This window comes from Lithobates pipiens, unplaced genomic scaffold, assembly GCF_037356315.1.
Source record: "Lithobates pipiens isolate NorthernLeopardFrog02 unplaced genomic scaffold, aLitPip1_a1.2 Scaffold_1, whole genome shotgun sequence".
NCBI classification, from domain to species: domain Eukaryota; kingdom Metazoa; phylum Chordata; class Amphibia; order Anura; family Ranidae; genus Lithobates; species Lithobates pipiens.
Window position 1 is genome coordinate 4,649,015 of NW_027507685.1, and position 576,716 is coordinate 5,225,730.

The 576,716-nt window shown below is 41.8% G+C and overlaps 4 protein-coding genes, 1 long non-coding RNA gene and 1 pseudogene across 5 annotated transcripts in view; 2 read left to right on the forward strand and 4 right to left on the reverse strand.

Moving 5' to 3' along the window:
* The window catches only part of LOC143973664 (uncharacterized), an 80,626-nt gene extending 78,709 nt beyond the window's left edge, over window positions 1–1,917 (reverse strand). Inside the window, exon 1 of the mRNA XM_077474663.1 lies at window positions 1,719–1,917. Within this exon, the coding sequence (XP_077330789.1) occupies window positions 1,719–1,830 (112 nt within the window). The 5' untranslated portion in view covers window positions 1,831–1,917. The remainder of the gene's footprint in view (window positions 1–1,718) is intronic.
* Window positions 1,918–31,886: 29,969 nt separating this feature from the next.
* LOC143973859 (cysteine-rich hydrophobic domain-containing protein 2-like) lies at window positions 31,887–66,848 on the reverse strand. The gene is made up of 6 exons (XM_077474766.1): window positions 66,671–66,848; window positions 57,472–57,526; window positions 53,557–53,712; window positions 49,046–49,102; window positions 48,900–48,959; window positions 31,887–33,096 (listed from the first exon to the last, which is right to left on the reverse strand). The coding sequence occupies exons 1-6, from the start codon at window positions 66,844–66,846 to the stop codon at window positions 33,046–33,048; spliced, it is 555 nt and encodes a 184-aa protein (XP_077330892.1). The 5' UTR covers window positions 66,847–66,848; the 3' UTR covers window positions 31,887–33,045.
* A 7,895-nt stretch (window positions 66,849–74,743) lies between these two features.
* Window positions 74,744–75,185, forward strand: LOC143987990 (uncharacterized). Its single transcript, XR_013276731.1, has 2 exons — window positions 74,744–74,802; window positions 74,998–75,185. It is a non-coding gene; the product is annotated as an uncharacterized LOC143987990 (long non-coding RNA).
* An 8,035-nt stretch (window positions 75,186–83,220) lies between these two features.
* Window positions 83,221–98,409, reverse strand: LOC143987998 (homeobox protein CHOX-CAD-like). Its single transcript, XM_077487218.1, has 3 exons — window positions 97,980–98,409; window positions 87,305–87,450; window positions 83,221–83,758 (listed from the first exon to the last, which is right to left on the reverse strand). The coding sequence occupies exons 1-3, from the start codon at window positions 98,407–98,409 to the stop codon at window positions 83,528–83,530; spliced, it is 807 nt and encodes a 268-aa protein (XP_077343344.1). The 3' UTR covers window positions 83,221–83,527.
* Window positions 98,410–185,982: 87,573 nt separating this feature from the next.
* Window positions 185,983–471,289, reverse strand: LOC143973940 (vascular endothelial growth factor receptor kdr-like). The gene is made up of 30 exons (XM_077474881.1): window positions 470,708–471,289; window positions 379,776–379,869; window positions 372,704–372,933; window positions 366,314–366,441; window positions 348,468–348,627; window positions 334,561–334,697; window positions 329,691–329,850; window positions 322,643–322,757; window positions 318,650–318,825; window positions 294,144–294,294; window positions 288,773–288,884; window positions 287,301–287,412; window positions 271,055–271,345; window positions 269,419–269,565; window positions 268,122–268,250; window positions 265,394–265,500; window positions 258,527–258,662; window positions 248,589–248,693; window positions 244,889–245,002; window positions 240,409–240,497; window positions 231,152–231,311; window positions 221,577–221,674; window positions 216,560–216,682; window positions 211,760–211,871; window positions 209,121–209,220; window positions 207,041–207,146; window positions 204,591–204,715; window positions 201,457–201,535; window positions 198,716–198,816; window positions 185,983–187,883 (listed from the first exon to the last, which is right to left on the reverse strand). Exons 1-30 carry the CDS (start codon window positions 470,826–470,828, stop codon window positions 187,673–187,675), a joined length of 4,029 nt encoding a protein of 1,342 aa, XP_077331007.1. The 5' UTR covers window positions 470,829–471,289; the 3' UTR covers window positions 185,983–187,672.
* LOC143988006 (small ribosomal subunit protein eS21 pseudogene) lies at window positions 397,309–397,647 on the forward strand (annotated as a pseudogene).
* Window positions 471,290–576,716: the final 105,427 nt, after the last annotated feature.

The following is a 576,716-nucleotide window of genomic DNA, read 5'->3' on the forward strand; positions in this document are numbered from 1 at the left end:
CAAGTATAATATTCTTTCTATATTTGGAAGAAAGAATATTATACGTGTACAAGCCTATTACCGTACCACTGATACCAGTCCTGAAAAGAACCTTTGTGGAACTAATAGTAACAGCAAGTCTTTAAAATTATCCTCACTGCCTGACACACTGCTTCCTGCCTGTCCCTATACAAATTGGCAAAAAAGAGTAGGCTGGAACGATTAGCTGGAACAGCTCTTTTGTGGACCTGATAGTAACAGCTAATGATGATGATGATGATGATGATGAAGAAAGACTAATCTGGCTGAGCTGTCCCTAAAATAGCAGCATACAGCGCTCTGTCCCTTTATCTAAACTGACAAAAGAAACTCAGGCTGCTGACCTAACACCTATACCAGTCCTGAAAAGAACTTTTGTGTACCAAATAGCTAGCGTTTTCTCTGTCCCTACTCCACACAGGATCCTTTCCCTACAGTGACAGAAGAAAGAATGTAAAATGGCCACCGGATCGGGTGTATTTATAGGTTAGGGGGAATGTCCAAGTGTCCATGAGCTGTCATGTCTCAATTGGTTGTCCTGTAACACATGATAAACGTGTCACGAAAGGTTAAAGTTCTTGTATACATTAAACACGTAAGTCCGCCGGGGCGAACGACGGAAAAAGGCGTTCGAACCCGCGGACGGCGAAAGTCGGAAATTCGCCGCGAAACGACCGCCGGGCGAACCGTTCGGCCATCACTATCTAGGAATATATAATAATAATATTTATATATATATATATATATATATATATATATATATCACACTTTTTTTTATATATATATATATATATATATATATATATATATATATATATATATATATATATATATATATATATATATATATATATATATATATACAGGATTTATATAGTGCCGACAGTTTATGCAGAGCTCTACAACGTTAGGGCAGGCAGTACAATTATAATACAATTCAATACAGGGGGGAATCGGAAGGCCCTGCTTGTTAGAGTTTAGAATCTAGGAATAATATATATATATATTTTTTTTTTTTTTTATTATTATTATTATTTTTTAATTTTTCTTTTTCTCTCTCTAAAAATGTGAAAGTTCTGCATTTTTTTTATTATTTTTTTTTGTATATATATATATACACACATTTATATAAAAAAAATTATATTATTATCTTTCCCCAATGCAAACCACATTGACAGTCAGAATTGAATTAATTTGAGACAATATTTCCATCCTGTCCTCAGAATTTTATAATTTCAGTTAAAAACAAACATCCATCTGAAACTATTAACTAGAAAATTGGACAATTTTTTCCCCCTACTTCTCCTGGTATAAGGTCAGCTGAAGGCTGTTTTGGGGGGCACTGCCCTTCCTATACACTTCATGTGGCTTCCCTAAAATAATCCATCAATGGGAGCCAACAGGAGGGAGAGATCGGGAGGTGTATGGCAGTGCTGGCCGACTGATCACATCCCTCCAAATGGGGGGGGGTTCCCACTTTTTCACACTTGAATCAGATGAGTTCCCATTTTCTATGAAGTCCAGACACATTGCCGGGCAGACCTTCCCCAGCTCCTTCCAGTGCTGCCCGCCCCAGGGATGGGACCTTCCCCAGCTCCTTCCAGTGCTGCCCGCCCCAGGGATGGAGGTGTTGATGGGAGCCGACATCCTCCATGCAGATCACACACCTGCTCTAATCCGCCCAGTCCAGCGCCACTTACCTCCGTACAGCCACAGTTCCTCCTCCAGGCTCTCAGTGGCCATTGGTAATGCGGTGTCCGGGGCCACAGGAAGGGTGGGGGCCCCTCCGGCTGCGTCTGATGGCTCCTCCATGGACAGGTGTGCGGGGCGATGTCAGGCTGGAGACACAGAGCTGATCTCCAGGTGCTTCCATCTCCAGGGGCCCCTCCACCTGGATCATCGCAGTCCTAGTGCCGCCGGTTACATCCCGGCTAGACAGATCCATCCTCCTCACCTGGGGGTCCCTTCTCCACCCATCACCCCTAAATCCCAGTCACCCACACAATGGGGCACATCAGAAGTCTACAAAGTGTCCACAGGAATTGTGTGACTTGATTTATTTATTTCTAATGGCGCTTACAAGAGGTGCCCACATTTGTCGGTAATATGTAAAGCCTGCAATATGTCAGCAATACTATATATATATATATAATAAAGTGCCAGAATTAAATAGGGGAGAATTAAATAGAATAGAGAAGAAGTAAATAATATAGGGTAGAATTAAATAGAATATGGAAGAAGTAAATAGAATAGGGAAGAATTAAATAGAATAGGAAAGAAGTAAATAGAATAGGGAAGAAGTAAATAATATAGGGTAGAATTAAATAGAATATGGAAGAAGTAAATAGAATAGGGATGAACTAAATACAACAGGGAAGAAGTAAATAATATAGGGTATAATTAAATATAATATGGAAGAAGTAAATAGAATAGGGAAGAAGTAAATAGAATAGGGGAGAATTAAATAGAATAGGAAAGAAGTAAATACAATAGGGAAGAAGTAAATAATATAGGGTATAATTAAATAGAATATGGAAGAAGTAAATAGAATAGGGAAGAAGTAAATAATATAGGGTAGAATTAAATAGAATAGGGAAGAATTAAATAGAATAGGAAAGAAGTAAGTAGAATAGGGAAGAATTAAATAGAATAGGAAAGAAGTAAGTAGAATAGGGAAGAATTAAATAGAATAGGGATGAATTAAATGCAATAGGGAAGAAGTAAATAATATAGGGTATAATTAAATAGAATATGGAAGAAGTAAATAGAATAGGGAAGAAGTAAATAGAATAGGGAAGAAGTAAATAGAATAGGGAAAAAGTAAATAATATAGGGTAGAATTAAATAGAATAGGGAAGAAGTAAATAGAATAGGGAAGAATTAAATAGAATAGGGATGAATTAAAGCTGAACTCCAGCTATGGATTTTATTGCTGAGTTGCATTGGTTGACCCCTTTCACACCGAGGGCGTTTTGCAAGCGCTATAGCGTTAGAAATAGCGCCTGCAATCCGCCCTCAAACTGCTGCTCCTTTGTCTCCAGTGTGAAAGCCCCGAGGGCTTTCACACCGGAGCGGTGCGCTGGCAGGACGTCAGGGAAAAGTCCTGCCAGCAGCTTCTTGGAGCGGTGAAGGAGCGGTGTGTGTTTACCGCTCCTCCACCGCTGCTCCCCATTGAAATCAATGGGGCAGCTTGTATTACCGCCGGCAAAACGCCGCTGTTTCAGCGTATTGCGGGCGGTTTTAACCCTTTCTCGGCCGCTAGCGGGGGTAAAAACGCCCCGCTAGCAGCCGAAATGCGCTGCAAATCCAATGGTAAAACGCATTTTACCACCGACGCTATAGGCTCGGCGGTGTGAAAGGGGTCTAAGTCTACAGTGATCAGCCATAACTTTATGACCACAACTGACAGGTAAAGTGAAATACATCGATTATCTCTTACAATGGCATGTGAAAGTCGATATATTAGGCAGCAAGTGAACATGTTGTACATGAAGTTGATGTGCTGAAAGCATAAAAAATGGAATCACAGTTTGTTTGGTATGGGGATACGTAGCCGCAGACCAGTGATGGGCTCGGGCGCGTTTGGATCGAGCTCGCCAGGAAGCCGGCACTGCACAATGCCAATCATAGCCAGTTAGGTATTTTGTGACCGGCAGCTGCACATACACACGCTGCTTATGATTGGTGGCGTGCAGTGACGGCTTCCTGGTGGGCTCGATCCGAACACGCCCGAACCCACATCGCTCGGCTTCCTGGTGGACTGGATCCGAACACGCCCGAACCCACATCGCTCGGCTTCCTGGTGGACTGGATCCGAACACGCCCGAGCCCACATCACTACAGCAGACCAGTCAGGGTGCCCACACTGACCCGTGCCCACAGCCAAAAGTGCCTACAATGGGCACATGTGAATCAGAACTGGATCACGGAGCAATGGAAGGTTGGGCTGGTCTGATGAATCATGTTTTCTTTCATATCATGTGGATGACCTGCTTACCCAGGGAAGACATGGCACCGGCATTGCAGTGTGGGAGGAGGGCAAGCCAGCAGAGGCAGTGTGATGCTTTTGGTCAATGTTCTTCTGGGAAATCTTGGGTCCCGTCATTCATGAGTTAGCCCTGGTTCACATTGGAGCGATTTGGCATGTCAAATCGCATGCAAATCCATGGCAATTGCAGGAAATGGCACAGTCCGAATTGGTGAGATGCCGCTCCAATTCCCAAAAGTAGTTTCTGTACTACTTTTGGTGACTTCGGAGTGCGATTTCCATAGACATCTGTGCGGCAGCCCACGTGGATGTCTCTGAAATCCCCTCCCCAAAGTTGGGACTGACATGCGGGGATGATTTTTGCGCAAAGTCATTCCCGCTTTCAGTGTGAACCAAGGCTTACTTTGACAGGTACCACCTACTTAGACATTGTTGCTGACCAAGTACTGTTGATGGAAGTGGTATTCCCTGAAGGCAGTGGCCTCTTCAGCAGGATAATGCGCCCAGCCACACTGTACAAATGGTTCTAGAATGTAGAGGTGCCAGGGTCGTCTTTAAGGCAGGACAAAAGGGGCAGCTGCCCTGGGCCCTGTCATTGTTGTGGGGCCCAAAATCAGCTGCCTCATACTTGCCAACTATCAAAGTTTAAATTCCCTTGTCCCTTGAGGTTTTAGTCCTGTGCTGTGTCCCAATATCTCAGTGTGAAGTGCTGGTACTAATGCTGCCCAGCTCTGCCCTATTGTGTACAGGTGACTCACCTGTAGACCCTGTGTTTACATGTAAATAACCGGCATTCATATGTAAATAGCAGCAGCATTAGTAAATAAATAGCTGCGGTCAGTGCCATTGATATGTAAATAAATGCAGCATTCATATGTATATCATACTCCCCTGCAGTGAGGTGATGATGTGCCATAACCTCTAGCAACCAATCAGTGAGCCGTAATGTGTGCTGTAACCTCCAGCAACAGTCAGTAAGCAGTAATGATATGCTGTAACTGCTGGCAACCAATCGCAATTTCTGCCTGATCTGATACAGTAAACTGATTTTAAGTCTAGCTGCTATTTATTGTATGTCTCAGACGCAGGTGGAGAGTGAAATTGCATGGGGGGAGGGGGGGGGCCCAAGAAAATTTTTGCCCAGGGCCCAATCAATATTAAAGACGGCCCTGAGAGGTGCACTGAATGGAAATTTTGGTGCCAAAACCAAAAATGAGCGTTTAAAAAATAAATAAATAAATAAAAATATATATATATATACTGTATATATATTTCTATATATAATTGTAATATATTGGACTTTTTAATTTCATGAATGTAATGAATATGATTTTATTGTCGGCCATTATCAGCACCTTTAGTGCACAGAAAGCTAAAGAAAAACGCATCTCTTTAAATTCTTGTTCAATATTTTTATTGAAAATTTTTCATCAATATAACAAAACGATGGAGTAATAAATATCCTTCTCTTTAAATTCTATGTCTTCACGCTGGTCCATTGCACTTCCGTTGTGGTGTTAAAAATCTTGCTGGCTGCATTTTTGGTCAGTTCCCACCTCCCTGTTGAAATGCATTGAAAACGCATCAATAACGCACCTGTTTTATGTTTTTGATGCGATTTAGGTCGCATGAACCATGAAAAACACCATAAGCGCAGTAAAGTCGGGGAAAAATCTCATGTGTTTCCGGTACATCTCTACTAGAATGATTTGAGGAACAGAAGTTAGAGGTGTTATATTGGCCCCCCCAAATTCTCCAGATCTCAATCGAGCATCTGTGGGATATGCTGGAAAAAAAAAAAAAAGAGTCCAATCCATGGAGGACCCATCTCACAACTTAAGGCTGGGTTCATACCATTGCGAATTGGATGTGGGATATCCGCATCCAACTCGCAATAGCAGGAGATTTTGACTGGCTCTCTATGGAGCTGGTTCACAGATCTCAGCAGCAGGTCCGGTGCGTCTTGCACAAAAAACGCTGTGAGCCATTTGGTCAGTTTCAGACCAAAATTCTGTCTGAAATTGGACCTGAAACGGTGAACCAGGACGCACCGGACCCCGGCTGGGAGGCGCATGCATCTCCGAAAAGGAATTTCTACTGATGGCTCGATGCCAGGTTTCACAGCATACCCTCAGAGGTTTAGTGGCCTCATTGGTTCGGAGCTGTTTTGGCATTCGAAAGGGAAGCCCACACAATATTAGGTGGGTGGTCATTAAGGAAGACCCCTTTCACACCACACCGCGCATAGCGTTGGCGGTAAAAGCTGCTATTTTTAGCGGCGTTTTACTGCCGGATTTGCGGCGCATTTCGGCCGCTAGCGGGGAGCGCTTTTACCGAGAAAGGGTTAAAACCGCCGGCAATACGCCGCAATAGGGGCGTTTTGCCGGCAGTATTACAGTGCTGCCCCATTGATTTCAATGGGGAGCAGCGGTGGAGGAGCGGTAAACACACACCGCTCCTTCACCGCTCCAAAGAAGTTGCAGGCAGGACTTTTCCCTGACGTCCTGCCAGCGCACCGCTCCAGTGTGAAAGCCCTCGGGGCTTTCACACTACAGACAATGGAGCAGCAGTTTTAGGGCGGATTACAGGTGCTATTTCTAACGCTATAGCGCCTGCAAAACGCCCTGGTGTGAAAGGGGTCTTAGGGCTGACCGTTGTATATATCCATACCTGTGGGACTGCTGGGGGAGCGGAGAATCGCTGTAGTATTCACCACTACTGCAGTCATTGCCACTGTCATCCCGTGCTGAGCGACTGCAATTCTGTATAGAGAACACCAAGAGTTGCTCACTTGGCACAAGTACCATTCACAGTACGCTTGAATTTTCATCAATTATTGCAAGGCATTCTCCACTTGAACAAAATAGATGATGTTACAATCTCCATCTTGTCCAATTAGAGAACGCTGTGTTGGTAAAAATTCCAGGTGTTCAGTGAATGGCACCCGTGCCAAGCGAGAAACCTTGTGTTCACTATGCAGCAGTGCAGCCACTTGGCACAAGACAGCGGCTATCACGGTAGTAGCAGTGACTACTACAGTGATGCTCTGCTTCCTCAGCAGTATCACAGGTATGGCATATGCACATTGATCCAAGCTTATATTGATCTCAACTGGACCAATGTACTGTAATCATGCAATAAGACGCAGAGTTAAACTTCAGCTTTCAAATCAGTCAGGTTTTAGGCTGGGTTCACACTGCAGCGATGCGGGAATGCCGCGAATCCGCAGCGGGTTCCCGCATCGCATTCCTCCCAGCGGAAGTTCACACGGCCCTATGCGAACTGCTGGGAGTGTCAGTGAAATGTTAATGACACCCCCAGATCTGTTCGCATATCGCAGTGCGATCTGCAAACTCGGACAGGAATCGGATCGCATGGTGTGAACCCCCATGCGATCCGATTCTGCTGCGGACCAAAAAAAGGGTCCTGTGCGAGTTTGGGGCGGGTGCGATGTGAATTCAGCCATACTATCTGTACTGAACTCGCATCGCACAGAGATCGGATGTGATTTGCACTGCAGTGCAGTGCGAATCACATCAGTTTCTCGTAGCCGCAGCAGTGTGAACCCAGCCTTAGTCTGGGTTCAAACTTCCGGCGAATTGGATTCACACATCCCAGGGCAACCGCGGAACGCACAGCAGAAGGGTCCATTGTGTCTTTGGCTCAGTTTCAGGTCTGAATTCAGGCAAAAATTTTAGCCTTAGGCTGGGTTCACACTGCTGCGGCTACGAGAAACGGATGTGATTCGCACCACACTGCAGTGCAAATCACATCCGATCTCTGTGCGCATCGCATCCGGCCCAAACTCGCACAGGACCCTTTTTTTGGTCCGCAGCAGAATCGGATCGCATGGGGGTTCACACCATGCGATCCGATTCCTGTCCGAGTTTGCAGATCGCACTGCGATATGCGAACAGATCTGGGGTGTGTCATTAACATTTCACTGAAACTCCCAGCAGTTCGCATAGGGCAGTGTGAACTGCCGCCGGGAGGCATGCGATGCGGGAACCCGCCACGGATTCGTGGCATTCCCGCATCGCTGCAGTGTGAACCCAGCCTTAGGCTCGATTCACATCTATGCATGTTGCTTTTGAGAGTTTTTGCAGTGCTTTTTGCGGTGCTTGTCGCGTTTTTGGACATGTGTTTTTACCGCGATTTTGCCTCGTTTTTTTTTTTTTTTTTTACACTGTGGTTACTTAGCAACCAGATATATACAGTGAAAAAAAAATGGAAAAAGAAAAACGCAAAATGCAAATCGCGGTAAAAAAGCGGTACTTGCGTTTTTGATGCAGGTCCATTGAGGCTGGGTTCACATTGCTGCGGTGATGAGATCGGATGTGATTCGCACCGCACTGCAGTGCAAATCACATCCGATCTCTTGTTTAAATATTATTTATTTCGTTTTCCACATTTACAAAAAACAGTAAAAAATATTTCTTATACATACTATTACAAATCACTTTGTTTAACATCCGTTCCAATATTTTCAACATTCATATAAAAACAGACAGTAAAAAAATACACATTGGGTACCCGACCGGATCGATCCTTAATATACCCAAGAGAAAAAAAAAAGGGGAGAGGGGGGGGGGCTGACCCTCCTCACCTCATTGGTTCAAAATTATCCTCTTGTGATCTTATCTTACCCTTATTATTGCCTCTCCCACGTGGTTCCGATCTCTTGTGTGATGCGAGTTCAGCCATACAGATAGTATGGCTAAATTTACATCGTATCCAGCCCAAACTCACACAGGACCCTTTTTTTGGGTCCGCAGCAGAATCGGATCGCATGGGTGTTCACACCATGCGATCCGATTCCTGTCCGAGTTTGCAGATCGCACTGCGATATGCGAACTGATTTGGAGGTGTCATTAACTTTTCACTGACACTCCCAGCCGTTCGCATAGGGCAGTGTGAACTGCCGCCGGGAGGCATGCGATGCGGGAACCCGCAGTAGATTTGCAGCGTTCCCGCATCGCAGCAGTGTGAACCCAGCCTGACTTCTACTACATGAAAAACGCTGCATTTTGCATGAAAAAAAGTCCCCGACCCTTTCCAAAAACGCAGAGGCACAAAAATGCATTGATGTGAACATGTTCCATAGGAACCCATGTTAAAAAAATTTCCCTGCATTTCTGCAAAATGCATCAAAAAACACGTTAGTGTCAATCAAGCCTAAAACGGTGAGCGCACCAGACCCCCTGCTGTGCCCCGCGCCGCACATAGTGTGAACCCAGCCTCAATCTCTGCCCATGACCCCACTTCAGAGATTGTCCGTAACTTACTATGCCTACCACCCCAAGAAAAGAAATGAGGGGAGCCGTCATCACTGGAACAGGAAGTTATGGTTAGAAATAAAGACATTGGTTTTAATTTTAACCCTTTAACTACTCAACTAAAAACGTCTGTCCCTCTTTTTTTCCCCAGTGGGGACGCAGCCAGTATTAACAAATTAAAGCGGTAGTAAACTGCTAAAAAAAAAAGGTCCCCCTGTAGGTTTAACCACTTAAGGACTGGAAGGAGTTACCCCTTTAGGCCAGGTTCACACCGGAGCGATGCGGGAACGCCGCAAATCCGCGGCGTTTTCCTGCATCGCATGCCTCCCGCCGGCAGTTCACACTGCCCTATGCGAACTGCTGGGAGTGTCAGTGAAATCTTAATGACACCCCCAGATCAGTCCGCATATCGCAGTGCGATCTGCAAACTCGGATCGCATGGTGTGAATACCCATGCGATCCGATTCTGCTGCGGACCAAAAAAAGGGTCCTGTGCGAGTTTGCGGCGGGTGCGATGCGAATTCAGCCATACTATCTGTATGGCTGAACTCGCATCGCTACAGAGATCGGATGTGATTTGCACTACAGTGCGGTGCGAATCACATCCGGGTCTCCCACCCGCAGCGGTGTGAACCCAGCCTTACTGACAAGGCCATTTTTTGTGATACGGCACTGCGTCGCTTTAATTGACAATTGCGCAGTCGTGCGATGCTGTACCCAAACAAAATTTGTGCTTTTTTCCCCCCACAAATAGAGCTTTCTTTTGGTGGTATTTGATCACCTCTGCAGGTTTTTATTTTTTGCGCTATAAACAAAAAGTCTGTCAATTTTGAAACAAGAAAACTATGGCGGTTATTTACTAAAGGCAAATCCACTTTGCACTACAAGTACACTGCAAGTGCAGTCGTTGTGGATCCGAGGAGGACTTGCAAGGAAAATATAAAACAGCATTTTAGCTTGCACATAATCGAATGATAAAATCAGCAGAGCTTCCCCTCATTTCAGATCTACCCCTCAGATTTAAAGCGACTGCACTTCCAAGTCTTCCAGGTGCAAAGCGGATTTGCCTTTTTCGTAAATAACCCCCTATATTTTTTACTTTTTGCTATAATAAAGATCCAAAAAAAAAACAAAGTAAAAAAAATAAAAATTTCTTCAGCAGTTTAGTATTCTACTACATATTTTTGGTAAAATATAATAAAAATAAATCACAATAAGCATATATTGATTGGTTTGCACAAAAGTTATAGCGTCTACCAAATAAGGAATATTTTTATGGCATTTTTATTATTATTATTTTTTTACTAGTAATGGTTGTGATCAGCGATTTTTAGCAGGACTGCGACATTATGGCAGACAGATTGGACACTTTTTGGTACCATTGACATTTATACAGCAATCAGTGCTAAAAGAAAATGCACTGATCACTGGTAGGAAAATGGTTAACACTTGGGAGCGATCAAGGGGTTAAATGTGTTCCCTGGGAGGTGTTTCTAACTGTGAGGAGGATGGGACTGACTGGAGGAGAGATCACTGTTCCTAATCACTAGGAACAGCAGATCTGTCTCTCCTCCCCTGTCACAAAAGGGATCTGTCTGTTTACATTGACAGATCCCCATTCTGGCTCTCTGTGGAGCGATCACGGGTGGCCACAGCGGCCGCTGGCCATGCGCATCAGCTCCAGCGTCGCACATGCGCCTCCAGTAGCTCTTAAAGCAGCCAATATACAATGACGGTGGTTTGCGCAGCCGTGCGAGCCGTGCCGCAGTACAGCAGGTCGGCAATTTGCTAAGCTATAATGTATGCGCTGTATACTAACACATATGTCAGACTTACCTAATATATATATATATATAAAAAAAAAGGATCCCTCCAATGGCATGCTGTTGCAGCTGACAGGAATTCCATCTTCACCCAGTCTTCTTTCCAGCTGGGTTCACACCTATGCAAATTGAATGCAGGTTTCTCCACATCCAATTTGCACAGCAGGAGAATAAGACTGGCTCTCTATGGAGCCGGTTCACATGTCTGCGGAGTGCACTTTGCCTGAATTTGTCCCTGAAACGGAGGCAAAGACGCAAAGATTCTGCCCTGATTCGTCCCTGAAACGGAAAACAGGGACGGACAGCGTTGCTGTGCGATCCGCGGCCGGTTTAGGTGTGAACCGAGCCTCCAGGTTAACGGTGCCTGCTGTTTGAATGGCTGAGATGTGATGACATCACTCTGATGCACATGACTGAGCCACAGTGGATGGCATATTCAAGTGTGCTGTCCATTGAGAGCACACTGCGCATGCGCCGGAGACATCACCGGCTGCTACACATTGGAATATCTCCTAAATGGTGTACGCTGAGGAGATATTTACAGTACCTACAGGCAAGCACCATTCAGAGCACAGTGTGCATGTGCCAGGGGGCACTCAGCAAGGGGAAGGAGCCAAGAGCGCTGGCAGGGGACCTGAGAAGAGGAGAATTGAGGCTGCTCTGTGCAAAACCATTGCACAGAGCAGGTATTACCTTCCTTTTTTTTAACAAAAATTGGAACCTTTAGTATCACTTTAAACATTAATAAAAAATAAAAAAAAAAGTAAATTAAGGAGAAGTAGGGCCAAAGCTATTTAAGCCCTACTTCTGCTGGGGATTTACAGGAGTGCATTTTGCTCAGTGGGCTAAAGTCTGCTGTCAGATGACATCACTCAGCCGGTCCAAACTCAGACGAGATCCTGACTTTAATGTTGGGATTTACCCAAATACCTGGACTGGCAGCAGGTTCAGCCTCACAGCAAGCCACTGAGAGCCTGAGCCAGCCACCCCAGCCCCTTCCACAGACCGGGGGCTCCAGTGAGTGCAGGGGGGTGCAGAACAGAGAGCTGGTGACTGACAGTTACTCTCTCTATGATCACTGAAGACCGAGAACTGGGCGATCAGTGGTCTTTGATCTCTCATTTCACATTGTAGAAGTAGTGGGGTACCGATGCTGCATCCACCTACACGAGTATGTTTTTTTTTTTTTTTTTATTCCCGCACTTCTCTTTTAACCACTTCCCACCCGGCCAATGCATATATACGGCCGGGTGGGAGCCGTCTACTCCTGATAGGACGTTCAGGAACGTCATTCAGGAGTAGCGGGATCGCGCGCGCGCGTGCCCGCGCAGCGGCGCGATCCCGATGTGCTCGTGTCACCCGGACACGGCACATCTCAGATCGGCAGGAGGGCTCTGTGATTGGCCCTCCTGATCACATGACGGCCGTGTCCAATCACGGCCGTCATGTGACGTAAACAAACAGCCGGTTGCTAGGCAATCGGCTCTCCTCTCCTCACACGGAAGTCACCGCTGAGGAGAGGAGAGCAGATCGCTGCAGCAGGCTGATGATCAGTGAGTATGGGCTGCTTTTTACAGCTTTTTACTCACTGATCATCAGTGTAGTGTCAACACACCACACAGTACAAACACAGTCCCCACATATGTCCCCAAAACACACATGTCCCCAAAACATACATGTCCCCAAATAATAAAAACACATGTCCCTAATAATAAAAACATGTCCCCCACATATGTCCCACTAAAATCACATGTCCCAATGATTATCTGCACACATATGTACGTGATCACCTGCACACATATGTACATGATCATTTGCGTACATATGTCCGTGATCACACAAACCAATTATTATACACTTAACGGAATTTTTTTTACCAAAAACATGTAGCAGAATACATTTTGGCTTAAATTTATGACAAAATTTGATTTTATTGGATTTCTTTTCAAATAGAAAAAAGAAAATATTGTTTTTTTTCCAAATTTCCGCTTTTTTTGCGCTTATATCGCAAAAAAAAAAAAAACGGAGTCGTGAATAAATAACACCAAAATAAAGCTCTATTTGTGCGAACAAAATGATAACAATTTCATTTGGGTACAGTGTAGCATGACTGCGCAATTGTCACTGAAAGCGCTAGAGCGATGAAAGCTGAAAATTGGGCTGGGAAGGAAGGGGGTGAAAGTGCCCGGTATTGTAGTGGTTAAATACAAATTGAATTAAAAATTTTACAATAACAAATGAATGTGTTTAACAAAAGATGTGTAAATAGTGAATTCCTTCTCTTGAACAATTAGGCTGCATTCACACCTGAGCGTTTCATTCACACGTTTTTACTGCGATTTTGTACAGGTCACCAATGTAAAAAGCAGAAAAAATGCCTTTAATCTGCCCCAAAGATGTTCTTTTTTGAGTTTAAAGTGGAGCTCCACCCTAAAGTGGAGTTTCCGCTCATTGGAACCCCCCACCCCCCCGGCGCCACAATTGGCACCTTTCAGGGGGGAGGGGGGGGTGCAGGTACCTGTACAGTACAGGTATCTGCACCCACTTCCGACATAGATATCCTCAGAATCTACGCCCCTTACCGCAGGTCCCCCGCTGCCTGCTGGGAAACACACGGATCCCAGAGACAGCGGGGACCGTCCTCATTGCCCAGCGCGACTCGTGCATGCACAGTAGGGAACCGGGCAAAGAAGCCGAAAGGCTCCACTTCCTGATTCCCATACCCAAGATGGCGGCGGCAGCACCCGAGAGACGATCGAGAGATCGGCTTCGGGTGCCGACATCGCGGGCGCGCTGGGCAGGTAAGTGTCACTATTTTAAAAGTCAGCAGCTGCAGTATTTGTAGCTGCTGGCTTTAAAAAAAAAACGGCGGACTCCCGCTTTAAGGCGTTTTTCAGGCGTTTTGCTTCAGGTGACAAAACGCTCAGATGTGAACAGGTGCCATTGAAATGAATTGGACTTTGTTTGTTGGGCGTTTTATAAGCCTTAAGGCCTGGGTCACACCTATGCAGGGTGCATTTTGCATTTTTCAATAAACGTTTTTGATCCATTGAAGTCTATGGAACCAAAAAATAGAAAAAAAAAAATAGTCCCTGATGCCACACTTGAAAATTTCAACGGCGCTCCATGTGAATTTGCTGCTCACTGGCTAAGACCAAGACCTAACTAAATTCAGGTCAGATTGCACTCAAAGAATTCCCTTTAGGCCCGGTTCACACTGCTGCGGGGGGAGATCCGGATGTGATTCGCACCGCAAATCACATCCGATCTCCGTAGCGATGCGAGTACAGCCATACAGATAGTATGGCTGAATTCGCATCGCTCCTGCAGCAAACTCGCACGGGACCCTTTTTTTGGTCTGCAACAGAATCGGATCGCATGGGGGTTCACACCATGCGATCCGATTCCTGTGTGAGTCGGCAGATCGCACTGCGATATGCGGACGGATCTGGGGGTGTCATTAACATATCATTGACACTCCCAGCCGTCCGCATAGGGCAGTGTGAACTGCCGGCGGGAGTAATGCGATGCGGGAAAACGCCGCGGATTCGCGGCATTCCCGCATCGCAGCGGTGTGAACCCGGCCTTATGGTGAGGCTGGACTTCCTTCTCAGGTCCGTAGTGAGCAGGTATCTCTCGGTACACATAGGGCTGGTATTATGGCTCAAAGTTAAACATAAAGAATGCTCATAGCGTGATCCTGCTTAATGATGACCCTTTTATAGCCAAAAAACTTACATAAATACACTTGTTAAAATACAGTAGTAGATCAAACATGTAAACCACAGCTTCTCGCCACCTCTTTTCAGGTTTTCGCCAAAACTGAAAGTGACATCACCCAGCTCCTTCCAACGCGTTGCGTCACTCAACATGTCTTCCGGGAAGACAAACACTTACTATTCAAAACATCTTTTTTGCTAATCGGCATATGACAAAAAGCATGCTTTGGGCACATTGCAGAATGGAAAATCTTTTTATATGTTCACCATCAGCTTAAGCTTTTAATTTTGACAAACTAGTTTGTGGGGTTTTTAGGCTCCATTTAGTATGGGCCCTAAGGTCTGATTCACACCTTTTAGTGCTTTTTGCAGATTTGAACTACAGTCCATTTAACATGGTTTTCTATGGAAGATGTTACGTAGTGCAAATTTGCAAAAATGCACACAGCACCAAAAATGCATTAGGTGTGAATCGGGTCCCTTGCAATTAACTGCGGGAAATCCAGCAGAGGTTCCCTGCTATTAGCTGCAGGCAGGAAGCCCAATTGAAATCAATGGGAAGATGACAGCTCAGCTGATTACCTGACAGTGCTCTTCCCTGGACGCAGCTAATCACATCTGCAAGTAATCATTTGACGAGCAATTAATAGCTTGCTGCTCCTTTTCACTCCCACATCTCTATTGGCCTGGCTGCCTCACGGACAAATACCGGTAAGTGCTGAAGCTCCCCTTTAATATATTGCAGCTTACCATTTTTAGGTGTAATGGCTGCATTTGTTTTCTTTTTTAGGGATTTTTCCCTATGTTTTCACTTGCCGATCTGTCTAGTAACACCTCCTGTATTGGAGTGCCACCATTCCAGATGAAGGAACACAGGGGCACCTTTGGACAGTAGCATTGTCAGTCTAGGAGACAGGGGAGTGTTATATGTACTTGCAGATTTAAATACACTAAACAAATTGAAGCCAAACTCCAGGCCACCCTTGTTACAGCAGTTACAGGGACAGTTTTTTCCTTTGTGAATAAAGGTTTTAAATAAAAGCTGACCATTGTCAGCACCCCTGTAAGTTTAAAAATGTTTGTTTCATCCCTCTAACTCAGTGGTCATCAACCCTGCCCTCAGGGCCATAAAGTGAAATACATCACAGGTGATAGCATTTGCTGCTCAGTGATTGCAGTATTCTAGTCTGCATCTTACCAAAGTAATACATAAAACCTGGCCTGTAATGCCCCGTACACACGTTCCGATTATCGTAAGACCGATCGTTCACATTTTGTTGTATACAACTAAGATTGAATACAACAGTGCAAAATGTGTGTAAGACTTTTGTCGTACGATTCTGGAAAAATCTTCCGTCGTGCGTAGCTACGTATTTTAAATGATGTCAAAAACGTGTGACCCGTGTGTCCTTCTGGTTTATTTTCATGTTTCCGATCATGCGCGGTGTTTGTCTAATGACTTTTATCGGACGCATACTGTACTGACTACACGACTGTCGTACGATGGGCTGTCATCCGACCAAAGTTTTCCTGTTTGTTCCTTCGGATTTAGTTGGACGGACTGTCGTGATCGGCTGTCGAAAGCTGCGTACTAACAATCAGATTATCGAACGATCTGTCCGAAAGCGACTTTTGTGGTCCGATAATCGGAACGTGTGTACGGGGCATTAGTGTGCCCTGAGGACAGGGTTGATGACCACTGCTCTAACTGCTACAGCTGCAGGACCGCCTGTTCTGTTAAAAATCAATATTTACTGGCTGGATCACCAGGTGAAATTAAAAGAAGGCCTTAAAAAAAAAAAAAAAAAACAAATGCAGCCATCACATCTAAAGCCTCGTACACACGATCGGATTTTTGGCAGGGAACTGTGTGATGACAGACTGTTGGTTTAAAATCCGACCATTAGTACGCTCCATCAGACAATTGTCCAACTTTCCACAGACAAATGTTGGATGGCAGGCTAGGAAATTTTCAGATAACTGTCTGTTGTCAGATTTTCATATCGCGTGTGTACACAAGTCCGTCCCACAAAAGTCCAAACACGCATGCTCAGTATCAGTGCTCACCAAACACATTAGCAGAACGTGCCCAAAGGGCAACGCTCAAGAGCTGAAATTCTACGTAGTACATCACACTATGTGCATGTTTGTTGGCCGACAATTGTGTACCGTTTGTATACAACACAAGTTCCTGGCACATGCCCTTTGAACAAAAGTCTGACACTTCGTTGGTCAACAATCCGATCGTGTGTACGAGGCTTAAGAACTGGTAAGTTATTGGTTCATATAGCATGGAAAGTACTTGCCCAAAAAAATTGACATTCTCTAGCCGTCCAATGACTGTGGAGTGAAAAAAAACAAAGTTAACATTGTGGGTTATTTACTAAAGGCAAATCAGGTGCACTTGGAAGTGCAGTCGCTGTAGCGCTAAGGGGGACATGCATAAAAAAAAAAAAAAAAAAAAACCCCCACAGGAGTTTTGCTTGTACACGATTGGATGATAGAAATCATCAGATTCCCCTCAGATCTACTTGCAGTTAATTTGTAGTGCAGAGTGCCTTTAGTAAATCAACCCCATTGTTATCTCCCTAGAAAAGCTCATACCAGGAGAGAAAGTGTACCCAAAAATTTGATGGATTATAGAACCCCTGGCTGGCAGTGCCTGGTTTGGCCCCATTCCACCCGACTTCAGGCAGACTACTGTCCGTTTGAGTTTGGAGGCACTAAATGCACTTAAATTCTAGATCTTACTTCTTCGAAGAGGTCTCATTGTAACACAAGTCATATGTTATTGATCAGTACTCTGGTCTATTTGTGCAAGTTTGGCTAGGCTTATGTTATTAGCTAGCTACAGACTCATGTTCAAACAGTGCACCTTCTTTATTTGGAACATACAAGTAAAATCGATACTTAACCGGTTCCCGACCAGCGCACGCCGATGTACGTCGGCAGAATGGCACGGCTAGGCAAATGGGCGTACCTGTACGTCCCTTTAAATTTGCCGCCCTGCCATCGGGAGCGCGCTGCCGCCGGCACACTCGCGTGCTGTTCGGGACCCCCGTGAGTCCCGCAGACTCGATCGTCTCACGGGACGGCTGAACGAGGAAATGCCGTTGTAAACAGCATTTCCTCATTCTGCCTAGCAACTAGCAACGCCGATCTCTGCTCCATGTGATTGGAGCAGAGATCAGTGTTCACTAAATGAAAGCCCAACCCCCCCCACAGTTAGTAACACACCCCTAGGAACACTTAACCCCTACACTGCCACCCACTGGTTAACCTCTTCACTGCCAGTGTCATTTACACAGGAATCACTGCATTTATATAGCAGTTATGGCTGTATAAATGACAATGGTCCCAAAAATGTGTCAAAAATGTCCGATGTGTCCACCATAATGTAGCAGTCACAATAAAAAAATAAAAAATAAAAAACACGCTGATCGCCGCCATTACTAATAAAAAAAAATGCCATAAAACTATCCCCCATTTTGTAAACGCTATAACTTTTACGCAAACCAATCAATCGCTTATTGCGATTTTTTTTACCAAAAATATGTAGAAGAATACGTATCGGCCTAAACTGAGGGAAAAAAATGTTTTTTTTATATATTTTTGGGGGATATTTATTATAACAAAAAGTAAAGCATTTTTTTCAAAATTGTTGCTCTATTTTTGTTTATAGCGCAAAAAATAAAAACCGCCGGGGTGATCAAATACCACCAAAAGAAAGCTCTAATTTGTGGGAAGAAAAAAAAAAAAAAAAAGACGTCAATTTTGTTTGGGAGCCACATCGCACGGCCGCGCAATTGTCAGTTAAAGCGACGCAGTGCCGAATCGCAAAAAGAGGTCTGGTCTTTGACCAGCAAAATGGTCCGGGGCTGAAGTGGTTAATGTTGCGTTCTCTACCTCGCTACCAAAGGAGCCAATGTCTGTTAAATATGGGTGTCTGTATGCTTACAGAAATTTCTTAAAGCTTTGTTTGGATTGCTTGAATGGTCACTGTATGTCTGACTACCTTCTTAGTCTGTGACGTGCCACAGCTGATTTTCAAACCTAAATTATAAAAAAATAATAATTATAAAAAAAAATTAAATAAAAATCGGATTTAGAAAGAAAAAAAAAAAAAATAAAATAATAATTTAGTATGGGTTTTAAGTTGGCCATACAGTGAGTTTATTTTTTCCCTCCAGTCTGCAGATGGTTATAAAAACATGAATGGATAAAAATCTGCTACAAAAACAAAACTGCATGAAGGTAGACTCTTGCCAAGTACATCCATTATGCTCACAAATCGCTCAATGAAAAACGCCAGAAAACAAATTCAATGATTGACTTTTTATTCCATCAGTTGAAATGCGGTTATTTGACCAATGACTCCACAGTGACAATTCCCACATTGAGTTCCACTTTGTAGAACAGTCTGCATTATATTTGGCACATTCTTGTTACATCTTCCATTTGTTTATCCCATGGCTGACAAAGAGGCTCAGTTATTGGCGCTGTGTGGACTTTCAATAATGGTGGCAATTCCTTGAGCAGACCAGATGTGAGTCACTCAGACTATAAAATTCTCTCGTCTTCATTGCCAACACTGATAACTATGTAGTTGTGTAGTCCTTGTAATAGCAATAGCTTCTGCTGCTTTGTTATATACACAATCCAGATGGGGGGGGCAACAAAAAGAAATCCATTTCAAATGGAAAAAATAAATGCGCATCTTATTTTCCTACAGGATAAAAACTATACAGAAAAGTAAAACAGAGCAGTAGATAATTATTTAGTGAATTTGCTGGAACAGGCATTTTTATTTCACAACAATTGTTAGCTGCAATAAATAAAAAGTAGGCAAAAAAAATAAAAAACGTACAGAACCAAAATGTGATTCAACTGTGTTCCAATACGGCATAAACACATTTACTTTGAATATGTTTTTATTAGTGTCTAAGCTCCTTTTCCACCACACATTGTAGGTATCCTGACACTATGATTTTAAAAAAGGACACAAAAAAAACAAAACCAAATAAAAAAACAAAAAACAAAAAAAACAAATAAAAAACAAAAAAAAACAAAAATGAATCATCCCACACTACAAAAAATAAAATAAAAAAATTTAATTAAAAAGAAGAGGATCCTTGAGAGCACATCCATTATAGATGGGCCTTAGTGTCATATTCTGCTGTGATGTAAGTGAAGAACTCCCAATATCAATCTTTATTTGTACAGTATGACAGGGTGCGCCCCACAGACGTGGTCTCCTGCTATTCATATTGATGAAGATCTTAGAACCTTTGCCGTCTCTATGCCTCCATGGAGAATAGTAGCCTCACATTTGTCACACCAACTCCACTCCATCCGCCTTGTAGTAATGAGTGATGGAACCTGAATGCATACTAAGCATCTGTGTGCAGAAAATCTTTAGATTTTTTTTTTTTAATAATCAAAGCTAGTAAACTACATTTTTAACTGTCTTCAGCAAAAATTTAAATTAGGCCAGCTTCATAACCGTATTGAGTTAACACACATTATTACCATAATGCCTAATATACCTACTATGGTGCCATGCCAGTCATATAGAGCAGCACCACACTGTAGCACTACATCTCCATAAATGTGGAGACATGCGATTTGGTTGGTTGTGGGTGTTGGCAGCCAATTCAAACACGTTAACATGCACGAGTGTCAATGTGGCCTAATGTTAATATAAGGAAATGTATATATAAAAAAATAAAATTTGAAAAAAAATTAGACCAGTATGTTACAAGTCTTAGTCTTAAAATGGTTGTAAACCCTCCCCCACAACTTTGTCCCATGTAAATCAGCATAAAAAACCCCAATGAACACTGCTTGTAGATATTTCCTTACTTGCTTAGTATTGTTGTAATCCTTGTTGTTCTGTAGAATGAAGTCACTGAGCATGCCCAGATCTCCCCTGATTTACGGCACACTCTCTATGTCTTATCTATCTGTTATCAGGACTTCCTACGGCACAGCACTGAAATCTGCTAATCACTCAGAGCTTCCTCCTACACACCATGTGACCTCACATACAGTCTAAACCTGGCCAATACTGCAGTCTTATCAGCTGAAGCTGATAAGTCTGACAAAGGGAAACATTAGACATCGGCACAAGTAAATACTATGAAATAAAACAAGTCAGCTATGAACAGGGAAGCAGGGTTGCCATAGAAACGTTGGATTGAGAAGGAGGCTTGGTTAACAGTACAGGAAGTGCTCAATGTAAGGGCGGAAATACACTCCACTGTGGACTCAGAAAACAATACTTAAGATGGCGCTGCCTAACCCCTGGAAACAAGTTTTCTAAAGTTTCTTTAAACAGTAAATATGTGATTTGGGCTGGATTACAGTGGCTATAGTCTGATAATTACTTATTATAATGGACTAAATGAAAAGAAGCATCAGAGTGGGAGAGTTTACTTCTTCTTTAAGCCGGTCATTCATGGATAAAAATTCAGCCAGTTCAGCAGGGGTCAGACTAATTTCAATTAATGTATGGGCTAACTGGTTAAACACAAGTTGACCTATAGAGCTGCGGTGTATGGTCTAAACCAGGGGTCTCCAAACTTTTCAAACAAAAGGGCCAGTTTATTGTCCTTCAGACTTTAGGAGGGCCAGATTGTGGCAAACAGGGGCAGAAAACGTCACAGACTCGGCCTGAGAATAAATTTGGCCTCAGGGTTGGGGGTCAATAGGAGTAGTAGTGCCCCTATTAGTAGAAGGAATGGTATCCCATCATTGGCGTCGGTGGAAGAAATAGTGCCTCACTGTTGGTATCAGTGGGGGGGAAATAGTGCCCCAAGGGCCAGATAATGGCTAGCAAAGGGCCACATCTGGCCCTCGGGCCGCAGTTTGGAGACCCCTGGTCTAAACAAAAGCAGCCAAAATAATTCAGCAAATATCTGGCAATAGAGAAGGAAAAAAAATAAAAAAAAAACACTGTGGCTGGAATTCTACTTTACTATAATTAGGTGTGGCTACTTTTATAGTGCTGTTGATGGTTGGCAAAGGTAAAGTGCTGCCCATCAGCATTATGTGAAGATTCCATTAAAAAAAGGAAAAAGTGAATATAATCTGAAAATATGGGACGCAAAAATTGCCAACTTATTACAAGCTTTGTTCTGACACCCTAATCCTTCCTTCACTAATGCAGCGTTTCTCAACTCCAGTCCTCAAGGCACCCCAACAGGTCAGATTTTCATACTTTCCATTAATGTTCCCACAGGAGATTTGATCAGTTTCACTGCCTTAGTAATTTCCACAGCTGTTTCACCTAAGGGCCAGTTCACACCACATGCAGTCCAGTGCGTTTTTTTTCTGAATCAAAAACGGATGGAAAGTAGGTTATATGGTTTTTCAATGGCATAGTTCACAACAGTGAGGTCGGTTACAGAAAAAAAAAAAAAAAAAGAATAAAAAAAAAAAAAAAAGTAGAACATGCTGCATTTTTTTCTGTACTGGAACGCTGTAAAACACATCAAAACGCACCGAAATGCGCCAAAAACGCACTGCAACACTTGTCATTTAAGAAAAAAAAAAATAAAAAAAAAAATAAAAGAAGAAGAAGAGGGAGGAGCACTGGAATGCACATGCACAAAGGCACCTGGAACGCATCCGGACTGCGTTTCTATGGTGTGAACTGGCCCTAAAGGGTACTGCTTGGACTTTGAAGGGGACACACCCCGAAAGCTTGTCCTGAAAAATTGTATGTTAGTGCAAATAAAAAAAAGTTTCAGGGACAGTACTCATTTCTCTCTGTCACAATTGAAGTAATACGGCTACAATCACCTCATCTAAAAAGGGAAATCTTGAAAACATGACCTGTTGAGGAGCCTTGATGACTGGAGAAACATTGCACTAATGTACAGGTCAGGACCCAGACCATGCATACAGCCAGCAATATTGAAGTGACATTATGTACATAAATTGTTCTGGGGTAATGGCTCAAAACTAGTAAGGGCAATTATAACTGCCATAAAAACTTGCATCACCATATCAAGCCAGCAATGGTATCTCCCATACTGACAGGTCCCTTTCAACTTCACTAAGATTACTTACACACTGAGGCACTTGTAAACTGCCAGTAAAACACTAGGCGCTTTTGCAGAGCTTTTCAGAGAATGGCGAGAGGCATTTTTGAGGCGCTTTTTTTAGCGATCCAAAGAAGCTACTTGCAGGAGTTTTCACTTTCCCAGTGTGAAATCATTTGATTTTAATGGAATTAGGCTTTCGTGAGCTTTCAGGCACTTTTTCTTTAGCACAAAAAAAGCAGCTGAAAAGTGCCTCAGTGTGAAAGGGGTCTTAGAAATTTTTAAAGGTCAAGTTCACCTTTAACATGGTATCATATTTAGGGTGTAACAGTCAGCATGAACCTCTCAACCCCCCCCCCCCCCGACAGCAGGCGAGGAAATCCTCCCCTCCACCGTCATGATTTGACAACAGCACGGCTGTGCAGTGTGCTGCCCACTCGGGTGCATCATTCATTTACTGTTTACATTTCCTGTGAATGAACACACTCGTAGCCCATTGATCATCCTGCTCTCAAATAACTGCCTGTCCATTACGAAGATCTGGACAGAGCTATACTGAAAGTCTGCAGAAGCCTGGCATTGCACCCAGTCTGCTGATCGCAGGTGCAATAATCAGCAGGCTCCTTAGGAAAAATTATATAAAAAAATATAAATAAATAAGTACTAAAATGCATTTTTTTACCTGCAAAACAATGTGCATTTTTTTTTTTTTTTTTTTAAACGGTGAACTTATCCTTTAATAATTACATGAAATGTGGTGCACCTTCTGTAGCATTTCTTAGTTGTACTAAACAATGGAAGTGCAAAGTTTAGCATACTTCATGCAACTTAAAATGTTATATCAATGCTTCCTTTCCAACTTTGCCTATCCCATGGGTGACGATACAGTATATCATTTACCACCCAACTAGTAAATCACGTATGGGGAAATAAAATGATCTGCCAATGAAGAAATGCTGAACACTACACTATATTAAACTTAATTTGTGGTACAAGAAGTCAGACCAATACAAAGATTCATTATAAATGTTTACTATTGGTAACCAGTTATAACTCATCTTTAATTGTTCTGGATGCCCTAAAATGATGCAGTTATATCGGTTGCTTTTAGTTACTACACTGAACCCATTATTGCGGTTTCTGCTGCCTTATGCCGGCCATACACTGTTCGTATGAAAATTCTTAGATACAATTTTCGAAATTCGAATTTCGCACCATTAGTGGGGCTGCAGCAACAGCCGATTTTCGTGCGGAAATTAAATTTGAGAAATCTGACATGTTGGAAATTTTTTGAAAGACGAACGATTTTCTAATCAATGATGGGAGAATCGTGCGAGAAATGTAATAAGAAAATACAATTTACGGAGAGAAAAGAAGATTCCCGGCCACGAAAAAATTATTTTCTGTAGCAACATGAGGTGAAATGGAAGGCTTGGTCGGCCGAATTTCGAAAATCAATGGTGGCATCATCGGATCACAAAAAAACAACGAATTTTCTGATTTTGAAAAGAAAATTTGTTAGAAATTCGACCATATATGGCCTGCATTAAAGGGGTAGTAAAGTGGTCTTATTTATTTTTTATTTCTTTACTATGCGCCCAACTTTCCCTGTTCTCAAAAAAGTATTTCTGAATACTACGAACATTTTCAAAAGTGTGTCACACTGTACCCTGTTGGTACCACAGATAATTGGTCTTATACATCATTTGTCATCGTAACAAAGCGAGAGAAAATCCAAGGAATCCTAGAGGCAAGACAGAGAAGTGCACAGAGTACCTGCGAAAAGCAGGGGTAAGGATTTTTTTTTTTCCCTCTACCATGTTACTTTTCTTTTAGCCTAGGTTCGGACTGCTGCGATGAGATGTACTGCGAATTTGATCAGTTTTTTTTGTCCTGTGTGAGGTCCCTGCGTTTTGGAGGTAGACAGGTGCGAATTTACCATGAATTTCAGGAGGCAGACAGTGAACAATTCAGAGAGATGTGAACTGTGTGCTGCAAGTTCAATTGAAGCCTACGAAGATAAAATTCGCACTGCACCATAGGAATTTGCATCGCACCAAAACATGCACAGGACCCTTTTTTTTTCCTCGCAACACAGATGTGAACCAAAGCCATGGAATACTATGCATGGCTTGCGAATTTGTGTGTTCCTAGACGCATCAAACCCGATATAAATTCACATCAGTGTGAACCCAGGCTTAAAACAAAAGATAAAAAGGCATCTGTTGTGTGACATCCAGTTTGGAAATATAAGCCAAAAAAAAAAAATCTCAATGTAGAGTAATACATTTACATAAAGTTTTATTTATTTTAAATATGCATGTCTATTTTAGGCTTTAAACAGCTATTGTATAGAAAGTATTGTTTTCTATTTATATATCTTTCCCTCAATACTGCACTTTTATGAACGTTTTCTGATTAAAAAAAATTCTTAAGCTGGATACACACTATTCAATATTCTTTAGATTTTTTTTCTTTTAGATTTACCAATACCATATAATGTGAGGTCAAACCTTAATGTCGCGTACACACGATCGGAATTCTGGCCAGCAAAAGACCGATGAGAGATTTTCATCAGAAAATGCGACCGTGTGTATGCGCCAACAGAATTTAGCTGGCCGAATTCCTGGCAGCAAAAATTTGAGAGCATGTTCTCAATTTTTCAGACGGAAATTCCAATCGTGTCTATGCAATTCCGACACGCAAAAACTCACGCATGCTCAGATTCAACTAGGAGATGGAAGCTATTGGCTACTGGGTATTGAACGTCTTTTTTTTCTAGTCCCGTTGTACATCACCGCGTTCTTGACGGTCGGAATTTGGTGTGACCGTGTGTATGCAAGACAGCTTGAGTGAAATCCCGTCAGAATTCCGTTGGGAAAACAATCAGAGCTTTTTCTGACCAAAATTCTGAACGTGTGTACAGGGCATAAGGTTTTCAATTTGTATGCAATCAGGGAGGCCCTTGCACTACATGGTTTTGGTAAAGCTGAGCCCTTGTACACACGGTCTGAGATTCCGACAGAATGCGTCCTATAGGACCGTTTTGTCGGATAATCCAACTGTGTGTGGTCACCATCGGACTGTTTCCATCAGAGTATCCGACAGACCAAGTTTTCCAACTTGTCCGTAAAATTTTCCGACAAAATTCTCCGATCGGACATACTCCGATCATGTGTAGCCTACTCCGACGGACAAAGTGCCACGCATGCTCAGATCAAATTCCTAGGCCAAAGCTATTGGCTACTAGTCTGAACGTAGTCCCGTCGTAAAGAAAGAACGTCATCACGTTATGTACAATCGGATTTTCCGACAACTTTGTCCGACCGTGTGTATGCAACAGTTTCGGACAAAATCCAACGGATTTGGTTGTCAGAATGTCCGACCGTGTGTACAAGGGCTAAAAGGAAATCAAACAAAAGTTGTATCGTATGTATCCAGCTTAACTGACAGACGAACATGTTAAAGTAAACTACTCTGGTATATCAAAAGTGTTTTGTGTAAAAGAACTGCCAAGTACAAGGAAGGTACCTCTGGGAATTGTATTTTTGTGCAATCCTGGATTCCAGGTGTACACACTATACACAGGATTTCGGTTTTAAACCATAAAGGCCGGTTCACACTGGTGCACTGCCTTAATGGCAGCACTATGTACATGGGTTATTGTTTAAGCCCAATATTGTGATTGGGCCGCAACACACCTATAATGGCGCACGCCATGCGCTGCAAATCACGTATCTTTCACATCTGTGCATTGGAGCGCTATTTAAAGTGATTGTAAGACTACAATTTATGTATTAAAATAATAATGGATGTCATTCTTATCAACTCTGTGTAATAGATTTGCACAGAGCAGCCCCACTCCTGTTCTCCTGGGGTCCCTCGCTTGCACTTCTGGCTCCTCTTCGGCAAGTGCTCACCATAGAAAGCAACTTTTTATGGGCCCACTTGTGTGGGCTTGCTCCCGAGCAGTGCTGCCTGTGTCTAGAAACACACAGTACGGCTTAGCCCCCGTCCCTTGTCACAGAATTTGATTGACAGCAGCGGGTGCTCCCGCTGCTGTCAATCTACCCAGTGAGGAGGGATAGAGCCACTGCTAATGTGCAAAACACTGGATTGAAATCAGGTTCAGGCAAGTATAAAAAGGGGTTAATTGGGGGAGATACCAGGCACAGAAGGCTTTTTACTTTAATGCATTAAAAGGTAAAATAAAATAAAAAATAAAAAAAAAAGAAGAGAAAAGCCCTTAAGGCTTTAGAATCACTTTAAAATTAATGGCACTGCAACACACCACACACTGCCATGTGCTTGCATTTAAAAGTATGTCAGCCAGAAATCTAGGCCTCTTGAGATGCATAAAAATCCATCACATGATTATCAAGGGGTATTTTTTTTTTACGAAAGGCAAATCCCCTTTGCACTACAAGTGCATTCGCTGTAGATCTGAAATTAGGGGAAGCTCTGCTGATTTCATCATCCAATCATGTACAAGCTAAAATGCTATTTTTCTTGCATGTCCCCCTCAGATCAGTAAATAATACCCCCTTAGTGTCTGCATTTTGGTAGCACCAGTAGCATACGATAGGCTGACAGGTTCCCTTTAGAAAGGGGAACCTGGGAAATTTTATATATATATATATATATATATATATATATATATATATATATATATATATATATATATATATATATATATATATATATATATATATATATATATATATATATATAATATAATATAATATAATATATATATATATTTTATTAATACTATAGAATATACAGGTATTCCTTAAGTATGAGGTACTTTTGCCCATCCCTCTAAAATCTATGGAGGCAATTACAGCAATGTTTGAAAATCAACTAAATGATGGCACTGTGCAAATAAGAACAAGTCGGGTGGTCAAAATAAATCTATGCAAAGACACAAAAGATGTGTAAAAATAATGCCCCTTATCTATTGGACTATTTAATTCCTCCGTTAAGCTTATGGTACTACCATAAGATACCCTACTTGGCAACAGATAAAGTTAGACATTAAAAAAATGTCATGTTAAATATTAAATCCAAAGTAATTGTATAAGACTGGCTACACTTTTAGGATCATCAAATCAAAAAAAAAAAAATAATTCCCTCTGTCTAATATACATTTCAGTCAAAAATGTGATCTTACCATAGGTAATTTAAAATACCTTTTCCATGGCTTTTAGCTAGAGGCATACATAAAAGTACACACGTTGTGAAGATAAAAAAAAATAAAGAGAAGAAAATAGTAAGTTAAAGAGGGATTCCACCTATAAAAAAAAATATTAAAAGCCAGCAGCTATAAATACTACAGCTGCTGACTTTTAATAAATGGACACTCACCTGTCCCGGGTTCCAGCGATGCCGGCAGCCGAGGCCGATCGTTCGCTCGGCTCTCGGCTGCTGCCGCCACCATTCTAGGTGAGGGAATCAGGAAGTGAAGCGAATCGGCTTCACTTCCTGGTTCCCTACTGCGCGAATGCGCGAGTCGCGCAGCGCAATAGGAATTGTCCGCGCTGTCACTGGGACCCGTGTGTGTCCCAGCAGACAGCGCGGCAGGACAGGAAGAGGCATAGATTCCCACGGGAGTCTATGCCCGGAAGTGGGTGTAAATACCTGTCTTTGACAGGTATCTCCACCCCCCTCCCCCCTGATAGGTGCCAATTGTGACACCGGAGGGGGGGGGGGTTCCGATCAGCAGAAGTTCCACTTTAGGGTGGAACCCCGCTTTAAACCAGAACTCTCTGCACATATTTAAAACGATGACAAGTATTCTAATTGCAAGCAGCAGCAATTACTTCAGCTTGCCTTGATATCAGCCTTCTGTAATACCTGGTACAGTTGGTGCATATGGAGGCTCTGCTGTGAACAAGCTGATAGGAGGAAGAACAAAGTCAGCAGAGAGATTACCCTATCATTGTCCAATCAGCATGTTCTAGTGCTGGCTGTGCTACTACTACAGTGAACATCAATCTGCTTGCATCTTCTGGAGGAGTTGTCCAGATAAGAATGGCTGAACGACAAACTTTTGGCAGGTGAAAGCATTTTAACTTTCAGTATTTCAGTGGCTCCATTGAGTTCAGCTTTAACCAAGCATAAATTTTGCTGTTTACCTTACAAAATTGTAAAATGTGTATACTATGTGTTCTACACAAAGTCTTAAAGCGTTTGTTCCCCCCCCCCACAAAAAAATAAAAACCTGATCCTGTTCCTTTAAAGCATGTTATACAGCACAGTGCTTGTGCTGTATCATCATTTGGCCCCCTGTGTAACCTAAAGAACCTGTCTGATCCTGCCTGGCTATACCACACTGCAAGCAGACCACAATAATCATGGCTGCTGAGCCACTGACATCGTGGTTTATTTGCGCGATTCCGTCAGCCGCAGCTCCCCCTGTGTCTGTGTCCTCCATCTCCCCCCCCCCCCCCTCCACTCCCTGCTCATAACTGCGCCCGCCCCTTCTCTGCTCCTCTCATATCCGATAATAAATCTTCTTATCCCCTCTGAAGCATTAGAACACCTGTCGCTACGTAATGTAAAAACTCAGCCAATCTGTACCTGTATCAACGGCTCCAGCCGCTCAGCCGATTGTCGGCTCTCTCCCCCCCCCCTCCCCCACCGGCTGACGTCAGCAGGCCGGCTCGGCCCCGTCCACTTCATCTCTGAGCTGGAGAAACAAGGGAGCCGACATGTCAGCTGAACGCTCAGAGTGCAGCTTATACAGGTACAAATCGGCAGGTTTTTTTTTTTACATTACACAGACATAGGGACAAATGTTATGATACAGAAGGGGGGTAAGACTATGTTAGTACAGTGGGTTAACAACCACTTTAACCACTAGTCGACCAGCGCATGATGATGTACGTTGGCACAATGGCACGGCTGGCCAAATGAGCATATAGGTATGACCTTCTTTAAATCACGGTATTGTGGGCGCACACGCCTGCCGCTTACTCCATGTCCACCGAGGGCCTGCGATCGTGTCACGGAGCGGAAATGCCTTTGTAAAATAGGCATTTCCCCCGTTCTGCCTAGTGACATGACAGATCACTGCTCCCTTTCATCAGCGCAGTGATCCCTGTCATGTCAGTGGTAGCCCATCCTCCCAGTTAGAATCACTCCCTAGGACACACTAAACCCCTTGATCTACCTCTAGTGTTTAACCTCTTCCCCGCCAGTGTCATTAACACAGTAAATTGGTGCATTTTTATAGCACTGATCACTGTTTAAATGACAATGTTAAAACAAAAGAAATTACAAAAAATAAAAATAAATTGCAGATGGTCGCCATTACAAATAATAAAAAATAAAATAAAAAAAAGCCATAAATCTATTCTTTTGGGGATATTTATTATAGCAAAAAATATTGCTTTTCAAAACTGGTCGCTCTTTTTTGTTTATAGCGCAAAAAATAAAAGCGCAGAGGTGATCAAATACCACCAAAAGAAAGCTCTATTTGTGGGGGAAAAAAAAAGGACATAAATTTTGTTTGGGTGCAACGCCACATGACCGCGCAATTGTCAGTTAAAGTGAGGCAGTGCCAAAAGTGCTCTGATCAGGAAGGGAATCCTTCCGGGGCTGAAACACAATCTGTGGGCTCCTCAGCTGACACAATCACCATTTCAGGAACAGTTTACAATCCTGTTTTGGTAAATATTGCAATTTATCTTCAACGTAACTAATCTTATTATCAGGATTACATATTAGAAACCTAGCAAAAATACACTGAAGCATTAGAAGACGGCAAGCAGACTTTTGCTTGGAGCCCACAACACTTAAAGTGGTTGTAAACCCTTACAACACACTTTGACCTACAGGTAAGCCTAGATTAAGGCTTACCTGTAGGTCCAAGAAATATCTCCTAAACCTACACGGTTTAGGAGATATTTGCCCGAAGACAGGCATGCGGCGTAGACAGTGGCGCGCAGGCACACTAAGCGCGGCATTTCCAACAACGGAGCTGCCGCGTGTGTCGGCTCCCGTGCGCATGCGCGGGAGTGACGTCATCGCGGCTTTGCCAAATCACAGCGGCGGAGCTGCGAGACCCCACCGAGAAGATGGATGCGCCGGACTACAGGGGACAGCGGTGACTTCGCTGGCTCCTGTGTCAGGTAAGTGACACATAATGGACTATTATGCGATGCATAGTAGTCCATTATGCTTTACCTTTGCAGGGAATCAAAGAGGAAGTAAACCCATCAGGTTTAAAAAAAAAACAAAAAAAAAAAACAAAAAAAAATAAAAACACACACACACACACACACACACACACACACACACACACCTGTTTACAGCACACCATTTCCCTACTAGTCTACTACCATCTGGTGTATTAACCCATTGCTGTTATATGGAAAGGGGCGACGGGTTGAAATGTAAAAACACCCTGAGGCATCTTTCTTGCGCACATGTATGTGGCCTACATCTAGTATATCCCCACTGCATGTCACTAGTGCATCATGACAAAAAGATTCACTGCTCTGTATGGTGATTGGGGGGGGGGGGGGGGGGACTTTTCATTTCCAAGTTGAAATTTATTTAAGAGACGTCAAGGTTTTCAAGCTGAATTTCAGACCTAGAAGAGTTAGAATCTCTGCCAGGTTTTTACTGCTGCATATGTTTGTGCTGGGGACAATTCACTTTTCCTCACAGAAGCCAACTAGTGAGAGTAAACCTGCCCAAAGTGGGGACATTTGTCAAACGTGTGTCTACTGGGAGAGACTTACCCCCACCTACCGAGAGATTTACCCCCACCTACCTATACATTTACAGCTTTCATCCACTGGATTTAACCTCACTTTTTACACCAACTGTCAGGGCGAGTTCTCCAAATGACTTGTGAGGTTTTCAATTCTCTTCCTAGCCGAGTTACTGACAGAGGTTCTAGCCCTTCTTCCTTTAACCACACCAAAAGCCGGAAATGCATTTCAAGTGGAATTCTTAGTGGTGATCAGAGCACTGCATTATTGGAGCCAATGACTAACCAAACTTGAAAAGCCTAAAATCCCTTATATTAAAACTAATCACATAAATTCTGTAGTACATAATAAATACAATACTGGGGTTCTCAATGTGGGTTTTTAAACACTTGCACAGCGAGAAGATGGCCTGCTCCTAACACAAAAACACATACTCGTAAAGTGCAAGTTGGCCGTTCACTTACATATATCACCAGCTTATGGCTTAAAAACATAAACAAACCTCCGCTGGTAGGCCAACAGCACAAAGAAATGCAGACTAGTCTCATGTAACTGCAAAAGAGTAAAATGGTTCATACAATCAAATGAAGCCTACATGTACGTTTATAAATTTCCAACCAGAATTGGCAATACTGTAACAGCTATATTACATTCTGTAAACATAAGTATAACACTTGCAGGTCTGAAAAGACAATATTTACAGTTTTTGGTTAAATAATCTATTTCAGCTTTCATTATATTCTTATTCTGAGGTGCTAAAATACCACAGATTTCTAATAACCACAACACTGATACATTGTATTTGTAGTACGGTCTCACAATAAAGAGACATCGCACTTTACAACAGACCAGGCAATGTGTGAACTTCTTACGTTTTCTGAACTTCAAAGCTCAGCATGGCCGGCCTGAACAGTAGTGATTTAACCAAGCTGCTTATCCTCTGCCTTTAGGGCTCAAGTGTATATATAAGCAGATTTCAGTTTTGTATTAGTGTTAAAAAAAAAAAAAAAAAAAAAATGAAATAAGATACAATAGTAGGAGAGACATAGGTACAATAAGGCAATAAGCTAGAGTTAAAGCAGCATTGATGCATGTCCCTAACTGCAAACTATATACATTAATGAGTGTATATAGAATATTAATCCCATCAGTGTGAAGTGCTTACAGCAAAATGAGCTGCATAACACTCACACTATATGGGCAAAATGAAGTGCAACACAGAAAGCTTCCCTTAACATAAAAAATAAGTGTGCAAATCTTGATTTTCTTTATACATGTAAAAAATACAGAAGCTAGTAGGACACTGTACTGCTATACAAAAAAAAGACACCCATTTTGTGTTTTTAAAACACAGTAGTATACCTTTTCTTTCCACAAACCATCTAAAAAAGGCACTAAGGGTAGGAATGACCAGTAACAAATTATTATGAAATGAAGCAGAAGCAAATCATCTTCAGTCCGGTCGAAATATCGGGTACTTTGGTAAGAATTCTATTAGTATAACCTGCAAAAAATAAATAAAATAGGAGTTAAGGTTCAGTACATACATGGAAAAAAAAAAACCTGAAACACTTAACCACTTTCCACCCAGCCTATCGACAAATGACAGCTAGGCGGTGGCTTTTCCATCCCAACTGGTTGTCATACGACGTCCTGTCAGGAAGCATAAACCGAGGGGCCGTGCAGCGCTGCTGTGACTGATGACAGAGTACCGGTGTCCTGGCATATAGCCTCCGTCCATCGGATAGTGTCTGTCCCATACTGCGCAGGCGCAGCGCTTGCGCAGTACGGAGCAGAAGGATATTCGGAAAATCTCTGAAGATGAACGGCGCCTGCGCCGTGAGTGGAGGTGCTAGCCCCACCATCCAAGCGGACATAGGGCTGCAAATATTAGAGGACCCCTCCCGGGCTCGCTTCGCTCGCCACGCTTTGCTCTTTTTATTCCAACTCTATGTCCACTTGGATGGTGGGGCTAGAACCTGGACTCATGGCACAGGCGCCGTTCATCTTCGGAATCTGTGTGTCCTGTGTACTGCCCATGCACAGTACACAGCGGACACTATCTGATGGGGGACACAATGTGATAGGACACCGGCTCGCTGACGGTACCATGTGACCACCGTGACGAATCACAGCAGGTCACATGACCACTGTACCCAATGGATAGCTTCCTTTCATGCCATCCATTGTGTACAATTGTGTTGCCATCTGTGATTGGTCAATTTGATCACATGGTACAGACAGGGCCAATCACAGCCCATCTGTACCATGTGATTAGATTTGACCAATCACAGCTAATCAAAACAGACAGAATGATTAAGTAAAATGCTTGCTTAAAGCAATGTAATTCACTGCTATAAACAATGTATTAAAATAAATAAATAAATGTAACTTTTTTTCCCCATACTGCCACCAGTCAGTGTCCCTGATCATCGCCACACCAGTTATATAGTGACGCTGTACTGTATTGGTGACAGTAAGTAAAAAATACATAAATATTGTGAAGACATTTTTTTGGGAGGAAAAATTAAGACTTCAAAAAAAACCAGCATATCCCTTACTAAATACCTTGGATTGTCTACTTTCCCAAAAAATAAAACGTAATTTGGGGGCATTTCTACTGTCTATTTTAGGGCCTCAAGAACAGATTTGGTTATTTTCACCAAAGAAATAGAGCAGAATATATTTTGGGCTAAATTTTATGAATAACCAGAGGCGCCTAGAGGCGATTCAGTTCGCATTGTGCGCTATACAAGTATTTCATTCATTCACTTGTAACATTTTATAACAGAAAAGAAAAACACGTTTCTTTTCAAAATGGTATTTTTTGTTTATTTAGCAAAAAATAAACCCAGTGGTGATTAAATACCACCAAAAAAAAAAGCTATAATTGTGTGAACAAATGATAAAAATGTAGTTTGGGTACAGTGTTACATGACCACGTAATTGTCAAAGTGCAACACTGAAAGCTGAAAATTGGCCTGGGCAGGAAGGTGGTAAAAGTGCCCAGTATTGAAGTGGTTAATCATTGTGAAAATGTATATATTCTATCTCAAACACACACGCAGTTGCTTCACATGACCCCCTACAAACTAACAAAACCCAAAAGGCAACCATTGGGAGCTCATCTTCAGGAATGTGGCACAGGGCCTAGGAAAATAGTCTGCCAGAAAGCGGAATAAAATAAATAAAACCTCTAAATGTTGCAATATGGCATTTGAGCACAAAATGCACTCTACTAGGCAGATTATTAACCGCTTGCCGCCCACGTAACATCATATGACGTAACCGACTTTGAGCAGTGATATCTGAATGATGCCTGCAGCTACAGCCCCCCCCCATCCGGTGCTTCTCCCTGCTTGGCCCTGCCATCAGCGAAATAGAGAAGGAACCAACCGGCCCCAGATGCTGACCATAGAGATTTCCGATGGGCCAGAAGGTCCGCGGTGTCTCTATGATCGTTTGGAGGCTGGGTGCGATGGTAGGATGTCACACCCAGCCTCTGCATTCGAAAAAAAATGCTGCTGCCTCGGCCGGGAATCTGACTTTTTTTTTATTAATTTTTTATTTCAGGCTTCCCAGCCTAGAGGTGAGATCTGGGGACTTATTGATCCCAGATCTTGCTGTAAAGAGGACCTGTTATTACAAGGGATGTTTACATTCATTGCAATAGGAATAAAAGTGATTCGAAAAACAAAAAAAAGAAAAAAGGATTTTTCTTACAGCTTACATGTAAAATACTTTTCTTGGAGTACATCACAGGACACAGCAGCTATAGTAATTACTAGCTGGGTTATACGCCACCTAAAGGTGAATGGACAATGGCACACCAAAAAGACAGGAAGTCCCTCCTCTACATAACACACCCCCCCTCCCATACAGGAAGTACCTCAGTTTTGTAGCAAGCAATTCCTAAAAAGAGGGGAGGGACCTCTGTGTCCCATGATGTACTCCAAGAAAAGGATTTTACAAGTAAGCTGTAAGAAAAATCCTATTTTCTTTATCGTACATCACAGGACACAAAGCAGCTGTAGTAATTACTATCTGGGATGTTCCAAAGCAATGCCCCTGAGGGGAGGGAGACACCATCAAAGGAGGACCTACTCTGCTATTTGTAATACACTGAGGCCAAAGACAGTATCTTCTACGTGATCGACATCGACCTGGTAAAAATCTTGTAGATGTATAAGCAAAAGACCAAATAATGGTCTTGTACACCTGGGCCACTGACACCCAATGGTGGATGGCCCAAGATACTCCCACACCTGGTAGAGAATCTCTCCCACTGCTAAATATTCAAACTGCGTGCCACCTGCCCTTCCTGGGCTCTTCTGGCAGCACAAACCAGGATTCCTGACTTGTGCCGACAACTCAAATAGACCCCGAGTATCTGAATTACCTCTAGAGTAGGTAGCGATCTTTTGCCTGCCGACTGTAGATTAGGAGAAAAACACAAGGCAAGACACTGTCCCGATTCAAGTGAAAACTAGAAACCACTTTAGGCAATAAAAATGGATGAGGATGCAAAATCACCTTATGATGAGAGACCAAGAATGGCTCCTTGCATGAGAGAGCCGCCAACTCTGACACTCTACTGATGTGATAGCAAACAAGGAAGCCACCTTCTGAGATAAAAAGGACCAACAGAATCACCTGATTGGTTCAAAAAGTGGCCTCTGCAAGGACAGTCAAGATCAATTCAAGTTCCAAGGACACAAAAATGGCCTAACAGGCAGGACTGTCCACGTTACATGCTGTATGAGGTATGAAACAAGGAGTGAGAAAACAGCCCCTGGAAAAAAAAAAATGGATAGGGACAAACTCTGACATTTAACGGTGCCGAAGGCCAAACTCCTTTCCTCTACCGATTGGAGAAAGAAAATGAAAATCTCCCACTCACATGTTTCTGTGGGTGCCACTGCCTGGCTTCACCCCAGGCAAAAAAAAGACTTAGTTCGGCTTACCGGTGACGGTGTTTCTAAGAGCCTTTCAGGACAACCCTGGAGAGAGCGCAGCTCCACCCCTTTTTTCAGGAAACACTTGCAGACCTTTAAATCCCTCCTCTTCCACCATGGCTTCAGTTATTGTAGCCTCTGGCATACTGGAAAACAAAGCACAGAAAAACCACAAACAACCATGATAGATACTTATACCAATTCTAAGCTAGAAAAAGGGAGGGAAACTAGGGGTTGTCCTGAAAGGCTCTTAGAAATACCACCACCGGTAAGTCTAACTAAGTCTTTCTCAAATCGCCTTTCAGGACAACCCTGGAGAGGATAACCGAGAAGCTTACCCTAGGGTGGGACTACTGCCTGTAGCATCTTCCTGCCGAAGGCCTGATCCGCAGCTGACAACAAGTCCAACCTGTAGTATCGAAGAAAGGTTGAATAGCTTGATCACGTGGCCGCCTTGCCAATCTGATCAGGCGTAGCACTGGCCCTTTCGGCCCAGGACACTGCCGTTGCTCTCATGTAATGAGCTGTGATCCCTGAGGAGGTATTTCACCTTTAGCTCTGTAGGCCTCTGTAATTGCCCCTCTGAGCCACCTACCCAGAGTGCTTTTAGAAGCTTTTTCTCCCTTACGACGGCCTAAAAATATTATAAAGAGGGCGTTTGATTTTCTGAATTCCTTAGTGACTGACAAGAATTGAAGAAGGCACCTCCTTACGTCCAAGGTATGGAAAGCTTCCTCACCTGCATTAGCAGGAGCCGAGGAGAACGTAGGCAACACTCTTTAAAACTACATTTTTCAAACAAGCTTCTTGTAAGGGTTCAAACGGGGACCCCATGAGACCCTGGAAAACAATAGATAAATCCCAACTGGGAAAGCTTTTGAGGGACACTGGCCTATTTCGTGCCAATGCCGTAAAAAAATCTTGAAATTGGAGTTTCTCTAGATATGGTCTTTTCGAAGTAAACTGAAAGAGCCGCTACCTGAGTCTTTAAGGTGCTGGCTGCCAAACCTTTCTTCATTCCGTCATGGAGAAATTCGAGGACTGAAATTACACTTTTTACCTGGAAGCCCTTGGAGGTACAATAGGAATTAAACCTCTTCCATACCTGCTGGTATATGGCCCTAGTCACATCTTTTCTGCTGGAAAGTAGGGTTTTTACTAGCTTGTCGGAAAAAGCTTAAGCCTTTAGAAGATCTTCCTCAGAAGCCAAGCAGTTAGGTGTAGACCGTCTGACTCTGGATGAACCACTGATCCCTGTATTAGAAGGTCCTCCCTGAATGGTAGTCTCCATGGAGGCTCTGCGGCCAGGTTTAGTAGTGTTGCAAACCAAAGCTTTTTTGGCCAGAAGGGCGCGATTAGGCTCATATTGGTCCTTTCCTCCCTGAATTTTCTTAAGACCATCGGAATTAGAGGGAAGGGTGGAAAGGCATAACACAGGTGGTAGTGCCATGGATGCGCTAGAGCATCTATGCCTAAGGCCTGGTCTTTTCGGTGAAGAGAAAAGAACCTGTGGACCTGGGAGTTCTATTGACTGGCAAATAGGTCTACCCGAGGGAACTTCCACTTTTTGGTAATCATCAGAAAAGCCTCCCGATTCAAGCACCACTCTGCTTCTATCAGTCTTCTTCTGCTAAGCAGATCGGCTAACAGATTTTGGGAGCCCTTTAGGTGAATTGCCGACAGGGAGGCTACATTCTGCTCTGCCCAACAGAAAAGTTGATTGGCTAGATCCATAAGACCCTTGCTCCCGGTTCCCCCCTGCTTTCGGGCATATGCTACCGCAGCCATATTGTCCGAAAGGATCTGGACATGATGCCTCTTCACTGTATGGTGAAAAGCTAGGAGGGCTAGGGAAATGGCCCGAGTTCTCGCCAGTTTGATGACCTCCAGGACTCCGCCTTAAACAAAGTCCCCTGGGCCGTTAGTCCATCCAGATGGGCTCCCCAACCCCAGGCACTTGCATCCATTGTTAGACGTTTTTTCTAGTGGAAAAACCCAAGGGAGGCCTCTCGTTAGATTGGCTGAATCCCTCCACCACCACAGAGCTCGTCTCACCTTTGAGGTAAGCTTGATCTTTTTCTCCAGTGAAACCTGATGAGACCAAGTCTGTAAGAGGCACAACTGAAGTGGTCTGGAGTGGAACCTGGCCCACTGGGATCGATGCCTTGAGAAGCCCTAATACTGCCATGGCTGAGCGGACTGACACTGAATAATTTGTTTGAATTTGCTTTACTGCCATTTGGACTTTCCAACTTTGCCTGCGGTAAGAAGACCTTCTGGAGGACAGAATTGATTATATAGCCCAGAAAGGTCACTTCCTGACCTGGATCTAGGTTCGACTTCTCCAAGTTGAGGAGCCATCCTAAGTCTCTGAGGTGTACCTGTGCTACCTGCATATTTGTTAACAGCCGCTCCCTGGAGTCCGCAAAAAACAGAAGGTCCAGATATGGAATTACAGGAATCCCTCTCAACCTTAGTGGCTCCAGGGCTTCCGCCATGATCTTTGTAAAGATCCTGGGGGGGAAGACGAGAGCCCGAAAGGCAGGGCCCTGAACTGAAGGTGCCAGATTGATGTCCCCAGGTTGACTGCCAACCGAAGGAAACGTTGGGAGGCCTGGGCAATCGGGACATATAGATAGGCATCCCTCAGGTCTAGGGATGCCATCAAGCAGTTTGGGGCCAACAGCTTTGTTATTGAATGGATCATGTCCATGCGAAAATGTTTGTAGCAGATTGACCTATTCAAGAGTTTTAGATTTAGAATCAACTGATATTTTCCTGAGGTTTTTTTTCACCAGGAAGAGTAAAAACCTTGCCCTTCCTGATGTTTCGGGACCTGAACAATTACCTCCTGCAACAGGTTCGTCATTGCAGAGGCTTTGTCCTAGTCCTTTGGAAGGGTCACAACGTAAAACCTGTTTGGTAGGGGCTCCAGAAACTCCAAACTGTAAACCTGAGCAATAATATTCCTCAAAAATTGGCTCGATGTTTCGCTCCACTGCAGGAGGAAGGCAGACAACCTCCCTCCCACTGGAACTGGACTGTCACTTGCTTTATTGGTGGCGGATCAGAGGGGGATCCAAAGAGAACCCCTCCTCTACCCTTACCCTTTTGGGGGGCCCCCCCAACGACTTTTGCTGTCCTCCCTACCCTTTCAGGACTGCTGAACAGCACAGAAATAAGTTTTTAGACAGACAGCCCACCTAGCAGAATTTACTAGGGCCGAAGACATGGCTGTCATCTTAATAGATTCGGCTGATGCGTCGGCCATGTACTTTACAGCCTTCAAGATCAAGGGAAAAGACTCCACAAGATCCTTCCGGGATATTCCTGCCTCAGCGCGACTCTTTAGTTTTTCCACCCAGCATTCAAGATTTCTTGCCACCACTGTGGACGCCATAGCTGGTTTGAGGCTAGCTGACGCAGAATCCCACGCCTTTTTCAAGAGGGATTCTGCCCTTTTGTCCATTGCATCCTTGAGAACCCCCCCCCCCCCATGTCCTCAAAGGCTAAATCTGTACGGTGTGACACCTGTGAAAAAGCGGCATCGACCTGTGGCTTTTTGTTCCAAACTTCTGATTCTTTGTCGTCAAAGGGAAACCGTCTTTTCAAGGTCTTGGAAAGGACCTCTTTCCGGATCCTTCCACTCCCTCCTGACTGTATCCGACAGTACCCTATGGACTGGAAAGACCCTAGACTTGGTGTCGTCCGGACCCTGGTACATTTTATCATGAATTGACAACTGGACCTTCTCTTCTTGAATATCCAACGTTGTGTAAATTGCTTTCAGAAGGTCTACTTCCTCCAAGGACAACTTATGCTTGGAACCATGGCTGTCATCTTCCTCTTAAACCTCATTACATGAATCCCTGAGGGAAGGAAGAGTGCTTGCCCCCTTGTCCTCCGAGTCCAAACCCTCTGCATATTTGGAGGTAGACGCCCTGGGACTTAGTGGTGGTTGCCAACTACTGCCCGGACCTGCTGGGTTCTGGACCAGCAGTGTCTTAACGGAGCTCAGGGAACTTGTAAGCTCCCAAACTGAGGAAAAAATGGAATTACGTACGGTAATGTCCTTTTCCAGGAGTCTTTCAGGACAGCCACCTTTGAGAGACACTGGCTCCTCCCCTTTTAGGAAACACCGCCTTCATTTTCATGATTTAAGCCTCCTCCTCCCTTCGTTCCTCAGTTCTTCCAGAGTACCTCCGGCCAACTGGGGAGAAACAAGAACACGTCAAATAAACAAACTTTTAAGTCTTACCTGACGGCCTCATGTAATGAGTTCCCGATGATCTGCAAAAAACTTGGGTGGGAACCGGTGCTGTCCTGAAAGACTCCTGGAAAAGGACATTACCGTACGTAATTCCATTTTTCCCCAATCGTCTTTCAGGACAGCCACCTTTGAGAGGATAAGCGAGTACCCTGTCTTAGGGTGGGACCTACTGCTTGCAGCACCTTGTGACCAAAGGGCTTGGTCTTTGGCTGAGAGAAGATCCAATCTATAGCGCTTCACGAACGTAGAAAACTTGAACCACGTTGCGGCTCTACAGATCTGTTCAGGAGACACACCAGCCCACATTGTCTGCGGAGTTGCCGCTGTCCTGGCTGAGTGTGCTTTAATTCTAACTGGAGGCTTTAATACCCCAACCGCGCAAGTCTGCCCAATGGCTGACCTTAATCATCTGGTTAGCGTACGTCTAAAGGCTTTGGAACCCTTCCTAGCCCCTGGAAGTAACACTAAAAGTAAATCAGACTTCCTGAACTGGCTTTGTGTAACCAAAATAATGAAGGACACATCTTCTAACGTCCAATAAGATGTGTTCCTGTTCGCTCACTGGTTTTGAACGAAAAATAGGCAGCATAATCTCTCGGACTCTCTGAGGATTAGAGACTACCATTAGGTAAAAAGGCCAGAATGGTCTTAAAAACTGAATGGTCTGGAAAGGGAGTGCCTTAACAGAAAGGGTTTCGAGTTTACTCACTTTCCTTGCTGCAGTGATCGCCACAAAAAACACAGTTTTGAGAGTGATCAACCATAACCAGCCAGATTCCAATTGCTGAAAAAGGTTCCTTTGTGAGAACCTGTAAAACTAATGAGTGACCCCGACTGGAAAGGGGGCGACCAAAGGCTTGGTCTTTGCCTACTTAAGGCTCTAAGAACCTTACTATACCAAGGTCTGATGTTAGATGCCCTTCCAGGAATACGCTAAAAGCGAAAACCTGACTCTTCAATGTTTATGGGGCTAAACCTTTATCTGCCCCTGACTGCAGGAACTCTAGAACGGCTACGAGGCTGTGCACATTGAAGGAGTTCTCTGAGCATCAGCTGTTGAACCGTCTCCATACCTTCAAGAAAATGGTCTGAGTTTCCATTTACCTGCAATTCAGAAGAGTGGCTATTAAACAGTCTGAGACCTCTTTGCCCTTCAGCAATTCCTTCTCAGTAGCCAAGCTGCAAGAATCCACCTGGGGACCGCAGACTGGACCCTGGGAAAAGGGACACTCCTAGACCGGGAAAACCCGGGGGGGGGGGGTTCCACTGACAGGCCCTTCAGAATGGAGAACCACGGCCTCCTGGGCCCAAGAGGTGTGATTAGAAAACAGGTAGTAATCTCCACCTGAAAACTTCCCTGACCCTGCAGAAATCAGAACGGGAGGGGAGAAAGCATAGCACTTAGAGAAACCCTAACTCTGTGCTTTAGTGTGTCTGCTCCCGACCTCCCCTGTTCATGGAACAGGAGATTGCTTCCTTTGCGTTTTCCCTTGAGAAAAAGAGAGGTCTATCCAAGGAATCCCCCAACTCTGGGTGATCCATTCGAAGAACCTCCTGCTTGAGAACCTGGTTGCTCTGAGGAAATCTAATATCAGGATTTGCTCTCCTTCAAAACAGATCACTGAAAGGACAGGATTTTAATATTCGGCCCATCTGAGGATGGCCTTCGCTAGGACCCATAAGGATCCGCTCCAGGAGTCCCCGTCCTGTCGACGTAAGCCACTGCCAAGGGACTGTTTCCATGACTCTTACATGAAGTCTCCAGAGAACTCTGAAAGGTCCTGAGAACCAGATCTACTGTTCTCAACTCCCTCCAATTTGAGGATCTCTTAGATTCCTTCCTCTCCCAGGTACCCTGTACCAAACAGGAGTCTAGGTGTGTCCCCAACCTAAGCCGTTCGTATCGGTTGTAACCACCCTGGATACTGGGAAACTCCATTCTAGGTCTTGTAACAAACGTGCTCCCTTTCCCCAAGGGGACCTCTTTACCTGAGTTGGAACCGAAACCAAAGAGTCCCAAGACCCCTGACTGTGGTCCCAAACCTTCAAGATGAATAGTTTACAGAGGACGGTAACATGACCCTGTCCACTGAACTGCTAGGAGCGTGGCTGTCAGTAAACTCAACCTGCCTAACTGAGTTTTTGACGGTTGCCCTGGAGAAACAACAGTGCTCTGTCTATCTTCTGGACCTTCTCCAAGGAGGGAAGACCTTTTGTTCTGTTGAGCCCAGCACCTACCCCAGGAAGGTGACCCCCTGGTAAGGAATTTAAGTTGGGTTTCTCTAGGTTCAGAGGCCAACCCAGGCTCACTAACAGGTCTTTTGTTACCTGTTAATCCCAAATCGACTGCGTCAGAGAAGGTACAAACCGGAGAAGATCGTCAAGACACACGATCACCGAGACTCCCCTGAGACGCAGGAATGCCAGAACTTCTACCATCACTTTGGTGAAGATAGGAGGAGGAAAGGGATAGCCCAAAAGGGAAGTGCTTTGAACTGAAGGTGTAGCACCCCTACAGAAGTTATCACTGCCAGCCTAAGGAAACGCTGGTGGTTCTCTGCAATGGGAATATGCAGGTATGCATCCTTACTATCCATGCCCTGAAACAGTTTTGGTGGAAGAGGTGCCCTCACCCAGTGACCAAAACCAACGAAAGCCATCTGTAGGTGACTAAGACACACAGACGTTTCAGGTTCAGGATGAGCCTGAACTTTTTTCCCAAAGGCTTGTGAACCACAAAAATGTGAGAATAGGAGCTCTTCCTATATATCCTGCTGGGACCTGTATTACCACTTCCTGTTCCTCTAACTCCTGAAGAGGAAAGAAGGGCACATTTTGGCAGCTCAGTGACAAGGAGTCTCAAACAGGGGGGAGTTCTGAAAACTCCAAACTGTAACCCCCTATGATGATCCTCATCACAAACTAATTGGAGGTGCTCATCTCCCACTGGGGGAGGAAGGCCCCCCCCCCCTTTTTTTTTTTTTTTTTTTTATATTTCCTCTTAAGGGAAACGGCCTTTTACTTATCAGCCGTGCGATCTCGCACTGCTTAAAGACCTGGCAAAAACAGCAGGTTTCCTGTAAAAAAGGATTACACAGAGCTTTTGCCTTGGACGCCTTGACCCCCTGCCATGTCTTCAGCCTTGAGGCCCTCCAGGCTGAGTTGGTCAGAGCCGAAGATCTTGCATACATTCGCCTGGATTGAATCGAAGCAGCGTATGCCAACACCTTAAGCAGCATGGGAAAGGAGGATAGAAAGTCTCCTCTGCCGTCATTGCTTCATGCATTAATCTGGCTAAGCCGACACTTCATATTATGAGCCACCACTGTGGCCGCTATGGCAGGCTTAGATATTTTCTTAAGAGAAAAAGCCCATGCATCCTTCAGAAGTGAGTCCATCATTTCAAACATAGGGTCTGAAAGTATTCCCATGTCCCCGAGGACAGGTCAGTATGCCTGGACATCTGAAGAAAGGTAGTCTCTAACCTGGGAGATTCTATTCCAGACAAGAGCTTCCTCTTCCGCCCAAGAAAAAACCTTTGCTTTAATGCACCAGAAAAGAAAGGTTTTCCTTTGGGACCCCGCCATTCCTGATGGCATCGATCAAGACATCATGAACCGGGAACACCCGCTTCCCCCAGGTCCTAGTACATCTGATCGTGGGGTGACAATGCCTTCTTCCTAAAGTGGTATGAATAGCTCTCAAGAGCTTATCCACTTCATCCAGGGGGAAGTTTACATCGAGGGGTTCTTTTGGGTTCCCCACCCAAGCCCTCACCTTTATCAGATTCCCTTGGGAGTCTGAGACGGCACTGTCAACTTCTTCCTCAACTTCCTCTCTGGAACCCTCTAGACTCTCCCTTAACCTGCAGGAGGAACATCCATCGGGTTAGGTGGAACACTCTGCTGTGCTGGTGAAAGAGTGCTCTGGAGCTGAGGCCACTGGAACCTTCACAGAAGCCGCCAGATATGCACCGTGTTCTGCTGCCTGTTTCCTGATGGCGCTCAAACAGGGACCTGAACCCTCTGAGGCCACTGGAACCTTAGGTTAAAGGTCTGACTGAGCTATCCGGTGCTTCAATACACTCTTTACCAAGTGCCTTTGAACCAGGGATTCCCCCAAAGAGGCTCTATATGAAGGACGCTCCCTCCTAGAACCAAGGGGAGACTTGCTCATGTCCTTCAGAGACCTAGAGATAAAAGAGCAGCAAAAAATCCTAAAAAAAGAAGAAACACCAGCACTACTTAAGAGGACCACAGGGAGTGCCCTCCCCTAGGATCAATCTCCATCTGGATCCCAGACGCACTGCCCTTCCCCCCCGACCACCTAGGGGGAAAAAACACCAGTGGAGCTACTGGTTGTAAGGTAAGGGAACCCCTCGCCAGGGCTTTTACCTTTGAGTGGCTGGTGCCGTTACTCCTGGAGCTCCTGAAGCCACTGCTTTGGACATTCTCCTGTTGAGGAAGAGTGGTACGAACGTGCCTCCAACAGCTACCTGTGCAACTGCAGAAAGAGAGGCTGCACCAGCCGAACGCTAGGTTCCCCTCCACGTGCCGCGTCCGGAACCGGAAGACGCGGATCCAACGAAGAGGTCCGCCCCCACCGGAATTGACGTCGCCCGCCAACCGGTCCGGCCTCTGGCTCCCAGCCGACTGGATACACAGGGGGGCCTTGGACGTCCTCGTTGCAGCGCCCCACTGGGCGAAACGCAGGGATGAACCTCCCCAAAAACTTCCTGCTTTCCCCAAGCGAAGATTGGAGTGCGTATAGAGAAAAAGGTCAGTCAAAAGTTCAGCTTCCCCAGCCGACCGGACTGCCTGTTCCGTTAAAACACCCGCGGGTGAACGGACGGACGACCCTGTAAAACTTCCTGCTTTCCCCAAGCGAAGTTTAGGGTGTATAGACAGTACGAACGCTTCAGCTCCCCGCTGATCAGACTGTCGGGTAACCGAGTGGGGCCGGGGCTCCGCTCGGATAGCTTCAGTCTCACCGACCGAATTCAGCTAAGGTTCCTTAGCGATGTCTCCCCACCGGAGGAAACACCATAACTGAGGAACGAAGGGAGGAGGCTTAAATCATGAAAATGAAGGCGGTGTTTCCTAAGAGGGGAGGAGCCAGTGTCTCTCAAAAGGTGGCTGTCCTGAAAGACGATTGGGGAAAAAGATCCCTGTACTGTTGGGAGGATTCCTCCTCAACCAGATCTTTAATACATGATCTACACAAGGCTTTTTGCCAAGATTCTCGCAGTGGATTTTTGCATGAGGGGCATTTCTTCTGGCCTGGCGGGTTTGAACGTTTCGGTTTTCTCGAGATAGTTTCCTAAAAGACAGATGGACCATGTCTTACTGCTACTGCAACGACCGATCAACGCCATCAATGGTGCTCCCCGCAACCACCACCAGACAGAAGAAACCAGACCCTCAGAGTTACCAGTGGCACCACCAATAGTCTACAGGTCCAAGAGAAGTTACCTCAAACTGTAGCGGCAGGCTCCCTTAAAGAGGAAGTAAACCCTCATGGGTTTACTTCCTTTGTCTCCCTGCAAAGGTAAAAGATAATGGACTACTATGCATCGCATAGTAGCCCATTATGTGTCACTTACCTGACACAGGAGCCAGCGATGTCACCGCTGTCCCAAGTAGTCCAGAGCATCCATCTTCTTCCAGGTATCGCTGCTCCGGCCACTCACAGCGCCGGAGCAGCGATGACGTCACTCCCGCGCTTGCGCACAGGAGCCTCCACTAACGGCATATTGCCGTTAGCGGCGGCATGCTGCTAACGGCGATCGTGTGCATGCGCCGTAGACAGCTGTGACTGTCTTTTAGTAAAAATATCTGCTAAACCAGTGTAGACGGCGTATAACCCGGATAATAATTACTATAGCTGCTCTGTGTCCCGTGATGTACGATAAAAGTAAAAAATTAAAAATTGTAAAGCGACCCTGTCCCTGCGTGCTCGCGCCCACATATTTAAACGCCATTAAAACCACACGTGAGGTATCACCACAAATGTTAGAGCGAGAGCAATAATGCTAGCACTAGACTTCCAACTCAAAACATGTAACCTATGGGGATTTTTAAGTACCGAAGTTTGGCACCAGTATCAGTCTACGAGCGTCTGCTCGTAGAAGATGATTTTTACATGTAGGAGAGAAATGTCAGAATTGGCCTGGGTGGCAAGTAGGGTTGTCACCTCATCCCTTTAAAACCGAACACATATGAATTACACGGGTTCTGTGGCTGATTAAGGTGGTAAATGAAACTCACTTGGTGACTTATCTGCATTAAATTAGCCTCAGAACCTGTGTACTTAATATGTGTTTGGGTTTAAACTGGTGAGGTGGCAACCCTAGTGGCAAGTGGTTAATTTATTCTGCCCACTGGGATAGAATTACGTTCGGGTTCATGCACATAAATCACATATGAGCGCCTGTAGAAGCGCCTATTTTTTTTTTTTTTTTTAAGCTCCACGTGGATGAGGCCTTACACTTGCCAAAACCATAGTTTGCCCTCAGGTTTTTACAAATCCAAATCAAATGCGAGAAGCATTACATTTCCTTTCACAATATAAACTCAGTCCTTGAATAGTTTATAATTGGAAAACGTTTCTAAATTCAGTGCCTTCATAGCAATTTTGGCTTCAAAACCTTGTGAGTCCTACACCCAAAACCATCTAAAAATCTGTCCTGCCTATTGGTCCCCAATTCCAGAAACATTTAGCTCTCTAAATAAACGTTAAACAATTTTGGTCTCAATTTTTGTAGCTGGGAGGTCTGTAAATAAGTCTGTTTTAGAATATGCAAGCCCCTGGACTATTGTCTTTATCCTTCCTTCAATTCTGTGGAAATTCAGAGGCAAGAACAATTAATGCATCAGGACAAGCAAAATGCTTTTTCCTGGTCAGAGACTCATTAGGGGCCAATTCCACCACAATGTATAGTGCTGTGCTGAGCAACCTTGCCCAACACACCCCACTTCATACACAAGGCAATTTGACTTGTGTCCTGTGTGCGCAGTTCACACCACTGCATTGTAGTGGTGTTCACTGAAAAAAAAAAAAAAAAAAAAAAAAAACACAACATGCACCATTTTTTCACTGCAGAGTATTGGCACACACTACCTTGCAACATTTAAAAGGAGAATAAAAATAAAATAAAGGAAGGTAAACCTTACCAGCAGACCTGTTAGAACGTGGTTGCTGATGTGAACAGGCAAATACTTTTTAATCTGCAGTCTAAATAGAAGTATTACAAAATGTATGCCACGTTAAGATTGTTATTACTGTAGTAATTACACATTCATTTAGGCCCAGAAGCATAGCAAGAGCATTTAGAAGTGCTGCTCTCATACACAGAAACCAGTTTGCTCACCTCTCTCCCCCTACCGATTCACAGAATGTTTCTGCAGCAGCTTTCAGCTTCTCAGACTTTTACAGGCTGCTGGCAGTAGATTTAGGTAGTGCACTTGTGCCTTCCACCCAAAAATGCCATTGTCTCGGGCACAGGGGCTAAACATCTAGTAGTGGGCATGAGGAACAAGGTTTCAAAATAATTAATTTTTCTAACACAGAAGATTATGAAATTACCCACCCTGGGGTAATGAGTGACCAGCACAAAGTTTACACCAATAGGTTTTTTAAAGGAGTAAAGCCAAAGCTTGTTTGGCTGCACTTCTCCTATAGATCACAAGAGTGCAGTCTGTACTGCATTCCTGTGACCCGTCTTCAGCAGACAGCGGGCTGATATCACACAGCCGATTCAGGCAAGATCGCAACCACGTGCCAGGACCAGCACCCGGTTCCCACCCCCTCCACAGCCCTTTGCCCCAGAGAGCGTGGGGCGCCGGGGGGGGGGGAGAGAATGGACAACAGAGCAGACAGCAATGACTAACAGTCACCAGCTCTCTAGAGGCTAAGGGAGCCGAGAACGGAGTGATAGGCGGTGGTCGATTGTTTGGGTCTTAGTCTTCGAGCCAGCAGGGGACAGATGCATTATTCCCCCTAGGTAACCATGATTAAAAAATAAATAAAAAATGGTCCCAAACTTCTTCTCCATTTCTCTGTGTATGAAAAACACATACTCACATATTCCATCATATTGTTTGATTCACATTTCCTTCTGCTCAGTTTCCAGTGCAAGCCAAGCTAAGGAACAATTAATACGTTAATAAAAAGCTATTTTTATATTTGTGCCAGCTAAGTCACCATTTTCTAAAGACCATTTAATTTACCTTGTGATATAATCTGTTATTCTCCCAGTCCAAGAGTTTGTGAATAGATCTCCTTGTCTAACAAAACAAAAGAAAAAAAGAAATGTGGTCATGATTTGATTGAACATAGTCATATATTTTAGTATAGCAGTCAGTATGTATAGTATTGTTAAACAACATAATACAGTATCTTGAAGCCCAACTCAGCATTCTAAAAAGGAGCTATATTAGCAGAAACCAAAGAATGCCAACAGCTTTTTAAATAAGGCTCTGATTTATATAGAACTTAGGCTCGATTCACATCTATGTATGTTGCTTTTGAGCATTTCTTCAGTGCTTGCTGTGTTGTGTTTTTTTTTTTTCGTTTGCACTGCATATAGCTGGTTGCCAAGGAGAGGGCCGGGAAGCGTCCTAAACAACGTGGGATCCCCCCCAGGTCCAGTATGGATTCAAAGGGGACCCCCACCCCAAAAAAATTTTGAATAAGTCTGTTCCAGAATATGCAAGCCCCTGGACTACTGTCTGTATGCATGTGATTCGCACCGCGTTCCTGTGCACATCAAATGTGATGTTTGTGCGGTGCATATTGAGCCATACATTTTGTATGGCTCAAATAGCATCACATCCGCACCAAAATGGTGCAGGACCCTTCTCATCCCCGAACCTGAATCGCATCACATGGGTGCTCATACCCATGCGATTTTGCAATCTGTTTCGCTGGTGTCGGTAATCTAACACTGACACCTGCAGCAGATTGCATGGACCCAATGCAACTGCCAAGCATTGCAATGTGGGGAAATGCAGTGAATCTTGTGCCCTGAACCAGGGCTCAGTGAAATTTTTTTGTAGTTTAAAAAGCACAAAGACATACACACACCATATAAAAAAAAAAAAAAAAAATAAAAAAAAAAAAAAAAAACACATTTCTACAAAAATGCAGGGCATGTTTTATTTCTCCCACAACAAACAGATGGCCCCTGCCCCCACCTATACCTGGCCATCACAGCAACGAGCACATGGAAGGGCAACGCATTTAAGACAAAAGCAGAGGAAATTCCCAGCTCAACTCACCAACCAGTCTGCTTACCAACCGAATAAACCCGTCCAACAGTATGCGTTAAAAACAGGGGTTTAGTTTACAAATGTGTGCTAACTAGAGGTCGACCGATATATCGGCCGATATTTGCCGTTTTTTAAATAATCGGCATCGGCCGATTTAGAACTACAGCGGGACTTTTCTATTACAGAAGTCATTTCAGTCAGTGTAAGTTGCCTGAGTCGTCATAGCAACCCTTTCCTCCTCTCTGGGCAGGCTGCCAAGAAAAGAACAGAATGATACAATGTTTACACTTCAATGAATGAAGTCATCTCTGTGTGTAGAAGTTCTCAGTTTAACCATTTAAAGACTAAGGCCTCATGCACACGAGACGCAGTTAAACGCGCGTTCAGATGCAGTTGGACAGTTTTTTCAACTGCACCTGAACTCATTCAATGTTATCCTATGTGTCCATGCACACAGTCTAGTTTTTTTCCGTTTATATGCAGTTGCGTTTAATCTCGTTTTTCCAGAAGCAAAAATTTCTGCGTTTCAGACGCAAAACGCGGCTAAACGCGGCACCCGCGTTTAGCCGCGTTTGCGTTTATATGCGTTTTTAAAGGTGACCTTTTTTTTTACATTAAAAATCTCAAAAATGATTGCAAATGATGAAAAAACCATTAGAAAAATATTTATAACAATTGCAATTGCAAGTGGACAATCCACAACTTGTGGCAAGTGACATGGCAGGTGGCAAGTGATGTGGCAAGTGGACAATCCACAACTTGTGGCAAGTGACGTGGAAAGTGGACAATCCACAACTTGTGGCAGGTGACGTGGCAAGTGACCTGGCAGGTGACGCGGCAAGTGACTTGGCAGGTGACGTGGCAAGTGGAAAATCAACAACTTGTGGCAGGTGACTGGCATGTGACGTGGCAAGTGGACAATCCATAACTTGTGGCAGGTGACGTGGCAAGTGACGTGGCAAGTGGACAATCCACTTGTGGCAGGGGACGTGGCAAGTGACGTGGCAAGTGGACAATCCACTTGTGGCAGGTGATGTGGCAAGTGACGTGGCGAGTGGACAATCCACAACTTGTGTCAGGTGACGTGGCAAGTGGACAATCCACAACTTGTGGCAGGTGATGGGGCAAGTGATGTGGGAAGTGGACAATTCACTTGTGGCAGGGGATGTGGCAAGTGACGTGGCAAGTGGACAATCCACAACTTGTGGCAGGTGATGTGGCAAGTGATGTGGCAAGTGGACAATCCACTTGTGGCAGGTGACGTGGCAAGGGACGTGGCAAGGGACGTGGCAAGGGACGTGGCAAGTGGACAATCCACAACTTGTGGCAGGTGATGTGGCTGGTGACGTGGTAAGTGGACAATCCACAACTTGTGGCAGATGGCATGGCAGGTGACGTGGAAAGTGGACAATCCACATCTTGTGGCAAGTGACGTGGCAGGTGATGTGGCAAGTGACGTGGCAAGTGGACAATCCACAACTTGTGGCAGGTGACGTGGCAGGTGATGTGGCAAGTGATGTGGCAAGTGATGTGGCAGGTGATGTGACAAGTGGACAATCCACATCTTGTGGCAAGTGACGTGGCAGCTGACGTGGCAAGTGACGTGGCAGGTGACGTGGCAAGTGACGTGGCAAGTGGACAATCAACATCTCGTGGCAAGTGACGTGGCAGGTGATGTGGCAAGTCACATGGCAAGTGGACAATCCACAACTTGTGGCAGGTGATGTGGCTGGTGACGTGGCAAGTGGACAATCCACAGCTGGTGGCAGGTGGCATGGCAGATGACGTGGAAAGTGGACAATCCACATCTCGTGGCAAGTGACGTGGCAGGTGATGTGGCAAGTGACGTGGCAAGTGGACAATCCATAATTTGTGGCAGGTGACGTGGCAGGTGATGTGGCAAGTGGACAATCCCCAACTTGTGGCAAGTGACGTGGCAAGTGGACAATCCACAACTTGTGGCAGGTGCCGTGGCAAGTGACACGGCAAATGCAAGTGTACAACTGCTCTCTATGCTGCTGCTGCTCACTCTGATCAAAATAGCAGAAATAGTTAAAAAAAATGCTTTGAGAGCTTGGGGAGGGTCTACATGATGTTATCTTTATAAACGCGTTTAAACGCAAACGCATCTAAACGCGGCATGCAAACGCGGCAAAACGCGCGTTTCAGCTTTTTTTTTAACAGAGGTTTCATCTGCGTCTCGTGTGCATGAGGCCTAAATCTTTTCTGACACTTGTTGCTTACAAGTAAAAATCCTGTATTTTCTGCCAGAAAATCACTTAGACCCCCCCAAAAATTATATATAGTTTTTTTAGCAGAGATCCTAGGGAATAAAATAGCGGTTGTTGCAATATTTTATGTCACACGGCATTTGCACAGAGGTCTTTCAAATGCATTTTTTTTTAGGAAAAAAATACACTATTTAAAAAATAAAAATAAAATAAAAACAGTAAAGTTAGCCCATTTTTTTTTTTTTTTCGTACAAAAGTTTTGACTACCTGTTTTTATTTAATATATAGGTTTTTTTTTTTTTATCTAAATCATACATACAAGTAAACTGATTGGAGGTTTGTTTTGTTTAATAAATGTTTAAATGTAAGAAATTTTCTGTATCACTTATGAAGGCCGCTTTCACACTGGAGCGGGCAGGCGTTGATGGTAAAACGCAAGTTTTAGCGGCTCTTTACCATCATTTTAGCGGTGCTATTTGGCTGCTAGTGGGGCACATATAACCCAGCTAGCGGCCAAGGAAGAGCTTAAATGCGCCCATGAAGCACTGCTGCCAAATCGCATTGCATGCGCTTCAGCAGTGGTGCCCATTCATATCAATGGGCAGGAGTGGTGGAGGAGCGGTATACACCACTCCAAACGTGCTGCTTGCAGGACTTTTTTTTTTAAGATCCTGCCAGCGCATGAAAGTTTCACACAGACTGCAGGGGAGCCATTTTACAGGCGCTATTTTTAGCCCAAAAGCGCCTGAAAAACGCCCCAGTGGGAAAGGTGTGTTAGATCAAGGGGGATTAAAAAATAAAAAAAAGGAAAAAAATAAATAAATAAAATCGGCCTAACATATCGGCCCAAAAAAAAAAAAATCGGCATCATATATCGGCTATCGGCCGCCATGATTTCTAAATATCGGCATCGGCCAGAGAAAAACCCATATCGGTCGACCTCTAGTGCTAACCCATGAGCAAGTTGCAAGGCCCCTTCGCAGCACCCTGTATTAGGACCCTGCAGTCCTAACCCTTATAAAATGTAGAAAGTCTCCTAAATTTATATTTGGAAATGTGTGTTAACTAAACCCCTGTTTTTAAACGCACACTGTTGGACGGGTTAAATTGGTTGGTAAGCAGACTGGTTGGCGAGTTGAGCAGGGAATTTTATCTGGTTTTGTCTTTCATGTTTTATTTCTCTCTGTACAGAGGTAAACCCCCATTGTTTCACACTAGTAAAATTATAAGATTACTAACCCTTTTATTCAGGCATATAACAGGCCACAAACTGAAGCCTAATGTACAACAGCAGCAGATACAGCCACATAGCAGCCATTTCACATTGAGGGGGAGATTCTTTCTCAAACAGGTATTTACACGACCAATACTGATTTTAAACTCCTCTGGAGCAACCTGGAAGGATAAAAACATAACATTTTTAAGACATAGCTAAAAGTGTCACCAACTTACCTAATTCATTACACACAAAAAAAAAAAATGACATGGCTATAATCTACTTGCAAAAATATGAATAGAAAAAACGGCCAACATACACTACAGAACAGCTTCCGAGTATTAAATCTCTAATTTTTATTTTCTACTTTAACAGATTCCTCCATCCACGTTACACAGTGCAGATAAATGAATCTCCCGCTGTGGCTCTTGTATTTTAAGAAACGGCCCCACCAGCTGTTAAAAATATTCAGTGACTGCATATGACTAGTTGCAACCGCCGCCTTACGAAAATTTTTCCAGCAGGCTCCTTCAACAAAAGTCAATAGAATGATTGACTTCTATTAAAGAAAGTGAGACCTACCAACCTACCTGGGGCTACCAACTGAGAGAATTTTGGCCCGTTCCTCAGGAACCATCTGAAATTCACACAGTGTATGGTCAGCTTCAAAATTTACATAAAGCTGCACAATAATTTCTTACTCAAAACCAGCTCTTTCCCAACCACTGCTAGATGCAGGCTGCCTTTTCAAAAATTAGGCATTTCTAGTCCACTGAAACTGACATATGGTGTGATTTACAACAATCTCCATTCTTCGGAGCAACGGCTGGACAGAGCCTTTAACCACTTAAGGACCGCCTCACACCGATGTACGTCTGCAGAATGGCGCGGCTGGGCACAAGCACGTATCTGTACGTTGCTCTTTAAGTGCCCAGCCGTGGGTCCGGAGCCCGTCGCGCTCCCGACCCGGTCCTGAGCTCCGTGACCGTGGTCGCAGGACCCGATCGCCGCTGGTGTCCCGCGATTGGGTCACAGAGCTGAAGAACGAGAAGTCTGTGTAAACAAACCTCTCCCCCGTGCTTTCTACTGTGGCTGTCACTGATCGTCTGTTCCCTGATATAAGAAAAGACGATCCGTGACGTCACATACCAGGCCACGCCCTCTACAATAAAAAAAACACACAACGTCATACATAACACCTACACTGCCCCCTAGTGGTTAACTCCTTCACTGCCAGTGTCATTTACACAGGAGTCAGTGCATTTAAATAGCACCGATTGCTGTATAAATGACAATGGTCCCAAAAATGTGTCAAAAATGTCTGATGTGTCAGCCATAATGTCGCAGTCACAATAAATAAATAAAAATCGCTGATTGCCACCATTACTAGGAAAAATAAATAAATAAATATGCTATGAAACTATCCCCTATTTTGTAAACGCTATAACTTAGATGAGAGCTTCTGTTGAGATATTAGGGAATTCAGTAGATAAAAGAAAATACCCCCTTTGGTAGTGGGCTGTGTACCGTACATTCCTAAAAGCATACAATTTCCGCAGCTAGGGTATTGTCCGACCAAGGAAGGTTGTTTAAGGAATGCCTTATTCAGAGGTTTTTAAACAAATCGTTGTTCGGGATATTATAGTTTTTGGTTTTCAAATAGGTCCCTTATGGAAGCTAGTCTATCTATGCACAAACCAATCAATAATAGCCAATTGCATTTTTTTTTACCCAAAATATGTAGAAGAATACGTATCCGCCTAAACTGAGGGAAAAATTTTATTTTTTTTTATATATTTTTTGGGGATATTTATTATAGCAAAAAGTAAAAAATATTGCATTTTTTTCAAAATTGTCGCTCTATTTTTGTTTATAGCCCAAAAAATAAAAACTGCAGAGGTGATCAAATACCACCAAAAGAAAGCTCTATTTGTGGGGAGGAAAAAAAAATGGATGTCAATTTTGTTTGGGAGCCATGTCGCACGACCGCGCAATTGTCAGTTAAAGCGACGCAGTGCTGAATCGCAAAAAGGGGCCTGGTCCTTTGGCTGCAAATTGGTCCGGGGCTTAAGTGGTTAAAGATCTCAGATCACAGTCATGTAATGGCACTCAAGCTTACAGGGATTGGTTAAATTTTGTATGCAAATATATATGTAATATATAGAAAACTAATAATGTCTAAACGGTCTGTTTAGAGTCTACTTTCTCACCCTTTTTTTTTTTCCTATAAAAAACAGATAAGGCCTTAATATGTGTTGTGCTTTACTACAATGTGAAGACATTATTTCCCTTAGGCATCTGCTTTTCTTTCAAACACTAAAAAGGATCATAATATTTTACGACAGGATGCAATAAGGGCAACAAACAGAAAAACTAAGCAAAGCCCAGCAGGCAAGATCTGGATTGTTAAAAAGTCAAACAAAACCACTACCACCCCATCAATCACCTTTCATCTCCACTAACAATACTAGAGAAATTTTACGACTTACACCTCTGAACTGTAGGCTTATCTCACTATAGAACATCTATTGGGCGAGTGCAGTTGGCAGGAAACTATGGTGTCTTCCCTAGAGGTTTATCTACTCACTTTCAGTCACTTGGATCATGTTAGGGCAGTTTGATTATAAATCTTCAGGTAGCCCAATTATGTTGAATACATATTAAAAAAAAAAAAAAAATTATTCCTCAGTGCAAATAAAAAAGGAGGAGTTTTCCTGTTCGGACCAATGGCATCAACTGTACATACAAGGTAGAAATGTTATCACTTATGATGACATATGGGAAAGAAAGAAAGAAAGAAAGAAAGAAAGAAAGAAAGAAAGAAAAAGAAAGAAAGAAAGAAAGAAAGAAAGAAAAAGAAAGAAAGAAAGAGAAAGAAAAAGAAAAAGAAAGAAAGAAAGAAAGAGAAAGAAAAAGAAAGAAAGAAAGAGAAAGAAAAAGAAAGAAAGAAAGAGAAAGAAAAAGAAAGAAAGAAAAAGAAAGAAAAAGAAAGAAAGAAAGAAAAAGAAAGAAAGAAAGAAAAAGAAAGAAAGAAAGAAAAAGAAAGAAAGAAAGAAAAAGAAAGAAAGAAAGAAAGAAAAAGAAAGAAAGAAAAAGAAGAAAGAAAGAAAAAGAAAGAAAGAAAGAAAGAAAGAAAGAAAGAAAGAAAGAAAGAAAGAAAGAAAGAAAGAAAGAAAGAAAGAAAGAAAGAAAGAAAGAAAGAAAGAAAGAAAGAAAGAAAGAAAGAAAGAAAAAGAAAAAGAAAAAGAAAAAGAAAAAGAAAAAGAAAAAGAAAAAGAAAAAGAAAAAGAAAAAGAAAGAAAAAGAAAGAAGAGACTCAAATCAAATTAAAAAAATGACTGAAAACCCAATGTAACAATTTGCCACCATCACACACTTCATAGCTTGAAATCCAGTAAAAGCAGACTAGTTTTGTATTTCAGTGACACTTTACTGTACTCATAAGTTTCTCATGCAGGAAGTAAAAGATGCCTCTTGTCAGCGTGGGGGGAGGGGGCATCACACTTGCACAACATGCCATCATTCACGTAAAAACGTTTTTTACCCAAGCACATTTTAATTATCAATTGGCTTGCCTAGGGCTAATAATAAGCAAATCCAGTTTTAGAAAGACAAGTAAGAGCAGACATCTTGGGACGCCTATTGTAAATAAAGTGTGCTTATTTTAATAGTAATGCTCATGACCACGAGGGATTGGCTTATATGTTGGGGATCCCACCAGGAAGCAGACACTGCACACTCCTAATCACAGGCAGTGAGACATTTCCCCGATCTGTAGCTGCACAGATGCTGAAATGTCTCACTGCCGGTTATCAGCGGTGTGCAGTGTCAGCTTGCTGGCAGGATCGGGCAGTTGGGCTCCTGAACACGCCCGAGTCCATCTCTAGTAACCACCCCCCTTCATGCTTTCACAAAGTTTTCTGAAAAAAAATTCTTACCTTTCCGGTCAAAACCGAAGGGAATTCTGCATCGAATTTGTTGCTTAGACCAAACCTGAAAGAAGGAAAAATACATATTAAGTTTAAATGAAACATTAAAAACAACAACTTATTAATATGCTATATGAGACCAGTCCAGCCACATGATCCGGCTCCCCTGTGTCAGCCAATGCAGCTTCAGGGGAGAGGATGGAGCACCAACAGATGGGCCATGGAAGCCTATGGGTGGTGTCACAGCTCAAAACGTGTGAACAGAGGATCAGGTGACATCACTCCAAACCTGGAATACAAATGCTTTATGCTGAACAGCCTAGGGGACCCCAAGAGCCCTGGTGAAATTGGTCTGGATGTAAAACGGGTATCTTCCTTAAAGGCACAGGCCCTAAATATGAGCTGTCTGATCTACCTGATAATGGTGGAGTGGTAAGCAGGGTGTCCTCTATTAGGACCTCCAGGTAGAACAAAAAGGGACACGGTCTTGCAAAAGGAGGCCATGGTGGCCAAGTAGACGGACAGCTGTAGCCACATCCAAAAGGCAATTTCTTTGTCCTGTTTTTGGAGCAGCACAAAAGGGAAGTAAGGACAATATCCTCATTATAGTGGAAAGAGGAGACCACATTAGGTACAATAGGAGGAGGACCCTTTTATTCCCCATCTTTCACAGTAGTCAAGAGGAACTTCACCAGAGGGAAGGCATAGACCAGCTGGAATTGAACCCAAGGAATAATCCGAGCATTTACTGCGAAGGCTAGAGGATCCCAGGTCAGGGTCAGCTTTAAGGGCCTGTCCACACTATGCGCAGTTACTTGCATTTTTTTTCTCATGGATAAATGCATGTAACTGCAATGGCACACAGAAAACAAATCACTTCCAATGTGTCATGTTCACACCAGAAAGCGGCATTTCTCTGTGTTAAAGATGTGCGATATTACACAACATACATCAATCAATACACATCTCACTGGGTGGCACTGAACAGCAAGTACAATGCACCGAAGGTTCTGCGGTGACATAAAGGAAGTGTCATTTTCTGCACTTCACAAAGTTTACAAAAGACAAAAAAATAAAAATAAAAAGGGGGGGCCATAACACTCTGCCCTGGTTCAAATCAATGAAGCCCAAAACGGACCGCTGCCTGCACATTAGAACGCTCCAGTTTAGTGTGCAGGCGAGTGCAAACAGGCCCTAAACGTTACAAAGTGCACAAACTGCTGGCGTCCAACGCTGGCAGACACGGCCCTGTCTGTGTTAACATATCACCCTGTAATCACTGCGGACACATCCAATGTGAGCAGAACAATGCTGCCCATACTATAGAAGTGCTGGGATAGAAATGATCTACTAAAATGATCATTAGATCCATCCTGTATTATGTAATATCTTGTCTAAAACACAGGCAGATATTTATTTGATCTTTCAGACGAGATGAACAAAATTCTGCCACAGCCACCCGATTTGTCAGTGTCTAAATCAATTGAAAGTCCATCAAATGCGAGGGGGGGGGGGGGGTCGGTGCTTCAGGATCCTTATATCATATGGCCACATTTCAACATCAGGTTTCCCCTCAATTCTTGTGCTGGTGACAACTATAACATTTAGAATTTCCCATCACTTTCTGTCCCCGTGACAACGTCCCCAGACAAAATGAAGATGGGGACTCTTTTCTGCAGGAAAACAGCATAAAACACCACAACAAAAAGAAGACTTTAAAGCGAAGCTCCACCCTAAAGTGGAGCTTCCGCTCATTGGAACCCTCCCCCCCTCTGGCGCCACAATTGGCACCTTTCAGGGGGGTGCAGGTACCTGTAAAGTACAGGTATCTGCACCCACTTCCGGCGTAGATTCTGCAGAAGGTACGCCCCTTTCCGAAGGTCCCCCGCTGCCTGCTGGGAAACATACGGATCCCAGAGACAGCGGGGACCATCCTTATTGTGCAGCGCGACTCGCGCATGCGCAGTAGGGAACCGGGAAATTAAGCCGAAAGGCTCCACTTCCTGATTCCCATACCCAAGATGGCGGCGGCAGCACCCGAGAGACGATCGAGATCAGGCGTGCTGGACAGGCAAGTGTCATTATTTTAAAAGTCAGCAGCTGCAGTATTTGTAGCTGCTGGCTTTAAAAAAAATAAAAAATAAAAAGAACGGTGGACTCCCACTTTTAATGGACAGAGAACACCCTGGGGGGAAATTTACCAAGACTGGAGCAGCTGTGCATTGCATCAACTTGCATGTTTAAGCTTGACCTCTGAAAGATTTACCCCCCCCCCCCCCCCCACCCCAACTTCCTGACCAGGCCTTTTTTTGCGATACGGCACTGCGTTACTTTAAAGCGGTGTTCTGTCTGGGGGGAAAAAATAAAAATACTGTTAGCTGCTGACTTTAATATTTGGACACTTACCAATCACAGAGCCCATGATGTCAGCACCCCTGCCAATTTTTGGATCGGCTGTTGGGTGCTGCCGTTTGTCGTAAGGGAAACCAGCAGTGAAGCCTTTTAGCTTCACTGCTGTTTCCCTACTGCACTTGTGTGAAGCACGTTGCACTTCCTAACTGGCCCGGCGGCAGAGGAAGGATATGGGGGGGGGGGGGGGGGGGGTGAACTTCCAAAGGGACAAAGATGTCTCCCGGAAGTGGGGAAGGGTAACTGTCCCCCCCCAAAGATGCCAAACATGGCACGGGGGGGGGGGGGGTATGGGAGTAGATAAAAGGTAGGTTCCACTTTTGGGTGAAACACCACTTTAACTGAGAATTGTGCGGTCGTGTGACGCTGTATTAAAAATAAAATGTATGTCTCCACAATTACGGCTTTGTTTTGGTGGTATTTGATTACTGCTTCGGTTTTTATTTTTTGCACTATAAAACAAATAAAAATTAAAAAAAAAGACCATAAATTTCGGGAAAAAAATAAAAATAAAATTTTACTTTCTGCTATAAAACATATAAAAAAAAGTCTTCATCAATTTGGGCCAATACGTATTGTTCTACACGTTTTTGGAAGAAAAAAAAAAAAAAAATCCAGATAGGCGTATATTGATTGGTTTGCACAAATGTTACAGTGTCTACAAACTATGGGATATTTTTTTTTTTACTAGTAGCGGTGGTGATCAGCAACTTTGCAGTGAACATTCTAACACTTTTGGTGGATCAGTGACACAAATACAGTGAATAGTGCTAAAAATATGCACTGTACTGACACTGGCTGGGAAGGGATTAAACATCTAGGCCAGTGATGGTGAACCTTGGCACCCCAGATGTTTTGGAACTACATTTCCCATGATGCTCAACTACACTGCAGAGTGCATAAGCATTATGGGAAATGTAGTTCCAAAACATCTGGGGTGCCAAGTTTTCCCATCACTGATCTAGGGTGATCAAAAGGTTACCCGTTTTCCTAGCCAGTGTTTTAGTGTACCGTATGGGAGGTGCTTTTACTACAGGAAGACATGAATCCTAGTCCCTGCTTTGTGGAGACACAAACTCCATCCCTTCCCTCCCGTCAGACTTCTGTTCTGCCTCCGTGCTGGGTGATCGGCAGGTGCACATTGAGTCCGCGGTAGCCGTAGATCAGCTCCCACTGTGTATGATCACAGCAGGAGCAGCCTGCCGGCAGTGCGCTTGCATGCCCCCTACCCGGAAGTGTTAGATTATGTACTAAGTATGTGATCCTGTGCGCAGCAGTGCCACCTTGCCGCAGTATATGCAAGTTATATGGTCGGCAAATGGTTAAAGTGGAATTTTAAATCAGAAAATTTAAGTCCCGATTGTTCACTTCAGGATGGCCCCTTTTGCAGTTATAGCTGTAAACATTAAAAAAGTGCCTATACTTCCATTAAGGCCCCTTTCACACTGGGGCGGCGTGTGCCCCGGCGGTAAAGTGCTGCCATTTTTAGCGGCACTTTACAGTCAATTTTGCGGCACTATTTGGCCGCTAGCAGGGCACTTTTACCCCTGAGAAAGAGTTAAAACCACTGCAAAGCCACGCTGCCCCATTGATTTCAATGGGCAGGAGCGGTGTATACACCGGTCCAAAGATGCTGCTAGCAGGACTTTTTTTTTAGTGTCCTGCCAGCACACCGCTCCAGTGTCAAAGCCCTCTGGGCTTTCACATTGGATGCACACAGACGGCTCTTACAGGGCGCTTTGCAGGTGCTATTTTTAGCACTGTAGTGCCTGCAAAGCACCCCAGTGTGAAAGGGGTCTAATACAATCTCTCACCCTTCTCTGCACATGCCCTATTTTTAGGCAGTGCCAAGTTTGTAGAGGCTGATCTGAGGACAGCCTTAAAGCAGTTTTAAACTCGCCTATACTTTACAGCCAAGGAAGCAGCTTCTGTTTGATCTACAACTGCCATGATGCTGCACATATGATCAGTTATGACACCAGCCATCTGATGCTTTGACAGTTTGGCTGAGGACACATTTGACAGTCAGCTATTTCAGCAATGTACGGCCCCTTTCACACATGCGGACGGTATGTCCGTATTTCATCCATCCGTTTGCGGATGAAATATGGACATACATGCATCCCTATGGGATAGCGGGTGTCTGCGGATGAACATCCGCAGACACCCGATATTGTCTACCTCCACTATTGTCCGATTCTGCAGACAGAGGAAAATCCTATTTTTCTATCCGTCTGCAGAGCGGATCGGATGAACGCGGACAGACAGTCCGTGTTCATCCGATCCCCCATAGAGAAGAGCAGAGAGCTGACAGGGCGGTCCCTGCACAGTGTGCAGAGACCACCCTGTCCGCCGCTGGCTCAGCGGGGACAACAGAGCGATCCCCGCTGAGCAAGCGGATCATCACGGGGCGGATCATTACTGATCCGTCCCGTGTGAAAGGGGCCTAACAGTTTTTTTTTTAAACCATCAAAACGATGTTAGCTCTGCTTTATGATTTACTGCTGTTCAGTGGCTCTGGGCTTCAGTAAAATGGCAGCCTCCAGCAAAAAAGAAACAGGAACACTGCTGGATTTTACAGCACACATGAATGTATGAAATTACACCACCAAAATGTATGTAGAATATGTATGTTCCTTGCTACAGAACATTATTTTTTATGAAGTTATGACTAAAGTTCCACTTTAAAGGCTTAGGGTCCTTTCACACGGGACGGATCAGTTCTGATCCGCCCCGTGGATATCCGTTTGCTCAGCGGGGATCACTCCGTCGATCCCCGCTGAGCAGGGAGATGACCGGTCCGTCTCTGCACACTGCGCAGGGACGGATCTGTCACAGCGCCGCTCTCCCCTATGGGAGATCGGATGACGACGGACCGCAGTGCCCGTCGTCACCCGATCCGCAGACGGATGGAAAAATAGCTTTTTCCTCCGTTACACTTTTTCGGATCGGAGCGGGTCGGATGTCAGCGGACATGTCACCGCTGACATCCGACGCTCCATAGACCTCTATGGAGCACCCGTTCAGGTCCGCCTGAAAAACTGACAGGCGGGCCTGAACGGGACGTCAGTGTGAAAGAGGCCCAAGTTTGCCTTTACCAAAAACTGCCTATACAAGTAAGGGGCTTTTGTAGATAAAAAAAAACAAACAGCAATTCCGACTTAAGTTGGATAATGCCCTTGCTCTAGGTGTAGGCCATTTGCATACCTTATGAAGCCTGACTGAAATGCTCCCAGAATGTTGCTAAGTGAGGCCTAATCATTACTGTTCACCTCACCTTTTTCTTTGATTCAGACCCCCCCCCCCCCTCATGCCTTCTCTCTCTCCCATCTGATGCAGTAGCCCTGAGCTAAACATCTGAGAGCTTACATCCGTGATGGTGGAGGTGAGCCGTAAGGACTAGACCTCTCCTAGCAATGTCCTGGGAGTATTCCACAGGCAGGCTTCAAGAAAATACATAAACGGCCTACACCTAAAGAATGTTTTTATTTACAGCACCCCCCCTCATCTATAAAGTGGAAGTAAACTCTCCTAGGTCCTGCAGGATCTATTTAACTAACACAAGCAATTTGCCCCTTACACAGTTTCATAGTTAGTAAGGTTAAAGACACCAGTCCATCCAGTTCAACCTGAGTGAGTGTCTACAATTGTCCCTATCCCTGTACATTGCACTCTCACATCGGTCCCTACCCTCAAGGAGCCCACAATCCAAGGTCCCCATTCATATACTAGGGCCAATTTTGGACAGAAGCCAATTAACCTACCTGCATGTCTTTGGAGTGTGGGAGGAAACCGGAGTACCCGGAGGAAACCCACGCAGGCACAGGGAGAACATGCAAACTCCAGGCAGACAGCGTCATGGTTGGGATTTGAACCAGCGACCCTTCTTACTGCTAGATTAGAGTGCTAACCACTACACCACTGTGCCACCCTCAACAATACATTGGCTCTTTTGAGAATTGCACCCCCATCGTATGAGCTCTGCCCATCATGTGGCCTCTTCTGTATGCATCCGAATCTTGCAGAGCTGCATGGGCATCGGGAGCGGGGCGGCACAACGTAGTCTTAATTGCGCAGCGCCGTGTAAAAGCTGATCAACAGCTGTTCATGCTCGGAGATTTTCGGCGGCTCCTTTGTCCTCCGTACTGCACAAGCGCTGCGACCTGCACAGTACAGGGCGGACATTATCCGTCGGGGGACTTTTCTCGTCAGAACACCAGCATGTGCCAGAAATCTAACGTTTCTAAATCTACGGGTTTATGCTTTAAACGGGGGTCTTTATGCTGGGAGGGGCGTGGTAAAGACTTCCAAATCATGTGACCACTAGCTGTCACATGACTGAGAGCCCATCCTGCTCATAAGCAGAGTCCAGGAGCCGCCTGTGACTAATGCTATCACTGTGCCCGGAGCGTGCTCTTGGAAAACACAAACCTTGCGCACCATACACACATGCAGTGTGCAGGGGGGGGGGGTTAAAGAGCACCCCCTCATGAAACGTAAAATACTGTTGGAGTACCAGGGCCCACCCCCATACAATAACAAAGGACCATTGCTACTTTGTTTTAAATCTCAGGAAATATTTTTAGGGCCAGTTCACATCACATGCAGTCCAGTGTGTGTTTTTTCTGCATCAAAAAATGCATGGAAAGTAGGTCATGTGGTTTTCAATAGCATTGTTCACACCAGTGCTTGCAGTTCCAGAAAATAAAAGTACTGCACTTGAACACTGCAAAAAGCATAAAAAACACACTGGAAAAAAAAAATCCAAAAATGGAACTTCTGCTTTACGGGTAGGTGACCCCCTGACATTTGGCGTGTTATTTTTTTTGGGGGGGGATACCCTCTTTTTTGAGGGTTCCAACTCCCACTTCCTCCCAGCACACCGGAAGGGAGATCACCTCCCCCCCCCCTCCCAGCAATCATCTGGGACACGTCAGTGCGTGCCCAGCTGTGAAGCCACAGCCGGGCGCCCCACAGTGACTATGCCAGCGCTGCAGAGAGGAGGGGGAGATGAGCGGGGCTTCGTTCCCCCGCATCGCTGGACCCTGGGACAGATAAGTGTCCAATTATTATTAAAAGTCAGCAATTGCAGTATTGGTAGCTGCTGACTTTATTTATTTATTTATTTTTTAAGCGGCACTCCGCTTTAAGGGCCAGTTCACACCATAGAAATGCAGTCCGGATATGTTCCAGGTGCTTTCCTGCATGTGCATTTTGATGGGTTCCAGTGCGGTTTCGATGTGTTTTTGGTTGCATTTTTGATGCATTTTTTTTCGTAACCTTAAATAACACGCATGTTCCAGTGCGTTTTACAGCGTTCCAGTACAGTCCAGGAAAAAAATGCAACATCTTCTACTCTTTTTTTTTCTGGAACTGGAATGCCCTGCAACGTCAAGCACTGGTGTGAACTATGCCATTGGAAACGATACAACCTACTTTCCATGCGTTTTTGATGCAGAAAAAAAAAAAAAAAAAACGCACTGGACTGCATGTGGTGTGAACTGGACCTTAAAGTGGTTGTAAACCCTTACAAACCACTTTGACCTACAGGTAAGCCTAGATTAAGGCTTACCCGTAGGTCCAAAAAATATCTCCTAAACCTATTAGAGGAGATATTTACAAAAAGACAGCCACACATGCGCACTGGGCAGGCCGCGGCGATATGCCGCTCCCGTGCGCATGCGTGGTAGTGACGTCATTGCGGCTCTGGCGAATCACAGCGCCGGAGCAGCGAGACCCGGAAGTCACTCCAGGATACATGGCAGCGGTGAAGAAGAAGACGGAGGATCGCTTCGGGGGCTTCGTTCTCAGGTAAGTTATTCATAATGAGCTAGTATGCTATGCATACTAGCTCATTATGCCTTTGCCTTGCAGGTTGCATTTTTTTTTTTTTTTTAAGTGCCTTTACTTCCTCTTTAAAGCGGTTGTAAACCCTTACAAACCACTTTGACCTACAGGTAAGCCTAGATTAAGGCTTACCTGTAGGTCCAAGAAATATCTCCTAAACCTACACGGTTTAGGAGATAGTTACCCGAAGACTGCCACCGCTGTCTACGGTGCATGCGCCGTAGACAGGGGCGTGCAGGCCGCAGATCGCGGCGATATGCCAAGAGTGTTGGCTCCCATGCGCGGGAGTGACGTCATCGCGGCTCCGGCGAATCACAGCGGCGGAGCAGCGAGACCCACCAAGAAGATGGATGCTCCGGACTACAGGGGACAGCGGTGACTTCGCTGGCTCCTGTCTCAGGTAAGTGACACATAATGGACTACTATACGATGCATAGTAGTCCATTATGCTTTACCTTTGCAGGGAATCAAAGAGGAAGTAAACTCATCAGGGTTTACTTCCTCTTTAAGGTTAAGGGAAAAAAAATGCACTGGACTGCATCAAAATCGCACATGCAGAAAGGCATCGGGACTGCGTGTCCATGGCGTGAACGGGGTCCTCGGCACATTGTAAAGATGCATCAGGCGGTGGCGGGTCACATTGGAGCGCACAGAACCCTGCAGTCCAGTGGCAACATGACAACACTTCCCATGTGTCAGAAATGGGGGGGGCGTTGTCACCTCATCACAGGAGGGGTGCAGGTTCTGGTGATGTGGTGGGGGGGTGCACTCTGGAACGATGAAACATTTGGTTGGTTGGGGGGAAGGGAAGCCCACAGAGGAGCCAATGAAGCTCCCAAGAGGGGATCGGAGCAGCATTGTGTGGACAGCCAGTGTAGGGAGGCCGGCTCAGGACATATACCCCATCCGAGGCCTGCTCCCCCCCACACTCCGGACTCCCCTCGTCTCTTACACGGTAATATGTCCGGCTCCCCTCACTACCACCGGGTCCGGAGCGTATCGGAGTAAATGTTCCTCGGCCACCACCCGGCCAGAGCCCGTTTCCCGGTCCTCTCCGTCCTCCTCTTCCTCCTCATCCAACTCGTATATGGTATCAAAGTCCGCCATGTTTGGTAGCAAGACGCTCATGACGTCACCTGAGGACGGAGCCGGGAATTGCGGTGACCTCACGTGACTCTCAGTGGGCGGGGGGGGGGCCTGTGACGCGGTGTGTGTGAGGGCGGGAAATATGGCGCAGGTTTGCGCTGTGAGGGATGGTGGTGGGCGCTGAGCGGTGGTGTGAGAGAGAATACTCTACTCTCCTCTCCTCTGTTCTGTACGGGGGAGAGAACCATGTTATATTGGCTGTTCGTCTGCTACCTGTGTCCTTAAAGAGGAAGTAAAGGCTATGTAAAAAAAAAAAACAACCTGAAAGGCAAAGGCATAATGAGCTAGTATGTACTAGCTCATTATGAATAACTTACCTGAGAACAAAGCCCCCGAAGCGATCCTCCTTCATCTTCACCGCTGCCATGTATTCGGAGTGACTTCCGGGTCTCGCTGCTCCGGCGCTGTGATTCGTCTGAGCCGTGATGACGTCACTCCCGTGCATGCGCACGGGAGCCGACACGAGTGGCATATCGCCGCAATCTGCGGCCTGCCCAGTGCGCATGCGCTCTGCTGTCTATGGTGCATGCGCCATAGACAGCGGTGCCTGTCTTTTTGTAAATATATCCTAAACCATGTAGGTTTAGGAGATATTTCTTGGACCTACAGGTAAGACTTAATCTAGGCTCACCTGTAGGTCAAAGTTGGTTTGTAAGAGTTTACAACCACTTTAACATGCGCCCTTCATTTCTCCCGGAGGCTAGACAGTGAGGGGAATCTCATGTGGTGGCCATCTACTCTACTGTACAAACGTTTTAGCGTAGATCCCAATTGTCCCTGATTTGGAGCAATGTCCCACAGGCCTCCTCATTTGTCCCTCATTTTGGTCTGATCTCTATAGTTAAAGTGGTGTTGCCACCAAAAAAATAAAAAATAGTTTCAAATTCATAAAAAATAATCGGAATTTATTTTTTTTACTCACCTCTAAATGCCTGTTGCTAGGGGGTCCCTCGTATTCTGCCTTCTTCATTGCCCGGGCTGGTGACATCGCTTCCCCTCGCGCCACACAGTCATCTGGTGACCTGTCACGTGTCCCAGATGACTGTGCGGCGTATCACGGCGCCCTGCGCCGCTCACGCATGCGCAGTGGGTGTCCCCGGCTGTGAAGCCACAGCAGGATGTCCACAGTAAGAATGATGGCGGGGCGGGGAAGGAGGGGGGGCTTCGTTCCCCCACATCGCTGGACTCTGGGACAGGTAAGTGTCCGATTATTAAAAGTCAGCAGCTGCAGTATTTGTAGCTGCTGACTTTTCATTTTTTTTTTTTTTTTTTTTAGGGGGCACCCCACATTAAGTGTTCTTGCATAGCAAGACCACTTAATGTTATCTCACATATGTAGCGGCCATAACCCTTGGCAGGGCGTTCTTAATTTTTGGGCTTACCGGTTACCTCCGCTTGGCTTGTTCTTCCACGGCTAGGGGTTCCCAGGGTTACTACCCAACAGCTTGGACGCTGACACCATAAAAGTCCTTTAGAAAAGGTTTTTATTTGCAGGGGTAACATCCAACAAACACAGCCTCATATGGGAACAGAGGACAAGGGTGAAGAAACTTAGGCACCTTGAACTCCTAATATCAGAAAGTCTCTAATGCAGCCCAGAGAGTAGCCACTCGCAGCTGGGCGCTTCAAAGCTGAACAAATCTCTAGCCAAAGATTATGGCAGTCAGCACTTTGATCCAGAGTCGGCCCAATCCAGCAACGAGACATCCCCATCCAGCAAAAGAGACATCCCTTCCAGCAAAGAAAGAGCCCAATCCAACAGAGATATTCCCTCCAGCAAAGAGCCAGCCCAATCTAACAAAGAGACAGCCAATCAAGCAAGGAGACAGCCCCTTCAGCAAAAGACAGTCCAAAATAGCAAAGAGACATCCCCTCCCACAAAGAGACAGCCCAATCCAGCAAAGAGACTTCCCCTCCCACAAAGAGACAGCCCAATCCAGCAAAGAGACATCCCCTCCCACAAAGAGACAGCCCAATCCAGCAAAGAGACTTCCCCTCCCACAAAGAGACAGCCCAATCCAGCAAAGAAACATCCCCTCCCACAAAGAGACAGCCCAATCCAGCAAATAGAGCCCAATTCAGCAAAGAGACATCCCCTCCAGGAAAGAGACAGCCAAAAACATCAGCTCAGCTCAGAGGTATGGGAAGTGTGCAGCAGCAATGTACCACCTACACATTCAATGGGCATGTGGGTTTACGAACGCTCCCCCTTCCTCTTCACCACCACCATCCAACCAAGCTCTGATCCCGATACAGGATGCAGCCCTTCCCTCAGTTTAACTGAACTGTGCACTGGTCACATCACCCCTGAAGCCACGCCCACCCACTGTCACTGGCCAAACAAAGGAAGCTATAGTGGAGCGGGCAGCTTGGGATGGCTGGGACGCCTGGCCCCCCTAAGTTTGTATCGGCTGTACCCCCTAATGTGCGGCCCTAATTAAAACCAGAAATCACTGTTGCATATTTAACACATATTTGATCCCATAGGCCCCTGGTTCCAAAACTGCAGCCTGGGGGCCACTCTGCTGCTCTTTGGCGCTTTTTCTGCAGCCCTTGAGGCCCCTGCAGGCACTAATCTTTGTTTCCCTATTGCCCTGTTATAGTAGTAAATTTTAGCAGTCTCATAGTATGTCACTAGTCAATGTCTGTCTACTGAAGCATGTACCTGGCCTCCAACAACTCCTATAGGTGGTGTGGTTAGTGTCTGAGATGAACGAGGAACAGAGGGATGGAGGGACAGCAGGGACAGATCCTACACAACAATAGAAATATGTATATTCTAGAAAGTTTAACAATCAGCAGATAAAGATATTTCAAACACCCGGTGTTAGCACTTCAATCATTCCGGCACCATGGTTGTTATGGTGTCAGGATGATTGAAGCGCATTATTTCTATTATAACATTGTAATATAAAATTAAATCATTAAACTCACCATAATGCAGAATCAGTGGGAGCCCTGAGCGTGTCAATAGCCATGTCACCTGCCACCAGATGCCATCAGGTGTCTCCAGCTGAGTCCCTCCTTACATGCAGCCTGTGTCCCACCAAATGCAGCCTGTGTCACCATCAATTGCGTCAGTATGTGTCATCACAAAATTGCAGCAGTATGTGTCATCACCAAATTGCAGCAGCATGTGTCCCCATCAAATTGCAGCAGCATGTGTAGCCATTAAATTGCAGCAGCATGTGTCACCAAGTTGCAGCAGCATGTGTCCCACCAAGTTGCAGCAGCATGTGTCCCACCAAGTTGCAGCAGCATGTGTCCCACCAAGTTGCAGCAGCAAGTATCACCAAGTTGCAGCAGCATGTTTCCCACCAAGTTGCAGCAGCATGTTTCCCACCAAGTTGCAGCAGCATGTTTCCCACCAAGTTGCAGCAGCAAGTATCACCAAGTTGCAGCAGCATGTTTCCCACCAAGTTGCAGCAGCATGTTTCCCACCAAGTTGCAGCAGCATGTTTCCCACCAAGTTGCAGCAGAATGTGTCAGCAAGTTGCAGCAGCACGTGTCACCAAGTTGCAGCAGAATGTGTCACCAAGTTGCAGCAGAATGTGTCACCAAGTTAGAGCAGCATGTGTTACCAAGTTGCAGCAGAATGTGTCACCAAGTTAGAGCAGCATGTGTCACCAAGTTAGAGCAGCATGTGTCACCAAGTTGCAGCAGAATGTGTCACCAAGTTAGAGCAGCATGTTTCCCACCAAGTTGCAGCAGAATGTGTCACCAAGTTGCAGCAGCACGTGTCACCAAGTTGCAGCAGCACGTGTCACCAAGTCGCAGCAGCATGAGTCGCCAAGTTGCAGCAGAATGTGTCACCTAGTTAGAGCAGCATGTGTCACCAAGTTGCAGCAGAATGTGTCACCAAGTTGCAGCAGAATGTGTCACCAAGTTGCAGCAGAATGTGTCACCAAATTAGAGAAGCGTGTGTCACCAAGTAGCAGCAGAATTTGTCACCAAGTTGCAGCAGAATGTGTCTCCTAGTTGCAGCAGCCTTACATCAAACCCCCCCTTACTTACCTTGCAGTGTGTTGTCCTCTCCAGCGAGGCCTCCTCATACTTACTGGTTCCTTTCTCCTGGGCGCAATTGGAGAGAGAAAACAGGAAGTGACATCATCTCAGATGTCAATCAAACCGCCTGGCCGTAGTAATATATACTACGAATAGGCGGAAGCTACTCGTGCTTCACAAAGAGCTACAAGGCGGGCTAAACGCCCGCAAATGAAGCCCCACGTGTGCAATCTCATGATTGCATAGATGTGGCGCTTCCCATAGGTGCAATGTGTCCGGCGTCGGGCTGTGTCCTGCGTCTAAACACAGTGCACTTAAGTTTTTTTTTTTTTTTTTTTTTTTTTAAAGGGCCAGCTTTTAAGAATAGTAATGCAAATAAAACAAGGGAAAAAAGAAGACGAAGAAGGGGAAGACACAAAAAAACTCAAAAAAATTGTTGGTAATGCAGTACATGCACCACATGTCAGCAGTATGTAAACAAGCATTCTCCCCGTTCTTCCTCTCCGTGAGGGGCTTTGGTAAAATAACAGGGTTCTATGTTTTGGTGGGTTATAGAAAGTTAGCGTGAACGGCTACTCCAATACCCCCACACCAAAATTTCATTCATAACAGGGTTCTAAACAGACCCTTGATGTTTCACTTTTGAGATAGAGAAAGAAATTGAGGACATATATTCCTTAGTTCCCTTTTCTGCAGCCTCAGCTGCACTGGACAGTGAATGAACAGAAAGCACTCTGTACAGATCCTCCTTATCAATCACAAACTGAATCACAGTAAACACAGTTTACTATGCTTCAATGAACACAGGTAGGGATAAGAGCACACAAGAGGGATTAGAGCAGTGTGAGCTGGAGTTAATCAGAGTGGCTGGGTGCAGAAACTGGAACCTAGTCAAAAAAAATTAGTCAAAACATTATGGGATTTTAAAGGTGTTGGTTCTGTTTCAGCAACTGCACACTTTGCACCCCATGAAACTCCCGAGGAAGCCTATAGTGCGAAACATGACGTTTCTGACATGACTTCCAGTTTGGGACCGGATGTGGTCCTCTACCTGGAAGCAGCGTCATTTTCTGTGTCTAATGTTTGTGCTGCAAGCCTCATTTTGAGACACACACTAGTGCGGACGTTAGCAGTTGTCACCTCTCATTGTGGGTTACTGATCGGTCCCCCTTTGGAGACTGACACTCTTCCTATTTGTGTTATCTGTGTTTTGGGATTGGATGTGCATTACTCTATATGATTATATATGATTGTTTGCCACCTATATTCCTGTTCTCTATTGGGTATTTGTTTTACCCTTGATCTTTGGGGCCCGTTTTTCGCAGGCTTTTGCGCCAATGTATGTAGGTATTTTGGGGGTTTGTTAATATCTTGACATTTTATTGGCTATTGATGGGGTGATGTGACACTATTCATCGTGTGACCTCCATCCTCCCATCAGATAATTTAGCCACCAATTATTGATGGAGAATTGTGATTGGTGTATATTTTTAGAATTTATCTATTTATATATGAGCAATATGGGGGAGCTGTTAGATGCCCCGGTAGAAGTCCACTTCGGACGAAACGCGCAGGGCCCAGTTTCTCCACTCCCCATATTGCTTTTTAAATTTCGTGATCACTTTTATTTTGTTTTGTACATTTTTTTCTGCTTTTATGGAAATAAATAGCCATTTTTGCCTTTTGATCTACACCATTGGGAGCTTGTGTTTTTTGTTTTACATATCACCTGCTCCAAGTGTTTGCTGACCACCTTTGGGTGGCATACTTTCTGCTGGCACTCTTTTCCCTTCCTGGATTCCATTGTGTAATGGTCTCCTGGTGACATCACTGACTGGCCCGTATTGACGGAGGATCATCCATGACTCAGCATATCGTCTCTGCACCATTGGGGTCTTACATGCCTTTATGATCTGGTGTTGCTGACATGCAGGTCCACCAACTCTGGTAAGAGCATCCATCTATACTACCCTTCCAATGTTACCACCTTAAGAGGTTTATCCAACTGTTGGCTTTTTTCCTCTATAAGGTGGTGGGCTTTTTGGCGGATCCATCTAGTATCTTGATGGACACTTTATGGACTTGTTTAAATTTATACATGTATTTAGTCACTAGTGTATTTTGGCATATGGTCACCTTACTATGTGTTACAAACATATGGTATTTTGACACTAGCGCTACATTTTTATTCCTTTTTTCACCAGTTTAGAGTTACAGAGGAGTTCTAAGGCTAGAATTATTGTTCTTGCTCTAATGATCGCGGCAATACCTCATATGTGTGGTCATCCCCTCCTGCTGCTTGTAATAACAATCAAGCGGTTGCTTAGCCGCATCGGTTGTTATTACAAGAAAGCCGACTGTTGTCTCTAAAAAATAGTATCGGTGTGATGCCTGCAGCAACCACTTGATAGCAGAATGATGTTCAGGTATGTGATTTTGTGGCAACTGGTTAAGAAAACTATATACAATTGGACATGATGCTAAACATACTGTACTGAAAAATAGAATTTGGGTTTAAATCACTTTACACAGTCAATCAACCCAAAACGTGGATTACAGTTTTTGGCAGATGCTGGAGTGTTACATCACTTAGATCCCTTTCACACGGGCGTTTTTCAGGCATTTTTCATGCGCTTTAGCGTTAAAAAAAGCGCCTGAAAGAAGCCGCAACTGCAATCCCAATGTAAAAGCCCGAGTGCTTTCACACAGAGATCCCTTTCAAACTGGGGCGTTTTTCAGGCGCTTTAGCGTTAAAAAAAGCGCTTGAAAGAAGCTGCAACTGCAATCCCAATGTAAAAGCCCGAGTGCTTTCACACTGAGGCGCCGCGCTGGCAGAGCGTCAAAAAAAGTCCTGAAAAGTACTGAAATCAATGGGAAGCGCCTGAAAAACGCCTGAAAAACGCTATTGGCAGCAGCGTTTTGTGGGCACTACTAGCAGGGATTAAAAGCGCCCCAATAACGCTCGAAAAACGCTGGTAAATCGCTGCTAGTTTAAGCGGCGCTTTACGAGCGTTTTTCGGGCGCTGACATTGTGAAAGGGCTCTTAAAGCACTTGGGCTTTCACATTGGGACTGCAGATGAGGCTTCTTTCAAGCGCTTTTCAGGCGCTTTTTTTAACGCTAAAGCGCTTGAAAAACGCCTGAAAAATGCCCCAGTGGGAAAGGGGTCTTAAAAGGGCATCTTTGCTTTTCTATAAAAAAAGATGTTAATAATATTAAATAATAAATCTATACGGTTAGTAAGTTTTATTCTCAGATAAAAACTTCTATATTGATCCTTCTGCTAGGATTCTTATATTTTGTACTTGCTAACCCCCTATTCTTTTATACATTGTAGACACCCTAGAAGCAAGCTGGATAGCTTGTGGGTGCACTATTCCTTGCAGTCCAACCTACTCCTATTGGGCTTTATGATATCCCTAATGGTTTAGCACTAATAGAGGACTATAGGAAAGAATCTCCATTCTTTTATTGAGCATGTAAGTTGGCAGAGTATAATTTCTCTTCTTATAAATTAATATGACCATATAATTAATATGTATCTCTGATAAGATAAATTCATAAGTAGCGCCAATATGTTGACTTTTTAATGCAATTTAAAAATAAAAGGCTCATTATTAATTAGTATTATTATAATGAATAAATTGGTAGATATTTCTCTCTTTCCTCTATTATATACATCTATACTGCTATAGATATAAAAATGGAATTAGGCTAGGTTAAGTATAGAACCCATTAGTATATAAAGAAAAGTTGAAAATGAACAATGAAAAAACTTGTTTTCCACAAAATAAACTTCTCTTTTTAATCTGTCCTGACTAGCCATCGTCTGTGCCCTCCTTGCTGTATTATTTGGCTGCTGGGCCTGCTGCCCTTGCATCTTTTATTATACCTGGATGACTTTTTCTGCAGGAGATGGGTTGGTGAAGTGGGGGTAAGCACACCTTTCTATTTAAAGCCCTGTTCATACCTTTTTGATAGTATGTATGTATATATATATATATATATATATATATATATATATATATATATATATATATATATATATATAAATTTATACAAATTGTCCTTAAATGTGTTTTTGTAATTAAACTTGTTGTTTTATGTGATTTTGTTATTATTTTGGTAGTTTGTATATCCTCTGATGAAGCAATAAGCGAAACATGTCGGGATAAGCAAATTACAACTACCCCAACTGAATCACTACCTGGACCGCAAGTTATATATAACACCCTTGTATGACTATAAGGCTGTTTTTTCTGTTTGTTTTTATGGGATTGTTGTTATAATAAAATATTTAAAAACTTTTTATACATATATCTTTTTCTTTTTGAATATTGCACCCTTAATGTCCCATCTCTTCGCTTTGGGCTTTGCCTTTCCAAAACTCTTGATAATGTTAATAATATGTTAATAGGTTGATAAAATAGATTGTTAAGTCCAATCTGTGGCCAACTATCATTTTCTAAGCCCTTGCACACACGGACGGACATTCCGACAACCAAATCTGTTGGATTTTGTCCGACGGATTTTGGCCGAAACTGTTGCATACACACGGTCGGACAAAGTTGTCGGAATGTCCGATCGTGTGTACAAGGGCTAAGTCTGGCAAACATGGCTTCCTTGTGTATGTGTACTCTTTGTGTATGGAACCGACGAAATATATGTTATTCCCTGCTGATGAGATTGGCTTCCTGCAGAGGAGCAGGGGGATCTCCCATGCAGCACTCAGGAAGTAGGAAGTGACTGCCGGAAGTGCAGAGTGTATGACCCCTTTCACAATGAAGGCAGTTTTAAGGCATTTTAGCGCTAGAAAGAGCGTTTGTAAAGCGCCTGAAAACTGCCTCCCATGCCGCCCGAATGTGAAAGCTTGAGTGCTTTCACACTGGGGCGGGGTGCTTGCAGAACGTTACAAAAAGTCCTGCAAGCAGCATCTTTGGGGCGATTTGGGAGCACATGTATACAGCGCTCCTAAACCACCCCTGCCCAGTGGAATGAATGGGTAGCGCTTCTGAAGCGCCACAACTTTGGTGGTTTTAACCCTTTCTTTGGCCGCTACCGGGTGTTAAAAGTGCCCTGCTAGTGGCCGAAAAGTGTTGCTAAAACAACGGTAAGGTGCCACTAAAACGAGTGGCGCTTTACAGCCAATGTAACCGTGGTCTCAGTGTGATGGTAGCCTAAAAACTATGTGTTAGCTGTCTCTGAAGGTTCTAGATTATCCAGGCCATTGTATAGCTAGTACTATTCTAGTCTCATTCATTTAGACTTTTTTCCTAATGTTGAACATATTTGCTTTCCCAAACAGCTTCCATTGCAAGAAAACATTGTCAACATTACAGAACAAACACCCCACACTCCAAAGAATTGCTGGGAGTTAATTGGCTCCTGTTTAAATTGGCCCTAGTATGTGTATGTATACAAGTTAGGGACAGTGGTGGCTGGTGTTAAAACGTTTTGAAGGGGGGGGGGGGGGGGGGCGCAAACAAACCAAAAAAATCAGCGAATCCAAGCTCAATGTGGGCCCACTACCAGCAGTAGCCTTATCAGTATCAGCCCTACAGCGGTACTATCAGTATGAGCCAAGCAATCGAGGTAATCACTCACGCAACCACCCGATCACTGCCGAATCTGCAAGCAGGGTCGATCTGGTCCAAGCTCCCCCATCCTCTCCTCATTCGAACACCCTGTAAAGGGGTACTGCGGCAAAGACAAGACTGAACCTTCCTTCACCTCGAGACACCTCGCCGGGAAAGAGATGTATCGAGAACGATCCAATCACGAGACCAAAAACACAAAAAGGACATTCATTTTCTGAAATCTGCTCTGTGCCCCAAGGACAATGAAAAACAAGCCAATTAGAGCTCAGCTTCAAATCACATGTCTTTCAAAAGTTTGCTGACCTAATAGACACCCATTAGTCCAGAACCCTGCCGCACACACATATGAATGAATATGCACAGTTTTTTTTTTTTTTTAATAAATGATAATATATGATTGACTAACAGTTTTTAACACATTAAAACTTTGGGGGGGGGGCAGTGCCCCCTATTGACAGGCCGCCACTGGTTAGGGATCTTAGATTGTAAGCTCCTTGTGGGTAGGGACTCACCTAACAAGTTCACCTTTGGGAACATGTTACATGTTCCACCCATTTTTAGGGTGGAACATGTAACATGTTCCCAGTGCTGCAAATGTCGTCCGCTGCCCCCTCCCCCCCTTCCTGTGGCAGCAGTGCAGGAAGAATTTCCCATACTAGCTGTCACTTTTTAAAATCTCCTCACACTGCCGAGTCATTCAGTCACACAGTTCTGTGTGTGAATGAACTACAACCCCCGAAATCCATTGCAATTGTCGGCATCTAAAACAAATCAATATTTGGTGCGACTACTCTTTGCCAGCATAGCTGCCAAGCCAGCATAAATTCTTGCACTTGCACACTTTGTACACTAGCACAAAATCGGGGATTGTTCGATTAAGTGATAGATGGATTGAATCTTAGCTGGTTCCTGCTGAACCGGTTCAATTCGATCTATCTATGAGAAGGTGGCTTGTACCCAAATTGATCAATCGATTGAACGGAGTACAACCAGCATGTCAGATTTTTAGCATGCAGTTATAGCCAGTGGCTATAGCTGCTAGCAGTAGTCACTGCATTCTCCCCAGAGGGATAGCTCCCAGCAACGGGAGATCATAATAGCCTCTTGGAAGGGATTTCCCCTTCAACACTTACTAAGTGAATTTCTTCCCATAGTTGCAGGAAAGAAAATCGCATAATCTATGTGCTGCATTAGAGCCAGGTGTATTGTTAACCAATTATGCCAAGCAGGTGCTAATGATCATCAATCCCATATGTAGTTTAAAACAGTCATTAGTTGAAACAGAAACAGCTGTGCAGGAGGCTTAAAACTGGGTGAGGAACAGCCAAACTCTGCTAATAAGGTGAGGCTTTGGAAGACAGTTTTATGTCACAGGTCATACACTATGGCAAGACCAAGCGCAGCAACAAGACACAATATATTTCTACTGCATCAGCAAGGTCTCTCCCAGGTAAAGATTTCAAAGCAGTCTGGGGTTTGAAGACGCACAAATAAATTGGCAACTTTGAGGATCGTAGACGCAGTGGTCGCCAAGGAAACTTAATGCACCACATGAAAGACACATCATGCTTACTTCCCTTCAACATAAAAAGATATCCAGCAGTGCCATCAGCACAGAACCGGTGCAAAGAAGTCTGGAGAAGTCTTGCTAGAAGTGGTCTTCATGGAAGAATTGTGGCCAAAATAATCCATACCTCTGATGTGGAAACAATGCTAAGCAACTCAACTATGCATGTAAACATAATAACTGGGGTGCAAAAAAACGGATGCAGGTGTTAATGAGTCAAAATTTTTAATATTTGGCTGTAGCGGGAGGCAGTTCACCGAAGGAGAGCGGTATAATGATGAGTGTGCAGGCAACAGTGAAGCATGATGGAGGTTCCTTACACGTTTGGGACTGCATTTCCTCAAATAGGGTTGGAGATTTGGTCAGGATCAATGGTGTTCTCAATGCTGAGAAATACAGGCAGATGCTTATCCATTATCCCATACCATCATGTGATTGGCCCCTAATGTATTCTGCAGCAGGACAACAACCCAAAACATAAAGCTAATGTCATGAAGAACTATTTTCAGCGTAAAGAAGAACAAGGAGTCCTGGAAGTAATGTTCGGACCCCCACAGAGCACTGATCTCAACATCTTTAAGTCTGGGATTTCCTTCAAAACTGTGTGCAATTGTACCTAGAAGAATTGATGATGTTGTGACGGCAAAGGGTGGTCACACCAAATATCGATCTCATTTGGATTTATGTTCCGTCCATTTATATTCCATTTTGTTAAGTGATTAAAAAAAAAAAAAAAAAAAAGCTATTAAACACTTTTATTTATAAAAGTATTCTTAATTTACAACATTTTTTCACACTGCCTTAAACTTTTGCACAGTAGTACACAATATCTGATAAATAGTTTATTTTGTGGTGATCCACAGTTGTTATAAAATGTGATTATATATCACCACATTTGTTGAAAACTTCAGGAAGAGGACTATATTTATTTGAGTCCCCAGATCTGTTGAGGCCATTTCAAGAGGTCCAACTCCCAATGTTAGATCTTCAGTTTAAATGACATTAAAGTGGTTGTATAGTCAATTTTGGGACTTTTACCTACAGGAAAGCTTATAAGGCTTACCTGTAGGTAAAAAAAAATATCTCTTAAACATGTACGGTTAAGGAGATATTCCCCTCGCAATGCGCCGCTGACTGTAGCGGCGCATGCGCACAGGGGATTCTCGGCTGAAAGTCTGGCAGACGGCCGGACCCTGCCGGGAAGAAATCTCCCGCGTGCATGCGCGGAAGTGAGGATATCGCAGCTCATGCATACAAAGAAACAAAAACAAATAAGTTCAGAGTAAACAAATTAAGTTGTGTAGTAAAATGGAATGACATAAGGACAAAGTATTGAACACATGAAGAAAGGGAGGTGCAAAAAAGGCATGGAAAGCCAAGACACCAGCTGAAATCTATCAGTAGGATCAACCCTGCCCCTTCTCAGTGCAAAGTAATATCAGCTGGTTCAGTCTCAACTGATGGCCTATAAAAAGATGTCTCATTACCAAGGTGTCACACAAGAAACATCTCATGATGGATAAAAGCAAAGAGCTCATAAGACCTTCACAGCCCTACCCCACAAAAAACACACTGATGGCATTGGTTACAGAAGGATTTCTAAACTTCTGCATGTTCCAGTGAGCACTGTTGGGGCCATAATCCAGAAGTGGGAAAAAACATAATTTCAGCATAAACCGGCCGTGACCAGGTACTCCTCCCAAGATTTCCAACAGAAGAGTGAAAAGAATTATCAGAAGAGTTGTCCAAGAGCCAAGGACCACTTGTGGAGAGCTTCAGAAAGACCTTGAATTGGCAGGTACAATTGTTTTCTTTGAAATAATAAGTAATGCACTCAACCACCATGGCCTGTATGCACGCTCACCACGCAAGACTCCACTGCTGAAGAAAAAGTATGTTGAAGCTTGTTTAACCACTTCATCCCCGGAAGATTTGGCTGCTCAATGACCGGGCCATTTTTTGCAATTTTAACTGACAATTGCGCGGTCGTGCGACGCTGTACCCAAACAAAATTGACATCCTTTTTTCCCACAAAAAGAGCTTTCTTTTGGTGGTATTTGATAACCTCTGCGTTTTTTATTTTTTGCGCTATAAAACAAAAAGTGCGAACATTTTGAAAAAAAAAACACAATATTTTGTACTTTTTGCTATGATAAATATACCCATTTTTTTTTTTGTAGAAAAGCTAATTTTTTCCTCAGTTTAGGCCAATATGTATTCATCTATATATTTTTGGTAGTAAAAATTGCAGTAAGCGTATATTGATTGGTTTGGGCAAACGTTATAGCAGCTACAAAATAGGGGATAGATTTATGGCATTTTTCTAAAAAAATAAACCTAGTAATGGCGGTGATCTGTGATTTTTATCGGAACTGCAACATTATGGCAGACACATCAGACAATTTTGACACATTTTTGAAACCACTGACAATTATACAGCGATCAGTGCTTAAAAAAAAAATGCACTGATTACTGTGTAAATGTCACTGCCAGGGAAAGGGTTAACACTAGGGGGTGATCAAGGGGTTAACTGTGTTCCCTGAATGTGTATTCTAACTGTAGGGGGAGGGGACTGACTATAGGAGAGGACACATCGTGGTTCCTAGCTATTAGGAACTAACAATCTGCATCTCCTCTCCTCACAGAACAGGGACGTGTGTGTCTACACACACATCCCTGTTCTGCCTCTCGCGCCCCGCGACCGCCGGCCATGAGCATTGGCACCCCCACAATGCAGCGGGCGCGCCTGTTATCCCGCTTAAAGTTGCCGACGTACAGCTATGACGGTTCGCAGGATCGTGACGACCTGCCACAGTATAAGTTTCATAATGCACACAATGTTTGGAGGTCAAATGGCACTGCACGTCACCAAAAAACACCATCCCAACAGTATAGTTTGGAGGTGGGAACATCATACCAACAGTGAAGTTTGGAACATTATGGTATGGGGCTGTTTTTCAGCATACAGAACTGGCAAACTTCATGTCATTGGAAGGAAGGAAGGATGAATGGAGAAATGTACCAAGACATTCTTGATAAAAATCTGCTGCCCTCTACCAGCATGATAACAATGAAACGAGGGTGGGCATATGAGCAATACATTGATCTCAAAGAACTAAAGATCATAGTTCACAGAAGAGGCCCCACAGAACCTTCAATATTTGAAGACTGTGGAAGAATGGGGCAAAATCTTACCAGAGCAAAGCATGCAATTCATTTCTCTATACAGTACAGAAGGCGTCTTGAAGCTGTCATTACCAACAAAGAATTTTGTACGAAGAATAAAATACAGTACATTTCAATGAGCGTGCTCAATACTTTTTCCCTATGTCATTCCATTTGATTATAAATACCTTAATTTCTGAACTTATTTGTTTTGGTTTCTTTGTATGTGTTGATTGCATGGGTTGTTACCGACATGTGGTGACAATTTCATGTCACTAGCACCTTTAAAAATATATTTACCTAGAAAAATGGTGACATGCTCAATGCTTTTTATGTATAATATATATATATATATATATATATATATATATATATATATATATATATATATATGTAATCTCTCTTCACAGGTGGGGTAGACAGCACACGGTATACGTCCTAGTGCCAACAATCAAGCCTTCCCAAAGGCCATAGATAAAGAAAAAAATATGTATATGTAATTTTTATGATATATATCCACATACACACACCCCAGATATATAGTATATGTAACAGCTATATTGTATATATATATAGTTACATAGTTTGTAAGGTTGAATAAAGACACCAGTCCATCCAGTTCAACCTGAGTGAGTGTCTACAATTGTCCCTGTACATTGCACACTCACACTGGTCCCTACCCTCAAGGAGCCCACAATCTAAGGTCTCCATTCATATACTAGGGCCAATTTTGGACAGAAGCCAATTAACCAACCTGCATGTCTTTTGAGCATGGGAGGAAACCCATGCAGGCACAGGGAGAACATGCAAGCTCCAGGCAGGTGGTGGTGTGGTGGGGATTTGAACCAGTGACTCCTTCTTAGCCCCCGTACACACAGTCGGACATTCTGCCGGATTTTGTCCGTCGGATCTTGTCCGAAACTGTTGCATACACACGGTCGGACAAAGTTGTCGAAAAATCCGATCTTTCAGAACGTGATGACGTAATTTCGTTACGATGGGACTACGTTCAGGCTAGTAGCCAATAGCTTTGATGTAGGAATTTGATCTGAGCATGCGTGGCACTTTGTCCGATCGGAATTCTCTACACATGATCGGAGTATGTCCGATCGGACCAGTTTGTCGGAAAATATTTCCAACAAGTTGGAAAATTTGGTCCGACGGAAACAGTCCGATGCAGACCACACACAGTCGGATTATCCAACAACGCGGTCCGATAGGACACATTCCGACGGATTCTCCGACCGTGTGTACAAGGGCTTACTGCTAGGTGAGAGTGCTAACCACTACACCACTGTGCCACCTGATATATAAATGTATAAAGAATATTAAGTCTTCCCTAAACGTATCAAAAATGTAAAAAAAAAACAAAAAAGAAAACAAAAAGCACCCAAACAATTTAACTGGAGTTAAGTTTTTAAAAGAAATTATAGCGTTCTTTTTGAACTTGTTATATTGCTGTCAATGAAAGCCTTATGTATATTTAAATTGGCAGTGAAGCTAAAATCTTTTTGACAAATTTTTTTATTTTATTGGTGAGAGTGAATTGAAACATGTTATTATTACACACAGCTCTCTTAGTTGCATGAACAGAATAAAAGGTAGATCTGTATATATATATATATATATATATATATATATATATATATATATATATATATATATATTTAGTATATGTCAGTAATTAATTTAAGTAAACTTGCTTTTGTCAGATGCTCTAATCTTTTATTCTGTTCACATGAATGTACAAAATCAAACTGTTTTGATCCTTTCCCTTAAGGCAATAATTTGCGAATGGACAGATGATAATCTTAAACTGTACAGGATATAATGGATGTGCACATCATTTGAATGGATGTATATTGGGTTAAAGATTTTGCAGTCACAGTATTATTTCTCAGTAATATTTCAGTTCAAACATTTGTACAGAGAAAATGTTAACATTAAACCACAATATTCGGTACACACTTAAGACAAATAATCATAAGGCATGTGTAAGAGTAGGTTTTATGCAACATTTAAAAGGATGTACAAATTACTTCTTAGTTCACCAAAGTAAACCAATCATTTGACTTTGGAACTCCTTGGTAGGTTATAAAAAGTGTAACATTGTCTTCTTCCTTCAGTTTATGCTGAAGAATTGTAACAATTTTGTTAGCATCTTCTTGCATGACAGGTACTTTAAGACATTTTTATGCATAGTTGCTATTTTTGCTAAATTCTACCTCTGTTAAAGAGGGTAACAGTTTTCAGTCTTAAAGGCAAGGAAGGAAATCCTTAATGTCTTATAGTTAGTCCTGCTTGTAATTGGCTGTGCTTAAGCTTCCCATTTACACAACAACATGCTGTATGATGTCTTCGGGATGCAGGCTATTGAGTGCAAGTTGTCGTTGTTGATATAAAGAGCTTGTCATTTCCCCTTGTACCATAGAGTCAGAGTGTGGGTTGGGACTGGCTGAACTGGAATCACTCTGCAAAGAGCCGGATCCCTCGAACTGATTCATTTTCTTTTTGAAAAGCTTTCTCTCCTTCGCTCTTCGGTTCTGGAACCAAATTTTAACCTATAAGGTCAAATAACGAGAAAGATTTTGAAACAAAAGTGGGTAAAGTGTATGTTACTCCAACATTTAATATTCCTGATGTGCGTCTGTTGTACCATGTACTTGTGTTAATAAGTATTCTGATTTCTTTGCATTTCTTCCTTTGTGTGAAATACTGGGTGATCCTGCCAGGCACCCTGCTTTAGGCCCCTTTCACACTGGGGCAGTTTTCAGGCACCTGTGTAGAGCCTGAAAAAACAGCCCCTTTCACTCCAGTGTGAAAGCCTGGTGCGCTAGCAGGGCGGTGAAAAAAGTCCTGCTAGCCGCATCTTTGGAGCGGTGAAAGGAGCAGGTGTATTCACCACTCCTTAACCGCTCCTACCCATTGAAATCAATTGGACGGCGCGGCTAAACGGCGCTTTGCCGGTGGTTATAACCCTTTTTTTCGGCCGCTAGCAGGGGTTAAAACCACCCCGCTAGCAGCCGCAGACCGCCGCTAAAATGACGGTAAAGCGCCGCTAAAAATAGCGACGCTTTACCGCCGACGCCCCAGTGTGAAAGGGGCTTTATTATTTTTATTATTTCAAACTACCATGCTAGGCATGGTAGCACATATATCCTCATGTGGCAGGTTTTCTAACCTTGCTGGGAGCACAGCCGGGCTGTCCTCCAATGGCAAGACTTGCATTGACATGCCCCTCTGCAAAACTAAATACTGGAAATATTTGTGTACTGCTATTTCTCAGCCTCCTTTTGACCCTGCAGTCTCCACCTCCACCTCTATAAGCCCCGTATGCAGCTGAGAACAAATGAGATCACTTAAGTGATCACTTATAAAAAAAATTTTAATTGTATTTATCATTTTTGTTTTGTATATACACAAATATTTTGCCTTGCTTTTCTATTTTTAACTGAATGGATTGTTTTACAAGGTAAAGCCAGCCACAGGGAGATCAACAGGAAGCAGCCAGGCTGGTTGTACTGAGGTTGATCTATCGACTTCTATACAACCAGCCTGCTGGCTATTTTTCATGTGATCACTGCTGGCGGCAGTGACCATTGTATTCTTTAAAGTGGAAGTAAACCCTCCTATCGTTTTCAGCCAATGAAGCTGCCATCTTGGCCTCTGTTCATGACACCAGCCATTGGATGATTTGATAGTTTGGTTGAGAGCACAGTCAAATGTGACAGCTAGCATGCCGGGAATGTTAGCAGTTCTTTTGAAACTATCAAATTGATGGGTTTTACTTCCGCTTTAAGCAGGAAAACCTCCCTCTGTCAGAATTAAGGTTGCACTGATACCGATATTAGTATTGGTGCCGATACCGACCATTTGCATCACAGACCGACATACACATTGGCCGAATGTCAGCCGGTTTTTTTTTTCCGGCACATTCGGCCTGTGTGTACGGGGCTTAAGAGTTCACATATAATTAACTTTTTACACATTATTTGGCTTATCAAAGGTTTAAAGCACAACCTTCCAACAATTCTTTGTAGATCTGCTGCTCATGAAAGGGATCTTTTTATAAAGTATTTACTTTGCAAATATATTAGCTTTCGTGCAAATGTTAGGAATGATTCTCATAATGTATGTTAAGTTAGTGAACTTTTCACCAATAGAGAAAATAGCTTAACATTATAGGCTAAAACTGTTTAACTAAAAGAGGAAGTGTATGGAGATTCCTGTGCTCACCACTTACAGAGGGAACTACTATACGGAATTGACAGGGGGGGGGGGATTTACTAAAACTAGAGCGTGCAAAATCTAGTGCAGCTCTGCATAGTAACCAATCAGCTTCCAGGTTTTATTGTCAAAACTTCATTGAACAAGCTGAAGTTAGAAGCTGATTGGCTACCATGCACAACTTCACCAGATTCTGAGTGCTCCAGTTTTAGTAAATCTCCCCCAGAGTGTTGCAGAGATAGAACTCTGTTGTTTGAAGAGTTTACTGAAACCCTTCACAGATGGGCAACAGATCCCTCTGTATAGCAGTTCACTTTTTGTAGTAGCCTATTTATTACATCATTAGTGAGAAGCACAGAAATCTCCATACACTTTGTACAGAGTGCAGAGTCCTCCCTCATATTATTTTCTCTTCTTTCCAATTCTTCATAGCCTATAGTTAGGCTATTTTCGCTATTGGTCAAAAGTTCATTAACTCTTTTAGATGAAGGTTAAGGCCTTTTTTTCCCTAATGCCGCGTACACACGATCGGAATTCTGGCCAGAAAAAGACCGATGAGAGCTTTTCATCGGAAAATGCAACCGTGTGTATGCTCCATCGGAATTTAGCTGTCCGAATTTCCGCCAGCCAAAAATTGATAGGATGTTCTCAATTTTCCTGACGGAAAAACTTTCTATCGGTAATTCCGATCGTGTGTATGCAATTCCGACACGCCAAAAATCACGCATGCTCAGATTCGACTACGAGACAGAAGCTATTGGCTACTGGCTATTGAACTTCCTTTTTCTAGTCACGTCGTACGTGTTGTACGTCACCGCGTTATAAATGATCGGAATTTGATGTGACCGTGTGTAGGCAAGACAGCTTGAGCTGAATTCCATCGGGAAAACCATCAGAGTTTTTTCAGACGAGAATTCTGATCGTGTGTACGCGGCATTAGAATCTAATGTTGAGAAATGTTACATTCACCTAACAAAAGGCAACTAACAGAAGCTGCCATGTCACACAATATTACAAACACTATGGGTATTGTTTGTGATTTTTTTCACAAATGAACAGACAGTTCCTTAGCAATTTTTTTGTTGTACTGTGCCAAATTATAAACGTAATATAGACACACTTTGCATAGGCAACAAAATGTATGATTTAAAGGGAGCAATATAAGATTAGTTGACTGCCTAGACAAAGTGTTTGGTGTCCATTCTCGCAGTCTTGTGATTTTTTTCTTAGTGCTAATTACAGTATTGCTTTATTGGGGCCAGTGGGCCATTAAGCCACTAAGCCCTTGTACACACGGTCGGACATTTCGACAACCAAATCCGTCGGATTTTGTCCGAAACTGTTGCATACACACGGTCGGACAAAGTTGTCGAAAAATCCGATCTTTCAGAACGTGATGACGTAATTTCGTTACGACGGGACTACGTTCAGGCTAGTAGCCAATAGCTTTGGTGTAGGGATTTGATCTGAGCATGCGTGGCACTTTGTCCGATCGGAATTCTCTACACATGATCGGAGTATGTCCTATCGGACCAGTTTGTCGGAAAATATTTGCAGCACGTTTGAAAATTTGGTCCGACGGATATTCCGACGGAAACAGTCCGAAGCAGACCACACACAGTCAGAATATCCGACAACACGGTCCGATAGGACACATTCCGACGGATTCTCCGACCGTGTGTACAAGGGCTAAGAGTAGTTGTATCATGCCAATACTGCCACTCAGATAGTAATCAGGCACGTATTAGTAACCCGCTCTTATTTGCAAAAATCATCATCCTTTGTTTTTATGAAAAAACATTTATAGGTTTTTATCTAAATTTTGCAAATATAAAAAGGAGCTGACCGACATTTTGGGGTAATAACTGTTTAGAACTTACCTGTCTCTCAGAAAGGCTTAAACTAGCAGCAAGTTCACTTTTTCTTCTTATAGTAATATATCTACTGTAATGAAATTCTTTTTCAAGCTCCAGTCTCTGATGGTCGGTGTAAACAACCCGATATTTCTCCTTTGTCCTGGTCTTACCTAGAAAATCAGAACTGCAGTTGTAAATGTAATCCTGCAATATTGAAATCATTTTGCATGTGAATACTAAAATTCCTTTATAATATCCCTTTAGTTATTGTGATTATTTAATTCTGAATGACATTAACAATATTTAAATACAGCCTAACAAGCAATAAGTTCCATTGGTGGATAACAAGGCATGTTGAGACCTGTAGTTCCTGTACAACTGGAGGGTTTCAGGCTGACCAGGTTAATTTATGAGAATTTTATGCGGTGGCAATTTATTATCAGTTGATATTTTCAAAGGTAAAGAAACCTGTAAGACAACTTGCTCCTCTTTTGTAGACAACATATTTGTGGCCATGTTTTCATAATGTATTGGTTACTACCATAAACTGTACGGAAGCAGTAACACTTGGGGTCATTAAGAGTCTTGCCTCCAGGTATCTCGGTGGTCTGCTGAGACAGGATGTGACCAACTCAAAGGGGGAAAAAAAGCAAAGAAACAAAGCAAAACACAACTGTGAAGATAACAAACAAATACAACACTACCTACGTGTGCTGATGCCTTTGATCCTTCCTTATTCTCTTTGATGTAAGTTTGGAATCATACAGAGGAACAAAGATGCCCAAATTGGTTCTTTAAGTTCTATTGAGGTGCTAATTTCAAACTGATAGTAGACAAAGAAGCTACAAGGTGATCTTATCAATGAACGTCTTTGACAAGGAAAAGACGGAAAGTGTTGCTCAGACTCCCTTTCATGTTAGGGAAAGTACTGTAGGATTGTCATTCAAGAAATTGGGATAAAATGTTTTTCATACCAAGGTTTGTCTGAATTGTTCAGAGAAAAAAGGTTTGGTTCTTATTCAAAGTTCAACTTGCTGGGGTTGATTTACTAAAGGCAAATAGGCAGTTTTTTTGCAAGCGAATTTGAATTTTGCATGCCAGTTTTCCATTAGCTTAGTGAATGTGGTGAAAATGCACCCATAGGAAACCATGTTAAATGTGTGTTTCTGCAAAACTGAAAATGCACTAAAAAAAAAAAAAAAAAAAATGCATACCAGGCCTTAGCTAAGGAAAAATTATTTTGCAAAGTTACATTTTCCTTAAAGTGAACAGTCCATTTGCCTTAAGTAATTCAACCGCTAGTGGACATTGTAAAAAAATTATTCCTATTATACAGGATTTATAGAATGCCAACAGTTTGAGCAGCACTTTAAAAAATAAAAGGAGAGAGTACGGTTACAATACAATTCAAGACAAGAGGGTTAATAATGAGATAATATGTTATTGTCTTCTATAGCTTTGTATTGTAAGAAAATGCTTTGTCCTATGTAAAAATTATTTTGGAGGCGTTGGTTTATGAAAAGCAGTTGCATAAAGTAAATCTGAAGCTAACATTGCCAACAAACATGCGACTTCAGGTTTGTACCCAGCCTGCTGGGTTGCATCTGCTGTACATGCATGTCTGTGCCTATAGAAGAAGAAGGAGAGGCCACTACAGGTGCCAGCCTGTCTCAGAGGAAACAATAGTGATTGGTCAGGAAAATCCAACCCAGCTGATCAACTTTCCCCATGGCAGGTTTGGCCAAGTTGTGTTGGCCAGGGTCATAGAGCAGCTTATGTCTTAATGTAGCTTAAAGGGGTTGTAAAGGTAATTTTTTTATTTTCTACATAGTTTCCTTTAAGCTAGTGCATTGTTGGTTCACTTACCTTTTCCTTTGATTTCCCTTCTAAATGTTTTTTTGCTTTGTCTGAATATCTCACTTCCTATTTCTCCTCAGTAAACTTCTCACCATCATCCGAGCTGGTGGTTAGTCAGCCAGAACAGCTTACTGAACAGCTTACTGAGGAGGAACAGGAAGTGAGAAATTCAGACAAAGAAAACAAAGAAAAAAAAACATTTAGAAGGGAAATCGAAGGAAAAGATAAGTGAACCAACAATGCACTAGCTTAAAGGAACCTATGTAGAAAATAAAAAATTTACCTTTACAACCCCTTTAAAGGTACCAATACATATGATACATAATCAAAATGGTCTTATGGAGAGCCCCTGTCCCTTGCCTCAGATTTGCTGCCATTGCTGGGATTAGAAGACTTGCTCCATTTGATGTTGTTTATAATTGTTGTTGTTTACCATTTGATGTTGTTTATGATTGTTGTTGTTTACCATTTGATGTTGCTTGAGTGTATTTCGAAGTAGTGCTGGCAGCATCCATCTGACAACATCATTCATTGATCAGTATAGATTTCATGAATTTGTTGTTAAGTTTTATACCTGGAGATTTTGCAAGCAGAGATATTTCCTGCTGGGGGCTGACAATATAAAGTCACTACCTCTTAAAGCGGGAGTCCACCGGGACTCCGCGTTTTTTTTTTTTTTTTTTTAAAAGCCAGCAGCTACAAATACTGCAGCTGCTGACTTTTAAATAGTGACACTTACCTGTCCAGCGCGCCCGCGATGTCGGCACCCGAAGCCGATCGCTCGCTCGGCTGCCGGGTCCCGCCGCCATCTTGGGTATGGGAATCAGGAAATGGAGCCTTTCGGCTTCATTTCCCGGTGCCCTACTGCGCATGCGCGAGTCGCGCGGCGCAATCCGGACGGTCCCCGCTGCCTCTGGGAGCTGTGTGTTTCCCAGCAGGCAGCGGGGCACTTGCTGAAGGGGGTGGGCGCTTGCGGAACGGGGCGTAACGTATGCCCCGTTCCGCAGAGAGCTAGCCCGGAAGTGGGTGCAGTTACCTGGATTATCCAGGTAACTGCACCCCCCTCCCCCCTGAAAGGTGCCGATTGTGGCGCTGGAGGGGGGGGGGATTCCGATGAGCGGAGGTCCATTTTAGGGTGGACCTCCGCTTTAATTAGCAGCAGTGTTATCAGCCTGTTGTATCAGCTTCTTTAGTCATCAGTTGGGCTGCCCGTCTTCAGGCGGCATGCACAGACCTGATAGGTACCCCCCATGGCCAACGGAAAGGAGTTTGCATGGCAGGCTGACAACGCTGCTGCTAAATGAGAGGCAATAACTTAGCATTGTCAGCCTGCAGCAGAAAGTACTGGTACTTCTAAGTAAGAAACTTTGCAACAGGTTGGGTTTACCCTAACAGCTCTTGGCCAGTAAACATCTGGTTGTACAAATTACATTAGTTGCCCATTCTGGTTGAAAAACAACTGGATAAGCCAATCATCATCTCATAACTGTGAGCCTGAGGTTATGCAAGGCCAAATATATTGCCCTAAATTAATCGGACATTTTCTAAACATTTTTCCTGTTTTCTCAAAAGGTCACCTGCTATTTACAGGTACGATGTTTAGAGACTCCCACTGTGTAAGCAGGATGATATAATTTAGGCCAGAGTAATCAGAATGTTATGGTATTATTGACTTTATCTTTGTACCAAGTCCTTTAATACTGAAGTTACACTCCTGATTCTACAGATGTAAACAAGCAGTCAGACATGAAATCATGATCTAAATGTAGTCAAGAAAAAATACTTTCCAAAGGGACATAAACCTGCATGCCCAGCCTGATTAACCTCACAGCTTTGCTCCATGGTTATGAGAAGGTGGTAAAGCGGGAAGGGAACTTTCCCTGGCTTAGTGGGGGGGGGGGGGGGGGGGGCAGTGACTGGTACGGGCTTCCAGCTTGTCTGATTGAGTATTTCTTCTGGTTGGCAGTAGTGATGGGGTTCACATAGACATAAGGTCATCCCCTGATCTATCCACAAATAGCCAGGTCAGGCAAATCTCATGTACATGAATAGCTTAACTTGTAACTTAATTACAGGAAACCTGCAAAAAGAGAAATGTTGGACTAACATTACTGATGCCGATTGCCTGTCTGTCATGCTGAGCCCATGGCTTTAGTATTTTTGAAGTCACTGACTTCCACACTAACCTGGAACAATTATGGGTCAGGAGTTCCGACATTGACTGAGTTCACTTGCTGCAGACTTGAATACTGAACAGCCAGGTAAATAGCATTTCCAGGAGTTCAGCAATGGCCACCCCCATATTTCCTTTACTACAGATATATTTATTTAGGTTTAAACATGGATTTTCTAATGAAGGACAGGCATTTAGGTGCTACATGAGTAATTTGTATCAAATAAATCATACAACTATACATGACTTGTTTGTGCCAAAATATGCTAATCTCATGGTTATTACCTCCTCTTCCTTTCTAGATAGTGAGCTCTCACAACCATGACTTTTCTAAACACCTGGTACACAAGGGCCAAATATTGGTTGGCACATTTAGCCCATGTGTACAGCAGCCTGTCCGACAGAAGACGAGTAAACGTCTGACCAGCAGCCAGTTGGTATAAATCAGCACTCAAAGCCATTGGCTGCGATTTCTGACTGGTGTGTTCTGGCCGAGGGGGGGGGGGGGGGGGTTGCAGTCCGAACACAATAGCTCAGTGGGGAGATTGCTGTACTAAGATCACAGTTAGTACAGCAAGCTCTGCAGTTTCTGGGTTGAATGAAAAAAAAAATATACTGTCAGTGTGTACTAATACTAATATTTATTAGTATTGTAACTGTATTTTCTCCATTGCCACTATACAAATCCTAAATAATAATAATAAAAGTAAGCTCCAACAAGCAGGGCCCTGATTTCTCTTGTACCAGATTGTATTGTAACTGTAATGTCTGCCTTCATTTTGTAAAGTGCTGAGCAAACTGTTGACGTTGTATAAATCCTGAATTATAATAATAATAATAATAATAATAATAAAAAGTCTTTCCTAAGAAATGCCCCATCAGTGTGCCTTCTTACTATATGTGTAGAAAGTAATATATCTGTCTAATTATATTCTTGAACAAATTTGTGGTGTTCTTTATTCTGTAGATGTTCTTCCTAAAACGGTTTGCAAAAATGACTTCTGCCCTGTGGGAAATATCCTTTTAGAGGGGTCAATTGCTTAGTGTTTGTTTATTGCACCTTCCCAATGATGTTGGTAGTTAGATTCCTTTTGTATCATTCCAAAAAACCTGTTGTGCTTTTGTAATACTCTTTGTATAGTAGTGTCCATTGTAGAGTAAGAACCAATGTGTTTTGGGTCAATAGTTCCCATGCTCATCCCCCAACTTTATGACTTTGCCAGATGTGCGTCTGTAAATTTTGTAAATTGGGGCATGTAAATACAACATTTTTTTTTTGTATTTAAATTTAAAGCTTTTTTGATTAATATATAATAAATATATATTATATTATAAAGTGGCGAACATTCTTCAAATTTGCTTACCGATCTAAATATACCCATGATTTGCTAGGAGGAAAGCCATACATCATTAAAGACATGATGATCATAAAAGTCTTCCAAGTGCAATAAAAGCCCATGGTTTCTTTTATATGTTGTGAAAATCGGCACCCTTTCCGGCTGTATAACCCCAGGAGAAAAGGGACTATGGGAATACAAAGCTGCATATCAAAGCGAAAGCAATAGAGGTGTGAATAAAGGCCTTGCTACCTTTAACATGACCGAAAGGGCCTAAGGAAACCTGCTTTCAATGTCATACGTCTATGTAAAAGTTATCCAAAAATGATGTGGGATTCACTTTTATCGTACCATATGGTGAAGTCATAAAAAAACAAAAAAACAAAAAAATAACCCAAGAGATATTGAATGCTTATTACTGGTCCATTGAAATTAATAATTATTTTTGGCATGTATACAAGCATTTAATAACAAATATAAATATACCATGGAAAATTTCAGTCTTTAACGTTCCTTCCGCACTTTATAAATGCAAACACCTAAAAAGGTGTCCCATGTACAGAAAGTGAAATAATATTTTCATTAAAATATTTTATTTCATTTGTCATCATTAAATAAAATACTATATATTTTTCAAAATATACTATGCTTTTATACGCGACACCTTAAAAATTCTATATACTTACTATACTATATTCTATATAATAACTATAATTGGATGTATAATATTGGGATGTGGTGTTAGCCCTTGTACACACGATCGGAGATTCCAACGGAATGTGTCCGATCGGAGCGTTTTGTCGGATATTCCGACTGTGTGTGGTCTACATCGGACTGTTTCCGTTGGAATATCCGTCGGACCAAATTTTCCAACTTGCCAGAAATATTTTCCGACAAAATGCTCCGATCAGACATACTCCGATCATGTGTAGAGAATTCCGATCGGACAAAGTGCCACGCATGCTCAGATCAAATTCCTACACCAAAGCCATTGGCTACTAGTGTGAACGTAGTCCCGTCGTAACGAAATTACGTCATCACGTTCTGAAAGATCAGATTTTCCGACAACTTTGTCCGACCGTGTGTATGCAACAGTTTCGGACAAAATCCGACGGATTTGGTTGTCGGGATTTCCGACTGTGTGTACAAGGGCTTAGAAAGAGGGCTCACTGCTACCGATAGTAAAAATGCATGCAGAATAAATTCATGTGTCATTCTATGTGCCTAGATCTCTAGTACACAGCCTAAACAGACGGATCAAATGCATCTTCTCAGGCTGTGCCACTTTTGTATTTGGATGTAAGAATACACCAGCTGTAATAAAGAAGGGACATGGCCGTTGAGCATATTTCATCATTCTCAGTATTTAGGTCACATATATCGTGGATGATATGTCCCGTCACCCCATGTGCTTTACAACCCTCCCCCAATTTAAGCTGGCCACACATTATGCAATTTTTGTTTTCAATTTTCTTTAGATTTACCTTTAACCATGTAGTGCAAGGGCCTGCCTGATTGCACACAAATTGAAAGTGTTTAGATTTGACCTCATATTATATGGTTTTGGTAAATCTAAAGGAAAATTGTACAATAAAATCGTATAATGTATGGCCAGCCTTCGTCTGTACAGATCAGAGGTAATGGGGCAATTGCAAAGAAACATCTATTTAGCAATGGTTCTGTGGAGCAATATAGTATTTTAACTGCAGAGCACCTACTTGCAGCTGTGGAAAGAATTTTTAGTGTCACCGGTGGACTAAATTCAAATCAGCAAAATTATGTTGCAGTATCTAATGGAACAAGATAAAAAAAATTTTTGGTCTAAAATTAGTTAATTATTTATCCAATAAAAATGCCAATAAAATGAGTTAATTATTTATCCAATAAAAATTTCTGATTGCATTGTTCCATGTTACATAGTTACATAGTAGGTGAGAAGTCCATCAAGTCCAACCTATGTGTGTGATTATATGTCAGTATTACATTGTATATCCCTGTATGTTGCGGTCGTTCAGGTGCTTATCTAATAGTTTTTTTTTAAACTATCGATGCCCCCCTGCTGAGACCACCGCCTGTGGAAGGGAATTCCACATCCTTGCCGCTCTTACAGTAAAGAGTCCTCTACGCAGTTTAAGGTTAAACCTCTTTTCTTCTAATTTTAATGAGCGGCCACGAGTCTTGTTAAACTCCCTTCCACGAAAAAGTTTTATCCCTATTGTGGGGTCACCAGTACGGTATTTATAAATTGAAATCATATCCCCTCTCAAGCGTCTCTTCTCCAGAGAGAATAAGTTCAGTGATCACAACCTTTATTCATAACTAATATCCTCCAGGCCCTTTATTAGCTTTGTTGCCCTTCTTTCTACTCACTCCATTTCCAGTACATCCTTCCTGAGGACTGGTGCCCAGAACTGCACAGCATACTCTAGGTGCGGCCGGACCAGAGTCTTGTAGAGCGGGAGAATTATTGTTTTACCTCTGGATAATGTACTTGATGAGATACTAGAAACACAGATGCATTGCAATAGACACTGTGGAGGTTATTTACGAAAGGAAAATCCACTTTGCACTGCAAGTGCACTTGGAAGTGCAGTCGCTGTAAATCTGAGGGGGTAGATCTGAAATGAGGGGAAGCTCTGATGATTTGATCATCCAATCACGTGCAAGCTAAAATCCTGTTTTTTATTTTCCTTGCATGTCCCCCCTCGGATCTACAGCGACTTTATTCCAAGTGCACTTGCAGTACAAAGTGGAATTTCCTTTCGTAAATAACCCCCTTTGTAATTTGCATGTTTATACGAGATTGGCATTCACAGACTACTAGACTGGAGTAAAATCCAAGTGTTTGTGGTTTACAATCCTCCAATAATTTGTTAAATAGTGCTGCCATACTGGCCATAAGGCAGGCATGTTCTTACTAACCCTTTCAGTACCATTAAAGGTCCTTAGATCAGCTGGTGCCTGTCCTCAGCCAGTCAAGATGATTAAATACTCATATGCCTGATCAACCTATTGCAAGAGTATACTTCAGTACTTCTTCTGCCAAAAAAAAAGTCCTGACTTTAAACCATTGAGGCCAAACAAGAATATCAGTAAGACCTCATCTGGAATATGCAGTTCAGTTTTGGGCACCAGCTCTCAAAAAGGATATCGGGGAAATGGAGAAAATGCAGAGAAGGGCAACCAAACTGATAAGAGGCATGGAGAAACTCAGCTATGAGGAAAGATTAGAGGAACTGAATTTATTCACTCTTGAGAAGAGGAGATTAAGGGGGGGATATGATCAACATGTACAAATATATAAGGGGTCCATATAGGGAACTTGGTGTCGAGTTATTCACTTTACAGTCAACAAAGAGGACAAGGGGGCACTCTTTACATCTAGAGGAAAAGAGATTTCATCTCCAAATACGGAAAGGTTTATTCACAGTAAGAGCTGTGAAAATGTGCAATAGACTCCCTGCAGAGGTGGTTCTGGCCAACTCAGTGGATTGCTTTAAGAAAGGCCTGGATTATTTCCTAAGTGTACATAATATAACTGGGTACTAACATTTATAGGTAAGGTTGATCCAGGGAAAATCCGATTGCCTCTCGGGGGATCAGGAAGGAATTTTTTGCCCTGCTTTAGCAAATTGGATCATGCTCTGCTGTTTTTTTTTTTTGCCTTCCTCTGGATCAACTGTGGGTATAGAATTGGGTATATGGGCTGGTATGATATTTATTATATATTTTTTTTTTGTGGTTGAACTGGATGGTCTTTTTTCAACCTGACTAACTATGTAACTATGTAAGTTGCAGATTCCGTATCCAGAAAATAATTCTAAAAAACAAAACATAAATAAATAAATAAATAAAAAGCAGAAGGAGGGCGGGCACAAATTGTACCTATGATTGCTGTTTTTCATTTTTTTATTCCTCCTGCAATTATTGTGGGAAGCATTAATGAATAATTCAGATGGTTGGAATGCTAGCACAAAAAAAGGGGATAAGGGCTGATTTTCATGATTTTAAAGCATATGACTTTATGTTACAAACAAAAATACTTTCCTACTCTCAATTGCTAAATGTTACTGTTCATATACCCTATAAATGATTGCAGTTAATGTTTTTGTTAATCTCCCTGTAAATAAGATGGTTTGATTTAGAGAATCGTTACCAACCTCATATTAGTTTGACAGCTTTTATAGATCTATTAAACCTGTTACACCCTGCAATAAACAAGGCACTTTACTACAGTATGTTACTGCTGTTAATTAGTTTTTGTACAATAATTGTACAGCACATGTGAACAACATGCCGCTACTGTTTGATTCACAGTGCAAGACAGTACAGCTTTTCTATATCCTACTACGTTCAACTGTTAGTTACCTGCATGCTGGCTTATACATGACTGATCCTTCTTAATCTTAGTGCAATAAATGGGGAGTTGTTAATGCAATGCGATAAGTTTGGCCTCGATTTGTGGACAGTTTAAACCACCTGCAAGTTAAAATGTCAGATTTTGAAAGATGTGTATGTGTAAATCTCAGACACATGTAGACATTTAAAAAAAAAAAAACTTTTAAAGAAAAGCATAAAATATAGGACTTTTATATTGTGAATACACATTTAATAATAAGTCCAATAAACATTTTCCTCAATGGCATCACATTTATTTGGTAAGAAAGTAGAACTTGAGTAAGTATTAAATCTTCTTTTTTTTTTTTTTGGGGTTTAAACACTTAAACAGATCTTTGATGACAACACAGAAAGCTGAGCCACTGGCGTATTTTATTATTCATTTATTTTCCTAGAAAAGATAGATGTATATTTATATTGAGTTGATTATCTGTGACCCCCGTGTGCTTTACTGGGCTTGGGTTTTTGCAAAAAAGAAAAACAAAAAAAAAAAATCGGATCTGTAATTTTTTCGAGAATCACTATTCAATTGCACAAACTGTATATGAACATCATCAATGAATGAATATGCCATGTGTCAAAGATTAGTGAATTTTGCTATTTGAAAACGACATTTTCTAACTATGATAGACGCAGGTGTTTTGAAGTCCGCTTTCTAAAAAAGGTAAAACATTTTTATGTCATTATTAATGCTCTATGAAACTTGCTCTATTAGTAATTAATGCATTATTAATGCTCTATGAAACTATTAATGCTCTATGAAACTTAATGCTCTATGAATATGCTGTCCCATTCTGACTACCACGCAAATCATTTAAAAATTGTCAATTTCTATTCTTTATGACAGTAAACCAAAATTTTAATTGTGTAGACAGAGAAAGAATATTTTCAAAGAGTATTGATATAATCTATTAATGTTAATTCTTTCACATACCTGTAGATGTAGATTGTGCTGTTTTTCTCATCCATTTATAAGAGTTTTGACTTTGACCGCTGGGTGAGTGTACAGCTGTATGATTTCCTTCAGCTGTATGCATAATCCCAAGTCCGGAAGGATGTGGAGAATTATAGCCAGGAGAATTGTAAGGAAATTGGCTGGGTGATAAGTCAGAGGTCTGTATGGTATTTGCACTGGATGGTGAAGCAGAGTAAGTACTCCAGTCTTCCCGAGGTGATCCATACTGTGATCCCCAGACTCCACAGGACTGCACTTGGTTATCCATGGTTGGTACGTGATGATAAGCCACATAGTTAAAGTATGGCTGGCTGGACACATAATTCTGCCCTCCATGGTTGTTATTTGTTGGCCTTACAGAAAGTGGGTACATGTTACCGGATTTACTCCCAGGATATGCGACGTTCATAGCTGTACCAGTTCCTACGTGGTCATCATTAGCTGTATAGTCTTCTTAAAATGACCCTTGCTTCTTTCACTCCTTCAATCTATCCATAAATGACCCCTGCTAGCTGTGGAGTCTCATTGCTACTAATGACTAACAATGGTGTGACCAGGTGCTGGCAGTAACAGTTTACTAAGGCCCTGTCTGATGTCAGAGATAACTGCCTGGCCCCCAAACGCATTTGCATTCAAATGAAAGGCTGGACATCCCAGTATCATCACCTTGTTGCTACTTCCAGTGCTTCCTTTTCAATTTATATGAAGTTTTCAGCATTCTTCAAACAACTGCTGATGTCATAATTGATAACCTTATGTAAACCTCTGCTCAAAATGTGGGCCATATCCACCGAATACAACCTAATGGGGTTTCCTAAAACTGCAAAATGCTAAATCTGATGCAGCTCTGCATAGAAATCAATCAGCTTCCAAGTTTTAACCTAGGGTCACACTGACTGCGGGAATGAAACTCACACAATTTAATTTCCCCATGTCAGTCCCGACTTTGGGGGCAATTTCAGAGACACCTGTGCTGGTTTCTGTGCCAATGTAATTGGAAGTCGCACTCCTAAATCGCCAAAAGTAGTACAGAAGCTACTTCTGGGAATCAGTGAGGTACCGATTCGGACACTGCCATTGCCAGCAATTGCTGCTGATTTGGCATGCGATTTGAAATGTCAAATTGCATGCCAAATTGCATAAATGTGAAACAGGGCTTATTGTAAAAACTTAATTGAACAAGCTGAAGTTAGAAGCTGATTGGTTACCATGCATAGCTGCACCTGATTTTGCACTCTCCAGGTTTAGTAAATAGCAGTTCATATCAACATATTTACGTGACTTAAGCCCCATGGCGGTATTCCCGATTCTGGCTCGGGGTGGAAGTTTTATACCAAAAGGAGTAACCCCGAGCCAGACTTGGGACCGCATCGCTGAATGCGGGAGGAGGTTTACTTACCTTCTCCCTTGGATCCAGCGATGTCTCCCTGCTGTACGAGCGGCTCGTCCTCCGCTCGATTCATCACGGAGCCAATCTCCATTCCCTGAGAGAGCGTTGCGATGCACGGGGACGGAGATTGGCGCCAAATTCAAAAAGTAAAACACACACATTACATACAGTATAATGTAATCTTAGCCCCTGTACACACGGTCAGAGATTTCCACAACCAAATCCGTCGGATTTTGCCTGTCGGATTTTGCCCGTCGGATCTTGTCCGAAACTGTTGCATACACACGGTCGGGCCAAGTTGGCAAAAAATGAGATCTTTCAGAACGTGATGACATAATTTCGTTACGATGGGACTACTTCAGGCTAGTAGCCAATAGCTTTGATGTAGGAATTTGATCTGAGCATGCGTGCCACTTGGTCCGATGAAAATGCTCTACATATGATCGGATTAGGTCCGTCCGGCCCAGTTGGTCGGGAAATATTTCCAACATGTTGGAAAATTGGGTCGGACGGAGATTCGGACGGAATCAGTCCAATGCATACCACACACAGTCGGATTATCCGACGACACGGTCCGATAATACGCAATCCGACAGATTATCCGACCGTGTATACAAGGGCTTACAGATTACATTGCTGTATGTCATAATTTCACATCCCCTTTGTCCCTAGTGGTCTGCCCAGTACCCTGCATGTAGTTTTATAATATAAAAACTGTTCTTTCTGTCTGGAAACTGAAGATTGTCCATAGCAAACAAAACTGTCCCTTTACATCAAAAATGATTTTAGACCAGCTAGAAAACAGCGATAATAAATTAGAATCACTCGCAGAATTGAGGGATAGCAATTTGTGGGGAGATCCGTCATCAAATACTGAAAAGTAATGACAGCGACAATTCTGTAACTGAGCAAATTTAAGTGTTTTTGATTTGATTACATTAAGGAATAATTGTTATTATTGTTATATTATTATTTGGTATAATTATTTATAGTTATTTATTATATCATAATTTATGATTTCATTTTTCAAACTTTATCATACCCGGGATGTCTGCTAGACTCTGGTTTGGACAGATTTAAGAGAGTTATTCCTAAGAATTACAGGACTACAATATAAAACGCCAAATTTTCATGCAAAATAATTGTACCGCTTTTAGCACCTAAAATCTGAAATAATCATACCGCCAGGGAGGTTAAAATTTGGAAAACATATAACCTCAGGAAATCAGTACTGCATTTGTATCAAAATGTTTCCCGTGGTGTGCAAAAATGAAATGTGCCTTCTAATGCAGAACATCTTCAAATTAGCCATGTAGGTGATAAACATTTTAGTGAGTACATATAACCAGGCTTTCTTACCACTGGTTGTTCCTAGTGGGACATCTGCCTATGCTTAGACAATGCATAGAGAACTTGAGGTTCCATGTCTGACCACCAAGTGTTAAGTTTTATTGACAAACAAAAATCATGGAGCGCAGTATTTATGGCAATCATAAAATGTATTGTTTGGACTAACTTCAGCTTCTATATATGGGTTCTAAAATACTGCTAACAGGTTTGCCTTAGGCCCCTTTCACACATGCTGATGGTATGTCCGTATTTCATCCATCCGTTTGCGGATGAAATACGGACATCCATTCATCCCTATGGGATAGCGGGTGTCTGCGGATGAGCATCCGCAGACACCCGCTATTGTCCGCCTCCGCAAATGTCCGATTCTGCAGACGGAGGAAAATCCTATTTTTCTGTCCGTTTGCAGAGCGGATCGGATGAACAGGGACAGACGGTCCGTGCTTGTCCGATCCCCATAGAGGAGAGCGGAGAGCTGACAGGGCGGTCCCTGCACAGTGTGCGGAGACCGCCCTGTCCGCAGCCGGCTCAGCGGGGACAACGGAGCGATCCCCGCTGAGCGAGCGGATCATCACGGGGCGGATCTTTACTGATCCGCCCCGTGTGAAAGAGGCCTTAAAGTATATGTAAGCCATAAATTAATTATGTTTATTTTGCTGAAGCATTATCATAGTAAACAAAAAAACTGCACTCAAAGTATCATAAACAATTGCAGTGTGCCCTTAAATAGCATAAGTGCCTTGAAAATATATTTATACCCCTTGAAATGTTCCACATTTAGTCATGTTACAACCAAAAGTGTAAATGTATTTTATTGCAATTTTATTTTTTTTGATAGACCAACACAAGGGGGGTTATTTACTAAAGGCAAATCCATTTTGCACTACAAGTGCAAAGTGCACTTGAAAATGCACTGAAAGTGTACTTGGAAGTGCAGTCACTGTAAATCCGAGGGGGACATGCAAGGAAAATAAAAAACAGCATTTTAACTTGCACATGATTGGATAATAAAATCAGCAGAGCTTCCCCTCATTTCAGATCTACCCCTAATGCCGCGTACACACGATCGAATTGTCCGGCGTACTTAGTCCGGCAAACAATCCGACGGATAGTCCGGCGGACTTTCTACCGAACGGACTTGGCAACACACGGACACACAGAAAGTCCGGCGTTTGCTAGCGCGATAACGTACAGCACGTACGACGGGACTAGAAAAAGTAAGTTTAATAGCCAGTAGCCAATAGCTTCCTTTTCATACTTGGTTCTGAGCATGCGGCATTCTTAGTCCGCCGGACTAGCATACTGACAAACGTATTGTCCGCTGAAAGTCATGGAAAGATTGGACTGCAAAAATAAGTCCGCCGGACTTTACCCTGAGAAAGTCTGCTGAAGCCCACACACAATCGGATTGTCCGGTGAAATGCGTTCTGGCGGACTAAGTACGCCGGACAATTTGATCGTGTGTACGCGGCATTAGATTTACAGCTACTGCACTTCCAAGTGTACTTTCAGTGCAATTTCAAGTGCACTTTGCACTTGTAGTTTGTGCTCGTAGTGCAAAGTGGATTTGCTTTTTCGTAAATAACCCACAAAGTGACACATAATTGTGAAGTGGAAGGAAAAGGATAAATGGATTTCAAATGTTTTTACAAATATCTGAAAAGTGTGGCGTGCATTTGTATTCAGCCACCTTTACTCTAATACACCTAGCTAAATTCTAGGGGAACCAATTTCCTTTAGAAGTCACCTAATTAGTAAATAGAGTATACCTGTTATCTCAATCCAGCTGTTCTATGAAGCCCTCAGAGGTTTGTTAGAGAACCTTAATCAACAAACATCATCATGAAGGCCAAGGAACACATCAGACAGGTCGGGGATAAAGTTGTGGAGAAGTGTACAGCAGGGTTAGGTTATATAAAAAAAAAGTATCCCAAGCTTTGAACATCTCACAAGCATTGTTCAATCCATCATCTGAAAATAGAAAGAGTATGGCCCAACTGCAAAGCTACCAAGAAATGTCCGTTTACCTAAACTGACAGGCCGGGCAAGGAGAGCATTAATCACAGAAGCAGCCAAGAGGCCCATGATAACTATGAAGGAGCTGCAGAGATCCCCAGCTCAGATAGGAGAATCTGTCCACAGGACAACTATTAGTTGTGCACTCTTTATAAGAAAGGGTGGCAAAAAGCAAGCCATTGTTGAAAGAAAGCCATAAGAAATCCCATTTGCAGTTTGCGAGAAGCCATGTGGAGAACAAAGCAAACATGTGAAAGAAAGTGCTCTGGTCAGATGAGATCAAAATTAAATTTTTTCGCCTAAAAGCAAAACACTATGTGTGGCGGAAAACTAACGCTGCACATCACTCTGAACACAACATTCCCACCGTGAAACATGGTGGTGGCAGAATCATGTTGTGGGGGTGCTTTTCTTCAGCAGGGGCAGGGAAGTAGGTCAGAGTTGATGGGGAGGTGGATGGAGCCAAATACAGGGCAATCTTAGAAGAAAACCTGTAATGCCGCATACGCACGACCGGTTTTCCTGTCGAGATAAACTCCAAATGTTTCTCTGACGGAGTTCCGCTGAAACTGTCGTGTATACACAGGATCACACCAAAGTTTGATCGTTAAGAATGCAGTGACGTACAGCACGTACGATGGGACTAGAAAAAGGAAGCTCAATAGCCAGTAGCCAATAGCTCCCATCTCGTACTTGCTTCAGAGCATGCACCATTTTGGTCTGTCGAAAACAGCATACAGACGAGAGGTTTTCCCGATAGGAATTGGTTCCTCGGAAAATTTTTAAAACATGTTCTATTTCTAGGTCCGTCAGAATTTTTTGGGAAAAAAAAGTCAGATGAGGCATACACATGATTGGAATATATGATGAAAAGCTTCCATCCAGGGGTGGACTGACAACTCATGGGGCCCCCGGACAATAGGAGATTATGGGGCCTCCAGGCAATCCGAGTTTATGGGGCCACACAGTATACACACACACACACACAGTATACAATCACACAGTATACACAGACATGTTTCTATTTCCTGAGAAGGTACTGGAGAGGTGGGGCAGCTATAATCTTGGGATTTTTAGACTAAAAGGATGTCGGGCCGGCGAACCGTTAAGAATTTTTTAGCCACATTCACAAATGTATATGTTTTTAGAATTGTTTGTCCATATATTTGCTATAAATAAAAATATTTTTTGTAATATTGTTTTCAAGCATACTTAGAAAGTTCATTCTTTCCAAACCTCTTAATTCCTGCAATAGCCTGGTAAAGTTGCATTATTCTGGCACAGACTGAGAACAGATAAATAAACGATGAACTACTGGGTGGTAGTGTGGACATTCGCTAATCCCAATAATAGAATTGTGCCACCTCCCAAAATGTTCTATATAGATAGCTAGAAGGGATAGTTGTGAAAAAATAATTAAACTGAATATATAAACTAGCGCTAAATGGTGTAAAAAAGTAAATAAGTAAAATAAAAATGCAGCTATAAATCCGAACATATGAAAAGATCATTCATGGAATGCACGCCACGAACAATCTTTTCATATGTTCGGATTTATATTTGAAGCCTGTTCGATCGTATTTTTTTGTAAGTACCCACTCCCCAGTACAAATAAATTCGTTTTAATGGTACTTCACTATTAGTTCAATTTTTTCTTCACTTTTGGATACCTGTTTTGTTCTGCTGAGAAACGTCTTAAAGAAACTTTGAATTTAAAGATCTGATACCACATCCATCATTCCTGGACACCATTATAAAGCTCTAAGTGGCCCACCAGACCCGAAAAGCTGGGGGTCGCCTCAATCCGGTGAGTGGGGACACATGAGGGGGTGTTGCACACCTGAATATTTCTGAAGCCTTTTGCATTACTTACCTTCAGATTGGAGCACTTTTTGTTTGGACATTATTTGGTTTTATATACATTGGGGTATTTATTCATTGTGTTTGCAAGCACTATATTTAATTTTTTATATTTGAAGGGATAGTTGAACAGTTCATGGACTTTATAGGCACAACCAATCACCTTGTACAATTAAAATATAAAAACTTTATTAATTGCGCAAAAAAGGCTTAAAATCAAAGTAGCATTCTTCACCCTTAAAGTATAAGCCCTTGTGCACACGGTCGGAGAATCCGTCGGAATGTATCCTATCGGACCGTGTCGTCGGATAATCAGACTGTGCGTGGTATGCATCGGACTGATTCCGTCGGAATATCCGTCGGACCCAATTTTCCAACATGTTGGAAATATTTCCCGACCAACTGGGCCGATCGGACATACTCCGATCATGTGTAGAGAATTTTGATCGGACCAAGTGCCACGCATGCTCAGATCAAATTCCTACATCAAAGCTATTGGCTACTAGCCTGAACGTAGTCGCATCGTAACAAAATTACGTCATCACGTTCTGAAAGATCAGATTTTTTCGCCAACTTTGTCCGACTGTGTGTATGCAACAGTTTCGGACAAGATCCGACGGGCAAAATCCGACGGATTTGGTTGTGGAAATCTCCGACCGTGTGTACAAGGGCTAACATATGAAATTACAGATTGAAAATTCAAATAATGTAAATAGTAGAGGGTTCCATGACTCCTTTACAAGAGGCTTAAGGAGTGGTGCTATTTACATTATTTGGATTTTAAATCTGTAATTTCACGTCCGGTGATCAGAAGTGGGCCACCACCCTTTATACTTTAAGAGTGCAGAATGCTACTTTATTTTTAGATGTTTTTAAGTCTTTTTTGTGCATTAATAAAGTTTTGTATTTTAATTGTAATGTAATCTGGTTGTGCCTATAAAGTCCATAAACTATCCCTTCTAGCTATTTATTCTGGTACAAAACTTTCTGCACTGAAAAAAGACATTTGGGGGTTATTTACGAAAGGCAAATCCACTTTGTGCTTACTACAAGTGCAAAGTGCACTTGAAATTGCACTTGGAAGTGCAGTCGCTGTAAATCTAATGCTGCGTACACACGACCGGACTTTCTGACAGCAAAGGTCCGACTGAACGAGTCCGTCGGACAATTAGATCGTGTGTGGGCTCCATCGGACCTTTGCTTGCCAAAAATCCGGCGGACTTTAGAAACAGGACATGTTTTAAATTTTTCCCCCGGAACTCTGCCAGACCGAGAAATACGTTCGTGTGTATACTAGTCCGATGGACAAAAACCGACGCTAGGGCAGCTATTGGCTATGAACTTCCTTATTGTAGTCCGGTCGTACGTCATCACGTTCAAATCCGTCGGACTTTGGTGTGATTGGGTGTGGTCAAGTCCGTTCATTCGGAAAGTCCGCCAAAAGTCAGTCGGAAAGACCGTCGGACCGAGTCCCTCGATAAGTCCGGTCGTGTGTACGTGGCATAAGGGGTAGATCTGAAATGAGTGGAAGCTCTGCTGATTTTTCATCCAATCATGTACAAGCTAAAAGGCTGTTTTTTTATTTCCCTTGCATGTCCCCCTCGGATCTACAGCAACTGCACTTCCAAGTGCACTTTCACTGCAATTTCAAGTGTTCACTTTGTACTTGTAGTTTGCACTTTTAGTGCAAAGTAGATTTGCCTTTAGTAAATGACAACAACTAATGAATTATGATAATAATGAAGGAAGAGACATGGAAATCACCATTCCAAGAAATGTCAGATTTTGCAGGATCTTCAGTTAGCAGTTGACTTTTAATACTGCAGAGATCAGTGGTAGGTGAGGTGAGTATAGAGCCAATCGCTTGCATGTGTTAGCAGCATGAACGATTACATTGTGAATGGGTGCGATTAGCTGTGAGAGTCGTCAGCCTCCCATTGCTATCAAGGGGGCTGCCTACTCTCAGCTAATCACGGGAACCCCCGCTGGGGTTCTCGCATGTAATCGCCGGCAGGGTGCATTCACACTTGTCGAGGCTCCCATACACAGTAGATCTCAGCCTCCAGACCTGGCCATTTTTCCTACAGGTGATCTCAGCTGAGGCTTATCTGATCACTTGCTTTCCTCCTGATAAGCAGGCACCAGAGGTGTCTATAGTAGACTTCTTCCACCATTTTCTATAGACTCAAACATGAACGGTCATTTGAGAAAGTGCTGACTGGCACAAATGCCTGAAAGCAATTGAAGGAAATCTATGGTCACAGCTTACACTTTCATTTTATAACATCAGTATTGTAATAACAACATTTATTTTTGACAATTTAATGTAAACTTACTTGAAAAATCTCCCATGATCTGGGAATATTCTTGTGTTTTTAGATTCTCCTATCCAGGCCTAGGTGAGACACTCTTGGGAGACAAAGCAATCATTTGGGTTGGCTTTTTCTTATTTTCATAAAATTAATGAACAGGTACAGCTTTTCACAATATATAGAAGGGTGGTGGTGCAACCCATCAGGCATCCATTAAGATTGCCTGGCACTAGGTCTTGCAACCTGCCTCCTCATTGGCAGGGAGAAAACTTTAGTATGAAAATAATGAAAAATAATTTACTATCGTCACACAACTGGGTGTGCTCTGTGCCCCGAGCCCACCCTTTTTTGAAGCCTATTAGAGCCTCTGGCTCTAAACACGTGTGTTAACAAAACACTCCCCCCATTGGAATTCACAGTCCGGTGCCCTGATATGTACATCAAGGGGCCGGACGCGTGGATGGGGGGGGCGGGGGGTGGGGTGGTGCCAGTGCACCCTGTATGGACAGGCTGCCACTGGCCCAAAGTCTTCTCCGATGTTGACTGTCCCTAGTCCCAATAGACTTAAATGGGACCATAATCCTACACTAGAGCCCCTATTCAAGTAAAACGTAGATGGGCAATTACTAACCCAACCGGTGCCAGCTTATCTTGTGACTAAACACTTAATTCTACAGCACTAAAGATAAACTAAAAAAAAAAATACAAAAAAAACCACATCAGTAATAAAAGTTTTTATAAGCACTTCAAATATTTATAACAAAATACTTGTAAAAGTAAACAAAACAATATCATATATGAAGTGTCCATCCACCATAATAAGTTTCCATCAGTAAAGTCTCATTGTCAAAACTCCAATGTGCAGGATGTGAAACAATTACAAACTCTTGCGCAAATAAAGTTGTATAATCTAAAAGTAGGCAAACTAACTGTAATCCAAAGCCCTCTTATAATAACACTATACTGAGGTGGAAAAAGCATAGCCTTGTCCAGAACGTGGCACCACTATGCTTTCTACACCTTAATGCTGGGCTGTTTCTGTGATTTTTCTAATTTAAAGTGGTTGTAAACCCTTATGACTACCCAGTGAAGGAACTATCTTCAGGTGATACACAGATTAAACAAATCCTCCTTCATATGTTGTATCTGTCTATCTGCAGTCTTCTTTTCTCGACATCCGTCTGGATTGTCTGAGAGTTCAGAAAACAAGAGTGTGGAGAGCTGAAGTTACACTCTGCAGAGCTCAGTGCCAAGAGGTCTCAAAGCTGATTGGAGGGTGCTTCACACAGCACACAGGAACAGAACTGAGGCTGTCAATCAGCTGGAGATGCCTCCCCTGTCACTTTTTTTTCTCTTGGTGTCAGAAAAACATGACAGAAGTGAATCATGCTGATAGCAGAGGAATGAAGCAGCAGACATTAACCTCCCTGGCAGTATGATTATTTCAGATTTTAGGTGCTGAAAGCGGTACCATTATTTTGCATGGGAATTTGGCGTTTTATATTGTAGGCCTGTAATTCTTAGAAATAATTCACTTAAATCTGTCCAAACAAGAGTCTAATAGACATGCCGGGTATGATAAAATTTGAAATATGAAATCATAAATTATAATATATATATATATATATATATATATATATACATATATATATATATATATATATATATATATATATATATATATATAAATAATTATAACAAATAATAATAATAAAAATGATTCAATAATGTAATCAAATCAAAAACACTGAAATATGCTAAGTGGCACAATTGTCGCTGTCATTACTTTTAGTGTTTGATGATGAATTTCCCCACAAATTACTATCGCTCAATTCTGCAAGTGATTCTAATTTATTATCGCTGTTTTCTAGCTGGTCTATAACCACTTTTGATGTAAACGGCCACTTTTTGGTTGCTATGGACAATCTCCAGTTTCCTGGCATAAAGAACAGTATTTATAATATAAAACTGTATGCAGGACACTGGACAGACCACTAGGGACAAAGGGGATGTGTAATTATTTGATACAGTACTGTAATCTGTAAGATTACAGAATACTGTATCTATACTGTGTATTTAACTTTTTGAATTTGATGCCGAACTCCGTCCCCGTGCGTTGCAACGCTCGCAGGGAACGGAGCCCGGCGATGTGACAGATCGCGGAGGACGGCTCGCTGATCACAGCGGGGAAACATCGGGATCCAGGGGACAAGGTAAGTAACCCCCTCCATGGATCCAGCAATGCGATCCCGAGTCTGGCTCGGGAATACCGCTTATGGTATTTAACCTCCCTGGCGGTATGATTAGTTCTGGTTTTAGGTGCTGAAAGCGGTACAATTATTTTGCATGGAAATTTGGGGTTTTATATTGTAGTCCTGTAATTCTTAGGAATAACTCACTTAAATCTGTCCAAACCAGAGTCTAGTAGATATCCCGGGTATGATAAAGTTTATAATATAATAAATAATAGTACAAATTATTCAATAATGTAATCAAATCCTAAAAGGGAATCCTGAAAAAGGGACACTTTTTGGTTGCTATGGACAATCTCCAAATTTCAGGCAGAAAAAACAGTATTTATAATATAAAAGTGCATGCAGGACACTGGACAGACCACTAGGGACAAAGGGGGTGTGTATTTTTTTTATACAGTACTGTAATCTGTAAGATTACAGTGCTGTGTGTGTTTTGTGTCTTTTTACTTTTTTGAATTTGCCGCCGATCTCCGCTCCCGTGCGCCGCAACGTTGCAGGGAACGGAGCTCGGCGGCACTCGGGCTCTGTGTGAATTGAGCGGAGGACAGCTCGATCACACAGCGCGGAGGACATCGCTGGATCCAGGGGACAAGGTAAGTAACTCTCCCTGTGTCCTCCCTGTATCCAGCGATGCGATCCCGAGTCTGGCTCGGGAATACCGCTCGTGGTGCTGAAATCCCAACCCGAGCCAGACTCGGGATCACCGCTAGGGAGGTTAAATCTCACCCCGAGCCAGACTCGGGAATACCGCCAGGGAGGTTAATGACACTTAGGGGTTGATTTACTAAAACTGGAGAGTGCAAAACCTGGTGCTGCTCTGCATAGAAACCAGCTTCCAGTTTTTTTTTTTTTTTTTGTCAAAGCTTAATTGAACAAGCTGAAGTTAGAAGCTGATTGGCCACCATGCACAGCTGCACCAGATTTCGCACTCTCTAGTTTTAGTAAATCAGCCCCTTAGTGCTTTTCGTGGAGACAAGTACACACTATATGGGATATGCTTTTTTCATATTTCATGTTTGAGGGTTACAAGCACTTAAATGATAATTTAATGAAAGTCTATATGTTTTCATGCTTCTTTTTTATGCCTATATATGATTGTTAATGATTGGGAATGATCAGAAAGCACTACTGCCTCTGTATAATTAGATATAATACAGCAGGCGCTGTAAGCCCTTGTACACACGGTCGGAGATTTCGACGGAATGTGTCCGATCGGACCGTTTTGTCGGATATTCCGACTGTGTGTGGTCTCCATCGGACTGTTTCCGTCGGAGTATCCGACGGACCAAGTTTTCCAACTTGTTGGTAAAATTTTCCAACAAAATGCTCCGATCGGACATACTCCGATCATGTGTAGAGAATTCCGATCGGACAAAGTGCCACGCATGCTCAGATCAAATTCCTACACCAAAGCTATTGGCTACTAGCCTGAACATAGTCCCGTCGTAACGAAATAACGTCATCACGTCGGATTTTCCGACAACTTTGTCTGACCGTGTGTATGCAATAGTTTCGGACAAGATCCGTCGGATTTGGTTGTCGGAATCTCCAACCGTGTGTACAAGGGCTTAGACCTTCTTAATATTATAAGGTGTCATTTGATCAGGTTAAATTTGCCTAGTTTTAGGGTACACACCATAGATTTGGAGAGAAACGCTTTTTTTCACAACGGTGCACAAGTTTTACATCCTGCACATTGGGATTATTACAATGAGAATTTGCTGATTGACACTTATGAGAAGTCGGAGACTTCATATGTGTTATTGTTGGGTTTATTCTACAAGCACTTTGTTAAAATGTATTGATGTGGTTATAAGCACTTTGGTGTATTTGTTATTGTTTTTTTTTTTTATCTGGATATTTATTGTATTTTACTGTATCTGCTAATATTCATACAGAATTTTATTGGGGGTTATTTATTTATTACATTTTTAGATTAGGCAAGTGCAGACCTTAACCACTTCAGCCCCAGAAGGTCTTACCCCCTTCCTGGCCAGGCCATTTTTTTGCGATACGGCACTGTGTTGCTTTAACTGACAATTGCGTGACCATGCAACACTGTACCCAAATAAAATTGATGTCCTTCCCCCCCCCCCCCCCACAAATAAAGCTTTTATATGGTGGTATTTGATCACCTCTGCGTTTTTATTTTTTTGCGCTATAAACAAAAAATAACTGACAATTTTGAAAAAAAAAAAAATGTTTTACTTTCTGCTATAAAACATATCCAATAAAAAAAAAATGTCAAAAATTGAATTTCTTCATCAGTTTAGGCCAATTTGTATTCTGCTACATATTTTTGGTAAAAAAAAAAAATCCAAAAAAGCGTATATTGATAGCCGCTCTGCCTCTCTACGAATGATTGCGGGTTCCTGGCAGCGATTGAGGCCGCCTGACCCGCTGATTGACCCCCAATAACAGTGAGAGCGTAGCTCTGGTGGTACAGTTACATGATTTTGCACTTAAGGGCAGCCCTACCGCAATGGGGCGGTCCTTAAAGTGGTTGTAAACCCTTACAAACCACTTTGACCTACAGGTAAGCCTAGTTTAAGGCTTACCTGTAGGTCCAAGAAATATCTCCTAAACCTACACGGTTTAGGAGATATTTGCCGAAAGACAGGCACCACTGTCTACGGCACATGCGCCATAGACAGCGGTGCGCAGGCGCACTGAGCGCGCCACAGTTAACAGCGATATGCCGCGAGTGGCGTCTCCCGTGCGCATGCGCGGGAGTGGCTCCGACGAATGACAGCGCCGGAGCAGCGAGACCCACCAAGAAGATGGAGGCTCCGGACTACAGGGGACAGCGGTGACATTGCTGGCTCCTGTGTCAGGTAAGTGACACATAATGGACTACTATGCGATGCATAGTAGCCCATTATGCTTTACCTTTTCAGGGAATCAAAGAGGAAGTAAACTCATCAGGGTTTACTTCCTCTTTAAGTGGTTAATTCAGATGTGGAGCATATGGGGCTATATACGTATATATATATATATATATATATATATATATATATATATATATATATTTTTTTTTCTTAATTTTGGATAGAGTGGGGGTTGTTACTGCTATCCAAAGCTCCATTAGAAAGCTTTCCCTAAAACCCCTTTCACACTGGGGCGCTTTGCAAGCGCTACAGTGCTAAGAATAGCGCCCTGAAACAGCCGCTGCTTTGTCTCCACACTGGAGCGGTGCGCTAGTAGGACAGTAAAAAAAGTCCTGCTAGCAGCATCTTTGGAGCGGTGAAGGAGCAGTGTGTATACACCGCTCCTCCACTGCTCCTGCCCATTGAAATCAATGGGGCAGCGCGGCTATACCGATGGCAAAGCGCCTCTTTTAACCCTTTCTCAGCCGCTAGCGGGGGCGTAAAACAACCCGAATATCGCCGCAAATCTGACGGTAAAGCGTCGCTAAAATAGAGCCGCTTTACTGCCGACGCGCCTCCCCCCCCAGTGTGAAAGGGGTCTTACTTTCTGTGCTGCTGACAACATTTGACCAGATAGGAAGTGAGGGTAATTCTCCGACAGCAACACTCCAACCTGAATGTTTCCTTTAGTAGATTGAGAAAAGTCTAAAACCCGTGTTAGATTTTTATTTCTGTCTATGTTTCTGATTTTCCCTTAATCCCTCCTTGGTGAAATCCTTTTTTTAACATGGCAGAAAGCGAGGAAAAATGTCTCCAAGGAAGCCAAGATAGGAATAAAAACCCCACAGGAGTTCTAATTGATTTTTTTTTTTTCACTTTGAAATATACTTTAAGAAATGTAATTAAAAAATGATTTTAATGTTGTTTAAAAAGATTATAGTTTCTAAAAAAAAATCTCAACATAGCACAAGTCAGAGATTTCCTGTATTGATAAATAGAAGGACCATATCCATTATGTTAACTAAGGGCGCCATCTACTGGTCACAGAAGACAACTGCCAAAATCCAAAAGGAGTCACTCTAACCTTGGACCAACAAACCAATTACAAACACACAGTTTGGTTTAGAGACACTTTAATTTGTTTAAGTTACTTTTTATGTAATTGGTGTTGAAAATACATACATATGACATGCACTAGTTTTAAATGATTCCATTAACAAATGAACCTTTTAAATGTCCTAATATGAGTAGCACAGGGGGTTCAAATCCCAATCAGGACACTACCTGCATGGAGTTTGCATGCTCTCTCTGTGTTTGTGTGGGTTTACTCTGGGCGTTCCAGTTTCTGCCCGCAATCCAAAGACATGATAACTTATTGATCAAATGTCTGAAAGAATAAGAAAGCACAATGAAAGGCACTAACAAGTAAGAAAGAAATCCAAACTGATTACTTGGAACTTTAGGGGTCTATTTATCAGTTCACCCCTTTTTCTACTTGAATCTTATGTGAAATTTAAGTGAATCTTGGATTAAAGTGGTTGTAAACCCTTACAAACCACTTTGACCTACAGGTAAGCCTAGATTAAGGCTTACCTGTAGGTCCAAGAAATATCTCCTAAACCTATACGGTTTAGGAGATATTTACCTGAAGACAGCCACCGCATGTGCCGTAGACAGCGGCGCGCAGTCGCACTGAGCAGGCCGCAGATCACGGCGATATGCCGCTCGTGTCGGCTCCCGTGCCAATGCGCGGGAGTGACGTCATCGCGGCTCCAGTGAATCACAGCGCCGGAGCAGCGAGACCCGGAAGTCACTCTGGGATCCATGGCAGAGGCGAAGTTGAAGACAGAGGACCGTTTCGGGGGCTTCGTTCTCAGGTAAGTTATTCATAATGAGCTAGTATGCTATGCATACTAGCTCATTATGCCTTTGCCTTGCATGTTGCATTTTTTTTTTTTTTAAATAGCCTTTACTTCCTATTTAAAGCTGTGAAAACATTGATAAATAGAGCTAGTGTCAGATCTGCTGTCACTCTTATGCCCTGTACACACGGTCGGACATTCCGACCACAAAATCCGTTGGATTTTTCCTACAGATTTTGGCTGAAACTTGTGTTGCATACACACGGTCGGACAAAGTTGTCGGTAAATCCGATCTTTCGGAACGAGATGACGTTCGTTGCGTATGATGGCACTACGTGGAGGATAGTAGCCAATAGCTTTAAATAATTAAATCTGAGCATGCGTGGCACTTTGTCCGTCGGAAATTTTCTACAAACGATTGGAAAAAGTCAGATCAGATTTTGTTGTTGGAAAATTTTAGATCCAGCTCTCAAACTTTTTCCGTCTGAATTTTCGATGGAAGAAGTCAGATAGAGCCCGCACACGATTGGATTTTCCGTCAACATTATGCGATCGGACCTTTTCCGTCGGAATTTCAGACCGTGTGTAGGGGGGGCGTTAGACGAGGCTTTACTGATGTTCATTGGCAGGATCTTGCTGGCAGAGGCTGACAGAAAGGTTCTAAGTAAAAAAAGCAAGTTTTGTTCTAGGGGCCCCCTTTAATAAGGGGGCCCCCAGATTCTGGCCCCCCCACCCTATGTGAATGAGTATGGGGTACATCATACCCCTACCCATTCACCTGAGGGAAAAAAAGTGTCAATAATAAAAAAAAAACACCGCATGGGTTTTTAAAGTCATTTATTACGCAGCTCCGGGGGTCTTCCTCTGACTTCAGGGGTCTCTTCCGACTTCTCCGCTCTCTTCGGCCTTTTCTCCCGGTGTCCAGTTCTTCTCCCGGTGTCCGGGCTCTTCTCCCTCTCTCCGGCCTCTTCTCCCGTTCTCCGGTTCTTCTGCCGGGCTCCTCCGCTATCTTCTTCCAGCTCTTTTGCTAGCGTTGGCCCGATCTTCTGCGTCGTCTTCTTCCCTCTTCTCTTCCTCTGATGTTGACACAACGCTCTCTCCCGCTGTAATGCCGCGCGAGCGGGCTGCGTGCTCGGATAGGGGTCTGGTATGGATTTTGGGGGGGCCCCCACACAATTTTTTCGTCGTAGGGGGTTCCCCTTAAAATCCATACCAGACCTAAGGGCCTGGTTTGCCACTGGAGGAGAACCCATGCTGGTTTTTATTATTAGAGAGGCGACTTTTCCTATAAAGTCACTTCAATATAGATGGAGATCCGACTTGGAGGCGACTTCCATTGAATTCTATGGGTACAAGTCGCCTAGAAGTCAGATTGAAATAGTACAGGAACCTTTTCTGAAGTCGGAGCGACTGCAGTAGTGTGCATTAAGACGGATCCATTCACTTACATTGATTTTTTCATGTAGCCTGACTTGAGGCGACTAGTGCCGCGTACACACGAGCGGACTGTATGGCGTACTTAGTTCGTCATACAATCCGACGGACAGTCCGTCGTACTTTCCACTGAACGGACTTGACCACACACGGATGCACAAACAGTCCGTCGAAAGCTTGTGCGATGACGTGTACAGCACGTACGACGGGACTAGAAATAGGAAGTCCAAGACACAGCAAAGCACCCTTCCGCCGTGTAAATCCTTTCTGGGCATGCGCCATTCTTAGTCCGTCGAACTAGCATACTGACGACCGTACTGTCCGCTGAAACCAAAGTACGACGGACAGAATTTCGAAAAAACCGAAATTCTTAGTACGCCGGACTGCACGCTGAAAAAGTCCGCTGAAGCCCACACACGAGTGGATTGTCCGCTGAAATGTGTTTCGACGGACTAAGTACGCCATACAGTTTGCTCGTGTGTACGCGGCATAGGGGCAACTTGGGGCGACTTGAAGTCAGATCCAAAGTTGCCCCTGTGTGAATGGACTCTAAGTGGTTACATTGCACCTTACCTAGTAAACAAAAAAAAATAAAAATGAAATCATATCTACTCCCCCCACCTACGCTCCAATTATTATTCATCTTTCATTGCTTTGATTGCTCACAACTGTTGATAGGTTGCTTTAGTTTACTGCACATCACCCCTGATTTTGACTGACATTCGACAATCCCAGAGGACTATACTCATGAGTCTTTGTTATCTTTATGTTGTAGTGCCATCTACTGGAAGTAAGTGGAACTGTCCATTATATAGACTGTACCGTGAGGCTGGGTTCACACCTATGCGAATTGGAAGTGGTTTTCACCACATCCAATTCGCATAGCAGGATATTGGGACCGGCTCTCTATGGAGCCCACATCTCCCCAGCGGCTCCGGAGCGAATTGCACAGGAACCCTGTGCGTCTTTTGGTCCGTTTCAGGTCAGAATGAAATTTAAATTGTAAGTATAATTGTAGCTTTACAAAATGAACATTTATAAAAGTAAATACAAATAAGATATGTATAGTTGATATATTTAGTTATGCACATATACAGTGAATATAAAAAGTCTACACACCCCTGTTAAAATGTCAGTTTCCTGTTATGTCATAAAAAGAGACAAAGATAATTAATTTCAGAACTTTTTCCAACTTTAATGTGACCTATAAACTGTAATACTTAGTTGTACAACAAAGTGAAATCTTTTAGGCGGAGGGAGGAAAAAATAAAAAAATAAAATAATATGGTTGCATAAGTGCGCACACCCTTAAAGCGGGAGTCCGCCGTTTTTTTTTTTTTTTAAAAGCCAGCAGCTACAAATACTGCAACTGCTGACTTTTAAAATAGTGACACTTACCCGCCCAGCGCGCCCGCGATGTCGTCACCCGAAGCCGATCTCTCGATCGTCTCTCGGGTGCTGCCGCTGCCATCTTGGGTATGGGAATCAGGAAGTGGAGCCTTTCGGCTTCATTTCCCAGTTCCCTAATGCGCATGCGCGAGTCGCGCTGCGCAATAAGGTTGTTCCCTGCTGTCTCTGGGATCCGTGTGTTTCCCAGCAGGCAGCGGGGGACTTTCGGAAAGGGGCATAGAATCTGCGGAAAGGGGCGTTCCTTCTGCAGAATCTACGCCGGAAGTGGGTGCAGATACCTGTACTGTACAGGTACCTGCACCCCCCTCCCCCCTGAAAGGTGCCAATTGTGGCGCCGGAGGGGGGGAGGATTCCAATGAGCGGAAGGTCCACTTTAGGGTGGACCTCCGCTTTAAACTGATACTTTGTTGAAGGACCTTCTGATTTTATTACAGCACTCAGTCTCTTTGGGTAGGAGTCTATCAGCATGACACATCTTGACTTGGCAATATTTGCTCACTCTTCTTTGCAAAAACACTCAAAATCTGTCAGATTGTGAGGGCATCTACTGTTCACAGCCCTCTTCAGATCACCCCACAGACTTTCATCGGGTTTCATGTCTGGGCTCTGGCTGGGCCATTCCAAAACTTTAGTCTTCTTCTGATGAAGCCATTCCTTTGTTGATTTGGATGTGTGCTTTGGCTCGTTGTCATGCTAAAAGATGAAGTTCCTCTTCATGTTCAGCTTTCTAACAGAAGCCTGAAGGTTTTTTGCCAATATTGACTGGTATTTGGAAACGGTTCATATTTCCCTCTACCTTGACTAAGGCCCCTGTTCCAGCTGAAGAAAAACTGCCCCAAAGCATTATGCTGCCCCCACAATGCTTCACGGTGGGTATGGTGATCTTTTGGTGATGTACAGTGTTGTTTTTGCACAAAAAATATCTTTTGGAATTATGGCCAAAAAGTTCAACCTTGGGTTCATCAGACCAGAACACATTTTCCCACATGCTGGGCTTGGATGTTTTTCTTGGTAAGAAAAGGCTCCCGTCTTGCCACTCTACCCTATAGTCCAAGAATATGGGAGATTGTTGTCACATGTACCACTGTTCTTGGTAATGCCACTGTTGTGCCATATTTTCTCCACTTGATATATCCAATCTAAGTATATCTAATACCTTGGAAATTCTTTTGAATGATACCTTTTAACAATGAGATCCCTCTGATAAAGCTCTCTGTGGACCATGGCTTTTGCTGTAGGATGCGACTAAGAAAATGTCAGGAAGGACCTACTAGAACAGCTGAACTTTATTTGGGGTTAATCAGAGGCACTTTAAATGATGACAGGTGTGTAATGACTCCTATTTAACATGAGTTTGAATTTGATTGTTTACTTCTGAACACAGTCCCTAGTTATAAGACGGTGTGTACACTTATGCAACCACATTATTATATTTTTCTATTTTTACTTCCTCCCTCTAAAAGATTTCAGTTTATTTTTCAACTGAGTTGTACAGGTCACATGAAAGGTGGAAACAGTTCTGAAATGATTTATCTTTGTCTCATTTTTTTACATCACAGAAACCTGACATTTTCACAGGGGTGTGTAGACTTTTTCTATTCACTGTATATTATACATATAGCACCCTCTAGTGTGGTAGAACGGTATTGTTCATAGTTGTAGCTTCCAGAAGAACGGGAGAAAAGTTAGGAGGAGCTGCCTGGAGTATTGAGGAGGGTACCAGCCAATCCCCGCCCAATTGGGCTGGCAGGGGAAGGTCACCTCTTAAAAAATCGGGGTCATGCCAGCAGGGGGCAGTCGGGTGAAAGCTGGGGATGGAATGCTGATGAGGCTGTCAGTGGCTCTTGAGGGTAGCTCCCTAGTCGGGGGTGGGGGGTGACCTCGGGCCTGGGGCTCGGGTGCTGGAGTCCTGTCCAGGAAGCACGGGAGAAAAGAGTGAGGACAGCAGGCTACCACTTCCAGTAGATCTTCAGGAAAAGACAGCCGTGTGGCTGGTGAGTGTGACAGCCTGAGAGGACTGTGGGCTAGTGAGAGAAGCAGCTGCAGCCAGGCAGGCTGGCAGTCACTAAAGAGGTGGTGCTGGGATCAGTAGCCACAGGAATTTAGCGGGACACTGGACTTTTCTCTACACAACAAAAGGGCCCCCTGGTCCTTGTCTGTAAAGGGTTTTTGCTGCAAAATCTGACCATAGCCTCTTTTGTCAGATTTACTAAATGTGTCCAAGCTGAATCTGTGTACTTTTTTTTTCTGCAAGCAAGTGAGTGCTGGAGGAAAAGAGAAGAGAGTATATAGACTGTACATAGAGAAGTTGTCCCTGAAGAAGTTGATGCCAAGTCAAGTGGGCATCCCATAATTTCCCTATTCTCTACCCCTATTATCCCATTAATAAAGCATAAAAACAATCACTGGGCTGTTTCTTGACTCTGGGATACTGTGAAGATGTGGTGTGCCTGGCTGTGCAGGGTGGGGGATCCCTGTTCACCAGCGGCTCCTACATGGGGTGCGCTACATAAATATTCTGTAAATAACAAATTTTAAGCAAGAAGTTTAGAACCTTTCTAAAGGACCCCAAGGTGTATTACATAGGTTGGGAAGGATATAGACAGCCTGAGTTCATCTGGAGATGTCTCGGTGAAACAACTGCCTTTCTACAGAAAAATGTATTTATTGTATCTTGAATTATCACTCTGTGACTTGGCTGAATGCTTTCTAACACAGTAAATGAACAGTTCAGTTCATCTTTTGCCCAGGTTTTTTTGTTAATGGTAATTTATGCATCCAGCGTATGTGAGCATAACAGGCATTCACCATTCTCTGAGAAAAATTGTTCTGAGAAACTATGGGGGTTATTTACTAAAGGCAAACCCACTTTGCACTACAAGTGCACTTGGAAGTGCAGTCGCTGTAGATCTGAGGGGGACATGCAAGGAAAATAAAAAACAGGATTTTTGCTTGCACATGATTGGATGGTAAAATCAGCAGAGCCTCCCCTCATTTCAGAGCCTGCTCTCAGATCTACAGCGACTGCACTTCCGAGTGCACTTGTAGTGCAAAATGGATTTGCCTTTAGTAAATAAACCCTATGTCCATAATGTATCTTTGAATATACCTGAACTAATAAAACTATATATTGTTTTAGGATCACATTATATTCCTAAAGACTGTTAGAAATTGGATATGTTATAGATCCTTTATGTCATTGATATAAACTGAATCATTGAGATCTCCTGCACATGCTGTGGCACTGTTGAAAAGGTTGAGAAAGGCTGCTCTACACTCTGTTACTGTGACTGTTGGTTCTGACCTTGCTATCTGTCTGTTAGGCTGCTTTTACACTGGGGCGGTATTCAGGCGTTACAGCGCTAAAAATAGCGCCTGTGTAGCGCCTGAAAAAAACCGGCCCCTTTCCCTTCAGTGTGAAAGCCGGAGGGCTTTCACACTGGAGCGATGCGCTGGCAGGACGGTGAAAAAAGTCCTGCTAGCCGCATCTTTGGAGCGGTGAAGGAGCGGTGTATTCACCGCTCCTATACCGCTCCTACCCATTGAAATCAATGGGACACCGCGGCAATACCGCCGGCAAAGCGCCGCTGCAGCGGCGCTTTGCGGGTGGGTTTAACCCTTTTTCGGCCACTAGCGGGGGTTAAAGCCACCCCGCTAGCGCCCGCAGACCGCCGCTAAAACGACGGTAAAGCGCCGCTAAAAATAGCGGCGCTTTACCGCCGACGCCGCTCCCGCCCCAGTGTGAAAGCAGCCTAACTGTGAATAAATCCTGAACTTTGACAGAGTTGGACTGATTTACCAAGGAGTGAAGAATGCAAACACTATAACGTGCAGGGCTGGACTTACCATTGGGCTTGACTGGGCTCGGTACTCGGCTCGGCTCCACTCACAGTTACGCCCAATCCCGCCAATCCTATGATGGACATAACACAGGGTCTGGGCGTGACTGTGAGCCGAGCCTAGTACTACTCTTCTACTATTCTACACTACTCTTGGCTCTGCTCGGGATTGCGGGAGGACCCGAGAGTCCCTGTAACGACATATTTGGTGACCCATCACAGTTTGCTACGGAAGTGACGTTCCGTCGCCACCATCTTGGTACACCCCACACTCGTCCACAGTAAGGATACACTAAGAAGGGGTAAAGCGGACATGTTGTTACACCTACCGGAGTTTTGCATTTTAGATGTATTTATAGCATTAAAGTTAGTATATAGTGAAATACAGTACTTACAACTCCGTCTCACTACTTAGATGTTGAATTTTAAAAGCAGCGAACTTCTGTCAGATTAGCAAACCTGTGAGATGAGCAGGGTTGCTACTGCTTTTAAAATTCAACATCTAAGTAGTCAGACGGAGTTCTAATTCCTATATTTCACTATATAAACTGACTTTACTGTTATAAATACGTGTAAAATGCAAAACTCCGGTGGGTGTAACAACATGTCCCCTTTACTCCTTAGTGTATCCTTACTGTGGACAAGTGTGGGGTGTACCAAGATGGCGGCGACGGAACGTCACTCCCATAGGAAGAGAGGACCCGAGAGCAGCAGAGATACACAGGACTCTGTATCTCGGTGGCGTCATTTTTAAACTTCAAGACTGCAATGCCAAGGCTGCAAATGACAAGGCTACACTGACAAGGCTGCAATGACACTGGACAAGGCTGCAGATTGATGGACAAGGCTGCAGATGGACACTGATAAGGCTGCATTGATGTTCATTTAAATGTAATTTTTTTCCTTAAACTTCCCTCCTAAAAGTTTTTTTCCTTAACCACTTTCAGACCGGACCAATTTGCTGGTCAAAGACCAGACCACTTTTTGCGATTCGGCACTGCATCGCTTTAACTGACAATTGCGCGGTCGTGCGAGGTGGCTCCCAAACAAAATTGACGTCCTTTTTTTTCCCACAAATAGAGCTTTCTTTTGGTGGTATTTGATCACCCCTGCGGTTTTTATTTTTTGCGCTATAAAGAAAAATAGAGCGACAATTTTGAAAAAAAACGCATTATTTTTTACTTTTTGTTATAATAAATATCCCCCAAAAATATATTAAAAAACATTTTTTTCCCTCAGTTTAGGCCGATACGTATTCTTCTACATATTTTTGGTAAAAAAAAATTGCAATAAGCGATTATTGATTGGTTTGCGCAAAAGTTATAGCATTTACAAAATAGGGATAGTTTTTTTTTTACTAGTAATGGCGGCGATCAGCGATTTTTATTGTGACTGCGACATTGTGGGGGACCCATCAGACATTTTTTGACACATTTTTGGGACCATTGTCATTTATACAGTAATCACTACTATATAAATGCAGTGATTCCTGTGTAAATGACACTGGCAGTGAAGGGGTTAACCAGTGGGTGGCAGTGTAGGGGTTAAGTGTTCCTAGGGGTGTGTTACTAACTGTGGGGGGGTTGGGCTTTCATTTATTGAACACTGATCTCTGCTCCAATCACATGGAGCAGAGATCAGCGTCACTAGTTGCTAGGCAGAATGGAGAAATGCTGTTTACTCGGCATTTCCTCCATTCGGCCGCTCCGTGAGACGATCGCGGGGATGCCTGCGGCGATCGAGTCCGCGGGTCCCGCGACCGGACTCACGGGGGTCCCGACCAGCGTGATGGCAGGGCGGCATTGAATATTGGACGTACCTGTACGCCAATATGCCTGCCCGTGCCATTCTGTCGACGTACATCGTCGTGCGCTGGTCGGGAAGTGGTTAAAATTCTCTACAAAACTTGGGGTGCGTGTTATAAGCCGATACATACAGTAATGTATAGAAGGTAGGGCCCGAAACTCAAGCCCAGGGGACCCCACCACCCTAAGTCCTGCCCTGATGACGTGTATGAATATTCACTTCAGTTATCCAATAATGTTTAGATAAAATAAACAGGAATTCTCTTTTTACATGAATGTATAATATAAGGAAATATTCACAAAATGTATTTTGTGAGGTTTCTTAACTCCTTTAGTTAATCAACCTTAGGTAACTGCTTCTAGAGACCCCAGAGTATGTGTTTTGAAGTATCAAGGGAACATAACCTTAAATAATGGAATCACAACCAATATGAAACTTCTGTTGCAGGCTCACAAATTAACAATAATACATTGGAAATCCCTGATCTTCCTCGAACACCAACTTAAAACACCGCTAAGCCTGTAAAAAAAAAAATCTGGTGAAGATGGTTGGATATGGATATGGTTGGATAGGCTGGGATTAAGTTTATGGTAGTTTAGCAGAGACAGAATTAGTTAACACGGCTAGACAAATCCATGTATTTGTAGTACTGGATTGAGCTGTAGAGATAATTACTGCACCATGACATGTGCAGATTTTGGAAATACCAACACTAACTTCTTCTAAGTATGGAAATGCACTGGTCAACGTCAACGTGATACATATTATTTGTTGTATTAAATATAAAGATCTAATTTTGTTGTGATGTCCTGAACTGACTATATACAATAACGCATATTTGTAGCAAAAGTTGTCAACAAAATAAAAAAAAAAAAGTATTTTGTTCATTAAAATGACTAAAATGGGTAGATAAATATTATATACAAGAATTAGTTGATGGTGTGTAATTGATTTCTGTAATGCTTGTCCAATAGCGATGGTCAGAGACTATACAAGTGTAAGTTAACCTATAGCAGTCTTTGTTCCCATAAGGAAAGCATGCCTATCAGTACTTGGCTACCCCACGACTTAATACATAATGCTGTATTTGCTGGCCAAATAGTACAAGAGTGATAGGTGTCCTGGGAGCCACACATCAAGTCAAAGCCTGCTGTGTGATAGTAAATGGCAGTCTCAGCCTGGACTACCCACCAGGCCATGCCCCCAACGACTCATGGGGAGTAAGCTCTGGTGGGCGGAGTGAAATGCGTTGTGGGCGTGGCCTGGTGGGGGTCCAGCCTGAATGCCATTCACTATCACACAGCAGGCCACGGCTTGATGTCCAGCTCCTTGCTTGGAGCATAGACAAGCTCCTTTCTCAGCCAGCATTCACAGTGGTGGGCACAAGACTTTATTCCCATACAGCCTGAGTGGCTCATATACATATCTTGGTTCCAAGTGGTACAAGAGGCGTAGGCAAAGGTTATCTTGGTTCCAAGTGGTACAAGAGGCGTAGGCAAAGGAGTACCTGTGATCTTGGGAAGAGTCAGGAGTGGACTGATGTTTCTGCGGGTGTGTAGGCAGTAGTGAAATCCCGAGAGAGGTAAGGGCAGGCAGAGGTTAGGGCAGGTGGCAGACAGGAAGTGTAATATAAAAACAGATAGCAAGGTCAGAACCAACAGTCACAGGAACAGAGTGTAGAGCAGCCTTTCTCAACCTTTTCAACACAGTGGAACCCTTGAAATAGTTCTCCGGTCTCGGGGAACCCCTGCTAAAAATTAGAAATCTACAACTCATGATACATTAGTGTGATGGCCAGTGGGAAGAATGGTCCTTACACTTGTGGTCATTGGGAAGAATTACCTCCTTACAGATAGCAAAAAATATCAATGGAGTCAGTGGGAACTTATCTGAGAGGCAGAAATTGCTCAATGCAGAAGGAACCCCTAGCAACCTTTGGAGGAACCCTAGTTGAGAATCACTGGTGTAGAGTGTAGCATCAATGTAATAACCAATCACAAGCACCAGGGGCAGATAGCACAAAGGAGATGGAACATTAGCCAGTCTGCTAAACCCATTTGTTTTATGCCGCGTACACACGACAGGACTTAAGTCCGGCAGACTTTCGACGGAGTTCTGACAGAGTTCTGACGGACTTTCCGAATGAACGGACTTGGCCACACACAATCACACCAAAGTCCGACGGATTCGAACGTGATGACGTATGACTGGACTAGAATAAGGAAGTTCATAGCCAGTAGCCAATAGCTGCCCTAGAGTCGGTTTTAGTCCGTCAGACTAGCACACACACGAGCGGATTTCTGGGTCCGGCAGAGTTCTGGCGGAAAAATTTGAAGCATGTTCCATTTCTAAAGTCTGTCAGACTTTTGCGAATCAAAAGTCCGTTGCAGCCCACACACGATCGAATAGTCTGCCGGAATCATTCCGTCAGACTTTGGATGTTGAAAAGTCCGCTCGTGTGTACGGGGCATTACAGTTTGTATCTCCATACCAAGAGGGTTTCTAGAGTGCTGACCCCCTACTATATTCATAGTTATGACTATTTGATAAAAATTAGTACTTTAAGGGGGAGCCTTTTCTCAAGACAAGATCCAAGCGGTAATAGGAATTGGACTGTTATGTTGCTTAACCATTTAGAACTGAGTTATGTAAATTAGGGTGGATGGTTCATCTGCAAAGGGGGCAGATATACTGCTACACCCTGCCTTGGTGAACTGGTCAACATGCTTAGATACAGAACAGTGTGTTTCATAATCACCCCATTTGTTTTATATATATATATTTTTTAAAATAACCCTAATACTTGACATCCTTCACAAAAATTCCTTGGAGGAGTATCCAGTGCTGATGGTAGATTTCCTTTGATGCAATATTTTGTTAAGAGAGTTCAGTAAACTTCAATATTTATATAGATAAAACCAATCATAATATGATACTCTGGGCTGTAATATACATTTTCAGAGATTGTGCAATGATATATAAAATTTGTGCTGGGGAAAATAGAATAGAAGAATAAAATGGAAATTGGAGTGCTTTTTCTAAATAAATCATTAAAAGATTATATGCAAGAAAAACAACCTGAAACATGTAGCAAGGTCCCGGGGGCCCCAGAGACCTAATGTTGACCTCGACGGTTAGGGAGAGATGACATCCTTCCTTGTAGAGTGGGTTACCAGGCATGGTGGGTGTGATGCAAGAAGAAATGATGGGCGCCAGTCACTTTAGGATGCGAACAAGAGATTTATTGTCTCTTAACTGAACTGTAGGAGAGAGGGTTAGGTAGGGCCAGGACACCCTTAAAGTGGTTATAAACCCTTACAAACCACTTTGACCTACAGGTAAACCTAGATTAAGGTTTACCTGTAGGTCCAAGAAATATCTCCTAAACCCACACGGTTTAGGAGATATTTACAAAAAGACAGGCACCGCTGACTACGGCGCATGTGCCGTAGACATCGGCGCGCAGGCGCACTGGGCAGGCCGCAGATCACGGCGATATGCCGCTCGTGACGGCTCCCGTGCGCATGCGTGGGAGTGACGTCATCGCGGCTCCGGCGAATCACAGCGCCGGAGCAGCGAGACCCGGAAGTCACTCCGGGATACATGGCAGTGGCGAAGATGAAGACGGAGGACCGCTTCGGGGGCTTCGTTCTCGGGTAAGTTATTCATAATGAGCTAGTATGCTATGCATACTAGCTCATTATGCCTTTGCCTTGCAGGTTGCATTTTTTTTTTTTAAATAGCCTTTACTTCCTATTTAAGTAGATGCAATTGTAATTGGCAGACTCAGAGACTTCTATAGGTAGACAGCTATACAGTGGAAGGCCTCCAGCCGGATAACACTTTTATATAGGTAGGACTGCTATCTCCTATGGCAACTAATCTTGTAACAGTCACTAATGGTAGTTGTACATCACTCTTGGTAACACAGAACAGGCCTTTACTTATCTCACAGTATCCCACTGTAGATCTTCGCTCGCTGGGCTCCCAGTCTCTCACTAGACTTCCAGATTCCAGTCGTCACTGGATCCCCTAAACTCTTCCACAGCTATCCCGCTATACACTCCTCAGGCGTCACCCCCGCTTTCCTGCTGGGACCCTGGCTTGGCACTTGCTGGTGCTTTTTTTCCCCCTTTTCACCGTCCCCGGCTGGTGAGAAGACTGCTCAGATACTTGCTTCAGCTTAGGCACAGTAGTCTCCAGTAACAAGGTGGATGGTCCCTTAGTGGTGACAGCTTCCCCTCTACCTCCGACCACAACTGGTTCCCTGTCCAGCTGAACTTTCTCAACTCGGTTGGACTCCAATCCTGCAGTCCCAACCCTACGCTGCTTCTCATGCTCCTGGATAGGCCTCAGGCAGCCTTGCAATCAGGTGTCCCCGGGATAGGCCTCAGGCTTCCAGCCTAGCAGCCCGGGGCGACATAACACACGTCCACGCAGACAGCCGTCCAGGTGGCATAAAACACAGATCACCTGACTCCACCCAAATAAATAGGCTCTCCCAGCAGGCCAAGGGACTTAAAGGAACCCTTGCCTATTGGATGAGACACCCCACCCATTCATGATCTGTCCTTGCTATGCCCTTGTTTTATTTAATGTCACCAGCTACAATGCCACCTAGTGACAGAAGAGAGAAGTGCAGCAATTCGGTGGATCTCCCAACAACTAGCCAGGACAACCACCACCTGGCAAACTAAATTTGATAGCAACCCTGTCTTAACACCAGGGTGCTACACATGCAACCAAAATCATAGAGCCACAATAAAAACATAAAAAGGCATGTACTGGTATTGACATTCTGACAGCTTTTAAGTGAGGTGCTGTGGAGCTGAGCAGAGGTAGAATGTGATGCAGAGGTGCTGGGTGGGTGGGAGACGCTTCATACAACAGTAATACATTCGTTGCAGCAGAACAGAAGTTGAATCAAAATAAAGTAGTAGAACATACAATAGGGAAGACAACAAAGGCAAAGAGATTGGGACTTTTAAGGTGCAAGGCACACAAAGAAATATATATAAAATTATTTTATTTTATAAAAGTTAAAATCAGCAAACTATAATCCATAAAATTGAACTTGGATGGATTATATTTTGATTTGAACTTTTATAAAATAAAATTATTTTATATATATTTATTTGTGTGTCTTGCACCTTAAAAAAAAAAAGTCCCAATCTCTTTGCCTTTGTTGTTACTAATATAAAGGGATGTGGTGCAAATGACTTCTAGATGACAGGCAATCAAAATGTTTCTCCATTTTCTAATACAGTTAGTATAATTATGCAGGCAACTACTTTTGCTTAATGTCAGAAATTATCTTTCTTATCTTTTTTTTTTTTACAAGGTCAAAAATATCTGTCATGTGATCATACATCCCTTTTTCTTGATTAGGGGGTGGTGATACGGGACACTGTGCAGCCATACAGTGTGCCTGTATTTCATAGTTTGGTCAGCCTAAAGAAATGTAATGTAAATGTAAGTCCCCTTTAAATTGCAGGCTAGAGGGCAGCCACGTGAGCAGGCCCGTGGGTCCCGCCGGACTCGATGTCCACCGGTGGCCAGCAATCATGACACGGAGAGGCAGAATGGGGAAGTGTAAACGAGGCATTTCCCTGTTCTGCCTAGCTACATGACAGAGATCTACTGCTCCCTGTCATCGGGAGCAGTGCTCTGTCATGTTCTAGTGAGCCCATCCCCCCTACAGGTAGAACACACTGAAGGAACACAGTTAACCCCTTGATCGCCCCCTAGTATTTAACCTGTTCCCTGCCAGTGTCATTTACACAGTAATCAATTTTTATAGCACTGATCGCTGTATAAATGTCACTGGTCCCAAAATAGTGTCAAAAGTGTCCGGCGTGTCTGCCATAATGTCACAGTCACAATAAAAATTGCAGATCGCCACCATTACTAATTTAAAAAATAATAATAATAAAAATGCCATAAATCTATCCCCTATTTTGTAAATGCTATAACCTTTGCACAAACCAATCAATATATGCTTATTGCGATTTTTTTTTACCAAAAATATAATATGTATCGGCCTAAACTAAGGAAGAAATTTTTTTTTATTATATATTTTTGGGGGATATTTATTATAGCAAAAAGTAAAAAAATTGCTTTTTTTTTTTCAAAATGTATGCTTTTTTTGTTTATAGCGCAAAAAATAAAAACCACAGAGGTAATCAAATACCACCAAAAGAAAGCTCTATTTGTGGGAAAAAAGGGACGTCAATTTTGTTTGCAGTTGTCTGATGCCGTATCGCAAAAAATGCTCTGGTCAAGAAGAGGGTAAATCCTTCCGGGGCTGAAGTGGTTAACCACTTCCCGACCAGCGCACGACGATGTACGTCGACAGAATGGCACGGGCAGGCATATTGGCGTACATGTACGTCCAATATTCGATGCCGCCCTGCCATCGGGAGCGCGCCGCCGGCGGCGCGCTCCCGCGCTGGTCGGGACCCCCGTGAGTCCGGTCGCGGGACCCGCGGACTCGATCGCCGCGGGCATCCCCGCGATCGTCTCACGGAGCGGCCGAATGGAGGAAATGCTGTATAAACAACATTTTTCCATTCTGCCTAGCAACTAGTGACGCTGATCTCTGCTCCATGTGATTGGAGCAGAGATCAGTGTACACTAAATGAAAGCCCAACCCCCCACAGTTAGTAACACACCCCTAGGAACACTTAACCCCTACACTGCCACCCACTGGTTAACCCTTTCACTGCCAGTGTCATTTACACAGGAATCACTGCATTTATATAGCAGTGATTACTGTATAAATGACAATGGTCCCAAAAATGTGTCAAAAATGTCCGATGGGTCCCCGACAATGTCGCAGTCACAATAAAAATCGCAGATCGCCGCCATTACTAGTGAAAAAAAAAATAATAAAAAATTATTAATAAAAATGCTATAAAACTATCCCTATTTTGTAAACGCTATAACTTTTGCGCAAACCAATCAATAATCGCTTGTTGCGATTTTTTTTACCAAAAATATGTAGAAGAATACGTATCGGCCTAAATTGAGGGAAAAAAATGTTTTTTTATATATTTTTGGGGGATATTTATTATAACAAAAAGTAAAAAATAATGTGTTTTTTTCAAAATTGTCGCTCTATTTTTGTTGATAGCGCAAAAAATAAAAACCGCAGGGGTGATCAAATACCACCAAAAGAAAGCTCTATTTGTGGGAAAAAAAAGGACGTCAATTTTGTTTGGGAGCCACGTCGCACGACCGCGCAATTGTCAGTTAAAGCGACACAGTGCCGAATCGCAAAAAGTGGTCTGGTCTTTGACCAGCAAATTGGTCCGGTCTGAAAGTGGTTAAACACACCATATGAATATAAAAACAGAATTTAAAAGACAGTACAGTAATTGAGAAAAAACACAGTAGCCAAATATATGTCTCCAAGACAGTCTTCTACGTTACGGGAGTACTGGGGACAACCCCAACTATTGTCTTGTGGGCTAGTGCAAAGTATGAAAATATTTCAAAACAGCTGTAGGCCCGAGGATCCCTGATGGGTTTACTTCCTCTTTCATTCCCTGCAAAGGTAAAGCATAATGGACTACTATGCATCCCGATGCGCTCGTGTCACCTGGACATGGCGCATCTCGGATCGGCAGAAGGGCTCTGTGATTGGCCCTCCTGATCACATGACGGCCGTGTCCAATCACAGCCGTCATGTGATCAAAACAAACAGCCGGTTGCTAGGCAATCGGCTCTCCTCTCCTCATACAGAAGTTGTCGCTGAGGAGAGGAGAGCAGATCGCTGCAGCCGGCTGGTGATCAGCTTTTTACTCACTGATCACTAGTCTAGTGTAATCCTACAGTGTAAACACACATGTCCCCAAAACACACATGTCCCCAAAACACACATGTCCCCAAAACACACATGTCCCCAAATAATAAAAAGACATGTCCCCAAATAAAAAACATATGTCCCACTAAAATCACATATGTCCGTGATCACCTGCACACATCTGTACATGATCATTTGCGTACATATGTCCGTGATCACACAAACCAATTATTATACACTTAACGGAATTTTTTTTACCAAAAACATGTAGCAGAATACATTTTGGCTTAAATTTATGACAAAATTTGATTTCATTGGATTTCTTTTAAAATAGAAAAAAGAAAATATTGTTTTTTTTCAAAATTTCTGCTTTTTTTGCGTTTTGGAGTTTCTTTCTTTGTGGGTGGCAGCAACCTAATGATATAACTAGTATTTGGCCGTAGCCACTGTTATTGCTATCCTTTCCTACTTCCCACCGTTGTCGAGCGCGGTTTTCCTTAATTTTATACTTATTTCTGCTTTTTTTGCGCTTACATCGCAAAAAATAAAAAACGGAATCGTGAATAAATACCACCAAAATAAAGCTCTATTTGTGCGAACAAAATTATAAAAATGTCATTTGGGTACAGTGTAGCATGACCGCGCAATTGTCATTGAAATTGCGAGAGTAATGAAAGCTAAAAATTGGGCTGGGAAGGAAGGGGGCGAAAGTGCCCTGTATTGCAGTGGTTAAGGAGTAGGTAATAGCTAATATATATATATATATATATATATATATATATATATATACAGTATATATATAAAACATTTAAAAAGGCTACAGTTCCTCTTTAAAGAGAATTTCCTGGACGAGTGGAAATCCCCGATCTATTCAGTATCCCTCCTTGAACTCACACAGAGCAGTGATGCACATTTCCTAGGTTTTTCTTGGGACACAGAGCTATAATTATAGCCTGTGCTTTAGGCACTCTTGCTGGCAAAGTTTGGCATTGAATCACTACCTTTAAATATACCGTTTATGTATTACAACATATCTTAGACATATAATAGATTTATTCTGTATTTCCCTGCCAATCTATCCAAATTGCACATGCGCAGGTGGGATGTACTTCTGACCAACAAAATGTTTCCATTAACACTATGTACTGCCACCTTCCTGTCGTAAGAAATAAATGCACTGTAGTCACAGGGAGGTACTGTAGATACACCAAAAGTATATTGCGTGCCAAATCCTAAAGATCAGAACAAAATATTGTATGTAGGAAATTGTATTATAGACTTTTTAGGCACATAAACTCCAACAAATGTGAATAAAATCATATCATTTTTATTACAGTATTCAAAGAATATCTATCATAATCAGACCGATATAATAAGAACTATAAAAACAATGCACCCTACATATTGGAATAGGTATATTCCCCCCAATTGTCTTGATCATTCCTTCACAGAATACTGTAACAATATCAACAAACTTTTTGCTGGAGGGTATAGGGGTCCTTTATTTCACAAATTGTGTCTCTACGTGTTTTGCAACTTAGTCACTTCCTCAGGAGCTTAAAGGTGTATCTAAATAGAATGAAAAGCATACATTAATGTATGTAACGGTCAGTTAAAAAAGTATAAACCTCTAACAAACAACTGATTAGTATGCTCTTACAAAGTGACAAAGATGTATGCACATGTATAATTGAGTAGAAGCACAGGGTTGCATCAGTATGCTGCAGATAGCGACACGAGGGGTCAATTATTACTCGATTATAGTAGTATGTAATTACACTAATGTCTGGAATCACCACCCTTTACACATCAAGGTAAATACACTTACATGTAACCACTATACATGCAGGGAGAACCAATACAGCACAAATAAGATCATCCCACCACGGGTGCTAGTGTACTTAGGAGGGTTAACACAAACTAGGAATATAAATAGAATTACCCCAATACTGTACTTGTAGCGTGAAAGAATATCATAAAGTCAGTAACCATAATTGTAACTCTGTGGTTCACCTTAATTGGTTCAAGTCAATATAACTCAATGGACAATTAAAGTCGGATGAGCTCCAGATGTCGCATATAACTTCATTACCTATGTGTGTTCCAGTGATAAAATTAAAAGGATGTGAATATCTCAAACTGACACAAATTTTTGTTTAGTGGATCTTGTGGAACTGGTAATGGTTGTGCTTGGTTCTTGCTGGTCTTGTTGGAGAGTTAAGTCCTTGAGGGTTTCATACTATATCACTGATGTCTCTTTTTGGTCTCCTTTGTGTTTTCCAGCCACCTGTTTCTGGGCTATCATGAGGATATAAACAAAAAGAGTCATTGGTGCACAAACGAATAATCCCTTCGTTAAGAACGGTTATCCATATGATGAGATACTCGTTATTTGAGATGATGTCCAATAGTTGGTATCAATGTGCAGCCACTGAACCACTTTGGGCTTGGTGGAATAAGACAAAAAATAAACAATAAAATAGCGCAGCAAAAAAACCTGTGATATGGTATGAAAAAACACTGTAAGCTAAAATGACTAGTGCCCATAGCAATAGGTGTCCCAAGTACTTGCAGATATTCTGCTAGCAGTACACCACAAATGGAATTTAGCAGGCAAATTTCCCTACCCCAGTTGCTGAACTGTAAAAATAAATTCGGTCCCAGCCATTCACATGCTGAGCGTCTAAATGCTAGCTTGGCCAAATTTCTAGCACTGCAACTGCTGCCTTTTCAGCTGGTAGACACTGCCCCCTTTTGTGAATTTGTGGAATGTGCTGTACCACAGTGGCAGGCTCCAAGCCGCCATTTCTTTTCACGGAAGGCCATTCTGGCTCTCTACCGACATGTGGAAGGCAATCTTTTGGCCTCGTTGGACAGGACGGTCAGCAGTAAGGTTCATATTACCACTGACTCATGGTCCAGCAGGCATGGGCAGGGACGTTACCTTTCCGTTATGGCGCACTGGGTAACTCTACTGGCAGCTGGGAAGCATGCAGGACAGGGTTCAGTGTTGTTGGAGCTTGTTCTGCCACCACACCTCCAAAAAGCTAGCGGTGATTCTGCCATAGCTCTCTCCTCCACCCCCTCCTCTTCTTCTTCCGCTATGGCCTCTTCTGCAGATTTGTCCCCTGAACCAGCAGTGCTTCATAAGTGTTCAAGGGGCTACGCAAGCAGTCAGGCTAAAAGATGCCATGCGGTGATTGAGTTGGTCTGCCTAGGGGACAGGAGCCACACTGGGGCAGAGATTCTGTCAGGGCTGCAGAGGTGGTTGATGCCACGCCAGCTTCAGCCAGAAATGGTTGTATGCGACAATGGCACCAACCTTCTCTCCACCCTCCAACAGGGACACTTGATCCATGTTTGGCACATGTCCTGAATTTGGTGGTGCAGCGTTTCTTGACCAGGTACCCAGGCTTACAAAATCTCCTGAGGCAGGCATTCCCACCGGTCATACATTGCTAGGGCTTAGCTAGCTGACATTCAAAGGGAATGCAACCTGCCCACCAACCTGCTCACCAGGTGAAACTCAATGTTGGCAATTGTGCTGCAGCTACACACACAGCAGAGGGCCATCAATGAGTACCTGTGCGAGTATGGCATCAGGACAGGGTCTGGGGAGCTTGGCTTCTTTTCGCCACACCAGTGGCTTCTGATCATGGAGGCATGCACTGTCCTGTCATAATTTGAGGAGGCCACAAGGATGGTGAGCAGTGATAATGCATGCATCAGTGACACTGTCCCTCTAGTCTTCGTGGAATCATGGACAGTGCACTTGAGGAAGAACAGCGGGAGAAAGAGGAGGACTTCCTTTCCTCTCAAGGTCCCCTTTAGCCAGATAGCATCCCTGCTGGCCCGTCAAACACACAGGAAAAAGAGGAGGAGGATTGTGTCAGCATGGGTGTAGAGGATAACACTCAGCAGCAGTCTTCAAGGGATGGTTTTCAGTCCCCAGAAACCCAAGGAATTGTACGTGGCTGGGAGGAGGTAGTTACGGATAATGTGATCCTTATGCCGCATACACACGATTGGAATTTCGGCCAGCAAAAGACCGATGAGAGATTTTCATCGGAAAATGGGACCATGCATATGCTCCATCAAAATTTAGCTGGCTGAATTCCTGCCAGCAAAAATTTGAGAGCATGTTCTCAATTTTTCCAACGGAAAAACTTTCAATTGTGTGTATACAATTCCAACGCTCAGAAACTCACGCATGCTCAGATTCAACTACGTGATGGAATCTATTGGCTACTGGGTACTGAACTTCCTTTTTCTAGTCCTGTCGTACATGTTGTATGTCACCGTGTTCTTGACAGTCGGAATTTGGTGTGATCGTGTGTATGCAAGACAACTTGAGCAAAATCCCATCAGAATTCCATTGGGAAAACCATCAGAGCTTTTTCTGACCAAAATGCCAATCGTGTGTACACGGCATTAGTGAGCTAGAGGACTCAGAATCTAGTGCGTTAGCAAACTTACGCTGCATGGATTTGTGGTATCAAGGAGAGGGATCATTACTGCCTGGCAACCCTTCAAGGGTAAAGTTGCAGAACTCATCCTGCCTTCGCAGAGGCAGCAGAGGATGAAACATCTTCAGGAGTCCTTGAAAAAAGGTTTGTGTAACGCATTTCCAGACCCTGGGAGGTTACCATTTCCTGGTGCTGGACAACGTGTTGCTGAGGCTTCATTCAGTCAGAGGAAAAGCGGTGGATAAGGTGGCCGGCTGACCGATGCCTTTAAATAATTTTTCAGTCCTCAGTGCCAAGGTCTGATCGTTTTAAGCAACCATCACCAGCGTCTGCATGAGACGAGGGTATCCCAGCGGCGATCGAGTCCACGGGACCTGCGACCGGACTCACGGGGGTCCCGGAGGCACGCACGCGATGGCAGGGCGGCATATAGAAATGGACGTACCTGTACGCCAATATGCCTGCCCGTGCCATTCTGCTGACGTACATCGTAGTGCGCTGGTCGGGAAGTGGTTAAGAGGTCCTATCATGCTTTATTCTATTTTCTATGGGATGTTTACATTCCATGTAATAGGAATAAAAGTGATGCAATTTTTTTTTAAAAGAACAGTGTAAAAACAAAAAATAAAAGGTAAAATAAATAAGAAAACCTTTTTTTTTTTTTAAATGCGCCCCGTCCCGCCAAGCTCACGTGCATAAGCGAATGCCTACATGAGTAGTGCCCGCATATGAAAACGGTGTTCAAAGCACACATGTGAGATATCGCCACGATCGGTAGAGCAAGAGAAATAATTCTAGCTCCAGATCTCCTCTGTAACTTAAAACATGCAACCTGTAGAATCTTTTAAACGTCGCATATGGAGATTTTTAAGGTATAATAGTTTGTTACCATTCCACGAGCGGGCACAATTTGAAGCGCGACATGTTGGGCATCAATTTACTCTGCATAACATTATCTTTCACAATAAAAAAAAAATTGGGCTAACTTTACTGTTGTTTTATTTTTTTATTCAAAAAAGTGTATTTTTTCCCAAAAAATTTGCTTGTAAGACCGCAGCACAAATACGGTATGACAGAAAGTATTGCAACGACTGCCATTTTATTCTCGGGTGTTCAAAAAAAATATATATATAATGTTTGGGGGTTCTAAGTAATTTTCCAGCAAAAAAAAAAATGTTTTTAATTTATAAACACCAAATCTCAGAAAGAGGCTTGGTCCTTAAGTAGAAAATGTTAAGATTTGCGCAACATTTAATTATATGTTTTTTTTCTTCTGGAGAGTTACAGTAAAAGCAGTGTCTATCAAGTATAGGTGTGTTGGAATAATTTTTTTTGTGTTCTTCCTTATTGGCATGAGCACTGTTACCTGCTGATCTGCACGTCTCACAGGGAGCAGGTGAAGTAATATAATCTCTGAATTTGAGCTTTGAATATGCGTATACTTGCATTATCCATTGATCACCAGCAGAGGTGCCCAAGTCCCACTTTTCTGATTTCTGTTTTTAGTGTGTATGTATACTATTACATTAAACTCTTACAATCTATGAAAACTCTTTTTATAACAGTAGGTAGTTTTCAATATCTGAAAATGAGTAGGTGTATGTAAATGAATAAAAAATGACTTCCGTTAATAAATTTACATTTGCATTGCACTAATGAAGAAGAATTATAATATTTTAAAACAGTGAAGTGAGACTTCCTGCTCAATGAGCGTCTCTGATTTTAAATATTTTGATTTTATAATTTCCAGGTAGCTGAGTACTTTGAGGAGCTATTCCTGCCAGTTGTAATTTTTGTACTATGCTGCCAATGAGCAAAAAAACAAAAAAAAAAAAAAAAAAAACCACGGATAACATTTTGTAAAAAATGTGTAAAGAAAATAAGTAAGGAAACAGCTTCTTTATTTGTCAGTAATCAGTATTACTTTTAATGATTTCATGGGGCATAAATAGAAAAAAAGCTGTCAGGGCATTTATCCATCCCCAAAACGAAAAACAATATAATTTGTCTAAAAATCTAAAAATACACCTTAACCACTTTCAGACCGGACCATTTTGCTGGTCAAAGACCAGACCACTTTTTGCGATTCGGCACTGCGTTGCTTTAACTGACAATTGCGTGGTCGTGCGACGTGGCTCCCAAACAAAATTGACGTCCTTTTTTTCCCACAAATAGAGCTTTCTTTTGGTGGTATTTGATCACCCCTGCGGTTTTTATTTTTTGCGCTATAAACAAAAATAGAGCGACAATTTTGAAAAAAAGGCATTATTTTTTACTTTTTGTTATAATAAATATCCCCCAAAAATATATAAAAAAACATTTTTTCCCTCAGTTTAGGCCAATACGTATTCTTCTCTACATATTTTTGGTAAAAAAATCGCAATAAGCGATTTTTGATTGGTTTGCGCAAAAGTTATAGTGTTTACAAAATAGGGATAGTTTTATAGCATTTTTATTAATAATTTTTTATTATTTATTTTTTTACTAGTAATGGCGGCAATCAGCGATTTTTATTGTGACTGCGACATTGTGGGGGACCCATCGGACATTTTTGACACATTTTTGGGACCATTGTCATTTATACAGTAATCACTGCTATATAAATGCAGTGATTCCTGTGTAAATGACACTGGCAGTGAAGGGGTTAACCAGTGGGTGGCAGTGTAGGGGTTAAGTGTTCCTAGGGGTGTGTTACTAACTGTGGGGGGGTTGGGCTTTCATTTAGTGAACACTGATCTCTGCTTCAATCACATGGAGCAGAGATCAGCGTCACTAGTTGCTAGGCAGAATGGAGAAATGCTGTTTACACGGCATTTCCTCCATTCAGCCGTCCCGTGAGACGATCGCGGGTATGCCCGCAGCGATCGAGTCCGCGGGTCCTGCGACCGGACTCACAAGGGTCCCGACCAGCGCGGGAGCGCACCGCCGGCGGCGCGCTCCCGATGGCAGGGCGGCATTGACGATTGGACGTACATGTATGCCAATATGCCTGCCCGTGCCATTCTGTCGACGTACATCGTCGTGCGCTGGTCGGGAAGTGGTTAAAGTGGAGTACCACACAAAAATGGAACTATTTTTTAAATTGTGATTTTTTTTTTTATTGAAAAAAAAAAAGAATTCCATACAAACAAAAACATGTGTAAGAACAGTCAAGTTTTGTATACAACATATATCATATCTGAAAAAAAATTGTATCAATACAGCCACAATGCTACCAACATAACGAAAATATAGGCTTTAGCTAGGAGACTAATACCGGTATTTTGCTCCCACTTCTGGGCATAGATACCTGTGCCACCCATGCCACTTCCCCCTCCCCCCGCTGTCTTCTGGGAGACACACAGGTCCCAGAACACAGCAGGGACCAGTGGAAACGCGCAGCGCGACACGCGCATTAGGGAACCAGGAAGTGAAGCCACAAGGCTTTGCTTCCTGATTCCCTTACCGAAGATGGCAGCGGCAGCACCCGACAGCCGAGGGATAGATTGGCTTTGGGTGCCGACATCGCGGGCGCCCTGAACAGGTAAGTGTCCATATTTTAAAAGTCAGCAGCTGCAGTATTTGGAGCTGCTGACTTTAAAATAAAAATAAATTGACGGAACTCCGCTTTAAGCACACATTCTGATATACATAAAAATTCCTCAGTTCTAGTCTTATCACTGAGTACAAATTTATTAACTATACTCAGAAAAAGGTAACAGTTCTTCTGGTAGCTTTCAAAAAGTAAAACGATATGCAATCCTGGCACAAAGGTCATGGGGGGAACCCCTAGGGGGTAGCTCTGATGGGCAAAGGGGGCGGGAGGGAGGGAAGGGGGAGGTTGGCGAAATAGGCAATGGGGGGGTGGTTGGGGGGGGGAACGAGTGTGTGATGATATCCATAAGTACACGACCTAACAATCACTATATGGGAGGTAGTTATAAGGGGAAAGCATATGGAGGAGGACACATATTAAAACAGGGGTGGATGTATACTATTGAAGACACGGATAGTTGGCAAAATTTCAATGTTAGCATGTTTATTAGTTGGAGGGTATTCTTATGTTGTATTCCAATCTTTATTGTTCTCCCCCTCCTTTTTTCTTTTTTTTCTTTTCCTGCTCCTATATTGTCTTATGATGAAACACGGTCTTATGGAGATGGCATGCAGGATAAAATAATAAGTATAGTGTCATGGAATGTGCGGGGTCTGGGCTCTCCGGCCAAGAGGGCTCTGGTGATGTCAGCATTGGAGGACAGGGGGCCTGGACTAATGTGCCTCCAAGAGACCCACTTGACTGACGAGACGTTCCCGTTGCTCCGCGGCCGGAGATTCCAGTCCCAATATCATTCTGTATACTCATTATACTCAAGAGGGGTGAGTACTTTGATTGATCGGCAGGTGTCGTTTGCTTGCTATGAGACACGCATAGATAAGTTGGGTCGCTATATTTTCCTATACTGTGCTATTGAGAACAATCCATATTTGATAGCAAATATTTATGTTCCACCCCATTTAAATTAGAGACTCTTTATGTATTAACAGCATTCATGACTGACAAAGCTGGAGTCGCAGTGATAGTGGTAGGCGACTTCAACAAAGTTTTGGACAGGTCCATGGATAGATTCCCATTAGTAAATCGCCCAGTGCTTAGAGAACAGGGCAGATTAGCTTGGTTTATACAGGAGGTGAGGCTATGCGACGCATGGCGCACAAAGCATCCACTGGAGAGCCAGTATTCTTGCTTTTCAAGTTCTTTTTTGACTTTGTCTAGACTTGACATGGCCCTAATAAATCCTGAAGCCCTGACCCTGATAAGTAAAATAGAATATGGAACGAGGGGGATATCAGATCACTCCCCCCGATGGTGACAGTTGTTATTGGGAAAAAGGCTCATGCGAGAGAATGGAGAATTAATCCAGCTTGGCTGGAAATAATTGATAACCTTGAGGAATTGAAGATCAGATTGCAGGAGTTTTTTAAAATTAATGTAGGCACTGCACCGGGTGGAGTGGTTTGGGACTCCTTAAAAGCATTTTTGCGGGGACTTCTTATACAACAAATAGCGAGATCTAAGGGCAAAATGAGGGATAGGGAACGCGAAGCTAGGAGGGAAGCAATGGTATCAGAACAACAGTACATCACCAACCCCACTCAGGTTACAAAGGAAGGGTGGCTAAAAAACAGAATATTTATAAAATGCTTATTAGGAGGAAAAGCAATAATAAACAAATATTTCAGCGGCAAGTTAGTTGTGGGGAAGGCGAAAAAGTGGGCCGGGTGTTGTCCTTACTTGTCAGAGCAAACAATCCCCCCTCGATGGTCCTGGCGGTCAGGACCTCACGGGGAGAGATTTCCTCTGATCCAAGCATTATAATAAATACATTTAGACAATATTATGGCTCACTTTATAGCTCACTGAAGGGATGTGAGAGGGGGGAAACGGAGGCCTTTCTTAAAAATATTAAAACTCCAATTTTGCCACTAGATGACCAGGCTATTATGGAGGCCCCAATTACCTTAGAAGAACTGCGCGAGGCAGTAGCTGAGATGCCAAATTTGAAGTCCCCAGGCCCGGACGGACTTCCAAGTGAAGTATACAAAGATATGGCGCCATGTACTTGCTGTTCGTGAAGCCTGAGCTGAATGACCTGAGGGCCTGGATGCTGAAGCTACAGGGAACTGACTGAGGGGTTAGTCTGGCATCACAGGAGAAAGGTGTCGCTTGGAAGTTGGAAAGAGGCAACCAACTGTCCCTGATCATTTTGTGAGTACGGGCTGCTATGAGAGATCTTGGATACTTTTGGGCTGCTGCCATCCCTCTTTTGCTAGAAGGTTAGCTGTGTGTTTGTCCAAAGAAGACATTGGCTGGTGTCCTAAAGAGCTTAGTCAATCTGATTCTATGTGAAGGGACTTTGCTCTTGTTGCTCTAAAAGGAGAAGTCTTCATTTAATCATTCCCACTACAAAGCCAAGTCCACAGTTTGTTACAAGCAAGGACTTCTGCTTCAGATTTCCAGAAACTAGTTTATTGTCTTCCACCTGTACATAGTTCTTGTTTTGGAGTATACCACTCAATTCCCTCAACCCTATCCCAGATACTCCAAAAATTGAAAACAACAAAATAGAACACCTCTATACTGGTTATTGAAGAAAAGAGTTGATGGGCAGATTAGCCCACTGAGTTCAATGGGGCCGTACTGCAACCTCATGCAATGCACAGGACTTTGAAACGGCAGTGTGGCATTATATGGTTAAATCAGGCAGTGAGGAGGTGACATACCACCTCCTCACTGCCTGTCAAATGCCCTCTGAAAAGTACAGTGACTAGAAGCAGAGATCCTGAGATCAGTACAGCAGGGATTTCTGAAGATTCTGATCTGGAATGAAGAACTGGTGCATGGCTCCAAGAGCTAACAGCATGCAGGCACTAACATAGGAAGAACTTGACTGGGCAGCAGAGTGGTGGGAAAGTATCAGGACATTTTCTAGGCAACGCTTTCCTAGCAGAACCAAAGGCATTCTGACAGTGGAGGTATCAAGGGCTGGATAGACACAGCTAAGGCACCGGATGTTCCCTGGAGCCACAATTTGCTCAGGTTTGCTGTAGGGTAAGGGGACAGATGTGCCTGATATGATTCCCCTTTCAGCCAGAAATATAGGAATGGGTATGCTCAGGACCACTTGGGATTTATGGACAATGTAGGTGCCTTAGGAGCAACAAGAGGTGCCCAAAGATGGCAGTATAGGTAAGGGAGCACCCTGAGTTAATGCAAGCTTTGTCCCTGCCAATACTGGGGCACCCTGGATAGTATGCTAGCATATAAATAGTTGAGGCGAGGACATGCCTCATTCTCTTGGTTATGGAAAACACTGAGGACTGATTCCCAGCAGGGCATAGGCTGTAGGGATCGATCTCTTAGCTCCCCCTCAGGAGGGAAGGGGGGAAGGAAGGAAGGGGGGGCATAGGCAAAAAGAGGAGCAGGACTTTATAGACTATGCACATCACTGGCCTTCAGCCCCAACACATCTTTGAGCAAAAGGTATGAGAACATATAGGAGTTTTGAGGTCCTCAGCCACATGTGGAAGGTAGCGAACACTATTTGTCTCAATTCAGTAATGTGTTCCAGGCATTCTTTTATGACTGGCACATTTATAAAGAAAAAGTCATGTTGGACAGGCCCAGGTTGTCACATGCCATAAACACTGTCACACATGAGGGACTCACGACTGAGGCAGGATAAAAAATACCCAATCCTGTTATGAGTGGTGAGTTATCCATTGCCAACCTACCAAATTAAAATTTACTGGCACAACTAAGTTTTTACTGGCATTTCCAAAAGATAGTCCACAGTTTTAAGTGAGTAAACCTACAAAAAAATACAATATGAAATTAGCAATGTGTTTTACGGTAGATATTAAGGCAAATAACATATTTCCTATTTTATTTTCAATATAGTAAGTAAGTAGCTCAGGGACAGGAGGGCAAAAAATTAGAATGGGTGGACATACACACATAAAATTGACTCTCACGGTGACATCAACAGCAGTGTGCAACAGCCCAGATGAGGATGACATAGCTTCACTCTCCATGCCAGGTGGTCCCTTCAGTCCACTCCAGTCCAAACAGCACTGACAGTCCTGCTCCCAGCTTCCCTTGCTCCTGCCCCTCAGAACCACACTCAAGGCTCCGGCCCCTCCACTCGGCTCCCTTGCACCATAACATCACACAACACGCTCAGGCGCCACCTCCGCCAGACCCACCCCCCCGCCGGTGCCACCCAAACACACTGTAGCAGGCACTCGGATAATCTCAATCGGCTCCGGACTGCAGTTCTGAGCCGATCGTCACAACCATATTTTTTACTGGTAACCCTCTCCTGTCACTGCCACTTCCTGGCAGAAAAAAAGTGCATGTTTTTTACTGTCTGCCATTAAAAATACTGATGGTTGGCAACACTGATCATGCCCCAGGGGGTGGGGGGCATTTTCTAATGTTTTATTCTGTTCTTTGACTATTTTTGTACATTTATTGTAGTGACATTGGACACTTAATACCTCAATGACGACATATGTTTGACTTTGTTGTATGTTTGTCTATTTACGTTAAAAAATTTCATGAATCTGACTTATTCGTTTGCACTGCATGCAACTGAAAAAGTGATTTACTGAACAAAGCATGTATCCATTACATTGACTGATTGGTGTATAAGGTATACTTTTATTCTCACAAAGGCTGCAGAGATACTCATCTATGGTGTTTACTGACACACAGGCAGCGCAGAGAGGCGGGACATAAATGGAACTAATGAAACACTCTCCTCTCTGCACGCTTACCATTGATAAACAACTGAAGGAGGGATCAGCAGAAACACTGCACATGCACATTAGCATATAGTGCGTAATACATTATGGGACATGTATTTTTGCCATCAGAAACAGGGGAGATATTGTAAGCGTGCTTCCCCACCAGGAGTAGGCAGGAAGCACAGGACTAGCAGAGAGCGTGAGCAATTCAGGTTAAGTAAATAATGTATATATATGAACTTTTTAGAATAATTAGTGATTTATTGCTAACATTCAATAAAGCTGCTGCATTTTTTGAATTAATCCATCTTGTTAATGCATAAATTCATAAAGCATTTTTGCTTTTGGTTTTGACAGTGACTCCTGCACCATATTTAGGTAAGTTTAAAAGGCACCAAATTCTAAATAAAATACTAAGGCCCCTTTCACACTGGGGCGCTTGCAGGCTCCCTGAAACAGCCGAAACAGCCGCTGCTGTCTCTCCAATGTGAAAGCCTGAGGGTATTCACACTGGGGCGGTGCGCTTGCAGGGCGGTCAAAAAAGTCCTGCAAGCCGCATCTTTGGAGCACTGAAGGAGCAGTGTTTTTACCGCTCCTAAAGTGCCCCTCCTCATAGAAAATAATGGGGCAGCGCTGCAAACCTACCTGCAAATCGCTGCTGCAGTGGCGCTTTGCACGCAGTTTTAACCCTTTTTCAGCCGCTAGCAGGGGGGTTACAACTGCCCCACTAGCGGCCGCATAACGCCACTAAAACGACAATAAAGCACCGCTAAATATATCGCCCCTTTACCGTCAGCGCCCGCAACGCCCCAGTGTGAAAGTAGCCTAAGCCCTTGTACACACGGTCGGACATTCCGATGAAAAATGTCCGATCGGACCGTGTTGTCGGATAATCCGACCATGTGTGGGCTTCATCTGACTGTCCGACCAACAAAGTTTGAGAGCTAGATATGAAAATTTTCCGACAACATGATCCGATCGGACAAGAGAATTTCGATCAGATCAAATTCCTAGACCAAAGCTATTGGCTACTAGCCTGAAAGTAGTCCTGTCGTAACGATCGGATTTTTCGACAACTTTGTCCGACCGTGTGTATGCAACACCAGTTTCGGACAAAATCCGTCGGACAAAATCTGACGGATTTTGTTGTTGGAATGTCCGACCGTGTGTACAAGGGCTAACAGTTTGCGTCTTTCGAAAGTGGAGCTAATTAAGACCAGAGACTGGTGCAGAGAAATTTTGTGAAAGTGTCTAATGTGCATTTTAAAAATGGCGCAGCACTAGGCAGGTACATACATTTGGCACATGCTGCACAACTTTTGGGTCGCATGGGAGACACTTTTGCAAAATCTGTCAACGCTAGTCTTAATGAATTCCAAGGATTTTGTGTAATTATTTTTTAGAGTTTAATACTACTTTGACGTCTTAGGGAAGGAACACACTCATATTCATCTCTTCTAAACCTGTTAATATTAAAAAAGTAATAACGTTGATTTAAAACTATTATTCTTTCATTTTAATATAACATGACTGTAAATGGGCTCTGAAAATCTAAAATAATTATGGAATGGGAAAGACCGAAAACATAATACTATCTGGCTCATTGAGCAGTGGTGAATGGCCGCCTGCTATTGTCACAGTTACACTCTGCACTCCAAGGAGGAAAGTATTGAGAATCAATGAGACAAACATCTTCAGGCTGTATTTAGGTTACAATGAAGTTTTTTGTGAGGCTTAAATTGAGAGGGTTCAGTGTAGCCTGAAATACTTCTCTAAGATGTTTGTCTCACTTGTTTCTCAGGATTGAACTGCAATGAACTATATTTAAAACCTTACTCTTCCTTCAAGTGCTTTTCACTGCCATTCAGTAGAGCTATGCTGCATCCTTACTGTTTGTTTGGTGTACAAGACCTCTGCAGCATAAACAGTTAAGGTTAGAGTTGTTCCTAGGCTTTGTTTTGAAGAGGCATACCCAGTGATTTCGATTTGAAAAGACACCGAAAAACACATTTAACAAGATATGACACCAAGCTGAAGCATGTCAGGAGCAATTAGAGCTGCTTTTGCAGTTTGCAAGTAATATGCCTTATATTCAAGCACCAGTGTTTCCCAAATTGAAAGTCTACCAACATCTGTAATGTTCTGCAAATTAAAGTAAATTTATGCAAACCAGGTAGCATTCACAGGTCTGGATGAATAATTTTCTATAATGAAAAGATAAATATTTTACATTGTACAATATAATTAAAATAATTGGAGTTAATACCTAGATTTTAGGTTATGCACAGACTGGGCCAAAACGTTCTATTGTGGCAAATTCCCAGGTCTTTTCCCTATCTATTTCCATTATTAGTTGACAGTCTCTGATAGATAAAGTGAACCTGACCCCAATATTTTTAAGGTGACAATGGTGCTGAAATATAAGACCACTGAGCTACCTGTTTTAATTTTTAAACTCAATCCTGTGTCTCAGTGGAGCTCCATGCTCCTTTGGACTCTAGGTACAGACTCTACATGGTACCTCAACTTTGTTTAAGACAGCAATAAATCTACCCCTTCCTTGCAAAAACCCCCCATCATTCAACTCTCAAATACCCAAAACTTTGGCATTTGGTAGGTAAATTAAACAATACAAACAGATGGCCACTGCCCTCACCTATAACTGGCCTTTGCAGCAAGGATCACATGGAAATTCCCAACTCAACTTAACTTGACCAGCCTGCAACCAACCGAATTGTCCTGTCTAAGCCCTTGTACACACGGTCGGACATTCCGACGGAAAATGTCCGATCGGACCGTGTTGTCGGATAATGCGACTGTGTGTGGGCTCCATCGGACTGTTTCCGTCGGAATATCCGACGGACAAAGTTTTAGAGCTGGGCTATAAAACATTCCGACATGATCCGATCGGACTTTGTCCGATTGTGTGTAGAGAATTCCGATCGGACAAAGTGGCACACATGCTCAGATCAAATTCCTAGACCAAAGCTATTGGCTACTAGCCTGAACGTAGTCCCGTCGTAACTAAATAACGTCATCACGTTACATGCGATCGGATTTTCCGACAACTTTGTCCGACCGTGTGTATGCAACACAGGTTTCGGACAAAATCCGTCGGACAAAATCCGACGGATTTTGTTGTTGGAATGTCCGACCATGTGTACAAGGGCTAACAGTATGCGATAAAAAATTTGCAAACATTTGCAAATACATGTGTAAGCTGCAGAGCCCTGTCAAGGCACACCAATATTTTCTGTTGTCCTAACTAAACATTTTTAGAGCCTCCACAGTGGAAGCACATGCATTCTAATTGATAGGCAAAGGGCAGGTGAGCCTGGAGGTAGCCAATCCCTCCATAAAGGCTCAAGAGGACAGTGGAAACCCAGCATATAGCACCATGGCAGCAAGGTGTCCAGGGCGTCCCCTCACCAATATTTCAACAGTACAAACAGATGGCCACTGCCCTCACCTATAACTGATCCTTGCAGCAAGGAACACATGGAAGGGCAACACATGCAAAACAAAACCAAAGAAATTCCCAGCTCAACTTACCGACCAGACTGCAACCGGCATGCGCTTCCACTGTTGAGGCTCACAGAATTTTGAGTTAGGACTACAGAAAATACTGGGGTGCCTTCACTGGGCACTGTAGCTTTCGCATGTATTTGCAAATGTGTGCAAACCAAACCCCTGTTTTTAATGCATACTGTTAGGCAGAGCAATTTGGTTGGTTGCAGGCTGGTTGGTAAGTTGAATAGGAAATTTCTTTGGTTTTGTTTTGCAGGTAAATGAAACAGGCATTATTTAATACTAGGAATTACAGGCGCTAATCTCAACTTAACCAGAAGTAGCTAACACAGGTGCTTGCTTTTTAAAGGACATAAACAAAACATTACAGTTTGTCTTATAGATCATCTAATCTATTGTCAGAAATGTGACGTAAATGTGTGCAAGTTCTATTGCTAATGCCGCGTACACGAATGTCCGACAGAAAAAGTCAGATGGAAGCTTTTCATCGGATATTCCGATCGTGTGTATGCCTTATCGGACTTTTTTTTTTTCGAAAATTCGGACGGACCTAGAAATAGAACATGTTCTAAATATTTCCGACAGAACCAATCCCTATTGTGAAAACTGCTTGTCTGTATGCTGTTCTGACGGACCAAAAATTACGCATGCTCTGAAGCAAGTACGAGACGGAAGCTATTGGCTACTGGCTATTGAACTTCCTTTTTCTAGTCCCGTCGTATGTGCTGTACGTCACTTGTTCTTGATGATCGGACTTTGGTGTGATCTGTGTACACAAGAGAGTTTCAGCAGAATTCCATCGGAACTCTGTCGGGAAAACCTTCAGAGTTCATTCCGACAGGAAAACCAGTCGTGTGTACAGGACATAAGAAGTAATTTCTTACTTGTAATGTAAAAGCTGTGCAGGTTGTGCTGTTTGCATTTTATGCAGAACTACAAATTGGACTGTACAACCAGCCAGTGAAGATCTGTCTCCATGAGAACAAGGGATTGGCAACCCAGATAGCAAGGATAACTTGCCACAAATTTGTGCCAGTGTTGAATTGTAAGTCTAACTTGCTGCATGTTTTCACTGGCAAGTTGTGTGGCAAGTCTCTAGTGAGAGCAAAGTTGCAGTGGTGAGTCTACAACAAGAGCTCTGCAAGTCTACAGCATGAAAATTCAGCCACAGTGACCCCTGTGGGGGGATGACTATTGGACAACTAACCAGAACCAAATAGAGAGGGCTTTCACTGAGTCAACAAATGTGGTGTGGTGGTCCCATCCCTATAATAGAATCACGATAGAAAATCTCCCTTGGATGGGACTTTAAGAGACCACCAACACCAAAGTGCAGCTAAAACATAATTTTATTCGTAATAAACAAAGTAATAAAAAGAGACATATAGACATAACTTGTCTCCAATATAAAAATACAACCAAATGTGGTGTGGTTGTCCCATCCCTATAATAGAATCACAATAGAAAATCCCCCTTGGATGGGACTTTAAGAGACCACCAACACCAAAGTGCAGCTAAAACATAATTTTATTCGTAATAAACAAAGTAATAAAAAGAGACATATAGACATAACTTGTCTCCAATATAAAAATACAACCAAATGTGGTGTGGTTGTCCCATCCCTATAATAGAATCACAATAGAAAATCCCCCTTGGATGGGACTTTAAGAGACCACCAACACCAAAGTGCAGCTAAAACATAATTTTATTTGTAATAAACAAAGTAATAAAAAGAGACATATAGACATAACTTGTCTCCAATATAAAAATACAACCAAAATTGTTACAACAAAACAACATCTATGCAAATACAAATACAATTGGTACTCTCCTAGATATCCCACACCCGACGCGTTTCCAGTTGTTGTTATTACAGAACCTTCATCAGGGGTAGAGAGGAGGAACTGGTAGTATAGTAGTACTTCTATGGCATAGAACCAGAACCAGAACCTGCAGCAGACTAGCAGAATGTTTGCAAAGAAAGTTGATCTGGAGTCATGCAATGGGGACTTGCTGCCATTGTGCAACAAACTTGTGAAGCCTGGCAAGTCTAGCAATAGCTTAGCAAGTAATTTTCAAACTTGCAGCACAATTGCTTGCTATCTGGGAAAGTGATTGCTGTTGCTCCCCAAGATTTCAGAATTGCCTCATTACCATCAATGTTCAAAATCAGGAGCATTTTTACTATTATCAGGTCATTTATGACCACCCTTACAAACAGTCTTATGATGCTTATCAGAAGCCTGGTTAGCTCCCTTCTTTATGTCCTATTGTTATAGGTTGGCAGACAAAGCGGAAATAAAGGTAAAGGGAAACTAAGTAGTACACTGTCAGTTCTTCTAAATACCTAATATATATTTTTTGTTGTCCAAAGGATATTTGTTGATGAATTTTGAAACAAGTATTTCACAAAACATTACTATTCAAAACCACCTGGAACAGAATAAAAGAATAAAAAGCATAAATAAAATGTACATACATTCATGCAGTGACACCGTGTTGAGGTTATCACTTTTATCAAAGTTGAGTGGGAGGTAGACCCGAGTTCTGGCAGTACAGAATATAAAATTTGTCAGCTCTCCCAAAACTGAAATTCTGGCTCTAAGAACTTAAAAATATGAAAGAACTTAAAAAATATGAAGGTACACAAGCTGCAAGTGAATATATTAGGTCAAAAGAATGGAAAAAATAATGAAAACAAAAACAGAGAACAAAGAGGATAGTTTAAACAAGGACAGTCCTGCTGTCTATGACATTAATAAGCCATATGAGAACTCATCAGGTTTATGAAAAGGCCCTCTTTGACATAACCAGCTCTTCAACTCTCATTATACAATGCATTAAACCAACCAAATGAATAAAGGGAATGCTGGGGTGTTCTTTTATTGTTTAATATACCAGACTTTTCTGCAGTCTCAATAAGAAAAATTGTAAATTTTTTCTATAGAGGAGAACGTGTTTGGAAAAAAGATAGCGGGTAATAAAATAACGTTAGGGCAGTTATGAATGAATGATACTGTAATGCCGCGTACACACGATCGGAAATTTTGGTCGGAAAAAGCTCTTATGGTTTTCCCAACAGAATTCAAAGGGATTTCGCTCAAGCTGTCTTGCATACACATGGTCATACCATATTCCGACCGTCAAGAACGGAATTTCCGATAGAAAATTGAGAACATGCTATCAATTTTTTGCTGGCGGAAATTTGGACAGCTAAATTCCGATGGAGCATACACACGGTTGCATTTTCCGATGAAAAGCTCTTATTGGTCTTTTTCTGACCAGAATTCCGATCGTGTGTACTCGGCATAAAGGAGCTGAACATTACTGACATGGCCTCCGTAGCAAATTAAAGGAACCCTCCCCTGAATCAGTTGTGCCTTGGCTGGATTGTTTAGGGACAGAGGCCTTAAAGTGGTTGTAAACCCACTTTGAAAAAAAAAAAAAACAAGAAACACGCAGAATAGTACACAACATGGAGGAGGCATCAGTTAGGAAAAGATTCCTCACCAGCAGTACATACTTTCATTTTGCTCCTCCTTGCCACTCTATCCAGCAGAAATGGGAAGTCCCTGTGTAATATTCAATTTGTGACCTGGAGCTTATACGGGACTGAAGACTCTCTCCACACCCCCATGTGACAGCACTTGGAGTTTGAGCAACCACTCACCAGAGAGCAGCACTGTCACATGGAAGGAAGTGAGTCAAATCATTCGCCCCACCCAGAAGTAGCAAATATTCTTTCTCATTATCAGTGCCTAAAAGATACAGGATAAGCTGTAAGCTAATGGTTGAGATGCCATTAAAATTACCCCGTTTTGCTGCCTTGCATCAGCATAGATTTGCTGAAATTTTTTTATATCATAAAATATGTATGAGTTGGCTTCTGAATGGCATTTTTAATATTGTTAAGAAAAACATTTTATTTGAACTACTTTGGCCTAGTGTATGGGCCTAAAAAGTCCATACCCACTACAATACAGGGCACTTTCAATCTCTTCCTTCCCAGCCCAATTTTCAGCTTTCAGCGTTCTCGCACTTTCAATGACAATTGCGCGGTCATGCTACACTGTACCCAAATTAAATTTTTATAATTTTGTTTGCACAAATAGAGCTTTATTTTGGTGGTATTTATTCACGAATCCGTTTTTTTTTTTTTTTGCGATATAAGCGAAAAAAATTGAGGAAATTTGGAAAAAAAAACAATATTTTCTTCTTTCCATTTTAAAAGAAATCCAATAAAATCGAATTTTGTCATAAATTTAAGCCAAAATGTATTCTGTTACATGTTTTTGGTAAAAAAAAATTCCGTTGAGTGTATAAGTGTATATATTGTTATCACGGACATGTGTACGCAAATTATCATGTACAGATGTGTGCAGGTGATCACGGACATATGTGTGCAGATAATCATTGGGACATGTGATTTTAGTGGGACATGTGTTTTTATTATTTGGGGACATGTGTGCTTATTATTTGGGGACATGTTTAAGCGCTGCGTAAACTGTCAGCGCTATATGAAACCTGTATAATAATAATAATAATAATGTTTGTTTTGGGGACATGTGTGTTTACACTGTGTTTTACACTAGGTTGGTGAGCAATGAGTAAAAAGCTGTAAAAAAAAACAGCTCATACTCATTGATCACCAGCCAGCTCGATCCGCTCTCCTCTCCTCAGCGACGACTTCCGTGTGAGGAGAGGAGAACCGATTGCCTAGCAACCGGCTGTTTGTTTACATCACATGACGGCTGTGATTGGACACGGCCGTCATGTGATCAGGAGGGCCAATCACAGAGCCCTCCTGCCAATCAGAGATCCGCCGTGTCCGGTGACACGAGCGCGTGATCCCCCTCCTTCTGAAGGATGTTCAGGAACATCCAGTCAGAAGGAGAGAGCTCCCACCCGGCCGTATATATACATTGGCCGGGTGGGAAGTAGATACTATACATCTAAATCCCACAATATACCAATACCATGATATACTATAGGTAACTGTCACTGAAACAAGTGTCCATATTGGAAGATTTGCCCTCTATTCCTGTTCTAGTTACAACTCAAAGTTTTTGATTTTTCCTCACTTTTAGATACATTTTCCTAACTGGGACAAATACAACTATAAAAACCTATAAAAACCCTATCTATAACTAAAGAACGTTTTGGGTATTAGATACATTTTAACTCTATCAACGTTGAAGAAGACTACTATGTGACGTGATGTCGGGATGAGTGCAGTATGGACATGACTGGATAGATCATCTAAGTCCTGGGCACTAATTCATTAATATACATCTTGCTTTTTGGATAGACATTCCCCAATATCAGCATTTGTTAAAATGAACCAGTACTCCTAAAAGGTGATATTAGCCAAAGAAAATTTACATACTGAACTAGATGTCATTTTCTACTAAATGGGATTATTATGTCATTTGCAGTACAGACAGTAAATTAAAGGTAAATCCCTGGCAGATATAAAAACAGAAATTAAAACTCTGAAAGATCAACTCCAAGCATACTAAATACCCAATTTTATCTGATCCTGCAACATCATCACAAGGTCTGATCAGCAACCTGATTCTTGCCACCTGATGTAGGCCACACCAGACCACAACAGCTACGGACGGCATCATTACAGCAGCAGAGGTCTGCCCACGTGACATCATGAGCCTCACCCACGCCATGTCTAGGAACTGTTTTGATGGCGGTGTGTGAGATCGTTCCACGTAACACACTTCTGCCTACATGATGCTAGACATCACGGAGCCTGGAGGTTCTGCAGTGTCCATAGGCTGCAATGAAAATGTACAGAAGGTGAAGAAAAATAACATGCCTCATAGACAAAGTATGTAGATGTCACGCTACACAAACATTTTTTAAACAGAGGCTAAAGTTTGACTTCATCTATTTGTTGATAAATCACTAAATGTATTTTAAAAAATGTATCAGCCTTGTTATTACATGTAAATGTTTAAACTCTTGTTACAAATGCTTTGCTTCTGCATGGGTGTACTTGTTCACCCTACTTGACCACATAAAACAACAAAATAATTGCACTGAAATAAAAATGTATCAGCCTCTTGCAAATACATGTTTTTTTTTTCGATTGAAAAAGCCTATGGCGTGCAAAACACACCCAAAAACTTCCACCCGGTGCCAAAAAAAGTGCACACAGATAAAGAGTGAAACACAAAAACGTGCCACGGGTGTCTGCTGTCCTCCACTAGGAAGGACCTTACCCTGATCCCCCGGGGCGTTAGGCTCCAGACAGGGACTGAGGTACCAAATACATGGCCCATCCAGCCTAAGCCAGACGACCGCCTTCCTCCGGAAGGTCTGCCAAAACAGACTCACCCAGGTACTAGGGTAGGTGCCCCCCCCCGAAGGGAGACCCCCCAAAGAGAGGGCAAACCAAGCCAGAAGGCCTATGTCCACCCTCCCACAAGACGTTCAGGGTTGGCCCGAGGACCGACACCCTACTAGTCACACGTGCAAGTGACAACACAAAACGTGACAAACCACACAAATAAAATAAATAAAAAGTGGGGAAGGGATAGTGAAGAAGGAGAGTGAAAAGGTGGTCATTGTGTGAAACAATGACCAGGCCCTCCGGCCAGGAATCGAAAATTCCTCTGGTCCTAGCCAAAAGGCCCGGCCCTAGAGGCAGGTGTAAAAAAGCGTGTTATATAGTGACGTGACCAAGGTGCCAGACTTCAAAGTGATTAAATTACAGTGAGAGAAAGGCACCCTTGAACTGCCACTTCAGGGGTACATCACCCTAGGCTTTCCAACAGAAGCATCTCGAACCCCCCCAGCCCAGACCACAGCAGCCCCCACCCCAGCCAGAAAGGCATAGAGATCCAGGAGCTTAGTGAGAGCCCTTTGCCATCAGGCCTCACCCTCGCTCCCATCACTCCTACCTAATTACATTCGGGAAGTACAAGCCGTTCCCCCAGTGGGAGAAAGGGGAACAAACGTTCGCTCCTGAAAAACTGACTAGAGCTAAAGCTGCCCCAATCCAGGGCAGAAGGCCAGGGTCCCCTCCCCTGGCGCCGACCAGTGGTTCTCCATCCCCATCAGAAGGCTTCCCTTTCGGCTACGAACCGCTCCGGGTCACCTTTACACCAGCAGGTTTTGCATAGCAACCGCCACCCCTGCTCTACCTCGCCGTAGAACAGGGACGGAAGCAAGCGCCCCCTCCTGGTAACTGATCAGAACAGATACTACACTTGATCTTAGCCAAAATGACTGGGAGAGGGAGGAGCACCTTTGGAGACCAAGTGAGAGCAGCAAGATTACCTCCATAGGTCCATAGGCCCATTGCATTAGGGTGTGCACTCCAAGCTCTCACACACGTGAATATATATGTATATATATATATATATATATATATATATGTATATATATATATAGAAAGGCCAGTATGGTGGCCTGAAATTATGGGAGGAGCCCGGTGGAGTATATAACCAGCCCGTTCGCCTGTCTTCCTCGTCGGTTCGCGGTGCGCGATATCTGATACGTCAGACATCAAGGGCCGACTATCCAGACCAGATGCAGTGAGCCTGTTCGTGAGTTCCCGCGTTATTCGTTCCGTCTTGACAACTCGTCTTCCCGTACATCAGCGTCCGTGGGTTTCGCCGTCAGAGTGTCGTCGTACCCATCGAATTTGTCGTTTCACGTTGGGCCGGCTGTCGCAGGTTTGGCTTCGGCACCCCCTTTTCAATTATGTATTTCGATGTACCATCAACATTCCCTGTACTCTCGACCCGCTCGCTTCTTTTAAATCGAATGTTTTACTGTGGCCCTCGTACGCATGTCACTATTTTCTATTTTCGATGTAGTCGTTATCACTTTTCGACACGTTCGATTACGCCACGTCAGGCGATTCATTCGCAGGTACGGCATTCGAAACCATTCGTCTGCACGAGCATTTCTATTAGTATCGGTCGAATCGTTCGACTCACAGCCGACTGCTTGTTACGACAAGGCAAGCAGTCCACACGTTTTGCTTTGTCTGCTCCAGTTCGAATATATGTCTCTTCATTCATGCAGTTATGTTATGTATCTTATTTTATCTCATGTCAAATCATTTCACTCCCAGTCATTTCTACCGTTTCAAATCATTTCTGTCACTAGTCGCGCTCCGGCGCGAATCTTGTCGCACCTCTGGTGCACCGATTCGCTTTGAAGTGCCCCAGGGTTCGGCCTCATTTCTGTACATGCTCCAGAGACTGAATCACTCGCAGGTTCACGCACTGATTCTCGTCTCTGTCATGGCATACCATTTCTGTCACTTATTACGCTCCAAATTCGAATCCTGTCGCATTCCTCTATGCACCGATTCGTCCTGGTGTGCCCAGCGGCTACGCCTCATTTCGGTACATGCTCCAGAGACGGATTCTTTGTAACCTACAGTCCAGTCGTTGAATCCTGTCTCTGTCATGGGACATCATTTCTGTCACTTATTACACTCCAATTCAAATCCTGTCGCATTTTTTATGCACCGATTCGTTCTGGTGTGCCCAGCTGCTACGCCTCATTTCAGTACATGCTCCAGAGACGGGTTCTTTATTGCTACCATCAGTCCAGTCGTTGAATCTTGTCTCTGTCATGGGATATCATTTCTGTCACTTATTACGCTCCGATTCGAATCCTGTTGCGTTTATTTATGCTCCGATTCGTCCCGGTGTGCCCAGCTGCTACGCCTCATTTCAGTACATGCTCCAGAGACGGATTCTTTGTTGTAACCATCAGTCCAGTCGTTGAATCTTGTCTCTGTCATGGCATATCATTTCTGTCACTTATTACGCGCCAATTCGAATCCTGTCGCATTCCTTATGCACCGATTCGTTCTGGTGTGCCCAGCTGCTACGCCTCATTTCAGTACATGCTCCAAAGACAGGATTCGTCTGTTTGGTTCAAAGGCTCGTCCTCTGATTCTTGTCTTTGTCATGGGTTTTTCATTTCATTTCACCTATCACGTTCCGGTACGAATAGTCACATCGGTGTACCAAATTCGTCTCGGCGTGCCCCAGGAATGGCCTCATTTCAGTACATGCTCCAGAATCCGTTTCATGCTCGGTCGCAAGTTGTGGCATGGCGATCCGGATCTCTGTCATGGCAGGTTCTCTCATTTCACTGTCACATACCGCTTCCCGGCTTGGGTCCAGTTGATTCTTCAATGTTTGGATGCCTGCCGGGGGGCCTTGCTCCTCGGCCTCATTTCATTATAGATTGCCTTCAAAAGGGAAACACAGCTTCGTTTAGGCGTGTCTCGCTGTTTTCTCCACATACAAGCGCAGACTTCGTGCAATCGTTGCAAACACACATCCAAGCGTAGACTTCTTGCAATCGTTGCAAGCACGCATCCAGACATAGACTTCTCGCAATCGTTACAAGCACGCATTCGTGCATAGATCTCTCGCACTTATTACTAGCACGCATTCGAGCATAGACCTCTTGCAATCGTTGCAAGCACGCATTCGGGCATAGACCTCTTGCAATCGCTGCAAGCACGCATTCGAGCATAGACCTCTCGCGGTCATTACAAGCACGCATTCGAGCATAGACCTCTTGCTATCGTTGCAAGCACGCAGTCGAGCATAGACCTTTTGCATTCATTACAAGCACGCACTCGGGCATAGACCTCTTGCAATCGCTGCAAGCACGCATTCGAGCATAGACCTCTCGCGGTCATTACAAGCACGCATTCGAGCATAGACCTCTTGCAATCGTTGCAAGCACGCATTCGAGCACAGACCTTTTTGCATTCATTACAAGCACGCATTCGGGCATAGACCTCTTGCAATCGCTGCAAGCACGCATTCGAGCATAGACCTCTCGCGGTCATTACAATTACGCATTCGAGCTTAGACCTCTTACACTCATTACAAGCATGCATTCTAGCATAGACCTCTTGCAATCGTTGCATGCAGGCATTCGAGCATAGACCTCTGGCGATCATTGCAAGCACGCATTCGAGCATAGACCTCTTGCACCCATTACAAGCACGCATTCGAGCATAGTTCTCTTGCAATCATGGCAAGCACGCATTTGAGCATAGACCTCTTGCAATCGTTGCAAGCAGGTGTCCAGGCACAACTTGTTGCAATCATTGCTGGCAGGCACTTCTGGCTTGCTCAATAGATTGCTTTAGGGAAGACCTGGATACCTTCCTAAATGTACGTTGTATTACGGGGTACTTATATTTATAGGTGTAGTTGATCCAGGGAAAAATCCGATTGCCTCTCGAGGGGTCAGGAAGGAATTTTCCCCGGCTGTAGCAAATTGGCCTATGCTCTGTTGGGGGTTTTTTGCCTTCCTCTGGATCAGCTGCGGGCGTAGAATTGGGTGTCGGGTTGTGTGATACCTTATTTATTTTGATTTGGTTGGACCGGATGGACTTCTGTCTTTTCCGGCCTGGCTACCCATGAAGCCTACCATAATTCCTTGCAGTCGTTGCAGGCACAAGTCCTGGCACAACTCCTTGCATTAGTTGCAGGCACGCATCCTAGCATAACATCTTGCAGTCATGGCAAGCACGCATCCTGGGTAACATCTTGCAATCATCGCAAGCACGCATCCAAACATGCGTTCAAGCACAACTCCTGTAGTCTTCGCAGTGCACATGCGGTAACACGAATGGCTCACAGTCACTACGTATACATCTCCAGTGACAAACTCCCGGGCAATTGTCGCAAGCACATGTTTAAACACAACTTAGTCACGCCAAGGCTCATGACTTAGCATAACTTCTTGCAATCATTCATTGGCAAGCACGTTCTCAGTGGCACACAAACTGGCTACACGTCATTTTCAGCAGCACTTAATTGGCCTCTCGTCTCCCGTGGCTTTCTTACAAACCATTCACTGTTGTCTGTCTATCCGTCTCTTCCTTAGGACAGTTGAGTTCAGCTTCCGTCCCGCACCAGGATCATGTTGTCACACGCAACTGGCTTCTTCCTGTAGCACGCCCAGGCTATTTCTAGCCAGCGTTCAACATTTCTTATCCTTACAGTGCACGGAGAGCCATCTGTTGTTACGGCCCATACAGCAAGATCCCCACCTCGGGGCATCCAGAGGCATCAGCCCATAGCCAACGGCAAACGCTCGCCATCACAACTACCATCTTTAGGGGCATATTATATCCTCGCATGTTCTCCAGTCTAGTCGTCCAAAGACACCTACAGTCCCTACACGGCATGTTGAGTTCGCTATGCGCATCATCCCTCAGGGTCGCGCCTTGTGTCACACTTATTGGTTTTACTGTCCCTCTCACAGGATCCAGAGCAAGTCCTCAGCCTGGATCCCGCGGCAATAGCAGTCCTTGCTATGCGGGAGGAATTCCTATCGTCTGGGAATGGCGTCTCCCTGTTCATTCCCTCCGTGTCTTCCCTTTCGCCCCAGGTGATGACCGACGCAGCGGCCTCCACGGGCTTGCGGCTGTTTTTTGGCCACCTCTGGCTCGCAGCTCCCTGGCCTCCCCAGTTACTGGCAATTCCTGGCTGCGCCAAGGCGCCCTCTCTGTTGGTTATGTCCTTCCTACGTCGACTGGTCCAGCTCTTGTTGTTGTTTCAGTTCAACATCCATTCTTCCTTTATCCCCGGTAAAGTCAATCAGGCAGCGGACGCCCTCTCCCGCTTTTAACCTTGTCTCGTTTTCGTTCAGGTACCCGGAGCCGGACTAACATCAGCAGCTATCCCGGACTGGTCTCAACTGACCCTGGATTAGCCCCTCACCTCCTAGCGGCTACCCAACTCATTTGATCACTCCCTTTCCCGCAATACCCTCAAAGCCTATCAATCAGCCTGGAGGGCCTTTAACCAACTTCATCACGTATCACAGTACAGAGACGTCCCGTGTCAAGCAAGTCATAGCCTTCATTGCCTACTGCCACTCGCAGTTGGCGTTATCCTTTAATACGATCCGGCTATACCTGACCGGTGTACAACATTTCACGTCCCTCCAGGACCCTACCGTACCCTTCCTATTTTACCACGCCGTTCGGGCTGTTATGCGCGGTATCCAGAAAGCGCCAGCCGATGGCCGGCACCAAAACGACTGCCTGTCACAGGAGACGTTTAGAAATATGTCAGATTTCCTGGCCACTTCACCTTTTCGGTCTCCACATTAGTGTCATTTACAAGCAGCCATACACCTGGCCTTCTACGGCTTCTTACGGCCAAGCGAGTTTTATTTGTTGTAGCCTCACAGCACGCATGCTGTGCGAGCACCACCTGGTCCGATACGAAGACCATTTCGTCTTACACTTAGCAGTCTCCAAGACGCAGCAGCTTGGCTCGGGTTCGGACATACACCTCTATAAGTCCAACAACCGCTGGTACCCGGTCGCCATTCTCACGCGCCTGTCGGCCCTTTTTGGCTGATCAACCAGGAGTTAGTCCTCTTCTGCCATTTCTCACTAAACCTCTGAACGCTGCCCGGTGGAACGTGTCAGGATACTCCCGGGTATCCTTCACCTCTGTCCTACTCACATTATCAAGAAGTTGGGCAGATGGAGGTCCACCTGTTTCGCCCGCTACATACCCAATCCGCAAGCGGAGATGACCCAGGCCTTTGTCGAGCTCACCCAGTAACAAACTTGGATCAATAAAATGCAACCCCTACCTGAATGTTTTTGCCCCCTTATTTTGGTATACCGTACGTCAGACCAGGGCACACTTTCAGGTCCATTTCAAGTAAGCGAGTTTATGTTAACCTTGTTTGTCATCCTTAACCGTATCGGTCAGAGGGCTCCACACCATAAATAGAAAGGCCAGTATGGTGGCCTGAAATTATGGGAGGAGCCCGGTGGAGTATATAACCAGCCCGTTCGCCTGTCTTCCTCGTCGGTTCCGGTGCGCGATACCCACCCACCCATCCCCTTTTTCAGGGCATTTCTCAAGCATCATACTCCTCATGAGAGTACTCATTTCACTCCATTCATATTCATTTCATTTATCACCCACTTTCTATCTAAGGTATGCCCCCTTATTTTGGTATACCGTACGTCAGACCAGGGCACACTTTCAGGTCCATTTCAAGTAAGCGAGTTTATGTTAACCTTGTTTGTCATCCTTAACCGTATCGGTCAGAGGGCTCCACACCATAAATATATATATATACATATATATATATATATATATATATATATTAGGGCTGTGGAAATTAAAGATGAATTCCTTGATTAATCAGTTAATAGGTTAACAAAGGCTTTAACTAACTGCTGTGGGGACAAATAAACAATTCAATATTCTGATGAAAGCCACACAAAAAGATTTACTATGTGCCTGTGCTTAGTACATATATTTCTACAGTATATATATATATATATATATATATATATATATATATATATATATATATCCGATTTGAACATGTTTTGAAGCCTTAATGGAAAGGTGCATTAGAGTGATTTATAAAAAAAAAAAAGGTTCTTTGTTGCGTGGTTAGTCATATGCTTTTAGTTTTCATCAGTGAACATTTCTTAGGCTTCCTTCCAGTTCCTTTTTCCCAGACTGACGTATGTTCACAAAATTTCTGTAGATTTAGCTTTCAACATTTGATAAGCCTGGACATTCATATATGTGGGAGACATTTAGCATTTCCAGTCTCACTATATGGTGGTCTGAATGTTTTAAATGCTGTGATTGCAAAAAGGTTATACCTTAGGTTTTTAACAGTTTTTTGCTCATTTTGCTTCCTGTTTGAGGTTTCTTATGAAGGGGATATTCAGAAAGGATGCAAATCCCCTGTATGATTAGGACCCCTGCACACAATAACACAGAGGGATCCAAACAGACCCTTAAGGACAACAGCAGAACCACCAAACCTAGATGGCAATTGTATTTTATAGTAATAATGCAGTTGCAGATTTCACAGCTAGCAATCAGCAAATGTATATAAAAAAATTGTGGCCTTAGGAGCTTCTGGGGAGCTCAAGAAGATGAACAAAGATGTGCAGGTGTTCTGTCATATTCAGTCCGGCCATCGGATACTGTCCACCCCGTACTGTCCGCAGCGCTTGTGCAGTACGGAGCAGAAGGATCTTCCGAAAATCTCCGAAGATGAACGGTGCCTGCGCCATGAGTGGAGGTGCTAGCCCCACCATCCAAGTGGACATAGGGCTGTCGATATTAGAGGGCCCCTTGCGGGCTCGCTTCGCTCATCGCACTTCGGGCACGGCCTCGCTGCGCTCGCCTCTTTTATATTCTAACTCTATGTCCACTTGGATGGTGGGGCTAGAACCCGGACTCACGGCGCAGGTGCCGTTCATGTTCGGCTATTTTCGGAATCTGTGTGTGCTGTGTACTGCGCATGCGCAGTACACAGCAGACACTATCTGATGGGGGACACAATATGATAGGGCACCGGCATCCTTTTTGACTTGCTGTGTTATATTGTTGGTAGTGTGATTAAAGATAAAAAGGTACAGCCTTGTAAGGGGAGCCTAGTGCATCTATGGACCAAAGCTACAAAATAGTGGTATTGCATAGCATTGAATCATTTTCAGTAGCAAGACAAGAAATAAAAAAAAATATACAAGAACTGAAATAATATTTTACTCATATCTAAGGTGTATTATTTAATATGAAAATATTTCTTTCATGAACTATAGTAGCAGATATTGTATGTCAGCCTATCTGTTCGTTAAAACTTTCTATTCCGCTAATCTTTTTAACATTATTTTTAACACGTGTACACTATTTGCCAAATTAAAAAGCACTTATCTTATAAATTCTGATCATAAATTGCATATCATTAATATTTGTCTACGCACAGTATATCATCCTTATCTCTTGGCAAGCCTTGTGTAATTATATACCAGGATATCTTTGCCCTCAGAAGATGTGCTGGAAGTGCAGACTGTTCCAATTTTTTATAGCTCGCATTCTAATGTTTCACATTTTAAAAAGATACCGTATATACTCGAGTATAAGCCGAGATTTTCAGCCTCTTTTTTGAGGCTGAAAGTGCCCCCCTCGGCTTATACTCGAGTCACCGCTGTCTGCCCGCTCGATCAGCGTGTCGAGCAGACAGACAGCGGCCATTCTATAATTCAAAAGCCGCGCCTCCGGCTCCGCCTTCGCCTGTGATAGGCGGAACACTGAATTTCCCAGCAGCCTGTGTTCCGCCTATCACGGACATCGTATCATCCTCGTACTACGGACGAGGATGATACGATGTCCGTGATAGGCGGAACACAGGCTGCTGGGAAATTCAGTGTTCCCCCTATCACAGGCGAAGGCGGAGGCGCGGCTTTTGAATTTTACAATGGCCGCCGAGGCGCCGACGAAGAGGGCACGGGACGGAGGCAAGGCAAGGCACGGCACGGGACGGGACGGGACGGAGGCAAGGCAAGGCACGACACGGGACGGAGGCAAGGCACGGCACGGGACGGAGGCAAGGAGGCAAGGCACGGGACGGAGGCTCGGGACAAAGGCTCGGGACACAGGTAGGCTGGACACACACACACACACACACACACACACACACACACACACACACACACACACACGGATGGAGACACACACACACACAGGGATGGATGGATACACACACACACAGGGATGGATGGATGGAGACACACACACACAGGGATGGATGGATGGAGACACACACACACAGGGATGGATGGATGGATGGATGGATGGAGACACACACACACAGGGATGGATGGATGGATGGACACACACACACACAGGGATGGATGGACGGACACACAGGGATGGACGGACACACAGGGATGGACGGACACACAGGGATGGACGGACACACACACAGGGATGGACAGGCATGTCTCACCCTCGGCTTATACACGAGTCAATAAGTTTGCCAGTTTTTTTGGGGGTAAATTGGGGGCCTCGGCTTATATTCGGGTCGGCCTATACTCGAGTATATACGGTACATATAGGTCTGGATTAATGAGTCAGTGATATTTGTTTTGGATAAACTGGTTACTGATAGTGTGGCCTAGTGGTTAGTACTTTTGCCCTGTAGGCCTAGGATCAGTGGCGTAACTAGAACCTTCAGGACCCCGGTGCAAGAAACCATGAAGGACCCCCCTGAACCCCAGCCAGGGCCCTTCCCTCCGAGTCCGGCGGTGGAACTCCAGGGCGTGGTCACAGGTATGACCTTTGTGAGCCCTGTAGTTCCACCACTGGTATCAGTCGTTTTTTTATTTTATTTTTTAAATTTTTAGGTGCCCCATTGGGGGACTGTCCCTAGGCAGGATGGGGTCCCCGTCCCCAGAAAAGATGAGGACTTTTTCTCCAGGGCAGATGAAGTTACTGCCCCCAGGTGAGAAAGGGTCCCTGTCCCCAGGGGAGATGGGGGTCCCTGTCCCCAGGGGGAGATGGAGGGGGTATGTAATAGTGTGTGGGGGATGGGGTCCTCTCACTCACCATGACCAAGCTGTAGGCCGCGCACTCATCCATGTTGGCCTTAGCTCCATCCAGTGTGTTGGACGGGCGATCAGCATATCTCCCAGAAAGACCTTTCATCATCTGTGTATAAAGGGGAGGAGGGGGGCTGGCAGACAAGCCTGCAGTGTCCCCCGGGGGGCTCTCATAGGGCTGTACTGCATCTGTGTGCTTAAAGTTTGTTTGCTCAGGAGAAGTATGTAGTGCAGTGTGGACCGGACTCGGGGGGGGGGGGCGGGACTGTGGCTGGGGAGAACAGACATCGGACTGAGGGGCAATGCATGGAGCAGGAGAGGGGTACTCTGAGGAGCCGGCCGGGGACACAGGTCATGCAGGGAATGCACAACTGAAGAGCAGCCAGTGCGATAGTCGAGCATGGAGCTCTGCTAGTCACCCTCCACCTCCAGCCACCTGTGTGCATGGTGCACTGGTACCCCTAGCTGCCTATGCTGCTGCCGGCCATATGTAGAGGGGGCTGCATAGGCCCCCTGCATCACAGGGCCCGGTTGCGGTCGCGACTGCTGCACCCCCTATAGTTACGCCCCTGCCTAGGATAATCATTTTGAATCTAGGCCAGGATACTGTCTGCATTGAGTTTGCATGTTTTCCCTGTGCTTGCCTAGGTTTCCTTCCACTTTTCAAGGACAAGCAGGGAGGTTAATTGACTCCTGTAATGAGTGTATATTAGACAGGGGCCTAAGATTGTAAGCCCCTTGAGGGCAGAGACTGATCTGTATAAATAGTATGTAAAGTGCTGGGTAAACTGACAACATTATATATATATACGTAAATACCTGTAATAAAATAATAAATAAAATGTAATTAAATAAAATAATAAAATTTTTTGCTTTGGAAGTCTGTATTAATAAATGGATTAGCTATAGGTTTTAAAAAGTCAGTCAACCCAATGGTTTGCAGCATGCAGGCTATCTGTCTGTGCTTGTTGACTTATACAAACTGTTTCAATTTCCTAGTACCTCTCTACATATATATCTATTTTAAGCTGATATATATATAAATATATATATATATATATCTATATATATATAGATATATATATATTCTATTTTATTTATATACCGTATATACTCGAGTATAAGCCGAGATTTTCAGCCTCTTTTTTGAGGCTGAAAGTGCCCCCCTCGGCTTATACTCGAGTCACCGCCGTCTGTCTACCCGATCAGCGTGTCGAGCAGACAGACGGCGGCCATTCAACTATTCAAAAGCCACGCCTCCCTGTCTGTGATAGGCGGAACACTCAATTTCCCAGCAGTCAGTGGTCCGCCTATCACGGACATCCGCTCATCCTCATACTACGGACGAGGATGAGAGGATGTCCGTGATAGGCGGAACACAGACTGCTGGGAAATTGAGTGTTCCGCCTATCACAGACGGAGGCGCGGCTTTTGAACAGTGGAATGGCCGCCGAGGCGCCGACGCCGTCTGTCAGACGAGAAGAGCGGCGATCCTGGCATGGCAGAAGCACACAGGCTCGGGACACAGGTAGGCTGGACACACAAGGCTGCACACACAGGGATGGACGGACACACAGGGATGGACGGACACACAGGGATGGACGGACACACAGGGCTGGACACACAGGGATGGACGGACACACAGGGATGGACGGACACACAGGGATGGACAGGCATGTCTCACCCTCGGCTTATACACGAGTCAATACGTTTTCCCATTTTTTTTTGTGGTAAATTAGGGGCCTCGGCTTATATTCGGATCGACCTATACTCGAGTATATACGGTAATTGCATTCAAGTTCTAGCTATATCAAGCTTATTATTATTGTTCATTTTTCAATGCTTTTTTCAGCATCCCCCCCCTCTATCTACTCTATAGCTGACAATTAGTGGTTCTTAACATTATACGGCACCCTTGACTTGCCTGCACATCAACAGCTTGTGCAGTGAGTATATTATACATTTGTTTTTGTTTTGAATATTTGGTAGTTCTTCGGTAGTTTTCATCTCTTTATTACCTATATAGTAGCTGAACACACAATTAATTGCAGCTCTATTAACTTTTTAGTTTGGTCCACCTGGGCCTCCTCTGGCCGCTCTGTGCATCCTCTGGGGCTGGCTGTCTCGGTCTCATTGTTCACTTGGAGCTTTTGGGAGCTGGATTTGGGTAAGTGTCGATTCAGTTCTGTATGAAGGGCATTGTTTTGATTTACTTATTCTAGATTTGAATTTTATTACTTTTTTGCAACTATTATATCCTAAATGTGTCTTGCTCTACATCTGGTGATGTATACTGTGCTATCAAATATATCCTCTGAGGAAGCCCATGGTGGCGAAACTTGTCGAGATAACCTCAATATCATCACCTTCTAAACAATAAGAGAATCCCACTTTCATGGCAAATTTCAAAACAAGTTGTATTGATACGCATGTTTGTTTTTAACAACACTCTTTTATTATTTTGTATGTATTAATAAAAGCTTTTTTATTCTTAGAGTTGTTCCCAATTTTTTAGCACCTGAAAATTCCTGCAAAAAACCTGTATCCATCAGCCCAAAACTTATGGTTCAGTTTTTGGAGGATGCTGGAGAAATAACTCATTGATATCCTACATTTCTCAGGGCCCCATATATGCCCCCAAAACCCACATTGGTTTATTAATATACATCATATTATGGAAAGCCTTTTGAGAGATTTAGAGAAGTGGGAACACACTATGGTGGGCTAGAAATCCCCAAATTATAACGTGATAACTAGACGCTGCAGCAGGAAAGTATTACTGATGAATAAGGCTGGTCCCGATGTTCGATTCAAATGTAAGTTCGACTCTAACATTGGGTGTTCATTGGTTCAAAAACTAACTGAACATATGGGGCATTTGCGGCAAATGCAAGCGCTGCGGAGCTCCCAATAATGCACTGCGAGAGACTTTTCTCTGCCCACCAACATTTAGGCATGTACTTTTCCACTGACCAATAACAGTTACAGGAGCACTCATAACTGACCACCAATATTAAGGGGACACTTTGCACTCACCACCAAGCAGTGGTGTCCACCCATGTGCAATCTAAGTGTCACATGATCTGTCATTACATGTACACACCTTTTTGAAAGGTCCCAGAGGCGGCAACACCTAAGGAAGAGTCACCACTAACCAAACACTGCCATGAAGACCAAGGAACTCCAAAAAACAAAATGGCACATTTTGAGTTTGCCAAAAGGCATGTGTGAGACTCCCAAAATGTATGGAGGAAGGTGCTCTGGTCTCATGAGACTAAAATTGAACTTTTGGCCAAGAAAACGCTATGTCTGGCGCAAACCCAACACATCACATCACCCAAGGAGCACCATCCACAGTGAAACATGGTGGTGGCAGCATCATGCTGTTGGGATGTTTATTTAGCAATCGGATCTGGAAGACTGGTCAGAGTTGAGGGAAAGATGGATGGTGCTAAATACAGGAATATTCTTGAGCAAAAACTGTACCACTCTGAGTGTGATTTGAGGCTAAGACGGAGGCTCACCTTCCAGCAGGACAATGACCCCAAACACACTGCTAAAGCAACACTTGGTCGGACTTAAAGATTGCTGTTCACAAGCGAAAACCATACAACTTGAGCAGTTTTGCAAGGAGGAATGGGCAAAAATCCCAGTGGTAAGATGTGGCAAGCTCATAGAGACTTATCCAAAGCGACTTAGAGCTGTGATAGCCGCAAAAGATGGCTTTACAAAGTATTGACTTTAGGGGGGTGAATAGTTATGCACATTGACTTTTTCTGTTATTTTGTCCTATTTGTTGTTTGCTTCACAATAAAAAAAAAATCTTCAAAGTTGTGCAAATTAAATGATGCAAATCCTCAAACAGTCCATGTTAATTCCAGGTTGTGAGGCAACAAAACACGGAAAATGGCAAGAGGGATGAATACTTTTGCAAGGCACTGTATAGCTGTGGTAGTAAATGTCCAGATACTAAATGCATTAGATGTTTTGGACCCAGCTCCTGTAACCATGTGATAGGATTGGCTTTGCTTTAGAATAAAAGCCTGGTTGTGACTATCAAACTCCACCTAATATATCTAAGCTTAAAAGGAAAGAAAAGAAAAACTGAAAAGCACGCAAAAGTTCATGCTCTTCATTCAAAAGTACATATTTTTTTTATTTACATCTAATAAGAACCAACATAATAAAGCCTAGAAAGACTTGATAGTCTTAGCCCTTGTACACACGGTCGGACATTCCGACAACCAAATCCGTCGGATTTTGTCTGTCGGATTTTGTCTGACGGATTTTGTCCAAAACTGTTGCATACACACGGTCGGACAAAGTTGTCGGAAAATCCGATCGTTCACGTTATTTCGTTACAACAGGACTACGTTCAGGCTAGTAGCCAATAGCTTTGGTGTAGGAATTTGACCTGAGCATGCGTGGCACTTTGTCCGATCGGAATTCTCTACACATGATCGGAGTATGTCCGATCGGAGCATTTTGTCTGAAAATTTTACCAAGTTGGAAAACTTGGTCCGTCGGATACTCCGATGGAAACAGTCTGATGGAGACCACACACAGTCGGAATATCCGACAAAACGGTCCGATCGGACACATTCCGTCGGAATCTCCGACCGTGTGTACAAGGGCTAACAACTAACAAGTCTTGGCCAAGAATCATGTTAAAATAAACGATTATTTGTTTATTTTAACATAATTCTTGGCCAAAAGCCTTTTAGTCTTTTCAGTTTTTATGTATGTTGGTTCTATTTAGATGTGGATACAATATTTGTACATTTGTATGTAGACCATGAACTTTGGGCTGCTTTTCAGTTTCTTTTACATTTTTTTTTCCAAGCTTAGGCCTACTATGTGGAGTTTGAGAGTTGTAACCAGGCTTTTATTCTTTGTGACTTTAATACTTGAATACTTACTGGAGACAACTACCATGCGTAGCAGGGGGTTAAAATAATGGGGACCTTGAGGATTTTAATAATTTATTCTTGTCATTCTCTGAATTAGCTTGATTTTATAGAAATCAGGGCCGGACTGACAACTCATGGGGCCCCCGGGCAATAGGAAATTATGGGGCCCCCAGGCAATCAGAGATTATGGGGCCACACAGTATACAATCACACAGTATACACATACATGTACACACAGTATACACAGACATGTTTCTAATGGCTGAGAAGGTCCTGGAGAGGTGGGGCAGCTATAATCTCGGGATTTTTAGACCAAAAGGATGTCAGTAAGGGACATTTCAGAAACAGATGTAAAAAAAAAAAAAACACAGATTTTTACATACTGTCCCTGGTTTTATTGAGGCTGGCAACCCTGATGGGGCCCCCTAGTGGCCCGGGGGCCCTCGGGCAGTGCCCGAGTGGGTGAATGGTCAGTCCGCCCCTGATAGAAATGTAATTAATGAAAAAAATAATACATACAGTAGATATAATGTATATAAATGTTTTGCTCTGTAGTAATGCGGTATACATTTTACAGTACAATGTTTTAGCAAGAAGAGTGGAGCTTCTTTCTAAATTGTTTCTTCAATAATAAATGAGTTAACTGACTCATGCTGCTAAATTTGGTCTGGGCATCTAAGCTTCAATGACCTTTGAATGTGGGTTAATCAGCCCATGGTACCACAGTACTAGTTATTGCGGTAAAATGCAGTTAATGTCCTACTTTTTTTTATAAGAACTCATAGAGGCACAAGTTAATTGTCAAATATGAAGAAATAATTACTATGTAAATTTTCGCTGAAGTGTGTAAAGTGTAAAAAGCTTCAAATAAATGAACAACTTAGTTTTTGATTAAAATGGTTCTGTTCTCGTGATCCCTTTTAGATTAAGTCTGTATTCTCTGTAGTTCATAAAATAAGTGCCCTAATCAGATTGCAGCTTCTGGGTTCATGCTGTCAATTTCTTGTTATTGCCGTTTCGGCGGTATCGCTCACATTGATCTCTCAGCAGCCGTACTTATAGTTTTGATTAACTTTTCATATAACTGTTGGCTTCCAGAATGAGTCAATTTCACTAAATCAATACAACAGAAGCAGATAACAGAACAGCAAGAATATTGCACACATTTCTCAGTACATGTACCTAGCTAGAATTAATTATTGCTTGAGAGTTCATTTTTTTCTACACTAAAAAAAAAAAAAACATCCTATTTATAATTGGAAATCTTAGGTAAGGTAAATTAAGGTAAAATGTGCTACACAAGCATTTGTTTAGCCCTATGTATATTTAAAAAAATGTCCAGGAAAACATTTAGACCCTTTTCACATTGAAGCAGTTTTCAGGCATTTTAGCGCTAGAAATAGCACCTGTAATGCACCTGAAAACTGCCTCCCATTCTCTGCAATGGGTGCTTTCACACCCGGGCGGTGCGCTAGCAGGACATCTGGAAAAGTCCTGCAAGCAGTATCTTTGGGGCAGGTTGGGAGCGCTGTATACAATGAATGGGCAGCGCTTCTGAAGCACCTGACAAGCAATTCCAAAGTGCCAGAACTTTTTAACTCCTTCTTTGGGGTTAAAAGCGTCCTGCTAAAAGCCGAAAAGTGGTGCTTAAACAGTGGTAAAGAGCCGCTAAAACAAGCGGTGCTGCCGCAGCCCCAGTGTTAGGCTGCAATCACACCTGAGCGTAGCGTTTTCAAGCGTTTTTTTTGCGGCGTTTTTTTACCGCGATTTGCGACGTTTTTACCGTGATTTGCCGCGAATTTGTGCAGGGCAAAAGGTCACCAATGTTAAAAGAAGAAAAACGCCCAAATCAGCCCCATTCGCGCGACAAAAAAGGGTCCGGAACTTGTTTGAGCTTCAGCCGTAGGGCTTCAGGCGATTTGGAGTGGAGATGTGAACCATCTCCATTGAGAATAATGGATTTTTTTCCCTCCAGCGTTTTGTAGCTTCAGGCGTCAAGCTACAAAACGCTCAGGTGTGAATGGGGTCTTAAAGGGGTCTTACAGTGATTTGATAGAAGACATCACATAAATTACATAGTTATTTAGGCTGGAGAAAGACAAAATGTACACCATGTTTAATGTCTCAAAAATTCCAGCGATTTGGGGCCAGATTTTGTCTGCTGCCTCTGCTCCTCCGCTTTCCCAAATGGTTAGGCATGGCATTAAAGAGGCACAAGACTCCTGAGTCTGATTGTCCATTTTAGGGCACAGCTTAGATGTAGGGTGCTAATTTTTCAATATTTTTTTTACCCCGATAATCTGATTTTGAGGGATCTCAACTTCCCCCCTCATCTTGGTTCCCATCTTAACTTTGTCAAAGTTAACTGTTTTGTCACAAAGCTTGTTGGACTACCTTTACATAATGATTGGTTTGGCCTTGACTATGCTCTCCCTTGTTCCTTGGTATTATATATGCCTACCTGGTTGACCCAGAGTAACTTTTTTCTAGCTCTCTGGTACCAGTTACTTTCTTTATTTCTGTCCTCTGCTTGTTTTGACTGTATTTCAATACTCCTCATTTGTAAGCTTCAAATCTTTAAGAACAGTGGTTCTCAACCACCGGGTTGCAACCAAACAAGGCCACAGCTTTCCTCCATCCGGACCACAGCTTTCTGTCTGCTCTGAGATACTGCTGTCACACCTTTCTCTAACATGCTCATTTTCCTCCCCTAATGCTTCACCTGCCCATAGCCGACATGAAAAATGACACTGAGTAGCCATCTTTGTATTGTCAATGATAGGTAGTGGTACATAGGGGGCTTAGAATTGGTATGGTAAAGCATGGCATGGTGTGGCTTTCTCTTTGCTTTTTGCAGAGTGGCAGCAGGGTAACAGAGTGCTCTCTGCATTCCAATTCCCAGCACTGAAAGAACACCAGAAGAACCGTCAGGCACAGTATTCTCCACCTGACAGTACAAGTATAGTGCCGGCTGAAAGATAGAGAGAATGACAGTGAGCAGCACAGAAGAGTAAGATCAGGTACTGACCAAAAATGCAAGGGGGTGAAGTGGGCTAAGAGCACTGAGTAGCTATTGATGGGGGTAGGGTGGAATGGATTTAACAACACTGACCAGCAAAGCAAGGTGGGTAGAGGGGGGTTAACAGCACTTCCACTGACCGCCAGTGAAGGGGGGTTAATAGTACTGATATCCATTGCTTGGGGCTGTTATTGCATCTACTGACATCAGTTCTGGAGGTTGTCGCAGTCTCTGTATCTACTGATGAGGGCTGAACCTAGATTTTGCATCTGATTGGGTAGTGTTACTGATGCTGGCCGCTTATTGGCTAGCTGGACTGTAGTCACTAGCTGAGATAGAGGGAGTGGATGAATGAGTTTTAGGGCACGGTTGTGTAGTGCAGGAGATGGCTATGCTAGGGCTTAAAGTTACGCTATATAAACAATGTTATCTATGTTAACAACATAAACACTGTTCAGGCTGTGCATTACCATCATAACTATCTCTAGGTCAGCAGTCATAAAAACATCTATGAGATTGCTGGATATAGTGTAATTAACTTAAATTATAGGGGGATTTTCTTCCACTGAATAGTTAAGTATTCACAGACACAAATGATTTGGGGGACTATTCTTCCACCGCCATTCCCATAATTTTATTGTATGAAAATGAACTTTTCCTTCTTTTTCTTTTTTACTGTTGGGGTATGGGATGATTTGGAAGACATTACTTGGCCCTGGTCTCACTAAGGTTTGGAACCACTGATGTAGCGGGAATAGCATTTTATTAGAGTAGAGTCCTGCTTTTTAAGTTGTAGTCACTTTGTTAATATTGTCTATAATTTTGTCAGTTTGCAATTCTGATTATCTGCAGCCAGTTATGATTTTTAAAAATTGCTCCAAAACTCAAATGTTTCTGCTTTGTAACCATAGAAACCATCGTGATACTGTAGACATTCTGAAAGCTGTTTGTATACAGAATTCCCAGAGAAATATTTGCTGTACTTTTTACCGACATTTTTGTGTTGGCACACGGGAAGTAGGAAATGACTCGCATGTATGTGTCAGTTTCAACAAATAGCATAAAGTAAACACTGCATTGAAGCGGCTTAATACAAATAATTTTTTTACTCAGCAAAAGTGACCATCAATGTAAGGGACATGCATCATTGACCATCAATGTAAGGGATTTTCTTTCCAATTACCATCATATAAGAGTAAATTTATCTGCTCACTGATCATCAAAGTAGGAAGTATTGATCCTCCACCAATGTAAAGGCTATTCTTCCTCCCACAGACCACCAATGTAAGGAATATTCTTCCCAATGACCACCAATATAAGTGGGAATTCTTCCTCCGATAGACCACCAATATAAGGGACAATCTTACTGTCACTGACCACCAATGTAAGGGACATTCTTCATTCTATTGGTCATCAGTGTAAGGTGCAGTCTTCATTTAATTGGTCATCAATGTAAGGGGCATTCGTCATCCCATTGACCATCAATGTAAAGGACGTTTTCACCCATTGGCCCTTAATGTAAGGGGCATTCTTCCATCCACTGACTGCCAAGGTAAGGGATATTTTTCTTCCCACTAACCATGAATATAAGAGGCATTTTTTCTCAGATTGACCAACATTGTAAGGAGCACTACAGTTATCACAAGTTTACGTTTTCACTGTTTTCACTGCAATATGAGGAAACACTTTTTTTACCGACCTCTAGTGCCTTGCAAAAGTATTCACCGCCTTGGCTTTTTACCTATTTTATTACATTACAGCCTTTAGTTCAATGTTTTTTTTAATCTGAATTATATGTGATGGATCAAAACACAATAATCTAAGTTGGTGAAGTAAAATTAGAAAAATATATACATAAAACTATTTTTCAGAAATAAAAAAATTTGATAATTGGCATGTGCGTATGTTATGAAGCCTTTGTTATGAAGCCCATAAAAAGCTCTGGTGCAACCAATTACCTTCAGAAGTCACATAATTAGTGCAATGATGTCCAACTGTGTGCAATCTAAGCCCTTGTACACACGATCGGAGATTCCGACAACCAAATCCGTCGGATTTTGTTTGACGGATTTTGGCCGAAACTGTTGCATACACACGCTCGGACGAAGTTGTCAGAAAATCCGATCGTTCAGAACGTGATGACGTTATTTCGTCGGGACTATGTTCAGGCTAGTAGCCAATAGCTTTGATGTAGGAATTTGATCTGAGCATGCGTGGCACTTTGTCCGATCGGAATTCTCTACACATGATCGGAGTATGTCAGATCGGAGCATTTTGTCGGAAAATATTTCCGGCAAGTTGGAAAATTTGGTCCGACGGATATTCCGACGGAAACAGTCCCATGCAGACCACACACAGTCGGAATATCCGACAAAACGCTCCGATCGGACACATTCCATCGGAATCTCCGATCGTGTGTACAAGGGCTTAGTGTCACATGATCTGTCATTACATATACACGCTTTGAAAGGCCCTAGAGGCCGCAACACCTAAGCAAGAGGCACCACTAACCAAACACTACCGTGAGGACCAAGGAACTCTCCAAACAAGTAAGGGACAATGTTGTTGAGAAGTACAAGTCACAGTTAGGATATAAAAACATATCCAAATCTTTGAAGATCCCTAGGAGCACCATCAAATCTATCATAACCAAATGGAAAGAACATGGCACAACAGCAAACCTACCAGGAGATGGCCGCACACCAAAAATCACAGACCGGGCAAGGAGGGCAAGAATCACAGAGGCAGCACAGAGACCTAAGGTAACCCTGGAGGAGCTGCAGAGTTCCACAGCAGAGACTGGAGTATCTGTACATAGAACGACAATAAGCCGTACACTCCCTAGAAGCAGGTTGTAAGGAAACAAAACATGAAATATGCACAGGGGGGTGAATACTTTTGCCGGGCACTGTTAAGGGCACTTCCCCACTAACCATCAATGTGGGGTAAATCTTTACAGATTAGTGGGCTATTAAAAATGTTTCCCTTCTAGGTGTCAAATACACTAGATCAGGCATGTCCAAAGTCCGGCCCACGGGCCAATCACGGCCCGCGGCCTGGTTTTGAACGGCCCGCCTGGTAATCTAAACATATATATCTTTTGTGGCCCCCAACGATCTCCCAGCGCCGGGGGCCACAAAAGATATATAGTCTGGCTGCATTGGAGATAGGAGGCTGTACGAGCGCCGTGCACACAGGAGTATTTCCTATTTACACGGCAGCCTCTGTCATAGGAGGTCCCGTCTCCGCCATTGGACGACTGTTCTGTCCATCAAAGGAGGCAGGACTTTCTCTTAAATAGACCGCTGTGTAAACAGGAGATTCTCCTGTTCTTTGGCGCTCGTCCTGCCCCCTCCATGTCCCCTCCAAGGCTGCACTGATGGCAATGGTAAGTACATTCCTGGCTAATGGTGGGTGCATTCCTGGCTAATAGTGAGTGAAATCCTGGCTAATGGTGGCTGCATTCCTGGCTAATAGTGAGTGAAATCCTGGCTAATGGTGGCTGCATTCCTGGCTAATAGTGAGTGAAATCCTGGCTAATGGTGGCTGCATTCCTGGCAATAGTGAGTGAAATCCTGGCAATGGTGGTTGCATTCCTGGCTAATGGTGGCTGCATTCCTGGCAATAGTGAGTGAAATCCTGGCAATGGTGGCTGCATTCCTGGCTAATGGTGGCTGCATTCCTGGCAATAGTGAGTGAAATCCTGGTAATGGTGGCTGCATTCCTGGCTAATGGTGGCTGCATTCCTGGCTAATGGTGGCTGCATTCCTGGCAATAGTGAGTGAAATCCTGGCTAATGGTGGCTGCATTCCTGGCAATAGTGAGTTAAATCCTGGCAATGGTGGCTGCATTCCTGGCTAATGGTGGCTGCATTCCTGGCTAATGGTGGCTGCATTCCTGGCAATAGTGAGTGAAATCCTGGCAATGGTGGCTGCATTCCTGGCTAATGGTGGCTGCATTCCTGGCAATAGTGAGTGAAATCCTGGCAATGGTGGCTGCATTCCTGGCTAATGGTGGCTGCATTCCTGGCAATAGTGAGTGAAATCCTGGCTAATGGTGGCTGCATTCCTGGCAACAGTGAGTGAAATCCTGGCTGATGGTGGCTGCATTCCTGGCAACAGTGAGTGAAATCCTGGCTAATGGTGGCTGCATTCCTGGCAATAGTGAGTGAAATCCTGGCAATGGTGGCTGCATTAATGGCTAATGGTGGCTGCATTCCTGGCTAATGGTGGCTGCATTCCTGGCAATAGTGAGTGAAATCCTGGCAATGGTGGCTGCATTCCTGGCTAATGGTGGCTGCATTCCCAGCAATGGTGGCCGCACAGATGGGCACTGACCCTTATTTTGCTTCACAGTTTTTTATTTAAATTTTTGGGGTTTTTTCCTGAAACTTCCCTCTTATTCGCCAATAAATACGGTATATCCAAATAACATGCCCGAGCTCATCTCTTCAACACACACAGCCACAAAGGCAAGAGAATTCTTGTTGGGCCGTGTATTAGTGTTCGAACAAACACACTTAGACCGAATTTTAATGGTTCAAAGAATGTCAGGCAAAATGGTCAGCCCTCGTGCATGTTCACTTCATCAAATCTGGCCCTCTTTGAAAAAAGTTTGGACATCCCTGCACTAGATACACCACTGATCTTTACCTTGTATAGATTCATCATTGAAATCCACCCAAATCGATCATTACTTTTACACGAAGGTAGTTTCCCATGCAAAAAAATTCATGAAACCTGTGTACCTTAAAGTCAACCTCCACCTTGACATGTCAGGTTCCTTCACATTCTTGTATTCCGTTTTCGTTTATTATGATTTTGGCGTTATTCTGTGTATAAAATGTCTTTGAATTCAGCAGTAGTGTGGACAAGCTATGCATAAAAAGTCTTCTGATTTCACTGCATTATCAGCTTCTAACCCGAGGATGCTTTGACCTGCACTGTGCATGACAAGAAATTACAGGAAGGTGCATTATGCATCACTGAATATTACAGTCCAACTAGGTTAACTTTTGTGGGCATTTCATGGCCGCTGAATAGGCAAGATGCATGAAAAAAGACAAGGAGAAAAAAAATATATTATAATTATATTATATATAAAAATATTATATCGGTTGTTACTAAAGGATAATTGTGACAAAAAAACAAATATAACGACAATTAAGTTTGTATAAATATATATAAATTTATTTTCTTAAATTTGTTTAGGTTAATACATAAAATACATTTCACGGCTACATATGAAAGCTTACAATATTTCAGTGCATACATTCCTAAATCCTAGAGCTTGTGGAGAAACCAGTATCAAGCCACAAGCCACCATCACAACAGACTCGCATCCAGTCCACAATAATTCATATATTGTCCTTGTTTTTTTTTTTTATATAGATGTACAAATAATATATGCCATGTATACATGTTCATTTATTTTTACACTGAAAAAAAAAATAAAAAATATTCAGTGGAAAGTAGTGTTTCATTGATTACTTAGAAAAAAAACGAATGGCTATAACCGTTATTATAAAATGACAAACAACACATTGTAATGGGTTTACAGCATAAACACTTTAAGAAGTGGGACATTATACATCTGTAAATATTAAGCGGAATATCAATAACAATGTCTTTAGTACTTTCTGCATAAATAAGGTTCATTTCATCGTACAGCTAAAATGCTGACCAAATCTCTGCTTTTAGTTCTGGGGCATAATAAAGCAGGATCTTTTCCCCTGTTTAGTATAAACACTGTTTGCTCCCCAAGAGGGAAATCCCCACTCCCATCCCACCATGATATGGGCGGTTCAGCGGTAAGAGACTTCCTGGTTCCTCTCTTTAGAGCGCATTTTTCATATATTCCTATGGAGAATCTGATAGCAGGTCGATGACATTTCAAGGTCATCAATCTGCTAGTGGGGAACCGGAAGTTCAACTCGCAAGTGGTCAGCGCAGGAATGAGGACAGGGTGCGATTTATCAACCGGAAATACAAACAACTGTAAAGACATAGGGGTTATTTACTAAAGGCAAATCCAGTTTGCACTACACGTGCAAAGTGCACTTGAAATTGCACTGAAAGCGTACTTGGAAGTAAAGTCGCTGTAGATCCAAGAGGGGAGTGCAAGGAAAATAAAAAAAACAGCATTTTAGCTTGCACATGATTGGATAATAAAATCAGCAGAGCTTACCCTCATTTCAGATCTGCCAATCAGATTTACAGCCACTGCACTTCCAAGTGCGCTTTCAGTGCAATTTCAAGTGCACTTTGTACTTGTAGTGCAAAGTGGATACGCCTTTCCTAAATAACCCCCATAGGCTCTACTCCACCTTTCAGCGCACTCCACCCTAAACAGCATCAAATATTTGAATGTAATTCTGCTTTATTATCATAGAGCTAAGACATGTAATCAAGCCCTAAATAATAGACAGAGGAAACTGACGTTTTTTTTTTACTAGGACAATTCTAGACTAAAAGCTGATTTGAACAGAATATCAACAAGTTTTTTTTTTTTTTTAATTGTTTAACTAAGATGTTGTGAGGTATTGTGATAGTATGGAATGAAAAAATGAAAAAGTGGTGTCAAAAGGATGGCAAATTTGCTCAGTGGGGGTTATTTACGGAAGTCAAATCCACTTTGCACTGCAAGTGCACTTGGAAGTGCAGTCGCTCTAAATCTAAGCGGTAGATCTGAAATGAGTGGAAGCTCTGCTGATTTTATCATCCAATCATGTGCAAGCTAAAATGCTGTTTTTTTTAATTTTCCTTGCATGTCCCCCTCGGGTCTACAGAGACTTTACTTCCAAGTGCACTTGCAGTGCAAAGTGGATTTTCCTTTAGTAAATAACCCCCAGTGTGTGCATAAATATGAGAAATTTACCCCCGGTATACAGTCACATAGTTGGAGGAAAATCCTAATATCTATGTTATTGTATTTTGTCCTATTTTTAAAAGAACCCTGTTTAGTCGATTTAAATGGTTGTCAAAGATTTCATACTACAGGTTCCTCCTAAATGTAAAAGCTGTAAGACTGTCCTCCTGCTATAATCTCCAGTACCTAGCAAGTAACTGAGCTGGAACTAGCATGCAGGTTGGGAGTTCAGAATTTTCAGACTTTACTAGCTGCATGCTTGTGTGAAGTAAGTGGCTTGCTACCCTGTTTCCCAGAAAATAAGACCTATTGTGATTGTCGGTGATGGCTGCAGTATATGCCCTACCCCCCAAATAAGCCCTAGTTAAAGTCCTTGTAGGTATTCTTTTCAGGGTAGGGCTTATTTTCGGGGGAACAGAGTAGGGCTTATATTGCAGCCATCACCGACAATCAAGCTAGGTCTTATTTTCAGGGAAACAGGGTAGGTAATGACCCCAGCATGAGAATGACAGCCCCAAAATCTACACCTTTCAAAAACCATTAAGGAATGGAAGCTCCCATATTTTTACTCTCATAGTTTTACTTTAATAACACACACTACCACTTTTTCTACTTACAAGGAAATACATCTCTGCTTCTAAGAGTTTGAACTACTTTTTGTCTGCAACTTTACTTGTAACACACCGATATTGATGTTCTGCTAATTGGATGACTGTCAATATACCGTTACATCTCCTAGTAGCAAAGGGATCAAGGCTGACTTCACACGTATGTATTGGAATTTCCAGATAGCAAGGATAACTTGCCACACATTTGTGACAGTGTTGAATTGTAAGTTTCTTAACTTGCTGGCAAGTTGCACACTTGCAGAGCACTTGAAGCACAAGCTCTAGTTGACCCTTTTCCAATTTGTAGCAAATTTGCATGGCAAGTCTCTAGCAAAAGCAAAGTTGCACTGGTGAGTCTACAGCAAGAGCTCTGCAAGTCTACAGCATGAAAATTCAGCCACAGTGCCCCCCTCCTGTGGTGGAATGACTATTGCACAACATAACTGAACCAGAACTTGCAGAATGTTTGCGTAGAAAGTTGATCTGGAGTCATGCAATGCGGACTTGCTGCATTTGTGCAACAAACGTGTGAAGCCTGGCAAGTCTAGCAATAGTTTTGCAAGTCATTTTCAAACTTACAACACAATTGCTTACTATTTGGGTTATCATGCATGTTACTGCAATGCATGGTAGTGCACTGTATATGCATTAGTGCATTGCAAAGCCATAAAGGGATGCGTCTCTGATGCACTGGCATTAAGAACGGTAATGTACTGACATGCATTGTGGTGCGCTGCTTGGGAAAATAGTGCAAGTGCATTTTCTGGTTCTTTGTGGTGCACTGGCAATTCATTTGAATGCATTGGCTGCTTTAAGTCAACACACATTATTGCATGACATAATGCTCTGACGGGAAGGGTTGAAATAGAATCTTCATTACCTGGGTAGTCCTGGACTTACTGATCTTATCTAATATTATGTCTTAAGACTGAAAAATATAGCTGCTATTATCATGTTTTATATTGTATATATGAGTATACAAAATGCTGTTGTCATGAACCTTTCCCTTAAACTCTAGTAAATAAACTTTCCCTTTTTGAATTCCCTGAGAAATGATATCGCACAATCTGTAAAAAACCTTCCTGAACTGTGTGACTTATGCCGCGTACACACGGGCGGACTGTATGGCCTACTTAGTCCGTCGAAACACATTTGAGCGGACAGTCCGCTCGTGTGGGCTTCAGCGGACTTTTTCAGCGTGCAGTCCGGCGTACTAAGAATTTCGTATTTTTCGAAATTCTGTCCGTCATACTTTGGTTTCAGCGGACAATCCGCTCGTCAGTATGCTAGTTCGACGGACTAAGAATGGCGCATGCCCAGAAAGGATTTACACGGCGGAAGGGTGCTTTGCTGTGTATTGGACTTCCTATTTCTAGTCCCGTCGTACGTGCTGTACACGTCATCGCGCAAGCTTTCGACGGACTGTTTGGGTATCCCTGTGTGGTCAAGTCCGTTCAGTGGAAAGTATGACGGACTGTCCGTCGGATTGTATGACGGACTAAGTACGCCATACAGTCCGCTCGTGTGTACGCGGCATTAGTAAGCATGCTTTCCAAGCTATCTCCTGTGTGGCTTGTTATCTCAATACAAAGTGGCTAAAGTAGCATTATAAAGTAAAATTCAGCAAGGCATTTGTTTCACTTCAAAGAACAACATCTTCCAGACAATCCTGAATCACAAGACAGAGCAGTGAAATCAGCCTTTTAAGCACTATTAATTAATACTGCACTGTTCCCTTTTGTTTGTGTAGTGTGTAGTTTGTGTATGATGTACAAGTTGTGGCTCTTTGAAATGTTTGATTATTACTACTCATGTAATGTAGACTTGGATACTAGTGTGTCTATGGAAAGTCACTGCCAGCATCATATATTCCGACCAAAAGTCCTAAAAAGTCCTAGCTGAATTTCTTTTGCTGAAGGCCTATTTTATTCATACCTTATTTAAAGTAGTAAACCTGTCATGAGATAGATATGGCAGCTGACATTTATGAAAATGCTAATTTCTTGGCTGATATGCTGACCCTTTGGCTTTGGCACATTGAGTCCTTGACCCAGAACAAGCATGCAGCTCCGTTAAATTAGGGAAACGTGAAATGTCCTTATTCTTGCTTTAAGTTAGTAAATCAAGCATTCTAAAACGACTGGGGTATATAGAGCAATGACTAAATTAAGATAGCTTATCTACTGGTTAGCTCAGAACCCCTTTAGGTACAGAGACCCATGGGAGAAAAAGATTAGCCTAGGGGAGTTGAAAGTCTCTTATAAAGGTGCACCACCCTTGGTCCTTGATTATTTTGTTGCCTTGCTTTACAACATCAAACATGTCAGATAGAATTAGAATTGTGAAATACTATGCGATTTCATGTGATGAAAAGCATTATCCAGTTCACCAACTAGAAATCATAAATATAAAGCTGTCCTATCGTATCAATAAAGAGGTCCTACTATGGAATGGCTTGGTCAAGGGCAAGGAAAAGCCAATTTAGTTTCACCTGAAATATTGGTCGAACAGATATACTAATTATAAAGCGCAAGTTGCATCTCTGGCACCATATAAGATATTTCCTATGCCCATCAGATATAAGATAAGCTTTTTTTCTTTACCAATATAACATTAGATTGATTTTCAGTCAAAAAATAACCTACCCTTTGCCCATCAAGGGTAAAGTAACTGATGCACAATTTTTCCCTTCTACCCAGAACTACATACTCTGCTTACTTTGCTTTGTTCGACTCTGTAAGCCCTTGTACACACGGTCGGAGATTCCGACAACCAAATCCGTCGGAGTAATTCCGACGGATTAATTCCGGAAGAGGTCCGGAAGTGATGTTGCATACATACGGTTGGACTAAGTTGTCGGAAAATCCGATTGTACATAACGTGATGACGTTATTTCGTCAGGACGGGGCTACGTTCAGGCTGGTAGCCAATAGCTTTGGTCTAGGAATTTGATCTGAGCATGAGTGGCACTTTGTCCGTCGGAGTAGGCTACAGATGATCGGAGTATGTCCAATCGGAGCATTTTGTCGGTAAATTTTACCGGCAAGTTGGAAAACTTGGTCCGTCGGATATTCCGACGGAAACAGTCCGATGCAGACCACACACAGTCGGAATATGCGACAAAACGGTCCGATAGGAAATATTCAGTCGGAATCTCTGACCGTGTGTACAAGGGCTAAGAGAATCTGTATAAGTTGTTCAAGTCTTATGCCGCGTACACACGATCGGAATTCCGGCCAGAAAAAGACAGATGAGAGCTTTTCATCGGAAAATGCGACCGTGTGTATGCTCCATCGGAATTTAGCTGTCCGAATTTCCGCCAGCCAAAAATTGATAGCATGTTCTCAATTTTCCCGACGGAAAAACTTTCTATCGGTAATTCCGATCGTGTGTATGCAATTTCCCGACACGCCAAAAATCACGCATGCTCAGATTCAACTACGAGACAGAAGCTATTGGCTACTGGCTATTGAACTTCCTTTTTTCTAGTCACGTCGTACGTGTTGTACGTCACCGCGTTATAAATGATCGGAATTTGATGTGACCGTGTGTAGGCAAGACAGCTTGAGCCGAATTCCATCGGGAAAACCATCAGAGCTTTTTCCGATGAGAATTCCGATCGTGTGTACGCGGCATTAGCTTACACAGAGCCAATGGCTTCATCCATGTGCCAGCATTGGTGCTTGGTGATAGGCACAGTGCTGTGACATGGAGTGAGTCATATGTTCCTCCAAGCCCAGAAGTATCAGGTTCTTGCATTGGAGCTGAATGGAACGGTAAGGAAACAAAGTAAAATTGATTAGGTGGTGTTGAGAAGAAGGGATAAGAGCAGGTGCTCTATGAAGAACTATTCTACATCTCTCTAACTTCATGGAGAAAAAAAAAATTGAATCATATAAAAATACAGTTTATAAGAAAAGTTTTTGTTTACACAGTATATCAGAACATGGCAAAGGTTGTGTGTAGTCAGATAAAGTGCAAGAAGCAAATGGAATGGATGAAGTATTTGAGAAGGGATTCATACTTGTATAAACAATAATCTACGACTAAGATCATACATTCTGATTCAGTGCCCAGAATTTTTCTGCCCCCAAACGCTCTGAGTTGTTGAATAACGAAAAAACAAAGTAAATTTGACATTTGAAAACAAGTTTGACATTTCAAAAAAATACGATATAAAACTTTACAGTGGTCAGAATGTATAAAACGTAAGCACGTCATCGGTAATGCCCTTTGCTTTCTTTCTTTTTTTCTGCTACTCTCTGCCCTTACAAGCCCTTGTACACACGGTCGGAGAATCCGTCGGAATGTGTCCTATCGGACCGTGTCGTCGGATAATCCCACTGTGTGTGGTATGCATCGGACTGATTCCGTCGGAATATCCGTCGGACCCAATTTTCCAACATGTTGGAAATATTTCCCGACCAACTGGGCCGGTCGGACATACTCCGATCATGTGTAGCGAATTTTGATCGGACCAAGTGCCACGCATGCTCAGATCAAATTCCTACATCAAAGCTATTGGCTACTAGCCTGAATGTAGTCCCATCGTAACGAAATTACATCATCACGTTCTGAAAGATCGGATTTTTCGACAACTTAGTCCGACCGTGTGTATGCAACAGTTTCGGACAAGATCCGACAGACAAAATCCGACGGATTTGGTTGTCGAAATCTCCGACCGTGTGTACAAGGGCCAAGGAAGCTTTTTTATATCTTTTATCAGAAATATCATGTATGTTTAGGCATGAGAATCGAGTAGCTAAAGAAAAAGCCAATATTCAACTTAGCAAAAGTGAACCCAGTGAAGTGGTTTTCACTCTGCATATCCAATCACATGCAAGAAAAAGGCCCAAGTATTTGCCTTGCACAGGATTGGTTGATTGATGTGAACAAAGTTTAATTTTTACGCAGTAAGTGAAGTGAACTTACTTAGTAAACATTGTTTGTTCCTTCACTAAATCAACTACCCTGACTTAACTACAATGGAAATTAAAAAAACGAGAATGCCTACCCTTGGAAGGATAAGCCAGTCTTACTGTCTTGATAATAATAATACAGAAAATGCTGTAAGGTAACGAAAACGATGCCATATAAACTTTTTACATCTATTGGAGGGGGTACAATAATTTAATTTAAAACAGACCAAAGAATATTAGTAATATACAAAACTGCTTATAATACTTCATACAGTATATTGCTTTATCCAGTATGGTTCTACAAAATAAATTTAAACAGAAACACCCAAGAACATCTGGGTGCCCGAGTGCTTTGGAAAGCGATCAATAAACCATGATTTCTGTTTTTCCAAAACCTCTCCAGTAACATAAACTATTCGTTCTTTATTGCTACACTGACACTGGTTACCCAACTTCAACAGTGCTGGATACTTCAAACGGGTGTAATTAAAGTGGTTGAAGTTTTTTTTTACCCTAACACATTCTATGCATTAAGGTAAAAAGCCCTCTATGTGCATCTTGCACCCCCCGGGCCCACCGACTATACTTACTTGAGCCTCCATACCATAATAATAATTGTCCCTGTGTTATGTAAAATAACATAGGCACAGGGACACTAATTATAATGGTACAGAGAGGATGGGAGGATTTAATAGAAGTGCGTTAACAACCACTTTAAGGTCTGGTGCAATCTGCCTGAGGCCTACTTAAAAAAAAAAATAGAAAGTAAAAAAATATTTTTGGGAAATTATTTTTAGGTATGACATATACATGGGAACACAAAACAAACATATAGTGTGGCTTTCTTTAGGGCCGGTTCACACTGCAAGCGAGGCGAGGCGACTCCGACTTGCCTCGCCGCGACCTGCAGCGGCCTCGGCGGCGACTTGCAAATGACTTCTGTATAGAAGTCAATGCAAGTCGCCCCGAGGTCGCCCAAAAGTAGTACAGGAACCTTTTTTCTGAGTCGGAGAGACTCAAGTCGCTCCTCTCAGAACGGTTCCATTGTACAGAACGGGGGCGACTTGCGGGAGCGAGGCGAGGCGAGTCGTGTCGCCTCGCATCGCCCGCTGTGTGAACCGGCCCTTAATTTGACTGCAAAAGTGGAAACACACTTTAAGACAGTGAAAAGGGCAATACTTACAGTACAAAGTGCTGTATAGTATTTGGGCTCATTTCACTACAGTAACAGAAATCATTTGGTTTTTATAACTTACTGCTCCCTGCATATCATAATTATAACTTTGTCAATCTCTATTCAATAAACTCTCCGGAATAAAAAAAAAAAAAGATTACTCAGCTTTATAGCCTTTATGACAACATAACATTTTCACTACATTCAGTTTATGTCTGTGATCACGGAATATACCATGGGGGTTATTTACGAAAGGCAAATCCACTGTGCATTACAAGCGCAAACTACAAGTGAAAAGTGCACTTGGAAGTGCAGTCACTGTAAATCTAAGCCCTTGTACACACGGTCGGATATTCCGATGGACAATGTCCGATCGGACCGTGTTGTCGGATAATCCGACCGTGTGTGGGCTCCAGCGGACTGTTTCCGTCGGAATATCCGACGGACCAAGTTTTCCAGCTGGGCTATACAATTTTCCAACAACATGATCCGATCGGACTTTGTCCGATTTTGTGTAGAGAATTCCGATCGGACAAAGTGCCACGCATGCTCAGATCAAATTCCTAGACCAAAGCTATTGGCTACTAGCCTGAATGTAGTCCCATCGTAACAAAATTACGTCATCACGTTCTGAACGATCAGATTTTCCGACAACTTTGTCCGACCGTGTGTATGCAACTGTTTCGGACAAAATCCGTCATACAAAATCCAACGGATTTGGTTGTCAGAATGTCCGACCGTGTGTACAAGGGCTAAAGGGTAGATCTGAAATGAGGGGAAGCTCTGCTGATTTTGTCATTAAATCATGTGCAAGCTAAAATCCTGTTTTTTTTTTCCTTGCATGTCCCCCTTGGATCTACAGTGACTTTACGTCCAAGTGGATTTGCCTTTCATAAATAACCCCCCCTTTGTCTTTTTGTGCTTGTTGGGCTTATTTAGTCTTGTGACTTGAACCTTGAGGGAATCCACCATTTATTGTTTTGATTAGAAATTCTGTTTAGTTTTTCCTATAAAAATCTGGTATCACACAGATTACTAGCTGGTGATCAGACATAGAGCCATGTATAATTGTACATACAATACAATCATATAGACTTGTGCTCCACTGAGTATTGCAGCTTCATGAAAATTGTGTAACAGTTTTTAATTGCTTGGCAGGAAAATGGGTAATGACCATGATAAATACTTCCCTCTATGAAGCCTGTTAATAGATTTTGGCGAACTTTGCTTAGAGAAAAATAAGTAAAACCATTATGCATAACAATTGGAGCATAATATTAAATGGCAAAATTAAAAACAGTAATATTGTATCCTAATGGGTCCAAAAGCAGTGCCGGGACAAGGTCATCCAGAGCCCAGGGCAAACACGCCAAACTGCGCCTCCCCCACCCCAAACGTGTATGAGCATTATGTGTCATCAAAAATGCCCCCCCCCCAAAAAAAACAAAAACAAAAAAACTTGAGCACTAATCTTTTTCACCCCCCTAAGCATAAATTCCCCCTCCTCCCAGTGCAAATCTGTTCCCCTGCTGAAATCCCCCCTCCCAGCACAAATCTTACCCCCTTCCACCCCCCAAACCCCCCCCCCCCCAAAAAAAAATCACTCCTCTCCTAGCACATATTATCTACCCCTAAAATTGCCCCTCCCAATAACCCCACTGCAAATCCCTCCTTCCAGCACAAAGTGCCCCAATCATCCCTCCTAGCACAAATATTCTTCCCCTCATTCCTTCTCTCCTTAAATTTTTGCATAGCCCCCAAATTTCCACTCCCAGAACAATACTTACTCCCTGCTGCTCCCCCCAAATCCCCCTTTCCAACACAAATCCCCTCCCCCAAATTTCCTTGTGGTGCCCCCCCACCTCACATGATACCACAGTGCCCAGAGCAGCCGTCCCTCCTGCCCACCCCTTGTCCCGGCCCTGTCCAAAAGGTTTAATTTCAGACATGCACTGAACAAATTCTATGTTAGCATCTAACACTTTAAGCCCCTTGTACACACGGTCGGAGAATCCGTCGGAATGTGTCCTATCGGACCGCGTTGTCGGATAATCCGACTGTGTGTGGTATGCATCGGACTGATTCCGTCGGAATATCCGTCGGACCCAATTTTCCAACATGTTGGAAATATTTTCCGACCAACTGGTTCGATCCGACATACTCCGATCATGTGTAGAGAATTTTGATCGGACCAAGTGCCACGCATGCTCAGATCAAATTCCTACATCAAAGCTATTGGCTACTAGTCCCATCGTAACGAAATAACGTCATCGCGTTCTGAATGATCGGATTTTTCGACAACTTTGTCCGACCGTGTGTATGCAACAGTTTCGGACAAAATCCGACAGGCAAAATCCGATGGACAAAATCCGACGGATTTGGTTGGCAGAATGTCCGACCGTGTGTACAGGGGCTAAGGCAGCGTAGAACTGACCCAAGCATTTAGTATGACTACCCTTGAATCATTTTACACTGGCCACTGTAGCGAAAACGAAATATTGTCTATTGACTGGACTGAGCAACCAGGTTATGTCCCACATTCAAGGCGGGATGTATCAACCCTTACATATGCCACCTTGGGATTTGGGATACCAGCACTAGAATCCACATAAATCCTTAGGAATGCTATCACATTCATTATGTCACAGAAATACAGCAGTATGTGACAAAATGATTTTGGCTCAGACAACTTTCACCTATGAACATAATTTCACCTTACTTTTTTTTTTCCTGCCATTTCTATCGTGGAAACACAAAATAAAATTTTGGGTAAAAAAATTCTTTTGAATTCATTAAATTCACAGGTTCCTATCCAGTGGTAAATGCGTCTATATCACTGTCACTGATTTACCCTGGAAATCTACCATAGTAGTTTTGTATTTGGTGTACTGATAAAGAATATCTTGTTCACGTCTTCAGCTTTGATACACATATGAACTATAACAATATAACAAAAAAGCTGTAGTAAAGCGTAAATATATAAAATTCCAAAAAACACGAATAAATCTTCATGTTAGTAACAGCATTCAGTCTTAAATATTGTGCTTTTTATAAATTAACATATGTCCATTTTTGGTGCTAATATTTCTGTGAAATAAGCTGTTAGGAAAAAAAAATAAAATAAAAAAATACCAGCAAATGTTTGTACTTTTCTTTCAGTCACACCAATAAGGCCAATAACCGGCATCCATTTCTTAATACTTAGGCAGTCGTAGGTCTGTAAAGTGTCTTTTATATTTGGTTGTATTAGAAAAGAAGCTGTTTGCTGATCCAGCAATAACTGGATTGCCCCATTCGCTACACTGGAGGAGCTGAATAATGAATGACTGAGTTATAATCTGGTGGTGGGCTGTGGCACTCAAGGTTCATATCCATTGGCATAAGGACAAGCTCTTCAAGTGTGAGGTCTGGAGGGTATTCTTCGATCTGGCTAGATGGCTGGTACTTCACAAGATTTCTTTCATTCTCCCCGAGAACAGACTCCTTGCTTTTGCTCACTGCTTTCATTCTGTGGAGAGAAAAAAAAAACAATGAAAAGTTAAACTAAGCCCTTGTACACACGGTCGGAGATTCCGACGGAATGTGTCCGATCGGAGCGTTTTGTCGGATAATCCGACTGTGTGTGGTATGCATCGGACTGATTCCGTCGGAGTATCCGTCAGACCCAATTTTCCAACTTGTTGGAAATATTTTCCGACAAACTGGTCCGATCGGACATACTCCGATCATGTGTAGAGAATTTTGATTGGACAAAGTGCCACGCATGCTCAGATCAAATTCCTACATCAAAGCTATTGGCTTCTAGCGTAAACGTAGCCCCGTCGTAACGAAATAACGTCATCACGTTCTGAAAGATAGGATTTTATGACAACTTGGTCCGACCGTGTGTATGCAACAGTTTCGGACACAATCTGTCGGACAAAATACAACGGATTTGGTTGGCAGAATGTCCGACCGTGTGTACAAGGGCTTACAATGCATTTTACTTTATGCATGAAGACCAGCCAACACCTATTTAGCCCTTGTACACACGGTCGGACATTCCGACGGAAAATGTCCGATCGGACCGTGTTGTCGGATAATCCGACCGTGTGTGGGCTCCATCAGACTGTTTCCATTGGAATAAACAAAGTTTTAGAGCTGGGCTATAAAATTTTCCGACAACATGATCCAATCGGACCTTGTCCGATCGCTTGTAGAGAATTCCGATTGGACAAAGTGCCACGCATGCTCAGATCAAACTTCTAGACCAAAGCTATTGGCTACTAGCCTGAACGTAGTCCCGTCGTAACGAAATAACGTCATCACGCTCTGAACGATCGGATTTTTCCGACAACTTTGTCCGACCGTGTGTATGCAACACCAGTTTCGGACAAAATCCGACGGATTTTGTTGTCGGAATGTCTGACCGTGTGTACAAGGGCTAAGAGAGTTGTTTGTGAAGCCTAGCTGCTGTTTTGTTACTAGAAGGGGTGAAACGAACTTTAAAGGGGTAGAAAGTGCCACTAATTAAAAAAAATGTGGGGCGGTTTAACCCATATTGTGCTAGACTTAAAATGAAGCTCTCCAGAGGCATGCTGTCATCGCTTCAATCCTTACTCAGTTTTCTGCCCAGGTTTGCGCTCTCCGGCCATTTGAATGGCTGGGCTGTGATGATGTCACACCCGTGTATGCACACGGGAGTCACAGAGCTCTGAATTGATGGCACACTCAGTGTGCAGTGCACATGCACTAGTGACATTAACGGCTGCTTCAAGTGTGAATATCTCCTAAGCACCACATGTTTTATGAGACATTCAATGTACCTACAGATAAGCCTTATTATAGGTTTACCTATAGGTACAAGTTAAAAAGTAGAGTTTACTATCGCTTTAAGATGCAACAGCTGATTAAATTATTTATTTTTTAGTTTGTATAGCTACAGCATATTCTGTGACAGTGTACGAAGAACAATACATTTCATGTTCGAGCCTTACTCTTAAAGCAGCCTATTGCCTATTGTCTCTACTAGTCATAAAGACACTTGCACAATGCTGGTAAAGTAGAATTGTTTTATACATCTTTGTCAATTTTTTAGACAACTTCCCTTTTATTGTTCCATGCATGTAAGGTATCTTGCAACACAAGCACATTAAAGATGACCATGCACCATATGAATTTCTATTGGTTCCTTATGAACCAAATGTAATTTGCTCAGGGCCCTCTCAAGCACCTCCCACCTGACATCCTCCGATCGGAAAATTGTAAGAGCAGGGTGCAATATTGTCAGCTAAACAGCAACTGCATTCAATCAGAGCAAGAGTCCTTCTCTACTGCATACTGTCAAACAAGAATGAGCTCAGGCGTGTTTGGACACAAGTCTGAACCTGCCTGAGCTATCATGCCAGAGAGATGTCAAAGCAGACAGCCAATCATAGGTGGCAGAGGCATTCCCCAGCTATGCTTCTCTTGACTATGATTGGCTGTCTACTCTGACAACTTAACCTCCCTGGCGGTAATCCCGAGTCTGGCTCGGGTTGCAATTTCAGTACCACGAGCGGTAACCCCGAGCCAGACTCGGGATCACATCGCTGGATACAGGGAGAGGTTACTTAACTTGTCCCCTGGATCCAGCGATGTCCCCCCCACTGTGTGTGTGAGCTCCTCCGCTCGATTCACACAGTGCCCGATTGCCGCCGAGCTCCGTTCCCTGCGACATTACGACACACGGGAGCGGAGATCGGCGCCAAATTCAAAAAATTAAAAATACACAAAACACATACAATACTGTAATATTACAGATTACAGTACTGTATAAAAAAAATACACACCCCCTTTGTCCCTAGTGGTCTGTCCAGTGCCCTGCATGCAGTTTTATATTATAAATACTGTTTTTTTCTGCCTGGAATTTGGAGATTGTCCATAGCAACCAGAAAGTGTCCCTTTATGTCAAAAGTGATTTTAGACCAGCTAGAAAACAGCGATAATAAATTAGAATCAATTGCAGAATTGAGCGATAGCGATTTGTGGGGAGATCCGTCATCAAACACTAAATCTAATGACAGCGACAATTCTGCAAATGAGCAAATTATCGCTTATGCCTGATAAAAAAAATCACTGATCACTGCCATTACTAGTAAAAAAAAAAAAAAAAAATGATGAAAATGCCATAAATCAATAACCTGTTTTGTAGGCACTATAACTTTTGCCAATCAATAAACGCTTATTGCGATTTTTTTTTTACCAAAAATATGTAGAAGGATACATATATCGGCCTAAAGTGAGGAAAAATGTGTTTTGGGATATGCGATATTTGTGGGATATTTATTTTATTAATATTTATTTATGTGGGATATTTATTATAGTAAACAGTAAAAAATATTGTGTTTTTTTCAAAATTGTCTCTCTTTTTTTGTTTATAGCACAAAAAATAAAAAACTGCAGAGGTGATCAAATACCACCAAAAAGAAAGCTCTGCTATAACATTAATAAACATATTGTAATGAATCTGCGCTGTGATAACACGTGTGGCTGCTAGCAAACAAAGTTTGATACACCCAAACCTAAAAAACTTAAAGTATCATGAAATTACGCAGCGCCAGTGAATATAATAAAAACATAAAAAAAATTAAAAATAAGTACACAGTGTTCAATGTGCCAAATGTGAAGTCTCTCTTAGAGCGGGAGTAAACCCAGTTTAAAAAAAACACTTACATTCCCGGCATGCCGGAAATGCTAACTTTCACATTGGTTGTGCTCTCAACCAAACTTTCAAACCATCCAATGGCTGGTGTCATAACTGATCACATGTGCAGCATTATGGCAGTTGAAGAATTATTAGAGGCCAAGATGGCAGCTTCCTTGACTGAAAATGATAGGAGGGTTTACTTCCACTTTAAATCAAAGCCCATGTATATTCAAATAAAATATCCAGCAGATGGTAAGTGTTCATTTGATTAAAGTGGTAGCACTCAGTGCCAAGGATCTGCTGGATGGTGGATCTTTTTATCTGATTATACACAGGCTTTAATTTTAGAGGGACAACTTTTGGCACATTAAACATGGTTTTAAATTTTTTTGTATATTTTTGTTATATTTACTGGCACTGCATCATTTCACGAAATTTGCTATGACATTATTTGGGAGCAAGGTGGCCTTTTATTCACTAGCAATGTCTTGACAGATTCTGTTAAATTTGTTTAAAAATTGTACACATTTATCTGCTGCAGATAAATAACTGTTCTGTGTAAAAGGACTTAGAACTGCTAAGACAGAGGCAGGCAGACAGCCAAGTTAGTGAGTGCTGGATATTGGCCAGGGTACCTGACATTATGACATAACAGAAATGCAATTCAAAAATGATCCTAACTGCAAGTAACAGTTATGGGAAAATTTAGTAAGTCTTGTGTAAAGTGACAGAACAGATCAAGGTCGCATACCAGTATTTTAAATAATGAAATTTCTGTTAATAATGCTCACCATTTAAACCAATTAGATAGTAGTTAAATTCAGCATTCTTTTGTACCATTGAATTTCAGCGTGAAACGCGTCAGTTTTTCTTGTTTTATGTTCTCTCTTTTTGCTGTGGTTCGTGTGATGTGGTGATTTTTTTACTTGAAAAATAAAGGCATCAACTATTCCAGATTCAATCCGGAGTGCGGCTGTCCAGAGCTTTTCCTTTCTCTATCCATTGGTTTGTGCAATTAGCCTGCACCTGGGATTCCCTTTGTCTAGAAACTCAATAGTTTTTCAGGTAGATTGGCCTGGAGCGGTGGTTTTCCTCTCTCCCTACCGAATTCCCCGTACACTCGATTGGAAATTCCGCCAGCAAAAGTCCGATGTGAGCTTTTGGTCGAAAATTCCGACCGTGTGTATGCCCCATCTGACTTTTGCAAAAGATTGAGAGCACGTTCTCAATTCTTTGCTCGGAAAAAGTTCCGATCGTCTGTACAAATTCTGACGAGCAAAATTCCTACATGCTCGGAAACAATTCAACGCATGGTCTGAAGAACTGAACTTCATTTTCTTGGCTTGTCGTAGTGTTGTATGTCACCGCGTTCTTGACGGTCGAAAGTTCAGAGAACTTTTGTGTGACCGTGTGTATTCAATCCAAGCTTGAGCGGAATTCCATTGGGAAAAACCATTCCAAGTTTTCTCCAACGGAAAATCCACTCGTGCGTACGGGGCATAAGGGTCCATTCACACCAGGTGCTGTGTTACAGTGCAGCGGCTAGTGTACGTTGCAGTGCAGGCAGTGCTGATGTGCTGGTCCCCGGCACATTGCACTGTTCACTTTTTTTTTAAATGAACTTTGGTTCAGTTCTCTTGGCTGGCCTGCAGTGACTGCACTGGGCTGGAAAAAAGTAATGCATGAAATACTTTTTTCCAGCGAACAGCTGCACACTACTGCACTGCAATGTGGTGTGAACCGGCCACACCAGAGACAAGGCATGTTGCCTTCTCTTGCAGTAAGGGTGTGATGGCACTGTGCTGAGATAGCTTTACCCAACATAGCCCCACCACACCAAGTGTGACTGTACCCTAAAAATGGTATCTTATGCTGTTCTAACCTTTCTCTGCTCTATCCAAAACTAAACAGACTTCTGGTCCTTCACCTCACATCCCTGTCAGTCTCTTTAGATGTGACTCTGTTGGAAGGATTTCCTGTCACTTCCTTTATTGTCTAAGGAAAAAGCAAGTTAAAAGAAAATTCCCCAATAAGACACAGATGGCTTAAAAAAAAATGATAGGGGTTATATCCAAAATGAAAATAAAAAGTTTTGCCTTTAGTTCTCCTTGAAGGTCCCCTTTAATATTTATAGCTGTGATTTTAATTCACTTAGGCTAGGTTCACACATGTCCGGTACGAATTTCAAAAGCAGCTGTTCAGCGGTTCAGCTGTTCAGCTGCGATTTAGATGCAGTTCATTTTTGGAAACTGCGACCACCGGGGTCTTTAACATTAGCTGGTTGTTAAAGACCGCTGCATCCTTAACAACAGATGATTCATCAGCTGTCAGCAGGGTTCCCTGCTGACAGCTGAATGTAAAAAAGATCCCACTGCCGGCAATACAAAATTGTGAAAAAAAAAGTTTTTTCCATTCCAGACCTTTTCGGGTCTGGTACAGATTTCAAAAGAATCCTGCGACAAAATATATATTTTATATATATATATATATATATATATATATATATATATATATATATATATATATATATATATATATATATTGCGTGGGGTCTTCAATATCTATACCAGACCCTTATCTGAGCATAGGAAATGGGGGTGGTGGAACGAGCAAGCACCCCCTCCTGTATTATACCAGGCTACCTGATGCCCTCAACATAGGGGCTTGATAGGGACAAGGGCCTCTTCCCCACAACCCTGGCCATTGGTTGTGGGGGTCTTCAGGTAGGGTATGTATCAGAACCTGGAAGCCCCCTTTAACATGGGAGCCCCCAGATCCCAGTCCCCCCCCATGTGAATGAGTAGAGGTACATTGTACTCATTCACCAAAAAAGGGTTCAAAAAGAAATAAAAAAACACACAATTTTTGACAATCCCTTTAAAAAAAAAAAAAAAAAGTCTCCCTGGTGTAGATCCATTGTCAATCACGATGCCCACTGCCACCGCCGACCCGAAAAAAAAAGAACAAAAAATATCTACGCTCGTGCCAATGGCTCCTGCCATCTAGCTGCTCCACCGTCTTACAGGTCTTAAATAGCTACCACCTGGTGACATCACCTGGAGGCATGGAATGGTGCTCAGAAAATGCACAAAACTTTTTAAATTTGCAGCAAATACACACTGCTGCTACATGGCATATATGTGAACCGCCTCCATAGAAAGGCGGTTTGATTTACATGTCATGTGAATCAGATGCAGTACAAAGTGCATCCAATTCACATATATGTGAACTGAGCCTTATAAGAAACACTTAGCAAAAAGAAACAAGTTGCACACAGTTACACAATTTTGACTAAAATATGCAACGTTTTGCTTTTCATGAGGTGGCGTTTTCTAGAGAATGCAGTTTTCCAAATGACAGTGCAATAAATATACATTGAATGGTGGTGTATTTGCTCATCATACAGCATTGTAATGGATGGGGATAATAAATCAATCTAAGCTGAAGCTATGCTCCCAGAAATCATAGAAAACTGTGGAGAATTTGTTGAACCTTCCTATAAGGATATCAGGTTTTGGTCTGGTTATACTTGGCTCTTGCATTCTGTGACTTGATGCTTTAGTTAGTTTGCCAGAAAGAAAAGACAAACTCCCCACAAGTCAAAGAAACAGTGGGATCTGACCGAGGAATGACAAACATAATAATCCCTGTAATGATCTTCAAGTAGCTTTACCGTCAGCTATAGAAAATGTCTGAAATAAATCCAGGGTAAACGTCTCCGAGGTATTCTTCTAATGTGGAACTCCGGGCTGGTTTGTCCCAGCTCTTTAACTTCCTGTAGCTTTTGGACTCGGTGAGAATACAATTATTTTAGCCGACTGGTTTAAAAGTAAAGTCAGGCACAGCTAACAGTGTCCACACCCCAAACAATCATCATCAGTACAACCCGCTGGAAAAAGATCATAGAACGTATTTCTGTGGAAGTGTTCTCAGCAACTCTAGCAATTATTACAAGCTCTGGAAAGCCCCTAATGCTTCTTGAAATACAAAAACTGCTGTAACCTCTTTGGCCAGTGAAAGTGAATCTGCAGACTGATGAGCTAATATCTGTTACTCTAATTTCTCCACCTATCGGCATGTTTCTTGTCACCCTAGTTGGTGGCAGAACACCTGGTTGGCCTACAGTGTTGTCCCTCCCTCCGCCAGCATGAGCTCTGCTGCACATGGGATTGCAAGAGGCTGCTGTTAGAGTACCTACACCCCATGCTTTAAAAATATGGTTAGTGGTTTTTAGTGACCACATAACTGTAAGCCCTTGTACACACGGTCGGACATTCCGACAGAAAATGTCAGACCGGACCGTGTTGTCGGATAATCCGACCGTGTGTGGGCTCCATCAGACTGTTTCCGTCGGAATATCCAATGTGCGCTTGTAAGTTGGCAGTCAGGGGCTTATTAATCACCTGTTTTTACCACCCAATGGCCACCAATATAAAAGGAACTTAAGGGAACTAAAGTAAAAAGGCAATAATATCAGCATGGACAAACTAGCAGAACTGTTGTGTTTGCATGATCACAGATATTTTCTTCACATAAAGACATTCAAAGATACTGATGGTGTGCTGATTCTAACAGTATTCTAGAACACAACCGCATACAACTAGATACTGGCTCTCATTTATTTAAACAATTTAAAAATAGAACATTAATCTATTTATTATTGAATACTCTAAAGAAACTATGTAAGCAGGCCATACATTAGTAGATTTTGGAACATTCAAATGTTCAAACATTTATGTAAAAATTCTCAGCACATTCAATTAATTGGAGAATGTTGTTCAAAATAACTTCAAAATTTTCTTTGCTTTTACCACTTAATTTTGTAGTGAATGTAATTTCCGGAATGAAAACCACATACACGGTTAGAATTTGTTCCAGAAAAATTCTCCATCTTGCTCCTTTGAATTTTCTCATCACTGCAGTTGAAAAGAAACACTGGAGTTGATTTACTGAAACTGGAGAGTGCAAAATCTGGTGTGCATGGTAGCCAATCAGCTTCTAACTTCAGCTTGTTCAATTAAAGTGTAACATTCCCCTCTGGGTGATCAATGTACATTTAAATTTGTTATTCTGAAGAAATCCATGTGTGTTTCTCTGTGCCTCTGTTCTGGGTGAGTGTAATGGGAGTGGTTTCATAATTAACTGTCAGGTGTGGAGCTACAGGGCACTTATGAAGAAATCTGCTGGGCCTGCATCCCTTTAGGTTACTTTCACACTGGGGTGGGTGGGCATCAGCGGTAAAGCGTCCCTAATTTTAGCAGCGCTTTACCGTCATTTTAACGACGCTATTCAGCTGCTATCGGGGGGCTTTTAACCCCTGCTAACAGCCAAAAAAGGGTTTGGCAGCACTGCCCCATTGATTTCAATGGGCAGGGGTGCTTAAGGAGCGGTGTATACATCGCTCCTACAGTGCCTGAAAGATGCAGCTTGCAGGACTTTTTTTACCATCCTGCAAGCACACCGCTCCAGTGTGAAAGCACTCGGGCTTTCACATGGGAGAGACGGGAGAGGTTCTTTATAGGCGCTATGCAGTCGCTATTTTTTGCGCTGTAGTGCCTGTAAAGTGTCTCAGTGTGAAAGTAGCCTTAGCCCTTGTACACACGGTTGGAGATTCTGACAGAATGTGTCCTATCGGACCGTTTTGTCGGATATTCCGACTGTGTGTGGTCTGCATCGGACTGTTTCCATCGGAATATCCGACGGACCAAGTTTTCCAACTTGCCGGTAAAATTTTCAGACAAAATGCTCCTATCGGACATACTCCGATCATGTGTAGCCTACTCCGACGGACAAAGTGCCACGCATGCTCAGATCAAATTCCTAGACCAAAGCTATTGGCTACTAGCCTGAACGTAGTCCCGTCTAACGAAATAACATCATCACGTTATGTACAATTTTTTTCCCCGCGAAAGTGGAGTTACCCTTTTAAAGTGGTTGTAAACCCTTACAAACCACTTTGACCTACAGGTAAGCCTAGATTAAGGCTTACCTGTAGGTCCAAGAAATATCTCCTAAGCCTATTCGGTTTAGGAGATATTTGCCCGAAGACAGGCACCGCTGTCTACAGCGCATGCGCCGTAGACAGCGGCGCACTGAGCGCGGCATTTCCAACAACGGAGCTGCCGCGCGTGTCGGCTCCCGTGCGCATGCGCGGGAGTGACGTCATCGCGGCTCCGCCGAATGACAGCGGCGGAGCTGCGAGACCCCACCGAAAAGATGGATGCGGTGGACTACAGGGGACAGCGGTGACTTCGCTGGCTCCTGTGTCAGGTAAGTGACACATAATGGGCTACTATGCGATGCATAGTAGTCCATTATGCTTTGCCTTTGCAGGGAATGAAAGAGGAAGTAAACTCATCAGGGTTTACTTCCTCTTTAAGCTTTGACAATAAAACATGGAAGCTGATTGGTTTCTATGCATCTGCACCAAATTTTGCACTCCCCAGTTTTAGTAAATCAACCCCACTAATGCTACCCCACTAACGATTAGAAGATCGAACAATTATTCTTAAAATGAAAACATTTGAAAAAAATTATTTTAGTGTATAGCCAGCTTTACATGTACAAGAAGCAAATCAATTTTGTTTTTCTGTAAACTGTCACACACTAGATCTGCATTCATTGGATTAAAGTTAGAACTAAAAGGTAAAACTTTTTTTAGTTTTGGATAAAGTGGAGAAGGATTAGAACACTTAAGGAAATTCACCCTCTCTAATTATCCTGTTTACCATTAATATTGAAAGATTGCAGGTCCCCATTACCATTACCACATGTCACGCTGTATGAGAAAACCTTTTTCTACAAGCTATTCTGCTATTTCTTCAATTTGCTGGAGATATACCATATTTAGATATAACAATGCACTACCCTTTTGACCTAGGCTCACAGGCTTTATATGGATTGCATCTGTGATATACAATATGTATCTGGCACTTGCATCTTAAGTTTGGATTTTTACACCTGCTAACCTTTACAGATGGGAGTGGGCATTGGAGAATTGGATTGTGTTCTTCGTGGACTTGGGGGACTAGTTGCTATCAGTGTTCTATACATTCACCATACAGTACCATTTAGGGATCCAAGGCCCACGAAACGTTTTGGCCCACTTACTGGATACCAAAGCCAAAACAGAGATTTATATGTCTACCGTCTGTGTGACTATGTTTTAATATATGTTTTTTAACTCTTATGATATTGGATACAATTTTAATTTGTTGGTGTCTAAAATACCATAGAATATACAGCTAAAGTCCCACTTATTTCCAGGGGTCCATACATTATAAATAAAAGTGAAAGTAAAAGAAAACCCTGCATTTTGGGTTGTCCCTAGAAAAGTAATAGAGGGGAATTCTTTGGATGGGGACACTAGTTCTGGTGACCTGGGGGTCCCCAAGGAATTCCCTTAATTTGCAGGGATTTCCTCTCACTTCCTGTTTGGCTATGGGACAGGAAGTGAAAGTAAATCTCCGCAATAGGACACAGATGGCGAAAAAAATCTGACAGGGGTTATAATCTTCCCTTGCTCTATCCAAAATGAAAAAGAAAAAGTTATGCCTATAGTTCTACTTTAAGAGAGGGGATAAGAACCTATCTTGTACTTGATGAACCTATATTGAATCAATAGTTATATTTGTAACAAAATGCTTTTGCAGGTGTTATTTGACTTCACTTACGCATGAACAATTATTCCAAATGGCCATGAACGTGTCTCTTGTCGTTTCAGATTTTTCATTTCGACGGAGGACAGCACCATCCCACTGTCAGACTCTCCTTCCTATGACAAAAATACACACAGGATGAATAATGATTCTTAGACATGCTATACATACCAGTTCATGTAGAATTACAGGTTCAAAGGATTGGCAAAGAATTATATTATAAAAGCCCCAAATTCCTTTCCCTTCTGATCTGACAGATCATAATTAGTATCACACAGCACAAACTTCAAATTATAAAAGTAAATCAAACTACTGTATTGAATAAGGTATTGCTCTTGTTAGTTTAGTTGTCCCAATACAATTTCTCATTACAAGTAGAGGAAGGCATATTGACCTTAGATGGACATACAGGCATTGCCGATTGATCTCCGGGAAGAATACAATTTGTTTTGTTTTTTCCCCATGCAGGAGGGGAGAGTATGGGCAGAAACTAATGGTATATCTTGGGACAGGGTGGGGAGGACACAATAGTGATAAGGATACGTTTTCTTAAGTACTTCACATCCCTCATAAGCAGTCATCTGGCAGATAGCATCCATAGGAATGAAATAATCACACTGAAAATGGTGAGCTCCAAAGAAGCCAAATCATGTAGGCCAGCTTAAAGAGGAAGTAAACCCTGATGAGTTTACTTCCTCTTTCATTCCCTGCAAATGTAAAGCATAATGGACTACTATGCATCGCATAGTAGTCCATTATGTGTCACTTACCTGACACAGGAGCCAGCGATGTCACCGCTGTCCCCTGTAGTCCGGCGCATCCATCTTCTCGGTGGGTCTCGCTGCTCCGCCGCTGTCATTCGGCGAAGCCGCGATGACGTCACTCCCGCTCATGCGTACGGGAGCCGACACGCGCGGCAGCTCCGTTGTTGGAAATGCCGCGCTCAGTGCGCCGCTGTCTACGGCGCATGCGCTGTAGACAGCGGTGCCTGTCTTCGGGCAAATATCTCCTAAACCGAATAGGTTTAGGAGATATTTCTTGGACCTACAGGTAAGCCTTAATCTAGGCTTACCTGTAGGTCAAAGTGTGTTGTAAGGGTTTACAACCACTTTAAATATGAGGGTTTCAACCTTCTATCAATTAAACAGTGGCCTATTCATTAAAACAGTGTAAGGAACTGTTATCATGTACAAAGTACATTGGCCATGAACAACAATAACAACAATTCAGTTTATTGAAGTCAAAGATTAATTTTGAATACACTGTGCACATTGTTCTTTGCCTTGCTAAATAAACCTGTGAGACTATATTGGTGTGATTCAGCACTTGCTGGACTTGACAATCTATGGTGAGAAAATCATTGTTATATTCAAGGCTAGCTATAAATATAAAGGTGGTTGGAAGATCTGACCATTGTGTAGTGAATGTTAAATATAGTGTACATACTGTACATTCTCACTATGATCAATTATGCATGCTAATGTATTATGAAGACACCTTGACTGAGGTATCGCCGGATATTTTAGCTAACCTAAACCTAAAAACTCCACTCCACAACACAACTATAGGCTTCCTTTGTGGAGATTAAAGGCCATAGCAGCCATTTATTAAATAACACAAAAATAACAATAATATAATTTATACAGACAATATCAGCACAAATACGCTGACTCAGGGACAATTTACAATCAATATACCCTTGATACAGCCAAATGATTCTTAATTTGTTATCGCATTAACTTAAATCAGGATTGTACAACCATACCTGAGATGGACCCAACCCATCATTCACCAAAACTGTTAACTATCACTGCTTTCAAAAACCCTGACACCCCTGCTAGCTGCTATGACACATCCCAGATCGAAATTGAAAACCTCCAGAAATGCAGATCAAAGCCTATTAATGTGCCACACCGCAGCGGTAAAATTGCCCAAACAAAAGATGGAATAAAAATCAACCAAAAAGATGACAAAGGAAAAAACTCCAAGGGAGGGCCGGTGAAGCTCCTTCTTTGCTGTAGCAGCTCCAACTGACACTGAGAAGAAGGTCCCACCCAGCATCACCACAAAGGCCACACCCTGTCCCACCCTTGATTGGTCCAATCAAGCAGGATTTTTTGAATTGACATAAAAGCTAACTTTAAACCTTTAATTTAGCCTGTCATGCAAGCCTAGTCATGCCAGGCCATCCACCTATGCTGCTCATGTAGCTCTAGGCCAGTGATGGCGAACCTTGGCACTCCAGATGTTTTGGAACTACAATTCCCAGGATACTCATCTACACTGCAGAGTGCATGAGCATCATGGGAAATGTAGTTCCAAAACATCTGGGGTGCCAAGGTTCGCCATCACTGCTCTAGGCCTTGTTCTTTCACGTCAGATTATTTTTGAAAAATAGTATATTTAGTCAGAAAAATCCATTGCCAGCCAATATATTCCAGATATAAGACCAGGTTGGCTGCCCAGATCATGGGTAGCCACAGAAGCTATTGGCCAGATCAAATAGCAATCATCCCATGTCTATGGCTAACCTGACTAAACAAATTTCACTTTGACTAGAAAATCACATGTTGTTGAAAGGTCTCTGATGGGTGAATGTTTTGGTTACTCCTACTGCCAGATGTTTCTGGGGCCTTCTGGGAGCAGGTTTCTGGGTTCTTAATAGATTCTTGTGTAGTGTGCTTATGCTTACAGGATTTTTCTGGATAAAGACAGCGTGCACTCCCCAGTTGCTTTGTTTCTGCAAATGTGTTTACCTCATTGAGTACTTTGTCCTTTCCCACTGGCACCTCGTCAAATGTCTTCACACTCAGTGGTCGATTCTTGTTATTGTTTCTGAAAACAAGACGGGACGCAGGATGAGCCCAACACCCACGTTTCTTTGATAATTGTTCTAATTCATCTTTAACAAAGTGAAGTGCTCAAAATGTCATGTTTATTCTTTATCTTTCTCTTAACTATTTTGCAATTTTGTTTACCAGTAGCTAGCAAAGAGCTCAAATGATTTAAAAAGCTTTCACTATGCAATTAAAATGTTGACTTGTATACGGTATAGGCTAGTCATGGTAACATATGATAACAATTATACAAAGCAACTTTTGAAGATGATGAATCAATTTATTAAAACAACTTAAACCACATTTTTAAAAATAATTTTAGAATTTTAAAAAACAAAGTATCGGTTATATAGATAAATTAGCTTTTTTTCATAAATAAAGCAGGGTTTTCAGATTCAGTTTGTAAAGTACTCGAAAGCGAACAACCAAACTGCTTTACCATTGCAGGCCGTCCTGGAATCAGCATGACAAAAGTAACATACTAGACAGACGCCACAAGAATTAGCAAACTAGCCACAGTGAAAATGAAAATAAAAGGATGAAATTATATAATGAGTGTTTTAGCCCTTTGTTCACATTGCCGCGACTTACAACACAAACTCACATGACAAGTCAAAACACACTCATTTCAATGGGTGCCATGTTAATCAATGAGACTCAAGTCATAGCAACAAAAAGAAAAAAGGTTCCTGCACTACTTTTCTGAACTTTGGGGTCGCAGCAGTGTGAATCGAACCTTACCAAACATTTATTTACAGCTACTGTACTCTGTCTGATCTGTAGAGAATGGAGTTTGGCCCACTAATCACTATCTTTGCCGGTGAACCAATTTGCCACAAAAAAAAACAACTGAAGACAAAAAGGAAAAGTGAGATGATATTTGATCAGTGTTTCTACTATCTACAAGCACACACCTTCTGTACCGTATGGTAAATTTACTCCTGCAGTGGGAATATGGAACCCTTTACCAATCCACCTAATGCTGGAGCTCTGCAACTGATAATGCAACCTGGGAAGCAAATTACAGGTTTACATTCTCAGATATTGGGGTGCCTTGGCGCGGCTCTGTGGCTTACGCATGCATTTACAAATGTGACAGACTAAACCCCTGTTTTTAACGCATACTGTTAGACAGGTTATTTAGTTGTCTGTGGGCTGGTGGTAAGTAAAGCTTGGTTTATTCCTCGGTTTATTCTTGGGTTTGCTTGTATGTGTATATTACATTCTCAAGTGCAGAGATTCCACTTATCAAATAAAGGGTAGCTCCACTTTTGTGGAAAGAAAATAGCAAAGAAAAAAAAAATATTCTAGCATGTGCAATTGCTACACAAGCCATGTTGTAGTTTAATGTTGTTAAAAATTACCTTTCCTTCTTAATCTGCAGCTGCTGTAATTTTTTGTAAAATCCAAGCAATATGGCAACCTGAAGGCAGTACACCATTGGTATACAAAACACCCCCAGAAATGTCCTGCTTCTGTGATTGGCTCATTGATTTTCCCAGAATTCTTCTTTAAGTTACAAGGTCAATTTTAGCCATTACCTGCAATAGGATTTTCAGGTTTGGCAAGATACTGCCTAAGGGTTAAAATCTTCTAATGACCTGATACATTTCTCATTAGAAGACTGGGGGTGTATCACCTGACTATAATGAACCAATCCTTCCTATTCGGGAATCAGTCTTCACAGTTCAGGTTAAACAAACAGCAATTTCTTCAGAACAAAAAAAAGTAGGAATCTGCAACAAAGTTTGTTAAAATCTCTGCAGGGGATTGCTTTTTCTTAACAAAAGTGAAGTGACTCTTAAGTGGATCTAAACCCAAAACTTTTTATATTTAAAGGGGTTGTAAAGGTAAATATTTTTTAATCTTAATGCATTCTATGCATTAAGGTGAAAAAACATCTGACAGTGCCGGTCCCCTCCCCCATTTTACTTACCTGACCCCTCGAAAATCCGGCGCTCGCCCCCACGTCCTCTTCGGCGCTCAGCCTGTGGATGGATTGAAAGCAGCGCAGCCATTGGCTCGCGCTGCTATCAATCACATCCAATGAAGCGGCGCGCCGGGGGTGACACCGAGTGATACAGCGAGCAGCTATAGCCACCGGCTGTAGCACGGGAGCGCGTCCGCAAGTGCTTCTCACCATGCAAGAGAGCTTGCATGAACATCAGAAGTACTTGCGGAGGGAAGCCGAGACAGCTGCCGAGGGACCCCAGAAGAGCAGGTTCGGGGCCACTCTGTGGAAAACGAGCTGCACAGTGTAGGTAAGTATAACATGTTTGTTATTTAAAAATAAATTAAAAAAATGTACTTTACAATTCCTTTAAAGAAGGTTGGGGATGGTTAAATCCCTGTCAGGTTTTCTTTCTGTATTTGACTCTTAGGGGAGATTTCCCTTCATCTCCATCTAGGGCAGCCTTTCTCAACCTTTTCAACACAGAGGAACCCTTGAAATAGTTCTCCAGTCTCGGGGAACCCCTGCTAAAAATTAGAAATTTACAATTCATGATACATAAGTGTGATGATCAGTGGGAAGAATGCTCCTTACACTTGTGGTCATTGGGAAGAATTACCTCCTTACAGATAGCTAAAAAGATCAATGGTGTCAGTGGGAACTTATCCGAGAGGCAGAAATGGCCCAATGTTGAAGGAACCCCTAGCAACCTCTGGAGGAACCCTGGTTGAGAATCACTGATCTAGGGGAACAGCAGGAAGTAAGAGGGAATAACCTAAGATATAAGATGATGAATTCCCCCAGCAGGGACATACAGTAGAGACCAATAACATTCTAACAAATGTTCTAAATCCACAATTGAGTTTTGATAGATCATTGTGGATCCTAGAGAAAGTATGTTCTGAAGACCGCAAGCACACTACACACTACACAAAACAAGGCATTTCTCAATCTTATTGCGATAAACAGAATCTTGTCACGTGAAATGCCTCATTTGCATTTTACAAAGCTGGCAATAGTCAAATTGTGCCTCAGATATGAAGTTATCATTTAACCAGTAAAGTTTTTTAGGTCCTGATCACTATAATGTGGTAGTTCTCACCCAGATTCCAGCATGCTCCACCGTGTCACAGAGTTTCTTATGCTTTTTTCTCCACTGCCAGGTTTCAAATTTGTCTCTCCATCAACTCGTAGAACAGTGTTTAATGGAATGTAATCTTTTCCCTCCTGTGGCAGATATATAAAGATAGTTAGGCTAACCATTAAAAAAAAAAAACTGCTTGCCATTTTCTAAAATTGCAGATAGGCATTAGGAAAATAAATGGAAAAATAAAATTATTTCGAGGATGCAATACTAGTGTCAAATTTTTAGCCTATATTAAAGGGTCTGTCCACTGAGATTTAAAATATTCTGGCATATGTTACCAAAGTGAAAAAAGAAAATTAAACAGAAGGGCAGATATAAAACTGTTACCCCTTATGGTACATATAGGCACACTCTGGGCTAGCCCGAAAAATACATAAATATATAAAAACTGTGACTAAAAACCAAGGTGAAAAATATCCGCTAACAGAGGGGTTAAACCCCGTTAAAGTGCTCAGGTGTATCAAATTACTCAGGTGTATACACAGATAACAAAAAATTATCCGTGATACCATATAAAGGTGATCAAACACAATAAAGTGCTAAGTGCATATGTTAAAAATAATAAAAAATGCAAAAATCAAAAAATCTATAAAAAAAAAACTCACCTTGTTGTTTGTGAGTATATTTTAATGTATATCTTTTATTTTATTTTATTTTTTATTTTTTTATTGATTTTTTGATTTTTGCATTTTTTATTATTTTTAACATATGCACTCAGCACTTTATTGTGTTTGATCACCTTTATATGGTATCACGGATCACTATTCTTTTACTATCCATATCATTTACATGAGAGTGTGTCTCGTGCAAGTGCTTGCTGCACCTAATAAATAGAATCAACCACTTCTCATAGCGCAGGAGCTCTAACAAATTCTGGCATATGTGGTCTCTTAAGCCCCATACACACTATCAGTTTTTCTGCTGAGTTTTTCCTTCAGATTTACCAAAACCATATAATATGAGGTCAAACCTTAGGAGTTTCAATGTGTATGCAATCAGGCCGGCCCTTCTACTACATGGTTTTGGTAAATCTGAAGGAAAAAATCATCAGATAATCTGTGTGTATGGGGCTTAAGAGCAGGTGTACGTTGTGTATTAGGAGTTATTTTCTCACAGCTGATAACAGAACTAATTTTATCCTTCGCCCTTGTACACACGGTCGGATAATCTGTCGGATTGCGTCTTATCGGACCGTGTCGTCGGATAATCTGTGTGTGGTATGCATCGGACTGATTCCGTCCGAATCTCCGTCCGACCCAATTTTCCAACATGTTGGAAATATTTCCCAACCAACTGGGCCGGACGGACCTAATCCGATCATGTGTAGAGCATTTTCATCGGACCAAGTGCCACGCATGCTCAGATCAAATTCCTACATCAAAGCTATTGGCTACTAGCCTGAATGTAGTCCCATCGTAACAAAATTATGTCATCACGTTCTGAAAGATCGGATTTTTCGCCAACTTGGCCCGACCATGTGTATGCAACAGTTTCGGACAAGATCCTACGGACAAAATCCGACAGGCAAAATCCGACGGATTTGGTTGTGGAAATCTCCGACAGTGTGTACAGGGGCTTAGAGTTCTTGCCTGCATGTGCCAGCTAATCATCAACCAATAAGCTGCTTACTTGCCAGGACCATCAGTCATCAACTGCTGTAGTTGAAAATATTAATTCCGTCAGTACAGTGTACTTTTGCTATCTGAAGTATTATCTTACACTAACAGCATAGCTCAAGTACTCATAAACCCACATAGATGTTTATCAATTTACTTGGAAAGACAATCTGTGTGGGTGGCAACAATTATTCTCTTTTTCAATGGATCACAGCATATGTGTGAATTTCTGGAAGATGGTTGCAACAGGTCTGAAACCTCTGAAGTTTCTACGTGGGCAAATGTCTTGTCCCATATTGTTTTTTGTGAGTCACATCATTATCAGTCATGATCTTCCAAATTGCTAATTTTTTAGCTGGACTGGATGATCTATGCGGCACCAGTAGACAATGCTGGCTGAGGCTTGTTGAGGATAATAATGATCAGGTAGGTTGGTTCCGACTGCTATTGTATTTCTCCTGGTAAAACAGCATTACAGATATACACAGCCTTTTTCTGTGTTCTTAAAAACAAAGGGTTGTCTAGTACATGACCAACCATGCTCTTATGTATTGGGCAGCCTTGTGAATTGTGTAGAAGAATCAATCTTTCCAAAATTTATATTTGGCTTTACAACTTCAAAGACAGACAACCTGGAAAGTAAAATACAGAAGTAGGGGGGACATTCACTTGCAAAATGGTTGGAATTATTTTTGCCCTCTGTTTCAGTAAACATATAACTATGAAAGTCACACAATCTTTTTTTTAATGCATAAAAAAAAAAAAAAGAGAGACAAGAGACAAGCAAACCTGTTGAACATTGGCCTGGAGTAGATCTCCCAAGCGCTGTACTAGCTCTGTAAAGGTGGGTCTGTCTGTTGGGACTCCTTGCCAGCAATCTAGCATCGTCTGGTACCTAAGAAAGAAACAATGAATGAATAGGCTTTCTTCCCAAAGAAATGCATTTGCCAGGCTTAGGGGGTTACAGGAAGCTCATACAGTGCGTGTGACTCATACTTTTTTGTAAGTCTTGTGCTGTGACGCACACAGGCATTTGGTGAGTCTACTTTTTGTTACATCAAAGAAATATATTCATGTGTTATTTTTACAGTTTTTTTTTTATTTTACATGGAATTTGAAAAACATAATAATACAATGGGGAAGATTTACTAAAACTGGTGAACACAGAATCTGGTGCAGCTGTGCGTAGTGACCAATCAGGTTCTACCTTCTGCTTGTTCAATTAAGCTTTGACAAGAAAACTTAGAAGCTAATTGGTTACTATGCACAGTGGCACAAGATACTGTGTGCACCCGTTTTAGTAAATCTCCCTCAATAATTCTTAGGCCGCGTACACACGCGGGGACTGTTCGCCCAACTTTGTCCGCTGAACAGTGTTTTGGCGGACAGTCCGCCCGTGTGTGGGCTTTCAGCGGACAGTTTCAGCGAACAGTCTGCTGAACAAAGTTTTTCGGAAATTCCGAAAAACTGTCCGCTGAAACTTGGTTTCAGCGAACAGTCCCCTCGTGTGTAGGCTTGTTCGTCAAACTAAGTTCCGCGCATGCTCAGAAAGGATTTACACGCCGAAAGTTGTAATGCAGTGTATAGGACGTCGTATTTTCCGTCCCGTCGTACGTGCCGTTCACGTCATCGCGCACGGTTTCAGCAAACTGTTCGTTCGTCGCGTGTGGGCAAGTCCGTCCATGCTAATTTTGAGCGGACTGTTCGCTGAAACTGTTTGACGGACAAAGTTGAGCGAACAGTCCCCGCATGTGTACGCGGCCTTATTTATATTTTTTCTACTATTTTAACCCATTCTATAATTATCCACTCTAATGATGAAAGGACTGAAAATACAGTGAGGATTGGACATCTATGGGCCTGAGCTGATCTTCGATGGAGCCCGCCACAAATTTACAATTGCAATAAATTATGGGAAAATATTGTTTATATAAGTATATATATATATATATATATATATATATATATATATGATAGTTTTGAGTGTGACTGTTTCTATAAAGAGATATTTGGATCAGTAACAATAATAAAGCAGCTATATAGGTAATGTAGAACTGCTATCTTCTTTATTACCCAGTAATATATATTACAAACAAGGCCTACTCTCTAGTAACGTACAGGATGCATGTGAACTAGGCTTGTGCAATTCATTTCGTAACGAATCGAAATTCGGCCGAATTTTGCATCTTTCGGACATTCGGATGCATCCGAATGTCCGAATAAAAAAATAACGAATAACAACGAATACGAAAGAAATATAACGAATGAATTCGAATGAATTCAACATGATTCGATAATTCTTTAAAGATCTAATGAAACAAAAGGTCAGTTCAAAGTAAATCTTATAGTCCAATCAGCTAATTAATTTTGTGCTGGAGGATGGATTACTGGCAAAGTGACATTCCTGAGAACTGAGTTAGAAGGGTGTTGTATTGTATTTGAGCCGAGGAGAAGAGAAGAACAAAGAATCATTATCACGAATGTCTATACATACATAAATAGCGAATTTCAACGAATACGAACGAATGAATTCGACACTCTACGAATAATAACGAATTATCCGAAAACGTATTAACGTAACATAACGAATATAACAGAACGAAATGATGTATTTTACGAATGACAACGAACCGAAACTAAACAAAATTGTCCGTTGTGCACAAGTCTAATGTGAACCCTCCCTTCTCCCCCATAAACAAGGAATGTAATAATTTCTGGTCTTGACCACTCCAGCCTATCTGTTCTTTCTCTCCCCTTTCTTTTTTGATTGGCATAATTTGACCGTTATCTATTGTCATATTTTGAAGTTGCCAATAAATACTCTATATTTGCATGCTGAAGGATATAGTGTCAATAAACATATTCATACATTTCAGGATTGCAGTACTCTGGTGGTCTCATCCGTGTCCCTTCCTTCAGTCGGCAGCAGAAGTCCTCATCAATCTGTACACCAGGGTAAGGAGATGCACCTGCACCAGAAACAAATAAAAATGTAATAAAATCATCATCAATTCATTTAGTTACACCATCCAAAAAGTCTAGAGAGGGCATGAAGAACATGTCAATGAGATAGGGACCAGGACAAATATTGAGTATGAATCTTCCCAGAGGGGACACAGTCAGCAAAGAAAACCTCAGAGAGGTTTCCGACCTATCCACACTATATTCAAAACTAGAAAAAATAAAATTTTGGCTAGAGATATTCTGAAACAAGTATGAACAAGAATATGAGTCCTGACTATTCTAATCTACATACTTCTTCCATTTCAGTGACTTGGAAAGTGCTGAACCTTTGGATGACCATACCCTGTTTCCCCTAAAATAAGACCTAGCCTGATTGTCGGTGTTGGCTGCAATATAAGCCCTACCACCCAAATAAGCCCTACCCTGTTTCCTCAAAAATAAGCCCTACCCTGAAAAGTAGACCTACAAGGACTTTAACTAGGACTTATTTGGGGGGTAGGGCTTTTATTGCAGCTATCACCGACAATCACACTAGGTCTTATTTTAGGGGAAACAGGGTAACAGCAAGGAACTAGTATTTTCAGAAGAATGTCAGCCGAAATTCAGGACTTTCTCTGACTTTGGCATTAATAAAAAGGCAATTGAAACAGACATAAAAAACAAACACCAAACACAAAATAAATTTGTGGAATAAAAAAATAAAAATAAGCTTAGGAAAAGTAAAAGGTACAATATTATATTGAAGGCTAGCCAATCTGCCTATCCAACATCTTTGATATATGTTCTGCACATTTTATGGATAAACTTGTGTGTTCATCAAACGTTTGTAGGCTCTACTTTTCAGGCATGGCCTTGTGAAATATCCAAAAAGAGTTAACTAACCTGTTTATATTTTCAAAAAGAATTCAGATACCAGAATTACACACCAAAGCAAACAGTGTCATTCAGCGACTGTGCCAGCTTATGATTTGGCAGGGCATGTAGAGGGACAAGCCAAACACTCAGTAATACACCAAAACCGCAGCAATGCTTGTGTTGTTCAAGACAAGGACCTCAATAATAAAATGCTGCCAACATTTTCCACTGCTAGGTAGCTGCCTTATTCTCAGACATGATGTTTTAGAACATGCCGCAGACCCAGCTGCAGATGTAAATTAAAAGAGCCATTCATTGTGTATTTGAAAAAGGAATACATTTTTCATTCTGCCCATTCATTTTTTTAAAGTTGCAGGAATACTGAATATTCCTCTATACTAGGTCATTTTCAATAATTCTCAATAAAGCATTGACAATAATAATACTCATGTACTAATGCGAATATCTAACTTTCATTTAAAAGTGTGTATCTGGCAACATTTTTGGATTTTTTTTTTAATATATATATATTTGGAAAAGGATTTGAGCTCCAGTCATTTTTTTATATAGCGCACAGTAAGATAAAATACCTTCACTTATTATTTATTTATTAAAGGTACTTATATAATGCTGTCAGTTTATATATATATACACACACACACACACACACACACACACACACATATACACATATATATATATATATATATATATATATATTGTACATTCATATAAGACCCTGCCCTCAAGGAACTTACAATCTAGGGTTCCTAGCTCCCATTCATACATACGGTATCTTAGGGCCAAATTAGACAGGAGAAAACTAACCTACCAGCGTGTCTTTGGAGTGTGGGAGGTAATCCACACAGGCACAGGGAGAGCATGCAAACTCTAGGTAGGGTGTGGTTGGGATTTGAACAAACTAACCTTCCTGTATTCTGGACAATAGTTGTATACATTTATAAATATATATCTTTTTTTTTTTTCGCCTTCCTCTGGATCAATTGTGGGCATAAAATTGGGTATTTGGATTGTACGATTATATTTTATTTTATTTATTTGTTTTTAAGGTTGAACTGGATGGACTTGTGTCTTTTTTCAACCTGACTAACTATGTAACTATCTGAAAATGTTTTAACCTTCACCTACTCTACTAAATAAATAAAGTAACCTCTATTTCAGTCTATGCTACTTTTAGGGAGTCGCTCTCATATTCTACATGTTACAACCCAGTAGGACAGAAAGGGAACATAAATCTAACGGAGTCCTGTACAGCAGGATAAACTTGACAGGGTTTCTATCCCTTCTACACTCTATCCAAAACTAAGAACAATTTGGAAAACACTTTAAACATAATGCAAACATTAGTGATGGTGTAACTTTTTACCAATAAATACAAATATATTTACTTTACTCAGGTATGGGAAACATGAATGGTAAGTTAGTTGTAAATGGTTACTGCAGCTTACATATATTGCTCTTTTTTATTTTATATAAGCCCAGCTGTGTTTTTTTTATTTTATTTTTGTATTTGTGTCACTGGGAATGTGCAAAGAAATCTGTCAATACAATATTGCATTTCAGCCTTTATGTTATCTGGTCACATGTCCAATAGCTTTTACCTCTCAGCTTTTTAATAAATCAAATGGCCAATTCAAAATTTAAAATAGGTTTACCTCTGTAACTTACCTAATGAAAAAATTTCCCAGAGCAGAACGCCAAAAGACCACACATCACTCTGCGTTGTGTAGATTTTATCAAAAATAGCTTCAGGTGCCATCCATTTAAGAGGTAACCTAGCCTGTGAAGAGGGTAAACATCCATCAACATTCCATTGACATAAATTGAGCGCTCATTCCTAACTATGCCCAATTTCCTCCTAAAGGAGTAGGTGTACGCAAAACAAAACAAAAAAAAATTAAAACACTGTCTGGAGATTGCTGAGGGTTATCATCATTGTCACAGGTGAATGTTTCACTCAGTGAAGTTCTTTTACGTAACTCACCATACTTGTCAGTCACTGACTTCACCCTCTTTATTGTTTTCCATAGCCCTTAACCTTTGTATGGCAGGTGTACAGGGTGACTGAACAACACTTCACACATGAATGTCTACCTGTTGAAAAGATCCCTAAACAGTGAAATTAGGGGTGGAGATCCCTACACTATAAAGACTAGTACACACCGCTAGGTTTTTTCATTCGACCCAGTGCGCTGAACAAAAAAACGCCCAGCTCTGGTTGGAGCCGCTGTACATACAATCAGATTCTGATCTGCCCTGCTGTTCTCTTTTGTTCTGACAGAAGGTGCCCCCCCCCCCCGCGCCAGAACACTCTGGTCAGCGTTTTCAGCCATTGACTAAGAGCGCTGATCAAGAGACGGTTGGAAGACCCTTTTCAAGCATGCCCCTTCGACAGAAACTGGTCCAACTGCCGGCTTCTGTCAGATCAGCTGCAGAACACACGGGCCAAATGTTGGCCGGTTTCTATTGAACAACTGGCCAAGCCACCCGACATTTGGCCCATGTGTATGGGGCTTTAGACATTGGTCACACAGTTGTATTCATTTATTCAGGATCCTGCTGGCAGCAAGATCCTTTGTAAAAAGTTGCGCATATGCTGTAGACATGTAATGTTTGTGCTAGCATTTAGATACATACATACAGCATAAATGGACCATTTCAGGGTGGACAAGTAAATACTAACAATGTGTAGCCAGTCACTGATTACACACTATTGATGTTTACATGCGAGCCCTGACAGGGTCATTTTTGCAGTGGGAGCACAGAATGACCTCATGCAATGGTGATTGATTGAAGGCCAAGGTCATTCCACCACTATATAAATGACTCAGTCAAGGCCATAGAACGTCATATAGGGTCTTATAAAAATCAATAGTTGGTAGAAGCAGTGCCACCACTGGCTATGTACTATAGCCATACTGGGAGAGATTTACTTAAACTGGAGCACTCAGATTCTAGTGCAGCTGTGCGTGTCAGTTAGGCTTTGACAATAAGGCCGGGTTCACACTAGTGAGACAAACGCTCCAACATTGGGAGCTCATGTCGCATGACATCTGAAAATCAATGTTTCCCTATGGGAGCCATCTAAACTGGTCTGACACAAGTCGGTCAGACTTTGAAAATGCTCCCTGTACTACATTGGTCCGACTTTGATCCTACTTCAGTCCATTGACTATCATTGAAGTCGGATCAAATTCAGATCGCCGTCTTGCATTTTCCGACTTTGGCACGTGACTTGTGCTCTGATGATCTTGAGGGGGAACTTAACGCCAAATTTTAAATAAAAATAAGCAATGGGTTCCCCCTCCAAGAGCATACCAGGCCCTTGGGTCTGATATGGCTTCTAAGGGGAAGCCCCTACGCCACATAAATAGCGCGGACCCCAAAATCCATACCAGACCCTTATGCGAGCATGCTGCCCGGCCGGTCTTCTGAACCATACCAGACCACATGCCTTCAACATGGGGGGTCGGTGCTTTGGGGCAGGGGTGCTTTGGGGCCCCATCATAAGAGGCTGGGTCACCGGATAACTTTACCCAGTGACCACGCTCCATGACTATATAAATCGTTGCACACCGCGCACACAGCATTACAGCAGGAGAGAGCGTCGTGTCAACATCAGAAGAACAGAAGAGGGAAGAAGATGACGATGACGGAAAAGACCGGGCCAACGCTAGTAAAAAAACTGAAAGAAGATAGCAGAGGAGCCCAGCAGAAGAGACCAGAGAGCGCGAAGAAGAACTGGAGACCGGGAAAAGAACCGGAGAGCACGGAGAAGTCGGAAGAGGCCCCCCAAATCGGAAGAAGACCCTCGGAGCTGCCTAATAAATTACTTTAGAAACCTGTCTAGTGTGTTTTTTTATTGACACTTTTTTCCCCAGGTGAATGGGTAAGGGTACGATGTACCCCATACTCTTTCACATAGGGTGGGGGGCCAGGATGTGGGGCCCCCTTGTTAAAGGGGGCTCCCAGATTCCGATGAGCCCCCCGCCAGCAGACCCCGACAACCAACGGCTAGGGTTGTCGAGAAGAGGCCCTTGTTCTCATCAACATGGGGACAAGGTGCTTTAGGGTGGGGGGGCTGCGTGCTGCAAAGCACTCCCCCCCATGTTGAGGGAATTTGACCTGGTACGGTTCAGGAGGGGGGGCACTCACTCGTCCCCACCCCTTTTCCTGACCGGCTGGGCTGCTTGCTCGGATAAGGGTCTCGTATGGATTTTGGGGGACCCCCATGCCATTTTTTCAGAGCAATGGGGTTCCCCCTAAATTCCATACCAGACCCAAGGGCCTGGTATGCCCCTGGAGGGGGAACCCATGCCAGTTTTTTCATACCAAACAGTTCCTGGTATTGGTGGGGATCCAAGTTGGATCCCTGTTCATTGAAGTCGGATGGATCTAGGACAAATGTAGGACCAATGTAGGACTGATGTCGCAGAGCAAAGTAGGATGAAAGTCATACTACGGTCGTGTAGTATAGTGTGAACCTGACCGAAAACCTGGAAACTGATTCGTTTCTGTTCAAAGCTGCACCAACTTTTGCACTTGCCAGTTTTAGTAAATCTCCTCCACAGTACTATAGCTATACATGCTGGCCCTGAGCAGTGGCAGCGACCAATAGGGTCCATGTATGGTGTTAATACATTTAGTTGACCTATCAGATTACATTTGTGGCCAGATTTTTTAATGTCTAATTATTCTTCACTACTGTTCCAATAAATTAAGAAAAATGCAGTCAAAACTTTTTTTTTTTACATTTTATATAGAGTAGGGGAGGGTTATAACCCCTGACTTTGTGTGCCCCATTTGGGGGATTTCACCTCCTTTCCTGTCCCATAGCCAAAACAGGAAGTGAGTGGAAATTGCTCCAGAGTGAGGGAATCTCTGGTTGTCACCAGGGTCACCAGAACTCGTGTCCTCACTGGAAGATTTCTCTTTATTCCCATTTTAGTGACAACAAAATTTTGTAATTTTCCTTCACTTTTTCTCTTGGTGATAATAGTAAACAGACAAATAAATAAGGCAAATCTCCCTAATGGAGGTGCAGACAGCAATACAAACCTGACAGGTGTTCTAGCCCCTTACCACTAATACTAAAAAGAAAGTTTTGTCTTTAGTTATACTTTAAAAAAAAACACATTAATTTTCTATGTCAGCCAGAGCTCCCATAATCCCGATTCTCTCCTGCAATTATACTATCAAATATAATCTCAAGTTAGAACTCTAAACCCTTGTACACACGGTCGGATATTCCAACGGAATGTGTCCCATCAGACCGTTTTGTCGGATATTCTGACTGTGTGTGGTCTCCATTGGACTGTTTCCGTCGGAAAATCCGAAGGACCAAGCTTTCCAACTTGTTGGTAAAATTTTCCGACAAAATGCTCCGATCGGACATACTCCGATCATGTGTAGAGAATTCCGATCGGACAAAGTGCCACGCATGCTCAGATCAAGTTCCTACATCAAAGCTATTGGCTATTAGCCTGAACGTAGTCCCGTCGTAATGAAATAACGTCATCACGTTCTGAGTGATCGGATTTTCCGACAACTTTGTCCGACCGTGTGTATGCAACAGTTTCGGACAAAATCCGTCGGACAAAATCCGACAGATTTGGTTGTCGGAATGTCCGACCGTGTGTACAAGGGCTAAGGGTGCATTCACAATTGGGAATGCACCCCCATTCCAATTAGAGGTGATAACCCCAGCAGGGTTTCCCCATGGTTAGCTGTGGGAGGCAGCTCCATTAAAAGCAATGAGAGGCTGCCGTCTCCTGCAGCTCATAGCGGCCACTCGCATCTAATCACTCATGCAGCTATCACATGTGAGTGATGGGCAATGGACGCAGACTGCTTGAGCTGTTACAACTTTACATAATGTGGTCACTGACCCGAATTTACTGGAGGAGTAGAGTATCTCAGTGAATAATGTAAAAAATCACTTTGTAAAGAATATCCCAACTATGTGCAATGATCATTTAAAAAAAAACTTAATTTTTTTTGCTCTGGTAAATCAATTTTCTCTTAGTTTAGTAATATTGTACTGACTTCAATCATATACAAAGATTCTGTTTTAGTTTTTTTTTTTGCACATAATTGGGTATTCTTTGCAAAGTAAAATTTTCACTTTATTTCATCTCATTCACTAAGATAAGTAAAATTTCACTTTGCAAAGTCAAAGTTCACTTTGAATATTGAACATTCTCTACTCCTTTAGTAAATCAGGGTCATTGTATATCTAAACTGGAAGGAAAGAAAAATGCAGATCTAGTCAGAAATTACATTATTGATTCAGCTGTTTAGTTCTGAACAACTTGGGCAGCAACTTAATCACAAGGAAATTTCATTCTACTTAGCTAACCAATATATATATATATATATATATAGATAATTAGATATATAGATAGATATATAGATTTAGATATAGATTATCTCCATAAGCTTCCTCCCCATATGCAGAGTAACACTCACATCTCCTTTGCGCACGTAGTCTGGATCTTTATATATGTCACGGGCCAGGCCAAAGTCACAGATTTTTACTACATTATTTTCAGACAGGAGGATGTTCCTTGCTGCCAAATCTCGATGAATACACTTTAAGACAAAGCAAAAAAGACATGGCTCAAAACTACAGGATATAATATGAACAATAGACATGCATTCCAAGCCTTCAAAGTATGGTGCTTCATTTATTTACATATTATCAAGGTATTTACTCAAACGGAAGGTAGAATTCCTACACATTGTCCTGAGTTAGGGATATGTGTAGTAGTATAGTTTCATAGTTTCATAGTTTCATAGTTAGTAAGGTTGAATAAAGACACCAGTCCATCCAGTTCAACCTGAGTGAGTGTCTACAATAGACCCCATCCCTGTACATTGCACACTCACATTGGTCCCTACCCTCAAGGCTCCCACAAAGTATAGTGTGCTACAACCTCTGTTTCCGTAATACCATTTACTACCACATTCCCTGCAGCTGTGCCGTCATTGGTATCCCTACATGTATGGTTGCTTGTGCCTGTTGCTTCAAATCCATGCCACAAATGTACAAGCTTTGTAATCTTTAGGGGGTCTGTACCAGCAGATGATGCGGTCTCTTAATTCTGACCACGAGTCTTCCCTTATAACCTAAATGGTCTCTTTTGAGCTCAAGAGCTGGAACACAGACAGTATGTCACTCCTGTTAGGTGTAGTTAAATGTGGATAGTGTAGGAAAACCTACTGTATGTATACGTAGTATACAGCGGATTACTGTTAAATTAATAGACATAAAGTGCACTGGACACTGATTAGTTTAGCATATCTAAACATATACTTCAGAGACTTTCATTCGTTTCTGTTTGAAGTGGCTTTATGTGGGTACATATGGAACACTTATTCCTTATACCTTATTAGTGGTTTTGGTACAAAATACTCTTATGAAATTTTTAGGACATTTGGCAGCTTGTTTAAGCGTGTAAGAGAGATTGGAATGAGCTGCAATTTTGAGTTCTCCTCTAGACCACGCTACGAATGTGAAAAATAGTCTTATGGACGGTATTGTAAACGATGTTAGTCTTGTATAACCCTTGTATAAGGTGCGAGGGAGGTTGGAATGAACATTTTCAGTCTCAAGTTTAGACCACACTATGGGAAAAAAACGTTTTATGGACTTTCCAATAATTGCTGCCTGTTACCGCTGCATAGGATCTTGTACCCAGCCACATATGCCCTAATTTCCCATTATGCTACTCAGAAGTTGTAATATGTATTTGGATAAGCAACAGATATAATATCCTGTTGAAGGGGACTTCTGCACCCATATATACATTTCCAACTAGGGATACAAGTGGAAATGCATTACGGTAGTTATCCTTGGCATTCTATATGAATTACACTGAGGGGCTTCTTAAGCCCCATACACACTATCAGTTTTTCTGCTGAGTTTTTCCTTCAGGTTTACCAAAACCATGTAGTAGAAAGGCCTGCCTGATTATATACAAATTGAAACTCCTAAGGTTTGACCTCCTATTATATGGTTTTGGTAAATCTGAAGGAAAAACTCAGCAGAAAAACTGATAGTGTGTACGGGGCTTCATATGTCTTTTCTGCTCATAGCCAACATCACATCATCTGGAAACTGGCTCAACATTATGCACAAGTTTAAGAATGAATGAGAATTTGGAACATTTGTGCAATATGGATAGGGTGGTATGGGGTTCATTATAATTGTCTGTGTGATATATGTATAATAAAGTTGTATTTTATGATGCATTGGTCTAGATTTTGCTAGATTTTTAGGATTATTTTTAGAGACCCAGTTCTGTGATGGTTTGGTCTTGAGCCTATAACTAGATTTTTCCATGTTTTGATTTCTCATATCTATACTGAAAACATACAGTGCGTTGTGCGCAATGGTTCAGGGTAGCCAATGTGCAATGTAAAGTGGTTAAGTACTCAATATGTACTGTGAGCAAAGTGGTTGATTGTATTGCATTCATTGATGTACAGAACACTGTACTGCAACTCAGTTTGTATAGAGAGTCAAATGCTGGATATGCTGTGATTTCCTAAAAAAAAATATGCATACAATACGAAGCAGTATATGTTAGAAATAGGGTGTATAAAATGTAATTATATTCATTTATATTCTTATTGTATGTATATACCAGTGATGGTCAAACTTGGCACCCCAGATGTTTTGGAACTACATTTCCCATGCTGCTCATGCACTCTGCAGTGTAGTTGAGCATCATGGGAAATGTAGTTCCTAAACTTCTGGGGTGCCAAGGTTCGCCATCACTGGTATATACCAACATAGCATAGTATCCAGTGGCTTGTTGTAATATATTTATAGTTGTACAATGAACGATGTATAATGGTTCATTAATGAGTTAGTGTTTAGTGCATTGCATAGCTGTGGCACAACAGTCAGGGCAGTGGCATATTATCAGATTGTGGTGTTTTATCTGAGGTGCCAGGTCATGGTCAAAAAGTGGGAGGTTATCGAAAATGATATGTGGCTGATTTACTAAAGGAGTTGAGAATCTGTACACCACTATCCAATCAAAAAATGTAGTAAACAAAGTAAATATGAATTTACTTTTCACACAGTGGGATAATTGAAGGGAATATTCACACAATTTATTGAAAATTCAAAACTCCTTTAGTAAATTCAAATTAAAGTCTTGTTGTCTCAGAGCTACTGTGCTGACAGATAAGCTATATTACAAAATGTGGCATTTGCAGAAAGCCAAGATGAAAGAGGTACAGTGTGTTGGCACAGACTCCACTATGCATATCTCTTATCCAAAAGCAAATATATTGAATATTGTGGGAAAAGTGGGCAAAGTGCTGTTTGTACTAACATCAAGTTCTCCTGGCAATGAGCAGAATCCTTAGTAAGGGTGGGAATTTAGTGTGTTTTTCTGCCCTCTGATTGAATGCTGTGAGAAGCTTTTTTTTTTTTTTTTTGGTATAAGTGGCACCACAGTTACCCACAATACAGATTTATACAGGCAGAAAAAGAAAAGCTCAAGTGAGGTGGCTTTGTTTCTGCATCTTTAAACATCTGGGGACTGCAAAGAAAGAAAATGCAAACCTAATCTTGTCAGGATTACTGGATCCAGAGCTATAGGGTTCAGTTTAAGGTATTTGGGATATAGTGAGGCTTACAGGGGAAAAAAAACAATGATGTCAGAGTTTCCAGGCCCAGAACACACAGTGAAGGCAAAGACGGCACTGTTCTTTAAAGTGGAAGTAAAGCCATCGATTTAAACAGTTAAAAAAAAAAAGGCATGCCGTGAATGCTAACTGCACATTGGCTGTGCTCTCAGCCAAACTATCAAGCCATCCAATGGCTGGTGTCATAACGAATCACATGTGCAGCACCATAGCAGTTGAAGATTAAACAGAGGCAAAGATGGCAGCTTCCTAGGCTGAAAACGATAGGGGAGTTTACTTCCACTTTAATGGGCCAGGTCTTAACATCACATTCCAATGCAAGTTAGGTACCTTCTTAATAGTAATAATAAGTATAACTACTTTACCATGTGCTTGCCACATTGGTTCACGTGCAATTATCATTCTGTTTTTTTTTTTTTTTACAGAATTATTATTTACATAAGTACATCTTTATAGGGTCAGTCTACCCAAAAGTGATATTTCAGTTCCGAACAAAATGCAATGGGCTGAGTCACAAGTCATCTTACTATATCTCTGTCTCTAGGTGTCTAGTGGGGAGATCTCTCTGCCAAGTTCCTTGATACTGCTCACTTTGGAGGTGTTAGGTGTATGTGTCTTCCATTAGGTGTTTGTATAAAGTAAAAATGTGATAGGAAGGATGAGTCCCCCACATAATGGCAACAGCAGGTATACAGGCCTGTAACTTCAAGTGCACAGATGTCACCCCTGGAGTCTCTATGAAACACTGTAACCATTTAATAGGTGTGCAGGGGCTTTTGCATTAGGCTAAAACACAAAAGCATGTGTGTGTGTGTGTGTGTGTGTGTGTGTGTGTGTGTGTGTGTGTGTGTGTATATATATATATATATATATATATACACACACACACACACACACCCAAACACACTTTTAGAAATAAATGTAAACAAACATTTTAAAAAGTATTAAAACATGAAAACATGGACAGCGTTAGTAGAGAAGGCGAATCGGCGCCGCACGGGGTGATTAGGGTGTGCCCAGGTACACCGGGTACAACCTGTGCACACGCCTATGAACCATTTAAATCTCCAGTGTCTGATTTGGTCTCCTTTTTTCTTCATTATTCTTATATATAGTTTTATCATGAACAACAATGACCTTTGATTTAGAAGGTCCCTCGCAGCAGATGACAGTTGACACCCCTTGCATTACGTAGTTTGCTCATAGTAGTCAAGCTATGGGCAATAGCCATCGAGCTGACTCATTATTCTTGTCTACTATTGGTTGTCACTCTGATGTAATTTTAATGTTGTTCCTTGTGAAATTGACAATAAACACATTTTCAACTAAATCTCTAGTGTATGCTAGAGAACATGCCAGCAATGTTATTTTTAGGTGAACTGCCCAGCTATGCATTTTGTCATTTTAGATCTTAGAGCATTTGTTTCCAAAAGCGATGTATTTTTAGGTCCAAAAACTTTGTAAATAAAGACACTAATACACATTTAATTAAACTGCCCTATCTATGTTTATTTAGTCATTTAATGCAATGTAATTCATTTTTTTTAACTCCTGAAAAATTTAGAATTTTTAAAATGTTAAAAAAAACAAGGACTATCTGGACTTAATGCAGGCAATATGAAAAAGGATGAAGACAACATGTGGTTGGAAAATGAAAAGGAAATGCTCCGTTTGTGGTTAAGTTTCCCATTTACTAAATGATATGTCCCAGAATAAAAACAAATTAGGGATTGCCTCCGTGGTGAGCTGAAACACATTTGGTTGCAAAGTGGCCCGAAAATAAATGTTGTGTGGTGGGTTTGTACAACCCTGGAATTCTTACTTTTCTTGATGCCAGGAACTCCATGCCCTTTGCCACCTGAAAACTGTAACAAATCAGATCTTCCATTGTTAGCTGCTTCTTGCTCATATCTTCGGGGTCTGAAAAATAACACATTTTACTGAAGTTACCAAAACTCTCAATGCACATTGCAGATAAGCTATCTTTTCTAACACCTTTTTTTAATGGCAATTTCCCAGCCAACTGATTGATCTTTCTTTGATACCTCTTTAAATATTTCCTGCAATTAGTATAGGCTTTGTAAGTGGGATAAAATGTTTTGTGGGAATGGCTTGGTTGCCGTGTGGGGGGAAGCATGATCCTTTGTGATAAAGCATAGTGCTATTACTTTTAGGAACATGAAAAGGCCAGACTGGACTCCTAAACTTTGCAGAACGGGGTACAAGAGTTGTTCAGGAAGCCATTTGCATGACATCTGAGTTACAGAGTTAAGAGCTTTGTTCATCACTCGAAAATACAGTTTTATTTCTGTTGTTATCTATACAGCTCTGCAACCTGACAACACATGCAACCAAAAAGTGACACATCATGGGGAAATTAAAGTGCAGTGAACAGGTTATATTTGTTCATAATCATTTCCAGTGAAATAAGTGAAAAAGCAATGATCTTCAGTAAATGATATCATAAGCCCTTGTACACACGGTCGGACATTCCGACGGAAAATGTCCGATCGGACCGTGTTGTCGGATAATCCGACCGTGTGCGGGCTCCATCGGACTGTTTACGTCGGAATATCCGACCGACAAAGTTTTAGAGCTGGGCTATAAAATTTTCCGACAACATGATCCGATCGGACTTTGTCTGATCGTTTGTAGAGAATTCCGATTGGACAAAGTGCCACGCATGCTGAGATCAAATTCCTAGATCAAAGCTATTGGCTACTAGCCGCAACGTAGTCCCATCGTAAGGAAATAACGTCATCACGTTCTGAACGATCGGATTTTCCGACAACTTTGTCTGACTATGTGTATGCAACGCAAGTTTTGGACAATATCCGATGGATTTTGTTGTCGGAATGTCCGACTGTGTGTACAAGGGCTAAGAAGCATGTAACAAACTGGCAGATTAGAGCATCAGCTAGTTTCTGTGCTTACAACATGACAGCAAAAGAAGAATGCTGTGCAGTGTATGTTTAAGGGGGCTGACATGCTGAAAAAATTAGGCCGAGATAGATTTTTCTACTGTCCAGACAGAACCTTTACAGTCTTTTCTACATAAGAGACTTTGGTCTTTGTTGACTGTTAATTAATCCTAGTGTGGTCTTTGGCACAGCGTGTAATCTATTCGTGACTCTGTCGGCCAAGCTAAAATTTAGTAAGGTAGACTATTCTTTGAGGTTTTCACACTATACAAATGGACTTTAGGTTCAGAAAGTCACAGCCCGCTTAGAAACATACACTGAAAGATCTCATTAGATGTAGTAAAAATCTTTGTAAAAATCCTGGAAAGTATCGTGAAATTATTTGTAGCAGATTAAACAGAGCAGGTCACAAATACAAGATATACTTAGCGCTTGTACACACGGTCAGACATTCCGACAACAAAAGATTTTGTCCAAAACTTGTGTTGCATACACACGGTCGGACAAAGTTGTCGTAAAAACCGATCGTACGTAACGTGATTTCATTACGACGGGACTACGTTCAGGCTAGTAGCCAATAGCTTTGGTCTAGGAATTTGATCTGAGCATGCGTGGCACTTTGTCCGATCGAAATTCTCCACACACAATCGGACAAAGTCCGATCGGATCATGTTGTCGGAAAGTTTTATAGCCCAGCTCTAAAACTTTGTCCGTCGGATATTCCGACGGAAACAGTCCGATGGAGCCCACACACGGTCGGATTATCCGACAACACGGTCCGATCGGACATTTTCCGTCGGAATGTCCGACCGTGTGTACAAGGGCTTAGACTAGCTGTGTGGACTTTTCCTTTGATTACATTTTAACAAAATCAAGTTTAGGTATTTAAAAAAGAAATATAAATGTTTCAATGCTGAAGTCAAAACATGAGAATGTGGTCATTTTTTTATATATATAATTTGTAGGGTGGGACTTTAGACATGTCTCTGAGAACCAGTTACACCCCAGATAGCAAGAATAACTTGTTACAAATGTCTTGTCACAAACGTGGCGGTGTTGACTAGTAAATCTTGTTAACTTGCTCCACATTTTCACTGGCAAGTTGTACACTTGCAGAGCACTTGAAGCACAAGTTCTAGTTGACACTTTTGCAAATTTGTCTCTAGCAAGAGCAAAGTTGCAGTGGTGAGTCTACAGCTCTGCAAGTCTTCAGCATGAAAATTCAGGGACCCCTGTTATGAGATGACCATTGCACAACATAACTGAACAAGAACTTGCCAGAGACATGCAGAATGTTTGCAAAGAAAGTTGATCTAGAGTCATACAATGCACACTTGCTGCAATTGTTCAACAAACTTGTGAATCCTGGCAAGTCTAGCAATAGTTTAACAAGTCATTTTCAAATTGCTTGCTATCTGGGACAGTGTTATATTTAAAAGCACAAATTTTATTATAGATATTAACAATAAAAATATCAACAATGTAATTGACTAAAATGTTTTTTGTGAGATAACACAATTTATACACAGAACAAATAACTTTATGGGTTATACTCTTTTGGGATAAACCCATTGATCTCCCAAAACCTTGAATTAACTGTAGTTCAGTCTGAGCATTTTTGCAAGATTGCCCACTTCATCAGGACAGCATGTATTACATAGAGTTAGCAAATAAATAAAGCAAACTCTGCCTGAAAAGATGTATAGAATATAAGTAGCCAAACAACGGGTATCTAAAAAATAGATGAGCATAGGGTAGTCTGCTGTTTGTGTGGAAACACCTTTGCAGGCCAAGGTGCGATTTTGTCCATTTTGAAAGGTTCCAGTTTGGAAACATAGGTGCATAGTCTGCCCAGAACTTTTTTCCATCCACCATACACCTCCCTGTCCTTACAAATGGCAGTGTTTGTTTATTTAATATATATTTTTTAAACCACCCTATGCGCATCTATTTTTTGGGGCCCTGGTGATCTGGGTATGTCCCACAGGCCTGGAAGGACACCCTATGTTTGCCTACTTATATTTTATACATTTTTTTCAGGCAGAGATTGCTTTATTTAATTACAAGCTCTATGTAATACATGTGGTCCTGATGAAGTGGGCAATCCAGTGAAATGCATAAATTTAGCTATAATTAATTAGGAATCTGGGACATATATATGGTGTTATCTCAGAAAAAAACTTTTTAGCAGATTACATTGTTGATGTTTTTTATTGTTAATATCTATAATAAAATGTGCTCTTTTTTAATATAACACTGTGTAATTGTGGTTATTAGAGGCATATCTAAAGTCCCACCCTACAAATTATATATGCTGTTTATCTTGCCTTTGAGAAACAGGAAACTATGTATGGCACCCCACCCTACACTATTTGGTGGCTACCTGGTAAATGTTTTTCTGGTTCACAAATTGTTTATTGAAGTTTTAGAAGAGTACATCATATAAGATAAATACAGAAAGGAAATACATGGTACAACCAAGGCTGGGCAGCCCTAACACAAAGAGTGCCAGCTAGACCCCACGAGACTTGTCTAGCCGCCATTCTTATTCCCAGCTCCAGTCATAAACAGTAACCAATGAGGAAGGCCCTGCACCTGGAAGAAAGCAGGGTTCATGGTCTAGCAATAGGGGCCAGCAATAAAAGGCACAGAAATGAAAAAAGATCCAAAGTTAAATGATAGCATGCCTGCATGTTATCACATATCTACCAAATCAGAATGAGGGGGCAGAACAGGGAATGAAAAATAAGGGGGTGGAAAGAAAGGAGGAAAGGGGGGTACCAGGGAAGAAGAGACCTGGAAGGGGAAGGCAGAAGGAAAAGGGGTGGGGAAAGAAGAGGAGCCTCGGAATGCCACAATAAGCCTAGTTCCCCTATCTCGTGCCCCAGTATAGGGGTAAAAATCAAAGGTGCAATGCCCTGTGTTTAGGCTGGGGGTAATCTATCTGTGGTCATTTTTTAATTATGGTTATTATCATGTGTAAGATATTTCTTCCACATCTATGGAAAAAAAAATATTTAGAAAGGGTATTGATATCATAGGCCTTCTATACTAATAATCATAAATGAACCCATATGTAACCCCTATACAAGGCTGTCAGTCACCTGAGAAACCAATATATATTCTTTAGAATAATGTACAGATGCAATGTAATCCACACTGATACTTGTATACAGTTCTTATACAACCACTTCTCTTATCCTTCACATGATATGAGCATTTGGAACCTTCTTTAAATCCACATTCACAGCTATCAAGTCTCGATATCTGTCACATTTAGCAATCACATTGTATCAGACCACCCAAAACTGAGAAAGTAAAGTGACAAACAGCCTAATACAATATGGGCATCTTTGAAGCAGTTGTAAAAAACTTGCTATATGTACATGGTTTTACTATGTACAGTATATAATTTAAAACAGACAAACAGAAGCCTTACTTATTGCAAAATTTAGTTTAGACAGCTCTAGAACCTTTCCAACCGCATAGTTATGTAGCATATATAATTTAGCATCCAATTTGGACTAATAAAACCCCTGGCATATAAGGTATTCCAACCCTTATTTGTGAGCAAAACTTTGCCAAACCAAACTGAACAATAACGTTAATTTATGGGTCCCATGGCTATCCCATTTGAGTCTTTAGAAGTTATTGCAGATTGTTTTGAAGTTTTGGTAAATGTGTGTTTTTGTAGATGAAAAAAGGCTGTTTTAGAATGACCACAAAGTTTTACATGCAAATGCACTTAGTCATAACAGTCTTTTGCACAAGGAACTGCCAGCACAGTCCTGAATAATTAAAGATATACAGTATCTCACAAAGTGAGTACACCCCTCACATTTTTGTAAATATTTTGTTATATCTTTTCATGTGACAACACTGAAGAAATTACACTTTGCTACAATGTAAAGTAGTGAGTGTACAAGTTGTACAACAGTGTAAATTTGCTGTCCCCTCAAAATAACTCAACACACAGCCATTAATGTCTAAATCGCTGGCAACAAAAGTGAGTACACCCCTAAGTGAAAATGTCAAAATTGGGCCCAAAGTGTCAATATTTTGTGTGGCCACCATTATTTTCCAGCACAGCCTTAACCCTCTTTGGCATGGAGTTCACCAGAGCTTCACTAGAGTCCTCTTCCACTCCTCCATAATGACATCACAAAACTGGTGGATGTTAGAGATTTTGGGCTTCTCCACCTTCCGTTTGAGGATTCCCCGCAGATGCTCAATAGGGTTTAGGTCTGGAGACATGCTTGGCCAGTCCATCACCTTTACCCTCAGCTTCTTTAGCAGGGCAGTGGGGGTGTGTTTGGGGTTGTTATCGTGTTGGAATACTGCCCTGCAGCCCAGTCTCCAAAGGGAAGGGATCATGCTTTGCTTCAGTATGTTACAGTACATGTTGGCATTCATGGTTCCCTTAATGAACTGTAGCTCCCCAGTGCTGGCAGCACCCATACAGCCCCAGACCATGACACTCCAACCACCATGCTCGACTGTAGGCAAGACACACTTGTCTTTGTACTCCTCACCTGGTTGCTGCCACACTCGCTTGATGCCATCTAAACCAAATACGTTTATCTTGGTCTCATTAGACCACAGGACACGGTTCCAGTAATCTATGTCCTTAGTCTGGTTGCCTTCAGCAAACTGTTTTCAGGCATTCTTGTGCATCACCTTTAGAAACGGCTTCCTTCTGGGACAACAGCCATGCAGACCATTTAGATGCAGTGTGTGGCATATGGTCTGAGCACTGACAGGCTGACCCCCCCCCCCCCACCCCATCAACCTCTGCACCAATGCTGGCAGCACTCATACGTCTATTTCCCAAAGACAACTTCTGGATGTGAGGCTGAGTGCGTGCATTCCACTTCTTTGGTCGACCATGGCGAGGCCTGTTCTAAATGGAACCTGTCCTGTTAAACCTCTGTATGGTCTTGGCCACCATGCTGCAGCTCAGTACAGGGTCTTGGCAATCTTCTTATAGCCTAGGCCATCTTTATATAGAGCAACAATTCTTTTTTTCAGATCCGCAGAGAGTTCTGCCATGTGGTGCCTCGAACTTTCAGTGACCAGTACGAGAGAGTGAGAGCGATAAAAACAGATTTAACACACCTGCTCCCCATTCACACCTGAGACCTTGTAACACTAATGAGTCACATGACACAGAGGAGGGAAAATGGCTAATTGGGCCCAATTTGTATATTTTCACTTAGGGGGTACTCACTTTTGTTGCCAGCGGTTTAGACATTAATGGCTGTGCGTTGAATTATTTTCAGCGGACAGCAAATTTACACTGTTATACAAGCTGTACACTCACTACTTTACATTGTAGCAAAGTGTCATTTCTTCAGTGTTGTCACATCAAAAGATATAATAAAATATTTACAAAAATGTGAGGGGTGTACTCACTTTTGTGAGATACTGTATATCAAGCATTGATATAACTAGATAATAAAGAGCAAATTTTAAGTAAATAAATATTATTATTCATGGGAGTTGTACATCAAACTGCTTCCTTTATTCAGGTCAGGGGTGTGAAACTGGCAAATGTCAAAAGAACAGCCTCCTTTGTTCTGCTTAGCCTACACCAGCCCTATTTTAACACAATGAGACAATGCAGAAGTTGAAAAAGAAGTTTGGATAGTCTGGTCCCCAGCCAGACATACCAAAAAAGGGGGGAGCTATAGGACTATTATGGTGCACATAAAGAATACAGAATTCAATTGACAAAAAAACGTATAAAAAAACTTTCACAATTTATTGAAACATGAAATCAATTCACAATCAAGGACCAATGTGGGATGTGAAGTATTTCGACTAGTTTCGCTTTTCAGCTTCTTCAGGAAATACATCTAGGAAAAATATATCACAATTACATGATGTTGATAGAAAAATAGGGAAACCAAAAGGGGAAAGCTGGATGGAACATTTCCATCTCCCCTCTGCTTTTCCTCCCTTCCAAACCCCCCCCCCCATTCACCATTAACTCTTTTTCCCTCTCTCACCTTCTTTCTCTTTCTTGTTTTTCCTCCCTTCTGGCCCCCAATTGTGGGTTTATCGTGATACATCACAATCGATTATTATATTTTTTCCTCACTTGGTTGTCCGGTCCGGATTCAACACCTCACACTCACCTTTTTCCCCTGACCACACGAGGCAAGCTTTTATACTATTTAACTTCCTACATTTCTATACAGATATCGGCCGAATTGTTTGTTGGGGTATAAAGTGCCCCCCCAGTCGCCGGGGGAGGCTTCTCCCGGTGGGTTAGAACACCCTGTGGCCTAGGTGTTGGGGGTAAGACTCTAAATGTAATTAATGGTTTTGTAATTTTGTTTTTTTCTTCTTTCCCCTTTTGTTTTCCCAATTTTTCTATCAACATTATGTCTTTTACATACATTTAATTGTGATATATATATTTCCTAGATGTATTTCCTGAAGAAGCTGAAAAGCGAAACTAGTCTAAATACTTCACATCCCACATTGGTCCTTGATTGTGAATTGATTTTATGTTTCAATAAATTGTGAACGTTTTTTATACGTTTTTTGTCAATTGAATTCTGTATTCTTTATGTGCACCGTAATAGTCCTATAGCCCCCCCCCTTTTTCTGGTATGTCTGGCTGGGGACCAGACTATCCAAACTTCTTTTTCGTGTAATTTCTGGATGATGGTGTATGACCTATATTGGTTGAATTTGTAGTTATGTTGCTGTGAGGCCATTTATTTCTTAGATACAATGCAGAAGTTGTCTGTATTAGTGCACTCAACAATATAATTAATCAGCCCTGTTGTATCAACTTATAAATAATGTTACTCTGATTAGTTTGAAAATTTAGAAGATTGTGGAGATTAGTTTGAAAGGATGTGTACATACAGTATTTATGGGGTGGTTTCCTAGTCCAATTCTGTCCCACTATGTGGTATGTGAGTTGGACTTATCACATTCTAATGCAGTGTGACTAAATGTTCACTTTCAATGTTTCCCAACTCTGATTGAACAGGGAGGTGCTGGAAAAAAAATTCGAAAAGCTAAGAGAGTGAATAATTGTATACCCTCCCTGCTCAAAATCGGCATGAAGCAGAAGTGCTGGTTAGCTAGCTCTATTGTAGAAAAAAAGCGAAGTTCAACTATTAATCATAAATAGGATGACGAATATAACATGGACGGCACAGTGGTGTAGTGTGTAGCACTTTCGGCTAGCAGTAAGAAGGGTCGCTCGTTCGAATCCCAACTACGACACTACCTGCTAGACATGGGCGCCGTCAATAAATTCGTTCCGTTCTGTTCTGTTTCGATTCGTAATAAAATTAATTCGTACTTCGTATTTCGTGTCTGAAATTCCGTTCTGTTTCGTACGAAATACGAATCGTCGTTCGTTCGTTCTTTACGATGAGTTTAAAGGCAAAAACATTGCTCATTATGCTTATTATGACTTGCAGAAGACTTCTGTGATAGAAGTCAATGTAAGTTGCCTGAAGACATCGTCGGATGTCAAGGTTTTTCAGTGCGCAAACCTGTGGTGAAACACAAAACACTCGGGCCTCCCGGCCACGAGCGTGGGGAAGGGTAAAACAAAGAAGAACTCCGATCGTGAACGTACCGTTAAGCAGTCGACAATTTTATTAATAAAAAATATAAATACACAGCAGACCAAAAGTATGACCGAATAGGTCCGATACAAACAAATAAAAAGTATGCATAAAAAAACGGTTAAAATTAAGAACAAATATACACCCGTGCTAGGGAATATTCTAAGCGTGATGGTATCAGCACAAACAGCCCGACATGTTTCGTAAAAACTTACATCCTCCTGGGGCACCTCATACATGTGTTATGTCACGGTGCTGGTGTCAGATCACTCTATCTGACAAGTCACGGTAGTGTGAACGGGCACTGAGTCGTCGTCCGAAATCCGGAATTCGTAAACAAAAGTTCAGTCGGAGCGACTTGAGTCGCTCCCATTACAACGGTTCCATAGTACAGAACGGAGCGCGACTTGTCAGGTGACTAAGTCGCCTGACAAGTCGCGGTAGTGTGAACGGGCACTGAGTCGTCGTCCGAAATCCGGAATTCGTAAACAAAAGTTCGTATTCCGTACAGAATTCGGACGCACGGCAATTCGTATTTCGGATCCTCCCGGACGTACAAATTTTTGGAAATTCGTACGAATTTGAGATTCGTACGAAACGAATCGCACATGTCTACTACCTGCCTGGAGTTTGCATGTTCTCCCTGTGCCTGCGTGGGTTTACTCCGGTTTCCTCCCACACTCCAAAGACATGCTGGTAGGTTAATTGGATCCTGTCTAAATTGGCCCTAGTATGTATGAATGTGAGTTAGGGACCTTAGATTGTAAGCTCCTCGAGGGTAGGGACTGGTGTGAATGTACAATGTATATGTAAAGCGCTGCGTAAATTGATGGCGCTATATAAGTAACTGAAATAAATGAATATAAGAATCTTTTAATTACCTTCTTCCTCCTCCTCGGAATCACTGTAACTTTTATCTTCTATGAATCCTGAGCTGGCTGAACTGCCTGTACTGGCCACACTTTCCAACCTTCTCTTGATTAACTCCGAGAGGTCACCATCACCACTAGAGTCATCGGCTGTTTTTTCAATTTCCTGGGACTGAGCAGAAAACAAGAATAAAAAAAGAAATATCTAAATGGATATTCTCATCACATACAAAGTATAGCAACTCTGCACATTTTACTTTGTTATGTGTTTGCTTAAGTACCCTTCAGATTTGGAAATAGTGCGGTAGCTGCTCATTAACTGATCATTTGTTAATTCATTCCATGACAAGGAACACATTCTTTTCCATCAGCAAAAGTCTCTCCAAATTCATAATACTCAGCTTTAATACAATAAACACAACAAGAGAATGAATATTGCTTTTACTTCGCCTGCAGGCAACTCTACAGATACTTATTTATTTTTTTTGTAATGAGCGCTATTGTTTGTGAACCGATTGACTTAAGGTACCTACAAGATTAGAAAATGTTTACTCGAACAGCAAAAGCATGCGTTGTCTAACATATGTTACAATTAACACTGACAAGTACCTAAATACTCATTGTTTAATCGGAATTAAAACAATAAATCTGTGACTGTAGTTGAAATTGTGAAACCAATAATTATGATCTTCAGGCATTATTTTAAAAATGAACTAAATGCAGAAATTAAGAAATCTAACGCTTGGTGAGTCATGTACACATCTTGTTCATACTATGACCTGATAACGGCGGACCAAAAAATGAGACAGCCGATTATTTCAAACTACAGTAGTAACAACAGTAATGAAAATCAAGCTGAAATAGTGAACATACAGAAGATACATAATTTTTCCTACCCAATTGGAAATGCAAATGGCATAAAGGTATTTTATAAAAAAGTAACAGAATAATACATTATAAATGTTCTTACAACAGGGCAGGGGCGGACTGACCATTGGGCCACTCGGGCACTGCCTGAAGGCCCCGGCCACTAGGGGGCCCCATCAGGGTTTCCAGCCTCAGTAAAACCAGGGACAGTATGTAAAAATCTGTGTTTTTTTAACATCAGTCTCAGAACTGTCCCTTACTGACATCCTTTTGGTCTAAAAATCCTGAGATTATAGCTGCCCCACCTCTCCAGTACTTTCTCAGTCAATAGAAACATGTCTGTGTATACTGTGTGTACATGTATGTGTATACTGTGTGATTGTATACTGCATGTGTGTATACTGTGTGACCCCATAATCTTGGATTGCCTGGGGTCCCCATAATCTCCTATTGCCCGGGGGCCCCATGAGTTGTCAGTCCATCCCTGCAACAGGGGTAGGAAATCTATTGGGCCTAGTGTTCTGAAAAATGTTGGTGAAGAATTGAGAGTGCCACATATCTAAAAACAAAATGTTTACTTCGCTTTATCAGTCAGGGAAAGGAACATTTAGTAAGCTCAGATTGTGCAATAATAACCCCTAACATCAGTGTCTTAGTAATAATTCCCAGCATTGGTGTCGATGAAACCAATGACATACCTTATTCAGCGAAAAAAAGTTCCCGTCCGTGGTTAAATAGGGCTTAATATTGGGTGTGGTTGGGATACAGTTAAATAGACCTTAATTTGACACTGCCCATGTGCTACTATTAGGCTACTTATTAATAAGCAATGGCTAAAACAATAAATACTTTGATTGTGAGTATGCAACATGCAGCACAATGTAAAGATTGTAGCGGCTCAGTTTATGTAACAGTATCTCCTACAGAGAGATTACTTTGAAAAACGCACCGCTAACATTTCTAGCAGTGACCACCTTTATTTCCTAGAATCTATTTGCTCTTAGATCAACCATGCAGGCAGGAGGTTGTACCTAACTGAGAAGATCCCTCCTCCTTTCAAAAAATGCCCACGAAGACACCTGGAATAGAGCTGTAGATTGAAGCTTATGAGTCCCTGATGCAAAAGTTGACCTGGGGCCCCCTACTACCACCTGATACTTCTACTGATCGCCAATATACTCTCACTGCCAGCTGCACAGGCATAAAGGTGGGGCAGGTAGGCCACACTCAACTTCCGGGCGAAAACTGTGTACTTGCAAAACAGAAAACTTAGAGGGCCCGGCCTGGGCCTTGCATGTGGGGAGCAGGCACAGTTGAGCAGGACATAGCAAGGCAGGGAGGGAGTGTCAGTACTGGGCTGGGCAGGGGGCTGAGCAGTGAGTGTGCCGCTGGGGGAAAGGGCTTGTCTCATCACCCTGTGTAGGTGAAACCGGAAGCTTAGAGGGACTGGGTGCTTTTCCCCAGTGACACAATGTAAGGGTTGGTTCACACCAGATGCGGTGGGACTGCATTGGCTAGCTATTCCAGAGCAGTCCCACCCCATAAACAAGGCAAAATACCTTGTCTCCTTTGTGCCCCATGGTGCAGTGGTGTGTGGGTATGATGCGCAGAAAAAAGTACTGCATGCAGTACATGTTATCAGTGCAGTACAGTTTGAGGCAATCCAGGAGGCAGCCAGCAACTGAACTTTATTATACGTCTTTGTGACATCTCAATAAAATTTTATTTTAAAAAAAGGAAACGGTACAATCTGTCAAGCTCAGCGCTTCTTTACTACGCTGTGCTCAGTTGAATCACATTGCACACCAGCCTCTGTGCTGCAGTGCAGTGGCTGGTGTGAACCAGCCCTATTACCTAGGGTGACAGGGAGGCAGCACAGGCCCCCTGGATCATGGACGGGGTCGCCATTGCAACCACTGAAGCTCCGCCCGTGACCTGGGATGTATGTCATCATTTTGGCCTAGAACAGAAAGCAAGCAAGTGATGAACTGTAAAAAAAATAAAAGTCTAAAACAAGTAAATATAAAAGCCCTTGTACACCCGGTCGGACATTCCAACGGAAAATGTCCGGTCGGACCGTGTTGTCGGATAATCCAACCATGTGTGGGCTCCATCGGACTGTTTCCGTCGGAATATCTGACCAACAAAGTTTTAGAGCTAGACTGTAAAAGTTTCCGACAACATGATCTGATCGAACTTTGTCCGATCGGAATTCTCTACAACCGATCGGACAAAGTTCCACGCATGCTCAGATCAAATTCCTAGACCAAAGCTATTGGCTACTAGCCTGAACGTAGTCCCGTTGTAACGAAAATAACGTCATCACGTTCTGAACGATCGGATTTTCCGACAACTTTGTCCGACCATGTGTATGCAACACCAGTTTCGGACAAAATCCGTCGGACAAAATCCGATGGATTTGGTTGTCGGAATGTCCGACCGTGTGTACAAGGGCATATACATTCCTTTCTATTTACTAATGTTAGCAACATAAGGATTAAAAATAGTTAATGTTAATTGAGAGAATTTAATTTCACTTTATTGGTCATTCAAGGAACTCTGCAGCCATAAACAACTTTTAAGAAATATGGAAGATTAAGGAATTATGTAATTAATCTGGATAAAAGTTCAAACTTTCCCTTCCAAGAAAATCCATGGTTGGTAAGTTGTGGAGTGTAAGCCAACACAATTATGTAATGCCATTGCGTATTGAGGTCAGACACACAGCACACTGTGGAGGTAAAAAGAAAAGGGGGTCTTCTGCATTCTGGGCTGTCACAAATCACAGCCTGAAAGTTAAGCTATTATCAGTTTCAAGAATGCGATACCTGTAATACCAATATACAGTATACCTTGCATCAATGTCATTTCACAACCCTAACTATCTGGTTTGCTGTCATATGGAAATGGTCAGTAAGTCCCAGCAGGAATTGGGAGGAAAACAAAGGTTTTCTATTAAAACATTGGCTATTTTCCTGGATAAATGTCACTGGATGCCATTGATTTGACAGAACGAAACCAGCATGATATCATAGCAAAACATGAGTTAATATCCTAATTCAGAAAGAAAAGCATTACACTGTTCATAATAGTTGCAGAAAAGTCCAATTTAATAGTATGAGTTACAGTATTCTATTTTTTGAAAAGTACATTTAGGGCTGTTTGCCCTAGCTTTAGATAAATACAAACCCAATTCTAAAAAAGTTGAGTTACTGTGTGAAATCTACATACAAACAGAATGCAATAATCTCAAACTTATATTTTATTCACAATAGAACATCAAGAACATATCAAAGGTTTAAACAATGAAAATGTACAAATTAAAGGATAGAATAAGGTAATTTTGAAATTGATGGCAGCAACATGACTCAAAAAAGTTGGGGAAGCACCATATTTTCCATGGTGTAGGATCCCCTTTTTTTAACAACGCTCTGTAAACATTTGGTAACTGAGGAGACCAGCTGCTGGAGTTTTGGGAGAGGAATGTTGTCCCTTTCTTACCTGATACAGGATTCTAAAGGCTCAACAGTCCTAGATATTCTTTGTCGTACTTTTTTTTTGTTTCAAGATGCGCCAAATGTTTTCAGTTGGTGAAAACTCTGGACTTGAGGCAGGCCAATTTAGCACCCGGATAGGGTATTATCACGATGCATAGGTGTGAGGCCTACCTCCAGATTTTTTTGTGTAAGTTACCTATTTACAGATTTGCATATGTTCAGTTTTCACCATTTGCATTCAAGGCCTCTTTCACACAGACGATCCGTTCAGGTCCACCTGTCAGTTTTTTAGGCGGACCTGAAAGGATGCTCCATAGACCTTTAAATTATTGTAAATCTTCTGTTATGTCATTATATGATTCGCTGCTATTTGATTATTTGCAAATATTTTTATTTATTCTGTAGGACTATCCTCCTGAAGAAGCGGTTTGCTACGAAACCGGTAGAGGAAACGTTTCTATACCCCTCTTCAATAGAAACCTTTACGGGGCTACCTGTCGGTAGTTTATTAAATTGTGGTGTATATGATTTTAGCGATATGGAAGTTTTGATGGATTTAATTTTTTTGCCCTTATTAAGCACTTGCCGACCAGCGCACGCCGATGTACGTCGACAGAATGTCACGGGCAGGCAAATGGGCGTACATGTACGTCCCTTTAAATTTGTCGCCCTGCCGCCGGCGCGCTCCCGCGCTGGTCGGGACCCCCGTGATTCCGGTTGCGGGACCCGCGGACTCGATCGCCGCGGGCATACCTGCGATCGTCTCACGGAGCGGCCAAATGAAGAAATGCCGTTGTAAACAGCATTTCTCCATTCTGCCTAGCAACTAGTGACGCTGATCTCTGCTCCATGTGATTGGAGCAGAGATCAGTGTTCACTAAATGAAAGCCCAACCCCCCCACAGTTAGTAACACACCCCTAGGAACACTTAACCCCTACACTGCCACCCACTGGTTAACCCCTTCACTGCCAGTGTCATTTACACAGGAATCACTGCATTTATATAGCAGTGATTACTGTATAAATGACAATGGTCCCAAAAATGTGTCAAAAATGTCCGATGGGTCCCCCACAATGTCGCAGTCACAATAAAAATCGCTGATCGCCGCCATTACTAGTAAAAAAAAATAATAAAAAATTATTAATAAAAATGCTATAAAACTATCCCTATTTTGTAAACGCTATAACTTTTGCGCAAACCAATCAATAATCGCTTATTGGGATTTTTTTTACCAAAAATATGTAGAAGAATAAATATCGGCCTAAACTGAGGGAAAAAAATGTTTTTTTATATATTTTTGGGGGATATTTATTATAACAAAAAGTTAAAAATAATGCGCTTTTTTTCAAAATTGTCGCTCTATTTTTGTTTATAGCGCAAAAAATAAAAACCACAGGGGTGATCAAATACCACCAAAAGAAAGCTCTATTTGTGGGAAAAAAAGGACGTCAATTTTGTTTGGGAGCCACGTCGCACGACCGCGCAATTGTCAGTTAAAGCGACGCAGTGCCGAATCGCAAAAAGTGGTCTGGTCTTTGACCAGCAAAATGGTCCGGTCTGAAAGTGGTTAAATTATTTGTAATTTTTTATAACAAAGTCTTCTATGAATTATTTATTTAGTACCGCAATAGTCCCCTCAAAAAACATTTTTGGGTGTGGATATCAAGGGAGCAGCCTCAGCAACTGCCCCGATATCCTTAGAATTCCCAATTCTTGACAATTATCAATTGGGATGATGGTACTGTTATATGTATTACGTATATTTTGTATTTGAGGCTATACTCAGTCTATGACCTCTATGGAGCGTCGGATGTCAGCGGTGACATGTCAGCTGACAACCGACCCGCTCTGATCCGAAAAAGTGTGACGGAGGAAAAACCTACTTTTCCATCCATCTGCGGATCGGATCAGGTGGGAGGATCATAGGGGAGAGCGGCGCTCTGACAGGTCCGTCCCTGCGCAGTGTGCAGAGACGGACCTGTCATCTTCTTGCTCAGCGGGGATCGACGGAGCGATCCCTGCTAAGCAAGCAGATGTCCACGGGTGGATCACGGATCCGTCCCGAGACAACACTGTGCAGTTACAATGTGCTGTAATGCATCATAACACGCTGCCGTGCATAGAGTTGTCATTTTAGAAAAGTATGAAAAAAAAAATAGGCATTGGTGTAACACTGCTGCACATGTGCACAATGCACACCAGTGTATGCAGCATAACACACGTCCAATGATGTAAATAGGCCAGCAGCCACTGGTGGCAGGGTTGTGACTGGCCTGGCCAAGCCTGTGAGATAGGGGAGGGGTGAGAAGAGCAGCTGCAGATGTACATAGCAATGGATCGAGATGGGGATTAGGTAAGTATGGGGGGCCTTACTATTAAAATATTTTTTACTTTAACGCAGAGAATGCATTAAGTTAAAAAAAAAACTTTAACCTTTACAACCATTTTAAAAGCTGCATTTACCTTTCCAGGCAAAATTTCACTTTTCACAATAAATAGAAACCTTTTCCAAAGTTTTTTCAGCCCAAGCCATCCCAACTTATCTCTACTACCGTTCTTACCTAGTTCATGGAAGCTTTGAATCCTCACCTCTCAGTTCAAAAATTCAAATGTGCTTTTTGAGACCTGACTTCCTGTCTCATCATGTGACAATGCAGGAAACTTCATATCCTGTCATGCACTGCCTTACTGCATCACAGAAAAAAGGCATGCTTTACTTCTGTGGACCATGCCTTCCTCATTCATTGCATAGTGTATGGCCACCTTTATACAAGTACATATGTGGGAGACATTCAGCTGTCACTGTTCTTGTAATCCAGCTCCAGCTCAGGGAGGGGGAGGGAGTAAACACGCCAATTTAATTTTCAGGCCCCATTCACACAGTGGGAGTGCAGGTTTTTGGTGTGTTTTTCCCATGACATGTATAGGGAAGCCCATTGATTTCAATGGGATGCCCTACACATGACAAACACAGCAGAATAATTCATGGGGCATTTTGGCATCTTGCAGTTTGCACAATTTTTGCATACTACAAAATGCATGTTTGCTTCCATATTCTGGATGTCATTAACAATTAATGCCGCCAAAAGCACAACTAGTTAATTTTCAGTGTATAAAGGTGGCCATACACTATACAAACCGATTGTCCAATCTCCTTTAGATTTACCAAAACTAAATAATAGGAGGACATGCCTATCTATCCAATCACTCTGTATCAAATAAGGCAGGCCCTTGCATAACATAGTTGATGATAGATCTAAAGCCGCGTACACACGGGCGGACTGTATGGCCAACTTAGTCCGTCAGACAATCCGACTGACAGTCCGTCCTACTTTCGAATGAACGGACTTGACAACACACGATGAACAAACAGTCCGTCGAAAGCTTGCGCGATGACGTGTACAGCACGTACGACGGGACTAGAAATAGGACGTCCAATACACAGCAATGCAACCTTTCGCCTTGTAAATCCTTTCTGAGCATGCGCCATACTTAGTCCGTCGAACTAGCCTACTCACGAGAGGACTGTCCGCTGAAACCAAAGTTGGACGGACAATATTACGGAAATGCCGAAATACTTAGTCCGCCAGACTGCACGCTGAAAAAGTCCGCTGAAGCCCACACACGAGCGGACTGTCCGCTGAAATGTGTTTCGACAGACTAAGTTGGCCAGACAGTCCACCCGTGTGTACGCGGCTTAAGGGAGATTGTACAGTCAGATTGTATAGTGTATGCTGAGCTTTGCATTCTTCTGGGGACACATTTCTCCTGTTTACAATACCACAGCTCTGCTCAACACAGGCTGTTCTATGATCACTCAGCTCCTGCATACTCTGCCAAATGAATGATCTATGCAAGATGAAGGTAATATACAAAACAATTGATCAGTAAAGAAAAACACTGCCTATGTATATTGGGAGAACAGTGCTCACCAACAATGTCTACATTGTAAAAGCATGAAACTACAGAGGTAGGTGGGAGCAATCTCCTGGAGGGGTAGGGCAGGTGCAGGGTGTGTTAGGCCTTATGCACACTGGACATTTTTCTAACTCTCCTAGACTCCTTTCCTCCCGGCAACAGTGTTTCAGCAGAAAAAAAGTTGATCCTTGTAAACATGTGTAACGCGTTTAGGTCCATTTAGGTGCGTCAAGCTCTTGGGTGTCAATTAATTTAATTTGCCGGAATAATGCTTTATGTTGACCATTGAAAAGAATTAATGTTCAAGTACAAAATGTGCTTCATGGTAAATGATTGAGGGTCCCCGCTCAGGCTGTCAAGGTCCAGGGGGTTGGATCCCGCTGACCAATGAGGGTGCAGGCTGAAGAAAGGTCTGTCTAGACTCAAAGCATGCTGCAAAAATAGAAAGCGCTAACCCGACAGATCTCCGTGATTAAGCCTCGGGGTGGGGCGAAACATGTTGGAGACATGGTCTGGAGCTGAGGCTGCTTTTGCTTCCTTACCACTTGGGCCGTGTGAGGTGTGCGATGGTCGGGTTACCTCTTTTCTATTTTTGCAGCATGCTAAATGTGCTGAGCACTTATTCACATTTAAAAACGTTTACACACATTTACGTCAAACATTTGTTTCTGCCACAACTGCTGCTTCTGGATGCAGTGGCTGTGGGCTTTTTTCTGTTACCTAACTCAGATTACTAAAATCTGATTTCAGACTAGATGGTCTGGGTTACTGCTATTTGTGCATTGCCCCTTGCTTTACTAAACAGCCTGAATGTTTAACAAACGACATAATTCTTTTCCATGAATGAGTGCCAGTTTATGATGTAAATCCATAAGATATCTGATATTTTACATTGAAATATTATATTTTACAAACATTTACTGAAAAGCATTCTGTATTGTGCAGCAACATGACTGCGAACATTGCCACACTAATATCATTTTTACCTTGTAAGCTATGAAGTCTCCTCTTTTGCTTCGTAAATAATTTGACAGATTTCCATACTTGCAATATTCCACAACGATCATAAGAGGCCCTATAAAAGAGACACTAATCAGCAATTGCAGGAAAAGAAAATATAACATTAAATGACACGTATTAGCAGGCATGAACTGATATTTTAAAAAGGGGTAGACCACCAACAGGTTTAGTAGTAACTGTAATGTTCTGAAATAGCACATATTTAAAGTGGTTGTAAAGGCAGAAGGTTTTTTTATCCTAATGAATTCTATGCATTAAGATAAAAAACCTGCTGTGTGTAGCAGCCCACCTTAGCCCCCCCCTAACACTTACCTGAGCCCCATCTCTATCCATCGATGCAGAAGTGTGTCGGCTGCCCGGGACTCCCCTCCTCTTTGGCTGAGACAGCAGAGCAGGACCATTGGCTCCTGCTACTGTCAAAGTCAGTTGGCCAATGAGGAGAGAAAGGGGGAGGGGCTGCAGCTCCATGTCTGAATGGACACAGGGAGCGGTGGCTCAGCTCGGGTGCCCCCATAGCAAGTTGCTTGCTATGGGGGCACTCAACAGGAGGAAGGGGAAAGGAGCGCCGAAGAGGGAATCAAGAAGAGGAGGATCGGGGCTGCTCTGTGCAAAACCATTACACAGGGCCGGTAAGTATAAGATGTTTGTTATTTTCAACTGAAAAACAAAACAAAACAATCACTTTATATCTGATGTTCTAAAATTAGGCTTTTAAGGGGGTTTACTACTCTACTACGTAAACCTAAAGAAAAATATTTGGCCAGAGTTGGGCTATAAACTTATCATATCTAAAAAAACTGGAAAAAGTATAGATCCCATATGATTTCTGCTAATCAAATATCATTCTTATTCTAAAACACAGCTGATTTCTAAATGAACAATTCTTTGTGTTATAAAAATCGAAAAAAACGCAGGGCAGAGTTTGTACAATTAAAAAAAGAATAATAATTTAGCTGATGTCTTAAGAAAATATATCTCTGGGGTAAAAATGCACACTCATGCATATGGATCTTACAACCTCACTCCCATTTATGCCAAAGCATTCACAATCTTGGCCTGATCCTTATTTCCTATGTTAGCATATAAACACCACAGAAAAAAAAAAAAACACACACAATTGGTCCCTAGTGCTGCTTCTACCTTTCCCAGTCTGAGCTCTGTCGGGGAGGGACTGCAAGAGGCAGATACAGGCTTACCCGGGTGGCTGTCACAGAATATTTTAAAATAGTAACAGGATTGCTTTAAATGCACATCAGCCTTCTACTATATTTCAGCTTTATACTATACAGGCATACCCCACTTTTAAGTACACAATGGGGTTTATTTACTAAAGCTGGAAAGTGCAAAATCAGGCTCACTTCTGCATAGAAACCAATAAGCTTCCAGGTTTTATTACCAAAGATTAATTGAACACGCTGGAGTTAGAATCTCATTGGCTTCTATGCAGAAGTGAACCTGATTTTGCACTTTCCAGCTTTATTAAATAAACCCCATTGTGTACTAAAAAGTGGGGTATGCCTGTATATTATTATTATTATTATTATTCAGGATTTATATAGCGCCAACAGTCTGCGCAGCGCTTTACATCATGAGGGCAGACAGTACACTTACAATACAAATCAATTCAAGAGGGACTAGAGGGCCCTGCTCGTTAGAGCTTAGCAGGCATATGCAATTAGCGGACCTCCAGCTGTTGCAGAACTACAAGTCCCATGAGGCATAGCAAGAGTCTGACAACCACAAGCATGACACCCAGAGGCAGAGGCATGATGGGACTTGTAGTTTTGCAACAGCTGGAGGTCTGCTAATTGCAGATCCCTGTAGTAGATGCTACTTTATTGAAGATGCTCCTAGAACAGTGATGGTGAACCTTGGCACCCCAGATGTTTTGGAACTACATTTCCCATGATGCTCAACTGCACTGCAGAGTGCAGGAGCATCATGGGAAATGTAGTTTCAAAACATCTGGGGTGCCAAGGTTCGCCATCACTGTCCTAGAAGCATCACTTATGAGAAGAACCAGCAGACCCTTGCTCATGAGAAATGATAGGCTAGTGATTGTACTGTCCATGGATCAGTGTTGCACTTTAGTAGAGCCCATGATATACTTAAAAGAAACCTTATGAATGATGCATTCTTTTAAATGCCTATCATGTATTGTGCACATCTCTAAAGGAACACTGGCATCTTCCTACTTGTACTTTGAATTCCAGGAATGACTAACTAAAATAATAAAGACTCAATCCACAAAATTAGTATTTCCTCCAAAATCAATCAGGTGAATGGCATATACTATAAGACATGATTGGATGAGAGATGATGTAACCACTTGGTGGCAGGTACCTAATTTGCAGCACACAGAAATAATAATGTTGCTAATGGGATGATTGTCAACAAGTGGTTAAATCTTTCAGTAGTAAGAGATTAAAAATCACCTGGGCAACTCTAGCCTAAGCGATAAGTACTATTAATGTCAGCTGTATGCTATATATTAGAAATCAAATTTATGAGGAGCAACTGATAGCATTCCAGAATTAAAACCTGATGTGCAGTTAAAGCAATCCTGTTACTATTTAAAAATATTCAGTGACAGCCACCCAGTAAAAGAATAGGCTGAATATTACCCTATCCAGCTGGTAGCAAGGGAAATCATTGATTGCTTCTGTAACTTCCAGTGGCATGGCTCAGTGTGTCAGATATAGTGTCTGGGTGCTGTGGTTCCTTCTGCTGACCCCTTTTTGTCACGACTGTTGTTCCGTAGTGATATAGGGGTTGGCTACACATTTTCGTTAGTTACACTACAAAACATTCTCTGCTGACCTAAGAGTCCATTCACACAGGGGCAACTTTGGATCCGACTTGAAGTCGTCCCAAGTTGCCTCAAGTCGTGCAACATGATAAAATCAATGTAAGTGAATGAGAGCCGTCTTAATTGGCACTACTGAAGTCGCTCAGAAAAGGTTCCTGTACTACTTCAATCCGACTTCTAAGCAACTTGTACCCATTGATTTCAATGGAAGTTGCCTCCAAGTCTGATCCCCTGTCTTAACTGAAGCAACTTTCCAGGAAGTAAAAATAGTTTTCTAGGCAAACCCCTCCCTCCCACAGAGCTGATTATTATGTGATTGGCTACTGGCAAAGTCCCCTGTCCTGGAGGCAACTTCAAGTTGCCTCAAGTCGTGCTGTGATTCATACTCAAGTCGTGTCCAAGTTGCCTCCCAAAGTCTCACTGGAAGTCGTGTTGCCCCTGTGTGAATGGACTCTAAGCCCTTGTACACACGGTCGGACATTCCGACAACAAAATCCGATGGATTTTGTCCGAAACTTGTGTTGCATACACACGGCCGGACAAAGTTGTCGGAAAATCCGATCGTTTGTAACGTGACGACGTTATTTCGTTACGACGGGACTACGTTCAGGCTACTGGCCAATAGCTTTGGTCTAGGAATTTGATCTGAGCATGCGTGGCACTTTGTCCGTTCGGAAGTCTCTACACATGATCGGACAAAGTCCGATCGGATCATGTTGTCGGAAAGTTTTATAACCCAGCTCTAAAACTTTGTCCGTCGGATATTCCGACGGAAACAGTCCGATGGAGCCCACACACAGTCGGATTATCCGACAACACGGTCCGATCGGACATTTTCCATCGGAATGTCCGACCGTGTGTACAAGGGCACAGCACCTCACTTGCAGCAACAAAGTGTTTATAAAAAAGTAAAAGTAAAAATATACAGCTCGGTTTCATAAAAAAAACAAAAAAACAAAAAAAAAAACACACGCACAATGACATTGTCTTGCCAAAAAACAACCAATTCTGCTTTTAAACATTTTAGAAATAATATGCAGTTCAATATTGAATAATTCTGACCTTATAAATGTATTTACTAAGATGATCTAACTGCCAAATGATAAGCAATCCATTCTTGCAATTGCATTTTATTTTATATACGATAATTATATTTATTGCTTCGGTTACTTTGTCATTTGGCTGAAAGCTAAAATAGTTTTCTGAATGCATTTTCTCTTTAACAAAACAGATTTATCCCATGTAGAATTAACAACTCTCATAGAAAAATATTCAGCTAATTTCCTTTAATTCATTAGGCAAAACAATCAATATATCTTTATATCTTTCACCGCAGATTGAATTTTCGATGGGAATGTGTACAATGTACATGTAGTATACAGTACTTCTCTTTGATGCATACAAGCTTTTGCATGGTTTTGCATAACCCCAGACCATTAATTTACTTAAGAATTCAGTAATTAGGCTGGAGTTCATGCAAATGCATTTAAGTTATTTGTTTGGAATTATAATCGCCAGCTCCCCTTGTACAGAAGGCCTTTGGTTCTTAGATAATTGCCCTGTCACAAGAACAGTGGTTGGCAGCAGAAGGATCCTCTAGAGGATTGTGGATTAATGGTGGCCATATAGATTCTTACCTCCAGGCTTGGTGCAAGCTCCCAGTAAATTAACAACATTCAAATGATGCCCAATATGGATAAGGATCTTCAGCTCGGACATTAAAGCCTTGCATTCGTTGTTTGTTGCACACTCTGTTTAAGATAAACAGGACACAGTCATCTCCGCACAAAGGGATATTTTTACAAGGCTCAGAAAATCCTGTTTAGGTTAAGGGGGACGACATCAAGAGACAAAAGGAAAACAACCACAGCCCCTGTGAGGAATCTCATACACAAGACGTGCTCACAAGTCATCCTTTTCCTGACTTATTTAATTGTAGTGCACAACAAATACATGAGATTTAGGTAAGGCATAAATGTGCCATATGGTGTCTGATGGATAGAACAAGCAAACCTCACAGCTTTATTACAATTATCCCCAATCCTATACAAATTGTCAGAGCCCTGGAATTCAGATTCGTTTTCCCGATTACTAAAAAAGTACATCCTGATATTTGTTTGTCAACTGTTTTCTCTTGCATGTATTATGGATGAACCTGACAGAAAAATATTTATTAGGCCCAATGCACGCTGGACGTTCTTTCTGCAGCCAATAAACTCCCCAGCATGTTATCCTATGTGTCCATGCACACATAGGCTGTTATCAGCGTTTTTTGGCAGGGAGCGTTTTCTGTCTGGAAAAACACCCCAAAACTAAGGCAGCAGATCCGTTGGATGGACACTAGCTCAGCAGGGGAGCACTCTGCTGGTCCCTGCTGAGCAGGCGGATGACAGGTCCGTCTCCACTCACTGTGCAGAGACAGACCTGTCAGAGCCCCGCTGTTCTCTATGGGAGATCAGATGAAAATGGACAGCCTGTCCGTTTTCATCCGATTCCATCCGAATCCGCTGGATGGATGGCGAACGTATAGCCATCCTTCTGTTTTGAGCAGATCTTGGCAGATTGGATGGCAGGCGGGTGTCAGCAGACCCATCTCCGCTGACATCCACCTGCCCATAGAAGTCAATGGGTGGCATGCTCAGATCTGCCTGAAAAATGGAAAGGTAGACCAAAGCAGACCGATCGCGTGAAGGGGGTTTTTGTGCTGTAAAAATGCTCTAACTCTGATAAAAGCTGAAAAACGCTGAAAACTGTTAAAAAACATTGAAAACCTGCCTGTTTGGCATTTATCAGCTTTTTTCAAACCATAAGCTTTTATATTAGTATAGTTTTACTAAGAAAAAGCTAAAAAAAAATGCTGAAAAACTCATTCTACAGTTACAGCTTTCTACAGCTAACGCTACTGGCGATTCTATAACATCCAGTGTGCAAGAGGCCTTAAAGGCATTGTGTGTCATAACTGACTATACAAAGCATCCTAAACAGATAAATGTAAACTAGGCTTAAAGTATAACTAAAGGCAAAACTTTTTTTAGTTTTGGATAGAGTGGAGAGGGATTAAACCCCCTGTCAGTTTTTATTGCTGTCTGTGCCCCTGTTAGGGAGATAACCCTCTCTATTCGCCCTGTTTACCATTACCATTCAAAGTGAAAGTAAAAGAAAACCCTCAATTTTGTTACAATAAAAGTAATAGAAGAAAAATCTTCCAATAGGGACAATAGTTCTGGTGACCTGGGGGGTCCCCAAAAGACTCCCTTAATTTGCAACAATTTCATCTCACTTCCTGTTTTGGCTATGGGACAGGAAGTGAAGGTAAACATCCCAAATGGGACACAAATAGGACATCCCACAAATGAGACACCCCACCACTCCAGGGTATGTGTGGGCATGGAGGAGCATACTATATGTGACTTACCTGCTTACAGCCCTGCCACATAGAGAATCCATATCTATCCAAAGTTAGCTATGAACTGTAGCTTACCTACTTTCTTTTTGCTCCCAGCTGCTGAATGAAGTGGGAAGCATATCTGCAGAGGTGTGAACATGTGAAAGTGAACATGTTGCACTACTCTACATAGGCAAAGCATAGGTTCACTTTAAACCAAATGTTCCACCCAATGAATTCTTCACACCACAACTGCAGAGCCAAAATACAATCTCATGAACAGTACTGTTTCAGCCTACTGGGAGGGGTAATCACCTAAAGCCCTGCCAGGAAAAAAAACATTTACAGAGAAGTTTTCCTTCTTTGCGACAGATTTTTGTGCATGTATTTCCAAGGTATACATATTGCATCTCCCATCTAGTAGATCAGGCATATGCAATTAGCGGACCTCCAGCTGTTGCAGAACTACAAGTCCCATGAGGCATAGCAAGACTCTGACAGCCACAAGCATGACACCCAGAGGCAGAGGCATGATGGGACTTGTAGTTTTGTAACAGCTGGAGGTCCGCTAATTGCAGATCCCTGTAGTAGATGGTACTTTATTGAAGATGCTCCTAGAAGCATCACTTATGAGAAGAACCAGCAGACCCTTGCTGATGAGAAACAATAGGCTAGTGATAGTACTGTCCATGGATCAGTGTTGCACGATAGGCTAGTGAGAGTACTGTCCATGGATCAGTGTTGCACGATAGGCTAGTGATAGTACTGTCCATGGATCAGTGTTGCACGATAGGCTAGTGATAGTACTGTCCATGGATCAGTGTTGCACGATAGGCTAGTGATAGTACTGTCCATGGATCAGTGTTGCACGATAGGCTAGTGATAGTACTGTCCATGGATCAGTGTTGCACGATAGGCTAGTGATAGTACTGTCCATGGATCAGTGTTGCACGATAGGCTAGTGATAGTACTGTCAATGAATCAGTGTTGCACGATAGGCTAGTGATAGTACTGTCAATGAATCAGTGTTGCACGATAGGCTAGTGATAGTACTGTCCATGGATCAGTGTTGCACGATAGGCTAGTGATAGTACTGTCCATGGATCAGTGTTGCACGATAGGCTAGTGAGAGTACTGTCCATGGATCAGTGTTGCACGATAGGTTAGTGATAGTACTGTCCATGGATCAGTGTTGCACGATAGGCTAGTGATAGTACTGTCCATGGATCAGTGTTGCACGATAGGCTAGTGATAGTACTGTCCATGGATCAGTGTTGCACGATAGGCTAGTGATAGTACTGTCCATGGATCAGTGTTGCACGATAGGCTAGTGAGAGTACTGTCCATGGATCAGTGTTGCACGATAGGCTAGTGATAGTACTGTCCATGGATCAGTGTTGCACGATAGGCTAGTGATAGTACTGTCCATGGATCAGTGTTGCACGATAGGCTAGTGATAGTACTGTCCATGGATCAGTGTTGCACGATAGGCTAGTGAGAGTACTGTCCATGGATCAGTGTTGCACTTTAGTAGAGCCCATGATATACTTAAAAGAAACCTTATGAATGATGCATTCTTTTAAATGCCTATCATGTTTTGTGCACATCTCTAAAGGAACACTGGCTGGCATCTTCCTACTTGTACTTTGAATTCCAGGGATGACTAACTAAAATAATAAAGACTGAATCCACAAAATTAGTATTTCCTCCAAAACCAAAAATCAGGTGAATGGGATATATAAGACATGATTGGATGTTTGAAGTCAAAACATGTCTACACTAAATAAAAATACTATTTTGGTCAAACATCAACATTTGCACCTGATATGGTATAAAAAGAAAAAAAGTGCTTTTAATAGCACCAAGAGCATGAAGTTACATGTGAAGTATGAGGATAACCTATCAGCAGAAAAACCCAAGTAGAAATCCCATGGAAAACCCCAAGTAGATACCTTTAAGCATCTTAACAGCAACAGTTTTGCATGTTGAACATTTATCAATGCCAAAAGCAGAGGCTTCCACCACCTTCCCGAAAGCGCCATGGCCCAGAGTTTTGCCTGCAGTTGAAAGTCAACAGTGAGCCACAGCGTGGACAAATAACACAGACACATGCAAATAAAGTCATGCAAAGACACCTAGGAGCAGATTTATGAAACCTGGTGCAGCATAGGAGTTTTTGCTTGTAGCAACCTATACAGGTTATTTTTTTTATTTTTTATTAAACAACCTCTCCAGTTGCCAGTGTTGGACAAGTTGTCTTTGCTCCTTTTCATAAATCAGCTCTGAATTTCACGCAGAAAGGAGAGTTCACAAGAAAGGAAAACAAACAAACTGGGTTTATCAAAAAATACTTTTAACAGGAGAATATGTACAGTTAGCAGAGCTTAATGAAACACAGCAGATACTGCAATTTGAGTAATAAGCTTGATTTAACTTGTTTGTAGAAAATAACACATCGTACACAATAGTATATACAAAAGTAATTACAACTGAAAAGAACTTGTTGCTACTGACAACACTTGTGTTTGCAAGGAATGGAAACTGTACCAGTAATATCACATTTTATAACATATGCAGCAGCATGTTCATAATTGTTCTACTTAAAGATTAACTTCGTTTTCCTTAAGGTGGTTGTAAATCTTAAAAAAAGAAAATTTCATTAAAGCCTCCCATTTGAAATTTCAAAACTATCATTGTTTTTGTTTATATATATATATATATATATATATATATATATATATATATATATATATATATTTATATATTTAAATCAAATTTGAGTTGATTTGTAAATACATGTTGATTTGCAACACTTAGATTCTATGAATTTATGTAAAACATTTATCCCAAACGGAAAACAAAAACAGTTGCTGTAACTGTTTAAAAAGTTTTAGCTGGAGTTTGGCTTTAAATTGTTAGTCATGTCCATCTAAATCTGCTAGTGTATCTAACATTACCCCCCCTCCCCAGATTGACAATGCTGCTGTCCAAGGGTGGTTCCATTGCCGCTCAATCCAGGATGGAGACAACCTAAGCCAGTGATGGCGAACCTTGGCACCCCAGATGTTTTTGAACTACATTTCCCATGATGCTCAACTACACTTCAGAGTGTTATGAGCATCTTGGGAAATGTAGTTCCAAAACATCTGGGGTGCCAAGGTTTGCCGTCACTGACCTAAGCCCTTGTACACACGGTCAGAGATTCCGACAACCAAATCCGTCAGGATTTTGTCAGAAACTGTTGCATACACACGGTCGGACGAAGTTGTCGGAAAATCCGATCGTTCAGAACGTGATGACGTTATTTCGTTACGACGGGACTACATTCATGCTAGTAGCCAATAGCTTTGATGTAGGAATTTGATCTGAGCATGCGTGGCACTTTGTCCGATCGGAATTCTCTACACATGATCGGAGTATGTCCGATCGGAGCATTTTGTCGGAAAATATTTCCGGCAAGTTGGAAAATTTGGTCCGACGGATATTCCGACGGAAACAGTCCGATGCAGACCACACACAGTCGGAATATCCGACAAAACGCTCCGATCGGACACATTCCGTCGGAATCTCCGATCGTGTGTACAAGGGCTTAGACAAGGCTGAAAGAGAAAACTTGTAGCCTCCATATTTAAGAATTTGTAAACTGCAATATATTATATTTTGTTTTAATATGGCTTTAACCACTTCAGCCCCGGAAGGATTTGCCCCCTTCCTGACCAGGCCATTTTTTGCAATACGGCACTGTGTCGCTTTAAAGCGGTTGTATAGTCTTTTTTATAACTTTTACGTACATGTAAGCCTATAATAAGGCTTACCTGTAGGTAAAAAAAATATCTCCTAAACCTATATGGTTTAGGAGATATTCCCCTCGCAAAGCACACAGGGGATTCTCGGCTGAAAGAAATCTCGCGCACGCATGCGCGGGAGTGACGATATTGCAGCTCCAGCCACTCACAGCGCCGGAGCCGCGATACCCGGAAGACACGCCGAGGGAACATGTCAGCTCCCTCGGTGTGGATCGGGTGACATGTCGGGGCTTCGTTCTAAGTTAAGCATTTCATAATAAGCTAGTATGCGGTGCATACTAGCTCATTATGACTTTTCCCTTGCAGGTCAGAAAAACAAACAAAAAACGTCAGCGGGTTTACTACCGCTTTAACTGACAATTGCACGGTCGTGCCACGTTTTACCTAAACAAAATGTATGTCCTTTTTTCCCCATAAATAGAGCTATCTTTTGGTGGTATTTGATTACCTCTGTGGTTTTTACTTTTTGCACTATAAAAAAAAAAAAAAGTGACAATTTTGAAAAAAACTCAGTTTTTTGTACTTTTTGCTATAATAAATATCCTGCGCAAAAAAAAAACAAAAAAAATACCAAATTTCTTCTTCAGTTTTGACCGGTATGTATTCTACATATTTTTGGTAGGGGATAGATTTGTGTCATTTTTATTATTATTATTTTTTTCTACTAGTAATGGCGGAGATCTGCGATTTTTATCAGGACTATGACATTGCGGCGGACAGATCGGACACTTTTGACACGTTTTTGGGAACATTGACATTTATGCAGCAATCAGAGCTAAAAATAGCCACTGATTACTGTATAAATGTCACTGGCAGGGAAGAGGTTGACACTGCGGGGCGATCAAGGGGTTAAATGTGTTCCCTCACTGTGTGCTCTAATTGTGGGGGGATGGGAGTGACTAGGAGGAGGAGACAGATCAATGTTCCTTCTTAGTAGGAACACACGATCTGTCTCCTCTACCCTGACAAAACCAGGATTTGTGTGTTTACACATTCCCATTCTTGTTCTGTCACGAGCGGCGTTTGCGGGTGCCCGGCAGACTTTGCACCCACCGGGCACGCACATCAGCTCTGGAAAAAAACGCTGCAGGCGTGCGCTCCTGCAATAGCGTCTTTAAGAGCCGACGTATACCGACGGTGATTTGCACAGCCATGTGGCTGGTCAGCTAGCGGTTACACAAAACCAGTAATGACTGGGCTTAGGTGAGAATCTGAGTATCCAGTCCTAAATTATTATAAATAGCTTGATTTTTTTATTTTTTTATTATATCCATTTGTTTCCTTATTTCATTTTATATTTTTAACCAAGTCTCAACCTTTGGCTTAAGAGCCAGTAACACCCAGGTTTTTTTTTTTGTAAAAGCTTAAGTGCCTGTTCACACAGGGGGGACGCGACTTGCAGCGCGACTCACAGACGCGACCTGCACACGACTTCAGTGCCGACTTGCAAAACGACTTCTGTATAGAAGTCAATGCAAGTCGCCTGAAGTCGACCCAAAAATAGTACAGGAACCTTTTTCTAAGTCGGAGCGAGTTGAGTCGCTCCTATTAGAATGGTTCCATAGTACAGAACGGAGCGCGACTTGTCAGGCGGCTAAGTCGCCTGACAAGTCGCGGTAGTGTGAACCGGCACTAACTGAACAAGCTAAAATTAGAAGCTAACTGTCTACAATGCACAGCTGCACCAGTCTTCCAACTACTGAAAATGCATCAGATAATAAAGTCTGGTAATTAAAAGAAATCTATACAGTTATAGGGCATTGTCATTTCATATTGCTATGAACATTCTGAAGCGGAGATACACAGTATGACATCAGGCAGTGAGGTGGTCAGACTTCAGGTGACCCTTGACCCCACACTAAAGCATCAAGCTCAAAGTAAATAAATCCAATTAGGAGAGCAAACTGAAGTTTTTTTTTATAAGTATACCTTTTATGTTTGCGCTATTATCTATATGCTGTAGATTATATGAAAATACTAGTCTTTATATAAATAGGAGACTAGTTAACAGATATCCTTCATTCTTTCTTTGTGCATATGTGTTGTTTTTTTCTGCATTCCTGACATTGTAGCAGGAGCAGGTGTGGCACAAAAATAGAAGGTTATGTGAGTTATTCGTTTTAGTTTGGGGTTTTTCTGATATGTGAATGCAAATCAAAATCCACTAAGCCCTTGTACACACAGTCGGACATTCCGACAACAAAATCCGTCGGATTTTGTCCGACGGATTTTGTCCAAAACTTGTGTTGCATACACACAGTCGGACAAAGTTGTTGGAAAATCCCATCGTACGTAACGTGATGACGTTATTTCGTTACGACGGGGCTACGTTCAGGCTAGTAGTCAATAGCTTTGGTCTAGGAATTTGATGTGAGCATGCGTGGCACTTTGTCCGATCGGAATTCTCTACACACAATCGGACAAAGTCCGATCCGATCATGTTGTCGGAAACTTTTATAGCCCAGCTCTAAAACTTTGTCTGTCAGATATTCAGATGGAAACAGTCCGATGGAGCCCACACACAGTCGGATTATCCGACAACACGGTCCGATCGGACATTTTCCGTCGGAATGTCCGACCTTGTGTACAAGGGCTTAGACTGCATTCTGGGTAAGGAAACATGGTAAATATTTATGTGTTGGTATGTAGATTAAAAAAGATCAATTTCAGTTACTCAGGGGTGAAAGAATGTAGAGGTCATCAAAGAATTCACAGTGATGTGTTCGTTACTCCCTAGTGATAGAAACCAAAGTTTGGCAAACAGAGATAAGAACAAGCCCACCATGTGATGACAGCTTACAGAGAGATTAACATATACCATAAGCCCAGCACATGGGGCATGTATGTAAATAAATGTATGAGAAGTTATTATGAGGTGAATTTGTTTAACCTTTCATCCAAAGGAGATCCTAAGAATAACAGTTTATAATGCCACATTAACTGTAATAATGGAGAACAAGCATTCATTTTGCTGCTTTTGTATTCTAAGTGAATATGATACACAATTGCAAGTATAACCATCCTTCATGACTATTACTGAGCTCGGGGGAGAGTGGAGAAGAGAGGCTGGAAGCACTTCTGGTGCCCTCCGGCTTTATTGTCTTCAAGAATCTGAGTTATTTTGAGATGGTGTTACAAGTATGTAAGTCACTGTAAGTCAAGGACCTTAGTGACTATGATTTTATCTCAATAGACTAAACAACACATAATTAGAACCACAGGAAATAGTCACATCTAACATACTCACTGAACGCTATAATCAGAAAAAGAGAGAGCATACCGGCCTTGTGCAACAGCTTTGAAATCCAATAACAATCAAAAGTGTTAAAATTACAGGCATGCAATGATCCATCATATATCCCATGGACAGGACCTCCCCACATCTCCGTCATCTAGATCGGTGTTTCTCAGCCTTCTTTCACTCAAGGCACCCCTTAAAATCAGCACAGTTTTGAGGTACCCCCATTCTAAAACGTAAAGAACTAAACAAATGGATTGACATAAGACAGCAACATCAACACATGTAGGACACCCAACATTCGGGGAGATTTACGTAAAAAATTATAAAAATAGAGGCCTCGTTGCATCAATTAGTTAGATAAATAATTGAGATGTACCATCATCCAAAATTAAACAGAAAAAAGGTTAGGAGGCCCGGTTCCCATAGTAGGCTCCCTAAAAACAGAATTGAGCTAGCGGACTATTACGGTACATATATAAATGTTAGTGACAGAGTAATATAACCAGAGTAAAATGCAGACAAAGTTTATTTAAATGATAAAACCATTTACAGTATATGAGCTTGTACAAATGGTGACGTATTTCTACTAGTTTCGCTCTAAATGAGCTTCCTCAGGAAATATATACGTTTGTAAAAAAAAAAACTTAAGTATGATACATTAAACAGGAATTTTTTAAAACATTTAAAGTATAGTGTAACAAAATATGAAAGGGGAAAGGTAAATAACGCACAATGTGGCTCTTACCCCCCAAGGATGTACCTACGGGGCCTTTTAGGCGCTGTGTTGGTACATCCTTGGGGGTAAGAGCCACATTGTGCGTTATTTACCTTTCCCCTTTCATATTTTGTTACACTATACTTTAAATGTTTTAAAAAATTCCTGTTTAATGTATCATACTTACGTTTTTTACAGACGTATATATTTCCTGAAGAAGCTCATTTAGAGCGAAACTAGTAGAAATACGTCACCATTTGTACTAGCTCATATACTGTAAATGGTTTTATCATTTAAATAAACTTTGTCTGAATTTTACTCTGGTTATATTACTCTGTCACTAACATTTATATATGTAGCGTAATAGTCCACTAGCTCAATTCGGGGAGAATTATTTTCACAAAGCTAATACATCTTTGCACACTGGTAAAGACTAATATTCCAGTGTTCCTCGTCTCCCTAAAGTGACCCTAGTGCTGATGGAAAGGGGAGAACAAGGATGCAAGAGCCTGATGTCCTCCTTATCAACCAATTACATCATTAATTGTTAGGATGAGATCAGCTGGCCCTCACATTGCCCAGGGGTGTAATGCTGTACAATTAAAACCTGTGGTTTCTGTAACAAAAAGCAGTCTTGATCCACTTTTTGGGCAATTTTTAGGCATTTTGCAAAGACACTCCTGTAAAACCCAGTGCCTGGGGACCCAGATTGAAAAAGACTGATCTAGATGATCAATTGAAGGACCCTTTCAGCGATCATCTACAAGTTATGCATTTTAAGGGACAAGCCTTCTTGCTTAGAGTTACAGAGGAAGAGAGAGCCTTTCCATTGGGTATGATGGATGGTTACATGCCTGTAATTGTGCCCCTTTTGTGAGTATTTTATTGGATTTTATTCATCAATAAAGGTTTTGCTTAAGACCAACACTTTCCCCCTGTTTGTGAATATAGTGATTGAAGATTTCCCCAATCTGAAGGGACCTGCAAAGCCGTGAATGATTTCCTTACATGATTGGAACTGGTTGGTGTATAAGAAGAGTTTCCAGTTAAACGTTTGACCTGTATTCTTTAGCACTTGAGTGCTGGAAGTGTGTTTGTTTAATTGTTTGGTTGGTTTAATTGTGGTTGAGGGTTTAATAAGATTGGTTCTAAGCAACAGGTAAATAGATTAATTAACCACTAATGATATCCTCAAACTGTTTTGTCTGTACAGAGCTGAAAGCCATTATCATTGAACCATTATCTATTAACTCTTATTAACCATATATTATTATATTTTAACCATAATTAAAGTGTATCTAAGTCCAAGAACAAAAATGTATCATATCTCAGCTTACTTGGCCTTAGGTGTGCATTAGATTTATTTTTTCTCCATAATTTTAACCTGGTAATCCTGCCATTAACCTCCCTTGCGGTACGATTATTTCAGATTTTAGGTGCTGAAAGCGGTACAATTATTTTGCATGAAAATTTGGCGTTTTATATTGTAGTCCTGCAATTCTTAAGAATTACTCACTTAAATCTGTCCAAACCAGAGTCTAGCAGACATCCCGGGTATGATAAAGTTTGAAAAATGAAATCATAAATTATAATATAATAAATAACTATAAATAATTATACCAAATAATAATATAACAATAATAAAAAATATTCAATAATGTAATCAAATCAAAAACACTGAAATTTGCTCAGTTGCAGAATTGTCACTGTCATTACTTTTCAGTATTTGATGACGGATCTCCCCACAAATCACCATCGCTCAATTCTCCCAGTGATTCTAATTTATTATCGCTGTTTTCTAGCTGGTCTAAAATCATTTTTGATGTAAAGGGACAGTTTTGGTTGCTATGGACAATCTCCAGTTTCCAGGCAGAAAGAACAGTTTTTATATTATAAAACTGCCTGCAGGACACTGGGCAGACCACTAGGGACAAAGGGGATGTGAAATTATTCCATACAGCAATGTAATCTGTAAGATTACATTATACTGTATGTAATGTGTGTGTTTCACTTTTAGAATTTGTCGCCGATCTCCATCCCCCTGCGTCGCAACGCTCGCAGGGAACGGAGCTCGGCTCCGTGATAGATCGAGCGGAGCACGGCTCGCTCGTACAGCGGGGGGACATCGCTGGATCCAAGGGACAAGGTAAGTAAACCTCTCCCTGCATTCAGCTATGCGGCCCCGAGTCTGGCATGGGGTTACTGCTTTTGGTACAAAATATCCGCCCAGAGCCAGACTCGGGAATACCGCCAGGGGGGTTAATAAACTCTCAACAGAATGTTTGGCTAGGTGTCTGTCCAGGTCCAGATTTCTGGTGCACAGAGTTGGATACCAGATTTGCTGGTGTATGGCAGAGGCTAATCAATAGGTGACAGAAAAGTGTTGTGCCTCAACTAACCCAATGGTAATAGTGATAAATACCATATCTATAAAAATGTTTTTTTTTTTGCTACCAATGACAAGTACTAAATGTTCCTATTGTTTTGCTTTCATATTTAAACTCCATCCATGGGCAGAAGGGAATCTAACAGGACAGAAATACAGGAAATATTGATTTATTTTTAAGGTTCAACTACTATGGGTTTGATTTACTAAAACTGGAGCGTGCAAAATCAGGTGCATCTCTGTATAGAAAACAATCAGCTTCCAGGTTTTTCGTCAAGGCTTAATTGAACAAGCTGAAGTTAGAAGCTTAGCTACCATGCAGAGCTGCATCAGATTTTGCACTCTCCAGTTTTAGTAAATCAATTCCTATGGCTGCCACATTTGTCTTTGCTTCATTAACCACTACAATACAGGGCACTTTCGCCCCCTTCCTTCCCAGCCCAATTTTCAGCTTTCATCGCTCTCGCACTTTCAATGACAATTGCGCGGTCATGCTACACTGTACCCAAATGAAATTTTTATAATTTTGTTCGCACAAATAGAGCTTTATTTTGGTTGTATTTATTCACTACTCCGTTTTTCTTTTTTTGCAATATAAGCGAAAAAAGAGCAGAAATTTGGAAAAAAAACAATATTTTCTTCTTTCCATTTTAAAAGAAATCCAATAAAATCTAATTTTGTCATACATTTAAGCCAAAATGTATTCTGCTACATGTTTTTGGTAAAAAAAATTCCATTAAGTGTATAATTATTGGTTTGTGTGATCACAGACATATGTATGCAAATGATCATGTACAGATGTGTGCAGATAATCATTGGGACATGTGATTTTAGTGGGACATATGTGGGGAACATGTGTTTTTATTATTTGGGGACCTTTTTTTTTTATTATTTGGGGACATGTGTGTTTTGGGGACATGTGTGTTTTGGGGATATGTGTGGGGACATGTGTGTTTTATACTAGACTGGTGATCAGTGTGTAAAAAGCTGTAAAAAAAAACAGCTCATACTCATTGATCACCAGCCGGTTGCAGCGATCTGCCCTCCTCTCCTCAGCGACGACTTGAGGAGAGAAGAGCCGATTGCATAGCAATCGGCTGTTTGTTTACATCACATGATGGCTGTGATTGGACACGGCCATCATGTGATCAGGATCACAGAGCCCTCCTGCCGATCCGAGATGTGCCGCGTCAGGGTGACACGAGCGCATTGGGATCATGCCGATGCGTGGGCACGCACGCGCGCTGTCCCCCTCCTTCTGAAGGACGTTGTTGAACGTCCAGTCAGAAGGAGGAGGCTCCCACCCGGCCGTATATATACATTGGCCGGGTGGGAAGTAGTTAACGTTCCTTATTGAGGAAGTAAGGACAAGGATGGCAGCCCTCCCACTCTTAATTATTCCTACCATTATTATTACTTTTCATGCATCAAAATCTAATAGCCACAGTGAGAGTCCTATCTGACAAGTGGGCTGGGTTGTCGGAATCAGGGGCTCAGGTGTAGAGATCTCATTTCTGGAGTCATCGTGTAATAATGAAACCTGAGCATTATTCAGCCTTTCCAGGATCCACCCAAAAGTGAACTTTTTGCTTTATGTGATTTGACACTTGAACTAAACATCTAAAAGAATGTTCTATTACAAATTTTTTTTTTTTTTAAATAACGTATTACAAACTATTAGGTTTCCTAATGAAAGATAGTGAAATACATTTGGAGAACACAGTAACACAGACGGCACATACCTAGACTGAGCCGGTCACGAGGAAATTCCCACTTGCTGCTGTCATAAGGCAATCTTTCACATTGCTCATTTAATGGCATTTCGTCTGGATCCATTATGATGGACAGGTAGCCTGTTTTAATTTCAGATGCATGTGGCTGCAAACAAGAAAAACAAAGTAAAAACTGCTCATACAATACAGTGAACCTTTCTTGTGATTAGGCAATATGTTACTTTAAACCAGAACGCGCTGAAAAGTTAGTTCCACAACAATATATCCCCAGAGACAGGGTAGAACCTGATTTGCTATGACTAGGAGTCAAGTATAAGCTGTGTTCGTGTCCGTGCGTGCGTGTGTATGTGCGTGTGTGTGTTTTGCTACTGTATATACTATGTTTATTCTATATAGCCTTGTGATTTATAAACATTTTCCATTCTCCACATATAGGCAGGTGACAGAGGTATTTCCCAAATAAAGTACCACCCCAGGCTTCAAAAAAATACCCTAAAAATACCCTTACAATGGTGCCAATAAATACTCACTAAAGCTGGCCACACACATTTGTTTTTAGTTTTTTTCAGGCAGTAGACAATAAAAAACAAACAGATTCCTCCATCCACACAAACAAACAACGATGGAAAAATTCTCTCTGCTGGGACACTGGACAATATTCCAACATGTCCCTTTGACGGAAGTCAAATAAACAATTAATTTATTGTAGGGGAGTCCACGCACTGATTGAAATTGACCAACTGAATTTCAATCAATGTAGGGCTAGCTTTAGTCTAGGGGTAGAGGAATAAGCTGCAATACTTATATTACTTCTAACTCCAATAGACTTCCTCCATACTGTGCTACTAGTCCCCTGAAACTGCTTCTCTTTGGTGATCTGGCCAGTGCTCCCACTCTGATGTCATCACAAACAATGCAAGACCAAAGGCCCAGCATTGTTTTTGAGGACAGGGAGAGCCTGTCCAAAGCCAAGAGCATCAGAGAGATGAGGTCAGCACACAAAGTCTGCAAGGAATAAAGTAATAATTACAGCTCTACCCGTTAGATCTAACAAGGTTTTAACCCTTGCAGTGCTAAAAGGGTATTTTTTATTTTATTCTGGGAATTCTTCTTGCAAAACCTCAGCATTATCACTTCTGTCCATTGAACAGGGAAACCTCGGCATTATCACTTCTGTCCATTGAACAGGGAAACCTCAGCATTATCACTTCTGTCCGTTGAACAGGGAAACCTCGGCATTATCACTTCTGTCCATTGAACAGGGAAACCTCAGCATTATCACTTCTGTCCATTTAGGGCCGTCTTTAATATTGATTGGACCCTGGGAAAAAAAATTCTCCCCCCTCCCCCTCCCATGCAATTTCACTCTCCATCCGCTCTGAGACATACAATAAATAGCAACTATACTTAAAATCAGTTTACTGTATCAGATCAGGCAGCAATTGCGATTGGTTGCCAGTGGTTACAGCATATTATTACTGCTTACTGACTGGTTGCTAGAGGTTAAAGCACACATTACGGCTCACTGATTAGTTGCTAGAGGTTAGAGCAAATTATTTCTGCTTGTTAATTGGTTGCTAGAGATTACTGTACAGTAATACTGCTCACTGATTGGTTGCTAGAGATTAGTGTACAGTAATACTGCTCACTGGTTGGTTGCTAGAGATTACTGTACAGTAATACTGCTCACTGATTGGTTGCTAGAGATTAGTGTACAGTAATACTGCTCATTGGTTGGTTGCTAGAGATTACTGTACAGTAATACTGCTCACTGATTGGTTGCTAGAGATTAGTGTACAGTAATACTGCTCACTGGTTGGTTGCTAGAGATTACTGTACAGTAATGCTGCTCACTGATTGGTTGCTAGAGGTTACAGCACATCATCACCTCACTGCAGGGGGGCATGATATACATACAATTGCCACCTTTGTTTACATATCAATGCTTGCTGGCCGCAGCTATTTACATATGAATGCTGGTTATTTATATGTAAACACAGGGTCTGCAGATGAGTCGTCTGTAAACAATAGGGCAGAGCTGGGCAGCGTTAGTACCATAACTTCACACTGAGATATTGAGACACAGCACAGGACTAAAACTTCGAGGGACAAGGGAATTTAAACTGGGATAGTTGGCAAGTATGAGGCAGCTGCTTTGGGCCCCACAACAATGACAGGGCCCAGGGAAGCTGCCCCTTTTGCCCTGCTGTAAAGACTGCTCTGTGTCCATTGAACAGGGAAACCTCAGCATTATCACTTCTGCCCATTGAACAAGGAAACCTCAGCATTATCACTTCTGTCCATTGAACAGGGAAACCTCGGCATTATCACTTCTGTCCATTGAACAAGGAAACCTCAGCATTATCACTTCTGTCCATTGAACAGGGAAACCTCGGCATTATCACTTCTGTCCATTGAACAAGGAAACCTCAGCATTATCACTTCTGTCCATTGAACAGGGAAACCTCGGCATTATCACTTCTGTCCATTGAACAGGGAAACCTCGGCATTATCACTTCTGTCCATTGAACAGGGAGCTGACCCAAGAATCAGTAATTCTAAACTAGAAAGCAGCAGAGTGACTCTACTGGCAGGCAGAGATGTGCACATCACAAGAATGGCTGGCCAAAATCAAAAAATTCACCATGTCACCAATGCAAATACGGATTTGCTAAGAGTTCAATTCCCTTTTACAAGCTATATGCATATTGCAAAATCCGACAGTGAAGACTAACCCGAACATGGGACACTCTACTAAATAATTGCTATATTTATTTTACCAGAGCAGCATTCCACCAGCTGGCATCTGCGGGGAAATCTGCTGCCAAAGCCCTGACAATTTTAAATAACTACATGAGAAATTGGTTTACATGGTATAACTTAATTATTGTGATTGTTGTGGAGATAGGAGTACAGAATTTAATTCAGGATACAGTAAATCAGAATTATTGTGGTTCAGCAGAAAATCAGGGTAAAATACTAGAAAGAGTTTACTGGTGAATATTCCTTTGGGCTTTCATCCAATCAAACAAATCCACTCCTTATGTCATATTCACTTTTCTTGGCTTTTTGTTTTCTTTTTATTTTAGATCATGTTTTGTCTATGTAAACACTTGTGTGTTTTTAAATGCAGCTAGTATATCACCTGCATTTGTTCTATATTAACCTTCTGTTAATATAGTAACTTCCTGCACAGCAGCACTCAGACTGGAAGAGAGGAACTAATTCTCTGAGCCAATCAGGCTGTGTTGAATTGTACACGTACTGACAAGGAAACACTGATAGGAGGAGAAAGCAGAGTGATCTGAGGGATAACCTCATCAGCTTCTACTCCTTTTTGGCAAATCAGCAGGCTGCGGGTGTGTTCTAACCATGTTCTTGAATATGCCATGCTGCTGCTACTTTACTGGAGGACAGGCTGTGGCCCGGCTCTGGCATTGGTGCCTGGGTGCCAAAAATTAGAAATGTTTGGCCATGTAAAACAGTCTTCATCCATTTATTTCTTGTGTGCATTTGAAGTAGCTCTCTGATTGAATTTAGCATTGAAAAACATACCCTACAAAAAACCTGTGCCACCCCTCATTTCTCTTGTCAGAATCTTTGCTCTCTTGTTGAACAAAGTCATGGGCAGAACATTCTTACCTAGAAGTGTGTTTAAAATAGAACTGCAGGGAAAATCTTTGTTTTTGGTTACTGTACGAATGGGTTATAGCCTCTGTCACTTTTTTTGCCATCTGTGTCCCATTGGGGAGATTTTTCTTCATCTGTCCCACAGTCAAAACAGGAGGTGAGAGGAAATCCCTCAAAGGGAGGGAACCCCTGGCAATCAAAAGGTTTACCAGAACTATTATCCCCTTTCAGGGGCATAACTATAGGGGGTGCAGCAGTCGCGACCGCAACTGAGCCCTGTGATGCAGGGGGCCCATGCAGACCCCTCTACATATGGCCGGCAGCAGCATAGGCAGCTAGGGGTACTAGAGCACCATGCACACGGGTGGCTGGAGGTGGAGGGTGACTAGCAGAGCTCCATGCTCGACTATCGCACTGGCTGCTCTTTAGTTGTGCATTCCTCGCATGACCTGTGTCCTCAGCCGGCTCCTTGGAGTACCCCTCTCCTGCTCCATGCATTGCCGCTCAGTCCGATGTCTGTTCTCCCCAGCCAGAGTCCCGCCCCCCCGAGTCCGGCCCACACTGCACTGCATACTTCTCCCGGGTAAACAAACTTTAAGCACACAGTTGCAGTGCAGCCCTATGAGAGGCGGCTCCCCGGAGGACACTGCAGGCTTGTCTGCCAGCCCCCCTCCTCCCCCGTCATACACAGATGATGAAAGGTCTTTCTGGGAGATATGTTGATCGACCGTCCAGCACACTGGATGGAGCCCAGGCCAACATGGATGAGTGCGTGGCCTGCAGCTTGGTCATGGTGAGTGAGAGGACCCCATCCCCCACACACCATTACATACCCCCTCCATCTCCCCCTGGGGACAGGGACCCTTTCTCACGTGGGGACAGGGACCCCCATCTCCCCTGGGGACAGGGACCCCTAACTTCATCTGCCCTGGAGAAAAGGACCTCATCTCTTCTGGGGACGGGGAACCCATCCTGCCTAGGGACAGTCCCCCAAAGGGGCACCTAAAAATGAAAAAAAAAAACATAAAAAAACTATTGATACCAGTGGTGGAACTACAGGGCTCACAAAGGTCATACCTGTGACCACGCCCTGGAGTTCCACCGCCGGACTCGGAGGGAAGGGCCCTGGCTGGGGTTCAGGGGGGCCCTTCATGGTTTCTTGCATCGGGGCCCTGAAGGTTCTAGTTATGCCACTGTCCCCTTTGGCAGTTTTTCCCCACCACTACTGTTCTGGGGACAACCCAACATTTGGGATTTTCTTTCATCTTTGATTATAACTGTGGCCTAGACAAACAGATAGGGGGAATTTCCCTAAAAGGGACACACACAGGAATAAAAACCTGACAGTTATTCCAATCCCTTTCCACTCTATCCAAAACTATAAAAAGGTAAAGATTCTGAAAATGCAAAGCTCATGAACAACGCAGTGCGCAGGTTTTACATTTGCTACTATTTAGTCCTATTGGGCATGCCTAAGGCCTTGTTCATATTGGGCAAAAAATATGTGCCCCCCATAGGGCTGTGTTTTTCTGGCACAGGTGTTTTGTGCATTTGTGTGCCAGCAGTCCGATTGTTCTCTATTGGGTTGCAGCATCTCCACAGACACAGTTGCAGTTCCCAATATGACATCCATGCAAGTGCGGGTGTACGGCCCAGAACACACCCAAGGTGAGTTTGGTGACATGCACCCGCATTCACACATCCCAATAGACAACAATAGGACTGCCGAAACAGGGATGCAAACAACACCTGTGCATCCCCGTACTGGCAACATACGGCCTTGCACAGGACATGCATGTAATCGCCATGTGTGAACAAGGCCTACATTGTGGAGAAACACAGCACACTGAGATGCCCATGTCTGATCTGTACGATTGAAAACAACTGTACAGATTTTAATAATACACAATGCATGAATTGGATCCTAGGCACAAAAATTGAATTAGGCCCCGAGTCCACACACTCTAGTCTGTAAACTTTAGTGTAGAAACACATGAAAATAAATTTCCTAGCCAAGGTTCACACTGCTCCGATATGAAAGTCGTGCAACTTCCGATCCGACTTTGCCCTGCAAACTCAGTCCAACTTTATTCTGACTTAATGTGATCTTTTACACTCTATGGCATTGAAGTCGTATTAAAGTCAGACCAAAGTAGTGCGGGGACCTTTTCTAAAGTCGGACAGACTTCTGTAGGATCAGCTAAGACAGCTCTCATAGGGAAACATTGAATCTCACATCTCATATTGGGGTACCACAAGTTGGATCCTATGTCGCATCAGTGTGAACTGAGCCTTAAAGCGGAGGTCCACCCTAAAATGGACCTCCGCTCATCTGATCCCTCCCCCCCTCCGGCGCCACAATCGGCACCTTTCAGGGGGGAGGGGGGTGCAGTTACCTGGATAATCCAGGTAACTGCACCCACTTCCGGGCTAGCTGCCTGCGGAACGAGCGTAGGTTACGCCCCCGTTCCGCAAGCGCCCGCCCCCTTCAGGAAGTGCCCCGCTGCCTGCTGGGAAACACACAGCTCCCAGAGGCAGCGGGGACCGTCCGGATTGCGCCGCGCGGCTCGCGCATGCGCAGTAGGGAACCGGGAAATGAAGCCGAAAGGCTCCATTTCCTGATTCCCATACCCAAGATGGCGGCGGGACCCGGCCGCCGAGCGAGCGATCGGCTTCGGGTGCCGACATCGCGGGCGCGCTGGACAGGTAAGTGTCACTATTTAAAAGTCAGCAGCTGCAGTATTTGTAGCTGCTGGCTTTTAAAAAAAAAAAAAAAAACGCGGAGTCCCGGTGGACTCCCGCTTTAACAATGGAAAAATGACAATGAATGTATACACTTTATACTCATTGACAAAACTATTAATTATGTTATCTCTATCTTGAAGGCAATTCCTTTAGTGATAAAGAATGCTAGCTTCTTTGATAGCTACTGGATAAAGGCTCCAAAATTTTATGAACATTCATCCAAATGTTAACTACTTCTATTGCCTACACAATTCACTGTGCAGACAGACGGTTCTCAGCACCATAGCAGGCACATGGTCTGTTGATGACTATACTAGGACTATAGTTGTACCCATGCATTTTACTGAAAACGATTCTGATAAAAATGATTATGTCACTGTTGGATTTTACATTGAATGGGTTCTCCTCTCTTCAGGAATAACAAGGCCTTGTTTGTTTCTTTCAAGCAACACCAACACAATTTAATGCCAACTGTGGCACTCTCTCATTTAAATAACATACCTTTTTCAGCTTCCGTATGAAAAGAGTCAGAAGTAACCAGAACAAGGTTGCTGCCACTCCTGTGCATACGAGGATGATGACTTCTATGTTGGACTTCTCCTCTCCACCTGTCACACAATTCACATTATGATAAGTTCATACGAAGAAAATATATCTGCATGTACTTAAATGAACAATACATCATTCAACCGCACCACATCATAATTGTGACAGGGAATCAAATGCATTCCAAACGCAGTTTTCAAAAAGATAACTACAGATAGCAAGTGCCTACTAATATGGCGTCCACAACTTAGATCATGGGTCTTCAAACTATGGCCCTCCAGTTGTTCAGGAACTACAATTCCCATCATGCCTAGTCATGTCTGTGAATGTCAGAGTTTTGCAATGCCTCATGGGATGTGTAGTTTCGCAACAGCTGGAGGGCCGTAGTTTGAGGATCCCTGACTTAGATGGTCCAATCATCTTCAAGCAAGTTGTGGTGGAATCATCTTCCTTTCATACTAAAACCATATACAGTAGTTCTTTGTCCTGCATGCTGTGGTCCGATTTATTAGTCGGCCTGCATTTTAGCGACTGGTGCCTTGCCATAGTGTTAGTGGGGCTGGGCCATAGTGTTATTAGGGCATGATGTGAGGGGAAATTTCCCCAATGGGGACACAGAAACAGTTTTCATCATTAATGTTGCAATCTGTGACTACTCTGTTCCCTGGTCAGTCGCCTAACAGTAAAGACCTGGGAAAGGACAAAACCTCTATTAAGTTTTCCTGCTATTTGTTCTCACTGGGGACATTTCCTTAATTCTTGAGAAGTTTTTGGGAAAAGGAATGTAGGGTTAAATGTAGGGGTGAAATTCTTAAAGATGTTTTAGAGTAAATATCCTACAGATTGTGACAATAATGTCACGTACAGATGATCAAACAATCTGGTGGAAATGTCTGGCAGACACGAGTCCGCCGGACAATCTCCCCCGTGTGTGGGCTCCGGCGGACTTTTTTTTACCCAAAAGTCCGGCGGACTAAGAAAGTAGTTTTGCACCAAAATATGTCTGCTGGACTCGCAGTCCGGCGGACAATATGGCCGTGTATGTGCTAGTCCGCCGTTCTTTTGAAATGAACTGAGTTTAACCGCATGGTCCCAGCTACCTGGAGCCGCGCTCAAAAGGAACGGACTTTCCTCCGCGTGTGTGGGCAAGTCCGTTCATTTCAAAAGTCCACCGGAAAAGTCCCGTGTGTGGGCAGGTCCGCTCGTTCGGACAGTCCAGCGGACTTTACGGCGGTTTGTCTGACAGAATAAGTCCGTCGGATAGTCTGATCGTGTGTACGCGGCATCATACTGACAGCTGCACTCAACCTATTGCACATATAAATACAAAAATATATAAAGAGGGAGAAAAATGTTGCGCTGTCATTTTAATGATGACATTAAAAATGGTGCTTCACACGTGTACTTCATATTTTGCTAGTGCTCCAGGTGATCACCCAATTGTGCTCCACTTGTAGGTGTAAAATTAACCTCTTACCAGATATTAGGACCTTATTACAGGATCTGGCCTTGCTTTAGTGAGAACACCCCTCACTTTGGGTATAAAGCATAACTCCCATCAGAAAGGCTCATGTGGCAATTGGCCCCTTAGTAAGGGTCAATCCACAAATTATTAATCCCACATATTCATTTGCAGCAGTATATGTGTGATACGTGTAAAAAGAGGAAGATGAGTACTCATTGCGCAATGTATTGTCCACAAAAGATACTCTTTATTTTTAAAATGTACTCACAAGTATAGGGGAAAAAAAAAAAACAGGCATTTAGTAAATCAAACTGTCCAACGCTGACGTGACGGTTAGAACCTCCGCCCAAGAGAGACCTGGAGATCCAGAGAGGCTAATTTTATACCTACAAAGCCCCCGTACACACTATCAGATTGTCTGCTGAGTTTTTCCTTCAGATTTACCAAAACCATATAATATGAGGTCAAACCTTAGGAGCTTCAATGTGTATGCAATCAGGCAGGCCCTTCTACTACATGGTTTTGGTAAATCTGAAGGAAAAACTCAGCAGACAATCTGATAGTGTGTACGGGGCTTAAGTGGAGCACAATTGGGGGATTACCTGGAGCACTAGCAAAATAAGAAGTGCACGTGTGGACCATTTGTAATATCATTTAATTTGGGACTTTGTCATATATATAACTTTTTTTAGAATTTGTATATTACTCTTGCATGATAGCACAGACTTAATGAATTTGTACCATTTTTTTGTTTATTTACTATTATGATTTGTTTATTATATGCAAATAGCCGGATTGTTATTTATGAGGCACTTATATACACTTTATGGTTATTGGTTGCATGATAGCATCTAATATAACAAATTTGTTGATGACTATGCCTATTGCAACTATTTATAAATTGAAAAGCACTTACAAGTTTTTTTTTATAAGTAACTGCATAACATTTTCTCTCTTTTTAAATATAGGGGTAAATCTCCACAAAATGGACCGAAATAAGCAATAATAATCTCACAGAAGTTCTAACCCCCCCCCCCCCCCCCATCCATTGAGATCATAATGCATGGTAAAATGAGGAAACATAACCTATGTGTGCAATTAGAAAATATGGCTGTCCCCAAGTACACATTCACATCACACTCAACATTACATCAAAGGATAAGGTTTGTATGTTAAACGTTAGGAAACATTAAAGCAATAAAAAGGATAACTGTTCACCTTGAACAGTAACATAGGCAGAATTGTTGGCATGACCCATTTCATTAACTGCTCGGCATGTATACAGTCCCTCATCATCTTTCTTTACCCTTTCGATGATCAAGTTTTCATTATAAAGCAATGTAATTCCTATGAAAAGAAGAACGCGGACAGAATTATTTTACTGTATTTTATAGATGAAATGTACACAGCAAGATAGGTGCATATTTTATATGTTTTTTTTTATTTTTTTAATAAAAATGTTTTATTGTAAAGTAGAGAATATAGCAAGCATACAATCATAATAAAATGTGTACATAGTAACAGTAGTACATATGGCTTCTGCATAGTAAAAATAGATGAATATGTTACATCGGTAGGACTCTTTCTAATGTCTAATCCCCCAGCCGGAGGTGTGCTCTCCTCTAATCTAGACTCAGCGTGTAGACCATATATAAATTTAACTTTTTTAACTTGAAAACTGGATTAATATGATCCGCCGATCATCGTTCCTATATCTATATTTAACATGTGCTCTCAGTACGTGAAAATCGTACATAAATTTGTGAGCACATAAAAAGCACCCAAAAAGGTAAGTAGCCAAATATTTTTTATCAGTCATTCTATTGTATTACAAACATGTAACTCATATAAAGTACAGTAGGTGTTATCTCAAATGAACGACAAACATGGAAATGCATTTTTAAATCTTATGTGTCAGAGAAAATTGAGTACTGTCCGTGATACTTTTTTTATTTGCACTAACATAAAAAATTTTAGGACAAGCTTTCGGGGTATGTCCCCTTCTTCAAGGTCCAAGCAGTACTGATTTACACATTTTTAAGCAGAATGTAAAAACAAAAAAAAAAACAAAAAACAAAAAAAAAAAAACACACCTCTGAGGGAAAGAAGAGAAAAAGACCAACAAAAAAACACATACAAATCAATGGCAAATCAATGAAAATCAATTTTCTCTTCTTTCCCTCAAAGGTATGTTTTTTTTTTTTTTTTTCCATTCTGCTTAAAAATTTGTAAATCAGTACTGCTTGGACCTTGAAGAAGGGGACATACCCCGAAAGCTTGTCCTGAAAATTTTTATGTTAGTGCAAATAAAAAAAGTATCACGGACAGTACTCAATTTTCTCTGTCACAATTGCACTAATACGGCTACAATCAAATTAAATCTTATGTGTAAAATGTTTTTTTTTTTCTAGCAATTAATCATATTTAAAGCCCTATGCTGGGCATCCTACAGCCTGTGATGCAAATGCCTAGAAGCTAGTTTCACATAGTATACGGTAAGTCTTGCACCTCCTACCTGAGGAAGGTTGAATCTCATATCCATTCTTGAACCAGGTTATTGTAGGCAAGGGAGTTCCATCAACTCTACACTCCAGGACCAATGTGCTGCTGCTGTTCACTGTTACATTTTGAAGGTGCTGCATCACCCATGGAGCCTGTTTATCTGTAATAAAACGGTTAACATTTAACAACATTGAAAAAAATGACATTAAAGCGGGGTACCACCCTAAAGTGGAACTTCCGCTCATCGGAAACCCTCCCCCCCTCCGGTGTCACAGTTGGCACCTTTCAGGGGGGAGGGGGGTGCAGATACCCGTCTATGACATCTCATATATGTCTGCATACACCTGCCTGCACTTATACTGTAGTGGGAGGGGGCTCTCAGAGGGTCAAAAAGTTCTGGTGAGGTGGTCCCATCCCTGATAAACTTGAGAAAGAAAAGAGAGGTCCCCCTATTGGAGTGGGATTTTCAATGACCACCAACACCGAACAACAATGAAAACGTATTGCCGCGTACACACGAGCGGATTGTATGGCGTACTTAGTCCGTCGAAACACATTTCAGCGGACAATCCGCTCGTGTGTGGGCTTCAGCGGACTTTTTCAGCGTGCAGTCCGGAGTACTAAGTATTTTGTTTTTTTCGAAATTCTGTCCGTCGTACTTTGGTTTCAGCGGACAATACGGTCGTCAGTATGCTAGTTCGACGGACTAAGAATGGCGCATGCCCAGAAAGGATTTACACGGCGGAAGGTTGCTTTGCTGTGTCTTGGACTTCCTATTTCTAGTCCCGTCGTACGTGCTGTACACGTCATCGCGCAAGCTTTCGACGGACTGTTTGTGCATCCGTGTGTGGTCAAGTCCGTTCAGTGGAAACTACGACGGATTGTCCGTCGGATTGTATGACGAACTAAGTACGCCATACAATCCGCTCGTGTGTACGCGGCGTATGAATACTTTATTAACAATTACAGAGCAAGTACAAAATGGAACCAAAGACACCCTTTTGCTGCCAGTGTCTCTATGGCATATCTACAAATATACAAATACATGGATAAATATGATAAGCCAACCAATAAATGATTAAGATACTCTTCTCTTATAACACACACCCGACGCATTTCTAGTTGCTGGTATCACAGAACTTTCATCAGGGGCAAAACTTTAATGGCATACTGGTGTTTCTGAAATATTTCATCAATAATAGATATTCTTGAAAAGCAACATAAAGTGCATGTCGCTCGTGTATGTGGGTGTGTCCCAAACTGATGTTTGATTATGCAGATAATCTAGTACAGGTCGACGCTATCCTTAATAGGAGATGCCAAAAGACCACTTCCTCCAGATCCACCTTACCTAGTGGTACCTATGGAGGGGGAGGGATTGCTGCATATATGTGCATTTATCTCTGTTCTCTTTGTGACGGACCGTAGTTACAATAACAGATATCCTCACTGGACTCAGTTTTCTCATCCCTCTGCAAAGGGTGGACCAGACAGGGGGCTAAGAATAGAGCCCATTAGCCTGCTCTCAGATGGACAGGTGTGCCGTCATGCAGGGCGTATGAGTGTCGCCTGCACTTATACTGTATCCATCACATTGCATGCAGAATTAAATCAGATTTCTATATAATTATACCATAAATATTACCCACCTTGGACTATGAGTTGAGTTGAGCGTTGCAACACCTCCTTGGTGTATCGATTCTCAGCTGAACAGTTATATATTCCAGCATGCTCTTTTGTCACATTTTTAATAGTAAATGAAAAAAAGGTGGTGTGTTCTCTGTGCTGGTTTTTGGTAAGGTCGGAAGGCACTGCTTGCTCGGAAGGATACCACCATTTCAAGTTTGAAAACAGATATTTTTCTGCTTTGCAGAAAAGTGTAACATCGCTCCCTTCTAGAACAGTTTCCTTTTCTTCTGTCATCACTCCTGTCTTCACCTCTGCAAGCAAAAATACACAATTAGTATATCCTCTGCACAAATAATATTTCTTTCGGGAATGTAGATGATTTTGAGTAATACACTGTACGTGGAATTTTCAAGTCCAAAGCCACAACTAATGCATCTCACTTTTGTTTCATATAGAAGTAACAGGAGCGCCGGTGAGGGACCCAAAAAAGGAGAGGACTGGGGCTGCTCTGTGCAAAACCACTGCACAGAGCAGGTAATTATAACGTGTTTGTTATTTTCTTTTTTATTTCTTTAAACCAAGCTTTAATATCATTTTAAACTACGTGTATATTAAGAGTTTATTTTCTACAAAAGTCTTTGTAAATCTGTCCAGTCACTCTTATGAGTCATACCAGGAAGATCACTTTACTACGTTCTGGGTGTCTTTCTGCCTTTTGGATCACCTCTGTGCTATTTAAACACTGGTAATAATGTTGATTCTTTGTCTAATGAATAGCATGGAGGAGAAGAAGTGATGTACAAGACTGTTTTACTAAACCAAAAAATAAGTGTGACACTCACCCGAGCATTGTGGCAGGGTGGCGTAAGACTGGCTAAAGAGGACGACAAATCCTTCAACAAGTAAAATACTTTACATATACAGTATGTATTTAAACTGAGACTTTTGCCTGGAATGCAACTTCAAAGAACTCCAACCAAAAATAAGAGAATATTGAATAGTCCATTAAAAGATACATTAAAAAAAAAATCATTTTTTGCTGATATAATCACTAATCTAGATTTCCCCCACAGTACTTTTTTCTGCCACTAGATGTCTCCAGTCTGATGGCCAACATCATTTTATTCACTTCCTCTCAGCTCAGGTCATCCTGGACCCATTCCAGCCTGTGACTGCACAGTGAAGGGAGAAGCAGCTCAACTTTCCCTCACTCTGCTCTCTTCTCATATCAGCATGTTTCTTGTTAACGCATGAACTGATTGATTTATTGTACTGTGCTCAAATTTAGATACTTACACTTGTAGCATTAAAGTAAATGTAAGAATGTAATAATTATTATGAAGCTGCATTCATTTGTATCTTTAAAATCTGCCTAATATTCAGCTTAGAACTTCTACTTCAAACTTAAAGTGGAAGTAAACTCCCCTATCGTTTTCATCCACGGAAGCTGCCATCTTTGCCTCTGTTTAATCTTCAGCTGCCACGGTGCTGCACATGTGATCCGTTATGACACCAGCCATTGGATGGTTTGGCAGTTTGGTTGAGAGCACAGCCAATGTGCAGTTAGCATTCCCGGCATGCGGTTTTTTTCAAACTGTTTAAATCGATGGGTTTACTTCCACTTTAAAACATATTCTTTTCCAGGAAGTTATGTGAATTTTTAAAGGTATGCAAGAAAACCTATCTCTTCAGGGAAGCCTACATTGCCTCTCCATCAGCCTATCCCTCACAGTTGCTACCTTTTGTATCATTCCCCCTTCCCGTTTAGATTGTAAGCTCTTACAAGCAGGGTCCTTTAAATCCTCTTGTATTGAATCATATTATAACTGTACTGTCTTACTATCTCCTTTTATTTTTTTTAATACTTTGCAAATTGTTGTTGCTATATTAATTATGTATTATACGTATATTGTATAATAATGTAAATCACATAGACAACTTTATAATGTAGTAAATTTGGAAGATCGTATCATTACTTGTCTTTACATCAATGATAAACAATGCTAATCCCCAGGGTATAATAACATTGACTTAGCCCTTGTACATACGGTCGGACATTCCGACAACCAAATCCATCAGATTTTGTCCGAAACTGGTGTTGCATACACGCGGTCGGACAAAGTTGTCGGAAAATCTGATCGTTCAGAACGTGATGACGTTATTTCGTTACGATGGGACTACGTTCAGGCTAGTAGCCAATAGCTTTGGTCTAGGAATTTGATCTGAGCATGTGTGACCCTTTGTCCGATCGGAATTCTTTACAAACGATCGGACAAAGTCCGATCGGATCATGTTGTCTGAAAATTTTACAGCCCAACTCTAAGCCCTTGTACACACGGTCGGACATTCCCACGGAAAATGTCCGATCGGACCGTGTTGTCGGATGATCCGACCGTGTGTGGGCTCCATCGGACTGTTTCTGTCAGAATATCTGACCAACAAAGTTTTAGAGCTGGGCTATAAAATTTTCCGACAACATGATCCGATCGGACAAAGTCCGAGAAAGTTGTAGAGAATTCCGATCGGACAAAGTGCCACGCATGCTCAGATCAAATTCCTAGACCAAAGCTATTGGCTACTAGCCTGAACGTAGTCCCGTAGTAACGAAATAACGTCACCATGTTCTGAACGATCGGATTTTCCGACAACTTTGTCCGACCGTGTGTATGCAAACGTCATCACGTTACGTACGATCGGATTTTCCGACAACTTTGTCCGACGGTGTGTATGCAACACAAGTTTCGGACAAAATCTGTCGGACAAAATCCAACGGATTTGGTTGTCAGAATGTCCGACCGTGTGAACAAGGGATAAAACTTTGTCGGTCGGATATTCCGAACGGAAACAGTCCGATGGAGCCCACACACGGTCGGATTATCCGACAACACGGTCCGATCTGAGAATTTCTGTCGGAATGTCCGACCGTGTGTACAAGGGCTTAGACTGAAAGAACTTGGCCGACACACAACTTTGCACACAGATTATTATTCTTCTGTATATAAACCATTTTCATGCAGCAAAAATATATATCATTGCCACTCACACGGGTTTAGTTTGACGTGTCTTAGATATTTCTTTTCTTAGCAATCCCAGTCACTGAATCTGTGATGCGTGCAAATCACATACCGACCTTTGTACCTGTGAACCATATGGAGACAACTACGACATAGCTACTGCAGCCTGGAACCTATTACCGTGATATGTCTATTCTTTATTGTTGGCCAGGAGGTAGGAATTTCACTGTCCTCAGAAGGAAGCATACAACAAAACTAAAATCACATTGGACAAGTGCTTTTCACTTTATGGAAATGTCCAGGAATGAGTCAATAAGATTAACATGTTTACAATTCCAAGAATTTGCCTGACCCTTCTCTTAATGCGATCCAGCAAAGCACATATACCCAGAACCTAAGTGAGATCATATCTGCCTTCAAAAAACTGCTAGTGATCTGCTGCTACAGAACCTACCGTTTTATCTTAATCTGTGAAGTTAAACTGATTTCATTTACCCTCATTTAAGTGTCACCCGGAATCAAAACCTTCATGTCTATCCTGTGATGGCACCACTTCAACTTGCCAGATGTTCTAAGGAATTTGAGGACAGCTTATTCTTTTTGCTTCATTTATCAAAAAATGTTCCCACATTTCAATAGTAAGCCATCTTATCATCCTTAAATTAGCTTCTAATCCTCAAAAAAAGGCTCAAGTAGTGGAAATTTAGTTCCAAAGCTACCATTATAGTTGTCTACACAGCAGCTAGAGGTTACAGTGCACCCTTATTTGCTTGAATGGGTTTGGTTGATGGCAATACTGCTTGCCGAATGTGACAGAGGGTATACATTTTTTTTAGCTGTGGCATGTGTACGACCCCATTGGCCGTTTAAAGGGAGCCAGTTGGGCCAAACAAGTGGTTTGGTCCCCCCCAACCTCAATTGTAAATAAGCCCTAAAACTAAATAAAAACATCCAGTTACTTAACCTCCCTGGCGGTATGATTATTTCGGATTTTAGGTGCTGAAAGCGGTACAATTATTTTGCATGAAAAGTTGGCGTTTTATATTGTAGGCCTGTAATTCTTATGCCACGTACACACGACCGGACTTTTCGACATCAAAGGTCCGACGGAACGATTCCGGCAGACCATTCGATCGTGTGTGGGCTGCAGCGGACTTTTGATTTGCAAAAATCCGTCAGACTTTAGAAATGGAACATGTTTAAAATTTTTCCACCGGAACTCCGCCGGACCCAGTTCCTACCGAGAAATCCGCTCGTGTGTATGCTAGTCCGACGGACAAAAACCGACGTGAGGGCAGCTATTGGCTACTGGCTATGAACTTCCTTATTCTAGTCCGGTTGTACGTCATCACGTTTGAATCCGTCGGACTTTGGTGTGTTTGTGTGTGGCCAAGTCCGTTCATTCGGAAAGTCCATCAGAACTCTGTCAGAACTCCGTCAGAACTCCGCTGAAAGTCCGTCGGACCTAGGCATTAGGAATAACTCACTTAACCACTTTCAGACCGGACCAATTTGCTGGTCAAAGACCAGAGCACTTTTTTGCGATTCGGCACTGTGTCGCTTTAACTGACAATTACACGGTCGTGCGAGGTGGCTCCCAAACAAAATTGACATCCTTTTTTTCCCCACAAATAGAGCTTTCTTTTGGTGGTATTTGATCACTCCTGCGGTTTTTATTTTTTGCGCTATAAACAAAAATAGAGCGACAATTTTGAAAAAAAACGCATTATTTTTTACTTTTTGTTATAATAAATATCCCCCAAAAATATATAAAAAAACATTTTTTTCCCTCAGTTTAGGCCGATACGTATTCTTCTACATATTTTTGGTAAAAAAAAACGCAATAAGCGATTATTGATTGGTTTGCGCAAAAGTTATAGCGTTTACAAAATAGGGATAGTTTTATAGCATTTTTATTAATAATTTTTTATTATTATTTTTTACTAGTAATGGCGGCGATCAGCGATTTTTATTGTGACTGTGACATTGTGGGGGACCCATCGGACATTTTTGACACATTTTTGGGACCATTGTCATTTATACAGTAATCACTGCTATATAAATGCAGTGATTCCTGTGTAAATGACACTGGCAGTGAAGGGGTTAACCAGTGGGTGGCAGTGTAGGGGTTAAGTGTTCCTAGGGGTGTGTTACTAACTGTGGGGGGGTTGGGCTTTCATTTAGTGAACACTGATCTCTGCTCCAAAGCACATGGAGCAGAGATCAGCGTCACTAGTTGCTAGGCAGAATGGAGAAATGCTGTTTACAACGGCATTTCTTCATTTGGCCGCTCCGTGAGACGATCGCGGGTATGCCCGCGGCGATCGAGTCCGCGGGTCCCGTGACCGGACTCACGGGGGTCCCAACCAGCGTGGGAGCGCGGCGCCGCCGGCGCGCTCCCGATGGCAGGGCGGCAAATTTAAAGGGACGTACATGTACGCCCATTTGCCTGCCCGTGCCATTCTGTCGACGTACATCGGCGTGCGCTGGTCGGCAAGTGGTTAAATCTGTCCAAACCAGAGTCCGGCAGACATCCCGGGTATGATAAAGTTTGAAAAATGAAATCATAAATTATAATATAATAAATAACTATAAATAATTATACCAAATAATAATATAACAATAATAAAAATGATTCAATAATGTAATCAAATCAAAAACACTGAAATTTGCTCAGTTGCAGAATTGTCACTGTCATTACTTTTCTGTATTTGATGACGGATCTCCCCACAAATCGCTATCTCTCAATTCTGTGAGTGATTCTAATTTATTATCGCTGTTTTCTAGCTGGTCTAAAACCATTTTTGATGTAAAGGGACAGTTTTGGTTGCTATGGACAATCTCCAGTTTCCAGGCATAAAGAACAGTATTTATAATATAAAACTGCATGCAGGACACTGGGCAGACCACTAGGGACAAAGGGGATGCGAAATTATTACACACAGCAATGTAATCTGTAAGATTACATTATACTGTATGTAATGTGTGTGTTTCACTTTTTGAATTTGGCGCCGATCTCCGTCCCTGTGCGTCACAACGCTCGCAGGGAACGGAGATCGGCTCTGTGATGAATCGAGTGGAGGACGAGCCACTCGTACAGCGGGAGGACATCGCTGGATCCAGGGGAGAAGGTAAGTAACCTCCTCCTGCAATCAGCGATGCGGTCCCGATGCGGTCTGGCTCGGGGTTACCGCTTTTGGTATAAAACTTCCACTCCGAGCCAGACTCGGGAATACCTCCAGGGGGGTTAAAGGGCGAATTAACAAAAAATAATGGCACTCATAAGGATGCTTACTCAATACATGGTGCTAAAGCCCCAGTTGGGCCTTGAGGAATGGGTCCTTTCTTGAGGAATGCTTATTATTCATATCCATGTTATTGACTGCTTTTTTCCTCCTCTATCTTTTCACAATCCAACTTTTCCATTCTTCATCTCTATCCTGTATCTGCTGCTTTTGGGGTCTTATTCATCTCCTTCTAGTCTTTGCACAATAATAAACCAGCATTTTGCCTGCAGATGATTGGATGATGGAAGTCAGCAGAGCTTCACTTCATTTGCTAAAACCTGGGGAAGATGCCCTTGCAAAGTACAATTTCCCTTGCAAAGTTGACAGTCTATTTACCTTTAGATAATCAACCCCTCAGTGTCACTCAGCCACAGACACTAAGACCCCTTTCACGCTGGGGTGTTTTTCATGCGTTTTCCAGGCGCTTTAGCCTAAAAAAAGCACCTGTAAAGAGCCTGAAAGAAGCCAAATCTGCAATCCCAATGTGAAAGCCCAAGTGCTTTCACACTGAGGCGCCGCGCTGGAAGGGCGTCAAAAAAAGTCCCGCAAGCAGTTTCTTTGCAGCACTTTTGGAGCAGTGAATACACCGTTCCTAAAGCGCCCCTTCCCATTGCAATCAATGGGAAGTGCCTGCAAAACACCTGAAAAGCGCCTGCAAAGCGCTTTTGGCAGCTGCGCTTTGTGGACGCTTTCAACCCTTTATTTGGACACTAGCAGGGGTTAAAAGCACCCGCTAGTGCTTAAAAAATGCTGGTAAAGCAGCGTTTTTCGTGCGCCATTAGTGTGAAAGGGCTCTTAAAGCACTTGGGCTTTCACATTGGGATTGCAGATGGGGCTTCTTTCAAGCGCTTTTTTTTAACGCTAAACCGCCTAAAAAACGCCCCAGTGTGAAAAGGGTCTTAGACACAAAAAATGTGAGGGAAATTTATTAATACTAGAGCAAATAGAATTTGGAGCAGCTGTGCATGACAACCAATTAGCTTCCAGCTTTCATTTTAATTTCTTTGCATTTGGATCGCTCTTCAACAAGAGGTGAGAAGGTGTTATATCGCCTCTTGCCTTTTTTTTTAACCCCTTAGCCTCACACCAGCAGGGTTTTAGGGGGGTTAAAAAAAAAGCCATCGGTTGAATGCATACACTAAGCCCTTGTACACACGGTCGGAGATTCCGACAACCAAATCCGTCAGATTTTGTCTGTCGGATTTTGTCCGACGGATTTTGTCCAAAACTGTTGCATACACACGGTCGGACAAAGTTGTCGGAAAATCCGATCGTTCAGAACGTGATGACGTTATTTTGTTACGACGGCACTATGTTCAGGCTAGTAGCTTTGATGTAGGAATTTGATCTGAGCATGCGTGGCACTTTGTCCGATCGGATTTCTCTACACATGATCGGAGTATGTCCGATCGGAGCATTTTGTCGGAAAATATTTCCGGCAAGTTGGAAAATTTGGTCCGACGGATATCCCGACGGAAACAGTCCGATGCAGACCACACACAGTCGGATTATCCGACAAAACGCTCCGATCCGACACATTCCGTCGGAATCTCCGATCGTGTGTACAAGGGCTAAGCATAAATGCATAGCCAGTATTATAGCAGCTTCAGGCATCCCTGCCCTTTTTAGTTACCAACTAGCATCATGCAGTAGAAATGGAGACATGAGTGTTCAGGTCCTAAATTGCTTCATATATCCACTTAAGGACCGCCTCATGTAAATATACGTCGTTTTTTTGAAGAGGGATATCTCGGTAACGGCAGTAGCTGCTGCCACAACCGAGATATCCCTCTTTACAGGAGGCAGTCCTGTGTACGATAACGGTGGTCTCCGCGGCGGGTTCACCGCGAGATCACTGTTATCGGTGGCGGGAGCGGTGCCCCCCCCTCCTGCCGCTCTCCCGTGCCCTCCGCCGCTTACCGGAGCCTTTCTTCTGCTGAGTATAGAGACGAGTGAGGCTAAGATGGCCCCCACTCGTCTCTATACCATAGGAGGGCCGAAGCAACGTCAAAACGTCACTTCCGCCCATACCTCTTAAAGGTATATTTTTTTCAATGTCATTTTTTAAAATGACGTATTTTTTTTTTTATTGCATTTAAGTCCAAATATGACATCTGAGGACTTTTTGACCCCGGATCTCATATTTAACAGGACCTGTCATGCTTTTTTCTATTACAAGGGATGTTTACATTCCTTGTAATAGGAATAAAAGTGATCCTTTTTTTTTTTTTTTTTTAAAGTGTAAAAATAAATAAAATCAAGTAAAATAAATAAGAATTTTTTTAAAAAAAACCCCCCCGTCCCGACGAGCTCACGCACAGAAGCGAACGCATACGTGAGTAGCGCCCGCATATGAAAACGGTGGTCAAACCACACATGTGAGGTATCGCCGCGATCGGTAGAGCGAGAGCAATAATTCTAGCCCTCGACCTCCTCTGTTAGCCCTTGTACATACGGTCAGACATTCCGACAACCAAATCCGTTGGATTTTGTCCGACGGATTTTGTCCGAAACTGTTGCACACACGGTCGGACAAAGTTGTCGGGAAACAGAACGTGATGATGTTATTTCGTTACGACGGGACTACGTTCAGGCTAGTAGCCAATAGCTTTGGTGTAGGAATTTGATCTGAGCATGCGTGGCACTTTGTCCGATCGGAATTCTCTACACATGATCGGAGTATGTCCGTTCGGAGCATTTTGTCGGAAAACTTGGTCCGTCGGATACTCCGACAGAAACAGTCAGATGTAGACCACACACAGTCGGAATATCCGACAAAACGGTCCGATCGGACACATTCCGTCGGAATCTCCGATCGTGTGTACAAGGGCTAACGCAAAACATGCAACCTGTAGAATTTTTTAAATGTCGCTTATGGAGATTTTTGAGGGTAAACGTTTGACGCCATTCCACGAGCGGGCGCAATTTTGAACCATGATGGGTATCAATTTACGTGGCGTAACATTATCTTTCACAATATAAAGAAAAAAATTTGGGCTAATTTTACTGTTGTCTTATCTTTTTTATTCAAAAAAGTGATTTTTTTTCCAAAAAAAGTGCGCTTGTAAGACCGCTGCGCAAATACGGTGTGAAAAAAAGTATTGCAATGACCGCCATTTTATTCTCTAGGGTGTTCAAAAAAAAATATATATATATAATGTTTGGGGGTTCTAAGTAATTTTCTAGCAAAAAAAAAAAAACAGTTTTAAACATGTAAACGCCAAATCTAAAAAAGAGACCTGGTCCTTAAAGTGGTTGTATACTCATTTTTTTTACTTTTACCTACAGGAAAGCCTATAATAAGGCTTACCTGTAGGTAAAAAAAAATCTCCTAAACCTGCACGGTTTAGGAGATATTCCCCTCGGTATGCGCCGCTGACTGCAGCGGCGCATGCGCACAAGGGGATTCTCGGCTGAAAGTCCGGCAGTGGCCGGACTCGGACGGGATGAAATCTCCCGCACGCATGCGCCGGAGCCGCGATACCCGGAAGAAACGCAGAGGGAGCATGTCAGCTCCCTCGGCGTGGATCGGGCCAGATGTCGGGGGCCTCGTTCTAAGGTAAGTATTTCATAATGAGCTAGTATGCGGTGCATACTAGCTCATTATGCCTTTTGCTTTGCAGGTGGTAAAAAAAAAAAAAAAAAAAAAAAAAACATTAGCGGGTTTACTACCGCTTTAAGTGGATATACAACACAAGAAATAGTAAGGAGGTGTCGTCACGTATTAACCCTTTCCTATAGCAAACTCTTTATTATAGAACGGGGATTCTTAGTTGCATACAGTAATTTGCAATGCATGTTCAAGCTGGTCAACTGTGTAAATATATACTTGTACATATTTATGTGTGACAATTAAATCAGTAAATAGCTGCAAGTAGAATCCTACAGAACACAGGCAGACTCCTAGCTATCCAATGAACACAGGGGCATTAAAAAAGGATAATTGAACTTGTCTGTTGAAAAGGATTACTCACTACAAGCCATAAAAGTGAAATATATCGGAGTTGCTATTTTGAAATAAGACAGAAGAACAGAAATGTCTGGTTATTTGGAAACCAAAGGAGAAAATTTGTTATTCATTACGGCATTTAAGGTTGGACTGTATACATAAGAAGGGTAATAAACTGAATCAGCAAAACTGCAGACATAAGGTGCAACCCTATCCAAAGTAAACTGAACTCGGCATTTATTGTATTTTGCTTGAGGAAAAATAATGAACCAGTTTTTTAATAATCATAAAAATAATTTTATTACTAGCAGTTAATAGTATACACTTGATGCAAACAGTTGTCCTTTACTAGGTATCTATCTATCTATCTATCTATCTATTAGGGATGAGCCGAACACCCCCCGGTTCGGTTCGCACCAGAACTTGCGAACGACCCCCGCGTTCGGTACGAACGTTAGAACCCCATTGAAGTCTATGGGACTCGAACGTTCGAATTGGAAAGTGCTAATTTTAACGGCTAATATGCAAGATAGTGTCCTAAAAAGGGTTTGGCGACCTGCCTCCTGCCTCAGGGGACATGGGTCACTGCAAAAAAAAGTTTTAAAAACTGCCGTTTTGGCGGGAGCACTGATTTTAATGACGATTAAAGTGAAAAAAAAAAGTGAAATATTCCTTTAAATATGGTGCCTGCGGGGTGTCTGTAGTATGCCTGTGAAGTGCCACGTGTTTCCCGTGTTTAGAACAGTCCCTGCACAAAATGACATTAAACGGAAATAACACCATTTAAAACTGCTTGCGGTTTTAATGTTATATCTGGTTCCTGCAATATGGTTGAAAATCATTGAGAAACATGGCATGGGTAGCCCTCCCTGCCCATTACCAGCCTATTTGGGTCTTGTACGCATATTAAGGGGAACCCCGTACCCATATTAAAAAAAGGAAATGCGTGTGGCCCCCAGGCCCTATATACTCAGAACAGCAGTATACAGGCGGTGCAAACAAGACAGGGACTGTGTAGGTTTGTTGTGTTAAGTTGAATCTGTTTGTCATTTTCAACCGGTACATTTTTAAAGTGTAGCTCCAGTCAAAAAAACTATCTTTAAGCTTTTTGGAAAACATAGGGAAGGGTTATCACCCCTGTATAATTTGTTTTGTCGTCCATCTTTTTTCATTTCACTTGCTGCTGTCTCCTTGCGTTTGCAAGTAGGAGATGTTTGTAAGTTGGATGTTTGAAAGTAGGGGCCTGCCCTATATTATAGCGGTATGTACTGGGTACAGAGCACGCAGACAGCACGCACTATCTCCTAACACTACTGACTGCAAGCTCTATTATTAACCACTTGTTAGCCCAATGTTTGCATAAAGTGAAAGATGAAGTTATGCTGAGTAAATAGATATCAAACATGTCACTCTTCAAAATTGCACATGCCCGTGGAATGGCGCCAAACGTTGCTACTTAAAAAATCCCCATAGGCGACGCTTTAAATATTTTTTTACTGGTTATATGTTTTGAGTTGCAGAGGAGGTCTAGGACTAGAATTATTGCTCTCGCTCTAACATTCTCGGCGATACCTCACATGTGTGGCACATGCGAGCACATGGGGACATGGGCGCTTTAATTTTTATTTTATTTTTTTATTGTTCATTTTACTTTATTTATTTTAGTTTGACATTTTTTTTCCCAAAAATATATTTTTGATCACTTTTATTCCTATTACAAGAAATGTAAACATCCCTTGTAATAGGAATATGGGGTGACAGGTCCTCTTTACAGTGAAATCTGGGGGGTCAATATGACCCCACATCTCACCTCTAGGCTGGGAAGCCTGAAATAAAAAATAAAAAAAAGATTCTGGCTTTGATCGTACTGGCGAGTTGGTAGAAGCACCGGAGGGCGGTGAGGGGTGGGGGGCGTCTATGGCTGGGTATTTCAGGGTATCACCGAGTATGGCTGGGTATCTCTGAGTATGGCTGGGTATGGCAATTTATGGCAGGGTATTACAGAGTATTGGCGGGGTATTGGCGGGGTACTACAGAGTAATAGCAGGGTACTGCAGAGTATTGGGGGTACTGCAGAGTAATGGCGGGTACTGCAGAGTATTGGGGGGTACTGCAGAGTAATGGGGGTTACTGCAGAGTAATGGGGGGTACTGCAGAGTAATGGCGGGGTACTGCACTGCAGAGTAATGGCGGGGTACTGCACTGCAGAGTAATGGCGGGGTACTGCAGAGTAATGGCGGGGTACTGCAGAGTAATGGCAGGGTACTGCACTGCAGAGTAATGGCAGGGTACTGCACTGCAGAGTAATGGCGGGGTACTGCACTGCAGAGTAATGGCGGGGTACTGCAGAGTAATGGTGGGGTACTGCAGAGTAATGGCAGGGTACTGCAGAGTATGCACTGGTATTGCAGAGTATTGGCAGGGAATTGAGGGGTTAAATTCGGTGAGCAGCGATGTGGGCACTGCAGATGCAGCCCACATCGCTGCTGACACCGATCTCTTTCCCCTCCGCTGTACCGATCGGTACAGAGAGGGGAGGGAGGAACAGGCGTCATAACATGACGCCGGTTTGTTTCCAAGTGATCACTCCGTCATTTGACGGAGCAATCACGTGGTAAACGGCCGCTATGAGCGGCCGTTTACCGTGATGCGCCGGGTCCTATGGACCCGGCGGTCACGGACGCTCTCGAGTGCGCACACCTCGGGGCACGCGAGAGCAGAATTCTGGGAGGCCGTTAATTAACGGCCTCTCTGAGTTAAACAACCGCCCTGAAGCCGTTAATCGGCAATGGGCAGTTGTTAAGTGGTGAAAGCTAGATCACTAGCTATATAGGTGAGGTGAATATAGTGGTGTATACTGCAGTCAGGGCTCAGACAACAACCACTACACAGCAGCAAGATAGGAAATCAGCCAAAAACGATTGGTGTGTACTGTGTTGAAGGTACACAGAACACCCACTGCTTCAGATGCAAAGTAACAGGCGGCCTTATATAGTGTGGGGCGTGCACTACACAGCCTGAGCTATGATTGACCACAGGCAGGATGCCTGTGGCCAATCATGGCTCTCCTCGCTGCCGGCGCTGCGATTGGCCAAGCATGCGGGGTCACAGTGCATGCTTGGCCAATCATCGGGCAGCAATGCACTGCGCCAACGCAGTGCATTGTGGTCCGCGCGCGCGTCACCCGAATTTTGACGCGAACGGCCAAAACGTTCGGAATTCGCCGAACGCACGAACAGCCAATGTTCGAGTCGAACGTACGTTCGACTCGAACACGAAGCTCATCCCTACTATCTATCTATCTATCTATCTATCTATCTATCTATCTATCTATCTATCTATATCTATCTATCTATCTATCTCTATCTATCTATCTATCTATCTATCTATATCTATATCTATCTATCTATCTATCTATCTATCTATCTATATCTATCTATATCTATCGATCTATCTATCTATCTATCTATCTATCTATCTATCTATCTATATCTATCTATATCTATCTATATCTATCTATCTATCTATATCTATCTATCTATCTATCTATCTATCTATCTATCTATCTATCTATCTATCTATCTATCTATCTATCTATATCTATCACTGTATATAAACCCAAACAATGAACTTCTCTTTCTTGATCCCCCCCTTCTAGTATTTTATAATAAGCATTTTGTTATATCAGTTTGATATTCATCCCTCCTTGCTCTTATCTTGGACTACAGGTCAATGAATCCCTATACTATGGATACTGTGGGAGTGGAATTTTAGCAAAAGGCAATGGGGCAGGGCTGACAACACTCCGTCCGCAAAAATTCTGTATGTCAGACCACCATGGGAAGTTACAGTGCCTTGAAAAAGTATTTATACCCCTTGGAATGTTCCACATTTTGTTATGTTACAACCAAAAATGTAAATGTATTTTATTGGGATTTTTATTGCGCACTTAGCCCTTGTACACGCGGTCGGACATTCTGATGGAAAATGACCGTGTTGACGGATAATGCGATCGTGTATGGGCTCCATCGGACTGTTTCCGTTGGAATATCCGACTGACAAAGTTTTAGAGCTGGGCTATAAAATTTTCTGACAACATGATCCGATCGGACTTTGTCCGATCGTTTGTAGAGAATTCCGATCGGACAAAGTGCCACGCATGCTCAGATCAAATTCCTAGACCAAAGCTATTGTCTACTAGCCTGAACGTAGACCCGTCGTAACTTAACCGGTTCCCAACCAGCGCACGCCGATGTACATCGGCAGAATGGCACGGGCAGGCATATTGGCGTACAGGTACGTCCAATCTTCAATGCGCTCGCGTGCCGGTCAGGACCCCCGTGAGTCCGGTCGCGGGTCCCGCGGACTCGATCGCCGCGGGCATACCCGCTATCGTCTCACGGGACGGCTGAATGGAGGAAATGCTGTGTAAACAGCATCTCCCCATTCTGCCTAGCAACTAGTGACGCTGATCTCTGCTCCATGTGATTGGAGCAGAGATCAGTGTTCACTAAATGAAAGCCCAACCCCCCCACAGTTAGTAACACACCCCTAGGAACACTTAACCCTTACACTGCCACCCACTGGTTAACCCCTTCACTGCCAGTGTCATTTACACAGGAATCACTGCATTTATATAGCAGTGATTGCTGTATAACTGACAATGGTCCCAAAAATGTGTCAAAAATGTCCGATGTGTCCGCCATAATGTCGCAGTCACATAAATAAAAATCGCTGATCGCCGCCAATACTAGTAAAAAAAAAAATAATAAAAAATTATTAATAAAAATGCCATAAAACTATCCCTATTTTGTAAACGCTAAAACTTTTGCGCAAACCAATCAATAATCGTTTATTGCAATTTTTTTTTTACCAAAAATATGTAGAAGAATACGTATCGGCCTAAACTGAGGGAAACTATTTTTTTTTATATTTTTTTGGGGGATATTTATTATAACAAAAAGTAAAAAATAATGTGTTTTTTTCAAAATTGTCGCTCTATTTTTTTATTTATAGCGCAAAAAATAAAAAACGCAGAGGTGATCAAATACCACCAAAAGAAACCTCTATTTGTGGGGAAAAAAGGACATCAATTTTGTTTGGGAGCCACGTCGCACGACCGCGCAATTGTCAGTTAAAGCGACGCAGTGCCGAATCGCAAAAAGTGGTCTGGTCTTTGACCAGCAAAATGGTCCGGTCTGTAAGTGGTTAAGCCATCAAGCAACACTTGAGTAGGAAACGGAATGGTGGTACTCTGAGCATATTCGTCTCTTCTGCAGTGCATACATACTTAAAGGACACAAGGTACCAGAAGGATGCCCTCATCAACATGCTGATGTTCCTTTATTGACCAATCAACAGGTTTGAGAATTTTTGACTAGTGTGATACATTTTTGACTAGTATTGATAAAGCTTTGCAGCTGTTGAAGTGAAAGGCAAGGATTTTGGCTTTTCCGTGTAACTGAATGAATGTATCACAAAACTGAGTGCACAGAATTACAAATCTCTTTTCAAGTATAACAGATCTTGGGCTTTCTTAAATTTTTAAAAAAGTGAAAAAAAAATATAAACAAAAAAATAAGCAATTATTTTTATAGTTGTTTAGGGTATGTTTAAATCCACAGTAATATACTGACATTAAAAAAAACAAAAAACAAAAAAAAAACTGTTTTTGCCAGCTAATAAGATTTAAAACAAAAAATGAAGAAACATTCTGCTGTTTAGTTTTGCATAAAGCTTGGAAAGTGATTAAACAGTTTTGTCCATGACCTTGCTGGACGTCTCTTGTCCTAGTAAAACCCTGTCATATCTTATAACTCAGAAAAGGAGCCAGTGGATAACTTCTCAACAGGGACACAATTAACACTAAAAACCTGCCACAAGATCTCGTCTTTTGAAGGGAACAGCTTCTCCTTTTCTTCTGATCACAAGTTAATAAGCAGCTCGCCACTTGTTTTTTTTTTTTTTTTTTACATCAATGGTAAATGGTAGTTGGGGAAAGGCAATAAAACAATACCTGAAACGATGTAGTGCATGCTTCTTTCATCCACGCCGAGCTTATTGAAAGCCACGCAGAAAAAGATACCAGACTGATTGTGATAAGGAAGAACCGTCAGGGTGCTTACAACCTGCAAAATAGAAAGAACTTTTCGATTAACCAGACTAAAGTAGGCAATATTATAGGAGATTATCCATTACAGCAATTGAAGTATCAGTCCACTTAAAGTGGTGTTTTAAATACAGATGGAGTCTGCCCATCAATTGCAGCCTTACCAGTGCTCATTAATGCAGCCTTACCAGTGCCCAGCAAATGCAGCCTTACCAGTGCTCATTAATGCAGCCTTACCAGTGCCCATCAAATGCAGCCTTACCAGTGCTCATTAATGCAGCCTTACCAGTGCCCAGCAAATGCAGCCTTACCAGTGCCCAGCAAATGCAGCCTTACCAGTGCCCATCAAATGCAGCCTTACCAGTGCTCATTAATGCAGCCTTACCAGTACCCAGCAAATGCAGCCTTACCAGTGCTCATTAATACAGCCTTACCAGTGCTCATTAATGCAGCCTTACCAGTGCTCATTAATGCAGCCTCACCAGTGCCCATCAAATGCAGCCTTACCAGTGCTCATTAATGCAGCCTTACCAGTACCCAGCAAATGAAGCCTTACCAGTGCTCATTAATACAGCCTTACCAGTGCACATTAATGCAGCCTTACCAGTGCACATTAATGCAGCCTTACCAGTGCTCATTAATGCAGCCTTACCAGTGCCCAGCAAATGCAGCCTTACCGGTGCTCATTAATGCAGCCTTACCAGTGCCCAGCAAATGCAGCCTTACCAGTGCTCATTAATGCAGCCTTACCAGAGCCCAGCAAATGCAGCCTTACCAGTGCTCATTAATGCAGCCTTACCAGTGCCCAGCAAATGCAGCCTTACCAGTGCTCACTAATGCAGCCTTACCAGTGCCCAGCAAATGCAGCCTTACCAGCGCCCAGCAAATGCAGCCTTACCAGCGCCCAGCAAATGCAGCCTCATTAGTGCCCAGCACTGGAGCCTTACTAGTGCCCAGCAATGCAGCCTGATCAATGCCCAGCAGTGCAGCTCTACCAATGCCCAGCAATGCAGTGAATACTACCTGAATATTTTCTATGATAGAATGGTGAGCAACGGAAAAATTGTAAGAGATTAATGGAGAGATATCACTGCTATTTATAATAACATTCTATTCTGTGTATTCACCCACAACTCATATCAGTTTTGGCAAATAGCCTTTCAGTAAGCGTTTCTAGCTAAAGCCAAGTTCAATTTCAGTTAAGTGTCATGAAATGTAATATGAATATGAACTGGCATAGAAAAACAGTAGCTCTGCTGATCAAACTGGAATATTGATCAACAAACCAGTTACTAGTGTTAATTTGCTATGCATCAGGACTTTTCAGAGTGACTAATAAAGAAATAGGAGAAAAAATATTGTTTCAAATATGCACTTACTTTGTTTTTGTCTTCAGATGGCATGCTGATTTCTTCAACAGATGGAGTTGAGTAATAGTCCATGTTATTGTTTAAAAGACGTATTCGTTCAATTTTGGAATCCATGTCACACCTTATATAAAAAGGACAAGATTTTGAGATTTTTAGAATCATGTGCAAATTTATTTCTCAGTCTATTCACTTAATTTCAGTTTTTAAATTATCATATTTTACATGTATAATCTGTGTGATATGCAGAGCCTGTGCTGGAATTAAAGTCTTTTTTTCAGAAGATTTGTAAAATAATAATATAACAATCACAGTAATAGCAATTATTAATATTATTTTTTTTATTATTATTATTGTCACAGATGACAGGTACATAGCAATTCAAAGTATGAGAACATTAATTTCATTGTAAAACACATGCAATATTAAATACAAGATATTATTATACTACGCAATAGTGGACAAGGGAATAAATAAAGTTTAAAGTGATTGTAAAGGCTTGTTTTTATTTTTACATTTTTATTTTTTTAATAACAAACATGTTTTACTTACCTCCTCTGTGCAGTTGGTTTTGCCCAGAGCAGCCTGGATCCTCCTTTTCTCAGGTCCCTCTTTTCAGCTTCTAGTCCCTCCCTCCTTTGAGTGCCCCTCAGCCAGGCACCCAAGCCGAGTCAGAGCTCTGTGTATCCATTCAGATATGGATCCCCAACCTGGCCTTGCCCTCTTTCTCCCCTGATTGGCTGACTTACTTTGACAGCCACGGGAGCCAATAGTACCACTGCTCTGCTTCAGCCAATCAGGAGGAGTGTACTGGATGGCTGAGGGGATCGTGGACATCACTGGAGAGAGAAGGAGCTCAGGTAGGTAATTGGGGGGTGCTGGGGAGACTGTTATACACAGAAGTTTTTTTTTTATCTTAATGCATAGAATGCAGGTAAGTTTCCTTTTTAAAAGTCAGCAGCTACAGTGTTTGTAGCTGCTGACTTTAAAACAAAAAACTGCGACCGAACCTTTAAAGTGAAAACATAAAAATTATATATTCCTTTAAATATCGTGCCTGGGAGGTCTCCTTAAGCCCCATACACACTATCAGTTTTCTGCTGAGTTTTTCCTTCAGATTTACCAAAACCATGTAGTACAAGGGCCTGCCCGATTGCATACAAATTGAAACTCCTAAGGTTTGACCTCATATTATATGGTTGTGGTAAATCTGAAGGAAAAACTCAGCCGAAAAACTGATAGTGTGTATTGGGCTTTAGTCTGCCTGTAAAGTAGCGCATTTTCCCGTGTTTATAACAGTGCCACAGCAAAATTACATTTCTAAAGGAAAAAATGCTCACGGCTTCAGGTCTGGTATGGATATTAAGGGAACCCTTATCCGAGCACACAACCTTGAAGGCCGCAGGAAAAGGGGGGGGAAGAGAGCAGCCCCCCCTCCTGAACTGTACTAGGCCACATATCCTCAACATGGAAAGGGTGCTTTGGGGTCCCCTCCAATGTTGATGGGGACAAGGGCCCCTTCCCCACAACCCTTGCCCGGTGGTTGTGGGGGTCTGCAGGCGGGGAGGCTTATCGGAATCCTGATAAGGGATCTTGATCTGGCTTGGATCTCGCAGTGCATAATGTTCCCATAATGTTCTAAATTCGGCAAACTGGCGAACAACTGAGATTTGAGACGAATTTACATTCGACTCGAACATCAAGCTCATCCATAATTGAGAATGGTGGGTTCTAATGTGGGTGGGTCCTTCAAAGACCACAAGGAAACGCATTAGAGTTTCCCTTGTTTCAAATTTTTTGTTTTACTTTTCACAACATTATGAATTAAGTTGTTTAAAAATTATCTCAGTCTTTATGAAATGACTATGAGTGGTATGGGCATCTTAATGAAATACGTATTGCAGAGAATGGGATTATTTCCACATGTCATGTAGCTATAAACTGCAATGATCCGTGCAGTAATTTGTATGATTGTTTACGCAAACCAAGGAAATTGTCCACTTGCCATCTTATGTTGGTACGTGAGCTATAAATGTCCAGCAGACAACTGACTCTTTCTTTCATTTAGACCTATCATGTCTTGTTTTGATTGTGCTTTCCTGATTATATAAGACAACAACTTAAGATGGGTGAGACAATTTCTCATCAAGGCTCTGATAATTTCAGCTGGCATAATTAGCATGTTTCGGGCTCAGAAAAAGACCAACGGCTGTTCTGACATTTGCGGTTTGTAAGTGTAAGTCAGGGATTTGAGAGGAAGTGAAACAAAGAACAATAGGGGCAGGCTAAATCTCCTTGTTGATTTTAGTGAAGGTTGGAAAAGAAGAGAAAATCAGTCAAGTGCAGGAAATAAAGCCATGCGTCATATCTAAAAAAAAATAATTTAGGACTTCTGCGAGTAAGAGATAACCCTACTGTGACTAAGACCACAACTTCCATATTTTGAGGACTATACTCATTGGCACAAGCATTATAGCTGAAATCTTAATTAGCTGGAAATAAGCACACTACTATCGTTTTTTGGCAGATTATGGGGTAGATTTACTAAAGGCAGACTCTGCACATTGCAAGTGCAGTTGCACTCATTCTCCTTAGTAAATAAATGTAGTAAAGATTCACTTTGTAAAGAATGCCCAATCAGGTGCAAGGACAATAAAAAAAACAGCATGTTTGCTTGCACATGAATGGATGATAGAAATCAGCAGTGTTTAACCACATTTAAGCTGACCATAGATGGTTCAAATCCCTGCCGAACCGGCCAAGATTCGAACCATCTATAAGAAGGCTGAATGTACCCAAGTTGATCTATAGATTGACTTGGGTACAACAAGCATGTCGGGATTTCAGCATGCGATTATTGCCAGCAGCTATAGCTGCTAGCAAAAATCAATGTCTTATTCTTGCAGGGACGGCTCCCCATGCCCCCCCCCCCACTAGAACAAAACAATAGCTCCACCGGAGGGATTTCCCCATTAACACTGACGTGTTAATGGGGGAATTGAGCAAAAATTGCATCATGTATGGCCTGCCGTATTAAGCTCAGGGAAAATAAGTGCAACTACACAGGTTTTTAAATGGAGTGGAAGATCTAGGATGCCTGAACAAGTCCAGTTTAGCACTCTAGAAATGGCCCAATTGTTAAGTGGACCAATCATAAATGGGCCTGTTGAGAAGATTTTATACCTTCACTTAGGAAATGCATCCTAATCAGGTTGGGAAATGGGTAAGGCAAAACTTTCCCATATCCATAAGATGTGTAAAATATTAGTTGGTGGTTCTTGCAGAGAACTCTAGGTCTCTCAGTACTGAGACCATCGTTAAGGGAAGCAGGGAGATACGTGGAAATGGAAAAATCTAAGAAATAAGCTAGGTGTGGCTCCAATTATTGGGTGTAATCTAAGGGAATGTAAGTGGCAAAAAGTGAGCCAAGGAAGGCAGGATAAGGGGACTTGGTTGCATTCCCGTTCCAGCCTGACCCGAGGTTTCACCCATGATAAATTTAAGACTCTATAGTGCTGAAGCAACTCTGGTAAACAAATTCCTTCATCTTGTTTTGGTATGGTTAGGAGTATAATGTGGTCAGGCTACCACATAGTATATATTCCAGAATGTGTAGCAATATGGTGCTGCTCCCGATGACGTCTTGATGACGAAATGTGTAGGGTGGAGCCACAGCATCATTGCATCAATTCCTGTTTGGACCATGGAATGCATCAGAATTTTATTACTGCTAATTTATTTTAAACTAAATGTAAGTGCATACCTATACATCTATTACAAAATAAATTGAGTAGAAACAGAAAAAAAAAAAGGAGTATAATGTGGATGTGTGGTGGTTTATATATCCAAATAAAAAGAAAGTAAAGATTGCAGATGGGTGAAGAATGAATGAGGGCCAATATAGGTACCATTTGGATCAAGTAAGAAGTTGGTCATCTTAAATACGCTACACCCTCCCCCCCTCCCCCCAACCAAGTTAAATAATTAATTGTCCTCTATTTCTGAAGATCAGAACAAATCTTTGTTATTAAGTAGCGAAAATTGACCTTGTTTAACTGTTGAGGGTCAGGTGTGGGCTTGATGCACAAATATTTAAGGCGGGATTGAGCCCAATGAAAAGGAAAAGATTGTGTTAAACTATCTACTCTGTCAGTTGTTAGAGAGACATTGAGCGCTTCTAAATTTGAGTAATTTATCTTGTAATTAGACAGGTTCCTGTATTGTACATTTGGGAGCACAAAGTGATTCAACCAACTTATGGGCTTCCAATGTGAAAAGGAGAAGTAAAGTGCACCCATTGTGTAGCAAATGTGTATAGAAATAAGATTTAAAAAATGACTATGCATGGACACTCATCGTGTACGGCAAACTACATGTATATCTAAAAAGTAATTGAAGAGATGATACATTCCAGTTTTTCAGTGTCTGTCACAAGCACTGAGCTCAGGTACATAAAACACTCAACATGATACATCTGCTCAGACTAAGAGAGGGTACATAGAAAAAATAATAAAAAAACAGTAACCTTTATGATGTTAGGCTACACTCTGAAAATCCAAAAACAATTATTCAAATGAGTACAATTTGTTGATTGGTTCTTTTCAAGTCTCAGAACCTGAGATATAAGAGTTTGCATGAGAGCCCACCTAGGTCTTCAAACATTTGACAAACCAGTCTAAAATTCTAGTTCACATTAAATTGTCCTATGAATTATGTAAGACTTATGTATGTGAAACACGATTTCAATTTCACAACCAAGTGTCAGTCCAATGTCATTTGAGTCCTTCTGCTTTTCTATTAAAATGTATTATTTTTTTCATTATCCACAACTCAATAGCTGAGCTTTTCAGCTTGGTTGTTACTGATGTGAATAAAAACTATCCTGAAAATAGCCAGATACCAAGCCCCTTTTGTTGGATTACATAGCTGAATATATTACAATACAATCTTCTTATGACAAAAGCTAAAAAAAGGTCTTTTCCCTATGAGTTTCCTGATTGCAGCCTGAATAAAAAAGAAAACAAGGAGAAATATTTTCTATTTTCTAATTTTTAATATGAATTTTGCAATTTTCTTACCCTGTTTCCCCGAAAATAAGACCTAGCGTGATTGTCGGTGATGGCTGCAATATAAGCCCTACCCCCCCCCCCCAAATAAGCCCTAGTTAAAGTCCTTGTAGGTCTTCTTTTCAGGGTAGGGCTTATTTTCGGGGGAAACAGGGTAGGGCTTATTTGGGGGGTAGGGCTTATATTGCAGTCATCACTGACAATCACGCTAGGTCATATTTTCAGGGAAACAGGGTAGTATACATCTATAAAGTATTGTATTTGACCTTCTTTCCTTTACACTATTTTTTAAAAACCCGTAGTAAATAATAACTTACTTTGTAGCTGTAATTGAGCATGGCTGCCACATCCAGGTAAATGTGGGAGGAGGTCTTCCGTAAGCTGTACACTGGAAATGATGAATGTCTCCAAGCAGTACCGACTCCTTCCTGTCAAAGTCTGTTTCTTTTTCATAGATGGAAGGTTTAACTAGAATTCAACGAGAATTGATAATTAAAAAAACACAACTATATAAGAAACTCCCAGAAAAAAAACTATGCGTATTAGAGTAAACATGGTGATTTCAAAGGGTCTCATATTATTATTATTATACAGGATTTATATAGTGCCAACAGTTTACATAGCGCTTTACAACTTGAGGGTAGACAGTACAAATACAATACACTTTAATGCAGTAGGAATCAGAGGGCCCTGCTCCTTAGAGCTTACAAACATATGTAAATGAGTCTAAAAATAATGTATTTGCATTGCCTAGAGCAGTGATGGTGAACCTTGGCACCCCAGATGTTTTGGAACTACATTTCCCATGATGCTCCACTACACTACAGAGTACCTGAGCATCATGGGAAATGTAGTTCCAAAACATCTGGGGTGCCGAGGTTCGCCATTGATGGCCTAGAGAGACTTATTTCTCCTGTAAATTCAAAATACAGGTTCTGTTTTCAGAAAGGAAAAACTTTTGAATTTCACAAGAGTTACAGAAAATAAACAGATGGAAGTTATATTTAAGTAGATTATCATTTCAGATTCTTTTTCAAACATACCCTTACCTGCTTATCCCTAAAGCAACCAATTCATTGTAATTTTTTTTTTAAAGAAACAAGCCATACCTGTAAAGGAAGATAGGATATATTCACCTGTCCTTCTGCCTGTGCTGTAAAACACCACTTCCACACTAGGGAATCATCAGTGGGCAGCACAGTGGTGTAGTGGTTAGCACTTTTACCTAGCAGTAAAAAGGGTCGCTGGTTCAAATCCCAACCACGACACTACCTGCCTGGAGTTTGCATGTTCTCCCTGTGCCTGCGTGGGTTTCCTCCGGGTACTCCAGTTTCCTCCCACACTCCAAAGACATGTAGGTAGGTTAATTGGCTTCTGTGCAAAATTGGCCCTAGTATATGAATGGGGACCTTAGATTGTGGGCTCCTTGAGGGTAGGGACCAATGTGAGTGTGCAATGTACAGGGATAGGGGACAATTGTAGACACTCACTTAGGTTGAACTGGATGGACTGGTGTCTTTATTCAACCTTACTAACTATGAAACTATCAGTTGAATTTGGCAGGAAAACTGACACTTTACAGAGTGTCAAACTCCTGGATTCCCCCCCAGCTCTAACTGGTTCCTCCCTCCAACCTCCACTCAGTACAGGATACTGCACCTCTCAACTTTTTGAGATGGGAATGAGGGACACCTATTAACAAAAGTATGTATGCAGAAAGCCCCCATACACACTATCAGATTTTCTGCTGATTTTTGTCTTCAGATTTACCAAAACCATGTAGTGCAAGGGCCTGCTTGATTGCATACACATTGAAACTCCTAAGGTTTGACCTCATATTATATGGTTTTGGTAAATCTGAAGACAAAAATCAGCAGAAAATCTTATAGTGTGTATGGGACTTAAGACACACCCCCTGTCATGTCCCTTTAAAGGAGAATTATACAAAAGAATATATTAGTTAACCCATGCTAAGTGCTTTTTTTTAACCACTACTATTCCTTTATACTGGCTTTTGACATTTACAAATGCAGCAATTTAGAAATTGGATGAAAAATTTAGCACTGGAAACTATTTTTTATATCCAGCTTTATAGATCAGAAATAATTTTTATATACAACTATAAAGATCAGACCAAAACGAGAGACAAATACGGAGGAAAGCGGGACAGAGGGACCTTGTTCCAAATCAGGGACAGTTGGGAGCTATGTACTTACATAGAGGGCAGCAGGAGCAGCCAATCCTGACTATAGTCACTACTAGAAGTGTCAGTTTCCCTGCAGACATCAGCACAACAGTTCTCAGGATTGGTGTGGGTATGGTTTGCTTTGAAACCTTTTGTATGACAACAGGCTAGTTTTAAAGTGGAAGTTAACCCTTCTATAATTTTCAGTCAAGGAAGCTGCCATCTTGGCCTCTAATGATTCTTCAACTGCCATAATGCTGCACATGTGATCAGTTATGTAACCAGCCATTGGATGGTTTGAAAGTTTGGTTGAGACCACAACCAATGTGAAAGTTAGCATTTCCGGCATGCCGGGAATGTAAGTGTTTTTTGAAACTGTGTTTACCCCCGCTTTAACCTTGCAACATCCTAACACGTATTGTGCCACGCTCACCCCAGTTTGTATTAATATTGACAACTAAGACAGTCAAATACATATTCCAGTCCTGTAATATACTCTTTGCCAAAACAAGAGCATCCAATATATCAGGGATATGCAATTAGCGGACCTCCAGCTGTTGCAAAACTACAAGTCCCATCATGCCTCTGCCTCTGGGTGTCATGCTTGTGGCTCTCAGAGTCTTGCTATGCCTCATGGGACTTGTAGTTTTGCAACAACTGGAGGTCCACTAATTGCCTATACCTGCAATATATAATCTAAGCTACAAGCCAATACCTAAATATACCGTTAAAATAAATATATGAGAGTTACTTTACCCACCAAAAGATTTGTCCAGTCAGACCTGAGAATAAATATAGCCCTGCCAGACCAAGTTGATGACTTCAGTTTTCTCTACTGCGGTAAGGACAATAAAACTAGAACATGTCCATGACCCCAGACAGTGAATTGACAAAGGAGTAGAAGCAACAGACAGACAAGGTCATTCTGCTGCACCCTTACCCTGTTAGTGGGTTCCTTGTCAACACACATTCATGCAACACAGCCTGACAGCCACAGAAAACTGGCCCTACCTCTGAGATTTAATTTGCACAAAAACATACAGCTTTATGCCTGGACTCTAGAACTACACAAGACTCCACAGATTAGAAACATAAGTAGTCCGTTATTTACTTGAATAAAAAAAAAAGAACACATTGGCAATTTTTATGATTGATCGATACCATTTGTAATTTATTTATTAAGGAAATTAACCTCCCTGGCGGTACGATTAGTTCTGATTTTAGGTGCTGAAAGCGGTACAATTATTTTGCATGGAAATTTGGCATTTTATATTGTAGGCCTGCAATTCTTAGGAATAACTCTATTAAATATGTTCAAACCAGAGTCTAGCAGACATCCCGGGTATGATAAAGTTTATAATATAATAAATAATGATAATAAATAATAATAACAATTATTTAATAATGTAATCAAATCCAAAAACACTGAAATGTGCTCATTTGCAGAATTGTCGCTGTCATTAGATTTAGTGTTTGATGACGGATCTCCCCACAAATTGCTATCGCTCAATTCTGCAAGTGATTATAATTTATTATCGCTGTTTTCTAGTTGGTCTAAAATCACTTTTGACATAAAGGGACAGTTTTTGGTTGCTATGGGCAATCTCCAAATTCCAGGCAGAAAAAAACAGTATTTATAATATAAAAGTGCATGCAGGGCACTGGACAGACCACTAGGGACAAAGGGGGTGTGTCATTTTCTTATACAGTACTGTAATCTGTACTGGGCCAACCCAACCTCTTTTTTTGCTCTACTGTTACAGAACACCACTGCGATTGTGATGCCTTCCCCGAACACTCCTACTTACTGCCCTTCCTGTCATCAGCTTACTAAGTAGACTTTCTAACTGCAAAGCAGCAGCTTAGCACAATTGAAATAATTAAACTAGATTAATTTTGAAGGAATACATAAGTGGTTTAAAAAGGTACTTTTCAATCCTTGCCTAGTTTTGTTCTTTAAGAAATTAATGTGTGATAAACTGCATTGTTAAGAAACATATGATTGTTTTTCCACCCACATATAATTATTAAGGGCCATATCATAAGTACACCTTTATGTCCTGTTTTAATCATAGTAATTTTCCTTTTTGAAGTAGACTTCCGGGATATGTGGCTATCTCTTCAGGTAATGGTCCTAGGCTGGCCTTGTTAATTGTTTGTAGACATACACCCAATGCAATGGGGGAAATCCTGTAATAATATATCATAATCAAGGCTAACTCCATAAATGGGGATGTTAGAAGGAAACAGGAGCTTTGGGATTAATGTTTTGGCAACACGTTCAGGAATAAGCAGCGGTTGCGGCAGGACATCAAGCCAGCTGATGATTATCACGAGGAAAAGGCTTCCGATTAACAAGCTACTTGAAGCAATTAAGAAAACAACATAATTCAATGAAGAACTTTGTGCAGGAAGTTTAACTTTTCACTCATTGTTTTAACTGCAGAGACTCACAAAAATGTATTAGGGAATTTCTGACACTGTAGAGATAGTAAATGTAATGTTTTCTTTCAGACTGTTACAATAACTGACCAAAGGGTTTGAAACTTGAAGTTGTTCCTCAGGGTCTGCATATGCTTATTCAGAAAATTTGGGAAAGACAGTTACAGCTTTGTTCAAAAATAACTACATTGCTAAAGCTGAATAAATTCTGCCAAGTCCTGATTTTAATTTGCCGTTTTACTGGTCAACTATTTTATATTCTAGCTATATATACTGTAATTATTGGATTGTTGCCTGCTGACCCAGCAACCATCACTAAGATGAGCGGATGAAACCAACAGTAATTAACATACTGGAAAAGCATATGAAAAAGCATCTCGGACTGTACAGGCCACACAAGGAGTAAACAATTTATAATAAAAACATAAAATCTATTGGTAACATATGTTTTATTCTTGAATATCACTCACATGGGAGTTTGTCCTTCGCTGAGGTGTTGACATCTACACCTATTCCACGTTTGGACTGCCCGATGGTCGCATGCTTGCCCTCAGTTTGAGGTAAGCATTAAATTTTTTATTTTTTTTGTTTACTTGCTTATTCTTTATTTTTGATTTGTTTCAGTGCTACTTATTCTTCAATGAATTCCGGTTCTGTTTCCAGACCATTTCGGGTCATGCTATTAAAATCTCATCATTGAGTGTAATTTCTTCAGCGCCTCCTATGTTTTTAGATGTTTCCTTAAATTGGTAGGTAACAAATGAAGGCCATGTTGGCTTTGTATGCATTTATATTGTGCATTTTTGTTCCATGTCAGGATGCCCTAGTTGTGGGGTCACCCCGATGTGGACTTTATGGAACTTATATTTTTTCTCCCTTTTCTTTTTTGACTTTTTAGCCTCTACGATTGCCCTTTGTACCCCCTACAGCTACACTAAGGTGGTTATTAGGTGATCGCCATCTGCATGACTGCGTTTGAGTGGCCTTTTATGCGTGGTCACCGTGGGGTAGGTATTGGGCTATACGCAGGCACTGTTGATGGGTTTGTGGGTTTGGATGGTTTCAAGTTGTTCAGGTCCATGTGGGTGCCTATATATATATATATATATATATATATATATATATATATATATAATCTTTTTTATGCAGCCTCTAATTTTAATTGTATATCTTTTTTCTTTTGTAGAATCGTTGTCTCTTTTGAGATTATATTCTATTGCCCCTGAGGAAGCCATTTTTATGGTGAAACATGTAGGGAAGGACTGACCAGATAGCACTTCAAGGCCACCGCCATCTCGGCCTAATATATTACAAACTCCTTGCTTTCTGGAAATTGGATAGAATATATCTATTTTGTGATTGAAAAATACTTAGTCTCTTTTTTCTATGTTGTATTACTTTTTTGTGTGATATTTATTACATTTTGTAATAAATCAGTTTTTTTAACATTTATAATTTGTCTATCTGTATTAAGGCACCGTTATAATCCCACTTTCTTCTTTTGTTGCTTTTGGTGCGATTTATTCAGGGATGAGGTGCAGTATCTATAATTGACTCCTTGCCAGATAATTCCTACAATATTGGTAACAAAAGTTAAAAGAATTTTATCCAATGTGCATATTGATTGTTAAAAACAATACTAGTGCTGATAGATCATTGTGTACATTCATACACTAGAAAGGAATGCTGGTAACATAAGTCCTCATGTGCCGAAGCGTTTCACCAGATTTTGCTTCATCAGGGCCTATGAAGACATTACAGCACTCCTCTCTGAAAAGACAATAACATATTATACAGTATCCATTCATCCACACATATTAATATTTAATACATTCTTGCGTTCGCTATGTGGAAGCCACCTCAAGCACAAGGTTGTTCAGGGTCTGCATATGTTTATTCAGAAAATTTTGGAAAGACAGTTACAGCACAAGGTGGGTCCCACGTAATGAATTCAAGAATATATTGAATATCGATATGTATGGATACTGTATACTGTATAATATGTTATATTATATTTATACTGTATAATATGTTATTGTCTTTTCATAGATGTACTGTAATGTCTTCATAGGCTCTGATGAAGCAAGTTCTCGCAAAACGCTTTGGAATATGAGCACTTACCAGCATTCCTTTCTGGTGTATGAATGTACACAATGATCTATCAGCACTAGTTTTGTTTTTAACAATCAACATATACATTGGATACAATTCTTAACTTTTGTTACCAATAAATTGTATGATTTTATTATAAATTCTTCACTCCTTGTGTGGCCTTTTAAAGTCCAAGATCATTTTTCGTTAGCTTTTTCCAAATATAAAGTATGGATGATGGCCATGAGTGGCACTTGATTAATAAATACAATTAACATACTGCAATACAGTGATGACTGTAGGGGGACTGTATTTCATTGGGCAAACAGAAAAATGTATTGCATTTGATTGGACTGTAGTGGAAACGTTTCAAAAACATTATAACGCGTTAAATTAACAAAAATCTGAATTTATGCTTACTTAAGATATAGTGCAGTTTTACTTTTAGGATTCATTGTTTTTCAGTTATTTCACTGTATTCCCCCCCTTTTATAGCTGAATTGTCCAGATAAGTGACAGGCTGTAAAACCACCCTATGTTTTGCCCCAGTTCAGTGAGGATCATGGACACTTAAAAAATGAATAGGCAACACAAGGTCTATCTCTAGATTATTATATGTGCCTATTCTTAGATGGATAATATAGATAATATAATTACTGTAACAACCAATTATAATCGTTCATGCTCTAGAAATATTAAAAACATATTAGCAAGCAAAAGGGCTCATATAAAGTTTCAGAGAGGATGCAATAGCCAGATATTTATGCTCTATGAATCAAGAGCCATGGTGCATATTATATGTTTAAAAAGCTAAGCAAAAAGCAGCTTAGACATTTCGTCTCAAGACTACTACAACTGCTTAGAGATGGAGAAAATCTGACTGCTTTGGAGCGGATATGCGAGGGGAAAACCCCAAGGGCAGGCATTGCCCAGTTTTATAAGGTCTTGAGAGGGGAATGTGAAGCGGAGGTACCAACTTTCATTAAAAAATGGGAAGAAGAGTTAGGAGCACGGGGTGAAAACCAAAATATAGAAAAAAATATTGAAGATGGTTCACAGATCCACGGAAAACAGTAAGATGATGGAAACAAATTATAAAATTTTAGTAAGATGGTATAGGACCCCAGATATAATGGCAAAGTGTCAGGAGGGACAATCTGGGAAATGCTGGAGGAATTGTGGACAAACGGCAAGTTTGGCTCATATATGGTGGGACTGTCCCAAGATTAAAGAATTTTGGAGAGAAATAATAAGATATATAGAAGTAATAGCTAAAATACAGTTACCAGAAAACCCATGGTTATGCCAATTCCATGCAGTAGACACCCCAATTAAGGAGTATAGGAATTCCCTTACAAGCTCATTAATAAATGCGGCAAAGAGTCTGATTCCGAGAAAATGGAAAGAAATAGAAGCACCCAAAGTAAGGGAGTGGTTAGGAAAAGTAGAGGAAATATATAGTATTGAAGAGCTGGGAATGGAGGAAGAGAGGGAAAGAAAGAGATTCCATGTGAAATGGAAATACTGGACAATCTAGGATCTTTAGCGAGGTAATGGGTCGGTAGGGGTGGGGAGAGGGGGGGGGGGGAGGGAGATATTTTAGAAGAATTTGAGAAGTAAAGAAAGAAAACTAGGATAATGTCAAAATTGAAGGGCATGAATGTATTTTGGTCCTATGGTTTTCTTTTAATACTTGGTTATGTTTTGTATTCAATATAAGTGAAAAATTTAAATAAAGAATAAAAAAAATAAAATTAAAAACCTAAGCAAAAATAACCACAACCATTATAGCTCAATAGCCTCCCTGTCAAACCGTAGTGTAATAAAGAAAGATCTTTTTTTTTGTGATTAAAACCCGTCTGACCTGTAACTACAACATACAAGTTGAACTACAGACAAATGTTATTTTTAGTTATCTGAGCCTTGTACAGTAATGGTATGTTTAATGTCATCAGAAAAATAAATGTATTGGAACAGTTAGACTATGTAGTCCAAATAGCAGAAATGTTTCTGGCTTGGACACCAGAGACCTAGGGCTGTAAAATTCACAGGCAGTTTCTCATGCAAATGACTAAGAATGAAAAGTGTGCCCCTTCCCAGACCCTGGGCTGACCCTGCACTGTAATAAGAACCAAATCTGGGATTGCATGCTAGGTGGAATGAAACACTTGGTTTTGACCCCAGCATATTTGGAGCTTGTTCCAAATATTTTGAATCTAAAAATGGCAGAAAAGTGAGAAATCTGGCCCAGATTGCCATTCCATTCTACAGACAGAAGATGGTATTGCAGTGGAATGCATTAATAAACATGTCTTGTTTGTATTACATCAGCTTTCATTCCACTCTCATGTCTGCATTGCCCTTTAACCCTTCAAAAGCTGTAGTAGCTTGCAATTTATTATGTATGTGCATAGGACAAATAGTTTTACATTATGAGAAAACAACACCAAAAAAGACCATGAAGTGCAAATACTGTACAATTATGGTTGGAAAGCAAATTGTTGCAAGTTTACACATGATGAATTCTTGAGACCATGTGATTTTGAATTGGTTTGATAAATTGTCCAGCTTATGCAGCTTATGACACTTGCTTGTTGCAGCAATTAAGATGAAAGATCTGAAAAAAAATGTTTTTCTCTTAGCCCTTGTACACGCGGTCGGACATTCTGACAACAAAATCCGTCGGATTTTGTTCGATGGATTTTGTCCGAAACTGGTGTTGCATACACACGGTTGGACAAAGTTGTCGGAAAATCCGATCATAGGTAACGTGATGACGTTATTTCGTTACGACGGGACTACGTTCAGGCTAGTAGCCAATAGCTTTGGTCTAGGAATTTGATCTGAGCATGCGTGGCACTTTGTCTGATCGGAATTCTCTACACACAATCGGACAAAGTCCGATCGGATCATGTTGTCGGAAAGTTTTATAGCCCAGCTCTAAAACTTTGTCCGTCGGATATTCCGACGAAAACAGTCTGATGGAGCCCACACACTGTTGGATTATCCGACAACACGGTCCAATCGGACATTTTCCGTCGGAATGTCCGACCGTGTGTACAAGGGCAAATTCTCTCTCTCTCTCTCTCTCTCTCTCTATATATATAAATATAAATATATATATATATACACATATATTTGGACAGCAATACAGTAGGTGTTTCCTGCTGCACACAGTAGAGGTTGGCAGGAAGAAACGGTCACAGCTGCAGGGGACCCTGTAGGATGACACTTCATTGTACTGTCAATCTCAGTATGGACTAGTAGAAGATTTCTGAGAACAAAAGCATTCAGCAGTTTGGGCGGCAGGGAAGGTTATGACTTTTAACAGGTATGCCTTCTACTAACATGACAGAGTAGACAGTTACAGTTGCACACCAGTTCTTGCCACTGAAATTTTACCAATACCAGCCATTTGACACTGAGATAGTATTTGTACATTGTACATATTTGTACATTACTGGTCTGATACAAGATAGAGATTTATAAATTCATCCTTTAAGCTTTTGCACTTTACAAATCAAGGCACTTTTGTGAATGCAAGGTGGGTTTCTAAAGCCTTTCATACTAGTGTAAACATACATCAGATTACCCAAAATGTGTTCTCCTAGGGTAAAATACCTTCCAATTAAAGGTTCACTAGTTCAAATCCAGCCTTGAGCCTTGGATAATCTGTGTGATAGTAAGCATTTTATCTCTTGTTAGATAAACCTCAGTTTAACCAGAAGGGATGTGGAACAATACATTCCCATAGCAGCTTCAAGCAACAAGCAATAATATTAGCTGTAATTAGAAGAACTTACAGACATACAGTGTTGATGGACTGTTAGACCTAAAAAAAGAAAAAAAAAAAAGAAGAAAGAAAAGACAAAAGTTCCTTAAAGAGTAACTGCACTTTTGTTGAGAGAAAAGCATTCCCCTCAGGGTGACCTATGTACATTGCAGGGATTTTAACAAACATTGTTGCAAAGTACTACCTCTTGTTATTCTGAAGTGATAGCCATTTGTTTGTCTGTGTCCATGTGCACAGTGAATCTATATGGGAGTGGTTTTGTAATTAATAATCAGCTGTTGCACTTGCAAAGCTCTAATGAGGAAACGCGTAGGGTCTATATCCCTTTGGGAGTATCTCACCAAAAATGAAACCTTTGTTGCAGGGGATGCTCAAAATCTAATTTGTATCTTTGTGCAGACTTCTGGGAAAACCAGTGAGCCAATCAGACAAACAGGAAATTATATATCTGGGGGGGGGGGGGCATTCTCTACACCATCTGTGTACAGACACAGGTAGCCATATTGCAATGCATTTTACAGAAAATGACAGAGCTGCAGCTTGAAAGGTAATTTTTATTAACATTAAATTACAATATGACTTGTGTCACAATTATATATGATATATATAATTATATATAATATATTTATATTTATTTGTAAAAAAAAAATAAAAATCCCACGAAAGTAGTGTTAACCTTTAAAGAAAGTGTAATATACATATATTCTCTATTTGTAATGGCTAAGGCTAAAAAAAAATGTTGAAATATTTTCTCTTTTATTTTTAGGTAAAAAAAATGATAAACTATTGTAGAATAATATTATATAGTCGTCTTCCATCCACCCAAGAAATGGTGCTCTAATCTCTTTTTCACATGTTCAGCTACTTCATTTTAAAGCTCTTCTCAAAGAAACACCTTGTTTACCAAACTCTGCCAGAGCCTGTGCTAAGGGATGAATCAGCAATGATCCATCCCTTAGCACAGGGCTCAGTAGGAGATTCTTTAGTGGAACAAAGCAAGATTTTTTTGGATCTCTCTGCTAAGTTAACCCAAATTTCATTGTCATGTATCATAAAGTTATCTGTACAATTTTAAAGGGGAACTGAACTTAAAAAGTAATAATTTAATTGTTAATTACCTCATTATGAAAAATATAGTATCTATTTGGGACTTTATATGAGGTATTTTAGAATTATATGGCGGATCAGCGGGCTAATAGATTCTCCATTATTGTAAATACCGTTTGACATGTAAATGATTGATGTGTACGTATGAATTTAGGGGCTATGCTACCACTATTAAAAATTGTTTATTGTACCAATCATGTTTACTGTATACCAATAATTAGAATTACATCACTATGATTGATAGTAGGTCCTCCCTGGGATGATTTACCATGTATATATACCTTGGCATTCCTAGACTCTTTCCAGAGGTTACAGTACCACTACCACTTATCTATGTGATTTTATGGAACATGGTCTCAATGTATATTTTCTTTAAAAATTCTATTATTAATGGTTGGTTGCCCCTGGAGACTACATGCTTCATACAAAGTCCCAACCCCTCCCTTGCCCCCTTCTCTTTATGACAGTCTTAATTACCTCATTAGGTACATTTTGATTTAATTGTTATTTGCGCCTTTAGAAGTACCTTGAAATTTTTTTTGAAAATTTATGTTTATTGAAAATTTTTTAACATACATATAACATACAAACGTACAAAAGTGACCCCAAAACAAAACCCCAAACCCCCACCCCCCACCCAACAAACTCCTCCTTGTGCAGCCCTCCGCTCAACTTCTTAGCTCATTCTATGAACACAACCGTATCTCCCATACCACAAAAATGCCTCATACCGTAACTGATGATTTGAATAAAGTACCTTGAAATTTTATCTTGAAATTCCCTACGAAAAATAGTAGCGCACTTCCTGGTATGTGAATGGGCCTAGGCACTCACGTCTTCTGCCTCGTAGCTGTATATCTGAAGTGTGAATCTAAGGCACTGCTGCACCTTATTTCTCAGGGGATGTGGAGTAAGAATTGGTGAATTCATTTCTGTGCTGTTCATTGTTTATCTTGAGTAGGTCCCTGACATGAAGAAGCAAAACCTCAACCAAGATAGCTACTTCCATGGAGAAACACCATCCAGAAATAGGCATGGTCAGTCAATGAATGAGAAGAGATCAGGATGACTACAGGCAATAATAGTGACTTTTCCTTTGCCCTTTCAGTGTTCGGTTTCTCTTTAACCTCCCTGGCGGTACGATTATTTCTGATTTTAGGTGCTTGAAGCGGTACAATTATTTTGCATGGAAATTTGGCGTTTTATATTGTAGGCCTGCAATTCTTAGGAATAACTCTCTTAAATCTGTTCAAACAAGAGTCTAGTAGACATCCCGGGTATGATAAAGTTTATAATATAATAAATAATGATAACAAATAATAATAAAAATTATTCAATAATGTAATCAAATCCAAAAACACTGAAATTTGCTCATTTGCAGAATTGTCTCCGTCATTAGATTTAGTGTTTGATGACGGATCTCCCCACAAATCGCTATCGCTCAATTCTGCAAGTGATTCTAATTTATTATCGCTGTTTTCTAGCTGGTCTAAAATCACTTTTGACATAAAGGGACACTTTTTGGTTGCTATGGACAATCTCCAAATTCCAGGCAGAAAAAAATTATATTTATAATATAAAAGTGCATGCAGGGCACTGCACAGACCACTAGGGACAAAGGGGGTGTGTATTTTTTTTATACAGTACTGTAATCTGTAAGATTACAGTACTGTATGTGTATTGTGTATTTTAACTTTTTTGAATTTGGCGCCGATCTCCGTTCCCGTGCGTCGTAATGTCGCAGGGAACGGAGCTCGGCAGCACTCGGGCACTGTGTGAATCGAGCGGAGGACGGCTCGCACACACAGCGGGGAGGACATCGCTGGATCCAGGGGACAAGGTAAGTAACCTCTCCCTGTATCCAGCGATGCGATCCCAAGTCTGGCTCGGGGTTACCGCTCGTGGTACTGAAATAGCAGCCCGAGCCAGACTCGGGATTACCGCCAGGGAGGTTAATAACAAAACAACAAAAATTATTCTGATCCAAAACTACTATAGTTTCAACCTATATCGCACAACTAACGTGTTCCCCATGTAATTAACCATCTAGGCCAGCGGTCACCAACTTTTTTGGCACTGGGGGCCTGCTGTGTAAAAGAAAATGATGCCAAGGCTCAAGGGGGAATGCGTCTTTTTTTCGCATGCAATTTGTCAGGGCAATGCTTGGTGTTGGTGCATCAATCATCACGGCACCATGATTGATATGGTGTCAGGATGATTGAAGCACATTATTTCTATTATTACATTGTAATATAAAGTGAAATAGTTCAACTCACCATAATGCTGAATCAGTGAAAGCTCTGAGTCTGTCACATGCCACCATCACCTCCCTCCAGATGCAGCTTGTCACTTGCCACCAGATGCAGCGAGTAACTTGCCACAATTGCCTGCAACCAGATGCAGCTTGTCACTTGCCACTGTCACCTGCCACCAGCAGATGCAGCATGTTACTTGCCACAGTTGCCTGCTGCCAGATGCAGCTTGTCCCTTGCCACGTCACCTGCCACCAGATGCAGCTTGTCACTTGCCAAATGACTTGCAACCAGATGCAGATTGTCACTTGCCGCCAGATGCAGCTTATCACTTACCACGTCACCTGCCACCAGATGTGAATTGTCACTTCCCACGTCACCTGCCATAAGATGCGGATTGTCACTTGTGAGACCACCTGTTACCAGATGCAGATGTTCACATGCCACAGCACTTGCCACAAGATGTGAATTGTCACTTGCCATGTCACTTGCCACAAGATGCAGATTTGTCACTTGCCACCAGATACGGCTTGTCACTTGCCACGTCACTTGCCACATCACCAGATGCGGATTGTCACGTCACTTGCCACAAGATGGGGATTGTTGCTTGCCAGTGCCTGCCACCAGATGCGGATTATCACTTGCCAGTGGCTGTGTCCCAGAGTGAGGGCAGGCAGTGAGAGATGATGTCATCTATCTGCTCTATCGCCTGCCCATTTACTGACATGCCCAACCACTCACCCGCTTACTGGTCTGACTGCCCACCTGCTCACCCGCCGGCCCACTCACTGGCCTGCCAGCCAGCCCGCTCAACCGTCGGCCCGCTGCACTCGCAAGCCCAGATGCAGAGAGGCCACGACCCGATACCAGGCTGTGGCCCAGTGGTTGGGGACCCCTGATCTAGGCAATACATATTTTTGGGGAATCTGTGATAAAGAAACATTACAATACCTCAGTCAATTCTGGGACTATAACCTAATGAAGAAGTCCATTTCTTTTTGGTGGAATAAAAAAGTGGGCAATCTCTGTAAAATTAGACCTTTTGTAAAGCATGATGGTGAATATTCATTAAATGGAGTAATTCTGTATGAAGTATAGTAAAATATTCTAATTCTGAGTTGCTTTTTCTTTTGTAGAATAGTTTTGTTACATATGTATAATGTATACCACGCCTTTGGATTTTTTTTTATCTAGAGATATAGTCAGATTATGGGAACCTAGACATTATTTAACAGATGTAGCTTTGTAATAAGAAAACAATAATGTTTTTTTTTCTTCTTCTGCAAGTCTTCTGTACATCAAAAGGGGCACCTGAAAGAGGTCAGGGTTCAAAGATTTGCCTAGAGGCAAGCAAACCTCTTTGGAGCTAGGGTGAAAATTGCAGCCATTTATTCGGTAATTAGAGCTTTGGAAGGTGTTTTCACACAGAACATTTGTCTGTATTTGTTTTCAATATGTGTTAAAAGCTGGAGCTCTTACAAACCAGCTGGGGCAAGTGTGTCACCTGGAATTCCACACATTTTCTACAATACGTTCTTTTTTTATGTGATGCCTATGTAGTACCTCGCCTGTGTGACATCATTAGCACTACAGTACCAAGGCACGCAAAGGGGCTGACAATTAGCTGTACAATTACTACTGCAGTCCCAATCTGTTTTGCTCTTCCTAGAAGGGCCTTTTACTTTGCATAAGTGGTTTCTTGTTTGAGAAATTATGGTGTACTATGTTTTAAATACTCTGGTATACAATCATTAACAAAGAAAGTAGTTACTGCTTTCATCAGGGCTGGACTGGGACAGAAATTTGGCCCTGGACTTCATCCAAACCGGCCCACTTACATTTTCAGCACTCCCTTGCATCAGAGTGTCCCATCAGCACCCTCTTCTTACATCAGAGTGTCCCATCACCAGCCCCCTTACATCAGAGTGTCCCATCACCAGCTCCCTTACATCAGAGTGTCCCATCAGCAGCCCCCTTACATCAGAGTGTCCCATCACCAGCCCCCTTACATCAGAGTGTCCCATCACCAGCCCCCTTACATCAGAGTGTCCCATCACCAGCCCCCTTACATCAGAGTGTCCCATTGAGCCATTGGCCCACCGGGAAACTCCTGGTAGTCGTAATAGCCAGTACATGCCTGGCTTTCATCAGGGTTCTACTAGCAAGACACTGGACCTCCCATGTAGAGATAATGTTGGTTTCCCAAAGTAAAACAATATTTGCCTTCTCAACTCCATTAGAGAATAAGGGGAGAGTGGCACTATAGAAAACTACCTGCGCTGTATTCTTGTATTTTCTTTCTTTTTTTTTTTTTTTATTTTACTTTAAAGATTTTTTATTGAATTTTCATACAAATAAGAGAAATAACAAAGACATCTACTTTAAGTATAAAGCAATGAAATATAGCAATATAAAGCTTGCATAACTTTACTCAATCACTATAGTAGGTCCTACACATGCAAATGGACAAATGTTACAAACGTGACCACTTCCCGACCGCCTCACGCAGATATACTGCACCACGTAGAGGCAGATTAACGTACCTGTACATTGCCCTTCAAGAGGTGGCTTGTGGGCGCGCCGGACGAGAGCTCCGTGACCGTGATCGTGGGTCCCGTGGACCCGATGTCCGTGGGGATATCCGCGATTGTCTCACAGTGAGGAAGAACGGGGAGATGCTAATGTAAACAAGCATCTCCTCATTCTGCCTAGTGGCAGTGTCCCTGATCAGCTCTCCCTGTAATTGGAAGCGCTGATCAGTGACGTGTCACACACTGCCTCTCCCCCCCACAGTTAGAATCACTCCCTAGGACACACTTAACCCCTACAATGCCACCTAGTGGTTAACCCCTTCACTGCCATTTATACAGTAATCAATGCAATTTTTTAGCATTGATCGCTGTATTCATGCCAATGGTCCCAAAAATGTGTCAAAATTGTCCCATGTGTCCGCCATAATGACGCAGTAATGATAAAAATCGCTGATCGACGCCATTACTAGTAAAAAAGATTATCAATAAAAATGCCATAAAACTATCCCCTACTTTGTAGACGCTATAACTTTTGCGCAGACCAATCAATAAATGGTTATTGCAATTTTTTTTTACCAAAAATATTTAGAAGAATACGTGTCGGCCTAAACTGAGGAAAAAAAATTTTTTTTAAATATTTTTGGGGGATATTTATTATAGCAAAAGGGAACTTTTTTCAAAATTGTCGCTATTATTTTTGTTTATAGCGCAAAAAATAAAAACCACAGAGGTGATCAAATACCCCCAAAAGAAAGCTCTATTTGTGGGGGAAAAAAGGACATCAATTTTGTTTGGGAGCCACTTCGCACGACTGCGTAATTTCAGTTAAAATGACGCAGTGCCGAATCGCAAAAAGTGCTTAACAAGCAAAAGGTGAGTCCCTGTTAAGCCCAATGAGTACTAGCTGTAAACTGGCACAAGGGAATGCTATAACAATAATGAGTATAACTGGAGGAATTAGAAGAGGACTTGAAACCTCAATTGCACTCAATGGAAGAATATTGGTTTGTGATTTACAAATTGTGAATCAGTTCTTTGAGCGAGTTAGAAGCTCTAGGATGATCATTCCAAATTTGCCAAAGTTTTCTAAACTTGGTTATGTTGTAAATTTTTATGTGCTAACATAAGCTCATATTGGGCTTGTGTATTGAGCTGTATAATAACTTCAGATATATTTGGTGCATCATTAGATTTTCATTAGATTTCCACTAGATTAATTTTGATAAGGTCCATCTCGCCACTATAATTAAGATTGCTTTTACTGTTCTATGATTTGGAGTGGTTAGGATCATAATCAATACCTAGTAGGTCCATTGCGGGAGTAAGGGGTAGTAGATTTCCAGTGAAATTAGCAATAAATTCCGAGATTGATTTCCAAAAATTACACCGATTTTTACAGTTCCGTAAAATATAATTAAGGGAACCTGTTTGTTCATTGCACCGCTAGCAAGTTGGAGAATCTGAGGGATACATTTTTGAAAGTTTAGACGGTGTAAGGTTATTATTGTATTTTCTGTAAAGACATTGTAAAAATACATATGCAGTGGACCCCAGTATGTCTATGTTTATATTTGATGTGCTGTGTCTAAAGTATATTTGAAGGAAATCATTTTGTTAGTTTCTGCTAGAGCAGAGAAGGTTGAAACTCAGTTTTTTCGTTTTATTATGTCTTCATCTGGGGAGAGTACTCCCTATTTTTTGTCTTGGGGACCATTTTCGCTAAGACAGAAATTCACTGAAAAAAATCTTAGTGTTAAAAATTCTATTTGGGACAAATGCTCAAGTAACAACTGTCTCAGATGGGAACCTCCCTCACTGTGTTGCATCCTCAAGACTTAAAGAGAAGGAAATGTCCCCAGCAGGAAAGAGACAGCAAAGAAAAAAAATTGACTGGGTTTTAACCCTTCCTTACTCTATCCAAAACAAAAAAAGTTTAAAAAATGGTTTTGAAAATAATAAAACCACGTTATAATAAGAGATTCTGTAATTTAGAATTTTACCAGAAACAGATTGACTTAACCTCAGCTCTGCTTCGTTGCATATATTCACCTTCCCTTCAGTCTCCCACAGCTCAATTCACCCATAGGAGCAGAAAGAAGAAGCTCTGTGTTACCTCCAAGTCAATTTGGTTGGCTTACACAGGACCAGGGCCTCTCTTCTACTCCCCCGTGTCAGCCCTGGTACCTGGCAATTGGTTGCTCCTGCATTGTTGGAGGAAGGTGAAGGAGTGAGTGACTTGTTCTGCATACCTAGACATACCAGATGTTTTACTTCTCTTCTGCCTGGGGTGCTAAAAAAGGTGAATATGTGTAGCTAGTGGGGAAGAGTGCAGGTAAATTAACCTGTTGCTTTGCCTTGACTGGGCAAAGTACATGTTCATTTTAAGCAGGTCCACTGAATTTAATGGCATAGATACAACATTGCATGTATAATGACTATGTCTATTCTGTATGCGTGAATAATCCTACATACAAATACAGGCCATATCTAAAATAAATTTTCATTCAGCCCCCAAAGAATATGTTTAAGTATTACAGTTACAATAAAAACAGCAAACTACTGTTATTTGAAATATAAGCACTTTTCCTGAAAATCATTTTTTTTTCTGTTAGTGGCAATGATGTAGCCCCATAGCCCCTTCATTCTCCATGTTGACATTGATAAAGTCATTTAAAAAAAAATGCAGAGATCTAAGGAGAATGATTTCCCATTCTGTTAGCCGCCTATTGGTCAATTAATGTGTATTTGCACACCACATAGTTACATAGTTAGTATGGTTGAATAAAGACACCAGTCCTTCCAGTTCAACCTGAGTGAGTGTCTACAATTGTCCCTACCCCTGTACATTGCACACTCATATCGGTCCCTACCCTCAAGAAGCGCACAATCCAAGGTCCCAATTCATATACTAGGGCCAATTTACCTACCTGCATGTGCTTGGAATGTGGGAGGAAAACGGAGTAAACCCACGCAGGCCCAGGGAGAACATGCAAACTCCAGGCAGGTAGTGTCATGGTTGGGATTCGAACCAGCAACTCTTTTTACTGCTAGAGTGCTACCCACTACACCACTGTAAATTAACCAATTACAGTGAAAGCTCTTCCAGTTTTGTACCAGTTGTAAATTCATTTTCTTTTACTCAATTTAGCTCAGTTTGTCTAGTGTGAACCATTCATAAGACTTCATTCTTGTTCTTAGTTACGCTCTCACAATGAAGGCCATCTGAATCTCAACAATCAACGCAATAACCTGCCATTTCCATTCTTCGTATTCGTTTTATTTTACCTTCTTAATCATTTTGGAGGACCAAAATGATTAAGAAGGTAAAAGAAAACGAATACAAAACACAGCCAGTCTGCTCTCATCTATAAACAACCATTAACTAACCACGTTTTCTAAATCTGAATATGATTTCACACTTTGAACATATACTTTAGAGACAGCAATAAATTAAAATAATGAATATTTTGCACAACTGTATTTTGCAGCCAACTTAAAAACCTGTTGCATGCTTCTTCAGACATTTGTGCACTCTGTCTTGTGTTGTGCAGTGTTGCCCAAGGGACCACTAAAAAGCGAAGAGGTCAATGAATAAATAAATAGAAGTAGGAACTATAACACAAATGTTCCCACTGCTATATTGAATGCGACAGACACGGGAACACATTGAACGCAGCCAATGAAACCTTATCAACTGATGTGTGCCTGGACCGAATTCACTCAACTCTCGAAGGGACCAGAATTTCACAGCTGACCATTTTACAGTGAACTCTGTGTGGGCATTCTTCCTAAGAACTGATTCTTTGTAGTGAAGCAACTACAAAACAGCTCTTACTTCCAAGCGCAGCCAAGAAACTGCTTTTTTATGAAGATGAGATAAAAAAAAGAAGAGACTTCCATTTAAATTTGCAGATTGTCTGATCATCATGAATTTATTTATGTTCAAATACTTCCCAGAACTTCAAAATATCCCTTTTCATTGGAATGTTTTTAGTTGCAAGCTAAGCCCTGATGTCAAGGCAGAACTAAAATTAAATAAAAAAAATGGTAGTAGCTAGAGTGTTATGGCAAAACAGACCCTGTATGTCTCTTCTGGCATAAAACTTATTTTCCTTTCTTCTATCAATTTATTATCAGTTATACATTGACTGTAAAATATGTGAAATGTAGGATTCAATCCTTTCTCTTCTATATCATGTGAGTGTTATCCCTTGTTTTTAATAAATGTAGCCCAACAGTTTTGAACCATGTGGGATTATCTTTTTTTCACGGTTGGTGATGCTGAGCTGAGACCAATTATAGCTCTTTACATGTGATTGGATTGGCATGCCTCTTGATGATATGCTATCTATTTGACCATCCATAAAGGAGAGGCGTCCTTTTTTGCTTATTTGGATAACACAAGCACACATAGCATGATTGACTCAGTACCCATGGTATGGGAGTCCACTCTACACTGCCTTGAATAAGTATTCATGCCCTTTGAAATTTTCCACATTTTGTCATGTTACAACCAAAAAACTTAAATGTATTTTATTGGGATTTTATGTGCAGTCATACCCCACTTTTAAGTACGCAATGGGGTTTATTTACTAAAGCTGGAAAGTGCAAAATCAGGCTCATGTCTGACTAGAAACCAATGAGCTTCCAGCTTTTATTACCAACGCTTAATTGAACAAGCTGGGGTTAGAAGCTCATTGGTTTCTAGGCAGACGTGAGCCTGATTTTGCACTTTACAGCTTTTGTAAATAAACTCCATTGTGTACTTAAAAGTGGGGTATGCCTGTATTAGACCAACACAAAGTGGCGCATAATTGTGAAGTGCAAGGAAAATGATAAATGGTTTTCAAAATTTGCAAATAAATACTTGAAAAGAGTGGTGTACATTTGTATTCAGCCCCCCATGAATCAATACTTTGTAAAACCACCTTTTGCTGCATTTCTAGATGTACAAAGCTGGTAGAGACATACCCTAAAATACTTGCAGATGTAATTGCAGTGAAAGGTGGTTCTACAAAGTATTGACTCAGGGAGCCTGAATACAAATGCACGTCACAGTTTTCAGACATTTATTTGTAAAAGAATTTAAAAACCATTTATCATTTTCCTTCCACTTTACAATTATCTACCACTCTGTGTTGATCTATCATAGAAAATCCTAATAAAATACATTTACGTTTTGGTTATAACATGACTAAATGTTTTTTTTCTGGGTTAACAAACACTTTTTTTGTACACCTTAAAACATTTCTACCAAATCTCCCTGAAGATATGTGCCATTTGCCTGTGACCTATCATGATTTATCTTACTATTAGATTGGTGGTGGGCTCCATGTACTTCAGTCTAGCACCAAGGGTGAATGTTTTCCCAATAGAAATAGTTACAACATTGCAATCAAAGCTATGGAGAAAAACAAACATTCTGTGAACTTGGGGGATGTTTTGTTGGGGAGGGAAGTATTGCATGATCCATCCTAGCCTTTTATTAAAACATATATATATTATGGTTTAAATCCCTGATGAGAGGAAAGCATTTGGCTGTTCATGCTGCAGCCTGTTTTCTCAGTTCACATCTGCGGCAGTTAAAAGTAGACCTCGGGTAAATGGGAACAGGTATAGTTTGTCCTCATTTTTGGCTCTCCTACACAGAGCAAGCATTATATAAAATCTGCATGCTGTACACTCTGTTCTGTGCACCTGTATCTAGCTAGAACTCGTCTGTTAAATATCTCATCTTCAGGTTCAGTCGTAATTTAGACAAAAAAGAAATCATCCAAACTATTGGCAAAGTTTCCTTTTTCCATTACTATGCACACAGTTCTAAGCCCTTGTACACACGGTCGGAGATTCCAAAAAACCAAATCCGTCGGCTTTTAATGGGGCTGCCTCCCACAGCTAATCATGGGGAAACCCTGCTGGGGTTATCACCTCTAATTGGAATGCACCCTTAGCCCTCGTACACATGGTCGGACATTCCGACAACCAAATCCATCATATTTTGTCCGACGGATTTTTTCCGAAACTGTTGCATACACACGGTCGGACGAAGTTGTCGGAAAATCCGATCGTTCAGAACGTGATGACATTATTTTGTTACGACGGGACTACGCTCAGGCTAGTAGCCAATAGCTTTGATGTAGGAATTTGATCTGAGCATGCGTGGCACTTTGTCCGATCGGAATTCTCTACACATGATCGGAGTATGTCCGATCGGAGCATTTTGTCTGAAAATATTTCCGGCAAGTTGGAAAATTTGGTCCGACGGAAACAGTCCGATGCAGACCACACACAGTCTGAATATCCGACAAAACGCTCCGATCGGACACATTCCGTCGGAATCTCCGACCGTGTGTACAAGGGCTAAAAGCTTACTTATCAATTATATTTTGAGTAGTCTGGATATTAAAGTAGAGCAAACATAATTGAATGAACGTGGCCCCTATTAAAAAACAGTGTTGCCCTATGATGCTTTTATGATAGCTTCCTTTGGCAAATGTTCCACCTTTTTTTGACACACATGACTCCAGTATGTTGGCTAAACAAGTAGAAAATTTAAGCGGGAGTAAACCCAGTTTCAAAAAACACTTACATTCCCGGCATGCCGGAAATGCTAACTTTCACATTGGTTGTGCTCTCAACCAAACTTTCAAACCATCCAATGGCTGGTTTCATAACTGATCACACGTGCAGCATTATGGCAGTTGAAGAATCATTAGAGGCCAAGATGGCAGCTTCCTTGACTGAAAACGATAGAAGGGTTTACTTCCACTTTAAATATCCTAATTGGGAAGAATATGTATTATGCCATGGGGGAGGTTACATACACATGGTCATGATCAAGTCATAAAGGCACATGCCCAGGCCTTGAAAGATAAAAAAAAGTTTCTGGGGGGGTTGACAAGTTATTGGTGATTTCATGAGAGGGTGATCACGAAAAAATGTAATGAGTATATGGCAAGTGGGGCTAAAATACAGAAAGGTACCTAAAGTGTTTTATTAAGAATAACTGGGTAAAAACTATTTAGAGTTCTTTTTTTCACTGTTATACGTAAATTGTAGTATGATCTGTAAATGATTTTGTTTTTTATATGTTGTTTTTCTTTTTGAACTATTTTCAAAGATGTATTCCTTGTCACCATTATTATGCAAGTGTATTTATCCCTATTCCTCTGAGGTTAATTTAATTACATGGCCAGTTTTGAAGTGTATGGATTATTAAAAAAAAAAAAAAAAAAAACTTTCATAGGCTGTTATTCTAAACTTCCTTTATGTCACTAATGTAAACCAGAGCAAACTCTGGGAAGTATCCACATTGAAATCTTCATCAATCTTCATACATTGTTATCTCTGCCATTTTAATAAAAGGCTAAATGGCCACATGTCCTGGACCTAACAAAACACAGGACCCACAATCAGATCGTACTAATGGACCTTAAAGGACAAACTAACTACAGACAAATCTACATTAGTGGTTTCTTAACCTGGCTACAGTATAAATATTAATCTCTGTTCACAGACTTGAAATTACCAGTGATTCTTATGCCGCGTACACACGGTCGGATTTTCCGGTGGGAAATGTTCGATGGGAGCTTTTTGTCGGAAATTCCGACCGTGTATAGGCTCCATTGGACATTTTCCATTGGAATTTCCAAAACACAAAAAATTTGAGATCTGGATTTCAAATTTTCCGACAACAAAATCCATTGTCGGAAATTCTGATCGTGTGTACACTATTCCGATGCACAAAGTTCCACGCATGCTCGGAATCATTTACTGTTTCAGTTATACTTGGTTCCACTCTCTGCAAACTGACCGAACGTGAACCAGATGATTGGTAATTATGAAACCACTCCGATTAGATTCACTTACCACATGGACACAGACAAAGACATAGGGATTTCTTCAGAATAACAAAAGGTAGGAATCTACAACAAAGTTTGTTAAAATTCTTGCAATGTACATAGATCACCAGAGCGGATTTTTTTTTTTTCTCAACAAAAGTGAAGTTACTCTTTAAGTGCATTGCATCATTCATTTTTTGAAGTGTCCCAAAATTTATCTTCATTCAAGTTAATGCACTGCATACAATTCACATGCACAAAATAATGACATGCTAAAGGTGCAGCGAAATGCATTGAGCATTGTAAAAAAAAAAAAAATGCATGCAGTGCATTGCACCTCAACGCAATGTTGTGAACAGGGTACATAGAAAATAATTGCTTTCTATGTGCCATTGTGTTGAGCCTGCATTGATTTATGTAGATTGATGCATCTTAATGGATATGGAAGTTACATTTATAAATCATATTGATCTCTACTATGTAATCATTGAATGGCACCAGTTAGTTTCTAAATGGCTTGTAGTCCAGACATCGATGGGGCTCTAGCACTGATGTATATAAGGAATGTGATGAGCACTTACCAAGGACATTCACTTTGAAGCTGAAGCTGTCATTGAGGTTATATTGAGCATTGACTACTTGTATAGTGTAATTTCCAGAGTCATTTTCTTCCAAGTTCTTTATAAACAAGCTGTTTTTTTCTGTAGTTGTCTTATAACAGGTACTGTTCTTTTCTATCAGTTCGCCATTTTTAAACCTGTGAGAAGAAAAAAAAAAGTTTCTTTAAAAAGTTAGCGATTTTTGGAGGCAGTTCTCATTTCATAAGCTATTTACTTTAGCTGATGGAAAGAAAAATAATAATAATAAAAAAAAACAAACAGCCCCGACCAGCTGTCATTAATTCCCGGAGAACACTGTTTCATCTCTCAGATGCCTTTTTCTTTGTTTGCTCTTTAGAACCACAGTTTACAATATTAAATCCTTTCTACTTAACATAATTTGGTGCTGAGTGCATGTCTTTTCTAACCTTCTTCTCTTCATACTCTAGTTTGGCCAGCTCCCAAGGCAACATTTATACAAGGAGTCTAAAAATAATCCCCTTCACCCTATGCTGGTTGTCCCAATAATACTGGCCTTAACCCAAGAAAACTTGAAGATCAAGCCACAAGCCAAACCTGAATACATTGGTGGCTTGCAGCACTTTCCTAGGTGCAGACAGTACAAGTAGCATTGTCACCATTCCAGTTACAACTGACATATAGCATGGAAATCCCTTTTAGCCCTTGTATACACGGTCGGAGATTCCGATGGAATGTGTCCGTCTTGTCGGATAATCTGACTGTGTGTGGTCCCTATCGGACTGTTTCCGTCTGAATATCCGACGGACCAAGTTTTCCAACTTGTCTATAAAATTTTCCGACAACATGCTCCGATCGGACATGCTCCGATCATGTGTAGCCTACTCCAACGGACAAAGTGCCACGCATGCTCAGATCAAATTCCTAGACCAAAGCTATTGGCTACTAGCCTGAACGTAGTCCAGTCGTAATGAAATAACGTCACCACGTTATGTACAATCGGATTTTCCGACAACTTTGTCCGACCGTGTGTATGCAACAGTTTCGGACAAAATCCAACGGATTTGGTTGTCGGAATGTCCGACCGTGTGTACAAGGGCTTAGACTTTTTTGCTAATTTCCCCTATTACCAATTTCCAACTAAACAAACGTAGTTTTCATAGACATTTCGCATTTTAGATTTGTATTCATATTACTACATCCTGGTGCCAGTTCAAAAAGGACTTGCTTAGACCTACATCCTGTTTTAGTTTTGTTACTTAAAGCGGAGTTCCACTGAAAATTTTTTTTTTTAAAGTCAGCAGCTACAAAAAGTGTAGCTGCTGAATTTTAATAATCGGACACTCACCTGCCCCATGGTCCAGCAATGCGGGTGTACAAAGTCCAGCTCCTCTTCCCCTGCCGGTATTCTTACTGTGGGTGCCCGGCTGTGGCTTCACACCCGGGCATGCACTGCGTATGCACGAGCTGTGCTGCGCACTGTGAACGGCTGGGCAATCTTCTGGGACTTGTGACGTGTTCATAGGAGGACTGACCATTGGGCCACTCGGGCACTGGCCGAGGGGCCCATGCCACTAAGGGGCCCCATCATGGTTGCCAGCCTCAGTAAAAGCAGGGACAGTATGTAAAAATTTGTGATTTTCTTTTACATCTGTCTCTGAAATGTCCCTTACCGACATCCTTTTGGTCTAAAAATCCTGAGATTATAGCTGTCCCACCTCTCCAGTACCTTCTCAGCCAATATAAACATGTCTGTGTATACTGTGTGTGTGTGTGTTTGTGTCTACTGTGTGGCCCCATAATCTGATTGCCTGGGGGCTCCATAATCTCCTATTGCCCTGGGGCCCCATGAGTTGCCAGTCCGCCCCTGGATGTGTTCCAGAAGATAGCAGGGAGGGAAGGGGGAGAGATGATATTCCTTTCCGGTGCCACGGAGCCCCAGGAGGAAGTGGGAACTGGATGCCTCTAAAACAAGGTTATTCGCCCCCCCCCCCCCAAAAAAAACATGACATGCCAAATGTGGCATGTCATGGGGTCACCATCATTTAAAGTGGAAGTTCAATTAAACTGAGCCCAAAAACACAGATGTAATATATTCCAGTATACCAGTTCCCAGATATGGGGGCTGCAATAACATTTGTCCTTGGGTAACAACACATTCACTGAAGTGTATCTATGTAGGAGCAGCATTGAAACCCTAGAACAGGACTACAGAGCACCTTTACCTCCCTTCTTCTACCAACCATATGAGGGAGGTGCCCTATAGTCTACAGAAAGAACTAAAAACAATACTAACTGATAAGAGTTCAGCACAAACAGAATGCACATCGTTCATACATTCATCTTTTATGGACCTTGCTTTGTGCACTGGTGCGCAGTCATGTTGGAATAGGAAGGGGTCAAATTGTTCCCACAAAATTGGGAGCATGAAATTGTCCAAAATGCCTTGGTATGCTGACGCTTTAACAGTTCCCTGCACTGGAACTCCTGAAAAACAACCCCACACCATAATCCCCCCTCCACCAAATGATTTGGACCAGTGCACAACAGAAGGGCCCAACAATGGGAGTAGAGGACCTGGGATCAGTGGGAAGGGCTCCTGGGATAAGAGGAAGGACCCCTGGACCGATAGAAAAGGCTCTGGTGGTTGGGGGGGGGCTCTTTATAGTTTCTTGCACTAGGCCCTGAAGGTTCTAGTTATGCCTCTGACAGTAAATATATCTAAAAACAATTAACAATACAATATATTCCCTTTAAATCTTTTTTCTATGGTCGCCCAGCGCCTCTAACAATCTACAGGTCAACAATAGTAATGAGCTTTGGGTTTGGGTAAACGTCTGGTTTGCGACGAACACAACCTGTTTACAGTTGACAGACATGGCAAACTATTGCAGCTATTCAATGCCACAGCAATCAACTAATAACAAATAATAATAACAAACAAATAATAAAAAATAATAAAAAATAATAATAACAAAGCCTTTACTAGTCTCTGGACTTAGGCCAAGTGGCTTCAAATGGTGGCTTTGCTATTTGCTTTACCTTCTATCATAAAATGCCTTATTTTAAGTATCTTTATAATTTTTTATAATTAAGTATTTTAATTTTAAGAATCAGCTTGGGATGCTTCTGCTGTATTAAAGCCATGCAATAATGTAAAAGTAAAGATGGGTATTACACATGCAAAATATGTAATGCCAGAACATGTGTCTCTGATGCTGTCCATGAGAATTATACAGTTTAAAGGCATCTCCCAAGCATGAAAAGTAAAGGATTGTCCTTGAATTTGCATTACAGGCTGACTCCATCCCTGCTGTTTCAAAAATGTGAAACATTTTTTATTTGCATTGGTACATTTCCCCAGTGGCAGTGCCCAGCTCCCCATGCCCTTTGTTTAACAATCTCTTGCCTATTAGCCTTGAAAATAGACAGTATTGATATTCAAGATTCACCTTTCATAGACTTGATTGGGGTTTGTATTTAAGTTCGCAATTTTCCCACTTCACAATAGGCATGGCAAAACCACAACCACAAACCGAACCTAGACACATTTCCTCACGTCTACTCAACAGTAGGTAATTCTTCAATTTGCTTGCCAAGAAATTTGTGAACAGCATCCGAAGGTCATTTTACTAATCACGTATATGCACCAACCAAAGTCCCTATCTTGTATTTAGACGGACACATGAGAGCTTTGCCTCCAAACAATTAACTACAGAGATTATAATCACTTTACCATATAGTTTTGAAAGTCAACAGGAACCACTCTGAACCTGTCACATATGAACCATTGTTTGGGTGGGTTTCTTTATATTTGACATGACCACAGGTAAAACCCTTGTGACAATATGATACGTTCCTCGCTTATAAAAAATAATATTCCCCAAAGTATGACCCTCTTCAAATTGAAAGGTTATTTTAGATATGAAGAGATAAAGCACATGGATATATGACAACTCTACTTTTTACTCTCTGCCCCCCCATGCCATGACTCACCAGTTGATTTGTGGAGGTGGAAAAGCTTTGACTTTAACAAATAATTTCAGTTCATCACCTTCTTTTTCTTCATACACATGTTTCTTTGGAGGACGAATGTACAAGAAAGGCTTTTCTAGAGAATAGACATAACAAGAATAAAAAGAATGAGACCTGATTTTTTTTTCTGCTTCAGTTAACAGCTACAGGTTTTACCCTCTTCCCCTCTTTCCAGAGAGCTGCCCTCTTTGTCACTCTGCTCTCTCCTCTTATCAGCAGGTTCCTTGTTACCAGCAAAGCTCACTAGCTACTTGTATTAGTTCTCCCTTGCCCAGTGTGATTTCTAATGCACAGTAGATGGCAATAGGCTGCTATCAAATCAAATTCTTGTATGTACATACATAGCTTACATAAAATAAAAAAAACACCTTTAATAATGTAATAATTTAGAGCTTCATTAGTTGTGTCTTTTATATCTGCCTTTACTACAACCTTTAGCTTAAGAGGTGTTTAAAGTGTAAGTTCACCTTTACAGAAAATTCTGTATGGTGAACTTACACAGCCCCCCCCCCCCCCCATTGACCTCACCCCCCAGCCCCGCTAAACTGGACCGCAGCAATTTCCAGTTCTTTTTTTTTTATTCTTTATTTTTATTAATATAAAATATTAATATTAATTAATATATTAATATTATATTTATATATATATATATATATATATATATATAATATATATATTAATATATTAATTAATATATCATTAGTTGTGTCTTTTATATTTGCCTTTACTACAACCTTTAGCTTAAGAGGTGTTTAAAGTGTAAGTTCCCCTTTACAGAAAATTCTGTATGGTGAACTTACACAGCCCCCCCCCCCCCATTGACCACACCCCCCAGCCCCGCTAGACTGGACCACGGCAATTTACAGTTCTTTTTTTTTATTCTTTATTTTTCGCAATATAGTGATACAACGTTACATTTGAACACATCCACAACTACATCTTGCATCTAACACAAAAACACTCATAATTCAAATGTGCCTAATTTTTATTCTATTACATTTCCGTATTACCTTCTACTCACTATTGCATTTTCCTTAACCTAGGATAGCCCTAGTTATCCATCTTAGAGAAACAAAAATATTAAAGAAAAACAGTAAGAAAGACTAGAAAAGAAAGAAAGGGAAAAAAAAACCCCAGAAGACTCCTCCCCTCCCCCTGCCCCCCTCTTAAGGATCCCTATCTAGGGATTTTATTCCCTATATATAATATAGGGATTCCACACTTCCTGATACCTATCTTCTTGCTCTCTCAATATCATGGTCAAATTTTCCATTTGTTGAATCTCCGATACCCTACTCATCCATTGTGATTTGGTTGGCGCCACGTACTTTTCCATAAAGCTGGAATACAGGCTTTTGCTGCTGTAAGCAGATGCCTTAAGAGGGACATTTTATATCTTCCAATAGATAACGAAATGTCATGCAATAAGAAGGCTGCCGGGTTTTCTCCAAGAGACACATCTGTCATTTCTGTCATCAATGATAGATGTGTATCTTGGCAATTTCCAGTTCTAAGCCCCGGTAAATTCCCGGCAGGAGTCCAGGGCTTACAAATCCTCTCTGCAGTCACACGTCTTCTCCATAGCTGACAGGATGGGCTATGCGGCTGTTGATTGGTCAGCACCGCCCATGTGATGGCACTGACCAATTAGAATGCTCCAAAACTTCCCTCCTGACAAGGGACTTTTTGGACATTCAGCTTAGGGGATTTCTAAACCCCGGGTTCCTGGCATGGATATATCGGGGCTTAGAACCGGAGATTGACGCGGTCCAGGTCAGCGGGACCGGGAGGGGGGTAGGAGGCGAGGAGGGGGACCTAGGTGAAATCATCTTACAGAGTTTTCTGTAAAGGTGAACTTATGCCACGTACACACGACTGGACTTTGAGGGACTAGGTCTGACGGTCTTTCGGCGGAATTCCGACTTTCCGAATTAACTGACTTGGCCACACACAATCACACCAAAGTCCGACGGATTAGAACGTGATGACGTACGACTGGACTAGAATAAGGAAGTTCATAGCCAGTAGCCAATAGCTGCCCTAGAGTCGGTTTTTGTCTGTCAGACTAGCATACACACGAACGGATTTCTCGGTCCGGCGGAGTTCCGGTGGAAAAATGTAAAACATGTTCTATTTCTAAAGTCTGCCAGATTTTTGGCAAGCAAAGGTCCGATGGAGCCCACACAAGATCGAATTGTCCGACGGACTCGTTCCGTCGGACCTTTGCTGTCAAAAAATCCGGTCGTGTGTAGGCGCCATTACCCTTTAAAAATATAATTTGACAAAAATTGTTCTAGATCCAAATACCAACAGTGTTTATTTTGGCCTCAAATTTTTGATTTAGTTTTAGTCATAGTCTTTTGATGAAAATGTCATTTTAGTTTTAGTTGCATTTTTGTCATCTGAATTGTTTAGTCAAATAAAATCTCCAGTATATTTTAGTCAAATAAAATCAAATGGGTTTAGTTACATTGTAATACATTATTTAAGCATTTCAATAAAAATCTAACAACATTAGTTACGGTATTAAAGAGGTTGTAAACCCTGTCAAAACAAAAATAAAAAACAACAACCTGTAAGCCCTTGTACACACAGTCGGAGATTCCGACAACCAAATCCGTCGGAGTAATTCCGACGGATTAATTCCGGAAGAGGTCCGGAAGTGATGTTGTATACACACGGTTGGACTAAGTTGTCGGAAAATCCGATTGTACATAACGTGATGACGTTATTTCATTACGACGGGACTACGTTCAGGCTAGTAGCCAATAGCTTTGGTCTAGGAAATTGATCTGAGCATGCGTGGCACTTTGTCCGTCGGAGTAGGCTACACATGATTGGAGTATGTCCGATAGGAGCATTTTGTCGGAAAATTTTACCGGCAAGTTGGAAAACTTGGTCCGTCGGATATTCCGACGGAAACAGTCCTATGCAGACCACACACAGTCGGAAAATCCGACAAAATGGTCTGATAGGAAACATTCCGATGGAATCTCCGACCGTGTGTACAAGGGCTAAGACAAAGGCATAATGAGCTAGTATGCATCTGTGTATCTTTTCTGCAGTATGACAAAAATCAAGCGAGTTCAATGCACAGAGGTTATAATTTTCAGAAAGAATGTTAATGTATGGGAATAATAAGGTGAGAAGCAAAATCTCCACTCCTAAAAAACAAAGTTAGGAGTGTGAGAAGAAAAACTCCAGGGTGGCTGCTATGAAGTAACAGTCACCCTAGACCCCTTTAAAATAAACATTTCAGGTGACAGATCCAGTAAGGAAAGCCATTTTTGTTTTTACAGTGATTCTTATCTTTGTGCCTGAGAAGCCCACTCTTGTTTGTTTTATTTTCCTGACTGTATAAAATGGTGGACCCGGCCTCATCTGATATAAAGAAGAGGAATGTAGCAAGTTTGCTTATTTGGTCTGAGGAACCGTTGAGGATGGTGGATGGATTTCACATCAAGACTGTTAGTGTTCCACATTCTGCTAATGGAATTCAGCTGCTGCCACTTGAAAATGGACAATTGTACCATCCAGTTCTTTTCTATCAACAGATTTATGAAGAATTCAAGAAATCTCTTAAAATGACCCTAGACAATGTCGTTTTGTATGTTTTACTTGTAATATGAAAAGTTGCGATGAACATCAAAGGCGACTGGGAACATTCTCTTTCCTGAACGATTACTACTTTTCTAGTTTTACGTTCTGTAACTTTTCATCGCCTGTGATCATTTTCTACAGGATATTCTCTAGCAAAATGTCATCAATATGTGTCCAGCTCCACAAAATTGTACTAGCCGGAGGCATGGGGATTAAAGCGCAACGATGTGAAAGATAGTAAAAATAAATACAAACACTAAAAATAAACATTATAACCCAAACCAATATTTTAAAAACAACATCAAAACACTTCTCAGGACAGTACTATAATACAGTTAATCAATTGCTTGAGCTCCCAATATTAATATAAGTGCAAAAAACTCAGCAGAAAAAAACATATATATTATATGATAAGTAATAAACAGATGAAAGAAGGCTAAAAAGGCCATGTACAGTGCCTTGCGAAAGTATTCGGCCCCCTTGAACTTTTCACCCTTTTGCCACATTTCAGGCTTCAAACATAAAGATATAAAATTTTAATTTTTTGTGAAGAATCACCAACAAGTGGGACACAATTGTGAAGTGGAACGAAATCTATTGGATTTTTTAAACTTTTTTAACTAATAAAAAAATGAAAAGTGGGGCGTGCAAAATTATTCGGCCCCCTTGCGTTAATACTTTGTAGAGCCACCTTTTGCTGCGATTACAGCTGCAAGTCGCTTGGGGTATGTCTCTATCAGTTTTGCACATCGAGAGACTGAAATGTCAGTAATCTTGACATTAGTGTTTAGCTAAAGTAGGTACAGTAAAGATAGAATTAGTGTAAGGACGGTTGAACACTGTCAATGTAATTGCGTTACTGACAGTTTAATGCTATTTACTTCTGTGTGCGTTACTGCCAGTTTAATGCCATAAAGTTCTGTGTGCATTACTGCCAGTTTAACGCCATATAGTTCTGTGTGTGTTACTGCCTGTTAAACCACTTAAGCCCCAGACCATTTTGCTGGCCAAAGACCAGAGCACTTTTTGCGATTCGGAACTACATCACTTTAACTGACAATTGCTCGGTCGTGCGACGTGGCTCCCAAACAAAATTGATGTTCTTTTTTTCCCACAAATAGAGCTTTCTTTTGGTGGTATTTGATCACCCCCTGTGGTTTTTATTTTTTGCGCTATAAACAAAAAAAAAAACGACAATTTTGAAAAAAATTCATTATTTTTTACATTTTGCTATAATAAATATTCCCGAAAAATGTATAATTTTTTTTCCTCAGTTTAGGTCAATACATATTCTTCTACATATTCTTGGTAAAAAAAATCACAATAAGCGATTAATGATTGGTTTGCACAAAAGTTATAGCGTTTATAAAATAGGGGATAGTTTTATGGCATTTTTGTTAATATTTTTTTTAAAATGGCGGCGATCAGCGATTTTTATCATGACTGCAGCATTATGGTGGACACGTCGGACATTTTTGACACATTTTTGGGACCATTGTCCTTTATACAGCAATCAGTGCTATACAAATGCACTGATTCCTGTGTAAATTACACTGGTAGTGAAGGGGTTACCCACTAAGGGTTAAGTGAGCCCTGGGTAGTGTTTCGAACTGTGGGGGGATGTGTGTGACATGAAAGGATGCAGGGCAGGGCTCAGAACTGCAGCTTGTTGTGCCCCCCCCCCCAGGTCTCCATAGAGCTAGTGGTGATGATGCCAGACCAGTGAGCTCTACCCCCTCCTCCACCACCTCCTTGCCCTCCTCTAAGAGGCATTTCAGAATTTTTTTAGTCATCGCTGCTCAGAGTTGTCAACTTCCACATGCCATCACATGGTGGATGATTACGCCAAAACAGAGATGGAGAGCTTTTCAGCTGAGAATCCACTGACTTACTTGGGCATGAGAATAGTCCACTGGCCAGAACTTGCCTAGTATGCTATTGAGTTGTTGGGCTGCCCTGCATCCAGCGTGCATTCAGAAAGGGCATTCAGTGCTGCAGGAGGTTTCGTTACTGATCATAGAAGGCGTCTGTCCACAGACTCCGCAGATCGTTTGACTTTTCTAAAAGTTAATCAGTCCTGGATTACCAGCTATGATGCCGATGTCACTGATTAAGTCTTTTTGGGTTGTGGAATCTCTGCAGGACTTTGAGGTTCCCTAGCTTTGAGGGTGTTCAACCATTTCATCTGGAAGAATTATGTTTTTGGTATAGGTTTCATGGGCACAATTTACACCCAAATACCAATTTTTCAGCACCTGTTTGACCGGTGCATATCATTGCAATGTTTTACAGCAAGGCCAATTCTTGCTTTCATCAAGAGTACCTCTATAGGGTTATGGTGGGAGGGTGCACCCAACGCCCAAAGAGTAATTTTTCAACATGTGTTTGACAGGTGCATATCATTGCAATTTTCTACAGCAAGGCCAATCAAGAGTACCTCTAAAGGGTTACGGTGGTAAGGCGCCACAGACACCCAAAGACCACAGACACCCAAAGACACACCCGTTACTTCTATCCCAAGTCAAAGTGAAACCAGAATGTATCCAAAAAAAAGCTCTTGTTCCCAGTGCACTACATTGTGGCCTCATCATACACGCTGTCTCCCTAGCTGTTTCTGAGCAAAATAAAGGCAGCTTGCAGGGAAAAAAAATATTTTTTTTTGGCTTTATAAATGCAATTATTGCTGCAGCAGATTCTGGACATGGTACAGATCTGCCACTTTACAGGTAGACTAAGGGGATCCCCCAGGAACTATATTGGAAGACATTTTTCATTTTTATGCTTTCACTTTAAAAATAAATAAATCACTGCTTTAAAAATGACATTTTTCATAAACTTTTTTTTTATTGACACATGTCCCCCAGGGCAGGACCCAAACCCCTATAACCGTTGTATGTCCAATCACTTGCATATATGCCTTCAAAATGAGCACTTTGGATTTTTGATGTTCGGGGCCCATTGACTCTAATGGGGTTCGGTATTCGGGTCCAAACTTTCGTGGTGTTAGAAAGCTCTGGTGCAAACCAACAGGGGTCCATTCTGGCCCATCCCTACCTGCTACTCCTTCATATGTGAATCTGAAATATCTCATGGCTGCAAGATGAAAGTCTCTACACTTGATAAGAGATGTTGTAACTCTTCATAGTTGCAAAAAATTTCTATAGCCCTCAGAAAAAATTCAGAAAAAGGTTACCGTAAGAATAGAGCCCTGTGAAGAATACTATTAGAATTTTGCAGGTAGGACTTAATGCAGCTCTCTTTTAAAACGGCTTTCCAGTGAGAATATTTGTATTTGAGAAGGCTTGCACGTGGTTTGATTACACCAACCCTGATTTAATCAGTTGTAAATGTTATTTTCATTTATGGAGATATTTGCTTTCTATAAAACAGCAGTTGATAATGTACTTACCATATATAGTTATTGAAATGTTTCTAGCCTTATCATGATGAAAGGAATCCCTGCAGGTATACAATCCAGCTTGTGCCAGTGTTACGCTTTTTAAAACCAGAAGTCTTTCTCCACCGTGTCCCTTTTCCATTGAATAGAAGGTCTTCAAAGACTGGAATACCTAATGAAACACAACAGAGCTGATGGTTTTATAAAAAATAAAAAAAATAGTCTAATGAATTTTTTGCTGACTTCTTATAAAAGAAATGTTTATCCATCTAGGCATTCACTGCTGAATGACTCATTCGATTCTAGAGCCTTAGTAAACTGCTTGTACTGCTTTTCACAAAATTAAAATGAATGTGAGCTTCACCATCTGTTATTATTGATAGTAAAGCTGTCCATAGATGGATTCAGCTGGCTCGGAAGGGACCAGACAAGTTTTTGATCCATCTGTGGCCTTTCCCTTTAGAGAGAAGTTGATCTAACATTCGGCTTCTCTCAAACATGAATGTTGGAAGTTTTTCATTCAATCAGTGCTGCAATCGGATGCCGTGCTGGTCACTGTTTTCTGATAGTGGAGTGGTCCTGCTGTCAAAATACAATAGCACAACGGGGAGGATTCCTCCATCAACCTCGAATGTATAGATAGAAGAATCTGTTTGGTTTTTTAATCAGCCAGCTGGCTGATAAAAAAAAAAAAATAAAGATCCATCTATGGACACGTTGTTGGCGGAGCTTACTGCACCCATGTTGGGACCGGAAGGAAGCACCCCCAAAAGTGGAGTGTAATGAAAGGTGGGCTTTAGCCCTCGTACACACGGTCGGACATTCTGACAACCAAATCCGTCGAGCAAAATCCGACGGATCTTGTCCGAAACTGTTGCATACACACGGTCGGACAAAGTTGTCTGAAAATCCGATCTTTCAGAACATGATGACGTAATTTCGTTACGATGGGACTACGTTCAGGCTAGTAGCCAATAGCTTTGGTCTCGTAATTTGATCTGAGCATGCGTGGCACTTTGTCTGATCGGAATTCTCTACACATGATCGGAGTATGTCCGATCGGAGCAGTTTGTCGGAAAATATTTCCAGCAAGTTGGAAAATTTGGTCCGACGGATATTCCGACGGAAACAGTCCGATTCAGACCACACACAGTTGGAAAATATCCGACAAAACAGTCCGATAGGACACATTCCGACAGAATCTCCGACCGTGTGTACAAGGGCTTAAGGGAGCATTCCAACTTAAAAGCGATGCTTCTCCATAGACAACATAATTAACTCCTTGTAATTTGTGATCCAACTTCTGTACTCTTTACACTGTTCTTCCTGACATCAGTTCCTCATTACACTCTATGCACTACAGATAACAGTCATCAATACCCTTCATAGCTCTTTTCTCTCTTTATAATGCAGCATATCTGAGTCCGTACCGTTAAGCCTGGGCCACACTCCACCAGCTCAGTAGCCTGTCGCCTTACTTCAAGTGACACTGATTTGTATGTTTCACATGGAAACATGCCTTATCTGTACTTTCATGTCAAAGCAGGCATTGTTCTTGTGCAGGGATTCTAATTAGGACTTCGCATTACATTTGACACTAGAGTCAAGCCGGCCATACATGGATCGAACTTTGGCTGGTTCAGGCCGGATAACTTTTTTGGAATTAGCTTGTTGGGAATTTTCTAGTGATCAATGCTGCCAGCTATAGCCGGCAGCACTGGTCCAGTATATTCTGGTCGCGGGGAGTCTGCCTGCTGTCAGAATACAATAAAAAAAAAAAAGACTCAAGTATGGCCTGATCAAACAGACCCCTTCCCTTCCCTGCAATACAAGTCTGTGTGAGGACCACATGCTGGGGTGGGGGTGGCTGTCACTCAGCTCTGCCAGCATGGCATGGAGTGAAAAAGGCATGGCATGGAGTGAAAAAGGCATGGCATGGAGTGAAAAAGGCATGGCATGGAGTGAAAAAGTTATTTTAAGAGTTGATTTCTTCTAGCAGCAATCCCTCCCAAACATACCTACAGGGGCATGACACTATAAATAGATTACATTGTGTGAGTCTTCAAACTTTCACAGACTGCATTATAGCCATTGATGACTGTATCATATTAGCTTACAAAGTCTATTGTCCTGCTGGTGGCTCCACTACCAGTGTTATAAGGGAGACAGTCATTTGTTATAGCTAGGAAACTACTGTATAACTTAGCTGCTATACCCATTTTTCTCCAAAGGTCTATTATTTAGCAGTGTCTGCTCAGAACTAATAGTAGGCTATGATATTTCTGATGTCATCCCTCAATCCTCAAGACATCTGCAGGATCACACAACTAAGTTAATGGCTACACTAAAGCTAGCCATACATGGATCAAAATATAGCCGGTTCAGCAGCAATTTTGATCCACGTATGGGCTAGCTGGTTGTACACAAATTGATCTATTGATCAACTTGTGTACAACCAGCCGGTCAGGTTTTTTTCCTGACTGATCAGTGCTGCTGGCTCTACTTGGCAGCACTGATCATTGTAGTCTGCCAATGGAGAAGGCTCCCTCCCTGGCAAAATAGGATATCACAGTGGAGGATTCCCTTACCCACATCAAATCTGTGGATGGGGGAATCGGCTCAAAAATGACAAAAATCACATATGGCCTCCCTAAGGCAATAACCACATTTATGTCTACATTGGTGAGAACAAGAAACATCTAAATCATTCAGGAGAGCCAATCCAAATGGATTCACCTAAAATCATTGAAATTAAATTAGTTTCACAAAATTAAATTCCTTCAACAACACTGAATGACTGCGCACAGTGGGATCAATTCACTAAAGGATTCTGCATCCGATATGAGGGTCACGTGAGTCATTTTTTTTTAAATATCACATTAGATAATGAGAGAGTCAATGCATCAAAGAAAAATATCAAATATGAGGTAAACACCACAAAAAAAAAGAAAAAAGGTCATTAACCTCCCTGGCGGTAATCCCGAGGCTGGCTCGGGCTGCAATTTCAGTACCGCGAGCGGTAACCCCCGAGCCAGACTCGGGATCGCATCGCTGGATACAGGGAGAGGTTACTTACCTTGTCCCCTGGATCCAGTGATGTCCTCCCCGCTGTGTGTCCTCCGCTCGATTCACACAGTGCCCGAGTGCCGCCGGCAGTCGGGCACTTATACAGTACTTACAGATTACAGTACTGTATAAAAAAAAAATACACACCCCCTTTGTCCCTAGTGGTCTGTCCAGTGCCCTGCATGTAGTTTTATATTATAAATACTGTTTTTTCTGCCTGGAATTTGGAGATTGTCCATAGCAACCAAAAAGTGTCCCTTTATGTCAAAAGTGATTTTAGACCAGCTAGAAAACAGCGATAATAAATTAGAATCACTTGCACAATTGAGCGATAGCGATTTCTGGGGAAATTCGTCATCAAACACTAAATCTAATGACAGCGAAAAATTCTGCAAATGAGCAAATTTCTGTGTTTTTGGATTTGATTACATTATTGAATAATTTTTATTATTATTTGTTATCATTATTTATAGTTATTTATTATATTATAAACTTTATCATACCCGGGATGTCTACTAGACTCTGGTTTGAACAGATTTAAGTGAGTTATTCCTAAGAATTGCAGGCCTACAATATAAAAACGGCAAATTTCCATGCAAAATAATTGTACCACTTTCAGCACCTAAAATCCAAAATAATCGTACCGCCAGGGAGGTTAAAGTCAATTAATGAAAGAACAAAATTTACTACAAAATAACAATGAAAGCAACTGCACTGGACAGTAAGTTAAATGTATACAGTTATCAGTGTAGAAATGTTCTGCCCTGAGCTCGGGAGGGAAAATACATTGGAACATTTCACCAGAGAGAGATTGTTTTCATAGTTTTTAATAACATTTCTGTGTGCATTTATTTACAGAATTATTGTCCTCTGGTGCAGTGTTAGCATGTAAAACAAAAAAAAGCCAAAAAGAATACTGAATTTAAAGCGGGGTTCCACCCTAAAGTGGAACTTCCGCTGATCGGAACCCTCCCCCCTCCGGTGTCACAATTGGCACCTTTCAGGGGGGAGGGGGGTGCAGATACCTGTCAAAGACAGGTATTTACACCCACTTCCGGGCATAGACTCCCGTGAGAGTCTACGCCATTTCCTGTCCTGCCGCGCTGTCTGCTGGGACACACACAGGTCTCAGAGACAGCGCGGACAATTCCTATTGCGCTGCGGGACTTGCGCATGCGCAGTAGGGAACCGGGAAGTGAAGCCGATTCGCTTCACTTCCTGATTCCCTCACCTAGAATGGTGGCGGCAGCAGCCGAGGGCCGAGCGATCGATCGGCCTCGGCTGCCGGCATCGCTGGAACCCGGGACAGGTGAGTGTCCATTTATTAAAAGTCAGCAGCTGTAGTATTTATAGCTGCTGGCTTTTAATATTTTTTTTGTAGGTGGAATCCCTCTTTAAGTGATAAATATCCAAAACATATTACATATTTTTAGCGCCTTCTGTAAATAATGATGTTTTTTTTTCGTAAATTGAATACTTTTGAGATAAATACTGCATGAGTTATTTTAACTCAAAAATTCACGTGGTATTTATCTTTTAGTGAATTGACCCAGCGTGTGAAAATAGCAGAAACAATACATCATGTGTCAAGTCATTGACACATTTCTTAAGGTGCCTACAGACATTAGAAATAGGAAATGTTATGGGCACCTTCATGAGCGCAGCATGGGTATATCCTTTTTTAAATCACAGACTTTAGCCTTAAAGTTTGCAAACTTATAGAAGAATATTTGGCTAGAAATTCAGCAAACAAGTGAAAAAACGCTCATCTACATTTAATCATTACACATTGTTACCAAGCTCGTCATATTGTTACCTTTCCGTTGTGCACCCATTCCATAATCACTCTGGAATTAAAGGGGGTCTCCCCAACACAAAGCAGGCTAAGTGTGTCCCCTACCAGCAGGGTGGATTTCTCTGCTTTCACTTGGACTATTTCTGTTGGTGCGAACTCTGCGGAAAAATGGAATACACATCTTTTATATTTCACAATATGGATCAGAGGAAACACATATTAGATACATTGCACATACATTATGCACAACGGTTGTTGAGGCATTACAATGTTTTTTAAAAATAGACCCCTATTAGTACGTTTGGATAAAAGTTCACAAACTCAGTGCTATACTCATGGTTGTTCACATTTTCAGATGCTATAAAAAGTTTATTTATGACAGTATTTTATTCAATCATCACCTAGTAATTGGTTTTTTTTTTTAAATTGACGTTTCTAGCCATAACTTTTGACAAATGTATCTTTTTATACAAAAAAAAAATATGTTTTTGTATAATATAGATTTGGAAATGCAATACTTTATAAAGAAACAAACTATGAGCTGGCATTTTTGTCTACACACTAACATAGTGTAAATAACTTAAATAATGGGGAAGCACAAAAACATGAAAATGTACGCTAAAATATGATGATAGCATTTAAATAACTGGAAAATTCAAACTGAAAAAAGGTATACCAGAACTCACAAGTCAGTAGATGTCACCTAAAAGGTGCAATAATGCATTTTAAATAGATAATAAATCTACAAGACTAAAATGTGTATGTTATAAATGCATAATCCTTTCCATAACCATCTAAATTGCATGACTAAGCATCGAGAATTCACTGTAATAGTAAGTTAACCATTAATGGCAGCATAATAAAGGATTTGTAGATGGTTGGTTACACCTAGGTGGATTTAATGGAAAGAGCAGACTAAGCTTATTATGGTTAACACTCAGGATATCAAAGCTTTTCACCCAATGATCTGTAGAGGCTTAGGTTCAGAGTGGATACCGATCTCCCTCTTGACCTCCTATGCAGACTTGTTCATGTGATTCTAATTATGCTACAGTACATAGTATAGAGGGCCTATATTTGCTCCAAGTACATATTGCTAATATTAAATAAATAGGAATATAGTGATTGTTTTTATAATAGTTATTTTTATTTTTTATAGTTATTGTTATAAGTATAATTCAAAGTGGCTGTAAAGTCATTGTTTCTCTCCTAGGACTGCAACTAGTGATCCATAAGGTGCCCGATGTCACATTCCAGGGCTGTTAGGTTAGGTACACCTCCCAGAACCAGAAGGGCCTTGGAGGGGCATTCCCTCTCGCGCTCGCTGCGATAGGAAAATGTGTTTTTCTATTGCAGCCAGTGCGAGATGTACCTTACCCTGTCACCGTGTGTCGTATTTGGTCCGTCGGACCAACATACAGATGAACGGGTTTCCCGCTAGGAACTGAGTCCGGCGGAGTCCGGGAAAATTTAAAACATGTTCTATTTCTAAAGTCCGTCTGATTTTTGGCATGCAAAGGTCCGATGGAGCCCACACGTGATCGGAATGTCCGACGGATTCGTTCCGTTGGACCTTTGCTGTCAGAAAGTCTGCGGTCATGTGTACGCAGCATAAGGCTTTAGAACTATATATATATATATATATATATATATATATATATATATATATATAACACTCCAAAGACATGCAGGTAGGTTAATTGGCTTCTGTCCAAAATTGGCCCTAATATATGAGTGGGGACCTTGGATTGTGGGCTCCTTGAGGGTAGGGACCGATGTGAGTGTGCAATGTACAGGGATAGGGACAATTGTAGACACTCACTCAGGTTGAACTGGATGGACTAGTGTCTTTATTCAACCTTACTAATGATGTAACTATATAACTACTTTCATTTAATATAACAGTGAGGTAATCTTTCAAAGATGTGTGTGCTGTGATTCACTTGTATTCGCTCCCTCTGAGAGGTCAGCCAGGCTGAAAATCTCAGAGAGCCTGACCTGTTTTCTGACTAAGCTTGTGACTGATAACTGACATTGTCTGGGCAGAGAGATCAAGAGCCTTTAGTTCTCTTTTATGGTATGCTGACAGTGCATTTGTAAGGGTAATTAAATATGCAGTTGGGCATTTAAATGAAATGAACATTTATGTTGCTAAGAGAAAAGCCTTTAGTGTTTTAGTAAATCAACTCCATTATGTCTAGCTAAAGCTTACAAAGTTATGGATCACCAAAGGCTTTACTGTTCATTTAATGGGGGCAAGTCAGAATGAAGATGATCAGGAATATAAGCACAATATACCACTATGACATTGACCTGAAATGTAACACGTGTGGCTTACACTTCAGCCCGGGAATATTTGGCTGCTCAATGACCAGAGCACTTTTTGCGATACAGCACTGCATCATTTTAACTGACAATTGCGCGGTCAAGCGTCGCTGTACCCAAACAAAATTGACGCCATTTTTTCCCCACAAATAGAGCTTTCTTTTGGTGGTATTTGATCATCTCTGCGTTTTTTATTTTTTGCGCCATAAACAAAAAAATAGCGTAAATTTTGAAAAAAAAAACAATATTTTGTACTTGTTTGCTATAATAAATATCCCCATTTTTTTAAAAAAAAGCTAATTTTTTTTGTCAGTTTAGGCTGATATGCATTGCTCTACATATTTTTGGTAATAAAAATCGCAATAAGCTTATATTGATTGGTTTGCGCAAAAGTTATAAAGTTTAAAAAATAGGGGATAGATTTATGGCATTTTTATGATTTTTAGTTTTTTTACTAGTAATGGTGGCAATCTGCAATTTTTATTGTGACTGCGACATTATGGCGGACACTTCGGACACTTTTGACACATTTTTTGGGATGATTGACAATTATACGCTATAAAAATGCACTGATTACTGTATAAATGTCATAGGCCGGGAAGGGGTTAACACTACCGTGACACTACCTGCCTGGAGTTTGCATGTTCTCCCTGTGCCTGCGTGGGTTTCCTCCGGGTACTCCGCTTTCCTCCCACACTCCAAAGACATACAGGTAGGTTAATTGGCTTCTGTCCAAAATTGGTCCTAGTATATGAATGGGGACCTTGGATTGTGGGCTCCTTGAGGGTAGGGACTGATGTGAGTGTACAATGTACAGGGATAGGGACAATTGTAGACACTCACTCAGGTTGAACTGGATGGACTGGTGTCTTTATTCAACATTACTATGTAACTAGGGGGTGATCAAGGGGTTAACTGTGTTCCCCTGATTGCGTGTTTTTAACTGTAGGGGGAGGGGACTGACTATAGGAGATGACAGATCGTGGTTCCTAGCTATTAAGAACTCATGATCTACATCTCCTCTCAGAACAGGGATTTGTGTGTTTACACACACACACGTCCCTGTTCTGCCTCTCGTGCCCGCGATCGCTGGTGGCCATCGGTCATTGCGACCGCTCGTCACGAGCATCGGCACCCCGCAGTGCAGCTGCGTGCACCTGCTATTCCGCTTAAAGGAGGCGACGTACAGCTACGACGGCTCACAGGATTGTGACAACCTGCCGCAGTATAATGACGGCAGCTGATCGGCAAGTGGTTAAGAATCAACTTCTGGGGAGATCATAGTTCCTAAAGACTACCCATAGATAGTGATAGTGATCATGATTTAGCTCTGTTTTGTGAGTTGTGTCATTTACTGGTCACAAATGATAGCACTTAGCTTCTTGAGGTCCCATTATTAAAAATATGAGCTCTGCTATGGTAGAAAGCTATACATTTTAAAATCATTCATTTAAAAGTCAAATTGGTCCTTTGGCACAGCTTCTGTGATTGTGAGCACCAGTGTTATTTTACGGAGTGTAACTTTGTATTTCAAGGTTTAGAGGACAGCAAAGCACAAATCTTTGCATTTGATTGAGTTTTGCTAAGACTGGTAATTAGCTCAGAATTTTCTATTTTAAAGCTGAGCAATTATTTTTATTAAATGATCAAATGAATGTCTACATTTAAAGAAATTAACTTTAAGAATAATATCAGCTATTACAGGCATATTTCTATCCACATACCAGCAGTTTTTCTTGCTTATGCTCATCTGGATTATAATGAAACATTACAAAGTTTTCAGATTCTTTAATTTTGCTGACAAATAAAAACAATACATGGAATTTCCTGTCATTTAAACAGGAATTACAGTAAACTCAAATAGCAAGAATTCAGTCTGTCTGGGTTGTTCTGGAACTCAAGAGCTCTTAGAAGAATGTATTTTTTTTTCTTAGAAATCCTATTCGTATTTTCTCTTATACTCTTCCCAGCATAACTAGTATGATGTATCTTCCTGGTCAACAGTTTTGTACTCACTCTACGGTACATGTACTGGATGCACTGATTTTTATGGATTCCTTCAAGGAATGGGTCCCAAACTTTTTCAAGTCATAATGCACTACATTTTTGTCACACATTTGGGGGTTGATCTATTAAAGGATAAGTACACCCCAACACTAAAATCTTTACATCTACAGACACCCACAATCTAACACTAACCTATCTAGAATTGTAAAGAAGAAATCAGCATACATACCTTTTTTGAAGTCAATGAAACCTGATCCCACACTGAGCTGTCAGCTGTGGCTTCACTGTGGATGTGGGTGCAGAGGACACAGCCAACAACGGAAGCCCCATAGTAAGTCTATGGATGATGTCACTCCGTAATCATTTCACAACTGTTGTCGGCTGTGTCCTCTGCAGAGCTTTCACAGCTGGAGACCAGACCGGATCGGCTTCAGAAAAGGTATGTATAGCAATTTCTTCTTTACAGGGTGTGTTAGATCATGGATGTCTGTAGATGCAGGGATTTTAGTATTAGGGAGGACGTATCCTTTAAAGTGGAAGTAAACCCATTGATTTAAACATCGGCATGCCGGGAATGCTAACTGCACATTGGCTGTGCTCTCAGCCAAACTATCAAACCATCCAATGGCTGGTGCCATAACGAATCACATGTGCAGCACCATAGCAGTTGAAGATTAAACAGAGGCAAAGATGGCAGCTTCCTTGGCTGAAAACGATAGGGGAGTTTACTTCCACTTTAAAGGAATATAAAATGTCCTCTTAGCTTACGGAAACTTGTTCACATTGAATACCCAATCATGAGTAACAGAATTAACTGATGATTGAACTGAACACGGCTTCACTTTATCCACCAAGCTAACATTGTCTATTTCTTTATTTCACCAAAAATTTCTGCCCGTTTGAATTGATTAAAAGTGTATCGTTTTTTTAGACACTAAGGGGGTTATTTACTAAAGACAAATCCACTTTGCACTACAAGTGCACTTGAAAGTGCACTGGAAGTGTACTTGGAAGTAAATTCGCTGTAGATCTGAGGGGGACATGCAAGGAAAATAAAAAACAGCATTTTATCTTGCACATGATTGGATGATAAAATCAGCAAAGCTTCCCCTCATTTCAGATCTACCCCTTAGATTTAGGGCGACTGCACTTCCACGTGCACTTTCAGTGTACTTTCAAGTGCACTTGCAGTGGATTTTACTTTCTGTAAATAACCCCCTAAGGCCACTGTTGGAGCTACTTCATCTATAGCATTTACATTTCACTTGGGCATGTTTCAGTACCTAGGTGACCAGGGTTTTTGTGCTTGATTATATATATATATATATATATATATATATATATATATATATTATATCTAGGTTAGTTGATCATTCCCCATCACATTGCTTGGAAAAATAGGGGAAGGGCAGTTCAAGGTATAATCAAGCAGTTCACAAAATACCAAAAATAAATAAACACTGAGTATGGGGAACTGGCAGGAGTCAAGGTAGGATACAGGAGTATAGATGAGAGTCACTCAACTGGTTGTTGCCAATGGATAAGGCAGTGGAATGTCAAACCAAAACACAAATCTGAATGGTGGGAAGGCCACTATTAACTGACTTTAATTTAGCTATGATTTACAAAATTTCATTTGTTTTTTTAAAAACAGATTTTTTATTAAAGAATAAAAATCTAAGACGACGGTTACTTTGCACCTTGATCCAGACCTCTAGGATTAGCTAAATTGTTTTTATGTTGAGGAAGTTCTGGCAACAAGTTAATGACAGTAACAGCTAGAGTTGAAAAGTATGTGAGAACAGAAGGATCCTCAAGGACCAGGCTAAGCACGAACCACTCATACAAAGTGACTTATTTGTGTGCTGTATGAATTCTATTAAGTTAATGAAATGCTAAATCCTTGGGATTTAGTTATTAGTATCAAGTTTACTCTCAATTTCCTCACTTGTCATTCATTTTACTAGGAGCTCAGCCAATGAAACATGATAATTGGCTCTTGCTCGCTCTCTGAACAAATGTTGATGTATTTGATGTGGCAAAATGCTACAGAAAATGTGATGCATCAGCTACGTTTACAATTACTAAGACAATACATGGTGAGTGAGTTATACTTTACATACACGTGACATGTTTTAGCTCACCAAAGGGAAGAAATGGGTATTGGGCTTAAGGTTGGGTACCTTTTTGAATTCATTTAACTCAAATAAGCTTTAGGTCACTGGAGATGCAACATTGAGCATAAAACACACATTGTACAAAGCATCAGCTATAAGTGACCAGCAATGGCATTACACAAATGGAGTACGTATAACTGTTCAGCGTATATCAAACATTGTATATAAAGTGAATGCAGAACTGAGAACTGAGATTCATTGTATGTAATGTAGATAACATGTACACATTAGACACTTTCTCGAAAGCCACAGTCAGTTGAAGAAATCTAGCTCATAACAGAAACAGTCTCTGAAAACCAAATAAGAACTGGGAAATGCTCCAACAATTGATGCTCAAGTTTGTTTCGTGAAGGTACCAAACAATTAATTATTATTAACACTTATTATTCTGTTATTTTAGCAGGCCTCTACATTTTATACATCCTCTATTTTATACACAGTTTTTATAGGGTAATATTTTATTTACCAAGAACATGTAACAATTTAAAAAAAATCCATTTAAATTTTGCCACTCTTTAAAGTAATTGTAAACTTTTTTTTTTTTTTAAATAACAAGCATGCTTCGCTTACATGCTCTGTGCAATGATCCTTCGCAAAGCAGCCCCAATCCTCCTCTTCCCATGTCCCCCATCGGCGCTCCTGGCTCCTCCCCACTTGCGAGTCTACTCCAAAGCAAGGTGCTTGCCATGGGGCACTCGTGCGGGCTTAATTTTGAGTTGCGCTCTGTGTGTCTAGTGTCACACAAAGCGCGTCTCGGCCTTGCCCCCTGCAGTCTGCTCACTGGCTGTGACTGATAGCAGCAGGAACCAATGGTTTTCTGCCCAGTGAAGGGAGGGAGCCTCAGGTCTCAGGTACAGCAATGGATCCTGATCATGCTTGGTTAAATATAAGGGGCCTGCATACAGAAGGTTTTTGTTTTTACCTTAATGCAGAGAATGTATTAAGGTAAAAAACCTTTTGCCTTCGGAACCACTTTAATCAAAGATGACAAAGATACACAATGATATTCTTATATTTCATGGTTAGGGGCTATTTTTTTTTATACTACCCCTACTATATTTTAAAATGTAGATAGGCTGACATACAACTATTAGCAGACAAACAGTGTTTGACAGCTACTGACACAGCAAGGCAGGCAAATAATTTAACATGTGCTTCTGGGTAAAATCATGGGTGGAATGTAATGTTATACCTGGTAAACATACAGTAATATTGCCTAAAAGCATGCAATTACAACCCTTCCTTGTGACTAAGCTATCCAGCTGAATCAAGACATAGAAAGAGTGGAAAGAGTTTACCTAGGTCTAATAATCAGAGAAAAAGATATAAAGTATGTTTTAGAAAATGTGTAGACTGAAGCACATCTGAGGATCCTCACATGTTCTGAGAATACCACCAAATGAAACAGTGGACATAAAAAGACTGAGAACTGTAACTATAAGATAACTAAAGATAACTAAATATAATAGTAGCCCTTCATTTTTCCTTATGGGACAGAGTCCCTTTGAAAGTAAAAGTATACTGGGGTATACTGGGGTGGGGGGCGGGAATGGGATTAGGGTCACACAAAACCCCTCTTCTTCAGGGCTAGAAAAAAATATGAAAAATATTTATGAAGGATAGGCATGTAAGTACAAATTATAGAATGATAATTACCACATGCAAGGCTAAAAATCACTTTATACAGAACAGGCATACCCCACTTTTAAGTACACAATGGGGTTTATTTACCAAAGCTGGGAAGTGCAAAATCAGGCTCACTTCTACATAGAAACCAATGAGCTTCCAGGTTTTATTACAAAAGTTTAATTGAACAAGCTGGGGTTTGAAGCTCATTGGTTTCTATGCAGAAGTGAGCCTGATTTTACACTTTCCAGCTTTAGTAAATAAACCTCACTGTGCACTTAAAAGTGGGGTATGCCTGTATATACTTAAAACCATGTGATTAATCAGAACTATTCCCAATAAACAGGATAAGCCCAACTTGTATTGAGAAATGTAAAAACCCATAAGATAAAGTGCACAATAATTTGATAAAATTCTCAGAATCTCCGAGGTTTGACAAAAAGTTTTGACTAACAACAGAACAATTTGCCTCTGTATTTTTTTTTCCTGTCCCGCATATATTGTAATTATTTTTCCTCTTTTTTTTTGCATTTTTGTTTTCTGCATCTATGCTTGATTTATTTAAATATTGATACACAATACTATATTGATGTTTAGGCTGTTTAAGATTTTATATGCATTTCACTTTTTGTTTTTCATGATTATGTTGACATGGGGATTATATCTGTGTTATTTCGTTGAAAGATACACATTGTTTAATTAACTGTTTCTATTATATATAAAATTGTGCCTAATCTGTACATTTTTACATTGTGATCATACCATTAACACTTTTCGATTCATTGTTCTTGTAACTGTGTGGATCTTGGCTAATGAGTGCAGCCCATTACCTGCTCGCTGGCTTAATTGATCAAATTTACTTATTTGTGCAATATCATTCTTCTCATACTTTTATTAGCTTTATTAGCTACATAGTTTTTCCCCCCTGTGCCCATCCTCTCGACGGGGACCCCTTTGGGAGCGGACCTCTCCTTTCCACATGACTGGTGCCTGTATGTACGCACGGGTCGGGCTGTGTGGAAGCCCGACCCGCTAATATGCAGGCTGCCCTGTACCATCTACATGTCCTGGTGGGTTGGCTATTTGCAGCAGGTTGCTGTTTTACAGCAAACCTCCTACGCTGCTATCTCTGCAGTTCCCGTGAATGCCCGTAGCGGCGTATAGGTTACCGTGGAGACGGAGCCGCCGCCGCGGGTCATCATGGGAATTGTAGGCTCCACCACCAGGGACGCATGCGCAGTTCTGCTTTTCTGTCCGCTCTCACTCGGCGTACGTGACGTGACGCCGAGGGATTGGGAGATAAAAGGCACACCCACGATGCAGGAGTGTGCTGGCTCTGCAGGACGCCATAGTCTGGATACCACGAGTTGAAGGTCAGTTTGATGATTAGAGTTTGGACTGTCCACACCGTCCATTTCTCTTTTCCTATGTTTCGGTCACACTAGTTTTTAATTCTATTCATCTATATTTATACCAATAGGATCGATCTGTGTTGGTTGCCTGACTCGGTCGTGCATTTAATCTATCGTTAGACTCTCTAACTATAGTGTGTTCTAGCCTGGAATGCAGTGGAGCATTTGGTAAGCCCTCTTCTTTGATACTTATTCAAGCAATTTGAGCATAATGCCATATTTAAATTAAAATATAAACACAATTTTCATTTTTATCTACCACCCACAAACTTATTCGTTATCTGCATATCTGCCCATTAAGAGAAATTCTCCCACTAATTATATTTCAGGATTTTATACTTTTTTCGCTAATTGGGAGCCGTTTATCCTTGGGCATTTATCCCATATATGAGACACACTAAAGATCAATCCATTCAGGTAGGCTCCCATTAACCTTCAATTAAAACCACACGGTAAACTCTTTTAGTATGGCAATCTGATAATGGGAGCCCATTGGGCCCTATAGATTCTAACGATAGTGGGTATCTGTCTGTTCCATTTATCTTCTGCAGCCACCATTTGGAGATCTTTCTATTGGTCCGCTCTCCATGTCTTAAAGGCGTCTCTACTCAATCGTGCTGGCAGGGCTCTTGGTTGGAGATAGGTAGGCATATATTTATCCTAGACACGAGCCTCTTTAAATTCATTTATGTCCTTTTACAAATTATGTGAGCATGAAGGGCTTGGGCTGCACTGTTTCTTTGAGATCTAATTCACAGCTTTTGTTGTATTTTATTCACAGTGAACTTTCCCTTACAACCACTTTATGTCAATTACTGGCTCCCCTGAAGAAGCCTTTGTTTAGGCGAAACATGTTGGGACTCCATCAGAACAGCCAAGTATAATTTCATTTGAACTAATTGACCAAGTGTAGACATTTTACCCCTAATTATTGTATTGGTTTATCTGAAATTTGATTTGTATCTTAATGATTATGTATAATAAAGCTTTTTTCTATTTTTATATGATATAGTATTTGTGTCTCTGCACCCCCTATTGAGGGGGGTTATCTCTTTAAATTGACTGTACAGCACCGCAATAGTCCCGCTCCGTTCTCTTTTTTACTTTTTTCATCTGACTATTTTGGGATGAGGTGCCTTGGTAATTTTTTGCCCGACCTGGTTTTTCTTTTTTCCTGGCTTGCATATATATGTAAGACCATAAATAAATTCATACTCATGTGTCTAGCTATGCCAACTAAAAATATTAACTCTATGAAAACATCTTCCAATATACTTTACAATATTGCCAGTGACCAAAAGGTGCAAGTGCCCCACATAAATCAAGAAAAATATGTAAAAAGTGAAAAATCGCAAAAAAAATGCTGAAAGAATACTTGTGCAAATTGTTACTTTCAGTCCATAAAAAAAAACAAAAAAAAACAACATACACAGTCTATGCCACAGTACAATAGATGTCCTCAGTGAGTGATCACTTTAGTGCAATGATAGCTTTCCTTTTTAAGTGCTTCTATATCCACCAGTAAATGTGACTTCACCACCACCTAGTGTAATGGCCACTCACCAGATAAACCAAAATATGTGCCTTTGGTTCATTTAGGATAAACACTCCATTACAAGATGGATCCACCAGCAGCCTTTCCGAGCAGTGTATTAATGCCTCTTGCTCTATTGTTTCTCATAAAGACATATGGATAACCATCATAGTGTAGTATATAACTATTATTTATTCAAAAAGGTTAAAAAACATACAGTTAACTCACATGCTTCAGTGCCCATAAGCCGGCACCAAGCTAATCCAGCCGTGTATATGGAGAAAGGGATCTCGATCTATCACTAAGCCCTTGTACACACGGTCGGAGAGATTCCAACAACCAAATCTGTTGGATTTTGTCCGTCGGATTTTTGTCCGAAACTGTTGCATACGGTCGGACGAAGTTGTCGGAAAATCCGAACGTTCAGAACGTTATTTCGTTATGACGGGACTACGTTCAGGCTAGTAGCCAATAGCTTTGATGTAGGAATTTGATCTGAGCATGCGTGGCACTTTGTCCGATCGGAATTCTCTACACATGATCGGAGTATGTCCGATCGGAGCATTTTGTCGGAAAATATTTCCGGCAAGTTGGAAAATTTGGTCCGACGGATATTCCGATGCAGACCACACACAGTAGGAATATCCGACAAAACGCTCCGATCGGACACATTCCGTCGGAATCTCCGATCGTGTGTACAAGGGCTTAGTCTGTCCCATCAGTATGAATTTATTTATGGTCTTATATATATATATATATATGTTTGGGAGTGGTATTTGTATAATAGTTAGTGCAATCCACATATTTAAAATCATTTTCTAATATCATATCCACTGGGTGGTATATATTTGATTGCAGCAAACTAAGGCATAGATATATTATAGGTTGTTTTATTTGCGCCGGTAGCACACCTTTTTATATAAAGTTAAAAATCAACATACTTACTGGCTGGATCAATAAGTAAAGCTAAAGGAGAGAGAAAAAAAAAAGGAAACAAATGCAGCCACCACATTTAACTGTTGATATGAGGAAACAAGTAGCCCTCAAGACACTTGTGTAAATTGATATACGATGTAAATGTGAAATAAAAAGTAAGATATTAAATAATATATTTAAAAAAAGTGACAACAATGTCTCGGAAAAATGTGTACAGAAATGCCAATGGCGATGACAAGTGGAGGACAAACTGTGGACAAAATGGGGGGAAATCATGATTAGGATGAAAATGACATACTGATAGAGATTAAAAAGTCTGTTAAAAATGTTATGTACTTTTATGCTTAGTTATTATGAGTGTCCTTGCGTTTATTTTTTATTTATTACTCAAAATTCATTGCTACTGTTTTTTTGTTTTTTGTTTTGTATTTGGCTGTGCATTTCCATATTATGAATTCACTATAATTTTTCAGATTTTTTTTGTTAGTTAAAACTTTTAGTGAAATGACAGTGATTCTAAGAAATGTATCTACTTATTTTGTACTTTCTTATGGGTTTTTACATTTCACAATATGTTTTAGGTTTCTCCTGTTTTTTTTAGGAAAAGTTCCAATTCATCACACGGTTTTAAATATATTTTATGTAATATGATTTTTATCCTTGGATGTGGTCATTTGCATGCTATACTTTGCACTTATATACCTATTCTTCATATTATATTCTATATTCATAAACTTCATAACCCACCCTGAAAAAGGGGTTTTTAGTGTGACCCTTGAAACATGGTGGCTGTTTTGTGTGTTCCTTCTGCGAACCAATTTTATTATTAAACGATTAGACTCTTGGACATTTGTTTTCCACTCTTCTTAGATTGTGTACAGTTTATTGCCATCTGTGTCCCATTGTAGAGATTTCCCTTCACTTCCTGGAGGAAGACAGAAGAACTCTCCAAGGTGAGCCAGAAAAGGTATCCTCACTGGAAGACTTTCCTTTGTTCCTAAGTGATGGTGACAACTGAAATTTCTCATCACTTTAGTCCCGGCGACAGTGGTCACCAGAACAAGTAGAGGAAGTGAATGGCCCTAGAGGGGGACACAGGGAGCAGTAAAAATCTGATATAGGTTCTGTTCTTTCACTACTGAATGTTTGGGCCTCAACTACCCTTTAAAGAGGAAGTAAACCCTGATGGGGGTTACTTCCTCTTTGATTCCCTGCAAAGGTAAAGCATAATGGACTACTATGCATCGCATAGTAGTCCATTATGTGTCACTTACCTGACACAGGAGCCAGCGAAGTCACCACTGCCCTCTTGTGTACAGAGCCTCCATCTTCTCGGTGGGTCTCGCTGCTCCGGCGCTGTCATTCGTCGAAGCCGCGATGACGTCACTCCCGCGCATGCGCACGGGAGCCGCCACTCGCGGCATATCGCCGTTGACAGCGGCGTGCTCAGTGCGCCTGTGCGCCGCTGTCTACGGCGCATGCCTGTGTTTTGGCAAATATCTCCTAAACTGTGTAGGTTTAGGAGATATTTCTTGGACCTACAGGTAAGCCTTAATCTAGGCTTACCTGTAGGTCAAAGTGGTTTGTAAGGGTTTACAACCACTTTAAGCTATGCCACAGAGAGGTTAGTACAGACATATGAAAGCACGTTGTCATGGAATGAAAAAGCTTATTAGGAAATGATAGGTCAGCATCTCAACACGGTTTTTAGACATGTCTATAAAAAAATGTTCACCCTTCTGTTCTTACGGTAGATCAGAGATGACATATCAGAAATATCTGAATATATGAGAATACCAAAAATATGGTGCCTTCGTCACATGGAAGGTGATGTCCATTTAGTTGTATAAACAGTTATTTCTGCTTTTTAAACATATTTTTTTTTTCTGAACATGAGATTCTGTTGCTTACTTATGTTTTGTTTCCAGAACAGAGATTCAAAACGATTCCCATTGACTATAGTGACACATTTCAACATTTCACTAAGACTGTAATGAAGTGATGAGATTGTAAATCCAATCTTTGGATCCCATTCCATTCCAGGCTGGTTGACTTCATCTGTACGACCGTACTGAAAAAGAAGAAACACTTTAGGACTAGAACTCTATGCACTAACCTCTTATATGGTGCATATAATACAAAGTGATGTGATGTGGAGAAAACAAACAGATTTTTCAGAATGTAGAGGCATTGCGGCACTTTGGTTGAGATAGAGCCGCCATTACCAGGTCCGCATCTTACCTGGTCACCAAACTACATTATTAGTCTTAGCTGTCCACAGGCCTTCATATATGTGAGCTGGCTGATGCCTGGGGCTCTCTGTCTCTCTCATTCTGTCTGTCATGGAAGCATTCTGCTTGGCGAAATGGCTGAGCGCTGGCAGAGCATTAAAAAAAAGGTACATGTGCTGCCTGTTTGAATTCCCTTTAGTGTCATTCACATAAGAATGAATGCTTTGTTTGTTTTAATATATAGACTTGCTGTACAAAGCCCTCCTGCATTGAAATGCCTTGCTAAATAAAAGTGCAGGACTTTTTATTAGAGGGAAAGCAAGCAAGCAGGAGTTCTATTGACTGTGATAATGGCATACAGCATGATATATAGCTCTGTGTTCAAAAAAGTTTTACAGCCTATCACATGATTGCTATTTTTTTTGAAAATTACTTTTGAAAAGAGATGTAATGTGTAAAGATGTAATGTGTAAATTTTCTGTATACATATCTAATAAATCACAGTAAGATGTGTCATGTAGGAGAGTGGCCCCTAGTGGGGAAATTGTATACAGCCATAATGTCTGCAGAGTTTAGCTCCACAATTGCTTGTTGGGGTGATCATCCTGCTGTTTATTTATTATAGGCAGGGCCGTCTTTAAGGCAGGGCAAAAGGGGCAGCTGCCCTGGGCCCCGTCATTGTTGTGGGGACCAAAGCAGCTGCCTCATACTTGCCAACTATCCCAGTTTACATTCCCTCGTCCCTTGAGGTTTTAGTCCTGTTGTGTACAGACGACTCACCTGCAGACCCTGTGTTTAGCAGTGACATGCATATGTAAATAGCTGAGGCAAACTGCATTGATATGTAGATAAGGCAGCATTCATATGTATATCATGCCCCCTGCAGTGAGGAGATGATGTGCTGTAACCTACAGCAACCAGTGAGCAGTATTACTGTACAGTAATCTCTAGCAGCCAATCAACAAGCCGAAATCATGTGCTGTAACCTCTAGCAACCAATCAGTGAGCCTTAAGGAGTGCTGTAACCTCTAGCAACCAGTCAGTAAGCAGTAATGATATGATGTAACCTCTGGCAACCAATCGCAATCGCTGCCTGATCTGATACAGTAAACTTATTTTAAGTCTAGCTGCTATTTATTGTATGTCTCAGAGCAGGTGGAGAGCGAAATTGCATGGGGGAGGGGGGCCCTAAGCAAATTTTTGCCCAGGGCCCAATCAATATTAAAGACGGCCCTGATTATAGGTACTTATATAGCACCGCCAATTTACACAATGCTTTTACATATATTTTGTACATTCACATCAGTCCTTGCCCTCAAGCAGCTTACAATCTAAGGTTCCTAACTCAAATTCGTACATACACATAGAAGGCCCAATTTAGACAGGAACCAATTAACCTACCATCATGTCTTTGGAGTGTGGGAGGAAACCGGAATACTTGAAAGAAACCCACGCAGGCACAGGGAGAACATCGGTAGTGCTGTGGTTGGGATTTACACCGACAACGCTAGTGCCGCCATGTGGAAGTACTAATCACGTAGCCACTGTGCTGCCAAGTGATTTGCATTTATCCACAGTTATAACTGTGGATAAATGCAAATAACCGGCAGTTCCTTTTTGAAGAATTCTTTTGGGAATCCTTCTTCCCTCTGTTTCTTGTATGCTCACTTCAATTCAGAGGAACACACCCCTATGGTTGATTATCTGGGGTGACGGTATGCCATGACTATAACGAGAATTTTTCATACTCTTAACCCCCTACTTTAGTCTTACATAATTAGTAAGGTTGAATAAAGACACCAGTCCATCCAGTTCAACCAGAGTGAGTATCTACAATTGTCCCTATCCCTGTACATTGCACACTCACATTGGTCCCTACCCTCAAGGAGCCCACAATCCAAGGTCACCTTTCATATACTAGGGTCAATTTTGGACAGAAGCCAATTAACCTACCTGCATGTCTTTGGAGTGTGGGAGGAAACTGGAGTACCCGGAGGAAACCCACGCAGGCACAGGGAGAACATGCAAACTCCAGGCAGGTAGTGTCGTGGTTGGGATTCGAACCAGCGACCCTTTTTACTGCCAGGTGAAAGTGCTAACCACTACACCACTGTGCCACCGTAAGTCTTGTTAATTTGGATGTAACCGTCATGTCATTTTTTATATGTTTGTTTTGTTGCATTTATCCACAGTTGTTTATGTTATCATGGAACACTTTTAAAAGTGTCAAGGCTGGTGGCATTAATACTTAAAGCTCACTTACACAGTGAAGGGTGTAAAGTTCTTGGCTCTGTCAACACTTATGCAAATGGGATTTTTAAGCTTAGATTTTGAAAAAAAAAGTCCCCTCAACTTTATTTATCAATCATGTAAGGAAAGTAGAAGTTAATTTGAGCATCTGATTTATTAAGCACGCTGGCTGATTGGGAAGCGAGGGGGATAAGGATCATTACAGATGAAAATACGTTGCCTTGATGTCCACTTTAAAACACAGTTTACCTTCTTAGGATTTTTTTCTGCCTTCCTAACAGAGTAGACTTAATTTGAGCTTTTTAAGTATATCATATCTGATTTTATGTGAAGTAAAACTCTCATTGTGTTTACTTGGCCAGCCAATTAGTCCCTTTAACTGATCTGCAGTAGCTTTCAGTTAGAGACATAATGGGAGGTCAAGGCACTGGGGTTAAGACATATCTCAATAGAGAAATCGCCGTGATTTCTCTATTTTTTTTTTTTCTTCTGAAACCCGCACACATGATCTGACTGCCTTGCTTTCTATTATTAACACCAGGGATTGGAAAGCTTTCTAAATAAAGGGCTTTTACTGTCCTTCGGATTTTGGAGGGGCTGGGCTGTGGTCAGTTAGTAGAAAATGCCCTGACATCAATGGGAGTAAAGAATCCCCCATCGTTACTGGTATTGTAGGTATTAGGGGCAAAATAGTGCCCCATCATTGATGTTGATGAGAGTAATAGTGCCCCCGTTGCTGTTATCGGGGAAAGAATTGTGGTCCATCATTGGTGTCAGTGGGAAGAATAGTTCCCTACAGTTGGTGTCAGTGAGAGAAATAGTGTCCTATCATTGGTGTCCTTGGGAAAAATAGTGCCCGATTGTTGGGGTCAGTGGTAGGCATTATGCCCCATTGTTGGTATAGAAAGAATAGTGCCTTTTATCAGTGGGAGGAATAGTGTCCTGATAAAGGCTTGGTAAAAGGCAAGCAGAGACATCCTGCCTCTGGGCCACAGTCCTACACACTCAGCTGATGCTAAGGAACACTTGATGTGCAGAACAATTATAAGGCATGCCATGGGGGATGGGCGGGGGGCTACTTTAATGTTGGTCAGCCATCGACATAGAGTGGGAAGGGGAAAGGCACTGATGACAATGGAGGGATTCACCCCAATGCACCCTCTCAGTTGCGGAGCACCAGAAGCGGTAGAGTTGCTACCATTTTGGTGCAGCATAACTGCTTCAACTAACAGGAACTGCTACTCAGATTGGGATCAAGATTAATTGTCTGAAAAATGTAGTGTGCTGGCTGCAGAGCAGTAAATTAAGAAGTAAGGCATGCTGGTTAGGGTATAAGTATTGCTACAAATGAAAAACAGTATTGCCTTGACTTCCACTTACTGAATCAGGCAGGATCCAGTATGCTATTGGAAATCATGGAAATCAATTTCAACATTTTTTTTAGTCTCTTACATTTTCATGTGAAGCCAAATTTTCACCATGCTCACAGGCGTGCACACGTGGTGTGCCAAGTGTGCCTGGGCATTTCCTAATCACCCCCATGTGGCACATATCCCTCCTGTTTAGCCCCCTGATATATCAGCACATGAAAAAAAAAAATTCTCCCTTTTCTCCTAAAAAAATAATTAAAAAAAAGAAAAAATTGTCAAAAATAATGCAAAATAAAATAATACAAATAAAAACTACTGACACTATCTCTGCCCTTATGACGCCATCCACTGCTCTACTGACACTGTACACTGCTCTACTAACACCGTAAGTATATAAACACATATGTCTTTGAGCTTTGCAAACCTATGACCATGCGAATAACAAAATTACAACCTGTGCACCATCCAATCAACTATTAAAACTGCATAGGAAGAGAAATAAACAACAAAAAAAAAGCAAACCATCTCACAACATTTTAGGAGGTTTAATACTAAAGGTCTGACTTGATTTAAATTTTTGAGGTGTGGAAAAAATAAAGACGTACTGGAAAGAGTGTGATTATATTAGGTGATTGAGTCTCAAGGAATCTTGGTGAATCTTTGAGACCAAAGTACTGGCACCCAAAGGTCTCAATATAGACTTTGAACTGAATTGCTTTATTAGTGATTTGCAATCTGGTCCTGTTATAATGCATATATGTTTTTTGTATTTTTTTTTTATTTATGCTTTTATATTTTTGTAACTGTAGGCAAATTTTATTTGGTTTTAATTAATTTATGATGTGTGCTACGCGCTGCATGTATGTGCATTCAAAAAAAGATTTTAGTTCATTAACATGTATTTTAAACAGTGGATTATGTTTGCAGATTATACTTTTAGTGCTTTTAGGAGTGGTATATTTAATTAGTGAAGGGATGTAAAGTTCATGTATTTATCTACCAGTGATCCTCAATCTGCCCGAGGCTTACAGCATTCAATGACAGCTTTGTTTAATGTCTAACCAGCTAGTACCGGGTTTGAGGAGGTCAGGAGCTAGGTAGCTGTTTAAAGATCTCTATGGCAACAAACGGGGTCTCTTAACTTTTTGAAGAAGTCTGGGATTGGACAACACATGCAAAAGGGGCTGAGTCATCTTGTTAAATAGGACTCTTGAATATGCCGAGTGACTGGTGAGCCATTAATTTACTTCTCTGTGGCCTGTTAATTAGCATTAATTTTATGCACTGATATTAATATATCATGTGAGTGTTTTTAAAGTAATATTAAAGGCAATATTAAATTATATAAATTTATATTATATTATATTTATATATATATTATATAATTATATATTTATATATATATTAATATTATATAAATATATTAAAAGGCATACTTACCTGCTCTGTGCAGTGGTTTTGCACAAAGCAGCCCCAATCCTCCATATCTCGTGTCCCCCGCCTGCACTCCTGGTCCCTCCCTCCTGCCGAGTGCCCCCAGAGCAAACAGATTGCTATGGGGGCACCCAAGCTGGCTCGCCGCCGAGCTGCTGCTCTACTTGTACATTCACACACAAAGAAGCAGCTAGGCCCTGCCCCCCTCATTGGCTCACTGGCTGTGATTCTCAACCAATGATGAGAGAGAGCCCCCTGAGAGTCGAGGCTCTCGTGCACATTGCTGGATCGCGATGGGGCTCGGGTAAGTATTCGGGGGGGGGGGGCTGCTGCACACAGAAGGTTTTTTACCTACATGAACAGAATGAAAAAAAAAAACATGAGCCTTTAGAACCACTTTAACTATTGCCTCCATTTAATTAATCTGTTATTGAACACTATGATAAAAAAAAAATTCATATGTACCGTTCATACTGGAACTATTTTTATGAGATCTGCTGTGATACTTGGAAGTGAGTGGAGGAGACTGGACCTCTGTTTTCCCTTAAAGGGACACATGCGCTTCTGACCTCATTTTAAATGTGAGGTCCTATATTGAAGGTGAGCGGGTTGGTGTAGCACAGGGTGAAGACAGCAAACTGCACAGTGGGAGTTTTTGAACTTGCATGGGGAATACCGTGTGTCAGCAACGTAAACACCTTTTGTGAATTTCACAGACTATTAAGCCCCATACACACTATCAGATTGTCTGCTGAGTTTTTCCTTCAGATTTACCAAAACCATATAATATGAGGTCAAACCTTAGGAGTTTCAATGTGTATGTAATCAGGCAGGCCCTTCTACTACATGGTTTTGGTAAATCTGAAGGAAAAATTCAGCAGACAATCTGTGTGTACAGGGCTTTAGGTTTGTTGGCATTTATACTTTTGTTTTAGTGCACTTTGTTTATATATATTTATAATTGTGTTTGTCACATAATGCATGTAATAACCTTATATTTATTGATGCATTTTTATTTTTAGATATTTTTATATTTTTATATATGAATTGATTCTATTATCAGTGGGAAGGTCTGCACTTTTTGTTATTTTATCAAACTTTTATGATGTTTATTCAGCTCTTGTGTGCTTATAGAACGCATTTGTGCAACATAAATGCTCGAAACCTTGTCTTGTTTTGTCTGAACTTCAATACTTAAGATAAGATTTTGTTTTACAGAAAATGAAGGATCTTGGAGTGACATATTGCAGTTCCACTCCCATTCCATACTTTAGTAATTGTTTCCATATTTCCCTCTCCTATCCATCTAATTCAACATACACTTGTCTGTTCTATTAAATAAGAGCAGGTGTTTATTGTGATTCCAAAGCAAACACACGGTTCATCCCATAGGAGTTGTCAATCACCACAAGTATTCATGACAATATCTGTAGTTTATCTCACCACTGTAGTATGTAAAGAACTAAACTGCATCCAGACACAATATATTTGGGGGTTGATTTTCTAAAGACAAATAGGATGTTCACTTTGTAAGAGAAGTTTCACTGTGCAGTGGAATTATCCACCAGAGTTTAGTGAATGTGGTGCAATTTAACTTTACAAAGAATACCCAATCAGATGCATGGAAATGTTAAAAAAAAAAAAACAGAGTTTTTGCTTGCACATGATTGGATGATGAAAGTCGGTAGAGCTGCAAAGTGCACCTTCCCTTGTACGGTGACCAGCCTATTTACCTTTAGTAAATCAAACTCTTGGCCTTTTCAGGGAAGTCTGGCTGAAATTATCTTTTTTTTAAAGAGGAGGGCCGGTTAAAAAAAAAAAATATTAAAAGTCAGCAGCTGCAAACACTGCAGCTGCTGACTTAAAGAGGAAGTAAACCCTGATGGGTTTACTTCCTCTTTTTTTCCCTGCAAAGGTAAAGCATAATTGACTACTATGCATCGCATAGTAGCTCATTATGTGTCACTTACCTGACACAGGAGCCAGCGAAGTCGCCGCTGATCCCTGTAGTCCGCCGCATCCATGTTGCTTGTGGCTTCTCGCAGCTCCGACGAATCACAGCGGCGCAACCGCGATGACGTCACTCCCGCGCATGCGCACGGGAGTCGCGCCTCGCAGCTCCGCCACTGTCATACGGCGAAGCCGCGATGACGTCACTCCCGCGCATGCGCACGGGAGTCGACAAATTTGGCAAATCCATTCTTGGATTTGCCGCATTTAGTGCGCCTGCGCGCCGCTGTCTACAGCGCATGCGCCGTAGACAGCGGTGCCCATTTTCGGGCAAATATCTCCTAAACCATATAGGTTTAGGAGATATTGCTTGGACCTACAGGTAAGCCTTAATCTAGGCTTACCTATAGGTCCAAGTTGTTTGGAAGGGTTTACTTCCTCTTTAATAAGCCGACTTACCTGTCCAGGGCGCCCGCGATGTCGGCTGCCCGAGGCCGACCCGTCCCTCTGCTCTCGGGTCCCGGCGCCACCATTTCACCTAAGGGAAACAGGCAGTGGAGCCTTGCGGCTTCACTGCCCGTTTCCTACTGCGCATGCGCGAGTCGCGCAGCGCTTTGTGAATGGGACGAGCTGTGTTCTGGGACACACACTTCCCAGAACACAGCGCGACCCATTACCCAGAAGACAACGCGATGAGGAGAGAAGAAAGAAGATCTCTGCGGAGGAGGAAGAGGCAGATTAGGATGATGTGCCTAGCAACAGGCATTTCTGGTAAGTAAAAAAAGTCTTTGTCAGGAAATGATAAACACCACAATTCTGTTGGCTTTCCTTGTCTTTTTTCACTGATCATTAATAATGTTTTGTATTTCAGATTTTTTTTTCCCACTAAGTGACAGTCCTTCCTATAGTTATATGTGACGATGAATTTGGTAGAACAGTTTGAAGCTGATGATGTAATTGAGCTTAAGTGTGGTGCTGCCTTAATGGAATACCATGTGCTGAACAATTGAGAGCCCATTCACACATTCGCACTAACAACAGTACAATATGCATTTTACCATGCATTAAGTGAACACATATATAGCAGTGTGCCGTGGCTAATGGGATGGAGGAATGGCTTGCCACAAAATCTTCATGTATGTGTTGTGCATGACTTCAAGAATCACAGGATGTACAATTAGGATATGTAAAGCACAACTTTAAACACTTTTTTTTACATTTTGGATTTCTTTTTGCTTTTCTTTTTTTTTTCTTATCCCTGTGACACCAGCGCAAACAAATGAAATTAGTGGAATGGGGTTACCAGGATGAGAAGGTACAAACAGTAGTGTAAACCTGGTAGAAGTTCTAACAAGTCTTCATTCCCATTGAAGAGCTAATTCCATCACATCTCTTGTTCTGACCCCCCCCCAGTTACCACCAGAGCAGATCCTCAACAATGGGAACACACATCAGTAAGAACCTCACAGAGGTTCCATTCCCTTTAGCAGTTTTTAACAAATAATTTTGGCTGGACTTGGACTCAGGATCCCTTTTAATCAAAAGCCCACCTGTCATGTACTTACGGGCCTCTAAGCCCCTTGGCTTTACTGATTATAGATGCTATAGCATATGCAAAGCAATACATACACTGTCAGCAAACGTATTTATAGGTCTTGTCTGTGTTGGGTATTTGGTGTCTGCCGATTAGGTGTTTCCTTATTTGTGAAAATGACTTGACTTGTTGTATCTTGGATGCTTTGCCATAATAGAAGAACAAAAATAAAAAGCTCACCTGTAAAAGAAGAAGGCTACTATACATACATTTCTGGCAGTCCATGAGTCAAAAATCTGGAGCTTCTCTGCTCCCCAGCCGATGCATGTTATACTTGCTCCCCTGTCAGCCACTGTAGTTCCTCCTGCCTGCTTATATATCACAACAGGTCGAGTGAACCAGGGGAGGAACCACCTTTAAATCTGACACCCAGGCTAGGTTTTCCCTTGAATTTCTTCAAGCTTTTGTGAAGCATTTTATGTGAATTTATACACACTTTTTTTTTTTAGGAAAGCTAGTTTATATACGAAAAGGAGATGCAAAAAACTGCATTGTTAGAAACTCCCATTGCAGCAATATTTCCAGAATACGCCCCTTTTTAACTAATGACACCACCAAGCTTCTAATTCACTCCCTGGTCATCTCTCGCCTCGACTACTGCAACTCCCTCCTCGTTGGATTACCTTAACATAGACTATCCCCCTTCAGTCCATAATGAATGTTGCTGCCAGACTCATCCACCTTACCAGCCATTCAGTGTCCTCCACCCCTCTCTGCCAATGTCAGGGCTGGCTTAGTCCTACCTCCTCTGGACTGGTCGCTCAGCTGTTGGTTAATTGCCAGCTCTCTTCTCTCTCTTCAGTTACCAGCTGTTCCCGATGATGCTCATCTGGCCTGCCTATATATAAGTCTTCCAGCTCATTTCTCCTTTGCCTTCAAGTTTTGTCACATCACTAGGAACCATCTCCTGCTGTTTCAAGACTGGCTTGCAAACATCCCTCCTGGCTTCCATCCTGCTTGCAGTTGCTCTCCGTGGATCCCTGACGTCTAGACTGGCTGATTACCTGATCTGGTTTATGAACTTTGGACTGGCTGACTACCCGATCTGGCTACTGGACTCTGGCTTGCTTGACTATGCTTTTTCCTATTTATCTTTTTATTTTTTTTAATAAACAAGTGTGATTAGATTGTACTTCTGTCTCTGTCTGTTTCATGGTTCCGGACAGCCAATCCATGCACTGGCTTCCACTCACCCAACAAATAAAATTCAAAGTACTAACAATAATTTACAAAGCCATCCATAACCCTGCCCCTAGTTACATCACTAACCTTGTCCCAAAATACCAACCAAGCCGCTCTCTTCGGTCATCCCAAGACCTCCTGCTCTCTAGCTCCCTTGTCACCTCCTCCCATGTGCACCTCCAGGATTTCTCCAGAGCTTCTCCCATCCTTTGGAACTCCCTACCCCAATCTGTCCAACTGTCCCCTAATCTATCCATCTTTAGACGATCCCTGAAAACACTTCTCTTCAAAGAAGCCTATCCTGCTTCTAACTAACACTGTTTTACTTCCTCCATCAGCTCACCCCCCCCCACAGCTATTACCTTTTGTATCAATTGAACCTTCCTTTTTAGATTGTAAGCTCTAAAGAGCAGGGCCCTCTGATTCCTCTTGTACCAAATTGTAATGTAACTGTAATGTCTGCCCTCATGTTGTAAAGCGCTGAGCAAACTGTTGGCGCTATATAAAACCTGTATAATAATAATAATAATAATAATAATAATAAAAAGGACCAAGTAAGCTCATGCTGCAACACGCTGCAAGCGACACATCACTCGGGTGTAAATATACACCATAAGATAAATAGGAATCCTCATGCTGAGTGTTAAGTTCACAGTTGGCAGCAGTCTGTGGAGTATAAATTTGTTTTTGAATATTCACATGTTAGTACAATGTTAATGTAATGGCATCTATATGGCAAGGCAGCATAATAGTTGCTGACTTGTGTTTCACTGTACTGCCAACAGTTCCTAAATGCTAAAGGGTTGCTTTAATACACTTAGCAAATTCTTGTATCTATTTTACAGCATTAGGAGGATTTCCTGAGGATCAGTTGTGTTATTAAAAGAATTTACCAAATGTATTATTTCCCTGCATGTTTAGTTAAGATTTAGCGAAGGAGAGTTAGTGAAGCAATAAATCAGTACTGATTATTTCTACTTGGTATGGTAATGAATTATGGAGTGCAGAGACTTCTGCCGTCCTAGAGAACATTACATATATGTATTTAGATGTACCTACTCATCATATATATGCTCACATTCTGCCATTATTTAACCTTTATATTTTTCCTACAAAAAAGTTATAAATGCTTTTCTGAATTTACAGCCAAGACACTCATATCCAAATACCAGAATACTCTCAGGGAATGTTAAAAACATGCTTCACATGCTCCACAAAAAAAGAAAAGAAAAATGTTTGAGTGGAAGATGATTAAAACTTATGTCTAGTCAAAAGTTTTGTGTTTCCACTAGGCAGATTTACTCCCTCTTTTTGTCCTGGATTCTATTGTCATTGAGACAGAAAGTGATGGGAAATCCTCCATTTGTTCTTGCCTTCTGAGCTGCTATCATTTGCTTTCATCCTTTCACAAGGACATCCAATGAAGATTACAAGGGGATTTTTTTTTTTTAACACACATTATAAAGGGAATGACTCTGGCCAAAAAACTGGCCCTGAAAAATGCTATTCCACCATTACCATTATATACACTGTTCTTTCTGCCTGGAAACCTGAGATTGTCCATGGCAACCAAAAAGTGTCCCTTTCCGTCAAAAGTGGTTTTAGACCAGCTAGAAAACAGTGATAGTAAATTAGAACTAGGGCTGAAACAACTAATCGATTAATCGGCAACTAATCGATTATGAAATTCATCGATTACTATTTTCATAATCGATTAATCGACCAGTAATATAATGGGGTTAAAACAAAAAAATATGAGCCCTTTATAGTACAAAAAGAGCAAATAATCACTACTGTAAATATTACTTTCAATGTTCTACAGTAAAAAAATTAACCCCTTACAGTAGTGATTATTTGCTTTTTTCTACTATAAAGGGCTCATTTTAGTTTTTTTATCCCCATTATGTTACTAAACATCTTAGACCTGGTTTACATCTATGTGTTTATTGGTGCTTTTTGCAGAAATGCACTACAGTTCATTTACATGGTTTCCTATGGGACACGTTCACGTCTGAAAGGATCAGGGACTTTTAATGCAAATTGTGCTTTATTGGTTCAATATACTTCAATGGAGTAGCTGCAGAAAAGCATGTAATGCGTTGTTGCAGCAATTTGTGTTTTTTAATCTGCCCAAAAAAAAAATGAAAATTGCAGTAAAATCACGTGCGCAAATATCAAAAACGCACAGCAAAAAGCACTGCAGAAACAGATCAAAAGCAAATTGCATAGGTGTGTACTGAGCCTTATGTTGGTCACACAGATTAATATTCAGATGAGAATATTCAGATGAAAAATCTTTGTACATTGGCTGAATGAAAGAATTTTGTGAATTTATGAACAGCTCAAGAAGTCTGGACTATATCATTTATATGCTGTTCATTCTTAAGCACCTGGTAAGGAGCCAACCTTTATCTTGGTGGTGGTAAAGTTTTCCACACAGTGCACATTGTGGAGTAAAAGATGTCTTACATTGCTAATCACTGTTTCATCACGTGGTGGAATTGAGTTTGGACTCCTTATGGTTGGACTATTATAAGGACTAATTCAATGAAATTCATGAACTTTATATATTTATTTATTCAATTTTGTACACAACTATTTGGGTATTAATTTTCTGCTATATATACACGTTATAAAAAGGGTGATGTGATTATGTTCATCATTTTATTTGCACATATGGTGTTTGATTTATGGTATTAATTTTGGCTCCATCCAATATTACATATATATGCTATTATATCCTCCTTCCCTCTTGATATTATAAGGGCGCAAGGGGATTAGTGAGTTTAAAGTGTCCCTTGCTTGGATATTGTCGGAGGGAGCGCGGTTCTTTACATACTTTCTTATCTCTGTTTGCATTGTTGTTACAAAACAGAACTGCAGCTCCCATAAGGATTAACTTCCGAATATTTGTTTTTAAAATTTTTCAATTTTATGCATTGAGATTTTGCATCTACTGTAGTGCAATTTTTCCTGTTTTCCATGTATATTGTATGACAATTATCATATTCTTCCTAACTGGACTGTCTGTTAGAAACTAAAACAAATTAGGTGATCTAAACCAGTCTTGCATTTTCATCTGATTTTATAACTGACTCAGTGTCGCAATAATCGTCTAAGCAGAAGCTCAATAGAAAGTCGTACAGTACAGTACATCCCTCAGTCTGTAAGTTTTCTTTATAGGGTCTGGTAAGGCATCATTGGCACTTTCTTGGAAGTTCTGTTCCCAAAGTAATCAATGTAAGTCATCGATGGAAATGTACTTTGCATATGCCTGAAATTGAAATTATATACATTTTCACAGCAATGTAAAAAATGACAAGGATTTAACTTTTCCAGCACAGTGAAAAACAGGATTCTCACTTTCTTTTTTAAGATAATTTGTATTTTTACAAAGTTTAAATTACTATTCTACTTATAGAGGTTAAAGGCAGTTGGAAGCACAGTAGATCTCACAATGGTATAAAGCATTGGCACGTAATTGCTCTTTGCTGTAATGTAAAAAACATTTCTCTGTGAGTCCTTTCCCTTCTTGCAGGTAGCATTTGTCCTCTTAATTTTGGGATCGGATGTTCTATATTTATCCAACGCAGCGTACTCCCCTTCCCAGGTTTCCTTTATACACAGGAAGCCGACTGAATGTCTCCACAAGGCTCTATCATTTCCTTGCAACAACTAGAATTTTCGGACTGGCCATTCTTAAAGATTTGTAATGACCGTGAAATGTAAGTGCCAGCTGAAACTCTGCACAATACCAACTATCTGCAAGTTTACTCACAGGAAAAGCTTCCTATGAAAAGACTTCATATGAGTCAAAGGTTTCAATTATAATAATATAGGCTTGATTTCAAGCCTGAGTATTTGCAATATTTGGGGTACAGGGATTCCACTTTTAAATTGCACTGAGAGAAATTAAAATTGCAACACCGCTATGGAGTTCACAGATTCTTCCTCTAAATGTCACTCCAGTGATCTAAGAACTGGACAATCAGTTTTTAGTATTTAAGGATTGGTGTTCACTTGCAATAAAGGGTCTGCCAGTCGTTTCCCTATATGTCCAGTATGGGAAATACAACTGAATCTCAAAGGTTAGTAAGTGTATTGGGGTTGATTTACTAAAGGCAAATAGGCTGCTCGCTTTGCAAGGGGATTTTACCCAGAGCTTAGTGAAAGAGGTGAAGTTCTGTGCAATTGCATTGCATGTGATTGGGTACTGCTTGCAAAATGAAAACTTCATCACATTCACTAAGCTTTCATCACATTCACTTAGCTTAAGGGCAAAATCCCTCGCAAAGTGCAACTTCCCTTGCAAAGTGAACAGCCTATTTAGTAACTCCACCCTATTGTCTTTTTTTCCCCCAAAGTTTGTCACATAATAGCTGCCCTCTAAAGTTAGGTATTATCTTGCTGAAAAGTGCTATTTTCTGTCCTGTTCATCATTGATAAAACAGTGTCTACAACTTTATCAAGATAATGTTTGAATGTCCCTATATACATAACCATGGCTTTTACGTACTGTGCTTAAAACCACATACCGTATTTATCGGCGTTTAACACGCTTAAAATCAGGGGAAAATCGTGGGTGCGTGTTATACACCAATCCCCCGCCGATCTCCGCTGACTGTGAGCCGAGCGGAGAGATCGCCGCCGAGATATACATCGTAGCGTTGTACGTCACCGTGTTCTTGACAGTTGAAAGTTCAGAGAACTTTTGTGTGACTGTGTGTATGCAAGCTTGGCAAGCTTGGCAAGCTTGAGCGGAATTCCGTCGGAAAAACCATCCAAGTTTTTTTCTGAAGGAATTTCTGATCCTGTGTATGGGGCATTACAGAATGCCTACATCAAACAGATAATAATTTGAACAGACAGAATCATTACAAAGACACAAGATCAGACATCTGGGGAAGGTGTTTATGTCAATGATCATAATATTAATATATTTTAAAAGCCTCTACTCCATAACTCTGCAACAGGTTTAAAGTTTACCCCTAGTCTTTTTTTTTTTTTAGTTTTGCATAGAGTGGGGAAAGATTAGAACTTTAATCAGGTTTCATTGCCATTGGAGACTCGTTGGAGAGATTATTTAACTTTCTGTATGGTAGGAAGGTTTCACCAGGACAAGAAGTGAGGGGACTTATTCGGTGAACTGGGTCTAATTCTGAGCATTTAATTATCAGGTTATATTACACTAAATGGCCAAAAATATGTGGACTTGCTTCCAAATGATTAATTTCAGGTGCTTCCAGTGAAGGGTACATGTTCATCCTATGCCGTTGCTACAACATACAAAAACGTGGTATACAACTGTACACTTCCAACTTAGCGGCAACAGTTTGAAGAAGGCCATTTTTGTTCCTGAATTGCCGTGCCCCAGTGTGCAAAGCCAGGTCCATAAAGACACAATTTGAGGAATGTATGTGGCCCTTAGGTACAGGGCCCTGACCTCAACCCCATTGACACCCTCATGACTAACTGGAATGCAATTGTGAGCCAATTCTTCTCAAACGGCATAAAATCTGGCCTCAAAAATCCTTTTTTGGCCGAATGGGCACAAATTGCACACTGCAAAATTTTGTGGTGGATACATCACAGCCATCTTGATCAGGTGTCCACAAACTTTTGGCCATACAGTGTTATTGAGATATAATTTGTCCATAAGATATTTTGCAACTTCATCAGCAAAAAACAAACGATGTTGTTTCACAGAATTTTCTGCTTTGATAATGGTATTTTATTGATGATATTTATTTCCCATCTGAAAAAATGAATGCTGGCCTTAAAAAATGAAATTTGATTTATAAAATGACCCGAGTATGAATAAGGGGAACCTTGGGTATTCCATGACCTTTGGCCAATCCTTTTCTTATTCAGAGTGGCCTTGGATAATGATTACAAACCATGGACAACAATAATATGGAGGCATATATAGTTCTGTACACTTTTAAAGGGTTTTGTTAACAAAAAAAGATACAGAATATACAGTATAATTGCAGTACAAGTTCATAATGCACTTTTATTAAAACATACTTTGTCTTTTCAGTCAGTAGCCACCTACCATTTTCTTTTTTTTTTTTTTTTTCACCTGGAATGTATAGCTTTATTTTTGTATATTGTTTTTACTTTTTCTTTTTTTTTTTTTTTTTCAAATATTTTTATTGAGTTTATACACCTATCATTTTCTATACAAAGCTAGGTGACTGCCATGGCAGTATTGGCATGTCTTTGTTAACCACTTCAGTCTGGAAGGTTTTACCCCCTTAATGATCAGGGCACTTTTTGCAATGCGGCACTGCATTAATTTAACTGACAATTGTGCAGTCATACGACGATGTGCCCAAACAAAATTATGCCCTTTTTTTCCCCCACAGATAGAGCTTAATTTTGGTGGTGTTTGATCACCTCTGTGGTCTTTATTTTTTGTGCTATAAACAAAAAAGGAGCGACAATTTTGAAAAAGAAAAATATATATTTTTTACTTTCAGCTATAAAACATACCCAATAAAAATATATTTAAAAAAATCAAATTTCTTCATTAATTTAGGCCAATTTGTACTCTGCTATATATTTTTGGTTAAAAAAAATCCAAATGAGCATATATTGATTGGTTTGCGCAAAAGTTATTGCGTCTAAAGACTATGGGATATTTTTATGCCATTTTTATTTTTACTGCAGACAATAAGTGACATTTTTTGGGGACCAGTGACACCAATACAGTGATCAGTGCTAAAACAAAATGCACTGTCACTTTACTAATGACACTGGCAGGGAAGGGGTTAACATCAGGGGCAATCAAAGGTGTAAGTGTGCTCCTAGGGCAGTGATGGCGAACCTTGGCACCCCAGATGTTTTGGAACTACACTTCCCATGATGCTCAACTACAGTACAGAGTGCATGAGCATCATGGGAAATGTAGTTCCAAAACATCAGGGGTGCCAAGGTTCGCCATCCCTGTCCTAGGGAATGCTTTCTAACTGTGTGGGGGATGGACTGAGTGCAGGAAGAGAGACATCTGTGTTCCTGATTAGCAGGAACACAAGATCTCTCTCTATCCCTGTCTGACAGAATGACGGTCTGCCTGGTTTACAAAGGCAGACTGACGTTCTGCCACTCCTCCGAATGATCGTGGGTGGCCGGCGGCCTTCGCAGCCACTTAACCCGCTGATTGGCTCCCGCTCACAGTGGGAGCGGGTCACCGGCGCCACGCACGAGTGTCACCAACCCGGAAGTCACGAACAGCGTACAAGTACGATGTCTCACGCAGCCACGCTGTCCTGCCACAGTATATGTGCTGTGGGCAGTCCGAAAGTAGTTAATAAAGTTACACTTAATATATATATTTTTTCTTCTATGCAGCAGCAATTGGATAAAAATACGTTGCATGTATTGTGTACATATGTTAGGTCATTGGTAGGTTATTGTTTCCAAAAAAACAGAGGTGAAACTGTGTATAATTAAGGAAATTCAGTTCAGTTTCCTGAAACTGAATGTATGTGTAGGTGGGGGCAGAAAAACATTGTTTAAATTAAAGAATTGATTCAAGATCAAGATAACGGTGTGCAAGCTTTGCCTAAAGTATATGGTTGATTGTAGGATCACAACAATTGCAAGCTTGGCTTGTAAAATATCCTTATTACCATCCCTGTTCTTGCTCATGAAATAAATACTGTATTGAACAGACTTTGAAGATTTCCTTCCTGGGACTTAAAAGTTCTCAAGCACAAGCATTGTAAGACGTGCTTTACTTACATACTGTAAGGTGACCTTGAATTCCGGTGAACTGACTCGACAAGGGACAATCATTTCATTCGCGTTAACATCCATGTATGCAGGTCCTGGAAATACTGTATTCATCTCCACAAACGGGTGTGTAAAATCTGAAGAGGGTATGTGAAATCACCAGTTAGGATACTTTTACATAGAATAATGTAAAAAAAAAAGTACACGTTAAAGTAAAACATTTTTCTTTATTTTGGACAAGGTGGAAATTGGTTAAAATCTGTCAAATTAGTTTTTGCTTTATTTTTACGCTGAGTGTACCCCATTTGGTTCACTTCTCATTCGTAAGACACAACAGGCATTCAATTAAGCCTCTCAAACAAAGAAAGAAGAAATCACTGGAAAACTTCCTCTAATGGCGCGTACACACGATCGGAATTCCGGCCAGAAAAAGACCGATGAGAGCTTTTCATCGGAAAATGCGTCCGTGTGTATGCTCCATCGGAATTTAGCTGTCCGAATTTCCGTCAGCCAAAAATTGATAGCATGTTCTCAATTTTCCCGACGGAAACACTAATTCCGATCGTGTGTATGCAATTCCGACACGCCAAAAATCACGCATGCTCAGATTCAACTACGAGACGGAAGCTATTGGCTACTGGCTATTGAACTTCCTTTTTCTAGTCCCGTCGTACGTGTTGTACGTCACCGCGTTATAAATGATCGGAATTTGATGTGACCGTGTGTAGGCAAGACAGCTTGAGCCGAATTCCGTCGGGAAAACCATCAGAGCTTTTTCCCGACGAGAATTCTGATCGTGTGTACGCGGCATTTGCCTCTATTCTGGTGACAACCATAAAATATTAGATTATTCATCACTTTTTGTCCTGGTGACAGTAGTCACCATAACTAATAAAGAGCGTGAATCTCTCCAGAACAGACAGCAATAAAAATATGACAGGGTTCTAAACCCTTCCACAGACTTAAAAAGTCTGGACTTCCATTGTAATTTAAGTATTCAGGATGTAATAGTATTAAAGTGGTTGTAGATTAAGGCTTTTCCTGTAGGTCCAAGAAATATCTCCAAAACCTATACAGTTTAGGAGATATTTACAAAAAGACAGCCACCGCTGTCTACGGCGCATGCGCCGTAGACAGCGACACGCAGGCGCACTGGGCAGGCCGCAGATCACGGAAATATGCCGCTCGTTTTGGCTTCCGTGCGCACGCGGGGGAGTGATGTCATCGTGCAGAGCCGGAGCAGCGAGACCCGGAAGTCACTCTGGGATACATGGCAGCGGCAAACATGAAGATGGAGGACCGCTTCGGGGGCTTCGTTCTCAGGTAAGTTATTTATAATGAGCTAGTATGCTATGCATACTATCTCATTATGCCTTTGCCCTTTTTTAAATAGCCTTTACTTCCTCTTTAAAGCGGAGGTCCACCCTAAAATGGACCTCCGCTCATCGGAATCCCCCCCCCCCTCCGGCGCCACAATCGGCACCTTTCAGGGGGGAGGGGGGTGCAGTTACCTGGATAATCCAGGTAACTGCACCCACTTCCGGGCTAGCTCTCTGCGGAAAGGGGCGTACGTTACGCCCCTTTCCGCAAGCACCCGCCCCCTTCAGCAAGTGCCCCGCTGCCTGCTGGGAAACACACTGCTCCCAGAGGCAGCGGGGACCGTCCGGATTGCGCCGCGCGGCTCGCGCATGCGCAGTAGGGAACCGGGAAATGAAGCCGAAAGGCTCCATTTCCTGATTCCCATACCCAAGATGGCGGCGGCAGGACCCGCCAGACGAGCGAGCGATCGGCTTCGGGTGCCGACATCGCGGGCGCGCTGGACAGGTAAGTGTCACTATTTAAAAGTCAGCAGCTGCAGTATTTGTAGCTGCTGGCTTTTATAAAAAAAAAAAAACGCGGAGTCCCGGTGGACTCCCGCTTTAATTACTGACATTTTCAGAAATATATGCAAAAGTAATATAAAAAATAGTAATACAAAAATATATATTTTTTTATTTTACTGCACATATATATTTTGTTGATGAGTTAAAGTATAGTAGCCAATGCTATATAAATTATACGTGCTTTCTATTGTGCAGAGTTCTTGGAAGGAAACCATGAGAGGAAATAAACAGAACTCAAGAGCTCATCACTATGTTGATGTTACCCCCTCTGGTGTTTTCTTACTTTTGGTCCTTGTTATGAGTCTATCAGCATAACCATTGTGTAAGAGCAAGGTCTGTACAGTGCAGATATGGGGGTCCGGCTTTACATGTTCTTTGAAGATGTGCAAGTGATTGAGCAAACTGACTTAGCCAGCCCATTTGCAATCTATTTTCTCCGATCTCTGGGTATCAAGGGGCAGCTTGTATTTTTCATTAGTATCTTTTCGGTCTGACATAAAATAATAATATTTATTGCCATTATTATTATCCTTGGTTTTCTGAATGCATCAGGCAATGCCAAAGCTTGATAAAGCCTACTGAAGCCTTGTAAAGGCTTGTTTAAAGCTATTGCCAGCACTTTTACTATTGTCTTTACTATATATACAAACTGGGAGTTTGTACATTGTCGCCAATGTGTGCGTGATAATTTTGACCAAGAGATGTATGGGCTCTTTTTTGTTTTTTTTTTAGAAATCATACTTACCTAGGTGGATACCGCATCAGTCCGATGCTGCATCTGTCCCCCACCGGCTCTAAGCCCTTGTACACGCGGTCGGAGAATCCGTCAGAATGTGTCCTATCAGACCGTATTGTCGGATAATCCGACTGTGTGTGGTATGCATCGGACTGTTTCCGTCAGAATATCCGTCGGACCAAATGTTCCAACTTGCTGGAAATATTTTCCAACAAACTGGTCCGATAGGACATACTCCGATCATGTGTAGAGAATTTTGATCAGACAAAGGGCCACGCATGCTCAGATCAAATTCCTACATCAAAGCTATTGGCTACTATCCTGAATGTAGTCCCATCGTAACAAAATTACGTCATCATGTTCTGAAAGATCGGATTTTTCGACAACTTTGTCCGACCGTGTGTATGCAACAGTTTCGGACAAGATCCGACGGACAAAATCCGACGGATTTGGTTGTCGAAATCTCCGACCGTGTGTACAAGGGCTAAGACTGAGATCTGAGCAATCAAACATCTCTGATCACCCAGTACTCCCAGTAGTGAGCAGAGAGCTGGTGACTGTCAGCCTAGGTTCAGACAAGTGTGATTCGGGAACCAGCGCGATCCCAGCACTGATCCCTGCATCGCTCCTCTCCAGCAGGCAGTTTACACTGCGTTCTGCGAACAGATTTGGGTGTCATTACAGCTCTTTAGCGTCACCCTTTGGGCTCATTCTGCTAATTTCGTGTTAGTAGAAGTTTGGTGAGTGTTGATTTTCACTTTTCATTTCACACTTTTCATTTCGCGCTATTCAGTTCATTTCTGAATGGCCGTTTGTCAACCAGCCATGTTGCGGAATTGGAGGAGATAACGTGTTATTTATTATTGGCCTTAGAGTTATTGCTTTGATAGTATTTTTTGGTTGAATAATGAGTTGATTTTGTATATTTTTTATATATTTTTTTTATATTTTTGGATGCATAAAATGCACTTTTTGGTTAAGTTCTAATGGCAGATAGCATGTCTAATTATTTTTTATTTTTTTTCCAAAAATTGTTATTGGAGTTTTTCACAAAAACAAACAAAGAAAATACATTTAACCAGAACCTATTATACAATGAGATATGGTGAGGATGGTCGTTCAAATACAGACATATAATGTGGTAAATTAGCTAGCCTAGGTAAACCATATCAACCATACTGCATATTAGGTGTAGCGCAGGAGGTGTTGCTCCTCTCCCTCAGACACCCCATCTGGGAGCAAGCTGTATCAAGGGGGAGGGGAGACAACAACCTCCATTTTTGTTTTTGGGTTGTCAGAGATAAGGCATCTGCACTTACATGGACAATCACATCCACGGCAGCGACCTTGTATATATATATATATATATATATATATATATATATATATATATATATATATATATATATATATATATATATAAGGAAATGTAATTGTGATACTTGAGTTGTGAATAGCAACCGTTTCATAATATGATATTGAACCCTCGATCGCTCAGGCTGTTCATTTTCTGTTTTATTCGTTTCCTGTGGTATTAAATGTAGCTTCTCCTTGGATTGGTGATGTTTATTATCTGTTAAGTCTCTACTCCTTCTAAGCCTTCTAGCATTTATCTGATAGAGTAATGTATGTGTGATTTTATAAGTGCCCTTGTGGTAATTTTGGGTTACTGATAGCTGGAGCAAGATTTTATTAATGCGGGGATAGAGGTTCCAGGAGGTGACTAGAGGTTTTTTTAGAGGGTAGATGGGGGGGCAATTGAGAAGGAGGAAGCTAGTTAGTCATCTTTGGGTGATAGGCATTGGGCTGGGGGGGTGGGTTGTTTTCTTTTTCTGATACACAATAAAACATTGTGTAGAACAGGGATATGCAATTAGCGGACCTCCAGCTGTTGCAGAACTACAACTCCCATGAGGCATAGAAAAACTTTGACAGCCACAAGCATGACACTCAGAGGCAGAGGCATGATGGGACTTGTAGTTTTGCAACAGCTGGAGGTCCGCTAATTGCATATCCCTGGTGTAGAATAATACTTGGCTATGTGTTTTACTTCAAATGACAGTTTGTAAGTAGGCAGTTACATTTAAAAAAATACAATGTAAAATTGAAAAGGGACACCAACATAGTTGTATCTTTGATCTTAAAAACTACGGGATAATGATGTTGTGGTAACTTTCCCCAAAAAACAAAAAAACAACAATATTATTCTTGATATCACTAGGAAAAAAAAAGCCTTGGAAAATTTGTTTGCAATAACTCCATGAGTATCACCAGCAAAGCAGCTTCATTATTATCCCATTAAAGAAGAAGAGAATTTTGTGCTGCATTTCGGGATTTCATAATTTGACACGTCACGAATGTTAAAGTGGTTGTATAGTCATTTTTGGGACTTTTCCCTACAGGAAAGCCTATAATAAGGCTTACCTGTAGTAAAAAAAAAGTTCCCCTCGCAATGTGCCGCTGACTGCAGTGCAGTACAGGGGATTCTCGGCTGAAAGTCCGACAGACGCCGGACCCTGCCAGGAAGAAATCTCCCACGCGCATGCGTGGGAGTGACGATATCGTGGCTCCGGCGCTGTGAGTGGCCCCGAAGAAACGCTGAGGGAATATGTCAGCTCCCTCGGTGTGGATCGGGCCAGATGTTGGGGCCTCGTTCTAAGGTAAGTATTTCATAATGAGCTAGTATGCGGTGCATACTAGCTCATTATGACTTTTCCTTTGCAGGTGAGTAAAAAAAAAAAAAAAAAATCATCAGCGGGTATACAACCGCTTTAATTCTCCATTACAAATGCTAGTTTACAACACTGACCATTTCTAGCTCCTCCTTGCTTCCGAGCATGCACGTTTGTACTTTGGACTTTAGTCCGACGGACTTGTGTGCACACGCTCGGAAAATCCGACAACAGACATTTGTTTGCGGAAAATTTTAAAACATGCTATCCAACATCTGTCCATGGAAAGTTGGCCAACAATTGTCCGACGAAACATACACACAGTCGGATTTTCCGCCAACAGCCTGTCTTCACACATTTCTCCTCGGAAAGTTTGATCGTGTGTATGAGGCTTTAGAATGAATGCTCTTGCAATGAATAGTGCTTGTATTTTGTTTAAAAATGTACAACTGGCTCTCTACAGCCAGACAAAACTGTCCAACTGTAAATGGTGCGATATGAACCCAAAAACAGTTCTAATCTGTAGCCCTAGTAAAACTCGTTATAGGCTTTGTCTTCTAATCAAAGATCTTGAAAGTAAAGTACAGATATTTATAGAGTGGAAAGCCCCATGTGTCAGTCTTGCGGTTGACAGGGAGATTTCCTGTTATCCTATACAAGCAAGAGATCACAGATCAAATAGAGATAAGTACCCGTTGACAGATTCCCGTCCTATCTGATTTCACAATACGATCACTGAAACAGAAGTTACTTCAGGAAATCTTAATCAGAGAACTGAAGGGATGTTTCTCCCTTAGGACTCTGATCAGTAGAGGGAAAAAAATCATGTAGTTCTTTTTAACATTGTTGACAGCATTGTCTAATGACTTCCAGAGCTGTCAACAACCTGGACAAAACTACCTACAACAAGCAATTCAGGCAATAGTTCTGGAGAGCAGAAGAATATGGCGAATCAAGTTCAACGGTCTTGCTGCAGATGTGGTATACCGTTGTATTTCTCTGCAGTGGGCATAGCTCAAAGATCTTACGTAGGTTTATGAGAATTTGTATCAAGGATGAGTACTTTTCAATGGCAATTCAATAATGAGAAAATAAAATGTTATTTTACCTTTAACATACAAGTAAATTCTAGCTTGAAGTCGCAGACTACTCTTGGTTTGGTGTTTATAAAGACAGGTGATGTAGCCCGTGTCATTTACTTCAGCTTTGGTGAGTTTTAGGTAGCTACATGTAAGATGAGCTTCACTTTTCCTCTTACATCGATCTTCTTTTACTTCCATCCTGCTGTGGTTTGAAAATGGCATGTGTTGCCAGTGCCACGTCACAGGGCCAGTTCCTCTGTAATAAAAATGATGTTGCATAAACAATAGCATGCTTAATATTATATATCATCTATTATATTATATTATGATCTTAATATATCTACAATGTAAATCTTTACTATGTTATTTTAAGCTTTGCCACCACTTTCTCTACAACATACTGTATAAGCTCAAGTAAGCAGTACTATATAATTAAAGGTTTGATTCATGAAAGATTGCAGGCATGGTAAATAGGATTCATCAAACATTGGAGGGAATTCAACAAAGGTTCTGCAATACTTTTCTATCACGAATTGCTCTTGTTAATGTGTTGAACCTAATTCAAGAAACATCTGCCACAGTTTTGGTTCTGACAGCAACTTGTGCTCCAGGTAGTTGTAGTTCTACATTGTGGCACAATGCTTGCAACAGATTCAAAATAAAGCACTGTCCTATTGTATCTTAAGAAAATGGAGCTAATTAAAGCGGAGGTCCACCCTAAAGTGGACCTTCCACTCATTGGAACCCCCCCCCCCCTCCAGGCGCCACAATTGGCACCTTTCAGGGGGGAGGGGGGGTGCAGGTACCTGTACAGTACAGGTATCTGCACCCACTTCCGGCATAGATTCTGCAGAAGGTACGCCCCTTTCCACAGAATCTACGCCCCTTTCCGAAAGTCCCCCGCTGCCTGCTGGGAAACACACGGATCCCAGAGACAGCGGGGACCATCCTTATTGTGCAGGGCGACTCGCGCATGCGCAGTAGGGAACCGGGAAATGAAGCCGAAAGGCTCCACTTCCTGATTCCCATACCCAAGATGGCGGCGGCAGCACCCGAGAGACGATCGAGAGATCGGCTTCGGGTGCCAACATCGCGGGCGCGCTGGACAGGTAAGTGTCACTATTTTAAAAGTCAGCAGCTGCAGTATTTGTAGCTGCTGGCTTTTAAAAAAAAAAAAAAAACGCGGACTCCCGGCGGACTCCCGCTTTAAGGCCAACTCTCTTTTGGAATCAAACCTGTGAAGCTTACAGTGTGTGTCAGCAGCCCTAATCAAGACACCACAGTGTATTTTTTATATTAAAGTGGTTGTAAAGGTTAGTTTTTGTTTTTTTTTAAAAACAAACATGTCATACTTACCTCCGCTGTGCAGTTGGTTTTGCACAGAGTGACCCCGATCCGCCTCTTCTGGGATTCCTCCGGAGTGCTCCTGGCTCGTCCTCTTCTCGAGTGCCCCGTCAGGGAAGTGCTCTCCTTTGTGGAAATCCATGCGGGGGCGCTCTCCTATCCTGCTGCTGCGTCTGTATACAACAGGATTCGGCTGCGCCCCCCGGTGCCTAGGTCATTGGATTTGATTGCCCATGGCTGTGCTGCTATCAATCCGTGGGAATTACGGGGCTCAGGTAAGTATAAGGGGGCTCACGGCGCTGCTGCAGCACAGGAGGTTTTTCACCTTAACCCCCCTGGTGGTATTCCAGAGTCTGGCTCGGGGTGAAAATTCAGTACCATTAGCGGTAACCCCCGAGCCAGATTTAGGATCGCATTGCTGGATCCAGGATGAGTTCACTTACCTTATCCCCTGGATCCAGCGATGTCCTCCGCTTGATCTATCATGGAGCCGGGCTCCGTTCCCTGTGAGCGTTGCGATGCATGGGGACGGAGAACGGCGCCAAATTCAAAAAGTGAAACACACACACATTACATACAGTATAATGTAATATTACAGATTACATTGCTGTATGTAATTATTTCACATTCCCTAGTGGTCTGTCCAGTGCCCTGCGAGTAATTTTATATTATAAAAACTGTTCTTTCTGCCTGTAAACTGGAGATTGTCCATAGCAACCAAAACTGTCCCTTTACAGCAAAAGTGGTTTTAGACCAGCTAGAAAACAGCGATAATAAATTAGAATCACTTGCACAATTGAGCGATAGTGATTTGTGGGGAGATCCGTCATCAAATACTGAAAAGTAATGACAGTGACAATTCTGCAACTGAGCAAATTTCAGCGTTTTTAGTTTGATTACATTATTGAATCATTTTTATTATTATTATATTATTATTTGTTATAATTATTTATAGTTATTTATTATATTATAATTTATGATTTAATTTTTCAAACTTTATCATACCCGGGATGTCTGCTAGACTCTGGTTTGGACAGATAAGTGAATTATTCCTAAGAATTACAGGACTACAATATAAAATGCCAAATTTCCATGCAAAATAATTGTACTGCTTTCAGCACCTAAAATCGGAAATAATCATACTGCCAGGGAGGTTAATGCATAGAATGCATTAAGGTGAAAAAACGGTGAGGTTTACAACCCATTTAAAGTGGAAGTAAACCCTTCTATCATTTTCAGTCAAGGAAGCCGCCTTGATCTTCAACTGTCATAATGTTGCACATGTGATCAGTTATGAGACCAGCGATTGGATGGTTTGAAAGTTTGGTTGAGAGCACAACCAATGTGAACGTTAGCATTTCCGGCATGCCGGGAATGTAAGTGTTTTTTTAAAATGGGTTTTCTCCTGCTTTAAATTGTAATTTCTTTCTATGTATAGTACATCCACTTCACCTACATTGCAATAATGGAAAATAATAGGAAATCTTGAGAAATTCAAAAAGGGATTTTTATGACTTGAATATTGTAATTTGATAAGGCTCCATTAAAGATGTTATCTTGACAATAACAAGTTTAGACCACGAGATCTCTTCAGAAATGCATGCAACAGTTGTAAAAGCATTGCACCAAATTCAGCTACAAGTTCTAGAAAGGTACCTGAATTTGGAGCACACTGTGACTCTTGTAGAAAGCATGTGAGACAACATTGCAAAATCTGTCTGCACCAGTCATTATGAAATCCAGGGATTATTGTTAAAACAGGCCCTACATTTTTACAGGATCAGTCCTTGGAGAGTTCATTGATTATTATACTTACAAGTATGTGGGCTCCTACTCCTCCGACCATGACAGCATACTCTCCCGAAGACCAGGAATGATGAATATACATTCAGAACCACATTAAGTCTAAATAGTAAATGTTATTTATTGTAGACGTATTGAATACGAATGACTAGTGCATTACCAAGAGCTTTATTTAATATTTCACTTTTGCTTGGATTCAGTGTGCAACTTTAAAGGCTACTGTACAGGTTATTCCAAGAAGAAACTCCTATTTATGTTGAATCCCATTGTTTGCAAGGTGTGAGAATGTTTCAAAACTCTTATTCCTTTAATTGAAGTGATGCTTTCCCTGTTTACACAAAATATTCCTTTCTGGTTATGGAAAGCGTTAGAAGTTGTGTAACGCTCAAAGAAATTAGCCCACGACTTATCCTGGAATAGTTTAGAAGCAGCATCTGATAAATGTAGATGCATGAAACACTTAATCTAAAGGAAATCCACTGACTTGAAAATAAATGAATTGCTTTTCAAAGTCACTGAGGTCTTTGCTACATCCCCGTCCCCTCCCTGTTCCTTCCCAGGAAAAAAAAAAGGTTTTTTGGCTTCATGCTGAGACTGTCTGCGTGCCGCCTTCCTGAGGGTGATGCTGCTGCGGAGGTGATCATCTTGAGAGCACTTCCAGCCACTGAGTGATGTGTACACGGCCTGTGTCAGCCTGTGACACCCACTTGTAATCACACATTCCCACGTAAGCACTGGGCGTCTGCCTTCTGCTATAGACAGACGGATGACCCTTATGGCCAGTGTGAAGTTCACACGTCTCTCTAAAGATTTACTAATTCTATCTTTTTCATACTATTTATTGCATTCATTGTGTGGCAATAAGCCTAGTATACTACATAAAAAACATTTAACAGAAGCATGTTAGAGCAAAGGATATTTATAACACTTCTGCATCCTATACTACTTTCATAAATAAAAGAAATAACTCCAACAACTAACAAATTGAGACCTTCTTTGGTCTGATGGCATTTGTCCCTGGGTGCATACTGCCCTAAACATTGGAACCGCTCACGGCACCATCCAGCTACAGCAGCGGTCAGCAGGGCTGGATTGGACACCTGTGCCTTCCACCCGCACCTAAATTCCCAGTGTGCATAACCAGGTCTTAAAGAGGAAGTAAAGGCACTTAAAAAAAAATGCAACCAGCAAGGCAAAAGGCATAATGAGTTAGGATGCATAGGATACTAGCTCATTATGAATAACTTACCTGAGAAGGAAGCCCCCGAAGCGGTCCTCCGTCTTCATGTTCTCCGCTGCCATGTATCCCGGAGTGACTTCCGGGTCTCGCTGCTCCGGCGCTGTGATTCGCTGGAGCCACGCTGATGTCACGCACGGGAGCCGTCACGAGCGGAATATCGCCGTGATCTGCGGCCTGCCCAGTGCGCCTGCACGCCGCTGTCTACGGCGCACGTTTATTAGCGTTTGTTGTTTTTTGGCAGTGAAAAACTGCACTTTGAATGCAAATTTCTGGCGTTCAGTAAAAAGAAACTTCACTGCTCATTAACCCCCCTAGCGGTAATCCCGAGTCTGGCTCGGGTTGGGATTTTAATTACAGGAGCGGTAACCCCGAGCCAGACTCGGGATCGCATCGCTGGATGCAGGGGAGGACACAGGGAGAGTTACTTACCTTGTCCCCTGGATCCAGCGATGTCCGCCGCCGCCGCGCTGTGTGATCGAGCTGTCCTCCGCTCGATTCACAATGCCGAGTGCCGCCGAGCTCCGTTCCCTGTGACGTTATGGCGCACGGGAGCGGAGAACGGCGGCAAATTCAAAAAAGTAAAAGTACACAAAACACACACAGCACTGTAATCTTCACAGATTACAGTGCTGTATTAAAAAATACACACCCCCTTTGTCCCTAGTGGTCTGTGCAGTGCCCTGCATGCACTTTTATATTATAAATACTGTTTTTTTCTGCCTGGAATTTGGAGATTGTCCATAGCAACCAAAACTTGTCCCTTTTTCAGTGTTTTAGGATTTGATTACATTATTAAATATTTTTTATTATTCTTTATTATATTATAAACTTTATCATACCCGGGATATCTGCTAGACTCTGGTTTGAACAGATTTAAGAGTGTTATTCCTAAGAATTACAGGACTACAAAATAAAACGCCAGACTTCCATGCAAAATAATTGTACCGCTTTCAGCACCTTATTCCAGACTGAATCATACCGCCAGGGAGGTTAAAGCTAAAAAAACTTCCATGTGTGCATGGACACATAGGCTAACATAGAGTGGAGTTTATGAGCTTTTAAAAAAAATGGCCAAACTCCAATAAACTGCAGTTTATCAGCTCCAGTGTGCATGGAGCCTTAGGGTAATACAAAAATAAAAATAAAAACTATACAAAGTTTTATGGCTGAATTAAAGACAATCAAATTTAGTCCTTTAAGCAGAATAGCAGCAAAATGTCTTAAAAACACCAAAAGAGGAAAAAAAAACAAAAACAAAATTGAGGTATAGGAAGATGACAAAGTCCAGAGACATGTACTGCGGCTGACACTCTGGTATGTCTTCTTCTAAATCACCTGAATAAGAATGCCATATTTAGATCTGCTGTATACAATATGATATTTCCCCATACCAACATACTATTATAGCATTATAGCTGATACATTTTTTTTTTTTCAGATACAACCAATGACCCTTTTGATAGGAGAACTTGCTACCAATGTAAATACAAACCTTGGTCGGCTTTAGTTAAAAAGGAAAATGTAGGGATTTACGTATACTGGCTATTTTTATTCTAACTTTTTTATTTGTAAACCATTTAAGAAAAGTATCTGGTTTAATTCTTTCCCAAGTCACTGCCACAAAATCAGTATGGGATTATTTTATATAAATCATCTCCAAAGACATTTTAGAAATGAATCCTACAAATGCCTATAACTGAAACATGAAAAGAGCGGTAAATCATCCATACTTCTGGATATACCAGAATAGAATATCAAAGAATTTCAGAGCTTTTGTCCTCCCCGATGAAGGGTCTGGCTTCGCACTTTTTCCTGAATTACATTTTTTGGCCATAATTTACCAAGCATGGAAGTGTCTATGTAAAATTAAATCAAAACACAATGAAACTGATTTATTAAATCTGGAGAGTGCAAAATCTAGTGCAGCAGTGCATGGTGGCCAATTAGCTTCTAACTTCAGCTTGTTCAATTAAACTTTGACAAAAAAAAACAAAAAAAACTGGAAGCTGATTGGTTTCTATGCAGAGCTGCACCAGATTTTGCACTCTCCAGGCTTTAGTAAAACAACCCCTATATCAGGGATATGCAATTAGTGGTCCTCCAGCTGTTGCAGAACTACAAGTCCCATCAGGCATCGCAAGACTCTGACAACCACAAGCATGAGGCAGAAGCATGATGGGACTTGTAGTTTTGCAACAGCTGGAGGTCCGCTAATTGCATATCCCTGCCCTATATCCAGGGGCGGACTGACCATTTGGCCACTCGGGCACTGCCCGAGGGCCCCGGGCCACTAGGGGGCCCCATCAGGGTTGCCAGCCTCAGTAAAACCAGGGACAGTATGTAAAAATCTGTGTTTTTTTTTTTTACATCTGTCTCTGAAATGTCCCTTACCGACATCCTTTTGGTCTAAAGATCCTGAGATTATAGCTGCCCCACCTCTCCAGTACCTTCTCAGCCAATAGAAACATGTCTCTGTGTGTGTGTGTGATTGTATACTGTGTGTGTGTGTGTGTGTGTATACTGTGTGGCCTCATAATCTCTGATTGCCCGGGGGCCCCATGAGTTGTCTGTCCGCCCCTGCCTATATCATAAACACTGCTAGGGAGCCAACTATAGTTGCATTCCTGCTACATCTCCTGAATCCACACTAATACAATGGTACTCATAACCTTATAGTTACAATAGCCCAACAGTAGATTTTCTTCCCTTACCTGCAGATAATGGTGACATTTTTTCCCACTCGGGTTTCAATGTGATCTTTTTCTGGAAACAGCGCAAGCTTAGATAATATTTCATTACGATGTCCTGAAAAGTAACAGAAAAATAACGATTACATGATGCTAGGCACTAATAAATCATTATAAAAATCCCATTAGTGTCCACTTATGATGAACTTAAGATTAGGTTTTGTATATTGCTGGCCTGGATGGACCTTGAAAGTTTATGGTTACTTGGCTAAAATGTTTTATTTTCAAAGAACTCATTATACGTGTGGGTTAGTTACCAGTTTTATATTGAGTTTGGGGACAACTTATAGTCTGTGACATTAGGCAGGCATTTCCTGGTTGACCGTGTTCCATTGTTCTGTCTAGAAAAGGCATTTGCTTAATCTTTACACATGTTTTTCAGCCGAAGAACCTTTTCTTCTCTAAGTTTATATTATACAGATACTTATTAGTCTGTCACACACACTAATGTATCTGCTCATTATAAGATATATCATGTTAGTTAGTATAATAATGGTCTAAGAGAAAAAAAAAAGTGGAATAATTCAATGATCAATGAAAGCCTTGGTATAATAACCTGCCTGTATAAGTTATAAATTACTTATTTTTGACCTAAGCTTAACCTCCCTGGCGGTAATCCCGAGTCTGGCTCGGGTTCGGATTTTACTAACAGGAGCGGTAACCCCGAGCCAGACTCGGGATCGCAGCGCTGGATGCAGGGGAGGACACAGGGAGAGTTACTTACCTTGTCCCCTGGATCCAGTGATGTCCTCCGCTCGATTTACAGTGCTGAATGCCGCCGAGCTCCGTTCCCTGCGGCGTTACGACGCATGGGAGCGGAGAACGGCGGCAAATTCAAAAAAGTAAAAAGACACAAAACACACACAGTAGTACTGTATTAAAAATTACACATCCCCTTTATCCTTAGTGGTCTGTGCAGTGCCCTGCATGCACTTTTATATTATAAATACTGTTTTTTCTGCCTGAAATTTGGAGATTGTCCATAGCAACCAAAAAGTGTCCCTTTTTCAATGTTTTAGGATTTGATTACATTATTGAATAATTTTTATTATTATTTATTATATTATAAACTTTATCATACCTGGGATGTCTACTAGACTCTGGTTTGAACAGATTTAAGAGAGTTATTCATAAAGCCGCGTACACACGGGCGGACTGTCTGGCCAACTTAGTCCGTCGAAACACATTTCAGCGGACAGTCCGCTCGTGTGTGGGCTTCAGCTGACTTTTTCAGCGTGCAGTCTGGCGGACTAAGTATTTCGGAATTTCCGTAATATTGTCCGTCGTACTTTGGTTTCAGCGGACAATCCGCTCGTCAGTAGGCTAGTTCGATGGACTAAGTATGGCGCATGCTCAGAGAGGATTTACACGGCGAAAGGTTGCATTGCTGTGTATTGGACTTCCTATTTCTAGTCCCGTCGTACGTGCTGTACACGTCATCGCGCAAGCTTTCGACGGACTGTTTGTGCATCCGTGTGTGGTCAAGTCCGTTCATTCGAAAGTAGGACGGACTGTCCGTCGGATTGTCTGACGGACTAAGTTGGCCATACAGTCCGCCCGTGTGTACGCGGCTTAAGAATTACAGGACTACAATATAAAACGCCAAATTTCCATGCAAAATAATTGTACCGCTTTCAGCACCTAAAACCAGACTGAATCATACAGCCAGGGAGGTTAAAGCTGAACTCCAGGCACAACATTTTTATATCTTTTTATTAGATATTTTTTACTCACACATGCAGCATAGCCTTATTATTTTACTTTCCTCTGATGAGCATATAAAACTACTTGCAAGCTGACCCCAGCAGCGTGGTTGGGTCTCAGCCCCCCCATGTCCTCTTTTTGATTTCTACAGTGAGTGATTGAAAAAATCTCAGTTATAATGTTGGAGCGTCACCACAGTCTGGGCTTTTTGGATACGAAAAGGGTACCCAGTCTTCAAGTGCAGTGTGACAGGAGTACCTCCAAGGGGAGCCTAAAAATGATTCTATATGCTTATCAAAGAAATGAAAATGAATAAGACCAGGCTGCATTGATAAGTGAAAAATATTAAATATAAACATAGAAATATTATTCCTGCAGTTCATCTTTAACCACACCTTGCAATTTTCTGTCCATGTCAGTGACAACTGTGACAACTGCAGACACTACTGCAGTGATTCTCAACCAGGGTTCCTCCAGAGGTTGCTAGGGGTTCCTTCAGCACTGGGGACTTTCTGCATCTCAGATAAGTTCCCACTGACACCATTGATCTTTTTAGCTATCTGTAAGGAGGTAATTCTTCCCAATGACCACAAGTGTAAGGAGCATTCTTCCCACTGACCATCACACTAATGTCTCATGAGTTGTAGATTTCTCATTTTTAGAAGGGGTTCCTCGAGACCGGAGAACTATTTCAAGGGTTCCTCTGGGTTGAGAAAGAGTCTCTCTCTCTCTCTCAGGGAAGATTCAGAATGGCAATAGTTCACAATTAGTACTGAAATTGTATAAAGCTCACCAATACACATTACAATATCTGCAACTGAGGAGGTTTTAAAACACTAACTTGAAAAAAAAAAACACCATTTTCTTCTGTAGCATATCCTGCACAATATTATTCCTAGCTTGAGGTTCCGAGACAGATATGTGTGCATAATCTACTGCCAAAACGGACATCTGTGCACATTTTAGGCACTGAAGCCACAATGCTACGAGCACATGTGAATAAATATGTATATATCTGTCACCTGTTTTTACTAAAGTCTGTGTTTATGGATCAATGGATGAAATACTGAGGATACAGGTCAAAATGTCATTTTAAGCATCCTTGCATTCCAAAATAGTCAATATATTTCAAAGCAACAAAAATAAAACCTGTTATGGTAACACTCCCCAGCTTATAAACTTCTCTAATAATGTCCAGAAGATACTCAAAGAACCTACTATACTTTAAACATATCTTAAATCAGAACTAAACCCACTAAAAATAAGAGACCAAGGATAATCTTCTAATGGTGCCCAACTCAACGTACTTTTATGATAGGTATTACTTTTGTGAGAAGGCTTCAATGCAGTGATACTTGCAGGGGCGGACTGACAACTCATGGGGCCCCCAGGCAATAGGAGATTATGGGGCCCCCAGGCAATCAGGGGCTAATCGAAATTCGGCCGAATTTTGCATCTTTCGGACATTCAGATGCATCCGAATGTACGAATAAAAAAAACAACAACCAACAACGAATACAAAAGAAATATAACAAATGAATTCGAATGAATTTGACATGATTCGGTAATTCTTTAAAGATCTAATGAAACAAAAGGTCAGCTCAAAGTAAATCTTATAGTCCAATCAGCTAATTAATTTTGTGCTGGAGGTTGGATTACTGGCAAAGTGCATTCCTGAGAACTGAGTGAGAAGGGTGTTGTATTATATTTGAGCCGAGGAGAAGAGACGTTGTCATTGTGTGTGTTAAAAGATTCAATAAACAAACGACTTTCCAAACTACGAATCATTATCACGAATGTCTATACATATATAAATAGCGAATTTCAACGAATACGAATGAATGAATTCATCACTCTACGAATAATAACGAATTATCCGAAAACGTATTAATGTAACATAAGGAATATAACAGAACAAAATAATGTATTTTACGAATGACAACGAACCGAAATTAAAACGAAATTTTCCGTTGTGCACAAGTCTAGTATACACAAACACACACACACATGTTTCTATTGGCTGAGAAGGTACTGGAGAGGTGGGGCAGCTATAATCTCAGGATTTTTAGACCAAAAGGATGTCAGTAAGGGACATTTCAGAGACAGATATAAAAGATTTACATACTGTCCCTGGTTTTACTGAGGCTGGCAACCCTGATGGGGCCCCATAGTGGCCCGGGGGCCCTCGGGCAGTGCCCAAGTGGCCGAATGGTCAGTCCGCCCCTGGATACTTGCATGAGGTATTGGTAGAAATATACCGGAAAATACAAAATAGGGAAGAAGCAAAGAACAAAAACAGCATCAACAACGAAAACATGGCTGATTCTATTTGATGTCAGTTTCTTCTTATTTTATTAAAGAGATTTCCTAATTATAACAAAGTGGGAAACCCCTTTGTGGCTGGACCTATTGTACAAGGTCACCCTTACAAAGCTTCTGCTATCAGTTGTTTCAAAATAAAGTGCACCTTCTCGTCTTGTTTTGTATAGAGCTGTATAGAAGAACCTGACGGGTTTTAACACCTATCTCTGTCCCCTCACTTGCTGCCACAGAAACACAGGAAGTGAGTGGCCATCTTTTCGCAAGTGAGGGGAAATCTCAACTTCTCCAGTGGTCACCAGTGTATGTCTCTCAAGTGGAAGTTGTAATCCAGTTCTGATGACAACTATAAAATATATAAAAGATTTGTGCATACTTATTTCCCTGGAGACAACAGAAATGGAGACTGAATCTAATCCGAATCCTAAATAAAGACAAAGAGCGTTAACATGTTCTATCCCTGCCCCTTATGTCTAAAGCTAGAACAGTAGCTCTGAATGGGTCAGAGTACTTCTTAGCCCTTGTACACACGGTCGGAGATTTCGACAACCAAATCCGTTGGATTTTGTCCGTTGGATTTTGTCCGTCGGATCTTGTCCGTCGGATCTTGTCCGAAACTGTTGCATACACACGGCCGGACAAAGTTGTCGAAAAATCAGATCTTTCAGAATGTGATGACGTAATTTCGTTACGATGGGACTACGTTCAGGCTAGTAGCCAATAGCTTTGATGTAGGAATTTGATCTGAGCATGCGTGGCACCTTGTCCGATCGGAATTCTCTACACATGATCGGAGTATGTCCTATCGGACCAGTTTGTTGGAAAATATTTCCAGCAAGTTGGAAAATTTGGTCGGACGGATATTCCGACGGAAACAGTCCGATGCATACCACACACAGTCGGATTATCCGACAACACGGTCCGATAGGACACATTCCGACGGATTCTCCGACCGTATGTACAAGGGCTAAGATTGTATTTCCATTGTGCTGGAAAATGCAAAGCAGCTCTCCTTGACCTGATTTATTGTGACTGTGAAAAATCTAAGCAGGGATTCATGCTGCCCACTTGCATGCTGTACTTTTCAATTTCCAGTTCAAACTTTTTATTATGTTTTTGTGCACTTTTTCCCCACATTCGTGTCAAAATATGGATGTCCACAAAGGACATGGAGGAAGCGTGTGGGTCACTATATCTTGTGAATTTACAACAGGTACATGCATATGAAGAATGTTGAGTTTTTTTTATTTTTTTATGACAAATTGTCAACTTATCTTCAAATAGATCTGCTCACTATTATGAGTGTTTTATTAAAACCACGTGTTAACTGCTAAGAATATAGATCATGATGTAAAATCAACATTCATATGATTAATTTTTACTATTTTGGCTGTAAGACATTACACAGAACTACAATTAAAATACAAACGCAATACCGGTTTTCTATTGATGTTATTTGTAACTGACTTGTCTTGGTAAAGTCTGGCTTTGTCAGTAAAAACACTGCATACACATCCTGACATGTGATGTAATACTGTGTAATTCTTTAAGGTATTACAAACTACAAAGCCCTATAAATACTTGTCATAGTTCAGGCTTCATATGAAATAATGAACATACTTTTATGTTTTTCAGTATGGTTTTAATCAGGAATACAGTTAGTGTGATCCAGGGTTTTATAAGTGAATGAGTCACGAGCAGTGGTTGTTTGTGTGACTTACTAGCAATGTGTTCTTCGTATGCAGTATATTGAAAGTCAGCTCATGTGGAAGGAAAACTGCGATTGAAGATAACCAAGTACAGGGCAGTCTTTAGTATTGAATGGACCCTGGGCAAAAATGTTCTTGCCCCCCCCCATGCAATTTCACTCTCCACCTGCTCTGAGACATACAATAAATAGCAGCTACACTTAAAATCAGTTTACTGTATCAGATCAGGCAGCAATTGCAATTGGTTGCCAGCAGTTACAGCATATCATTACTGCTTACTGTCTGGTTGCTAGAGGTTACAGCACACATTACGGCTCACTGGTTGGTTGCTAGAGGTTACAGCACATCATTTCCTCACTGCAGGGGTGCATGATTTACATACGAATGCTGGCTTTATTTACATATCAATGCCGTCGGCCGCAGCTATTTACTTAGTATTGTCACCGCTATTTACATATGAATGCCGGTTATTTACACAGGGCCTACAGGTGAGTCATTTGTGCACAACAATAGGGCAGAGCTGTGCAGCATTAGTACCAGCACTTTACACTGAGATATTAGGACACAGCACAGGACTAAAACTTCAAGGGACAAGGGAATTTAAACCTGGATAGTTGGCAAGTATGAGGCAGCTGTTTTGGGCCCCACAACAATGACAGGGCCCAGGGAAGCTGCCCCTTTTGCCCTGCTTTAAAGACGGCCCTGACCAAGTATCACTTGCACACATACATACTCAGTATAAGTACCCTCTCTATTTTATGTTGCATCATCATCTAGTATCTTGGTCTGCTGGGTCTCCCGAAGTAACAGTTCAAGATTCTGCATCAGCCACCTACTGCCAGCACTACAAAACCAATCAAGGGCGTCTCATCCTGCTACCAAAATATAGCTTTATCCCGCATACTGTATAAGTAAGTAAGGGTTAGGCCACTTAGGGCTAACCATGGCAGTGATAAGAATATGTTATCGCATACAAATTTCAAGCAATTATTTCATCCTTCCCTTTTCTCATTACGAAAAATAAGTAATTAATGAGGAAGTAAACCCTGATGGGTTTACTTCCTCTTTGATTCCCTGCAAAGGTAAAGCATAATGGACTACTATGGATTGCATAGTAGTCCATTATGTGTCACTTACCTGACACAGGAGCCAGCGAAGTCACGCTGTCCCCTGTAGTTCCGAGCGTCCATCTTCTTGGTGGGTGTCACTGCTCCGGCGCTGTGATTTGCGGGAGCAGCGATGACGTCACTCCCGCGCATGCAAACGGGAGCCAACACTCGCAGCATATTGCTGCGATCTGCGGCTTGCCCAGTGCGCCTGCGCGCCGCTGTCTACGGCGCATGCGCCGTAGACAGCGGTGGCTGTCTTCAGGTAAATATCTCCTAAACCGTATAGGTTTGGGAGATATTTCTTGGACCTACAGGTAAGCCTTAATCTAGGCTTACCTGTAGGTCAAAGTGGTTTGTAGGGTTTACAACCACTTTAACTGCATGTGTTCTGTTTGTGCCCAATAATCATGGTGCAAGACACATAGTGGAGTATTCAAGGGTGAGCAGATGTTTTACTGCCCATTGCTTATGGAGACATCTGCTCGGCTATGACCATACTTAGACACGCTATGAATGGACGTGGTTGAGAATTCAGGTGCAGAGATCTTCCTTCTTCGTTCCCAAGAGATACAATTAGTTCAACCTCCTGGAATCCTCCCAAACATTTGCAAATAAATATTTTTTTACTATGGAGCTGCAAGTAGGAAGAGAATGCAAATGATGGTGCATCTGTGCACGATAGCAATCAGCTTCTAACTTCATCTTCTTCAATTAGGCTTCGACAAAAAAAAAAAAAGGAAGCTGATTGGTTTCCATGTAGAGCTGCGCCAGATTTTGGATTCTCCAGTTTTAGTAAATTAACCCCATAGTCTTTATTTAAAGAGAGTTTTGCTTATTACTACAATATCATTTAAAAAGTGCATACCATAGGGACCAGTTTACTCGGCTTCCATATAACACAACATATACTGTATGTACAAGTAAAACAGTATACTACTCAGCTCTAATCTCCATGTCTACACCCTGTTATCATTATCATATCAAATGTACGGTATGTATAATGTAGTGTGTACACAAGCTCTTTATCGAACCTTGAATCACTGGTTGTTTAATAACCGTATTATTTGCAATCTAAAGACTTTGTATTGAGATTATTGAAGTACCTTAAACCTCCCAGGACATGATACAGTACATGTCCTGGGAGGTTTAAGGTACTTCAATAATCTCAATACAAAGTCTTTAGATTGCAAATACGGTTATTTAAATACATACCTCACAACTTTGAGATAGGAACCAGGGACACTTATTAACAAAAGTATGTAGGCATAGGACACACCCCCTGCCACGCCCCCTTAAAGGAGAATTATACAAAAAAAAAAGATTAAACCCACAAGTACTTTTTTTTCTTTACCACTACTATTTCTTTATGTTGGCTTTTGGAATTTACAAACGCAGCAATTTAGAAATTGGATGAAAGGTTTAGCTCTGGGAAACACTTTTTGATAGACAAATAGTGCATTTATATACAATTATAGAAATCAGACCAAAATGAGGAGGAAAGAGGGACAGAGGGACATTGTTCCAAATCAGGGACAGTCCCTCGTATATGTTGATACATTTGTTAGGCATTATCCATGGTCACCATCTATTTCCTTGACGAGGATGCTGGCATCCTTCAATTTGAACATTGTGGATGAAAATTCGTTGTTTTTTTTTATTAATAACATGAACATATGCAAAACAATTTAAATATTAGACTTGTGCACAACGGAAAATTTCGTTTAGTTTCGTTTCGTTGTCATTCGTAAAATACATCATTTCGTTCTGTTATATTCGTTATGTTATTTTAATAAGTTTTCGGATAATTCGTTATTATTCGTAGAGTGTCGAATTCATTCGTTTGCATTCATTAAAATTCACTATTTATGTATGTATAGACATTCGTAATAATGATTTGTAGTTTGGAAACTCGTTTATTGAATCTTTTAACACACACACAATGACAACGTCTCTTCTCCTCGGCTCAAATACAATACAACACCCTTCTAATGGCGCGTACACACGGGCGGACTGTATGGCGTACTTAGTTCGTCATACAATCCGACGGACAGTCCGTCATACTTTCGAATGAACGGACTTGACCACACACGGATGCACAAACAGTCCGTCGAAAGCTTGTGCGATGACGTGTACAGCACGTACGACGGGACTAGAAATAGGAAGTCCAATACACAGCAAAGCACCCTTCCGCCGTGTAAATCCTTTCTGGGCATGCGCCATTCTTAGTCCATCGAACTAGCCTACTGACGAGCGGATTGTCCGCTGAAACCAAAGTACGACGGACAGAATTTTGAAAAATCCGAAATTCTTAGTACGCCAGACTGCACGCTGAAAAAGTCCGCTGAAGCCCACACACGAGCGGACTGTCCACTGAAATGTGTTTCGACGGACTAAGTACGCCATACAGTCCGCCCGTGTGTACGCGGCATAACTCAGTTCTCAGGAATGCACTTTGCCAGTAATCCATCCTCCGGCACAAAATTAATTAGCTGATTGGACTATAAGATTTACTTTGAGCTGACCTTTTGTTTCATTAGATCTTTAAAGAATTTACCGAATCATGTCGAATTCATTCGAATTCATTCGTTATATTTGCAGGCACGATGTACTGAAATCCAATGCACTGCACAGCAGGCAATTGAACTCTATGAGATGTTTCTGTGACATCGCAATAATAACTGTTTTTAAACAAAAAAGGAAACAGTAGGATCCACCAAGCTTAGTGCATTATCACTGCATCGATCTATGCTGCACTGCACACCAGCAGCTGAGCTGCTGGTGTGAACCAGCCCTAGATGACAAGTTTTTGATTGATGTTGAAGTGTTAAATCCCTCTCTGAGGGATCTCAAATCTCTGAGGTCTCATTCACATTATGCATACATCCATAAGAAGGGCTAGCTTTGCCCACATAGGATGCAAAGGTGTTCCATGCATCTGTGTGCAGGTAGTCCCATTAGTGTCTACTGGGACACAGCCACTGCACAGACACAGACGCTGGTCTCTATTTGACAGCTGTGCAGTTGTGGGTGCGTGTCCCTGAGTGCAGACAAGCACCTGCACGGCTGTTAAACTGGGAACAGTGTCTGTATCTGTTCAGCCGCTGCATTGCAATCGACATTAATGGCACGTGGATGCACAGACAGCCCTTCACACAGGTGTATGCATAAGTATGTTGTGTGAATGAGGCCTGAGAGACTCTGTTGAAGTGATAGCTTCAGTGCCTGGGTCTACATACCTACTATGGTCATGAGGAATTCCTTTCTACCCTTAATTCCTTACTTCACCCCCCACTGCCTCCACCCACAAACTTGCTTACCGCTCAACAGATTGCCAACAATTTCAATAGCAAAATCGACACAATTTGCAAGGAGATATCCAGCATTCAAATTCCCCCACTTGTTTGAATAACTTAAGACCCATCTCTACAGAAACTGCCCTACTAACTCACCAATGACCTACTAACTGCTAAAACCAATAGGCACTACTCCATATTCATTTTTTTAGACCTCTCTGCTGCATTTGACACAGTTGACCACCTGCTCCTTCTCAGCAAATTACACTCCCTTGGCCTCCGTGATTCTGCTTTATCCTGGTTCTCCTCCTACCTATCTCAGCGCACTTACAGTGTCACTTACAACTACATCTCCTCCACTCCCCTTCCTCTTTCTGTTGGGGTACCCCAAGGCTCCGTCCTTGGGCCTCTCCTATTCTCACTCTATACCTCTTCCCTGGGCCAGCTGATAACCTCCCATGGCTTCCAATACCACCTCTATGTCGACGACACCCAGATCTATCTCTCCACTGCTCAACTCACCCCCTCAATCTCCTCATGGATCTCAAACTTACTGAATAACATATCGATATGGATGTTACACCACTTCCTCTCACATCTTTCTAAAACTTAGCTTGTTATATTTCCTCCTTCACGGTCCCACCCTGTGACTTCACCATTAATATCAACAACACAACCATTGGTCCCTCCGCACATGCTAAGGTCCTGGGTGTAATCCTTGACTCTGACCTCTCCTTCAGCCCCCATATCCAATCACTGGCTAAATCCTGGCACCTTAAACTCTGCAACATCTCCAGATTTCGACCCTTCCTGACTAATGACACCACAAAGCAACTTATTCACTCCTTGATTATTTCCCGCCTTGACTACTGCAACTCTCTCCTTAATGGCCTACCCTTAAGCAGGCTATCCCCCCTTCAGTCTATTATGAATTCTGCTGCTAGACTAATACACCTCACTAACCGATCCATGACTGCTGCTCCTCTCTGCCAATCTCTTCACTGGCTCCCCCTACCCCACGGTGTAAAATTCAAAATGCTAACCATAACATACAAGGCCATTCACAACATCACCCCCATCGACATCACCAACCTCATCTGCAGATATCACCAAAATCGTCCCCTCCGCTCCTCCCAGGACCTCCTGCTCTCTAGATCCCTTGTTACCTCCTCCCATGCTCGCCTTCAGTACTTCTCCAGAGCCTCTCCCATCCTCTGGAACCCCCTGCCCCAGTATATCCGATAAGCCCCTACCCTGTCCACATTAAGGAGATCCATGAAAACCCATTTATTCAGGGAAGCCTATCCCACACCCACCTAACTGTCCCTGTGCCACCCCCCATCAAATCAATCTTTGCAGCCATTACCTTTTGTACCACCACCCCCTCCCTTTAGAATGTAAGCTCTACGAGCAGGGCCCTCCTGTACCTTTTGTATTGAACTGTACTGTAATTGTGTTTCCCCGCCCCCTATACATTGTAAAGCGTTGCGTAAACTGTTGGCGCTATATAAATTGTGGATAATAATAATCATTTTTATTTATTTTAGAATATGAAGAATATAACAAAAAAAAGCAAGAACATGTGGCCTTGGATGCAAACACTCAAAACTCCCTGATGGGCAGGAACAGAGTCAGGAATTATGGCAGCAAGATGTTTGTACTGGAGTATCCAAGATATATAGGAAGCCAGTGGTACCCAATATACCAGGTCCCACCTATAACTATTACTTTTGGATGGACTGGTCCTTATTTAAAGTGCAGTGGCTATCTGCCAAGGGCAGTTGCTCTTGCCAGTCAAATTAGGAGGCAGTTTTCAAAAGGTGTAAAGTAATTTTTGCCCATTATATGGGTACTGCATTTTGCACTCAATGGTCATTTTTTTTACACTAAGCCCTTGTACACAAGGTCGGACAGTCTGACGCAAAATGTCCGATCGGACCGCGTTGTTGGATAATCTGACCGTGTGTGGGCTCCATCGGACTGTTTCTGTCTGAATATCCGACCGACAAAGTTTTAGAGCTGGGCTATAAAATTTTCCAACAACATGATCCGATCGGACTTTGTCCGATCGTTTGTAGAGAATTCTGATCGGACAAAGTGCCACGCATGCTCAGATCAAATTCCTAGACCAAAGCTATTGGCTACTAGCCTGAACGTAGACCCGTCATAATGAATTAACGTCATCACGTTACCTACGATTGGATTTTCCGACAACTTTGTCCGACCGTGTGTATGCAACACCAGTTTCGGGAAAAAATCCATCGGACAAAATCCAACGGATTTTGTTGTCGGAATGTCCGACCGTGTGTACAAGGGCTTAGGTTGACAAATTACAGTCTACTAATACCGTTTAAATAGGTCACATTTATGAGTGTGTAATAGGAACATTGTTTACTTTGTTACCAGCAGCTGCAGTATGCCACCTTATAACCCCTATTGGCACATTGTACCAGCCAGACAGTTACCATTCCACAACTAAAGAAATCGGTTCCATTTGGCTTGCTGCTGGTGCTTTGTGAAGAATTATCTGATCACTGTCAAAAGGTTGGCAGCGTGTAGCTGACTGTGCGTACAAATGGTTTAATCCCATACATGATATGTGGCATTTACAGCATTATAATGTCAGCTCCTTTCAGCTCACACTTCAAGAAAACATTAGTCTCAGTATACAGAAAAGAAAACAAACTGAGTTCCATCCAATGTAAATATGCATTCCATAGATACAATTAAAGCTCTTTTATCGTGAAATAAACATTTCAGTCAAACCGTTCCTTCCCGGCCCATCTATCTACAGCAGTGGGAGGCTGAGGGACCTGACCCGTCCCCAGTTGGTCCCTAATTGTTTCTTCAGGTACAATATTTAATGGAGACAGGAAACACATAGGGTCATTATTCCGATCCATACAATAGATTTCAGAAACCCATAAACAGCCCGGCATTTCTGGGAAAGTCTTCCAGGCAGCCGCTACTGAATTTATTTAACCCTTTCTGTGTGCATTAGAATAAATCATTCACATGTGTACAGTATTTCATTCATAGAACAGGCTAAATTAGAAAATAATGATGCTCTCAAATAAAGGTACAGGCTAACAATATAAATAAAACTATATAAATGAGATAATGACTAATGGCAGTAATAACCAACTAGCAACACTGGCATAACTGATAAAGGGGTACTGCTGCCTCTGCCAATAACACAGGATTAATATAGCAAAGTATCTTCCCAAGTCTTAAGCTCCTATTAGATCTTAACCACTTTCAGCCCCGGACCATTTTGCTGGCTTAAGACCAGACCACTTTTTGCGATTCGGCACTGTGTCGCTTTAACCGACAATTGCGCGGTCTTGTGACGTGGCTCACAAATAAAATTGACGTCCTTTTTTTTCCTCACAAATAGAGCTTTGTTTTGGTGGTATTTGATCACCCCTCCGGTTTTTATTTTTTGCGCGATAAACAAAAATAGAGCGATAATTTAGAGAAAAAAAAAACGCATAATTTTTTACTTTTTGTTATAATAAATATCCCCCAAAAATATATAGAAAAACATTTTTTTCCCTGACTCGGGACCGCATCGCTGAATGCAGGGAAAATTTACTTACCTTCTCCCCTGGATCTAGAGATGTCCCCCCCGCTGTACGAGCAAGCCGTGCTCTGCTCGATCTATCACGGAGCAGATCTCCGTTTCCTGCGAGCGTTGCGACGCACGGGGACGGAGAACGGCGCCAAATTCAAAAAGTGAAACACACACATTACTTACAGTATAATGTAATCTTACAGATCACATTGCTGTATGTAATTATTTATCATCCCCTTTGTCCCTAGTGGTCTGCCCAGTGCTCTGTATGCAGTTTTATATTATAAAAACTGTTCTCCTTGCCAGGAAACTGGAGATTGTCCATAGCAACCAAAACTGTCCCTTTACATCAAAAATGATTTTAGAACAGCTAGAAAACAGCGATAATAAATGAGAATCACTCGCAGAATTGAGCGATAGCGATTTGTGGGGAGATCCGTCATCAAATACTGAAAAGTAATGACAGCGGCAATTCTGCAACTGAGCTAATTTCAGTGTTTTTGATTTGATTACATTATTGAATCATTTTTATTATTGTTATATTATTATTTGGTATAATTATTTATAGTCATTTATTATATTATAATTTATGATTTCATTTTTCAAACTTTATCATACCCGGGATGTCTGCTAGACTCTGGTTTGGACAGATTTAAGTGAGTCATTCCTAAGAATTACAGGACTAAAATATAAAACGCCAAATTTTCATGCAAAATAATTGTACCGCTTTCAGCACCTAAAATCTGAAATAATCATACCGCCAGGGGAGGTTAATGTGTATTTGTCTGTGTCTTCACTGGGGAGATTTGATAGGATGTGAAGGAAAAAAAATCGCCCCAACAGAGACACAGACTACAATAAAAACCTGACAGAGATTACAATAAGTTAAACATGTTAACTGGAGCTGAGATGTAACTTTTGTTCAGATAAAAGAAATCCCCTCCAAGTTATGAAATAAGGAAATAAAATAAAGAAGGTTATCATCTGGAAAAAACAGCCATAACACACAGATATTTACTATGCATGGGTCAATCCTATCCAAGTCGGATCTCAGACCTTGGGGAACCATTGATCTATCACTTCATACAGTTTATCTTTGGGACGGACATTGAAAGATGATGAACTAAACAGACAGTAGGCAGCTCTGTGTATACCTAAGTGAACCTACTCAGAAACATCCATCCATACTGAATGATGACGTTTTCTTTAATTCTACATTCCACAGATATTCTGCTTTACACCCAAACTACATAACAGTTATGCAACATCAACATATTCAACCATTAGTCTGCTCAAGAGAGATTCTTATGAGAAAAAAAAAAATGTTAGGAGGGGAGAGACCACCTGGTAAACATTTGTTTAAATTCCATTGCAGAAGGTCATCATTTTCATACTTTTTATCTAGGATAAATCAATTTGTATATCCACATTGTATGTCATCTTTAATGTGGAAAATATCCCACATCATCTTGGGATTTATTAACATATGGGATAACTGCACCTTTAAGAAAAACCACAGGGAAGTTATATGAATACATGGGATAACGCTCATAAAGTTATTCCATCTGCATTGCAGATGTCATATCTGTAGAGTAATGATGTCACCTGTGTAGAGTGTGGTAGGAACACCTTTCATTGGTTGTAGTGACCGTTGGGTGGACTGCCCTAAAATGAGGGAACCTTCCCCTGCCCCCCACCTTCCCTTCCTCTACCTTCCCTTCTCATCTGTCTGTTCCTCATTCGGTCCCGATTTCTCCCCCCGAAACGGAAGAACAGGGATGCACCGGACCCCCTGCTGGAAGCCACATCCGGGAGCATTGTGAACCTAGCCTTAAGGTTGAAGCCTGCTTGCTCAAAGGTATAGATGAATTTTGGAATCAGGGGTTCTCTTAAAGTGGCCCTGTGAGAATAGAAATATAGGTAGGTTTGTTTCAAAGGTTGTGGGCTCCAGGAATGTCATACTAATCCTATTCTGAATACCCAGTGAATTTCTGTTCCATAACAAGTATTAAAGTGAACCAATACTCAAAATGTAAAGATTTTCTATAATATAGGGACAATCAAGAAGTGTTAATTGTGCCTAATGCCGCCTACACACGAGCGAATTGTCGGGCGTACTTAGTCCAGCAAACAATCCGGCGGATAGTGCGGTGGACTTTCTTCCGAACGGACTTGGCCACACACGGACACACAGAAAGTCCGGTGTTTGCTAGCGTGATGACGTACAGCACGTACGACGGGACTAGAAAAAGGAAGTTCAATAGCCAGTAGCCAATAGCTTCCTTTTTCGTACTTGCTTCTGAGCATGCGTCATTCTTAGTCCGCCGGACTAGCATACTGACGAACGTATTGTCCGCTGAAACCCAAGACTTTACGCTGGAAAAGTCCGCTGAAGCCCACACGCGATCGAATTGTCCGCTGAAATGCGTTTTGGCAGACTAAGTTTTATTATTGTTATATTCTTCTTTTTTTATTCTTAAGCAAAATCTCCCTAATTGATCTTATCTAAAAGGGATGTAGACAGCAATATTATCTTTTTTTTTTTTTTTAAACTGGTAGTTGGCAGAATTGATGCTTGTTTCTTTTTTCTGAGAGTTTCACTGTTGGGAAGGTTTTCCTCTTTGTTTGTGTGGTCACTATTAAAAGTTTTGCCTTTAACTTTAACTCAATAATCTAGAGCAGATAATAAATTCAGGTTTTTGTGGTCCCTGCACATATTATAAGACATCTGCAAAAATGCCTCAGGAACCCCCGGACCTGGAGTGCTCTATTATGGACATCTTTAGTTCATTTCCAAAGTCAATTTCAGCCTCATCCCACCCCAATCCGTGCCTATCCGTCTACAACTGTGATGGCAGTTCCACTGACCAATAGGAAGATGCAAGGAAAGAAGGTGGCACGTCCAAGTTGTCAACAAACGGGGCTGGTCATGGTTTGCACTTCTAGGTATAACATTTATTTCCTTACTTTTAAGTTTTAAAGCAGATAACAGTTTTTAAATCACTGTACAGCGTGTAATGTAATGTGATAGCCACACTTTGGCCAGATGATAACTAAACGCAGACAAAGAGCTGTCACTGCACACGGTGAACAATTACCAGCTACAAAGCTTCTCTTTGATTCCTCAATTTATCCTGAAACAATTTATGCTCCTGATCTGCAGACATAAAACAAATGAACAGTTGACATTTTGTATATCCATAAAACATTCTTTATCAGCTGCAGAGCATTATGTGATCCAGAGTAGCTCAGCAACCATGAAAAATGTGAAAAGCTTCTCTGATTTGCAGCAGAAAAAAAAAAAAAAATGATACTTGGCTACCATAGGCAGACATTCCTTTAAAACACATAACTTGGCTAACTTCTGTAAATATATATAGGACAAGTGAGAAAATGAGGGTATCTGGTATCTTCAAAATATTTATGACCAACAATAAGGAGTTACCTGTCTGTTCATTACATACATAAAGTAACAAACACTTTCTTAAAAAGATAAATTTCTTCCACCCACAGACTGCAAGACTGTTTCTAATCAAGTCATCAAGATTTCAGGTTGAACAAGGAACTGCCAAAATACTTTATGAGCTCTTTATTATATATTTGTGTTTAAAAAAATCATTCAGCTGGCAACACGGCTAAAACTTGTCTAATCAGAAGTACCTTAAATCGCGGTAAAAAATCGCGGGTAAAACGGGTGTTTCTAAATGACGGTTTCAGCTTTTAAAAACATGTGTCCAGCGCTTCTCTTTCATATCGGCCATTACAGCGAGCGTGAGGTCCTTGTGACTGTATCCAAGGTGCAAAATGCAGAACGATGCCGGTGAATTTGTGGACTTGTACGTCCCCCGTAAATGTTCTGCCAGCAACCGAATCATTTATGCCAAGGACCATGCTTCTGTTCAGATGAACACTGCAGAGGTCGATAAGACAACAGGCACAGTAACTGGCCAGTTCAAGACCTACGCTATCTGCGGCACCATTCGTAGAATGGGTGAATCTAATGATGCCATTCTCAGGCTGGCAAAAGCTGATGATATTGTTTCAAAGAACTTTTAAACAAAGAAACCTTTGAAATGAACACGTGTAAGGAAAAAAAAAATCTTGAGGGAAAAAAAATAAATAAATAAATACACGTGTCCAGCAGAATTTGCACCGGCGTCTCGTGTGCATGAAGCCTAAGCCCTTGTACACACGGTCGGACATTCCGACAACCAAATCCGTCAGATTTTTTCTGACGGATTTTGTCCAAAACTGTTGCATACACACGGTCGGACGAAGTTGTCGGAAAATCCGATCGTTCAGAACGTGATGACGTTATTTCGTTATGACGGGACTACGTTCAGGCTAGTAGCCAATAGCTTTGGTCTAGGAATTTGATCTGAGCATGCGTGGCACTTTGTCCGATCGGAATTCTCTACACGTGATCGGACAAAGTTCGATCGGATCATGTTGTCGGAAATTTTTTATAGCCAAGCTGGAAAACTTGGTCCGTCGGATATTCCGACAACATGGTCCGATCGGACATTTTCCGTCGGAATGTCCGACCGTGTGTACAAGGGCTAATAACAGTTTGTTCTTATGTTAAAAAAAACAAATACAATAGCTTGGTGTTTCATATTCTGGCATGTTTGATGTAACCATCTAGCAGCTAAGCAGACATTTTGAATTGTGTCATTCAGCTGAACATAATTATTGCTAAGACTCAAATTATTATATGCTTGCCATTGCATATTTCGATTATAGCATTGTACTGTAATATTACTATAAAGTTTGATTGACATGTTACTGACTTGTGAATATTCTCTTTCGTAGCCATCTGTATCTCAGGAAATCTGAACTGCAGTCACTGCCAACTGTTGAAGCTCAGTTATCCTTAAAATATAACTGAAGGTAAAACTTATTTTGAAGGTATATTTCGAAGTAAAAAAAAAAGGGTTGTCCTCAGAAAAGTAATAGAGGGAAAATCTTCCAATGTGGACACTAGTTCTCATTAACGGGGGGTCCCCAAGACATTCCCTTAGGCCCTTTTCTGTCAGGGCTGGCTTAGCCCTTCCTCCTCTGGGCTGGCCGCTCAGCTGTCGGCTAATTGCCAGCTCTCTTCTCTCTCCAGTTACCAGCTGTTCCCTATGATGCTCGTCTGACCTGCCTATTTAAAGTCTTCCAGCTCATTTCTCCATTCCCTTCACATTTGGTCACATCACAAGGAACCATCTCCTGCTATTTGTTTCTAGACTGGCTTGCTGACATTCTTTCTGGCTTCTTATCCGAAATCCGGGATGCGAAATTTGGCATGTTTGCCCTGGGCTCCAGATGAGCCCAGGGCAAACATGTCCTGGCACTGGTGAGGCGAGTTGCAGGGCATCTTCCTTTAGTAAATCTTTTACTCTAACATAGTCATTTTAAACACTTGCCGACCGCCGCATGTACATATACGTCGAGACAATGGCGCAGACAGGCAAATGGGCATACAGGTACGTCCCTTTAGGTTTGCTTTAAAGTGGAAGTAAACTCCCCTATCGTTTTCAGCCAAGGAAGCTGCCATCTTTGCCTCTGTTTAATCTTCAACTGCTATGGTGCTGCACATGTGATTCGTTATGACATCAGCCATTGGATGGTTTGATAGTTTGTCTGAGAGCACAGCCAATGTGCAGTTGGCATTCCCGGCATGCCTTTTTTTTTTAACTGTTTAAATCAATGGGTTTACTTCCACTTTAAGTGAGCTCCATGAGTGTGATCGCGGGTCCCGCAGACTCGATGTCCGCGGGGGATACCTGCCATCATCTCACGGAGAGGAAGAATGGGGAAATGCTGATGTAAACAAGCATTTCCCCTTTCTGCCTAATGACACTGATCATCGCTCCCTGTAATCGGGAGCGATGATCAGTGTCGTGTCACACATCCCCTCCCCCCCACAGTTAGAATCACTCCCTAGGACACACTTAACCCCTACAGCGCCACCTGGTGGTTAACCCCTTCACTGCCAGTCACATTTAACCAGTAATTAATACATTTTTAATTGCACTGATCGCTGTATAAATGTGAATGGTCCAAAATAGTGCCAAAAGTGTCCGATGTGTCCGCCATAATATCGCAGTCACGATAAAAATCGCTGATCGCCACCATTAAAAAAAATATATGTTAATAAAAAATTTCCCTTCTAGATTGTAAGCTCTAACGAGCAGGGCCCTCTGATCCCTCCTGTATTGATTTGTATTGTAAGTGTACTGTGTGCCCTCATATTGTAAAGCGCTGCGAAAACTGTTGGCGCTATATAAATCCTGAATAATAATAATAATAATAAAAAATGCCATAAAACTATCCCTTATTTTGTAGACGCTAAAACTTTTGTGCAAACCAATAAACGCTAATTGCGATTTTTTTTTCCAAACATATGTAAAAAGAATACGTATCGACCTAAACCGAAGAAAAATTTTTTTTTATATATTTTTGGGGGATATTTATTATAGAAAAAAAGTAAAAAATAATGTGTTTATTTCAAAATTGTCGCTCTTTTTTTGTTTATAGCACAAAAAAGTAAAAACCGCAGGAGGTGATTAAGTACCACCAAAAGTGTCTGAGCACTGGTAACTTTTTTGGGAAAGGTAGTCGGATGGTAACGCATGACCTTACCTACTCATGTCGGAGGGTTTGTTACACACATACTGCAGTTATCTATAGCCATAAGAATTCAGTTTACAATAATCACACAAGGAAAGGATCACATTTTATGGGTCGAATGGGATTTCTGCACCTACAGAATCAGTGCACTTTATAATGACTTATTATTAACCTTGCCACTAAACCTTGTTTTGAAAAAGTGCAGTATGTCTCCTTAAAAATCACAAAGCTCTTAGGAAACATTTTTTTTAGCATACCATGGAGATGAAAGGAGAACGCTTGTAGGACAGTCTGAAAACAAACGCTTTGATCTCACAGGGATACAGTGTTCTCCATTCACCTCCAAGCTATGCTGTGCTAGCAATTCTCAACATAACCACACTATATTCTTGTTAAAACCATTAAGGTGTTTAAAGAGCTCATCTAATTTAGTGCAGTAAAGTGCATAACTAAGAAACGAGGCAAATATTTGGATCGCTGGATAGCATTGGGGTTATTTACTAAAGGCAACTCCACTTTTGCACTACAAGTGCAAACTACAAGTGCAAAGTGCACTTGGAAGTGCAGTCGCTGTAGATCCGAGGGGGACATGCAAGGAGAATAAAAAAACAACCTTTTAGCTTGCACACTATTGGATAATAAAATCAGCAGAGCTTCCCCTCATTTCAGATCTACCCCTCAGATTTACAGTGCAATTTCAAGTCGCACGTTGCACTTGTAGTTCGCTCTTGTAGTGCAAAGTGGATTTGCCTTTTGTAAATAACCACCATAGAGTTTCTATTTTTTAAAGCGGGAGTTCCGCCGTTTTTTGTTTTTAAAAGTCAGCAACTACAAATACTGCAGCTGCTGCCTTTTAAAATAGTGAAACTTACCTGTCCAGGGCGCACGTGATGTCGGCACCCGAAGCCCATCTCTCGATCGGCTCTCGGGTGCTGCCACCGCCATCTTTGGTATGGGAATCAGGAAGTGAAGCCTTGCAGCTTCACTTCCCGGTTCCCTACTGCGCATGCGCGAGTCGCGCTGCGCAATAAGGATAGTCCCCGCTGTCTCTGGGATCCGTGTGTTTCCCAGCAGACAGCGGGGGGGGGGGGGGCCCACAGGAAGTGGCGTAAATACCCGCAGGATCTGCGGCTATCTATGCCGGAAGTGGGTGCAAATGCCTGTATTATACAGGTATCTGCACCCCCCTGAAAGGTGCCAATTGTGGCCCCGGAGGGAGGGAGGGTTTCAATGAGCGGAAGTTACACTTTAGGGTGGAGCTCCGCTCATCCTCATTGATAGCCATTAACCTTTCTCCAGTGGGGTTTAAGAGATGGTTAAATGCAGGTGCTTATGGGAGGACTGAATTTGGTGGATTTGAGTTTGGCCTGGATTTCATTTCAGATACTAGTGGAATTAAAAAAAAAAAAATCACTGATGTTCACGTATTGAACAATGGGTTGATAGTCATTGTTTTATTTAACCACTTCCCGACCAGCGCACGACGATGTACGTTGACAGAATGGCACGGGCAGGCATATTGGCGTACATGTACGTCCAATCTTCAATGCCGCTCCCGCGCTTGTCAGGACCCCCGTGAGTCCGGTCGGGGACCCGCAGAATCGATCGCCGCGGGCATACCCGCGATCGTCTCATGGGGCGGCTGAATGGAGGAAATGCCGTGTAAACAGCATTTCTCCATTCTGCCTAGCAACTAGTGACGCTGATCTCTGCTCCATGTGATTGGAGAAGAGATCAGTGTTCACTAAATGAAAGCCCATCCCCCCCACAGTTAGTAACACACCCCTAGGAACACTTAACCCCTACACTGCCACCCACTGGTTAACCCCTTCACTGCCAGTGTCATTTACACAGGAATCACTGCATTTATATAGCAGTGATTACTGTATAAATGACAATGGTCCCAAAAATGTGTCAAAAATGTCCGATGTGTCCGCCGCAATGTCGCAGTCACAATAAAAATCGCTGATCGCCGCCATTACTAGTAAAAAAAATAAAAATAATTATTAATAAAAATACTATAAAACTATCCCTATTTTGTAAACGCTATAACTTTTGCGCAAACCAATCAATAATCGCTTATTGCGTTTTTTTTTACGAAAAATATGTAGAAGAATACGTATCGGCCTAAACTGAGGGAAAAAAATGTTTTTTTATATATTTTTGGGGGATATTTATTATAACAAAAAGTAAAAAATAATGCGTTTTTTTCAAAATTGTCGCTCTATTTTTGTTTATAGCGCAAAAAATAAAAACCGCAGGGGTGACCAAAAGAAAGCTCTATTTGTGGGAAAAAAAGGACATCAATATTGTTTGGGAGCGACGTCGCACGACCACGGAATTGTCAGTTAAAGCGTCGCAGTGCCGAATCGCAAAAAGTGGTCTGGTCTTTGATCAGCAAAATGGTCCGGTCTGAAAGTGGTTAACTAAGAATCGGCAGCAAACAAATTATTAAAAATCTGCTATAATCTAAAGGAATTATTATATAATAAAATTATTGATTTTTACAAATACTACATGTTGAAGAAAAAAAGAAAGAGGGACTGGTTGAAATTATTACACTATGCAGCACACCCAGACATTTCTCTAATTAAAAAGACGAAAATAGAGAATAATGAGGAGATTTGCATGTTACAATGCTTTTCCCGTTACTCATGAGTAAGCTTGGTTGCAGCCTCGAAGCACTGATTTACTTCTTACTGGAATGTAACACACAGCAGGCGGCTATCAATTCCCGGATCTTACTCATGTATGTCAACAGCCATTAATGAAGCCTAGGGGAGTTTATTAGATTGTTACAACATATATATTTAAATGAAGTTCTTAAGAAAACCCATTGATTTTGCCAGACTGGAATAGAAATGCTATTTTTACATATTTATATTTTTAGTGCAAATGTATACTATTAGGAAAAACAAGGGAACATTCACATAGTGAGAACAACATTGTAGGGCTATTTTTTCAAAACTGACCTTCGTTTTGCAGCACTTTGTTTTATCTAAGTTTCCATTTATAAAAGAGTTGATGTGAAAGCTGCATTGTCAACACAAAATAACCACAATAGTGAAAAGGCCATAAAAGATGACTAATTTGAAAATATATATAAAAAAATAAAAATAAAAATAAATGTCACCTTTAACAAAAACCTATAAAAAGTGAAGAATCTAGAAATTGCCACAAGGTGACCCATGAAGTTCTAGCTTTCTGCCTTCCATGCAGATCCTCTTGCTTCACAACTTTAGCCACTGATCTAGAAGAATTATGCAGATTGAGATTTCGGACTTTTTAAACCTGCAGATTTGTTTTAGATCAGGTTTCCTTTCAAATCAACCCTTCAAATTTAACTTACCCTCCAACACCTAAACTTAACTTGTATCTAAACCCAAGAACAAACTTTTCTATACTGCAGCTTACTAGTCCTTGGATTTTGTGGCTGAAATAATTTTTTTCAGACTTATTTTACTTTATTTTCACCTTATGCCAGTGACACTTTTCCTGTCCAAGGATGATAACACTCACTGACTGGACTATAGCTATTGAAGAGTACAATTGTCACCCTAGGACAGAACTACAGAACCCCTCTCCTGTCCTCCTCTCCATAACAGGTGTTCTGTATTCCACAGAAAAAGCTGGGATTAATGCTAACTGATTAAATTCAGCACAGTAGATTAGCTAATGCTTAAAAGGCAGGCAGGCCGGCCATATGCAGTTCGAATCTTGGCCCGGTTCAGCAGGAACTGGTTGATATCTGTCCCCTGATTGGTCATAGGTTTTTAATTAGGGTTTATTCAACAGGTGGTAATTAGTGGGTGGTTATAAATCTGTAAATGGTTGCGAGGGCCTCTTTATCCACTGATGAAGTCCCGTTCAGGACGATACGCGTGCGGAAGGAACCTGGAATGTCACTGCAACCACCTTACTGCATTGTTCATTGAACATTTCTTTATCCATGCTTATAATCCAGCACTAGGTGTAGTGCTCTGTATGTGAGTACCTGTTTATTGGCAATAAATTAGTTTTTTTATCCATACGGTCTGCACTATACATATATTTTTCTATTTTATGATGTCCATGTGGGGAATTTGAGCTATTATTGATGACAATGCCTCGTTATCCAAGGAGCTGAGCTACATCCATTTGATCCACCTGAATTCCGGTGTATGACCACTGGCAGTGGTGAATGCTCTATTTGACCCATCTGTTCAGTCAGATGTCAATTTTTTAAGGTGAGCGGTTTGGCTGTCTGGTGGTGGGAGCACCTTATTTCAGTGATTGCTAAGGACATCAGTATGCATTTTTACCTACGGAGAGGAATGAAGTATTGTTGATTACTACCATCAGAGACTCTCCATTAACTTTTTATAATTTTCCTTTTCCTGTTTATTTTGAGAGACTTTATGTATAACGAATAGGGGGTTTTATGAGTGCTGCACTACTTTGTTTATGAGGTTAGAATGTACCAAGTTCATTGATCGATCAACTTAAAGCTGGTTTTTACCTGCGATTATCTCTAGCGGCTGCTATAGCCAAGAAAATGGCCCTGCAGGAGGGATTCCCACAACACTGTCTGTGTTGGTAGGGGAATCAAGCAAATGTCTTTCTTGCAGCCCGTGGTTGCAGTAAAGAAATTCACTCCGTGTATGGCTGGCCTAACAACCAGGCAACTAGTACATGTGAGCAACACTAAGCCCTTGTACACATGATCGGAGATTCAGACGTAATGTGTCCGATCGGAGCGTTTCGTCGGATATTCCGACTGTGTGTGGTATGCATCGGACTGTTTCCGTCTGAATATCCGTCGGACCAAATTTTCCAACTTGCTCCGATAGGACATACTCCCATCATGTGTAGAGAATTTCGATCGGACAAAGTGCCACGCATGCTCAGATCAAATTCCTACACCAAAGCTATTGGCTACTAGCCTGAACGTAGTCCCGTCGTAACGAAATAACGTCATCACGTTCTGAACGATCGGATTTTCCGACAACTTCGTCCGACCGTGTGTATGCAACAGTCTTGGACAAAATCCATCGGACAAAATCCAACGGATTTGGTTGTCGGAATCTCTGACTGTGTGTACAGGGGCTAATGCTAACTCGTTCCTGAAGTCTTAAATCTTCCTAACCAAAGTATTTTGACAACTAAAAAAAAGGTCTGAGAGTTATTTATACGTTTGCTTATTCTGGCTAAATTATTAAACCCCTTAACACGGATGCTGTATCATGTGACTGCCGTGATTGGTCCTCACAGCAGTAACATGATTAGGAGCCTGATTCACTGGCTCCCGATAAAAATCCTTGACTGAGAACTGTTGGTAAGCATGCCCTCAGCACACAACCCCATGCCATGGACGCATAAGGCATTAAAGCCCACCTTTCTTGCTCCTGCATATATACGGTCAGCAAGTGGTTAAGAAGTCAGTGTTAGATAAACAAGCAGTATAAAACACAATGTGTGGACTCATATCCATACCATGCATTCTTCCTAGAATGAGACAGGTCAGATTGAGGAACCAAACCATTACCAATCAGAGGTGAGGAGAGTCAACGAAATTATGAACCTTCTGAAAGGTGTACATTAAAGTAACATTAAACTTGTCAGTCAGAAGATTGAAAGCAAGGAAACAACCAATTACATTTCCCACGGGCACTATTTACTGTTAACATTCTTAAGACATATTACAATGCAAATAAATTCTGCATCAGAATTCCAATTCCAGATTTGTGATGAGGCCAGCCTTTCCGATCATGGACTTCAAAAGAGCATATGTGAGGCCATGTTGACCTGAACTTTTTCTGCTTCTGCAGTTAATCAATCAAAAAGAGGAAGAATGATATGGAAACACCAACCACCACAGAGAAAGATTTCAACTTACACCACTCTGTTTTCTAATAATACAAAAAGTGCCAAAATTACTATGTAAAGTAATACATTGTAATGTATATAGTAATAAATAAATATAAGCTTAATTATACTCAAGGGGTCCATTTGTGATAGTATTCTAGGCATCCTTTGCCATTTATAGGCCTGACCCTTTCTAAAGATATTCATGAGAGTGACAAATGTATTTTATTGCTGTGCTAGGTAACATTATGATGGTGAGAACCTTCTCCACCCTTAAAAGGTAAAGAACATTTTATACTGCATGAGCTGCCTGCCCACTTGCATGCAGGACAATTAAAAAAGCAGAGAGAGTAGTTGCAGTATAGATATTGTACCATAGGCTGTATCCGGCAGAATGTTCAAACTATTTTGCCGTAATAATAGACAGCTATGATTAAGCATCATAGCATCAAATACTTCTTTAAGTCCTTGTACACACGGTCGGAGATTCTGACGGAATGTGTTCTATCAGACCGTTTTGTCGGATAATCCGACTGTGTGTGGTCTCCATCGGACTGTTTCCGTCTGAGTATCCGATGGACCAAGTTTTCCAACTTGTCCGTAAAATTTTCCGACAAAATGCTCCGATTGGACATCCTCCGATCATGTGTAGCCTACTCCGACGGACAAAGTGCCACGCATGCTCAGATCAAATTCCTATACCAAAGCTATTGGCTACTAGCCTGAACGTAGTCCCGTCATAACGAAATAACGTCATCACGTTATGTACAATCGGATTTTCTGACAAGTTTGTCCGACCGTGTGTATGCAACAGTTTCGGACAAAATCCGTTGGACAAAATCCAACGGATTTGGTTGTCAGGATGTCCGACCGTGTGTGCAAGGGCTTAGGTCTTCCTAACCATAGGAACCATAGTGCCTCACTGTGCCGACTATTTCTGTTGTGTAAAGCTGGCCATGCACCAGTAGAATTTTGTTCAAAAATGTTTTTTTTCAGTACATTGATTCAATTTTCTTATGGTTAGTGATGTGAAATCAACATTCATTTTTGACCATAGTGACAAGAAAATGTGAAGCAGCAGGATGGAACTTTTTTCCAGAACTGTGAGTGTCGTTTTCAATTGGGAAAGTTGCTTATACAAGAGAGGAGCACACAAATGAACTCACGGCTGTGCTGTTGCTCCTTTTGCTTTAGTGACACCACTGTGCTCTCTAAAATGACCCGCTTGTAAATCCTACTTAACCCCGGTCAGGCTTCAAGCTATGCTCTGGATTGCACTAGAAGTGTTTGCTCAGGTGTTGATTTAGCATGTCATATTTTTATGCCCTGTTATTGCCAGATATTGCAACAGATGGTCTTTCCCCTATACTATCTGTTCCTGTGCCACGTACCCCAAGGGTATGCTTATTGGGTATCCTGGGTGAGGAACAATGGCCGAGATATGTCACAATGATATTGGGGGAAACACTATTTTAAGCTTGCAAAGCTATAGCACTCAAATGGATTTGATCTATTCCCCCTTCTGTATGCAAATGGTAGCAAATGTTGAACTAAATATTAGCATACTAAAAGCATATCTTTAAACATAGGGGTTGCCCCCAAGAAATACAATAAAGTATGGGATGCCTGGTGTTCCTCCTCTCTTACTATAAGCACTAGCCTAGGTTAAGGCTTACCTGTAGGTCCAAGAAATATCTCCTAAACCTACACTGTTTAGGAGATATTTGCCAAAAGACAGACACCGCTGTCTACGTCGCATGCCGAGCGCGCCGCAGTTAACGGCAATATGCCGCGAGTGGCGGCTCCCGTGCGCATGCGCGGCAGTGATGTCATCGCGGCTCCGACGAATGACAGCGCCGGAGCAGCGAGACCCACCAGGGAATCGAAGAGGAAGTAAACCCATCAGGGTTTACTTCCTCTTTAAGAAACACTTTATGAAATGTTGGGTTGCAGTCTTGATTGTCATGCTTGTAGTTCACTACCTACTTGTTTGCATTTAGAGAGATTTCAGGAAGGTAATTGGTCACTGACCTTGATTGTGATTATCAAGCTATATTCTGTATATACATTTATATTACTTGTTTCCATGTCTCTGAACAAAATTTGTATTTCATGTTGAGTGATATGTTTATTGTACCACTGTTTTACATCTTCATCAATAAAAAGAGTTTTAAACAAAATGACCCTCTTGGACTTTAAAGCTACCGAGGTAAGATATCCCTGTGCAAATGCTTAACGTTCCAGATGCCCACTTGGCTGAATATTGCTTCACTGGTGAGGCCTTATTCTCTGAAATCCATTGGGAAACTGACATTTCCAGGAGTGTTAATGTCTATGGTCCCCTGCTTTGTCCTGTATTGATGAGAAGGTCTGCAACAGGGACCCGTGAAAGCTGCAGGACACTCCAAGAAGCATCAGCTTCCCAGTGGATTTCGGGAGACATTTTCTCATGAATGGAGCAGTGGTTATTGCTGTGGAATAGCAGGAGAGGTATTAATCCTCTTATTTTATAGGTAAAACACAACTAAGAAAACTTTAATATAGTGACAGGGTCACTTTAACTATATTAGATAAAACATGTGAGGTCCTACCTATATATAGTCTGCCAGGGAGGTCTGATTCACAAAGGTGACTAAGCAGAATTTCAAATATTTTAGTAGGTACAGTTGTTCACATATGAATTTCAACTGTGTGCTGTTTGGCAGATGTTCAACTTTAAACTTAATGTGATTGTAGCCATATTAGTGCAATTGTGACAGAGAAAATTGAGTACTGTCCGTGATACTTTTTTTATTTGCACTAACATACAATTTTTCAGGACAAGCTTTTGGGGTATGTCCCCTTCTTCAAGGTCCAAGCAGTACTCTTGGCCCTTGTACACACGGACGGAGATTCCGACGGAATGTGTCCGATCGGAGCGTTTTGTTGGATAATCCGACTGTGTGTGGTCTTCATCGGACTGTTTCCGTCGGAGTATCCAACTTGTCGGTAAAATTTTGCGACAACATGATCCGATCAGACCTTGTCCGATCATGTTTAGAGAATTCCGATCGGACAAAGTGCCACGCATGCTCAGATCAAATTCCTACACCAAAGCTATTGGCTACTAGCCTGAACGTAGCCCCGTCGTAACGAAAATAACGCCATCACGTTCTGAACGATCGGATTTTCCGACAACTTTGTCCGACCGTGTGTATGCAACAGTTTCGGACAAAATCCGATGGATTTGGTTGTCGAAATGTCCGACCGTGTGTACAAGGGCTTGGACCTTGAAGAAGGGGACATACCCCGGAAGCTTGTGGTGAAAAATTGTATGTTAGTGCAAATAAAAAAGTATCACAGACAGTACTCAATTTTCTCTTTAACTTTAAATAAGGATAAGGAATTAATCAAACACTGTGGAGAAATAATAATCAATGACCATCTTATAATTATCTATGAATACTCAAAAGAAGTAAACTATTTGATTCTTTATGTTGAGTCAGAGTTTTTTAAAGTTGGAATGTGACTGGGACATGCTTGTGGGAGAAGCTGAATTCTACGTGTTCTTGAATGTTCTGAAAATGTGCCTGGTGACAAGTCCCCTCTGCCAGCTGCCAAGTAGGTAATACTATACCAAATAAGGCCTCAAGTAGGAGTAAGGTGATTTCTCCACATGCTTGTCAGATATGCCCCATAAAATCTGACAGGAAAATTCTAATAACCCTAATATGTTTACCTTGCGGGAGAGAGGGCAAGGGGCTAAACCAGAAAGTGTTTCCACAGGGATTCAAGTAGATGAAAGAACATATTTCACGTTGGAGATTAGTGCAAGATGCCGTGCTTACAACAGACGAAAATTAACTCATAAGAAGACATTTACCACCACAAGGCAACTTTCAACTTTCTAGAAAGTGCTGAAAGAGGTGCAATAATATTTACAGCATTGAATGTGCCTGTTATGGCACCGGAGATTCAACCAACCTCCTGGTCCTCCTGCTCTCTAAATTTTATGATGGAAGAACTGGGTGAAAGGGTTCATTGGTGGCTCAGTCAGTGACTAGAAGTGATGACTCTCAGACATGGCTACTCTCAGCATGCTGCTCCAGCTTAGAAACATGATTTAAAAACATGGTTATAAGTAAACTGCTTTTTGTTCAAACTCACCATAACTCACTTGACCCTTTGAATTATCGAAATATATATCATGCACTCCACAGGGGATCCTGCAGTACTCAACGTGCAGAAAACCAAGACAACTGCCACACAAATAAAGTCCCCGCTATATGTCAAAATAGCGGCAAGATAGCCAGGCATTGGCAGAAACCTGAGGCCTGTGAAGTAAGACCATATGGATTAAATGATTGCTTAGCATGAAGGCAAATCTTAGTCCTATAACTTTATGTGGACTGTGCATTGTTATTTTCAATATTCTCATCCTTCCTCACCCCCACCCCTTTATTTTTCACTCCCCTCGTTCCTTCTCCTATTTTATCACTTTTTCTCTACCACTTCTATATAATGGTTATTACCATTAGGATGACTTTCATTATTATTGTGAATTGCTGGTTGGTCATTTCAGCCCTCTATGAGGGGATCTACACCAATGAATGTTAGTTTTTCTCAACCTGATGTGTTTGACACTGAACCAACCCAGGATGTACCAGTACCTCAATAACCCAGGCTTTTTCAACCAGGGTACCCAGGCACTCTAGGCTGCCTTGACGTTTCTTTAGGGACTGCTTGGCAAAATGCCTAAAAGTTGGCCCAAAATTGTATGGTGGATGGATATAACCTGAATTTTCATTGTACATCATTGGAACCTTCTAGCTGCCAACTCCTAACGACCAATGACATCATCAGTTGATAAGGAGGGTGTCAGTTGTCTGCATATCATCCTTGTTTGACCCTCCTTTGCCTCTCACCATCAGCTTTGGGGTAGGGTTTGGGTTATTAGCTAAGCTATGAAGAAAAACTGGTCAGTACCAGTTTGTAAAAATGTATTTGATTTGGAGAAGAAATCACCTTTAACATTGGGTGTCCTATGTGGATTGATGTTCCTTCATTATGTAAAACTATCAGAATAGTTTTTACATTTTAAAATGGGGTGCCTCAAGACTGTCCATAATTTTGGAGGGTGCCTCGAGAGTGTCCATCATTTTAAAAGTGTGCCTTGACTGAAAAAAAGTTTTAGAAACACGGCAATAACCTATGTAATTAGCAGGACTTTCTTGCTGTTGATGTTAGGGCATTTCACTATAAATTAAAGACACCTGCTAATCTAGAAAATACACAAGCTCACACTTGACACTGTCTTCTCTAATTCGTAGAGTGTGTTCAAGCTTACAGATGCCCTTGCCTCCTCTCTGAAATGTGAGCTGTGGTGGATTGATTTTCAGAGGGTGGCTGACAGGTGGCTGGGAGCCGATAAGCCACCTCCTCACCACCTGTTTTAACTCTACAAAGCCCGCAGCACTGAGCTGCAACTGTTTGCATTATACATGGCTGCAGTGCAGCCCCTTTCGCTTGAATAAGTCACATTTGCTGGCCGTACTGCTCACCGAATTAGGCAAGGGGTGTAATTATTTGCATATGTACAATCCCATCCAGCTGTTGCAACTAAGGCAGTAAGGTTCCGCCGATCCCCGCTGAGCCAGCTGATGACTAGTCCGTCCTCTGCACACTGTGCAGAAAAGGACCGGACAGATCTCTGCTTTCCTCTATGGGGGGGATCGGATGAAAAGGGACCGTCTGTCCGTTTTCATCCGATCCGATCTGCAGACGGATGGAAAAATAAATTTTAGATACCTATATAGCACAGCAGAAATATTCTTAGCCCTTGCACACATGGTCGGACATTCCGACAACAAAATCCGTCAGATTTTGTCCGACGGATTTTGTCCGAAACTGGTGTTGCATACACACGGTCGGACAAAGTTGTTGGAAAATCCGATCCGTTCGTAACATGATGACGTTATTTAGTTATGACGGGACTACGTTCAGGCTAGTAGCCAATAGCTTTGGTCTAGGAATTTGACCTGAGCATGCGTGGCACTTTCTCCGATCGGAATTCTCTACAAATGATAGGACAAAGTCCGATCCGATCATGTTGTCGGAAAATTTTATAGCCCAGCTCTAAAACTTTGTCGGTCGGATATTCCGACGGAAACAGTCCGATGGAGCCCACACATGGTCGGATTATCCGACAACACGGTGCGATCGTACATTTTCCCGCCGGAATGTCCGACCGTGTGTACAAGGGCTGAGAGAATCTCCTCTCTGCATAGAAAAGCCACAATATGATGTAATGTAGTCACTAGGAAACAAAGCAGCTTTGAGCAGTCAGAACCTTTCCATCACAGTAATATAGTGCCATAAAGAATGTAACAAAATGTACTTCCAGACCTGGCCTGGCAGATTACGCATTTTTTATTTTTAGCTAAACTTCTGCTTCTATTACTAAGAAAAAAAAATGACTCAGCTATGCTGCTCCATCCAAAATATGTTATATGATATATCATTTTGTATTTTATTTGTGTGTAATATAGGGGCACGCAGACAATTTTTTTATCCAACCACCCTACACGTTTAAAAAAACCGCAATAACTACTTCTAACTATGTTTTGGAGAAAGATATATCTGTCAAGGTCTGGCAAACATTACAACTGCTCTTCAAATGTAAGCGATATAACTTTCTGCAAGCAGCATTATAACATCTGTAAATGCTGTGCTTCCTATTATACACACTACACAGCCAAAGCACTCGTTTTGTCAGCTACAGATGTTCCAGACTTTTACAATAAGGCCTCATGCACACTCGGCATTTAGCCCCAGTGCATTTAACTGCAGCTAGAAGGCAGACCTGCCAGCAGCCTGTCAAACTCTATGAGAGTCTGATAGCTTCTGTGACTGGATGGGGCTGGGCTATATGAGGGTGGCGTGACACGCTTTTCTGCCTCAACTGAACTGGTACCGGAAGGGATTTCGTTTGGGCTCGCGATCGGCCGACGCCTACCCAATTTTGATGATATGCCCTTTGCTTCCTTACGTTTGTAAGTGCATTTCCTTTTACTTTTGTGGTTTTATTAAACGTTTTTACACTATTTGGAGTATTTTTTCTTTTTATGGCGGACCTTTTTGATTCTCCAATGAAATATATATGAGTCCCGCTTCATAAGTGTTCCCCCCTGGTTTGGACGGTTCAAGGCTGGCGTATCCCCCAATTTGGTCTACGGTAGAGAGTTCCATTGGGATCGCTCAAGACTGACCTATCTTCTGACCTGCTATGTGATAAGCGCTCCTTACTGGGGCATCTGGTAAGGGGCTAGGGTTATCTGTTTGGTGGAGGTACACCTGGTCTGGTCTCACGCCAATCCATAGGGCTTTGGATTGGACCTTCTTCATTCAACACGTGGTGTTTTTACTTGGACTCACAAAAGGACTTTTTAATATTGTTACATTTATGTTGTTTCATTTTTTTCACAATGCACAGCTATATTGGTTTCAATTCCACATGTTTTCTTTTTTGAATGCTTGGTATTACAGACTTATGCCGGCCATACACGGTTCGAATTTCGAAAGAATTTTCTTTCGAAAATCGTATATAAGAATTTTCGTATGAATTTCGCACCATTAGTGGGCTGCAGCAACAGCCGATTTTCGTGCGGAAATAAAATTTGAGGAATCGGACATGTTGGAAATTTTTAGAAAAACGAACGATTTTCTAATCAATGATGGGAGAATCGTGCGAGAAATGTAATAAGAAAAGAAAATGTACGGAGATAAAAGAAAATGTACGGAGAGAAAAGAAGATTCCCAGCCAAGAAAATTCTTTTCTGTAGCAACATGAGGTGAAATTGAAGGCTTGGTCGGCCGAATTTCGAAAATCAATGGTGGCATCATCGGATCACAAAAAAAAACGAACTTTCTGATTTTTAAAAGAAAATTTGTTCGAAATTCGACCGTGTATGGCCTGCATTAGCATCACTTATTTTATTTAGAGTTTATGAGGGTCATTGTATATGTTTACTCTACAAGCTGTAGGCTATACACATATATTTTGTCACATGTAGTTCCCAGATTTAAGCTTTATGAAGTTTTTTTTTGGGTAGCCTATATCCTAATAGAAATATTGGGGATTGCGCAGTTCTCTTCTTTTTTTCTTTTTTCTACACGTATATCACTTTTGGTATGTACTAGAATTGCTGCATCAACTATTCATAATAATTTAATAATTTTTTGGTAATACACTGTAGCGCAGATTTCCTTTTTCCCCTTTTTTCCTGGGCTATATGTAGGTTTGGGGCCATATACACCAAGGGATGAAGCAATCGGCATTTCAGGCATTTGTCTCCGGACTCATACTGCCCTGAATGGATGTTCCACTGGGTGCACCGCCCAGCTCTGTCCAGGCGCAGCAGCTGTCAGACTCTTATAGAGTTCGGGAGGCTGGATGGTGCGCCCCGTGCCCTCCAGCCACCGCTATCATGTACCCAGGCTAAACGCCTAATGTTCGCGAGGCCTTAGATAAACAATAGGTTACACTAAATGTTACTAAATTTGAACCGTTATTTTTTTCCCCTTTTCAGTTTTACTTTAGTTCATGATTGCCACAATTTTAAATAAGTCAATATAAATTCTCTTTTACCTATTATGTTATTCTAATTACACCAGTGGCGTCTGGTGCTCAAGTTTTTTTTTGGGGGAGGGCACAAACAAACACTTCCAGCGCTCAGCAGTCCTCAATGGGGGGGAAAGCCCAACCAGTGACACGTGTATACTCAGTCCCATGCCCGGTGGATGTAGCCATGGGCGTCCACAGAACTTTTTTCGGAGGGGGGCATCATTTTAGGGTCACCCATGCACCTCCCCTTTTCGACAATGTTATGATCCCATTATCATGGTCAGAGACTGGAGACTAAGTACAGTCCCTAGGATAAGTAATGGATAATGACCAACAGGCCCTCTTACCAGACCCAGCGAAACTACAGCAGTGATCCCTCCGGCTGGAAGATCACTCACTCTGGGTCCCCCGGAGGTGACTCTGGTCACTAGTGTAGCATGTCTGTACCCTGGTCTCTCTGGCTTCTACCCTGCAAACTCCTCATAATTTGTGATGTAGCACTCTCTCCATCAGCTTTTTTCCAGGCTGCAGTCTCTCAATCTCTCTCTTGATCAAGCTGTAGCCTACTTCCTGTGGAAAATGGGGCTGCCAATCTTTGGGACTACATGTCCCATGATGCTCTCCTCTCCTAGTCTCCTTTGATTGGCCCTCAGTTATGGCCAATAGGGAATGAACGGAGCGGGCAGGAAGCCCCGATAACGACGCAACTGTGCTGAATTTAAAATCTGATCCTCAATTCCAGGGGGGGGGGCACTTGACCCCCCTTGCCCCTACATGCAGACACCCATGGATGCAGCCATCCTCAGATGGGGTATCAGTTTGAAACTACAAAAACAAAGAAGGGAAGGCACAAACCCATGGTGCATTACACAAGTAAAACATATGACTTGCAAGCTGGATGCTGCAGGGGGCTTCCTTCTATTTTAATAAATAAATACATTTTTACTTGGGTAATACACCAGGAGTTTGTGCCTTATTCTGCTTTGTTTTTGTAGTTTTACATTTGTATTTTGTGTTTAGATACACTTTAAATTTGAGTACCTTACAGAATATTAACTTTGCTGGTATAAAAATCACTTTTTGAAATAACTGGAGCATGTAGGCACATTGCAAAATCCCTCATCCATTCAGCAGGAATACAGCTAGTTTTTCTGGTCTTGTTATACATGAACAATTTCTGAATGGTTATTTCCATCCCAATGCATGTGTTAAAATTCATTACGTTGACTTAAATTGCTATACATTGCATTTTCATGAATAGTAGGCTTGTGCAATATGTTTCGTAACGAATCGAAATTCGGCTGAATTTTGCATCTTTTGGACATTTGGATGCATCCGAATAAAAGAAAACAACGAATTACAACGAATACGAAAGAAATATAACGAATGAATTCGAATGAATTCGACATGATTCGGTAATTCTTTAAAGATCTAATGAAACAAAAGGTCAGCTCAAAGTAAATCTTATAATCCAATCAGCTAATTAATTTTGTGCCGGAGGATGGATTACTGGCAAAGTGCATTCCTGAGAACTGAGTAAGGCCGCGTACACACGCGGGGACTGTTCGCCCAACTTTGTCCGTCAAACAGTTTCAGCGGACAGTCCGCTCAAAATTAGCATGGACGGACTTGCCCACACACGACGAACGAACAGTCCGCTGAAACCGTGCACGATGACATGAACGGCACGTACGACGGGACTAGAAAACAACGTCCTATACACTGCAATGCAAACTTCGGCGTGTAAATCCTTTCTGAGCATGCGCGGAACTTAGTTTGACGAACAAGCCTACACACGAGGGGACTGTTCGCTGAAACAAAGTTTCAGCGGACAGTTTTTCGGAATTTCCGAAAAACTTTGTTCAGCAGACTGTCCGCTGAAACTGTCCGCTGAAAGCCCACACACGAGCGGACTGTCCGCCAAAACACTGTTCAGCGGACAAAGTTGAGCGAACAGTCCCCGCGTGTGTACGCGGCCTTAGAAGGGTGTTGTATTGTATTTGAGTCGAGGAGAAGAGACGTTGTCATTGTGTGTGTTAAAAGATTCAATAAACAAACGACTTTCCAAACTACAAATCATTATCACGAATGTCTATACATACATACATACATACATAAATAGCCAATTTCAACGAATACGAATGAATGAATTCGACACTCTACTAATAATAACGAATTATCCGAAAACGTATTAACGTAACATAACGAATATAACAGAACGAAATGATGTATTTTACGAATGACAACGAACCGAAACTAAACAAAATTTTCTGTTGTGCACAAGTCTAATGAATAGCATACTTCTAGTAAATGCACCCAAAATGTAACATGTATATCTTTTCTCCAACAAACTTCAGTGTAATGAGCGGAAAAAAGTAATCATAAAAGTAAGACAACGCAATCTAGGAACAAGCTCTGACCGATATAGATGAGACTCATAATACTGGATCTACTCATGGAAAAACAAGTTGAGTCTTAAATCTGTGCAAAGATAAGACTCCTTGCAAACTCTTCCTTCCATAGAACTATTTTGATTAAAAAGCTAAGTGCTATCCTGATAAAGTCCTACAGTATTTATAATGCTGGAAAAAAAGGTAACCTTCCAGGTTGTAACAAAATAAAATGATGAATATCACAAAACTGCTGTTAATTATCATATATAATACCAGTAATAATAGATCCAGTTAGTAAAGTAATCTTAAAATTTAATGGCAGCAAAACAGCAAGCTTATGTTCTCTTTTTGAATGAATGAAACACTTGTATAGTGCACAATGCGAACTGAATCGCCTCTAGGCGCTGTGGCGAGCTTTGATCATCTGCTAAAAGAGGAAGGTCTTGAGTTTTTTCCTAAAAGCCAGGTGATTTTCTTTATGTACATCAGCGCACATTCTTTTGGGTGGCCATAGACCTTAAAACTGAACTCCAGGCAAACCGCTAAACTCAGAGGTAGTACAAACTGTATATGAGAGTTGTTTTACCTGACAAAGAATTTCGAATTTCTGTCCATCCAGTCCTGAGATGTACAGAGCCCTGACACACAACACAATCGTGAGACCATTTTTTTTGGGATAGTTATAGACTGTAGCAGGAATACAGCATAGTCCTCTGTCTACCCTCAGTCTGCTGACTGGACAGTGAAAGAGCAGTAGGAGAATGAGGATGTCTTCCCTCTGCTCACTCTGTTCTCTCCTACTAACAGCATGGCAGCCTTGTCAGTGCAGACAGCATGCCTGATTGACTACTGTGAAGAACAACTGATTGGATCCCAGTCCTGCCCTCCCTCTCCCTGTTTAGCTTTAAAGGGTGGTGACATAGTCAAGGGCAGCCTTTCTCAGCCTTTTAAACACAGAGGAACCCTTGAAATAGTTATCCAGTGCTAAAAATTTGAAATCTACAACTCATGATACATTAGTGTGATGGTCAGTGGGAAGAATGGTCCTTACACTTGTGGTCATTGGGAAGAATTACCTTCTTACAGATAGCTAAAAAGATCAATGGTGTCAGTGGGAACTTATCTGAGAGGCAGAAAGTGCCCAATGCTGAAGGAACCCCTACAACCCCTGGAGGAACCCTGGTTGAGAATCACTGGTCAAGGGAATGGCAGAAGCCTGAAGTTTGCCAGTGGTTTTGCTTATGAAGAAGGGAGTGGCACACATACATTTCTGATTTCAGATACACAACAATATAATACAATTTTCTAACCTGTTCCATCATTATTTAAGATAACTATTTGCTGTGCCTATAGGTAGCAATGGGAATGATATCCTTGCCTAATCTATACAGAAAACCAGCCATATTGGGTCCCTGTGATCTTATGTCTATGGGAGGCTGTAGACCTCACATTAGTTTAGTATGGCATATCAGCATCTGATGAGCAGGGTGTTGCAATATCAGAAGCCTGAAGATTGGGGCTCGTAATTCATGCCACACAGTTATGGGTGTCACTCCATAGGGGTGGGAGGTGCTAACATTTTTGAGTGGCTCCTGTAATTGCATCATAAGGATACTACACAATGATCTTTGGAAACATAGAGAACAGAGCTTGTACATTGGGGACATATTGCATAAAATTGTGATATACCTGATAAAACTTATAATACGGTCATCTGTATTGAAAAATTAACTTTATTTTGCATTGAAATGCAACAATACTCCATCTGAACATGACCTATACAGAGTATGAAATTTATATTAGATATGATGAGACATTTTAAAATTTGACTCCTGACTTTTTCTCCTGACTCAGACTCTGACATCTGACTTCTGACTTCTGACTTCTGACTCCTGACTCTGACATCCGAATGTGAGAGAAATAGGGGAAGCAAACTGTGCTTGTGTCCCAACAAAAAAGGAACAGAACAAAACAAAAAGTGAAAACTAAAGCTGCAAGCACACTATGAGATGTTTGTCATAGTGTTAGAACATGTGTAAATAAATAAACTGTATGTGCTAAGCAAATATACCATATATCATCCTTTAACTGAACAAAGAACTATAGCAAATTCATGTGTGAAGATAAAAAAATAACACAATGGGGTTGATTTACTTAAACTGGAGAGTGCAAAATCTGGTGCAGGCGCAGCTGTGCATGATAGCCAATCAGCGTCTAACTTCAGCTTGTTCAATTAAGCTTTGAAAAAAAAACATGGAAGCTAAAGTTAGAAGGTGATTGGCTACTATGCACAGTTGCACCATATTTTGCACTCTCATAGGTGTATTATCCAAGTGATAAACAGTCCACTTGTAAGTGATCAATGCTCCACCACTACCACGTCTTGGAAAAACCACTACCTTGAAGGTACAGAGGTAAGCTTACCAACAACAGAGGACCCTCTAACTAAAGAGAGGTCAATAATGGCTCATATATTAGTCATCATGCAGACCACATCACTTCTGCTGGCAGTGAAATCGCTGTACACGCTGGGGTTGGGAGGTTTTTCTTACTGCGAAAATGCTTATATTCTTTTTGTGAGTGCAATTTTAAGCATTAATTAATGGTTTTAAGCTATGTAGTATACCTTTCTCATTACCCTCTGAGAGCTAGTTGAAAGATGAGGTGAAGAGGACATACGGGATATCCACTGTGGAAGCTATGGAATACCGCCAGTGGAAGTGATATGGTTTGGATAATATATGAGTCATTATTGACTTTTCTTTAGTTAGAGGGTCCTCTATTGTTGGCAAGCTTAAATCTGTACCATCAAGGTGGTGTTTTTTCCAAGAAGTGGTGGTGATGGAGCATTGATCACATACTTTTATATGGGATTGTGGGGACTAATTTTGACATCTGAGAAATTTGACTGTGGTTTGATGGATTATTGATGGGATTGACCATAGTCTAATTTTTGGCTGCATATTGATGGAGGACCATGAAGGAATCTAAGGTATGTACTAAAACGGACACAATGTGCAAGCATTTGCAGACAGATAGCACCCATCCTCGGAACTTGTCATCACATATTAGCTACTGGTTGACATGGTGCAACTTCCCCTTTCTTTTACGATTTACCTCTAAGAGGCCACTTGCACACTGCCTATGACATAAACATAAGATAAACAATTTGCCGCAATAAGTTAAAAAGTCAAGGGAAAAATTCCCTGACCGAGATGGCGTCATTTGTTTAATTAATTTATAGATTTTAATTATCTGTGACATAATACAGGGTCACTGGTCATTAATTGAGAAGGGTGTAGTAAAGTACATGCATGCTACAGAACCTCTTGGGAAGTACAGCCATCAGTCATCCTCGCGCTAAATTACTAAATTACGTATGTTGTGTAGTTTTCAGAACCATAACAATGATTGACAGCCATAGCTTGCCAGAGGTTCCTTACCAGATGTGGCCTTTCATTCCAGAAGCAGGCCTATTTTTCCCAGCATTATACTTTATGCCACAGCAGTGTAGAACCAGCTGATTGCCTCATATATCCATATGCAAAAAAAATACATGATAACCCTGCCTCTCACCCTACAGAGACTACTGGAATTCATTAGGCCCATGATACAATTTGCGTTCAAGTCACTATGTTTCAACGTAAAAAAAAAAAAAATCATTAAAAAATATAATTATAAAATTATTCAAATACAAATGTGTTACTGAGAATGTACAATACAATGTATTGGAAAGACCGTTCTGCTTTGTTTATAGCAAAGTCAACCTTCTCTTCACCTGTACTGTAACAGCAAAATGTAAGAACGTGATTGGTTCTCATAGACCAGAAAGACAAATCTTCATTCAGACACAAGGCCTCATACACATGGACATTTGAAGGAATAAAAATATATGTCCGGCTTCTAATTCTCAGTATTTTCTCACTTCCAAGCTGCCACAGGTGGGGCATAGGTCCAGCAATAAAAGTGAATGGGTGTACACTTATATACTCATCTAAATGCTGATGCTTCCACGTATGGCCATTTACACGCACATGTGCGTATAATGAACTGTATTTCCCAAAAGCAAAATGAGTACTGGAGCGTACAGCTATTCTCTTCTATGGCTGGCTGGACACCTCACCTGTGGCACCTTGGGCACAGAAAAAAAACGCCAGGAATTTTACATCAGGCATATTTTATTCCTGCAAACCTCCATGTGCATGAGACTTTAGGCAGTGTCTTGCTAAACCCTTTTTTTCCCCCCATTTTGAATAACCTGTGGAAGGATTAGAACCTCTGCTATTAGGGAAAATCGTCCAATAGGATAACTTGTTTCAGTGACAACTGGAACTGGAGCTCACTTCCTGTTCAGTGTCTGGGACAGCTTGTGAAGGGATATCTCCTCAATGGGATACAAACTCTAAAGAAAACTGGAACCGGGTTTAAACCATTCCCAACACCATTCAAATCCAATACATTTCATATAGTTTAAATTCACAGAATACATATAGTTTGCTACATTGTACTACATGGCAAATCTAAAGGATATTGTACAATCAGATTGTGAAATGTACAGTTTGATTTAGGGTCCTTTCATATGGGTGCAATCCATTCAGTTTAGCAAGGGAACTGTGAGCAGGCCCCCTACTGAATTGGAGAAGACATGTCAAATTGCTTGCCAAATTGGAGCCCAATGCTGGTGTCCTATCATATTGTGTCCCCCCATCGGATAGTGTCCGCTGTGTACTGCGCATACACAGCACACACAGATTCCGAAAATAGCCGAAGATGAACGGCGCCTGCGCCGTGAGTCCAGGTTCTAGCCCCACCATCCAAGTGGACATAGAGTTAGAATAAAAAGAGCCAAGCACAGCGAGGCCGTGCCCGAAGAGTGGCGAGCCCTAATATCGGCAGCCCTATGTCCACTTGGATGGTGGGGCTACCACCTCGACTCATGGCACAGGCGCCGTTCATCTTCGGAGATTTGCTGAAGCTCCTTCTGCTGTGTACTGCGCAAGTGCTGCGCCTGCACAGTACGGGGCGGACAGTATCCGATGCCTGGACGGTAAATGCCAGAACACCGGCAATAGCACCGTCCAAATTGGTGTGATGCCAACTTTGTGGCACCGCACCGATTCCCAAAAGTAGTTTCTGCACTAGTTTTGTTAACTTCAGGAGGCGATTTCAACAGACAATCATCTGTGAATGAACCCGCACAGATGTCTATCAAATCGCCCCCGAAGTCGGGCTGAAATGCCGATTTGAAATTTCAATCCTACCCTCAGTGTGAACCTAGGCTAAACCTAGGTTAGTATACATAGTTGCACCAGATTCTGTGTGCACCAGTGTTGGTAGAGCTCCCCTTTGTTACCGTATTTATCGGCGTATAACACGCACCCCAAGTTTAGGAGGGAATTTAAAATAATTTTTTTTTTAGGAGGGAAGTTTAAGGAAAAAAAAAAACTTACATTTAAATGCCCATCAATGCAGCCTTGTCAGTCATTTGTAGCCTAGCATTTAGACTTGTCAGTCACTTTCAGTCTTGTCTGTGGCTTTGCCCTTTAAAAATGGCGCCGCCGAGATGCAGAGCGGATGTCCTGTGTATCTCGGCGGCGCTCGGTAATTCTCGGTCGCTCTCGGCGGCTTTCGGGTATTTTCGGCCATACTCGGCTGTTCTCTGCCATTCTCGCCTATTTTCGGCTATTTTTCGAAAGCCTCTGAGAACGGCCGAGTGCGGCCGAAAATAGCCGAGAACGGCTCAAGATAGCTGAGAACGGCCGAGTGCTGCCGAAAGGGTAAAAAATAGTGGGGGATCGGTGTATAACACGCACCCCCGATTTCCCCCTGATTTAAGGGGGAAAAAAGTGCGTGTTATACGTCGATAAATACGGTACTTCTGAAATCATATAGGTGTTTAAAATATGTTAATAATCAAATCTTTTATCATTACTAAAGCAGTATTAAACCCAAAACCAAAAATACAAGATATATCGCAGCTTACCAATCATTTGATGTGGTGGCTGCATCACATTTCTTTTCTTAGGCTTTTTTCTCTCTGTTTTTACCTGGTGATCGGGTAAGTAACACGCCTCCTGTATTAGAATGCCCCCACTCTGCATGAAAGAGCACAGGGAACTTTTGGACAGCAGAATTGTCAGTCTGGGGGGAGGGGAGTGTTAGATGTACTAGTAGATTTAAATGCACTAACAAATTGAAGCTGAACTCTATCTAATACTTTAGACCCCTTTCACACTACAGCGCCTCTAACGCGTTGGTCATTTTTGCCACGCTTTAGCGGCAGTTTAGTGGAGCTTTTCAGCCACCAGTGGGGCAAATTTTACCTTAAAAAAGGTACAAAGTCCAGTTTTGTGGTGTTTTCAAAGCGCATTTAGGGCTCTTTGGAAGCGCTGCCCATTCATTACAATGGGCAGGGGTGCTTTTGGAGCGCCGTTTACAGCTCTCCCAACCCGCCCCCAAAGATGCTGCTTGCAGGACTTTTTATAACGTCCCGCAAAACGCACCGCGCCAGTGTGAAAGCACACACTGCAAAGAATGGGAGGCAGTTTTCAGGCACTTTTTAGAGGCTATTTCTAGCACTACAATGCCTGGAAACTGCCTCAGTGTGAAAGGGGTCTTTCAGTTTTTTTTTTTAGTTTTTGAATAAAAGGTTTTAGGCCCCTTTCACACAGTAATGATCTGCCCCGTGATGATCCGCTCGCTCAGTGGGGAATCGCTCCTTTGTCCCCGCTGAGCCGGCGGTGGACAGGGCGGTCTCCGCACACTGTCAGCTCTCCGCTCTCCTCTATGGGGATCGGATGAACACGGACCGTCTGTCCGTGTTCATCTGATCCGCTCTGCAGATGGATAGAAAAATAGGATTTTCCTCCGTCTGCAGAATCGGACAATTGCAGAGGCGGACAATAGCGGGTGTCTGCGAATGTTCATCCGCAGACACCCGCTATCCCATAGGGATGCATGTATGTCCGTATTTCATCCGCAAACGGATGGATGAAATATGGACATACTGTCCGCATGTGTGAAAGGGGCCTTACATAAATAAATAAAAGCTGTTCATTGAAAGCACCACTGTCAGTGGTCAACAATTTGTCTCATCTCAATAACTGATAAATTCTGCTGGAGAGCTTGTTCTTCTGAAAAACAACAGACTTACTAGCTGGATCACCAGATGAATGTGGAAGAAAGAAAGCCTAAAAAAGAAAAGAAAATGAATGCAGCCATCACATGCAAGAAATGGTGAGCTGCAATATAATAAATGTTTGCTTTTGGGTTTAATACTACTTATTAACATAGAAGTGAAGAAAACACCGCTTGGGGTACTTGAGGTCCAGAGATGAAAAGTTACCTTATTTAAAAGGTTAGATCCTCACTGAAAAAAAAAAAAAAGTTAAATACATTTGGCATGGAGGAGCAGGCAGTTTATTGAACACATATGGACGGAAGGTAAATCACATGGACACAACAGCTGTTTCTTATCACACACGTTTAAAAACAACTCCAGTATGAAGCGTAAAGTCTGCAATCATTTTCAGCTACATTAACTTAGACTGACTAAGCCAATAAGTACTGACCGGCTGAACTATGGGTCACGTGATGACTAAATTATAATATTACCCATTATTGGGATTCTATTGTAAGTGAATAGCTCATGTTTATAGGATCTGAATCATGACAGCCAAAGTTTAAAGCTGAACTCAAGGCATGATCTTCATTGCACAGCAACATTGGTTCAGCTTGGACCCATCTGAGTTTACGTATCTCATACCTGAAGAATAAGTTGACAATCACTGTAGTAGTCGGAATTAACACAATGATAGCTGTGAACTTTCAGGGGGTCCTGTGCAAGTGGCTTCCCCTCTGTACACTGGGCACAGGGGGCATTCTGGCTAGGGGCAGTGGTGCTCTCCCAATGCAACCCTGCTAACCCCCATTGTGCTGGCATGATGAACTGCTGAGAAAATACCATGTAGCTCTCACTGGATTGCGTTATATGGAATGTGGCTGCAAAGAGGCTGCAGGAGATTAGCGGTCTGAGATGTAACAAAGTAGAAAAAAAAAGGTAAAACCAATATTTTATCAAAATAAAAACTAGACATTGGTTTATGGTACCCCTTGCTTCAGCAAACTAAGACCCCTTTCAAACCGAGGGCGTTTTTCAGGCGCTATAGCGTTAGAAATCAAACTGCTGCACCATTGTCTTCAGTGTGAAAGCCCAAGGGCTTTAACGCTGGAGTGTTGCGCTGGCAGGACGCCAGGAAAAGTCCTGGCAGCAGCTTCTTTGGAGCGGTGAAGGAGCGGTGTGTTTACCGCTCCTCCACTGCTGCTCCCCATTGAAATCAATGGGGCAGCGCTGTAATACCACCGGCAAAACGCTGATATTGCGGCGTATTGCGGGCAGTTTTAACCCTTTCTCGGCCACTAGCGGAGGGTAAAAGTGCCCCTCTAGCGGCCATAATGCGCCGCAAATTCAACGGTAAAACGGCGTTTTACCACCGACACTATTGGCGTGGCAGTGTGAAAGCCGTCTAAATGTCATTCAGTTAGAGTTTACATCTACTTAAGGCCGATTCAAATTTTTGTATTGCAGTAACAGAATGTTATGTGTGTTGGTGTACCGCAGTAACATTTTTTGGCATCTCAGTGCACTTGCATTGCAGTGTACCACAATGCATAGGGTTTGATTTAGGCCCCTTTCACACTGGGGCGGTTTTCAGCGCTAAAAATAGTTCCTGTGTAGCGCCTGAAAAATCCTTCCCCTTTCACTCCAGTGTGAAAGCCCAAAAGGCTTTCACACTGGAAAAAGTCCTGCTAGCCGCATCTTTGGAGCGGTGAAAGGAGCGGTGTATTGAAATCAATGGGACAGCGCGGCTATACCACCGGCAAAGCTCCGCTGCAGCAGCGCTTTGCGGGCAGTTTTAACCCTTAAAATCACCCCGCTAGCGGCCGCAGACCGCCGCTAAAATGACGGTAAAGCGCCAACCACCGACGGCCGCACCGCCCCAGTGTGAAAGGGGCCTTACAAAAGGCAACTACACTGTGCACTTTGAAGGAGCAGTTGCTACAGAGCTTAGTAAATGAGCAGATGCTCTGCTGACTTCCATCATCCAATCATGTACAAGCAAAAAATTCAGTTTTTTTTTTCCTTGCACAGGATTGAGTATTCTTTGCAAAGTGAAGCTTTACCTCATTTACTAAGCTCTGGAACAACAGAACTTGGAGAATGCAACCGTACTTTGCAAAGCGCACAGTCAAGCCTTTAGTAAATCAACCCCTGTGTGTCCCTTTGGTATTGAATAGGGCCAGGCTAGCTGTAGCAAACTATGTGTGGACATGTGGAAGTCGATCAGCCACTACACAGTAGTCTGCAATTAGCGGACCTCCAGCTGTTGCAAAACTACAATTCCCATCATGCCTCTGCCTCCGGGTGTCATGCTTGTGGCTGTCATAGTCTTGCTATGCCTCATGGGACTTGTATGTCTGCAACAGCTGGAGGTCCACTAATTGCCTATCCCTGCACTACAAACTGCAACCTGTGGACCCATCATTGCAAGGCAAAGCAAACAAATAACATAATAGTATCAGAATAGAACTACACAAATACCTAGTTAAGAAAAAAATAATAATAATAATAATTTGAAAATGTAAAATTGCTTACGGAGTCATAATGGAGCATCATATGAAATGATCAGCAATATCGGTAATTAGTAATGCAATAATTGTTATCTTGATCTACGTTTTCTTTGTCTATACAGGTCAGGAGGGAGCACGGCGTCGGAGTGCAATAAATGTTAATGTTGTTTTTAGAGGAGACAAACGTCCACATAGCAGGCTTTAATTAATAACAGCAGTTAACTATAAAAACAGCAACATGCAGCTTCAGAAAAACACATCATCGATAAACGGTTTACAACAAATAAACAAAGGCTTTAAGTTCCCCTCCAGGCCTATAATCAGTGTTCCTGAGGCAGCCGCCAGCTCCAGCCTCTTCATACCTTTGCTCCCCTGCCATTCATTCTTGGATACTCCTCAGCCTCATACAAGGACTCCTCCCTAATATTGTGCAGCTATTTTTAGAGAGCCCGGGGCATAGATCACTGCGGATGAATTGTTTGCTTATCGCATGCTAAGGATGGGAGTGTATTGTGTGAGGACTGCTGTTCTCAGATAAAGAACTTCACAGTCTGACTGAACTGTTATGGACAGGGGGACATATTTTAGGCCGAGGGCATAGTATTATTATAATTATTAGTATTGTTATTATAATACAGGCTTTATATAGGGCCAACAGTTTACTCAGCACTTTACAATATAAAAAGAGGCAATACAGTTATAATTAATTCAGGACAACAGGGTTGTGCTTATGAGGGCTTACACTCTAAGCCCTGGTTCAGATTGATGCGATTTTGCATGTGATTTGACATGTCAAATCGCATGCCAAATCGGCAGCAATGGCATTTGTGGCGCTGCACTGATTCCCAAAAATAGTTTCTGTACTACTTTTGGTGAATTCGGGGTGCGATTTCTATTGACATCTCTGCAAAAACCCACACAGATGTCGCTGAAATCGCCTCTGTAGTCAGGATTGACATGCGGGAATGAAATTGTGCGAGTTCAGCTGAACTCGCACGATTTCATTCCTGCAATCAGTGTGAACCTAGGCTAATAGGGGCAAGCAAGTGATACAAAATGTGAGGTGTGATGAGTTGATGAGGAATCAAAAGTCCAGTTGTTAAGCGTACACCTGTGTGCAGACCGTCTTTGCCCACATGGCATACACAGGTATTCTATGCATCCACGTGCAGGCCGTCCATTGATGCCAATTGGGACACAGTGGCTGCATGGATACAGTCGCTGAACCCACACGCACCCATACCCACACAGATATCAAATTGGTAGCGGCGGATGTGTCCATGCAGCCACTGTGTCCCAATTGACATCAGTGGGACTGGTTGCGTGCAGTGCACAAAACAGATCTGCATCCCCTACGGGTCTTCACGTGAGTGTAAGCGTAAGTATGCCCATGTGAACGAGGCCTTACGCAGAGAATAGATAGGCTCACCCAAATAGATGATTCTAAAGCCGGGTACACGTGAGCCGAATATCAGGAGTCATTATCCGGTTAAAAAAAACAAACGTATGGCTTTCGGTCCGTGTATGCTGGAAAACCAGCAGCCGATCGAATCGCAATCAGCACTCTGAGCCAATGCCAGAGAACGGCGATTGGGGTTCTGGTGGGGGGAGGGGGCACCTCCCCTGTCAGAACACAACAGCTCAGCGGGAGAGATCACTGTACTTACTTCACATAGTAAGTAACGCAGCTGAGAGTCTTTTTTCGTTCAACCCAGCGGAAGAAAACAAATAGTGTGTACCAGGCTTAAAGGCTTGTTTTAAAAAAAAATAACAAACGTATCATACTTACCTCCACTGTGCAGCTCGTTTTGCTCAGAGTGGCCCCGAACCTCATCTTCTAGGGTCCCCTGGCGGCTCTCGCGGCTCCTCACCGCATCAGATAACCCCCTAGGAGAAGCTCTCTCTGGGGGGGGGGGTTACCTTTCCGGCGTGCTCCCGAGTCCAGCATTTGCATCCATAGATATGAATGCCGGGTTCAGCCCCGCCCCCGGCGCTCGCATCATTGGATTTGATTGACAGCAGCAGGAGCCAATCAAGAGCCAGTGTCCTGGGGTGGAAAGGGAGAGCGCGTCTCCGCCAACGGGGGGGGGGGGGGCTAGGGGGGCCGGTCACTGCCAGGTGTTTTTTCACCTTAATGCATAGGATTGATGCATTAAAGCGGTTCTGCACCTTTAAAAAAATATTAAAAGCCAGCAGCTACAAATATTGCAGCTGCTGACTTTTAATAAATTGACACTTACCTGTCCCAGGGTCCAGCGATGTCGGCGGCAGATGAAGAGCAATCGCTCGTCTCTTGGCTGCCCCCGCCGCCATCCTCTGTCAGGGAATCGGGAAGTGAAGCATTGCAGCTTCACTGCCCGGTTCCCTACTGCGCATGCTCGAGTCGCGCTGCGCGTCTCTGCTGGTCCCCGCTGTGTCCTGGGAGCTGTGTGTTTCCCAGAACACAACGGGGGGGGGGGGGCATCTGCGGCGGTCTTGTCCTGGAAGTGGGTGCAGATACCTGGATTATCCAGGTAACTGCACCCCCTCCCCCCTGAAAGGTGCCGATTGTGGCACCGGGGGGGGGGGGGGGAGGGATCAGATGAGTGGAACTTTAAGGTGAAAAAGCAAAAGTGTTTACAACCCCTTTAAGGGAGAACAGAGGAAATGGCTGGACAGATTTGTGTAGGGAGTTCTACAGAACTGCTAAAATAAAGGCAATTAAAAGAATCCAGACAATAGGCATTTTGATGTTACAAATAAAGTTTTGATGGTTTTTTTTTGTTTTGTTTTTAATAAACCTTTATCTAAAACAGGGTTATTCATTTAATTAAAAAAGGAGCATTTCTACATCTGCTGCACCTCATTTAGACAAGAGTTATGGGTCTTCATCACTCAGCAAAACCAGCTGCTAGTTATTATTTGGCAGAGTCTAAAAGATCCAAATATTTTGAGCCTGAGCTGCACATCTACAATGCCAGAGGAACAATGCAACTATTTATTCAGTGACTGCATGTACTGACAGCCAGGTACACTAAGTGGGGCTTATTGCAAAAGGTTCCAGTATGTATCAGGGGAAGCTGCCCTCACTCGGAGAAGACAGTGATATTTGCTAGTAGCTATAGCAACCGCTAGAAATAATCACAAGTAAATCCGGAAGGATTGATCGATCAACTTGGTACATTCAGCCTGCCCCTACACCAGTGATGGCGAACCTTGGCACCCCAGATGTTTTGGAACTACATTTCCCATGATGCTCATGCATTCTGTAGTGTAGTTGAGTATCATGGGAAATGTAGTTCAAAAACATCTGGGGTGTCAAGGTTCACCATCACTGCCCTACACCGTTCGAATTCAGCAGGAACCGTTTACGGCTGCCTAAAGGTAAATTACTTCTAAAGGAAAATAGACACTGATTAGGAAACTGAAAGTGTACCAGGTGGTTATAATGAATTAGCTCCTCCCATTCAGGAATCAGCCTTGCAAGGACTGGAGGAAACAGTTTTTCCTTCAAAACTGAAACCGGTAGGACTGTGCTACAAAGTTTGGTAAAATTCTTTCACTGTTCATAGCTCACCCTCATGGGATTGTTTTTTTCTTAACAAAAGTTAAGTAATCCTTAAGCATGGTTGGCAACAAAAGGGTGGTCCTACTCCATTCGTATGCTTTAAAAAATGTGAAGATAACATCAACTCTGCAGCAAATATGGGCTACGCTCCTATGGATGGAAGAGTCTGAGACTGCCAGAGTGAAGACTGTAAATATCTGTGAAATATTCAGCAGTCTCAGACAGGTACAAGTGAGCTTAAAGGGTCCGTCCATCCAAAAGTGATGGTGGAATAAAGCAAGTCATAGATTATGCAACTTTCTTTTCTTTAACCACGGGATCCTCCTTAACCAACCCCTAGATTCTTAGAATACTTGAAGCTTCTGACTTTCACACGCACCTTTGTGTGCAATGAATGTTCTTTTTTTTTGTTCTCCACACTGAAAAATTGATTCAAGACCTAAAGAGAGTGTGACCTCCTCCTAGGGGAGACAAGGGTTGTACAGATCCAGAGCCGTAAAGTAATAAGATCTCACCAATGAAATCTCTGAGCTATTACTAGGGGTTTGATGATACTATTGTATAACCGACAAACACTGGAATATGAAGTTTAAGTTTCTGATAGACATGTGCGACTCGTTTCGTAAGAAACTCAAATTAGTACGAATTTCCCTAAATTCGTACGTTCGGGAGGATCCGAAATACGAATTGCCATGCGTCCGAATTTTGTACGAAATATGAACTTTTGTTTACGAATCCCCAGGAGGAAGTCAGCACAGCACAGGGATGGTGGGAGCCCCTCGTCTAACGAAAATTGGTATTTCGGATAGGAAATTCTTCAACAGAATTTCGTATTTCGGATAAAACCCAAACTTCCATCAGCATTGACTGTCATATTGAGGTATATTTTTGCCTTTAAATTCATCGTAAAGAACGTTCGTACAAGTTAATGAACCTATTGACAATTCGTATTTTGTACGAATTGAAATTGAATTTCGGACACAAAATACGAAGTACGAATTTTAATACGAACCGTAACGGAACAGACCGAAACGAATTTATTGACGGCGCCCATGTCTAGTGTCTGGCACTGGTCTTGCTGGTAACACTTTTACAATGTATTAGTCCTGAGTATTTGACAGAAATGTTCACTACCCTGTTGTGGCCCTTCATTTTGTTTCCCCATATGCTCCTCATAGACTCCTCAGATATCTTGGGCCTCTGTACATCTGCACATGCAGCTGCAATTAATCAAGGTTTGTGAAATATGTTTTGTTCCACAGTTTTATTTATTTTTTTTTTTTTTAAAGAATATGTTTAAAAATGTTTTCTCACAAATTGAACATGTAAGTGGCCCCTTAAATCTGTTGCCAATTCATCGAAAAGGCCTCCCTTCAGATGTGGTGGGTCTTTATTATTGAAATGCTGGTGGCCAGCATTCGTTATAACCTGTTGCTTTTCAAAATACAACTTCATTGAATTAACAAAGTGAACTAACTGAGGGGTCCTTTGGGCCAGTGGTCATCGACCCTGTCCTCAGGGCCAGGGCCGTCTTTAATATTGATTGGAACCCTGGGCAAAAATGTTCCTGGTCCCCCCCCCATGCGATTTTACTCTCCACCTGCTCTGGGACATACAATAAAACCTAAAATCAGTTTATTATATCAGATCAGGCAGCAATTGCGATTGGTTACCAGCGGTTACAGCACATCATTACTGCTTACTGACTAGTTGCTAAAGGTTACAGCACACATTACGGCTCACTGATTAGTTGCTAGAGGTTTACAGCAAATTATTTCTTCTTGTTAATTGGTTGCTAGAGATTACTGCACAGTAATACTGCTCACTACAGGGAGGCATGATCTACATATGAATGCTGCCTTTATTTACATATCAATAGGGCCGCTCGCAGCTATTTACTTATGAATGTTGCCACTATTTACATATGAATGCCGGTTATTTGCATGTAAACACAGGGTCTGCAGGTGAGTCATCTGTACACAACACTAGGGCAGAGCTGGGCAGCATTATTATCAGCACTTCACACTGAGATATCGGGACACAGCACAGGGCTAAAACTTCAAAGGACAATTGAATTTAAACCAGGATAGTTGGCAAGTATGAGGCAGCTGCTTTGGGCCCCACAACAATGACAGGCCCAAGAGCAGCTGCCCCTTTTGCCCTGCCTTAAAGACGGCCCTGCTCAGGGCCCTCTAACAGGCCTGGTTTTATGTATTACCTTGGGGAGATGCAGACTAGAATACTGCAATCACTGAGCAGCAAATTATATCACCTGTGATGTATTTCAGTTATCTTGCAAACCTGGCCTGTTAGTGGGCCTTTAGGACAGGGTTGATGACCACTGCTTTGGGCCATTGGTAGTTCAGCATACATCAGTAATAAGAGTGCATTTCTTAAAATAGAGTTGCAGCCTCACAGTTTCTCGTTAACAACCACCAGTCCCCTGAAAGCCTAGAAAGGGAGTAAGTGAAGTGAGTAAAGTATATAGAAAAAGTATATAGGTTTATGAATAGAGTTTAGCTCCTAATTTCCTGAAACATGTCACTCATCCTTTCAATTACAAATAGGAAGCATTGTAAGAGCACTACTTTCCATTAGTATATGTAGATATAATAATGAGTGACAGATGGAGAGGCCTCTTGCTCTAGGCTGGATTATGGATGACCTTGCCTTTTTTGGTCTTTTTTTATTTTTTTTACTTAGCTATCCAAATAGATTACTTTTATGGACTTTACAATATTGTGTAATAAATGACTTCAGAATTCATAACTAAAGTAGCATCATGTTTCGGCAAAAGTCTGGAAAAGGGAAGTTTCTTTAACCACTTGCCTACTGGGCACTTAAACCCCCCTCCTGCCCAGACCAATGTTCAGCTTTTAGTGCTCTCACCAACGACAATTACTCAGTTATGTAATACTGTACCCAAATGATTGTTTTTCCTTTTATTTTCCATACAAATAGAGCTTTCTTTTGGTGGGTTTTTTATTTTTTGCGCTATAAATGAAAAAAGACTGAAAGTTTTGAAAAAAAAAAAAACGCTTCAGTTTTCTTGTTTCTGTGATAACATTTTGCAAATAATTAATTTTTCTTCATAAATTTTGGCCACAATTTATACTGCTACATGTCTTTGGTAAAAATTAACCCAAATTAGTGGATATTATTTGGTCTTTGTGAAAGTTAGAGAGTCTACAAGCTGTGGTGCAAATCATAAAGAATCATAAAAAATTGATCACACCTGATGTACTGGTGGCCTATCTCATTTCTTGCGAACCGAACAAGCCAGGAAAATACAAATACCCCCCAAATTACCCCTTTTTTGAAAGTTGAAGCTTTTTTTTCCCCACAAAATTGTCATTGTAATAGGTTATTTTTCTCATGTGCCATGTATATACCACATATGACACCCCAAAATACATTCTGCTACTACTCCTGAGTATTACCATACCACACGTGTGGGACTTTTACACAGCCTGGCCACATAGAGAGGCCCAACATGCAGGGAGCGCTGCCAGGTGTTCTAAGAGCATAAATTACACATCTAACTTGTTGACTACCTATTACACTTTTGAAGGCCCTGGAGCACCAGGACAATGACACATGACACTGATGTGGCACTGATGACAGATGGCACTGATGACATGTGACACTGATGTGGCCCTGATGATAGATGGCACTAATACGTGCCACTGATGGCATGTGACACTGATGTGGCACTGATGACAGATGACACCAATACGTGGCACTGATGACACGTGACACTGATGACACTAATACGTGACACGTGACACTGATGTGGCACTGATGACAGATGGCACTAATACGTGCCACTGATGGCACGTGACACTGAAGTGGCACTGAAGACAGATTACACCAATACGTGGCGCTGATGACACGTGACACTGGTGACACTAATACGTGACACTGATGACAGATGGTACTAATATGTCGCACTGATGACACGTGAAACTGATGACAGATGGCACTAATGCATGGCACTGATGACACGTGACACTGATGTGGCACTGATGACAGATGGCACCAATACGTGGCACTTATGACACATGACACTGATAACAGATGGCATGTGACATTGACAGGTGGCACTGGGGACAGATGGCACTGCTAGGTACTGTGGGCATGTGTGTTTTTTGTGTGTGTGCCACTGTGTTAGTGTTCAAACACCCACGCTGCAGCTGCAGGTCGCTCTCCCTCCTCAAACGCGGCCTCTGTGTGAGGAGGGAGAGCTGGCAATGAGAGATGATCTCATATGTTTATGTTTATTCATATGTCTCTCATTGGACATTCCGATCGAGTGCTAAATGGCCGATGTGATTGGCCATTTAGCACAATCTGTGATTGGCTGTGTCCCTTGGACACAGCCAACACAGATTTTTCCCATTGCGCACCCGCGGCGGTGTGCAGGGAATTAGTAAACAGGGGGACATTCAGGGACGACCTCCCGGCAATTTAGCGCCGTGCTGTAGCCATCTTTTGGCTATAGGGTGGGCGCATAGTGGTTAATTTATTGAGTAATAATTAACTCTGATATCCATATGCAATACGAATTAGAATTTCTCACTAAATGTACATATTACATATAGTATATCACATGGCTACCATTAAAAAAAACATACTTGCCCATCTAAATTACACTTCTTAAATGATCACTAGTTTATTATTACTTAGAAATTTCATGGGGTTTCCTAGGGACAATCACAAATTTTCACATTAAGCCATAGCCATTCATAATATTAAATTAGAATATGGTCTAAATGTTGGAAAGCATTGGCTAGCATGGTCAAATGGGTCTAAGAGGCTGACATATTCTATTTTTAGTTTGAAAGGGTTGATATAAGTGGGCTACTGAATGAGAGTGAAACTCATACAGAGGAGGAAGACTTATTCTATCTTCGTGGAACTATTATTTTCGATGTAAAACTCCCAGGCAGAACATGAGAATGACACAAGGGACTAATGCATTCCCCACATTCCAGTGTGCCTTGGCTCTCAGTCAGTTGGATGCTGTAATATGCTCTCTCATCCAGTGCTGGATCAGCTCAGTATGTGTGGAGAAATAAAGCAAGCCCAGTACCAATCTGTTTACGTGCTACATTTTTAACGTCTGTTCGTGAAACTGTAAGGGCCGGTTCACACAGCGAGGCGATGCGAGGCGACACGGCTCGCCTCGCCTCGCTCCCGCAAGTCGCCCCCGTTCTGTACAATGGAACCGTTCTGAGAGGAGCGACTCGAGTCGCTCCGACTCAGAAAAAAGGTTCCTGTACTACTTCTGGGCGACTTCGGGGGCGACTTGCATTGACTTCTATACAGAAGTCCTCTGCAAGTCGCCGCTGAGGTCCCCGCAGGTCGCGGCGAGGCAAGTCGGAGACGCCTCGCCGCGCCTCGCTGTGTGAACCGGCCCTAACCAACTTTCTTGATCTATGCCTAGCACTGAGGAATGGAAATATTAAGGGAAACCCATGACCTTGGAACAATGCCGCTTAAAACACATTTGGCTACATGCATACATGAACAAGATCTATGCTGTAGAACAATTAGCATCCTCCATGAATTCTTCCAGAGAGCTTTGGAGGCATGAATGGATGAATCTGGTTGCTAAGGTCAGCAGAAATGGTTCTTGCCGGAGATACCTGTAGGCATAAGGCTTCATTAGTAACTGGGTCCTTCTGGAGCTTATTGCCTTGTATTTAAAGAGGAAGTAAACCCTGCTGGGTTTACTTCCTCTTTGATTCCCTGCAAAGATAAAGCATAATGGACTACTATGCATCACATAGTAGCCCATTATGTGTCACTTACCTGACACAGGAGCCAGCGATGTCACCGCTGTCCCCTTGTGTACGGAGCCTCCATCTTCTTGGTGGGTCTCGCTGCTTCGGCGCTGTAATTTGGCAGAGCCGCGATGATGTCACTCCTGCGCATGCGCACGGGAGCCACCACTCGCGTCATATCGCCGTTAACAGCGGCGCGCTCAGTGCGCCTGCGCGCAGCTGTCTATGGCGCATGCCTGTCTTTTGTCAAATATCTCCTAAACCGTGTAGGTTTAGGAGATATTTCTTGGACCTACAGGTACGCCTTAATCTAGGCTTACCTGTAGGTCAAAGTGGTTTGTAAGGGTTTACAACCACTTTAAAGTGCAAAGGGTTATAGCAGGAGCATATAACCGGGGATTTCTAGATGATGCATTAGGAATGACCCTATACTCCTCCAGCCATTGGGTTCAACTCATGATCAAAGCCTATCTTTGCATGATCAGAAGAAGATAATTGCAACTAGTTAAAAATTCCCATGGCACCTGATTGAGGTCCTGATGCTTGACAGATATTGCTTGAGACCATTTTCACAATATACGCTGTCAGATTATTGAAATTGTATAATGCAGCAATTGGTCTTCGTGTATAATTATTAATGCAACATTTGTATCAAGCAATGCTTTGATTCCTTGTGCAATTACTGATACACTCCATTGAAGAGGTTGTCTGGAACAGCTACTTTGTAAACATGTCGGGAAAGTATCATTACATCAGGGCAGATTGCTTTCCTCTATGGGGTTCTTCCTTCTCTCAGAACAGTTTCTTATTAAACATATTGTTTGGATGACTTGTACACTATGATATTACTACAACATGAATCCTGAAAGGTGCTGCTGACAGCTGGACGGATCTGATGGACACCGCTTTATTTTTTGTGAGCTAGCCTCTTTAAAGATAATTCATAAGAAACATCTATCATAGAAGAATCCATCTGTTCTACAGCTGTCTAATGACAAGTTTTAAAAAAAAAAAAGCAGGTAGAGTTTGCTATCACTAAGAATGAATGTGTTGACACTAAATAGATCAGTATGAGGCATGGGGTCAAATCCACGTAAGACAAACTTTTTTTTTACAAAAATCTTTTCATGTTAAGGAGCTGCATGTGTTATTGGGTGAAGGAGGCCTAGGCAGCCTGCGGCTGATGCTTAGTCAGGGTCTGACAGACTTAATAAAATCTTCGTCCTCGCAGCACCAGTTCCAGACACAGATCTGACCTTCAAGGGACACAGGGCTACCCCAGGCTGTGCCCACATTTCCTATAATATTGTGTACAGGCGCCTCGTTCACCAGGATACAACCGTAACAGAATCCTTGAACCAAATAAACTAAACAGCATGTTATTGATTGTAATGTGATTCTTCTGAAGTGCCCAATGTTTAATGGTCTTTATGGGTGAGTGTGTGGGGGGTTGTGTGTGTATATATTTTTGTATGTGTGTATGTAAGAAGTTAGGACTTATTAGGGATGATTTATTAAAGGGATTAGGCTGTTTACTTTGCAAGGGAATTTGCACTTTGCAAGAGAGTTTTCCCCAGACCTTAGTGAATGAGGTAAAGCTCTGCTTAGTTTTATCATCCCGGATGGTATACAGGGCAGACTTGATTGCAGTGGATTGACCACCACCACCTAAAAGCTAATCAGTCAGCAAGTGGATATCCCGCTGCGAGTTACCAGACCTAACGTGTGGGCCACCACCTAAAAGCTAATCAGTCAGCAAGTGGATATCCCGCTGCGAGTTACCAGACCTATCGTGTGGGCCACCAACTAAAAGCTAACCAGTCAACAAGTAGATATCCCGCTGCGAGTTACCAGACCTATCATGTGGGCCACCAACTAAAAGCTAACCAGTCAGAAAGTGGATATCCCGCTGCGAGTTACCAGACCTATCGTGTGGGTCTCCACCTAAAAGCTAACCAGTCAACAAGTAGATATCCCACTGCGAGTTACCAGACCTATCGTGTGGGCCACCAACTAGAAGCTAACCAGTCAGAAAGTGGATATCCCGCTGCGAGTTACCAGACCTATCGTGTGGGCCTCCACCTAAAAGCTAACCAGTCAACAAGTAGATATCCCGCTGCGAGTTACCAGACCTATCGTGTGGGCCAACACCTAAAAGCTAACCAGTCAACAAGTGTATATCACGCTGCGAGTTACCAGACCTATCGTGTAGGCCACCACCTAAAAGCTAACCAGTCAACAAGTGGATATCACGCTGCGAGTTACCAGACCTATCGTGTGGGCCACCTTCTAAAAGTCAACCAGTCAGCAAGTGGATAACACGCTTTGGGTTACCAGACTTATCGTGTGGGCCACTACCTAAAAGCTAACCAGTCAACAAGTGGATAACACGCTTTGGGTTACCAGACCTATCGTGTGGGATATGTTAACCCCTTATGATTGCTGATCAAGGATTTTATGGATGTGGTTTTGCTGCATGTCAAAGATCCATTGTAAATATCAAGGCAGTTTTATTATACCATTCCGGTGAGTGTGCATTTTGAGGGGAGCGTTCTCACGTGGTGCGCTGAAGGTTATCATCTATTTGATAAGTCACTATATGAACACCTCTCTATGAACACCTTTGGTGGTTGCTGGACTCGCTCTTCAGAGGGCATATCACCATTATCGGATGTTGACGTCTATCATCTTATGCACTGCTTTAGATTATGAACCATATGTATGAATTTCTAGAGCTTTGTGTTTGAGTATCATCCAAGCATTGCAACAAAAAACATTTTTATTCTTTGCAAAGTGACATTTGACCTCATTCATTAAAATCTGTGGAAAATTCCCTTGCAAAGTTCAACTTGACTTTTAAAATGAACAGCCCATTTGCCTTTAGCTAATCAACCCCATTGTGTAAAGCTGGCCATACACCTATAGATTATCTGCAGATTTTCTATAGTTAGATGGAAAAAGTGGGAGATTCCTCCATCCACACAGTTTAAAATTTTCAGATTTGGTCAAAACTACCAGGGAGCACCCAACTATATTAGCACCTCATCCCAAATAAGAAAATATTTATAAATATAAAGAGAAATGGGACTTTAAAGGTGCTTAAACATAAGCAATACGGAATATATTTTTTATATAATAAAAAAATCATTTATTGAAACAGCAATTTAAATATCACACATAAAGTAATTTACAATAGGTTGCATAAACTAGTTATGACAATGAGGGTCCTAAAAGCCAAAAACTGAGATAATCGTTGCATATTGTCCCTAAACAGTGAACATGGAGAAATCTGTTGCACTTTTTCCATCTAACCATAGAAAATCTGCAGATAATCTATAGGTGTATGGCCAGCTTAAGATGTGCTTGTGCGTGAAACGGTAGTATCCAGCCTATTGACTGAAACCAGTGGAAGAACTATGACAGATGTAGGTGGTGTGGTACTAAGTTAATTATAATAGTAATTTCCTAAATGTCATCTGCAACACTGTAAAGAGTGTGGTGAAGTTGTAGGCATATTTAATCCATACCCACAATTTTCTTCCACTGAAAACCAACGACGAAGATGCCGCGCGTGTCGGCTCCCGTGCGCATGCGCGGGAGTGACGTCATCGCGGCTTCGCCAAATGACAGCGCCGGAGCAGCGAGACCACACCGAGAAGAAAGCGGTGACATCGCTGGCTCCTGTGTCAGGCAAGTGACACATAATGGACTACTATGTGATGCATAGTAGTCCATTATGCTTTACCTTTGCAGGGAATGAAAGAGGAAGTGAACTCATCAGGGTTTACTTCCTCTTTAAATGCAAAGAAATCAGGCGAATTGAATTCTGATTCAGATAAACCCCGTTTAGTGAATATTCACAAGTCCAGTTGATCTACTTGCAGATCATCCTGGCCTATGTTACTTAGGATTTTATTATTTTTGTTTTTACTGGTTTAAAGAAAAGATGTCCCTAACCACTAAAAATAGTAGCATAATATCAAAAGGCATATGGACTTGAAGAGGACTATAAACATAGACCAGGCCTAGCAGTTCTTTCAAAACAAAACAAAAATGTGTTTCTTTCACAAAAACACAGTACATTTGTGGCCAGTGGAGAATCCTAGTAGCGGGAGACTCATGGACTTTACACATCTCTGCCACACTATGCAGCCAGGTCGGAGCCACTGTACTAACTATCCGAAGTTAGTCCAGCAATCTCCCTCGCTGAGTTGGGATCTGACAGGGGGATTCCCCCCGCCCGCCAGAACACTCTGATCAGTGCTCTCCCCCATTGGCTGAGAGCACTGATCAGCAGCCAAACAGCCGGCTTCTGTCAGACAGGGTGCCATACACATGGACCAACTGTTGGCTGATTTTTATTGAACTGCCTGACATTTGGCCAGTATTTATGGGGCTTACGTTTAGGCTGGGTTCACACTGCCGTATGGAGCAGCTCACAGCAGGGGTCCGGTGTGTCCCCGTTCACTGTTTCAGGTCCAATTTCGGTCCCAATTTTTGGCTGAATTCGTCCCTGAAATGGACCATAAGTCGCACAGGACCCCTGTGCAATTCGCTCTGGAGCCGCTCCAGAGATATGTGAACCGGCTCCATTGAGAGGCAGTCACAATCTGCTGACATGCGAATTGGATGTGTAGAAACCCACATCCAATATGCAATAATGTGAACCCAGCCTTAAATTTATTTCAGTTATTTAGACTGGGTTCACCGAATGCGTCTCACAGCAGGGGTCCAGAGCGTCCCATTTCAGGGACAAATTTTTGGCTGAATTTCGCGCCTGAAACTGAACCAAAGACGCACAGGACTTCTGTGCAAATCGCTCCTCAGCCGCCCCGGAGATATGTGAACCGGCTCCATAGAGAGTCAGTCACAACCTCCTGTCATGCGAATTTGCACTAGCATGAACCCAGTCTTAAACAAGGTATAAGAAAGAAATAATTTCAGCTATTTAGCCACCTGTCTAGATTGCCTATTTAAAATAATACCTCTAGTGAAAAAAAAAAAAAAAACTCAAGTTTACCATTTTAATAATGGCACAAAATTCAAATCCATAGTGTCCAACATTTCCAATGTACTGTTGCAATTTGAGAAAGGTTATAAAAAAGAAATGACCATTTATCTGGGAACAAAGCTTTTCTTTGTCTGCAGTTAGCAATGACTAAGGTGCTAAAGCCAGGGCCTATAAAGATGTTTCATAGAAAGCCCAAAACTCCATAAAGCCCTTTTATATCAGTACAATCAACACAATGAAGCTTTGTCTTCAAAATGGAATCCTTATCAACCACTACCTCAAGTATTGCTGGGCACTTGAATTGTTTTTTTGTTTTGTTTTTAATCTTTATAAATTCAACAATAAAGCAATGTGTTTTACTAGACCTGTTGGCATGCTAATTCTTTACAATTTCCTATGAAGTTCTGAGAATACAGTAACCTATAGTGTGTTATCAATGGCATAGTTCACTTCACCTAATTGAAAATTGCTGAGCTGAATCACTACGATGTGTTTTTCAGGGGGCTTCATGCTATTGGATTATATACTACATATTACTCATCATGGGAAGTAGGGACTCATCAGGACTAGTGATGGACGAACTTCCGACAGGACGTTTCGCGAACGCGGACCGCGAACGGGGCTGAACGTTCGCGAAACCGAACGTTCGCAGCGGGCTCCATTGACTTCAATGGGAGGCGAACGTTTCAAACCTTTAGGTCGAATTTGCAGCCACAGGGTAATTATTAGCAGGGAGAACATAGTCCCACCACATGGCCAATGTCATAATACATGTATGAGGTGAATTTGGGATCGATAACTACAAGCATTCTTTTTTTATTTGGGAAATTGTTCTGACAATTCAGGACTGTGGAGCGCATGAAGGCAATGGAGGAGAGGGAAGGTCAGGGACCAGGGTAGGCAAAGAAGAGGGTGCAGGAGATGATCACCAGCAGCGTCACATACAGCAATGACACCTGCACCGTGATAGAGGCATCTGACACCAGCACCGTGATAGAGGGCACTGACATCAGAAGCGTGACATACAGCACTGACATCAGCACAGTGATATACAGCACTGACAGCAGCACCGTGATAGAAAGTACTGACATCAGAAGCGTGACATTAAGCATTAACACCAGCACCGTGACATACAGCATTGACAGCAACACCGTGATAGAGAGTACTGACATCAGAAGCGTGGCATTAAGCACTGACATCAGCACCGTGATATACAGCACTGACAGCAGCACCGTGACATTAAGCACTCACACCAGCACCGTGATATACAGCACTGACAGCAGCACCGTAAGCAGCCCCAGGAGTAAGTCAGCACAGCACAGGGATGGTGTGATCCCCTCATAATAAGAACCCCCAGGAGTAAGTCAGCACAGCACAGGGATGGTGTGATCCCCTCATAATAAGAACCCCCAGGAGGAAGTCAGCACAGCACAGGGATGGTGTGATCCCCTCATAATAAGAACCCCCAGGAGGAAGTCAGCACAGCACAGGGATATCATAAGCAGCCCCAGTAGAAATATGACACCGCTCAACCTCTTCAAAGAGGAGGGTAGGGGCATATAGTACAGTGTGCTTTTTTGGGACAAGGAAGTGAGCCAAATGAAGAAAGAAGGTAGTGCACCTCAACCCTATCTATTGTGGACCGATAGCGGTCCTTACAGAACAGCAGACTGTACCGCACTGGCGCACTCAACCCTATGTACTGTAGCACCCTAGACCAAGTTACCAGTCCTTATAAGAACTTTTGTGGACCAAGCAGGTTGTGTGTTAGTGATTAGCAGACTGTACGTCAGTCCCTATACCAATGAAGGACTGCTGCAGTATAGGGCAGCAGTCAGCAGTGGTGCACCTCAACCCTATGTATTGTGGACCGATAGCGGTCCTTACAGAACAGCAGACTGTACCGCACTGGCGCACTCAACCCTATGTACTGTAGCACCCTAGACCAAGTTACCAGTCCTTATAAGAACTTTTGTGGAACAAGTGAGTTGTGAATGTTTAGCAGACTGCAGCAGAAGGGCAGCAGTCAAGTAGAATATCCTTTCTATATTTGGAAGAAAGAATATTATACGTGTACAAGCCTATTACCGTACCACTGATACCAGTCCTGAAAAGAACCTTTGTTCTAATAGTAACAGCAAGTCTTTAATCTGACCCTCACTGCCTGACAACACTGCTTCCTTCCTGTCCCTATACAAAGTGGCAAAAAAGAGTAGACTGGAACGATTAGTGGTTACTGGAACAGCTCTTTTGTGGACCTGATAGTAACAGCTAATGATGATGATGATGATGATGAAAGACTAATCTGGCTGTCCCTGTAGCACACACCGTCCTTTCCCTTTCTCTAAACTGACAAAAGACACTCAGGCTGCTGCAAGAATCAGTAGCACAGCACACCTATATACACCTAACACCTATACCAGTCCTGAAAAGAACTTATGTGTACCAAATAGCTAGCGTTTTATCTGTCCCTACTCCACACAGGAACCTTTCCCTATAATGACAGAAGAAAGAATGTAAAATGGCCACCGGATCGGGTGTATTTATAGGTTAGGGGGAATGTCCAAGTGTCCATGTGCTGTCATGTCTCAATTGGCTGGCCTCTACACCATGACAGACGTGTCATCATAGGTCAAAGTTCTTTTACACATTAAACACGTAAGTCCGCCGGGGCGAACGACGGGAAAAGGCGAGCGAACGTGCGGACCGCGAACGACCGAAATTCGCCGCGAAACGACCGCCGGGCGAACCGTTCGGCCATCACTAATCAGGACTTGCTTCTTCTTAACAGTCTTTCTAGAGGTCCTGCCAAAGGGTGACAACATGGGCACTTGTGGTTGAGGTTTACTTGACTCATCTGGAAATCAACAGTGAATGCATTATTTGCAGTAAAGTTACTAATATACTTACATTTTATGAATCATTTCTGCTCTCTTGCTTGTAGGGCTAAAAGGGCTTATCCAGGATTCCCATAGATCTCTTTGTGCTGACCCTACCCTTGATGTTTAACAAGTTTTTAAAATTTGTGTAATTTACTCATAAAGTAACTACACAACAAGGTCTAATGCAACCTTAAAGAGGAAGTAAACTCTCCCACTCTGATGCTTCTTTTCATTTAGTCCATTATAATAAGTAATTATCAAACTAAAGCCACTGTAATCCAACCCAAATCGCATATTACTTACTGTTTAAAGAAACTTTAAAAAAACTTGTTTCCAGGGGTTAGGTAGCGTCATCTTAAGTATTGTTTTCAGAGTCCACAGTGGAGTGTATTTCTGCCCTTACATTGAGCACTTCCTGTACTGCTAACCAAGCCTCCTTCTCAGTCCAACATTTCTATGGCAACCCTGCTTCCCTGTTCATAGCTTACTTGTTTATTTCATAGTATTTACTTGTGCCGATGTCTATTGTTTCCCTTTGTCAGACTTATCAGCTTCAGCTGATAAGACTGCAGTAATGGCCAAGTTTAGACTGCATGTGAGGTCACATGGTGTGTAAGAGGAAGCCCTGAGAAATTAGCAGAGTTCAGTGCTGTGCCGTAGGAAGTCCTGATAACAGATAGATAAGCACATAGAGAGTGTGCCTTAAATCAGGGGAGATCTGGGCATACTCAGTGACTTCATTCTACAGAACAACAAGGATTACAACAATACTAAGCAAGTAAGGAGATATCTACAAGAAGTGTTCGTTGGGGTTTTTTATGCAGATTTACATGGGACAAAGTTGTGGGGGAGGGTTTACAACCACTTTAATGTATAATCTTATAGTTTGGTAAACTTGCCACTGTTATTTTACTGACGGCAACAGATTCTCTTTATGAAGCAAACTTTGGTTATTATATACACCTAAAGTGGTAAAGAAAATGTGTCTTTTTTTGCTCTGGTGGGCCAAAGCAGAAGTGGACTTTGCTGTTAAAAAAAAATGCTGCCAGTATATAGTTATCTAGACATACCTGCAGCAGCTTATGAAATCCCTCCTGTCATTGTTGAATACCATGCCTTTATGACAGATAAAAATCCAACACTTGGAGGTGAGGGCTTAATGCTGATGCTTGCTACAAAACCACAGACCAATGCAAGTCCAATCACTATGCTGGACTACTTCACTTGCCAATAGGAATGTACAGAAGGCAAAAGGAAGGTGATGGGAAGGAAAGGGAAGAGAAAGGAAGGGAAGGGGATGGGAAGGTAAAGGAAGGGGATGGGAAGGGAAGGGGATGGGAAGGGAAGGGAAAGGAAGGGAAGGGGATGGGATGGGAAGGGTAGGAAGGGGAAGGGGGAAGGGAACAATCAGCAAGATCAGAATGGAGATGGGCCTTAATGCTGATGCTTGCTTCAAGACCAGTGCAAGTCCAATCACTATGCTGGACTACTTCACTTGCCAATAGGAATGTACAGAAGGCAAAAGGAAGGGAAGGGGATGGGAAAGGAAGGGAAGGATGGGGAAGGGGGAAGGGAACAATCAGCAAGATCAGAATGGAGATGGGCCTTAATGCTGATGCTTGCTTCAAGACCAATGCAAGTCCAATCACTATGCTGGACTACTTCACTTGCCAATAGGAATGTACAGAAGGCAAAAGGAAGGGAAGGGGATGGGAAAGGAAGGGAAGGAAGGGGAAGGGGGAAGGGAACAATCAGCAAGATCAGAATGGAGATGGGCCTTAATGCTGATGCTTGCTTCAAGACCAATCGCTATGCTGGACTACTTCACTTGCCAATAGGAATGTACAGAAGGCAAAAGGAAGGGAAGGGGATTGGAAAGGAAGGGAATGAAGGGGAAGGGGGAAGGGAACAATCAGAATGGAGATGGGCCTTAATGCTGATGCTTGCTTCAAGACCAATCGCTATACTGGACTACTTCACTTGCCAATAGGAATGCACAGAAGGCAAAAGGAAGGGAAGGGGTTGGGAAGGGAAAGTAAAGGGATGGGAAGGTAATGGGAAGGGAAGGGGATGGGAAGGGAAGGGAGGGGAAAGGGAAGGGAGGGAGCAATCAGCAAGATCAGAATGGTACAGGATAATTTGGACTGCTGCAGACTTACCTGCACTTTTTTGTCCTTTCATGGCATAGTCTCTTTAAAGACATAGGTCTACAATTAATAGCATGACAAAAAGAGAACCTATGCTCAGTAACTCACAACAACCAATAAGATATCATTATTCAGCAGTTTTGTATAGATATATCAGCAAATGATTTGCTACTATGGGTTAGAACACGTGGAATCTTATAAGCAGTCTTTAAAACAAAGACCATTGTGTTTGTGCATAATGTGTTACAGTACTTACTTGAGAGATATTGTGAAGCTGTGGTCCCTGACCAGTATTTATCTTACTAAATCTGGATCTCAGGCCTTTCAGCAGAGTCTCACCAGTTATTTGTCTAAAACACCTGCTGCATTATATACGTTTTAAAAGCATAATGATAAGTGTAGTCCTCTAATAGACATTGTTTTGTTAAAATATTTTACAATTTCACATTTTTATGCTTTCCGTGGTTCGCAGCCCTTTATTACATCTGAATGTAGCTCCCAAGCTGACAAAGCCTGAAAACCACTGATCCAAAGTATATTTATGCTCTGAATAACCATTGACAGAGCAAAGGAACTTGATGAGCTCTTCAGCTGTGAAATTTTCGTATGAAAATGTAACCTTTATGACCCAGAGAACAGTTTGGGGCCTCATTTAGTTTAGTTTTTCAGCTACATAGAGGAAGTCTGAGAGCCATTGTGGGGCCTAAAAACCATCAGTTTGACATATTCTAGGGTTAAACTATATGCGTGATTGATGTCTTCTACTACTGAGCAATTTAACCACTTGTTCACAGTCACCTCATTTTTAGTACTTTGATTTCATTCTCTTGCAAACAATGGAACTACCAAAAAAGTAACCAGCTAAACCGAATCAGATTTAAGAGAACCTGTGATGATGAAAATATGAACAATCCTTGGCCTCGTTCTCGATCATTCTTCTGTAACCTTTATCCTTTGTTTACTACCAACTGAGTTTGTCAAGGTACTACTTACAGTGAACCCACAGGCGAGCAGGTGACACGGGATCCCCCAGGGAGTGGAATCTAAGAGCCAGCCGGTGTTCCGCCAGGGACCCCCTCACGAAGGTTTGGACTTAGCTGCGTGCTGACCCCAGGTCACGACCCCCCGGTTCACCCTGCTTGCTAGGGAAGTACCAGAAGACACCGTAGACAAGGATGGATGGATGAAGCAAGGAGAGCCAGATAGTAAGCCAAGGTCAGGGTGGGCTGCAGACAACGTAATCAGAACAAGCCGGGTCGGTACACAAAAGATCAGTTCACGAGAAGTCAGGTAAAACAGGTTACACAGGGGAGCTTCAGAAACAAACTTTGCTCAAGCAATGGTAGCTAGTTAGGAAGGGACTTAAATAGAGAAGCACATGAGGGGCTGGACAGGAAGTAGCAGGAAGGAAACATATATTAGGCAACAGGTGAAGGGTGGCGACACCCATAGCTTCAGAATGCACAGAGCTGAACACCTGACAGTGGAACAACAGATGCCAGCTGACCCACTGCAGTAAAGGTGAGACACAGATCAGCTCCGCAGCTGATCTGTGACAGTGGTACTATAGAGAAATAAGCATTAGCCCTTGTACACACGGTCAGACATTCCGACAGTAAATGTCCGATCGGACCGCGTTGTCGGATAATCCGACCGTGTGTGGGCTCCATCGGACTGTTTCCATCGGAATATCCGAAGGACAAAGTTTTAGAGCTGGTCTATAAAATTTTCTGACAACATGATCCGATTGGATTTTGTCTGATCGTTTGTAGAGAATTCCGATCGGACAAAGTGCCACGCATGCTCAGATCAAATTCCTAGACCAAAGCTATTGGCTACTAGCCTGAACGTAGTCCCGTTGTAACTAAATTACGTCATCACGTTACGAACGATTGGTTTTTCCGACAACTTTGTCCAACCGTGTGTATGCAACACCAGTTTCGGACAAAATCCAACGGATTTTGTTGTCGGAATGTCCGACCGCGTGTACAAGGGCTAAGAAGTGCTGGGACCTATAACTTGGTCCCTTTTTCAATATCAGCAGCTTCTTAAGTAGCAAGAATGACAGCCATGGAGTTTGTACTTTAAAAAACACATCAGCAATGGCGGCCCCCATACTTCTGCCTGAGAGGGGCAAAAAAAAGCAACTATCAGCAAAGGTTTAAAGCTTATTGCCAAAAATAACCCTAGCCTAAATGATCCACGTAGCTTAGGCCCAAATTCGGAGGAAAACAATAGCAAAGTTTTGTTTTAAAAGGAAAAATGCTGTTCAGTACCAAATTGTTTTTTTTTGCCCACATGCCCCAGCTGTGAGACTTTGATAAATGGATCTCTTTGTGGCTCATAACTCCCAGGACCTGTCCTGGCTCTGTACAATATCTTCGAAGTCTCACTATTGTGACCCTGAGACAGAGAACAATTCTAGCGTGCTTGTGCAAACACCCTGAGCACTTCCTTTGCTGCATCTTTCCCACACTAAGCAGAAACACAGGAAAGGCTGCGAGAAGCTAGGTGGAAATGCAAGAACTGTCAGGAACGATCTCAGCACAGATCCGGAGTCCCAACACTTCCTCTCTGATTCAGCTGGCACTTTCTGAAAAATGATTCCACTGCCAGGTAGCCCTATGCTCTCTAAGAGTATTGTCCTGCACAGATGCACTTAACTGTGTAATAAAACTATGTTACTTTGCATATTACGTGCTTACAACTCATTAAAGTGGTTGTAAACTCAAAAAAAGAAAAGAAAAAAAAAGAAAAAAACAACCTGCAAGACAAAGGCAAAATGAGATGAGATAGTATGCAATGCATACTATCTCATTTTGCCTTTGTCTTGCAGGTTGTTTTTTTTTTTTCTCTTTTTTTTTTTTGAGTTTACAACCACTTTAATGAGTTGTAAGCACGTAATATACAAAGTAACGTAGTTTTATTACACAGTTAAGTGTTGTAGTGGTCCCCGTACACCGCTGTGACTGGTGACGTGTCTCCCGGAGTTATGTCTGGGTTCACGGGCTCCGGCACTGTAATTGGCCGGAGCCGCGATGATACGCATGCGCGTAGGAGCCGCCAGTCACGGCACAGCTCCTGAAGAAACACCACTAGCAAGCCGTTTCTTTAGACCCCTTTCACACCAAGGGCATTTTGCAGGCGCTATAGCGTTAGAAATAACGCCTGCAATCCGCCCTAAAACAACTGCACCATTGTCTGTAGTGTGAAAACCCAGAGGACTTTCACACTGCAGCGGTGCGCTGGCAGGACGTCAGGAAAAGTCCTGCCAGCAGCTTCTTTGGAGCGGTGAAGGAGCGGTGTGTTTACCACTCCTCCATCGCTGCTCCCCATTGAAATCAATGGGGCAGCGCTGTAATCCCTAGTGGTCTGCCCAGTGTCCTGCATGCAGTTTTATATTATAAAAACTGTTCTTTATGCCTGGAAACTGGAGATTGTCCATAGCAACCAAAACTGTCCCTTTACATCAAAAATGATTTTAGACCAGCTAGAAAACAGCGATAATAAATTGGAATCACTCGCAGAAATTGAGCGATAGCGATTTGTGGGGAGATCCGTCATCAAATACTGAAAAGTAATGACAGTGACAATTCTGCAACTGAGCAAATTTCTGTGTTTTTGATTTGATTACATTATTGAATAATTTTTATATTATTATTTGGTATAATTATTTATAGTTATTTATTATATTTTAATTTATGATTTCATTTTTCAAACTTTATCATACCCGGGATGTCTGCCAGACTCTGGTTTGGACAGATTTAAGTGAGTTATTCCTAAGAATTACAGGACTACAATATAAAACGCCAAATTTTCATGCAAAATAATTGTACCGCTTTCAGCACCTAAAATCTGAAATAATCATACCGCCAGGGAGGTTAATGGCAGCTTTCCTTAAAGCTGTGTTCACTTTGAATACTGTGCAGTGTGCATTGGAATTTAAAACTTTGGAATTTCATGTATTTGTTTTCATTTTTATAACTAAAGGAAATCTTTCAGCCCCTGTACACATGGTCGGACATTCCGACAACCAAATCCGTTGGATTTTGTCCGTCGGATTTTGTTCGAAACTGTTGCATACACGCGGTCGGACAAAGTTATCGGAAAATCCGATGTTCAGAAAGTGATGACGTTATTTCGTTACGATGGGACTACGTTCAGGCTAGTAGCCAATAGCTTTGATGTAGGAATTTGATCTGAGCATGCGTGGCACTTTATCCGATCGGAATTCTCTACACATGATCGGAGTATGTCCGATCGGAGCATTTTGTCGGAAAATTTTACCAACAAGTTGGAAAACTTGGTCCATCGGATATTCCGATGGAAACAGTCCGATGGAGACCACACACAATCGGAATATCCGACAAAACGGTCCGATCGGACACATTCCGTCGGAATCTCCGACCGTGTGTACAAGGGCTCATGGGAAAAAAATGTGGGCTACAATTGCTGACTTTTCAAAATCTTGGATGCCTGACTGTCAATGCCAGCTTGAATGTCAAAGCCTGCCAGCCCTAGTGCACCAATACCTTTTGTGGGTTACTTAGAACAAGTATGCAGTAACAAATAGTAACTTCCCTGATCTGCACACTTGCTCTGGCAAGTAGCATATTCAGAAGGATTCCAGCACTCCCCTATTTTAAGACATGTTCACTTTAATACAATTTTAGCTACGTGAAAAAAATGTACTTTTTTAGTAAACCCACTGATCGTCAATTATCTGAACGAGAAGTAGGGCTGTGAAGTGTTCTCAACAGTGCTAATACATCATCATTCTTTATATGCATCTTGAATCCCAACTGTGAAAGAACACAAACATTGGCATTATTTTCACTTTTTTTTTTTTTCTCAGTGCATTAAAGTTACCTGCAGACGCTCTAAAAGAACATTTTCGTTAAGAGCTGTGTCATTTTGCCACACCTATAATCCAAATAAAAATTAACTAAATTTTGCCAACCTGTCTCTTGTTTCTTTTCATTGCTAAATAAGTGATTAGAAGTGGTCAAAAAGCCCACATACACATACACACATATACATATACATACATACATACATACATATATATATACATATATATATATATATATATATATTTATTTATTTATTTTCCTTCAAATAAACCTAAATATGATTTGATTATGCTCTGACACACCTGGAACACACCCCATCTCCTATGTTGTATGGACATTGTGGGATGTGGTACGGGGTATGTGCCTATTCTACATTAATGGGTAACTGGGGGTACTTTTGGAGAAGAGAAATTCTTTTAGCGTCTGGTAAGAAAAACAAAAATGATTTGCTCTTCTGGGTAGCAGGGTTTAATGGTAATTGTGCAGTGTACTCTGTAAATCCTAACAGTCCTGGATTTGTCCTACCGTAACCAGTTACTGTATATGGAATAAGGAACGTCATCGCTCAATCACTTTAGGGCTGCTGACCTTTCATGAGTATGAAGTTCTCTTATGACTTTCACCTCCAGCACAAATAAAGAATGAATTGCATTCGTTTTCATAAAAAAGGTAAGGTAAAAGGTAACAATGCAGGAAATGGCTGCAACTGTTGTAACACAGGGTCATTAAATCCATCATTTCAGAAAGAAAAAACACATTTCTACAGATAAGTCTGGTGTGTTCAAAACTCTGAAACTAAAATGATAAAGGGCTGAGGACGGGCCAGACCCTGAAGTGATGACTTTAATTCACACTTTAACACAACTGAAAGTGGATGCAACCCCAACTGTAGGATGGTATACATAACCAGGTGGCTGGTGCTTTTTTTTGGGGGGGGGGGTCGGCAAACAACCACCCGTCCCCCGGGTGGCCAATGGCAACCCATGAGTCTGGCACTTACCCCATATAGGTGGCAGGTGGTGGGCTGTGGGCAGTGGCTCCGGTGTCCTTTGTTCCAGCACAGTGGACCTGATCTAGGTGGCGGGCAGCGGCTCTGGTGTCCTCGTCCCCAGCATGGCAGCTTTCACCGTGCATCTCCTCCTCCTAGGTGCTAGGCATCCAATAGGATCACCTGACATTTTGGCCAATAGGGAAACGGGTCTTTCCTGATTGGCGGGGAGGAGATTTAGGTGAAAATAGAAAATATGAATTCCCTATTGTCACACAACTGGGTGGGATCGGGGCACCGTGCTCTGCACTCTGAGCCCACCTATTTTTGAAGCCTATTAGAGCCTCTGGCTTTAATCAAGTGCTTCAAAAAAACACATCCCCCATTGGAATCCATAGTCCGGCACCCTGTAGGTAGATCAGGGGGCCGTGCATCTCCTCTCTCCTCCTCCTAGGTGCTAGGCATCCAATAGGATCACCTGACATTTTGGCCAATAGGGAAACAGGTCTCACGACCCACTTCCTGATTGGCGGGGAGGAGATTTAGTGTGAAAATAGAAAATATGAATTCCCTATTGTCACACAACTGGGTGGGATCGGGGCACCGTGCCCTGCACTCCGAGCACACACATTTTTGAAGCCTATTAGAGCTTCAAAAAAAACACATCCCCCATTGGAATCCATAGTCCGGCACCCTGTAGGTAGATCAGGGGGCCGGATGCATGGGTAGGGGGGGTGCCGGTGCGCCCCTAATGGACGGGCCGCCACTGTACATAACTATGCATAGCCCCTCAACTAAACTCATTTTAAAAGTTAAGTGATAGTGCATCTTCGGTGGGCAAAGACTTTGTGTGATTACTGCACAAAACTTTCAAAATGAATCTGTAATGTTACCATCTATTTCCCAACTTCTGTTCATAAATTGTAGTTAAACATTGACGGGAGCAATCAAAATAAAGTTTTAATCATAAACTGAATGACAGCATAGCTCAGCTTCCGAAGAAAGCTTTATGGAATCTGATGTCGAAATACAGCTGTATATAAAGTCGGTTTTGCTCTTAGGTGCTCATTTCTATTGCTCTTAGCTCTAATTCATTGAGGTGCATTGTGGGGGATGAGATATCAGCTCAGATAAGTAGGCTCAATAGTGGAAATCTGCCCACTAAGAAAATCGAAAATCACAGATAAAAAGTGAGAATCGAGTGTTAAGAAGCAGGTGAAATGGCAAAGTGCTTTGTTTGTTTTCAATTCTCCTGAACATACTCTATATAGAAAGGAGATTGGTCCAATGCAAAGGGAATAATAATAATAATAATTTAGGATTACCCAGATTGCTAAACTGAGGATTCTCTACAAATCAAACAGATATTTATGGGAATAAAAAAAAAATGACGAATCAACAATTTTTCTGGTTTGATCAATCCTAACATTTAAAGAATTATTACACTCATAAGCAGGGCCGTCTTTAATATTGATTGGACCCCGGGCAAAAAATTTTTTGGGGGCCCCCCCCCCATGCAATTTCACTCTCCACCTGCTCTGAGACATACAATAAATAGAAGCTGGACTTAAAATCAGTTTACTGTATCAGGTCAGGCGGCAATTGTGATTGGTTGCCAGAGGTTACAGCATATCATTACTGCTTACTGACTGGTTGCTAGAAGTTACAGCACACATTACGGCTCACTGATTAGTTGCTAGAGGTTACAGCAAATTATTTCTTCTTGTTAATTAGTTGCTAGAGATTACTGTACAGTATTACTGCTCACTGATTGCTAGAGGTTACAGCACATCATCTTCTCACTGCAGGGAAGCATGATATACATATGAATGCCACCTTTATTTACTTATCAATGCAGATGGCCACAGCTATTTGCTTAGTAATGCCGCTGCTATTTACATATGAATGCCAGTTATTTACATGTAAACACAGGGTCTGCAGGTGAGTCATCTGTACACAACAACAGGGCTAAAACTTCAAGGGACAAGGAAATTTAAACCAGGATAGTTGGCAAGTATGAGGCAGCTGCTTTGGGCCCCACAACAATGACAGGGCCCAAGGCAGCTGCCCCTTTTGCCCTGCCTTAAAGACGGCCCTGCTCATAAGCAAATGTTTATTATATTGCAACTTACTAATTCTTAGAAGTGATGGCTGCATTGATTCTCTTTTTCAGGATCTCTTCGTTTCTGTTTTCATCTGGTGATCCTGCCAGTAAGTCTGCTATTTTTCAAAAGAACAAGCTCGGCTACAGGTGAGACAAACCATTTACCACTAACATGGGTGCTTACAGTTATCAACTTGGATTTATTCATATAAAACCTCTATTACCTTTATTAACCTTTAAAACTATTACCCTTTTGTATAACTTGACCCTCCTTCCTAGATTGTAAGCTCTAACGAGCAGGGCCCTCTGATTCCCCCTGTCTTGAATTGTATTGTATTGTAATGTCTGCCCTAATGTAAAGCGCTGCGTAAACTGTCGGCGCTATATAAATCCTGTATAATAATAATAATAATAATAATGATAATAATAATCCCAAATGAAAAAAACATGTTTGCAGTAACTGGTTTATAAAGTATTAGCTGGAGTTTGGCTTTAATCAGTTAGTGTATTTAAATCTACTAGTACATCTAACACTCCCCTCCCTCCAGACTGACAATGCTGCTGTCCAAATGTGCCCCCTGTGCTCTTTCATCCAGGCTGGGGGCCCGGCCCTCTAATATAGGAGGTTTGTTACTGGCAAGATCACCAGGTGAAAAAGAGGGAAAAAAAAAGAAAAAAAAAGAAAACGAATGCAGCCATCACATCTAGGGATTAGTAAACTGCAATCTTTAACATGTTTGGTTGTGAGTTTAACTCCGCTTTAATTTACAGAGTATAAATGAAAGTTTCAGACCTAAAAGTGAAATTTGAAGCCCGGACTAAGGTCTGCTATATAGATACTCCAACAGCAAGATCTGCCTGCCACCATTCTCAAATACGCTGTCTGTACCTGAGAGTTTTGCATATTTTAGCACCATTCCCCATAGGTAAAATATATATTATAATTTTTCCTCAAACGCCTATAAAAAACAATACAGGCACCTATTCCTACCTTGCAGAATATGAAGACTGTGCTGAATAATAACAGTAATGGCGCGTACACACATGATCGATTTGTATGCACAGTACGCCGGACAATTCGATCGTGTGTGGGCTCCAGCGGACTTTTTCATCGTAAAGTCCAGCGGACTTAGAAAGTAGTTTTGACTCAAAATATGTCCGCCGGACTTGGCTTTCAGCGGACAATCCGTTCGTCAGTGTGCTAGTCCGGCGGACTAACAATGATGCATGCTCAGAAGCAAGTACAAGAAGGAAGCTATTGGCTACTGGCTATTAAACTTCCTTTTTCTAGTCCCGTCGTACGTGCTGTACGTCACCGTGTTAGAAATCGCTGGACTTTCGGAGTGTCCGTGTGTGGCCAAGTCCGTTCGTTATAAAGTCTGGAGGATTGTTTGCCGGAGCAATTCCGCCGGACAATTCGATCGCGTGTACGCGGCATTACGATTCTTTCTTTGCTGTCTATAATTACACAACTGATCTACACTAGGTTCTTAAAAAAGCCACATGGGTTGCTACATAAGAGTCACAATAAGGACTAATACAAATGAAGGGAATTCATGTCAGGCATGCTATATAGACAGTGATGAGAATGTGGTTTACAAGTGATTCAGTAAGTCTAGTGCATGGTAGTCATGTACTTTCAGCCAGCAAAATATAGAATAATGCCAATTACATTTTCAGAGCACTTTGAGCTCTAGTGACCTTTTTGCATGTTTGCCAGACTTGTTTTACTTACTTTGCTAAAAAAACAAAAACAAAAAAAAACAGTTGTTTACGGAGATCAGTAGCACAAATTGAGTTTACAATCAGAGCAGTGGCATATCCCCTCCCTCCTTCTGCCTGTGCTCTCTGTGCAGGCACGTACTGTATATGGGCTTTAGTGAGAGAGAGAGAAAACAACCTCTGCGGTATTCTCGCTTTAGCTCCCCTTTCTGTTATGCTCAATAAATCTGCATTTTTCAACCAGGGTGCCCAGGCACCTTACAGTACCTTCAGTTTTTTTTCAGGGGGGCCTTGGCAAAATGCCCAAAAGTTGCCCAAAATCTGTATACAAGCCAGCAGGTGGAACAAGCCTGCATTTTAGTTACACAAAGGTTTTCATTGTGCACCATTATAATCTTCAAGCTACCGCCATCCTAACAACCAATGGTGTCATCAGTTGATAAGGAGGAAATCGGGCGCCCGCATATGATCCTTGTTTGCCCCTCCCTAGCCTTTCTCAGCAGCTTATCTTATGGATGAATTACAACAATCCTTCAGAAACAAAACCAGTTACAACTGAAGATAACGAATGGGTGTACCCATGAGTTCTCTTTAAGTCTAGATGGTGGTAATGAAGCCGCATCTATATTTGACAATGGAAAAAAAAAGCTGTATTTTATATATTTATGTTATGTAAATTTTAATCGGAAAGTATTTAGGAATTTGAACAGGAGCAAAACAGCAGAAAAGCAAACAAACAAACCATTAAAGTGTTTGTTACCCCAATATTTCATATTTCTGATATGTGCCTGCTATACAATGTACTTTGTATGAAAAAAAGTATCCTGTTTCTTTTGCATTGCTTCCTTTGTGTGAACTTCCTGGTGATCCTGCCAGTTCTCCTGCTCTCCTATTTCAAACTAACCACGCTAGGCATAGAAGCACATTCATCCCATTTAAGTGATCACTTAACCTCCCTGGCGGTAATCCCGAGTCTGGCTCGGGCTGGAATTCAGGAACCACGAGCGGTACCCCCGAGCCAGACTCGGGATCGCATCGCTGGATACATGGAGAGTTACTTACCTTGTCCCCTGGATCCAGCGATGTCCTCCCCACTGTATGCGCAAGCTCCTCCGCTCGATTCACACAGTGCCCGAGTGCCGCCCAGCTCCGTTCCCTGCAACGTTACGACACACGGGAGCGGGGATCGGCGCCAAATTCAAAAACGTAAAAATACACAATACACATACAATACTGTAATCTTACAGATTACAGTACTGTATAAAAAAAAATACACCCCCCCTTTGTCCTTAGTGGTCTGTCCAGTGCCCTGCATGCACTTTTTATATTATAAATACTGTTTTTTTTCTGCCTGGAATTTGGAGATTGTCCATAGCAACCAAAAAGTGTCCCTTTATGTCAAAAGCGATTTTAGACCGGCTAGAAAACAGCGATAATAAATTGGAATCACTTGCAGAATTGAGCGATAGCGATTTGTGGGGAGATCCGTCATCAAACACTGAATCTAATGACAGCGACAATTCTGCAAATGAGCAAATTTCAGTGTTTTTGGATTTGATTACATTATTGAATAATTTTTATTATTTGGTATCATTATTTATAGTTATTTATTATATTATAAACTTTATCATACCCAGGATGTCTACTAGACTCTGGTTTGAACAGATTTAAGAGACTTAGTCCTAAGAATTACAGGCCTACAATATAAAACACCAAATTTCCATGCAAAATAATTGTACCGCTTTCAGCACCTAAAATCAGAAATAATCATACCGCCAGGGAGGTTAAAGAAATAAAGGTATTTATAATCCTATATACAATTATGCAAATGTTTTCCTTTGCACTTCTATTTTAAACTTAATGGGCTGTTTTACTAAGTGTTGGTTCACCTATAGTTTAACATTAGTTTGTCTGGACCAGTGGCCTCCAAACTTTTTAAGCAAAGTGCCAATTTACTGTCCTTAAGACTTTAGGGGGGGGGGCGGATGTTGGTGTCAGTGGGAGGAAAAGTACCCCATCATTGGTGTCAGTGGGAAGAATAGTACCCCATCATTGGTGTCAGTGGGAGGAAAAGTACCTAATCATTGGCAGTGGGAGGAAAAGTAGCCCATCATTGGTGTCAGTGGAAGGAATAGAACCCCATCATTGGTGTCAGTAGAAAGAATAGTGTTCCATAGTTGGTGTCAGTGGGAGGAATAGTGTCTCATATAAGTGAGAGGAACAGTGCCCCAAGGGCCAGATAAAGGCAACCAAGGGGCCGTATCTGGCCCCATTTCACAGTTTGAAGACCACTAGTCTGGTTCCATGAATGTCACATCTACCCCAATGCAGATGGTCAGACACTATAGCTAGCTACTGCTTCACCTATAGCAGCCCACTTTTCCTTAAGGCAAGCAGGCATATCGCTACTTGGTTGCCCCCAGGACTTATACACAATGCTATAGTGGCTGGCCACAACACCAGGGCAGACGTGAACAGAGCAAACGTCAGACTACTTGCAGTTTAGCAGACAGATAGCGTGGTTGAATGACAGTCCAGGTAAAGGGAAGGCTGAGTTCAGGGAATAGTCCAATATCCGATCCGGGTCATACACAGGGAAATCCAACAGCAAAACAGGGCAGGCAAATGGGAGGCTTGATCAGTAACAATGCAGGTAACTATCACAAGCAAGGGATAGAGTGTTCGGTTTGCTTATATCAGGTGACTGACCAGATCAATCACCTGCAGGTGAACACAGACAGGGGGAATGCAACAGCCAACACCCGGGTGCTGGAACGAGGAGCAGGAGCACTAAGACCCTTTTCACACCAGGGCATTTTGCAGGCGCTATAGCGTTAGAAATAGCGCCTGCAATCCGCCCTAAAAAAGCTGCACTTTTACCGCCCCCACACTATGGGCGGTGTGGTGTGAAAGGGGTCTTAGTGATCCTGACATCTGGACAATTCAACCACATTTACTTAATAACCATGCAAAAAAAGACATCATTAACTACATGGATGGTTTGTGTTTGGCTAGCTACTATTACACACCTTCCAACCTGTTGAACTAACACATCAAAAGCTCACTGCTAATAGCTTACATTTCTCCGTGACTCAATATTTCTAACGAATTTCCATATATTTATGCTACAGGTTACACTTGCTTGACAAACAGGGAAATCAAATTAAATAATTATCACTGCAATAGAATTTTCACGGTTGTCAGCATAGTATCTGAGGCACAGTGCCCAACGCCAGAGAATGACAGCTACTTGGCTGCAAAATGTAATGAGCCTGTGGATTTTTAATGTTGTAGTTACTAAAAATTACTAACGTACTGTAAGATTTGCATTTGTATAACAAATTATAACTCACTTACTGCTATCATAACAAAGTTGTTTAAACCAATCCCATATGAAAGTTCTTCCCTGTTGTGTGGGAACAACATTGACAGTAAGAGGAGTTGAATTGCAGTAATTATTATAACTTATTTACAATAGTACATTATAATGTTATAGAATAATGTTACAGATGCATCCAGTAAGCAAACTATTCCATGAACATAAATCCTAAGGTTAGGACTAGCCAGAATCACCATATTACAGAAACGCCTTGAACGAGGTGGAATCTTTTCATCCAGGATATGAAGTTGCCCTGATGGAGTGAATCCATCTTTTGCAGATTTTGTGACCCCCAAAGCACCCCATTCAATCAACATAAACTCTATCAAGCGTGAGGAATTGTATGCAATAGGAGCTCATGTCCCCAGCTGATATTGTGTGTTTATATGCATCTTATGCTAAAATTCACATAAATGTATGATTCCAGCTGTCCATTTGGTATTATAATTTGTTTATGATCATCTATGCATTTACAAAATGCAAAATTAGTGCATTTAAATGTTTCTTTCAACATATACAGGGCCATCATTTTATTTTTTCTGCATTGACTCTACTAATTTGTCTTTAAAGGATGTAAGTCTGACAATTCTTGGGGTTGATTTACTAAAACTGGAGAGTGCAAAATCTGGTATAGCTCTGCATAGAAACCCATCAGCTTTCAGCCCACGTTCACATTGGGCGAATTTGGCATGCGATTTGACATGTCAAATCGCATGCCAAATCGGCGGCTATTGCCGGAAATAGCAGCGCTCAAATCGGTGTGGTGCCAACTTTGCGGCGCCGCACTGATTCCCAAAAGTAGTTCCTGTACTACTTTTGGCGACTTGAATAGACATCTGTGCATGAACCCGCACACATGTCTGTCAAATCATCCCAAAGTTGGGCTGCATTGATGGTTTGAAATTTCTAACCCGCATCAGTGTGATCCTGGGCTAAGGGTTTTTTCTTAAAGTTAATTGAACAAGCTGAAGTTAGAAGCCGATTGGCTACCATGCACAGCTACACCAGACTCTCCAGTTTTAGTAAATCAACCCCATTATCTGATTTGCTCATGGTGTCGTATGTATCTACTTTTGTTTATCATTGTTTCTTACATTTTTTTCCCAAACAACAAAGGTTTATGGGTTTTACCACAGGCATTTTTATATGCCCTCTTCAATATTTTTTTACACCATTGTTAAACAAAAAAAATGGGCTAGCAATCTGTTTCTTGGGGAATCCGCCTCAATCTGATAATTAGCATTATCCAAACATCTTCTTTCTGATTCACCAATATTGACTATGAGCTATGGACTCATTGGAAGGAGTTGGATGAGAACTAATGGTATCTGAGATTGGATTTACTTCAGTCGACTTGTTGTTGTATAGACTAATCAGGGCATCATCCTCTTCCACACATGCCTGTACATCTAAAAAATCCTTTTTTTTAAATCACATGATGGTAAATCCTTGAGTAAACCGATTGCAATTTAGGCAGGTGATGAATTCATCCAGCAGGGATCGATCCTCATACCATACAATAACAATATCATTAATAATCATCTAATGAAAGCTAGAGTTTTTACCTAACGCAACAGCCTCTACTTATGCCGCGTACACACGATCGAATTGTCTGGCGTACTTAGTCCAACATACAATCCGGCGGATAGTCTGGTGGACTTCCTACCGAACGGACTTGGCCACACACGGACACAAAGAAAGTCCGACGTTCGCTTGCGCGATGACGCACAGCACGTACGACGGGACTAGAAAAAGGAAGTTCAATAGCCAGTAGCCAATAGCTTCCTTTTTCGTACTTCTGAGCATGCGTCATTCTTAGTCCGCCGTACTAGCATACTGACGAATGTATTGTCCGCTGAAACCCAAGTCCGACGGGAAGATTGGAGTGCAAAAATACTTTCTTAGTCTGCCGGACTTCACGCTGGAAAAGTCCGCTGAAGCCCACACACGATCGAATTGTCCGCTGAAATGCGTTTCGGCGGACTAAGTACGCCGGACAATCTGATCGTGTGTACGCGGCATAAGGGGACCCACATCATTAGGGATAATTAATTTCTACAAATGCAAATACTGTTTTTCCACAGAGTTCAGCATAAAACTCTACCTGTGTCAACTGCTTGTTTTTGTCTAGGGCGGGGGTAGGGAACCTCGGCATTTCAGCTGTTTGGAAACTACAAATCCCATCATGCCTCTGCCTCTGGGAGTCATGCCTGTGATTGTTAGGGTCTTGCAATGTCTCATGGGACTTGTAGTTTCAAAACAACTGGAGAGCCGATGTTCCCTACCCCTGGTCTAGGGGATTGGAGAACGGAGATATAGTTACCTAATCCTTCACTCCCCCCCCGCACAAAACCTTTTCCTAGGCTCCTGCATCCCCAGCGGTCTAGTGGTCTTGTGCAGTGGACTATTCCTTGTGTCTTCATGCCCATAGACTTGCGCTGGATATGAGGATGTCAGGAACAGTCCACTGCTGAATCACAGGGGAGCACCAGTTACAGGTGAAGTGGAGGCTCGGGTGAGTATAAGCCTTCTCCAATCCCCTCGACCAGTGATTCTCAACCAGGGTTCCTCCAGAGGTTGCTAGGGGTTCCTTCAGCATTGAGCAATTTCTGCCTCTCAGATAAGTTCCCACTGACACCATTGATCTTTTTAGCGATCTGTAAGGAGGTAATTCTTCCCAATGACCAAAAGTGTAAGGACCGTTTTTTCCACTAACCATCACACTAATGTATCATGAGCTGTAGATTTCTAATTTTTAGCAGGGGTTCCCTGAGCCTGGAAAACTATTTCAAGGGTTCCTCTGTGTTGAAAAGGTTGAGAAAGGCTGCCCTAGACAGAAACGAGCAGTTGACCCATCCAGTGCTTTTTTTTTTTGCCTGGAGTTGGGCTTTAAAGAAAGTTTTGCATCTACAATTTTATGCATTAATTAGCACTACAGACAAAAGACATGCAAAACAAGCCGTCTATTAATTGTGTAATCGGCTATAAATACCATTACATACATGCCATGGAGAAGCCACCCTGCTGATCTCATGCAACATAAATACATTTTGCAATGAATAATGAATTCTGCATGCAAATGAGCATTTGGCAGCATATGAAAAAAATGTAACAGGTTTCTTCTTCCTTGTCCAATAAAGATAACCCCAAAAGATCTGAAAGTAGCAAATCAAACAAAATAAATAGATACCATATGGTGATTAACGTGCATGTCCCCCTGAGATAAGTGAGCATTCGTTTTTTTTTACTCAGTAAACTGCACTCTCATTACTCTCATTAAGTGAAATAATGCATTACTTCCAGAGACCCACCATAAAGCACACTTGACCTGTGCCTGTGAGGTTTATAGAGTATCTAGGACATTTAAAGCATTAAGCACTTATGTTTTAGCCAATAAATAAGCATGGAGTTCGACAGCTGATAAGACCCTAGCCCACCTAGTCATCACAGTCTGGTCTTTTCTCGCCATGATTTATACCCACATACTCTTTTTGCTCTCATGGTTGACCTTAGCCTTCTTTCTTGTACATGTATATGGAAATTCTTGGTGATAAATCAAACAATTCAGCACTGCTGTACAATCAATAATAACTCCCCTCTCTTTTAAGTGCCAAAATGAAAACATGCAGCGCGAATGAGGATGAATTGTATATCTTTGTGCCGAAAAGGATTTTCACACCGTAGTTAACATACTGCCCAAAAATAAATGCAACAAGCCAACCATCTCTTTATGAATATCATTTTGGGTTAAAGGGACTGCTTACAGCTCCTCGCACATTTATGAGCTTAATTGACTGATCACTTATTTTGAAAAGTTCAGATGATAATCAATCGATGCACAGAATAGGAATAATGGCCGCACATAACTTATTGACAACATTGTTTACCTCGAATTTCAGAAGATTTATCATATGAGAGAAACCGTATTAAGAGAGGCTGCCATTGCGGACCTCCTTCCATGAATATTAGTTGCCTGGCTATTCTCTGAGTTCAGTGCTGGGACAAGGTCTTCTAGAGCCAAGGGCGAACATGCCAAACTGCGCCCCCCCCCCCCCCCCAAGATGTATGAGTATTATGTGGCAGCAAAGATCCCCCTCAACAAAAAAAACTGAGCACTAATCCTTTTCACCCCCCCTAAGCATAATTTTCCCTCCTCCCAGCACAAATCTTTGCCCCCCACCCCCTCCCAAAAAATCACCCCTCCTAGCAAAAATTCTCTACCCCTAGAAATTTCAAATTTCCCCTCCCGGTACTCATCTTCATCCCCCCCCCCCCCCCACTGGAAACCCACCCATCCTCCCTCTAAGCACAAATCTTCTTCTCTCATTCCAATTCCCCACACAAAGCCCCCTAAATTAACACTCTTAGCATACCCCCACTCATTTCCCCTCCTAGAACAATACTTACCCTCTGCCACCCTCCAAGTTTCCCCTTACAACAAAAATCCCCTCCCCCCAGTCTCCTTATGGTGCCCCCTTCACCTCACATGATACCACAGTGCCCAGGGCAGCTGACCCTTCTGCCCAACCCTTGTCCCGGCCCTGTCTGAGTTACTGACTTAGAAAGAAGGATGCACATTTTTTCCAGGTCAGTTCCAGGTATCTGAAACGAAACGCCAGGAAACCTAAAATTTGTCCCTTGCAGTGGGGCTGCGCCAGCAATGCAAGAGTTGACTGCTTGTCTATGTCCACTGCATAGTAGTCCATTATGCTTTACCTTTGCAGGGAATGAAAGAGGAAGTAAACCCATCAGGGTTTACTTCCTCTTTAAGTTGTCATTCAAAGTGGACAAGTTGAGACCACAGGCACAAACACTTATACCCAGGCCATGTCGATCCTCCGGACGTCCCCCCGTGTTGGCCTTTGCTTGCTCCACCCCCTCAGCTCCCAAGCTGGATGTTTGTTGCAGCCTCCATCCACCCAGTGACATGCAATTTGGCCCAGCCCACTGGTGAGTATGAGGTCTTTCAGTAGACCTCTCTGACCATTCACCTCATATGCCTGCATCGTTAACATACATTCATTGATCTCATTAACTATATTGCAGATACAATATTTATGCATCCACCACTGAAGAAGCAAGCGTGGTCTCACGAAACGCGTAAGCTATTATTGATGCTTGCATTTTGCTTTCTTACATTTCTGTACAACTGCATGTGTATTGTTATTCTTCTATCATGTATGTACACCTATCGGCCTGGCAATTCATATTTATTGCTGTTGCTTACTTATGCATGATATTTTGCAATAAATACATTTTTTTACTCTTGTTATAATTGTGGCTAAATTTCTCTCACCTCACTCAAAGTCCCAGGGCAATCTCTATGTTTTTATGTATTATATTAGCAATGGAGGTGTTATAGGGGTTACTACAGACCTTATCTTTATTTTTATCTGTTTAAAAAAGTGCTAAAAAATGTATTTGGCTACGCTGTTGCATGACAGCGCAACTGTCATTTAAAGTGCGACAGCTCTGAAAGCTGAAAATTGGCCTGGGCGGGACGAGGGGGACGGGGGGGGAGTCTCATTATGGCCAATAATTTGTGGACATCCCATTCCAAACTACAAGCATCAGTTTGGATTTTCCATTACCACTTGTGGCTTTAAAAGCCTCCACTCTTCTAGGAAGAATTTTCCTAGAAGACTATGGGGTGTGTCTGCTGGAATTTAATTTCATTTAGCAGATAAAACATTTATGAGGTCAGGTTATGAAGTTAGACAAAAAGACTTGGCTCATAATTGGCCTTCCGATTCATCCCATAGGCGTTCAATTGGGTTGAGGGCTCCCTGCAGGCCATTTGAGCAAACCATGCCTTTGTGGGCCTGGCTTCTTGCATCTGAGCACAATCATTTGGAAAGGTGTCCATATAGTACAGTATATGAATGTCATGGCTAGAAATACTATGGTTACGTTAAATATAATCATCTACAGATTTTATTAATGAGAATTAAACATAAAAAAGGTAGGATTCACCTTGGCCGCAGTCCAAACGCATATGTGGTTTAAATAACATTATTAATCAGAAAGGGACTTTCATTACAATATTTTAGGGCTGAAACAACTAATCGATTAATCGACAACTAATTGATTATTAAATTAATCGATTACTATTTTCATAATCGATTAATCGGCCAGTAACAAAATGGGGTTAAAGTTAATGAGTCTGATGATATTTACCGGATTGACCATTTAATAGTATATCTCTCCTCTAATAATATATACAGTGTATATTTCTCCTCTAATAGTATATACAGTATATCTCCTCTAATGGCATATACAGTATATATCCCCTCTAATAGTATATACAGTATATATCCCCTCTAACAGTATATATCCCCTCTAATAGTATATACAGTATATATCCCCTCTAATAGTATATACAGTATATATCCCCTCTAATAGTATATATCCCCTCTAATAGTATATATAGTATATCTCTCCGCTAATAGTATATATAGCATATATTTCTCCTCTAATAGGATATACAGTATATCTCTCCTCTAATGGTATATACAGTATTTCTCTCCTCTAATGGTATATACAGTATATCTCCTCTAATAGCATATGCAGTATATATCCCCTCTAATAGTATATATAGTATATCTCTCCTCTAATAGTATATATAGCATATATTTCTCCTCTAATAGGATATACAGTATATCTCTCCTCTAATGGTATATACAGTATTTCTCTCCTCTAATGGTATATACAGTATATCTCCTCTAATAGCATATGCAGTATATATCCCCTCTAATAGTATATATAGTATATCTCTCCTCTAATAGTATATATAGCATATATTTCTCCTCTAATAGGATATACAGTATATCTCTCCTCTAATGGTATATACAGTATTTCTCTCCTCTAATGGTATATACAGTATATCTCCTCTAATAGCATATACAGTATATATCCCCTCTAATAGTATATACAGTATATCTCTCCTCTAATAGTGTATATAGTCTCTAATAGTATATACAGTATATCTCTTCTAATAGTATGTACAGTATAAATCCCCTCTAATATATACAGTATATCTCTTCTGTCGTTTATTCTCAGAGTGGATTAGATATTTTGCTCCTTAACCATATAGTTGGTTATTTATATTTACCATTGCATATAGAGATATTTAAGAATAAATTGCCTTTTTTTTTTTACTTTACATATTAACTAAATTATACACCACACCTTTTTTTTACGGTTAATCGATTAATCGAAACAATAATCGGCCAACTAATCGATTATGAAAATAATCGTTAGTTGCAGCCCTACAATATTTACCGATTACCCAGAATATTGCATAGAAGATTATTTGACCCAAAAGTATAGGTTATGCCGCGTACACACACGATCCGGCAGACTTAGTCCGGCAAACAATCCGCCGGACTTTCTAACGAACGGACTTGGCCACACACGGACACTCCGAAAGTCCGGCGATTTCTAACGCGATGACGTACAGCACGTACGATGGGACTAGAAAAAGGAAGTTCAATAGCCGGTAGCTTCTCGTACTTGCTTCTGAGGATGCGTCATTCTTAGTCCGCCGGACTAGCACACTGACGAACGGATTGTCCGCTGAAAGCCAAGTCCGGCGGACAAATTTTGAGTCAAAACTACTTTCTAAGTCCGCCGGACTTTATGATGAAAAAGTCCGCTGGAGCCCACACACGATCGAATTGTCCGGCGTAATGCAATTCGATCGCGTGTACGCGGCATTATAATTCAATACAGGACAATGTTACTTGTATGTTGCTGCAAATACTTGTGCATGTATTTAAAAGTGATTGAAAATGCTGGAAAGATCGTGTGACAAATACTTAGCCCCTTAGGAACATTATGAGTAAGTACATCTCTATAGACTGGGGGGGGGGGGGGGGGGGCTGAATCACAAGGCTACATAGGAAGCAGCAGCACAAACTATAAAACCACTGAGTATGTTAACATATGTTAGGTTATACCGAGGTTATGGAGTTCATAAGGAGCGCATAATTACCATTGATTGGACTGTAATTGTAGCAAGTAATTTTATGTGACTCGTATAGGTTTTTAAAAGAAAGCAGACAGAGTTGCTGGCAGGTCTAATGAATTACGATTACGATTGCCAATTTCTGTTCATGCCATCAAGATGGTATGGTGCAATCTGCTACAGTGTATATAAACCCAAAAAAACATGGACTTCTCTTATTTGCTCCCTTTTTGTCTGATAAATATAACATTGAAAATGCAAAAAAAATAAATAAAAATGTTGATCCTGCCAGAAATCTTGTGAGCTTTTAACTTTCTGGGCTCTCTGCTGCACTCTTATCTGTATCACTCCCTATCTCTGTGAGAACTACAGAACACCCCCCCCCCCCTATTATGAAGAAGAGACGATGGCTGGTCTTCTGTTGTCCTATCACACTTCCTGACCACGGGTGACAATGCTGCTCCTCCATACAGTAAGTGAGCGTTGTCTTACTAAGGCAGGACGTGTGGCAGGATCACCAGGTAAGAAAATATATAGATAAAGAAAATAGATAAAGCAAATCAATGCAGATGCTACAACAGATAGGTTGCAACCTAATGCCGCGCACACACGACCGGACTTTCCATCAGAATAAACTCTGATGGTCTTTCCGACGGAGTTCTGACCGAATGGACTTGCCTACAAACGATCACACCAAAGTCCGTTTGTTTCGAACGCGATGACGTACGACGGGACTAGAAAAGGAAGTTCAATAGCCAGTAGCCAATAGCTGCGTCGTTTTTGGTCCGTCGGAATAGCATACAGACGAACGGTTTTCCCGATAGGAAAGATTTAAAACATGTTCTATTTCTAAGTCCGTCAGACTTTTTGAAAAAGAAAAAAAAAAGTCAGCTGAAGCCCAAACACGATCTGAATATCCGATGAAATTATTCCGTCAGACCTTTTCTGCCGGAAAGTCCGGTCGTGTGTACGCGGCATAATACATTTTTGTGTTCAGGTTTGCCTATATTTTAAAGCGCGATTAAACCCAAAACCAAAAATGAAATACTTTACAGCTCACCAATCCTTAGATGTGGTGGCTGTATTTGTTTTCTTTTATTTTAGGCCCCCCCCCTCTGTTTTCACCTGGTGATCTGGCCAATAACACACCTCCTGTATTACACTGCCCTCACTCTGGATGAAGGAGCACAGTGAACACCTTTGGACAGCAGCAAAAGTCAGTCTGGGGGGAGGAGATGTACTAGCAGATTTACACACACTAAATTGAAGCCAAGCTCCAATCCACATTGCAGTTACACAAGCATTTACAGACACTTTTTGTTTTCCCTTTTGGTACAAAGGTTTTACATAAATAAATAAAATATGATCATCCTAAGCACTTCTGTCTGTAGAAAATAGTTTAAAGCGGAGGTCCACCCTAAAGTGGACCTTCCGCTCATCGGAACCCTCCCCCCCTCCGGCGCCCCAATTGGCACCTTTCAGGGGGGAGGGGGGTGCAGGTACCTGTACAGTACAGGTATCTGCACCCACTTCCGGCATAGCTATCTGCGGAAAGGGGCGTAGATTACGCCCCTTTCCGAAAGTCCCCCGCTGTCTGCTGGGAAACACACAGATCCCAGAGGCAGCGGGGACCGTCCTTATTGCGCAGCACGACTCGCGCATGTGCAGTAGGGAACCGGGAAATGAACCCGAAAGGCTCCACTTCCTGATTCCCATACCCAAGATGGCGGCGGCAACACCCGAGAGACGATCGAGAGATCGGCTTCGGGTGCCGACATTGCGGGCGCGCTGGACAGGTAAGTGTCACTATTTTAAAAGTCAGCAGCTGCAGTATTTCTAGCTGCTTGCTTTAAAAAAAAAAAAAAAAATGCGGAGTCCCGGCGGACTCCTGCTTTAAACGCAACATTCTTAACTAATACACCTGCAGAACAGCTTGTTTTGTTGAAAAAACAACAGACTTACTGGCCAGATCACCAGATGAAAATAAAGGGGAAAAAAAAGCCAAAAAAAGAGAAAACGAATGCAGTCATCGCATCTAAAATTGATATGCTACAATATAATACATAATATAAAATGTTTGCTTTTGGGTTTTATATTGCTGTAAGTCAAATGAACTGGTATTCACTTCTAACATCCCATCGTGTGTAGAGAAATTAACAAAAAATCTGAAAGCAATCTGATGTCTGAATAGAACAATCCCTATCACTGTAACAATGATCTGTTTTATTCACAAATTAGTAGTTTTGAGTTTGTTCACATCCCATCCTCATAGATTGTAAGCTCTTATGAACAGGGCTCTCTTAATTCACTTGTATTTTATTGTATTGTATTGTAACGGTACTGTCTCTTTATATTGTAAAGAACTGCTGGCGCTATATAAACCCTGTATAATAATAACAATAATTTGTATATAACACTGCTGCCTATTTACCTAAACCATTGTACCGGCCACACCAATTTTCTGAGAATTTCAACACACATAAAATACACACTTACTTTTTATTTTTATTTTATATATATATATATATATATATATATATATATATATATATATAAATAAATAAATATATATATATATATATATAATAAAAAAATAAATAAATATATATATATATATATATATATATATATATATATATATATATATAAAATAAAAAGTAAAAAAAGATAAAAAGATAAAAAAAATATAAAGTGGATCAAGACAACTTATCACCAAAAGGTGCCCTGGATCTCTGCTTTGCATATAAAAAGTTTCTGTAGGTTGCATTAATCAGTTCCTTTACTGGTTGAAATTGCTTGTAAATTGTTATGTGTATGGCCAGCATGAGACCACAAAACCACACAATCCATATATATACACCTCAAAGCTAAGATCTTGCTTTGTAGGAGACAGAATGTAGATAATTACACGTGTCTTGTGTGTGAACATCAATGATGACAATCACAGGGTGAGCAGGCAGGACTCCAGCTCAGGACATGCAGCGATCTCCTACCCAGGACCAGTCCCAGGCACACGCCCTCTGCTGGCACACACTGCACAGCACTTCACAAAATAAGGACACTAATTGAAAACATGTCCAAAATAAAGACAACATATATATATCCCAGCCAAACAATCGGAACTGGACATTCCTGAAATAGCTGTATCCATTAATGGAAACACACAGAGAATGATGCAGCGCTGGAAGAACGTCCATTGGGGGGGCATTTAAATGGGTGTGAAAATGATCAATGATTATCTAGGGATCAGCAATATGAGAGATCAATACATATATCTGTGCCAGGTTATAGTTTGTACAGTGCAATGTAGACTAGCGGTGTCAGTCTATAATTCTATGGAACTGGCATGCTGTCAGTGTTTTGTACCTGCTCTGCTTATAACTTTCATGCCAGCACTTGATGTCAGCAATGCCAACTGGTGCTGCTCCCATCTTATAAACTGGCACTGACCTCTGCCCATCTACTCCAAGCAGATCACACACTACACCAATAAAAGGGAGCATATGTCAGGTCCCCAAATCAAATACAACAACTCCCTATAATAAAAACTTTTGTCATTTTCACGGTTCGGTTTATTCTTAGCTGATCAGGTAGCAAAAGCTGCGCTTCCAGCTTGCTCGGTTAGCCAATCAAACAACAAGGAATCAATCCACCTGTCATGGGAAAAAGTCAGCAATAACCCAGCCAGCCAATCCCCGACATGAACTGCTGCTCACCTGAGCTGCCCTGCAGTCCTAGGAGGAGAGTCAGTGCCAAAGTGATAAAGTGCTTGATCCTCATGGTGGCAGGCAGTGGGAGGGTTAATAAAGAGTGATGATCAGGTATGGGACAGTCCATGTATGTCAGGAGTGAGCTGAGAAGTCCTGGATGGAGGAGCTGTGTCCCCCTTTGTCCTGGAGTCCTGAGCCAGCAGAGGTGTCAGCCAGACATCGCGATCCAGACTTGTAGAGGAAAGTTCCTTGTCTTCCTGCAGGTGCTGCTGATCAGATGTGTGGGCAAAGAGAGATCAGGCTGCAGCTTTGTGCACTCTTCTTCTATTCCTCCTTCCAGATCCCAAACCTCTGGGGGTACACTGACCTTCCACTCTATGACACCCACACCGACCTCTCACTCTATGACACTCAGAGGCAGGCACAGGCAGCAGGGTTGTCATTGATAGAGTACATGGCCAGGCAGGAGTTGTCTTGTGCTGGGATGTTTTCTACAAGCTCAGATCCTTTATACACAACTCCAGAGGAAGGAGATACGTCAGAGCAAGCAAGGAACCTCTCATGTCACCATGCCTCCAAGGCAGACTTTTCCTGGCTCTGGTCTAGCCAGAGATTGCAGATTGTGCTAAATGCTGGAGTCTTAAAGGATCTGTGTGCAGAAGAATAGAGGGGCTGCCCTCTGTGCCCTCCCATAGATGGATCACTGACAGGTAGATTACAGGTATTCAGTCTGGATGACCTGAAGGATTTCACTAATGGCACTGATCTGGAGACTGCACACAGTGTGCTATACATGGCTCAGCAGAGTGTGCCATCCAAACAGGCTTAAAGCGGTATTTTACCATTTCATATATTGCAGTACAGATTCTTAGATGTGGTGGCTGCATTTGTTTTCTTTTTAAAGCAGGGGTAGGCAACCTTAAAGTGGTATTGCCACCAAAAAAAAAAAATAAAATGTTTAAAATTCTTAAAAAAAAAAAAAAAAAATTGGAAAAAAAAATATTTTTTTACTTACCTCTAAATACCTGTTGCTAAGGGGGCCCCTTGTAGTCTGCCTTCTTCCTTGCCCGGGCTGGTGACATCACTTCCCCTCGCGCCGCACAGTCACCTGGGACCTGTCACCCCAGGTGATTGCGTGGCGTATCACGGTGCCCTGCGCCGTTCGCGCATGCGCAGTGAGTGCCCGGCTGTGAAGCCACAGCCGAGTGCCCACAGAACGAATGACGGTGCCGCAAGCAGAGCGGGGAAGGAGGGGGGCAGTGTCCGGTTATTAAAAGTCAGCAGTATTTGTAGCTGCTGATTTTAAATTTTTTTTTTTAGGGGGTACCCCACTTTAAAGAGGTAGAGATCTACTTGAACAATAAGGGAGAAGTCAAAGATCACCGGGCAGTGTCACCTCTTCACACCTGATTTAAACGTTTAATTGCCGTACTGCCATGTCACATTCGTGTGCATTGCAGGGTAATCATGGGGTTAAATCAGGTGGTGAGGAGGTAACATATCGCCTCCCCACCACCTGTCAAACACACTTGGATCGCTTTTCAGAGGAGCAGCAGTGCGTGCTGCACTTGTGAGTAATGCCCTTAGTTGCAGCACCATTAGGGCTCATTCACACATAAAGTTGGAGGGGGGGGGGGGGGTATGGTTTAATTTCAGCTTTGCTGCCCCTAATCCCTACCCCGTTTAGCTGCCGTGGCAGCAGTCAAAGGTGTACACATGCTGCAGCAGGAATTAAAACCCCCTATTGCTTTTGGTAGCCTGCCAATTGTGTCCCATTCAAGTAAATGGGGCCATTCTACAAGCACCCTGCAAATGCATGCTTCTGTGGGGTCCAAGGGGTTAAACATTCACACCGATGTGCTGCGGTTCATCGGCACCGCAGGCGCAGTGGGCTAGCTGCATTTTGCCATAGACTTCTATTATAACCTGCAGGTGTGGTGCATTTTCTGAAGGGGCATCAAACCTCCTGAATTCAGAAGAAGAAGAAGAAGTCTATGGCTAAGTTCAGCAAACCCCCAGGAAACCTGCAGGTACACTGCACTGCACCCGCGGTGTGGGTAAATCACAGAGCATCGGTGTGAAAGTAACCTAATACTATTATGCCCAGTGTATTGCTTGACACTGACCTGAAGATCTCTTTTCTGCTGCTGGCACCACTCTGGAGACCGCTAGCCAGGATAAGAGATGGAGTCCAGTTGCTATTACTCCACATGGGACAGGAGTCGGCTGCTACAGAGGGGTCAGCGATCTACCAGTCACCTGTCTTGCGATCTATAGGTTGCTGACCCCCCTTTTTAAAGTGTTACTGAAGCCACAACAGTAAAATCAGTCTGTATATGCAGTAAAGCATGCTTGTTATACTCACTATGGAACCTAAGGGGTTAATCCTCTGCCTTGTGTAAAAAGATTGTTGGATCCTGTCTTCTCTGATCCTCCCCTCCTTCCACTGTCCCCTAATAATTTCCTGATAATACAGAGTCTATGAAGTCAGGCTGCACATGCTCAGTTTGGTGTGTATTGCTGGAAAGGTTTATTTTTGTATTGGGAGGGTGCATGTGATCAGCACAGGGCCAATCAGCACTGACCAGACAGAGGATCAGCGGTCTTGCAGTCTCCTAGGACAGTCAGAAAACTCCTCCTGCAAGTTTTAACCAGTGCTTGGCTGGACACTGATAGAGGTCATAAGACTGCTATATACTGCTAATGAGAAAAGGTATTTAGCAGTTTAGATTTACTAAAATAATTGCATTTCCATGTTCTACTTTGTACTGTGGGAGACCAGATATAGTGAATGCAGGGTCCTGGGTTTAGTAACACTTTTGTTTCCTTTATTTTTACCTTTTGATCCTGCCAGCAAGTCTGTTGTTTTTCAGTCTTTTTTTTTTTGTTTGTTCTTAACCAGTTGCCGACCAGCGCACGACGATGTACGTCGACAGAATGGCACGGGCAGGCAAATGGGCGTACATGTACGTCCCTTTAAATTTGCCGCCCTGCCATCGGGAGCGCGGCGGCGGCGGCGCGCTCCCGCGCTGGTCGGGACCCCCGTGAGTCCGGTTGCGGGACCCGCAGACTCGATCGCCGCGGGCATCCCCGCGATCGTCTCACGGAGCGGCCGAATGGAGAAGTGCCGTTGTAAACAACATTTCTCCATTCTGCCTAGCAACTAGTGACGCTGATTTCTGCTCCATGTGATTGGAGCAGAGATCAGTGTTCACTAAATGAAAGCCCAGCCCCCCAACAGTTAGTAACACACCCCTAGGAACACTTAACCCCTACACTGCCACCCACTGGTTAACCCCTTCACTGCCAGTGTCATTTACACAGGAATCACTGCCTTTATATAGCAGTGATTACTGTATAAATGACAATGGTCCCAAAAATGTGTCAAAAATGTCCGATGGGTCCCCCACAATGTCGCAGTTACAATAAAAATCGCTGATCGCCGCCATTACTAGTAAAAAAAAAATAATAAAAAATTATTAATAAAAATGCTATAAATCTATCCCCTATTTTGTAAACGCTATAACTTTTGCGCAAACCAATCAATAATCGCTAATTGCGATTTTTTTTACCAAAAATATGTAGAAGAATACGTATCGGCCTAAACTGAGGGAAAAAAATGTTTTTTTATATATTTTTGGGGGATATTTATTATAACAAAAAGTAAAAAATAATGCGTTTTTTTCAAAATTGTCGCTCTATTTTTGTTTATAGCGCAAAAAATAAAAACCGCAGGGGTGATCAAATACCACCAAAAGAAAGCTCTATTTGTGGGAAAAAAAGGACGTCAGTTTTGTTTGGGAGCCACGTCGCACGACCGCGCAATTGTCAGTTAAAGCGACGCAGTGCCGAATCGCAAAAAGTGGTCTGGTCTTTGACCAGCAAATTGGTCCGTTCTGAAAGTGGTTAAATCCTGCAAGGCAAAGCCATAATGGGCTAGTATGCATCGCATACTAGCGCATTATGTCAAACTTACCTTAGAATAAAGCCCTCCAGTGGCTCGTTGTCACAGCTGAAGGTGCTTCCATTTTCACCCGATCTTTCTTTAATTTGTTAGTTTATCTAAATCTGCTATTGAATCTAAAGCTGGCCATAAATGATACAATTTTCTTATTCAATTTATATTAGATTTACCTTCAACTATGTAGTGCAAAGGGATGCCTGATTGCATACAAATTGAAAGTGTTTAGATTTGACCTTATATTATATGTTTTGGTGAATTGTATAAGAAAATTGTATAATGCATGGCCAGCCTTACACTCCCCCCCCCCCCCCCCCCCTCCAGATTAGTTTTCTTTTTTTTCAGGCTTTTTTCCTTTTTGCCTGGTTATACCACCCCCAGCTGCCCACCTAAACTAGGGCATGCAGATGCTCACGACTGTACACATGCCATGGTGGCAATGCTTCGCAGATGTGGAAGAAATTGAATAGCAATTAAATAGCACATCACTTTCGGCATGAGGTACTGCCACCAAATGCAACACGTTCAAGTGAATGTGGCCACGCCACAACCGCTCTGCAACCCAAGGGCAATGCATAGAGTTACAGCACGGTGGGTCACAATTTTGAGGGATGAAGCAGAAAGGGAGGAGGCAACATATCACATTCCCCACCTATCAAATGCCCTCTGAAAAGCATTCCCCCGCAGACCACTTTTCAGAGGGACGACAGTATAGCTGTACTATGAACAAGACCCTTAGGCCGCGTACACACGGGCGGATTGTCTGCCCAACTAAGTTCGTCAGACAATCCGACAGACAGTCCGTCCAAATTTTGAATGAACGGACTTGACCACACACGATGAACAGACAGTCCGCTGAAAGCGTGCGTGATGACGTGTACAGCACGTACGACGGGACTAGAAAAACGACGTCCAATACACTGCAATGCAACCTTCGGCCGTGTAAATCCTTTCTGAGCATGCGCCATACTTAGTCCGTCCAACTTGCCTACACACGAGCGGACTGTCCGCTGAAACCAAGTTTGGACGGACAAAACCAAGTTTGGACGGACTGTATTACGGAAATTCCGAAAGACTTAGTCCGCCAGACTGTCCGCTGAAAAAGTCAGCTGAAGCCCACACACGAGCGGATTGTCCGCTGAAACACGGTTCAGCGGACTAAGTTGGGCAGACAATCCGCCCGTGTGTACGCGGCCTTAGTCTGTTATTTTTTTTTTTTAAGAAATCTTAACCAAACTGTCCAGCAGAAGTGGCAGCTAGAGGGTTGAGGCAAGCCAGTTACCATTGACAAGGGTGCTTACAAAGGTCAGAATTTTTACTTTATATAAAATTTAATCCAAAGAGGAATAATAAAAGTGTTGCTGTAACTGTTTGAAAAGTGTTAACTGGAGTTTGGCTTTAATCTGTTGGTCACTTACACAAAGTCCATCTGAATCTTTTAGTTCATCTAAAGGCCCATACACACGATCTGACTTTTTGACAACAAACATGCAAATTAGCTGTTTTAAGGCAACATCCGACCGTGTGTACGCTCCATCGGACAAACTTTGACGGTTTTCATCGGACAAATGTTGGCTGTGTGAACAGACAAACTTTTCAACAACATAAGTCCGATGGAGCAAAGTCTGATCGTGTGTACAGAAAACCATCTGACTTTACAAACACACATGCTCAGAACCAATGAAAAAGATCAGACAATCTATCCCCTCTCTTTCCACTTACAATATGAGATTGATTCATACAATCTGTGTCGCAATTCATTGGCTAATTGCTTTTCATTGGAAATCGCATTCCGTCCCCTTGGATCACCTCAAAATTAGAATTAATAACATTAATCTGATGGAAAAGATATTCCATATCACACAGAATTCCACACATTTATATAGAAAGAAATGGGATCCCTGGTTTAACCACTCTACCTCCTTTTTTAATACTCCCTGAAATTGGGTTTCTTATACATGATTGTCTACGTTTTACTGCACTATTATGGCTCTAGTCCATCACCTTACCAAATGAAAACACTAACTTTTGCAATATATATGCACTGTATCTTGTAGAAAATTTTTTGTATCTATGGTGATTTTCTATGTTTGTCTTGATATACATTGCACTTATTATATTATATCTATGCTTACTCTTTATACTTTCTCTATGTACCAAATAAAAATCGTTTGTAAACAAAAAAAAAAAAAAAAAAAAAAAAAAAAAAAAAAAAAAAAAAAAAAAAAAAAAGAAAAAGATCAGACAACAATACAGAAGTTGACCAAAGGTGGCGGTAAAGAGCAGAAAAACCACGTAATTTGGTGAAAGTTGGCTGAAAAAGTCAGATCGTGTGTATGCTTAACAAGTTCACGGGCAACACCCTTTGTACAGAAATCCACGGGAAAGTTTGTACAAAGTCCAATCGTGTGTATGAGGCTTAACACTACCCTCCCCCCAGGTTGACAATACTTCTGTCCAAAGGTGGCTCAGTTGCTCCTCCATAGAGTGGACCTACCTCAAGAAAGGAAACCAAGGAAGCCTTATAATGGTTCCACACTGGCTACACCCAGACTCAAGTGACCAAATGAGGAAACGCAGAAAAAAAATGAATAGGGGAGCGCTGATCCAAAGAGTGGAAAACAGTCAATAAAAGATAAAATCCATGTATACCACATGCACTTTATTGGTAAGGTAAAAATAAAATAGTGTAAGAAATTGTATATAACCAAGAGGTACAAATGTCATAGGCAATGATAATCAGTGAAACAATAAGAAGTGCCTAAAGAGCACATAGACTCACAGTAGCTGTGGCAGTCATAGAAGCCAGAGGGGGTAGAAGGTAGACATGTGCGGTTCGTACGAATAGAAAATTCATACGAATTTCGGAAAATTCGTACATTCGGAAGCATCCGAAATACGAATTTCTGTTTCCGAATTGTATAAGAAATTTAGTTGGCGAATTTCGGATCCAAATTCTGTTACAACAGAAATGTGACTGGTGTTTTGTTGACTGATCAGAGGTTTTCTTCTGCTGCTGAGTGAGGGCTTGGAAAATTACCCTTTTTAATATAGGAGTGGAAGACTGGCACTGGTAGTCGATGGGAGATTCAGATTTGGACAAAATGTTCGTTAATATCGTTTTATTATATGTCATAATAATTACGATTATTCGTTGATGATGATGAAGTTAAAAACCCAGGAAGTCAGCACAGCACAGGGATGGTGGGAGCCCCTCATAATGAGCACAGCAGGGGTACAGCCCCAGGAGGAAGTCAGAACAGCACAGGGATGGTGGGAGCCCCTCATAATGAGCACAGCACATGGATGGTGGGAGCCCCTCATAATGAGCACAGCAGGGGTACAAACCCAGGAAGTCAGCACAGCACAGAGATGGTGGGAGCCCCCCATAATGAGCACATCAGGGGTACAGGCCCAGGAGGAAGTCAGCACAGCACAGGGATGGTGGGAGCATAATAAGTCTATGACTGCCATATTGAGAAAGGTATTTTTTGCTTTTTAAATTCGTGATAACAAATGTTCCTAATTGTTACGAAAAGTTAACGAACTTAACGAATTAACCGCTAATACGAAACGGAACACAACGAAACTAATTTATTCATGGCGCACATATCTAGTGGAAGGATGGCTGTCCCACCTCAAAGGCTCTCTGGGGAAGGGACGGGCACACCAGGAGACAGGAGTGCAAGATGTAATCCTCCCAGAGCATGGATGCAAGGATCATGGCCAGATCTCCAGGGAGTGCCAGAGAAGGGAGACTGTGCATCAGCCCGAGGCTCCAGATCACAGGACGTCCAGGGAGAGGAAGGAAGGAGCCAGTACAGTACCCAAAGGATACGGGCGATGGTACGGTGCTGGAGATGATATCAGGGGACCGAAGGGAGCAAATCACAGCACAACTTCTGGGTGTCCAGACACCAGCGCTCCTCCCTAGCTGAGTCAGCCACTCCAACCACAGTCAGGTTCCTGCAGACCACAGCGGTTCATTTGACCCAGGAATGAAGGGAGAGGAGGAGGGAATCAGGAAACAGTGCGAATAGGTGCCGGAGCTTGAACGGTTTAGGAACAACATGTTTTGGGGTTTAACCCCTTCTTCAGGTTTGGCACTCAAGATCCGGCATATATACATATATAGCCTGATGAGAGTAAAAATTTATGAATTAATCATTGACTAGCACATGGACGAACCAATCAATGACCACCAGCAATACCATAGACCAAAAAAACATAAACAAACGACATAAACAAATACTCAAGGGAACTGTTCATAATCCTATTAAAAAATAATGGAGACCAAACAGGCAGGGTGAGAACCAAAACTCATGAGTCGATGAGTGCCACTTCATTCAACCCATGAGGAGAAAGAGAATTTAATTTGTAGATCCACATGGTTTCCCTTCTGCATAATAATGAGAATCTCTCATTATCTGTGAGGCACCCCTTGTGGATGTGCTCAGTGGCTAGTACTGCCATGGCTTTGAAATCTCTTCCATGACACTGAGAGAAGTGTTGTGACACGCTATATCCTTGCTGGCCTTATCTGTAACTGAAGGGTGACCATGGGAAATGGATTGACAAGTTAGGCAACCTCTCTTTCTACATTAGAAGATGACAACCCAATTGTCAAAATAACCTTTGATGTATGTCGGTCTATCAGATAAAGGTTTAGGGATGCTGGGGGCAACCATATTTTTTATTGTACAAGCCCTTCTGAAAACAACTTGGGGTGCCTCTGGGAGGAGAAGACCCAAAGTGGGATCCGATTGGAAGATGTGCCAATGTTTATTCATAACATTGATGCTTTTGTTGGCATTGTTAAATCCTGTAATGAATCTGGTGGCCTGTTTAGGTGGAATATTTTTACATGCATTAATTGAGCAATGGTCCAAACAGGATTTAAAATCTTCTGAGAGGAGATCCTGAGGATACCCCTTTTCAATGAATTTCTCAGTTAGAATCTGACTCTGAAGTGTGTAATCTTCAGGTTTGGAACAGTTTCTCTTTAACCTAAGAAATTGGCCCTTGGTATGTTCTTTATCCAAGCCGGGTGATGGCAACTATCAAAATGAAGATTGGAGTTACCTGCAACCAGCAAATGGTTCCTGGTGTGGATGGAACCTGCGTCATGAAACAAATCCAAGTCCAAGAAGATCAAAGGATCTGGGTCAACAACAAGGATGAAACTAAGACCCAGATCGTTGGCATTACAATGGTCCACAAATGACATAAAAAGATGTTTACTACCGTCCCAAATCAAGAGCACATGGTCAATTTATCTTCCACAGAAGACGATGTGCTTTGAAAAGGGATTAGTATGAATGAATGAAAGTTCTTTCCATAGCCCCATGGTAATATTAGCATAGCACAGGGCAAAACTAGCACCCATTGCTGTGCCCCTGGTTTGGATTTAGAATTTATCTTGAAAGACAAAATAGTTGTGTTCTAGGAAAAAATTTGTTGCTATCCACCAGGAATTGGGCCTGGGTTCTTATAGAATGAGGAAGACCCTGCAGATCGTTTCCACTGGAATATTTTACCTTCTTTATAATCTTAATCTTAAAGTTTTTTTATGCACTAAATTTTCCTAAAATTTCTTGATATTATCGTTGAGGACATGGTTCCATTTCTCAAGGAGGATGGAAGTGGCAAAGCCACAGGTGAGCCTTTCATGTTCACCACACACATGCAATCCCTGACATTGATGCCAGTCAAGGAGATCAGAAGACCCACAGCTATAAGATCATTACACACAGGCTGTCCAGCTGCAGTGCATTCCTTGCGGCATTTTAGTGAGCTTGGAGGAAACAGGTTCAGCATCCAGCACCACAAAATGCAGCTTGTCAAAGTTTATGGAGGGCTGCATCTGCACAAGGTTGAATTCTTTACTACCCATTCCAAATACTGTAAAAGTATTAAGGGGACTGTACAGCAGCTCGATCACGTTTTCTGTGTAGGTCTACCCCCAAAGGAGCCACTGGTTAAGTTGGGTCCTCTGTTCTCTGCCACAACCTCCCAAAGGTCTCAACCCCTCAGACACACCAGGTTAATAGAGAGAAAAAGCAAGCAATACAATGAATATTTCGATAACACCCAGTGCTAAGACTACCTTGAGTAAAGCACCAAGACTGTTTGTAAAAGCGTATATATTGTTATTCAAAAAGGATATTAATCCAGCACTGCAACTAATTGACAATTATGATTACACAATCCAGCAAACTGGGCAATTAACAAACAGAGAAGGTCAGGAAACAAAAGCGTGATACTCACAGGTCAGCATAAACAGTATCAGTGCCACCCAGAATACCAGACAGGTGGTGAACAGATCTTTGATTTAGCAACACAGGAAATATACCACCATAAGTTCAAAAAGTATCTGTGCTAGGCCTAGACCAGCTGGGTGGACCCAGTCAGTGTAAGCCCTTGTACACACGGTCGGACATTCTGCCAACCAAATCCGTTGGATTTTGTCCGACGGATTTTGTTCGACGGATTGTGTCCGAAACTGTTGTATACACACGTGATGACGTTATTTCGTTACGATGGGACTACGTTCACACTAGTAGCCAATAGCTTTGGTGTAGGAATTTGATCTGAGCATGCGTGGAACTTTGTCCGATCTGAATTCTCTACACATGATTGGACAAGGTCCGATCGGACCAGTTTGTCGGAAAATATCTCCAACAAGTTGGAAAATTGGGTCCGACGGATATTCCAACGGAAACAGTCCGATGCATACCACACACAGTCGGATTATCTGACAAAACGGTCCAATAGGACACATTCCGTCGGAATCTCCCATCGTGTGTACAAGGGCTTAAACAGCATAAATGGTGTAATGATTAAGAGGAAAGGAACTAGTAATTTAGTGAAAGGGGCAGTCTCAAAAAGGGGTCTTCTGCCGCCTAATGTTGGGACCCGTAGATGACCATTGGCACACTATTCTACTACTACTTCTACTCTGCAAACAGTAAGAATTAATAATAACAAAATAAACTGTTCTCAAAGCTGTAAATAAAGGTATAGCTGCTAGCACTCCAATAGATACAGTTGCGTTCATAAGTTTACATACCCTGGCAGAATTTATGATTCCTTGCCTATTTTTCAGAGAATATGAATGATAGCACAAAAACTTTTCTTTCCCTCATGGTAAGTGTTGGACTGAAGCCATTTATTTTCAATCATCTGTACCAGTGGGGTTGTGTCCATTAACCACTTCCAGACCGCCGCACGCCAATATATATGTCCTCACTTTTAAGAAGAATATTGTTTTTATGGCAACAGATAGCTGCCATAACCCCAATATCCTCTTCTTTAGCGGGCGGGTTTCCGATAATAAGGGCCCCCCTCTTGCCTCGCTCCGGTGCCCTCCGCTGCTTACCGGACCCATCGGTATTGGTGGAAATGATCGGATGCTTCTCCTTCCTGGGTATGGAGAAAAGTGAGGGGAAGATGTCCCCCACCCGTCTCCATACCATTGCAGGACAGAAACGACGTCAAAATGTCACTTTCGCCCATAGCTCTTAAAGGGACATTAAAGAACACTGTAATAATAAAAAATAAAGGTAAAATAAATCAGAAATGTATTTTTTTTTAAACGCACCCCATCCCGCCAAGCTCGTGTGCAGAAGTGAATGCATATGTGAGTAACGCCTGAATATGAAAATGGTGTTTAACTGCTTGCCGCCCACCCACCATCAAATGACAGCGGGGTGGCGCGGCTCTTGTTCTGGGATGACGTCATATGACGGCATCCCAGAACAGCCGCTTGACCGCATGCCCGTGGCTCTTTAACCATGTGATCGGCTGTGTCCAATCACATGGAAATGCATGGTAATCGGCTCTCCTTGCCTCACACTGACAGAGTGGGAGGAGAGGAGAGCCGATCAACGGCATCTCCTCACTGGGGGACATGTAGGAATGTAATCAGGGCACTGATCATCAGTGCCTTAATTACAATAAAGAAATATATCGTCACAATACAGTGCCCACCAATGCCAGCATACAGTGCTCACCAGTGGCAGCAATCAGTGCCCACCACTACCCACAAGTGCCACCAATCAGTGTCCATTAGCCATGCCAGTCATGCTGGCAATCAGTGCCTCCTATCAGTGCTGCCCATCAATGCCCATCACTGATGCCCCTAATTGCCATCAGTGTCACCCATCAGTGCCACCCATCAATGCCCATCAGTGCCCATCTGTACCGCCAGTCCATGCCACCTATCTGTGCCCACCAGTGCCACCTATCAGTGCCTGCCACTGCTGCCTATCAGTGCTCACCAGTGCCGCCTATCAGTGCCCATCAGTGCTACCTAACAGTGCCCATCAGTGCTGCCTATCAGTGCTCATCAGGGCCACATATCAGTGCCACCTATCAGTGCCCATAAGTGTGGCATATTAGTGCCTCCTCATCAGTGCCTATAAGTGCCACCTCATCAGTGCCCATAAGTGCCACCTCATCAATTCCAACCAGTTTAGCCTATCAGTGCCGTCTCATCAGCGCACATCAGTGAAGCCGAAAAATTACTTAGTTACAAAATTTACTGACAGTTTTTGGTCTTTTTTTTGTAAAAATTAAGAAACCCAGCAGTGATTAAATACCACCAAAAGAAAGCTCTATTTGTGTGAAGAAATTGCTAAAAAATTTGTTTGGGTACAGTGTAGCATGACTACGAAATTGATAGCTGAAAAATGGCTTGGGCAGGAAGGGGGTGTTAGTGCCTGGTAGGCAAGTGGTTAAACTACACATGTGAGGTATAGCCACGATCAGTAGAGCAAGAGCAATAATTTTAGCCCTAGACCACCTTCGTAACTCAAAACATGCAACCTGTAGAATTTTTTAAACGTCGCCTATGGAGATTTTTAAGGTTAAAAGTTTGTCACCATTCCATTAGCGGGCGCTATTTTGAAGCATGTCATGTTGGGTATCAATTTACTCGGCATAACATTATCTTTCACAATATAAAAAAATCTGAGTAACTTTAAGGTTGTCTTATTTTTTTATTATTTTTTTTTCAAAAAGAGTGCGCTTGAAAGACCGCTGTGTAACATATTGTAAGAGGGATACTTTGTGGAATTTGCGTAGTAATGGCTTTCTTCTGACGACCATGCAGCCCATCTTTTTTCATGTGCCTCCTTATTGTGCATCTTGAAATAGCCACACTACATGTCCTGTGTTTCACCTGAAGTTATTTGTGGATTTTTCTTTGCATCCTGAACAATTTTCCTGGCAGTTATGGCTGAAATTTTAGTTGGTCTACCTGACCATGGTTTGGTTTCAACAGCACCCCTAATTTTCCACTTCTTAATTACAGTTTGAACACTGCTGATTGGCATTCTCAATTCCTTGGATATCTTTTTATATCCCTTTCCTTTTTTATACAAGTCGGATCTCCATCTATATTGAGGCGACTTTACAGGAAAAGAAATTACAGTACCTGCCTGCGAGAATGTCTTTCCAGCTCGATCCCATCGCGGGTACTATACATCTGGCACTGGCTGCAATAGGAAAAACACATTTTCCCACTGCAGTGAGCCCAAGAAAGAAGCGACAATGTTGCCTCTCTAATAAAAAAAAACTGCATGGGTTCCCCTCCAAGGGGATACCAGGCCCTTAGGTCTGGTATGGTTTTATGGGGAACCCCCTACGCCAAATGGCATGGGGGTCCCCCCAAAATCCATACCAGACCCTTATCTAAGCACGCAGCCCAGCCAGTCAGGAAAGGGGGTGGGGATGAGCGAGCCAGAGTTGTCGGGAAGGGGCCCTTTTCCTCATCAACATGGGGACAAGGTGCTTTGGGGTGCGCCCCCCTTCCCCAAAGCACCCACCCCCCATAATGAGGGCATGCGGCCTGGTACGGTTCTTGCTTGCTCGTCCCCACCCCCTTTCCTACTCCGTTTTTTCGGCCTAGGGGGTTCCCCTTAAAATCCATACCAGACCTAAGGGCCTGGTATGCTCTTGGAGGGGAACCCATTACTTAAAATTTGGTGTGGAGTTCCCCCTCATGATTCATACCATCTCTAAGAGATGTGCTTTTTTTTTTTTAATTCTACTTAAAAATGTGTGAATTCGTACTGCTTGGACCTTGAAGAAGGGGACATACCTCGAAAGTTGGTCCTGAAAAATTGTATGTTAGTGCAAATATAAAAAGTATCACGGACAGTACTCCATTTTCTTTTGCACTAATACAGCTACAATCACATCAAGTAATTTAGCTGCAAAATTTATTTCAGCAAAATGACTTTACTCATCCCTAAAGATGACATTTATATGATACTAGGATGTTATTAGTATTATGACTCTTATCATTACTATCCTAAGTTGTTTGTAACAAAACAAGGAGCAACAGAGAGGTATGCAGGTGGTATTACGCAAATACTGTGTACAGTGCCTTGAAAAAGTATTCATACCCCTTGATATTTTCCACATTTTGTCATGTTACAACCAAAAATATAAATTTATTTTATTGGGATTTTATGTGATAGACCAACACAAAGTGGCACATAATTGTGAAGTAGAAGAGAAATGATAAATGGTTTTCAAAATATTTGACAATTAAATATCTGAAAAGTTTGGCATGCATTTGCATATGCCCCCCCCCCCCTAGTCAATACTTAGTAGAACCACCTTTCGCTGCACTTACAGCTGCAAGTCTTTTTTTTGAGCATGTCTGTACCAGCTTTATACATTAAGAGAGTGACATTTTTGCCCATTCTTTTTTGCAAAATAGCTCAAGCTCTGTCAGATTTGGGGTAGCCGGATTGTGTTTATTCTCTTTTTCCACCGTGATGTGGCTTGTCGGAGCTCCCCGGCACAAAGGGGCCTCCATACCTCACTATCTTGTGGGTTGGAGGCATTCCCCTTGCTGTGGAGCACGACACTTGCACAATTGAAGGGACGTTTCACGTCCCGCACTTGCACACTGGCCTCTCTCCTCCTTCTGCCAGTAGGTGCCACCCACTTGACGTGTCGGCAGCCTGCGTCAATGTCTGATGTCATCGCGTTATCAACACAGTGGCACCGGATGCCGCACCAGCCGAGGGGCCACTGTTGGAGGGTCTTGTGTAGGAATACATGGATGGCAATATGACACCAATGTGCAGACATGATGATCTTCACTCTCTAGCTACTTAATTCTTACAGGTGCTGCACATGATTGCTGCACAGCCTAGGTCAGTGATGGCGAACCTTGGCACCCCAGATGTTATGGAACTACATTTCCCATGATGCTCAGCTACACTGCAGAGTGCATGAGCATCATGGAGAATGTAGTTCTAAAACATCTGGGGTGCCAAGGTTCGCCATCACTGGCCTAGGTGGTCATTTCAACTGCATGAATTTGAGAGGAACAATACCAAAGGTAAGAGACAAGGCCTGTGTATGTCTGCCCTGTATATACGCTTTGTATACTCCACCACTCCCTTTTTGTTTGAAATTTTTGCTATATACTTTTGAAGTCTTTCAATCTTTCGATCACCTTTCTGCTTACTCCTTTTTCTTGGTGGTTCCTGTGAGCTCTGACTTTTCGCCCTGAGGGAGTGGAAATTGATAGAAATATATCAGCAAGTTCTTATCCAACCCCAGAAGAAGGAAGTAGATATTCTACAAAAAGGAAAAAAATATTTTTTGTGGTTTCTGAAACATTTAGGGTTTTTCTACATTATTTACAGTGTAATAATTCTTTTGATTTAAAGTCCAATTATGCATTGTACACTGCAGTATTGAGCAAACTGTATTTCTATATTGATATCTCAGTTCCACTTTATGCTTTTAGATGTCCATATTGTTATATATCCAATATATTTATATATTTTTATACTTTTTGTATTTTTCTGACTATCCTGTTTATGGTCTCTTGTCCGTAATATCCCTTGGGGCATTCTCCTATTTCCAAGCTCTGTCAGATTGGAAGGAGAGTATCTGTAAACGGCGATGTTCAAGTCTTCATTTAGGTCTGAACTGTGACTGGGCCATTCTAACATATGAATATGCTTTGATCTAAACCATTCCATTGTAGCTCTGGTTGTATGTTTAGGGTCGTTGTCCTGCTGGAAGGTGAACCTCCGCCCCAGTCTCAAGTCTTTTGCAGACTCTGACAGGTTTTCTTCTAAGATTGCCCTGTATTTGGCTCCTTCCATCTTCCTATCAAATCTGACCAGCTTCTCTGCCCCTGCTGAAGAAAATCATCCCCACAACATGATGCTGCCACTGCCCCGTTTCACGGTGGGGATGTGCGTTGTTCAGTGTGCAGGGTTCAGGGTGAGGTACATTGTTAGTTTTCTGCCACACATAGAGTTTTGCTTTTAAGCCAAAAAGATACATTTTGGTCTCATCTGACCAAAGCACCTTCTTTCACATGTTTTCTGTGTCCCCGCATGGCTTCTCGTAAACTGCAAACAGGACTTCTTATGGCTTTCTTTCAATAATGGCTTTCTTCTTGCCACTCTTCCATAAAGGCCAGATTTGAGGAATGAATGACTAATAGTTGTCCTGTGGACAGATTCTTCCACCTGAGCTGTGGATCTTCTTCCTTCGGTAGCGGCGTGTCACCGAGACACCGCTCACCACCAAGGGGGGTTAACAGCCATTGGGTATGGCTGTTTACCACGCGATTCATCACGGCCGATCACAGATGGTTACACCCCCACTGTGCACGGCACGGGCACGTGATTGCGAGCGCGCTGCTCGTGCATGATGGTGACGGCGTGTTCCCGGGAACACTGCTTGTCACCAACGCTGGTAAACAGCCACTGGCTGTTTACTAGCGTTTCACAGCCGATCACTAAATGTAAACAAACCGCTGTAACGAGATGTTACCGGGTTCTCCTCCTCACATACCGATCGCGTGTGAGGAGGAGATTGCGGTAACATCTCGTTATCACTTACAGTGTACACACAAATCACACTGATTGCCCCCCTCAATAAAGAGGACCTGTCACCACCCATCATAGTACCTGTCACTCACAGTCCATCAGAGTACCTGTCACAGTCCATCTGAGTACCTGTCATAATCCATATGAGTACCCGAGTACCTGTCACAGTCCATATGAGTACCTGTCACAGTTCATCTGAGTACCCGAGTACCTGTCAGTCCATCTGAGTACCTGTCATAATCCATATGAGTACCCGAGTACCTGTCACAGTCCATATGAGTACCTGTCACAGTTCATCTGAGTACCCAAGTACCTGTCACAGTCCATATGAGTACCTGTCACAGTCCATCAGAGTACCCGAGTACCTGTCACAGTCCATCTGAGTACCCGAGTACCTGTCACAGCCCATCAGAGTACCCGAGTACCTGTCACAGTCCATCTGAGTACCCGAGTACCTGTCACAGTTCATCTGAGTACCTGTCACAGTTCATCTGAGTACCCGAGTACCTGTCAATCCATCTGAGTACCTGTCACAATCCATATGAGTACCTGAGTACCTGTCACCGCCATTCAGAGTAACCCAGTACCAGTCACCAGACCATCAGAGTACCCGAGTACCGGTCACCAGGCCATCAGAGTACCCGAGTACCAATCGCCAGACCATCAGAGTACCCGAGTACCTATTTGCAGCTCATGCCTCATAGAATATACATTGAGATGTTTGCTTTCCAAAATGGGGTCATTTTGTGGGTAATTCCATTGTCCTGGTGCTCCAGGACCTTCAAAAGTGTGATGGGTAGGAATGAAATGAGATGTGTCATTTATGCTACTAGAACGCCTGAAGGTACTACTTCAATGTTGGGCCTCTGTATGTGGCCAGGCTGTGTAAAAGTCCTACACATGTGGTATCGCCATACTCGGGAGGAGTAGCAGAATGTATTTTGGGGTGTAATTTTTGCTATATATATGCTATGTGGTAGAAATATCTTATAAATTGACAACTTTGTGTAAAAAAAAAAGCGTTTTCATTTTTATCCACATTTTCCATAAACTTCTGGAATAAAATGAACTGTTCAAAAGACTCATCATAGATTATACGTTGGGTTGTTTGCTTTCCAAAATGGGGTCATTTTGTGGGCAATTCCATTGTCCTGGTGCTCCAGGGCCTTCAAAAGTGTAATAGGTGGTTGTGAAATGAGATGTGTCATTTATGCTCATAGAACGTCTGAAAGTGCCACTTCAATGTTGGGCCTCTGTATGTGACCAGGCTGTGTAAAAGTCTCACACATGTGGTATCCCATACTAAGGAAGAGTAGCAGAATGTATTTTGGGGTGTAATGTGTTGTATGCATATGTTGTGTGTGAGAAATAACCTGATAATTTGACAATTTTGTAAAAAATAAATAAAAAAAATCTTTATTTTGCAAAGAATTGTGGGAAACAATGACAACTTAAAAAAACTCACCATGCTACTTACTTAACACCTTGGAATGTCTACTTTCTAAAAAAAGGCTCATTTGGCGGTATTTGTATTTTCCTGACTTGTTAGTGTCTCAGGAAATGAGATACACCTGATGTACTGAAGGCCTGATCAGATGTGATCAATTTTCAGTGATTGGCACCATAGTTTGCAGACTCTATAACTTTCACAAAGATCAAATAATATACACTAATTTGGGTTATTTTTTACCAAAGATATGTAGCAGTATAAATGTTGGCCAAAATCTATGAAGAAAAATTATTAATTAGCAAAATTTTATGACAGAAACAAAGAAAAAGGTATTTTTTTCACAAAATTGACGTAATTTTTTATTTATAGCACAAAAAATAAAAACCCACTAGTGATTAAATACCACTAAAAGAAAGCTCTATTTGTGTGGAAAAAAGGACGCAAGTTTCATATGGGTACAGTGTTGCATGACTGAGTAATTGTCATTCAAACTGTGAGAGCGCTGAAAGCTGAAAATTGGTCTGGTCAGGAAGGGGGTGTAACTGCACTGTATTGAGGTGGTTAATGCCACTCTGCTTTAGTTTTTCTCATCACTGAGACTGGGACTCTGTGTGAACCCCTACTTTGTAAAACAACCCATTTAGTTTAGAAAATAAATGAGAGGCAAAACATTTTTGCGTGTTTGTATATAAATATTGTAACAGTGCCATGTCCTGCCATGATATTAGTTTAACAAATATATAGGTATAAAAAGGACGCAGGATTCTCAAAGGTGCAGTTTGTGAGGCTGTGGCATGTTTATTATTAGTGGCGAAAACTCCAAGTTTTCTCTGGGCCTTTTAATCCAAGATCAGGGCCTGGGGTTTAAAGGTTCCAAAGTGCCTATGGTGGGAAGGAATACCTTCGCTGACTGCGGCCTGTGTGAGTGCACAGGTGTGCAGGATCATTATGAGCCAGGGTTAGGGGTAGCTCAGTGCAGTTGGAGTCGCAGTTGCTGTCATTTGGGGACAGACCCTTGTCAGGTAATGTGGTTGTTCCTCTCAGATACTGCATCCCCTGTGTGGGGGACTTCTGGTCCAAAGGACTGGGAAAGTCAGGATGGCTACGCAGGCCTGGGAGACCAAGAGCGGGTATGAGAGGCCAAGGTGGCTAGCAGATTCAGGGGCTACGGAAAGTCTGGAAGTTTCTGAAAAAGCGAGCAAGCGAGCGTGCCCATGCAGCGAGGTACTACAGCTGAGGCTGAAGTGAGCCCAAGATGCAGGTGGCTTGGTATTTTCAATATTTGTATTTGCGGGAGAAGAACCCCTGCGTGGGCAATCCATTTGTGTAAGGAATTATTTTTTTTTTTTTTTATAAAACGGAGTTGCCAAGCCCTTAAATATAGGTCTTGTCTGACATGAAATTACTTTGCAGATGCATCTGCCATGAGAGCTAACCAACCCTATATCACTATATAAGATCTGAATTTACTCCATTGATATGTTTATATGTGGTGTTCATATGTGTTAACGGAAATTTTCACAAATTGTCAGTGCATCTTGTTCATTAGGATAATATACCTGAATCTACAGATCTGAGCTAATAGGAGACACTGAGTCTTAGGCAGATGTACAGAGTGTTTTTTCTATTTTCATTGCTGTAAATTTCAACTTTCAAAGAGTTAATAACAGTATGAAATATGTAGATGTAGTGCCCTGCTCTAGTCAGGCTAAATTAACTTTTTGCCTCTGCTGTACTCAGTGAAGTAGCAACCCAATTTTTTTTTTTTTTTGGTCTGGTCAGATTTCCCTAAGTTTGGCAGTTGATTGCTCCTGCCTACCTCTGGAAGAAGCTTCCAGAAATAGCTGGGAGGGTCAGCCACTGAAGTTATGAATATTCATATGACTTCTGCCAATCCTTGGGAGGAGGCACCCAGGAAGGTGGCTGAAGAGTTATTTTTTTTAATATTTAGTTAATATTTGGGAGGCCTGTTTTTGTTCTGGGATGCACCCTGTGTACTGAATGTGCCATTTGGGCCTCAGCAGATGCTGGGCTGAGGGCCTGGAGAAGGTATGCTAAAAGGATTGTTCCTGAAGGGCATCATCTTTGAATCTAGTCTGGAGAAGGATCTTTGTCTCCCTCACTGAAGAGTGTAGTATGGAAGCTGGGTGGTAGACAGCTGTCGGAGGTCATTGTGAGTAAGACCTGATTTTGGACTCTTATGCCACGTACACACAATCGGAATTCCAGCCAGAAAAAGACAGATGAAAGCTTTTCATCGGAAAATGCGACCGTGTGTATGCTCCATCGGAATTTAGCTGTCCGAGTTTCCGCCAGCCAAAAATTGATAGCATGTTCTCAATTTTCCCGATGGAAAAACTTTCTATCAGTAATTCCAATCGTGTTTATGCAATTCCGACATGCCAAAAATCACGCATGCTCAGATTCAACTACAAGACAGAAGCTATTGGCTACTGGCTATTGAACTTCCTTTTTCTAGTCACGTCATATGTGTTGTATGTCACCGCGTTATAAATGATCAGAATTTGATGTGACTGTGTGTAGGCAAGACAGTTTGACCCAAATTCCATCGGAATTCCGTCGGGAAAACCATCAGAGCTTTTTCCGACGAGAATTCCGATCATGTGTACGCGGCATTAGGTGTAGAGGGAGTTGAGTTGCAGAAGTTTCTGGATGGACTGGGTCTGGTCTTACAGATTTCTAGAATTACTGGCCCTTCCCTGTTACCGCCAGTCAAGGCTGTTGTAAGAAATTTGTCCTCCTGTTGATTTATGCTATGATTTTGGAGCATCCTGAACCCTTAATTCCCCTGTTCAAGTTTCTGTAAATAAAATCCACAAAAAAGACATCTCCTAGGTAGAGCCTATATTGTTGGTGTACTTGTAAATATGAATGTGCTTAGCAGCTTCTGTACTAGCAAGGTAGACCTGGACATCTCCTCAGCGGCCCCTCAGGGGAGAGTGCTATGTAACAGTCAATCAGGGCAAACAAATTCTCCTTTCATTGTAATACCTATTTCAGTAAAATGCCGCTTTCTGCACACATAATAACAGAAAGTATGTAAAGCAGAATTTTTGGCTAAACTGGAAACAACAGCTTACTGCAGCTATGAATAAGCGCCATGATGGGGCGTGAAACGCGTTAGTTATTTTTCCTGTTTTCCCTATTTTTATGAAGTGACTGTACTTGGATTTTAATCGTTTGTTAATAAAGATGCCTTTTTTTATGTGCGGCCATCCAGAAATTATTTTTCTCCTCAATCTTGAGCAGAGCCAGCACCTGTGAGTTCCATTAGGGTGAGCACTTTATTGTGGATCTGGGAGGTTGGAGCGGTAATCTCTGTGTCTATAACAGCTTACTGCAAGCATACTTTCGTAGCTGCAAATATCCACATTTTTAAGAACTTAGCTACAAATATGAATAAAAACATGTTAAGTTTAGATTCTATGCAGTGGCAAGATTTATAGAAGGACTCCATGCATAGACGGAAAGGGCTACAAAGGTTGGGACAGTGATAATAATGGGGGATTTTAACTACTCAGAAACTGACTGGAGTAATGGCACTGCTGGGACAGTTAAAGGGCAAAAATGTATAAACCTAATACATACAAATTGTATGGTTCAGTTTATTGAGGCCTCAACTAGGAATGATGCTCTGTTGGACCTGGTAATCTAAAACCATGCAGAGCTTATTACTAATGTTCATATAAAGGAATATCTTGGTAGCAGTGACCATAACATGATTTCATTTGATGTTAGCTGTAAGCAAAAAACACATACTGGAAAGATAAATACACTTAACTTCAAGAGAGCAAATTTTCCAAGGATGAGGGCTGCTCTCCAGGACTTGGACTAGGAGAGAATATGAGTATCAATGGACACAGAACAGAAATGGGAATTCTTCAAAGTCACTGTTTATGAACGCGTTGCAAAGTATATTCCCATGGACAATAAGTTTAAAAGCCTAAAAAAAAAAAACCTATGTGGCTCACGGCCAAAGTTAAAAAAGCTATAAACAATAAGAAAAGAGCTTTTAAAAAATATAAAAATGAAGGAACACTAGTGTAGTTTAAATGTTACAAAGAATATAACAAAATATGTAAAAAAGGAAATCAAGGACGCAAAAACTCAAAACGAATGACAGATTGCAAAAGATAGAAGGACAAACCCCCAAAAATTCTTAAAATATATAAATAGTAAAAAGGTCAGGTCTGAGCATCTAGGCCCTTTACAAAATAATCTGGAGAGGGTGACTGGGGACAAAGAGAAGGCAAATTTATTAAATACATACATTCTTCAGCTCTGTGTATACAAAGGAGCATGGGGGAGCTCATGTCCATAATGGGGGTGGTAATGACAGCCCCAAATGATGCACAATGGCTCACAAGGGATATGGTCCAGAAATATTTAGAAAGAATAAAGATGGATAAAGCACCTGGAGCAGATGACATCCACCCACGGATCCTAAAAGAATTGAGCATTAAGAGATTTATGGACTCAAGAGAGAGGGAGATATCATTTTGCCCCTGTACAAATTATTAGTAAGACCACATCTGGAATATGCAGTTCAGTTTTGGGCACCAGTTCTCAAAAAGGATATTGGGGAACTGGAGAAAGTGCAGAGAAGGGCAACCAAACTGATAAGAGGCATGGAGGAGCTCAGCTATGAGGAAAGATTAGAGGAACTGAATTTGTTCACTCTTGAGAAGAGGAGATTAAGGGGGGATATGATCAACATGTATAAATGTATAAGGGGTCCATATAGTGAACTTGGTGTTGAGTTATTCACCTTACGGTCTACACTGAGGACAAGGGGTCGCTCTTTACATCTAGAGGAAACAGATTTCATCTCCAAATACAGAAAGGTTTCTTCACAGTAAGAGCTGTGAAAATGTGCAATAGACGCCCTCCAGAGGTGGTTCTGGCCAGCTCAGAAGATTGCCTTAAGAAAGGTCTGGATTCTTTCCTAAATGTACATAATATAACTGGGTACTAACATTTATAGGTAAAGTTGATCCAGGAAAAATCTGATTGCCTCTCTGGGGTGAGGAAGGAATTTTTTCCCCTGCTGTAGCAAATTGGATCATGCTTTTCTGGGGGGTTTTTTCACCTTCCTCTGGATCAACTGTGGGCATAGGGTTGGGTATATCGGATTGTATGATATTTTTTATTTTATTATTATTTTTATTTTTTTTATAATTGAACTAGATGGACTTGTGTCTTTTTTCAACCTGACTAACTATGTAACTAAATAAGAAGGTAAGAAAGTAAATCTAAATTTGAAAAATATTTTGTAAATTAGCTAAATATTCCCCACAATGGAAGTGAGAAGCTCTTATGGCCTAGGGAGGTTTTCGTGTATTAATTAAACCTAATAACTTGTGCCATCCTTGGCGGCAACAACTGTAATCAAGCATTTGCAATAACTGGCATTGATTCTTTTACATCAATGTGGAGGAATTTTGGCCCACTCTTCTTTGCAGAATTGTTTTAATTCAGCCATATTGGAGGGGTTTCACGCATGAACTTCCCGTTTAAGGTCATGCCTCAGCATCTCAGTCGGATTTAAATCCAGACTTTGACTAGGCCACTCCAAAACCTTCATTTTGTTTTGTTTGAGCCATTCAGAGGTGGACTTGCTGGTGTGTTTTGGATCATTGTCCTGCTGCGTAACCCAAGTGTGCTTGAGCTTGAGGTCAGGAACTGATGGCCGGACATTCTCCTTCAGGATTTTTTGGTAGAGCGCAGAATTCATAGTTCCATCAATGATGGCAAGTCATCTAGGTCCTGAAGCTGCAATACAGCCCCAGACCATCACACTACAACCATGTTTGACTGTAGCAATGATTATCTTTTTATGAAATGCTGTGTTAGTTTTACCCAGGACGCACACCTTAAAAAAGTTCAACTTTTTTCTCATCAGTCCATAGAATATTTGACCAAAAGTCTTGGGGATAATCAAGATGTTTTCTGGCAAATGTGAGGCAAGCCTTTGTGTTATTTTTGGTCAGCAGTGGCTTTGGCCCTGGAACTCTCCCATGGATGCCATTTTTGCCCAGTCTCTTTCTTATTGTTGAATCATGAACACGGATCTTAACTGAGGCAAATAAGGCCTGCAGTTCTTTAGATGTTGTTCTGGGTTCTTTTATGACCTCCTGGTTGAGTCGTCTTTGTGCTCTTGGCGTAATTTTGGTTGGTCGGATACTCCTGGGAAGGTTCACAGCTGTTCCAAGTTTTTTCCTTTTGTGAATAATGTCTCTCGCTGTGCTTCGCTGGAGTCCCAAAGCCTTAGAAATGGCTTTGTAACCCTTTCCAGACTGATACATGTCAATTACTTTGTTTCTCATATGTTCTTGAATTTCTTTAGATTGCGGCATGATGTGTTGCTTTTTGAGATCTTTTAGCATGCTTCACTTTGTCAGAAAGCTTCTATTTAAGTGATTTCTTGATTCAACAGTTCTGGCAGTAATCAGGCCTGGGTGTGGCAACTGAAACTTAACTCAGCTTTCCAAAAAAATGTGGTTAATCATAGTTTATTCATAGTAACCTGGGGGGGGGGGGGGTTACTTTTTTTTACATAGGGCCAGGCAGGTTTGGACAGCTTTTTTCCCTTAATAAATGAAATAATCATTTAAAAAATGAATTTTGTATTTACTCGGGTTATCTTTGTGTAATAATATAATTTGTTTGATGATTGGAATCATTTAAGTGTGGCAAATTTGCGAAAAAAAAATCAGGAAGGGGGCAAATACTTTTTCACAGCACTGTATTGCAACAGCGTCCACACATGTAAGACAACCAACATTTGAGGGGATTTATTCTTTCAAAGTAAATACACTTTTGCACTGGTGCTGACTAGTATTTCAACATATTTCTTCCTCATTTTCCCTCCCCCACACAGCTAATGTGACCCCTGTTGCTGTGCAGGTGCCCAATGTCCTCCTTAACAACCAATGATGGCCTGCCCAAATCATAGCAATCCTCTCAAAACTTAACAAACTAAGAAAACCTAGTTGCAGTGTGTTAACACTCAGTGTAAAGCCCCATACACACTATCAGATTTTCTGCTGATTTTTTCCTTCAGATTTACCAAAACCATATAATATGAGGTCAAACCTTAGGAGTTTCAATTAGTATGCAATCAGACAGGCCCTTGCACTACATGGTTTTTGGTAAATCTGAAGACAAAAATCTGCAGAAAATCTGATAGTGTGTATGGGGCTTTAGATATACAAAAATCCTCAACTTGTAAATACCAAGGCAGCAAAACAGCGTCTCAATTCCCCTAAATGACCACCATGCACATAAGAAAGGGCCAGATCCAACATCATCTTTGTTTGAGACTGGGAAACCACCAGCTGCTCTGCAATTTACTCATGTTCCTCCTTTACACAGTACAGTGAATTGTGGTAAACTGAAAATTGGGATTATACCAGACTAACTTCTGGTTCCTGAGGCACCATCCCGTTTATCACTTTTATGTTTTCTCATGCATTTACTAGCTTGGGACCCCTTTGAACCCCTTTTATTAAATGGAACAGTTATTAGTGTTTTCCTTTTTCAGGCGTTACCAACTTAAGGGGCAGATCCTGGAGATAATCTTTGGTAGCAGTATATTGCCCCTACAAGGGAAACCCACTCATCCACACTCTTGGGATCTGTATGCCTAATGCTCTGCTGTCTCAAGCAAGGCTGTGATGTGTTGCCTCTACAAGGCTGTGATGTGTTGCCCCTACAAGGCTGTGATGTGTTGCCCCTACAAGGGACACCCACTCATCCACACTCTTGGGATCTATATGCCTAATGCTCTGCTGTCTCAAGCAAGGCTGTGATGTGTTGCCTCTACAAGGCTGTGATGTGTTGCCTCTACAAGGCTGTGATGTGTTGCCTCTACAAGGCTGTGATGTGTTGCCCCTACAAGGCTGTGATGTGTTGCCTCTACAAGGGACACCCACTCATCCACACTCTTGGGATCTATATGCCTAATGCTCTGCTGTCTCAAGCAAGGCTGTGATGTAACAATAGAGGACCACTTACTGAGCAGGCTTGAGCATCTCTGGTTGCAACAGCTTGTTTGTTAAAAAAAAATTGTACATTTGGTCATTGTGGGCTTCCCAGAATAATATTGCCAAATAAACACAGGTTGCACTCCGATGTTCATTTTTACAACAAGCCTGGGAATTCTCCTTTGAGTTAAGCATACTTCTTAGCATCCTAAGGTTATAAGTCAAAGTAGGCCTTTTGGGGTTCCCCAAATAAACAGGGTGCTAGCACTTCAGCCTACCACTATTAGCTGACTCGAGGTCACGTGAGAAAAAAAAGTAAGTGTACTCCTGTGACCCACAAGAGAAATATGGTCAAAAAAGCTTTGCCCATACTTCTCTTTTAATTCTGTCATCAATTCAGCCAACAGATGGAGTTCTGATCCCCCTTTGAAATGTTTCCCCCGTCCATTTACTAGAAAAAGTTTGTTGTTTAGAAAGCGCAATAGCGTACACTAAAATAAATAAGCACACGCAAACATAAATTAATAAACACAAATAAATGAGTCAGAGTCATCATTCCTTGTTGGACATCTGGTACATGCACAATCATGTACATGTACGTAACGGCCTTCTGGCTGAAATCAGCTAATTGGCTGTGTCCAATCATACACAAAATTCTGTATTTACAAACACACAGAACTCTGTGTACAGGGAACTGCGATTTGGCTGTTTCTTCTCTCTGAAAAGTAGTGAGAAGAAACAGCCAGATCAGAAAGTAAAAGCAGCACACATTGCCCCTAGATGGTAACCCAGCCATTGTCATTGATACAGTATAAGTGTACAGTATTATCAATGTTCTCTGTATTAGTGTCACTAGTGACATTGGTGTCAGTGATGCCGCGTACACACGATTGGACTATCTGGTGGACTTAGTCCGGTGGACAAACCACCAGACTTTGCAGCTGAGGTCCGCTGACTTCTCCGTCCCTGTCATTGCGGCCAGAGAGAGCGTTGAGTCAACATCTCAAGGAAGAAGAAGAAGAAGAGAAGAAGAGAAGAGAAGGCGGGGGCGGCAGCAACAGAAGACCGTGCCAACGTTAGTAAAAGAGCTGGAAGAAGAAAGCGGAGGCCTGGCATAAGAACCGAAGAATGGAACAAGACCCCCAAAGAGCAGGACAAGACCTCGAAGTCGGAAGAAGACCCCGGGTGTCGGCGACAACAAAGAAGAAAGTTGGGCTCCTCTGCTAGTAAAAGAGCTAGCAAAAGAGCAGAAGATAGCAGGGGAGTCCAGTGAGAAGACCCCTCCAAGATGTAAGAAGACCACAAGAGCTGTCCAATAAATTATTTTAAAAACATGTGTTGTGTTTTTTTATTTACACTTTTTTCACCAGGTGAATGGGTAGGGATATGTGGTACCCCATTCTCATTCACATAGGGTGGGGGGCCGATATCTGGGGCCCCCTTATTAAAGGGGGCTCCCGGATTCCGATAAGCCCCCAGCCCACAGACCCCGACAACCAACGGCCAGGATTGTCGGGAAGAGGCCCTTGTCCTTATCAACATGGGGACAAGGTGCTTTGGGGTGAGGGGTCCGCAGAGCCCCCCTTCCCCAAAGCAGCACCCCCCTATGTTGAGGGCACGCGGCCTGCTACGGCTCAGGAGGGGGGCGCTCACTCGTCCCCACCCCCTTTCCTGACCGGCCGGGTTGCATGCTCGGATAAGGGTCTCATAAGGACTTGGGGGGACCCCATGCCGTTTTTTCGGTGTAGAGCTTCCCCTTTTATACCAGGTGATGGGGCCAGCCAGGTGTCAATCTCGCCGATGGAGGCAGCGACATTGACTTCCTGCGCTAGTCCCGTCTACCTGGAGTCGCCTCCAAAATGAACGGACCTTACTCCGTCTGTGGGCAAGTCCGTTCATTTCAAAAGTCAGGCGGACTAGCACACAGACAGTCAAAACTTCTTTCTAAGTCCGCCGGACTTTTGGGAAAAAAAAGTCCGCTGGAGCCCACACACAGGTGGATTGTCCAGCGGACTCTGGTCCGCCAGACCAAGTCCGTTGGATAGTCCGTTAGTATGTACGGGGCATTAGTGACCCTCCCCGGCAGTGTCTGTTAGTGCCAGATTATCTGCCCCTCTATCATAGTCCCATGATAGGTCACTGATCAGTGCCATTACAATATACCATCTATAGCCATGTAAATTCCAGTAAATATACCATAGTTTGTAGACACTATAAGTTTCACACAAACTAATTAATATACACTTATTTGGAATTTTAAGACATGTATCAGGATACATTTTGTCCTAAGATTATGAAGAAATGTGTATGTATATATATATATATATATATATATTTTTTTTTTTTTATTGGATATGTCTTATAATAGATAGTAGAAAACACTGTTCCCCACCCCAAAGTTTCAGTCTTTTCTGTTAATATGATTAAGAAAAAAGCCCAGTGGTATCAAATACAACCAAAAGAAAGCTCTATTTGTGTAAAAAAAAAGCTATAAATTTAATTTGAGTACAGTCTTACAAGTCTGTGCAATTGCCAATTAAAGTAGCACAGTGCTGGGGGTAAAACCTTCTGGAGGTCAAGTGGTTAAAAAAAACACATGTAGAATGCTAATTTTGAATACCCAATCATGTGAAAGAGAATGTAAAAAACAAAAAAAAACAAAGACAACGTTTTCTTTGATTGAAATAAATACATTTCCTTCACCAAATTAAGTAATTCTCAATTCCATTATTAAATAAACTCAAATAAACCATAAAAATCCAACCATTAAATACCCAAGTCTTGTATCATATATTAATTATACAAGTAGATGAGTTTAGAAGATTACCTTACAATATATGACCACTTCCAATCTATTGGCTTGGTTGCCTTCCAGCAATATCTGAAAAGCATCACAAACCATAGATGCCTAGACAGTACTTCTGCTGAACCCTTTTAGCAGTACTATCCTAACTTAGATGGCCTACTAAGGATGGCAGTTTACTTAAACTGCTTAAGGACAGCCTCCTGCACATATATGTCAGCAGAATAGCACAGCTGGGCACAATCACGTACCTGTACGTGACTCTTTAAGTGCCCAGCGAGCGCGCTGCCGACGGCTCACTCCTGACCCGGTCCTGAGCTCCGTGACGGTGGCCGCGGGACCAGCGGACACGATCGCCGCTGGTGTCCAGCGATCGTGTCACAGAGCTGAAGAATGAGGAGAGGTCTGTGTAAACAAACCTCTCCCCATGCTTCCTACTGTGGCTGTCACCGATCGTCTGTTCCCTGTTATAGGGAAAGACGATCAGTGACGTCACATGCCAGGCCACGCCCCCTAGAATAAAAAAAACATAACGTCACACATAACCCCGCCTCTCCCCCTAGTGGTTAACTCCTTCACTGCCAGTGTCATTTACACATGAATCAGTGCATTTAAATAGCACTGATTGCTGTATAAATGACAATGGTCCCAAAAATGTGTCAAAAATGTCTGATGTGTGCGCCATAATGTCGCAGTCACAATAAAAATTGCTGATTGCCGCCATTACTAGTAAAAAAAAATGTATTTCTTTTTTTATAAAAATGCTATAAAACTGTCCCCTATTTTGTAAACGCTATAACTTTTGCGCAAACCAATCAATAATCGCTAATTGTGATTTTTTTACCAAAAATATGTAGAAGAATACGTATAGGCCTAAACTGAGGAATTTTTATATATATATATATTTTGGGGATATTTATTAAGGCAAAAAGTAAAAAATATTGCATTTTTTTCAAAATTGTCGCTCTATTTTTGTTTATAGCGCAAAAAAATAAAAACCGCAGGGGGGATCAAATACCACCAAAAGAAAGTTCTATTTGTGGGAAAAAAAGGACGCCAATTTTGTTTGGGAGCCACGTCGCACGACCGCGCAATTGTCAGTTAAAGCGACGCAGTGCCGAATCGCAAAAAGGGGCTTGGTCCTTCGGCTGCAAATTGGTCCGGGGCTTAAGTGGTTAAATGGGAATAATGGTGAAAATTAATAATGGTAAACTTGTTAGCTAATTTAATTTGCAGCTTTGCAGTTTAAATATGATTCTTTAAAACTACTACACGCTCTCAAAATTATATAGAGCACAAGGTAGGTTAAAACATCATCAGTCATAATGCCCTACCCTATAGATTTTTCAATGGCCCACACACGCCTTACACAAATTCAGAGTGCAGAGTGGAGCCTATTTACTCTTTTTACAGGTAGGAGGTAAGTGCTGACTTAAGACCTGTTTCATTTTATGTGACATTTTTGGCCCTCCTCCATTAGAATGAAGAGTCAGAATCCCAAAGCAAGTGAAGCACAATGTATATATGTAAAACACACTGCTGTGCTAATTTTTTTTTAAGAATGTAACAATATGACCATGGTTAATCTCTACTGCTTATCAAATATAAAGTGTAAGCACTAAACACTTGCTGCTGTGATAATCAAACATAACAAGTGAAGACAAATAAAAATAATAAATATGAAAACATAAGCAACATATGTACTGAAAAGGGAATATATAAAAGACCCAATACAGTGTATTCATGTAACTATAAATTTTTTATAAACATGACCCCAAATATGAGGATGTAAACTTCAAAAAAGGAATATATAAACAATAAAGTCCATATTTTGTCAAAATAAATGTGTAAACGTGAGTCCCAACAAATTTTGGTGAAAACAAAGATCCCAATCTGGTGTGACCATAAGCAATTCCACCGCAGTGTAGCTCCCACCACCTTAAGAAGCACAGGCTTACCAGATGGAAATGACCCAAATAGACTTATATCTAAGGGGTCAGCAATAGCTTATAGTTCCAACTACTGAGGCACTGGTTCAGCATTCCATAGTTGGGTGGATCCAAAGTCAAGTGGTTCTTTCAATATAATGGACTGTATGTAGTCACCGCTTTTAGAGAGACAACTCCGGCATCAGCTCAGACATAAAATGGAAGGATAGAGCCAAGATGGTGTAATAACGTTTTAAAAAAAATTTATTTTAATAAAAATAAAGTATCAAACTCACATTCCCATGGTTGCTAACAGACATGTCAGAAAGAATAGGCAGTGGTAGAGTCTTTCCGACGCGTTTCGACCTATGGGTCATCATCTGGGGTGGACTACTACCACTGTTACACTGCCTTATATAGGTTATGTAATGGAAATTTGTAGGTTCTGTATATAATTGTATTCTATTTTATATGTATTGCACGATGCCCTCACTGTGCACACGGCACTAACAATGTTTTCAGTACATGTTTTGCATTCTTTCAAGTCTTGATTAGAATTACCCTGCCTATGTAACGCCCCCTGTTACCATAAATGTACAATTTGTAATATTAATGTGATACCTACGTAATCATGTGTATAAAAGCCTTCAAATGCGTCATAATAAAGGAGAACGGTTATTTGGAAAGATGCTGAGCGTATCTTTTGTGTCTGTTCCCTACTGCAGTAGTTATTAATTTGGAACCACTAATCAATATGAGGACAGGAGTTGCCTATCATCAAAATATTCACTTCAGTTACATACCTTAATGCAATAAGGTTCAATTGGAATCCCCCCCTGTGTGTTAATCTCTACTGCTTGCCTTATAAATTGACCCCATGAAGTTTGTCATAATTGCTACCTTATCACTAGGAAGTTATTTTGTACTGTTATTTTATTTACTGTATGTTAGTTACTTGCAGTGGCTAACCATTGATAATTCTTAGACAGACACATAAAATACACTTTTAGCGTTTTACACAATATGACAGGATGGGCTTGGCTGTACCCGAGACACATTAAATAAACCAGGATGAAGAAATTCCCATTGGTGTCTGACTGTTCATGCAGTCAAGGTATGGAAGGTGCATAACACAAACAATATACTGGTGCCAGGCTGAATATAGTCCAGATGAGAGCATCCGCTGTCTGCGTGTATAAGGAGATACACAGGAAGCTTAATGGGACTGGTGACATTTCTTCAGTATACAGATCTCTTCCTCAACATTATAAATAAAACATTGACCACAAGACACCAGTCTTAAACAACAGTATGGCTAAATAACATTTTGAAACCTAAATCACACTAGTAGAAAGATTAATTTAAAATATCTTCTATATTCAACCTATTGTGGTGGCATCTAAGCAGACAGACTGCCAGCAAAAGAAGCAATGGTTTATCAATCAATTTTTGATGACATTTGGTACTACCCTATACATTTTCAAGCCATGCCCAGTGTTTGCTTCATCCACCTAAACGAGGTCCATTTATTTTACTTTTCTATTACTAAAATGATCAGTGTGATCTTTCTCTATGCTCATATAATACACTAGGTTTGTTAATAATGCAACTTGAGCATCATGGCTAATTTAGTGTATTTAACCACTTTCAGACCGGACCATTTTGCTGGTAAATGACCTTTTTACAATTTGGCACTGCGCTGCTTTAACTGGTAATTGCGCGGTCATGCAATGTTGTACCCAAACAAAATTTGCGTCCTTTCCTTCCCACAAATAGAGCTTTCTTTTGATGGTATTTGATTGCCTCTGCGATTTTTATTTTTTGCGATATAAACGTAAAAAGACCGCAAATTTTGAAAAAAAATGATATTTTCTACTTTTTGTTATTAGAAAAATCCAATAAACTCAATTTTAGTCATACATTTAGGCCAAAATGTATTCAGCCACATGTCTTTGGTAAAAAAAAAGTCAATAATTGTATATTTATTGGTTTGCGCAAAAGTTGTCACATCTACAAACTAAGGTACGTTTTCTGGAATTTACGCAGCTTTTAGTTTACGACTGCCTATCTCATTTCTTGAGGTGCTAAAATGGCAGGGCAGTACAAAACCCCCCCAAATGACCCCATTTTGGAAAGTAGACACCCTAAGGAAATTGATAAGTGGGATGTTGAGCCCATTGAATATTTTATTTTTTTGCCTCAAGCGATTGAATAATGACAAAAAAAAAATTTTTTTTTTTTTTACACAAAGTTGTCACTAAATGATATATTGCTCACACATGCTATGGGCATATGTGAAATGACACCCCAAAATAAATTCTGCTGCTTCTCCTGAGTACGGGGATACCACATATGTGGGACTTTTTGGGAGCCTAGCCGCGTACGGGGCCCCGAAAACCAAGCACCGCCTTCAGGCTTTTTAAGGGCGTAAATTTTTGATTTCACTTCTCACTACCTATTACAGTTTTGAAGGCCATAAAATGCCAAGATGGCACAAAACCCCCACAAATGACCCCATTTTAGAAAGTAGACACCCCAAGCTATTTGCTGAGAGGCATTTTGAGTCCATGGAATATTTTATATTTTGCCACAAGTTGCGGGAAAATTACAAACTTTAATTTTTTTTTATTTTTTTTTCACAAAGTTGTCACTAAATGATATATTGCTCACACATGCTATGGGCATATGTGAAATGACACCCCAAAATAAATTCTGCTGCTTCTCCTGAGTACGGGGATACCACATATGTGGGACTTTTTGGGAGCCTAGCCGCGTACGGGGCCCCGAAAACCAAGAACCGCCTTCAAGTTTTCTAAGGGCGTAAATATTTGACTTCACTCCTTACTACCTATTACAGTTTTGAAGGCCATAAAATGCCAAGATGGCACAAAACCCCCACAAATGACCCCATTTTAGAAAGTAGACACCCCAAGCTATTTGCTGAGAGGCATTTTGAGTCCATGGAATATTTTATATTTTGCCACAAGTTGCGGGAAAATTACAAACTTTAATATATATTTTTTTTTTTCACAAAGTTGTCACTAAATGATATATTGCTCACGCATGCCATGGGCATATGTGAAATAACACCCCAAAATAAATTCTGCTGCTTCTCCTGGGTACGGGGATACCACATATGTGGGACTTTTTGGGAGCCTAGCCGCGTACGGGGCCCCGAAAACCAAGCACCGCCTTCAGGCTTTCTAAGGGCGTTACAGTTTTGAAGGCTATAAAATGCCAAGATGGCACAAACCCCCCCCCCAAATGACCCCATTTTGGAAAGTAGACACCCCTAAATTTAGGGGTACACTAGTGAGACTAGGTAATAAATGGCGGGTGCCCTGAAACTATAAAAAAAATAACTAACCAACCAGCGTCACCTGTAACAGTTATATGGTGATCACTGGTGAAAGGGTTAACTAGGGGGCAATCAGGGGGCTTTATGCGGTAGTATATGGGGGTCCCTGGCGCTATAAAAAGCTGCGGCAAACCTAAATACCTACCTGCCTAACTAGCGTCACCTGTGACACTAATACAGCGATCAGAAAAACGATCGCTTATTAGGCTGGGTTCACACTGGAGTGATGCGGGAACGCCACGAATCCGTGGCGGGTTCCCGCATCACATGCCTCCCGGCGGCAGTTCACACTGCCCTATGCAAACTGCTGGAAGTGTCAGTGAAATGTTAATGACACCCCCAGATCAGTTCGCATATCGCAGTGCGATCTGCAAACTCGGATCGCATGGTGTGAACACCCATGCGATCCGATTCTGCTGCGGACCAAAAAAAGGGTCCCGTGCGAATTTGCGGCGGGTGCGGCGAATGGCTGAACTCGAATCGCACAGAGATCGGATGTGATTTGCACTGCAGTGCGGTGCGAATCACATCCGTTCTCATAAACCGCTGCAATGTGAACCCAGCCTTAGTGACACTGGCGACGGGGGGTGATCACGGGATTAAACCTTTATTGGGGGGGTTAGGGGGGTACCTTAGAACTAAAGGGGGCTAACCCTAACTGCCCTAACAGTTATTACAGTCACAAATGACACCCGCCGGGTGATCAGGGGGTTAAACCTTTATTAGGTAATAAATGGCGGGTGCCCTGAAACTATAAAAAAATAACTAACCAACCAGCGTCACCTGTAACAGTTATATGGTGATCACTGGTGAAAGGGTTAACTAGGGGGCAATCAGGGGGCTTTATGCGTTAGTATATGGGGGTCCCTGGCGCTATAAAAAGCTGCGGCGAACCTAAATACCTACCTGCCTAACTAGCGTCACCTGTGACACTAATACAGCGATCAGAAAAACTATCGCTTATTAGGCTGGGTTCACACTGGAGCGATGCGGGAACGCCACGAATCCGCGGCGGGTTCCCGCATCGCATGCCTCCCGGCGGCAGTTCACACTGCCCTATGCGAACTGCTGGGAGTGTCAGTGAAATGATGACACCCCCAGATGAGTTCGCATATCGCAGTGCGATCTGCAAACTCGGATCGCATGGTGTGAACACCCATGCGATCCGATTCTGCTGCGGGCCAAAAAAAGGGTCCCGTGCGAATTTGCGGCGGGTGCGGCGGGTGCGGCGGGTGCGACACGAATTCAGCCATACTATCTGTATGGCTGAACTCGAATCGCACAGAGATCGGATGTGATTTGCACTGCAGTGCGGTGCGAATCACATTCGTTCTCATAAACCGCTGCAATGTGAACCCAGCCTTAGTGACACTGGCGACGGGGGGTGATCACGGGGTTAAACCTTTATTGGGGGGGTTAGGGGGGCACATTAGAACTAAAGGGGGCTAACCCTAACTGCCCTAACAGTTATTACAGTCACAAATGACACCAATGCAAAAAAAAAAAAAAGCAATTGGTGTCACTGTGACTGGGGGGGGCAGGGGTAATTGGGGGGTGATCGGGGGGTAAAGGGGGGGTGTGAGTGTGCCTGGCATGTTCTACTGTGTAGTGTAGTGCTTGTGCAACTCACCAATGCTCTCTCCTCGGTGCCGGAACGAAAAATACCGACACGGAGGAGAGAATACATCACTTCCTCTCCTGTGTTTACATTACAGGAGAGGAAATGATGTCACCGGACATTTTCATTCGTCGGGAGCGATCGCGAGGGGGTGGCCATGAATGAATGGCCGTCCCCTCGTCCGGGATCGCTCCCGAACGAATACCGACCGCCGCAGGCACCGGGCGGGGGCCCGATCGGGCCCCCGACCGGCGGGCAGGCAAGGACGTACATGTAAGCCCTTATGCCTGCCCGTGCCATGCTGTCGACGTACATCGTCCTGCGGCGGTCGGGAAGTGGTTAAAAGAGTAGAGTAGAGTAGAAAACCTAACTCAACTTTCTTTTTTTTTAGTTTTGGATGGGGTAGGAAATGGTTTAAACCCTTATCAGGATTTTAATGATATATGTATCTCTGCTGACCAGTATTGATTAGACAAAAAGTGGGGGATACACAATTTTACAATTGCCAACAGATCAGGAAGTGAGGGAAAACCTTCAAATGGGGACAGTAGTAATAATTGTCTTAGCTCTTGTACACACGGTCGGACATTCCAACGGAAAATGTCCGATCGGACCGTGTTGTCGGATAATCCGACCATGTGTGGGCTCCATCGGACTGTTTCCGTCGGAATATCCGACCGACAAAGTTTTAGAGCTGGACAACATGGTGCGATGGGACTTTGTCCTATCGTTTGTAGAGAATTCTGATCGGACAAAGTGCCACGCATGCTCAGATCAAATTCCTAGACCAAAGCTATTGGCTACTATTAGTCCCGTCTTAACGAAATAACGTCACCACGTTCTGAACGATCAGATTTCCGACAACTTTGTCCGACCATGTGTATGCAACACAAGTTTCGGACAAAATCCATCGGATTTTGTTGTCGGAATGTCCGACCGTGTGTACAAAAGCTAAGAGGGAATTTCCCCTTATTTGAGAAAACACGTGTAAAAACAAGAAAAACAACTAGGCAAAAAATGGATCTTAACCAGTATGTTTCTCACCAATATGCTTTGTGCTCTACCCATTCAAAAATAATGAAAAGCATTTTTTTACCAAGGGTGGCTTGAATATAATATCCACAACCTAGGTTTACGAGACTTCTATCAAAAAACAAAAATAGAAAACCTAAGTAGTGGCACATATCATATGATCTAAGTTTAAATGGCTGGAACAAAATTAAACTGATCAAACCCTGACTTTGTCAGTTGAAGCTGGCTAGATTTGAAATAATTTTTTATTTATTTTTTTGCAATAAAGTTTATTGTGTTACATAAGAGTAATAACATTGGAATAACAATATAATAGTACAAACGTACAATGAGCAAAAAATAAATTAGACATGTATTCAAGAAAAAGAATTAGAAACTATAAATATCTAAATGCAGTATTTGATAATAAAAAATCTGTAAAATTATCGTAAGGATAATTGTGCATATTCAGAGGATGTACAAAAGCAATTCCAAGAATTCCAAATCTTCCTAAAGTTATCAGTAGTATCATTCGCTTGATGAATCAATTCTTCCATGCATTTCATTTTTTTCTATACGATTAAACCAATCAAGAATAGATGGGGGAGTAGCAGTTTTCCAGAAAGCTGGAATACACATTTTTGCTGCGTTAATTAAGTGTAGAGCAAGAGATTTATGATAAATCTTTCTAGGGATATGAGAGTGATGTAAAAGCATCTGTGCTGGTGAGAAATCAATCGGGAATGAGAAGACATGAGAAGTAATACGGTGAACCTCCTTCCAAAAAGGTTGAATATGGGGGCAAGACCAAAAGATATGAAGTAAAGAGCCTTCTAAATCCATACATCTCCAACAATGAGGAGTTAAGTGGGGTTTTGTACCACCTAGAAAAAATCTTAAATCCATTTTCCTGAGTAGAAACATTAATGGAACCATTATGTAGATAGGAATGAATCTTACTCCATTCCTTATTCGAAAGACTGAGAGAAAGATCCTTTTCCCAGCGTTGGCTGGCAACATTGGACTTGGAGTCTATATTAGAGGAAAAAAAAGAATACATTTCAGAAATAACGTGCTTTTGAGGCTCTTTTTTAGAGCATAGTAGTTCAAAAGAGTTTAGTAATCTTGCAAAAGCTGTACGTGTGAGAGAGTTATTTAAAAAATGTCTAATCTGAAAGTACAACCAAAAAGGGAAAGAACAATTTGAAGTCCGTAAATTTAAATCTGATAAATTCAAAAAGGAACCATCATGAAAAAATTGCATGGCCCTAACTATGTCGTGAGGCCAATTATTGCTGAAAAAGGAGTTTGAAATACCCGGTGGAAAGTCAGGATTATCACAAATGGGTGTGAAAGGACCTGGAGAAGAAGATAGATTATACTTTTTACAAGCTTGTTTGAATATTTGTACAGTATTGTGAATGAGAGGATGTTGTCTGTAAGCGCGTGGCATATGAGCGGGAACAATCCAAGGTAGTTGGTGAAGAGGAATGTTAGAGAATGAGTGTTCAATGGCTACCCAATCTTTAATCGAAGAGTGAATATTCCAGTCAACTATTCTTGACAATTGACAGGCCCAATAATATTTAGAAAAATTTGTGAAGACTAATACCCCCTTTTAATTTAGGTAGGGTAAGTCTGTCAAAACGAATTCTCGGTTTGAGTTTACCTCACATAAATAGAGAGCAAGCACTACGGAGAGAGGTAAAAAAGTTTTGTGGTAGTTTAATGGGTACAGTTTGAAAAAGATAAAGAAGTCTTGGAAGGATGTTCATTTTTATTATGGAAGCTTTACGAAACCATGAAAATACATCAGTGGACCAAGAATGTAAGTCTTTTTGTATATTTTGAAGGATGGGGATGTAATTTTTAGAATAGAGTTTAGATAAATGAGAGGGTAATTGTATACCAAGGTAAGTGATTGAATCAGTATTCCATTTAAAAGGAAAATTCGTTTGGCAACTAGAAATATCATCAGCGTCTAGAGATATATTGAGAGCTTCGGATTTGTTGAAATTTATTTGAAGATTAGCTAGAAGTTTAAATGTGGTAAAATCTTTGAGTAAGGATGGAATAGTAATATGAGGATTAGTGAGAAATAACAGAATGTCATCAGCAAAAGCTGCCAGTTTATAAGTGTTGTGGGCGATGGTAATTCCATGGATGTCAGGATTAGATCTAAGACAATGAAGTAAAGGTTCAAGAGTGAGTACAAAAATTAAAGGGGATAGGGGACATCCCTGACGTGTGCCATTCGAAATTGGAAAGGCGCTCGATAGGTGGCCATTAACCCTAACTCTCGCAGTCGGGTAAGAGTACAATGCTGAAACAAACTGTAACATGCGTTCGGGGGGAGACCAAACATTTTGAGAGCCTCAAACATATAATCCCAGGCCACTCTATCGAAACGCCTTCTCCGCATCCAACGATAAGAAAAAAACGCGTTGCTGTGAGGAAGTTAACCAATGATGAAGATTAATAGCTTTCGTTGTATTATCTTTTGCTTCTCTACCGGGAACGAAGCCTACTTGGTCTAATGAAATTAGTTTGGGTAAGAATGGTAAAAGACGATTGGCTAAAATCTTTGCATAAATCTTCACGTCCACATTTAGTAATGAAATTGGTCGGTAATTAGAAACAAGGGATGGATCTTTATGAGGTTTAGGAATAACTGTTATATGAGCAGTAAGTAAATCAGGCGTTGGGGAATTGTGTCACGTACCTTCTAGTAGCGAGCCCGGATTGCGGAGAGAGGCCTCCTTTACGACTCCCACTACCGGTTTCCTGGCAATACAACAGGGAACACAGGAGTAAGGAGGGGTACAGGTGCCTGGCAGGATCAACAGATGGGTAGGATGGGTAGGCGAGGATCAGTGGAGCAGGTGATCACAGTGAAGGGACCAGCAGGTAGTTTATAGCAGATACACAGTTCAATGGAGCAGGTAACTTGGAGATAAACAGTGCAGGGAAGCAGGTCACTAGTAGCAGGTGAACAGGGTAATATACACAAGTGCTTGCAGCAGATAACAGTCAATAGAAGCAGGTACTAGAAGCAGATGGATAGTGTAATACTAGCAGATCACTTGTAGCAGATAATGCAGTCCAGTATAAGCAGGTGACTTGCAGCAGACAGGTAGTTCAATATGAGCAAGCACTTATAGCAGATGAACAGTTCAGTATAAGCAGATTATTTGCAGCAGATAGGTAGTTCAATATGAGCAGGCACTTATAGCAGATGAACAGTTCAGTATAGCAGGTTATTGCAGCAGATAGGTAGTTCAATATGAGCGGGCACTTATAGCAGATGAACAGTTCAGTATATAAGCAGGTTACCCTTCTAGCAGACGGATGGTCAGAGCAAGCCGAATCGGATACCAGGCAGGAACGAAGTACAAGGGAACAGGCAGGAGAATAGTCACAACAAGCCGAGGTCGGGTGCAGGCGGATAGCAGATGGGTCACAGGCAGGCCGGGTCAAACAGGAACAAACAACACAGATCAGGTCTCACAGGTATAACGCTGTTGAGCAGACAGCAAAGACTGTTGGCAAGAGGCTGGTTTAAATAGGCCGTTTGGCGCCAATACGGACGCACGCACGCGCACCTGTGTACGAACGTAAGGGCGTTCGTACGATCGTGCGTACCCGCGACGATCGTACATCAGAAGACCTGGAGGACAATCTCTTCGTGAGATTTTCATGACAAATTGTGTAATGATAAGAAATTAAAAGCATTTAGAAAATGTGGGCGAAGGATTTCTATAAAAGATTTGTAATAGCCAGAAGTTAGGCCATCAGGCCCAGGACTTTTTCCAGGTTTTAACTGCTGAAGAGCCATATCAAGTTCTTCAGAAGAAATAGGTGGTGTCATAGTGATTGTGTCGTGTTCAGAAAGTTTTGTTGGGGTATATTTAGACAAAAAGTCTTTAATCAATTTCAGCCGGCCTTTTTGTTCAGAGTCTGAAATGGAGGGTAATAAATTGTATAGACGTGTATAATAATTAACAAAGTGGTTAGCAATATCAGTATTAGTAACCAATTTACGGCCTGTTGAAGTGGTGAGGGAATGAACAGTAGAACGTCTCTTCTTGAGTCGTAAAGCATTAGCCAATAGTTTCCCTGCTTTGTTCCCGTATTTATAAAAACGTTTTTGATTTAAAACGTAATTGCGTTTGTATTGTTTATTTAATTCGGTTAATAGATCTTTTCTAGCTTGAATAAGATCATTCAAAGAGGAAATAGTTTGTGAAGATTTATGTTTAGGAGTGGAATTCGTTTTAAATGTGTTTCTTGTAAGAAAATGATATCAGCTTTATTTTTATGCATATAGGAAAGAAATTGTGAACACTTCTCCGGTACATTAAGACCTCGAATATTTAAGGAAATTATTTTAATGGTTGGCAAAGAAGATTTGATATGTGAATATGCCATTATACGATAAGAGATTTAGGAAAAAGGAAAAATAAAATATTATACTGCAAGCAAAGAAAAAGAAAAAAGAAATTAAATAAATAAATAAATAAATGTGAAACTAGGAAGGGGTAAAACCGGAGATAAACAAGAACCTGCTTGTTGTTAAACGGTAGATAATAAATCCACCAATATACCGGATATCGTTCAGTTAAATAGGCAATAGGTAAATAAAGAAAAAACTGTAATATTGTGGAAGTAGCGTATACCACTGTGTTAGAACGAGGTTGAACACAAAAAAAGATGTGTCCTTTAACAATTAATAATAAACTTCCCGTTGAACAGAGATAATGAACAATATAAAATGGAGGAGGTATAAATAAAAATAACATGAACATAGCATTGAAGAATGTCACGAAGTGTATATGTGATTCATTAAAAACCAGTCTATGTTGTGTTTAATATCTGCTCATCTTCCTCTCCTTTCTCCTATATATGGTTATCTTTTTTCTTTTTTTTTTTGGTATTAACATTACTTTCATTGTATGTCATCCTGTCCTCTTTCCCCTCCCCTTCCCTGAGGAGAAGAATTAAAAACAATAATAAAAAAAATAAATGAATAGTAATATAATTAATAGCTACCACATATAAATAGATATAGTAAAAATTCAGAAAGTTTATAGTTTAAGAAAAAAGTTAAAAAAATTGTTTATAAAATGGAGCAAAAAAAAAAACTTGAAAAATGTAAAAATATATCAGTCTTGGTTTTGACCATAAGTAATAGGAAATAATAAAAAAAATATGTAAGACATCCGATGTTATAATATATGTGAACCAAGACACAGTAAAGGAGAAAAATGTGACAGCATGAGTTGTCTAATTAAACATGAAAAAGAAACAGATACATTTCATGTTGAGTGTACAGAGAGTTGAACACAATGTATCATTGAGAATAATAAGATTAGGAGAAAGGAAAACAAAACAAAAAAGAAACATTAAGTAGAGCATGTTAAATGGAAACAGCAGTGGAAATGGAAACAGTAAACATTAAGCAAAATACTAGATAGTCAATGACCCCGGCGGGCTTGGTGGGAATGAGGTGCTCTCATGAAGCGTGAATTACCGCCAGTACCAGAGGCAGATTCCAAGGGACGTGGTTCCGACGGTGATCGTTGTCTGCGGTGGCGAATCGTTTGGGTATCCATCTGTTCATAATCAAGCTGAGCTGAGTCTGTGATCCATGGACGAAAATCTGCATACCAATCCGGTACTTCAGTAAAAGGGATATCCAGCGCAGAGCAAAAATGACGCAGATCTTCAGGTACTCTGAGTAGGGCTGTGCGGCCCAGTGATGATGCAGATAGACAAAAGGGAAACTTCCAGTGATATGGAATCCCATGTTTACGGAGAACATCAAGAAGGGGTTTAAGTTCCCTGTGTGTCATGGTCGTCCCCGGAATCCAGTGGCTTATGGAAGGCCTGCCCACGGAATCCCCTCGTTGAGAATTAACAAGTATCCTTGGGCGCGCGTTGGCGCGAACGGACGCACGCGGGTGCGTGTTGGTACGAACGGGCGCACGCGGGTGCGCGATGTTGCGAATGAGCACACGCGGGTGCGCGATGATACGAACGGGCGCACGCGGGTGCGCGATGATACGAACGGGCGCACGTGGGTGCGCGATGGTACGAACGGGCGCACGCGGGTGCGCGGGGTCACGAACGGCTGCATGGTTTCACGCGGGTGCGAGCAGACACGCCGTGCGACCGTTCTTGGTGCCCAAAGGACTACTTAAGGAACCTGTTACAGTGCCTCTGTGCTGTCCAGTCTACAGCGTGTCCGGTTATTCTGTCTTCTGCCTACCTGATTGTTCCTGATTCTTGTTACCCGGCCTGTTCCTGACAACTCCTGCTTGCTGCCAGCCTCTGATCTTCGGACTGTTTGACCACGCTTCTGTCTCCTCCTGTGTACCTTTGCTGCCCGCCTATTACCGACCCGGCTTGTACCTTGACCTCGCTTCTGCTACCAGCTGTTTCAGTCTGACCACTTGTGCCTGCTGTTGTCTGCTGTCCGCTACCAGCTGTTCCAGTCTGACCACCTGTGCCTGCTGTTGTCCGCTGTCTGCTACCAGCTGTTCCAGTCTGACCACCTGTGCCTGCTGTTGTCTGCTGTCTGCTACCAGCTGTTCCAGTCTGACCACCTGTGCCTGTTGTTGCCTGCTGTCTACTACCAGCTGTTCCAGTCTGACCACCTGTGCCTGCTGTTGTCTGCTGTCAGCTCAAGGTCCGGATCTGTCCTTCACCAGCTCGGCACTTGTGCCCTCTGAACTCTGGAATTCCTGTTCCCACTTCCAGGGATTCTCGAGCCAGAGGCTTACGAGAGCCCGCTTCCTGCATTCTGGGCTCCTCTACCAGGTACGTGACACTGCGTCTCTGGAGTGTAATACTGGAAAGGTCTTGGAATAAATGCAATTCTGTGCCATTAAAGAGGATTTTAGAATTATTGTGAGCTTTTTTGAGAATATCTTCCTTAAGCTGAAAGTCATTTAAGTGATAGATGATATCCATAGGTGGATCTGAGTCTTTACCTTTAGGTCTGAGAGCGCGATGTATTCTGTCTATTCCTATTCGAGTTGTAAGGGGCCTTCCCAGAAGATTATTAAATATATCCATAACAGTAGATTTAAGTCTGTCTATATCGATCGATTCAGGAAGGCCTCTCAGGCACAGATTGTCGAGATCTTCAATGTGTCTATTGAGATCACGTAATTGAAGGGAGTGTATCAATAGATTGATGAGCTGTGCGAATTATAACAGAATGTACATCCTGTATTTTTTACACTGCATTAACACGTCCAGCAATAGATTGAATATCAATGCCGAGTTCAGATATAGCTTCAGTTAACGTAGGTTTAATATCTGCCGCAACTAAATGTAAATCCGTAATGCTGGCGTGTTGAGTTTGCATCAGTACAATGTCATTATCAGGCGCTTGTGAGAGGGAGTTATCTGCCGGTGATATACCGGAATGTGATTGCGCAGCTGAAGATGGTTCTATAGCAGTGGTATTTGACCGGAACATAGCCGAGATCGCAAGAGAGGAATTACTGAGGTAGCCGAGATCTCGAGGTGGAGGAGCTGCTAGATGATGTACCCATGTCAATTCGGGTGTAAAAGGAACTAATAATACCTCCATAGTTTTAAGGTAAGCAGCCCTGTCAGCGGGAGTGGAGGAGTTAAGCGGCCATCTTTGTCAGCGCTCAAGCCACGCCCCCAGATTTGAAATAATTATTCATCAAATATGTAGGACAGAGAAGCAATTTGTCTTCTTCAGGTTGATTTTCATTCATGCACACACTGCTGACTTTGGAAAGCTATGAGCTGTATTAAAAGTGAAATTCTCAATAACTGTTTTTATCTGTTTTTCTTGGTGTTTCCTGATCTCGGATCCTAGAGATATTTATATTTGTAAAAATTCTTAGGAATCCAAAACAGTATCTCAAAAAAGTAAGTACACCCCTCACATTGTAAGTATTTTATTATACCTTTTGATGTGACAACACTGAAGAAACCGGTTGGTAGCGCACAGTTTGAGTCACACTAACTCACTGAAAAATGTGGACTTTAAAGGATTAATGTCTAAACCACTGCCAACAAAAGTGAGTACTCCCCTAAGTGATGTCCAAATTGGGCCCAAAGTGTCAATATTTTGTGTGGCCATCATTATTTTCCAGGACTGTCTTAACCCTCTTGGGCATGTAGTTCACCAGGGCTTCACAGGTTGCCACTGGAGTCCTCCTCCACTCTTCCATGATGATATCACAGAGCTGGTTGATGTTAGAGACCTTGTGCTCCTCCACCTTCCGTTTGAGGATGCCCCACAGATCCTCAATAGTGTTTAGGTCTGGAGACATGCTTGGCGAGTCCATCACCTTTACCCTCAGTTACTTTAGCAAGGTAGTGATCATCTTGGAGGTGTGTTTGGGGTCGTTATCATGTTGGAATACTGCCCTGTGACCCAGTCTCCGAAGGGAGGGTATCATGCTCTGCTTCAGTATGTCACAGTACATGTTGGCATTCATGGTTCCCTCAATTAACTATAGCTCCCCGGTGCTGGCAGCACTCATGCAGCCCCAGACCATGAGACTCCCACCACCATGCTTGTAGGCAAGACACACTTGTCTTTGTACTCCTCACCTGGTTGCCGCCACACATGCTTCACACCATCTGAACCAAATAAGTATATCTTGGTCTCATCAGACCACAGGATATGGTTCCAGTAATCCATGTCCTTAGTCTGCTTGTCTTCAGCAAACTGTGTGCAGGCTTTCTTGTGCGTCATCTTTAGAAGAGGCTTCCTTTTGGGATGACAGCCATGCAGACCAATTTGATGCAGTGTGCGGTATATGGTTCGATCACTGGCAGGCTGACCCCCCCCACCCCTTCAACCTCTGAAGCAATGCTGGCAGCACTCATACGTCTATTTCCCAAAGGCAACCTCTGGATATGACGCTGAGCACGTGCACTCAACTTTTTTGGTCGACCATGATGAGGCCTGTTCTGGGTGGAACCTGTCCTGTTAAACCACTGTATGGTCTTGGCCACAATGCTGCAGCTCAGTTTCAGGGTCTTGGCAATCTTCTATGTAGAGCAACAATTCTTTTTTTCAGATCCTCAGAGCGTTCTTTGCCATGAGGTGCCATGTTGAACTTCCAGTGACCAGTATGAGAGAGTGAGAGCAATAATAACCAAATTTAACAAACCTGCTCCCCATTCACACCGGAGACCTTGTAACACTAAAGAGTCACATGGCACCGGAGCGGGAAAATGGCTAATTGGGCCCAATTTGGACATTTTCACTTAGAGGTATACTCACTTTTTTGTAATTTCATCAGTGTTGTCACATGAAAAGATATAATAAAATATTTACAAAAATGTGAGGAGTGTACTCACTTTTGGGAGATACTGTATATGATCTAAACTAGCAGGGGTAGGCAACCTTTCAAAGGTCGAGATCTACCTGTACAACATGAGGGAAATCAATGATCAAAGTGGGGGGAGACGGGCATGTGTTGTTTTCGTCTTTAAAAAAAAATAAAAATCTCAAAGCAGCAATAAAAAGACAGCATGAAGAGCACATAATGTGTCACATTAGTTTATCCTGCCCTGCTTCAAATCACCTCCCACCACAGTAGTATCCTCTGCCCCCTTTCACATCGTTGCCTGCAGTAATGTACTCTCCCCCCATTGTAGTGTTCTCTACCCCTTTGCCCCCCACACAGTATTGTCCTCTGACCCTACATGGTAGTGTCCCCCCCACAGAGTAGTGTCCCCTGCCCCCCCCATAGTAATACCCCCTACACACAGTAGTGTCCTCTGCCCCCCCAATAGCAGTGTCATCTGCCTCCCCATAGTAGTCTCCTGTGCCCCCTCAAAGCAGTGTCCTCTGCCTCACCCCTCCATGTAGTTCCCTCTCCCCCCCAAAGCAGTGCCCTCTGCCATCCCTCCACAGTAGTGTCCTCTGATCCCCCCCCCCATAGCAGTGTCCTCTTCATCCTTTCCCCCACTTTAGTGTCCTCGCCCCCCCCCCCCCATAGCACTGTCCTCTGCATCCCCCCAGTAGTGTCCTACACCCCACTGCCGCCCTTCCATAGCTGTTTCTTTTGCCTCCCCCCTCACAAAGCAGTGTCTATGTCCCCCACATCTAGTGACATTTTCCCCCTTCACAACACAGAGCCATGTGTAGGTAGCTCTCTCCTATTTTACCCTGGCTGTACATCAGAAAGGAGTGAGAGGCAGCACAGTTCTGGGCGGAGGGCGGGAGGGGGTGCTGGCAGAGTTAACTTTTCATGTCAACAAGCTGATGATTGGTTGCTAGGACTGCCTAGCAACAATCACCTGCTGGTTAACTTGTAAAGTTAACTAAAGCAGCTCCAGTGCTCCCACCCTCCATCCAACGCCGTTTTACCTCTCACTCTGCTCTGTTATTAAAAGGAGAGTGGCGAAAGCTGGGAGGAAGCACCAGTAAAGCCTTGTTTGTGATCTACCCATTGGCTTCCCACGATTAATGGGTAGATTGCAATCGATGGGTTGCCAACTCTGGATCTAAACCATTTCCTAGGTTATTCAAAGCTAAAAAAAAATACCTTTAGACAAACTAACTTTTCATGCAAAATGTGCATTCAGAATCTCCAAGAATCTGCAGCAGGCTGGAAATCCTTGGTAAATGATACTACTGCCCTAATGTGCATCTGAAATTTATGCTGTGACTGGGATATCAGCTAATCTCAGCTATTAGACTGAGTAGGATTGTTGTGCAGGGTGTTGGAAAGACATTACAGTCCAGGAGTAGAGTGTTGTAGATGTTATTTTGTTTCAGTAATAGTTTATGCTTGTTTTACCATACTGGAACGGACTAAGAATGACGCATGCTCTGAAGCAAGTACGAGAAGGAAGCTATTGGCTACTGGCTATTGAACTTTTCTAGTCCCATCGTACGTGCTGTACGTCATCGCGTTAGAAATCGCCGGACTTTTGGAGCGTCCATGTGTGGCCAACTCCGTTCGTTATAAAGTCCGCCGGATTGTTTGCCGGACCAATTCCGCCGGACAATTCGATCGTGTGTACGCGGCATAACCCTCACCATTTTTGAGTATGAAAATTCCTAATTAGCTGCCTACAATGCATATTCCAACACCCTGCAGATTTTTAAAAATTAAAAAGGTTTGCTCAAATCACATTATTCAGAGTTATTCCATTGTGGTCACAGCACATGTATACTTAACGGGATCAGTAGGAGGGAAATAGGTGTATAGAAGTCTATTCTAGATTTCTGTGTATAATAAAGATAGCCACATACCTGACAAAATGGCAAGTAAGCTTAAAAGCAAAGGCAGAGGTGCTGCACATAGAGGTAGTAAAAGGTTATTGACTCCAAAACAGGTGGAGTATGACAAAGCAGTAGACATGTGCGCCGCCAATAAATTTGTTTTGTTTCGTTTTGTACGGAAATGAATTTGTATTTCGTAATTCATGTCCGAAATTCAATTCGGATTCATACGAAATACGAATTTTCATTAGATTCGTAAACTTTTCATAAAAATAACAAATGTTTGTTATGATGAATTTATCATTATGAGGGGTTCCCACCATCCCTGTGCTGTGCTGACTTCCTCTGATTGGTGAACAAAACACCAGTCTTGTTTCTGTTGTAATGGAATTTGGATCTGAAATTCCGAAATTCGTTAACAAAATTTCGTATTTCGTATAAAATTTGTAAGCATAGGAATTCCCATAGGGTTCCCACCATCCCTGTGCTGAGTTCCCAGGTCTGTACACCTGCTGTGTGTCCATTATGAGGGGTTCCCACCATCCCCGTGCTGAGTTCCCGGGTCTGAGTGTACACCCGCTGTGCCCATTATGAGGGGTTCCCACCATCCCTGTGCTGACTTCCTGGTGTTTTAACTTTTAGGTTTGTTAACTTTTCGTAACAATTACAAATTTTTGTTATGAATTTGGATCCATAATTCATAAACAAAATTTTGTATTTTGTACAGAATTCGTATGCATAAAAATTCGTATTTTGGATTTGTGCGAATTTACGGAAATTCCGGAGATTCATATGAAACTAATCGCACATGTCTACAAAGCAGTGGTAGGGTTGCCACCTTTTCTTCAAGTCAAACCCGAACACTTTACCGGCGCACGCCATTTTTTTTTTTATATAGTATAAACTATAGATATACATTTCTAATCATATGAAGTTAATAACAAGAGTCCCCCTTTACATCAGAGTCCACAGGGTTCCCCTTTTACATCTGAATCTACAGAGTTCCCCCTTTACATCTGAACTCACAGAGTTCCCTCTCACTGTAAGCGGGGACTCTGCAGACTCTGGTGTAAGGGAGAACTCTGGGGCCTCTAACATAAGGGATGCTCTGGAAACCCTGATTTAAGGGCAAACACTGAAAATTCTGATGTACGAAGAAGACTCTGATGTAAGGGGAAACACTGTGGCCTCTGGTGTAAATGAGAACTCTGACATAAAGGGTGCTCTGAAAACCCTGATTTTCCGGCTCCAACTTTCCTTTGCTGAGGCACAGCACCAGGAATTGGAGTGTGGGCAGACAAAGAGGGGTAGGGGTGGGGGGAAGAGGTTCAGATTTAGCCCTCTCTCCTCTCCCGTCTGTGTGTATTTTTGGGGGGGCTGTTAATGCTGGCTTTGGGCAGTGTGAAAGCGTGTAACAGACACACCCAGCTTAGACAACTGCAGTCAGCAACCCTGCTGAGAAGCCCTAGTCCAGTCTCGAAGAGGGGGACAAGACCCCCGAAGTCGGAAGAAGAGGCGGCGGCAACAGAAGACCGGGCCACCGCTAGTAAAAGAGCTAAAGGAAGAAAGCGGAGGCCCGGCAAGAAGAACCGAAGAGGGGGACAAGACCCCCCAAAGTCGGAAGAAGACCCCCGGGCGGCGACAAAGATGAAAGCCAGGCTCCTCCGCTAGTAAAAGAGCTAGCAGAAGATAGCGGAGGAGTCTGGCGAGAAGACCCCCCATGCTACTAAGGGGCCCCATCAGAGTTGCCAGTCTCTATAAAACCAGGGACAGTATGTAAAAATCTGTGTTTTTGTTTTTTTTAAATCCCAAGATTATAGCTGCCCCACCTCTCCAGTACCTTTTTGTGTATGTGTATACTGTATGTGTATACTGTATGTGTATACTGTGTGTGTATATTGTGTGTGTGTGTGTGTGTGTGTGTGTGTATACTGTGTGGCCCCATAATCTCCTATTGCCCAGGGGCCCCATAATCTCCTATTGGCCGGGGGCTCCATAATCTCCTATTGCCCAAGGGCCCCATAATCTCCTATTGGCCGGGGGCTCCATAATCTCCTATTGGCCGGGGGCCCCATGAGTTGTCAGTGCACCCCTGGTAATGTGACCACTCAACAGGGCTTTAGGAATAAGGTACTTAGAGGATTATTATTAGAGGATATACATGATTTATGTGAATGAATTATGGCAATGAAGACTTCTATTTCTAATATCACTTTAAAATTATTTGACAAGGGTGGCTTGAATCTAAAATTCACACCCTACGTTTAGATACTTCTATATATATAAACAAAACAAACATAAATAGAGGATTTGAGTAGTGGCACGTATTATATGACCCAATTCATGTTGAAGTGGCAGGAACACACTCAAACTTATCAGACCATTGTTTAGTAGAAGCTGGCTAGATTTGAAATAATTAACCATCAAATACGTAGTACAGAGACAAACTCGGCGGGATTTACTAAAACTGGAACCCTCAGAATCTGGTGCAGCTGTGCATAGTAACCAATCCGTTTCTAACTTCAGCTTGTTAAAGCGGGAGTCCGCCGTTTTTTTTTTTTTTTTTAAAGCCAGCAGCTACAAATACTGCAGCTGCTGACTTTTAAAATAATGACACTTACCCGCCCAGCGCGCCCGCGATGTCGGCACCCGAAGCCGATCTCTTGATCGTCTCTCGGGTGCTGCCGCCGCCATCTTGGGTATGGGAATCAGGAAGTGGAGCCTTGCGGCTTCATTTCCCGGTTCCCTACTGCGCATGCGCGAGTCACGCTGCGCAATAAGGATGGTCCCCGCTGTCTCTGGGATCCGTGTGTTTCCCAGCAGGCAGCGGGGGACCTTCGGAAAGGGGCGTAGATTCTGCGGAAAGGGGCGTAGATTCTGCAGAATCTACGCCGGAAGTGGGTGCAGATACCTGTACTGTACAGGTACCTGCACCCCCCTCCCCCCTGAAAGGTGCCAATTGTGGCGCCGGAGGGGGGGGGTTCCAATGAGTGGAAGCTCCACTTTAGGGTGGACCTCCGCTTTAAATTAAGCTTTGACAATAAAATCTAGAAGCTAATATGCACAGTTGTACCAGATTTTTACTAGTTTTCGTAAATCTCCCCCAATTTGTCTTCTTCCTCAACTTGATATTCAAACATGCACACACACCGCTGACTTTGGAAAGCTATGAGTTGTTTTAAAAGTGAAATTCTCAATAATTGTTTTCATCTGTTTTTTTCACAAACATCTTTGTGGCCGCTGGCATAACTGAGTCAGTTCAGGAGCCAGTGTTTCCTGGCCTCTAAACCTTGAGGAATTTATATTTGTAGACATTTTTAGGAATCCAAAGAGCGTACAGCTGTGGCCAAAAGTTTTGAGAATGACGCACATATATATTTTCACCAAGTTTGCTACTTCAGTGTTTTTAGATCTTTTTTGTCAGATGTTATATGGTATACTGAAGTATAATTATAAGCATTTTACAAGTGTCAAAGGCTTTTATTGACAATTGCATTAAGTTTATGCAAAGAGTCAAATATTTGCAGTGTTGACTCTTCTGTTTCAAGACCTCTGTAACTCGCCCTGGCATGCTCTCAATCAACTTTTGAGCCATATCCTGACTGATTGCACCCCATTCTTGCATAATCAATGCTTGGAGTTTGTCAGAATTTATGGGTTTATTTTTGTTCAGCCACCTCTTGAGGATTGACCACAAGTTCTCAATGGGATTAAGATCTGGGGATTTTCCTGGCCATGGACCCAAAACTTCGATGTTTTGTTCCCCAAGCCAGTTAGCACTTTTGCCTTATGGCAAGGTGCTCCATCATGCTGGAAAAGGCATTATTCATCACCAAACTGTTCATAGATGGTTGCGAGAAGTTGCTCTCGGAGGATGTTTTTGTAACATTCTTTATTCATGGCTGTGTTCAAAATTTTGAGTGAGCCCCACTCCCTTGGCTGAGAAGCAACCCCACACATGAACGGTCTCAGGATACTTTACTGTTGGCATGATACAGGACTGATGGTAGTGCTCACCTTTTCTTCTCTGGTCAAGGTTTTATCCAGATGCCCCAAACAATTGGAAGGGGGTTTCATGAGAGACAATGACCTTACACCAGTCCTCAGCAGTCCAATCCCTGTACCTTTTGCAGACTATCAGTCTGTCCCTGATGTTTTTCCTGGAGAGAAGTGGCTTTTTTCTGCCCTTCTTGACACTAGGCCATCCTCCAAAGGCCTTCGCCTCACTGTGCATGCAGATGCCCTCACGCTTGCTTGCTGCCATTCCTGAGCAAGCTCTGAACTGGTGGTTTCCTGACCCCGCAGCTGAATCAACTGTAGGAGATGGTTCTGGCGCTTGCTGGACTTTCTTGGATGCCCTGAAGCCTTCTTCAGAAATGCAGTGGAAATGTTTTTTTATGGGATTAAGTTTATTTTCATGGCAAAGAGGGGCTTTGCAATTAATTGCAATTCATCTGATCACTCTTCATAACATTCTGGAGTATATGCAAATTGCCATTATAAAAACTGAGGCAGCAGACTTTGTAAAAATGTATATTTGTGTCATTCTCAAAACTTTTGGCCATGGCTGTATACACATATGATCTAAAAGTGGACCTAATATAAAAATTCTAATTTTACATGAACACATGTACAACCAAATCCCATTTCTATTTTCTTTTCCAATTGTTTTAATTAAAGTTATAAACCATAGAGATATAAAACTGTACAATACAGAGAAGTTCCGATACATGGCAAGATTATTGACCTACAGCACTGGTCATTAAGGAACTGGTATAATGCTATTTTGGACTGTGATTGTAGTTCTGAAGAACAGAAGATACTTTCTCCGAAGAGGAACTGCATGGTCTAAGGCACCCCCATCTAAGACGACGGGTCATCTCAGCCATGAATTGATCACGGTAGCTGGTCATTATGTTTTTAATATATAGCCCGCAAACTGGGAGTGGGACCAATGGCGGTTAACCAGTAGTCCTAGATTACTACCCAAACTATGAAAAGGTATAATAAATAGGAAAAAGAGAAGAAGAAGAAGAAAGGAACGAGAAAGGAATAAAGGAAGAAGAAAGGGGAGAGAGACAGCGAGCCTCTCCTGAGGCACTAGTCTGACGAGGCTAACCCCATCAGGTATGTGATCCAGGGGTCCCAGTTTTTTTCAAATTGGGGAAGTTTGTCCCGCAGGATGGCAGAGAGGTGTTCCTTTAACATTATCCAGGACAACTTGTTATTTTAGTAAAAAAAAAAGTACCTTTTCTAGTTATGAATAAATACATTCCTCCTAGGCAGAATAGTCTAGTCCAAGATCCCCACTACCAAGAACATTATGGATGTTTCATATCATTAGAGCCGACGCTGGGAGCTACGGACCTTATTTTTAAATAAATGGAAAACTTCGCTAGTTTCTTATATATCTCCTTTAAAAGCCAATTTGTAAAACCACCCTTTTATAGGCATACAGAAAAACTGTTAACTGGTGTGAAGATTTCAAATGAAATTATTGTAATTTTCAGAAAAAAGGACATTTGGTGAAAAATATAAAGTACATCTGCTGAAGTGGACAAAAAATTGCCAAAAAGAGGAAGGAACTGCATTACAAGCAAATACATTTGCCACAATAAAGGTGCAATACTATCCATGGATATTCTTTTCCATGTACAGCTCTATATAAATACAATGTATTTCAATAAAATAAGGTTAAACACAGAAAAAGTTGGTTGAAAAAATAACTAGCAAATCTAAAGTCTGACTCGAAAATTGTGAATAAAACCAACAATTATGCTTTTATGAAAAAAGTTCAAATGTTCCCCAGAAAAGTATTCCCCTATCCAGCCCTTTGTACATAAAAGAATTGTTTTTGGAGCAATTTGATAGGATTATATACAGTAGGGGTTTATTTACTAAAGCCAGAGAAGACAAAATTAGTCACAATTCTTTGTACACTAAGCAAAATTATAAACGCAACACTTTTGTGTTTGCCCCTATTTATCATGAGCCGAACTCAAAGATCTATGACTTTTTCTATGTACACAAAAGGCCTATTTCTCTCAAAGATTGTTCACAAATCTGTCTAAATCTGTGTTAGTGAGCACTTCTCCTTTGCCAAGATAATCCATCCACCTCACAGGTGTGGCATATCAACCATTTTAGGAATTGGGAAATGGACTAATAAATGAATGGGGTCCCTCATTTGGATGGACTTTGATGATGCCCTGGAGGAGGGGCAAAACGCGTTGATGCACTTCCGGTTCATGCTAACCATTGACACAATTTCCACCTCCGTGAAAGGCAGGCCAACCACCGGTGGACTCGGATGTTGTTACTGATGCCTGTTTTTGCCAGTTATGTTGTAAGTGGCACCTAGTTTGCGCTTTATACTTTATTTTAGCGGTATTTCACTATGAGTTTCCTCTCTGTCTCCCCATTTATGGAGTGTGGCAAATTATTTCTGGTATAAAGCAATCCCTCTGGAGGAGCCTCTAAGCAACCATCATTCATACCCCAGATCAATAGATCACAGCCTTTTGCAACCCCAGATTGCAAAGCTAAGAGTCCAATATTTCTGGTGAGTTGGGTCACCTCATGCTTTGCAAGTTTGGAACACCGTTGCACTTTATTCAATCATTATATGATCACCAAGCACTTTACAGATTTGTGTGTATTTTATGTTTGCATATTGATTCATATGGCACAAGCCATTATGTCATTGAATTGTTTAGATTAATATATATTCTGTCAGCGCTGTTTTATATTTTCTTTCACCGGTTTAAGGTTTTAGCACCTTTGCACAGCTGCTGCAGTTTTGCATTTATCACAATTTGATTACCTTAGTGGGAATTTTTGAATAATTTTATAGTTTCTTTGCTGGACTGTACTAGGCTGTCTATTTGATGGACTGGGCTGTGGCTGTCTTTTTGATGGACTGGGCTGCAGCTGTCTTGTTGATGGACTGGGCTGCAGCTGTCTTGTTGATATACTGGGCTGCATCTGTCTGTTTGATGTACTGGGCTGTGGCTGTCTCTTTGCTGGACTGGGTTGTCTCTTTGCTGGACCGGGCTGCCTCTTTGCTGGACTGGGCTGTCTCATTGCTGTACTGGGTTGCAGCTGTCTCTCTGCTGCACTTGACTATCCTTTGCTGTAACGGGCTGCAGCTGTCTCTTTGCTGGACTGGGCTGTCTCTTTGCTCTACGGGGCTGCAGCTGTCTCTTTGCTGGACTGGACTGTCCCTTTGCTGTACTGGGCTGCAACTGTGTCTTTGCTGGGCTGCGGCTGTCTCTGTGCTGGGCTGTAGCTGTATCTGTGCTGGACTGGGAATGTCTCTTTGCTGCACATTTGGAAGTGCCTCTGAGCTTATTTTGGTAAGTGCTGGATATTTCTGATTGTTTTCACATTTTGCTGCATTGCTTTTTATTAAATACCCTACAAATTACTTGTATAGCCCCCCAAATTATACTTGGTTACCTGTTCTCTAAAGGGGTGGTTCTAGGAGGCATTATATGGGCGGTTCTAGGGGTGGGTAGGGGCGTGACCTAGGAGGGGGGTGAGTTCCTGCAACATTTCTCTGCAAAAAGAAAGCACCGGATACATATATTATTATTATTGTTATTATTATTACCATACCAAAATCCTTATTACAATATGCTTTGCAGCCAGGGGCAGACTGACAACTCATGGGGCCCCGGGCAATAGGAGATTATGGGGCCCCGGGTAATAACAGAAGATTAAGGGGCCCATAGGAGATTATGGGGCCCGCAGGCAATAGGAGATTATGGGGCCCCCAGGCAATAGATTATGGAGCCACACAGTATACACACACACACACATACAGTATACACACACAGACACACAATATACACACACACAATATACACACACAGAATACACATACACACACTGAAAAGGTACTGGAGAGGCGGGGCAGCTATAATCTTCGGATTTTTTTAAAAACACAGATTTTTACATACTGTCCCTGCTTTTATTGAGGCTGGCAACCCTGATGGGGACCCTTAGTGGCATGGGGCCCTCGAGCAGTGCCCGAGTGCCCGAATGGTCAGTCCGCCCCTGTTTGCAGCATCATTCATAGAAAAAACATTCCCATTTTGTAATTTCACAACATTGCAGTCCACTGGTGTCATTAATCAGGTACTCTTATCCCAGTGGCAGTATAAACCTATGCATATACTGTGGGAGAAAGCCAGGACATTCAATGAGAGCTGTTGAGCTGACTTTCTTCAGCAACAGAGAGCCATGCAGAGCTGAGAAAAAAGCTGATTAACATAAATAGTATTAGCTTTGATCCGCTAAGAAAGGAACATGCCAACACAAATGAACATGTGCATAACATCACACAAGTCAGATTTTATTTGTGCTTTCATGATTTTCCAAATTGATAGATGAATGTGGTTTATGGTGCATGTTTATTATGGCTGTTTATAAAAAATAAAAACAGGTCGTGAAGTCCAGAAAATGACTGATAAAACTCTCTCTGTTATCTCCAAATATGCAGAGGAGTATGTATTGTACTGAGATGTCATATCACACGGGCATAGCTCCCAACTGTCCCTGATTTGGAGCAATGCCCCCCTGTCCCTCTTTCCTCCTCATTTGTCCCTAATTTTGGTCTGATCTATATAGTTGTATATACAATTTACTTTTTATCTATCAAAAAGTGTTTGCCAGTGCTAAACCTTTCATCCCGATCTCTAAATTGCTGCATCTGTAAATACTAAAAGCCAATATAAAGGTAAAAAGCACTTGTCGGTTTAACCAATCGTTTTTTGTGTACAATTCTCCTTTAAGGGGAGGGGTGGCAGGGGGTGTGTCCCATGAGTACATACTTTTGCTAATAGGTGTCCCTCATTCCCATTTCAGAAAGTTGGGAGGTATGCATGGGCCCCAGGCTCTATGCCAGCCTTTCTCAACCCTTTCAATACAGAGGAACCCTTGAAATAGTTCTCCGGTCTCAGGGAACCCCTTTTAAAAATAAGAAATCTACAACTCATGATACATTAGTGTGATGGTCAGTGGGAAGAATGGTCCTTACACTTGTGGTCATTGGGAAGAATTACCTCCTTACAGAGAGCTAAAAAAGATCAATGGTGTCAGTGGGAAGTTATCTGAGAGGCAGAAATTACCCAATGCTGAAGGAACCCCTAGCAACCTCTGGAGGAACCCTGGTTGAGAATCACTGCTCTATACTATTGCTTGAGCTTAAACCCAGTTCAAATAATTGCACTTTTGTGTTTTTTGTTTTTGTTTTGTTTTTTGTACATTACTGAAAATCTCTGCCATCCCCAATGTAGACATTTGATATCTCATTCTTTACCAAAAAGTTGGCCAGTCTCTACTGTAATGGCTGGTTTCGGCTGTTATTCGGCCCATGTGTAGGAGGCTTTAAACAGGTATACCTATCCTGAATCCCTCTGAATTTATGAGAAAGATTTTTTGGGAGCGTTTTCTACAATCCTTATATTGGAGTGGTGGTGCAAGGAGAGTATCGAGGACCCCTCTGGATTGGGAGACGACTATATATTCATATGTCTTTTGTGACCCTCTGTAGTGGGGGGTCATGATTTTCTGGTAAGCGGCAAATTTAATTATTTGGTGGCGGATTAGGCACTACTTAATCGCATACAGCAGTGGATCGCTTATGGTTCATTTGTGGAGGACTTTATTCACATTCTTTATTACACAAAGAACTTTTTCTGATTTACACATACAGACTTGTTGATCCATACACTGGGTGTATTTAGAATTTGTATTATCATATTTAGGGGCATGCGGCTTGGTCCTATACTGTAAGGAATAGGCAATTCGCATGGTCTGAGTTTGTAATATTTATATGTACTTATCACTTATGGTTTGATCTCATATTCATTTATGTTTAGAGGCTGGGAACAGCCCATAATTCATTGTCACTTTATTTATGTACACACATTTTGATGTTTGTGGGATTTAGCGCAGCTTATATATTTATCTTTATTCTTTACAAATGTAAGGTGACTGTCAGCAAAAATGGTTTAAAATACTCTATCCAAACCTTTCCAATAAACAGATATGAATAAAAGTATTTCCATGAACAACGGGAATAGCGATTTGCCTGCTTTTTTCTTTGCTCGATCTACTGAATAACACAACCGTTTTGTTCTTTTATTATAACCGTAAGCAAACATTAGTTTGGTGTATTGAATACTAAACGACAGTCTGTAAATGGTACTTTAACATCCATTCAGCTTGTAGAACGTGACAATGGCCCATGTAAAACAGTGATTCACGAGGAAATGCCCCTAGGCCTCAGGCCTAGAAAGCAAATTGACTTCATGGTGTGGACTTGCTTTTTCATGCTCTTAAGGCTCCATGCACACTGGCTTAAAAAACGATGCTTCTACAGGAGTTTTGTGTTCTGTCTGTAGAAGCAGCTCAATGCTATCCTATGTGTCCATGCACATTAGGACTATACAGGCATTGTGTGAGCTCAACGTTTAGAGGCAGGAAAAGAAAGCCTTCTGGTTTGCATTTCTGATTGGAACTTACTGGCAGAAAAAAAGTAAAACTCTCCTAAACTCGTCCAAACTTTGTACAAAAATATGCTCTATATGAGAATTTTTTACTGCCAAGAGAACAAGTCACAAGTCGCAATGTTGATCTTCACACTTTTTGTAACATACATTTGGGTGTTTTTTTAACGTGCATTTGAAGCTTCTTTAGCATGCATTATTTTGCTTTTTTACATTCATTTTGTTTCTATTTTTAAATGTGTATTTTGGCACTTTTTTAACATGTGGTTTGGTGTGGGTTTTTTAACGTACATTTTGGTGCATTTTTGCTCAAATTTTAGTGCTTTTAGTTTTACACTGATGACCAATGTAACAGTAACATTCATCTCACTGACCACTAGGGATGAGCCGAACACCCCCCGGTTCGGTTAGTGGCAGAACATGCGAACAGACCAACAATTTGTGCGAACAGGTGAACCCTGTTAAAGTCTATGGGACCTAGGCTCATAAACCAGACACGTTTTTAGCTTTGCGTCTTTGCGGGCCGGAATGGGTCCATAACCCCATTAGACTCAGATTGGCTAAAGACAGCCACATGAGTAATCCAATTAAGGTGCTCTCTGAATTTCATAAACGACTGGCCAAATTTTATGAAGCAAAGGCCACATTTCCTGTAAATCAAGCAGAGACACTGTTTCAAAATATACCGATTCCTATGCTGTCAGATACCAACCGCGAGTCAATGGAGAGCCCGGTTACGGTTGAGGAAGTCCTCCTCACCATCAAGTCACTCAAATCCCATAAACGCCCTGGCCCAGATGGCCTTCCTGGTTCATACTATAAGAAATTCGCTGACCCCCCCAGTTAGCCCCCCTCCTCACAAACTCCTTTAATGCCCTACTTAAACAGCACTCCTTTGGTCGAGATACATTGACAGCTATCATCTCCATGATACCCAAACTTAATACAGAAAACACACTGTGGTCCAATTATAGGCCAATATCTCTACTAAACATGGATATCAAAATCCTAGCCAAAATTTGGGAGTTGCATTTCAACCCAATTATTGGGGGACTGAGCCACAAAGATCAACTGGGGTTTATACCCAGACAGCAAGCTAGCGACATGTTATCCTATTACAACATTTAGCTAGATCTCGTAAAATACCTATGCTCCTTCTTTCTGTCGATATAAGAAAAGCTTTTGATACGGTCTCCTGGCCTTATTTACATTACAACCTACAACGCTGCTGCTTCGGCCCTCATTTCCTCCAATGGATAAGTGCCCTATATACCCTGGGTTTCGCTCAAAGTGCTTCCCCATCCAACGAGGAACAAGACAGGGTTGCCCCCTATCCCCTTTAATCTTTGCCCTCGCAATCGAACCCCTGGTAGCCCTGATCAAAGCAAACCCGAATATCTGGGGTCTGGGGGTAGCTTCAATATCCCACAAATTATGATAAGATACTAAAAGGAACAGCCGCACTAAGGTGTATAATGGGTTGCTGCCGCCCTATAAGTCCTCAACCTCCCACCTGGAGGCTGTGGATATGCAAGTTTTGTAAAATAATATTAGGGCCCTGGGCGCTACATCAAAAATATATTTTTTATGAGCTAGGCCAATATTGCAGGGGTGCTCTGCAACCTGTCACCTCCACGAGATTAGTGGTCCACCTGCACTGAGGAAGGGCCACTGAATCCATTGCAATAGTGAGGTAGATGTAAATTTATCCCCAATTGGACTACAAATCCAATTCAGGCTATAAACGTATGTGCACTGTTTCCCTATATTAGGTCCATATACAGTTAACAATAAGCATGGAACAAAACACCCCGTCCTGTATGTGCTTCCTATTGATATAGAACAACACTAAATAGAGGCGATTCAGTTCGCATTGTGCGCTATATAAGTATTTCATTCATTCATTCATTCATTGAGATGTATTAAGCCAGTAGGATAATTGAAACACAAATGAAGCGTCCTAAAGTGCAGAAAATACTAGCTGGAGTTACTATATAGATCAGAATTGTAAATGTGAGCGTCCTCAGTCAAAACATTCCTATAAAGTTCATTAAATCCACCATGTGTGTCTTCAAGTACTCAGTGAAAACAAGAACTGTGAAGAAAAATATATAAAAATAGAAAAATGTATAATAAAGTGAAAAATATCTCGCTGATATGTCCAATGTGACACTGGATTTCCAAAATATTATCCGCAGCCAAATGTACAAAAAAATGCAAATAGATGTGCAAAGATGCAAGTAAATGTGCATAAAAATTGTGCAAATGTGAAAATATGCTGTGCTCAAAAATCCATAAATGATACTGTGCAAAATATGCAAAATTTCATAATCAGAGTAGATATAGAGTGCCCAGTCAATATAGTAGGTTTCCAATCAGATGAAAAATGGTAACTTTAGTGCTCATTCAAGTAGATCCAGTGACTTCCGTGCTCACCCCCTCGGGTCCCCACTCACCAGATCTTTGTATCCCTGAAGGGCTGAGTGCATGTATTAATTCTGACTCCAGCCACTTAACATCCAGATCCGGATGTTAGAGCTAGGCTCTGAAGAAAGGGGTTCTCCCCTGAAGCGCGTCAACCATTGTTCTGGGGTATCACTTGATCTACTTGACATCAGGTCCAGGCTTGTCGATGTTCGGAAAGTTGACCCTGTTGTATTGATTATGCCTTCTATCAATACTCGTTTGTGAGTATATAATTTGCTGTATTATATTGAATAAAGCTCTATTAATGGTAATGCACTAGGTCGGTGTGCCCTCCTTTTCTTTTTTGTTCATATAAGTCAAAAAGTCATTTAAAACTGCTATAAAGTAATGTTGCCCCCCCAGCCCATTACCAGGCCCTTTGGGTCTGGCTACGGATATTAAGGTGAACCCCCGAACCCACATTTTTTTTTAAAATGCGTGGGGCCCTCAGGCCCTATATACTCTGAATAGCAGCAGTATACAGGTGGCCCCCGTGTTGCAAACAAGATAGGGACTGTAGGTTTGTTCTTACGTTGCATCTGTTTGTAATTTGGAACAGGTACATTTTGTAAATGTAGCTTCAGCCAAAAAATCTATTTTTAAGCTTTTTGGATAACATAGGGAAGGGTTATCATCCCTGTAACATTTGTTTTGCTGTCTGTGCCCCTGCTCAGAAGATTTCATCTCACTTTCTGTCCTAATTAGAATTGGATTTTGAAAATTTTGGGTTGTTGTAGAAACAAGGATTGGTTATAAAGCATCAATGGAGACACCTTTTTCCCATATTAACCCTTACAGGAGAGAATTTCCCTTCCTAGGGGTAGATTTCCTCTCACTTCCTATTGTCTCCCTCTGTTTATAAGTCGAATGTTTGAAAATAGGGGACCGCTTGTGTATACTATACAGCCTACCCTATACACTCGGCTTAAGATTGGGCTTTACCTGTCACAGTTCATCTGAGTACCCGAGTACCTGTCTCAGTCCATCAGAGTACCCAAGTACCTGTCACAGTCTATATGAGTACCTGTCACAGTTCATCTGAGTACCCGAGTACCTGAGTACCTGTCACAGTCCATATGAGTACCTGAGTACCTGTCACAGTCCATATGAGTACCCAAGTACATGAGTACCTGTCACATTCCATCTGAGTACCCGAGTACCTGAGTACCTGTCACAGTCCATATGAGTACCTGAGTACCTGTCACAGTCCATATGAGTACCCGAGTACATAAGTACCTGTCACAGTCCATATGAGTACCCGAGTACCTGTCACAGTCCATATGAGTACCTGTCACAGTTCATATGAGTACCGAGTACCTGAGTACCTGTCACCACTCCTTCAGAGTACCTTAATACCAGTCACCAGCCCATCAGAGTACCCGCGTACCTATCTGTAACCCATCAGAGTACCCAAGTACCTGTCACCAGCCCATCAGAGTACCTGTCACCAGCCCATCAGAGTACCTGTCACCAGCCCATCAGAGTAACCGAGTACCTGTCACCAGCCCATCAGAGTACCCAAGTACCTGTCTGCAGCTCATCAAGTTACCCGAGTACCTGTCTCCAGCCCATCAGAGTACCCAAGTACCTATCCGCAGCCCATCAGAGTACCTGAGTACTTATTTGCAGCCCATACCTCATAGAATATATATTGGGGTGTTTACTTTCCAAAATGGGGTAGTTTTGTGGGTAATTCCACTGGGCTGGTGCTCAGGGACCTTCAAAAGTGTGATAGGTAGGAATGAAATGAGATGTGCAATTTATGCTCCTAAAACGCCTGAAGGTACTACTTCAATGTTGGGCCTCTCTATGTGGCCAGGCTGTGTAAAAGTCTCACACATGTGGTATCGCTATACTCAGGAAGAGTAGCAGAATGTATTTTGGGGTGTAATTTTTGCTATATACATGCTATGTGCTAGAAATATCTTATAAATTGACAACTTTGTATAAAAAAAAAATGCGTTTTCATTTTCTTTCCACATTTTCCACAATCTTCTGGAAAAAGAATGAAACATTCAAAAGACTCAGTATGCCTCATAGATTATACGCTGGGTGTTTGCTTTCCAAAAAGGGGTCATTTGGGGGGTATTTGTACTTTCCTGACTTGTTAGTGTCTCAAGAAATGAGATACACCTGATGTACTGAAGGCCTGATCAGATGTGATCAATTTTCAGTGATTGGCACCATAGTTTGTAGACTCTATAACTTTCACAAAGACCAAATAATATACACTAATTTGGGTTATTTTTTACCAAAGATATGTAGCAGTAAAAATTTTGGCCAAAATTTATGAAGAAAAATTACTACTGTTATTAGCAAAATTTTATGACAGAAACAAAGAAAAAAAGCATTTTTTTCCCCAAATTTTACGTTTTTTTTATTTTTAACCCAAAAAAAAAAAAAACCCACTAGTGCTTAAATACCACCAAAAAAAAGCTCTATTTGTATTAAAAAAAGGATCACGTTTCATATGGGTACAGTGTTTCATGACTATGAGTAATTGTCATTCAAACAACTTTGAGAGCGCTAAAAGCTGAAAATTGGTCTGGGCAGGAAGAGGGTGTAAGTGCGCTGTATTGAGGTGGTTAAGATCGTGAGGGGGGGTTGAATCGAGATCGCAATTTTTTAACAATTAATCGTGCAGCTCTAGGCCCTATACACGAATACAAAGATATTGATGAATGCTATTTTTAAAGGTAATACTTTACAGAACTTACTTTCAGGGTTTACCGGGCAATTCATCACAATCCAGTGGCTCCTGCAGCAACGTTCAGAAATAAGGAATATTGATAATGTCTCAGTATCTTATTCTTAAAGGTAAAGTCTAGTGTATTTTTAGGAAGTGTATATTTTATTGCAGCATGCAGAGTTATTAATGCAAAATTCTACAGATGTATATTCAGGTATGGTGCTGCAAAACACTTATTGTATATGTCTTAATTTAGTTCTTTTCTAAGGCAGCAGCAGCTCCATTAGAAATGCCTATATCGCTGTAGGAGGCTGCAGACAAGGACGGCTCTATTGTTTGTGAAATAAATGTTTCAACATGTCTGCCTCTTGAAAAGTTGGTGAGGTAAAGTACCTTCATGTAATTGCTCATAGCCTGCAGTTTACGTGCAGCTACAATACTGTTCACATCACAATACATATACTAAGTATTTGCAAACATGAAAGATCAACATCGCCACCAGACAAATTTGTTTTTGAAGCTTTGGATACAATAGGGAGAGATTAAAACTTGGTCAACATTCCAGCTAAGACAATTCCTGTCCTGGTGACTGTGCAACAAGAAATCTTGTTACATGGTCAACGGGTACATTTTTTAAATACTTTTTACAGGTGGTGGGGACCTAGTCATTATAAGAGGGTCTTACATTGCACTACAATGTCCACTTTAAGAGGGAAGAGAGAAAGGGGGGTGGGACTTTATATGAGGCACGTGGTTTGCAAAAGAGTAAAATGGTGAATATACTTGGATTTATTATTGATTGCCATATGATACAGCCAAACTTGACAAGTAAATATATGTAACAATAATATAGTGGTAATACAATACATAAAGTCATAAAATCAATGTCACAAGATATAGCAAGCAATAGCCTTCCAGAGTTTACTAAAACCAAAATTGGGATAAAACTGTAGTACATGATAGTACCTGCAAAGCCTCCCTCACGCTCTCCTCGTCCTTGTGGTTCAACCTTGGTTAATTTCTCAATTTCACTGCACGCACAGGTCGCCTTGTGGTTCCATGCCTGCCTTGGTTGATGCCTATTGGTGCACCCCGGACGAGATGCCTGCCGCGGCTCCCGCTTGGGAGTATTCTTTGGGTGGTTGCGGTGCACGGCACTACTCCACCATCCTACGAACTGTAGTGAGTTAACATGTATTTGGTTTGGGGATCTCAACCCTACCACTGTCCATGTTTACACATACTATCTAAACTAATATGTTTACCCATAGATACATCTAGATCATAGATACTCCTGACGAGTGGCCCTCTAGCCACAAAACGTGTAGAGCTGCCTTACACCATGTTTTCATTAATATTACCTGACCATCAAGCTTACTTTTAATACCCCTTCTCAGGATCAATTAAGTCATAGGCTTTGCAGGTACTATCATGTACTACGGTTTTATCCCAATTTTGGTTTTGGTGAACTCTGGAAGGCTATTGCTTGCTATTCCATGTGACATTGATTTTATGACTTTATGTATTGTATTACCACTATATTAATGTTACGTATATTTACTTGTCATGTTTGGCTGTATGGCAATCAATAATAAATCCAAGTATGTTCACCATTTTACTCTTTTGCAAGCCACATGCCTCATATAAAGTCCCACCCCCCTTGCTCTCTCCCCTCTTGATCAGGACAGGGAGGGAAATGTATGACCTCACCAGGCCATAATTTAACTCAAAGTCCCAAGGGATGGAATAATTGGCCTTACCAGGCCATGTGTCCCTAAACTGAATCCTTATTCTTTATTCTAATAATGTCCACTTTAAGGTTTTTATAGATTTATATTGCTACTGCAACTAAGAAATTATTTATATTTTCTTGGTAGATATAAGGATTTCTTTCCTAATTTGTCATATCATACATTGGCTTATTCAGTAAGACAGTGCCAAGAGCCAACTTAACATGTAAATATGGTAACCATTCACATCTCAGAACACTGAGGTAGAATTTATCCGCAGATCAATTTATATTATTTCTCCTACAGCATTTGGGTATCACCTGCTCCTTAGTCTTATTAACAAGCTCAGATCTGATGACGATTCATTTAGGACTGAAGGACATTCACACGATCAATATTCTAGATAGCGGATAACTTAAAAACTTTTCACATAAACTTAAAAATTTCAAGAATGGAAATTTCCTGTGAGCACAATCCAATGACATGGATTTATCAGTTAGATCAGAGGATTCAGCAAACAAACAGGAAGTTCAGCACTTCCAAGGTCCATGGAAGCGTCTTTATTTAGGACAGGCAAGGATAGGGCAGGAAGACACCAATATGTTCTTGGATAAGGTCTTCTGGGAGGGGAAGGAAGGAAAAACGTGATTTAACTGCTTTGGGCTTCCAAAAAAAGGACACAGTGTTTATTTATAAAACTTATGGGAAACATTGAGGTGAGAGATAGGGGCACACTCTCCATTAGACTGGTTTACAGGAGCTTTCTACGTGTTAGCGTGACAGCTGGCGTTTTTTGTATATGTATCCTGCCATTACTGCCCTATATATATATATATATATATATATATATATATATATATATATATATATGTTGGAAAATGCATACATTAAATTTTGTTATTGAATGTATAAGACAGATTGCATTTCTTAATTAAAGAGAACAACAGTGCTAATACAAATGTAGACCAAAACAATTAAAATATTATCGCTCAAATAACCACCAAACCTGCGTCAGTCGGATGAGCATGTGAATAGATGCAAGATGGGGTGGCACAGGGGGTGTAGTGGTTAGCACTCTCACCTCACAGTAAAATGGGTCTCTGGTTTGAATCCCAACCACGACACTACCTGCCTGAAGTTTGCATGTTCTCCCTGTGCCTGCGGGTACTCTGGTTTCCTCCCACCCTCCAAAAACATGCAGGTAGGTTAATTGGCTTCTGTCCAAAATTGGCCCTAGTATATGAATGGGGACCTTGGATTGTGGGCTCCTTGAGGGTAGGGACCGATGTGAGTGTGCAATGTACAGGGATAGGGACAATTGTAGACACTCACACAGGTTGAACTGGATGGACTGGTGTCTTTATTCAACCTTACTAACTATGTAACTATAAGACTGACAAGATTGGCTTCTCAGGTTCTAGTACACTTCAACAAAATGGTGGCAATCTGCATACAGACACCGACTCTCTATGAATAAGCCCAAAAAAAGGGCAAAACGCTTCTGAAGACAAAGAAGAAATAATACAAAGGTGAAATTGAATTTCAGCAGTAGTGGCCCTGCTACTTAAAAGTGATTTGTGATTGATTGCTGTGGGCTTGTATTCATCTGATTAATCTTACCAAAAATGTTAACTTTTTTGGTAAAGATTTATGATTAATTGCTTCAGTAAAAATATCAAGTGTAAATTCTTCCCTAATACCCTCCTATTTAAACACAAGTCTATATTACTAAAGACTAATTTGTAACAATTGACACTGGCACTCTTGCAGCTTAAAACCGAATTAAACCCAAAAACTAAATTTGATATATTGTACCCTATGAATCATTGGATTTGGTGGTTACATTTTTCTTTTTTTCAAGCTTTAATTCCTTTATTTTCATGTGGTGATTGGCTAGTAGCACTCCTCTTGTCTTAGGCTGGATTCACACCTATGCATTTTTTTTGTGCTTTTTGCATTTTGCAGATTTGCACTACAGAGCGTGTTTCATAGGAAACCAGGTTAAATGGACTCTAGTGCAAATCTGCAAAATGCAAAAAGCACTAAAACTGCATAGGTGTGAATCCAGCCTTAGGCCCCATTCACATTTGGCAATTTGGTATCACTGGCAGAATCACAGGGATTGTGATGGAGATTCCAAATCACCGTAAATTCACTGTATAACGCACAATGCCCATTTGAATGCCATTCATTCTTCATGGCACTCCAAATGAGGTGCATTTTTGCCCTGATTGTCACGCAACAGACTAGCACAGAAATCACGGCAAAATATACCTTTAAAAAATCACACAAAGCTCATCACCCAAAAAGGAGCAGGAGTTTCTTTCTGGTGACAAATGCACATTCATTTCAATGGGCTGCCCTATGCATGACAAGTGAAAACAGAGCCTTAAGATGGCTACATTTAAGCCTCCATTGTATCTATGGAGGAGTAACTAAGCCACCCTTGGACAGAAGCATTGTCAATCAGTAGAGAGGGTAGTTTTAGATGGACTAGTAAATTTAGATGGACCTTACATACGTGATTAATAATTTCAAGTGGTTCTAAAGCCTAAACATTTTTTACTTTAATGCATTCCCTGCATTAAAGCGGAGGTCCACCCTAAAGTGGACCTTCCGCTCATTGGAATCCTCCCCCCCTCCGGCGCCACAATTGGCACCTTTCAGGGGGGAGGGGGGTGCAGGTACCTGTACAGTGCAGGTATCTGCACCCACTTCCGGGATAGCTCTCTGCGGAAAGGGGCGTAGATCTACGCCCCTTTCCGAAAGTCCCCCGCTGCCTGCTGGGAAACACACAGATCCCAGAGGCAGCGGGTCCATCCTTATTGCGCAGAGCGACTCGCGCATGCGCAGTAAGGAACCGGGAAATGAAGCCGAAAGGCTCCACTTCCTGATTCCCATACCCAAGGTGGCGGCGGCAGCACCCGAGAGACGATTGAGAGATCGGCTTCGGGTGCCGACATCGCGGGCGCGCTGGGCGGGTAAGTGTCCTTATTTTAAAAGTCAGCAGCTGCTGTATTTGTAGCTGCTGGCTTTTAAAAAAAAAAAAACGGCGGAACTCCGGGCGGACTCCCGCTTTAAGGTTAAAAATGTTTAGGTAAAAGTATTGCCCCCTCACCTCCCAATACTGATAGTGAGTCCTCACTCGATCCAGCACTGTACCTGTCTGCAATGACTTTCTCCTTTCACTTCCCGGTATCACAGGCTTTGCTGAGGCAGTAAGAGACATCGGCTGTTAGTCAGATCCTGTGATGAGGGAGTAGGGGATCAATTTCGCTGGTGTGCTATGATAGGAAGTGGCTTGTTATGGTGGCACCAAGAAGAGGAGAAGCCAGGAGCGATGGCGAGAAAACAGAGACGAGGAGGATCGAGGACAGCTCTGTGCAAAACCATTGCACATGGCAGGTAAGTATAACTCTGTTTTTATTTATTTTTTAATTAGTTTACAATCACTTTAAGCCAACCTCTTGATAAGACTTTGTAAGAAGCATTTTTAACTTTTGGAATAAAAGTTTTACAAAATTAAATAAAAACTGATCATTGTTAGCCCCCCATCAATGGTAAATGGTTTGTCTCAACCTTCTAACTTCCACTTTTGCTGGACAGCTTGGTCTGTTAAAGGAAAATGAAACACAACAGACTTACTGGCCAGGGAGGCTCATAAATGCAAAGATTGTTGTGTTATTGCTAATGACATATATGTCATTTTTTATAATTTAGCCATAGTTACACTTAAGGTGTTATCAAACCCAGGGCCCTGCATTCCCTATATCTGCTCTGCCACAGTGCAAACAACATGGAAATGCAATGATTTTAGTAAATATAAAATGCTAAATACCTTTTCTCGTCAGCAGTATATAGAAGTCTTCTGACTTCTATGAGTGTCTGGTTAAAGCTTATAGGAGGAGTTTTCATTCTACTCCTCCTGTCCTAGGAGGTTGCAGGACCCCTGACCCTCTGTCTGGACAGTGCTGATTGGCCCTGTGCTGATCGCATGCACCCTCCCAAGGGGAAAAAAAAAACTTTCTAGCAATACACACCAAAATGAGCATGTGCAGAGTGACTCCAAAGGCTCTGTCTTATTAGGAGATGAATTGGGGACAGTAAAAGAAGGGGAGGATCAGAGAAGCCATGATCAAACAGCCTTTTTTACAGAATGCAGAGGATTAACCCCTTGGGTTCCACACTGAGTATAACAAGCATGCTTTAGTGTATATACAGACAGATTTTACTGTTGTGGGTTTAGTAACACTTTAATGTTAAATTAAGTAATAAACAATAATTTTTGTACAAGTTTGGTGCATCACATGTGTGTTGACACTCTTTAAAAAATTAATGACACACAAGTTCAAATAAAAACATTGCAAGTCAGACTAAGAAAGGATCTCTTGATTGTAATGCTCTACTACATATTTGGATCATATATGTTGGCCATATACATCGCAATTTTCAGGTGATTTCAACTATATGCAACTGCATTTCAATCACAAAAATGGTAAAAAAAAAATTGACATGGGGTTCCCCCTAATATCCATACCAGACCTGAAGGGCCTGGTAATTGAATTTGGGGGACCCCCACGCTTTTTAAAAAAAAAAAATTTTTTTTGTTATCAATGACTTTCAATGAGTGTTCTCTGTATTACGGAGCCGACAATTCATAATAGCTTCGAGTGATTTTAAAGGACTTTTTTTCCTGCATAAATGACACTTTGTGCAGGGACAGTTCTAAGCACCAGAAACATGCGCCCCTTCACAGGCATACTATAGACGCCCCCCAGGTACGAAATTTAAAGGAATATTACACTTTTATTGTTTCACTTTAATCATTATTAAAATCACTGCTTCCGAAAAAACTACCATTTTTAAAACTTTTTTTTGCATTGATCCATGTCCCCTGGGGCAGGACCCGGGTCCCCAAACACTTTTTAGGACAGTAACTTGCATATTAGCCTTTAAAATTAGCACTTTAGATTTTGAACGTTGGAGTCCCATAGACTTTAATAGGGTTTTAAAGTTCACGCGAAGTATGCTATATACTAGCTCCGTCGAATCTTCTTTATACATTCGACAGACACCATAAGCCTTCAAAGACAGATTCGACCGTGATTCATGTGGATTTTCGGACGAATGCAATTTTTGAACGAAAAACAAAATAAAAAAAAAACGAATTTTGTGAGTAACTAAATAAATTAATTTTTCGGACGAAAACGAAATTCCGAAACGAAATATTTTACTCTGCACATGTCTAATGAACAATAAATGAGCTACCTTAAAAATTGTTTAATTCATACATTTTTTTTATCTAATCAGGTATGTTCTTGCATAGATTTTGATATGAGATGTAATGTGTGGGCCAAGTTTAGAGCAACCTACTACCACCAATTGTATTATGATATTAAAGGCTAAAATGTTTTTAGCAATATGTTTTTCTTAAATAAAGGCTTATGTGTTCACGGCTTCCTTATCTTGCAAAGTTTTCCTTTCCCCTGGGTAAAAAAAGTAAAAAACATGCTAGGGGGATAAGTTGGATTGTGGTGTGTCTGAAAAGCTATAAATGAGTGACCTTATGGTTGTGGATAATTTGTGCACCAGAGTTTACTACTGCTTTAATTTTACTTGAATTATTTTTTCCAGTACCAAGATTAAATTGTGCTTTGCTTTTGTTTTCTGGTCAAGAGTAAAGTTGCACCCATTCACAATGCTGCTCTGATTCAGATATGTGTCACTATTAGGAGCCAAGTATTCCTAAAATGCATTAGGAATAAACAACTCCCATATTAAAGTACCGCATTTATCGGCGTATAACACACATTTTTTTCTCCTTAAAATCAGGGGAAAATCGTGGGTGCGTGTTATACGCCAAACTGCTGCCTCGGAGGGGAAGGAGGGAACGAGCGCCGCTGAAATAGACAGAGACAAGTGTACTGTGTACTCGGCTAGGCTCGGCTCAGCTCCGCTCGCAGTCATGCCCAGTCCCGCCTCCTAGCATTTATGTCTTGCCATTGGACCGGTGTTGTGTCCATCATAGGAGCCGGGGCAAGGGGCGGGACTGCGAGATGAGTCAAGTACACAGGACATCCGGCTCTTTCTATCTCGGCGGCGCTCGTTCCCTCCTCGGCAGGCAAAAGTAAGGTTTATGTGTTATCTGCCTATTCAACTAAACACTTCATGATGCAAAGTGAAAAATTGAGTATCATTAACAATTTAAAACCCATCATTGATCATGCTGCAATTTTGGCCAAGGCTGCAGATGGACACTGACAAGGATGCATTGATGGGCATTTAAAATGTACGTTTTTTTCCTTAAACTTCCCTCCTAAAAGTTTTTTCCTTAAACTTCCCTCCTAAACTTGTGCGTGTTATACGCCGGCACATGTCAAACGCTGATAAATACCCCCATCAAATCATTCTCTGTAGCTATTACCTTTTGTACCACTACCCCCTCCCTTTAAAATGTAAGCTCTACGAGCCGGGCCCTCCTGTACCTTTTGTATTGAACTGTACTGTAATTGTGTTGTCCCCCCGATACATTGTAAAGCGCTGCGTAAACTGCTGTCGCTATATAAATCGTGTATAATAATAATAATAATAAATATGGTAAAACTCTAGCCAAAAAGAGTACTGAATGGTTAACAGCTTTGCCTTTTTTTATGCTTTCTGAGTCTCATTGGGTGAATTCTCTTCACTTCCTGTGCTTTTGACACACCAGGAAGTGAAAAAAAATCTCACAAAATAAAAAAGCAATTAGATATCACTGTGATAAATATAAAATGTAGCATTTCCCGGACACAAGGAACACCAGGACAAACAGCCAGAGTTACCGTATTTATCGGGTTTATAACACGCACCGCAAGTTTAGGAGGGCATTTTAAGGAAAAAAGTTTTAGGAGGGAAGTTTAAGGGAAAAAAACCTTACATTTAAATGCCCGTCAATGCAGCCTTATCAGTGTGCATCTGCAGCCTTGTCCATCATTGCAGAATGATCAGCGTCATTTGCAGCTTGCCCAGCGCTGTTTGCAGCCTTGCAGAGTGTCATTTGCAGCTTGCCAGTGTCATTTCCAGTTTTCCCAGCGGCGTTTGCAGCCTTGCCCATGTTTAAATATCCCGCCGCCGAGACAGAGCGAGCGAGCACCGCCGAAAAAGACCGAGCGCCGCCGAAAAAGACAGAGCCGTCTGCTCGGCTCCACTCATAGTCCCGCCTCCCTGCTGTTTATGTAGCGAGCGCTGCCGAAAAAGACCGAGCCGACTCTACTGTGTATTCGGCTTGGCTCGGCTCGCAGTCCCACCCAGTATGGGCGGGACTGCAAGCCAAGCCAAGCCGAGTACACAGTACAGTTGGCTCGATCTTTTTCGGCAGCGCTCGCTCCAGAAACAGCAGGGAGGCGGGACTATGAGCGGAGCCGAGCAGACGGCTCGGCCTTTTTCGTCGGCGATCGGTCTTTTTCGGTGGCGCTTGGTCTTTTAGACTCACAGACAGTGGGGATCGGTGTATAACACGCACCCACGACTTTCCCCTGTGTTATACGCCGATAAATACGGTAATTACTCCAATGGGAGCACAGACCGCTAAAAAAAAAAAACAGACAGAGATTTGGTTTCCTTCTATCCAAAACTACAAAAATAATTCCGCTATAGATACACAGTAAAGCATTTTGAAACAACTTCATCCTATGTGATACTGTATGGCTTGCTCAGAAATGAAACAAGAACAACAAATTGGATGCAGTGTACTGGAAACATTTACAGTGCAATTTTTATTTTTCCATTAATGCTAAGGACAGTCAATGATCCAGGAAAAAAAGGTAGTAATATTCTAAAACAAATGAAGTAATTTTCTATATAACAATAAGAATCAGAACAGAGAAGGGAAAGAGAATAAAGAAATAGAGAGATTAGAATTCTTTGGATTATTTGAAGTAGTATAATATGTATACATTGTGTAAAACTTGCAAAACGGTTAACATATATTATACAATATGACATTATATCATGGGATATTACATTACATTTTCAACATTCTAAAATAACATTCCCTTGAGAAAAACACAGAAGATGCTATAACTGGCCTCATGAGAAATGCTAGCTTCCTGGCTTTTATTAAGATCTTCTGAGTTACTAGCCTGGCATACATACAATGGATAGGAAGAAAAGGAACTCTGGACAGCCACACTCCGGATGGAATCTGAAAAATGACTTGTGCCTTTATTTCTCAAGTGAAAATCACATCACACGGACCACAGCAAAAGAGAACATGGAACAAAAAATACTGACGCGTTTCGCACTGAAAATCAATGCTTACTCATAGCATGCAGCTGGGCACAGTGCTGGATCAATAAAGGGCTCAGGTAAGTGTTAGGTAGGGGAAGGGAGAGGGGGGTATAACAGGAGGTGCAAGGTTTTTTCCATAATGTAGAGAATGCGGACTTGACAATTTTGTATTGGTAAAAGGTAAAGCTGGTCTGAAAAATTACACTGTTTCTGCATATTGTAACATGTCATAAACCAGTCATGGTAAATTATTCTATATTATAATAAAATATATTTTTTTAAAAATGGTAGTAGTATACACTTGCATATCTAAAGTTTTTTGTTTTTTTTTTCCAAGATTTTAGTTTAGTTAAACATATAGAGACTAGATACATTAGATCATTTATTTAGATAAGCTTTAAAGATATTTATAAAAAAATAAAAATGTGCAAACAAATACAAAATATGAAAATACAAAAACAAAATAAATTACAAAAAGTGGTACATTTTGAATCATAATATATCTTGCATTTGTGGGATATGTCAAATTAATTAACAGAGGTAATCCCAGGTAATGCCAGAGATTAAGACTTTCCCACGTATATATTGCTCATTGGTAGCTAATAGGGATTATCTTGGTGGGAGATAGAGGGTTATAGATGGGATTTACAGGATTGACACAATTTGGGGTGAGAAGAAAGGTAGAGTGGTGTGTAGTGTAATGAATTCAGGAATCAGAGTGGAAGCAATAGCAGATGACAATCAATAGAGGGAGAAAAAAAATCTATACATATACATTATAAATAAATAATTCTAATCTTCTTTTTGTACTTTCTATTCCCTTTGACAAACCCACCTCCCTTAGACAGATATGTTTCGCACTTATTTACTCCCCCCCCCCTTTTTTTTTTCTCTTTGTGAATTCTTTAAATACACTCATTATTTGTTTGGGATCTGCCCAGGTCCTTGTTCATTGTCACATCCTTGACATATGCTGCCTTCCCTGTCTTCGCACAATGTCGGCTTCATGGTTAGCTAATTGGTTTATCTGTAATATTTCTGCTGCTGATTCCTACAACAAACCAGTTGTATGATCATATGTTTGTTCTATTCTTATACTATATGTACCAAAAAAAAAAAAATATGTATTTTTTCCATAAATATTGTTTGGAAAAAAAAAATAAAAGTACATTTATACATATATACATATATATATATATATATATATATATATATATATATATATATATATATATATATATATATATATACACATACACACACACACACTATATTACCAAAAGTATTGGTACACAAGCCTTTGCACGCACATGAACTTTAATGCCATGCCAGTCTAAGCCCTTGTACACACGGTCGGACATTCCGACAACAAAATCCTTTGGATTTTGTCCGACGGATTTTGTCTGAAACTTGTGTTGCATACACACGGTCGGACAAAGTTGTCGGAAAATCCGATCGTACATAACATGATGACGTAATTTAGTTACGATCGGACTACGTTCAGGCTAGTAGCCAATAGCTTTGGTCTAGGAATTTGATCTGAGCATGCGTGGCACTTTGTCCGATCGGAATTCTCTACAGACAATCGGACAAGGTCCGATCGGATCATGCTGTCGGAAAGTTTTATAGCCCAGCTCTAAAACTTTGTCCGTCGGATATTCAGATGGAAACAGCCTGATGGAGCCCACACACAGTTGGATTATCCGACAACACGGTCCGATCGGACATTTTCCGACCGTGTGTACAAGGGCTTAGTCCATAGGGTTCAATATTGAGTTGGTCCACCCTTTGCAGCTATAACGGCTTCAACTCTTCTGGGAAGGCTGTCCACAAGGTTTAGGCGTGTGTCTATGGGAATGTTTGACCATTCTTCCAGAAGCACATTTGTGAGGTCAGGCACTGATATTGGACAAGAAGGCCTGGCTCGCAGTCTCTGCTCTAATTCATTCCAAAATGTGTTCTATATGGTTGAGGTCAGGACTCTGTGCAGGCCAGTCAAGTTCCTCCATCCCAAACTCCCTCAACCATGTCTTTATGGATCTTGGTTTGTGAACTTGTCCAAATCATTTGGTGAAGGGGGGATTATGGTGTGGGGTTGTCTTTCAGGGGTTGAGCTTGGCCCCTTAGTTCCAATGAAGGGAACTTTTGAAGCATCGGCATACCAAGAAATTTTGGACAATTGTTATGCTCCCAACTTTGCGGGAACAAATTGGGGATGGCCCTTTCCTGTTCCAACGTGACTGTGCACACTGCATCAAATTGGTCTGTATGGCTGTTATCCCGGAAGGCAGCTTCTTTCAAAGATGATGCACAAGAAATCCTGCAAACAGTTTGCTGAAGACAAGCAGGCTAAGGACATGGATTACTAGAACCATGTCCTGTGGTTGGATGAGACCAAGATAAACTTATTTGGTTCAGATGGTGTCAAGCATATGTGGCGGCAACCAGGTGAGGAGAACAAAGACAAGTGTGTCTTGCCTACAGTCAAGCATGGTGGTGGGAGTGTCATGGTCTGGGGCTGCATGAGTGCTGCCGGCACTGGGGAGCTACAGTTCATTGAGGGAACCATGAATGCCAACATGTAATGTGACATACTGAAGCAGCGCATGATCCCCTCCCTTCAGAGTCTGGGCCACAGGGCAGTATTCCAACATGATAATGACTCCAAACACACCTCCAAGATGATCACTGCCTTGCTAAAGAAGCTGAGGATAAAGGTGATGGACTGGCCAAGCATGTCTCCAGACCTAAATCCTATTGGGCATCTGTGGGTCATCCTCAAACAGAAGACGGAGGAGCGCAAGGTCTCCAACATCCACCAGCTCTGTGACCCCGTCATGGAGGAGTGGAAGAGGACTCCAATGGCAACCTGTGAAGCTCTGGTGAACTCCATGCTCAAGAGGGTTAAGGCAGCGCTGGAAAATAATGGTGGCCACACAAAATAATGACACTTTGGGCCCAATTTGGACATTTTCACTTAGAATATACTCACTTTTGTTGCCAGCGGTTTAGACATTAATGGCTGTGTGTTGAGTAATTTCGAGGGGGACAGAAAATTTACACTGTTATACAAGCTGTACACTCACTACTTTACATTGTAGCAAAGTGTCATTTCTTCAGTGTTGTCAATGAAAAGATATGATAAAATATTTACAAAAATGTGAGGGGTGTACTCACTTTTGTGAGTATATAGTTATATAGTTTTTTTTTTTTTACTTGTTTTCCTCTGTAACATATACAGAAAGGATGTCATCATTTGTTTTTCATGGACTTGTGTATTACTTAGGAATCACAGAGACCAACATCATTTACACCCCTGTAATCAGTGGCAGAATTTGCTTTGATCCCATATAAAACAACATTTCCTGTGGTGTTTCTAAGTTTCTTTTGTTTACTCGGAGATAGGTCCCAGCACGTGCTAGCTGTGATATTCTCGTGGCCTTTTTCTCTTGCACTTGCAAATATTTCTTCAGAAATTCAAATTCTTTCAGTTCAGAGTATCTATTGATTGTATTTGTACTGCTTTTATTCATTCATATCACAATTATAATAATATATATAATATAATAATAATAGAATTATTTTGTAAACTATTGACAGTAGATACTGAATTGCTTGAATGCTCTTGTGTCTTTAATTTAGTCGCTTTTATGAAAAATGCTTTTGAAGTGATAATTTAAAAAAGCAAATACCTGTAGCTGCCCAGTTGATGCCTTCATAACACAGCACTGCTTATATCTTTAGACTATAAATGCTCCTTGTTTGGGTCAATGATTAGATAATTAGCTCATGCTAATTAGGTTAGGTTTTAGTCATCCTACTGTATATATTTGTGGGAAGTCTCAAATATAAGGCTATTCCTGGTGTACTTCAAGACTGGTGTTGTCTAGTTCTCTATAGCCAGATCCATTGGACTTGTGTTCCAGGACTTAGGAAGCGGTATACTGACGGAAGCACTCAAATCGGAGTGTGCCGTTCCGTCACAATGAAGAACATCATTGATGTTTTAGGGAAAATCTGAAACACCCAAAACTAGCTAGCATCCATTTTAATTTTTCCAAAACACTTTTATATTTTTAGAAAAGCCAAATTTAGAAGATGTACACAGTGTGTCAACAAGTGCTATCTCCCATCATGGGGGATCAATGTATGCGTTTTGTGGGTGCAACCCCTTCCTTGCTACTAAAGTGGCTGAGATGAAGGGGTTGCACCCCCAAAACACATACATTGATAAAGGGCTGGACTGGGAAAGAAATTTGGCCCTGGACTTCATCCAGACCGGCCCACTTACATTTTGAGTGTCCCATCAGCACCCCCTTACATCAGAATGTCCCATCAGAACCCCCTTACATCAGAGTGTCCCATTACCAACCCCCTTACATCAGAGTGTCCCATCAGCACCCCCTTACATCAGAGTGTCCCATCAGCACCCCCTTACTTAAGAGTGTCCCATTAACAGACCCCTTACATCAGAGTGTCCCATCAGCACCCCCTTACATCAGAGTGTCCCATTAACAGACCCCTTACATCAGAGTGTCCCATCAGCACCCCCTTACACCAGAGTGTCCCGTCAGCACCCCCTTACACCAGAGTATCCCATCAGCACCCCCTTACACCAGAGTGTCCCATCAGCACCCCCTTACACCAGAGTGTCCCATCAGCACCCCCTTACATCAGAGTGTCCCATCAGCACCCCCTTACACCAGAGTGTCCCATCAGCACCCCCCTTACATCAGAGTGTCCCATTACCAACCCCCTTACATCAGAGTGTCCCATCACCAGCCCCCTTACATCAGAGTGTCCCATCACCAGCCCCCTTACATCAGAGTGTCCCATCAGCACCCCCTTACATCAGAGTGTCCCATCACCAGCCCCCTTACATCAGAGTGTCCCATCAGCACCCCTTACATCCGAGTCTCCCATCACCAGCCCCCCTTACATCAGAGTGTCCCATCAGCAGCCCCTTACATTAGAGTGTCCCTTCAGCAGCCCCCTTACATCAGAGTGTCCCATCACCAGCCCCCTTACATCAGAGTTTCCCATCACCAGCCCCCTTACATCAGAGTGTCCCTTCAGCAGCCCCCTTACATCAGAGTGTCCCATCAGCAGCCCCCTTACATCAGAGCGTCCCATCAGCACCCCCTTACATCAGAGTGTCCCATCACCAGCCCCCCTTACATCAGAGTGTCCCATCAGCACCCCCTTACATCAGAGTGTCCCATCAGCACCCCCTTACATCAGAGTGTCCCATCAGCAGCCCCCTTACATCAGAGTGGCCCACTGAGCCATCAGCCCACCGGGAAACTCCCGGTAGTCCCGATGGCCAGTACATGCCTGTATTGATACCCCATGATGGGGCACATGTTGACATTAGGCATGGGATCAGAAGGAAACTGGCCACTTTTTGATTCACAATTTGAGTGCATCTTCCAAATTTGGCTTTTACAGGGTAGACACCCCATGTGATGAAGGCAACATCAACACAGTTTGTACATACTAATGTCTGATATTGTCTTCAATTTTCAAAGTTTAACTTTGTAAGTTCCTGTATTCTGTATGTTATGCTTTGATACATGCCTGTTTACACAAAAACGCCAAGTTAGATAAATGTTACCAAAAATAATGTTTTATACACACCAAATATGTTGGTTTGTTGTAAAACCCTTTTCTAAACGCACATGTGAATGTGCTTTGAGTAAAAAGTTAAATTATCAACAATGTGTGGCTTCCTTTTTCAAAGCGTAAAAGCAGTATTTGTAGTAAACTTGTTGTTTTCTGTGACAATGGGTGTTATTGACTAAAGGCAAGTCAACTTGGCACTCCAAGTGCAGTTTCATGTGCACTTTTGCAGTGCACTTGCAGTGCATAGCGGATTTGCCTTTAGTTAATAACACCCACAGTGCTTTTTTAAATTTCCCCAATCACGCCATTTTCATGACCCCACATATTTCTGCCATGGTGCTGAAAATTAGCAATTTTTATGTCAGTGATGCACTACATACCTTGACAACAAAAACAAGGTGTGTGTGTGTGGCAGACCCACAACACAATAAGATTATCTGAAGAAGAGACTGTCACCTCATCTCGCTCAGAAATTGGGTTTGCACTGTTGTAGAAAAAGGCCCAAAAAAACCAAAAAAAAACCTAGGAGACACCTAAAACAAAGCCAAGCAGTAAATAAAAACAAAGATTATTGGAGTTTGAAAGAAAAGTGTACCGTATTTATCGGGGTAAAACACGCACCGGCGTATAACACGCACCCCAAGTTTAGGAGGGCATTTTAAGGAAAAAAAGTTTTAGGAGGGAAGTTTAAGGAAAAAAAAAACTTACATTTAAATGCCCGTCAATGCATCCTTATCAGTGTCCATCTGCAGCCTTGTCCATCATTGCAGAATGATCAGTGTCATTTGCAGCTTGCCCAGTGCCGTTTGCAGCCTTGCCAGTGTCATTTGCAGCTTGCCCAGCGCCGTTTGCAGCCTTGCAGAGTGTCATTTGCAGCTTGCCTTGTGTGGCCCCCCTCTAAAGGGGGCTGTGCTAGGAGGTATGTAAGAATGGAGACAAGGGGCGGTCCTAGGGGGCGGGTCTAGGGTGTGTAGGGGCGGGGACAGATGTGACTTAGGGGAGGAGGGTAAGTTCCTGCACCCTTTCTCTGAGAAAAAAAGCCCTGATGTCAGCTATACATTCATCAGGCAACAAATAAAAACATTCAATGATCTAGTTTTGCAAGCACATTAACTGCTCTGAAATCAGAAAAATACAACGCATGCACTGAAGTTCAATAACTAGTCAGTGTACAAGATTCTATTCATTGGTGCTTGGAATACAGATTTCAGCGAGAAGTGCATATGCTGGATTTTGCATGCAATAGCATACTGTACGTACATGTTACATGCATGCATATATTTATGACAAGTCTTTTAGTTTGGTGCATATGTGTTTCAGTGCCTAGAGAGCCAGTCACACATTATATTTTATTTTAATGTTACACAGATATTATCATATGGCCCAACAATGATATATACACCCCACACAAGTGTATCAAATTTAAGTGCGAAAAAGTCCATTGTTAGTCTATAGTGGTAAATAAACAGCCTTGTCTGGTCTGTCCAACCTCCACTCCTAAGAAAGTAAATCTCCTGCGCTCAAAGAGAAAATACTATCTTAATCCGTATTGTCAATGCCTAGATCAGTGATGGCGAACCTTGGCACCCCAGATGTTTTGGAACTACATTTCCCATGATGCTCATGCACTCTGCAATGAAGTTTAGCATCATGGGAAATGTAGTTCCAAAACATCTGGTGTGCCAAGGTTCGCCATCACTGGCCTAGAGTCTTGTCACCCTCTCAAAGACAATGTGCCAGTGGCTCTGAAGAAGAGGATTCTCCCTCGAAACGTGTCAGTCTAGCCATCACAGACCCCACCTGGTCTCCTTGCACGTTTGGAGCTTTCTAGCAGTCTTAGAGACGATGGGTTCACATTGTGTTTGACATGCCTTTTTACTACACACATTTGTTAGTATACTGTGTATCACTTTTTATCCTTGAATAAATGGTTTTAATGGTATTGCACTAGGTTGGTGCGCCCTCTCTTGTTTTTGTTGTCTTTTACAACCTCCACTCCTCTCAAAAAAAGGCCTGAAATTTGATACATATATTAATATTCATATGTGAAGAAACATATTCTCTAAACCAATAGCCACCGACTAATAACATTTTCATGGATAAAAAGCTTAATACAGTTGATATATATATATATATCTATATATTAATATTCATATGTAAAGAAATGTATTCTCCAAACCAATAGCCACTGCCCAATCACAAAAGCACAACTGCACACACTTTTTTATTCTATCTCTATACTAAAATTCACCTGGAGCCCAGCTGGACCATCAGGTAGATGTGAGAAACACCCAACAAAGACCTTCCTTACCTTTCACTTTCACATTATAAACAATCATATGAATCACAATTTTCAATATAGTAGCGTACTGTTTATTTATGAGGAAACTATTATTTTAGATGAATAGATGAACTAATTATTACTTACAGAGTAAGCAATTAAGTTACAGGATTACAGTATTAGTTACTGAGTAAACCTTACATTAATAGAAGACCTTTGCCATGAATAGATATAACACATTCTGATAAAAGGTTTCATAAGCAGCTTCTTAGGAAATGGCCAACTGCCATGGTGCTATACTTATTCATACAAATACTGGCCTCTTGATGGTGTAAAAAAAAAGTTATGTGATGCGTCATAGGTGGATTATGTTCTAAACCTTTTCACCAACGTTTTACAATCAGCAGCGTCCTACATGTTCCTGTCACTTTGTAGGAGCCATGAAAAAAATTACTCAATGGCTTCTTCCATGCTCCCCAATATCAACACCTGTAAATTTGTTTTGGCAAACGCTACAATTCTATCAAACACAGTAAAATCACTTATTAAAAATGTGGTAGTAGAGATCATCACTAATCGTAGAATATCAACAAAATTCAGTAATGAAAAGTAGGAGTTTACAGCTCTCCGTTGGATTTTGTCCGAAACTGGTGTTGCATACACACGGTCGGACAAAGTTGTCGGAAAATCTGATCGTTCAGAACGTGATGACGTTATTTCGTTACGACGGGACTATGTTCAGGCTAGTAGCCAATAGCTTTGGTCTAGGAATTTGATCTGAGCATGCGTGGCACTTTGTCCGATCGGAATTCTCTACACACAATCGGACAAAGTCCGATCAGATCATGTTGTCGGAAAGTTTTATAGCCCAGCTCTCAAACTTGGTCCATTGGATATTCCGACAGAAACAGTCCGATGGAGCCCACACACGGTCGGATTATCCGACTATACGGTCCGATCGGACATCTTCCATCGGAATGTCCAACCGTGTGTACAAGGGCTAAGAGAGAGGGACCTGGTACAAATTGAATAGAGTAAGGTGAATATTGGTCCAGTAATTCAGGCGATAGATAAGAAGTGGCTTCCTGTGGTTCAGGAGATAGTTTTGTTTTCAGGGAAAGGCTAACTCTTGCCAGAACCTTGTATTTGTTTTTGAATAGTGAGAGGAAGAGTGTAAGCTTCTTTCAGGTAATAAATGTATCTTTTTTCTTTTATGGGTATCACAGGGGCTGGAAATGGAGATACATTTCCCTAATGGTCACACACATACAGTGCCTTGAAAAAGTATCCGTACCCCCTGAATATATCCACATTTTTCTCATGTTACAACCAAAAATGTAAATGTATTTTATTGTGATTTTATACGATGGACCAATACAAAGCGGCACACAACTGTGAAGTAGAAAGAAAATGATAAATGGTTTTCAAATTTGTTTAGAAATACATAACTGAAAAGTGTGGTGTATTCAGCCCCCTTTACTCTGATGCCCCTAACTAAAATCTGGTGGAACCAACTGCGTTCAGAAGTCACCTAATTAGTAAATAGAGTAAACCTGTGTGTAATCTAATCTCAGTATAAATACAGCTGTTCTGTGAAGCCCTCAGAGGTTTGTTAGAGAACCTTAGTGAACAAACAGCATCATTAAGGCCAAGAAACACACCAGACAGGTCAGGGATAAAGTTGCAAAGAAATTTAAAGCAGGGTTAGGTTATAAAAAAATATCCCAAGCTGTTAACATCTCACGGAGCACTGTTCAATCCATCATCTGAAAATGGAAAGAGTATGGCACCACTGCAAACCTACCAAAACATGGCCTTCCACCTAAACTGACAGGCCGGGCAAGGACAGCATTATTCAGAGAAGCAGCCAAGAGGCCCATGGTAACTCTGGAGGAGCTGCAGAGTTGCACAGCTCAGGTGGAAGAATCTGTCTACTGGACAACTATTAGTCGTGCTCTCCACAAATCTGGCCTTTATGGAAGAGTAGCAAGAAGAAAGCCATTGTTGGAAGAAAGCCATAAGAAGTCCCATTTGCAGTTTGTGAGAAGCCATGTGGAGGACACAGAAAATATGTGGAAGAAGGTGCTCTGGTCAGATGAGACCAAAATTGAACTTTTTGGCCTAAAAGCAAAATGCTATGTGTGGTGGAAAACTAACACTGCACATGACCCTGAAAACACCCTCCCCACCATGAAACATGGTGGTGGAAGCATCTTGTTGTAGGGATGCTTTTTTATTAGCAGGGACATGGAGTTGATGTTGATGGGAAAATGGATGGAGCCAAATACAGGGCAATTCTAGAAAAAATCTGTGACACAAAAGTTCTCTGTCGGTGATGTACAACACTACGAAGAGCCGAGATAATTAAGTTCAGTGCTTCAGTGCATGCGTCGAATGGTTTCCGAGCATGTGTAGGAATTTTGCGTGTCAGAATTGGTACAGACGATCGGAATTTCCGATCAGAATTTTTTCCGACCGAAAAATTTAGAACCTGCTCTCAATCTTTTGCTGGTGGTTATTCCACCAGCAAATGTCTGATGGAGCATACACATGGTCGGAAATTTCCGACCAAAAGCTCACATCGGACTTTTGCTGGCAGAATTTCTGATTGTGTGTCTGCAAAAGACTTGAGACTGAGGTTCACCTTCCAGCAGGACAACAACCCTAAACATACAGCCAGAGCTACAATGGAATGGTTTAGATTAAAGCATATTCATGTGTTAGAATGGCCCAGTCAAAGTCCAGATCTAAATCCAAGACTTAAAAATTGCTGTTCACAGACACTCTCCATCCAATCTAACAGCGATTGAGCTATTTTGCATAGAAGAATGGGCAAAAATGTCACTCTCTAGATGTGCAAAGCTGGTAGAGACAAACCCAAAAGAACTTGCAGCTGTAATTGCAGAGAAAGGGGGTTCTACAAAGTATTAACTCAGGGGAGCCGAAAACAAATGCACACCACATTTTATACGTATTTAGCACAAAATGTTGAAAACAATTTATAATTTTCGTTCCACTTCATAATTATGTGCCAATTTGTGTTGGTCTATCACATAAAATCCCAATAAAATACATTTACTTTTTTGGTTGTAAGAAATATGGAAAATGTCAAGGGGTGTAAATACTACCAATCCCTCTACTAAAACATCCAGTTGTGTTTACCTCTAGGACTGTACTCTGACTTGGATTGGGCTCCTATATTTCCTGTTAACATAGTGCTCATTAAAACCAACTTAATTGTAATATATGTTGGTAAATAAAGACTTGTGCACTGCTGTAATGTGCATGATGAATCACATACTTATGTAATGTGCTCCATGTGAGAAAAATATAAAAAAAAATTTGCAGTATTTGATGGAGTGCAGTAGAATCCCCTGTCAGGTTTTTATTTTTAGAAGAAAGTGGAAAAATAGTGATGGACCTGTAAGGTTATATTATTGTTTTTGCTATCTTAACCACTTCAGCCCTGGAAGGATTTGCCCCCTTAATGACCAGGCCCTTTTTTGTGATACGGCACTGTGTTGCTTTGACTGACAATTGCGCGGTCGTGCGACGCTGTACCCAAACAAAAGTGACATCCTTTTTTTCCCCACAAATAGAGCTTTCTTTTGGTGGTATTGATCATCTCTGCAGTTTTTGGTCACATACAGAGGCCCAACATGCAGGGAGCACTGTCAGGTGTTCTAGGGAAATAAATTACACATCTAATTTCCTGACAACCTATCACACTTTTGAAGGCCCTGGAGCACCAGGACAATGGAAAACACCCACAAAGTGACCCCATTTTGGAAAGCAAACACCCCAACATATATTCTGTGGTGCACAATGAGTCTTTTGAAAAAAATGCGTTCTCATTTTCTTTCCACATTTTCAAAAAACGTGTTAAAAAATATGTCTTTTTTTTTCAAGTTTTAAAAAAATGTGGAAAGAAAACGAGAACACTTTTTTTTTTTTACACAAAGTTGTCCATTTTTAAAATATTTCTAACACATAGCATGTACATAGCAAAAATGACACCCCAAAATACATTCTGCTACTCCTCCTGAGTATGGTGATACCACATGTGTCAGACTTTTCCACAGCCTATTTACATACAGAGGCCCAACATGCAGGGAACACCTTCAGGTGTTCTAGGGCCATAAATCACACATCTAATTTCTTGACTACCTATTACACACTTGAAGGCCCTGGAGCGCCAGGACAATGGAAACACCAGAATTTTGGAAAGCAAACACCCCAACGTATATTGCATGAGGCATAGCGAGTCTTTTGAACATGTCATTTTTTTCAACTATTTTTTGGACGCATTTTTTTACACATTTTTATAGCGCTGATGAGGATCCATTGATAGGGTGGCACTGATGAGCACTCTTGGGCACTGAAGAGCACTAATAGGGCACTGTAGTGACACCTATGAGCACTTTAGTGGCACTGATGAGCACTTTAGTGGCACTGATGAGCACTCACTAATGGCACTGTAGGGCACTGATGACACTGTAGGTCATTGAAGAGCACAAAGAACAAAGTTGATGTGATGCCCTGAACACACGGTCAGAAATTCCGCCGGAAAAGGTCCGATCTGATTATATTGTCAGAAAATCCGATTGTGTGTGGGCTCTATGGGACTTTTTCCGTCTGAGATTCCAACGGAAAAAATTTGAGAGCAGGATCTCAAATTTTCCAACAAAAAAATCCGATTTAACTTTATCCGATCCAACAAAGTGCCACGCATGCTCAGATCAAATCATGAGACCAAAGCTATTGGCTACTAGCCTCAACGTAGTCTCGTCATAACGAAGGAACGTCATCACGTTCCGAACGATCGGATTTTCAGACAACTTTGTCCGACCGTGTGTATGCAACACCAGTTTCGGACAAAATCCGTCTGATTTTTTCCAAAGGATTTTGTGGTAGGAAAGTCCGATCGTGTGTACGGGGGCTTACTCTTTAATATCACTTTAAAGTCCCAGTTTTTTATTGCTGCCTTTCGAAATACGTGGATGCAGGGCCATCTTTAATATTGATTGGACCCTGGGCAAAATTTTTCTCGGGGCCCTCTCCCCATGCAGTTTCGCACTCCACCTCCTCTGAGATATACAATAAATAGCAGCTAGACTTAAAATCAGTTTACTGAATCAGATCCGGCGGCTATTGCGATTGTTTGCCAGAGGTTACAGTGTATTATTACCACTCCCTGACTGGTTGCTAGAGGTTACAGCACACATTGCGGCTCACTGATTAGTTGCTAGAGGTTACAGCACATGATTTTTGCTTGTTGATTGGTTGCTAGAGATTACTGTGGATATGATCTCAACGGGGCAAGATATACATATCAATGCCGCCGACCACCGCTATTTACATATGAATGCTGGTAATTTACATGTAAACACAGGGTGTGCAGGTGAGTCACCTGTACACAACAATAAGGCAGAGCTGGGCAGCATTAGTAGCAGCATTTCCCACTGAGATATTGGGACACAGCAAAGGACTAAAACCTCAAGGGACGAGGGAATTTAAACTAGGATAGTTGGCAAGTATGAGCCAGCTGCTTTGGGCCCAACAACAATGACAGTGCCCAGGGCAGCTGTCCCTTTTGCACCTCCCTTAAAAACGGCCCTGCGTGGATGATGGATGGCAGCAGAGCTTCACATCATTCACTGGGTAAAATCCCCTTGCAAAGTGAACAGTTTATTTGCCTTCACTAAATCAACTCCCAGAGTTTCCTCTAGCCGCTAATTTGCATTTTACTATATTGCAATAAACAAAGTATGGAAAAATAAAAATGTAAAAGATAAAAAGTCACATTCAAAATAGATGATCACCAAACATACTCGACACTTTCTATATAAGTAGCAGATAACTTGAATATATTTCTGATTCACCTAGCCTCTGGCCTCCTGTACATATGAATCATGCTGTCCATTCACTAAAATGTATTAACTCGAGCTACATTGCACAGCACCACATGATTGGATATTGTTCAGCTATTTTCCTGCTGGATTGTTTTTAGGAAAATAAATGACATGCTCCTGGAATATAGAAGCTGCACATTAATTAATCTTTGTATAAGCAAGTAGGATTCATGTAATGCAACCTTTGTCTAATCACTAGACCTTTCTCTTCTTGTACGCTATCATTAAAATAACATGCTTCATGAGAAAAATTGGTGAGATCATAATTAGCCCCCAAGAAAGAATGAAAGCACAGTGACTAACAAGCAAATATTTGCTATTCATTACTGGCAGAGTTGAACAGTTTATAGGGTCCTGTAATGTGAGTGAACAGTGCCACCATGTGGTCTATTGAGATCATGACTGTCTGTGAAGTCTTCCATTGTGTCAGCCATCCATAGGGAAAAGAAACACACCCTATTCCTATCTCCTATTTATACCCTTTATTGACAGGCCAAATATATTTAAGGGACAAGGTTTTTTAGAATTTGTAGATTCTTTAATCAGGTTTGGATTTAAAGAGGAATAAATATATTTAAAGATGATGAGTTTACTTCCTCTTTAATTCCCTGCAAAGGTAAAGCATAATGGACTACTATGCATCGCATTGTAGTCCATTATGTGTCACTTACCTGACACAGCAGCCAGCGAAGTCACCGCTGTCCCCTGTAGTCCGGAGCACCCATCTTCTCGGTGGGTCTCGCTGCACCGCCGCTGTCATTTGACGAAGCCGCGACGACGTCACTCCTGCGCATGCGCACGGGAGCCGCCACTCGCGGCATATCGCCGTTGACAGCGGCGCGCTCAGTGCGCCTGCGCGGCGCTGTCTACGGCGCATGCACCGTAGACAGCGGTGCCTGTCTTTCGGCAAATATCTCCTAAACCGTGTAGGTTTAGGAGATATTTCTTGGACCTACAGGTAAGCCTTAATCTAGGCTTACCTGTAGGTCAAAGTGGTTTGTAAGGGTTTACAACCACTTTAAAGCTAAAGTTTAATAAAAAAATTATTTTTTTCCTACAGCAGCAGTCACATCACATTATGATCGGGGAGTCAGGGAGTCAACCACCTAAAGCCTATTAATTGGCGGAGCAGGGGTTAACTGTCTTGAGTGGAGTAATATATTTTCTCTGCAGTTACATCACCTACCTGTAATGAAGTATGTCACATGTTCTATCCTATGCTCCCTCACTCACATCTCCAATCTTTCCCTCTCTATTGGCATCTTCCATTCCCCTCTAAAACATGCCCTGATCACCCCCATACTTAAAGTGGAGTTCTGCCAATTTTTTTTGTTTTTTTTTAAGTCAGCAGCTAGAAATACTGCAGCTGCTGACTTTAAAAATAAGGACACTTACCTGTCCAGGGCGCCCACGATGTTGGCACCTGAAGCCGATCTATCCCTCAGCTGTCGGGTGCTGCTGCCACCATCCTCGGTACGGGAATCAGGAAGTGAAGCCTTGCGGCTTCACTTCCTGGTTCCCTACGACGCATGCGCAACTCACACTGCTCTATACCACTGGTCCCTACTGTGTTCTGGGACCCGTGTGTATCCCAGAAGACAGGGGGGGGGGGGTCGGGAAGTGGCGTAGGTACCTGTGGGTGGCTCAGGTATCTATGCCTGGAAGTGGGAGCAAAATACCTGTATTAGACAGATATCTGCTCCCCCCCTGAAAGGTGCCAAATGTGACACCAGAGGGGGGGACTGGAAAAGCAGAAATTCAATTTTTGGGTGGAACTTCGCTTTAAAAAGCCCTCACTGGACCCCACCAGCTTAAACAACTTAAAGTGATTGTAAAGTCTTGTTTTTTTGTTTTGTTTTTAAATAACAAACATGTTATACTTACGAATGAATGAATGAATGACTTGTACAGCGCTACCTATGAAAACTGAATTGTCCCAGGGCCCTTTTTGCCGCCAGTGTCCATCTGCGGTATAGAGCGGTCCTTTTCCACGTAGGGTCCCGACTCACTTACAAACACATACACATATTTCGGCCAATTTTTTTAGACAGGGTCTAATTAACCTACCAGCATGTCTTTGGAGTACCAGAATGCATTAAGATAAAAAAAAAACTCCTGCCTTTACAACTCGTTTAAGACCCATCTCCTTGCTCCTGTTTGCATCAAAACTTAGAAGGCTTAGTCTACAACTGTCTGCGCTCCTAACTCACTGACAATAACCTTCTTGACACCTTACAGTCAGGCTTTCACTTACTACACTTCACTGAAACTGCGCTACTGAAACAAATGATCTACTAACTGCTAAAATCAAAGGCCACCACTCCATATTCAGACTACTTCTCTGCAGGACTTGATACTGTTGACCATCCCCTCCACCAAAAACTCTACTCCCTTGGCCTTCAAGACTCTGCTCTCTCTTGGTTCTCTTCCTACCTATCACAGTGCTCCTTCAGTGTTACCTATAACTCTGTTTCCTCCTCTCCACTTCCTCTTTCTGTTGGGGTACCTCAAGGTACTGTCCTCGGACCACTCCACTTCTCTGCTTACACCTCCTCCCTTGATCAATTAATAAACTCCCATGGCTTCCATTACCATCTCTATGCTGACAACACACTATAACAATCTATCTCTCTACTCCTCACCTCATTCCTTCAGTCTCCTCTCAAATTACTAACTTACTAACTGACATATCAGCATGGATGCCACACCACTTCCTCAAACGTAATCTTTCTAAAACTGAGCTCATAACTTCTTCCTCAAGATCAATAATACAACCATCAGTCCCTTCCCTCATGCCAGAGTGCTAGGTGTAATCCTGGACTCTGACCTGTCCTTTCAGCCCCAAATCTAGCTGTCCAAATGTTGCAGACTTCACCTCCAAAATATCTCCAAAAAAATTTGCCCCTATGAGATGCCCGGTCCACTTCTCCCGGAGTTACATGGTGGCTTAATTTCTGTTGAACTATCCAGCACTGAGGTCTGTTCTTGCTATCCAGCTCTGGGGTCTCTCAAGCCTTCAAGCCTGATCCTTGTGGGTTACATTTCTGCTGCTTCTCTGGATCCAACTTCTCCCATCTCCTCCCAGAAGCATGTGACCCCCCAGTTTATATGCGAGGCCTGCCCCTGCCAATACAATTTAATGATTGGTCCAGGGCTCTCCATACAAACTGCCTGCACCCCAGACCCCGGCCCACCTTCCTTCCAGAACATTTCCAGTGGAAGGTAATTGAGGTCTTTCAGGGCAGAATGCAGGTGGCCACACCCTCCCCTCCCGTCCAAACCAAACAACCAGGCCTAAAGAAATGTAAGGCCCTGGCAAATTTACCAAACACTTACCTAACTAAACCTGATTAGCACCCACCTAAAGGTGGTGGGCGCTACATTATTATACAGAGCACAGATTGGCACTGAAAGTGTGATAGCTGTAGCCAGTCACAGCAATCATAATATTATATTATAATAATGAGTCATACATTAAAGCCATTCATGACAATTAAAACAATTGCTTTTACGGTGATCATCACTGGAATAAGAAATTATAGCGTAAAAAAAGAGTCGACTCTGCACTACTCTGGTGACAGTATGTAAAAAAAATAGCAAAAAAAATTAAAAATCACCGCCGCCCCTGTGTCCCTGATCACCGCCGTACCAGTCATATTTTCCGTAATCACTGCCACAGCATTTACAGTGTCCCTGATCACCACCACAGCAGTCATTGTGTCACCATAAGGACTTGTTCACATAAAAGATGCTATTCATTTTCTGAACGCTCTTCAGAGAATATTTGACAGGCAGTGAGGAGGCATTGTATCGCCTCCTCACCACCTACTTTAACCCCATGTATCCTGTACAAGCAATCTATTTAGTAGAATGGGTCATAATCAGGGGGTATAGTGGGTGTGTAATTCCTTCCACAGCTGGGAAGCAAAGCATCACAGACACAACATGTGTAGACTCCCATCTGCTGCCTCTGCAGCTAAAGGGGGTAGCAGTTGAGGGGTGGTTAAACCACAAGGTGTGAATGAACTCTAATATTGCAGCAAGTTGCAGTTCTCCAATCACCACCACACCAGCCACAGTGTCACCAGACCAGTGTAGCCAGTAAACAACATGGTTGTTAAAGCGGGGGTTCCACCCTAAAGTGGAACTTCCGCTCATCGGAACCCTCCCCTCCTCCGGTGTCACATTTGGGGGGTGCAGATACCTGTCTTAGCCCTTGTACACACGGTCGGAGATTCCGACGGAATGTTTCCTATTGGACCGTTTTGTCGGATATTCCGACTGTGTGTGGTCTGCATCGGACTGTTTCCGTCTGAATATCCGACGGACCAAGTTTTCCAACTTGCCAGTAAAATTTTCCGACAAAATGCTCCTATCGGACATACTCCGATCATGTGTAGCCTACTCCGACGGACAAAGTGCCATGCATTCTCAGATCAAATTCCTAGACCAAAGCTATTGGCTACTAGCTTGAACGCAGTCCCGTCGTAACGAAATAACATCATCACGTTATGTACAATCGGATTTTCCGACAACTTAGTCAGACCGTGTGTATGCAACATCACTTCCGGACCTCTTCCGGAATTAATCCATTGGAATTACTCCAACGGATTTGGTTGTCGGAATCTCCAACCGTGTGTACAAGGGCTAAGACAGGTATTTGCACCCACTTACGGGCATAGACTCCCACGGGAGTCTATGCCGTTTCCTGTCCCACCGTGCTGTCTGCTGGGACACACACGGGTCCCAGAGACAGCGCGGACAATTCCTAGTGCGCTGCGTGACTCACGCATGTGCAGTAGGGAACCGAGAAGTGAAGCCACAACGCTTCACTTCCTGATTCCCTCACCTAGAATGGCGGCGGCAGCAGCCAAGACCCGAGCGATCGAACGGTCTCGGCTGCCAACATCGCTGGACCCTGGGACAGGTGAGTGTCTATTTATTAAAAGTCAGCAGCTGTAGTATTTATAGCTGCTGGCTTTTAATATTTTTTTTGTAGGTGGAATCCCTCTTTAAGGAGTGGGCGGCCATCGTGTCTGACAGTAATGACTGCTGACAACTGAATGTAAAGGGAAAAAATGCAGACAATGAAAAATTAAAGTGGATGTAAAGCCCACTCCTCACCCTGTATCAACTAATGGCACAGTATTAATCTATGCATATATAGAAGCCTCCTGCATGTGTCCCTTCCTTAGCAATGTCACCCCCTTCATCTGTAGGAGACCCACAAAACTCCGGAATTAGTAGGCGGGTCTCTTAGCCAGAGCTCGGTGGGCGAAGTCGTGATGTCACACAACTCCCGCCCACCTCTACACTCCCCTTGACCAGGCAGCATCCCAAGGCCGAACCTCATGCCTGTAGAGTGAAAAGCGCGGGCACAGCAGTAGGAGAGCACGAGCACAGCAGCAGAAAAGCGCGCTCATGGCCCCCTGTCATATACACTCCTTTCTGCGCATGCCATACACTCTGTGCCGGAGGATTCCTGTATAGTAGCTTTGAGAGATCATTATCTCACCCACGTGATGTGCCCTGCTGTGTGTCCCATGCCCTGTGCCCTGCTGTGTACCCCCTGATTTGCACTGTGATGTGCCCTACTGTGTGTCCTGTGATGTGCCCTATGCCCTGTGATGTTCTCAGTGCCCTGCTGTGTACCCCCTGATGTGCCCTTTGCCCTATGATGTGCCTTCCTGTGTGCCATTTGATGTTCCCTACTGTGTGACCCATGCCCTGTGTTGTTCCCTGCTGTGTACCCCTTGATGTGCCCTGTGTCCCATGATGTGCCCTGCTGTGCGTCCCATGCCCTGCGATGTGCCTGTGCCCTGCTGTGTGCCTTACTTTTTTCCCCCATGATTTATGTAGGTGGTGCTTTGTGTAGGTGTGGCTTGCATGTGGGTGGAGACACAGGGGGCCCCATAATCTTCTATTGCCCGGGGGCCCCATGAGTTGCCAGTCCGCCCCTGCAGCTAGCATTTTATAAGCAGTTACAATAAACAGTTTTCTTCCATTTGAGGTAGAGGTTATACATAAATAAATAAAACAGAGCATTGTAGGCACCTCTGCCAGTGGTAAATGGTTTGTCTCAGCCATCTAACTACTACATCTGCAGGAGAGCTTGTTCTGTTGAAAAACAAGAGGCTTAATGGCAGGGTCACCAGGTGAAAATATATGAAAGAAAACCCAAAAAAGAACACAAATGCAGCCATTATATCCAAGAATTGCTAATCTGCAAAATAAATACTTGCTTTTGGGTTTAATACCACTTTAATATCTCTGGTATATAACGAGCCCCCCAATGGATATATATGTGGAAGAAGCTGCATAAGCTAGGACAGTGGTAATAACTGAGGATTTTAACCACCATGAAATTGGCAGTTGTAAGGGCACAGCTGTTACTGCAAAAGGTCAGTCATTTTCTTGATTTACTAAAGGGTAATTTTATAGAAGCCCCAGCTTCAAGCAAGGTACAGTTTATTACAACTGTACATATAAAAGCATATAAGTGACTGCCACTTGATTTAATTTAATCCAAGCTAATGTTTCTCAACCAGGCTGCTGTCTGGGTTTTCCCGGGTGCCGCAAGTATAGGACCTTGTTTTTTCCTGGATAAGCATCATGAGTTGCCATGGTGTAGGTAGTCCGATTGCCAGCACCATAACAAAAAATATAAATGAGTAAGAATCCTGCGAGGATTAATTCCGGAAGAGGTCCGGAAGTGATGTTGCATACACACGGTCGGACTCAGTTGTCGGAAAATCCGATTGTACATAACGTGATGACGTTATTTTGTTACGACGGGACTACGTTCAGGCTAGTAGCCAATAGCTTTGGTCTAGGAATTTGATCTGAGCATGCGTGGCACTTTGTCCATCGGAGTAGGCTACACATGATCGGAGTATGTCCGATCGGAGCATTTTGTCGGAAAATTTTTACCGGCAAGTTGGAAAAGTTGGTCCGTCGGATATTCCGACGGAAACAGTCCGATGCAGACCACACACAGTTGGAATATCAGACAAAATGGTCCGATAGGAAACATTCCGTCGGAATCTCCGACCGTGTGTACAAGGGCTAAGACCCCTTTTACACTGCCAGCGTTTTTAAGGTGCTACAGCGCTGAAAATAGCACCTGAAAAAAGTGTCTCCATTCACTCCAGTGTGAAAGCCCAAGGGTTTTTTACACTGGAGAGGTGCGCTGGCAGGACGTCAGAAAAAGTCCTGCCAGCAGCTTCTTTGGAGCGGTGAAGGAGCGGTGCAACTAAAATCACATCACTAACCCTATGGGGTGTATTCACCTAAAACAGGATGGTAAAAAAATAAATTTTCTCTAAAATATTTTATTGATAACAATACAGTACATATTATGAGTACAAATTTTGTGTTAAATAAGATATATATATATATATATATATATATATATATATATATATATATATATATATATATGTGAAAGGCTTTTCGAACATCATATATAGATGAACATATATGATTTGCTATTTTCTTTATAATTCTTAATATAATAGATATTATTCATATATGATTTTAATCAATATCTTTCAAACAATCAACACATTTTGTATAAAATTGAATAAAGAAAGTAATTAATTGTTTCTAGAATAACCTTAGTTTGAGTTGAATAACAACAATGTAATCTATTAGTCTATAAGGTAGTCAATAATGAGATAGTTGGATAATGGTTTAATATAACCAGGGCCAAGACCCGTCTATATGGCTTGGCTTATCTTGGAGAAGAAAAAAAAAGATAAAAAAATAAATGAATAAAAGATTTGACTATCTCAATTATGTATATTATAGACCTCCTCTGTAACTCTAAATTAGTAACCTGTAAAATTTTTTAAAGTGTAGCATATGGAGATTTTCAGTACCGAAGAGTGTGCACAATTTTAAAGTTTGACATGTTAGGTATCTATTTACTTGGTGTAACATCATCTTTCACATTATACAAAAAAAATTGGGCTAACTTTAGTGTTTTTTATTTTTTTAATTCATGAAAATGTTTTTTTCCCAAAAAATTGCGTTGCGGTAAAACAGTATAACATACAAAATTGCAACAAGCACAATTTTATTCACTAGGGTCTCTGCTAAAAAAAAACATATATATAATGTTTAGGGGTTCTGAGTCATTTTCCAAAAATATAATGATATATGAGAGAAATGTCAGAATTGGCCCAGATGGCAAGTGGCAAGGACCAGGGCGCACAGCATCATTTGTTGCTAAAGTGATGGTGACTGGTTTGCCGTGCCATGGCAACGCATGACTCTGATGCAGGACAGATGATATGTAGGGCCACCCCCCAGCATTCAGGAGAAAACAGAAAGGAAAAGCAGACTGTGTGATTGGGGGACACTGTGATGGAGGGACTGTGTAGTTGGGGGGGCTCTATGATGGGTGGGACCTGTATGATAGAGGGCTCTGTGATGGAGGATTCTGCAGTAATGGGGAGACACTGAAGTGACAGGGAGGCTCTGATGTGATGGGGGACCTATGTATGGGAGTCCTTAATTTAGAGGGGCAACTCTTATGTGATGAGGGACTCTTATGTATAGGAAGCTCTGATGTGATGGAGGAACCTCTGATCTCAAGGGCGGCTTCTGAACTTGAATTTATCAAGCTGGTTGTGTGTTCTAGGCTTAGGCTTCCAAACTGATAAGTAAAATGTACTTTTTTACATTTTAGACAGGAGGGCGCATGTTTTTTTGCATACTTTTAATGGGACCATAACTGAAAAACAGTTGTGAAATATTGGTCTAAGCTTTAAAAAAAATGTATACACATGAAAGACAAATTGCTTTAAGGTCTGATGGATGCATTGTAACACATAGAAAGGGAAGAAATATGGGAGTGTTTGAGATTGAGTTTAAGTAATTTATGGACAATTTATCCTGATGAGTAAAAAGTAAAAAAAGGCCAAAAGCAAAATTTAATTGAGTTATTTAGCAAAAAAAATAAATAGTACTGAGAAATAATAAATACTGAGAAAAAACACGTGGTAAACCCCAATGGTGGGAGCCACCCGTGCCCTACTTTGGCCCGCTTTTGGGATTTTCCAGCAGTGAGCCGCGTGTTTTGTAGCATTAAATTGTAAAAATACTCCGCAAAACCGGATTTTGAGATGTTAAATGTTTGTTGCATTATGCTAATGATGTGTATAATATGTATTTAACTTTAGATATGTACCAAGAAATTTCCCGAAGAAGCAACTTTTAGTCGCGAAACTAGTTGTAATACATGATCAACTTGGACATTAGTCGCTGTACCCTGAACTTTCTTATTTTAGGAGGCCGGGTATCATTTGATTGTACACTTGTCTTTTGTTATTATGTTAATTATCAACAACTGTTTTTAAATCTATAATTTTTTCAAAATAAAAATAATTGTATTAATTATACTTTTTGTCTTTATCTGGGTATCAAGACAGTCCTCGATTCCATTGAGTGGTGCATGGTTGCTTGTGGTCGGAGTAGCCCATGCATATGTAAGGGCTCCTGCGCTTTATATAGAATGAAAAATTTTAAACACTCTCATATAGATATAAAATTGATATTAGAAAATTGATGTTGCGCTCCCACAAAAGAAGAAAAAAAGAAAGAAAAAGGAGTGTGCCACGGAAATATATCCTTATTTAGACAGTGTGAAAAACTAGTAAAAGATATTTAGATAAAGTGCTCAAGTGCATAAAATATCTCTATAGCAAAAAATAAATAAATGACTGAAGTGCATAAAAATGACGCTATAAAATAAATAAATTGATAGACCAAGAGAACAATCGATATGTAAACCAAAAAATGTGTCACTCATACAGTAGTGTAAAAACCAGTGATCAAAAAAAAATAAAGTGCTAATGTGCATGCTGTATCGCTTATAACAATCAATATGTAAACCAGTGGTGCTATTGTTCAAAGTGACAAATATGATAGTCCAAGAAGTGGATAATGCAGTGGAAGTGTCACAGAACACAATGAAGCTGTATAGTGGAACAGTGAATTCGTGGTGCGATAATCTCTCCACCCAAGTGATATCCGCGTGTTCACTAGGCACACTAGGTAATTACCTTACTGCTGTAAGGTATACAGTGTATATAGCCTCTGGAAAGAGCACAGGGGGTCAAGGGGAGAGCTTCAGACTTCTATAATGTCACCACCGTCCATAAGGGTTATTCCATGGATAAAATCAGCATGGGCACTCAAAGCATAAATGTAAGACCCACCATTGTGTAGTAGATTAAAAGTTGTCAATTTATTAAAAAAGATTCAAACTACTCACACAATGTCAGATGTAAATCGCACAGTAAACAGACTACGAGCGTACCGCTCGGGTGTAGACGTCACTTCTGGTATCCTACGCGTTACGTCACTTCCCGTGACTTCATCTTACTGTCATTAATCTATGTTTCAAAGGTATCTATTGCTTCTGTCCTACTTCCTTACAGACTGTAGGTCAACAGTAGCCCATGTTAAGTTCCCCCCTGCTCTTTCTGTTTTCCATACAAAATATATGAGTATGTGGATCCCAACTACCTTCTATTAACATTAAAAAATTTATAAGGCACTATTATTATTTATAAAATGAGAAAAAACAGTACAAATATACATCTAAAGAAACACTTCCCATGTTTATATTTTAAAACTAGACCATGAAAACTGGCAAACGGAAATCAGGTTTGCAAGAAATGAAAATGAAAAGTGGATTGACAAAGAGAGTAAGAACAATTTTAAAAACATATTCAAATATGATAATAGCAAACCAGAAAGGTCAAGTTTGTCACTGAGGACAAGAGGAAAGCATATTTATTACAAGAAATCTGTACTGAGAGAAGTACCGTATATACTCGAGTATAAGCCGAGATTTTCAGCCTCTTTTTTGAGGCTGAAAGTGCCCCCCTCGGCTTATACTCGAGTCATCGCTGTCTGCCCGCTCGATCAGCGTGTCGAGCAGACAGACAGCGGCCATTCTATTCAAAAGCCGCGCCTCCGGCTCCGCCTTCGCCTGTGATAGGCGGAACACTGAATTTCCCAGCAGCCTGTGTTCCGCCTATCACGGACATCGTATCATCCTCGTACTACGGACGAGGATGATACGACGTCTGTGATAGGCGGAACACAGGCTGCTGGGAAATTCAGTGTTCCGCCTATCACAGGCGAAGGCGGCGGCGCAGCTTTTGAATTTTACAATGGCCGCCGACGAAGAGGGCACGGGACGGAGGCAAGGCAAGGCACGGCACGGCACGGGACGGGACGGGACGGGGGCAAGGCAAGGCACGACACGGGACGGATGCAAGGAGGCAAGGCACGGCACGGGACGGAGGCAAGGAGGCAAGGCACGGGACGGAGGCTCGGGACAAAGGTAGGCTGGACACACACACACACACACACACACACACACACACACACACACATGGATGGAGACACACACAGGGATGGATGGATGGATGGATGGAGACACACACACACAGGGATGGATGGATGGATGGATGGAGACACACACACACAGGGATGGATGGATGGATGGATGGAGACACACACACACAGGGATGGATGGATGGATGGACACACACACACACAGGGATGGATGGACGGACACACAGGGATGGACGGACACACAGGGATGGACGGACACACAGGGATGGACGGACACACAGGGATGGACGGACACACACACAGGGATGGACAGGCATGTCTCACCCTCGGCTTATACACGAGTCAATAAGTTTGCCAGTTTTTTTGGGGGTAAATTGGGGGCCTCGGCTTATATTCGGGTCGGCCTATACTCGAGTATATACGGTATGTTTGTTGCCATTGCTATACTTCTTAAAATGATAGTTGGCTGGCTGTGTCTAGCTTCAGTATCTTTCACTCACTCATTCAGGATATGTATTCATCCAGTGACATCTGATCAGTACACTAATTCCAGATAGTAAATCACAAAGTATTATAACCGAAATATAAATATACAGTATTTTATACGTCTTGAAATGTTCTACACTTTTGTTTTCAATTTTTTTTACAAATGAACATCTGAAGTGTGACATGCATTTGTATTCAGCCCCCTTTACTGTGACAACCCTAACAAAAATCTAGTGGAACCAATTGCCCTCAGAAGTCACCTAATTAGTAAATAGAGTCTCTCTGTGTGTAATATAATCTTAGTATAAATACAGCTGTTCTGTGAAGCTCTCAGAGGTTTGTTAGAGAATCTTAGTGAACAAACAGCGCCATTAAGGCCAAGGAACACACCAGACAGGGCAGGGATAAAGTTGTGGAGAATTTTAAAGCAGGGTTAGGTTATAAAAAAAAATCCCAAGCTTTGAACATCTCACGGGGCACTGTTCAATTCATCATCATAAAACGCAAAGGGTATGGCACAACTGCAAACCTACCAAGACGTGGCTGTCCATCTAAACCGAAAGGCCGGGTAAGCAGAGCATTAATTAGAGAAGCATTCAAGAGGTCCATGGGAACTCTGGAGGAGCTGCAGAGATCCACAGTTCAGGTGGGAGAATCTGGACAACTATTAGTCATGCACTCCACAAATCTGGCCTTTATGGAAGAGTGGCAAGAAGAAAGACATTGTTGAAATAAAGCCATAAGAAGTCCCGTTTGTAGTTTGTGAGAAGTCATATGGGGGAAACCACAAACATGTAAAAGAAGGTGCTCTGGTCAGATAAGAACAAAATTTTACTTTTTGGTCTAAAAGCAAAACGCTATGTGTGGCAGAAAACTAACACTGTGCATCACCCTGAACACACCATCCACTGTGAAACATGGCGGTGGCAGCATCATGTTGTGGGGATGCTTTTCTTCAGCAGAAAAGGATAAGCTGGTCAGAGTTGATGGGAAGATGGATGGAGCCAAATACAGGGCAATCTTAGAAGAAAACCTGTTACAGTCTGCGAGAGACTGGGGCGGAGGTTCACCTTCCAGAAGGATAACGGCCCTAAACATACAGCCAGAGCTATAATGGAATGGTTTAGAACAAAGCATTATCATGTGTTAGCCCTTGTGTACAAAGTGTGGAAGTGTAAGAATTGATGCTGGTTTGAATTCAAAGGGTTGTGACACCAAATATTGATTTGATTAAGATTTTTCTTCTTTTCTTCTGCTCGCTCACTTTGCATTTTGTACATTGATAAAAAATAAGCAAATAAAATACATATTTTTGAATATTCCTCAGAACTGAACAATACTGGACACAAATCCCTATGTACTGTAACAAATGGACAAACTCAGCTAACTTTCAGCTAACTTAATGGGTTTTATGTGGCTCCTTAGGAATAAAGGAGGTGCTTTCAACAATCTTACTAATGGCCCCTCATTAGCTGGTAACATGCCACCAATGGCAGATTGGTATCCTACTGACAGATACCCTATTTGCATTAGGTGTTGTGCGTATATACCACAGGACAGGACTAGGACAGGAGGACAGGACTGGAAGATAATTGTAAAAGCCAGGTCTTGTAGCCTCCTTATATGGAAGCACAAAGCAGGATTTTACACATATCTCCAGGGTAAACTTTCAACACATACACTAATTTATCACAAATAAAAGCATTTTTTATCAACAGCTTTTCAGACTGATAGTAATTTCCTCAGGAAAGGCAATCACATAAGGGCATATCCCCATCATCCAATCTAAAGTTGCAAAAATATCTCAGGTTGTAAGCAAGGACTAATATCAATTACTCCAGCAGGGCACTAAGATATATTGTGTAGTATCTGTATTGCATATACACACAGGGGTATACTAGCGTTGCCAACCGTCAGTATTTTTAATGGCAGCCTGTAAAAAAAATTCTTCTGTCAGTAAATTCCAGTGAGAGGAAAAGGTTCGCAATTAAAAATATTGCTGTGCTGCTTGGCTTGGCATAGTGCCTGCTGCAGTGTGTTTGGGTGGCGCCAGCGGGACGTGGGTCTGGTGGAGGTGGTGCCTGAGCGTGATGTGTGAAGTCATGGTGCAAGGGAGCCGAGCAGAGCAGCCAGAGCCAAATGTATAGAAGCAGAACAAAACTCTGGATAGCCGCACTCCGGGTTGAGTAAAAATTAAGTGCCTTTATTTCTTCAAATGCAAGTGCAAAACTCCATTGAACAACACATCACAGCAAAGGGGAACAAAAAAGATTTTTGAACAAGATTACTGACGCGTTTCACGTTACAAACAGCGCTTACTCATAGCCAGAGCCTCGTGTGCGGGTCTGCAGGATGGGAGCAAGGCTAGCCGGGAGTGGGAGTGTCAGTGCTGTTTGGACTGGAGTGGACTGAAGGGACTATCTGGCATGGAGATAGACTGTCACTGTGACTCAGGAGGGGACATATCATGTTGATGAGATTTTCCCAGTCATCATCTGTGCTGCACACTGCTGTCAGTGTCACTGTGAGAGTCAATTTCATGTGTGTGTGCTTGCCCATTCTAATTTCTTGCCCTCCAGAGTCCTGTCCCTGAGTTACTTATTTACTATATCAAAAATAAAATAATACATCATTTTTGCCTTAATATCTACCTTTAATCGCATTGTTAATTGCACATTGTACTTGCTTGTAGCCTAAATACTGAAATTTATACTAAAAACACATTTTGTAACTATTGGAAAAGCCAATAAAAACTTGGCTGTGCCACTAAATTTTGGGTGTCATGTCAGTAAATTTCAATCTGGTAGGTTGGCAAAACTGAGGTAGACCAACACTGTGGGTATTTGTAGCTCCCCTACTCAACATTCCCTGATAGCAAACTCTACATATCTGGACATGATATCCAGATACTGATAGGAATATTGCAATATGGTCTGCACAGTGTAATGACTAAATAGGTCTAGGTCTTCTCTCAGCCGCAAGCAAGCCTCCTGCTGGGAATGGCAGCAGAATTTTATTTTCCTGAACACTTTTTGACTTTTTGACTACCACAAATTGAGATTACAGTTATTAATTATCTGTGGACCCTCACCTCATTTGAGCGCTATATTTTCCTCCTGGAATTTGACCACATACTTGTCATATACCATCACTTCTGCATTTCATGGAGGCTGAAAACAGTGTTCATTCAATACTCTACCAGGATGGCTATTTTCTCTTCGCTCTCCCCTTTGTGTCTAAATCATCACTGAACTGGTATCCACCAGAACTCTGAATGGATGAGAAATAGCAACAGTCTTAGTAGATTGAGACATGTGGCTCACTTTCTGGACTGTCACTGCCCTTGGAGCAAGGCAGAGGTCGGCGGAACCTAAGCTAGCATGGGCAGGGGGATATTTGCATGGTAAAATGATCCAAGTTTCTGAATGTCTTTTTGCATGATTATTTCAACTAATTGCATTTTGTGAAAAAAGTGTGGAGTCTCAAAAAGCGCATCATCATTTAGGCACACTTTTGTCTAAATACAGTCTTACCTTATATGACTACTATTTAAGTTGAGGACAAATAAAGTGAGCATTGTTTTGAAGCTGAAAATAATATTTAATAATATAACAATCCTCATTTGACTACAGAAAACCAAAATCTATTTGGTTGCAATGGGGTTGTTGCGTTTTACAACTGATGACTGCACAGTTCACTGCAAGTACAGTATATATAAAGGGAATTTGTTCCTCTTATGGGACTTTAAAGGGAAAAGCTACTCTTGTAGTAAACGTAATTATACAATATTTATTGGAAAAGGTATAGATATACAAAATACAAAATCTACAGTGCAAAGGAAAATACATGTAAATACAGGATGCAAAAATAATGAACATGCAATACAATACAAGGTTTACAATTATATATTCCGTGGCACGTGGAACATATGCGAGGAGTACTCTCTAGACCAGGAGTAGGGAACCTTGGCTCTCCAGCTGTTTTGAAACTACAAATCCCATCTCTGCCTCTGGGAGTCATGCCTGTGATTGTTAGGGTCTTGCAATGTCTCATGGGACTTGTAGTTTCAAAACAGTTGGAGAGCCGACGTTCCCTACCCCTGCTCTAGACCAATCTAGCACCATTTTCTTAGTTTCACAGTTCACTACAAGTATGTTTTCATTGCCTCATCTCTTTTCAACACTAATACACACACATACACACACACACACACACACACACACACAGACATATATATATATATATATATATATATATATACAGGGCCGTCTTTAAGGCAGAGCAAAAGGGGCAGCTGCCCTGGGCCCTGTCATTGTTGTGGGGCCCAAAGCAGCTGCCTCATACTTGCCAACTATCCCAGTTTACATTCCCTTGTCGTTTTAGTCCTGTGCTGCTACTAATGCTGCCCAGCTCTGCCCTATTGTTGTGTACAGATGACTCACCTGCAGACCTGTGTTTACATGTAAATACTGGCATTCATATGTAAATAGCAGTGACATGCATATGTAAATAGCTGAGGCCAACTGCATTGATATGTAAATAAAGGCAGCATTCATAGGTATATCATGCCCCCCTGCAGTGAGGAGACGATGTGCTGTAACCTATAGCAACCACTGAGCAGTATTACTGTACAACAATCTCTAGCAGCCAATCAACAAGCAGAAATGTGTTGTAACCTCTAGCAACTAATCAGTGAGCCTTAAGGAGTGCTGTAACCTCTAGCAATCAGTCAGTAAGCAGTAATGATATGCTGTAACCTCTGGCAACCAATCGCAATCGCTGCCTGATCTGATACAGTAAACTGATTTTAAGTCTAGCTGCTATTTATTGTATGTCTCGAAGAAGGTGGAGAGCGAAATTGCATGGGGGCCCCAAGAAAATTTTTGCCCATGGTCCAATCAATATTAAAGACGGCCCTGTGTATATATATATATATATATATATATATATATATATATATATATATATATATTAGTGAGAGATTGGGGGAGATTGGGAGAGAAGGAGAGAGAGTAAAGTGCATTGCCCCTTTAAACACAAGGGGTTTTCTATTAATGGGCAGCTTCTCTCTGTGGTCTTCTTATTCTATCAAATCACAGAGCCCTTGAAGTATTCTAATGGAGCGACGTTATGCTTTCAATGCATCGGAAGTAATGAAATGCTTCTGGCTGCATATGTGCGCCATTGATTCAAGATAATGAACTGCTGTTTAATGTTAGATCACAGTAATGAAAAGCTGCTAAGCACATCTTCCCTCCTGGTCTATTGACACTGGCTATGGGCTGTTTACCAATTAACCTCTTGCTTGCCACTTCCTTCTAAGACTAATGCAGGATTACAGTACTGCCTGCCTGTAGCTGCAAGGCGATACACAGGCACCTTTTCACCATTAGCATTCCATGATCGGACAACAGAGATCTCATTCTCCACAGCAGTACTAGGAGGATTTAGTTTGATTACTGTTATTCTTCTCATACAATGGATTTGTAAAATATGAAGCTTATCTATGAACACAAGAAAACGGTCGGAGTCTACGTCCATTGAATGATAGTGCCAAAACATCACAACATCTAAGCATGCATATTTACAGCATGTTCCATGCAGATGCTTCAGTACTGGCCTTATCTTAGTGGAGCAGACTGGCCTAGCGATGTTTGCATAGGACAGAGCCTCTTGGCTGCTGGTATGTGCAAATATCTGGGAGCACATCATAAAAGGTACATGGCATGATGCCTCTAAGGGGTTAATTTACTAAAACCAGAGAGTGCAAAATCTTTTGCAGTTGAGCATGGTAGCCAATCAGTTTCTAACTTCAGCTTGTTCATATCAGCTTGGATAAAAAAAAAAAACTGGAAGCTGATTGGTTTCCATTTCGAACTGAACCAGATTTTGCACTCTCCTGTTTTAGTAAATCAACCCCTAAGGGTCCATGCACACTGGCTTAAAGAATGTTGCTTCTACAGCAGTTTTGTGTTTTGCCTGTAGAAGCAGTTTTTTTATCTTATGTGTTCAAGACACATTAGGACGTTTAGAGGCATATTTTAGGTTTACATTTTTGATTGGAGCTTTCTGGCAGAAAAAAAAACCCACTAAACATTCCTAAGCTCCTGTACAAAAATGTTCTATATGAGTGTTTTTTTTTTTCCGCCAAGGAAACTGGCATTCTTTTGAGCCCAGTGTACACGGAGCCTAATAGCACATCCTGGTTTATATATCATGAGGTAACATTTTTAACCACATGCCGACCACCACACGCCAATTTACGTCAGCAGAATAGCACAGGCAGGCAAAAGGGCGTACCCATACATGCCTTTGAAATCCCTGCCTAGTGGGCGCACGTGCTGTCATCGGGAGCAGCAATCTATGTCATATTGTAGTGAAGCCACCCCCCCTACAGTTAGAACACATCTAGGGAATACACTTAACCCCTTGAT

What these genes read in the sequence shown, in the direction of transcription:
- LOC143973859 (XM_077474766.1), bottom strand. Translation starts at nt 66,846, where the DNA reads ATGAGCGTCTTGCTACCAAACATGGCGGACTTTGATACCATATACGAG. An exon ending in GGAGCCGGACATATTACCGT is followed by an intron (nt 57,527 to 66,670) that starts GTAAGAGACGAG and finishes TCCTTCTTTCAG; the next exon opens with GTTTGGTCTAAGCAACAAAT. An exon ending in CAAACAATATGATGGAATAT is followed by an intron (nt 33,097 to 48,899) that starts GTGAGTATGTGT and finishes TATTTTTTGCAG; the next exon opens with GTTATACTAATAGAATTCTT.
- LOC143987998 (XM_077487218.1), bottom strand. Translation starts at nt 98,409, where the DNA reads ATGAACGTCGCATATCCTGGGAGTAAATCCGGTAACATGTACCCACTT. An exon ending in AGCACAATCTACATCTACAG is followed by an intron (nt 87,451 to 97,979) that starts GTATGTGAAAGA and finishes CTGATTTTCTAG; the next exon opens with GTAAGACCAGGACAAAGGAG. An exon ending in TAAGCCTTTCTGAGAGACAG is followed by an intron (nt 83,759 to 87,304) that starts GTAAGTTCTAAA and finishes TTGACCTTATAG; the next exon opens with GTTAAAATTTGGTTCCAGAA.
- LOC143973940 (XM_077474881.1), bottom strand. Translation starts at nt 470,828, where the DNA reads ATGGACTGTCCCATACCTGATCATCACTCTTTATTAACCCTCCCACTG. An exon ending in AGGACTGCAGGGCAGCTCAG is followed by an intron (nt 379,870 to 470,707) that starts GTGAGCAGCAGT and finishes GTTACTTTTCAG; the next exon opens with GACATCGTAATGAAATATTA. An exon ending in AACTCAACTCATAGTCCAAG is followed by an intron (nt 269,566 to 271,054) that starts GTGGGTAATATT and finishes GTTTTATTACAG; the next exon opens with ATAAACAGGCTCCATGGGTG.